Source organism: Labrus mixtus, chromosome 9 (genome assembly GCF_963584025.1).
Source record: "Labrus mixtus chromosome 9, fLabMix1.1, whole genome shotgun sequence".
Taxonomy (NCBI): domain Eukaryota; kingdom Metazoa; phylum Chordata; class Actinopteri; order Labriformes; family Labridae; genus Labrus; species Labrus mixtus.
In genome coordinates this window covers 22458088-22959899 of record NC_083620.1, presented here as the reverse complement: position 1 = coordinate 22959899, position 501812 = coordinate 22458088, and the positions used below count along the sequence as shown (strand labels likewise).

The following is a 501812-nucleotide window of genomic DNA, read 5'->3' as shown; positions in this document are numbered from 1 at the left end:
CAAACTGTAATAGTGAAACTATTGCTCACGTCTGTTAAAGGGCCTTACAGAGCTGAGCTACTGGAGCACTTAGAGTTTTACCAGTGAATTAGATTTTTTAAATGTATGAGCTTTTATTCAGAGTTTCAAAGAGCAGACTTTAATATGACTTCTATAAATGGTTGACAGCTCACATTTCATCTGAAAACAGACTGAGAAACATACTGGAACTAAAGAATATCCTCTGCCACGCAGAAGTTGAAAACAATGTGAGTTGATTTTCCATTAAAAACTATTAGGGGCAATTTCAAAGGCCTGCATGGAAATGTTGGTTAGCCACACACCAGTGATCACAGAGCCCGGTCACAGCCGGTCACATCACACAACACAAAGGCACTCTCACAGCCTTACCCTCATTAACAGCCAGCAGGGCCTCAATGAGGCTCAAGTGTCATTTTACACAGGTTGTCATTTACACTGTGAACGTCTCTGATTGTTCTCTTGAGGGCTTCAGAGAATTTAAATTACCCGAACAGAAGTCATTCTGAAAGGATGTGCTTCATTTTTAGGAAACAGTGTGGATAAAAACCCCCAGTGCTGTCTGAATTATTTTGACAAAGAGGAGTGGCTGCCCGAGCCAAATGCAGGTAAATCTGAGTTATGGTTATTATATTCATCTACATTATTCTTTAACAAGCAACCAAATAGTTGAAATAGAACTAAACAAACAGCCAGTCCTGTTCACCTCCAGCGAACTGTGACACAGAGTCAATTCAAACATCCGTTTGGGAGGTGTCTCCACTTGTTCAGCAGATAACATGTCACGCTAAGGCAAAGATCACATAGTGCAGGGCAGGTGGGGAGCATTACGTTTCATTACGGAACAACACACAACACTAATTTACTGCTCCTGCTGACAGCCACTTTGAACACAACCAGCCCCAAACAAAGAGCAAGCGCGCCTGAAAGGCGACAGACAAGCACAGGTCATTCACTCTCATTGGCTCCCCTTTTCAGCCTCTGCGACTACACGCTGTAAGCAATACGCTGTTTCTTTCAGTTTCATTAAAGCTGGCAAATGACACGGTGACACTGGCAGATAAGATAGCAAACAGCTCATGACAGGCCTGCTCTGTCGGTAAATACACATCAGGAGCATCTGCAGAGCTTTGAAAGACTGTACTCTCTCATCAGAGCTGCCCTATTAGCACCAAATGTGGGATTATGCTGCAAATGTAGCACTGTTATAATGCATGTCAACAAGGGAAGACTAAAAAAAAAAAAGGTGGCTCCAGATTGCAGAGTACTCTGTGACCTGAAAAGACAGGAGCGGTGTGGTGCAGCGGGCCGAGTGGCGGGTGGCTGAAGGAGGACAGCTTGACTGCACACTTCCCCTGGCAGCTCTTCAGAGACCAAATAGCTAAAGACAAGGTCAAAGCCCAGTGTGAAGACAATATCCCATCTGGCTGTGAGGTCATTGTGCTTCAGCGAATGAAAATGTCATGCAGATGGACAGCAGGTCCCAGTGGAACCACTATGCAAAGGAAGAGAAAGAGGAGGGGGCCACTCAGGGCGGCATTCATGTAAAACCTCTGACCGCTTACCTCCAACAGGACCCTGCACATAGCGATATGACTGATATTAAACCACTTTCTGAGCACTGGTGGCTTTATCCCCACTGGTGTCTTTCACTGCTCTCAGACTCTGAGCTTCATCGCCTTCATTTTCAATCTCGCTCCCTACACTCCTTTGTCACCTTGTCGTCAAGGAGGTCCTGAAGCTGCGCCAGCCGAGCATAGAATTGAGGCGGCACACAACAGCAGAAAGCTGTCTTTTGCCAGAAAATTTACATCATCTTTGCCCCCCCCCCGCCTCTATGTCACATCAGAAGGTCACTGAGTGCTGGGGTCACAGTCGCCACAAATGCTAATGAAACCCACCCCAATCCCCAGCGTTCAGTGCAGAGGACCGGATATTTCATTTTCACATGTCTGTCATCACCCTGCAGGCCAAAATTCACAGATTAATGACACCTAAATTATTTTATTGGCAGGCTTTCAACTAAAAAAAACATCCATCAGTATTCAAAGAGTTGCAGCTGGGTGAAGATGCTCCAACAGGCTCCACTCTACTCGATGTCATGGGGAGCTGTATAAATTGAATCTGCATATTTGATGGCTCTTAATATGTGTTGTCAGCAAATCTCAATGCACACACTCAAATACAAGAACACGCTGATGGGCTGCTCATCGGTTTAAATGCTTGGCTTCAATGAGATCAGGGAGCATCGCAGTGTAAACAGAAAGTACTTTGATGTTTGTCTGAAGACCAAACATCACAGGACATGGAGAATAGAACAAATGAGGCTCCATTTAAATGACTGCTCTCCTCCTTATGCAAAAAGACAACTTCAGGAGAAATATTCATCAACCTCATGAATCATTTATCCATCCTCATCAAAAATAAAAAATATGCTTGCCAGCTCCTCTTGCCTCACGCCAAACTGTCTGACTTCTGACACTAAAGAGAAGCTGCATTTCACAGACTAGAAGTTTACTTTAGTGTAACTTAGCAGCTCATGTATGAATTTGTGAAAATAGTTTAAACTATCAATAAATGATTTTTTTGATGCAATAATAAACTCATTTGATTGATAGCTGTCGAGTGAAACTACTTGGATACAAGTAAGTGCTAGTTATATCTCTAGTTAAGATCTCTCACTTTCCAAATAAAATCGTTGCTATAAAAGCTTATGACATGCAAAGTGGGTCATCTTGTTCCTGCTGTGCTTTTGGATTGAAGTGTTTTTTTGTTTTTTTTTGCCAGGAAACCTACCTAAAGAGTAAAAGAAGTAATTTCTCTGTTAAAATAAGACACCAAAGAGAGGGAAATGATGGCGTCTGGCTTTGGACAGATGAAGATGCCTATCAGGGGCGATGTATGATGAGGTTTCTTTAGCCTCAGAAAAGATACGTGGAGAAAATGAAGATATGAACTATCTTTGAACTTTTTGCAGCCAATTTAGAACTTAGTTTCCATCCAGCTGAAAAGAAAATCTCCTTGACATTGTAACATTACCAGACAGTCTCATTTATAAGTCTGAGGTAGCGGCCTTATCATCTGCTTCTTATTTACATTTGATGACTATTTCATTAAAATTGGTCTGGAGTGTCTTGATCAACAGGCGAGCCACCCTGAAAACAAAACTTGATCTATGTGATCCAATAAGAAGGGTCAATAACGAACACTTTCTTTCAAAAACATTTTTTTTTCATTTTGATTTAACACTTAAGTGTTTAGGAAGAAAATATATGTCTGTACATCATTAAAACACAGATGACCACTCTTTTTGTCTGTTACAAAAACTTTATACTTTAGGTATCGATAGCACAAGTGTGAAGTGCTTTCATAATGCCTTTCAGATCCAGTGCGTCAAGATAGGTGATGTCAAGCCCTCTTTTCTCAACGTTACAAAGGGAGTTCCCCAAGGTTTAGTGCTTGCAACAGTGCTGTTCACCATTTATATAAATTACATTACCACTTCATTACACGATTGTCTTCTCCATCTTTATGCGGATGACACCGTCCTTTATACTTCTTCCAATACCATTCATGATGCAACTCTAAAATCTGTAGCGAGCATTTAACCGTCTACAAAACCATCTGCACAAGTTGAAACTGGTCCTGTGTAAAGACTAAATGGATGACATTTTAAAATTCAAGGCATATTGATTATAGCAGTGTTTAAATTCCATCTGACAATAATACAGTAATAGAGAGAGTGCACTATTTTAAAAATCTTGGTATCTGGATAAATGAAGAACTTACTTTTTCAATACAAATTGGAAATCTTTTCTCTAAACTATGACAGAAACTGGGCTTCCTTCCTTTTTAGAAATAAATATGTATTCCCTTTATTCACTGGGAGAAGAATTATAGAAGCAGTTGTCATTTCTTAATGTGATTATAGGGATGCTATCTATGGCTATGCAGCCAGTACAACTTTAAAACTGAGAATGCAGTTTATCACTCTGCACTGAGACTCATTTCAGGAGACAGCTACAGTATGGGACACATCATTGTCTTCTGTACCAAAATAGGCCGGTCTGCTCTAACAATAAGGACAGATCGGGACCTTTATCTATTTATTTATAAAACACTTTATAAACTACCTCTGTATCTCTCAACTTTGTTTTCTTTTAAAAAAGGGTGGCCACACGTTCCAGTCATGGCTCACCCCAAAAGTTCCCGAAATCCATACAGAGTTAGGAAGATTTGCTAAATTTTTAAGATAACCACATTAATAACACTGAGACAATTCAAAGTATAAAGTATAATTAGTCAAATTTAGAAAGTGTGCAGGAGTTTGTCTGCATATTTTGTACTGTAAATGAAAAACAAGAAATGACCCAATATTGGGTGCCAAGGAATTCTGTCTTTGACGCTGTGGTAATGAAACAGGTATCAATAATGTTTTCATTTTTACTCGTATTATATTTAAGTTAAAATACCTGGTATTGTGACAGCTCTAGAACTAGATGCACTACTTTCTGACAAACCATACATTGTTAGTTTACAGAAAGAAGTATTTATTTTACTTTCTTTATTTAGATTTTTGCATTTTGGAAGCATTTAGGGGGGCACAGCAAATACGTAAACCCTTGACTGTTGGATACGTGTATTTTTAGAAATGTCTCACAAATCAAAGTGTCATTCAGTAGTAAGAGTGACTTCTTATCATACAAAAAACGTAGACATTTTATTACATTTCTACCGTATTTCACATGAACCTGTGTATGACATGTGTCAAGATTCACTCCGTACAGTAACACAGACACACATCCAAACACAAACTAAATGTTTAATGTAGAATCTACTCACTTTTCTCCCTGCAGCTTGTTGGTTTTTACTATGAGGTCTTGAGTTTGCTCCTTTGCAGCCTGTTGAAGAAAAGTAACTTCATTTTAAAAGATGGTCAAGCTTCAAGTAATGTTCTAAAAAAAAAGAATACAAAAAGGAATACTAATACAAAGCTCACATAAATATACCCCACTCTATTGTTGATATGTATAGTTACTGTTTTGTAAATAAATGTAAAACTGGGGGATTTCTAAATGGGGCACATAGATGATACACTGTACCTTTAATGTGCTTGTCATTTCTTCACAACACGTGCTCATCGCCTGGACATCTTCATTAACACTTTCAAGCTCCTATCGGGAATGTAAAGTTAAAGTTACAACAGTATTGAGATAATACAGTTCACATATAAGCTGGTAAGTACCTTGGTTAGATCACACATTTCCAGTTCCCGCACTAAAGCCTTTTTTCTTTTGATTTTTTTTGCTACTAAATAATTATCAGTAAACAAACTGAACCACTACAGCAACTGCATGTGAATATCTTCGACCCAACTGGAATTTGAAAAAAATTATAGCATACGTTTGGGCAAGTTAAATTAAGTTTGGTTCAACTCCCGGCACGGACCAAGTCCGGAAATTGGCCTGGTAGCTGGAGAGGTGCCAGTCCACCTCCTGAGCACTGCCAGGTGCCCTTGACCTTACTAGACAGAGTGTAAAAACTAATTTCCCCTTGCGGGATCAATAAAGTATAAATTATTACACACTTATCTGCTGTTTTTGGGGGTAATAACCTACCTCTTTTACTTCCTTAAATATCCGCGCAAACTCCTCATTGATCCCCAGGCTTCGTCTCTCTATGTCCCCACGAAGATTTCTCCTGGTGCGCAAACTGTTCTCAGTGAAGAACACAGAGAGCGCCTTTAGGGCCTCCAGCATCTCCTGAAAGCACAAAATGGAAATCACATTGCAAGTCAGCCGTGGTGCCAAGACATGTTAACCTCGCAGTCAAATGAAAGAAGCTAAAATGAAGCATAGGGTGTGCACAGAGGTCTTCTTGTGAAGTGAATTTACCCTCGTTCAGAATAAGTTACACTGTGATTGTTTGATAAACCCCTGGTACCCTGCAGTAACTGAAAGGCACGATAAACTGATAAAGGCTAGAAGAGGTGTTATGCAGAAATAAGATATACTTATACATACAAACACACAACACAACACATATATACATACATATCCCACCCATACAAAAAACATATCCAGGATAAAAAAGTGGTATGGATGGTCCATGTGCATAAGTCGCTGTTACTCATAGATAACAGTACAAAATACTAGCTCTGCCAGTGCATAGTATGATAGATAAACAAATAATTATTGTAAAAAAAAGCAGTCAAGTGTGCAAATATACAGTTTGATATATGCAGCTCAGAATTGCATGCACCTCGGGGATGCATCTTTTATTTCAGGGGGACGACTGCAGCAAGATGCAAGCGTATTTTCTTCAATGAGTAATTGTTTAAAACGTCCTTTACCACAACTAATGCGTAGCGATAACGTACAAAATGAACAAAATAGCCCCATTTGGGTGAAGATAATATCACAGAAGGGCGTAATCACTGATGTGCTGGGACCAGCCTGCAGCCTTAGCTCGTATTAGTTAGCCTCCAACAAGCAAAGAAAACGTCTTCTCACCTTGTCATTGTCGAGCCTCGTCTCCAGTATTTTGTTGAGCTTTCTTGAGAGCGGGTTATTGACTTGAGAAGGCGCGTTGGGGTTCTGTATTACAGTGGAGCTATCGTGTGACATTTCTACCTTTGTGTCAGCCATGGTTGTACACAAACTGCTCCACGTCAACTTTCTGAAAGATGTTTTGGTCCGTCTGGAATTACCGTCCGGTCGTTTTGAGATTCCAAACCAAACCGATGTAATGTTCCGCTTTTTGCGGTAATTTAATTTGTTGAAATACAGTTTTGTTTATCGCGTGTAATAAGTCACAAAAGCATGATGATACTAATAAATGTGAGGGCATCAAGTACGTGTAATGGATTTTCTACAAAGGCAATAGGATAATGGTTTCCAAGTCGTAGGCTAGCAGTGGGTCTTTGAGTCAGTTTATTGAGTCTTTTAAAAGACAATAGATACGAGATCAACATTTACATAGATTCCCACGAAAAACATGCACACACGTTTTTTAACACAAATGAATTAGCAATAGTTTGACATTCAGGTTGAGAGGGAAATGCTGCATTTAAGTACTGTTGGAAATATTCATGTTAGATAATATTCAAGTTGATTTTAGTTTTCTAATTCAGTAATTGGTCATGTTCGATTAAATACCCGTTTTGCAATGTTATCATTGATGTCTTGCATGAATCTTTGCCCTTTATTTTATTTGTATGTCCATAGCTAAAAGATTTGGCAGTGAGTAAATTATTTTTTTTTAAAAACCCTCAATCTTAAACTAAATTTCTTTAAATTAAATCACATAATTTTCCTCATTCTCATGATATGGACCTATGGGTCGGAAATAAAGGAAAGTGAAGTCTCATGCTGGACTTCGCTCTCAACACATTGTATAGCCTTTCAACATTGTCCAAGATTTTTTATTTCCAGGTGTGGTCTAGCAGTGACAAGGTGGACGTGAACGCATCATGAGCATGTGGGGAACGATAGTAGCGGTGAGTCCAGCCCCTGGGTGGGGATTTGTGTGATTGATGGTCACCTCCCGAGAGTGTTTCATGGACTCGCCCCTTCCCCGCCCCTCTCTCTCTCTCCCTCTCCCTCTCTCTCTCTCCCTCTCTCTCCCCCCCCCCCCCCCCTCTCTCTCTCTCTCTCTCTCTCTCTCTCTGATCAGGAATGTGGAAGCTTTCTGGAGTCTACTCAGTCAGCGCTGCACGTTGCTGCCCCACGCAGGAGTGAATAAGTGATCTTTGCCTCGGTTAAATGTATTGATGAGGAGGAAGTGATTTGTGAACTGAGCCCTTGGTCACTTTTTGGGATTTATATTCACTGTCGAAGGCGTTTTCTTTTTTTCGTCTCCTCTCTTCGGGTTAAAGAAAAGTTTGCTTTAGGACCAAGCACAGCTGGAGTCAGCAGATGGAAATACGCTCCAAGTGTTCACCGAGCCCACCTTTTTCCGGAGGTCTCCCAACATGTAAGCTGTCTTCTTCTTCTTTCCTTTTTCCTCCCCAAGCCTTGTTTTCATTACTCACATTCCGATAGTGAGGTCCCTGCGTTAACACAGCTAGAGGACCCCCTAACGAAAGAAAATCACTATAACGCAGTATGTATGGTGCCTCTTCCTGCTGGGTAGTGTGAATTGAATTACACGTCCATAAACCATTGATTTTATAACACTTAATGAGTTTTTGATATCATTTCAAAGTCCAATGGATCAAACCATGGGCTGGTTTTGTTTGTAGTATTGCTTTGACGTGTGTTGCCTTGAACCATTTTGAGGTTAATAAGTTATTTGCAGGCTTGTCCTAAAGCTGTTTGGTAGAAGAGTCATCGCTCTTCAAATTGAAAGTAATTGTACACTAGCAATAGGCTACATATTATACCACCTTTTATAATAGATCTCTACCTTTTCGGATGTAGGTTACTCATTACTGACGTTTCCAGTTTTCATTTAAAAGTTTATCAGTTATTGGAAAACCATTTGGTTGAAGAGTTATCAATGTTTTCAAAAATAAAACAACATCTGCACTATCTATTCGGAATTTTCAACAAAGGGCTCCCTTGTTGGACCTAGTCTACAATTTATTTAAAGTTACTCTTTTTTTCCTTACTTTTTCTCTTCTTAACCTTCCTATGGTCTATGATGCTAAAGCCAACGACCTTTGATTAATGAGCTTATCAAATTGATTTGATTACTTATTTGCATGAGCTTGATAATAATCCATGCTGTTGAGTTTGCCCATTATGTATGGAGCCAATTATTGATGTTTTGAATCCAAGCTTGTCCAGCTGTGTCTATATCCTTATTTCATCAATTAGAATACGTATTTCAGTATTTGACAGAAAAATAACTATGTTAGGAACAATACTTGGATTTTTCACATCTTTAATGAAATCAGCTTTTATAGTGACTAGGGAAGCTGTTTCAATTTATGGAGCTGTGATTTATTTCCTGCCTAAAGCCACCAGCTTGTTCCCACAGATGATTTGTCTGTCAGTGCTCACACTGGATGTTTCTCTCCTGACAGGGACCCAGAGTCACTGAGGAGGTGAAGACTGCTGGTGTTAAATGCTCACTGCGAGGCGTCCTGCACACAGCGACTGCTCCTAAAAGTGCTGTTAGTTCTGTGACTGTGTGAAGCGTTCACAGACTGTTTACCATGGCGTCCAGTCTGACATGTACGGGTGTTATCTGGGCCCTGCTGTCCCTGCTGTGTGCTGCTGCCTCCTGCGTCGGCTTCTTCATGCCCTACTGGCTGCTGGGGACACAGATGGACAAGCCTGTGTCCTTTGGCACCTTTCGTCGCTGCTCCTACCCTGTTAGAGATGAGGAGAGGCAGGCCACCGTGATGCTGGAGCAGTGTGGGCGCTACGCCTCCTTCCACGGCATCCCCAGTCTGGAGTGGAGGATCTGCACCGTGGTGACAGGCGTCGGGTGTGGCCTCCTCCTGCTGGTGGCGCTCACAGCTCTCATGGGCTGCTGCATCTCTGACCTCATCTCTCGCACAATCGGGCGTGTGGCGGGAGGCATCCAGTTTGTTGGAGGTGAGTTTATGTTTGCCTGATGCTATGTTTTTATTTGCACCGGCTTTCAAACTATAACCCATCTTAAGGAAACGAGGGTGATAAGTGCAACGGCTATGGCTACAGTCACAGGGCGTCAAGTTTGGAACTGTCAGATCACATGTTTCTGATTTTTTTTTTTCTTGGGTTCCGAAGAATACAAGAAGCATGCAAAGTATCTGTAGGGCATTATACAAGAGAATTGCCAGAGACCATTTTTTGCAGATACAGATGTGTTCAGAAAAAAAAAAAGAAACGGGGATCCAACCCAGATCTTGAATCGATTTGAAATGCATTTCAGATTTGTGTTAGTTAATCACTCTTGCTGCTGAAATCTGTAACTCACTCTGAGCCATACATTGACAAGGTGAAATCTAAAGGGGTGGAAGTGCGTTGGAGTAGCTAAGCCAAACTCTTATCATCCATGGGCGTCAAATGTTGCTGAATATGTTCGGTGCAAAGGAGATACTTTGGACCTCTACCCGACTGCACCGTTGTTTGATTGGAAGGATGATTGATCTCGATGACTCATGCTTCTGCTTTTTAAAGCCAAGTCGCCATTAGGGTGGTGCAATTAATTGGGATATTATCGTTATCACTGTATGAGCCATGGCAATTGACACATCAAAGAAGTCTGAATTTATTGCAATTTATTATCCTAGGTATAATGTTCAGGATTTGGAGACATTTAGATGAAGCTAAAGATAGCTATGAGCCACCCTCAGATACATTTACGCCAATCTAGTGGAGAAAGAAACTTTTTGGATTTATTTTGGATACATGAGGGAGATATTGCAACCTCAGGTATTGTGTTAAACATGAAAGACTGTGCGTTGTAGCCAGAATGCACTCTTCACTGTTTGTTTATTTATCGCAGTCCATGCCGTTATTGCAATATTGAACAGTGTTATCGCACATCTCATGTTTTTCCAGTATCATGCAGGCCTAGTTACAATCAGTTCGTTACTGAGCCCCCCCCCCCCCCCCCAAGTTATTACCACAGCAACTCACACAGACATGTTGGTGATGTCTGGAGGACACACGGATCCATCCTGATCACTCGTACATGACAGTGTGCCGTTATGCCTGTACATAGCCTCAAAGGAGTGTTTATCTTCTCCCAAATGTTGTTTGGAACTCTCAGACAAAAGTGTAATAAAGCATCACAGTTGTCAGGAAACAATTGGGCGTAGAAATAATGATAACCTGACATTTTCTCCTCTGGCCATCTTTTCTTTGCCAGCAGACCCGCTGTTAGCCCAGAAAAGCTGTTGTTTCCTCAGATACTTGGCACTACTAGACATGGAAAGTCTCCCACTGTGATGTTGGTCACGTTGCAAAATGATGTTGGGTCTGTTTATAAATATTTATTCATGACTGCAGTTTGGAAAGGAATTATGGAACTATATGTCCTTCTCAATATTTGACTTGTTACTGAGTCTGTCGGCCCGGCGTGTGTGTGTGTGTGTGTGTGTGTCGTTCTGTGTATAGTTCATGATCCCATTTAAAAAAAGGGTTGGATGAGTCTCAAATGTTGTGTCTAAGTTGTGACCATAGACTATATGGACAGCAGAACTGCTCACAGGCGGTGAAGCCAAAATACTTAGCACTCCCTCTACTGACTGGCTGCAGTTTAGGTCATAAACCCAGCCTCCTTCATGTTACCAAAGGGGACATTGGTCAAACTATAAAATCAAAATACACGTCATGCACATACTCAAACCCGGTTTTGTAATGATAGTTATTGGCTTCTTTTTTGTGCGGGGATGTAGAGCCACTTTGTCCTATATTTATACCGTCTATTGTTGAAAACACTCAAAAAAAAAAAAACTACTTTCACAACAACTTCCTGTATCCCTCTTTCTCTTATGTGTTAAAAACTTTTTGGAATCAAATCATATCTTTTTGTTGTTGCAGTTTGATTCATGAAATGATGGAAAATAGAGCATCGTATTAGTTACAAGCGTCCTCAAACAACATCAGAATGGTTCTTCAGTGCTTTGAGTATGGTCCAGAATGCGCCCCTTGAAGCTGAAAAAAAATCCCTTGCCGTTTCTCTGTTTCTCAGAAAAAGTTCTGCCCACACTTCAGCTCTGTCAATAAAAGACTTTGTGTTTGTTTGTTTGTTTGTTTGATTACAGTGAGTGGACACAGCTCAACACGACACTAGTTTGGTTTGTGTGCACGGTTGGTTTTTGCACATCTGTTCTCCCGGGACGTGAGGTCTGAGGGAAGGCTTCCATTGAAGCTGCAAGTTTCTCTGCCCTAGTTTAAGAAGCTGCAGCGCTCCAGCCCTCTCATTAGCTCCAAAAGGTTCTCTCACATACTGTGGCTCACCAGCCATGCTATTTACAATCCCCATCACTTCAGCTCGGCTTTAAAGAAGTGATGTGACAGAAAAGCAGGTTGCAGGCAGATTTGACAGAGCTGGCAGGTCTTTCAGAGGGATAAATCTGCAGAGGACCACCACATTGCACCATGTCCTACTTCTAAAAGGCTTAGCTACTTAGGAACATCAGTATTAATGATGTATAATATGGAGGATGATGAAGGTGAAGGCTGGCTAGTTTATTCAGAAATGTGCACTTTTATGTAAGGAGAGCTCCTTTAAAGCTCACAGCAACCCCACACATACAGAATTACAGCTCGTTGCTATTTTTGGTGAGAGGATTAAAAACTCCACGTCTGTCTTTCTTTTGATTTCTCTCCTTGGTAGACTCACAAATCCAGACACGCATGAATTTAGATGGCGCAGGAGCAAAAGGAGGTGGGGTTCAATACACGGGGCACTGCTTGGTTCTTTTTTTTATGAATGCATGGGAGCCGAAAGGGCAGAGACGTCTCTGAAGGCCTAATTGGATGTGACACAATTGAGAAGCTCGGTGGTGCTGCTCCATGTTTTGTCTCCGATCACTTTACAGAGGGAGTGGAAATGTCGAGGCGCGCGGGGGTAAGTTTAGAGAGAGGAGGAAAAAGAATACCTGATGATTGAAACATTCTGCATTCCCATCTTATTAACTGAGAACCTCGCTGAGAAATGAAGACCCACAGGGAGAAAAGGGGGATGTGTGCTGAGCGATACGATCAAATCTCAGCGATTAAGCAGGACCTGAGAGAGGGAGTAAATGAGGCGAGCCAGTCAGGCAGGCAACGCATGCGAATCCAACAAAAGCCACACGGTTGACTGTCTGATGCTACAGTGTCTTCTTCCCTTTGTGTCTCCTCGGCTCCTATTGTCGGACACTAATGAAGAGTGTCTCGGAGAGGACGGGGCCTCCAGGCTGCCACAAGTGAAACATCCACTTTACATCACCCTGTAATTTATCTCAATCCAATCAAATAGATTAAAGCTTTAAGGGTTTATCAGAGTCTTATCTTATTAGCTGCAGCCAGACTAAAAGAATAACTAAACCGAATGTTGCATGTGTTGTTGTTTACCTCCTTTAATGCTGTTTTTAAGTCCAGCGCCGCTTAATTGGTAATGGCAGAGGCCCAGAGAGTCAGAGTGTGAGTGTGAGAATATGAGGCTGTTCTGGCTCATAAATCAAAGGCTTGAGAACTCTGTGCTGCTTACATTAAACCACTGCCTTCACTGTAGTTTTTGTTTTAGTTATGCAGCGGTGCAGACTCAGTACGTCTGTGGCACTGAGGGGAGGTTCAGGCATTCAAAGATTCTTCACTTGGATTTGGTTGTTAGGGATTTTGACCCCCCCTGCAGAGCCTTGCCTTGTCTATGGGTGCCCCAAGCAGAGCTGCACACAGCGGGAGGAAAGCTTTTTAACGTTTGTTTGCAACAGAAGGGATTTAAGACTTCTATTTACACTTCTTCTTGTATGGATTTCCCCTTCAGCACGTTTAAAAGCCTTTAATTTATGCTTTTCCAAGACCCTTTTTCACAAATTTGCTCTCTGCACATGGCATTTTGCTATTTGATTACCTTGTGATAGCCAAAGAAGAATTTGACAGCCCCCCTGACTGGGTGACTGTACTTGTCCATTACCAAAACCATAGTAGGAAGTGACCTGTGCCCCAGGAAGTTGGTGTCTAATTGCCCTTTTCATGATTAAAAACAGGTTCAAATGCACTACAGATAGTTTTTGTCGAAACTATTTAGGTTGTGAATCTAGTCTGATGTTCCTGTTTTATATATTTACTATTAAAGGTCATGATATTTGATTATTTTGTCTCATTGCTGGATATTTTTTGCCAGCTCTCATTGACTCTGATTATAATTGTAGACTGTGAACTTTGAGGATGTCTATTTAGGTTGCTGACTGTACCTGACTTTGGCCCTTCCCTTTTGCACGCTCCTGTTTCTGTAAGTGAGGGTCGTATATGGATCCTCTAGCCCCCCCCCCCCCCCCCCCCCAGATTGCACTCCAAACATATGAATTGTAGATGAAGACTCCAGACAGACAGATAGAAGACATTTCTGAGAATGTTTTGCAAACTAAGACAGTTTGATGGCTTCTGATGGAAATAATCCTCCATCTTTGCAAATAACAATCACAATGTCAGCAGAACTTTTGAGTGAAAGAACATCTTTTCCATGTCCCATAAGCTTCATAAATATGCCATAAGGTGTAGTGCCTTGTATCCATATGTGACCATGTCAACCATACCCGATGTTTCTCCTTTCTGAGGGGCCTTACCTTTGGATTTGGGGCTGGGCATTATTAACCAGGATTGAAATAGACCCAGTTTCTTTCCCTGAAAACAATACCTTGTTGTGAATCAAATAAAACTGCTGTCATCCAAAAGCACAAAGATTACAAATATGGATTTTCAGCAATTGAAGCCAAAATAACACCAGCAGTAACATTAGGAGAGGCAGTGGAGGAGAATAGTTCCCTAACCTGCCTCAGAAATATTGCCTTGACCTGCAGAGAATGTCAGCTGAATTGAAATCATTTTATCCCTTGATAAAAATGTCAAGACACATAGCTTCTCAGGGCTATAGAGGATATGGGCTGTTTTTTATTGAGACGGTGAACTGCTGTGTCCTTGAAGGCAAGACAAACGATATGATGCATGAAGGGCTGCTCTTGTCCTTTTTTCAGAGAGTTTGCTGGAACATAATGTCGGGTACAAGCAGAGGACTTCATGTGGGCTGCTGCTGTATCAGAGGAGGAGCGGACCTATGTGTCCCCATGGGATGTAAGAAAAGAAAAAGGCGTGAAACAGCTCAACGCAGCATATTTCTCTGCCATAAGGGAAGGTTGTGGGCAGTCAGGTATCTATAGAGATATTATTTGGAGGAGTACAAAGACTGTTTTGGGAGACATATTTAAGCCATCACTATGGAATTCTCTAAAATCATGTATTATTGATTGGAGACTTTTACTTTCTTTTACATTAAATATCACCCCCGAGTCCTGAGAGTCTTTTGATGAAATGAGATCAGAAGTTGTGGGTTTTTTTTTTTTTTCAAACGCTGTCTGGCGTTCCTCAGAGTGAGATGACAAACTTGTCATTTATTTGACACACGAGCCTTTTGAATAGTTGCAAAGCTCTGCGTTGTTTCCCTTTAATGCAGAATGTAAGTAATGGCTTCAAAGATAGCGACAGTGGAAACAGAATTTTAAAAAAAAAGTAACATTAAACCATTCAGGGATGGTTTGTTAGAATAAAGGACGTGTTTGTGGGGGAAAACATTGCGACACACTGGGTATAGCCCTCACTTTGTGCAGGCTTGTTGGCCGGCGGTGGTTGAACACTTCCCACGCCAGCCTCTGCTGAAGCTGCAGTTGATCTGAACTACCAAATAATTGGCAGTGTTGCCTTCTGGGAAAAGTTCTCCATTTAGTTTTTTTTGTGGCTGATTGGCTTTGTTTACCACCTCTGTGACAGCGCCTCGCTTGCCCACACTGGTGCAGAGTGTCAGTAAATGAACGATATGACGCCGCAGAGAAGACATGAAACACCTTAACATCTGGGCCTATTTCACTTAAGTTTGCTTCACTTTTACGTGTCTCTCTCTCTTGAGTGGCTGTCTTGTTCACCGAGAGGGAACCTGTAACACAAACAACATGCTACACAGTATCCCGGTCATGTGTTGAGGCCACATGAAATTAAATTGACCGCGTCTCTGTGCACCACCTCTGCAGCTCGGAGTGCAATGTCAAGGGCATGAGCAGGAGCAATGAATTTAAAGACATGTAAATAAATTACAGATGGGCTGCCATTGTGGCTTCCGTACTGCCGCCAAGGGCTATTTGGCAGCGGAGTGTGTTGTCCTGTTTGAGAGCCATACCAGCACAGCCAGGAGCTTTGTCCTTGTGTCGGCTTTGTGAGCCCCTGCCAGCTGGATCCCGCCCAGTCCCAGAATGTGTGCTTCCACTCCCCTCTCAGCACTCGTTTTCAAGAGGTACAACAAAATAAAATTGCATCCATACGAGGGACGACTCCGGGATGAAGAGCTCGTTTTGCAGGGGAATATTCTGTCTGTGTTATAGTGTCTCTTGACAGTCATTGTTTAAATGGTGTCAAATCACCAGACATTTCCAAGGTGATGGGTAAATATCCTCTGACAGCTCCCCGTTCTCCTTTACGTCCAAAAAAAGAAAAAAAAAAACAATCTGTATTCCTTCATCGTCACACGCCTGCCAGGTTGCTGCGATGATGATGGACTACGCTGTCTCATCTGCCATGTAGGCATTGCGTAAAGCTAACGAGATAGCAGCAGCAGCAGCAGCAGCAGCAGGTATGTTTGAGAGGAGGAAGCCACACATTTTAAATATGGACTAGACTCTGTGTAATGCTTTTTAAATGCTGGCTTGCTCTTCATTGCTTACGTTTCCGGCCACTGATGGTTATAAAGTGGACGTCTCTTCCTCTGGGTTGATTGATCACCTAAAGTGCAGACCACTCTAAAGGCAACACTTTAATGTGCTCATTCAACCAGGCTGCTATTTTTGCTCAACATACAGTTCCCTCAAAAGCCCCCCCCAACTTCACCACAAGGGTGTTTGGAGCCAGGGAGCAGTGATTCGTAGCCGGTGCACCATGGGCACTTTATTTTCATCATGGTTCTGGTCCATCTCTCCCCTTCACCCTTCACTCTCTCTAAGGATGAACTCACACGTGCCCCTTTTATAACCTCGCTGGTGACCGGGGTTTTATTTCCAGTGCTCTCCCCCCTTAACGCCCCATTTCAGGCTCGTTTCACCTCTCCCCTATTTCTGCTTTCTGTCCACCCCTCTGTGTCCTTCCTGTCTCCTTCTCCAGCTCCTTTCCTCACTCTCCTCCTCCACCTCGCAGTGGCTGTGCTTATTGCTGTCTGCAGGCAGAAAAAAAAAATAGATTGGGCTGATACCCAGTGACCCGAGGAGTGGACCTGGGCTCAGCCAGAAAGAGAGAACGGATGAAAGAAAAAGAGTGAGACAGAAACAGAGCGAAACAGGGCGGAAAGCCCGGCATCAACAGGGATTTAGATTTGTCAAACAGGAAGTCTGGGGAACCAAAGGACAGACAGAAGGGTTATTTCAGTCTGTTCCTCTGTTAAGTCATTGTTTTCACTGCCATGGAAGCAGGCGTGCGGCATTTTGGTTTGTTTTTGTCACTCAAACAAAACTGTTCCAGAAAACATGTCTGCTGCGTCTGCGTTCGTGTCTGGCATTAATGTGGCATAAACTACTCATACAAAGGGAGTCTGACAGTTGTAGAGAATTTTTAGATTTCGTTTTTAATCTCAGTCGTGCCATTTTGACCTAATTTACCAAGAAAAAATATGGAAAATGTTCAGGTTCCTGCTTCTGGAATATGAGCAAATACTTTTAGTTTGGCACTTTTGGATACACAAAACAAGTCAATAAACCTAATTGTTAATTTTGCTTTTGTTTTTTTTATGTTTGTTAGTTTTTAAACCATTTTCTGGCATGTTATCGACAGACAAATCAATGAATCAGCAGGGCTAATTGGGCTACGTGGTCGTGCTTGCACCTCTGTAAGGCTGTACTAAGCAACTTCCATGCTTTGAGCAGAACGCTAACTTCAGCATCTTTTTTTTTTTTTTAGCACTAAACAGAAAGTAAAGCGGAGGCTGATGGGAATGTCATCAGCTTACAGGTGAGGTCGTAGGTCATAGCATTGGACAAATTAAAGAAATGGCCTGATAATAAGGACACTCGACAACAAAGCACCCAAATTATTCATCCTCAGTAAAACATTATGCCTAAATCAAGAGCAATTACAATCCATTCAAGAGCTGTTGAAAGATTCAGGCGGAACCACATTTCCAGACCGACTGACCCTCCTCGATTAAAAATCGAACTGACATTTTCATGAATAATTAAATTAATTGTCAGCTGTAGAATTATCACTCTGGAGCCTTTATTAATTGAAGAGTTTTCCTGCGATGATTAACCAGGCTGTTCTCCTCCGCTTTCGCAAGAAAAGGTGAAGCAGACAGAAAAGTAATTGTTAACACATATCACGTATTCGCCGGTGACACCTAAAGCAGAGAATATGTTTGAAGGGGTGAATCACAGCTCAGACAGATGCTTAACAGATGGTGGAGGCTCTGCTGCTCTGTATCACTGCTGACACACATTGCGGAGGGCATGTTGGGTGTCAATGCCCCTTCCTGTGTTTACAGTGAACAATACTTTAGTCACAGGTAGGATACAAGAATAACCCCCTCTCATGCGGTTTGAGCCGTTTGAGTCCTTGTTTTTGCGGCAGATAAACCCTTCCATCAGAAACATAAAACAAGGAGCGGGAGAACAGTATTTCCAAACTTTAGTACATGTTATGTCTAATTAGCGATGAAGGAGATGGAAAGCCCCCATTTGACCTGTGAGACGTCTCTGAGGGAGTCGGAGGCCATGAGTCGGCTGAATAAATGAATAAGTATAGATTGGATGCATTGGGCCTGAGCCCTGTGGGATGAAGTAGATCTCTCAGTATTCAGACCCGGTTTTACAGTCTCAGCGGCACGGTGCTTTTAACACTACAGTTAATTATACCCTGTTCTTCCTAGTGAGGGAGAATGTGGGGTCAATAGTCTTCTGTGCCGCCTTCTTTTGGGTCAAATAGCAGGCCAGCAAGGAAACAGAATATGCCTGGATGTATGGAGACGGATCTGCAAATAAAACAGCAGCATAGAATAGCCTGGAGAGGAGTTTATTTTTGGTAAAGGAATCCACAGTAATTGCTTGTCCTTGCTGGTTTCTTAAGCTTCAAACCATACATGCATTATATTGTAAACTTCCATATTCATAAGAGGCAGTGCGAACACCCACTGACGCATTAGTCATTTTTCTTCTTTTGTCCCCTTTGACTGGAGAATGTCTCGTTTAATTTGACTCGATGTGTCCTGAGTATCTCCTGCATCTCGACCCTGAAGGGCCCAGGAATAGCTTTCAAGAGGTGTGTGAAGGGCCAGAGCGCTCATAGAAGGTAATGTGTGGAAAAGAGACGCCTCTGTCGGCTGGGGTAAATTAGATCAGGGTCAGTGTGCAGCTGAGGGAAGCATTGTCCCACAGTGGGTCACACAAACACACACACACACACTCATGGGGACAGGTGAAGGTGGTGTAAAAGGCAGCTGAAGATCAGATCAGAGGACAAAGGTCGCCAGTGCACATGCAGTTGTCAGTCACGAGTGTCCTGCAGTCTGTTAACCTCTCTGTGAAACTCAGTATGTTTACATGCACAGTTAAGTTGGGCTACAGTTATAACCAGATTAGCCCATTTATTTGACTCCAGTCCATTGCCCAGTATACAAGCAAATGGGGGGGGGGTGGAGTTTGACAGTTTTGGACTGATTAAGGTCTAAACATGCCATTAAATCGACTCCCACCATCGACGAACAGGTTTACATGTATTTTAAAAGTCCAGCTTTAAGCTTTTTTTTTTTTTTTTTTTTTTTGACATCATGTAAATGTACTGACTAATGCATGAGTGGAAGGGACATGTGCTTTTGTCAAGTGTGCATTTTGTTCCCTCTTGTGTCTCTGAGTGTCTTTTTGTGAGAGGGCCTGTAGTGTCGTCTGCATGCAGCTTACTGTGTTAATGTCTCGTGTGCTGAGGCCAGCGCCAGTCTTTTCTGTCTGCCTTAAGCAATGCTGGGAATTTAGGGTAAATATATTCTAGCCCCCACCTCCCCACCTCCCTTCCTAAACTTCCCCATCCTCAGCTCTACTACAAGTTTAATTTGAGAGGCGTTTAATGAGTGTGCCTGCGCGTGTCACACAAGAGAAAGTGATTGAATTCAATAGATTTTCAGCTTTCCTTTTGTTGTCTTTAAAGCAGCCTGGTAGAATCTATATTTAACTTGTGATTGTGCATGCTAACAGAGTCACAGATTCTTCCCTTATGTGCTCAGCTTATATAAATTAGAGGCGGCAAGACCCTCAAGAGAGCGAGTGTTTGTTTGTTTACTGATCAATACAAATAAGACTTCATCTGAAGGAGAGGAGTGTGCATTGTGGGTTTTTTTTTTTTTTTGAAGCCTTGCACAAACACAGCTTCAAAGGCACCTTGGTGTAGTAATAAGCAAAATGTCACTCCAGTCATTACCATAAAATGACAACCCTGTAATTGTGTCGCATAAAAAATTATGTCTCAGGGAAGAAAAGTGTGCATTCCTCAGTTTTCATAAGGCTGACACAAGCTGAACAAAAATCTCCATTTCGAAGGTCCATGTCTGTACTTGTGCAGACTGGGGAAAGGTTTAGTGTTTGGGTGGAAGGCGACGCAGTGTGACTCTGGCTTTGCTTTGCTTCCCAGACTCTCATTCCAGCTGGTCGGCAGCAGTTGGGTGGGCTCTCCCATTATAAGATCTTGTTTCCACAGCAGCAGGGGGGTTGCAGACCCCAAATGAGAGAGAGAGAGAGAGAAGGAGACGCATAGGGAGGGTCAACATTTGAAGAAATCTCCGGAGTCTTGCAGTGGCCAGTGTCTGATGCTTTACGTAAACAAATGAAGCGAGAATTTTCCCTTAGTTTCAAGAAACAACTCTCCACCGGTGTGCCGATAATCAGTTCACTTCCTGAAGCCCATTTTTACTGTCTGGGGAGCAGATTGTAGTCAAGCCTCAACAGTCAAACAGCACCTTGTCGACTGGCCTTCATGTGAACCTTGAGATGGAAAACCAGCAGCAACAGCAAGACATAAACAAAACTAGATTGAAATGTGAATTCATTTTAAAGGCTTATACAGCCGGCTGACAAAGGTTGTGAGAGTGCTCCAAAAGCCGAGGCTCCAAGATGGGATGCTCGCGTCTCTATAAGACAAAGCTGCCGGATGTATTTTGAGCCACTCTTTCCAAAAAAACAGCCCCGTGGAAACATAACACAAGGTCCCAGGAATGCACAAAGTGAGGTTCATCTCAGGCACTGCTGGAGGAGGCTATAAACGGGACAGAAGACGAGCTCTACCCATATTTGTATGTGTTTATGAAGATCTGCAGGAGCCGATGGCCATATATAGGATTGTTGAGAAGAAACCGCCAGGAGGAAGAGCTTTACGGAGCTGAAAATAGAGTCTAAATCAGAGCAACCGTCTTTGACAAGTTGTGTCAGATGCAATTAAAGAAAAACTGGATCATAGGTGGGGATAATGACATCAGCTGTGGTACCTTATCTCCTTTCTCACCTGTTACAAGAGTGGAGAATATTAGCGAGGTAATCTGCCCTCCACGCCGCACCGCCTCTTCCTCTGTGGCTTTCATGCTTTCATGCACTAACCGTTGCGCCCGTAATCTCTTTGCTGTTTTACTTGCTCAGCTCATGTATGTCCTCTTGGCTGGTAACAGAAACAAAATGTCACAAAAAAAAAAAAAGAAGCAGAAATTAAAAGTGAAAGCCGAGAGTTTTGCTCCTTTTCCAAAGGGAGCTTGGGAACAAAGGTTCTCTTTGATCCAGCACAGTGACTTTGCTCTCTGTACTCATTCTGGGTCTGGACCAGCCCGAGCCCCCTGGTGTTGTTCTCTCAGGCCTGACGCGCCAAATGCAACCAGTTTTTTGGCCCTTTGTCTCCCCGGGGGGTCACCCATGGCAACGTCGACCCTGCTGTAGTTACAGTTCCACCACAATTGTTGCAGGAAGTTTTTCTGCGAGTGATTCAGAGTCACACTGTGACTGAACTCGGGGCTTTTTAATCTCATATTCCTGCTGTTGCTTGAGCTGATGTCTCTTGTGGGAGATGCAGTGGATGAATGGAAATGATTAAAGCGCAGTTATTCTCGGGCTCACATCAAAATGAAAACACCCGTCTTGTAAGTAAGGCTCGAAGATGATGCAAACGCTGACCACCGTCATTTGTCTGCTTTGTGAAGTTTTATTTTCTCATCTGAAACAAGAAGAACAAAGTCATCTCAATCCGTTCAAAAGGGAAAATGTGATCAAATGTTTTTCTTCCTCTAGTTATGAGCTTCTCTGTTATCCAAACATCTGACAACATATCGATGTTTTTTTAAATGAAATATATGTGCCACATTAAATTCTGCACGCCCTTGTGGTATAGTCTGATTGTCTGTTTATATCCACCATTTGAAGGAGAGCAGAAGCTTTTAACATAGCCAGCTAAAGACGTCACCTGTTAAGGTGAAGCATAATGAAGGCTTTCTAATTACAGAGTGATTAGAAGTGGAGCCAAACCCCTGGGGTTGAAGCATATTGCTCTGCTGCCGGTGGTATCACTCACATCTACTTATCTCCTGCAGTGCCAGCTAAGACTTGATCATTAGTGAATGTGTCGCTATCATGACTGTCCTGATTGTGTGACTTGAACGCTCCTCCTTTGTTGGCATTCCCCTCAGGGCGACTTTCTCTCCTTCCTCCTCCTGTCTCTCTGACCGAGCACAGAAACGCAGGAGAACTGAAGATGTGACTCTCATTAGAAAATAGTCAGAATTTGCTTCTCAAATTCAATCTGTCGTTTTCACAAGGCACGCACTAAATGTGATTCCATCTGGGGGAAATTACACAAATAAAAGGAGATTCAGCTGATTGCTTGTCAAAACATCCATGGTTTCAGTGGCTGGTCTGAACTGTTCTGACAAAGTGACGGCAGGTTAGAAGTCGATGTTATTTTTTCCTAACGTTGCTGAATCTCTGTGAGAGCTGCGGGATCAGGAAGTGAAGTCCTTCAAAGCTGTTCTGCTCAACGTGTTTCTGGCTGACCGTGATGTGCTTCACCATCTGACGTTTGAAGATAACCACAGTGTAAGTGGCCGGCCGGAGTGGGCTGGCTTTCTTTCTTCTTCTTTTTTTTTTTTCAAACACAGAGCACGCCGGCTCACTCATGATGGATGCAGAACGGCTCGTCATGTGCAAAGAGGGAGATAATAGGAGCCGAGGAGTCACAGGCACTCCAGCTGATAACTCAGTGCAGGCTGTCAATCAAACAGCAGAGTGGACAAGGCGTAGGTTGTACTGTTTTGATTACCTGTCTGATGTCGGATTTTTGATTTGATGTTACTCAGACGTCTTTCTCTCACAGTCACTCTCTTCTGATACTCAATATTGTTTTTCCGCCTCTGTAAATGCATCAGCTCTCTGCTGCGAGGTTCAGAGGTGGCTATTATAGAGGTGGGCGATCCTGACATCCGTCATTCAGTAGTTACACATCAGCCATGAACAGCAGTGACATTGAGGTGAGGCTGTAAGCCATCCGGTTACTCTGAGCCGGGCTGCATGCACAAAATGTCAATAAAAGCAGAGACAGCTGTGTGTTGCACAGAGACCCTGCAATATCCTGCTGGGTTTTGACCACTAAATGTCCATTATTATCTCAGCATCTTCCCTTCTAGCCTCCTCTGTGTCTGCAGCGCTGAGATCATTTAGATTCCACTTCCCCAGGCAAAGCAGTTGAAGATGAGTTATCCATTACTTTGCCTGTCAAAAAGGCAGAGAAACAGCTGAAAAGCATGTGGAGTCACTGGCTGTTGATCTGAGCTGGAAATGTCCTCTAGGACACGAGCAGGGTTTTTATTATGTATCTTGGCGGATGCACACAGAATGATTAAGCCAACTTTTGGATCACGCTGAAAAGATAGAGCTGCCCCTCTTCGGAAAGAATCGTATGGCTGCTCTGCAGTGAGATTTGCATGGAGGAACTGTCATACTACATTTCTCGTTATATAAGTCTTTAATGAATATCCGCTATCATGAGTGTTAAATGTTGCTGCGGGCAAAAAAAGCTCTTTATCTGACATTTATTGGGCCAGGAACCAAAATCTGATGTTTCATGTAGGTGTTTTAATATTTTTTTTGTATCTATGTGCATAACTTCACTGAATATACATGGCATGCTGTTAGTTTGTATTTAGTTTATAAGATGACATAATCTAAGCAGACCTGAAAAAGTCGCTTTTTAAACCAGTGAACAGTTTGTCGGAGGAGTTTCCCTACAAAGCTTCTTACAGACATACATCTGCGTAATATTAGTCTTAATATACGACAATAAGCCATTTTATTTTAAAGATATGCGATTTGTCTCAGGGAGCCTGGAGAAACAGAAAACGTTTTTTATTTAAAAGGACTTCACTCCCAAGAGTTTGCAGCCTCCGTCTCTCTGATTCTTTTTTGGGGCTCTGCGTCCAAAGAAAATCTCAGACTAAAGAAACATGGCAAATATATGGTTACTGGTCAATCCACAGCTTTGTTCTCCACTCTCTGGAGACACTTCCAGTGAAAGACTTGAAAGGAGCTGAGCACTTTTTCTTGAGCAGTTGTCGGCCCAGCTACTGGCAGCTGACGCGTGGAGATTTCCCTGGCGGCACGCATTCAGTTTGAAAAGACGCTCTTACACTACACTATAAGCCACTCAAAACTTAGCGGAAAAAAAAAAAGGAGTGGTGTTTTACAGTTGCTTTCAGCGTAGTCACTGTGAAATAGTTCTCGCTGCTGGAAAGAGTGAGGGATAGCAGCTAGTCGATACAGCCCAGAGAAGAAGAAAAAATCAGTGCAGTTTGATAAGAGAAACAGATACATGAATGGGATTAAGTAGCTCAGTCGTGGTTCTAGCAAACTTCTTTAGCAAAGAATTTTTGATTTCCTTTGAAGAAAAAAAAAAGGTTTCCTGTCTGAGACGCAGCAGATGGTCCCGTGGGTTTTTACAAACATCCTCTTTCTTGGAACGCCACTGAACAAAACAACAATTCAAAGCCGGCTTGTTCGGAAGTTAAAAAGAGATTTAGAGGGGTGTTGTGATGGAGCCAAAGTATTTGAGCGGTCATATTGTACTTCTTGCTGCTTATTGACGGGCTCTCAGCAGGGTGTTGCTGAGTGTGGCAGACACCTGCCCCTGAGCCACAGCGAGCTGTAATCACGATCAAAGCTCAGATCCATCAACTGGGAGTCCGGGAGTGTCCTTGCTCTAAACTTTGTTGTTCTGATCCGTGCTCTGTTCCCCTCGGCAAGCCCTGCAGGCAGCTGCAAGAGCCAAGAGGGAGTCTCAGGGACAGTGCAGGGAGGAGACTCTGACACACGCAGGCACAGGGTGTCTACAGGACTCATTGATCAGTGAAAAGAGAAACAATTCTCACCATACGACATGAGAATTTGTCACATGTGACGGAGAGTTACTTCCTGCTGCCTTCCAGGAGTTCTCTGGATGTTTTATTCTCTGACTTTTCTTTGGAAATCTTCGTCTACATATTTCACACAGAGCACTTTATTGTCTTCCTCCGACATCCAGCCATTGACCTTCCACTTTTATCTCCTGTCTTAAAATCCCACCAGATGATTGATCCCACACCACACGTCTAGCAATTAAAGAACCCTCCTTTTCACCTCGCCTAAACATATCATCTGCTAACATCCGGCTTTATCTCACCGCTTTGTGATAATTACCCCCTTGTTAGACCTTGAGCTTGAGAAGTAACACCCAACCAAGGGCAGCGTGCCGCGTGCAGAGCCAGACTGTGATTCATTGGCATGTATATTGCTGGCTGTATATCTTGTACACGCAGTAATAGGTGGGGGCGGTGAGGTGAACACGGGGGAAAATGGGCTGTTGTCGCTTGAGTGGCTGCTAATGTGGTCTCTCCAGTGATAACATGAAACAATTGGTTGTGTTATTAGAATGTTCTTGTGGTCTAAACAATACAAATGAAAAGCCTAGAGCTTCATACAGGCTTTTCATGATCAATAATGATACGTAGAAGGGTGAAACTCATTTCCCAGAGCCCAAGGTGACGCCTTCAAAATTGCTTGTTTGTGCAACAGAGAGTTTAATGAGCCATCAAACAAAGTAGAGAACGTGCTCACATTTAAAAATCTTTAACCCAGGATTTTTTTTTGATGAAAATGTTGGGAATAAATAATATACTGATGAGATTTTTTTTTTAAATTTCCCTAATAGACAGAGTGTAAACATGATAGAACAGATCTTATGTTGGCAGCTCCACTCCACAAGTACACACACAACACTCCTCTCTCTCTCTCTCTCTCTCTCTCTCTCTCCACCATCACATTTCTGCTGTGGCATGTCAACTGTGATCCAGACCTAATCTACCAGCCCAATAGTGAGGTCCCTGCAGGGAGCCATGGGGCCCCAGGCCCTGCACCATTGCATCATCCGTCTTCACGACAGGCTACAGGCAGGGCCCGGCCTCACTCCTGTCCTCTCGTGCTTATGCAGAGATAGGATGGGATTATGCACCCTGAAGCCTTCATCTGGTCACCAGGTGGGCGCCCGAGCCGCCTGACTGTCTTTTCCCTCTGCTCTGTCTATACGAACGTGGAAATTAGACTCAGAGAGGACAGCCTTTTCTCCCTGTGGGGGGCCGCCGGCTTCCTCTGAGGTATCAAGCAGGCGTGACCATTCTCGCCCTCAGAGGTGACGATGAGCAAATAGCACAGGAAGTCAGTTTGACTTGCTTTGCTGCTTGTGCAGTTTCCTATTTCACTCCAGGATCCATTTTGTTTTGGAAGCTGCTCGAGTTTCATACATAAATGTTTGCTGAAACAACATTTAACATATCTGTTTTCTTCCTGTTGTAAATTTCAGTTTCAGCCTTGTCAAGTCGCCAGGATGGAGCAAACAGTCAGCCTCACACTTATGCAAACACACGCACAGCACAGAATGAGCCAAGGAGGCTGCGCGCCTGTGTGTTTGTTCTCCATTATACTGAGATTTAAGGGAGAGAAAGAACTGTTTGCTGTTTTTGCTTGTGTTGATCAGACAATGCCTCCATCTGACTGTAGTTTAGAGGCGTTAGAGTCGCTTTAAGCAGCATTGTAAGAATCTGAAAAAGTCTTTGCTTGAACAGTTTCGCTCCAAGCACAAAACAATTTTCCACACAACTTGGCAGTGATGATAATGTTTTGTTTTAATTGCATTTTGGTTATTTTATATGGACAAGAAAACTCTCCATAAACTGAGGAGAATTTAGCTTACTTTCTACACTCACTCTGTATATTTTCAACATTAAAGCTCCTTCATTCTGCAGCAAAGAGAGCCGGGCTCTCAGTCAGTTATTTACTCTGTCAAGTACACTCAAAGTCTTGCAATTGTGGCAAAGTGACTGACAAGTAGCCTCAGACAAAGCTGCTGGAGCTCACTGTTTGTTCCTTTTAGAGTTGAAGTTAAACACAGCTTCAACAAACTTTAACTTCACACCACAGTGAAGGAGACAAACGGCATTTTCCAGCTGCAGCCAGATGCTGATTAATCATCAGATTAGAAATGACCCAATTCAATGCTTTTTTATTTCAGCAGAATGAAAAAGCCATGAAATGAGGCATTAGAGATAGCAGCTCATCTTTAACCAGCCTTTTCCTCATCTCTCCCCACTTCTCTGACACACTGAGTAAAGAATACATTAGAGAGTAATGAAATAAGGGCGTTTAAAGAAAGATTTGAATTGAGTTTCAGTCATGGGGAGAGGATCACATTACCAGTTGCCCGTTGCTATGACTGTCCTTCCCATAAAGAGTTTTTTTGATCTCCTCTCAAATGTAATTATGGTGGAAATGGCTGCTGCATTGTCCAGGAATATATGGAGAACTTATTTTGATATTCTTTGGCTGTATATTAGTATTCAGAGGCTTCATTAAATCAAAAAAATCACATTTGGCCAGCTTCACTGCCCTACATTCCCTGCAGAGTGCATTTACATGAAATGAAAGAAATTGCCACCTACACTCGCTCCATTTGTAGGTACAAATCCTTAAAAAGCCTGCACATCTTTATGTTGGGTTTAGAGGAGACTCAGGCGTGGAAGTAAAAGGGTAAAGGAGGTTTTTAATCAGCCTCTCCCTCCCCTGTGCCCCAAACCTCAGCTCTGTTACCTCCACTGTAGTTTCCCCTCCCTTTCAGGGCTGCTGAAGGTTGATGGGGGAGGGTTGTTGAAGGAAAGGGGCTCTGGAGGCCGCCCGTGGAATCTTTGCATACCAGCAGAGAAAGTGGGAGGGTTTTTTTTTTTTTCTTTTTTGACACCTCCACAGGCTCCAGAGTCCCCCTCTTCCTAATGCCTCAAAGCCAGCATCATAAAGTGTGCAGCCGCAGCAGCAGCTGGTGTCACAGAGAAAGACGGAGACAGAGGAGCGACGCCCTGCTATCTCACTTACCATCGTTTTTAAATGAAGGCCAGTAAGCAGAGTGGGGGGAGATTACACACAAGAGCGGAAGATGTGGCACCCGTCCCTACAGCGAATCACCAGATGGAGCAGATCTAAATCAAGTTCCCCCTGCTATAAATACAATGGAAAACGGGCAGACACAGGGAATAATAAGCAGCAACATATGCTGTGGTCAACCTCTGCGGGTAGAACGGCGAGCTGTTCCTCCATGCTTTGCATTTCTCCTCTGAATTCATCCATGAAGGCGCTCAGTTTAGCACGCACCACAGCGGAGGAAGCTCATGGCAGCGGGACATGCCAATCACAGCAGTGGCCCCCGTTTCAGTGTTTTCTCTCCTGAGGAAAAACACGAAGAATCCAATGAAAATTAAGTTATGTTATAAAACGCTGCATTTCACCTTTATGGTCCAGCGACTGCTCGATATTACAACCCGACTCAGAGCCTCATAGCTCTGTAATTAAACGTGGAACAAGGGGCTAGCTGGGCTAAAAGCAGCTGTGGTCGTTTCCCCGCACCCATCCTATCAGGTATCAGGATCATTGGATGGGTGGAGGAAGGTTGCCTTTGTCGGCCTGCGAGGATCAATTAAGCCATCAGGAGGGAGAGACAGTAATAAGACGTGTAATGGAAGGTCTCCGCTCCTTGGGGAACAGTGTAGAATTCATCAGCGCCTCATGTTCACACATTTATCACCCGGACATTACAACTTGTAATCAGTCACAGATGTCAGGGGTGGTGCTCACTCTCCGTCAACAGTCATGTCTTCACTCCAATGTCAGTTTCTGCACAATACATTGAATGCATTTCCCTGCAAATAGAAGACATGTCTTTTTTTGGAGCGTGGCATGTGAATAGATTAAATTAAATTAGATCAGAATTCTAATATTGCAGGAATGCAAGTGTCTTTGATTCATACTGTAGGTGGAAGGTTTTCATCATAAAATAGGTCAGAATTCGTTTCAGTTTCCTTCTAACAGGATGCCTTTGCAGAGGAAAGATACAGTGCCAACACCCCCCCCCCCCCCACCCCCAATTTGAAATGAGCTTCCAGTAGCACCTTCAACACATCAAGTGTGATCCTTGAGTATGTGAATGTGTCATCTTCACATTATAACACATTCTCCACATGCCTGTCTGTCTCCAGGGTCGGGTAAATCTATTTGCAGCTTTCTCTCCACATTTAGTTTCACACTTCCTTCCACAGTTTGGTTTGGTTCTGACACTTCTGTTGCCCAAATGGGGAGTGGGGGGGGGGGGGGAAAGCTATTTGTCAGAGCAAACAGAAGGTCAAATACATTAGCTAAGGTGTGGGATGTTTGTTTTCCTCCTAAATAGTCTCTATACAGCTCAGCTTCTAAGCCCAGGAGCTGATGGGCGAGTTTACGTGTTGTGTTGCCAATGTCAAGTGCCGCAGTCCGGTCTGTGCTGACCAAAATACTGCTGCACTGCACCTTGTAATTTCTGTGTTTTGGAATAAAATAGTTCACTCACACAGCCATCCCACAAATTTCAGTGATTATGGTCTGGCAGGAACTTGAGCCACCCTGTAACAGTTGACTGACAGGTCTCTCTTTTCGCTCATGCATTTTTCTAAACGCTTCCTGCACCTGACAGGATAAACACACCACTCACCCCGCTGTCATTGCACCTGATTTCCAATTTAACTTGAAACTGGATAAAGTAAACAAACTTGTTTTTGTCCGCTTAGTCAATTTTCTCAGAAATGAACCATGCAGCTGAAGACTTAAAATTAATTTTATCCCCTCAGCACCTTGTTACAGTAGTTTCTTCTCCAGGTTTTGGAGCGTAGACAGCTTCGACTCACGTCATGATCTAAACTGCTCCCCATAGTTCAGTGATTGGTTTGCCAGCTGTCAGGCTCAGTCCTTTCTCTGCGGATGTTTTCTGAATTTATAAGCTGTATGCCGAAGTAAGGAGGGGGGGGGGGGGGGGGGGGGGGGGTTGGGGGATATGGGCTTCCCGGCAAAACTATTACTTCCTGAGAGGTGATTTTTAATAATGATGCACAAATAGTTGTATATAAAAAAAATCTTCAATTTTCTTCCTCTGGCTGGCTTTCTTGGAGCTTTCTTTCCATAACTGCTGTCCTGTAGATGTTTACTGAAAACCCTATACTTGAGGTTTATTTGTCTCACACCTATATCGTGCCTCAATGGGGAAAACATATTAAAAAAGTTGGAGCAGAATTCCATGAGCCCAAAAGTAAACAAGATACTTATTATTATTTTCAGTGCAGTGATATAGCTTACTTGTAGCTTAAGAGAAGAATGAGGAGTAAAAATAGAATCACTTTTCACAAGGGCTGCATTGACAGTTTTGTTCCAATACCTCCCTGAGATCAGAGGTCGAGGTCATCCGCAAATGTACAAACCACCTGTTATTCAGCGCGTCTCTATACATTCCGATTGAATTGCTCTGGCTGCCTTGCTGTGCTCAGATCGTATGCATGTAGGTATGTATCAGTATTTTCTGTATTGGGTAATAAGTCCCCCCCCCCCCCATAAGTGGTTTACTGGATCCCTCAAAGCACACACAGAGAGCGGAGATGCTGTGTGTGAGATGCTGCCTGGTTGGCCTTGCCATATGGCGCTGGTGACGGAGCCAGCGCCCGGGGAGGAAGCAGCGTATGGTGGCAGGAAATACACAGACACAGCAGAGTGGCAAAACAAGACAGGAGAGGAATGTGAGTCTTCATGCAGCAATGCAAAAAACAACAGCGCTATCATGACTATGTGCAGTGTGAAGGGGAGAAATGAATGGAAGCATGAGAGTGGAAAGGGTCAAACATGACCTTCAGACTAAATGACGAGGTGCCCAGTGATTCATTTGTTCCCTGCATGGCCATAAAGACTAATGTCTTTGAATACATCACTCTGCATCTTTTCCCTGCTGCTGCCTGTCCCGTTAAACATCGTAACAAAAGGGCTCTGATAAAAATCTGTTTTCCCCTAAAGCGGCACAAGCTTCTTATTGAATTCAGCCCGCGCTACGATCTCATCAATGACACTGGCAGTCAGGTCCGACGCCGTTTGACATTTTAAAGGCATTTCTGCTCTGTTCTCTGTTACACTCTTGTAAAAAAAAAGAAATGATTGTGGAGCTTTCAGAGGATTGATGAGGGACTAAAAGCCTGAGGAGAAACCCGCCCGAGGAATCTGTTAGCAGCTCTGAAAGCGTGGGTGAGTAGGTGGGGGTGTCTCTTCTCTATTTTGCGTGACCTTTTCAGAACGACTCTGAGGATTTCGGTGCCATCTGTGCCCTCCGGGTACCTCTAATCCCATCGCTGCTACACTCAGCAGTAATGGCTACCTTAAACCTTTGCAAACAGCCTCTGATCTTAGTAACACACACACACACACACTCACGGGAACACACTCCTTCCTTTGTGTCTCCACTGAAACACATCTCGTATATCTCTCTTTCCTTTTTCCTACATGCTTGTAAATTAGTGTCATTGTTCTCTGGTGTGATTTATTGTTAATGCTTACATCTGCTTTCTCTGGATATCTGATTTGTTAGAAATAATATGCTGTTATGCTTACTGCTCAAAAACCGGAAACAAAACATAATGAATCAAATAAAGTTGACATAAAGACTTGATTTTGAAATTTTGAAAACAACAAATTGATTTGACCTCCTTTTCAACCTGAACTGAAAGTACCACGTATGTGAGGTATGGCAGCTATAGTTGCCGCTGTATCAGTTTCTCTCCATCTTGATAAAACATTTACAGCCAGTGCAGATCCTCTGTATTCTCCTCTATTCTTTCTTAACCCGGCTGGCCCAACTTTGAAGAACTCCCTCCTCTTTGAATGAAAGTGCGGTGCCCAGGTGTGTCTGTTGACTCACCTGTGCTGACATGTTCATGCTTACTGTAAGTGCTGCCATGCATGAGCTCGAAAGACAAAGCACCTTCTAAGACAAAAAGCTCTGCTCCATGCTGAGGGGAAGCTTGCTCACACATTGGCTTCATGACAAAAAAAACTTATCGTGGTGCACAGAAGAAAAGCCTAAAGGAAGTATAAAAAGTGCAGATTTATGAATTAATTCTCAGTTTCTCGTACACACACCTCATCAGTATTTTCAAAGTCAGCATTGTTCTTGATGTTGGTGATTTATCCTTGGCACCCTCTGTCTCTGGCAACTTCATTTCCACTATTTTCCCGACAATCTGAGGCTGTGTGCCGTGTGTCACAAAAGGTTTTTTTTATTATTTTTTGTTTGACACGTGCTTCAGCAGCTTAGTTTTTTTGTCAAATGTGATGACGCTTCTGGAGGTTTTACTGCTTCGCTTTTCATGCCTGTTCACCCCGTTTTCCTAGGCTCTGCATTCCCCTTGCGTGGGAAACCCGGCTCTTGTGCCCTGACTCTGTTTTTCCCCTTCTCTTGGGGAGTGCGATGTAGTGGATGATCAAAGTCTTTCCTCCTCATTGTGATGGAGGAAAACAGAAAGAAGCTTCAGGATATGGCGCAGATTTCTCTCTGGGATACACTCTTGTGGTCTGCCAGAGCAGCTCTCCATATTTTTCCTTTGTTTAGCTAAAAAAAAAAAGAAAAGAAGGTAATTACTTCAAACTGTGAACACCTTTAAAATTGGTGCAAGCAAAAGATCTTTCCTTAGCCATCAAGAGAGCACTTGAAGCGAAACAGAGGAGCATAAATTGCGATATTAAACCCTGGGGAAGTGTTTTTCCTCTGTTAGATAATTCTCTCATATTATAAAATGACACTTTTCTGAGCTAGGAGGTGAAGACAAAGAGATTTGAAATCAGGCGATTACATGCAGATTGAAGAAACACACAACATTGACACTCCAGCAGTGAGAGGAGAATGAAACAAAACTCTATTGGGTTTGTGCGCTGTGGCTGTATGCAATATTTTCTCCACGCTTTGTGATTTATCATTGTGAAGCTTTCATGCAGGACAGGTTCTTTTGGTGTTTTTCATTAAATGGCCTGAAGTGTGTAAGTGCTTCCCCCGGGGAATGATTCATCGCCGGTTTGCCAGGATGCAACCAAAGCTCGCCTCTTTAACGTATGAACCATCGATGCAGCCGGGAGAGTTTTCTACCTGGTGTCCCCCCTCCGGTGTCTTCCGTTCATTCATCTCCACATTGATTTTAATAGTTGGGGGAGACTTGGGTGGGGGTGGGGGTGGTGGTGGTGCAACTTGTGAGGGATGGATGGTCTTCAGACTAAAAAAAAATCTGGCCTCATTTATATTTTTTTATAGCTTACAAGGAGAAACCGTATATTATAACACGGCACAACAACAATCCCTCCTGGGTGATGGATTGTGGGTGATTGCCTTTGGGGACAATCAAGCTAAAAGTCAGACCCGCACTCACATTTTTCTCAGACGCATCTTTGCATGCTGGCAACAACACAGCATGTGCAAATAGAGATCCTAACACCAAGCCCCCCCCCCCCCCCCCCCCTTCTTTGAGACGCCTCTTGCCTGTGATCATCAGATCAGTAGCACAGGAAGGACACTCTGACCTTCAGCTTTGGGGGATGGGGTGGGACTCACCCAGTGGGCTGAACTCAACCTCTCCTCCATCTCCAGTTCCCATGTTCCCAGACACCAGCGATTGTGTCTTAATGAATTCACTGAATACTAATCAGGCCGCCTAAGTCCAGGGGGTGGGGCAGGGCTTGACACTGACAAGGTCCTATATAAATATGCATAGGAATTTTTTTGCCCCCTCCGCCGTCAACACATTCCTTCTGATTGAGAAAACAAAAAAAATCTGAAATTGGGGTTGTTGCCTCTGAGACCGTTGTGTGTGTTGTGTGTGGACTGTCCTGCTTCATCCGTCAGTTGTTACACTTGTTTGTCTCATTATGGAGTTGTTATATTTCTGTTTTGATTCAGCTTGTGTCCTGGGGATACCCTGTGATTGTTTCGCCCTCACTGACTCCAAATCGCTCCAATTCACCGTGCGTATATTTCACAGCCCAGACCCTGTTTATATAAATCTTTCAGCACCACTGGCCAGAGGTTATATCCTCTAACATTAATCAAGACTCAACAGACTCCTAATCTTTTATCCGAGTCCTGTTAGCCCCATGGACAAACTCTTTATGGCTCAATCAATCAGACTGACTAGCTCTGAAATGTCTACTGGTTCATTCTCAACAGCCTTTGGCAGCGTTTTCAGTCACTGTAAGGTTGCCATAACAGTGCTACAGTAATCAACATCAAAGAACAAAAAAGATTCATCCCTGTAAAAGGAGTTCACACTTGCGTTCAGCCATGATACTGGAGTACTCTGTTGTAATTAGTGTGCAGGAAAAGGTCCCCCCGGAGATCTGAAGCCACACATTGATTCAATCAGGAGACATAATGTGGACGTGGAGGAGAGTCTTTGTGGACACATGACAGAAGCAAACGTCTCAGCCTCATCACTGGGAGTCTTTTAACGACGCAAAGTTAATTTCAGTTTCAAACCAGAGAGAAGATCTCCGTTTCATCGACACTGCTGCAAGTTTTATCTCTCATTTTAAGCTCGCGAAGAGAGTCGATCATGTTCATGAATACTGATTGAACTTTATAAAGCTCTATTTGCACGGAACTAATATATCCTGAGGTTGGGAAGCGATTTGTATAATTGAGGGAGATCGTTGAAGATTTTAATCCTGATAGGAGTCTGTCATGGTTATAATTTAAGTAAGATTTCACTGCAAATTACCTGCCACATCTCGGAGAAATCAGAGGTTCCTTGGTAATACTTACTGATCTCATGCAAATTCAATTTGTTTTAAGCATCCAATGGTGTCCTACTCTTTGTAGCTGCAAATATTGCTCTTAGTTGTAAAGCTGGAGGCTGAAGAGAAACTTTAAGGGGAGGTCATGATCTCTTTTGGGAGACTATTTTTAGTTTTACATTTATGTGACAATCTGTAAATGTTTCACTGTACTTGTAAACGGCCTTGAATGTAATTTACTAGTCCTAATATTTATCATGAAAAACACATCAGAAAATGAATAATTACTCAAGGTCAGCACATACTGAGCTATTTGTCTTCTGTAAACTGAGCATAAGGCAGTAAAAGTACCATTTCACTCGATGCACCCTCGCCGTCTGAGGGAACCACTGGTGCATAAAGAGCATTCTTTCCACATCTGATGGAACTGGGGTTTTTTTTTTCCAGAGTTTTTTCTCATTGAAACATCTCAGAGGACTCGGGGAACTATTGATTTTCATTCGTCCTTGCTCCAGTGCCATAATCTGTGGATTCATGCCATCCACTGCCTCTTCTGACACAAAGGCCTGCAGCCTGATTGAAGCCATATGTTAGTGTAAGGCAGGAGTGTAATAGAGGTGTTAAGTCTATATTATATGGAGTAGAGTAAAAAAAGAAACTCAAGCCGGGCCACCGTCCTGTTTTAAAGGTTCTTGTCTTATAAAAACACATGGTGCTGAATAATTGCTCCATTGTTATTCTGCATCCCTTCATGTTTTATTACTTTTTCTTAAAGGGACACAAGAGTAAATCAAGGAAAGCCATGGATTCATTTCGGATAATTATGGCTTGTTTCTGTATTCTCCATAATTACCCATATAAACTGCTTTGTTTTCAGCCCACCTGCTATGTGCAACCCCTTTGGGTTTTAATTTGCGTGGGTTCAAACTCATCCAGCTGGTTTGATTTCTTCGCCTTAAATGTTTCTGTTTAACTCTGCCTCAGGGCTTAACTGACAAAATATAAACTGTTTATCATGATGGAGATTTAATGAACGTGCCCGTCAATACAAGAACCAAGTCATCATATTTAGCCAGAGATAGAACCAAGATGCAAAAATAATCAGGGGTTTGGGGAGAGCCCTCAGGCGCTCCTCTATTCTCCGCGTATGTTTTACGACAACAGACACCAACATGGAATAAACAAGAGTCATGTCCTTTTTTCCACACAGTCAGCAGCTTTAGTTTATTATGGACGTTACTTTATTACACATGGCTTCAAATGACTCCCTAACAGCATTGTTAGGAAGACAAGGCTTCATTCACCAGGAGGCTGCAGTTTCAGCCCCATACATTTGTCTCGGCATAATAGCATCAGCATCAATTTACCTCTGTACTATTTTACTATGCTGTCAGAGATGCCATGGCGATATAAAAAGATACAAGATAATGGTAAATCTTCTTAGAAAATGGAATTGGTGGCCCTTTTCTTGACATTGTTTGGTTTCATTCTGTGGAATCAGTGGGGCAGGAAAGGGCTTTTCATCCTTGAGTGGACAGGATAAACCAGATATTATATGATTATGCTGGATTACAATACCAATTTAATATCATACAAAATGTCAAGAGCACACACATTCCTGCATAGCCGGATCCCAGCCTCTTTGTTGTATTGCCCCATTGTATTGCTCTCAGATTACTTGACATGTTACATAATGTGTTCTCATTTAGCCTATTCTCCTCTTTCTCAAGGGCTCTGAAATGTCACTGTAACAGTATGTGATGACAGAGAAACCACCTCGGTGTCATCATATAACCTTTATCTCTGGATTACACCAAAATGAGAAAAACGATCATCCCTGAGCGTTGACATTTAAAAAAAAAATATCAGCAACCTGACAGCTAATAAACTCAAAGAGTGTCAGGACATTTTTACTGGAAAAAAATGTTTTTGAACAATGAGACCAACAGCAAAACTTTTGGGAAATGCTCTTATCCCTTTTCTAAAAAGAGTTAGTTGAGAAGATTCACACGTTTTTCATTTATGAATTTAACTAACTATTGCCTAGTTCTTGAAATCAGCAAGTTAGCTAAGCCTAGCATAAAGCCTGCACAGAAAAGCTAGCTCGCAAATTGTTTTCTTGACTGATTAAAGAAATGTAACGTCTTCATTTCTGAGTCAGACTAGCTAGTCCCCTGTTTTCTTGTCTTTTTGCTAAGCTAAGCTAACCAGACATGCTATTAGGGATGCTCCAAGCAAATCATTTTTTAGTTTGTAAAACAGTCAGACTAAGTTAAGTGGTCTGGAGGTAAAAATAAAAAAACTTTCAAAATTAAGCAAAATATTTAATTTGTGGGGAAGCATTTCTTGTGCAGTTATTGTTAAAATGAACTGTCATCTTTGAGACCGAGATAGATCACAGTGTCTGCAGGTAAACTATGATAAAATTGGTCCGCTAATAGTGTGGCTATTGTTAGCAGTGCTAGCACCACTAGCCTGACAACCTGCAAGAAACCTGTACAGCACATTTTGCTCTACAGTTTGTTTGTTTGTTTGTTTGTTTGATTGATTGATGGATTTTTGCCCATAAAGTCAAACTATTCCCTACAGAAAATGTAATCATTAAACTTCAACGAATTAGTCATTTTAATTCATAAGAAAACATCCTGAGAGAAATGGTTAAAACCCCTGCTTTGGCTTCAGGTTTTCTGTTTCAAACATACATGTTATATGTTTTTGTGTTACATTCTTTGCCTCTCAGAATGAGCCTCTTGTCCCACAGAGATTTCCACTCTCACTGAATGGTTTTCACATTACACCCACACAATGAAGAGCTGTGAGCAAAAGTGACCTGTTCATACTCTGAATCGCTCTTTTTTTTTTTTTTCCTTTTTTTTTTTGGAGAGTTGGGTAAGGCTGCTTGAACTCCATCCTCAGGGGTAATAAGCTGGCCTGGTTTGTGTCCCAGAAGACAGCGGGAATGCATTGGGCCAGCTTTTAAAAAACATTCTGCAGAGTACTTTGTACATTTGGCAGTGGGATTCAGCTTTTGCTCGATCCCTGAAGCGTTGCATTGTGTTTTGAAAGGAGGCTCTTTGTGTTTGCGGTATAGAGCTGCTCACTCACATGATGAGCCCCAGTACTGTCAGAGAGACATTTTGATGTCTGGCAGAGTCTTGTGTGGAGGATGCTAAAACATTCATTGCATATTTGGATGCTCTAAACATGAATTTGTAAGCGTAGAGTTCAGTGCCTTTGATTTTTTTTCTCGACCTCAGAGGGCTTTGCATTAGCATGTTTACCGTTTGTTGTAAAGGGAAATTAAGGCAGGAATGCATAGCTGTAGGTAAACGCTTACTTTAGGACACATGGCCTGATGTCATGCTTTCCTGTCAGGCTCTGTCAGTGGGAGGAGGAGGCTGCTCAACACATCAGACATGACCCAGTTAGTGTGCTACACTTGTAGTACCCTATAAAGTGGATCCTATACCCTCTGGAGGATTTCCTCACCCTTTAGCTTTGTTGTTCTCCTCACACAGCCTAATACAGAGAACAGTCAACCTTTTAGAAGTTCAAAACTTGCATGCTGATAATTTGAATAAAAGTTTGTCAGGGATGCTCATAATCCTTTTAGTGTATTTTTCCACTTTGATTTTTGAAATTACTGAAATTTCCATTAAACCAGGCTGGAAAACAAGTTGCCCAGTTCTTCTTGGCTTTGATTCTGTCTTTGTCGTGTGAAAGTAAAGAAGCTTATCATCCACCCCTGCTATTAAGACTCACAATAATAAACAGTCATTAAAATGTGGCCAGAAAAGCTTATCTTTCTTTTGACTTTGGAGGAAACACCACAGCTCCAGATGTACACCAGTGCAGCATGTTAGCAGAACCATATTGTTCCTGTTCTTCATGCTTTGAATTCCAACACTAATGTGGAACAGGGATGACTTCATCAACCAGAGAAAGGTACAATTGTGCTACATTCTTAAAAGGCGAGATGAGAAATTTCTACCGAATGCTGCAGAATTCTTTCCTTTGTTGTTGTTTTTTTTGCCCGCCTCTTATTTGACTTCCCTGCTGGAAGGAGGGGAAAGAATGTCCAATTTGCAATCTGAGATCAGAGGAGACGTAGTGGAGGTCGCACGGAGGCGTTGGTTTGTAGCTGGAAAGAGTGAGACATGCAGAAAATATCTGAGCCCTCCTATGAAAAGCTCATTCTTCTCACGCATCGAGAAGATTTTTTTTTTTTAAACTGTAAAGTTATTTTTTTTGTATTTAGCAAACTCTTTTTCATCTTTATGCACTGTGTCGGGCTCCAACGCTGTAAAACGAATGCCCTTTTTTTCTGCTTTATGTGTACCCACTGTTTAATGGACCAGAAGTTCATTTTGCTCTGGTAATTGGTTTGTTTATTAATTACCGGTCGTAGTCGGAAACTGTGTGACAAATGAATGGTGTGATTAGATAAGACCAGCTCTTTGCAGAATGCCTGTAGAAAAAGCTCTGAAAGAGATCAATATAACACAAGCTGGTGTTTCTGCCCAGGGCGCGTGAGGGTGACTGATGGGTGGACATCAGAGAAATGAGGCCGTGTTACAGGAGAGTGGCACAAGCTAACGAAAAGCACACACTGCGCAGAGCTTTGGGCTTGCGTTTGGCCTGTATGTTAGAAATCTAAACTGACAACGTAACTTTTAAAGGGCTCCAAAGTTTGATGTTTCCTCGTTTCATTATACTCTAACTTCGAAATGATTGTTACTATACGTGACTGCTGGACTTTGATGTAAAGTTCTTGTTTGAGTTGTGCTCCTCAAACTGGAATAATGTACATGTTTCTTCTGCACTTTCAAATCAGTACAGTTCTTCTTTTTTTCTTTTTTAGTGCATAAGACAGAAGTAGACATTTACACACAAAAAGCAGAGGTGGATCAAAAGTAACCTATACAACTTGCAAAAGGACGGTTCCTTTCAAGCACCCGCAGAGTCAAGCAACTTTAGATATTCATAGAAAGTCAAAAAGCAGGAAGAGAATACAATTAACAAACAATCAGTGGGTTTTTATCTTCTGTAACATACTTCTGTGCTTTGTCCTACTTGTTTTTGTCTCTCATCCGTTTTGATTAACATAAGACTCAGGCTAAGAGGTAAGCATCATTAAGAGCCTGGTTGATCTGACAGGCTGGCACATTGACGCTGCTTGCCAGGAGGCTTATGTCACGGCCTCAACTCCATATCTTTGCCTGTTTCTAGGTTTACTGCAGTTTGAGACAGCACAAATACCATCGTTGGTTTTCAAAAATTAGCTTCAGAAACCAGTGGGTGATGTCACTGAGACACTACATCCATGTTTAATAAAGTCTATGGGCAGAACAGTGCTTGTCATGTTCCCCCCCAAGCCAGAACGCAATGTGATATCACAGCCTGGGACACCAGTATAACACAGTGTGGAACCAATATGACTATACAAAGACAATAATGAAGGTGGAGCTTTGTTACAGTGATTTTGCAGGATCGTGATCGTGGCAGGGTGGTCAGCACTAGCACAAGAATCACAAGGATTAGCGTCACCTCCTCAACTAGTTAGCTCCCTCCTGAGCGTAAACACAGAACAGTTGCAGTGAAGCTTAACAGATGACAACAGTCATTACTTTTGGTAAATAAAGGTAAGAAGATAGGTAGAAAGATAGATTAAGAAAGTGTTTGCAACTTCTATTTACTTAGACCAAGCCAAGACTGTTTAAAAAACAAAGTAAATCCAATACTCGAGTGAAATAATAAAAATGGTCTGTTGGTTAGTTTGAGAAGTCACAAGATGTACAGCAAATAAAGCAAAGAAGCAGCAGACAACCCACATGAAACAACAGCCTGTTTGCATGCTGACGTGACAATATAACAATGCAGAGCTCACATGAACACGACCTAACAATGGGGCTTGTCAAGTTATTCGATGTTGTTTTGTTGCTGTTTGACCTTTTCTTGTTCAGGCAGTATACAAATACCAGAGGGAAGAAGGGAGAAATACATGACGGAGAGAAACGGTCACACTTTGGATGAAGAGTCGGAGGCTGATGTGGAGCTTGTTTGTCACACAGCTCTGTTCCCCACTGCCCTGGACACTAATACACTTTACTGTGTTAGACATCCAAGTTGTAAAGCCAACGAAACACACGGGAACATGAAGAGGACTCAACCAAAAGACTCAAGAATGAAGGATCCTCTGTGTAGTCTGTCATCACTCAGTGGGATTTATAAATAATACAAACAGTTGTATTGTGCAACCACAAACATCTCTTCTCCTTCAACTATCCTCTCATGTATCTGCAGCCGTGCAGAGAAACCACAACAGTTCGCTCATGAATGTTGTTGGAGGGGGAATAAAGATAAAATAAGGCTACTGCTTAAACATGCTTTCTGTAGCTGTATAAATTGATGAAAACCAATGAATAGACCTTAAGCCCTAAGTGTTTGAATGTCTGTCACTAGCAGCAGTAAGTAAACAGGCTTCACTTTGCGTGATCACACAAGAGCATGTACTTCACACATACTGTCTTCTCTGTGTATTGTCCTTGAATGTCTGACAGAGGATCAAACGTTTTTTTTTTTTTGGTTTTTTTTAAAAGCGGGATTGCAAGCTCTACAAGTTGATGTTTGCTTTGTGTTTCAACTGAAAGTGAAAAACACGCCTGAACATGCAGGGATTTGTTTCCGTTAACAGATCAGTCACATGGACCGTTCAGGCTTTAGAAAAAACTGTTGTGGTGGTTTCACACTTATGGTGGTACAAAACTTCTGAAAACTCCCTGAACATTTTCCCACGTGAGCTGCACGGATGAACACAAGCCGGCACACATTTTTGACTCCAACTTTACCTGGAATATTGCCTGCCTGACCACAAGTCGTTTTCCCGCTGAAGTCAGTGTGAGCTGATGAGAGAACACAGCAGGAAATATTCGGGAACATTCAGTCCGACCCGGCGGGAGAGGGCGGTTTAGTTTGTACCCGACAACTGATGTGCGACTATAGCCTATTGAAGTCTATTTATAGACTTCCTGGGCACAGCCGCATCCTGTTAAATCAGTCAACTGTATTTGTTTTTAGAACTGTGATAGGACAGCAGCCATTTTTGAAATCGTATCATGAATGTATTGGGGTGTGTCCTTAATCCTGCAGGCCTGACACTCCCACTCCCGGAAAACTGTTTTAAACGGATGAAAAGGATTAAAAATAACCTCTTTGACTGTTTGAAGAAAGGTAAGGTTCTGAGGAGAAAAAGACCCAAAGGGCATGTGAAGGTGCGTTTTATTTTGTCACTGCACAGCCCCCCCCCCCCCCCCCCCCCCCCCCCCCAGGTAGGGATGCTTTTGCATCATCTTCCCACTTTCAGATGATCTTCAGGGCCCAAAAGGGAATGTCTTACATTAAGCCGGCCCATTCACGCACATCCTCGCTTCAATTCCCCCGGCCACCAAAACTCTCTCCAGCTTAGCGGCAGCCTTTTCTCCCCCGTCCTCTTTGGCCTTTTGAATGATAACCTTGAATGGTATTGTCTCGGGGCACTAAAGGAGGGTAAAGGAATTCCTCGGTTCTTGACAGAGAGCAGGAATGCTTGACAAAAGGCATCAGCACTCCCTAAATCAGAGAGTGAGTGGGGATATGAAAAGGGGGCAGTCTTTCATTCAGGTAAAAAGCGTTGACAGAAAAAGGATGGGGAACAATAGAGCAGCTCTGATGGAATAAAGCACTTCTCTGTGTGCTTTTAAAGCACCCAGAATGCCATTTCAGAAGTGAGCTCAACTCCGATGATGAAATCTGAGGCAAGGACATGCAGAGGAAATTTCACTATATTAGAGCAGATTGTATGGATTGAACACTGATATGTCGGGCTGATTGTATTTAGTTCACTCCATTTATCTGAACTCCTTCCCAGTTCATAGACGATGCTTTCAGAGAAACCATTAGGCCTCAGATAGTCATTGGGATATGGAGTACATGGAGATCAATTGAAACTCGATCCGTGAATAAGTTGTCTGGCCTCTTAGATTCGGCACCGTGCGCTCTCTCCTCTTCCTCATTTCCTCCTCTGCCAGAAAAGACTGTCAGGCATCAGCTGGCTGCCATAGCAACTGAAACTGGACTCCAAGCTGGGCTAAGGTTTTACAAATAGTGGTTGGTGGCGAAAATCGAGCAAAGCAAACAAGCAAACCTCCCGGCCCGTGTGTGGATAGAGCAGCACTCGAGCGTTTCCTCATCTCCCAGAGAGCTGAGGGCATCTTTAAGTTTAACCTGAGGGAACTGTTGATATTGCCAAAGGGGGGAATTGTTATTTGGGTTCGTAATAACCTCTGCTGTTGGCACACGGCTTGTCTGTGGATGCTGGTGACGGCAGATTTCTCACATTTATGATCCCTCCTGTCTGTTTGTTCCACGTTGTCATGTATTTTCTGTGTCGCTGCAGTAACAGCCTTCTGGTGACTTTCACTGCTCCGCTCATGGCAGCTCAGTGGCGTTTTGCAATGATTTCATCATGAGACCATCTGCTCGCGGAAAAAACGAGCCGCTTGTTGAAGTTGATCGTGGTTGAAAGAGAAGAGAACCTTTCTGTGGTTTTAGAATCAAGCAATGAAATTCACAAAAGGACCTTTGTCGAAGCTGAAATTGGTGTTTTCATTTTGGAAGCGGGATATTTGGGCAGTTTTCATCTCTAGTCCACTAGGGGTTAATAACATGGTGTCCTCACTATGATGTAATATGATGCACTTTTGCTCTTTGTTTGTTTTTTCACTCCTACTCTACAATTGCATGGGTTGAAATTGAAGTAATCCTTTATTTCCCTTTTCTTTCTTTTCTTTCGTGGCACAATGAACATTTCATCCATGTTTGCATGCAGATAATTCTCTGTTTTCTGCAACAGCAAACCACTTTTTTGCAACAGGGGATCATTATTTTTTTTTATCTTATCTCACGGAATCTAGGGTGCGGGGTAGAGCTTGTGACTGTGACGTGTCTGCTAGCTTAGTGCTTCTCAAGCCGGGGGCGGAGGACACCAGATTTAGCACAAAGAATTTCTGGGAATTCATAAAATGAAACAAAACAACAAAACACTACTTCATATGCGGTCTGTGACTGGTAGGTCACGAGAAAGCATGGCCTCAGTTTAAGAGGTCAAAGGCCGACAGAGTTTAGAAGCTCTGCTGTAGATGACAACTACACGCTAAATGACACAAATCCCAGAGTGTATGTGTGCGTGTGTGTGTGTGTGTGTGTTTGTTTGTGCAGATTGAGACGCATCCGTGTCAGCTCAGGCAATAAGAAGGGAGAGAAGTATCATCTCCAACAGCACCCATGGAGAAACAGAGCCTGAGGTAGTGACCTTCACAAGTCCACAAATCTTTCCAGCATAACATCATGTGAGAAAAAAAAAAAAAAACATTTTAAATTTGTGTTAATCTTTCTCCCACATCCCAGTCAGCAGCCCTCCTACCTCTGCTGCTCACTAACCCAAAAGAAGTGTGGAGGATGGGATTGAGTGGAATTAACAACAGTGGGAAAAATCAATCTATCAAAATGCATGAAAGCGAAGAAAGTCACATAGGGCCACGTATGGAATTGATAAGCGCCTTGGAATTATGGTTTTGTTTTTGTTTATCCGCTCCAGGTTTTTTATTGCAGTTAGTGTCTCAGTAGTGTCATGGGAACGTGTGAGCCGCTCACATTGATTTCTCCCACTGCAGACTCTCAGGCTCACTGAGTTATTCCCCAAAAAACAACGAACTGACGCTTCACCCACAAACCTTTGAGGTGGGTTTTTTTGTGTGTTTTTCACAATGGAACTGAGCTATTTTCTTTGTTGTGGCAATAATTTCCCTCCTGTCTGTCGTCTTTCTTTCCCCCCACAAAACATTCCCAGTCAACATCATGATCTGACCTAATGTGGAAAATATGCTCTGCAGCCTTTCTTCCATTCCTTCTCTCTGAGGTGGCTGCTTCAGATCTGCAGCTCTTCACAGTTTTGATGATTTGAACTAATGGGTTAATCAAAGACTGATTGAGGATCCTCGTGAATCTTGATTTGGCAAATGGAAATAAAGCAGTTGTGTGGGATGGAATAACAATATCTCACGGAAACAAAGACACATTCTGCCTTGCATTATTTTTTTCCCCCCTCCCTTGTGCTGCAAAGAAATTTGATTTGATTACATGCTGCTGTATATCTCTGCATTACACAACACTTGAAAGAGAATTTCAGATTTTGTTAAATATTAATCATGAATGCATTAACATGCTCGGATGCTTTACGCTCTTTACTGTTACAAAAATGAATCAAAACACGTGAATCCATAACATTATATAACTGAGAATATTTTAAGGACTGTGTGTATGCTTGCTGGCTCCTAAATGCATTTTTGCACCTCAGAGAATCGTGGGTTCCTCTGTTCATCTGGGGTCCACAGCGGCGTCTTGCACAGGGATTCACATCAAATGCTCCTGTGTAACTCCTGCTGTACTGCTCAGCTAAAGGTAGTAATTTCAGGTCTGAAGAAGAAATTCCTCTGAAGTTCTTTTAAGGGTCTGAAGAAGAAACGGCAGAGTTTCTCCGTATGACAATCCCTGGATTCCCTCTGATCCTGAGCTGTAATGACACAGCCCTGGTTAGAGCCTTTTTATATCCTTTCACTCTCATCAACATGCCGACGTTCACCGAATTGATTCTCTACCACAGGAGCCACGATCAGCCGGTCTATTTTCTCCCAGAGCTGAGCCCGTGACATTCACTGTCCTTTCCGGCTGACAGATGTCTTTTTCACTTCTGCATCTCCACCTCCGATGCTATAGCCGCTTTGTAGAGCCCGTCTACATTAGCATGTGGATTAATTTCTGCTTGTTATCTGGCCTGGATGTAGTTAGGCAGTCCTAGTTGGTAGGCAGAGCTTTCTGGCATTCCTTTCCTGTGCTGCCATCCTCACATCCCAAAAACTGATAGCAGGGCAGACACGGCGGAGGGGATTAAGCTAATGTGATGGCAGAGCCACCTACTAGGGGGCCCCACGGGGTAATTTCAAGAGACAGGCCTTGGCATCCAGGGAATAACTTGTCAAGACCTGGCTACAGGCTAATATTGTGGATATTAATCCTTAATGTAATGGCCTTGACTAGATTTTCCTCTTGTCTCTGTGCGCAGCTTAAAGCGCACTCATAAGTCTGTTTAATCACTGACATAAAGCAATCCCTCAAGGATTTTCCGGAGTTTTACAGTAATTATTGCGTACCGAAAATGCTTGTTTTCCTCGCTGTTGCCTCTGTGAGAAATTGCCAAGCTATTTGCATATGCTGGTTGTTCATTTGCAGCTATTTTATGAGCTGCTGGCAGAGGAGCACTTTGTTTTGTTGCAGAATAAACGTGATGAAGTATTAAAATCACGATCCGTGTTATTCCGCAAAAGAAAGGGGGTGTGAGGTGTTGTTTGGAGGTAGAGCGGCTGGAACAGGTCAGAGCATGCTCCCCGTCAGTATCTGTTCCCGTTCGATAAGGTGAAAGCGTATCACAGAGGTGACGGCGCACACGTCAGTCCGGCAGCCTATTGTCTTTTTTTTTTTTTTTTTAACATTTTCAGTGTGACATTGACCAAAGAATTAGAGAGAATCCACATAAAAACAGAGTTTAAATTGATTTCACCTTCCAGGATAGCTTGATGCAAAAAAAAAAAAGAAAAGAAAAGCATAGCACAGTTTTGCATTTCTCCTCCTCATTATTGAAAACCTTCTTGAATTATTTAAACCCACAGACACGTGTCTTCCTAAAAACGATGCTGACCTTCCTCAAAAGCATCCGAGAGAACACCTCGTGGTTAGAGTTTGACCTTGCTGCAGTTTCACCCCCCCCCCCCACAGACAGAGTCTTGTACAGCTATGTTTTGTGATATTTTTTTGGAATCCTCAGTGTTCAGTTAGACTGACAGACTCTCTCTTTCTCTCCCGTTCTCAGGGCTGCTCATAGGATCTGGCTGTGCACTCTATCCTTTGGGATGGGACAGTGAGGAAGTACAGCAGACCTGCAACAACAGCTCGGACCAGTTTCAGCTGGGTAAGTTTAGCAGGCAGATCCAACGAACACACACACACACACACACACACACACACACACACACACACACACACACACACACACACGCAGAGCCTGTGTAAAGAGCCCAAATAACAAACTGATCCTTCAACCATGACTGTGTTAATTTATCTTGTGTTAGCTGAACGTAGCGGTCCCCCTACAGATAAAAACCTATTGAAACAATGAACACTGAGAACACTCTTTTCAATCTGCTCCCTGATATTCTGCCTTTTCTTAGGAACAAAGCAGACACACACACACACACACACACACACACACACACAACATTAAAAAAGTCAAAGAGAGTCTCCAGTCTCTTTCTAAAGTGTTTCTCGGCTATAAATATGTGCTGAGAATAAGCTGGGGCTGATTTGTGTTCTGTATTCAGCCGGCGTTCTCCGTGCTATCTCCCAGACAGAGATATGTTACTGTATCAGATAGATGCTGGAGTTATTCATACTGCTGCTGCTCTTTTATTTAACGCTTATCGTATAATATCTGATCTTTTTTAAAACATCAACACACGTCATCAGACCTTAAGGATACACGCTACGTTGAAGTGCTGTCTTCTCTCTTCACAACAATGCAGCAGCCAGTACGCCCTCCTTCCAAGTTTTCCAATACGGTGCCACACGGTCTGTATTACCTGGAAAGGTAGTGCGGTTTTACGGCAAACCAACAGGTGTTGCAGCGATGGAAACGGGCAAGCGAACAGGTTTAGATATCACTGATTGCAACCCAACCTAAAAAGCCTCTGCATTTTGTTTTTATACACTCCACGAGCAGAAACGTGGTTCTGTGTTTTTGTTCAACTAACTAACTTTAAAGAAGTGTGGATTGTTACGACTACTGTCCCATGTGGAGTGTGATTCTTATTATCCCTTTATAATACTAATATATCTAATTTAGTCTTTCTTTCATTCTTACTGCCTCACCAGTGGCACGTCTCAAAACAAAGAGGGAACAAATATCACGAGGGAAAGGCTTCATAAAAGGGATGGAGTCATTCAAATTCACCTGGTGCATCCTCGTCATTCTGCTCGATTCTGAGATATGTTGTGTTCAAAGTCAACATCTGGACTTTGGGATAGCGCTAGCACAAAGACAAATATATATGAGAAGGATTTTGCTGTTGGAACCAGGGATGTAATGCTAAATGTCACTGCAGCTACTCGCCTTTGATATTTGTTAGATCAGAAATGCGGGATGACATGTCTTCGCTTACGTGCAGAAAAATTCAGAGATCCCAAACCTCAGAGAGGAGATATTAAAACTTAGATGTGTTTCATTGTGCGACCTCTCCGACTGCATCACAACACGAGTCAACAATAGACATGCAGGTAACAGATAACGCGTAGGTTATTAAGAGAGGTACAAATGGAAGCCTAACTCGGATAAAATTCCTAAAGCAAAATCAAAAACATCCCAAAATGGTCTCATAGGGATCGGGTTTTAAAGGTCCCATATTATGCTTTTTCTGGTTTTATCTGCCCTTTAGTGTGTTTTCCAAGTGTCCTGTGCATGTTTAGGCACATCTATGTGCAAAAATTAAAAGTCTGCGGAAACGCGACTTTTCCTACGTCCTCCTGTTAGCTGTAGCATTAGCTGCATGTAACGCTCGGTTCTAGCCCCCCTCGATAAAAATGTGTCAGTGCTGCGTCATTGTCAGTGTGAGATCACTGATCTAAGCCCATTGGCTCGTTGCGGCAAGCCCTGCAGCTCATGTTGAAATTTCCGAGACGCGTGCTGAGCAACTGACCAATAACGACAGAGCGGATCGGCAGACCAATCAGAGCAGACTTGGCCCACGTGGGGTCTAACAGTGTGGGCTCAACAGAGTGCAGCTGACGGACTCAGAGCGTAGAGGGAGCAAGGAGGAGCAGTACATGAAAACAGACACTTTTTTTCGGACTTTAGCTATTGTGAACGTACAAAAGTAGGTACATAGATTAAATATACCAACCCCAAAAAGGGCATAATATGGGCTCTTGAAAGAGGCCTTCATAAATCTGAAATTTCTGTAAGAAAACCAAAACACTAATGAAAGGCTTTCAGGCAAGGGTCACTATGAACAGTATCACTGATAGAAGTGTTGTATAAATGATCATTTTGGCCTGATGATGGCGCTACAAGAAAGGTCAGTGTGACCCCCCCAAAGAAACTGGACTCATTCACAGCAGACCAGGATCATCCAGAGCCAATATCCAGGAAACTTGACCAATCAATGATGTGTTATCAAAGGGATCGTCTAAACTGATAGGACCATAAAGACCTCTACACGATGAATATTTATGTCTTATTTCATGATAATCTGGTCAGCAGTTGGTACTCTGGACAGAAGGAAGGACAAACTCCTTGAAATAAATCCAAGGCTCTAACACAGTTTTTTATGGATTTCCTGTCAGTTGAATTATAGATGACCGTAGATTACAGCTCAGTCAGATGACAGATTTGAATGTTCTAGACGCATTTGAATCAAACCCGTTAGATTTAATACAGAAGGACATAGCTCTGACTGATTTAAATTCCTAAACATCCTCTTAATTACTGAAATGTCACCACAAGTAATTATGTTGGATAATTATGTGATTTTCTCTTTGAAAGAACAGGGCGCTCAGTATCAAATGTTGCTAACAAGTTTGTTTGCATCACTCGGCTGTTCTCTGCCTCTGGCATATTAAGTTGACTCGCTGAAGATGACAGCGCCCGTTGTTTCAGTTTCACCTCCTCGTGGGTTGCGCCCTTGACAGGAACATTGTGATGTTCTCCCTCGAGATCAGTGTTTCACACAAATGATGCGTCTCGTCTACTGCAGCTTTAAATCTCTCCTTCATAGACTCATTCATTAATCATGAAGAGAACATTCAGCACTTCAGTCGTTTAAAGATAACTTTGAATGTAGCTGTAGGTCACATTAATGGAATGTACAGTATGTCTAAGAGACGTGCTCTTGTTTATTTCGACAGAATGAATGCATGCGAAAAGTTATTGCTTAGAAAAAGCAATACAACTTGAGAATTATGGACAAAAGTATTTTCAGTTTTGGCTGTTAGATCCGGTTTCAACAGTGTGGCGACATTTCGACATGAATTGTTAATGAGACGCTTCCTCTTCGAGCTCAGCTGGTTATTAGATAATGACTTTATTTGATCAGATAGCCTCATAAAATACGATGTTTTAATGAGGTGTCTTGATGGTCATTAAAACCTTTTTCGAATTGAAGCATAAGATTTAAGTCACATCTTTGTTTGACGTTGCAGAGGATATTCTCGGAGGATTATGAAGACGCGTCTTTAGGTGTTTTAATTTGTCTTTGCTTTTAGATTTTTGGCTCAGTTTCTGCGTTTTTCTCAACCTGTGTTTTCTCAAAGAGCCTGTGAGTGCAGTTTCCACATACCAGACGGTCTGTTTGCGTACTACATTCAGTGCGTTTGTTTTAACAGTGCTAACTCTTTTTTCACAGGAAGGAGGGAAATGTTGTGTCATGTGTAGAAATGTTAAGAGCAGTTTACAATATTGTCTCTTTTTTTTAACACAAACATGTTAACCACTGAGCCAAGGAAAGAGGGAGTCGTGTTATACAGTCAGCAGCAGTAATAGATGATATATTTAAAAGGAACATGTTTATTGTTGGTGAACTCAACAGCTGGATGAACATCAGACTGTCACTCTAAAGCCATACCTTCCCATTAATGCTCACAGAAAACCATGAACACTGAGTAGTTCTACCGCTGTGACTTCTTATGAACACAAACGTGTATAATGGTGGTAGAAATTCCACAGTGGGTGCATGAATGAATAATGAATCATGCACCAAGGTTCAGTGAGAGTTGTTAAATCTTTTGAACAGTCACTACGTGTACACTACAATGCAGTGCAGGGTAAAAGCCTCATTAAAACTCAAAAGTCTCTCATCCTGTAAATATTAACTTTGCTGATCCTCCTGCACTTTATTTATTTAATCTTATTATACTTTTAAGCTTGAGCTCTTCTCTTTTGGCATGTTTTTTTTGTTACCTTAATCATAGTGGTGATGCTAGCATGATCAGCAGTTTTTCTTTTTATAAATGTAGAGGGAACAGTTCACGTCTCTTCAGACACTCAAACATTCTGGTTAAACTGAAACAAATCAGCTGTTCCTCTGCCAAACTCTTATCTGTTCTCATTTCATTGAAATCCATTCATGGGTTTTTGGAGATACCCTGCTGACAGACAGACAGACAGATCGAATAAAGAGTGATTGGATATCACACTGAATCCTCTTCTTTCCTCTGCAGGTTCCTGTCAGATCGGCTGGGCATATTACTGCACAGGGGCCGGGGCGGCGGCTGCCATGCTGCTGTGCACCTGGCTGTCCTGTTTCGCCGGGAAGAAGCAGAAGCAGTACCCGTACTGACAGGAAGCATCGGGGAGGCGGGGACAGGAAGAGACCTCGGGAGGTACGACGGCGCGGGAGGGGACTCTGACTGTATGGACTCAAAGCAGTACAGCACACCAGGCACCAAAGACAGCAAGTCATTCTGGTGCTCTGCACATCATGGACACTACTCGTCAGACAACTGCAGGGACTGTTTCATTATGCAGCACAAACACGTGGCTTTGAAAACTGGGTCTTCTCTTACAAGCTGTTCTTAAATGAAATAATGTACGGACCAATCCTCTTTGTAAAAAATAAATAAAAAAAATGTTACATGACTATTTCTTTAACAAAAAAAGAATATTCTCTCTTTTTATGTCTTCCTCCTTTTCCCTCAATGTTTATGTGATAGTGTGCCCTGTGATGAAGAGAAAAGTAATATTGCTTCATTGTAACGTGAAGTGTTTCTGTCTCCTCTTCATGTCTCATCCTTGCCTTAAATACAAACTGAAATGCAATAACCCTTATAACGTAAAGCAATCCAACTCTGGCTGCCTGCTTCCTCGACTCAGCCTGTACAGATTCCCAAAAAGTCTAAGCAGAGTTTATTTAACACATTCATAAGATATACGTTGTGTATGATAATGTATTTTATCATATTAGCACATGTTTTGTATTCACTCTTCAATTTATTCTTTGTCATTTTACTTTGTTTTTTGTAAATAAATGTTTATTGAATTCTGCCTTCGGATTGTTATTTCAGGCACAGAGTACACCCTGAGGTAAAGTGAACAGGCCTTCACTCACATTCCTCAAAGCTTTTCCCATGACCTCTTGATCTTGGTAGTGTTCTATGCATGTGGGAGTCCTCCCCCCCCCCAATCGATAGAGAGGATAAGACCGGGCAGTGCTGTGAATTTAACTTTTCCCTATTATCGATGAGGAAAATCCTGTGACCTCTCGTCGGATGATTTCCCTTTTGACCAGGTTTTTAAACTTCAAAGTGTCTGAGTGTTTAAGGCAAAGCCTGAGACGCAGCCATACACCGGGGCATTGATCAGTCAGCTTCATGTCCAGAGGTAGCTCATGGTGCCTTAATAGTGGGAATACAAGTGATGGTAACCTTTTCCTACCAATTAGCACAGCTGTATGTGTGTCAACAGAGGCCCAAGCTGCACCGAGCTTTCTGTTACTATTTTTAGTCATTTGTTTCTTTCTGTTTTCCTCCTTTGATTAACAAACAACACTTCAGAGATTCATCCCAGCCCTAGTGTTCAAAGTCAGCTCATTTACAATGCAGCTGTTCTCCATGTATTGCCCTCATTAGCATGCCCATTTTCTCACAATGCGCGGCAGCCCCCAGATAATAGTAAACCCCCCCCCTTCCCCCTTTCAATCCTCACTTGTGAAATCTCCCTCCGTACTCGCTGTTTAATATGTTAGCATAGCTCCTCTGCATGCTACTCCCTCTGTGATCTGCTGCTGATTGATATCACCAGTGATTGTTACAGAGTGTCAACCAGATGCCTCATCAGCAGACGCTGACACATTGGGGTCAAGTTGGAGCATTCCCTCCTTTATATCAGCACCCGTACCTCATACTGACAGGGTGCACGATGCAATCTGAGGTCTTGTTCCTCATAGACGGCTGATTGTCTGAAAACATGCAAAATGCGTGGTAACCTAAATAGTATCTGCTTTGTTTTCGGCTCATCCCAACTTCATGAAGATATTTTTCAAGGCAGCTGGCAGGAAAACGTCTTGAGGAAAATGAAGCTGTTGGTGTTCACACACACACACACACACACAACACACAAACAGATCACGTCGGATACTTCAGGAGTTTTTGCGCATGTGTGGAAACACCATATCTGTGTTGTTTTACATTGTAGAAGGGATTTTTTTTTATTTCAGTAAACCAACATTTAACAGTGCCTGTTAATTATACAGAGATATAAAGCAAAAAGTTGTGGGTTTTTTTCAGGGGGTGGAGCTTCATTTTGAAAGACAGAGTCAAGGAACACGTGCATAGCGTCCAAAGTTTGAGCGGAAACTTTGGTTTTGTTCAATGAAACCGATGCAGAAGTTCAAAATACTGCAGTTCTTTGAGTGTCCATACATAGACTGTAGCTCTTTGAAGCCTGTCTGTCTTCACTGCCCAAAAAGAAAAGTAGTCGAAAAAAAAATGTTTTCTTTTCATTCCCCTTTTCCTAAAAGGAAATGCTGCAATAGAAGTTAAGAATAAAGATAAATCAACACATATAATCATCACAAAAGTAACTGCACAAAGTACAGAAGTAAATGCTACAGATGATTACAGGCATGCAAATGTTTGTCCGCATTTAAAAACACCTTAATTGCATATAGCGTCTTTTGAAATATTACTGGAGTGCAGGTTATTTGGGGCAAAAGCTCTGAATCACCTTCAGAGTTCATCCTTGGCAGCTAGTTAGATACTTCCACATCAATTAATTCTTTCTAATTAATTTTCCTTCCCCGACAGTACGCTAGCAAGATAATTACTGCCCTTAAGAGCAACTCAGTTTAAAAAAGGTTTTGTGCTACCATAATACCAATCTCCACAGAGATATTGCATAATTGATATTGCCGTGGGAAAGCAAGAGATGGAGCCATGACTGCAATCATGAAGAAGCTGCTTACCAAAATAGAGGTCTCTCGCCCTCATCACCCCTCAGCAGCAGTTATTACGTTGTGGATTATTATCGGTGAGTGTACTGGCTCAGGAGTAAATACCAACTTCAAGTGAGTTATCTGTGGCAGTCACACAGGTGTTTCACAGAACGCAAACAATCACCGTGTTCAGAAAGTCGAGGCGTTTGGGCACAAAGTGAGTTTTTGATCGACGTGTTCTGTTGTTGTTCTTTGCTTTGCTTTAAAAGTCCTTGAACTTCCAATCGCAGTACGTCTCCTTTTAGAGATCTAGAACTTAAAGAGTTCATGTTGACAGGGACACAAAATGAATTCATGATAACATTCAACAGACAAAGTGAATCAGCAAAGAGGATCAAAAGGCTGTTAGACAAAGCTCACAGGCAGGGATATATGGATTACAACTCAAGGTTCACTGGTTCAGCTGCAGGGACAGCGAGAGGCAGCGGTTAGCAGAGGTTATGTATTAGCAGTTAGTTTGAATCCGCACACTGAAGGGGAATATTTAAGTTACAAAGCCTCCCCAATATTAATAGTGCCACAGTCTACCTTTTAAAGGCAATGCACGCCCACGCCGGTGTTTACGATTCATGCCTATTACACCTCTGCACAGTGTTTTATTTCTCCCAATGTGCTGTGATTGGCTTCTTCTCATTGCCTCAAAGTTTGCCTTCAAGGTGTTTTGCTAGTTAGCTCTTTCACCCCCAAGCCATGTTCTTGCTTTACCCAGGAGTACAGGGCTCTGTGTTCCCGCTTAACAACGACAGTGTGACAGTGAGACGACTACGAACCCCCGGTCTCTGGAACCAAATGAAATGCAGGTGTCGTTCCTTTAATTATTTATACCGAAACTTTCCTTTCCTTGTACTGAAGAAATGTTTTCTGTGCAAAATAACAATTGCAAGGTTTTGTTTGTCCTCATCTTACCTATGCAACATAGTTCAACAGCCAGAAGTGGTCTGCTCAGAATAACTATGAAATCTGTGTGGGTGTAACATTGCCTTGCAGGTCATCAGAAGCGAAGTTGATTATCAAACATCGGAAAAATAAAGAACAATTTGCAGATGGAGCCTGGGGTTATTATTGATGTGCCTGCAGGATGATAGCTTCCAGCCTATCAAACTTATTATTTATCTAAATAAAGCATAAATGAATACAGGATGGGAAAAATTAAATCTGTTGGCTCATAGTTTTACAAAGTTTTAAATATGATGCAACTTTAGCCACACCCAGACATATCTCTGTGGTGCTTCTCTCCATGCTTTGAAATGCAAATTGTTGCCTTACCTGTCTTCTCTGAGATCAGTCATAAAGTAAACCTGTGGGCTCTATACGTCTCACCACTTTAGCAATAACGGGTGCCAATTTTTCCTTATAGAAAAGGATTAAACATCAAAATCCCAAATGCTCTCTTCATCCCCTCCCTCCTCCTTTTTACCACTTATTCCTATCATCCCCTCCAAGTTTCTTTTCCTGGTAGGAGAAGAGTGGCACCGAGGGATCAGATGAAAGAAGCAGGAGTGGAAAAGCTTAGGTATCCTCCCACAGATGTCTTCCTGTGTGCCGTTTGCTTCAGTGAAAAACTAGAGGATGCAGGTTGGCATCACCTTTCAAGCTACTTCAATAAGAGTTAAATCTCAGGCAGTAAAAAAAAATGTTCAAAGCCTGGGTGAGACCTGGCAAACAGCAACTTCATCTTTTTTAAAGACCAAAAGTACAATCCACAATTTCCAGAGAGCTGAAATCATACCTCTTGGCACATTTTGAAAGAATAAAACAAAATACTGTGAGCTTTTCAAAGCTTGCAAAGATGAGACAATTCCCATTCAATAGTGAATGATGTCCCTGAATGAAGCTCTGTTGCACTATTTAAAGAAGAAAAAAACTTCACAGCCTCCTCTTCACTCTGGAAACAGATTGAGATGGAGAACAACAGGCATCCAACAGAATGTAAATATTTCCCGACCCAATGCAAGCCTTACTGTAATGTGAGATATATACTGTGTGCAGAGGAGTGCATACTCTGAGCTGTTATCTAAACCTTGTCACAACAAAGAGCTTCTGTTCAGTGTAATCAACTCTGCTATCCAGCTTCTGCGGAACAGAAAACCTCTGAGGAGAAACATGCTGATTCTTTTATCCTTCACCAAAGGCTTGTGTGCATTGGACTCCAGATCTGCTGCTGCTATAACGCCCTTTTAAACTTCCTATAATATTTTTAAAGAGATATTACTCATATGAAGTGCATCACCTGTCCCTGCAGAGCTCTTCCAGGAGGTCTTTGATAAAAGTGTATCCATGCATGATCTCAGTCACAAACAGCTCTCTGGACACTGGTATTCATCCCGTTTCAAGCAAACAGTACTTCAGCTTCTATTAAAGAATTCAGCCTTGATCCCTTAATCCTCAGTAACCACTGACCCGACTTTAAACTGCTGTTTGGGCCAACCAACAACGATATGGAATAATTATATATTTAAGAGGCTCAGGCCATCTCAAAGAAAGCCACTGTCATTGTTGGCCGATTAAAGTCACTCCACCCTATGTTTGGACAAGAATAAACGTCTTTGCAAATGCAGGGTTAAAAACGTTATGCTTCGTAATAACACAAATCACTGCATGCTCCCTGTCCTAAAAATAACTGATTAAAGAGTGATCTTCTATGTCAAACAAGAAGTTCCCAGTGGTAAAATGCCGTATTTCCTGTGGTTCATGGAACTCTGAGGTTTGAGGTAATTTCCTTGAGTTCTGAAAGTATTCCTGGGACAATTTCCTCTGGTATTTCTCTGGTACCCTGAGACTTGTGTGGAATTTCAGGACATCCACCACACGACTGTACCACAGGTTCTGCTGTAAGCTACCACATATTCTGCATGTGGTGCAGTCCTGTGGTGAAAGTCCCCAAATACCTCACAAGTTTCTGAATACCAGAGAAAAATACCACATGAACACAGAAAATACGACAGGTCTAATGGTCTCATGTGCTACCAGCATGTAATCTTTGTCTCACAGGGATTTAAGGAGGGAAGAACTGAAAGAATAATTGTGGTTATTGTGCTATTGCCATGAGAATATATCAATGAATTCAATGAGAAAATGCCCAATCAAATCTATTATCAGATGTGTCTGTTTCCATGCTCTTGTTTTTGTGTTCTTCTGCCTTCTACTGGACAAATGTGGTTACCGCAGCTTTTACTCAAATTTTAATCCAAAGCTAACCCTAGAGTCAGATAATAATATTCATTTATTTACCCTACATGTTATTTCACTTCGCTTTTTGCTTCTTCTTTTTTTGCTACACACAGGTACAGACTTTGCCCTGTGTATTTGGTTAATGATGTTCCAGTCATTAGGTTGTTTCTCACTTTCTGTAGGTCTCATATGTTCTGTTAAGTTCATAAAAACTTTCATTTAAAGTTCATGTTTAAAAAAAAAAAGCACAAAGGGGAGGCTATAATGTCTCTGTGAAGCCTGTGAAGGATGAACTGAAACAGAGGGGCAAGATAGGATCTAAGATCATTCCTTCAACTAATAATCTTAAGATAACACCTCTATGTGATGCTCAAACAGAGGCTTTTTTTATGGTTTGGATAAACATTGTGTTATCTCACAAAGGGACAAAGTAAAGCATACGTTGCAGTGTTGTGTCTGTGACGTACACCTGGTTTCATTTAAGAGAAATCAAAAATGTGAAGCTATAGAAGAGATGTATTTGACAGATAAACGTAACCATGCAAATCTAAATGATGCTTAAAAATGACTTACTTCATAAAGTGGGTCTGAAAATGTTTTAAATCAGAAAATAATTCCTGCAGGTTTCTTTTGCCTTCTCCTGTAACTTTGATGGTTGGAGTTATCGCGCTTCATGAAAAGTGTAATAATTTATTCTCTTTTTAAAAAACATACAGTTCTTAGTGTGTTATACGGGAGTGATAGTATCTATCAGTCAAAATAAATAAGTCCTGAAATCTCTAATGGTGCGCTCTGTTTATGAAGAATGCTGACAGGAGTCCCGACCGAAGCACTGAGAAACCTCCACACTGGAGCCTTTTTAACTTCAATCTGTTTGAATATTTATTACCCCACAGATGCTCCATATCAGTCGTCTGTCAGTTTTGAAGCAGCACAAACCAGAAGAGACATGTCACAGCGTCTGACTGATGCCATCTGTTATGATTCTGCATTTAAATGCTCTCTCAGCACCACATGGATGTCTCTTTTTTTTTTTTGTGGGAAGACAATCTGTATCTCAACCCCGTTGCCTCACAATAAAGTATTTTAAAACACGCGATCTATGCTTTTACACAAACAGTCTTACTTAGACTGGTCCTTTGGCAGCCATGGTGAGATGCTTTACTTGAGACACAAATTAACAGCCTTACATTACCATACTTTTTCCAATTGTACCAATGCATCCTTCACAAATTAACAAAGGGTACAGCATGCAAAGTGAAATCTTACAGGAGAGTCTTTGGATATTAAAGAGAACATGCTTTCACTCTTGAGTTATTCAGGTTTTACTGGAAAAACAACGTTCACTGATCTTGAAACACTGAAACAAAGCTGGGTTTTGGTTTTTATAAAAGTATTTTTTTATGGGCAAAATGTTATTGTTCTTATTTTATATTTTGTTTCTAAAAAAAAAAAACACAATAAATGTTTCTCTATGTGCTTTAGCCTCACTCTCATGTTAATCATAACTGGAGGATGCAGATAGCCCCCTTTCAGATTTACCTTCTGATTTAACAGATCTGAAAATCTAAAGTAAGACTTAATAGTTTTCTCGCGTAATGAAAAGTTCAAAATAATAACATGAAACTACAGCCATCATTGTTGAGTTCAGAGCTCTGCTGTGGTTTGTGCGGGGCTGCGTTCAGACATAAGTTCAAAGAGACAGTTTCAAGGTGAAATGTCCATCACATTTCTGCAAACAGCTTGTGTAGCACATTCAGCTGGAGCTGTCGTCAAACTGTTGCACCATGCCCAATATTTACCTCATTATTGTCTTTATTTCCCCCCCTGTGTAACACTATTTGCTGAGAGCTACAACCGGATCGCTGCCAGGAGGTAATGAGGCAAATATTGGACATTTGGAGCCACTTTGCAGTCGTTTGGTGTCGTGCATTTGGTTAAGGCTGCATGAGATGTTAGGGAGATGCTGCTGAAAATAAATGGACCATACCGGTGTGTTTGCATGTTTAAGCTTCTTAACCACTAAGCATGGGCACTTAACATTTTGCTGACTGATTATGAATTTTAAACAACTTTTTTTTATTTTATGCAAACTCTTGAAAACATCTGTCATCTATTACTGTGAATGTAATCCTCACAGTCTGCATTATATTTGTAAGAACTAAATTCTCATGACACTGTACAAACAGCTAAACGATTGTAGGACTGGGTGAATAGTGAGGGGGGGGGGGTAGCTGTGTTAAGAATTTCATGTACGCTTACTGCTTAGCCATCTTGTCTCCTTACACTGCTGGATTTAAACATCTGCTCTGAATATGCTCTGGTGCACAGTATGACATCACATGTTACTGTGAAAGGAGTGTCATCATGATACTTCAAACCAAAGAGGATCAGAAGCTAAAATGTGTCTTTTTTCTTTGTTTGGGATCAAGCACATAGGGTTATTCATGAATAATATATTTAGATCACATCAGCGGGAATGACTTACGTGATGATGATGATGATGAGAAGCCACAGTGTTACAAGCTGTGTGCAAAAACTAACATGCTGTCACAGCTGGTTAGACAGAGGTTTTAAGAACCTACTGTACTCTGCGCTATACTGCTCACTTCTGGTGCATTCACATTACAGCTCAAATGAAAAAGCTTCAGGTTTCAGTCAATAAATTATATCAATTTAATAAATAAGTTGTTATTTTGAAATAAAGAAAACGCACAAAATTAAGGTTTACTCGCCCACGACTATATGATAAACAAAATAATTATGTGAATAAAATAAAAGATGTATAGCTGTATAGGCTCTAGTTGCAAAATGTTGAGCTGATATTTAAAACATGCTTTAAAGAATTCTGGGGATTTTTTTTGCCAATATACCCTTAAAGGCTAAATCTTCACCTGGCTTGTTATGATCAACTATGATCTCAAATCAGCGTTTGATTCGACTTCTGCAACACGGATGGCTCAGTGGCAGAGTGTAGAACAGAAGGAAACACTTTTGTTTTGACTGCTAGGTATTAAAACTTTGTTCGCCCGAACAGGGACTTGAACCCTGGACCCTCAGATTAAAAGTCTGATGCTCTACCGACTGAGCTATCCGGGCTCTGCAGCAAATCTCGTCGAGTCTCTTAAAATAACGCGATAGATTTCGTTAATCGAGAACAGGTATCGGAAGACAAAAACCCCAAACATGCATTTCTCAGTTTTGTATGTGTTACCACACATCAGCCCACAGTCCCTCTCGCTTCTTAGATAGAACCATGTGGTGGGACACTGCATCAAGAGACTCCAGAAAGTGACGACAACACCCTGAAACAAGGAGGCTTTTACCATTTGATCATATTTAAAGCAGCTGCCTAATGTACAAACGATTCAGGTCTGGTGAGAAGTTAATTTAAGAACTCCATTTTCAGTGTGCTGAAGCTGTAACATTTTCGACATCAATTTAACTCGGTGCCGTGTAACAAGCTTGCTCCTGCTCGTCCTGTGGTGTCCGGACCGTGCAGATGTACTATAGCTAAAACTTTGTTCGCCCGAACAGGGACTTGAACCCTGGACCCTCAGATTAAAAGTCTGATGCTCTACCGACTGAGCTATCCGGGCTCTGTGAGTGTAGTGACGTAGATATTTTTAAATAGTCACGTGGTATGCATTGTCAATTACGTTTTTCTTACTTTTAAGAGGTCACTGGCAATATAATAATAAAAAGTACCAAAACTTTAACTGAAGACAAAATATATTTAACGTTTTGGAATGAATGATGATTATTAGTTATGATTAAATTAGTTTAAAAATTGCTTGATTTTCTGTGGAAACACACGTGTACATAGCCAAAGCTAAAATTAAAATAAAACACAAATTAGCCTATGTACAAATTACGACGGAGGATTAGGGCCACGTTATTATTATTATTATTATTATTTAATTTACGAGATAAAACTCGTAAATTAACAAGTTCGAGACCAGCCTGCGCAAAATGATGAAAGTAGAACTCTTAAAGTATTTAAAGAATAAAATAATAAAGGTGTTATTTTAGTCTATATCAGAAGAGCAGCAGCATCCTGTTCTCAAATGACAAACATGGAGCATCTTGTCCTAAAGGTTTCACTAATAAGGAAATAGGCTTCTTCCTTGTGTAGTCGGTAAAAACATTTAGTTCAAGATAAGTTTTCACTTCAACTTGTAAGATCTTGTTAATCTGTAAAATGATGAACAGGACACAAACTGTCTCTGCACATGAGACACTTTAACAAGGCAGACCGATAACAGACACAAATATTCGTGTTGGGGCTTTACTTATGCAGATATGAAACTACACATGCTTTCTGCACATCATCATCTTCACATAAAATATCAGCACCCTGAAAAGATACTGCAAGAAACTGAAGAAAGAACCACACTGACTTGAAGTTGTCTGCAGAGGAAAATACTTTTAAGAGTTCTACTTTCATCATTTTGCGCAGGCTGGTCTCGAATTTGTTAATTTACAAGTTTTATCTCGTAAATTTACGACTTTAATCTCGAAATAAAAAATAAAAAATAACGTGGCCCTAGTCCTCCGTCGTAACAAATAAAGAAAAACAAAAAATGTAATATTATTCTCTGTCCTTCACGATTATCTACTGACACCCAGTGGAGGTATCTCGCAGTACAATTTTTGAATGCCCTGCCTACGTCATACAATAATACGGAAGTAGTAGGCTCAACACAGCACGAGCCGTTGATATTTTTTCTTAAATACATTGGACCTTCATCATTATTTATATTCTGAATGTATTAACATGAGCACTGAAGATAAAACCACTAAAAAGACCCTTTAATGCATCGTCTCAGTCCGCTGTAGTTAAATGTGTTATTGTTTGCAGCATTCTTGTTTTGTCTCTGTGGTTTGTTAAAGGTGCTCTGTGGACAGGTACTCAGTCTCTATAGACAGGTACTCAGTCTCTATGGACAGGTACTCAGTCCAAAAAGTCATCGGGGAAGGTTCGTTCGGTCGGGCTTTGTTAGTCCGCTGTGAAAGCAGTCAGGATAAATATGTGGTCAAAGAAATCCCGCTGCCAAAGGTACGTGCAAACAAAGATAGAGATGTAGTTTAGGCTCCTGTACTGCAGTTATTTTAGAAACACGTGTAACCTTCGCAGAAACAGACAGACTACAGGTTCCTGCAGAAAGTCTTTCCACTGTCAAAATCATATTTGTGATAAAATTGTGTAAAACATATTAAAAAAAAAAAAAAAGAGTTTGCACAATCCTGAAACCCACACTGCTGCTGCAAACTATAATCCAGACTGTTGTCTACAGCTGGGAGTTTGATATATAAATGTTATTTGCATTGTGCTGATAACCTACCAGATTGTTGCCTCCACAGAGACATGTTTTACATAATATAGAATGCATTCATGCTCGTATTTCCATTTTTATAGAATCGGTCCAAATTGGAAAATTCAAGGAGAGAAGCCGTGCTGCTGTCCAGAATGAAACATCCAAATATCGTGGCTTTCAGAGAAGCACTGGAAGGTATTCAAAAATAACCCTCATTATAACCATCTTGTTATCTTTTGACATCTATTTATCGTTGTATGGATTTTTAAAAGTGACTGTGATTGTATTTGTGCAGCTGATGACCTCCTGTGGATCGTTATGGAGTACTGCAGTGGTGGAGACCTGCTCCAGAAGATCCAGAGACAGAAAGCGACACAGTTCTGTGTTGATGATGTAGGTGTTCAAGTGCAAGAGGCTATTCTAAAGTTGTATGGTCATTTTTAGTTCCATTAAATTCCATCTTGTTTATTTTGTAGATCCTGAGGTGGTTTGCTCAGATGTGTTCTGCTGCACAGCATATCCATAACAAACGGGTTTTGCACAGAGATCTGAAGTCAAAGGTACTGTAGTTTCTAGACGTCATACTCATTGTACACGTTCAACGGTTCTCTTTCCTTTTCATGGAACTGATATTGTGAGGAAGTTCAGATTTTGTTTGTGTCCTCTGAATCAGAAGAAGAAGTGGATGATTTGTTTTATTGGTTGGATGAATGTTGATAGAATCTCATCAGTGAGAGCGCTGCGGAGTGAAATGAACAACGATGAAATTGCTGATCGAGATAAGATCAAAACATTATTATCCCGCTAATGCATAATATCATCATTCTGCCATGGTTGGCCGCTCTAATTTTTGCCTCATGTTAAGTCATCACTTCTCCTTCATTTCCGTCCCTAGAACATTTTCCTGACAGATAATGAGACAATCAAGCTCGGGGACTTTGGCTCGGCGTGTATTCTGAACAGGTACAGGAAGACGAAGGCAGCAATTTATAGTCTGTCTATTTCAGGGTAAATGCCCAGGGCTCGATTTGCTGCTGTTGCAACTGATCATTGACTGTATTCTGTAATTATTCTGCAGCTCAAAGGCCTACGCTCAAACATATGTTGGGACACCGTATTATGTGGCTCCAGAAATCTGGGACAACAAGCCATACAACAACAAGAGGTATGTTAGCACGTCTGTTTTTCACTGTTTCTAACACACAAGGTCAAACTGAAATCAAAATGAAACATTCATAGATTCACACAAACAGTGAGGCACTATCCAGGCATATATTGGTGAACTGAGGAAGACCTTTTCCATCAGTATTTTCATTTCCTATACATATATACAACATTTTAATATCACCCTCCATGAGAGAAATAGAGGAAACAAGAAGAAGCGGAAACAGGAACAGGATCAGCATATTACCATAAACCTGATTACATGAATGTCATGACTGTATAAAACAAAACAGTGGGACTGATTTATTATATTTCAGAATAAAATAGTACAAACAATATGCATTTGAACCACCCCATTTCATAAATGTAAATACGTACATACATGTATGTATGTATTTACATTATTAAGAGCTGCAGCAGTTTTTCCAAACTTCAAAAATTGTATTGTACAAGTAAACTTTTGATATCTAAGACTTGACTGTAACTGGGAAGAAGGGACTACAGGCCGGCTTTTTAATGTTACCGTGGAACAATCTCACGATCTTCCTAGAATTTCCATTTGTACTCATTGTGTCCTCCCAATGATTTCCATTAACAAAGCTTGTGACCGCACTGCTTGTCATTTTACCGTCTTGGATGTTGTGTCAATCTATGCATCAACAAAGTGGAGTTTTCAAAACAGTCGAGTCGAGTCACGGGGGTGATTATGTAACTCATGTACGGGTTTACCAAGTGTCGTATCACTCGAGCTGTGCCGGTACATGACGCATGTCTGCAGTGAATGAATAACCATGTCTATGTTTGTGTGTTTTGTAGTGATGTCTGGTCTCTGGGCTGCGTCCTCTACGAGCTCTGCACCCTGCGACACCCGGTATGCCCCGCCCCCTGTTCCCATGCAGCAAGGGTTTGACTGTGGCCCTCCTCTGCTCTTATTGCACTATCTCACTGTTTCCATCTTATTGCACAGTGAGATACTATGAAAGCATTGTTGTAGAACAACAGAGGCCCAGTATCCTCAGCTGAGTTAGATTCTCTGCTGTGTATTTTTTGTGGCTCAGATGTTGCGTTGTGGTTTGTTGTCCCAGCGATCCTCCTTCTTGTGTTCAGTTCCAGGCCTCCAGCTGGAAGAGTCTAATTCTGAAGGTGTGTCGGGGTGCGTACCCTCCCCTCCCCAAGCACCTGCCCTATGAGCTGCAGTATTTGATCAAACAGATGTTCAAGACCAACCCAAAAGACCGGCCCTCCCTACACACCATCCTCACCTCCCATCGTGTTTCCAGACTGCTGCGCACACATCTGCCCTCTCAGGTAAAAACACACCTGTCTTTGAAAGTAGCGCTCACTGTGGTCGAGCTTCCAGCCTGGTGACAGTCACTCAAGCAGTTATACCTGAAATGATTTTATGGCTGGCTATCCATCATTGAGACATTCTGTCACAACGCAGTGTTGAGGTGAGAATTTCAACTCTTACACAACTCCCCCAGCTGTGTCGACCCCGCGTGGAATCTGACCTTTGACAAGCTGCTTGTTGGTTCAGATGGCCGCTGAGTTTGTGTTGTGCGTTTGATTTACTGCACTGCTTTGAATCTTTTACAGGCGATAGAGACGGAGCGACAGGGGGGGCGTACGGGTCGATGGGACAGGGAAGAGGGACAGAAGGTGGCTGATCTTCTGGGAAAGAAAAGTTTAATAAAAACTTCAACATTTGAAGGTAGAGTCTAAGAAAATAAGAATGTGCTGCGGCTATTTTGAAACACATAACTCACATTTTTGTGGAGATTGAAACTATACATATATGTGACAAAGAATCACTGTTATATAGGGAATGCATGTTTTTATTTCAGTCAGTCAAACTGCATTAGAAGAAGGTTTTAAAAAATGTAACTGAAACATTACAAGAAAAACAAAACAGAAAAAGCGTCTTATAAGACGTTTTGTAATCATTTCAGATATCTTGATTTTTAAAGTCTAAGAAAGATAAAAAAAAATAAAACCACAGAAAAGCAAAAATCAACAATGCATTCTTGTTCAAATTTGAACAAATCTTTACGATCTGCTAGAAAATCTCATGCAAAGAGAGTTGCAAAACATTTTAAATTTTGTTTAAATTTTTGTTTTAAATTTATTTCTCTCCCTTCTCTTCCTGTTTTTTCTATGCATGTCTACTGAATAGAAATGTAAACAAGAAAATTTACACACACACTAAAAAAAAAACAACCCAAATGTAACATTTGCCCTCAGGTGTGGAGTCACCTGGAGCTCACTGTGAAAGCAGAGAGCCGGGTCTTCGAAAGCAGTGGCCGGCTGAGCCTTCAGACACGGTGCTGAACATGTTGGCCAATGCCAGCCTCATCTCGTCTGACAGCCTGGCATCAACCACTCAGTCCAGCACAGGTTCACCATTTTCACTTCCTAATTTTTTGCAAAAAAAAAAACAACAACACACAGTTTCTGAAAGTGTCAGTTATATCGCTGTTCTTCCAGGAGCGTCGGAGGAGCCGGAGGAGAGCCGGCAGAGGAGACGATGGCAGACAGATCCTCCTGAGAGACTCTTGAGTCTGTTGGAGAAAGCTCAGCTGAACAGAGCCTTCAGCACATTTTTGATAAACAAAGGAGGTCTGTTATTTTAAGATCTAATGTTAGTACAAGTTACCTGTCAAGTGCAGTGTTGTAGTTTCATTTTCATTTTCAGTTGAGGACCCTCTGGTGGGACCTCTCTCTCAGCCGCAGGGCGATGACACCGATGGTCTGGAGCCGGAGGTGGCAGTGGATGAGGACCGATTGCTTCCTCGATCTGATGATGAGGACACGTAAGTTACCCGGTCTAATGATTTTTAAACATAACAGAAAGGGACAAACGTGAAGGTTTCTTGTTTTATTTGGATTTTAAGGGAACCATTACTGATGAAGCATAGTGTCATCCTTTTATGTAAGCATCTTATAAAGACCATAAGGCTTATGTGTTGGTTTTGACAACAAGTGAAGGAGAGGGATGACTTTAAAATAAAATAGCCTTGAGCCTGCAAAAACATTATTTTTTATTTATTTATTTTTATTTAACCTTTATTTAACCAGGAAAGTCCCATTGAGATTAAAAACCTCTTTTTCAAGGGAGTCCTGGCCAAGAGGCAGCAAAAGTTACACTCACAACATACAGACAGCAATTAAAATTATAAAAAACAGCTACAAGTAAAGGAGGTCGTCTCAAGTGCTCTCAGCCTGGATTTAAAAGCATTCAAAGAAATCAGTTCAGTTATTTGCCAGTCTTTTTGCAGCATGCAGAAGGAGCAGAGTAGACGAAAGCCTTTTTTTCCCAGCTCTGTGCGGGCAAATGGAACAGACAGCGACAACTGATCATTTGAACGCAAACTGTAAGAATCAACAGTTCTCCATGTGATTAGGTTACAGATGTAGGAGGGCAGTAGCCCAAGCATGGCCTTGTAAATAAAAGTGCACCAGTGTCCCAGCCTCCTGGTGGACAAAGAAGGCCATCCCACTCGAGAATACAGTTCACAATGATGGGTCAGGGCTCCACAGTCAGCAATAAACCTCAGAGAAGCATGATAAACAGCGTCAGTCTTACTTAGACAATTTAACTCTCCCTAAAAAGCACATGAACCACAGGTTTCTTGAACAGAGCGTTGTATGACTCTCTGTTGAACGTATGGAATGCACCTTGTTTGTATGGTTTGTTTCTGTGACTCTCTTGTATGTATGAGAACAAACTAAAAGAGTTGTGTATTTTGTATTTTCCTCACAGAGACTTTGAGGACGACTCTCCATGTGACTGGATTGACGAAGTCGAGAAAATGGTTTCAGAACACTAAAGACGCATTTCTTCTGAGCGTACACAACCACAGGGTCGCTACTGTTTATGTAACTGTAACTAAATGAAGCTGATTTCACTTGACAAATACATTTCACTGATCTTCACAAGTATCTCTCTGATAAATGAGGACAATTTTTACTGTAGGTTTTATACAACTTTACAATTGGAGGACTCCAGCCTCCATTTATGGTGCACGCACACTAACCACTAGGCTACTGGTGCCCCCAGTTTGTTTTTTTATATATCAAAGGTTGTATGGTCTGCACTGATATTTATGAAGTTGTTGCTTTGCTTCAATAAAACACTAACATTGGAAATACATTTGTCCAGCTTTTTTCTCATAACCCTCTTCTTTGTCAGAGATATTTGAGTTGTGGGTGTGTGCTTTCGTCTCCCGTTTGATTTGAACATCTGCTGTGTACTGGTCACATTACCAGCGATAACATTCCCAGTAGATTGAATCCGTCTGGAGGCTTCTGTTTGGCCTGTCGGGGAAAGCAGGAAATATTAGACTCTGAGCAGCTGGGTCTCCATGGGGTCACAACATTTTGAGCCTCTTTTGATGTCTTATTTCCTCTGCAATATGAAAAGTAGACTAAACATGTTCAGTCATTTGTGTTCTTTGCCTTTTATTCTCTCGATAAGACACTGACAGACCCTTTAGGGGCTGTGTTATTTTTAATTTGCTGTGACCACAGTGCTGCAGACATGGAGATGACAGAGCTGCTGTTTCCTGCAGTTGGTGCTGATTACGTACCACTAGGGGGAGTCGACATCATTTGTGAAGCTTTTTCCAGGGAGTGAGAAAAGCTATATTGTGGTGTAAATAAGATTTATGTTTGAATTTTACACTATTGTTAACATCCTTTCCATTTTTAGAATAAGATGTGGTTAGATGAATTGGGTAGTTCTCCTCCTTCTTGGATGTACATTTAAGAGACTGTGTTCTTGATTTTGGCCTCCTGCAGTGCAAAAAGACATCTAATATATGGGTACACGTAGAGCCTGTTACTCTCTTTGTTTTCCCAGACTAAAAGCTGGTTGGCGAGGAATAGAAGCCTAACCAGACATTTGGTAACCACAAAAGAAAAAGCAAGCCACACCCATGACCGTTTGGGGTTTCAACAGGATGCAGATACTATAGACCCTCGAGTCAACAAAAACCATAGTGGTGCTGATTCACCAACAGTCACATCAGGGATGGATTATCCTGCTGCTAAAGTTCCTCCAGAAAATGAAGCGTTTGATTGGCTGACAGGAGGACCCTGCCATATGAGAGTCTTCTGCAAGATATCTGCACATAATGTGTTTTATTGAGGAAGCCCAGGGCCGCAGCTTAGCCCTTATCTAAGAGTCACACTGAACCCCCCTCCAGGGCTCACACTCCAGCCCCCGGCTGTTTTTCTTTTATTCGTATTATGCTTCCCTTGTACCTCCAAAGATGTCCATGTTTAGCAAAGACACAGAGTGGTGGAGCGTAGCTGAGCTACAACACCACTACGCTGTGTCCTGCAGATAGGACCGTTTAAAAAAAAAAAAAAAAACTAGTCAGCATCTTTAGAGCTCAGCCATTTCATGAAGACAGACGAGTCTAGGCTGCATGGAAGGAATAATTAGGATTGTATTATGAAGGGACTTTTTCTGAGTGTTTAAAATGTTGAAGCTTAGTGTATAGAGAGTAGAAACAGAAATCTTGACATGCTGTCCATCAAACTGCTGAGTGGAGGAAGTTGGTATTAAAAGCACAGACAGTTTTTAAGCCTTGTCTAATTATTCTTTGATCAGATATGGGTCTAAATAAGAACCTTATGCTAACACTGAATAATTTAAGGGTAAAGTTTCACACTTAAGCTTTAGCCTTATTCACACATGCACAAAACTCCTCAACATTTGTGAGCTACATGTGAACACGAACAGCAGAATCTTTCATCCTGACTTTCCTTGCCAAGTAAATATTTCCACAAGTGGCCAGGGTGAGCCAATGTTTGAACACAACAGGAAACATTCAGGAAAAAATTCCCGGCAAACAAATGGGAAGGCGTGATGAGGTTTATATTCTGTGACCAGCACCCTACTGATACGATCTTTGTTCACCTGATGACCCATATTCATTCCTACATCAAAGGGTCGTACTCTGTTGTCTGTCCGCCATCATTGTGCGTCGATTTTATGTCATGGCTTGCCCCCCCGAGACCCCCTCCATAACGTTCAACAGGCCTAGCCTCCTGCTGTGAGGGACAAATGTGAGCAAGCAACTCAGGAAGATTTCAGGGTCAGGCTGTCTGAAAATTTCTTGAACTTTTCAGGAGTGCATGTGTGAAAATGTATATCAAGCTGAGTACAGTGCCAGAAAAAACTATTGATTCCAATGTTGAAACTTTCAAACTAGGGCCTAATGTAATGTGTGTGTGTGTGTGTGTGTGTGTGTGTGTGTGTGTGTGTGTGTGTGTGTGTGTGTGTGTGTGTGTGTGTGTGTGTGTGTGTATGTGTGTGATGTAAAGCCCTGATTTAGATTAACCATTTTTGTTTGTCAGTTTCTTTCCATAAACCATTACAGGATATAATAAATCTATCCAAAATGTGTCTCAAAGACATGAATCATCTCAGACTGTACCACTATAATATACAATAACAGAAAAAAACTACGAAATTATAATTTGACAAAGTACTAAAAAAAACTGTAAATACATCAAAACACACCAAACTAATCTCTGATTTATTGCCGGTCTACTGGTTTGCATGAAGTCTTGCAGGTGTTCCTGTTTTTTTGTCCTGTTCGTTCACGGTTGGGTCAAAAGGCGAAAGACCTGGTTTAAAAAGAAATCCTGACTGAACAGTTTTATGAAGTTGTGCTTCAGAAAATATCGAGTCAAACGAGCAGATGAACAGGGGCTTCCTCTTGCAGGAAGGATGTGAAGTTGTGTCTGTTGTATCTCAACGGCTATAAATGGGTCAGAGAAGAAAATTCTCTTTGAATGAGCGGTTCATCTGTGCAGCTCTCCAGTATTCAGCGTGGGGGTTGAGAGGTCAGTGTCCCAAATGCAGCTTTTAGTTTGAATCAGTTTGATGTTATAACTCACTGAACTGGGTTTGACAGAAAGTGATCTAAGCCGCCTCACAATGGTGCCACTGATTGACGCTGCTCACATTTCCTCTCTGTCTTTTCCTCATCTGACTTTGAAAAGGTGTGACATCCTGTGCTTCAGTATCTACTCGGGACTCGCAGTGAGGTTGCATCTCCAGCCCTCTGCAGACATCTAATCTGAAGAGCTTCATTGATTCTCTTCCTGCTCGTCCTGCTGACCTGATTGCAAAACAATCAAGTTACTTCCTCCCTTATCGAAATGATGCCTAAAACACCTTTCATTAAGTCTTTTTCTTCTGGGGAGGTTGTCTGCACACTTCGACCCTCAGCTTCTGTCATCACCTCTTGATGAAATATCGACACTTGTTATCTGCAACAATCTCTACTCCCCTTTTGTGTGTCTGTCAACCTGCCTGTTTGTGTGGCCTGCTTTATGAGCAGATCACACAGGAAGAGCTCTGCAGATGCACCATGACCCAGTGATCTCTGCTTCGGATGCCTAGAAAGACATTTTCTCCTAAACACATTACTACTTTTTCTTGTTACTTTTTTCTTTCACATGTTCTGGTACTGTAGTGTCTGGACTGTATTTAAGCCTTAAGTAGACATTCATAGTCTTTATGGTATCAGCAACACAGTGAAGGAAACAATGAAACCTGCTACCATGACTCACTCAGTAACGAGAAGTGCTTTTTATTCTTCACAGGGAGCAGCTCTTCCTGTTAATAACAAAGCACTTAGGCGCTGCAGTCGGGAGTCTCTTTGCAACTATAAATATGGGAGCTGTCATTGTTATGATTATTTCAAGCCCTCTGCAGTGACCCGCCATTGTCTCCTGACAGCGTTGTGTTGCTCTGCATCAGACAATAGAGACTGGCGTGGCCGAGCAGGGTTTGTGGTGGAGCTCCACAATTCATCAGCCTTTTAAAATGAAAAGGTCAGGAGCGGTTAAATTTGGATCCCAGGTTACGAGAAGTTGGACAGGGCAGGACTGTGACCGCACTGTGCAGGTTTATCGCGTCATTTGCAGTTTTGAACTCCAGCTATTGTTTGTGGCTCACATGCTTTTTGTCTTCCAGTGAGTCCAGTCTGCACTCCTCTCCCTTTGCCATCCTTCCTTGTAGACAATAGTAGATCAATAGCAGACAAGACTTCGGACCACGCCTTAAGGTGTCCCTCTGAAATCAGTTACTTTAAAATGTCTTTTACATAAAATAAGATGCTCATAATTTTGTAAAAGTAAAAAAAAAAAATGTGATAAGTTGTATTATCTTTTTGTTTGTAATATAGTTTTGAAATCATGAAACTCAGCTCATCTTTCCTTATAGCAGCACTAATCTAACAGACTTTCCTTTTGCTTGCTCACACACTAAAACGGTCACAGTAGCTGCTGCAAATTTTCATGCAACAACAAACAAACTGTTAGCATGGTGTAAAAAAACGCTTTTGTAGAAAGTACATTTGTAGCTGTGCTTGTGACTCACTCTAGATGATACATAAACTGAATGTCTCGCCACACCTCCCCAACTGTAGCGCCTTTTACTTCTTCTGTGAAACATCTCACCATGACTCTCGTTTACATCCTGGGATTTGATACACTTTTGCATGATGTGTTTTTCTTTAAACGAGTCTGGTTGGTCAAAGTGACTGTACAAGTATGATGCAGATAAACTCCCACAATGAAGCCCCTGTGAGCTGGGCTCTGGATCTATGGCACATTGCTTTTGTCTTTGTTTAAAAAGAGGAGAGCAGTGACAGACTTTTGAAGCTCTGAGCTGCAGGATATGACTTATTGTGGTGGCACAGTCATTATTTGTATCTCATTAATGGAAGTACATTAAATATAAACACAGCACAAGTAGAAAAAGAAAGAAGGATGAGTAAGACTGTATGCTTAATCTCTTCATCTATCTTGCCACTTGGACTTTTCCAATACTCATAACACCATTTGCATTACAGGAAATGTTACACATTATAAATACGTTCTGGAAGAATTTGTTTGTGTTGGTGGGCTGAAAGTGTGGTATTTTTAGGTGTTTAAAACCGTACTCATGAGGTTTCCTGTCCTGGTTTCACTCAGTCACATACAGTGCCTGTTATTGTCACTGCCAACACATTTTAAAGCAGTGTTTTTAAAATGTGTTTATGTGTTTTTTTTAGGCAGCCATGAGCCTCCATTTATTCTAATGTGGGTTGGAAATCATTGTCAGCTTAGAAGTCGACTCTAAAGTTATTTAATTGATCACAGTGAAGTCTGCAGGGATTTGATAACTATGTCATAGTTTAAAGGTCTCTTAAAAAAGGAAAAAAAGTAAAAATCAGCGTGGCCTAAATGTTTTTTGTATTGATACAATTCAAGGAATTTTTGAAAATCGAAGGAAGGTGTAGTCAAATATTTCTTTAATGTAAAAAACGCTGGTGGGAAGTTTACAACAAATATGCAAAAAGCCCCTAAGAAAAGTCGAAATAGCACAAAAATGTCTTTTACATAAAATAAGATGCTCATAATTTAGTAAAAGTAAAAAAAAAAAATGTGATAAGTTGTATTATCTTTTTGTTTGTAATATAGTTTTGAAATCATGAAACTCAGCTCATCTTTCCTTATAGCAGCACTAATCTAACAGACTTTCCTTTTGCTTGCTCACACACTAAAACGGTCACAGTAGCTGCTGCAAATTTTCATGCAACAACAAACAAACTGTTAGCATGGTGTAAAAAAACGCTTTTGTAGAAAGTACATTTGTAGCTGTGCTTGTGACTCACTCTAGATGATACATAAACTGAATGTCTCGCCACACCTCCCCAACTGTAGCGCCTTTTACTTCTTCTGTGAAACATCTCACCATGACTCTCGTTTACATCCTGGGATTTGATACACTTTTGCATGATGTGTTTTTTTTTGTGACTGTACAAGTATGATGCAGATAAACTCCCACAATGAAGCCCCTGTGAGCTGGGCTCTGGATCTATGGCACATTGCTTTTGTCTTTGTTTAAAAAGAGGAGAGCAGTGACAGACTTTTGAAGCTCTGAGCTGCAGGATATGACTTATTGTGGTGGCACAGTCATTATTTGTATCTCATTAATGGAAGTACATTAAATATAAACACAGCACAAGTAGAAAAAGAAAGAAGGATGAGTAAGACTGTATGCTTAATCTCTTCATCTATCTTGCCACTTGGACTTTTCCAATACTCATAACACCATTTGCATTACAGGAAATGTTACACATTATAAATACGTTCTGGAAGAATTTGTTTGTGTTGGTGGGCTGAAAGTGTGGTATTTTTAGGTGTTTAAAACCGTACTCATGAGGTTTCCTGTCCTGGTTTCACTCAGTCACATACAGTGCCTGTTATTGTCACTGCCAACACATTTTAAAGCAGTGTTTTTAAAATGTGTTTATGTGTTTTTTTAGGCAGCCATGAGCCTCCATTTATTCTAATGTGGGTTGGAAATCATTGTCAGCTTAGAAGTCGACTCTAAAGTTATTTAATTGATCACAGTGAAGTCTGCAGGGATTTGATAACTATGTCATAGTTTAAAGGTCTCTTAAAAAAGGAAAAAAAGTAAAAATCAGCGTGGCCTAAATGTTTTTTGTATTGATACAATTCAAGGAATTTTTGAAAATCGAAGGAAGGTGTAGTCAAATATTTCTTTAATGTAAAAAACGCTGGTGGGAAGTTTACAACAAATATGCAAAAAGCCCCTAAGAAAAGTCGAAATAGCACAATCAATATGCTGATCAGATTAAACATTTGTCCTCTGTGCCACAGGGGAATTATCTTGATCTTATCTCTGTGTTACATGAAGCTAATTGTGTGTTTTTTTAGGTGGTGCAACCGTGCAGATAACCTCAGGGATATCAATGAACCATGTCCTTCACACCCTGAGGTCAGAGTGCCAATAAATTAGGTGTCTCTACAGGAGTCTGGGTCAAAAGGATGTGGAGGTCGTATTTGCAGCATGCCATCTTTAAGTTTGAACAGGAACAAATGTATTCTCTTTGGGTGAAAACACATGATTAAAATAACATATGAAGGAAACAACATTACATGAGCATATGTGAAGACAAGTTGTGACTTTTAGACATGAGTCTGTTGAGCAGATGAGGACTCCCCCTCACTCGGGATTAAGACTGTGGTTTTTGTGTGTGCGGTTAAAGGAGACAGACTTCTGCTGAGGAGGAGAGGGAGAGTATTGTGTGGTCTTTAGAGGCTCTCTAGAAATTCCTCATGGGGAACACGCTGACCTCGAGGCTGACCTGTAAGCGTCAGCTTTTATGTGTGGCTGTGCCGGGGAGGCTGCCATGGGCATTTGTTTATGAAACTGTGCTCCGCCTGAGTATCGCTAATCCTGCCAGGTGCTTAGCAGAGCCGCTGCATAAAACTTGATAGGTGTATTCCAGTCATTGGTACAAGTTTAGCTCATCAGTTCTTTAGTTTCTGCTCGATACAAGTACCTCATTGTGACGTATTTCTTTGACTTATATACAGCTATGTATAAGGAACACACAGATTAAGTATCAGCATTACTAAGGAGCTGCAGTAAATGTCAGCATGCAATAAAAAGGTTTAAAAAGTGCTAACGTGCCGCTTAAAAGTAAGCTTAAGTAATTACATTATTTGGTTAATATCCCCTCAAGGTTTGATATCTCATTTTTCTAATAGAAAAAGAAAATAAAGAATTCTTCAATTATTCTTATGTTAATCTAACTATAAACTGACTTATTAATTATTAAACTCTAAACACTTAAGAATGTCATATTAAGGTGTTATATCAAGTTTATCACATTATTTAAAACAAATAACATCAGTTTTGCTATAATTTGCTACAAGAGCCTTTTTACATGACATGGGGGGAAATGTAGCTGATTTGAGCTTTGACCTGGTGACCTTTCCCTCTTCTCAGGAGACTGTCGGTCACATCAGTGGGCTGTCCTCTCCGGTTAGAGGCTGCAGCTACAGGAGAGGATTAATGTGTTCACATTGGCTGGTCAGACTTTGTTTAAATCCCCAGGCGTTTCCAGAGGAAGGCCTCCCAGCTAAGGAAAGCCTAACCTGTCCCATCAAGCAGAACACAGCTAATCATAGTCAGGTTTTTTCCCCCCCTAAACAGACTGTAATAAGGTTTCTAAGTCAGGCTGAAACAGTCAGAATAAAAAGCATAGGCAGATCATACTTTGTTGTATCTCATGTGTACTCACGGTCTTTGTATTTAGAACAAGCACAGTGCAGAGCTTTAATAAATCAAAGTTTTTTTCTGGGTTTAACTCTGTCAAAGCCAAAACATTAATGCTACAGTGTTTGTCAGTGTGTTAATGTGTGTGTGTGTGTGTGTGTGTGTGCGTGTGTGTGTGTGTGTGTGTTTACCATCTGGATTGACTGAATGGATTTATTAAGAACTGTAAACCTCTCCTCCTACAAATTCAATTTCATGCTGGGACTAGTAGCTACCCTGATAAGATTCACAAGAAACAGCAGATGCACTTCAGTGTTTAAAATTGTGTCAGCATACCCACACACCTTCACACAATGCAAAGTGAAAATGTAATTACTACACTTCCCCTTTGTCAGAATCAGAACCCGATATAGAAACAGCATTATTGGCCAGGTTCATGTGCAACAGTTGAATTTTGACTCTCATTGTACAGACACAAGACTAGCAACGTGTGACACAATCATTTCTACTAAACCACTATCTACTCTATAGATGTAACTATATACCCAACGAAAACACTTTAGGCATGACTTTTCTCAGTTTTAACCACGGAGAAAACTTTCTCCATTGTTGATCTTGCGTCAGATCAATAACAAATGACTTGTTGTTTCATACGTCGGTGTGATGTGAAACATGCTCCCGCTAACAGTTCATGCAAAAGCAGGCCTTTAATTCTTTCCCTGAGGTGAAGACTCATCCGGCCCGTAAAGAGAAGAATGAGGGGCATTGTGCAAACCATCTTCGAGAGATGTGGTAGAAAAGTGTCACAATTTATATTTCCTGAAACAGGAAACATGAACTTTACTCTTCTGAACATGTTTTTGTAAGTATAACGGCACCCAAATGAAGGGAGTGTTGTTTTTTAAAAATGTTATCAACATTCTGTTTATGCTTTCTGTTTCATTCCTAAGTTGTTATGTAATCAAAAGCTGATCTGGTCAAATAACTCCTCCAGGGATTGATAAGGCCTGTTTATGGACTGAGGCGACAGGGAGTTAAGGAGGATTATATGTGAGTGGTCGCTGCAGTTATTTAGCCTACCTCCCTCCTCGTAGACACTGAGCTCATTCCACTATGGTTATTAGTTCAGCGCTGTGTCTGATTTTAGAGAGTGAGGCTGTTGTGCGAGCACAATTGAGATCCTTCTTTCTTTCTTTTTTTTTTTTGTTTAACCACATCCTGACTAATGATTACTTAACGCAATGTTCTGTCTCCTGCATTGTGTGCTTTTATTGGCTTCTTCTTCTTCCCCAGTCAGGAAAGTTGTCTTGTAAGCACATAATCTTTCCCCCCTAAGAGGATTCCTAACTTTTTATAGAGTGAAAATAATACCTGTTTACCCCCAAACCAAGGTGGGACTATAAAAAAAAAAAAAACAGAGAAGAGGAATGTGACTCTGGTGTTATGGTGGGAAAACAGTGCAGATATCTAAATGAGCAACAGCCATATCAGGGTAATAACGGCCATTTCCTCCTTAATTCATCCTGTGAGCCATGCAGGGAAAATGGTTGATTATCTCCCCCCCCCCCCCAACCACCTCCCACTCTCCCTCAAGATCCATTTAGTGGGACAGGCGCTTCCCTTGTCATGTGATCAGGAGCTGCGGTGTGAATCTGAGGACGAGGACCCCCCCAACCCCGCACAAGCTCCTCTTCCCCCGAAAGCACACACCACACACACATACTGAGGTCCCTGGCAGAAATCACTCCTGACACGAGTTCTCAACACACCAGAGGATCTCCAGTCAGTTGGGAATGACAACACTTCAAAGCAGTCATTAAGAGGTTCAGTGGAGAAAACATGCTGGATTTACCCCAGGGGAACCTAAAGCTATAAGTCACAGGCTACTTGTTTTTGTCTCCACTAAGAATCGGAGGATGGCACTGACTGTGATGACCCTGACGGATGCAGCGTCTTAGCCAAAACATACATGTTTTGTAACCTCGTGTAACCGCATTCAAGCAGTCACTTGAAAAATACTTATTTATCTGTAGAATACCCAAGGCCGTTTTGGAGAAATCTACCTAAGAAGATAGACATTTTTGATAAGAAAAGGGGATGCAAGTGGTGAAATCTTAGCAGCTTAAATATTCACCTACTAATAAAAACAAACACTACAGATTCCCAGATCCTCGGCGACTCTTCACGCGAGCACTTTGATGCCCGCCGCTTTCTGACATTATAGCAGAGCGTTGCAACACAGAATGTATATGTGATGGCAAACAGTGCGGCGTCTGTGTTTTCTCACCCCGCAGCCTGCTGAGAAGGAGAGGTCAGGCTGATTAGATAACTGTTGTGTACGCAGAGGAGCCTGCTGGGCCCACGTGAGGGGTCCCATCTCTGATACGGAGGACTCATAAAAACTATGATACTTAAGTGTACACAGAGCTTCATGTTATGGTAAGCAACAAGCTCATTGTTGAATGGGAACAAGGTAGAGACTCTTGGAAGTTACATCAGTTATTTAGCATGAGGAAGAGGCTTATATTCATGTTCTTAGAGTGTAAGTATTAAGTAAGAATTACATTTCCTTCCTACATTCAAATGCCCTTGGTGTCAGATTGTTGTGAAAAGCTTGCATGACCTTTGTTTTTACACAATATAAACTGCATTTGTACTGCTGTACCTTTGCCTGTTCCTCTCTGTCTCTGCCCTGACTTTTGACCTACATGAAAACAGCCGTGAACAGCTGCTCGTCTGATGTGTGTGCCGAATACACACCGTCTCACGCCTTCACACTTTTATCATAATTTGATCAGTGATATGTTCTCCAGAAGAGACGGTAAGATGTCAGAGCAGTCCTGAGGTCTCGGCCGTATTGTAGCTGTCCAGTCAAAGAGGCGTTCGAGGCAAAAAGCTGCCTGAGTGTGGAATAGGTCTTGTTTGTTTTCACAACAGCCTGGTCTTTAACCCCGTCCTTGACTTGCTCACATGGCCTGAGAAGCAGAGTTATAGGTGCGGTATGAATAAAGAGCCGCTGACCGACCCTCAGGCTATGTCAATAAAGTTAGAGCACCATGTGCTTCATGTTATTCACTCTCACGCTGTGTGCACTCCTCACTGATGGCAGATTACTTGTAAATTAGTCCACAGCAGGACAAACATTTCACACATCTGTTTTTCTAGCATACTGCGAGCAGGACTGGCTTTTTTTAATATTTACTTTCATTCAAATTAGACTTTGATGTAGTTGGGTTTTTTTTTTCAAACACTAAAAGGGTGTATTGTAATTTCAAGCTACATGACTGTTTGAATTATAATCCTTTGTTGATCAAAGGCATCCTGATTGATTGTGTAGCTGTACTGACTGTACTGTCCTGGAGAAGAGGAGCAGCCTCGTCTGTGAAGATATCAAAAACACCATGTTCTTGTGGAGGAGGAAACGGGATGATAAAATGGAATTCCTCTCTGGGTTAAGTTAAACAAAAGACCCTCCGCCGCTTTAAATCCTCTCTCATATATCAGTTTTATGTTTGATCAGACATCATTATGGTAAACAGAGGAATTACTCTGTTCTTTGCTTACTGCGTCGTACCACATTTACGTGCTTCTCTATTGAATGTTTGCCTGGAAATGTGAGTAGTGTGTTTGTCAGCTTCCCTTAATAAATACTTCCTCTCCTCAAGCACTGGTTGCCACACAGGAAGCTGACACTCCCCAGAGGGAGTCAGACAGACTCCATCAGACGTTCTACTTCCACTTCTTCCCCTCTTCATTTGCATGCAGGACAAACAAACACTACAGAAGAGGTTTAGCAGTTAAACGGTTTGAGGTCACACTTGCTTGTCGAGTGATCCCGTGATGTTTAAAAGTAGATAAACAGGTATTCTACCCAAAAAATATCTAGTTTAGGCCAAAATAAAGTATGTATTCCAGCATCAAGAGATAAAAAAAGGACAAAAGGTTCCAGATGCAATTGTTTGTTTTAGACAGTACATGACTTTTATTCATTACTGTATCACGAGTGCAGTAAGTTAAAGTCTGTCAGTGCATTCAATGGTCAATGAAGACAATGAGTCTAAAGAAATGCCACAGCAACAAAAGAGACACTTCTGTGACCTATATGTGAGTCAAAATTAAAAACAATTAAAAAAAACAGAGCCCTGTACAGTGAAAAGCTTGATATAACTTTATGTTAATTTAATAGATAATATTCTAAAGTTAGCACCAAAACTTACCGCGGAAATGTACAGATACACAGACACATGTTGCATTCAATATATCACAGATGTCCTGCTGTTCAGTGATCACATTCCCTTCCAGGTCACTGACGGAGTAATTGTGCTTAACACAATTACAGTATATTCCACAGGAAAGGGAAATTAGTAAGTAGTTATAACAGATCCACAGATGTGAACAAAGGGTCATGTAGCATTAATACTGCAGAGCCCAGGCTGTCATCGGCAGGCCCAAACATTCGCCCTGAGATGAAGATAATACTTCTTTGGCAGGTGCTTCAGAAAGCACTCCAAGAAAATCCATTCCCATTGTCTCAAGGAGGTTTGTTTTTTTCTATGGAAGGATTTCAATATCTTTGATGTTGAGTGTCACACTGAGGACTCATTGTGGAAGACTTTAGCTTTGATATTCTTCAGGCTGCAGTGCAGGTTGGAGCTGGTTTCTGACTGCAGGGCCTCGGAGAACTTGACGTCATACAAACGGCTGACCTGAGACTTCCTCTTGATGGAGTTCTGGATGGTCTCTGAGGTGAAGTAGTAAATAATGGGATCAAAGCAGCAGTTGGATACGGCAATGCAGAGGGCTATTGGGTAGATGGTTCGGACCACTGACTCCGCAAAGCATCCTTTTAAAGTTTTGGTGCGGACCAGAGAGTAGAAAATCAAGTTTACATTGTAGGGGATGAAGCAAAAACAAAAAATACAGAGGTGCACAATTATCATTCGCAAAATCTTTGTCTTGTTCAGCTTCCCCCCTCGACTGATGGTCTGGGGGCTACGCAGGGTCTGAAGCACCATGATGGAGCAACAAACGTTGAGTAGAAGAGGGATGATGAAGCCCACTGTCTCTATGAAGATCACCACCTTGGACAGGTGAGATTTCCACTGCTTGGAGGAGAAGTTCTCGAAGCAGAAAGTGGAATTGGAGTCATTGTTGCTACGTGAAGTGGTCTCTAACATGAACCCTGTGGGCAGACTCCCCGAGAGCACCAGCACCCAGACAGCAATACACACTATCTTCGCGTTTCTCTTGGTCCTGATCGCCCTCGAGCGGAAAGGGTGCACGATGGCTAAAAAACGGTCCACGCTGATGCAGGTGAGGAAGAGAATGCTGCCGTACATGTTGGTGTAGAAGAGCGAGACGGAGAACTTGCAGAGCACGCTCCCGAAAGGCCAGCTCTGGTTGATGAAGTAGAAGACCCTCAGAGGCAGGGTGAAGACAAACAGCAGGTCAGACACCACCAGGTTCATCATGTAGGTGGTGGTTTCATTCCTCAGCTTCAGAGAGCAGGTGAATATGTAGATGGCCACAACGTTGGTGATGAGTCCCACCACAAACACAATACTGAACACAGTACTGTACAGCGGGTACTTGAACCCATCGTTCTTGGTGCAGTTGGAGTTGTTTTCTGCGTCAGTCAGGAGGGTGTTGTTTTGCATTCTGAGAGACAAAGAGTGGCGGGATGAGGAGGTCTTTTGTGTAAAATCTTGATGATAAAAGGGCTTCCCAGAGCAATTAATTCAGCATATGTGGAGAGTTAATCAGAGACAGTCCTGAGCAAGCAATTCAGGTCATAGGAAGAAAGGTTTCTTTAAAACACAACTGTCCATGTAAGAAAGAACTGCTGCACATGGCTGACATGATTTCATCCCTTTGCTTGCTGTAGTCAGTTGGGGTTTACCTCATGTTGAAAGGACCCCTCCCAGAGGACAGAGATCCAGGCCGGAGTGTCCTCCCCTCCCCCTGCTCTGTCTCCGACCAGGCTGAACCCCAACAAGTTGCAGGCTGAGAGTACTTACTCAGATAAGTCAGTCACTTATATGTGTCTCTTTTCACAGAAGAAGTCCTCCACCGCCGCAAGCTGCTTACTCCACAGAAGTTAAGATGAAATATCCACACTCATATCCGTTAGAGAGATGTCCTCATGGCAAAATCCTTTCTCTTTGTCAAAACTCAGTCCTGTGTTTTTGTCCTTTTCAGTCCCAAAGCAGCAAAGTTGTTAGCTTTACACCTTTCACTAAGGTCCTGCACACAAACCACCAGACTTCTTCTCAGGAGCGCAACTGAAGCTGGAGTGGAGCTCGTGCTCTCTCTGTCCGTGTGTAACAATGTGTGTGTTTGTCCCCAGGGTCTGTATCCTCTCTCTCTCTCTCTTTCTCTATCCTTTTCTTTTACTCAATGACTGAGTCACTCAGTTTCTACTTCTCTCTCTCTCTCTCTCTGTGTTTCCTCAGTTTGTCTCTCCCTCTGACAGCCTCAAGAGCTTTGACTCAGCACACATCACGCTCAGACAGCTCTGGATCTCCTTTGTGCCGGTACCACAGACAGTTTTTGTACTTTGAGCTGGAGGGAGAGCAGCTGTAGTAACCCCTCCTACTGCCTCCCATCCAACTCCTCCTACTCCTTTGTCTGCTGCTACAGTTAAAGGAGGAATCCACCAAAACAACTCTGCATGTGAGAGGATTTATCACAATTTCACAAGCAGTGCACAAAACCAGCTGGACTGCCGTCAGTTCAGTAAAAAACACATTTTGATTTATGGGTACATATTTTAAAAAATGTTTAGAGCTACTCTTACTTAGTGAGGTGAGCAAAAAACAAACATGCAGTTATTGTCATACCATTAAGTGCTAATTCAATCCTTTGTTAAGTACAAATACACCTTCAATGTTAAACTATAACGCTTCTTTAAAGCTCCCGAGAGGAGTTTTTTTAGCTGGTTATGAAACAGGCCTCTATATGACCTACTAAAGCAAACATGACCAACAGATACAAGTCTGATTAATTAACCTTTTTATTATTAATGACTGAAACTGCGATCTCCACAGCAAAGACTCTCACTGAGCGATACAATTGACTTAAAATACAGCAGGGTGAGATATTTTTGTTAAAAAACACGACTTACACACGTACATGCCAAATCAGCACCAAAGTACAATTTCGTCCACAAGGGCACAAAAATTGCCAAAAACTGAAAGTTCCTCACAGGAGTCGCAGTGGATGCAACTTTCTATCTTATACTTTAAGGTCAGTTCTTTATGACTTATGGGTGTTATGCGATGAGTAAGAATCAAAAGCTTAAAATTGTAGAGATATTTGAATATAATACATGTCTTTAGCGGTCTGTGTTGAGGTGATCATATATCTATATTCGGCAAATAAAACACATTGATATAAAGTTGTTTGCCCCAACAGCTTACAGGTAAAAAATAAAATCAGGTCTGCCTTGACCAGCAGCATCATAAAATGCTGCTCAAACATTTCCGTATGACTGATAATGGTTCAAATATAGACCTGGTCTTATCGATTGAAGTACATTTTACTGCTGCTGCTGTTTGAGTGTCTTTACTTAAGTATGATTTTTAATGTGGGACTTGTGATGAAGTATGTTTACATTTTGATAGCACTGTTAAATCTTCCGCCCCTGTACAGCTTTACAGAGGAAAAACATAGGAAAACTCAGAGTGGCATTGTATTCAGATTGAACTCAACCTCTTCTCTTATCACTCAAGCTGTTCATAAGGACAGGAGGTCAAAGTGCATGAGAAGTGTCCAAAAAAACAAAGCATGAGGTGACTGCCTCCTCAGGTCTGATCGGAGGAAAAAGAAAACTGAACTGTCTCCTTGTTTTTTTTGACAGCCTGTGTGGGCAGCAGCCCCGCTTAAGAAGAACAGAGTTTCCTTCTGAAAGTCGACATCAGGAATGAGACAGAACAGAGAGCTTTCTCTTTTCAGCCACTGTCAGTCCATGCCCACAGCTTTCTCTTCTCTCTGCTCTGTATGTAGTGCTCAAGTTCTCCTGCAGAAGAAAGTCCCCTCTTGGCAGGCTGTAAAAACATTGGAGCTTTTGTTGGGACTGAAGTAGCTTAGTAGGGAGGAATGTAGAGTTTATAAATAATTAGTCTGAGACAAGTTGAAAGTTCCCTCGGCTTCTTGATTTGTAGTGAGGGAAACTGTAAACCTTCGAATGTGTCACTATAACGGTATAACACTGTCAAATAGGAAGTCTAGTACCTGCGAGGGTTTCCCCTTAGTAAATACAGACTTTGAGCGGGGGATGAAAGATTGTATCTCAGCCAAATCTGCACTTTCAAGTCCCATCTGAACTAACATTACTAATATTAGACGGCTTATTCACTTGCTTTTGTATTCATTACGATAATATTTCCCCTTTTGGAACTGACTCCAGTCATACAAACATGTGGGTTGTAGTTTAGGAACATGACACTGATCCAAAAATGGTTCATTTTGGACTTCAGAAGGTTACCAATAATAGCCAAACAAATGAAGGAAAATCTCACAGAGAATCAAAGAGACCGTGGGTGTTTAACGGCCACTGTGCCCCTCTTTGTCAGTTGACCACAAAATAAACATCATCAAGGCTAGAGTGAAATGTTCGAGGAACACAGAAAAACCTGTACTATTGTCTTTCACTCGCAAAATAGTTCCATCCAGCTCATAAAAACAAGCTCTTCACATGCAACTATGTGGTCGCTAAACAAAAGCATGTGCATGAAATCCCTGGGCTGTTAAATTTCTCACAATGCCAGGAAACTGTCTGGCACCCCCAAGGCCAAGACTGAAGGTTTTAAAAATAAAAGAGAAAAAGGCATGTGAAGGATAGCAGGTGACATAATGATGTTGTGTAATGATCATCAGTGGCCATCAGCAGTGTACTTGAAAACATGTTACTGGAAGCAAATGGCCTAGCGTTTAGGTTGTGACCCATGTATGTAGGCTATGATCCTCCAAACGGGTAGACCCCGGGTTCAAGACTGACCTGTCCTACATGTCCTTCCCCTCTCTTTCCCAATTTCCTACTCTACCCATTGTCCTGTCAAATATAGTAAAAAAAAAAAGCACATAATAAATCTTAAAAATTTCAAATATGATCACAAAGAATATTTTAAAATAATTTCTTTGATACAGCAAGTTTAACTTAGCAACGGTTGCCTAGGCTAACAGTTTCCAGGTTTTGTGCTAAGCTAAGGTAACTGTTAGAGGCTTCATGTGAGACGTGTGAATCATCTCAACCTTTGCAAAAAAGCAAACAACAGTGTAGCTCAATGAATTAAAATCAAAGGCTGTACATTAAGACGGACAGAATAAATGCAGCTCCTTGCAGCCTTCTCAACCGGATGAGCAGAGCAAAGAGGAGGAAAGGTGAGAGAAAAAGTAACCAAAACTAAAGAACACAGTCATCGAACTTTCCATAAACACGAGTGTCCGCTCCCAACCGACACGAGAATCTGTTCTGCTGTGGACTGTACCGACCTGGGGGATCTTTGGTGTTTAATCAGTGAGTGGAACAGAAGGAGTTTGGCTGAAGGTGTTTCTACCAACCAGCTCTCTTCTGCACATGTCTTGGTTACAAATAAGGTCGTCGGCGCAATACTTCAACACCCATCTTGGGGGTATTTTGGCTTCTCTTTTGTCGGCAGACGTAGATGGAAATCACGCTACTCATATCAAAGTGCAGTCATATATTAAAACAGAAAGCAGGTAGTTACATAACTTCTCCTTTAATAACCACACAATCAGAGCTTGTGAAACTTCCAGCATGTATTTTAAAAAACAAACCCAGCAGTAGCCACTTTCAGAAGCACAACATCTAGGCAGACATATTTCTTGCTCAAAGTAAACAATAATAGTGTTACAATTAAAACGTATGCTATCCACACGTGCTGTGCTGCATCACTGAAACATGAAAAATGAGCAGCTCAAATAGAAACGGCAAAATGTTACGCAATGTCTAACTTGGCTATAACACAGAAAGACTCATCGAAACTCAAAGGGCATGCTCGTGGTTCATTCTCTCATGTTCACATTCAAAACAAAACGTGCACAAACTTTGTGCTGGTGTCCACAAACAAACAAGTAAAACCAGCCACACACGACTGCGGTCCATATATAAACAACTGGGGAGGAAGTGGTGTAGGCTAGGTTAGGCTTAAAGTGTACAACGGCACCTTTGCACTTTCTTACTTTTCTTCAGTAGGGACAAAAAAAAAAAAAGATATGAGATCAAGTTTTAATAAAAGTATACTTCAACCTTGAGAGGGATTGTATCACATGTTATTTCTAGGGATGCTTCTTGACACTAATTTAAACACATGAGCTATGAATTACAAAGATAGTAAGGATGACAATGTTTCCATCTTTATCGTTGTCCTAAGGGTTTAATTTATCACAGAATAAAAAAGAAACCAAAAACCTGACATTTAAAAAACTGTTATTATGAGTGTGCTGCCGCTTTTCGTCTATAAAGGGCACGTTGCTCTCTCGTACACATACTGCCTTATCAACCTTAAAGCTTTTGGCTGCTTTGTTAAACAAATACTTCCCGCCTACGAATATTTCATCCTCCCCCACACAAACCACGCACTGCAAGTACAGGAAAAAGAAACTTACCGCATTGCTTAGAACTCAGAGTCTTCACTACTTCTTTTAACCTGTCATTTTTATTTTCTTCAGTGCCAAAACAGCTCTCTTCAAGTGATGAAAGTGTCAGTATGTATGTATGACATGCATCAATCCATTTATTTTTTTAAAATCAAATCACAACTGAAATGTACTCATTATCACTGGGAAAACTATTCTACAGTCCGAAACAACGTCTATCTGAGAGTAAGTAGAAGACCAGCAAGAATCTGGAATGCGAACAAGATCAGTGACAGGCACTGTGCAGAGAGGATATGCACAGGGTGTAAAGAACAGATGTTTTTTTGTTTGTTGTCATCAACAACATCAACAACAGGTTTTTCATCAAACAGTGTAAAATAAACTGTATGGATTGCATGTCCACTTAGGGCTTCCATAGCTAAGACTGACTATTGAACAATCTGAACTGCTTATTACTGAATGAGTAACAAGACAAAAAAGTCTGGTTAAAGACTGAAAGTAGAAGACACAGTACTCAGGACCAGAGTGTATGTGAACCAGTGACTGTTTGTCAAGGATCCTGTGTAGCTTACGTAAAGTCTTGTCGACAGTATGTTTGCCTTAAATTCAGCACACAGTGTTGCATGTAAGTAAATGGTATGCACCCTAAACCACAAGTCTTAGGTTAAGCTCTGCTTCATTGAAAACCAACATGAACAGGGTCGTCCAGTTTCCTGTAACCACCAGGTCAAACTCCATGTTTGGAATTTAAAAACCTCGCCGGTCGTTCCCCTTTTCTGGATAAAACTTGGTTTACATGAATTGAGTAAATACTTCACTGCCCAGAAATAGCCACGCAGAAGGTTTCATTTTCCAGCTTCATTCAGCGACATGTTTCATTGCACACTGTCATCCTGAGCTATCAGACTATAAAACTACTGATGTTAATGATGTCCTCAGGGGTAGAACAAGACAAACTGCATGCTTGAATAGCTGCAGAGTGGTGTTTGAGTTATTTCTGCGGGAAACGAAAGCCATTTAGTGTCTGTTTCACAGATAATCAAGAATGAAACTCAAAAAAGTGAACAAACAGCAAAAAACACCGTTGCGCAGGTGGGATGTGGTAGAAGATAGGCCCGCACACTTGCTCAGATGCCACACAAAAAAAGGGGACATTTGAGCAAGTGTGCGTTCCTATCTTCTGCCCTGCACCTACGTGATGTGTGTATAACTACCTCTCTTTTTTCCATGCAGGATGTGGTGACATTAATCTTCTGATCAATGAGTAATCCACACAGGAGGTACTTCTTAAGAAAAGACAATTCTGAACAAGAACATGTGCAGCTTTCCTCTATCAAAAACATTTCCCATGATATAAAGCATCATCACAGAGGCTGATGTGCTCTTTTTAACCTAGACTATGCCTCGAGCATCAATACTGTGGGCCATTCTGTATGTTCAATTTGAGAACGTAAATTATTCTGGGCTGTACTGAGGTTCAGTTTTGAGGTATTTGAACTTTACCTGAGCGTTTTTATTTTGTTCCACTTCATAATCCTCCGACTACATTCCCCCTAGTAAGAATGGACAATTTTCACAGCTGATGTTTTTTTTTTTACTTGCATACATTTTTATCAGCTAAAACTATTTATCATGAACTACTCCAAGCAGGCACATTGAACTGTTTCTCACAAATAAATGCACTTTGCTGCAAATTCAATTCACTTTTGCAATGTGTTCTGCTGTTCTGAAATAAAGGATCAACATCAACTTTCTTTTTACGTTTTATTGTGACCAACTGAAAGTGTAATTAGTGTCCCACTTTTATCACAGGGTAGAGCGTTTTGTAAACGGCAGAGTGCCAGTTACCGTTGGCAGCTGTTTGCACTTCCTCCTGTCCAACTGTTCCACTTGTGTCAGCCATGTTGAGTACGGGGGGGGGGGGGGGGGGACCTTCCAAGTCAAATACACATTCATTAAACATCATTTGTTTTTGGAGTAGCCATTAGCTGAACCAAGTCACTAAATTAAAGTCTGTGAGCTGCTGATCTTGGCTCTGATTATGCAGAGGCATTTTGTCTGAGGATTTATTTGAGTTGAGACTGAGAGGAAGTAAAATGGACACATTCTCTTACAGCCTATAAGAATAATTCAAAGTTCATGTTTAATACCCACATTTATGTTGGAGTGCTTTATCTTGTGAGTGTCTTATTCTGAGTGGATGATGATGATCATTTGTAACTTTCCACTTTCGGAAATAAACAGGCAAACCTCAGAGGTTTGGAAAGTGTGTCAGTTAAATATTAGTGTGTAAACTTGTGTGGGATTGTGTCTCAATGAACAGGTTCAAATCATTGTCACCTCTTCCTGTATGAATAACATAACGCTGACAGAAGTACGAGCTGCTTATGAAGTATAACTTTAGCAAGATTCAGCTGTTCACAATTCGCTGACTGGACAGGCTTTCATTTTATATCAAACATTTTTGGGGTAATGTTCAAAGGAAAATGTATCATAAATTCATGAGTTTGAAAAGATATTCAAGAACAGCACACTGCCCCCTAATGGCTGCTGGACTGCTGTGCTAAACTGCTGAAGGTAAAACAGTTCTAACTGGTAAAGAGTGAGAGAAAATCTTTGACTTAGGATTTTAAATTGTGAATACATGTACTACTTACAATAATTATTGACTGTGACACCACCAACGCCAACAGAAATAACACAAGGACCACATTTTGTAGTTATTGATTTTAATATATATTTGAGATTATCAAATGTTACCATTAACATCGTTGCTAGCAGCTTACACCATTTTCTGTACAAAATGAAAACACAGGCATTTGTAGTCATTATCAAAATGTTCGAAAAAAACCCAAAACAAATAATTGGCTTGTTAAAGGAAAAGCAATTAGCTAGATCCTATCTAGACGCATTAAGGAGTTTAATGTGGAATTCTCTGCTCACTATATTTAAAGACCTTGTGGTCCTATATGAGACTTGGGCTATATTCAACACAGCTGCTGTGTAATTACACTAAGCCTCTGTCATAATCACAAGGTGCTACCAGGGGAGACGTATAAAGAAACGCTTGTAAAAAGAACCGGAAGATTGCTGCCAAAATATAAACAATTTGAAAAAAAAAAAAAAAAAAAAAAAACAACAGACAAACTTTTGTAAACATTCCAAACTGCAATGACAGCGACTGTGAAATCAGCTGCACGTACAGTTTTACATCAACAACAGGCTACACAGGAATCCATTTTTATGCTTGTGTAAAACAGACACCAGCTGCTCAGATGGGTTTGATCTGGTAAACACGCAGAGGGATGTCCAAATCTTTCTATAAGTCTAACTAACTGCACTAACTTTCATCAGTCAGATGAAAATGACAGTCCAGCAACACTGTGCAAATCTTACAATAGAAAGTAACCAATGTTTGGATGGCAAAGGCGAGTAACTACAAATAAAACAAAAAGTTATGTAAATGAATTTTATCATTTATCAGATTAAACCTATCATTGTTTTCAAATAAAGTGTCAAGCAGAAGAACAGCTTGTTTTTTCCTCACGTAACACTGCTCCTCTATCCTTCTGTAGTTTGACATTCAAGGCGTCAGAAGAACGGAAGCAGCGCGGTCTTAAGGGTAACTCATGGCTGATTTGTTCTGGGCTGATCCTTCTCAGTATTTACTGCTGATTTTTGCACGTTTCAGTGGTATACTGTTTTCATTGTATACCATGGTATGAAACTCATTATGATTCCTTTATATTTTTAAAACTATGGTATTGAACTCTACTAATCTATGGCATTACGGTTTTGTGAAATTATCCTGCAGTGTTTGTTGAAGCAAACAGAACCCTTCTGTTTTTATTCCTTAATTGTCAATGTACCTGGTGAGTACATTAACAGTAATGATAATAATTAACTATAATAAACCAAATTACTAGGATGTTTTCTGAGGTAGTTATCATCACCATTGCGGCCCTACTACAGATAATGATAATGATAGATACAGTGCACTACAGTACATAATGGGAATTGATCATTAGTGTCACTTACTGATAAAGAGCAGCCTGATGGAAATCATCGTCATGCCATGAGCCTAAAATTGAAATACATTATCAAAAGTGTTCAGCTTTTAGGATCGGTCTGTTTATTCACGTGAACAAACAAATCTGAGCATTTTGGATTTAAGAGAGTGGATAGAAAGAGGACAGCTATGGCACATCTTTCTATTCAACTTCACAGCTGTCTGCTTGTGACTGACAGACTGACTGTTGCAACCCAATAACCACCAACGTTGACCGCTGTGTTTGGTCAGTAACACAGAAGCATCGGTTAGAGGGTGTAACCTGAAACCGTTTGCCTCTCCGGTGCTAACATCCGCAGCGAAAAAAAAAAGGCTTTGAAGTACTGAACAGCCTGGTGTTTACTTTGGTCTAGGGTCAACTCTCAGGACCTCAGTGAGCTTAACCCTCATTGTGTTGCATCCAACAGGGGTGTTCTAGTCAGTTTTTGAAGGCCCCGTAGCGGCTGGCTTTACTAATGAAGTTCTTGAGCAGGTCGTGGTCCATGTCTGCAAAGGCCTGGGTCTGCGTGACAGCTGTTAGGTGGTTGACGCAAAACTTGAAGCAGAACTCCTCCAGATCCTAAAAATGAAGAGGGCTGTCTGATCAGTGCTGAGGAGTACAACTGACTAGCTACTGAGAAGGCCCCCACCACCACGGTGTTTGACTGTGTGCCAGGGGCTATGAGCTTACCCGCGCCTCATACTTGACAGCAGCAGAGAGCAGAGTGATGGCGTTCTCCTCAGAAATGCCCCTCTTGATGGTTTCCTGGCACAACCTCTTCAGCCTCGTCTCTCGGTAGAACGTGGCCAAGTCTAGCAAGCCTGAAAACAAAAGAACAACAAAACAGGTGAGAGTGTTCCGGACTCCTGCACGGACTTGTTCCAGAGCTCCTCAGTGCTCTCACTGGTGGTCCGTGTGAGGGCTTACCAATGGCATCCTCTGGTGGCAGGTTAATAGTGTCTGTGTACAGATACTCCAGAAAGGCTCTGTACACCAGGTATGAGAACTGGTGAATTTCTATGGTGTCCTCGTCTGTTTCATTCAGCAGTGCACGGAAATGCTCACACCTGGAGAGGGAGGGAAAGGAGCGGATTACTTACTGTATATGACAGCGTTTAAGATAGCACAGCAGTGATTCAGCATGTTAGCCTGGTCATTACATAGTGACTCAGAAAGCAGGAAAAAAGAGATATACATTATTTAATAAGTTAGTTAATGAGCTTTAACGTGCAAAATCGTAGCTATGTTCTTTTTTTTTTTTTTTTTTTTTTTTTTTTTTAAAGAGGGACACTGAGATGTCTTATTTCTTTCCTTCTGTAAATTCTGTGTGTCTTGTGTGTATTTAGCTGTTGTAGCTCAGCGTGTTTGCAATCATTTGTCCTCACAATCTGTTGGATTTTGGTGTAAATCATGTTCTTCTTCCAGATTTCTTTCTATTGGAGTCCAAAAAGCTTAGCATCTTGAAACCGTTAATTGTCTTCTTTAACACGTGTCAAGGTAAGAATAAAATATATTATTCATATATTCTCTGGAGATTACTTAAGATTCACTCTAATTCAGGCACTTTGCCAACAGCTGTAGCCCTCAGTCTTTTTCCATATTTGTTCCTTATGAGCCAGAGCATTATGAACACTCATTACCATGTTTTTTTTTTCATCTTGAAAATCCCCCCCCCCCCCCACTGGTAATCTCTACTGCCTCAGAACACAGCCTCTCTACTGTTTGTTCTCAGGACATGGTTAGAAAAAACAACCAGTTTTTTTTAATTCTCAAAGTGCATCTTAAACACATCGTTTGCATGTGATCTGCGCGTGCACTGAGGTTGACGTCGCAGACAGTCTGGCTCCGTCCTTCTGACAGTGCAAAGAGCAGGGGACTGGAATTTAGATACTTTGTGTCCAAGTGTGGTTATAAAAAGAAAAGCGGAAAACAATAGGTCTGTCTTTGCTTCCCCCTGACATTAACAGGAAAGACGAGGAAACCCTGTCCCACAGACGGAGGTTAAATTTAGGCAACACATCATCCAGTGTGCATACATTTACATCATTACCACAGAGGGAGATGACTCCTTGTATTCATGTTGAAGACCAATGCCGGATGTGGATGCTTTAATTTTATTTTTCAATAATTTTCCATTATTTTTCCATAATCAGCCTTCAAACCAATTTTCAAATGTCAAAGTGTATTTCTGTTACCATGGAAATTTCAGTTTGGTCGGTCATGACAAAGCACTCATGACTGTGAAAAATAAACTCATGTGACCAAAATGAAAGTCAGGATGGAGAAGTGGGCTGCTCAATTTAGGAGAATAGGAGTTCTTGGCTGAGAATAGATGCAAGGAAAGGAGAAGAGAGGCTAAAGAGTGGCTAAATAACCGAGATGAAAGCCTGTAGACAGATTATTTTTTAAAGCTAACCAGACACACAGAAACTATCAAAGTTTTGTCTATAATTGTACAGCCATGGAGTTGTTGTTGTGCTTGGCTTTTCTGGACTTCAATTTAATAAACCTTTTTGAAAAGAAAAAAATATATATGAATTTGCAAAATAAACACAATAACCAAGGAGCAACGGTTGAAGATTATAATTTGGACTTTGGGCATCCTTGTTTTCTGTACCTGATTTTCAACAGGGCTTTGTGAACGTGGATACACTTCCCATCAACCAAGAACTTCAGGTCTGAAATCTCCGGGCTGTCAAACTCTTTCTTCAAAGACTGGGCCACAGTCAGGTAGTCATCACCATCTGGCAAAAAATAAAGAAAAGTCCTTTTTGCTTCATTTTCTTCTAATGAAAAATTACAGGAAAATATTTTCTTTAATACTGTAAGGACCGTCATAAAAGCTGGATAAGACTTTTTTAACATCCCTCCAACAACTGAAGTGTTTCTCTGTAAGGATGTAGCACCTATGTAAAGGGTCCTCACTCACATTCTTCATAAAATCAAATCAACTAAATAACGACTTCAGGCGCTGCAGTATGACTTTATGTAGTTCTCTTGGTGAAAAAACTCAAATGAATGACAAATTCAGTAGAAGTACCTATGTGTCCCTCTAGAACTAGAGATGAACAAGTTACAGCAGACTGGAATAGATTGCATTGATTTGAGCTGTCCGTATTTCAGTGGCTTTTTAGTTTACTGATTATCCAGAGGAGATGATTGATTAACTTTATAAAACAAAATGTAAACACAGAGTGAAGTTTCCAAAGCACTTCAAATGTGATCAATCTGTATGGTGTTTGGTGTGGACAGGAAACAGACTTTCCTGTTTGTTTCTTGGACCAATTCTTGGAATTTGTGTCAACAGACGTTGTCCACTTCATGGCATGATGACCTCTCACCAGTGACAGGTGAAGAAAAATGAACCCACTGTAAATATTCAATAAGTCTGAATCCCACAACTTTTCTTTTCTTAATTGAAATCTTTCCATTCTGATCATACTCTTACCTACTGAGAGGAGGTGCCACGTGACTGCTGGTGTGGCAAAGCAGGCAAACACATCGTCAGTGGTGCTGAAATGGGTGAGGTGGGGGCTGGCCACAGCCTGCCCACGACACTGACCCCACATCAGAATCTGCCCACTCTGGGTCTTGGCAGCTGACGTGTGACTGGTGTGACATGCAGCCACCTCCACCATCCTAGTCACAAAAACAGAATTAAACATTAAGTAGTACTCATGAATAGTCTTCTCATGTAGTCTGTGTGCTGTAGTAATGTGGCTGGTAAAGAGAAAAAACAGCTTTCTATCAAAAACAAAAGAAGCCCTAAAGAACAAAAGAATCAGATGTCCAATGAGCATTTCTTAGCTTTTAATACTTCTCCAATATCATGAGTCAATGTGGTGTTAAAACATTAATGGCTTAAAGGAATGTATCACCTATAAACATAAACATCCCTTCCTTAGGGTCTTGTCATGTAGCTCTCAGTGACTTGTTGTGATTGCAGGGAGGAGTGCTGCATATTGAGGTCTAAACCCAAGGTGCTTACCTCTCCTTGTCTGTGTTTATCAGAGTGGGGAGAGCTTGGTTACTCTTATTTCCTGTTCCCAACTGCCCATACGAGTTGGCTCCCCAGGCGTAAACAAACCCTTCATCTGTAAGTGCCAACGTGTGTGCATATCCACAGGACACCTGTTTATGGAAGGACGAGTAGTATTAAGCTGAATGTTCACTAAAATATATAAACAGAAACACGGCGAGACGGTTCACACCAGGCTCTTACCTGCACGATGTTGACTCCTTGAAGAGCAGCGATCCTGCAAGGGGTCTGCTGATTTCCATTGTTGCCCAAGCCTAGTTGTCCATTGCAATTGTAGCCCCAACCATAGATCTACAAACAGGGGACAAATCCAGCTTTAATCAAGGACATTGGTATTCACTTGTATATATATATATATATATATATATATATATAGATTGTACCAAATGTATAATTGTAAACATACTGTAACAAACTGTATAGATATAAGGATTGTATAAATATATAAAATGTAAATATAGTACATCAAATTGTACAAATAGATATGTATATATAGATATATGGATTGTATAAGTATATAAATTATAAAAAATCATAGTATATCAAGTTGTATATATGTTTGGAAAATCATTGGATTGTAAATATCAAATATAGTATCATAAATATAGAATAGCAAATTGTATATAGATATATTGTATATATAGAACACAGGAATTTAATTTAATAAATATTAATTATTGAGCTGTGGAAAAGGGGTAGGATTAAATAAGTTTTATACTTCTTCCTACTCCTTTTCAGGCATATCAATTGAATATATGTAATTTTCTTTTTCTTTTTTTGTGAAATAATTTGAACATTGTTTTTTGTTTATTGTATTTTCGTGCTTTTCATTTTGTTTTGTATTTTTGATATGTTTGATTTTATTTGATATGTCTGAAATAAATTTAATCAATCAATCAATCAATCAATCAATCAATCAATCAATCAATCACTTAATAGGAAAACGTGAGTTGATTTGTTTTAGAAAATTGCTTTACCCATATTAGTGGAAGAACAGGCTTTAAATGGGTTGGAAGTTATCATTTGAGATAATTAGCAACATAGAGCACTATTTCCCTTCTTCATGCAAAACTTCCACAAATTCATGTGACCTATTACCTCTCCATTGTCCAGTACAGCCATAGAGCAGAGCTGACCGCAGGCTATGTTAACCACCACTTTGTTCTGCAGGCAGCTGCTGACCCGGCGAGGTGTCGGCTGGTTGGCAGTTGAGCCTGAACCTACTTGGCCTGAGTTGTTGTAACCCCATGCGTAGACCTGAATGCAGAGATAAATGTCCATGGTCAACAGAAAGTCACAGACTTACACAAAGAAACTAATGACAGAACACAACTCATGTTAGTTTACCTCTCCATCAGTCGTGAGGGCAATACTGTGATGTGAGCCACAGGCCACTTCGGTCACTCTCTTGCTTAGAAGGTTGGTGGACACGAGGGCAGGGGTCAGTCCATGGTTGGTGGTCCCGTTGCCCAGCTGGCTGTAGCCATTATGGCCCCAAGCAAACACCTCTCCATCTACACAGAAGCAGGGAAACTTTCATTCATGTTGCCTCAGTGGTTAATATTTAATTTACAGATAACAAACAGTTGACTTCACATGGTTTTCAAGCCGTCGGAATAAAATGCACAATCTTTGTTCCAAATATTAAAATGTAAGCACCATCAATATAAACCTGGAATCTAAATGTAAATCTGCTTTCATTGTGACGTCAATAAAACAGGTCTTGTAATAGAATAACTGATGATGACAACAAGTAAATCAATGTTTGTGATGTTTCCAGATGCTGTTAAAGTTTTGGCTTTACCTGTTATTTGGGTTAAACAGAAAATGTATGAAATCTTATTGGTTATTTAACAGTTACATTATCTATGTATGTATTCCTCATTCTATGGTCAAGACTAGATTGGACCAGTCAGGCTTGCAGAAATTGTCTAATGTTTGACTAGTTGAGCTACAAAACACAAAAAAGCCACCTCTGGAAAACACAGTTATAGTTGAATGTAGAGAGGCAAACCTGCCACTTATAACAGACTTTTGTTTGTTTTTAATGAAAAGATTTTTGATCATGTATGACCAGCAATGACACAGCATTACCATAAATCCAGACTCATTTACATGTGCCATATTCCTGATGATATAACATTCCTATGCCTCCGGAGTGACTCTTCCTTCAGGGACAAATACGTGTTCTGAACTGGATCACCTGAAGTAGCGATAACCACATGTGGTCCTGTTCCGTAGCTCAGGGACACAATCTTCTTTCCACACAAGACATCAATCCTGCGCGGCTCAATAGTGCTCTGAAGGTCTCCGAGACCTAAACAGCCACTGCAGTTGGTGCCCAAAGCAAATACCTGTGAAGAGCAAAATGTACGGATGAAATGGTGCTCGTGTCAACAAATGATACATGAATTTATCATTCTCATGTTAACTGATAAATTCAGATAGCAAAGAAAACATGTAATATTAAGTGAGACGATACACTATAGGAGTCAACTTATATATATATTTTTTAAATGTGCCTCACTGATACAACTATCAAATCTGTCTTAATTGCCTGAATAAATAAATTGTCTACTTATTTAAATTCCCATCAAAATGAAGCATTTTTGTGTGATTATGTTTTTTAGAATCTGATTTCCAAGAATATTTGTGAGCTTTACCAAGTAATATAGTCTAAATGAATGACTGTGCAAACATGAGAGGTGAATTATTAGAATGTATCTGACCGTTTCAAATCCATCAAAAATATTTTTTACACCAAAACTGACTGCTCCAAATCATATCCTGTTTGGGCCACAGGGACAAACATATGAGAGAGGGTGGAAAGATGAGGCATGCTCTACACCTCTCCACGGGATAAAAATGGAGCTTGCCCGGGTATTAGGCCTGTATGGCTAAAGATAGCCTCATTCTATCTGCTTATCCCTGAAAATGGAACTGCAACCTGTGTCAGTCTAAGAGTGAGAGGCCTGCAGCATTGTTCCATCAAGTTCTCAATAAAAAAAATATGAAAACTGTCTAATGAAAGGGCAGCCTATTAAAACCAGTCACACATTTCAACGTAAACAAGAGGATTAAATCATCCTTGCTTAAAGCCCAGGTCTTACCTCATCATTAACTGTGACATACAGGGCTTCATTTGCAGCACTGCCAAAGACACAAGCCTGCCGGATAAGCCGTAGCTCCTCAGGAGGAAGGAGGGCAAACACAGGCCACTTCCCCACGTCCAGCATACTACTCAGCTGTGAAACAAAGAGAACAAACACAATTAAACAGATGTGAAAATCAGTCATCCGGGTATTTTGTATAAAAACAAAACAAGTGGGAATTCACTTTTAAAGTGGGAATGATCAGAAACAAATATATTTAGCTTCTTTATCTAACCTAAGAATTCACTTTAAGTATTGTAAGGTTAAATAAAAGTCTCAGTCAAGCAAAAAGTAAGCATGTGAAGTTGACTTGTTCCAAAAAATGTGTGCTCTGGTAAATACCATTTCATTGAATACAAATACTGCTAATGTACAGAACAGTTCATTAAAATAACTATACGGTATATGGAAAAATCACAGGAGGCCCTAACTTGATGGGTGCCAAAACAAAACACGTTATAGAGCGGTAATAAAGTCTTCCTTTTCGGTCTGTATAGCAGCAAATCCAGAAAGTTAAAATAAGGGCTTCAAAAGGTTTTTCTAAACCCGGGCACGGAGCCCAGTTTTGTAGACATTAAGATTAAAACACAAGCTGTCGACTGAGGTAAACCCATTTAAATGTGTGACGAGAAGAATGAAGTCCAACCTTAGGTCACCTCTACATCCTTCTTTAAACCATATGTAAAGCTGGGCGCAATGTTTCCAATACAACAGTCATATTATAGGTCAAGCCTATAATTATGGTATAATTCGACCTCAGGGTGGTATATCCATCTTATAGTGGTATATCCATCTTATAGTGGTATATCCATCTTATAGTGGTATATCCAGTTTATAGTGGTATATCCATCTTATAGTGGTATATCCAGTTTATTATCCAGACTTTTTTTCCAAGTCCAAAATGAGTTAATAAAACTTACTTTCCTTCTCCATGCACACATTACTTTTACATACAATGGTCATATATGAAACACTTCAATTGTCTCTTTAAAATGACTTGTTTTCTAGAAGTTCCTGTCATAGTTGTCAACATTATTTTGTTTTTCAGTGCACCATAACATGAAGTAGAACTTAGTATGAACCCAGATTTAATGAACAGCAACCTAATTTAACAGCACACCGCTGTATTGAGGAGTTCAACCCTTGAAACCAAGAAAAGCCGAAGAGGACACAAATAAACATCACAAAACAAAAAGGGCGTGTTGCATTATAAGACATGTAGACAGGGTTTGCCGGAAAGCAGCAAACATGTTACAAAAGTGTTTTTTAACCAACTGTCTAAGTGTTACACTGACAAAACTATTAAGCTAAGTTAATTAGCGTACAGTGTTGTTGCTGTGAGCAGCTAACAGTTTAAACTGTAGACGTTACCTTGCTGTTGTTCTAGCTAGTGTTTTGTCCGCGATGTCGTTTTCTATACCCTGCACACTCAACCATTTGCCTTTTTTCAGCAAACATATTTGACGAATCAAGGTGCTGGTGGGCTCATCTCGGGGGAAATGGTGTGACTTTAGCGTCTCATTAAAATGCACCTTGTTGTAGTTAGCTTGGATCGCTGCACAAACCGAGCGACAAAAACACACGACAGTCTTACTTCCTGTACTTTGGTGGTGCGTTCACTGACACTCGGAGCTGGGAGGCTTCAATACCTAGTATAGTATTGTACTGTATACAATGCATGAAACAATTTTTAAATTAAAAATAAATAAATAAAATGCATTATGATTAGTATTTACATTTAAAAGTCCCATTACAGATTGATTTACCCACTTTATGTGAAGAACGGAGCAATAACCCTGATTAAGACACGATTGGAAACCTTCTAGTGAAGAGTTTCCTATATTGCGAAATTATTTTGCTGCATATTTAAATTACATTACCTACACTTTATTTATAGGCACCTTATTTTGTTTATTCTTCCTCAGTTGAATTTGATGCAGATGCACTTACAAGGCTGTTACTCTGTAACCATTTAGATGAGTCATGTTCCCTTTGCCATCCTTGTTTTCCTTCAAAGTCAACATACCATAATATTGCACGTCTGTATTGGAGACTGTTCTATAAGATACATAAGTCAAACACTTGAGGGTACATTTTGGGAGTCTGTTTCCATGTTTACAACTTACATGCTCTGTTCTTATTATTCATGGAAACACCTTACTGGATATAGAAGACTAAAAAGCAAAAAGTAATGATATAGCAGAGAATAAGACCCAGAAACCATCAGTTTTCTCCAAGGGGCCATAAGGGAATTGCACATTGTACACGTTCGTTTGATGAATGTAATGGAAGAGGACTCCTTTATTACTGCAAATTCATCAAACTAATTTGTCAGTAACAGCACTGTACGCCTTTAAAAAGTCCAGCAGATGGAGCCATGGATAACTTAGTCTTAATGCATATCCGTGCATGACACCTTGCACGTATGACTGCCAAAGCTTTACATCTTTATTCTTATTTCAATTACGTGGTATGTTAATAAGTAAATGTGTGACTTAGAAAACACACTGTGGGGTATAATCACTAATATGCCTATTACCAATGACATTGTTTCCCATTTTCCTATTGCACGTTTGGATTGTTAAATAAATCACAATATGCACATGTGTGTGCACATGTGTGTTTCTTGGATAAAATAATATAACTTACATTTAATTGTAATGCTACTAACCGTAATGCGGTCCCTGAAACTTGTTGTTTTTCTGTCCCCAGAACTGTGTGAATAATAATTATTTTCGATAAAAGATTGCGTTTTAAGCGTTGTTATGTTCAATTGTCCAATTAAAAAAATGCAATAGGCCTATGTGAAAATTATTTTCAATCCATTAATGCCATGTTTTGTTATCCATTCTTATTAATTCTCAGCAATGAGAGTTTTCTAACAGTAGGGATACATCGGGATAAATATGAATGAAATGACCCTTTAAACCCTTTAAATCAGATATTACGTTATTAAGGTGGACCGGACATTTTCGACAACAACCTGGTTTTGGTTTCGCCTTTTCTCGGGATTTCGCAAACTCGGCAGGGAAAGACGACAGAAAGGTCAAACACACGTAAAACTCCAGTAAATGAATTAACCATGTCAACAAGTTTCATTACGACTGACTTGGTGAACAAACCAATTAGAGACACGTCAACCTAAAAGTCTCCCTTAAAAATAAATAACGGAAGCGGACTGAAAAAAAAAAAAATCATTATAACGTCATGATACTGGCTATGCTATTGGAGTACTAATCAATACAACTTGAAATATATATATATTAAAAAAGTGTGTATGTATGTCTACAATAAATGTTTCTCTTCGCTACCCTGGAATTCGGGATTCGTCATGAGTCGCTGTAACACGCATGCGCGCAGAGCCCTGTAAGCGATGGCGAAATTCCTGACTTTTCTGCAAGGAGCAGGGTTAGATGGAAAGTTATCTCGATAAAATTGGCAATTAGGCTACCATTTTCGATCCTCGTTATCACCACTGTTGCTCACTAGTCACTCGGATCTGTTTTAGGCGCAGTCACTTACGAGCTGTCGTAGTTCATATTACGAGGAAAGCACGTCTTCATCTTTGCTAACTATTAGCTGGGTATAGCATTAGTAGCTTACGCTAGCATGTCACACCTCGCCTTGTCTTGTGTTCATCTATGTAGCTAGCAAGGTGTCCGTCTCAGGTGTTTGCGGAAAATAGCTGGTCGTCGGAGCACGCTGACGGTAAAACATTTCTGGTATAGCTGCATCGGAATCATCTCTGTGCATCGGCGTGTCAGTGAAGTGACTGAGTGAGTACAGCGTTAGCTCTCTGTAGGTACAAACTGACTGAACACCGTTTATTTATTTACCGTGTCTCCTAATGGAAACCAATTATAAGTGTGTTGTTTGTTAACAAGCTGACTTTAATGTTACAGTTAGATAACGAACAGCTCTTGTATTATTAGAATTACACACCTGTAGCTGGAGTAAACAACCGACTAGTCTTCAAGGTGGCTAACCTTGTTATTTTAAATGTGGTAATTAAATAACACTAAAGGTGCATTTTGTTCTTGTGCACGTTTAAAAAAAAAAAAGATGCTACTCCTTGTCACATTTATTTGACAAAAACAGTTAGCAGAAGGTGTAATGCTAAGTCAAATATTTGTACTGAATGAATAACCAGCTGTTAGACCATGCCAAGCTGGCTGACATAGGAGGATATTCTTCTATGTTTATCAGCTGAACCACGACATTAGGTTAAAACCTTTTTACAATTTGATGTTATTTTAAATTGATAAGGAAACAGCACATTGCAAGTCATTCTCATGATATAAATAAGTACATTTGCACGCCAGGCCTGATTTCTAAAGATAAAGATATTTTTTGTATTACAGCAGCTCAAGAAAACAGGAAAAAGGGGTAAAATTATTTAAAAAAATAAAATAAATCAAACATATTTACGTCAGTTAAATAACGATATAACCAATATAATGGTCTGTTTGTTAAGATTATTGAACAAACAGACTTGCTGGCTAGACAGAATATCCCATTATTCTACCCGTTCAGGGGTTTTCCCCCCATCTCAACAAAACTGTAACTGGAAACCAGCTGTGTCCTTATCAACTGCTTTCTCAGCCATTGCAGTCAAATGTGATGTACAGTCTGGGCAACAACAGATGTTACCACAATTTCAGTATAGAAGTAATGTTTACCATGCTGGAACAGTAAAGGATGTAGTGAGTTTTACAACAGGGTTTTTTTTTTTTTTTTTAGTTGTAAACTGTCAGCAATTTTTACTGCCATATATTTTCCTCACGAGGGGAAAGTAAACACACTGGTCATATTTAGGCACAGGTAACGTGGCACTCCTTCAACTCTATAATTATCCACTTATCCTTATTAAACAACATCACATTTAGAAACACCCACAAATATTTTATGGCAATACAGAGCCACCTGGGGCTTTATCAAGTTTCTGAAACGTGGGTGGTCAGGGGCATTATTAAAGAGAGTAGGGGCTTTGTTATATCAGGGACCTCCTCTTTGTATTTCTCTTCTCACCGACCCCAAGGTAGCACATGTTAGTTTGTTATTGGTAAATAATTTAAAACTAAATAGACTCAACTAACTAGATTTTATTGATTTGTCTTGTGCTGTAAAAATAATAGGCCAAGTAAAACGCAGTGATTGGCTTTTAGGCCAAATGACCGCAGAGGGAGACTGCCTTTTTCTAAAGAATGCCAGTGACACCAGGCTAATCTCACGTTGGTCTTCCACTGTAGCAATAGTCCCCTTAAACCCAGTTCATTGACCATCACACTGTAAACTGACTGTGTTGTTTAAGCTTAAGGAGGGGAGGGGCTAAAGCTAACGGATAAGCCAGATCACTGTGAGGTTTAGGGGCGCATGCGCTGCTTTGTAATTAGGTTCAAGGACACATGTTAAACTCTCTTGGTCTTCTGTTTTTTTTTTGTTTTTTTTTACAGAATTCTTGTTGGCCATGTCGTGGTTGTAACAATTTGTTTTCTTCTGCAAGTGGGCTGTCCATTACTTAGCCCTTTGACTTTTAGCTTTTATTTGTTTATTTTATTTGTTTATTTAACAGGGACACATGCAGTGAACATTGCTCTATTTATTAAATACGAAGTAGATGCCATGCATGCAGGTTTCTAGCCCTGGCTAATTTGCAACCCCTCTCCCTGGCTAGGCTTTTAGGATTTAAACAGAATCATTAGACTTAAAGAAATAATGATACTACACAAATGCAGACATTATAGACTCGATACAAATAAGAGACTAAATAAGACCAAAACTCTAATTTCAGTGCAGTGTTTTAAAATAAACTGTATCTTCCTCATAGAGTTTGATTTAATGTTATTTATAATGTATCTTGGCTGATTTGTGTTTGTTGATTCTTAAATTTACTAACATCATAAGCCTCATAACTTAAGTCAGCTTTCACAGCAATGTGAAGGAACACAGTGAACAGCAGTTTATACTTGTTTGTTTTGTGCAGCCTGAGAATCTTTATTCTACAACCTAAAGGGTTAAAAAAAAAAATTCCCTACGAAGTCATTAAAAATGTCCCTCTCTTTTGTATATACCCCTTACACCCAAACCATCTTATAATCACTTAAAAGAGCTATTGTTATGCTTCCTCATTAAAACGTCATCACCTGACAGACATCATGCTCAACACAGTATGTCACCTGATGCCTAGTTTGTCTTTTCCTCTTACTTTATGACAAGAAAAAGCGTTTCCTTTAATCTGTTAATAAGGAACATAATTGCTGGGGTTTCCAGAATAGTCTCTGTTCTACCCATTTGGCTTTATGTTGTAATTTATATAACCTAACAAGGTGCTTTTGTTTATTTATGTGTCAGTAAAAAATATGATTACACTTTTGTCCTGTATAGGACTGAACATTGGCCTATCAATATCAATTATCTATTTTTGCTGAGATATAGATAGATAGATGGATACAAATATAAGTTAAAACATTGAATAAATGGTAAAAAAGACAATGTTAATTAAAAAAATGTTCATATAGAATGTTAGTTTGCATCACCTTAACAAAAACCAAGAAAACCCCTGGAAAGCACATATACTAGTGATAATGGATACATTCTCCCTCTCTAGTAGACAGCTTTTTGTCTCAGACAACAACACAAGTTTCCAATGAATTTTACCAACATTAAATGTTATTGTCATGAAAGAGAAAACATCTGATCAGTCGTCTCTTTGGTCTATGATCAGGCCTGTTTGGTTTGGATGGAGCAGCTGGCCAAACTTGAACGTTCATTGATGCCATCAGGAACAAAATATCTTTCAGAGTCAATAATTAGGCTGCTCTGCCAGAAAATGCTGCCAGTGAATGACTGGCAGTGGAAAACAACGGATGTGTTTGGAAATTAATTATGATCTGCGTCAAATTTCCCCTCATTGCAGTCCGGCCTGTCATTAAATCTTTACTGGAAACAGTTTGACATACAGAGTTACTTGCCTTATGCTGGTGCTTTAGTTATAATGTTCACATCGCTTTATATAGATCATGATATCAGCATGAAATGACAAGAAACATCAAATAACAACAATGTCTTTCTGTAGTTATATTGTGAAAACAACAACAAAATAACTTGCATCATCACTAAAAAGGAGATTTTGTAGTGGTCACTGTAATCCTTTGACCTTCTGGCAATAAGTAAAAGACCACCATCCATCCTTGCAACCCCCTCCTTCATTTTAGAATTTAATGAAATACAATAGCAGTAAACAAAAGGTATCCAGATAATGCTTGAATTTCTATTTGGTATTCAAAAAAACCCTGCAGAAAAACATTTTTAAAAACTATACTCTCATGGTTTTTTCCAGTGAACATACCATTATTTCAAACACTCGTATAGCAATACAAGATTTCTGTAGACTTTATAATCAAAGAATCACATTCAAATATTGTACTGATGTTGGTGATGATGTTCTCATAAAGAAATAGCAGGGAGAGACAAACTGCATACAGTGGGCATTCTGGGTAAATGTAGTTCTCAGCACAGGTCAAATGATCTTGATGGGGTGATACGTCAAGTCTTTGTGGTTTACTTGGTACACTCCCATTGATTGTGATTTCATTTGTTGCAGGAGCACCTCTTCAGTGGTGTGAATGAGGGAGACATGGCAGACCACACCCCACCTCTGGAGTCCGGCCAGCTTCTCAGCCCTGAACTCCCAATCCTGGCCTCGCCGCCACCACCAACTATGGTCAACGGGGAGGGCCCACAGCAGGTACACTCAGAGTCTCAGACCCTTTTGCCCTCATGTCTCTCTGCTTTAACTCACACTTGCTGAATCAAGTCCGCTTTGTTGACTTTTAGCAAAACCATGTTTTATCTGGTCCAACAAATTGATTTGGTGCGTTTTGTGGCCTCCACTTTTCTGTTCTCTAACTGTTGTGTGTACAATAAAACTGGGCCTACAATGTTTTTTTACAATGTACTACATTTGTGGAAAAACTTTAAGAAGATGCGCCTAAAAGCAGTGTCTTTTGGTTTTGGTTTGACCAGCACAGTGAGAAACATGCATGTGGTATTCGGTCTGTTGTAGTCCAGCAGGGCCAGGCTTATGTACAGTATAATTTATGCAATAATTAATATGTCTGAAGTCCTCCATGTAGACTTGATATATTAAATGATGGCAGACAAACGAAATGTGACTGTTATTTAACATCTTTGTCTAATCAGGATTACAATACCTGAAACATGACTGTATTTCTACAAAACTCTTGAAATTGATTGTGTTGCCATAAACTTGATCCAACTGAGTGTAGTATTTGATGCATTTGACAAAAGCACACAGTATCTGTCGCGTAAAACCCCATGTGTTTTGGTGGCTTTTTAAATGCTTGACAAATTATGCAGATATTGCTCTTACACAGATCAGTATTGAAATAACCAAATGGATTTGCTGTTCTCACTTCAGCTGCTAATGGAACATGCACAATTTCACAGGCAACAGGTGCTTGTTGGTTATGATCCGTCTCTCTCAGTTGTGAAAGCAGTGTTTGCTTTATGGGTACAGGGTAGCTCTTGTCAGAGAGTCAGAGTGAGACTGAGTGGCCCTGACAAGCCTGGGTGATTTTCCTGTCATTTTGATGGTCATCAGTTCGATTTGCTCAAGTTTCCATGACTTCCTAGGGGATAGCATGGAAGCCATGGTGATGTCTTTTCCGTCATTTCCTCGGTCTTATGCAGTTTGTCTAGATAAGACTTGCTAATATAAGCGCTGCCCTATAAACATGACTTTCCAGCCGTCTTGTCATTTTCCACTGTGGAAAAACCCTCACCTGAATCCGTCTTTGTTCACATAGAGATCAAATTTTGCTGTTTGTGTGGGTCTGTGAGGGTGTTGTTCTCATGGAATTCGGTTACCTTACCACCTCCCACAAAGGTTACCTGATTACCTGTACTCGTCCCTGGTCAGTGTTGTAGTGTTTTATGAAAGCTAGAGGAATAAAACGCTGCTCTACTCCTCTGGCTTACGTCATTACTCATTATCACACCACCCACTTCTAATGCCAATTCAAGACATTGCATTTTCATGATCACTCATATGTTCCTATTACCTTGAATAACAAGTATCAGATAACACAGAGGAGTTCCTCCTCAAAGCCAGAATGATGGCTTTGATTTGGCCCTACAGGTGTTGTGAAGGTTATTCCTTTCAGACAGACATCATTAAATAGACACATTGACTACTGCTTGTGAACCTTGTATTGATAATGATTTTTTTGTGTGTGTGTGAATAACTGTCAGAACTGGATATAATGCTTTGCAGTGTCACGGTCAGTATCATCCATTGGTAGACATCTTGATCAACAATGCAATATGGGTACATTGTGTGCTGACCATGAGAATCTTGTTGTAGGATTGAAAATGTGTGACTACATGCTCCAGAGTGACCTCTCCTCGAAGTAAAATGCAAAAAAAAAAAAAAAAAAAAAGCATAGAGAACAAAGTGACATGTTTTAAGGAGGACAACTTAAGTTTGAAAGTGTGTTGCATTTGATTCAAATTGTTACCTGTGTAAGACTTATTAATGTGAGATTTAGATTCAAGTAGCACACGTGATAAAGAAGAGTTCATCTGAAAGTTAACTTTTATAATAGTGTCTTTTAATCCCGTTCCTGATGCAAAAAGACTTCATTTTGAAAATGTGTTCAAAATGAATTTGCTTATCGATATTATTTACTCCAGTACTGCTGGGAATACGATATAGGCTGTAGTTTATGAGTGTTGTTTGTCTGAGGAGGTGTGTAAATATAGTGACAGCTGCAGAGTGAGGAGCAGGAACCACTGGAGGGGTCTGGTCCCTGACCGAGCGAGGCAGGTCCACAGTGACAGTGAAGAGGATTCACAGCGATGGCTGACCCGGCCGCTTCTGACCTTTTAGCTGGAGAAGCTGCAAGAACACCTCATTCTTTGTTCTGGGTTTCTTTATCCCGGTCTTAGCTTGGTATTAACGCTCTGTTGGACCAATTATTCTGACTCAGAGAGGAAGCTGTTGTCTTGGGGTCATTACCTGAGATGATTCCTTTATAGAGATGACTTTGGCTACAGTATGATTCACTGCTTCCATCCATTTAGGCCCCCTGCCCTGCCAAGATTTTTTGCTCATGATGTTTGGTTTGTTGCTAAATTGGTTACAGATGAATCAGTGTGTTTCTGTCAATGTTTAAGCCTAATGGCTTAATATGTACTTACCTTTTTTTGTGCTGATGGTTATGTACATTTTCTTTCATTTTGTATGTTACTCTTCCTCATTAGAGCTCCCACTTAATGTTTTCATGTCCTTTGTGCTCATGTTTTTCTATGTTCTTCTGTTTTGATGGGTTTTTGGTCCGTGTTTGTTGCTTAACAGACTGTAAGTGATAAAAACACCTTTGAGAAGAATTTGATGAGCCATCAGTGGAAATGTTATTTTCACTCTCTGATAAACCAACCTAATGGGAAAAGTGCTTAATTACACAATCTTTAAAGCTTGCTTACAAAAAGAGTAAATGAAGGAGTACAGATTCAACCATGTTTTTTTTTTTTCTTCCAATCGTCCTTGATTTGTATTCAAAAACCTTCTGTTTGCTCTGGTTTGTGAGCGAGAGCACTTTGCATTAAATAGTAACTCCACAAATTGAACAGGGAGCACACTGCCATGAGTGCGTGGTCTTACTGGTGGCTACGTGCCATGCGTGGGCTCATGTTACTGTGGGATAGTGAGACCTCACTCCCGACTCAGCCGTCTTGGTGCTGGCCTTGTATGCTTTAGCCAGACACAGGAGACAGGGCCTTGGACATGTGCCCATCACAAGTTGCCAGAGGGCTTGAGTTGTTGTGAAAAAAAAAAAAGCAACCCACGCTGCCTGTCTCCTGGTCAGCCACTGAATCATCTGTGGAGATGGGGACGTGAGCCCACTATTTGTCAACTATTGTGAGGAGGAGGACAGTGCATGACTCAGCAGTGTATAGGACACTTTTTTCTAAGCTAGTTAGACTAAGCATAAAAATCATTACTGCACCTATTTTCAGAGCAGACACAGGTGTGTAAGAGTATTTTATATATATATAACAAACGTAACAATATCAAAATCTCACCATACAATAATAGCACAATAACAAGGCCACAGTACGGTATTTATTGCGATATTTAAAATAAATGATTTTGATTGAATATTGTAAAGACAGCAATATAAAAAGATTCCTTCTGTTCTCCTTCCCCACTAACGCACAAACGCCATTGTCTGCCATTTTCGTTAAACACAAAATCACTTTCTTTTTCACGATACCGCAAAATTGACAATACCATTGAATCCTTTGTCAGGTTAAACTGGAATATAAGTACTTGACTGGTAATAGTTATCAGAACAGGTATGTTGACATCAACCTGCAAGGAGGACCTAAGGCTGGTGTCCCTGGTTTGTTAATGTTTTCTTAAATTAATTTAAATTAGCATTTAATTGACAGGGAAATTAGTTTCTAGGAACATCCCTGTGTTTTTTTATATTGCAGAATTTGGCTCCTCCCTTGATTTAAAATCTGTTAAAGAATCCCTTATAATAATAAAAAATAATAATATTTTATGGTGATAATAGTAGAAATAATGGTTTTTAAATATGCCCAAAAAATAATAATAGTGTATTCTTTTTTATACATCTATTGTAAAGAAATAAGAAGTTAAATTATCTTGACTCTTAACCGAAAAAAGTTTTATTTTTTATTTCAAATTATAAAATCAGAATGTCCTCGACTCCTCATCAGTATTCGACTGCGAACTCTGTCTGGCTAGATCGGTGTAGGGAGAGAAACCGGTGAGAACGCACTGGTCTGGGAAAAAGCAAAAAGCATAAATCTTAATTTGATAATCACAAGCAGAGAATAAGGCTTCATCATAAAAAATGGGAAATGTCATACCTGGACTTTGCTTACAGCAGGTTGACTAACCAAACAAAGTGACCAAACCTAGATGGCTTTTTTTTGCCAGGAAGCTGACCTGGAACTCAAGGACAGCTCTGGAACAAGAACAAAGTGCCCTAGCTATGATAAGAGATTCAGCCCGGAGCGCTTCACAAGCCTAGGCTCTGTTGTGGAGGAGCCAGATGGAAGGTACTCCTGTGGAGAGAAAAAGTACACGACAGCAGGTCCAGAGTTTGCAGAAATTCACAAGTTTTTTAGAATCCTTGAGCTGAAACATAATGTGGTCTGATTGAACAGAAATGAGGAGTCTATCTGAATCTGTATCAGGTCTACTAAAGCATTTTACCTATCTAGCACCAGTTCCATATCAAAACATTGTGGTGTCTGTGAGGTACAGGAGATACTAAAAGTAAGATAAGTAAAACACTCTTCATGTAAGCATTCTGATTCATGTGGATGCAGGATACTGATTCTAATAATACATCTAAGTTTTATACTGCAATGGCTTCAGAGCTGGACTACAGAATCTGTCATATTTGAAATCAGTTAACTGATTCGTCTGACCAAATGGAGAAAGAAATGTAAACATTTTTCTTTGGTAGTAATGTTAAAGTAATATAGCACCTTTTAAACATAATACAGTATACATTAAGATTGGAATCATCTCCAGTCACCAGTGGTTGGCTCATGATAATGAGTGTACCTAGACTTTGACTTGAAAGTTTATTGACTGAGTTAATAGAAGGCTGATGGAAAATACTGTGTGCCTCAGGTTTAAGACAACACTCAAGGTTGGCTGTGTGCCTAGACTTCAGTTTGGGATTCGTCTGATAAATATGTAAAACAGGTTGTATTCCCTGTGACGACACATTGATAACAAATATTTATGAGGACCTTCTACGTCAAAAACAGCTCTAGGAAAGATTTTATTTCCCACCAGTTGTTTCCTACTGTCTTGTCATGCAACGTTTCCAGGGTATCCTGGAGGGTGGAGGATCATCAAATTGCCCTAAATCACTATTACACACGTAAGCATATGCCCTCACCTGCGTTAGTTCCTGGCTAGTTCCGACACTGGCAGGATTTTCCCACTGTCGTTTGGCTCCTGTTTCCGGTCCACCCAGCTGCTGTGTCACATCAACACGCAGTAAACAATTAGGAGGAACAAATAGTGAGAAACCTGAACTCTGAGTCACCGACGGCTGAGAAACGTCAGAGCTAACAGCCATGAACACAGAGAGCAGGCCCGTTCTCCAGGGTAATAAAACACAGCAGTAGCAGTCAGTGTGACATTGAGTGCTAATTGATCCATACTCTCTTTGCAAAAGGCTTCATACACAGAGGGAAATCTTTACAATGGTGGCAACTCTGGGACAAACTGTTCTATGAATTGGTCGCAGTTTATGAGATATTCATGGTTCCTGTTCTCTTTATACATGTTTTTCTCTATTCACAGCTCTGTTAATATCATGCTTGTTGTGAATATGACACGGAAACAATCCCATGGTACAGGGCTTATTCAGCTGTGTGAAAAGCAACTGTTGCTGCATCCTTGTCCATCCACTTCCAAATATTAACAAATACAGTTTCATCTGTTTGTGACCTACACATTCAGTACTATGGTCAATCAGTTGTTCGTCTGTAAATGAGGGTAATGTAAAACCTTGTATGTGCTCATATACTTGGTTAGTAAAACAGATTTGATTCTGGTTTAATAGGAGAGGCTTTTATTGGGCAGAGGTCTAAAATATAGGGGTGTCAATCTTTCAATATCTCATGATTCTTGGGTCAAGATTAGATTGAAAACGATTCCTCATTCACAATACTTTCCTATCTGTTAATGAAGGATGCTTATTTTAGAATCCTGTCCAGTTTGCTCTGCACTAAGAAGCTGCAAATGATTATTATTAGACATTTTAAAAAAGCACAATACAAAATGTATACAGCATAATACAGTTTTCATATTTGAAGCATTTTTATCAGCTGATTGCAGTGTTGTAAATACAAAATGAAAAAAAAAAAACTTAAACCAAGATAACAATTATTGATGCTTAACTCAAATTACTTTAATATGAATAACATTTGTGGGCTTAAGCCAGCTAACTATATCTTAATAGTTGCCAGTGGAAAAATTAGGTGATCATAAATCTTAAGCCTTCTTTGTTGACGACACTGTCGGGGGTGCAGGTCTTTTTAAAAATTTAGCAGATGACAGATCTTGTTGTTTTTCAGAATTCGTCCAGAATTTGTCACGGGATCACTAAAGCGATGCCGTGTGTGTCGGTCAGCAATTGTTGGCATCTCAACTCCTGTTGGTGGCATATGACGTGAGCTTGTACATTTGAGTCGTTCCCCAAGTAATTGACTTTCATTTTGCTGACTCAAGTATGCCAGGTCAAGCATCTTCTTACCCGGGGGAATATAGAATCTGAAGTACACCCTAACGCTTGTCTTCAGAGAACACTGCACTGGCTGAGTGTCTTACTGCTTCAAAGACAGTACAGGTAGTACGTTAGTGTGTTGGACGCAGCCATACATTACCGCTGCTGAGAGCAAGCTAATGTTAGCAGCGTGACTGAGGAGCTTGGACCAACAAAATTACGAAAATTACAAATCATAGAAATTGGTAATTGTGGAGCTGATGTGAATCGATTTATCTAGACACCCCTATTATTTTGTTGTAAACGTAGTATTCTCAATTTTATTAGAGATAGTGTGACAGAGTGATGTTACAATTTGGTTGAGTCAGAATTGTCTTTTATAGCCAAGTACATTTACACATACAAGGAAAGATTGGTAGTTGCTTCTAGCAAGAGTCGAGAGTGGAGTCGAACAGCTCTAAGTTATTAAAAAATGTATTCATATTTCTCTGATGTAGGCAACTAAACCTTAGTACTGTAATTAATAGACACGTCAGGGGAACATTTAAAGGGTCAATTAAATATTATATCTTAACATGAAATTAATAAAAGTACCTAACAGAGCTGAATATTGAAATTCTCAGATCAATAATCATGTTGGATAGCAGATTTAGTGGATGCTAAATAATAACCCCATGACTGCTTGTTCTACAGTACGTATAGTGTTTTGCTTATTTTGCCTACCATTCTTGTTCAAATGAATTTTTACTCCATATATCCCTTAAGTCATCTTAATTTATAATCCTGTCATGCTTGGAATTTAATCAGTAGTGCAAGCAGTTTTATAAGTCTAATCCCTTCAATCCATCTTTTTTTCATTAAACAGAGTAAAACAAATGGTAGGAAAGGATTTGACTTTGTGGAGGATATGCCATAGCCACCCTTTGTTCAGCTATATCATTGACGCAGAGGATCTGCTAACTTGGCACATGCTGATCAAGTGATCAGTACTGTCACTTTAAGGAATGATCCATTCAGAATGAATGAGGACAGATGTTCAGAAGCAGTGAATACTTGCGGGCTCTGTTTATTGTGTCTCTGTACAAATAGTGCCCCTGTTTTGACTGTCAGTGGGCTGCTTTGTGATCTTTGAAGACAGAAGAGAACTGGAGGGTGCAATTGTCGCCAGCGCTGGAGCTCTGCAATTGAACTCCCACCACCCCATCTCCTCTCACATCGATCGGAGTATTAAGAGAGGGTGTATGGCATGTCGCTCTGTGAATGGGAGAGGGAGCCAGAGAGAGTATGAGGGGGAGGGAGAGAAGGAAGGAAGGGAGGGAGAGAGACTGTAGCGTAGTCGTATATGTCAGCCTCAGAAGCTGCGTGGGTCGTTCAGCTCCCTCACGCCATTGTTGATGTTTTGAAAAAAGGCAGAACAAAAGACTCCCCACGCTGTGGAACCCTTATACCTTTGCCGGCTCAGCTGTGCTATCATCACACCCCCGGTGGAATCCTTTTGAAATTAACCACATTAAGGAGCACAGCAGGCATTAACTGAGCTGGCACACAGTCAGTGACAGAGGCAAGAAGGAACTGAAAAGCAAACTGAGGCATCATCCCCTCCTTCAAATATTTGGTCCTGTTTTCTTGGGTTCATCCTCCTCCCTTTCCGAAGAGTGGCCACTGCTGATAAGGTTTCAATCCCTTCTCCAAAGGTTTGGCGCGGACATCGCCGTGGCTTATTTGTTGAAGGGGTTGCTGTGGATACTGACGGTAGGGAGGCTGCACTGGAGCCAGAGGCAAGAGTGAACAAGCCGCTGCAGTGAGTGCCGCTATGGAGCAGACGAGGCTGAACCAGGCTAAGCAAACGTGAGATTAACGCCACACTTTCTGTGACGGCTTCATTCAGCGGGAGAGACTGAACATCATCCGCCTGCATAGCTCCTGCTACACTCCTTGATTCTTTCTTGAATTTGTGCAAGAGTTCATGCAAGTGGAGTGTTTTAAAGGACCAGCCCAGCCAGATGTGTTAGCATCGGAGGTCATGTGATTTCTCATGAGGGTAGGGTGAAGTTGTGGAGGGTCTGTTAGACCCTGGAGCATCTGTGACTGTGTGAATAGCAACGCCTGAATGAGAGAAAGCGATGCGGGCAACAGTAAGTAGCAGTCAGATCTTTTGCCAGCTCAATTTCATCCTTTTTATTTCATGCACATGGAATGAATTTGTCTGTCCTGATTTCAGATTAAACTTCCAATGTTGTGATTTAATTTTGTAGGATAGTTGTTTACTTCATACAAACATCACATACTCCAGACTGTGAAGTGCCTAGACTTTGATTCAATTAGACCTCCCTTGCCTATGCATCCCCCCCCCCCCCCCCCCCCCCCCCCCCCCCCCCCCCCCCCCCACCATCATCCACACTGCTGACGCTGCTTGTGTGGGTGTGTATGCACATATGATCTTCTGTGTGTGGCAGTCAAAGGGCTCTTTCCTCTCCCTGCTGAGCACATGAATGGGAGCAGTGTCAGAGATGGAGGTGTTGATGATTTCTGTGCTTGAAGAGAACCATAGCCAGAGCCCTTTGCCAGGGGAATGTAGATTCTATGACAGCGACTTCCACAAGAGTGAGGTAACGAGCGCCCACACACATTGCCGGGCAACAAAAATCTAGTCATGTGTGTTATTTTGGAGTTGATGAGAATCAGCCAAGAGTGATGGATTTAGATAAGGCAGGGGGAGAAGCATCAGGGTATATTATTCTTTATTGACATAATCAGACCTGTTGATTAGAACAACATTGTCTTCACAACTATTTAATCTTTTTTCTGCTGTTGTCAAAAGAAGGTTACATTATTACTAATGTTAAAATGGCCGTAGATTCTTTTTCTTTACTTTACCTTTTTCAGCTCTGATGCTCAAGTCTTTTGTAATGAAAGAAGCAGCATGACTCAGGGTAGGGTAGCAGTGGGTACCTGATATTTCCAACAGAAAAGATGAACTCCAGTAAAAGGTATAAGATAGTGTAGATCACAGAATTGTAAAGCTCATTGTTGAAGCTCAAAACTCAAGGCAAATTTAACACATTATGAGAATGAACATTTCCATTACAAAGCTTCCTTTCTTTGGCAATTATGAGTTTTCCATGTTTCAAGATCAAAAAGCATGCTAGAGGTGGTTTGAAACTCTGGTGACTTCTTTCTGTCTTATCTTTAAGCAACACGATGAATGATCCTTAAATGTACAAGTTGTTCTTCAAGTAATGCGTATACGAGCTCAGATCCAAGCTGCCTGATTCAAACTGCACTCTTTTAGAAACAATCCCAGATTCTAAGGATGCTATCTCTTGAATCTGATGAAGCTGACACTGATCATTCCAGGATATAATATTGAATCAGGACAAGTGTCCACACTGGAAAGAAGACTATTTTGCCATCACCACAGCCCCAATAGTCCATCAGTCCTATTCTCAGTAAATGTCTTCCGTTGTTTTGTCTCTCATAACAGCTTTGATAGACTTCCTGTCTGATACCAACTGGTGTTATGTAAAGTGTTTTTGGTTTTTATTTATCCTGGGATGTTTCTGTTTCTCTCATCTGCCTTTTCCTAGTGTCACCTACAGCCTAGGCTTTGCAATAATGATTTTAATAAAGAGATGCTGTGACTTTTGTCCCACTATGATATTCAGTTGGCTGTGTTGTCAGTCTAACACTACACCATTGGGTGCTTTAACAGAAATTTAGCTGTTTGTTTTCCCACTATGGCTGTAGAGGGAAATTTGCGAGATCTTTTGTGTTTGTACAACACTGGAGCAAGTTTTACAGACAATCTGCAGCTTCTGTTTTGTTTTTGTGTTCGGACATGTTAGGTTGTTTACAAAAAAGTGTAAAAGTTAACTTGGATAATAAGATAAAATGTTGCTTTGTCTCTCCACAGGTAATCCTGGTGCAGGTAAACCCAGGTGAGGCCTTCACTATTCGACGAGAGGATGGACAGTTTCAGTGTATCACAGGTGAGAAAGCTGCCCAGTTTTTACATGTAAACTTCTAGCAGTGTGAGTCTGGATCTGATGAAATCCAGTTGTAATGAAATATGTTTCTTACAAATGCTAAACTTTATTGAGCAAATGATTACCCATGTCCATTCACAAACTTCCATATGAAGAAATTGTGAATGCCTTACTTGTGACACATGTTTATAGCCTTGAAAAAATACAAAACCTGTTTTAATCTGTTGTTCATTTTTAAAGCACTCTCTTAAAAAAATACTTTGGTCATTCATGTTGTTTGACATGTGTGTTTTCAGTAGCAGACACGGGCTAAATATGTGGCTGGAATGTGGCAATCCCAAAAGCAAAAGCTAAATAGAACTAAATTCTAGCGTTACCTCCTTAAAATGATGACATGTAACACAGGCTCATTGCATTGAACAGTACCAGTTCTGGTGCTAGTTTTGCTGTGCAATGCTACACGTCGTGTTGTGTATCTTTTGGGCACAGCTTCACTGCTCCAGCAGAGAGTGCTCCAGAGAGAGAAGACAGCATTTTGTTACTGTGTGAGTTTCAGGTCATTGTGACCATAAGACAAATGCCTTTTTGACTGCACTCTTCACAGAGCTGCTGAAAGCTGTGGGAATGTATGGCTCATTTAAAATGCTGTGTTCTCAGCTTATGCCTTGAAGCTAAGAAACATGTCTAAGTATATGGAAAATAGACCAGGGGATGTAGTTTAGAGGCATCCCTAGAAATGTATGTATGTGTACATAATATTTGTTTTTTTTCCCCTGATACTGAGCGAATAAGAAAACATCTAAAACAACATGGGAGAAACTCAAGGCTATGTATAATAGAAGAACAACCTTTTTCACTATACATCCAGCTTTACACTTAATCAGCAAAAATAGCTGGCTACAATTTAACCTGGAATGATTGATTTTGACAATTAAAATGGTAATCTAAATCTTTCTAAACCTCTATGTTCCCAGCGTTCCCCCTCACCTTGATTCATTCAGCTTCTTTCAGTGTGTACAGAGAAAAGGGGGGAGGGGCTTTGCCAGGAAGCATTGACGTATTTTTACAGAAATGATGACAGTGATGTCTCAGAGTCCCCAGACTGCTCAATGACATAACTGCATCTTTTGTTTCAGCCGGTATAGAAATATATACATCATGGAAGATTGGGTTTTATGAGTGTAATACGATTTTCCACATTAATGCATCCACTTTTTTTTTATTGATGTTTCCATTACAACGCCACCGGTCATACAGAATGTGTCACCCCCTGTATTTTTTTCCTGGACTGCCTACTCTTGAGTCAAAAAAACAAAACAAGAGACAATGAGGTTATTTTTTACTCATTAGCCCTGTTCTCTGAATGTCATTTGGCATGCTTCTCATTGCCTTAATGTGACAGGTAATAATATGAACTGTGTGATGATAGACTATAATAGTGAATATATATACGTATGGTATAATTACAGTATGGTGGTAGTGGAGTTGGGACAGAAAGGCGGTGTTTGAGTAAGATTTGTTACACATTCTTATTTACCCTGATGACAGTCATTTCCTTTTCTTCAATTGTTGGTGATTGCGCTGGCTTTGTGACAGCGACAATGAAGTCTGGCTCCGATACGCCTCTGACACTGTGAGCGGGAGACAGCTGGAGTATTTGTAGGAGGCAGAGCTGTGGGGCCATAATTGTAAACGATTATGATAAACATGATTTGCTTTGCTTTTAGGCTCAATCCATGGACATCCTTCAACATATTGATATTTCTGTGAACTCAGGCCGTGTTTTTTTTTTTTGTTGTTTTTTTTCACTTTTACATTCAGTTTGATTTGATAAATAAAAGTACAGCAAACTGAATGATGACTACTTCATAAGGGTTGGTGAGTTTCTGTCCTGGATGACCACAGCTTGCTGTTACATGACCTTTCAGCATAAATTTGATGACTTGTATTTCTTGTCTGTATCCTTGGACTGTACTCTTTCTTCATTGGGGACAATAGGGATGTTCAATAGGACTCAGGCATCCAGGTTTAAATGACATAGGAGCAAAGTCAGTGGTATAAAGTGATGCTACCCAGGCAGGGAGCCATCATACAGTTCACTCACGCAGGGACTCTTCTCCCTACTCCTGTCTGACTGAGCTCCCACACCCAGCCCCCCATTATGAGCTGAGTAAACCTTCCTAATGGGGAGCGAGTATACATGGTCGCTCCATCAGAGGAGAAACAAAGAGCTGAGAGGTGCCACATAGATCAGTGTGACTGCTACTAACTGGCCTGTCACAGGCTGCACTCTTCTCTCAGTGACGTGAATAGAGGGATGACTCACCGCTTGCAGTGCAAGGAGTGAGGAAGATGAGTGTGTGTGCGGGCATTCATGTATGCACATGTGGTTAGTTGGTTTGGTTTGCTGTGTGTATACAACAACATACTCTCCCTGTTCACTACAGTGTCTGTTGTCCATATGCATGCTTTCAGCTTTCACCCTAGTATTTTCTGACAGGGACAGTGTGACGCTGTTCCAAAGACAGGACAATCTGGTGTAATCAAATTTCTGAGGGTTTGCTCCATTCCACACCAATTTGTGTATTCAGTCTGTATTTTTAGCAGCTGGATGTGCGTAATACTAATTACTATGCTTTAGTGCATGACAGCCTGCCTAATATGAACAGACAGTCTTGTAAAATGCAGTTTATAGAAGGCATTTGCCTATGTGATATCTGCCTTGGTGGAGCGGCCTTGAGCAAAGGAGGCTAATTATAGTGGCCATTTAGCATCTTCCTGCTCCTGCTATCCTCTTTGCCATAAGGGGAGTTCTGTATGTGAATGGACAAGTCCTTACAGCTCCAACCTAGAACCCCCGGCAGCCCCCTGGCTCGGCCTTAATCAGCCTCTGCCACTGTAGATTTGTCAGCTTTACCACTGGCACCAGGTGAAAGACCACCTGATAATCTCTGTGACTGATGAGGCAAGTCCTCATAAGGACCATAGGGTTGATTAGATCTGCTGCTCCATCTGACTTAGGCTGTGGCCCATTCACATCTCTTTGGATGTTTCAGTCTCTGGTTGGTGGCTGAAAGCACAGTCTCGTTCCACTGGGCTTATCTAGCCTGATAGAGATGTGCTTTCTCTCTCTAAAGCCAAGACAGTCATTCAGTCATTCTGGCATCTCAACAGGGAGCTAAAGACTGTGCGCACATTTGTATGTGAACACTTGGCTCAGTTTTTGGCCATAATTCCAGTGTCCTTCTGAATGTGTCTCTGTTAGATACTGGTTGGTCAGTCAGCCCATCTATCTGTCCTTCTTTTATGTTATAGCTGATTAAAATTTCTCCACTCATTCATCTCTGTGCTGCAGATAATTTCCTTCTATTTCTCAGTATTTATACCCTAGCCTGGAAGATCCTTTAGAAAGTTGTACTTCTAAAATAGACATTCTTCACCATGTTTCTGTTTTGCCCTGGAGAAGACCCTGCGTGTTCGAAACCAGTCTGCGTTTTTTCACGGTGGTTACTATTTTAACCATATATGGCCTGAATAAATTAAGGCATTTTAACTATATCCTTGGCTCTAGCGAGAGTGCCTGACAACAGCAGTGTGGCTTCCCTCCTATCTTTTTGATAAGGTACTGGGATGACACTTATCTTAGGACAGTCTCTCCTGCAGCTCACTTGCTTTGTTGCGTTTAATTTTACACACAAAAAGTTTTACAGAAAAGTTATTTAACAAATGAAAAAAGTGGTCTGAAGAGAGAAATTCAAACCCAGCTGTCATTCTAGTGGGTGTGGATGTCAGATTTTCAGTTTCAGAAAGTTGCAGAAAGGACCCACCCTTGTCTGATTTTGGAAAGAATGTTTTTATATGTTGTTAATGGACTATCCAGTCCAAGATATGCGATGAGCTCTAATCAGTATTTCAAAGATTTTCTTCACATCTCAGTTTGAAGTAAAGACTGCAAAGCCCCCCTACCTGAGAAATTATTGGTGTTTTCACAAATGAACAAAACCCCAGAAAACACACTGCATGTGTGAACGTAATCAGCCAAACGTTTAACCCGGCCAGCCCAGCCCCCTAATCAAGTTTCCACAGGAAGTCTGCGTGAGCCGATGTGATAACACTGCAGAATATACTAATATTCCTATGTCCCTATATTTCTTAAATAATATCCTGAATAATATAATTTTCAGAAATTTCACTGTAAGCTAGAGGGCGGACGTAATGCTGTTTATATTCTGCATCTCATGTGCAACCTTTGCAACCAAAATGTTTTCTGTTTCCAAGTAATTATGTTCTTCTACAGTCTTTCGTTGATACTGAGAATATGTTGAACTACACGTAGCATTAATACATAAACTGTCATTATAGTGTTGGGACTCTGTTTCTTCGCCCGCCATTTCCGCGTCATTCATTTACATCATGTCCTGCCCGCTGAGACCCCTTTCCGACGGGGATAGTGTCCCACTCTGAGAATATTTCAGGGGCAAAATGCTTGAAATTTTCTATAAATTTTCAGGAGTGCATGGGTGAAAACAGCTTTATATATTTATATATATATTTCTGAGTAAATGCAGGATTTCAGTTTGTAAATGCCAGTAGCTCAATCAGGAAAAAAAGCATTACTACGTATGTTTTATCACCTCCTTACTTGTTATTTCCCACCCCTCTTTATATTCAAAGCCTTTCATTGAGTTTGCATTGAGGCTTGTGAGTGGGCAGCAAGGACACGCTGGTGGTGAGCTTTTGTGCTTCAAGTGGTCCATTATTCTCATAGTGAACTATAAAATATAATATATGCATAATCATAAAGATTACGAGGCATTCTCACAATGGTGGGGTGGTTGCATGTCCCCTCTACTAGAAAAAAAAGCTCCTTACATATGGTTCGCATAATTGGACTACAAACATCAGACACATTTGCCACATTAGCACATGATTTCTCTACTCCCCACCTCCCCAACATAACACCGAGTACATGCACACAAACATGTGCGTGACGATACACACACGCACAGGCGCGGCCCATTCACAGCTTCTGCAGTGTGTAGCTCCAAGAATGACTGAGCTTGTGACTCATTCTCCCATTGCTGTGTTCATACCATGCGGGAGGGAGAGAAAGGGTAGAGAGGATGAAGAGAGGGAGGAATGCTCTAAAAAAGCTTTTGTTTTTCTTCTAAATTTAGTTAAGGATGGGATGTCCAGACTATTTTCATTCAGCCGTTTGTGTACGCATGAAATAATCAACTTAGATGGGTTTGGGAGGTTATAGCTTCTTGTTAAAGGGGGGGGGGGGGGGGCATGGTTTTAGGGTGAAATCGTCATATCCTGAACAGAGTCATATCCTTTTTCTTCATTTTGGTTGAGGGCAGCTGCACCAGTGTGATGTTCTGTAATAAACACAAGCGTGAAGGTTACTGATTCCTTCCTCTCCTGTAAACGTCAGTAATGCCAGCGGGGCCGCAAGAAAACATGCGTTAGTCTTAAAATATCCGGGATTCACACAGAGTCGTCTAACACCTAAGAAAATCTCTACTATTATTAATGTATTCTGTTTTTAACTGTCTAGCTTCTTCCCTTCTGTTTTCACATAGATCATCACTGAATGCCTGTTTACTGATTTCCACTTGCTTCTGTCCTTTTTTGTGCCTTCGTCGGCAGGGGTTGGATGCTAACAGGCATGTTGTGAGGAAGTAGCCAAGCGGAGGAAAAGAGAACACATCCTTCCTAATCTGCTAATAGAATGTTATGCTTACTGAAAATTACTACCCCCTTAATTAATGGAAGATCTTTCCTGCCTGCAAGGGAAATGTGCCATTCCATGCTTTTAACAGAAGTGTTTACTCGTGTTATCACCTGAATTACAAGGTTATGAATTGAACTTTCATTGAGGCCTTTTTTGTGTTATTGACAGTTCAGTTCTTAGCCTCTTTCCCTGGCTCAGTTGTGATTATTAGCCTCTGTCAGTTAGTCCGCTCACCCTCCCTTGCCTATCCTCTCTCTCGTCTTTATTTGAGGATGGAGGCAATTTATTAGCTCTAATTAATAATCAAGCCCGCTCCATCTTTATAGGCTCACAGTTCATCATGTTGCCATTGAGAGCTTATTGAAAGCTCCCATATGAAATCACTCTGTCTTACTACCCATCTCACTCGTGTCCTCCTGTCTTTGTTCAATTTTCAGTCTTTTCTTAACCCAGCCAGCCTTCCTCTAACTCATCTTCTCTTGCGTCTTTTATTCTCTGTAGCTACTTGAGGGTTCATTCGCACATCCAATTAAACCTTGCAGTTTGCTTGGATTGTTGCTTTCAGAGCCACGTCTGGCAGGTTTCCTCCATTTTCAGTGTGCTTTAGTTAAACCTGCGTAAAGTCCCACTTGTTTGTTAAGATCTATATTTTCCATCGAGAGGAAACAGGTGTGTGCTTAAAGTGTCCCTACCATGCCTGTGCATCTGTGTGTGGACACATGTCTGGCCTTTGATAAAGTGTTTTCCTCTGCTTCTTTCACCCAACCTGAACAATTATCCCCATCTCCCCACATTTACCTCCAACCCTGCTTTTAGACAAAGACACACTGCACCAGTTGATCCTGTCGTCCCGCCTCCAGAGGCAGGGAGGTGAGGATGGGTTATGTGATGTTGACGGGAGATGATGGTGTTTCCTAAGTGTTGCCTAGTCTCTGTTTACACTTGCAAAACAGGCAGCTTGTTTGTGGCTATTCCTGGCTCAGTATCAGCCTGCCGTTTTGTGGAGGAGGACTGATGTTTTTCCCGTGGCTGCTTCCTCTGGAAGGCTGGCACTCCACGGCCACGTCAGCACAACCAATGCTCCAGTTGACTCAAGGGGAGGGTGGTAGACGGGGGAGGGGGATGTGGCCTTTTCTATCTGATCTCTGTCAGCTCTCGTGCGTCAGTCTGATGTAAAAGAGTGGGTGTTTTTTTCCCCCCATTCTCCACCCTACCTCTCTCCTCTTTTTCTCTCTCTCACTCCCTCTCTAAGATGTGTGTGGCTCCCCCATCCTTCCTCCCTCGCCCTATGCTTTCTGTTTGTCCTCTTCTCTTTGCACTCTCCAAGGGTACATACTAAACCTTCTAAACAGACAAACCATGGCATGTAGAGTGCTAATGTGATTCATCAGATTTCCTGTTAGTCAGCATTGGCTCTTACTGGAGTCGTTCAAATCAGTCATTAGACAGGTGCACAGCGGCACCTGCAGTAAGAGCGCCATCATTTATTAGTCCTAAAGTGAGTGGAGTTAACAATACATACTTTGAAATCCCACGCAGATGATATTATCTGAAATCAATGAGAGCAGAAGCAGTGTGACTGTCATCATTCTGGTTGATCTCCTTCATGCTCACTGAACTGAGATTTTTGTTCTCACACAGGGAAATGAGACCTTGTATCAGTCTGCTGGCTCGATGAACTGAGAGGGGCTTCAAAGCTTGTTGCCCTTTTGATTTTAGTATCAGAGGCCCACCTGCTAGCTGTCTCATCCAATTATGTTTATTAGCAGCTAGACTCATACAATATATGCCAATAATCTTTTGCAGGGGTAAATTGTGACCAGCAAATGCCTAGTTGGCTGAATTAATTTTTTTCGCTTAGATTCTTAGATTTGCTTTTAGATGCATGGTATTGTAAATAATATCCCCAGCTAGGGTTGTCTCAGTTTTAACAATCAGGAAAGAAGTAGTTCTATGTTGTGAATTATTATGGGATCATGTGTCGTGTTACCGAGTGGGCTCTGAAGTCCTTGTTTGTCACAGAACATTCAGCAAACAGCAATGAAGAAAGTATGTAAAAAATACAATCTATACGTTCTTCACTCTATGAAGTATCATCTGGTGTTTCTTGAGTTTCCATGGAAAGTAAATACAACTAGTGACAAAATGGAAAGGGCACCGATAGCCTAGCCATTATATCGTGCGTCCACCTCGGGCCGTTTGCTGCGTGTCATCCCCCACTCACTCCTTCCAACATTTCCTGTCTCTCTCTCTCTTCAGCTGTCCTAACTTATGAAGGCAAAAAGACCCAACAATATAACTTACATTTGAAATGAAATGCAGGGACACCTTTTTAGTAACTGAGGATTTCTCCTGCTTACAAAAAAGATTACATAATACTAATGATAAGAAGAAGAACAACTCAAAGTCATAAAGTCAGGTCAACATGAATATAAGCTCAGCTCTGTCATCCTAACCAGTGTCAACAGTTAACCCATGTCCCCCACTGTTCCATGAATTTTAGCACAGAACTGACTGTAGCCCTTATGACCGCAGACTCAATCAATAGATCTATCTAGTACAAATTCATGACAAATGTTATGAAGACATTTTTTTTTAAAAAGCAGTTCCAGACCATACTCTTTATTATTTTATCTGCAGAGACCCAACATAAATTCAGCATGAACAAAATAATTGGCGACATTTAGAGAAGTAACAGTGGCAAGGAAAAAAATCCTTTTAACAGGCTGAAACCTTGAGCAGAACCAGACTCATGTTGAACATCCATCTGCTGTGACTTTGTTGTGACAGAGAAACAAAAACAACAGATTCATTCTATTTCTGCAAAGCCAGTAACAATGTAAAATGTATGTGGTTTATTAGCAGGAACGACAAAATATAATGAGAGACTGATCAGTCTAATATTAACATTATAAGCTATAATGATGGCAACATGTTGTTTTAGCAGCTGAGTAGAACAGCTGTAAGATTCACATTAACAATTGTAATAATAACATTAAACATGACTGATATTAACAAGTTTTAAAGATTATTTTGGGTCTTTGATGCCTTTATTGTACACAGGACTTGTGGAGAGAGTAGGAAATCGGGATGGAGGGGTTGGGAAATGCGTAAAAATGCAGAGGGTCCTAATCAAACCTGGCCCGCCTGCGATCCAGAATTACCTACATGTCAAGGGAGCTCAGGAACTCCCATCAAGATGTATGGTTAGTAACTTAAATGGTCCATAAAGATCCTACAATATGGACATGATATTACATTTTAGTTACACAGGGCAGTATTTTAAGTGTTACATTTTATGTGGTTTGTAAAAAACTGCAGTAAATGCCCATCGCCTGCAGCACCCCATACAACAGTTCACTTACTTTGTCTTATGCTACCCTCTCTTCAAATGTTTCGAACTGGTTCTTTGATAGAGAAGGTCAGGGATAATGAAGATGACTTTTCACTGAATAATAGCCGCTTCACCTACCTTTGTGGTTTACTTAACACTGTTACAGTTTCAACATGGACTCAGTGTGTCTGGTTTGGTAAATACAGGAGTGAAGGATAGACTCTGAATGGTGCCTTATATTTGTATTCTGTATATCCTTATCCATCTATTACATATTTTATTTTATGTTCTATCCTCCTTTTTATATCCCCACTGTTTCTCCTGAAAGTTGGAATCTGGACTTTAGCACAGAGGGGCTGGTGCTGTAGTTTAGAAGTAGGAGGTTTCAATGAATCATGCCACAGGCCAAAGGACAACCTTTGTAGTCAAGTGCCTGTTATGGCTGCTCAGTTAGAAGTGCCTTTACTCTTCTTACGCCAGCTTTGACAACATGAAGGAAGTCTATTCCTCCAACAGGCTGCCGGGAGGTCAGTGTGTGTGTTGTGGATCTTTTTGCTCCCCTGCATGACATCTGGTGTTGGGGCCCTAGTGTTTACGTCTTAGGTTTGTAAGAAGAGAAATGTGCGAATCTGCAAACCTGGCACAGAGGTCCCTCTCTTTTTCTCTCTCCCAGGCTTTCTGCTGAGCTGTCACTTCTCTGAGCTGAGCTAAGCCGCAGCACTGGCCCCTACAACAGAGCCACGCAGGAAACTTTGTTGTTCTTGTTCCTCAGCACTTTTCTTCTTGCATTTGCCAGTGTTTTAAAAATGCATTTCTCTGCCTTTTCTTACTCAGACGTATTAAATAAATGAAATTGTCATTGAGAATGCAGCTGGTTTTGTGAAGTGATTCAGCTATATGCAAATTTCTACTGACAGAGGCAACATGGGGGTTTGCTCTATTAAAAACCAGCCTAGTGTCACATGTCTTAGTTGGCAAAATGGGAGGAAATCTTCTTGTTGTCAACTGTTACAGATGTTATATCCATTTATTATCTGTATAGAAAGTTTGGCTGTATTGGCATTTGGAGCACTTTTAAGACTTAGCAGGATAATGCAACAAAACAAAAGATAAACAACTGAACTGAATTCGTTCTTTGATTAAAAATAAAAGAATACTGACGAAACACTGTCTTCTAAAATGTTTGGAGAGAAGACAAGACTCATCTGAAAACCAAGTTAAAGCTTCTGTTAGGAACTTTTACTTTGTGTTGATATTGGCACGCCTGTGGATAAAGCGGTACCTTTTATCTATTTGCTGATCTTTTCCTGTACATGCACAGAATGAATTGGGGTTTTGGTCAAAAACACTCTTTTTTTTTTTTTTTTTAAACAGTCTAACTGAAAACTCATTGTGGGTATTTGCAGTCGAAAATGTAGATAAAGGCTGTTTCTGCAGCGGCTGTAAACCATCTCGTCAGAGGATACAGGCATATAAATTGACCATATAGAAACAGAAAATGTTCCTTAATTGCCTCATTTTCTATAGTAGTTCATAAAGAGGCATATGCATTAATCCCAGTGTTTTTCATGACCAGCTCATAAAATGTTATTTAATGTCTGTTTTTTTATAATGATCTTCTTTTTAAACATTGCTGTACATATATAAAGAACACAACTTCAGAAGGTCAACACTTTTTTTTAATATTCAGGTCTAATTACAGATTTGTTTTCCTCAACTGTTTATAGGTTCTTGTTAACATTTTTATCCCTGCATGGGTTATGTACATTTCTTGTATAAGTCTTTTTTTAATTGTACAGGTTTAAGTTTGATTCATCTAGGGGTATTCTTTAAATCTTCTTTTCGGGTTAATATATATGTATGGGAGGGGGGCGTCGGTTTTGTAGTTAATTTGTAACAAATGTTTCATGTCATGTACGTCTTTGTAACCTGCTACTGGATGCTTTGAATTTCCCTCGGGATCAATAAAGTATCTATCTATCTATCTATCTATGTATAATTGTACTCTTGCTCAGAGCTTTAAAAGTAGCACATAAGGTTTGTGCAAATTTGCTTGTGAGAGATATATTTTTGCCTCAAAAATTGTAGAAAGTGACCACAGCGTTAGTGTTTCTGGTCGGACTGGGCTTGAAGTTTCAGCCCCTCCTCAAATACTCGAAATACGTTTTCGCACAGATAAAACGTTTGTAGCCCTAAGGGAGAGTGTTTGATCTTACTCTCACTTTCCCAACAGGTCCTGCTCAGGTTCCCATGATGTCTCCAAATGGTTCAGTGCCTCCAATCTTTGTGCCTCCTGGATACGTATCACAGGTATAATGTCTATGCTATTTTCACTGCAATTTTTCTGACTGGCATCTTGTTGGACTCGGAGCAGCTTTGATATCTGCCTTCCTTTGCACTTGTTCTTTTCCTCTTAGATCATAGAGGAGAATGGAGTGCGGCGGGTTCTGGTTTTACCTCAGCAGCCAGAGTTCCACCCAGGCGGACACTCCCCTCTCCACCACCCTCCACCTCCACCCCATGCCCACCTGCCTGCCTTCATCCCACACCCTGCCATGATGCCCCCACATCCCCATATGTACTCGGGCATGGCGGGGGGTGTTGGCGACATGAGCTCTCAGTACATCTCCCAGTACCATCCAGCTCATATCCACTCAGAGCAGGGTGAGCCGCAACAGCATCAGTTTTGTTAAGATGTTATTTATATGAATTCAATAGTTCATTTTTTGGCACACTTTAGGTAAACAATGTTTCAGCCTCTTAATTTTAGGAGTTCACTTTACTCCAGCACAGGATATTTGTATGCCACGTCATCTGTACGTACTTGTGATCTTGCCAATTATTGACCTGCTTCTCTGGCTGCCTCTGCAGACTCCCACTCCCAACACGGACGCCCGCCATTTGTTCACAGAGATGACAGAACAAGCAAAACATATGAGCGTCTGCAGAAGAAACTGAAGGACCGTCAGGGAGGCGGAGGAGGAGGGCCCGTGAAGGACAGCCCTCCCTCTTCACCACAAAAGACTTGTAGAAGTCCCCAAACGGTGGACATTCACAACGGCGTCGGAGGGAAAGGGCTGGAGGCGGAGCAGGGGCAACCCAGCCATGCAGTGGCCAGCTCTGACAAGCAGACAGCCAGAGGAAAAAATGGAGAGTCGGGAGGTAAGGAAATTAAAGGGTAAAGGTTTGTTGAGCTTTATAATTTGGCTGACTCACAACAAACTCCGGAAGTTGGGAGCATGTTGTGTTTAGACAGTGGGAACAGTGCCTCATTAGGGGCAGCAGCTGGTGGCAGCAATGGAACAGAAATATGGCCAAAAAATGTTCTTGATTACATGAACTCTGACTGCTCATTAATCATACAGTTTAAAAAATTCTACTTGGCAATAGCCGTGCATAATTGAAGAACTACTGTAAATACTTGAAGTGGAGGTGAAATATTTTCAGCCAAAAAGATAAGAGACCTCATGAAGATTGCTGAAATGTGAGCAATGTTTGTTTCTACATCTTGTACATGTACACAGGTGTTATGAACCATTATACATTATTTTGTCCCTTGGAGAATGGAGTTGAAATTTAAAATTTAATTAAAGAGTACCCAAGCATGGGAACTTTCTCCCATAGCAAAGAAGTGTGAGGCTATTTTTAGCTATTTTGACTATTTCCTTTTTCTTTTTCTTTGTACCAGAATTAAACTCTTTGTTAAACCTGCTGATTGCAATGTTAATAAGTATCTGTGATTGAAAAAATAAAATCGATACAGAGTAAATAAGTCCACAGACTGCAACAGAAGGTTACAGTTCCTTAAATATGAACGACAGGCGTCATTGTAGATGAGCTTGAAATATTAGTATAGTTTTAACACCTTAAATCATATTGACTATGTGGTGCTAAGTCACCCCATTGATACACTGTGAGAAACGGCACGCAGACGTGATGTTTAGAAACATCACACTAAAGAGATAGATATGTCCATGCACACAGAATCCAGAAGTAACAATCACAGAACAGAAACGTTTAACTTATTTAGATAGAAACCAGCACATTTCTAAATGCATTAATCATTTCGTCTTCTTCCCCTTTTCCTTATGTAAAGACAGTGATGATTTGTATCATATCTAACTGGATTTCTCTCCTCAGAGCTGGATGAAGATGCTCAGGCCCTGCAAGCACTTTTGAGTACCATCAGTAAACCAGTGGTTAGTATTCATTCGACTCATTTTATTTGTTTTCTTAAATCTAGTTAACACAGTTTGCATGTTTTTAGATGTCTTTATTAGTGCTTTGTTTATGGAAATCTGTAATGATGCAAATGTGTTGCACCATTAAACATTCTATTAACGTTGATGATGATTTATTGCTGACGTCTTGCTAATGGAGTCAAAGCTCCTGACTAGCATTCATGTGGGGATTTCTATTTCTAAATGTGCCACCAAGCAACTATTCAAGCAGAGACTAAAAGGTTTGAGCTTTGCTTTAAATAAATACTCATTTAACTTATAATATTCACTAAATCTAGAGCTCTCTGACCTTTATGTTTGACTATCTTTTTTGTGTAATGTGGATAAATAAAAATGAGAACAGGTGTTTGAACACTATGATACTTGCATTGGATGGCTGTTTTCACTTTATGTATGTATATTGTATCTATACCTGATAAATAACATCAGGGCGATGGGAATATTTATAACTAGAAATAGAATTTCTCTGACCTCATATAAGATGGGATTTGTCATACATTGCCTCTTAGTTCTGATGTCCTTGTAAAAGTAGAGAAGCAAGGCTGTTGAAAAGATGATGACTAAAGTAAAGGGAAGGTGTCTTATACAGGGAAGGTTAAGCTTCAATGGAAAGTGGATTTTTCCATCCTTCTGCGACACTGGTGTGTTAAAGGACTGAGAACGTAACTGTGGGAAGTAAAGGAGTGAGGTGGGCCCCTGAGGGCACAGACAAGGAGGTGGTACAGACCTGACTTGATTGAGTTCTTCCACATATGAATCCCCCCCTGCAGTGTTTCTCAGGCTATTTTTAAACCACCTCAAAACAGAATGAAAAATATCAGGGTTGCACAGCACATCCCTGCCAAGTGCTGAAAACATTTTCCCAACGTGGCATCAGCCTCAACATTTTGATCTCTTTTTTTTTTTTTTTCTTATTTCATTTACCAAGCCATGATTTTCTTGGGTTGGGGTTGGAAGTTAAAAAAAAAATAGTTTTATTTATAAGAAAGACTGAATAAAATGAGGCAGGGATAATAAGCTGACATTACCCATTGTTGACTTTGCCTTATAGCACAAACATAAAGAAAAGTCATTTTGCAGTTGCTTTTGTCAGAGCTATTAAGTGTTCATTCCATGTCTGTGTTTGATGGTGTGTAGTGACTTGATAAGGATCCATCAAACTTTCATTACAGGTGTCAGACATCCAGGCAAGAGAAACATTAGTGAGCTGGAGTGCTCCAACCAGGCCAGAGAGTGAGAACGGTAATGTGGAAGAAGACTGTAACCTCCCTGAGCCCCTCAGCTACGAGGTCTCAATCTCTTTTAGTGGAAAGGATGGGAAATACAAGAGCATGTACTGGTGAGCATTAGCAAGATGCTACAAGGCCTATTACCAACTATTGTTAGGTATTTTCTTTAGGCAGTTCTTCAAATTCTCTTTTCCTTTGATGCAGTGGGGAAGAACTAAGTGCTACTTTGGAAGACCTTCGACCAGCAACAGACTATCACGTCAGGTTGGTTTTGACCTCCACCATTGGCCTGTGTTTTAATGGCCGAGGAACATTTTGAAACCACTGCTCTTCTTTCCCCAGGGTCCAGGCCTTGTGTAACTGTTTACAAGGAAGCCCATCTGAGGCTGTGAGCTTCACCACTTTAAGCTGTGAGCCAGACCCTCCCAATCCTCCAAGGAAGGCCAGTGGGACCAAGAACACACTCGTTCTCCAGTGGAAGGTAAAAACAGTTGATTAATGGATTAGGGATTTCAATCCATTTTTCCAAGGTAGACTGCAGTCTGGGTGTTATAAAATGTGTAATAGGAAGCCATAGTTCTGTTAATACAGGTGTTGTTTGCAATACCTACCGCCAATTTATATGCATACTTGAGAAGCCTTACTGTAGGAGAAATTGGGTGATGTCAAAAAAGGTCTCCTGCACACTGGCTTTTGGTGCCATCCTCAAGTGGCCAGTCATTGAACTTTGTGTGCTTTATCTACAGGCTCCGTGTGACAACGGTTCCAAAATCCAAAACTACGTTCTGCAATGGGATGAGGTAATTACTCTTTATGAGAAAGCAACTTTGATTTAAAGTTATTGTAACTGAAACTAAAGCCTTTGTTTTCTGAAGGGGAAGGGCACTGGGATTTATGAACAGTGCTACTACGGCCCTCAGAAGCAGTACAGAGTGACCAAGCTTTCTCCAGCTTCAAGATACGCCTTCCGCCTTGCAGCAAAAAATGACATGGGTGCAAGGTAGGAGCCTTAACATGCTAGATAGTCTCCTGAATGAACCCTCCGTGTTGTCTGTTTCTTCCACTCACAGTCTGTCCATCTGTATGTTTATATATGTCTCTCACTCTGTCTCTCCTGTGTGTTTCTCTCGTTTTCTCCCATTCTCTGTCTCTCTCTCTCTCTGCCCTCCCCAGCGAGTTCAGTGAAGTGGTGGACCTGTTCACCTCATGCAGTGTGCCATTGCCACCCTTCCCTCCAGAGCTGGAGATGGCGGGGGTTACCTGGCTGTGTCTGAAGTGGCAGAGACCCACTAGCTCACCAAAGGAGGACGACATCTTCTACATTCTGGAGATGGAGGAAGAAGGCTCAGTATGTCTCCCACTTTCCCATTTTATGTTACGGTGAAATCAGCTGCTTGTTTGTGATTGAAGTTCCTAAAAGATGGATCAAATATCCACAAACATACACATTGTTTACCTTCAAAGAAAGGGGCCTATTAATGGGCAGTATCACAAAGCCCATCTCTTTGTCTTACATTGATACATCATGATAAACAATGTACACAATTAACGTGGTGCAAGGTTTTCACATTCACTCCTAACCAATTCATAAATCACATCTATTTGACCGTTTTTGCTTTTGTAGCTAAATACTGATTCATGACTTCTGTTAATAATTTCAGTTCACTAAAATCAAATTGACATCTCTTCTCTTTGTGTGACACCTCAGCGGTTTGCTCTAATAGTTACTTGACACTTATTGCTACTGTCACCACCGCCTGCATCGCCTCAAGCAGTTACCTGGGACAGTGAAAACACAAAAAAAGTTCCTTCATCCCCTGTAGCTGTTTGTCTCCTGCAGACCACTTTGTTTTTGTGCTACAATGGTTGTCTTGTTAGTCATTGCTCACCTGGTTGTTTTCTTTCTCCCCCTGTCATTTGTCATTGTCCCAGGGATATGGCTTCCAGCCAAGCTACGATGGCGAAGAGCTCTCCTGCACTGTCAGGAATCTCCACAGGAGTACCAAGTACAAGTTTAGGGTAAGGGAGCTCTGTGATGTTTGCAGTCAAAGCGGGTGATACATAGGTTTGATATCGCTGCGGTGTGTGTTTGTGGAGGGGACAGGCTTCTTGCAGGGAGGGTGCTGAGGCCCACAGTGGTTCTATGACTCATCTGTTTGCAGGATTCTTCTTAAGGGCTATGGGCAACTGAAACATAAATATTAGAACTCCACCGCTCTGCACATGCCGGGCCCCAATGAGAAGCTTGCCAAGCAAAGCCTATGAGCCACAAAGGCTTTTTGGCTGGAAGTAATGTGACCGAGTTCAGGGACTGACTAGTATCTTCCTCTCCATGTCACTGAATCTCCCTTAGTCCCTAATTTCCTCCCTCTCTCATTCTGACGTTGTCCTCTAAATAGTTGACTGTTTGACTAAACAGCTCTGAGTAGCCACAGATGACCTCTCTTCACCTGTTATCACCAGACCATTGCAGTTATAGGTTAAATAATGTCAAAACAATAGACATGACGTATTAGATACATTATTGATTTTAAATTGAAAGTCAGAGTTTTATCAGTATTTGCATTTCAGTAGGTTGAGTCATTCTAAAGATAATCACCTTTTTTCCCACTTTTCTGTCACTTGTGTTTCTGAGCTTTGATTAGCAATGTTTAAGCAAAATATGCTGTGCCTCCTTGATTAGGTTTTTTAATTAGTCATGGGATAGAATTTGCTCCAATTTGTCCGTATAAGGCCTTATTAAGCCTTTGTTATTTAAAAAAAGTAAGTCCTTAAACTATTTGATACACGTCAGCGAGCCACGCCAAGACCTGGGTGAGATTTCCTTTTGTTACGATGAACACCTCCACTGTGTTTGTGATGATCCCACATTTAGATTCCTGACAAAAATACTCAGAAGTGTGTGTAGGTGTGTATTCATGTCTGGAAAATAGTCCCCAACAAATTAGCTAATCAATCTGTTTGAGTAACAGGGGGAAAATGAAAATGCTGCAGGGCTTTTCTTAGTTTCTCAGGCCATGGGTTGTTATCTTAAGGGACAGTAGTGAAGTCTGAAAATTATATTTGACGGTCAAATGCATAGTTGGCTTTAGATCTGTGTTAATAGTAATCAAATAAGTAGTATACCTTTATTTTATTGAACAAATTAAGCGTAACTTTTATTCCTCACAACTTAGTAGCTGTACATTTTAGTTAAATATCAGAGGTGCAATACAAGCATCAAATGGATCTTTTTCTTAACGCTTTTTTTCTCTCTTTCTGTGCAGCTACAGAGAACATGAAATCAGATTTATGCATCAACTGATAACAGCATTACAAGTCATTGTTCACATTGCCTGAAAACTTAGCACCACATCATTCCTAAACATGATGAAGACAGAGCTTTTTATTCCCCCCATATGCCCAAATGGTAGAAATTATCATAAGTCACCCACAAGACTCCCTCCCTCAATCATTTCCAATTATCCTGCTGCGCAGTGTGAGGGAAGGCTGGTTGCTGTGCAGGTTTGTCTTGCTACAGTATGTGGATGAGCTGTACTCAGCAGGCTCGCAGAGATCTGCCGATTATGGCAGATGTGCAAAACTGAAATAAAAGCCCTATAAAGCTTATTGCCTCATTTTTTTGATTGCATTGCTTGTAATGTCTAAACATTTTTGTGAAAATTAGTTTGTAGATGTAAGGAGCTGAATCTTTATAGTAATGTGGTTTTTTGTCTGCCGCCATTTAGGGCAGAGGGGTTACATTCACTCAGTCAGACCCCTTCATTACCTTTCACTGAGGCTAGCCACTGCTTGTTATCAGGAAATATAATGACCTTCATATACTTGCCATCCCTACACAAAATAGCAAATACTCTGACAGTGATTATATGTCTCATGTATATCCTCCAGGTGGCGGCATATAACTCGGAGGGGAAGAGTAACCCTAGCCAGGTGGTCGAGTTCATCACAAACCCAGACAGACCCAGCAGTCCCTGCAGGCCTGTCATCAGAGGAAGAGTCCTGCCCAATAGCTTCAAGGTGGCCTGGGGTGAGCATTTATTTTTCCATCATTCTTGAATATAGTTGACAGTTTAGGTTTTGACTTTACTCATTGAATTCTGTCTGACTATAGATTTATCTGCCAGAGAGAGATAACACTCCATGTAGTCAGTTCGGAAGACGACGGACCGTTCTTTAACACATTCAGACATAAGAATGAATCTTTGATAATCTCTGAAAAAGCTTTGAGAACTGTGTCCACATCAGTGGCTAATTTGCTTAGTCAACAACTACATGTCTTAAAGTTATTTTTAATGAGTCTTTTCAGTATTTAAAGAGGCAGCCAGTTCCCCTGCTATCAAAACCCTCCCACAATGTCCTACTTGAACGGATCATTTTTCTTATAGGTTTCTTTAGAAATAGCAGACAACATGAGTTGGCCAGGCAACCTAGTTGAAAAAAACGTACTTAGTGCAGTTTAATAATCTTTTTTATTTCTTTATGTTTGCAATTCAGAGCCCCCAAAAGAAAATGGTGGAGCAGAAGTCACAAAGTATGTTGTGGAGCTGTCTGAAGGCCTGAGCGGTGAGTTAATAATGGTGTTATTAAATAATATTCAATTATAGAAGTTAACCAAAAAAAAGGTTGATTTTGAAGTTAATTGACATAACTCTAATATTTTTGTATTGTTTTTGTACTTAGGTATGTCATGGGAGCTGGTATACTCGGGGCCAGCTATGGAGCATGTGTGTGAAGGCTTGAAGCCTGGCTGCTCCTACCAGACGCGAGTTTACTGCATGAGTGAGGGAGGGCAGAGCCCGGTGAGTCATTCAGCATCAGCACATGTGCACACAAAGTCATGCATACTATTTTGTGTTTTCACCACAGACTTTCTTTGAGTCTGCTGATCAATTACTTTTCATGTAATCACAGGTGGAACGTGGAACACAATGATATCTTATTCATATTGTATCTGTGCATTTTTATACCTACCCTTACTTTATTTAACTCAAAATAAACTTTAAACTAGGAATCAGGATCTTTTAAACTCAGAATATGTTAACCAATATTCTCACCATATTGGCAGCTGCATTATTGTTCTCTGTTTTTCTATTGGCTCTTTGACACATTATTTTGGCTGTTACATATGCTGTCATTAAATGGGCTAGCATGATGAGTATCCCCTCACCCCATGCTTGATCCGATCATTTTTACATGAATAATTCTAGATATGCGCTCTATTTATGGTGAGTTTTAATAAGAAATTGTCATTCAGCCAGTGTCCTATGTTGGGAGATAATACTATGCCTTCCTCGTGTGCAAGTACAAGACAAAGCCTGCTAATCGATTAACCCTCCCTGCATGTGTCAGAGGATGTTTTTCTTAATTAGTTCAGTTCACAGACACTCTTCATTAATTTCTTCATCAGCTGTTAGTGCATGCATTTATTCATAATGGGGCTTGTGTAGAAACATGACTCATGGTGGCGAGATCCTGCCTTTTGGTGCAGCGCAATGTGACATAACACTCACATGTTTGCCTTTTGTCGCTGAAGTTGAGAGTCTGAGGACAAGCCAGACGATGTCTATAACAATATTGTCGCCTTTATAAGGAACACAGCATATCTCTCTGTGCACAGCCAGGTATTAATATGAACGAAACATTTAGGTTTGTCTCTTTTCTGGGCCGTTGTATCCTGGATCTGTCCAATAAGCTGGTGGTAATGACAGTTTGTAACCTGTGTGTGTATGAGTATGTGTTGTGCTGGAGAAAGAGGAGAGGGGCGAGATTGTCAATTTGTTTTTTCTCTGGGTCTTAATTGGTGTGTTGTCTTCCCTTGCAAGCTGTCGGAAACCCTGCAGGTCCAGACTCCCGCAGTGCCCCCAGGGCCCTGCCAGCCCCCTCGGCTGGTGGGCAAGCCCAAAGCTAGGGAGGTGCAACTGCGCTGGGGTGAGTCATTCCTCTCCAACTTGGATCTGTGTGGGATGTATTCTAGCTTCTGTTGATGTATTTATTTGTGTAGCGAACTACCTCAAAGCAGTGAGCTTTAATCATACAGTTTGTATTATTTATCTGTTTGAAATCGAATCTTTGTCTATATACTGTTTCACATTTTTACAGAACATTGTTTTATTGACACTTGTTGCACACATTTTCTAGGTCCACCTCAGGTAGACGGAGGCAGTGCCGTGTCCTGCTACAGTGTAGAAGTGAGTGGGCAGCAGTCTGAGGAGAGTAGGGAGGTTTACCAGGGTCCAGAGCTGGACTGCTCTGTGGGAGGCTTAATGCCTGGCAAAACCTACAGCTTCCGGCTCAAGGCAGCAAACAAGGCTGGGGTAAGAAAAATGTCAAAACGGATTTAGCAATATAAGGAGAAGGGAATGTTTTTGTGCACCATGTTTTCAAACCTCTCTCCCTGAGTATGGTTTAAAATGAATAATGTGAAGTTTTTCAGTTTTAATAAATTGGATTTTGTTCTTTTTTCTGCCGATAGTTTGGACCTCTGTCCGAGCGCTGTGAAGTTACAACCGGCCCCGGGGCCCCCGAGCAGTGCAAGGCTCCTTCTACCACATGCAAATCCCCCAGCTGTGTTGTTTTGAACTGGGAGGTAGGACCAGCTGCACTTGCTATTTCCCCACTCACATAAGTCAGTTATAATATCACATACATCCTTTTTTTATGGGGGTCACACTAACATATTTCTAAATAAATATCAAACCATGCAATAAGTTAATGTGTTTATGTGAGTTCTCGTTTGTGTTTCTCTTCTAGGCCCCTCCCAGCAACGGGGCTCCAGTGACAGAGTTTCGACTGGAGTGGGGTGCTGCTGAGGGCAGCATGCAGGTGTGTTACAGCGGACCCGGGCTCAGCCATGAAATGAAGGGGCTGCTTCCTGCAACCAACTACTTCTGCAGGGTCCAGGTGAGCAATCATAAAACGTTTTTTTTTTATTAACATCTGTATCCATTGTTAAAAGACTGAGTTAAAAATAGACTCTGATCTCACCTTATAATTAATAAAGAATGACATTTCACCTTCAAATCCTCTCTGAGTTATTTTAGAAACCATGTTTTCATGAGGACATGTGATGAACCCAAAAGGCTTCGAATAAAATGAAGTATATTTTAATTTCACAATATTTGATTAGTACAGGTTAAAACAGCGAAGATCAGTGGTGAATATTTATAACGCAGCTATTTTTAGAGTTAATTTGTCATTCTCTCCTACTTTTCTCGTTCCATCTGTTCCATCGTTGCTCAATGGATCCCAAAGACGTGACATTTTTGAGCATCCCCTTTTTTTGAAATATGAGGAGTGATACTTATTTTTAAATGCCTTCATTTCGCCGTCAGTGGAAGCAGGTTGCGCTCCACTGACTCGTTCTTCATCCTGTGTAGGAAATACATTACTAGTGAATCCATACCTGGGTACTTAAAATTTTGATTATATTTGTCCAAAAAAGTTTACCTCCAATAAAACCATCATCATGCCATCATGTTGCAGCTTTTCTTGATTGGTCTATACTTCATTTCAAAAATTTGTTTTTAACGTTTTCATTTATTGTTTGACAGAGGCTTGATTTTTTTTTATGCTTGCCTGTGATGATTGGCTTGCACTTTATTAGATCTTAATCTACATGCAGTCTTCTCTATAGTAACTTCATCCTCATGAACAGGCTGATAAAGCAGCTGGTAATTCCATTGCTGCCTTGTGCTGTTGCAGTGAAGACTGCTTTTCAGACTGTGACCAATGAAGCCAGAGTGTGTGTCAAAGAGTCACATTCTGGCATTAAAATGTCCTTTGGGTCTGGTTTAGACTGAAATTTCAGGCTTTGCTTTCAGCCTCTTTTGTAGTTTAACATGGGAAGAAGGGAGCTGGACCTTAATGGGTTATCACATGGTAATGTGTTCAGTTTCCACACTGCCACGACTGGTCAACACTTCAGGCCCTCTGGTCAAGCTATAAATCCAGACTTTAATTTGACTATCTTTTCCTACTTTGTCAATGTATGATTTTATTTAAGCATTTGTTTAATAACCCAAGGGCTTGGCTAGAAAAAAGACAGATACTTTTTATGGCTTGTTGAAAATCTAAGCAGGGATGTTTACATCGGAACTCCACCCTGTGGCCAAACATTGACATTACACGTGTCCCCTCGCCTCACAAGTGATTGTTGACGGTAAATCTTGTGTCTTGCTCGTGTGCAGGCTGTGAACGTGGCTGGCATGGGGCCTTTCAGTGAAGCGGTGTTGTGCCAGACACCCTGCTCTGTGCCTGCAGCAGTCAGCAACATCTACATGCTGAAGGAGTCTGAGATGCAGAGGTACGACACTCAAGTGGACCCTGATGAGGATGAGGAGGATGAAGATAGTGAGTACCGGCCACCACTGTTCTATTCCCCATCCACCTGCCTGGGTATTAGCTGGGACCCCCCATGTGATCATGGCTCTGAGATCACTTCCTACCTGATTGACCTCGGAGAGCGCCAGCCTATTGTTGTCGGTCCTGTTACCAAACACATCATGCAGCATCTGCAGCCTGACACCAGCTACAGGTTGGTGCCTTCTGATTTGTGTAACACTTGTACAACCTCACTTTGCACCTTTTTTAAATTGTCACTTCTTAAAATATCAGGATGCATAGATGTAACACACATAGCATACTCGGTTCTTAAATAGGTCTGTGATGCTTAACGGAACTGAAAAGAAGTAGAATTCTTTACGTCTGTAAATAATACTAGTTGGGGTTGTTCTTGACAGGGCCAGCAGTTGTTTTGGAAATAGTTGAGCCTTCAAGGTCTGACTTTTCACAAACCAATAGTTATGTGTTTTGTTAAATAATTAGAGAGGTTGTATAGACTGTCAACTTTGAGGAAGTGTGACGGTGATGTAGAATTAAGAAACAGCATACAAAGCATGAATATAAATGACTGCACACTGGCAGAGGCTGAACATCAACACCTGCCAAAGAAGGGAAATACTGTTTAGGCCAATAATCTTCCAGCTCAGGTCAGCTCAGTCCTCTCAGCTCTTTGATCTTCACACCTTTCTTCCTCTCCATCCTCAGGATCCGCATCCAAGCCCTGAACAGCCTGGGAGCAGGCCCCTTTAGTCACACCTTTAAGCTGAAGACGAAGCCCCTACCCCCACAGCCCCCCCGCCTGGAGTGCACTGCCTTCAGCCACCAGACCCTCAGGCTCAAGTGGGGCGATGGCCCAGCCAAAGCCTCCACCTCAGATGCTCTCCAGTATCAGCTGCAGATGGGGGACAAGAGCGGCAGGTCAGTGGCCCATTAGTCGGGCGAGGGGAAGTGACAAGAGAGAAAGTGATGAGAGAAGGGGGGTGTTTCAGGAAAAGCTGTAGATGACTATAGAAGAGGGCATGATATGTAAAGGTAATGTGTCAGACAGAGAGCCTGTATAAGGAGACAGGGACTTATGATCCACTGTATATTTCTTGTCAGAGGAGACACTCGTCTCGTTTGTTTTTTGTCATCGTTACCCTTTGACTCATTATTTTGTCTCTCTCTCTCTCTCTCTCTCTCTCTCTCTCTCTCTCTCTCTCTCTCTCTCTCTCTCTCTCTCTCTCTCTCTCTCTCTCTCTCTCTCTCTTCATGTTCCTGTCATTGCAGATTTATATCCTTGTATAAAGGACCATGCCACACACACAAAGTCCAGAGGCTTAATGAGTCTACCTCTTATACGTTCCGCATCCAGGCCTTTAATGAGGCGGGCGAAGGGCCCTTCTCCAATGTTTACACATTCACCACCCCACGCTCTCCTCCAGCCCCTTTGAAAGGTACAGTGGCAGCTCTTTCTTTTCTCGCTTTCTTTTCTCTCTTTTATGCTCTTTCTGGCTCCCTTTTATTCCGGATGTGGGTCCGCACTTATTATTTTTACACTCACTGCTGACATACAGACAGCAAGTGTGCTCAGCTTATAACCTCAGTTGAACCTCAGTTTGACTTGCATTTGATGAAGTCCCAGCAGCCGAACCTTCACTTGTCTGTCTGTCATCATCAGTCGGGTTTTCAGCACTCTGCTCTGGTCTCAAGCAGCTTCTGCGAGGCCTCCTTTGATCCCACATATTGAAGTCAGTAATGAGGATGTGTGTTTTATTCTCAATGCAGCACCTCCTTTGAATCAGGCAGTCATGTGCCAGTTTGTCACTATTATTTAACACCGTTGGCTCCCCACATAGTGGAGTGAACTCTTAACCATTAGCTGTTTGAACGCAGACTAACCATTAAAGCATCAGGTTGAAATCCTCCCGGTTGTTGTATTTTTCATATAATTAATAGGGCACTTTTTAAGTTAAAAAAATAACTACATTTATTGTTTAAGCTTATAAAGTCGCCCACGCCACCTAAAGAAACCAATGACTCATAGTTATGGCACTTTACTAATGAGTTGAAGTTGTATGCAGTTGTCTGAGTCTTCACTCTCAGCTCATCAGCTGAGTCACTGTACATAGTTAAAGCAAGTACCCTCGTATCAAAGCAAATTGTTCTGCAGCAGCCCACTTTGAACAATCCCCCAAAGCTTTCATTCAGACAGAGAGCTCACAGCACATGGAAATTATGTTGGAAGTTCAACGTCTGTTTTGTCTTTTATTTAGCTTTTTAATAAGAAATAAATCAAAGCTTTATCCACTTCAGGAAGGTTTTTTAATTCTTAATTCTAACACTGAGGTTTTTGTAGATTACTTTGAGAGTTCAAACCAACTACTGTAGTTTTGGTGGGTTTTTCTTCAAGTAGTCTTCCCCACATCTCCACCAGAGTAACTCTGGCTCTTACACATGGCCAGTTCAAGGCGGGATACCTGCGCCCCTGCAATATGTAATGACTGAGGGGGAACAGTGAGGCAAAGTTGTTCAGCCCCGATCCACCATCGAAGATAGTAACAGAGGCGTAATGGGGGGAAGATGATGGCAATGTTTAATATTTGAAAAAACTGACATTGCGTCATATTTTTCACACATCTATTACAATCATACTTTTTATTAATTATGATTTAGTCATTTTCTGATTGCCAATCTTAACCCCCTTCTACTTCCACATGTCCAGCACTCCTAACAGTGACTCTGAAATACACACAGACAGAATTAGAGACAACATGTGGAGAGAGAAAAAGAGGACTTGTATTTCATCAACCATTTCTAAAGATCCATGTTTAGTTTGCATGATGAGCACAGTGAAAGTAACTTCTGATTAAACGAAAGCTCGCCGTCTTGGGCTGCCTGCGACTCACTTCAGCGTGAGCGCTTTGGACGTAGCAACTAAGAGTAAACAATCAGCAGCACATCTGCTCTGTTCACAGTCTGTAAATGTGGCCACAGCGTTAACGAGCCAGAGCCAATACCTAGCAGCAGGAATACTCTCGTTTTAAATCTGCCTTGCGTAAATGAGCGTCTGCCTCGAGCGTCATTCCGAGGTATGAGACAGTAGCAGCGTCTCCTGTATGTCTGTTTTTTACACACAGGGTAATCAAAGACTGCATGCACAACTGTCAGTTCTGTGATTACTGAAGTTGATATCAGCAGTTATTGTAGATTAGTCATTTATAAGGAGAAAAACTGAAGAATGGCAACATGACGTGCCTCAGGTCACATTGCATGTTCTGCGATCTGACTATTGCACATGCACACATCTCAATTGTGATGTTAAAATCATATATCTTTCAGCCCTAACATGTAACGTTGAAGAAGGCAGGGTGGAACAGCACTGTGTGTGTGTGTGTGTGTGTGTGTATGTGTGTGTGTGTGTGTGTGTGTCTCATTGTGTGTGTATGTGAAGGTCCCACACTTCCAAATTGCAATGGCATAACACAATTTAAACACCACACACTGGAACACCAGTACGAAGATGTTATGGATGCAATGTGTATGTCCAAAGGCGTTATGACAGCCAAACTTTGTCACAGCACTGCTGCAGACTTGCAATCTGTAAATGCAAACTATCACAGAGAAACTTTAAAAAAATCAATGTTCTTTTTTTTGCAGATCTTTTACTTTCCTTGTAGTTCTCATTACAACTGCTACTCTTTTTTTTTTCTCTCCTCTTCAGCCCCAAAAGTTGAGCGTCTTGATGACAACTCCTGTGAAGTCACATGGGAGGCCCTGTCGCCAATGAAGGGTGACCCAATCATCTACACCTTGCAATGCATGATGGGAAACTCTGACTTTAAACAGGTACGGATGTTGTTGTATGCGGGCCTACTGCCCTTCCATGCGGCTAACCTGCCATCCATCCCAGCAGCTTTTATTATGCAGATCAGGGTAGAGATGGATCCAGGGCCTTAATGTGTTCACCGGGGCTTTGCAGCACTCTGTATGTGTTACCACTGACTTTAAATTGTCCATTATGCAAAGGTCATTGATCCATGAGGTATCCCAGGTGTCGAGCCCCTGCCAGCACATTCATCCCTCTCTGTGGCCTCCAGCCATGTTAACCTGGAGTAATGGCCACAGCAGGCTTATGCTAATCTCACCACATCATATATGGCGATTGAATCAGGGAGATGAAATATGAGGCTGTCATCCAGCATGAGTTTGTTTTCCTCTTCATTGTCAGTCTTTGTGGCCTAGACTGAAAAGCTCATGTTTGAGAAAGCGGAATTATTCATTTTTCTGAGAGAAGCAGTCTCAGTTATAATGCATGAGGCAACATTTTTCTTACTTTCTCCATTTTAAAAACGTCAAAACAAACTACTTATACCTCTTTTAATGTTTCTTTTTGTCTCTAATAGTGTCTATTTCAAGAATAACTTGAACCACTTGATAGTATTAGCTCTTGCAAATAAATCGGAAAATACTCCAAATTTAAGAAGATGAAAGAAAGATGCATTATCATTTCTAAACAAAGTCGAGTCCTTACAGCAGCTGAATTACAGTATTTCAGAAATTACAAAAATATTGAATTTACCTTTGTACTGCAATAACTCATAAATAAACAAACAAAGCAAGCTTCATTTAAAAAAAAAAATTTGATCACTTTTCCACTCGTCTCCCTCCTGTCTGCAGGCCTATAAAGGCTCCGCCACATCCTTCCATGTACAGAACCTGCAGCCCAACAGCGACTACCGTTTCCGGGTTTGTGCTATCAGGCAGTGTCAGGACACCCCAGAGCTAAGCGGTCCTTACAGCCCAACAGTGACCCTCTCCCCCCAGCGGAACGAAGTGGCTTCAGGCAGCGGTGCGACCGGCTCAGGGTCCAGAGCCTGCACGGAGTCAAACCGAGCCCGACGAAGTCTGACAGACGAGCAGTGTGCTTTCCTCCTCCTCATGGTTTTCGCTGTCATCGCTATTCTCATCGCTTTTGTCATCCAGTACTTTGTAATTAAATGAGCAGTTTGCACCACCCGGCTGCAGGGTTATAGCTTTATTCTCCCCCCCTCCCCCTCTCTGTTGTTTTGTATTCTTTGTTTTGTACTCACTGTTTTCTGTTGTCAACAGAGTGTTCGCATTAGGGCTGGTTAGTGAGAGCTGAATAGCGGTTAAAAATTGGGGATGTTAACATCTTATTTGGCACCTGTGAAACCTGACGGACTCTCCTGCCTTTGTCACGCTGCCACGACTTTGTGGTTTCTGTTGTTCATTTCAGATTTCTGTTCCATCATGATCAGCTTCCTGCGCAGAAGGAACTCAGAAAGAGCTAGAATATGGTTTGTTTATGGGGAGGTGGTTGGGGGGGAAGGGGCACTTTGACTCATGTACTTGTTGATTATATATATATATATGTGTATAGAAATAGTCATTATTTATATTTCCATTTATGTGTCCAGTATGAAACTGTTTTTTGATAGATGTGTTCCAAAAATAGTATGTAGGTGTGTCTTTAGCCTATGTGCTATTTGATCCTGGGACCTGGTGGGCCAGTGTTTGCACAGTGGGGTGTGTGTGTGTGTCCAGATGTGTATACTGTATGTAGTTAGTGCCACAGAGGTACACGGCTGGGAGGGCTTCAGGGCCAGATGAAGGGACTTTACCCCCTGCTGGAGTTTAAGGGGTCTGGTGAGAGAAGACACGGAAAGTAAATCTTGTTCACATTGTAGAACGTTCATTTAGCACTTTCCAACCTTTTTGATGTTCAGAATGTTTAAGGATGCAAAAATGACTGGAGAAATGTTAGTATATTTTTGTACAGTGAAGACACAAGGACCTGTAAGAAAGAAAAAAAAAAGCTCAATATAAAGATAGAATACAAACAAAAACCAAACAAACAGTGAATTCTAATTATTTTTACTATCATATAGTTATACTGCTGCTTTACTCTGAAATCGTGTTGTTCAGCACAAAAAATGTATGCTTACATGTATGTTTTGTTTTATTTTTCGTTTTTGGTTTTCCCCAGTAATTAATTTTGCACCTTAGTGAAAGGAAACCTTGACTGACTGTGTCTTGGTCTTGTGATGCATTTTATAGAACATACTTTGAGATTGTGCAAGCCCTACTTGTGTTTTGGGTGTTTTAAAAGTTGTAGTACCACATAATGTGTCACTGAAACAGCTGAAGTATCTCAGCAACAAAAAAAAAAAAGAGGAAAAGAAAACCAGAGGAAAGAAGTGTACCAGTTGTTTCAGAGGCCTTAATTGGAGAGGAAAAAAAGTCTCGGGAGAATTTTCTTAATTTCTTAAAGTTTTGATGTTTTTTCTTTTAGTGTTAGGAAACACTAAAATGTGTTTTATTTACTTTTACTTTTCGCAGCATTAATTTGATGTTAGTAAACCTACGTAATCAGGAAAGAAATGGAAAGTAGTTCTATGTATTAGATTTGATTTCTTTTGATTTCTCTTGTCAGGTTCTACATGTGTGAAGTATATTTTTTTATATTGAAGTAATATAAGTTCAAACTCTCCAGAGAAAATAATAAATCCTGAGTACCCATGAATCATGGAATGGAAATGGCAGATACAAAATGTGTTATATCATGTACTTCCTGTTCATCTAAATTTGCCTTTTCTCTGTGTGTGAAGTATTCGTAACAGATTGCTCACACTGAGTTGTCAGTGGTAATCTGCTTGTAGGGTCTAGTGTTGTTCGGTTTTGGGCAGGTGACTGCTATTGCAAATGTTGAAATGAAATACAGGTACCTTGCTAAACGTCTTGGGTAATTACATGATTTGGTCTTTGAGACATCCTGCAGATGTCTTCTCTTTGTCATTGAAAGAATTCAAATTCCTATTTTTGATAGCGATTGCAACGTGTGCCATTTTAACACTTCTTCACCCGGGGCTTACTACCTTTGGCTGGGGAGATTAACAAAATGCTACAAAAATGAGTAAAATATGCACAAAAATAGAGACCATTTTTATGTAATTTTAATGTTTGCAGTTACCTCATACACCGTACATTCCAAAATGAAATTTGTTATACTATACATACTACCAGACATATCACTTTAAAATGTTCGTTATGGGAAAATGTATAATCATAGATATGTATCTAAAGTGTATCTGTATAGCCATGATATCTACAAAGGATCCATGCACAATAAAAGATTTATTATTCTTAATCATGTTGCAAGTTTGGGCATATATTTGTCTTTGAATTACTCATTTAGTAAATGTAGCAATGACGGGGCTTCTTTTTAATATTGGCTACCAGGGGTCTGTTGAAAACATCTAGACGTTGAAATGATCAGTTGAATCACTTTTCTGTATCTATGTAAGTAACATAGATTCATTCATTCATTAATCATGCAAAAACAACAAACATTAACTGATTCCAGCTTCTGAAATGTAAGGATTTTATTTTTTTTCCCTAATTTGAATCTTAATAAATTGAAGCTTTTCTGACTTTGTTTGTGCTGATGGTTTTACAAAACATTTGAGTTTTCTCTAAACTCTGAAGAACTTCAGTGGTCACATTTTAAAGGTCACACAATATCCTCTTTTACAACAAGTTAAGCTAAGTCTCAAAGCTCCCCAGAACATGTCTTTGAAGTTTATCTCTAAAAATCCACTCTGCTCCAGTATTTGATCATGCCTATAAATCTCTCTATTTCTGTCCTGCTCAGAACAGGCTGTTTCTGTGTCTGTAGCTTTAAATGTGAGTGAGCTGTGTCTGACCACGCCCCTCTCTGTTTTGTATTGTTTACAGTTACAGGTCACAAACACCTAGTTGTTGGAGTGTCACCCACTTGGGGGAGGGGTTACTGTCCTCTGTGATGTCATGAAGAGAAAATCTCCAAACGACCTGTTTTAGCACAAGTTTTCTGAAAAGTGGAGCAGGCAAAAAGACGGAGAGGATGGACTTTCTCATGATTGGGGGGTTTGTAGACAGATAGGGACACATATTAGCGTTAGGAAAACATGGCAAAGTGTATTTTGCATAATATGTGTCCTTTAACACTTTTCTGATGATTTCAATATATGGAAACATAAGACATATTTTGATAACCATATATTTAAGATGTAGCCCTTATTGATGCAGCATGTAGCCTCCAAACTCAACACTCCAACATCTGCTCTCTATCAAAAGGCTGACCTATCAAATAAAGGAGCAGTTACTGTATCTTTACGCTCCTGTGAGGAATTTATGGTTTGTGACGTAATCCCATCCCTAAAAAAAATTAGCATCATGCAGTTAATCACCTTATCTGACACTTACCCCGCAGCAGCGATTTAAGGCATTACAAATAACTATAAATAAACAATCAGTCTTTTTACTTGTTTTGTTTTTTAGGTCATATAGACACATCCTTTAATTTAATTCTGATCTGTAACCAGTAAAAAATCTCCTCACAGGAGCTTTAATAACTCATTTAATTGTTATTTGTTCGGATCCTTAATGATAACAACAGTACTTGCCTCTAAAGAACATGCAGTGTTTTATTAAGTAGACAACACTTTTAATGACTGATCAAGTTTGCAGTAGCTTGGTGTTACCATCTTTTATTTTTTAAATCATTCAGTTGGAAAGATAATTTAGACGCTAACGTCCAGCCAAGAAACCGAATAGTGTGGACACGTGTAGCAATCGAAACTGCTACCTGACACAAGTAGACTGAGCGTCACAGAAAGGACCCCCTTTACCAAAACATCATGTACAGTATATCACATATTTTCCGAGAGGAACTTGAAGGCAGTTGGTGAACAGCCATAAAGCTTAGCACTGAAACTGGTTTAAAAGACGAGGCACTTAGCAGCTGTTTCTTTGTCCAATCAAAGGGTCTGTGAGTGAAATATGCATTTGTACATTTGACTGCTTAAGATATTAGACACTGAAGTTCAGAGGCTTCATACTCCTGGTCTGGACTTTTCCATCATTTACTCTTCTTTCATTCTGCCCTTCAAGATAAAAAAATGTGTTTAGAATAAAATGTCGACCACCAGCCAAGCACAGAACAGTATGAGTTGAATTTCCTCATGTCATTACGAATATACCTCTTCTTTATTCTGTTGTCTTCAGAGACAGCTTTGCGTGTGTGTGAGAGAAACAGAACATGCTGAATTAAAGCTTCTACATGATAAGAGCCCATGTTCATTGCACAAGCTCACCTGAGTGGTGCAAACAAGAGAGCCGTGATTGATGAGGGTGAAAGTGGGCTCACCCGTCTCCGTCACCATTCTGTGTACAACGTGAGCCCTTGTTGAGAGAAAGACTGGATCGCCCTCAAAAAAAAAGGGGGGGGGGGGTAAACAAGCTTTCCCTGTCCTGTTGCTTTGACAGGAGTAAACAATGACAGAGGAGGGACGTTCCTGCTGCCCCTCCTGAGGTCTGAGCGCCTCATCCGGGCTGTGGGTCAGCTCAGTGTAAACACACAAACACTCCCCGGTGTCAGTGTGACTCTGCTTACAAAGGTTCATTGAGATCTAATGGATGCTGTGGCTCTGAACCAACAGAGCACACGGCTGGTCATCCAGCAGGTCATCTTAGCTTTGGTGATTTGTGTTACTCAATAGGAAAACCAGTGGATCAGGAACTAAAATAGTTCACCTTTTAACTGTGACGCTTTAGTTGGGGATATCATTCAGTTCACACACAGAGGCAACAATTATGTAAATGTTAGATTGATCTGCGGAGATTTATACTTTCTTTCTCTTGAGTAAAAACTTTAAATCAGACTCAAACTCATTCTTTTGAGAATTAGTTAAAATCCACACTGCTTATCCAGTATTGAAGACTGACCTTTAACCTTTACCGGGTGGCACAACTGTTAATATCTCACAGATAAACAAATGCACGTTCACTTATTCATTGAGATTATATTTTTCAACTATGGTGATTTAAATGTTTCTTGGAGATATATATTTTCATCTTTAGAGCTTTTAGGCCCGTGTCATATCTCCGGGTACTGACAACTGTTTATAAGAATTTCTTAATTGCCATTCCTCTTTAACCACCGTTGTTGAAGACAGGTTTATTTGGAGAAGCCACATAGCAAATGTGAGGATGAAGAGGAAGAGTAGACTGATGGGTGCGTGGAGTGATGAAGCCCAGCGGAGAGACAGAGCAGGCTGGTGCTCGATAAGGCCAAAACAGAACTTGCTTTTCATTTTCAGACGGGTTAGCGAACATGCAAAGATTCAAGTGATTGATGCATTAGTTAATACAGTTATATGGGCCTCTTTGTATGTATATTTATTATGTATTGATGCTCAGTCCAGATCACTATGATCCTCAATCTGGATTGATTCATCCGGGCAGCAGCAGTGATGGAGGAGGGTTCCCTCAACCCTTATCCCCACCATCTTTTGTCTTTTACCAACATCCATCCTGTCATCATTCGATTATGAAGAATACTTAGACACACACACACACACACACACACACACACACAGCAGGCAACCTCCCTGTCGCTCCCTGACTCCTCTGGGTGCTGTGGAGGAGGTGCTCCTTCCTTCATCTCTCAGCAGAGCTCGACTGGTTATCCAGCCTCGGAGACCGTCTCTGCCACTTCAGGAAACCCTCCTGCAGCTGCTGCTCCTCCACCGACTTACAGTGACACTCACAGAGAGAGCAACCAAACTTGAAAGGTTGAGAGACCCAGCTCAGCTTTAAAGGTAAGGCCACCTGCAAATATCTCTTTTACTCTGGGATGTTATTCATGATTTTAGAGTAAAAGAAAAAGATTAAACCAGGGATTATGCGTGTTGGAGCCCTTTACACTGGTTTCCATTTACTTCTGCATGATATGTAAATAGAAATAGCAGACATTTAATCTCTGTTATAATAGTGTGTGTTAAGCCTTTTCAGAGTTTATACAATTTCAGGAAAATACATACAGTCATTTAAAATCACAGATCAGCTTAGAACAAAATGAAACAGAGATTCCTATCCATTTAATATTCTTCCAACAGATGTTTATTATCATTACTAATGTTAGAAACCAAAAGCTGCCTTTAAAAGATAAGAACATGGATAATTATCTCCACAGGACGTCAGTAGAAACTTAAAGTCTTTCAAAAATTTGTAGTTAAGAGAAATACAATTTTGTGAAAAATCAGTTTAGTTACAGTCTAATTTTTCTCCCAAGCCTCTCTTCAAGTCTTGAACACACACGTGACAGTTCCAGCACTTTGTGGAGGTTGGCATGCCCTGGACCAGACCCCAGGTTGACCTTCATGCTGGTAGAGCAGAGACCATGGTTCATTATAGCATAGACGACCACCACTACGAGGGCTCCTTGTTCCCCGCCTCCACCCTCATCCCTGTCACTGTCATCTGCATCCTCATCTTCATCATCGGGGTGACCGGAAACACCATGACCATCCTCATCATCCAGCACTTCAAGGACATGAAGACAACGGCCAACCTCTACTTGTCCAGCATGGCGGTGTCCGACCTCATCATCTTCCTCTGCCTGCCTTTTGATCTCTACCGCCTGTGGAAGTACGTGCCGTGGCTCTTCGGCGAGGCGGTGTGTCGCTTCTATCACTACATCTTTGAGGGGTGCACCTCAGCCACCATCCTTCACATCACGGCCCTGAGCATCGAGCGCTACCTGGCCATCAGCTTCCCTCTCAGGAGCAAGGTGCTGGTGACCAGGCGCAGGGTCCAGTACATCATCCTCGCCCTGTGGGGTTTCGCTCTGGTCTCGGCAGCTCCAACACTCTTCCTGGTTGGAGTGGAGTATGACAACGAAACACACCCCGACTACAATACAGGGCAGTGCAAACACACCAGCAACGCCATCATCTCTGGACAGCTGCACATCATGCTCTGGGTGTCCACCACCTACTTTTTCTGCCCAATGCTCTGCCTCATCTTCCTCTACGGCTCCATCGGGTACAAGCTGTGGAAAAGCAAAAATGACCTACAAGGCCCCTGCGCTTTGGCCCGGGAAAGGTCACACAGGCAAACAGTCAAGATCCTAGGTGCGTGAGTCATTTTATTTCATAATTCTTTTTCGACCGTGCCAACAGAAGTTTGTCGCTCTAATGCTGATATCAGGGAGCGCACAATGGTCAAAAACTGAAAGACTAAGATAAACAACTACCGCCGGGTGTGTCTTTGTTTTAAGGCGTTCATCTTCAGCTTGTAACCGTCTGTACAAAAATAAATCTGTAGTGTGGAACAGATGGATGTTCTGTAGTGGGACTTTAAAGTTTCACTTTTGCAGTTTGCAAGTAAACCTGTACATAATGATCATCTTTCTTTTCTCAAAAGAGCAGAGCCATTTCAATTTTCTGGAGTTAGGCCCTGTGATTTTGCTTTCTAAAACCTCTTTGTGCTTTTTTTTTTTTTTAAAACAGAAATTATAAAGGCAGACGACTCAGGAGTGGCATTAAGCCAGATATCTCTCTGTTCACAGTGTGCCTGTCTGTCACTGTTGCTTAAAGAAATCACCACGCTAGTGAGAGATTTGTGCTTTTCTGCTCTGGCTCTTTTGTTTAACAGATATACAAAGAAGTCATTTTTTCCTCTGTTTTAAATCTAAAAGTTTCTTCACCTCCTTTGTTCACTCTAGTTCTCTAAAAGTTCTTTCCCTGTGCACTGTGTGTCTTTTATCCTGTTATTTTAGGACGAGAACGCTGCTGTGTTCATGTTGATATCAACGGCTAAATTGTTCTGTTTTGTCAGAAGCAAATCATGTCCTGCCACTGCACATTCTGATTGCTTTAATTTGCAGCTCTGGCAGGTCTGCACAGGAAACCCTGTTTGAGAGTGAAAGACCATTGCCACTCTGTATTAACCAAATATTTAGTTATGAAACGTCCATTAGGATATTAAAGCTGTTCATTAGCTGAACACACGTGGCACAGAGCTCATGTTGTCAGATGAGCAGCCATTTGTATCCACATTTGTTGAATCCCAAATTGGATTGTCATCAGAGGCCTCCATGAATCAGACCTAATGCAGATTTGCATGCTCCCACAGTCCTTTTCAATCTGCTCCTGTCACCCACCTCTGGAGTCCCTCAGTGTTTGCTGTTCCTCGTACGACACAATCAATTCTGTGTGTCGTCTGTCCACTCTGTGCACACAATGTAGGTGTTCAATTTATAGATAACTGTTATATAAGCCAGAAATGCCTCTCTTTTTAATTATTGAACTGACATGTATTAGCCTTGCTGAATTACTGCCGCCATCAGACAAATTGATGGCGGTTTTATCTGCTGGGCTTCTTGATCGATATCAGTGACTCGGTGATGACCTCAACAGGCGTTAAATTTCCACACCAAAAACAGAAAAAGCTGTCTGCTTTTTCTGATAAGTGACATGTTTTCTTCACAGCTTTACTGCTGGATACATGCACTAATTAGCTCACATACTTGCCTGTACTGAAAGTGTTATTTTATGGTTGGAGCCAATTACAGGCCAACATCACTTAAGAGAACAAGAGAAGTAGTGTGGTTGTGAGGGTGAGTGATTGTGTGTGCGTGCGTGCGTGCGTGTTTGGGGGCTGAAAGAGAAGTCCTTTGGTTGTAAATTGTAGCTGGTCATTAGTAAATGTCGAGGGGTTGGCACTGCCCATAGATCAGAGGTTACTTAAAGAGCCTGAAAACCAATATTTTAATCAGACTCAGTATAAAAAGGTCCCATATGGATAAACTGTTATATGCCAAAGTTATAAAGACAACACTCTTATTTCCCAGGTGATATTTTATTATTTCTGTGTGTTTATCTTCTCACTGGTTTTGGATAAACAAGGCCCTTTTGAAAAAGTCATTCATTTAAATTGAGCAATAAAAGAAAGTAATATTACGGAGGCCTAAGTGGCCATATGTTCATACATTTCATATCTCCTCCATTTTACTGTGACATGGAGTAATATTGTTGTTTTCTTGAGATCTTAGATTTCCCTAGGACGCTGGCACTAAAAAGATTGGGTTAAATTGGAGTGAAAAATGTGGCTGTTTGTTTTATCAAGTGCAGTTTACCCTGAAAAGTTTTGTACTATAGAAATAGGCTTGAATTCAACATTGCCTTGTGGCATGCCATGGTCTGGTCTATCACAGTGACCCACCTATTGTTTTTTGTCTTCTAAGTTAGATCGCCAAAAAAATAATTATTCTGCCAATATTTAAAAAATCCTATGAGTAAAAATGAACCTGTCACAATGGGAAAACTAGATTTGTTAACCTGAGATACCAAGAGAAATAATTCAAGGTCTTAAAAAAAAGAGAACAGGAAATAACTTGTTTTCACTAGAGAATTGAGATGTGTTTTATGTCTGCTTTGGGCTTCAGTACAGAATAGAGAAATGCTAGTTGCAAAAAGATGCTAGTCTCAGTTTATTTATGCAGGGTTGTGTACCTCCTCTCCTATTTGAGAGAGCATAAACTCGATAAGAGAAGATTACAATGAAAATGAGGCAGTTGTTGAGTATGTGAAACTCCAACGCCTTTCCCATTGTCCTCATGGTTATTGATTTTCATGAAACCAAAACAAATACTACAGCTATGTTTTTATATTTCTTACGCAAACGTAACTTATTTAATTTACGCTTTGGCCTTTATTTGGATGAGAAAGCTGTAGAGAGAGAGACTTTTGGATGACGTGCATCAAACAGCCTCCAGAAAGAGAGTCAAACCTGCAACTAGTGTGATGAGGACTGTGGCCTCATGCCTGCTCATCCAACTGAACTAAAGCAGCACCACATGTTAGTGATATCTAACTTTGACATTCACCTCTGGCAGGACACATAAAATACAAAGACACCCAACTGAAAGTGTTGGCCTATAAATTGGCCTTAAACATGGCTTTAAATGAATAGTTAAACATCTGGAGTAATTTGATCTCTTGACTAAATTTGACGTGAGGAAATTGATTTATCCATGTTATCCATAATTGTGTTGCAAATGCACAAAGCTCCTGAAGCTACCAACAACTGAATATTTTCATCCCAAATTTGACCCCAATATTTTTTTATGCCATCCCCTTGGAGAATATTTCACATGAAGTGAGGGTTGGCCGATGTGTGGAGGCAGCAGGAAATAGGGAGGGGTTGAAGACTTTAATATCCTGCGACAAGTGCATGACCGCCGCCATCTTGGTGCATGGGATGAAACCGCTTCATCACATTTTCTGTTTTTTAAGTATTTTCTTTTCTCCACTCTTTTGTTGATACCGTGCTACAAGCCAAGAATTATCATCACAACATCAGACTGTTGATTCCTTCGCCCACCCTTTCTGCGTCTTAGTCATTCCATCATGTCGCCCCTCTGCCCGACAGTGATAGTCTCCCTGATGGAAACAAGAAACTCAGGAAGATTTCAGGGACAGCCTGCCTGAAAGTGTGTATGTGGACAGCGGACAGCTTAGCGCATTATGTTTTTTGTTTGTTGTTGCAAGTGTGTAAAAACGTCCATTTATGGTTCTAAGAAGGTGTTACATGTCATGCTATCTCAAGGAATAAGTGCTTTACAAAAGTCATGTCCCCTTCCTGATCTTTTTTCTCCCTCAGTGGTGGTGGTGCTGGCTTTCATCATCTGCTGGCTGCCCTACCACATTGGCAGGAACCTCTTTGCCCAGGTGGACGACTACGACACGGCCATGCTGAGTCAGAAGTTCAACATGGCCTCCATGGTGCTCTGCTACCTCAGCGCCTCCATCAACCCTGTCGTCTACAACCTCATGTCTCAGAAGTACAGGGCTGCAGCCAAACGCCTGTTCCTACTGCACTGTCGATCCGGACAAGCCAACCAGGGCCAGAGGCAGCTCTCCCACATCTCCACCCTGAATGAAAGCCTGACGGTGGTTTGAGGGGCACACTCTTTTTTTTTCTCTCATCAAGGGAGAGATTCTTTAGAGTTCAGGAGCTGCAGCTAAAAGAGGAACAACTCCTAACACGTACAGACCAATGGGGTTGAGATTTGCCCAGCACTCAATTACTCAGTTTAAAGAGAAATGAGGATTTTCAAGCATGACACATTCAAATGTATCTTACAAGACCATTTCAATTCAGCTAACTCTGACAGAAACCATTATATCTATTTTCCAACCTCATGTCAAGTATTTACCTCTACCATCAATTTGGTTCTCTTGCTTCCTGTCATGAACACATGCACCATTTCAGTTCACAGAAATCATCAACCCACAGAACTGATTAATAAGTGATCCCTCTCTGTTCATGACAAATGGTGTTCATTTGAAATGTCTGCTCATTTACATTGTTTAATTGTTGTCTTGGCTGCAATCGAATTTGTTGAAACGTTGTTATCATGCTGTATGTTGGATGTCCTTATTAATGAAGAGAATCAAAACAAGTAAACCCATTAGCTGTGGAACATTCGTTGACCTGATAAGGTTTGATCGTGTGTGTCTGCGCGTGTGCGTTCATATGTGTTTGTGTGTTTGCAGGGCTTTGTACCTGCTCTCCTGTTTGATAGAACATATATTGGATGAAAGTAGATTACTATGAAAATGGGCGCAGTTTTGTGTGTGTGTGTGTGTGTGTGCGCGTGTGTGTGTGTGCGTGTGCGTGTGTGTGTGGCATACAGAGGCCACCTGAGCCTTAAGGTTTTGGGGCTGCGTACGTGCTGGTCATCACATGTAATCTGACACTGCTATTACATTACCTGGGCTCTGAGTTAGATTTGTGCTGGCAGCCAATGTCCCTGCATCACCATATTCAAAGTAATGGCTGCTCTAAAAGCATTTCAAAGAGGAATAAAGATATTAGGTTGTCAGCAGTGGCAGAGCTTATTGCTTTTATTGCCTCTTTTTGCATAATCTTGACACCATTGTAATAATCTGTTTTGATGTTGCATTTTGAATGAGAAATTGTGCACTTTTGTACACCATGCACTGTGGCAAGAAAGGTAATGTCAAAGTTATGTATTTTTAACCTGAACAATGTCCAATCCAAAAATAAACCCAAAGTTTTCCAGGTTCTGTCTACCATAAATCTTGTCCTTGAAAGGGAACTGTCATGATTTTACCCATGAATCATCCGGCCTTGGTTTGCACAAATACAAAGAGACAAAGTCTTGCTGGGTTGACTCATCCTCATGACACCTCTTTTTTTTTTTTTAACAAGCCATTCATCTCTGTCAGAGGAGCTGAGGCAGCGGGGGAAAGATTATACACCTCAGACCATTCTGCCATCACCTGGGGAGCGATCAGCAAGCTGCGTGACTCCTCTGTTGGTTATTTTCTTTACTGATAATAAAGAGAGTGACCGCGAGTGACTGGTCCAGCCAGCGCCATCATCACCTCCTTCAGGCACTTTTTCACACCATCTTGAATTGTTCAGGTTTAGAAATAAACTGTTTGTTTGGTTTCAATCTGCTTTTCAGGCTGTGACTTCCACTCCAACAGCAACCTTTAACAAACTGCACACTCATCTTCGAGTTCTGTAACATACGTGCAGTCGTGTCTATTCTAAGTGATGGCGTTTTGCTGGGAGATTTGATCTTCAACAGGAATAAACAGCCTCAACTAAATTGGTATTTTATTATATTATTATTATACTGTAGCTGAATTAGCTATTTAAAGTGTTATCAGTCTTTCCTTCACATCAAGGCTCTTACATACATTACCCAAGGCCTGTTGTTAAGCAACTTCTGTGATCATGTATTTTTAGAATGTATGCTCAAAACATATTTAAAATGATTTGCAAGAAACGTGCTGAGATGGCTGTGTGCCTCATTATAGCATATACAAATAGTTGTATGGTTGTAATATTAAAGGAATATGCCATAACCCACAAACAAGACACGGGCTGACAGAAAAAGTGAATTGAAAGAAACTATATGGACATATACATTTCCTTGTAATTCCATACGTTTCTGCTTTGCACCATGTTTGTTTTATATTTAGATTCATCATCTTATGAAACTTGCTTCTATTTTAGATAATCTCTTCTGGGAAATAAGATTTCTGACACAGCTTCAGCACAGGTCATTTCAGTGTAATAGTGTTTCTTGACCCGAGGGGGGAGCCAAATCATACTGCTGTCATGACGGACTAACTGTGTATTTATGAACGTGTGAAGATAAATTACAGCAATGTCAAACCTTTCTGGGATTTTGATTGGTCAAACATTTTTAAAAACTGCATGGACTACTATATTTTTTTGTTATTCTCCTGGTAAGAAATCTTATCAGTTTCCAATTAAAGCCCATTTCACAGATTATCAGCAACATGCTAACTTTGAAATAGATCAATTGAATTATTTTACATCACAAAAAAAAAATCTTCATCTAAATCAAAAAGCCTTTTGTGGAAGAAAAGAAGAGTTCTTGCAGGATTCCACTGATGTACATGTTGTTAAAGGAAGGCACTGCTCAAGATGCATTAATGTGTCAGCAGCTTGTTCCATCCCTTTAAACTCTTCCAACCAACTGCTCAAACTAAAACAGTTCACAGTTTGTATCTTAAAACTCAAAACAATTTTCCGTTTAGCACCTAGACAACTAAATGTTACACATTTCATTTGCATCAAATATCTATTTTGTCTCCTTATATGCACAGTAAAGGACCTTTTGGATCAATGACCAGAAGGAATTCAATGAAGGGTATTCACACAGACAGTGTAATTGGGTGCCTCTTTTACCACATCCATGCCAGTATCAGTCTGAAAAGGATGCCTTTATTTTGTTACCTTCTGAATAATTCTATAACTAACACATTTTGATGTCTTGGAAATATTCAATTTTCTTTGCCAGCTGCTTGTGGAAAGATAACCCACGTTGTCCTTCTCCTGGTAAAGTAATAGTAGAGACCAATCCTCTTTTGGTAACAGCTTCCATTAACTTATCATCTAAACCTTTCTCTGTGGCTCACCTTTATGCATCTTGGATTGAATTGTTAAAGCATGAAAGATGAATCATTAAAGTTACATTGTTCTTTTAAATGACAATATGAACGTATTCTTACCTTCCTGACTTTATCTCCATGACAATTAATGTTAAAACTCTGCCACCTTGTGTTGACTAATGGTTTACCACCTGCTACAAAAACAGGATTACGCCAAATAGGGCAAGATGCTTTATGAACAATATATTACTATTGGTAGTTTAGAGTATCACTGTTGTGATGGTGCATGCACTACATGTAGCCATGCTGAGAATAGTCTGGATGACATTCTCCATTAAGCCCTGTCCTCCAACCCATCAGCCAGTCAAAGAGGAGTAATTGTTTAAATGGCTTGTTGATCAAATGAGAATGGCTTTAAGTAGTTTCTAAATCAGTTCAACCAAATCAAGATGTGGAACTATTTCCAAGAGATCATAGATTGCGATCACTACTTTGTTTGTTTTAGTTAGTTAGCTAAAAAAAAACAATGTTAGTCCTGTTTGCATTGAAATCGTGTAAATATAAAAAATGTTCACAACCCCTCAAATGAATGCACTAATACTTTAGAGTATTATATAATGACATAATAAAATACCTGAGGATTCAATATGTATCACAATACAGAGGTTGGGATTCCATATTTAGCTTGAGGTGCATCTTGATACTGAAAGTGAGGTGTTGTATAGGCTTGCCCCCAAATAGGGCAAGATGGGAGAGAACTTCCAGTATTGTTGAGCCTTTTATGAACTGATTTAGCAATTTTGCAATAGATATTATTAATTGGTTTATTCAGTTCTGCAGTAGGTTGTGGATAAAACCACAACGAAGCCAAATCTATTTTGTTGTTAACCATAGCATTAAGTTTCCCTGCAGCCATTCCCAACTGCGTGTCAAACTTGTGTAACCATCACCCAGTAGGGTATCTATATACCTCTGCACCCACCTCACTTTTAAATCAAATCCATCATACAGTTTGCGCTCTCTGGACTTTCTATCTATACGTCAGTCCCCAGAACTCGTACTGTACTGAGTTTGGGAAGAGGGCCTTCATGTACTCCGCTCCCTCCGCATGGAACAGTCTTAAAAAAAAAACACTCAAATTGCAGGAACTCATCACTATTAATGATTTTAAAACTCGGCTCACAAGTTTTTTTAATGGCTAATTTTGGAGTGTGTAAATGTTTCACTGCATAGTATTTTATCATCATCACATAATTGTTCTTTTAGTGTTTATTGTGGTGCACTGTTGCGTTTTGTTTTTGTGTTTAACATCTCATCCTCCTCCTCCTCCTCCTCCTCCTCCTCCTCCTCCTTCTTCTTCTTCTTCTTCTTCACCTTCTGGACTGTATTTGTCTCTTTTTCTCACGTCTGTGCTTTCTTTTTAGGTTTGTCTTATATTTTGTTTTTTTACTGCTGCCATTTTGGCCAGGCCTTGCTCGAAAAAGAGGTCATTTGATCTCAAGCAATTTTTGCCTGGTAAAATAATGGTTAAATTAAAAAAAAAATTAAAAAAAGCATTATTCTAGTTACAGGCGCTGCAATGACTTCAACAATCCGCTAGGTGGCACACTATAGCCAGTACTTTGAATTAGTTCAACATGCAGTACAGACTCCAGGCAACAGGGGGCGACACATTTTCTGACGCAAACTAGGAACACAACGCTGTAGAGCAAGACAAACCCACTGTCTCTCTCTCTCTCCACATTCTGCGGCTTTTTCGGATCAGTCAGTCTCGGTCGGAAGGGGGAAAAGACACACAGAGACCTTTTTTTTTGTTTTGTAAACAGGAGGTTCGCGTTGTGCTTCAACTCTGGGTGACGAAAGGCGTCTGCTGCAATGTTAACGCAGAGCTGAAGCCTTAACATCTGCCGTCTCTGAAAGGGTAACTTTAAGTTTTTTTTTTTGTGTTTATTCATTGTTACAGCAGTGACGCTAACATCAAGCCTAGCTAAAACTACAAACGTCTTGTGGTTAATCTAGTAAACATCATCGACTGCTGACTTGTGTTGCTGCGTAGAAAAGCTCATAATTTGGCACCGACGTGACCCTAATAAAAAAAACACGGAAGCGTTAAAGTGTGAAGCGCTGCAATGTTACCCCTCCTTTGTCGGATATTTCATTTCCTAGTTAGCCGAGATGTTACAGCTAGCTTGTCAGAAATCCATCTTAACAGAGGCTGCTTTTACTTTTTTTTTTTTTCCTAATCGTGTTATTTCTCCCCGCTGGCGAGCATTTACAAACATGCAGTGTAGGGAAACCAGCTAATCTGACATAATACGTGTTTGAAGGGATCATCAGTCAAAGCCAGGTACTAGGAAGCTAAGATCTGTGTACACCCATTCATTCAGGAAGAAGGTTGAGAAGTGAGAGCAGCATGCATGTCTGCTGTTGATCTGTATGTAAACCCTCTTTCTTAGGTAGGTCCTAAGCCGATTAATGTGGCTTCCTCCTGCTGCTCAGATGTCAGGAGACAAAAAGCAGCCGCACAAATGTTTCACTTGTTTATTTAATTAGTTAAAGTGTCCCGAGTTATTAATCAAATGTCTTTGTTGTTTTGCCAGCAAACAGCAGCAGCCATGGAGTTCAACAATTTGGTGACCTTGTGGATATTTTGCTTGTGTCTCGTTGGGGAAAGTTGGACTGACAAACCAAGTTCACCGACACAGGACAGCCAGACGGTTGAAAAGGGGGTTTTAGGTGAGTAAGCAAAACATCACATGAAATGGTTTGTAGGCTCATGTTTTTTTTAAATACTCTTTATTGAAGATTACAATACAACACACAGTTACCCCCCCACCCCACCCCACCCCAAGTGACCGCACAGTATATTCGACTAAACAGAAAGAATTAGAGAATAAAACCCTAACCCAAATTAATAATAAAAAAAACAACAATAATAATTTAAAAAAGAAACTAAAACAAACTTAAATATGTGTACATTTACAAAACATCTACAATAACATAAATGTATCATATGAATTCAGAAAGAAATAATAATAATAACTTCCAGCCTACTTACTGTATGTTGATAAAAGTGTAGACTAACCAGTCATCAGCGGCCTCACCCCGTTATGCATCCCACATGAAGGGTTATGAGAAGGCTCTTTTCCACTCTGAAAAATGCTTACCCATTAAGAGATTTTTTTAAAGATTTATTTTTGGGCTTTTTGTGCCTTTTAATCAATCAATCATTTTTTATTTGTATAGCGTCAACTCATAACAAGTGTTATCTCGAGACACTTCACAAAAGAGCAGGTAAAATACCTTACTTATTATATTACAAAGATCCGGCCTATCCATCATGAGCACTTTAGCAAAGCAGCAAAAGTTACAGTGGTAAGAAAAAACTGCCTTATTAAAAGGCAGAAATCTTCGGCCGGATCCCCGGCTCATGACGAAACAGTCTTCACAGGCCTAGACTGCGCCAGGTAACTTAATCCACACATTTTGTAACTTAATGGAGAGATAGGACAGTGGATAGAGTCGGAAATCCGGGAGAGAGAGAGTGGGGAACGACATGCGGGAAAGAGGCCACAGGTGGGATGTGAACCCGGGCCGCCCGCTTGAGACGACAGCCTCCATACACGGGGCGCGCGCACCAACCATTGCGCCACCAGCGCCCCATTAAGAGCAATTTTTAAGGTCTGCAGGTAAATAATCTGGAAAAGGTGACCACGTCTTTACAAACAGCTCATCCTTCCCTTTCAGAACAGCTTGTAATCGTTAGTGAGGGAGGGTGTTGAAAGTCTCCCTGTACCAAAGCGTAATGCTGGGTGGGACATCTTTGATCCAGTTGTGCAAGATGTATAATGTTAACATGTTTAACCACCTGTTAACTTAATCCAAGCTGACACACAATATATTACTATTGGTAGTTTAGAGTATCACTGTTGGTGACACATCTTTGTGATGGTGCATGCACTATATGTAGCCATGCTGAGAATAGTCTGGATGACATTCTCCATTAAGCCCTGTCCTCCAACCCATCAGCCAGTCAAAGAGGAGTAATTGTTTAAATGGCTTGTTGATCAAATGAGAATGGCTTTAAGTAGTTTCTAAATCAGTTCATCCAAATCAAGATGTGGAACTATTTCCAAGAGATCATAGATTGCGATCACTACTTCGTTTGTTTTAGTTAGTTAGCTAAAAAAAACAATGTTAGTCCTCTTTGCATTGAAATCGTGTAAATACAAAAAATGTTCACAACCCCTCAAATGAATGCACTAATACTTTAGAGTATTATATAACGACATAATAAAATACCTGAGGATTCAATATGTATCACAATACAGAGGTTGGGATTCCATATTTAGCTTGAGGTGTTGTATATGGACTTTTAATGGTGATTTAACAAGACAACACCTTTTGAATAACACGGTTCACTTTTTGGAATCAGATCAGCAGATTGTGCTTTTATATTTTTTTAAAGTCTGTCACATCCAACATCATAATCAGACTACACAACTTTAAAAAAAAAACACAACTTTAAATGTAAACTATTGATTGAAAATCAATAATGTATTTGAGAAGCCATACAGTATCACAACACATAATGTTCCATTACTCAAGTGTATTCATATTTTGTGACCCCCCCATTGGTCCCACATTTGTTGGATGTAATGTGTGTGTGTGTCACTAAAATGCTCAACTGTGCAATCTAGTGGGGGGGCTTGTGTGTTAAAGGTAGTAAGGGCGTCTCATAACAGTATACTCGTGCAGTGCCTCGTGCACTTTGAGCTGAAGCCTTCATTTCCAGTATAAACATGTTGAGTGACTTTAAAAAGCTACTTTTGATAGAATACATCAACTTACAGGATATATTCAATAACTGTGATCATCTCATGCCTTATTACATGAAGAGATTTCACATGAATGGAATTTGATTTATCAGACCCCAAAATGGATTGTAAGCTATGAAACCTGAATCTACAAGGGGCAAGTATGAGCAGGTTAAGATAAACTGGCACTCAGCTTTTTTTTTTTTTAAAGTGTACGGACAGCAAAGACACAACACTACCAACCTGTTAGTGATCTCTAGTAAAAAAAAAAAAACAAAAAAAAAACAAGGGGTTAAACAAGAACTGCTGAGACAAGCCCTCACACACCTTTTGCATCTGAAGCACATTTTTCTAAAATGTGTCACGTGCCCCAAGAGGCCAGCGTGTGAGAAAATATTACTGACAGTGATTCTCAAAGCTTGAGAGGGATTCTGAATACCTGATAGGACATAGTAACTGCTGCCGTAATAAAGTGACAAAGTCATGGAGTGTGCTCTTTGTCTACACGCTGGCACTCAGAATGACTTGCGTAACAGGAGTTATTTAAAAAAAAAAAGAAAAAAAAAAAAAAGGCCGGCCGACTGGTATGTAAATACCTTATCTAGTGTCTCCGGAGGTTTGCAAGCCAAATGCAAGAGAGGGACAGTTTTGGGTTTATGAGAGTGCTCCAGGTGGTAGGCTCAACTAGGTTAACTGTCGTTCTTTGTTTAACACCCCGGTGAGTGTGTGAGAGTGAAAGAGAGTAAGTGCATGTGTGCTATGTGGAGTTGCAGGTTCTCTGCAGATGAGCGCCTGCGCGCTGTGACTCAAAAATTAACTTTGCAACACCCGGAAGTTCATGCTATGCATCCAGTCTTCCTGCTTCTGCTTTGGTGGTTTCAGGTGGAGGAATGCAAGGCTTATGTGCCACCTACCAAATAATCCACAGACACATTCATGGAAACAGTGACTGCTGCAGTGATTCGTTTGTGACATGGTTTGTGACACCCTGTTTTGTCTCTAGCTGTTTATCCAACCTGTCATAACATGTGGTTCTAGGGATTAAACAATGTGTTGGTAGGATGCGTCGGTCAGTGGGAGGGGAAATTATGCTGCAAATGCCAGCACAAGAAAAAAACAAAATGCTTGAAGTTGATTAAGCCCTTGTGTGTGGGTGACAATAATGAACAAAGAAGCATTAACAGTTGAGGAGGACCTAAGCTCAGCCATATATGAAAGGATATGTTGAATGTTGTTCTGAGGATCACTCAGGCAACCAAAACAAACGAAAAAAAGACAGAACCACAGTCAAGCTTTTTAAACTGCAATGCATCAATATAACGGTTCAGTCCAAATTCTTATGCAGGGGACGCTATTTTGTTTCTAAACACCAAACCAAAGATGGGCAAGCTTACTTAGAATGGTTGCAAAGAAGCCTCTACCCTGTCACACCTCTTCCTCTTTTGTGGTTCTAAAGCAATAAAGTACACACAGAAACGTACTGTATGCTTCTTCTATAGTTGAATTCAAATCTCACTGAGATTCCAAATTTACAGAAGTAGCAAGGCTAAGATAGCAGCAGCACAGAGACCTCAGAGGTTATATAAGAGGGAAATGAATAAAATATACACCAAAGAAGAAATCAGCGGCCGTGTTCTTGTGAAGTCACTGCAGCCATGCTGTTTGAATTCCCCTCTTTCACCTGCTGTTGTTACAGGTAGCCTGCCATGCTCTTTCTCACAACAACTCAAGTCTCTGCAGTGCAAACAACTCAATTCAAGAACTGAAGATTGCAGGCCTCTGAAGCCTCTTTGAGGGAATGTCTGCGGTATCTGTGATCTGTAACACAGATATCTCTGATCCCTCGGGAAGTAGAGGGAACACACAGGGCAGACAGACTCAATTAGATAACTTTTGCTAAATTGCTTTACATTCATCATGGAACCTGAATTTATGATTTATATTCAATTCATGAATATATGAGCTCCACAACCTGAACTCCTTATTGATGCCTGACAGTGAAATATATATGTAAATGGTGATAAACGATCTTTGAACTATAGAGCCTAATCTATAGAAGCAAAATTGATAATAGATTTCTTAGTTAGAATGAAAGCTACCGTAATAATGATTAAAAGTTAATTTGCCTTGTGACATTACCTGTTTTTGACCAACAAAGTAGTTCTGACATTTTTGGTATCTGTGGCCTCTTTGTAACACACTCATAATGAATAAAAGGTCTTATATAAACAAGCCTTTGTCTTCAGCAAAGGAATTTTGCAGTTTGGTTGTCTTAACAAGGCAGACGTCGAGCCAGAGCAATCCAACTGGGACTTCTGACTTGGCAATCTGACTTTTCTGCAAAGAGCATTTAAGTTAAAAGAAAAGCATGTATGCCTTTTATTGGAGAGAGAGACAGGACAGTAGAATCAGAAATCAGGGAGAGAGAGAAAGAGGGGGGGTGGCATGCAGGAAAGCCACAGGCTGGATTGGAACCCATGCTGCCCGCTTGGAGGATTACAGCCTCTGTACATACGGCACACACTAACCACTATGACACCGCCTCCCCCAGCATAAAAGGTTTAAGGCCAGGAAACTTTTGTGTGAGGAAATATATTGAAGCATTGGGTTGAGTGAGAACTAAATGGACTCTTTCAATGCTTGGCAACAACTCACACATTTCCATATAATATATATACCTTTCAGTCTTACAACAAAGTCACAGGAAGGACCAGTAGCAGACTCTTCCAACATAATACATTAAATTCAAACTATGAGCTACACAGCTGTTGCTTTTTATGGCTAATTAAAAAAAAAAGGGAGGGGGAAATGTCAACTGAATAGGTGTATGACGATGTCTGGAGTTAAATAAATTCAATGGATGATGGTTTCATTGTTTCGTTAGGGCAACATTTGTTTTTTTTAAGTCGCGTCATTGTTAACAGAGAGCAGTGTAACAGCAGGCTGCTGCACACAAAGTCTCAATGTGACCGTGTATGAAGTAAGCAGAGGAGGGTGGTGATGATGTCATGATCTGGACAATGGCATGGCCAATTGGTCCAAACATGAAAGGCGAGTTTGGTTATTGTTCACGTTGTTTCGATGACAAAGAAGAACAACACTGATATGAACTACAAAGAGTCAGACATGTGTAGTAAAGATGTGTATTTAACTGTGAATAATTGCGACTCATTGTCAACATTGAAAATGAAAATGTACCTCCTTGTTACCTTAAACACTGAATGAACATTTTGATCTCCGTTCTCTAAATGTAACATCCTCTTCTTCAGCTATCTTGTAGTATAGTAGTACTCTGAATACCAAACTGAACCAACAAGTGTCAGAGTTTCCGTTTAACACCATCTTGATATGATCCTGTCTCTTCTGCAGATTTTTGTCTCATCGACGAGCCACTGTGCAGAGACGAGAACGCCCTTCTCAGCTTCGAAGCCATTCGCAATATCCACAAGCAGATGGATGATGACGCAAACGGCAATGTAGACGTGTCGGAGACAGACGGCGTAAGTACCAGCCTACGTATTTAATCATTTACCCAAGCTTTGATCTGGGTGGGTGGGTGGGGGGGGGGGGTCGTCGTATGGTCACAGAAGTGGTCTTCATTCAGTCAGAAGAGGCTTACAGGTATCATTGTCATTATCCTCTGTTGTCATCTGACTCGTCACAGGATTTGCTAAGATGGCCAGTTAATCATGTAATGATCTTAACTCACTCTTAAGTAACTGCAGGATAGTCCCGTTTATGCTCCAGTCGCCTCTTTTTTACTGAAGAGTTTGTCAAATAATTAACCTTGTTCACAGGATGTCTGGTTGTAAGTGGGATGAACGTTGCAGACATGGAAGTTGACATGGTACGAACAAAGATTAACAAAGGCTGTAAGCGTTGGTTTAATCCCACTATGTTTTTATAATCAGCTGAAAAAGTAGCTTTACTAGCTTTACTTTTCAATACAGTGATTAAAGAACCATATACACAAGTATAGCTTATCTCCTTCCACAGCTGTGTGATGCTCATCTGAAGTCACGTTTGCTGCTTCTCAGACTTTACTAATGACTTTAAGTCGCTGCATATGGTCCATCTAGTTTCTATCCAGAGCTCTAGTCTAAACTACATGTTGAGGCCTCCTCTCGTCTGGAGCCTCGTGTTGCTCTATTCAGACTATGGCGTGTGTTTAAGTCCTGACTATATCAGGCAGCCTCACCACTGCAGCTACTCTGCCTTTTAGAAGAGGCATTTTCATGTAAATACCTTTAAGGCAGAGGATCAAGTGCAGTACAGTGAGCACTCACATCTGGAGTGGCTCTGAGCCTTGAAATGGAAAGCTCAAAACGATTAAGCGTTCTTCATCACAGCAGCCCCGCTTCCCGTTATCACGCAGTGGTTAAATAACCAGGATTACTGATGTCTTTATGCTCAAGATCAAAGTCTGCATCTGGCTTCCAAGTTGAAGCGTCGGGCCTTGGCTACATTATGGAGGTCTTCCTTATATTCCAATGCATATGTTTTTTTCAGGAGCATGATATTTCACCTGCAGCAGAGACCTTCTTTTCTCCTTGTAGTGAAATCCTCCCACACCTCTCTATCAAGAAAGAAAGGCTTCATGTGTTGCATGAGTTGGCTTTAGTGGGAGTGCAAGAACTTGTGTAGGTTTTTTTTTTTTTTTTTTTTTTTAACCTAATGTCTGAGTAGCCTACATTATAGTGGGCAACCAGGAGAGTGGTAACTTTGGCCAGTAGTTGACCATTACCACTCCAGTGGGGGCGGGGAGTCAAATTAAATCAAAGATACCAAAATAAAATTTATATTGTTTCCACTGACTCATTAAGAAAATATTAAGTTCATTTAGGGATTTAAAAAAAATCTTCAGCCGGTTAGAATTCATTCTTTCTCAGTCACTACTAGATACATGTTAATGTTGAAAGAAACATGTATGTGTCATTGATGCCCTTTCATGGCATCTAATTCAGGAAGACCGATAATATCAAAAACGTTGAAACCCACTGATTCTACTGAGTGTTTCCACTCTCGCTGGTATGACTGTGTTGCTTTTAGTGTCATTGTTGGAGTCCAGATTTAAGCCTCAGCTTAGTAGTGTGTTCTGACAAATTTTTGATACTGCGATACATTTTGATAACATTTGTTTTAAACAGTATAAACTATTATATAATAATGATCTGTACTATCAAAGCTTATAAAAAAAAAAGTCAGTCATATAATTCAGAAAAAGCTGCGGACATAATTGTGCTGTTAAGACGATGTGTGTGAGTCTGCCTGCATTTTATGGTCATAAAAACAAGTAGCAACCCAATATTGGATGCCTGGGACTTGTATTATTGTTGCCGTGTTATAATAGATGATCTTCACATCAAAGTGTCCTGTGGTTTTGAATGACATAAAACCCATCCCGTATGATTTTCTCTTAACTGTGTTGTTTTGTTATTGACACAGTGGAAGTTCTGTACTGCTTCAGGTTATTGAATAGTTACTGAGAAATCACAGAATGCTTCGTTGAGATGTTTACTGTGTCGTTTTTTTTCATGCTTCTTGACTGTTAGTGAAGCAAATACACCAATTAGCCCAAGGGATCGCTTTTTCTTTGTTTGGGGATTGACACAGACTGAAGTAGGGAAACAGGTCTTAATGCTAACAAAACAATCCAAACCGCTTAACAGCAAATTTTATACACGTGGTTTGAAAAACATGGTGTTCTTCCTCCAAATAGTCACACATTTCCATCAACCGACCCCCAGTCGGATCTACTTTCGAATGTCGACATTTGGAAAGGTCTGATAAATATTTAATTCCTGATTAAGGTGATACATTTAGATCCCGCATTGCAGTAACTATTCTTACTTAAGTTCTGCATGCTGAGATTGAGTCAGTTAAGAAGCTAGAAATGCAGGAAATGCAAGATAGGAGGTCAGCTTCTGTGAGTTAAACCTTGGGCAAAATTGATTTTTTTTTTTTCAAACCAATATCCTTGTCTTCCTGTAGTTCCTGAGAGAGGATTTAAACTACCATGACCCCAAGGCCAAGCATAACAGCTTCCACGGGGACGACCAGTTCATCAGTGTGGAGGACTTGTGGAATGCATGGAAGGGCTCTGAAGGTACTGCTTTGAGACATCTTTGTTCCCCATGAAGGCCTGCAGTGACTGAACAAACACGCCTTTCTTTCAGTGATTTTGAAAAAAAAAAGTTTTTTTTTTTAATCCGAGTGCTGGGACTGTGAATATTGTTTTGCATGCTGTGTTTCACCTTGATGTGCTCTGCCTGTTGTGACTCTTCGATAGTTTGTTACTTTCAGAGAAATTCTCCTTGTGATTTGTATTATCAGATAGACTATAATGTGTACTATTTAATGAATTATGAAATATTTCCCTGTGTCTAAAAGTCTGTTGCACACATTCCCCCTGCTTGACCCTCTTACTCAACCAACAAAGAACTTAGTCGTGTTTATCAGAGTGCATGTTAAGCAAAGTGCAGTGAACCCATCAGCTCCAAACAGTGGCAGACTAGATATCCTTGAACCTGTCGTCACAAATTCACCAACATGTTCTCACCTCCTGCTGCCTATCTGTGTGGCTGGGCTATCATGTACTCTCTGAGAGCTCTTTTCATGTGCTGTATCTGGCACTCGTGTCTTCTCACACATTTTCCTCCAGCTACCCGTCTTACTTTTTTCTTTTTTTTTCTTCTTTTGCCACGAGTACTGGCTAACCCTGCATTGCAGATCCTTGACAAGGCTCTGGAGGTTCTGAGCCAGAAAACAGGGTTTTTTTTTTCTCATCCAAGAGAGCAACACAGACATCCCACACTGTAAACTGTCTGCAAGGAGCTGGGGAGCATATTTTCAACACCCTGTTATTACAGAGCACAGGACCCTGTATGTCATCAGAGGCACATTTTTTTTTACATGTAAAGCTGTTGATCAAGTAAAGCTAAAAAGTTCCATGATGGTGACACATTTTTTTTTAATTCTCTGCTTTTTGAGTGAACACAGATGAGGTTAATGGTAACTCTTAGCTTTCATTTTGTTGCACAGTGTAAGTAAAAGTTAGAAAGATTTAAACACTAACTTAGTTTCTAATTACAAATCATATTCAATACTTGGTTTCAGATTTTTATAGAAAGCCTCATCTTACCGTAGACATCTGCATTCACTTAGTGCATTCCCTCAGGATGCTCTGCTTGGCCTGTAGTGCAGCCATCTTCAGCGCTCGCTGGTTTCTGTGGCTTTTCTGCCTTCTGTCTGTTCAACTGATCATGTGTTTCACTTTCTGAAGAACGGAGGTCGACTGCCTTCTTCCTTGACCCCAAGAAAGACTTCTTATTTGCCTTTTACTTGTTCATTGAATAGGCTCATTGTGGTGATATTGCAAAAATACAAGTCTTCATGCCTTTTTCTGATTCAGTGGAATTAACCGATGTGCTTCAAGGGTTAAGAACCTCGCTTTAGTGAAAATGAGTCCTGTAAGAGGAACGTACACCCATCAGTGAGTCACGCTCTAGAGAGCACAACACTGAATATCTTTCCACTGTTACTCTCTCACTTCAGTGCTTGTAATATAAACACTTTTCTTTCCATTAAGACTTATTAATAGTGATTTCTGCAGGTATTTGATGACTGAGAATAAATCAGCGCTGTAACCATGTTTTTTTTTTTATTTCTCTTCCTTTCAGTGTATAATTGGACAGTGGATGAGGTGGTGGAATGGCTCATCACATACGTGGAACTTCCACAATATGTGGAAGCATTTCGCAAGATGAATTTTAACGGCAGTGCCATGTCAAGGTAAGGGATATCATCACTTCTAATCCCCCCCCCCAAAAAATAACAAAAAAAAAACAAAACACTACATTTCAAACCATGCTAGATCAAGAAAAACTGTTGTGGCTTATATAAGGCTGGCAGTTTTGTTTAGAAATATAAATTGAATGCAAAGTTCACTCAAAACAAAAGTGGCGGGGGGAATAATCAGGGAATAATGTAAGCACATATCATTTACTTGATTGAACTTCAGTTGTGCCAGTTATTCAAAAATAACTTTAGACTTTTCAAATTAGCGAAATGAGTTTGTAAAATAAAACTTGAGTGTTTTCAATCTTTTTATGTTGGATTCATAGATTTGTCAGAGGCTCATATTACTCGCTGCTGTGAATGGATTACACCCTTCTTTTTTTTCCTTCCGTCCTTGTTCTCCCAAAGTGACTGTGAGTCTGTTCTCTCTCAGGCTCGCCATAAAGAACGCCACCCTGACTCTCTCAATCCTGAAGATCTTGGATCGCAGCCATGTGCAAAAGTTGCAGCTCAAAGCTTTGGACACTGTTTTATTTGGAGCACCTCTGAGTATGTGACTTTTTTTTTTAATATTTCTTTCACTTTGTTCAAAAATTCCCTAAGCAGCTCAGACTCTCGCTCTCATTCATAAAACATCAGTTATGTGTTGCGGTGTCTTCAACACATTGACTAGACATGTCTGTCTGTCTGTTTCATCCTAGTCCATTTATGTTTTTTTTTCCTTCTTTAAACATCCACAGTCTCTGGGGCAAAGATTGGTTCTTAAATCATTTTCTTTAGCAGTCTGTCATATACTACTATAGATGTCAGTCGTCTCTTTTTCATTAAGATACTGATCTAGTTGCAGAGTTTCAATGACACGGAGGTAGTTGGCTCTGACAACACTTTGAACTTACCGTTCCAAATGACAGGCATTGCTTTGTCTGTGAGTGTGTTTGACGTTTGTGGCACACCCACGTCTTTCACCCAACCAGTTCCCTTTCACATAACCGCTAATAAGAAAGGCATTAAGCAACTTCCAAATAAGTGACTCACCACCTCATGGACCTCCCTCTCATAGAAAAAATAAGTCCTTGCTAGAACTCAATCACTTGAACAGCTGTTTTTTTTTCCTGTCTGTGAAACATCTGGAAAGTTTTGAGTTCTTCTTAACAGCCTACCACATTTACCAACATCCTGCTCTCATCATTCATCAGCTTTTTCCCCCTGACATACTATGCTGTGGTCAGGTTAAATTTGCTTTGATTATATTAGCCACTCGCTCAGCTGACTTATCAATGTACTCACTATAGCAAGCAACCTTAGATATAAAGGTAGAAGTCTGCTCTCATACTGTATCAGTTTCAGGGATTGAAGAAGCGAGCTGGAGGTTAGAGCACACTGCTCTGTATTCCAGACACACCCCTCTGCGCACTGAGACAAATAAACAGACCTCTCATCTTCTCTGTCTCCTGTAGCACTGCTCTGTTGCACTTGTGCAGCTACAGATTGTAATCCCTCAGGGTTTTCCCTCTTTTCTTGTTGTCTTTACTTAAGGGGTTTGTAAAATCACAGATGCGCAATGAATGAGTTTTCGCTCAGCTGTCACTCCTCTTTGCTAGACTTTTCTTTTGTGTAACATCAGTTTACATTTCCTACACACGCTCCCAGAATGACAGCCAGATTTATTTAAAAAAAAAAAAACATAGAAGCTGCATTCCATTGCGAAGGTTGAATTCTGACATTATCTGAAACAAGTCGGGATAATTCAACACTTGTTGAAAAATGTTTACCTTAAGCATTAATGGGCCGCTAAAACCGCCTCGACCTGAAGTGTATCTCTTTTATCTATCGCAGAAACACTCAGATCATTGAAGTGCAAGGGTCATATTTAAAGCAGGACGGCTGCTTGTGAGAGCAGATGTTTGCTTATCAAGATAAGAGCAGAAAATATAATGAACCTTCATAGAAAGCAGGCGTTTGCGTTGAGAAGAAGAAGTGTGTCGCGGCCTGTGTCTGGCATGTGTCATTGTGGATGTGTTTTGTTCGAGTCACACCAAAGGAAGACATTAGCAAGCGTTGTCTGGCTTTGACAGCCTCTCAAAGCCAGGGGCTCCCACTAGTAGTCCAGTTTTCTTTTTATAGCAGCAGCCCTTGAAGTCACATCTCACAATGGGTCGATTCGAAGCTAGTGGACAGTTGTGTAATGATTTGCACAGGCACAATTGAGTCCTGTTATTTCCACCTTTGTGGTTAATTAACTGTCACTTTGTGCTCTCTGGGTGGTGTTTCAGAGAAGCAGTGAGGGTTCGCTGTATGTTACTAACATTACAAAAAAGACTCTGCAGATGACAGACGGCAAGCTGTGTTTCCTGTTTGGACAGATAGTTGTGTAAGCATTAGGACGTTATTTTACTTAATCTTAGAGATAATGTGAAGTACTGCCTTTGCTCAGGAACAATGCAGACACAGGAGAACATTTCCACACGTCGATTTCCTTTCAATATTGTGACCTCATTCCGAGAAGTAGTGTTCTTCTTGGTATAACGTCAACGATCCAGGGAAACACTTGCACGTTAAGTGTTACTGTAGCCTTCTTATTGTACTTATTGAGTGAGTCGAGATAAAAACACGAGCAGTGGCTTACAGCTGTTTTTTTTAGTTTCTCACTTCTGGTACATTCTTGAACACAATAGCTGGCATGGCCGGTCCAACTTCCTTGACTCTAATAATCCCCTGTTTGCACTGGACTTTATAAGCAAAGTCTACAAGAATAAACACAGTGCTTATGAAAGATCATTTAGCAAAAGCTAGAGTCTTAGTATTAAGCTTTTCTTACCATAGAGAGAGAGAGTTCATGTGGGGAGAAATGTTCTGCGAAATGTAGATACACAGAGTTGGTTGACTTTCCTGTAACGAAAGAGAAGACAGTGGTAGAGATATAAGAACAATGGCATGATGAAATCTAAAGGGAAATATACCTTTTTTTTATTGTTTTCTTTTTCTCCTAATTTTACTTCCTCTTTGTGTCACACCAGGAAGTAGAAGTCAGGCTTTTGACACCTGTTTCCTGCACACACCCGTTTGCAGGTTAACAAGAAAAACTTGCTTCTTTGTCTCGTAGCTTGCAAGGCAGAAATCCAGGCGGTGTTTTTTTGAATTTCTGCATGACATTGCTCTCCTGACTCCTCAAATGTCAAACGGACTTCATTAAACCCAGGCTTCTTTTGGAAGAAGTCTTCTTTGTTGCAGTCCTCCTCACTGTAATAGTCGATCTGAATCTGAGCTAAGTCTTTTTTTTACAAATGGCTGCTATCAAGCTGCTGTGACTTTTATAGCTCTGAGTCCCCAACAATAACACCGTGAGAGCATACTGATACTTCAGATGAATGGCAGCTAGGATTTGATTTATAGCTCTGCATGTGTATCTAAATGTCCTAGCTGCCATGGTTTGGTTTTCTGTGCATGTTTGTTAGCATTGGTAACCAGGCAGAAATAGGCCGTTAAGCTGGCTTTGTAGTGGTCTTTAGCAGCAGCACCCTCTCACCGCAAACTGAACTTGTGCTTCTGGCTTTTCTATTTGTGTCACTTGCAGTGTGAGTAGGTTGTGTTCATGCACAAGCTTTACACCACATCCTTGTGAAGTTTGCTAATTTTTAGACGGCTTAATTTATGATCTTGACAAAGATGTCTGAGCTGAAATGCAAACCCCCCCCCCCTCCCCGCTTCCATGAGTCTGTACTATTGTTACTAAAATCTAACTTCTCCTCCTTGTTTTTGTTTTTGTTTCAGTCAATCGACACAACCACTTGAAGGACTTCATGCTGGTTGTGTCAATAGTCATAGGCATGGGGGGCTGCTGGTTTGCCTACATCCAAAACCGCTACTCTAAGGATCACATGAAAAAGATGATGGGGGACCTGGAGGGCCTGCAGAGAGCTGAGCAGAGCCTGCATGATCTGCAACAAAAGTGAGGGTTTTTTTCTCACCACACACACACACACACACACACACACACACACACATACGTATTAAACATTGTGTTAAGGACAACAATAACTAAATGTTTTTTAAAAAGTTGTTCTTTTTGTGCCCGGACACTCTGTAGTGTGCACTGAAAGTCTTCAAATGTATTTATCACCCTCAACTGAGATTGTTTTTTCACACACGCTTCAACAACTTAAAAACTAGATGATGGTCTATACAACAGTGTCAATCCTTATTTATTCAGTCTTTGATGTGTAAAATGGTGTCCATGTTCATCATACCCAAAGGTTAAAGTTTGATTTCACAAAAGTGCATTTCTTTAGGCACTAGCTGAAGCAGGCAGTCAGAGGAATTCAAGTCGGACATGTCATATCTGCGTAGTAAAATCACTGACAGGAGACTAATTGTTAAGAATTTAAACGTAGTGGTTTTGAATCCTATGTATAGCCCCAGAGTAATAACTCAGTCCTAAGTCATAACCTTCACTGGGTTGCGTGTACAGAGCCACATTGTTCTAAAATGAGAAGTGAAAAACTGTTGAGTAATGAGAGACTCAAGGAGCTACGCTGTGATTCATTGGACAGACCTTTAGACAAATAGCCTTACATGAGCTAACTTAAATGAGTCACATGTGAACTAAATTTAACCACTGAAGTAGATGCAAGACCTTTATAAGGATTGATATAATATTGATGAACTTTGGGGCGGCTGTGGCTCAGTGGTAAAGTCAACAGCTCTCAACTAGAATGTCGGGGGTTCGATCCACAGCTCCTGCAGCCACATGTTGGTGTGTTTTTAGGCAAGGCCCCAAGTTTCCTGTTGTTTTGTCCGAGACGTTTAGTTGTGTTTTAATGGATTAGCTAATACTGATGGACACTTTACTTAGAAGCCTTTACCATCAGTGAATGCAGTCAGAAGACTAAAAAAAAACACTATACAAGCTCAAGTCCATTTACCAATAGTTCAATGACAACTTGTCAATCAGGCGTTGTCATTTGTAGTTTAGTTATTTTTATTAAGTTAGAAGCTGCAACATTGACTGAAGGATCTGCTGCAACAAAACATTGCATTCACCATCTAACTTCCAGGTTGACTTTTTTTTCCAGATGTTTTCCAATCATAATGTACTTAAAAATGTAATTTGTCAAACGGACCTCAAAAAAGAGAAAATAAATGCAAATATTTTTTGGGCACCAAGTCACCAATAAGCTAGCCATTCTAAATTGTTGTATTCATAAGTCTTAGTTTTACTCAACAGAAACAGACAGGCAGTGATATTAGCAGCCATCGTGGCCGCATTCCATAATTGAGTGGAGTGGGGAGTCATGAGGCTCCAATGCATGTGGTAAAGACATGATGTTTGGCTTTAGTAAATTAATGGAGTGTGATGGGAATTAGAGTATTTCTGGTAGCATTGGCTGCAGTACTTTACTCTGCATCTTTAACTAAACCCTATATAATACTTATTCTTGATTTGGGAACAATTTTCTTTCCAGCACAAACCATATATGGAAGTAATGAAGATATAGCCTCAGTCTGTTTGATGCAATGTGTAGTTCAGTGAAGGTTGACATTTAAGTGCTGCTTCCTCTCGGTGAGGAGAACCAGCTGAGGTGGTTTGTCCGCAGGTACACTTGCCCCTTGACATCAACCTCTCACTGTGGGGAACAAGTTGGAGCAGTTCAACATTTGCTGGTGGTGGTTAATATATTTGTCCCAATTATGTTGGAATTTATGATCTCAGTGACTCCCGCAGTAAAACGATTATTAAACTGACTCACTTAAATTATTGCACGTGTTTTGTTCTCACGTGTGATCTGCAATATCAGGTTATTGCTGCCTCAGTGATTGAATGTTCAACATTTATTGGTGGTGTCTGGAGGCTAAATTAAGGATTATAACACAAATCATACTATTTTGGTCCTGTAATGCTTGGAATGTGCTTTTAAGTTTGCACCGTCTCTTCTTTATTCCTTTAAAGGATACTCAAACATAGCTTCCACTCAGACTCAGGACAGGTTTTTTATTTTTTTTTGACAGTTGGTGGTCAATGTGAGCATGTCACGGTTTGAAACATATTTTGTTTGTAATCTCTCACAAAGTTGATGTGGTAGATTGCACATGGATAACGAAGAGTGGTGAAAGTGGAACGTGTTCATCTTTGGGGATTTCTTGTATTATGTGACAACCGGGGAGAGGCCTGCCAGAGTGAGGAGGAACAGTGATGGGCGTTTCCACATGACTTCATGACATTACTCTCCTGATGCTTTAGGACAGTGAATAGGGAGATGTGGCTGGATCAAAACTTTCAGTGTATTTTAAAGCCCTTATTCCCACTATGAAACTATCTTTGTTTCAGCTGGATGTTTAGGAGACACCAGCTTGAAACTCGAGCTGATCCTCTCTGATGAGGAAGAAAAACACACTCCACTTAGTTTTGATGTTTGTGTCAACCTCAGGTTCTTTATTTTTTGAACAAAGCTGATTTTTAAGCCACTGTAGTATCTCTGTTAGGACGTATGTGTACATATTATACAATCTACTGTATATAAAGTGCACGTGTTTATCAGTAGAGTACAAAAGGGAGACAAACGTACTTTTGTTGGATTTGCTTGTGAAATAACGACCAAAAGTGTGACGGATCGTCAGTGGGGACAAACTACCGAGTTCAAACTTGTCCCTTGATAAAGTGCCAGGTCAGCCTTCTGATGCCTCCGTCGCTTTCTACTTTGATCAGCTGTGAACACACACCTGCCACTGCTGGCTTTGAAGTGGGCTCTCACTTTTTCTTGCGAAGCTAATTGCTCATGTCTTGTTCTCTTGTGCAGAAAAAACCAGAGGGATTTTATCTGCTGCAATTCATTAATGTGCAGCCACCAGTCTGTGGAGGATAAGCACAGTGTGAGAGCAGGCAAAGCAGTTGTCTTGTTTGTCATGTTGAAGAAAATTTCCCAAAAGGCATTGTCATCTTAAAATGACTATAACAAAGGTTTGCAGAAGATGCTGTTTTAATCTCTTGTATTCATTATCAAATGACAATGTTAAGAAGAATTCAGCTGGAACTATTCCTCTGCTGCCAAAGACGCAAGGCACATGACGGTGAATCTTAGACACAATACAGTTAGTGTTCAGCGTTAAACTCTCTTGTATCAGATTCCCTGGTATGTGTTACATCCTGGACTACCAAGCACCATGGCTATAGGAAAGTATATCATGTAATATTGTCGGTCAGTGTGACATGCAAACAGAGGTTTTATCTCATATGGTGCATTTTTTTTTTTTGGGAGCTGAGATAGAGAGAGAGAGAGAGAGAGAGAGAGGTATGTCCTCTGTCTGTGGCCGTGCCTTTCTTCCTGATCCCTGCTGCCAGCTGCTCTCTTTCCATACCTTCAAGCAGATCCTGTGATGGTATCAAGTAGCCGTGCCAAGCCACGTCCCCTGTTGGGAGACAGTGGGAGGAGGCTTTGACTGGAGCTGGATTTCCTGGATGCCTTTTACAGCACTGTTTGACCCAGCCTCCACCTCACTGGTTGGAGATAGTGAAAAGCATGACTGCTTAACTTCAGTGCGAATTCACTCACATTTGGATTGGGGCGTGGCATGCACACAGACATCCTTCATAAGGCTGGTGACTTGGACAATAACAGAACTCGTGATAGGCATTAGAAAGCTCATTCTTTTTCCACAAAAACAACTGTGGAAAATGAAGAGGGATGAATACAAATGTATAAACATTAGATAGATAGATAGGTAATGATAATGATTTACCTTCTTCACCTTCTCCTGCAAAGTCTGCAGAGTGCAGAGACAGTGTGTCTGCGTCCTCAGAGCCCTGCAATGCAGGTCAGGGAAATAGCATTAAGCAACCTCTCTCTGGGCATTGTAGCTCTGCCAGCGCTTTCGAATCTTAGCAAGAGATCGTCACAGGTCAGGGTCGAAAGCATTAGCAGGACTGCCCACCACCCACATTTTCCATAGCAAGCTCTGGAGCTCGTCTTTCATTTCTCTGCTGTTGTGTTCATCCTGGAAGGAGAGCAGCACTTCTCTTTAGTGAGGGAAATAAAGAACGTCTTCCTGCCCTTTATTGTCTAGAACCTTCATACTTTCATAGCTGGTCTTTTTTTAAGAGTCTCAGTAATAAACGAAGTAGTCCAGCAAGGGACTGTTCAGACTAAGTTGTGTTGTCATGTTAGTATTATCACCTGAGAGTCTCACAGCTGATTAGCTTAACACACCAAATGTACCAATCTTTTTTCTTTGTAAAATACACGTTACATGTCAAATACACTTTAAAACAGTTTGAAGGGGAGGTTTACTTCGGTCTAAATTAAAAATACAGTTACTTAAATTAAAAATACAGTTACTTAAAATGTATGTGTCAGATTATTACATCATGGGTGACAAGCCCGTCTTTTAAAAGTAGGCTTTTCTTAAGGCTAGTTTAAAAATGTCCCACATACAAAGCTACACGTTAGTCCTGGAGCATTGGACACCAACACTGTACCGTTCTAAAGTTACACACTGGCAGCTGTTCCCATTCTGGGCTCTGCTGCTTCTGATGTCAGTTTATTGTGAGTTGCTCAGCAGCTGACCGTTTCTCTTAGCTTTCTGCATGTTAGCCATTGTTTCCGGTCATGCATGGCTGATGCAAGTCCTACATACCACACATACTTGCTTACACATCATACCTGCCCACAGATAATACCACAGACCCCTACTATGCTACACTTCTTGTTTTGGCCTTTTTAAGCCCTCAATGATTTTTTTCTTCCCTTTTCAAACCCAAATACAACTTTTATTTTTTTTCCCTCTCATTGTTCCCAGGCTGCAGATCGCTCAGGAGGAGCACCGCACAGTAGAAGTGGAGAAGGTCAACCTTGAGCAGAAGCTGAGGGATGAGATCAACGCAGCCAAGCAGGAGGCCCAACGCCTGCGAGAGCTGCGAGAGGGCACAGAAAATGAACTGAGTCGCCAAAAGTATGCTGAAGAAGAGCTGGATCAGGTAGATGCCTATTAAAACAATATGATTCAAACACAAAGTTGTAAGAAAATGTGCAACTTAAGCCCCTCCAAAAGGCGCAGAGTCTAAGAGAATAGTGTCTTATGAAGTTCCAAGGTGTTATCTGCACAGTATGTTTAGGTCTACCAGATTCACACTTGCTATAGTATAAATACACCCACCAAAGTCTTTGTCCATTAGAAATATTGGCAGTAGCAGCACAGCTCAGCCCACACAAGTAAGCAAAACACATGAGTATTTGTTTGAGGGACTATCACAGTGATCTTACTCAGACACCTCTATTACAGTTTGTTTTTCATTCTGCATCACAGGGATAAATAGGAAACCTGGAAGGCTTTCAGAGTCAGTGTAGTCACGAGACACTTTGAGTTTCATGTTCAGATACCAGGAGCAAACAGACAGGAGGCGAGTTTCGAGGTCACTCCTTTACTACAAACATGGATTTTTAGTCAGGCCTCAGTTCTGAAACATGTTGAATTGGCGAGTGTCTGCATTTGTAATGTCCTGAATTAAAACAGTTAAAGGGAGTTGAGGGTTTTTGACAAATTCTAAATAAAATAAAAAACCCTTTAGGCAACAAGAGCATATTCTTGTCCATTTATTTAACTAGTTATGCAATGTGGTTGCAATTCTCAGATTTTTTCAAATGTCCTTCTTAAAAGAATCGGAAAATGTTTCAAATCAAATACTAATCGCTTATACTATGGATTCAGTGTTTTGAAATATATGGTTGTGTGCATTTTACCCATCAATATGTTATCTAATGTTTGGGTGCAGGTGCGCATGGCGTTGAAGAAAGCAGAAAAGGAGTTGGAGTCCCGGAGCAGCTGGTCACCACCAGAGTCTCTCCAGAAGTGGCTGCAGCTCACCCACGAGGTGGAGGTGCAGTACTACAACATCAAGAAGCAAAATGCTGAACGGCAGCTCCTGGTGGCCAAAGAAGGGGTGAGCACTTCAAAGCAAACCTAAGAGCTGATGTTGTTACCTCAATCGTAGAGCAGTCTATGTATACGCTATGATTATAGTCTGATTTCTAACAAAGCCTCTGAAGAATCGATCAAGAGTATAAAGTCTATAATATATGACTAATTAGAATAAATTGGTTTTAAATCTCAATTTCCAGTGCAAAATTGAAGTAAGAAGCAAATATTTAAAGCAGCTTAATAATGAAATATTCATTATGTCTTGAAAATATCCGTTTATGTTATTGAGAATTTTTTTGCCGTTGCTGTGAGTTTACATACGTGAGAACAAGGCTCTCTATAGTTTGTGCAGAATGTGACAGCAGGATTAAATGTTTGGGATTTTATTTTTTTCACAGGCTGAAAAGATAAAGAAAAAGAGAAACACTCTCTTTGGGACCTTCCATGTGGCTCACAGCTCCTCCCTGGATGATGTGGACCACAAAATACTGGCAGCAAAGTAAGACTAAGACTGTAATAGTAGAATAACCTTAACAGAACGAATGGAAACTGGTATAAGCTGCATTTCATTTGCAAATGTGATTTCAAACTCCCCTCCCCTTCTCTCTTTTTAATAGACAAGCCCTGGGCGAGGTGACGGCTGCTCTGCGGGAGAGGCTTCATCGCTGGCAGCAGATAGAGATCCTCACCGGTTTCACCATCGTTAACAACCCTGGCCTTCCTTCTCTGGCCTCGAGCCTCAACCTCGATGCCAGCTTCATGGGCGGCAGAGCCACACCTCAGCACTTCATCATGTCGGACGACATGGACGACTTGGACGAGGATATCATGCCTGGAACTCTGCAATGTAAGAGTTCATCCGAATCTATCGGCTCTTATGTGGGAAATAGCAAACGAACCCCTAAACACTCCAAGACCCTGCTGGGAAAAACCAAAAATCAGCCCACATGAGAATTTGGACCTTTTTGTATCGTTGTTACCTGAATTTATCCTTGTGTCCTCTCTGGTATTGGTGAGGGTCAACCTTCTGTGTGATTCATTGAATGAGTGTTGTTTTACATTTGTATATTGTGTATCATGTAAATTCACACAATTGTCTTGTTCCTTTTAAGCACAACTCCAGCCTATGCCTTTTGTTGATCATGCTCATTTTGGATAAAAGTGTTCACTTGATTGACGAGCTATTATGGAGGCTGAAGACTGATGTGACTCTTCTCTGGAAATTGAACTGTGACGGAAAATATATTTCTTAATGAGAACATGTTCTTGTGCTGACCTATTTTTAGTGCTTGTGTCCTGATCTGTACTACAGACCTTTAGAATCTGCTTTTGGTCAAACAGCTGCAAACAAAGGAAACTCATAGTGAGTCAGTGTACAGTCAGTGACCTATTCTAAATATTATTTCGGTTAATTATGACATCTACGGAAGATCCCAGAGGCAAGGGAGAGAAAAATCTGGCGATCAATTTTACTGGTATTTATTGTTTCCCTCCTTTATTTTTGACTTATGGACCGGCTTCTTCTATTATTGAAAAAAAATTTTTTATATATATACAGACACTTACAAAGATAATTCAGGGGGATTCATTTTTTCTTATATATATTGACTTCATAAACAAAGGTGAACAAACACATATTAGACTCTGAAAATGGATCAACATACTTTTTTTTTCATCATCTAATAGGGCTTCTCTACTGGAACATCAAAATGTACACGCTGTATGCTCAGAAACAGTCGTTCTTATTTCAGGAGGACTTTAAGGTTAACATTGTTCCATAGGGTATGAAATCCAACAACATTCTCCTGACATGAATGCTCTTTAGCCTTTCTCTTTTAGACTTCATATTTGACTTCATCATATTGTAATACTTGACCTATGTTTGGGTTTGACCGACTTCAGGTTAAAGTTTCACTGCAGAATCCTTTTCCGACTGCAATAGTAAGTTTTTTAAATTCAGATTAATTGCACTCCCTAACTCACTCCCCTCTCTCCCTGCACTGCCTCCCTGGCATTTGGCTTCCACTGCCGTCTCATTGGCCGAACTACAGACGGCGCCCGATTGTTGGAACGGCGAGCCAGCGACCTGTGGTTCATCGGTTCAGACAGTCGGCACATGTGGAAATATTCTGGTTGGCCACTTGTATATGCCCCCAGTCCAGTCCTCCGTTTGACTTCCCTTTCTTTTCCCTTGACTTCAAGCCACACACAGCTGTAACATTTTTGTTGCTGCTGTTGACAGTATGCTGCAGATGGACAGAGGACAGAACTGCGTTCATCTAAAAAATAAAAACACCTGACCCCGCTGTAAATGCTTGCTTGCCATCCTCCTCTATACCTTGCCACCACCCAGTGCACCCCCACCTACCTTTCCAAAGTACTTCCACTTTATTTCAAAAGGGCACTTCCTTTCCCAAATAGACTAATTATGGCTTAAAAATGTTTATTGATTTCATCTTGATATTGAGTTGTTAACACCCGCACTGTTTTCTCCTTTTGTTTGATGTCATATTTTCCCTCGATAGTAGAACAGATAAAACAGGATTGTTGGGTTTATAATTGAATTAAGTGTAAATGCTGAATTTATCCTTCAAGCTATTTAATATTCAAAGGTTAAAGTCAAGAATATCTCCCCCAGCACCTTAATATCTTTCCACAATCTCCCTACTGGTCTCCCCCCTTTCCCTCAAACTTTGAGTCTTTATTGATAATGTTGTTGTTTTGTCCCCACAGCTCCCAGTATGATGTCCCTGCGTCAACGCCACATTGACCCTCAGCTGGCCATGGGCTCCCAGAGGTTGGTAGACAGTTGCCTATTGAGGCAGCAGGGAGAGGGATCCCCATACCTATCCAGGTCTAGGGCCACCCTCAGACAGTCCCGCAGCCAGTCGTTCGGGCAGCTCGATTGTCTCCCTCTGCCCCCTCTGTCCTCGGCTGTGTCTCACCCCTCCATCATCTCCGCCTCCAGCCTAAACCCTCAGTCGCTGTCCTCCTTGTCCTCCTCTTCCTTTTGCTTACCCAGTTCTGTGGGTGGCGCTTCAGCCCCTCATTCTTCCCATTTTTATCATACTTCTTTCCAGCCCTTGGAGCCCATTCCTGATTTCACCTTCTCAGATGCCTCCAAAGCACACAGTGACAGCTATGGGTACTCGTCTCTTTCCAATTTCTCCACACACATCGCATGTGCGTGGGTGATCATTTTTCTGCCAACTGCTTTTGTTTCTTTTTTTGACTCATGTATCATAACCACCTTCTTTAACATTTTCCCTCCCATTTCTTTTTGTCATGTCCAATATTTTTCATTTTTCTTTAATTCCACTTTGCATCCCAGCTGATGAGACCTAAGAGAATTTATGCATCTACACCTTTTGACAACTCTCCATGTTCCTGTTTGTTATTTGCCTGCACAACTAACAAGTGTGGAGTTCCAGTGCCCCGGCTGTTCCCAGCGTGTCCTTGGCTTTGCAGGCATAGTGTAGATAAACCCTAGCATGCAAGGCTTCAGCTGTTTGGGTTTGTTTTTATCTCTCATTTCCTCATTTATCTCTCATTTCCTCATTTGTTTTTTTTTCCCTCCCTCAGGGACCTGAATCGCTCTGACTCCGACTCCTCCCTGTCCCTGTCCCAAGTTGGTGATCGGCTATCTGCCTACAGCTCCAAAGGCCACCTGATCAAGCCCACCACTCTCATGCATGGCCTGTCCAGCCGTGCAGAAGATACCATCTCTCTCCACGCTCACACCCCTAACGGAGGAAACCGCATTCCCGAGGCCAATCCAGCAGAGCTGAGTCCCGACAGCCCAATACTCATGAAGGAAGTGTACGGCATGAAGGAGTCGCCCAGCCTGGGGGAAATCAACAGCCTGACAGAGTCATCCCGCTCCCTCAGCCCCAACTCTACTGAACCTGACACGCCGTCACCCACAGGAGGAGGACAACCAGGGGTCGTAGGGGCAAAGGGTGGCAGTCGCATCCCGCAGCTGTCCTCCAAGAAAAGTCCCCTGGAGGAGGACAGTGGCTCTACAGGAGAAGACACAGATTCCACTGCCAGCCGCAAGAAACACACCTTCAAGATCTTCAAGAAGCAGAGGAAATAAGGGCTACATGGACTACAGGCTTTAAAGCTGTTGGACTGAATTCCTCCGATTGTTTCTTGAAAACAAGTTTGTGGTCAAATGATGGCACACTTTGTTGCCGTTGCATCTTTTTTTGTGGGTACAAAACCTACTATGAGGATGGAGACTGTGGGGGAAAAACCAGTTGTTCAGTTTTATCTGCTTATTTGGTCATCGTTGAATATATGGGGAATAGGTAGGTTTGTATATTGGAATGTAAAGTATTATTTATTCTGCAGGAAGTTAGTGCCAGTCTCAAAGGGAAATGTGTCTCCCAGTTGGTTTTCCTTTCTTGTTCTATGATCTATAACATTTTGCATGTCTTCACTTTTGTTTGACTGTTACTCGAATGCTCTTGGTGTTGGCTTGGTTCTTGTCGCTAGCCTGCTTAGACAACACTTAATGTTTTGTTAATTACTACCTAACCACCTCGCTTACAAAACCCAAAGTGAATGCGCACACCTTTTATTTTCATTGAGTAATTTGTTTTTATTGATGGTGATATGTTTTTTTCTGTCTTGTGTTGTCTTTGTCTTCTTGGCAGAGCTGATGACACATTAAGTAAATCCTCCAACAGAAGAGTTGTAGAAGAAAGCTTTTTTTAAAATTCTACTTAGAGTTTCAAAAGTGTTGAACAGAGCACAGCGAAAACAGATACTTGGCAATATCTATATTCTTCAGACAGCGGGGATTAAACTGGCTTAATAATAGCGTACAACCTTTTGAACTTGAATGACATCGGCTTTTAATCGAGTTGGACAAGAGGTAAATCTCCTCCCGAGTTAATTAAGGACCTATAAGATCGCAGCTTTAGACCTTATGCTTTATTTTCAAGAGTTTAAGTTGAGTGCATGTGGGCATGAGAGAGTGAGAGAAATATGCTGTTATGTAGCTTTTTAAAGAAAATGTCAGAAAGTTTAACCTTACTTTGACGCAGCTCCACTAAAGCAGGATGAGAACAGATGTCAGGGTGAAATTGTCCAGGTGTGATACAAGAACCCTTTTATTATAAGGCAGCAGTGATACCAAACATATACATACCAAATTCAAATACCAGAGACTGCAAGGCAAATACACTTAACGTTGTTTTAGTAACTTTAAAATTTAGATGATAGAACATTAGAACGGTGTATACCATGAAGAGCTTTATATGAATCAAAGAGCTAAACAGAAAACATCTGGAGTGCATTTTTATTCACAACTATCAAAGAAAAACTAATATGTTTGGATGTGACAAATTCCACTCTAAATTAATATGAAGTCGTCTTAAAGACCTTTCACTTAATGTTTCTTTACTGAATTGGGTGCAGAATTGGCTTCGATTCTGGCTGCTGCTGTTGTATGTCTGATTGTATTGTTTCTGATTCTGTGATTGTTCAGGAAGGAAATAAGGAACTCCTCAGCAGTGAGTAAGCATGGACTGAGTGCTAGTAAGGGCTATAGTTACAGGGCAACAAGTCTTGCTCTGTGTTAGATAAAAGTTTCTTTATGTAATTCCATCTTTTATGGAAGATTCAGTTCGACAAGTTGTGGAAGCAGAAGTCGCAGTGCCTCTGTATTTGTAGTGTGTCCGGTCCTTTGAGCCCCTTACACACAGAACACAAACAACCATGATATACAGTCTGTAATGTATATGCTGGGTTTGAACACTGAATGTCCAAGGGTATTGTTGCTGTAACCGTACAATCAGCACAGTATGTTTACATTTGTTACAGATAATTACTATCCTCCGATTACATTGTGCCAGTTTTAATATTGACCGCTTCGTACGAGCACAGAACTATGCATCAGTAGTTGTAGGTGATTTTTAAAGTAGAAGAGACGTCAGGACTTGTAGGGCGTTCCTGACCGACGAACAACCAAAAGTGCTGCAAAAGACACAGAGGGCATCTCCCCCAGCCTCATAATGTAACAGGTGGTTTGGATTAAGAAGATGTGTTTCAATACTTTATTTTAGCAACCAGTTAAACAAAAAAATAGATATCAATTTCCTACTGGTCCTTTTTTTATGGTGTCATTTGTACCTCTTTTGCACGACAGAGCTGTATATGAATTGCACCGTCTGAATGTGCGCTTGTGTGCGTCTGTCTGCTCCCAGGAAAATGCACTGTCATGTTGATGCATGTCAACTGCTGTAACGAAACCTATATTGGGTTAAAAGAGAGTATCAGCTTAAACTCTTTACTTCCCCCCCCATCTCCCTTTTTCCTTTCTTTTTGCTTTTGGCTTCTATTTATGAAAACCTGCAGTATATTTGTACAGAGAAAATGATCATTTTTGCATCTTACGTGATGATCTCGACTTTTATGGCACTCCTGCATGATAGCAATAAACTATTTTGAATGAAAGATGAGTTGATTATTTCACTGGTACCACACTGCATGCAACACACCATCTTAAACTTTAATTTGAATGTGTAGACTTACAGAGAAGTTTGTTCTCTTTAGTGTAATTAAAATTTCACTGAAGTTTAATTCAGATGAAAGGTTGAATCAGGCTTATTGAAGTCTTTTTTTCCTTTGCTTATCTTTTGGTAAAGTATTGGTACTTCATCCAAATTAGAAGCCCCACCTTACCTGCACTGTGTGTACAGTGATGGGTGGGGCTATCTGCTGTTAAATATTTACCTTTGCTTCTATGTCAGTGAGGTGGAGCAGGATGATGTCCGGTTCTTGAGGCTTCTTGTTTCTCTGGAGCTTGAACATCTTTAATGGAGAGCTCAATGAAAACACAGTGTGAGCCATGGATATCATTACAGCGTATATACATCTGGCTGCTCTGTCTCGGTGTGCAGGTACAGTAGGTGCATTTTTCCTTCATCATCTTTTAAACTGTCTTGTTTTCTAGTTTATGTCATTAGCATTTACAAGCATGGTTTTCTCTCTTACACAGATGGTCTTAGGTTTCAACCAGGTTATTCTCCTGGATCCTCCAGTGAAGGCTTTGCCAGGCCAACGTCTGGTTGTATTCTACACTTGTAATGACCCTGCCACAGTGCAGCTGGACTTAGTAGTATATTTTGACACCGGCAGCAGTCGCACACTTGAGCTAACCCACTGGAGATGTGACCCCTATGGCAAGACGTTAAAGACTGTCGAGCTGAACCTCCCTGATTGGTTGGTTTATCAAGCTGATGGGATTGTTCCTGACTCCCAGTGGGCACTGAGTTGTATGCTGGATGCAGCAGTCACATACTCTGGATTTGATGACACTGAGGAGGTGGTTACAGCTCAGGATGTGGTTTACTTGGAGCCAATTCCTTTCTTTGAACGGCCTGTGAAACAGCATGAGCTCTGCATTGCATGGAGCATGCAAATGCGAAAGTTAACTCAGCACTTTTTAAAGAAACAATGCCATTTCGAGCAAGGTAAGGTTTAGAAGTCAGGTTAAACTGTGGACGTTTTGCAATTAAAATCACAAATAGTGTAGCTTTTGTAAATTCTGAATTTCAGCACCATCTTCTGGAGAAAAAAATTCCAATGTATAATTTTAGGTTGGGTCAAATATGTGCATATAATACGGTATTGGTCTATAAAGGGTGGTTGTATTTTTTAAAAGTTTGGTGCAATTTAACTTTTGTAGTCTTCTTTAAAAAAAAAAACTGTATCATTCAGAAGCACATTTGCTGTCATCAATATTTGCTTCGTCTGGAGAAAACTTTGGCATCTCAAAGACACTGGCCCCGTACAAGAATAAAGCTCTGGAGTATTTGCGCGTTAAAACCATTTCCTCTTCAAGGTAAGACAGCACTAATGACACCAACCTGAAACCAATAGCTTCTAATTTTGGTGTGTTCAGGGTAAATGGGCCTTATTTGTTATGCCAGGTTTATGTTCTCTTTGTGGATATGGTTGACCGGACACTGCCAAGAGAATTTGTGTGGATTGTTTTATCATATAGACCCCAATGATGACTACACCACACCGACACTGTTACTCACAAATTCAGGTAAAAATGTAAACCGTTTTCTCTCGTCTGTCACATTCTTGTGTTTTTACACCATTATGTAGACTTACATTAGCTTCTCTCTGTCGCCTCATGTGCAGGCCGGCTTCACATCCAGATAAGCGGAGAGTCAGAGAAATCATTTGCATTTCTCTCTCCATTCAAGGTGCCTTTAAGTGAGTGGTGCCAAATCAGTGTGACGGTGCTTAAAAGAAAGGTGAGTAGACTCTCTTTGACTAAAGATATCATTACAGTCTCAGCGGTGTGTCCAGCCTTTTTTTGATCGGAATGATTTTAAAGGGATGGCGTGAGGTGTGTGTCTGACACCTATGTCTGAAAAGCATTTTTTAATCAATTCATGATCAATCATATTAAACCTTTATTTTGTATCATACAGATTTTATATTCCTGCTTATAGTTTTTTTTTCTAATTTAAAAGTGCAACACAACAGAGTGGCAACGTCAGACTGTATAAAACATGGACGGAGTATCAGAGACATCACCAATTGTTTTCTGAAGAGGCGTTATGAAGTTAGCTGCACTTCTGCATTGGTTGGTTGGTTTTACAGTTACACCTCTGACCAAGCAAATAGCCAATTAAAGTTAAATAGGTTAGGCATCAGAGGTGACCAATTAGATTTCTGAGTGGCCCATGCCACCCCTGGCTATCCTCCTGGACACGCCCCTGTACAGTAAGTCAATCAATGTAATTATGAAAATGAATTGGTCATTGTCTCTGCATCTCAGGTGACTGTCTCCATGGTGTGTATAGATGAGGAGCAGAGAAAGGATTATTCTGCAGATTACATGTAAGTCTACTAAAGACAACATCTGAAATAAAAATGCACTCAAGGCTTTCCTTCTACTAAATATGTGAGCACTGTGTCTTGCAGCTTTAAGAATAATATCCTGCTGGATGACACAGACGGATATTTTGTGATTGGTGGAGGTGAATTCATAAAAGGTGTGGAAGGTTATTATGGACCAATGGTTTACCACCGCAACAGAGTATTACCTCGGAGCACGGTAAATATAATGCACCTGACAACTGTTCATCTCCAGGTCAACTATTCAATTCATTAAATTCTCATTATTTTCTCCAGTCTGAAGTTGTTGTTCCAGATGTTGTCAGAGCTGTGAATCTGACTGGATGGTTGCATACATGTCGAGCTTTTCGTCTGGAGATGAGCGTGAAGATCAGAGGATATTCCCTTCAGGCCAATCAGGGGGAAGAGTTTGGTAGGTGGCTCACACTCTATATATCCACTAGATGGTGCTAAAAATACTTCAACTCAGTGTTTCTCAAAAGTGCATATTCCACAGTGCTGCAAAATAAACCGTCTGTTGTTCATTTCAGACACCTGCTTTGATGCTTTCCATGAGTTGATGGTAAAGAACAGACTGACATCAAAACCACTGTTTGAGCTGTGGGAGGAAACTGTCCCTCACAGAAGGCAAGCTGTGAAGCTGGCAAAACATTTGGCTTTCAAACATGGTGAGAAAAGAACTGCACAAAATAAATATTACTTACAAAATGACTGTATATATATGTGTGTGTGTGTGTGTGTGTGTGTGTGTATAGGGGGAAAGTCACAATAATTACATTTACATTACATTGACTTGATTAAATTGGTTGCATTTCTACACCTCTACATTTATCTGATGACTGCTTTCAAAACTTTCTGTATATGCAGCATCTACAACTCTGAATCAGATGACAGGAGAGTAGATTAATGATGTTATGCTGTAAAAGAGAACCCTCTTTCACAATGAGTCTATTTAAAATATTCTTTACGGCCTGGGGATAATTTTAAACACAATTTCCCAACTTCACTAAAATTCAAAATGCATTTCAACAAATGATTCTGAACTGAACTGTACAAAATGACTTTCATTTAGAGAGCTGGGTAAAAATTTGTTTGCTTACTCTACTTATTACTGACTGATCATGTTATGTGTCTTGAAGCACTACATTACTTTTTTTTTGTTCACCTACAGTTGAAAGAGGAGTGAGTCTGGGAGCTGTGGGCAGAGCCCTGTATTACTTATCACTTCAGAAGCTGGGCAGAGGAGGCAGAACTGGAGACATCAGCAGAATATTACCACTGCTGCTCCAAGCTGGCTGCTTATCTGATAACCGAGCTCTGCACATGGCATCTGTGCTCTACAGCTCTGGATTGGGAGTCAAGAAACAGCCCTATAAGGTGTGGGCTACTTGGAGGGTTATGGTAAAACTATTATTGAGGTGCAGAAATCCAGTTTTTTTTAATATCCTCTGATGTCTTGTGTTTGGTTCAGTCTTGGCTCCTAAGCCTGCTGGCAGCCCAGAAAGATGATCTGTCAGCCCTAATGCATCTTGGGCAATGGCACCTGCACCACCAGACCCTCCATGTCCTCCCCGCAGACCCAGCTGTGGCCCATGCATATTATGCAAACATTGCTAAGCAGAAAGGCTTAGGCCATTATAATCCCACACCAGAGCAGGTAACGCATGCATTTGTAACTGGATACTAACTGTGTTGTAAGTTTGACTAAATTGGTACTTGGGGGCTCCTTTTTAATGGCTCTATCTGTCACTTAATCTATTTATGAGTAAGGGAAACATGAACCCTTTTATTTCTACATACACAGCATTTGGCATACTTCTTGGGATGAAAGCAGGAAAAATGGTCACACAAAATATCAGAGAATACTGTTTATGAAGTGTTTTATGTCAGACACAGTTATTCTAATAAAGATATATGGAAAGAAAATCAAAGCCGCTGTGGGCTTATTTCAGCATATGAGCTGATATGCGACACGTTTTCTGATCCTTTTATTTCGTCATTAGTTTTCAGATTCCTACTGTATGATCAAAATGTTTTCCCTTGATTGAAGTGATGTCATTAGCAGCTATGTGCATGTCCTCTTCATCATACAGATGGTCTTGGCCTTAGATGGGGTGATACTTCTGAATCCTCCAGTGAAGGCTCTGCCACACCACATTCTGTATGTGTCCTACTTTTGTAATGGACATGCAACAGTTCAGCTGGACTTGGTTGTAACTTTTGAAACTGGCATTACTGACATAGTCCAGCTGAACCACTGGAGCTGCAACCCCTATGACCCTCAAATAGAGGTTGTTCGGCTGAACCTGCCCGATTGGTTGGTCTATCAAGCTGATGGGATTGTTCCTGCCTCCCAGTGGATGACGAGTTGTATGCTGGAAGTAGCAGTCACATACCCTGGATTCGATGACGCTGAGGAGTTGGTTACAGCTGACAATGTGGCAACTTTGGAGCCAGTGCCTTACTTTGAACGGCCTGTGAAACAGCATGAGCTGTGCATTGCCTGGAATATGCAAATGTTACGATTAACTCAACATTTTTTGAAGAAGCAATGCCATTTTGAGCAAGGTAGGGTTAACATTGTACATTGAAAAAACACACCATGAGTCACAAATAGTGTTGCTTCAAAATTAGATTTTCGATTTTAAATATTCATGCTGTACTGGTCTGTGAAGCATCCTATTATTTATAGGTTTTGGGAGGATAAGAGAAATCTTACGGTGTTCAAATTCTAACCCCAAAACGATTTTTGTCATTTAGAAACAGTACGCTTGTTGTCTTCAGTTTTTGCTTCAACTGGAGAAAACTTTGGCATTACTAAGACACTGGACCCGTACAGGAATAAAGTTCTGGAGTATTTGCGTATGAAAGCCATTTCCTCTCCAAGGTAAATATATATTATTATTATCTTCTTTGATGCTAACAGAGGCATTATTTAGGATAAGTATTCTTTTTTTGTCTTTGTCAGGTGTACGTTCTCTATGTGGATATTTGTGAACAGACACTGCCAGGAAAAGTTGTGTGGATTCTTTTATCATTTAGACTCCCATCATAGCTATATCTCACCATCACTGTTCCTCACAAAGTCAGGTGAAGTTTTTTTATCTTCAACTTGTTGATACTCTCATTATGAAACTATGCTGCACAATTTCATGAATTCATAGTTTTCTCCGACTGATATCTGCAGGCCAGCTTCACATCCAGATGAACGGAGAGTCAGAGCAATCGTCTGCATTTCTCACTCCATTCAAGGTGCCTTTAGGGGAGTGGTGCCAAATCAGAATGGTGGTGCTCTTTGAAAGGGTGAGTTGTTTCCTGTTGACTGAAATATAATTAAAGTGCAATAACTATTGTATTTATGAGGAGTAAAGTCGTCATTGTTGCTGCATCTCAGGTGACTGTCTCTATGATGTGCATGGATGAGGAGCAGAGGACGGATTATTCTTCAGAATACATGTAAGTCTGCTACTGACAACATAAAAGAATCAATTTGTGATAACATCATCAATACAAAATGCACTGAGCATTCTTTGTTATAAACATGTGTGTTGCAGCTTTAGGCATAATGTCATACTAAATGACACGGAAGGATATTTTGTGATTGGTGGAGGAAAATATGTAAAAGGTGTGGAAGGTTATTATGGACCAATGGTTTACCACCGCAACAGAGTACTACCTTGGAGCACGGTGAATATAATGCACCTGACCACAGTTCATGTCCAGGTCAACTATTCAATTCATTTGATTGCTGTCATTTGCTTTTCTCCAGACTGAGGCTCTTATTCCAGATGTTATCAGAGCTGTGAATCTGACTGGATGGCTGCATACATGTAAAGCACTGCGTCTGGAGATGAGTGTGAAGATCAGGCGATATTCTCTTCAGGCCAATCGGGGAACAGAGTCTAGTAGTAGGCATATACATCCACTAGGTGGTGCTGAAGTGAATGCACGTGAACTATTCTGAAGAGTTGATTCTCTGTATTACTACTGAAGATATAAAGAAATTGATTCAGTTTTGTTTTTTTTCAGAAACATGTTATGATGCTTTCCATAAATGGTTGGTACAGAAGAGACAGCCATCGAAGCCACAATGTGAGCTCTGGGAGGAAACTATCCCTCGCAGAAGACAAGCTGCAAAATTGGCCAAGTTATTGGCTTTCAAACATGGTGAGAAATAAACTTCACAAATTGATTTGTCAATATTTGATACACAATATCCAGAGGTTGTTTGTCATGATATCCAGAACTTTAAAGAGAGAGTGCCTAGATGAAGACCTTACATTGTAGACGCATTTCCCCAAATTTACATAATTGACATCTTTGGGATCTTCACGAGAAATAAGTATAGAATTGTCCTTTGGACAAGTTTGGGTGAACTATTGTATGTGAGTCTATATGGAGCGAACTACTTGTGTTCTTATTCTTCCAGTTATTCACTGATGAAACTTGTGTTATTTAATTTTAATCACTTCCTGACTTGCAGGAAAAAGAGGAGTGAGTCTGGCAGCAGTGGGCAGAGCCCTATACTCCTTATCACTGCAGAAGCTGGGCAGAGGAAGCAGAACTGGAGACATCAGCAGAATATTACCACTGCTGCTCCAAGCTGGCTGCTTATCTGATAACCGAGCTCTGCACATGGCATCTGTACTCTACAGCTCTGGATTGGGAGTCAAGAAACAGCCCTATAAGGTGTGGGCTACTTGGAGATTCAGAGTAAAACTAAGATTGTGAGAACATCCAATTTTTTTTATATCCTGTGATGCTCTTGTGTTGATTCAGTCTTGGCTCCTGGCCCTGCTGGCAGCCCAGACGGATGATCGATTGGCACTCCTGCATCTAGGGCACCTGCACCACCAGGGTCTCCATGGCCTCCCCACAGATCCAGCTCTGGCCTATGCATATTATGCAAACATTGCTAAGCAAACAGCTTTGGACCGTCACGATCCCACACCAGAGCAGGTAACGCAAGCATCATAACTGGATGCTTAGGTATGCTAACATTGAGTAACTTTTTTAAAACCCAAAATGTGTTTACTTAGCCTCCCTTTGATTGTATGAACCAACATGAACAGAGTCTTTCCTAGTATGTATGATGATAATGGAATTATTTCAAACATTGTTGTGGATATAATAACTCATGTATTAGAGAAAAGAGTAAGTAAACTATATCATGTCAGATAGTCTGCAGAGTTGATTCTCTCTTGGCCAGGTCACCGTTGTGAAAGAGATCTTGATCTCAGTGGGTTAATTACCCGGTTAAATAAAAAAATGAATAAAATAGATTCTGGGAGGAAACTCATGTAGATGGCACTTAACACAAAAAAAGAGAAGAATGTGATATGGTAATACCTTTCCTGTTAACTTTATTGTGGTTATAGCTTTGATATTCCCACGAGATTGATAACATTTGGCAACAGTACAGTACTCCAACGGGGTTTATGTTTTGTTTGAAACAGTGCGGTGCCTTTTTGAAATATTTGACTGTGTTTATTAAGGGAAAGGCACAAATGAATATAAGACCCATTACCTTTTACATGTTTGTTCTCTCATTTGAATTCTTGTTTTTTTCCAGACTTTTGTTGAGGCGGTTTATCTCAACAATGAGGAGGTGTTGAATCTCCAGACAGATAAGGATCATCACATCTTTCAGTGGCTGAAACTACAGGCCCACAGGGGAGCAGCTGAAGCAGAGGTACACTGAACTGACATCTCTGCATTTTAAACTGCAAGCACATACACAAACTTAGAAAGTCAGTAAGAAATAAAAGAACAGAATGTCTCTGAATTTAAGACTTTGAAGCCATTTGTTTTAGTTTGAATCTAATGTCACATCTTTTAGGGTAAAAAGAAAATAGCCTCAGACACTCAAAAACAGTTTTATCATTTAAGTTCCAGTCAAAATATGTAATTAAGTAACTATTTCTTTTAAATTACTGTCTTACAGCAAGCGATTGGTCGCATGCTGTTCTGGGGTCAGCAGGGAGTGTCTCCAAACATGCAGGAGGCTGTGAGACACTATGAAAGAGGAGCTGTCCAGTTGGAGGATTCTGTGTCAATGTATGATTACGGCATAGTCCTGCTGCAGGTCAGAATCACATATGATGTACCGTAAATATTTATATCTTAATTTACTGACAAATAATTGATATTGTATCATGGATTAGTATAAAGAATTTAATGAAATGCTTGTTTGTTTCATTGTAGGGGCAAGGGGTCAAAAAGAATATTCCAAAAGCTCTCACTTTCCTAAAGAAAGCAATGGACAAGGTTTTGTATCGTAAAATGATCCCGTTATTACTCACTTTTTTATCATCACTGTTACATTTGGAGAGGGCTTTTCAGTTGCAAAGACTGATTTAAAGTTTGCACCATCTACCTTGCATCCTACAATTGTGTGTCCCATAGGGTTTTGTTCCTGCAATGAATGCCCTGGCCTGGTACTACGAGCAGCATGAGCAGAACTACGAGCAGGCAGTGAAACTATGGGAGCAGGCTGATCTCCTTGATTCTCCAGATGCTGCTTTGAACCTTGGAGTCCTGTACTCACAGGGTCTGTATCCTGGAAAAGCTGTAGACAAGGTTAGCTCAAGTGTGAGTGCTTCCTGACAATATATGGGTGCATAGTAATATTTGGCGCTTACAGAGAGGTAAATAATTTGTCTTTCTGACAGTTTATGGCCTATAAGTATTACCTGAAGTCTGCAGAAAGAGGGCACATCAGAGGAGGGATTCTCCTGGCTGAGATCTGGACAACGGGGATACCCGGCCGTGTCAAAAGACGTCAAGCGGATGCAGTTTTGTTAGCATTGTTCCCTTTTATAAACCTCACTTTACTCTTGCAGTTTTCTCGTTTGCCTTGGCTGAAATGTCTTTTTAACTGCCTGCAGGTGGGTAAAGTGGGCAGCTGAGCACAACGGATACCTAGGAACTATCTTGCGGAAAGCCTTGGATTCATATCTCAAGAGTGACATGTAATCTTTCCTCTATTCACAGTCTCCATGATCCCTATCAGGCCACTTGATTGCAGTTGCAACAAATTAAATTTTTGTCCTGCCAACAGGTTCAACTCGCTGTTATATTACATGATGGCTGCTGAGTGCGGGTATGCACCTGCCCAATTCAATGTGGCATATCTTTGTGAACAAAATACAGTGAGTTATCTCTTCGTTATCTGTATTGTCAGGATATTGTGACTGTTGTACTCATTTTTCAAATGTATCTCTTTACTCTGCATGTCCTTAGGTAGATATTCTGGATCCTGGTTTTGCTTCAGGCTGCATGTGGAGATATTACAACCTCACAACCCAAAGTCTAAATCCTGACCCATATGGTAAAAAGCCATCCTTTGAGACTTTGATATGTGGAAACTCTTGAGCAAACAGTTTAATCTCACAGACCTCTATCTCTGTTATTCATCCAGCCTTGATTAAGATGGGTGACCTGTTGTATGAGGGGGGAGCTGACGTGCACAAAGACTTGTTTTCTGCAGCAGAGGTGTACACACTGGCAGCTTTAAGGCAGGAGCCACTGGTCAGACCTTTTTTTAATTGATGTTTCGTACTGTTTGTTTTGATATTTTTTTAGGTTTTTGTTCCTTTGAATTTTTCTTATGCATCAATTTGGTTGTAAGCCGTACTCTTCCTCCACAGGGATGGTACAACCTTGGCCTCCTTGTTGCTGAGGGTTACAGGCTGTCGTTGTCAGTATTGATCAAACTCGGCCTTTCAGAGCTCTACCTGGAAGACAACATTTCACTTCAAAGTTCTTTGTACGAAAGGTGGGTTAGAACTGAATGTGTGTATCAAACAGTTAATTAAATGAGACACTGCTATGTGAATCTGTTATTCCGGTAAAATAATTGTATATTTTCTTCCAATAGATGCAGAGAATTGGAGGGTAAGGATGGATACTTGCCTTGCAGCCTTGCCCTCTACAGTGTGTATATTCAGTCGTTTCAAAATGACTATAACACTGCGATTAAGGTTTGTGCAATACAAATGTGATCAGGAGCAAAATAATTCATTCTGATAAAACATGCCTTTACATTTTATAATTTAATTCATATATTTTTATAATTAACATTGATCCATTTTTCTGTTAACAGCATGTTAGTTTCTAGTTGTATCTTGTAATTATCAGCAAGCTTCTAATGTGTAAAATATTGAAAATGTTTTATTTCAATCATTATTCTAAAATGAACCACCATACACAATGTTTAGTTGAAATACATGACATATGCTATATTTTATAGTCATTTTTAATGCAGCAGCTTGGCACTTGAAAAATGTAATGGTTAAGACATTTCTCAACGATGCAGATACAAGTAATTAAGTACCACAATTTATTTGAAACTAGTATAAAAAGGAAATATTCAAGTGACTTTCAAGTATCTCAAAATGCTACAGGACCTGAGTCAATGTGCGTATTTACTTTCCATCAACTCTCTAGCTTATTGCATCAGGCATGTCTGAAAATCTGGCTGATGTTTCTGTTTTTGTTATTTCCCACAGGTTTCCACTGCAGTTGCCGTTCTAACAGCTTCAACAATATTCCTAATCGTTCCCATTGTGCTCAGGAGAGCCATGCCGTCCCTTAACTAGAGCCAAGACCCACATCATGATCCTCAGTGCAACAACAACTTGAAGGACTCTTTGTCCACCTGCACAATAACAACAGACAAATATTCGGTGTGAGTTTACTTATGTTATAAGTATGGGATCATTGTAAAGAACAAATGTTTAAATATGTGTTTGGTTTGGGGCGCTGGTGGCGCAGTGGTTAGTGTGTGAGCCCCATGTATAGAGGCTGTAGTCCTCCAAGCGGGCGGCCCAGGTTCAAATCCAAAGAGTGCCACAAAAATGTGGTTGGTTAAAGGAAACTGTCGTAGATTAAAGATGTTGCTCTTTGATTTTCTTTTGTCTCTGAGTGCAATGATTCCTTCACCCTGTGGCTATACATGAGTGCATGCCTTATCTAGATTCAGGTAATAAATATCCAGGTGCAGCTATTACTCGTTAAATAATTTGATTATACCATCTGACTGCAGGTTTTTCAAACAAACTGTACAACAACCTTTATCCTTTACAAACGTTGATATAATTTGCGATCATATTTCTATGACAGATCTCATACATGTTTTCTAAGTTAAATCTTAATTATCGTCAATTATTTTATTGATATCAACATGGTAATCAGAAAAACTCTGCCGCCCCTAAGGCTTTAAAAAAGTTAAATCAATGTTTATTTTGGCCCAGCTGGCCCAACTTTGAAAGTAACATGACTGTAGAATATATAAGACTTCAAATTCTTACAGTAGTGGAAGTATAGAAATATGTTAATTTACTTGGGAGATTTCCTTCTGTCTTTGAATTAGTGAAAATGTTCATAATGAAATAAAAACAAAATCAATGTTGTACTATAGATTCTAATACTGCTTGACATACTGCTCCACATCAAGCACGGAAAGCAAGTGTGCCAGAGAAGTTGTAACAATCCATATTCGACTTTCAAAATCAAGGAAGCAATTATCAACACATCTCATGGGACCAAATCTATTCAACTCTCAACATCTCATTAGCATTAGCAGACATGTTTAATTGCTTCTGTTTGTATGAGAGATGGAGAATCAGTGCAGGATTTTCATGGTAAAGATGGGTAAAAAAGAAAAGGAAGAAAATGTAAGATATCTTCTGTTGAACTAAAGCTTCCTGCAGATTTAAACTCATGCATTCCTAGAAGTTCAAATGCTCTTTATTTAAAAAAGGTAATCATGCAGAAGACTGAGACACGTCGTTGACATGCTATCTCATCCAACACTATCAAGGCCATGATAGAAAAATTGGCCTTTTGATAATTATCTTTACATAGGAAATGTTGCTCAATATTTCCAGCTTGGATCAGTTCTGGCCATGTTCTTGTCCCTGACTGGTAATATATTCTCCACTTGGCATCATGTTGTTCTTTCCACAATTGAAGTTATTGAGCTTTTGTCCTCAAATGTCTTCCTTTCAGAGTTTAAAGCAACCTGGAAAAAAATACGTAAAATTCTAATAAATACATGGTGTTTTTGTAAATAACAATTTGAAAGAAAACAAGTACTACCTGTGAGATTAACCCTAATTACTAAACAAAGTCAACTGGTATAGTAACTTTTCACTACATACAAACAGTAGCTAAATATGGAAAGATGTAAAAGGAAAATTAAGTCCACTTTAATGTGTGCATTGTGTTAAATTCTCACTTATTTCATCATTGCATTTGTAGCTAAAGGGCTTCACAAATTATGTCAGTGAACAAATATAGCCTACTGAACATCATTTCACAGCTTACCAATGAGAAAATACAAAGGAATGATAGCCGTAATTATTTTTGGTGTTTGGCGCAAATAGCAGAGGGAGGTTATGTGGATTTTCAAGAAAAGGAAAGTGGCCAATGACGTCATTGAAGAAAAACATACTTCGTTGTCGTGGTCGGATGTGGCGTCTGCCAGCAAGAAGAACATATTTTCAAGTAGGTAAACTTACTTAAAAGTTCGCATGTACCGCAAATTAAGCTAATGGAAGTCTTGTTAAAGTAACAAATGGCTAATTTATTGTATGGCCGTCAGTGAAGCAGCGCTAATAAGGCCAGCATAACTTTTGGCTTTTCTTTGAAGTGGCTCCCAAACCTGAAGAGTCCCCAAAACTGTTTTAAGATTCACTCTCGTTCATTGTGTGGAAACTACCTCAAACCGAGAAGCTAGAAGTAATGAAGACATTTCAACTTTATGGATTTACTTTGGACAAGCATAAGCCGAAACGACAGAGTCCTATGGGATAATTCAGACACAGTAAAAGCCCAGGTGTTGTTAATGACACTGATTACAAGGCTTAACAGGTGTGCTGGATGTCTGGTCTGTTCATATCATATCTAGCCTAATATATTCAATTGGACATGCAATATAGTCTATACACCAGTCATTGGCTTTATTTATTTTGTCCCTTCTCTTTACCAGCATTCAAGTTTAAAAGGCAGAAATTACAGTATGCCTGGTGTCCAGATGTGCATTAGATTGTTGTTAGAAGAATGAACATTTTTACATCTGTTTTTCTTGGCCTTTCAGTTACCTTGCAAGTAAGTGTTCAACCAACCTTAAAGCCTTAGTGTTTGCATTCATAGTAGCAATTTGTATAGGCCTACCATATAGTCACAATAAGTAAGCATTAAGGGATCCATGAGCTCAATATTTTGTGTGCAACTAATGTGTCTGCATTATTATGATTATGTGTATCACTCGCTTGAAGGTACAATAACTATAATTAGAACTTGAGTCGTAACATTGGGCTGGCATTTTCTATTTTAGGGGAAGGTTAAGTTCATTCAAAGGTGACAATAGCATATGACTAATGTACCTTTTGGACAGCAGGGTGTGTCCTTCAGCTGTAGATTCAGGTTCAAGTTGCTGTGTCAGCTTATTTTTTGTGTGGAAGTTGCTAAATTTGAAGGGGTGTCTGGCTGAGCTCTGCGCTGCTGTGACCTATACTGCTGTCAAGGGGGGAGATGTCGTTACAGAAAGTGCTGCAATTATGTTAACACCTCGCGGATATGTACTCTCATTCTAAATAACTGAATTGCACTAACTACAAACACTGCTAAATTGGTCTGTCAAATTATGCTGCAGTTGCAAATTGTAAGCATTTTGCTAACTAATTTAAGTTGCAGGCTACTTAAAACAATTATATAGGCCAAATCTGTGCTTACCATGCAAAAGCATTTGTTTAAAAATTGTGAAAATTGAGAACCCAACTCGGTGATAGGGCGTACAGCAATAACTATGATTGTAATGCATTTTCCATACTGTTTTATATTGTTCTTGAAATTAAACAAGTCTTTGCAATTTCAGCACTGTAGTATCTTGTTTCTTGTCAGTCAATGTGTATGCTGATACTGGTATACATTTTGTCAGGCAGTTCTGAAAGATGTCAATCTGTGTCTAGCTTATTTTTCAGTTTTCTGTGTTTATGTTGAATTTATTTAATGCAGCAAACTCCAACATCTCTTCAGCTCTCATCCGTTTATAAAAGGAAGACGTTTCTCTTCTCTACTTTCTATCTTATAATGAATTTGGTATGGTATGCTTTCTAGTGCTTCAATAAGATCCTATACATTGTGATTTAAGTGCACAGAAGCCATGCTTGTGATCCGAAGCTCAAAAGCTGAAATGCCAACATATGAATAGAAAAGGAAACTGCTGCACTGAGGGAATTTGAAATCAAATTAGTTTAACTCTGCGATTTTTACTCATTGCACACTGGCTTACAAAGAATACAACTCCTGACAATGCGCATTATCCAAGCAATCTGTCTCTCTTTTCCTTTTTATTCTCATTCCCATCCATTGGTTTCCCCCTCATTTTCTCTTTTTTTCCTCTCCCCCTGGTTTTCCCTCCCTCTGTCTGTGCAGATGGACTATTTGGCTGGAGAACGGGACGAGAGCTGTGCCAGTTGTGAGTTTACAGCGGAGGTAAAGAGGAGAAAGTCACCTAGGCAGCAGTGGGAGCAGGACTTGTTCTCAGGGTAAAAAGCAGGAACAAGACACGGATGTGCAGATACAGTACAGGTACTACGTGAGAATTTGTGTGAGTGTTTGAGTGATGGAGATGTTAAGTAGTCCTCTGTCTCAAAGGACTTATTGGTATAAGAAAATTGAAAGCCTTTTAATGCAGCCCTAAAGACTTGCATGATATTTAAGGCTGTTGTGTTTGGAAACAAGTATGTTAATAATGTATTTTTTGTTGCTTGTTGTCAAAGTGTTGGTTAAAACTAATTGTAACTTAATGTATTTGTATCAAGTTTGATCTGCATGTTACATAAATTAAAAGTTATGCTGGCAGATAAAATTTGTCCTGTATTTTCCACAGTGAACCTTCACTTTGTTTTTTTTAAAGGGCTGTATGGTGTTCAACTTAGATTAATATTCTGCTCTGAGCGTATAACTCATAAATAATCCAAACTGCCCGCAGAAGGATGAGTCTCTATGGCAACACTGACCATTTTTTGAAATTATACAAAATAGATTGTGAGAACATGAATAAAAGTGTACTACAAGGACCGTTGTACAAGAGTTTACAAGTTTATGGAAAAATAGGAGTGTTTATTTTCTGTCTGACACAGGTGAAGGAGATGACAGAGATTTAAAAGGTATAATGTGAAGGCAAGTTGCAACCTGCTGGTGGGATCAAGGGCAATCTTTACATAAAATAAGACAATGAAGGTCTAAATCTATGATCACTCTCCATGCTTCTTATAAAACTTTTTTAAGAAAACCAGTTACAACCAATCCAATTTGATTTTTTAGCCCATTGAAAGAAATTTTAAGTGTGTGAAATATCATTTTTCACCCAACCAAAATTGTTATTTAAAACAATGGATTAAAAACAATAAAATGAGTAGTCAAAATGAGGATGTATTAAGTAATTTAATTGCAGAGGGGATGAATGATTTAGATGTCCAGAAGAAGAAGATGGGGTGGTTGGTGGTCAACCGAGAGCAATTATTAATTTTGTTTGTCAAGATATATATACAGTTGGCGATCAGTCTAGCTTGTATCCTGCCTCTCGCCCCAAGACAGCTGGGATCGGCTCCACCCCCCCAGCGACCTTAACGGGATAAGCGGTTTACATAATGGTGGAAGATGTGATTAGAAAAAAGTACATGAAAAGTGTAGGGCTATTGATTTAACTGTTTCTTTGGAATGTTGTTGTGACTTTACTTGGTAAACTTGGCACACATAGGTCCGAATCACACACATGCACAAACAGGACCTGTGGACATACATTGGTGGAGAGATGTCAGAGTGGGGCTGCTACACACTGCCATGCAGAGAACGCACAAGAGCAGTTGGGGGTTCGGTGCCTTGCTCAAGGGCACCTCGGCAGTGCTCGGGAAGTGTCCTGGCACCTCTCCAGCTACCAGACCAACTTCTATATTATGGTCTGCATAATATGGTCTGGGACTTGAACAGGTGACCCACCGGTTCCCAACCCAAGTCCCTACGGACCGAGCTACTGCTGCCCCAAAAAAGCACATGGTGCTTAGTTCAAATATATCAGCGTTAATATTAAGTGCTGAACATTTGGTTAATTAAATCTGCCAAATGATTTATCTTTCCTGCTGGGCCTCAAGAGCCCAGTTGTCTCAATTTTTCTTGTTTTATTATCACATTGCTAATGGGACTTTTCCCCAACATTATCAAGAAATCTTGAAATAGCAGAGAAAAACCAATAAATTGTTGGTTGTGTCTCACTATATTTGTCTGTTTCCTCAGTATCTGATGCTGCCATGATTGCAAGGAGCTGGAGCAGTGTGGGATGCAGAGCACTCGGAGTGGGCGGACCTTCTTCCACCTTTCAGCTCCTTCTTATTCTCTTTGGTCACTTACTGGACGTCCAAGGTCAAGGTAAGAAACACATTTTTCTATGCCATTTTCTTCTTGATGCAATAATACAACAAAGAGCTTTCACAGTTGGGCTATTCATTTTAAAATGAATCATAAAAATAATCAATAGATTGGCGTTTTATTTGATGGTCAACAGTGTTCTCTGTTGCTCCAACATAATGGACATTATGAAAACATGAACCTCAATGTTTAATAACAGCATGTGCATAATATGGAATATACAAAATGGCAAGTAAGGCTGCAAGATATATTGTTTCAGCATCAAGTTTTCAGTTTGTAGTAAACATCGAAAGTGCGCTGTCAAATCATTTTACTGTAACATGTCACGCTAGATGCTTGATACATAATGGGGAGACATGATGTGTTCCAGTTTTCTACTTTGGAAAAGAAGTGACTGCCGTTCATGCAAAATCAGCATATCACTTGTCTACAAACAATTTTCCAACATTTGTGGACCTGATCTGCTACAAAAGTCACAGGCAGAACACTACAAAACTAATGTTAAGCAGCTGCCATTTAGCACAAATGATTTATTTGTGACACCAAGTCAAACAGTTAGTGTTTCCCAGATCTCTCCCTACCTTTTACTTTAGGTGTCAGAGAGATGCTGTCAGAGAGCTGAACCAAGTGTTTTGTATCAGGAGTGGGGTCGAATTCGTAGCAGAAAATATGCTTTTATTGTACCCAAAACATATTGGTTATAAGTATATATCTCTACGTGAATATCACTGGATCTATCTGGTTTTATTTCTTGTATTATCCCTATTCCCATATCCCTCACATTCCCCCCCCCCCCCGCTGACAATAACTCTATAACAGTTTATATTAACTATTATACTTTGTAAATTATTCCATCCAGATTTAAAATGTGCAAATATACAGTGCAGTAAGGTATACTGAGTAAGTTATCAGTTTGTAGATTGAATTCAATCCTCATATCCTAGGGAGACAAGGCCAATATGCCCTCTGCTGTCAAAGCACTCTACTGGCTTCCATCCCTCCCTCTGACTGGTTTTATTTATAGCATGGCAGGATTTTCTACACTAACAAGTGACAAGGGCTCAAAATACACACACACACACACACACACACACACACACACACACAGTGGTGCCAAATTTCAGGGGTGGTAAGGGGCAGTAACAAGGTTAATGCATGAGAATTGTGAGTAGTGTATCCAGACCTTATAAAAACAGCCCTGATTAATGGACCTCCTCTCTGGCATATGCCCGCATGAATTGTGTGAGAGGACAGGAGAGAACAAATGCCAGACCACAAAAACAGTAAAAGCATCCCCAGTAAAAAAAACATTTTATATTATAAACTAGGGGGAACTTACCTCTGGAACTACAAACTTAAAACTGGATGGAGAAGATAGCATATTTTAATAGGTTATATACATTTGGTGGATAACACACATACAGCAGCTTTCGGATATACCCAGTTACCTGCAAGAATGTCTTACCTTACCACTGTACTGTAATTTGTGGAAAAGATACAAATATTTTTTTCAGACATCTGGGTATAGGCTATTTTCTTCTTTTCTTTCGGCTGAGGATATGACGTTCTTGTGAAGGTGAACTTTCTGCTGCAGAGACAGGCAGGAGATTAAGCTTCTCTCATATGCTTACAGTTTGATGTAGTAGATCTGAATTATGATAAATCACATTGGTGGCGGAGAGAAATACCTACTGTGTAGATATAGAAGTTTTCATGTGAACGTGTGCCTCATAATACATTTAATAGAAATGTTACACAACTGTGATGCTGTCAGAATGTTTTTTGAAGTTCTATATAAAAAAACAAAGAACAGTTGTTATTTTTTTTAGTACAGTCAAACAAACATAATAATGTCCATAGACATGAATCATTATACTTTCAAGAGGTTTGTCACACTGTCCTTTACATTAAACAACCAGCAATGTGCTTTCCTTTACATGAATAAAGAAAAGTCTCCTGTAGGAGTTCATAGCTGTATTGAAAGTTCTTGCACACTTTATCCATTCAGAGTGATCATTATGCACCATTTAGAAGTGCATAATAAACTCCCAGACTCTCTGCACCATATGGCTACTTTTTGAGCCCTTCACACTTTTTCATTGTTGTGAATCTTTATCCTCTAAATATGAGCTCATCATACTTATTCTTAATTATTCTGATCAATATCCCCATCATGTCAGTGCCTAAAATGAAAAGTTCATTGTTGATGTTGTTCCAGTGCCTTTCAATTAGAATGCCACACAACCTACTGCAGCCATTTTGCTGTAATTTGCCAAGCCACAATCTCTAAGTAAATAATCCACTTAAATTATATGAAAGTGATTTCCTAGATAGACTAGACATCCTGGGTACAGCAATGGAGGCACTTCAGCTGCTAGTAATGTGCCAAAAGACAACTCTGCCTTATCAGCAGCTGTGAATGCCTGCCAACTACCTTACAGATTGATTTTTTTATTACCAAGAATAAATGGATATTGAATCTGTGAGTAACGGAGTGACCTGGCATTGTAGATGCTAATGTGTTTGAGTCCAGTACTGGAAATTACAGTTTGACAGCTAAGCTGATTCTATTAGGTGTAGTGTTTTACATTTACACATTGAGAAGTGCCCAAACCTGCAACTGGGGACATTGAGAGACTCATTACACCAGCAATAGTCATATTTGTTGGACTTCTTCAGTAAGTACTGTTTGATTTGCACTGCTCTATATTTGTGTTACACTAACAGCAAATATAATAGTACATAGTGTCAATTTATATGAAGCCTATATCATTATCCAAAACTATCTTAATAAAGAATCATAAGAGCTGTTATTTAGTTTTGCATTTCGGTTCAAAATCACAGTACCCAATTTGTAGTTAGTCAAAGTTGTCGTAATGTGGGTGTCGTGAAAAGCGTTTTGCCTGCTCTAGATGTTATGCTTGGAGAGAGCTGTGATGGTTTTCCGTAACACATTCCTGTCAGCTCCCTGTCTGCTTTAAGTAAAGCAAAGATGTGCTGATATCTAGCAAACATACTGGAGGGCTCAGACTGAGCTGACTACGACTATCATACCGTTTGTCACTGCAGGTGTTTAGTTGATCCTGACACCTGAGCCAACATTCAAAACCTTGAAAAAGGAAGTGTGGTGGCACAGAGGAAACAATACCACAGTCTTTCTCTAAGAACATGTGTATAACTGTATCCTTGCTCTTTTGTCACTACCCACATGCACCACAGTCTGCCACAGACTGTGGTGCATGTGGGTAGTGAAAAAACTAATCATATAAAAAGTATGTGTAATGAGTAATAGAACTTTGCATATCAAAATAACTGTCTATCACTATGCTGCTTCAGTCAAATACAATCTTCTGAAGATATAGTGTTGTGTCACATTTATACATTTATCATAATAACGGCTGCACTAATCCAACATTATCTCTCCTGATAATGATCCCCATACAACAAATACCTGACTTTTGGCAATAGTACTGATCTGAAATACTGTGATACATGAGGCAATAAAATGTACCAGGAACTGAATGAATGGAAGAATCACTGAATTTAAAATTATGTTGTTGAAGAAAATCTGCCTAATGTGGCTTGTTCAAACCAGGCTGACACACAGTCAATTGTATTTACGTCTGTATCTCCACATACACCAATGTAGTGTGTTGATGCATTTTTAGGAATTATTTAAATAATAGTACAAACGGGAAAAGAAAAACAAGAAAAGAGGTGCAGGCAATCCCATCACCCCAAGTGTAGTGACTACTGGACCAGTAGTGGATTTTCCTGTGTGTTCAAACTGCCATTCTTTTGTACTTCTATGAGGGCCTTTCAGTTTGTTAGATGGCATTCTTGTGGGAATATACTGAGCCAATGTGGCTGTATTGGGCCAAATCACTCATCACACTAGATGGCAGTATTGCTATATGTGAAACTGTGGTTTCCCCTTGCTTTTCTAGGTGGGACCAGTTATGTGTCAAAAAGGCTTCAATTAATGAACAGTTACTATGAGGTGATTACAATAGTCTGTCATTGATTTGATGTGCCCGGCCTTCCATGTCTCCACATAAATATAATGGATTTGATGAAAAAAAAAACCTAATTTCTATGAAATAAAAACATAATTTTTAAGAGTGGGCTGGGTTTGCAATCTCAAGACCTGTTGGGCTGCAGGGTCTCCTTTTAAAAAAATCTAATAAAAGTGTTGTCTAAGATTCATTAGGCACACAACACAGCAGGGCGCAGCTTCATTACAACACAAATGACTCCAGAAAACCATCTTTGGAAATCACCATTTAGGGAGTTCATTTTGGATGCCTAATCACACGTGCTTATTCTGATAACCTCAATGTTACTGAGCCAAAGACATCAGGCTGGAAGAGTTTTTGTGACGGTGTTTATTCAAGAAGACTGTGGCTGCTGTGTTTTTAAGCTGCTTCTCTCTGATTTACCAATGTATAGGGTCATGAAATATTACAGAGGGCCATAAAAGGCATGCCACATCGCCCAGATACAGAATAAAGGGAGTGAAGTCCCAGTGGACTATGTCACAGTCACAGCCTCTGACTCCCTACACACAGCAAGGCCCATTAAGTCTTAAATGTCTGGCTTTATGTCTCCCACAAGCACTGCCTCTTTCTCCACTAAAAACACTGTAATGATAATGTTTTTTTTCCATATTACAAGATACATTTTTTAAATATGATACACACTAAGTTTAGAATATGAGGTTGTGCTCTTTAAATTGTCACACCGGAGACCTCGAGAGAGACCAAGACCTTTTAGATAGATAGATACTTTATTGATCCCGAGGGAAATTCAAAGCATCCAGTAGCAGGTTACAAGACGTACATGACATGAAACATTTGTTACAAATTTGTTACAAGTTACAAATTTTAGTTTAGCTTAATGAAAAACAAAATACTAGCAATGTCCCTAGCGACTAGTTTCAAAAGTTGACTAAACAGAAATTCAAATTCAGATTTGTCAGCTTGTCTAATGTTAAAGGAAAACACTCAAGTCATTTTACACAGCTAAACACAGAATAAAAGCATCTGCAAGTTAACAATGTCAAATTGGTTTGCAGAGTTTGGCTAATGATAGCTGTGGTAGCACCTTCAGCCTTTTGGTCCTTTGGTCCTCAGATTAAATTAGTTATTCATTGCTTTGGTCCAGTGGCTATACAACAGTTTAATCTGACACAGCCTAAAAACAATGTTATTGCCATTTTAAAGAACTAAATGCCAAACTGCCCTGCTCTTACGAGATGCTATTCATTCACTATGCTCGTTTACATCTGGGTAGTAGAGCAATATGGAAGTACGGCTGTAGCTGTGAATTGGCGCTACAGACAACCTACTAATTCCAGTGCCGACCGGCGAGGGTGCCTAATTTATTTGTTTAACCAGCTAATTGCGTAAGTTGAGGTCTCTAATTCCTCCTATGTTTGCAATCATTGGTGAGTTTACTAAACCAGCTCACCTTAAGACACGTTCAGCAGCTGTTCTGGAGCCTGTGGTACTTAATTGGGGTTTAAACAGTTCTTCTGTGGAAAATACAAAAATAAATAGTTATCTTTTTGAGAGCTTGGGCATGGAGTTTTACAGACTTGGCAGGTGAAGTCTAGCAAAAGATGTTTCATTAGTTGGCAATATGAGAAATGCAGGATCTGGTATTTTTTACAGTACAGAAAAGATGAGAGACAATGTTGCCAGCACTGCCTCCATTTTACCGGTCTGATTTTTGTATTTGTTTTTATTCTCCTCTCCTGACGATTTTGGTTTTATTTTTCCAATGAGACTGAAAGTTCACTCCGTCAAAGTTAGTAATCAAATGATTTGGATGCATTGGGGTACTTTCTTTATAAAAATACAGTGAGTGTGTTATGTCCATCTTTATTGTCGCCCTCTGCTTCCAAATACAGGTCAGACACAAACCTGGCAAGGAAAACTAAATGAACAGTTTGTAGCTGGCATTTGATTAGATTAAATAAACACTCGCAGCTGTAATGGAACATGTGACTGTGGGTTGACCTGCCTTGAGGGAAGAGTCAAAGCTGCAGAGGAAAAGGTCCAGCGCACCTTGTCATTCCACACAATGACCCTTGCATTGTGTACTCTTGTGTAATGCCCTTTTCCCTTGAGAGGAGCCCAGATGGCATTCTCTTATTATGATCCTGTGGTTAGAATAGCTGTAGACTCAGGATTTGGGAAAATCACTGCCTGCCCTTGGAGACAGGATCATTAAGGAGATCTGTTTGATTTTTGAAATGAGAGCCTGTGCCTGTGCCCGTGCCTGTGCCTGCACCAGGTGATGCTGACTATGCATTTGAGTTTTTTTTCTTTTGTGCTCACCAGTGTGGTTATAAATTTAGCTGTGCCACTGGAGTGGGAAGAATCCAGATGTCCTTGGGGTATGAGAGAGTGTTTGTCCTCTGAGCGTGGCGGTGTTGTGGTAAGGGTTGTGGCTGTGTTACTGGGCTCCTGCTCTGGCGGTAGCACTGACACTGTTCTTCAAAATGACATCTGAGGGAGGGACCTTTCACCAAATACATCACAGTCTCATCAAGTGTTGCAGTCTGCCCAGATTAATGGGGCTGAGAGCTGATTATGCAGGGCTGTACATCATGTCTGTCTAACTGCCTGCTGCTCTCTCTGCCCGTCAACGATCCACCCTCCTATATCCTATCCTTCCATGGAAAGATGCAGAAAGTGGCACCATTGCTGTCAGCTAGAAGGGCTCCTGTGTTTCAGACATAAGCAATATGATGTGTTTGGGCTGTTTCTCATTTATCTCTGGATAAAGTACTGGATCAGTGAAATATACACTTACTGTATTTTAATGAACAATGCTGAGACAAAGTATACAGAAGGAGCATTTTGAGCAATCATCCTGGAACAAACTGTATTTTTAGGAAAATAAATAAAAAGTCACCATGTATGAGCTGTGTGGCAGCTATTCATTCCCGCCTGGGTCAGACTGTTAAGTTTAAACTGTAATTAAAAGGATCGGAACTGCTAATAAACAGTTATTTTACAACTCCAAATGTCCTCACTGCTGAGTTGGGCTGACTGCATGTGTAAATTACCACTGTTGCAGCACCCAGTGAGTCCAGCCCATGTGGGGGGATGGATTAATCTTCCCAGCACATTATTGAATGTGTTCTCTTGCTTGGGAGAAGCCGATAAATTGTGCACGTCATAATGGCCCTGCACCTGCTCCCCATAGCCTTGGAATTTCTAACAAAGCATCGCATTTCTGAACACAGCACTCCAGGCTATAAAAAAAAAAATAGAGTCACAACATGTATGGAAAATACTTGAGGAACATAGCGGAGGGGGTTGGACCGGGGGAAGAGGAGGGGTAGTAAAGCATGCAAGCCGGCTACGCTGTCCTAATATTTTCTTTACATATATTTCATAGCTCATGCAAAAAGCTGCCCTTAACAACAATTTGAAATAATGTTATTTTGAGATTTACCAATAATAAACCAATGACCAGTAAAACTTTAACGAAGGTCTTCAAATGACTTAATACATACAGAAAATATTGAACTTGAATTGTATTTAATAGGCACTCTATAAGGGACACTTATACAACATAATGCAACCTAAAAAAGCTGCCATTAAGCCTCCTTTTAGGTTCTTTGTGCACATTCTCTGATCTTTTAGGAATCAATATCTGTTGCATAGCTATTGGTATTTAATTTGTAACAGAAGTTGTATTTAATTGATTCTTTAATCATTTCATACAATTAATTCATGCTCTGTGTTTTATCGGCTGATATCCAAGTGTTACTTGGCTCTGATGGGACTAAATACCACAGTTTGTATACAGACTCCTACGTACACTGGGCATTGAAACTGCAGTTTTTTCATGTTACTCATGAAAATGCTATCCTTGGCTATTATTAGCTATGAGCAGTCAACTGAGCAGAATAAGGCAGCCAGCTCCATTTGACAAGCTGAAATTCATATCTCACATAGAGAAAACCTGAGTCAATGGCCCTCCTTTACATCCTTGGCACTGCTAAACAATTAAACCGCTGCTATCACACCAGTCTCGCTATTCCCTTTCCATGGAATGGTTGTTATCAAAATCTACATTCTGTACACGCCACTCAACTCACTTAACACTGTGAAGTTTTGATTTTTTTCCCCTCCCTGATAGTGTAGTTGCTGCTTGATCAGAAACATTTATCATATAAAAAGTATATTCCATACAGTTTTACAGAGAGCATGTTTCTTAGCCTCAAATGCTACTGCATGTCTGTCTGACTTTTACTGGTTTTTGGTGGCAATATGCTTTTTTAGTTTCACCAATAGGGGGAGCTTGTACTCTTGCCATTTTCCACACATTCTATTTAGTCTTTCAACATGCATCTTTTTCATGCCCCACCATACATCCTTTTTATAGCCTTTATTTTACTCCCCATGTAAAAGGTCATCATGACGAATATTTTCATTGCTTTTGTTTGTCTTGCCATATAAGTTGTCAAAGGTTTGGGGCTCATACAGTAGTGGTTAGTTTTCTTCTTTGTTAACTCAGTGAAAATATTGTTTTCTCCTGGACCTGAACAAGGGCATTGACAGCTGTTTAATGAATTTCACTACATCTTCGACTCCATCTTAACCCTCGTCATTCCTGTCTCTTTGTTTTCACTCACTCACTTCTCACTCTGCCTTTGGTTCCTCCGTCAGCCAGCCCCCACTCCCCACCCTGCCTGCACTCATGCAGTTTCATCCCCAGAGGTGAAGAGCAGACTCCTATAATTACCCAAGTGTCTGTGAAATGAATCATTGGGCGGCTGATTGAGCTGCATGATGGGAAACATCCATCCTGAGTAGTACGACTGAGTGTTCTCAGCTCTCTACCTCATCTCTCTGCTGATGCCCAGGGCTGGCACGTGTGCATACTCAAAGCCACTGCTGAGAGAGACAGGGTGTGGTCTGCATCCGCTGCATGCTGTAGAAGGAACCATGACAGCTGACAGGGAAATGTAGTATTCATGAATGCTGTTACATAAACAACACTAACATCCGGGGGAAAGTGCTCTTATACAGTATGGCACTAAGAAGGGTCCGATACAGCCATGGGAATGGCACACCTTCGACACGGTGGGGGCATGCGTTTGTGCGCACACAATGACACATGTTGTGGTATTAACAGAGGGTGGCGCTCATCTTACATGCAGCTTTGCATAAGTAACGGTAGGACTGCAGCATTCATGGCCGGAATATGTGGACATGATGTCACATCAAGCTGTCCCTTAACCTATGAAAAATGTACTTTATTGCTTTCAAAAGGAGGGCTGGCAGAGAAAACTTAAGTCAATGTGGAGTTAACTGCTGTCCTTTGAACGGACACTTAAGGCTGACTCCAAAAGCTAATCAATTGCTTCAGACTTCCATGTCAAAGTCATGATCTTAACAGCAGAATCAAACATGTTTATAGTGTAGTAAAACAAGTGATTTTGGCCTCTATAGCTAATTTTTTTATTCATGAGAACTTAACCAGAGGTGAATTTATAGATATTCCTTTTTTGAAATTCTTTCAAGCTTTAAGTCATGCATAATCATGGGTCTGGCCTTTTTGACTCACAGTTGGTTGCTGACCTCCACATCTTCATGTTAAATAACTGCTCATGCTAACTGGGCTTCATATTTGCTGTGTGAATTTTAAACTACAAAAGCCATTCGAGCAGTCTGTGCGTAGGAGACCCTGACCTATCAGCTTGGAAGATCTGACAGCCAAGCTGCAAATTTAAATCTGTTATAAAATATTCCAGTTCACTGCAACATATAGCCTACCGCCGGGATGAAATAAAAGCCTGATATCAGACTTTGAAAGAATTAATCTGGCATCTCATGATCACTCCCAGAGTAGTAACTTCCTGCTTGCTGATCAGACAGTATTTCATAATCCCTAGGTTGTCTGGAAAATAAGCATTAATACAGGTTAATCACAAAGTTGTTGGACTTATTGACTATTAAAATGAGTTACGATACAGGACAGGTCCAGTTTGAGAGGAGGTTTGCTTTTCTCAATGTTTTCAAAGGATTACTTTCATCTGTGTTCTCTTTTTCTCAGACCTAACAAACTCTAAGAAGACAGATAACCAACCTCCATCACCCTCATTATTACCCTAATTTGTCTAATGATTGTTTACGGATGTATTAAGGACTGCATTTTTTGCCTATGGATGTGGTTGCTCCTATTGTGCATAAGAAATGGTATGAATATGTCTCCAGTTATACTGTAAAAATAGCTGAATTCAAAGAAGCCCTGTCATAGTTTTGATTGGTATTGTATGTGAACTTATTATTTTCCTTTGTTGCTCTTCAGATCATATGAGTAAAGTTTTCTGAGCCGATCGGAACAGCTCATCCTGAAGTTGCCTGATGATTTCCCATGAGAAATAAACAGCCTGACTGTTTATAGTGGATTGAGGGACCATGATCTTAAACATTGGTGTAATGATATTTTTGTAGACCAATTTGGAATAGATGTTACGATTACGTCACAACCATTGCGTGTGCATTATGGTGGCACGACGGTGGTGACTGCTTAAGAATTTTTTTTTGTCAGTTTGCTGTGCTACTGCTATCCAAACTCATGAAAACACCACAAAATGTTGACCAAAGGTGTATAAACTGTTGCCTTTAATCAAACGAGTACAGATTGCATCCCAAGGTAACAAAGGGAGCACATATTTCCACTCTACTTACAAGCTGTGTTTTAACACATATCTCTGGGTGACTGTGTAAGTAGCATTCCTCAATCATTCAGATTCATAATGACAACAATACTGGTTTAAAATAGTCTTAACCAGTCACCTTTGTTTGCACTGTTTTAAACAGTGTTTTAATCATACTTTTTGACTCCACAAACTCTATCTAAGCACAATTAATGTCTCTAAAGGCAGTGATCATTTCTTACGATGGGGAAGTAAGCAGCGTCATAGGGTGTTGAACATTATTTAAAGAGTAAACAAGGGCCCAAAAATGCTGCTTCACCACTAAAATCAACACCACGCAGCCAGTTGGGCTCTGCCCATAAAGCACGTCATCACTGTGTATGAAATGCAAAAAATGTTTACATTTACAGTGTCCAATAGATACATATAGATTTATTGTACAAAATGGGATATTCATATTCAGTCAGTTATGTTCCACTGGGAGTCAACTGATAACATAATGTAACAGCATAACCTGTAACACCAAACAAGATATGGATGGATGGATGAATGAATAAATGTATGTTGAGGCTGGATCTTTACATAGGAGTTAGTGAGCTAGTTTATTATTTGCCATGATTGCAGACGGTACAAATCTCCTCTAAAAAAAAAATACATTTTCCAGTCTATGACCCTGTATCTACGGCTGGATGGTAGCAGTGTGAAAAATGAGTTCAATGGGTGAGTAATATAATTTGCAATTGTTCTTGCCAGGCATGTGGTGGCTCTGTCATTCATGATGTGGCTAACATAAGCCACAACATAACATATCACCTAGCTTTCTACATGGTTGATAAACATTTTGTATAGACTTATTTAGCTCATTTTAACTCTACATTAACATTAATTTGTCAAGTTTAAAATACATTCTTTTTGTAAATAAAACAAATCAAAGATAAAACAGGTTGAAAGGTCATATGTCGAAGCAACTTTCGTTTTAGTTTTATTCAAACATTGTAGAAATGACAATTTTCTGTTGGTGTGGGTTAATTTTCTATGAAAGAGCTACTGTTTATGAAACTTATGAAATGGCCTATAATATATTATACCCTTGCAATCTGTTATGAGTAAGTGCTGTGCCTAATAGTTAATTTCTTGCATCCACTACATGAAGAGAAAGTCAATTAAAGGCACTTTCAGAGATGCAAGTCCGCTATACAACTTCAGTCATATTTGTGCTCAGCACTTTAGCTTCACTCAACTCAAACTCAACACTCAAAGCTTTGGTTTGCTCTCTCAGAGCTCAGTACGCCTGCTGCTTTGATGCTGACTCTGTGCTCGCAGAGACGAAGAGAGATATGGCGACAAACAGCGTGTGACAACAGCCCTTCTCCCCGGCTGGCATTAGACATGGGAGTTTATACTGAAGAGAGGATGAGTGCTGTGACAAAGTCAGAAGGACAGAGGGGGAATGGGACTGCATGGGATGATTGTTTAATTAGACTTTACTTCATGGCATGCCAAGCCAAATGAAAAAAGAATAAAAACAGGATTGTGGAAAAAAAGCCTGACAGTCTTGGCCGGCGCTCATTGTCACAGATTGTGATGGGCTCTTGAGATTCTGGTGGGTTGCTGATAGCACTGTCATTGTAGAGTTTGCACTTCCGTTCAAAGCCAAGACTTTGAACACAAACAATGACAATTTTGAAATTAAATTCATTATTTGTTTATTTATTTTAGACCTACTGGAGTTAATTCTGTTAAAGGCGGAGTATTTCCAATGTCTCCGAAACTCTCTCGGAGCAGATCGCCGCTCTGGTGTACTTTTGGACTAAGGTGACTTATATCATTCATTGCTTATGGGGTTCATTTAAGTTTGCTGAAACTTCAGCTTCCTATATTACACCAGATGGTGACTGTGTGAGCCAAAGGAGACCCAGCAACTTGGCCAAAAGTCTTGAGGGCTCACTGGAAGCTGTGACATGACCAGGCACTTTTGCCCTGACATCCTTCAGGGATTGACATACATTGCTACAAATAAGCTTTTAAGAAACTATGTATATATATTTCAGTTGTTACTACCTGTATTATGTTACTGGCTTAAAGTACAGTAAACTAGTATCTGCTAATAAAGGGATTTAGTGGAATGGAATCCTGGACAGGTGAGAAGGACCCTAAGGAGGTTCTTCTACTATAACAACATATGAAGTATATGCCTATGTTATATGTATATATTTATATATATATATGTTTTATTTCGAGTATATTTTTTTGCCACAAAATAATTATTTTACTGAAAATTATTTCAAAATCAGTCTGAGACTCAGTTAGATGGCTTAATAGAAACAGTTCACTCTAGCTATTTAAACATGAGCTTATCTAGCTGTTTTTACTGAATACAACATTTCCATTTACTGTAAGGTGAGACAAGGTGAACACGTTTGCATGAATCAGAGCTTCACTTCAGAGCTTTTCTTCCTCATCACTGGTTTTTACTTCACATGCCATCTTAATTTTTTGTAGATTTCTCTGTTGTAGTCTGCATCTTTTTGTATCTTTTAGCTTACGTTTTTTTCTCCACAAATTTTTTTGCTTGTAAATTGACTTGTGAAGAGTCTTTTTAGTCTTCTTATTACTCAAAATGCTTTTAAACAGCAGGACATTCACCCATTCACTCCACATTCACACACTGCCATACTGATCACATTCATACACATTCACACTCCGCTGATGCAGCAGTGGGGTGCAATTTGGGGTTCAAGGTCTTGCCCAAGGACACTTCTACAGGTGACTGCATAAGCTGGGGATCAAATCCCTGAACTTCCGGCTGAGTGATGACCCACATGAGTCACAGCCGCCCCAGAGACAAAAAAAAAAAGTATTGCAGTTAGCCTTGGTATTTTCTATGCAAAACATTTGGAAATGGGAACAAAAGAGAACCAGGATGTGTACTTCAGTTTGACTTGTATCTCTCCACTTAACAATAGTATAGAAGAGTATGAAATATATTTCCTACAGGCTTGTCTCAATATACTGGAATTCACTAGTTCACCTGATACACAGTACCACAGATTGCAGAGCGGTTCCCACCTGTCTTCAGAAATTGACAGTGGGGTATTCTGCGACTTCTGTTTGCTGTTGCCGAGTACTCTAGGTAATCCAGTACATTTGTATAGAGCTGCAAACTGACATCTGCAGTGGCTCCCAAACAGCCAGAGAGGGATTATGACTGCGCAGTTGATATACCTGACTATCTTCACCTACACCCACGAACACTTCTACACAATGTCAGCTAGCCTTCACAGCCAGGTGAAGAATCAGTACACTACACTCCCAAAATATTACAGTCCTTCCTTTCCATTTCCAGGTTTATCTTTCTGCACGATTCTTCTTCATTTCACACCGTTAGTAAGTCTGTATTCAGGAGTCATGCATACCTTTTTTTTAAAGGAGATTTTTTTCATTTTAATTAACTCGTGCTGTTGTTGACTGGTATAAACAATATCTTTATCCTCATGAAGGACACTATATTGCATTTTTCATATGGATTCTTCTCTGAAACAAACAGAAGATATTAGTTCCCTCCTTTTTTTCTATGTTTAATGCATTCCTGCTTGGATATACGTGCTTACGAGGACTGATAAGGTCTGTGATATGTGACACAGAGTAATATCTCTGCTGTAGACATTGCTTTACTACCTAGTGTCTGAGATTGGCACAAAATGCCTGCGAGGATGAGCTGAAAGATGCAGTTTGAGTGTGAAGGCACGAGACAATTGGTACAAAGTTATTGAATTTTCAATGGGGAAAAGAAAATGAACCCTCAAACTAATAACATACCACAGGTTATTTGCCTATAGGGCAGTGTTTATGACTTTTGCCTTTAAAAAAAATTCACCCTCAATAAGAGCTGAGTGGCTAAGATCGGTGCATTTGTCCTTAGGATATGTTGTAATTCTGAACCTCAATTCCCCTGCTAAGAAGGAGCTGAGGAAGGGCCAGTCAAGCTGCATCTAAAATGACTTTGGTGCTGCCTTTTTTTTACCTCTCATGCCGACTCAATAATTTTCACTATTACTTTTCATTTCTCTGTTTATTGCCTTATGATTTACATAGACTGTATTTTTTTTTTTTTAAAGATTTATTTTTGGGCTTTTGTGCCTTTAATGGAGAGACAGGACAGTGGATAGAGTCGGAAACCAGGCAAGAGAGTGGGGAGCGGCATGCGGGAGGGAGGCCACGGGCGGGATGCGAACCCGGGCCGCCGGCTTGAGATGTCAGCTTCAATGCATGGGGTGCGCGCCCTAACCATTGCGCCACCAGCGCGCCCCCATAGACTGTATTTTTAAGAGAACAGTGAAGTAGTTACTTTTTGCATTATATGTTGGGGTGTGGGAAAACCTTGATTGTCTTCTTTCTTTGGCTTTATCAATTGGTTTGGGTTCCTTTGACATTTGTTGTTCAGTTGTCTTGGTAAGGTCTAAGGAAAAGGATCATACACTGTTACCTTTTTATTCTGTTCTGGTTTATGCTAGATGAAGCAAGAGTTAGTCATTATGACTTCTTATGGACAATTTTGAGACTTTCAGCCTGCATCATCAGCACTTAAATACATGAGATAAATCACTTTTAAGAAATCAACAGCATTTTCTAAAGCACTTTTATATTTTTATGTGATCATTTATCTACTCTGGTATCTAAAGGAGCTCACAAAGAAATAATAGTATACGTAATAATAGTCCAACTCTGTTGTTGTATGCCAGTTAAACCTGACACAGCCTAACTTAATCTTCATTTTCTAGATCATAACATTGCCAAAGCACACTGCTCCTATGCAATGCTATCCATTAATTGTGCTTGTTTACTTTGGGGTAATAGAGCATTAAGGCAGTAGCCATGAAATGGAACAACAACCCTGGTTACTGCAGGTGGCTACGTTACAGTTTAGACAGCATTTGACTACCATAGCAGGCCTAAGTTTAGGAAAACATCAATAATAACTTAAACCAACAAATTCTGGTGCCAATTGACAAGGGTGCAGAATATATTCCTTCAACTAAACATGCACATCCCTACATTTAATGGTACAAAAGTGTTTTTTTTTTTTATGAATTAAAAAACCTACATCTTCTTGCTTGCATCATGTTGTTGTGCTATTTTAATTCTGCAATACCTGCAAAGGATTTTGCCTTGAAAGGGACAAACATCTGGACCGATGTTTGACTGTTAGCTGTCATACTAACCTCACTGTTCTTAACAAACAATGCTTCCAAGTTTCACTGAAATGCACTGAAAATCACCCAAAGGTAAATGTGTTAAAAAGCAATTAAAGTTTATGCAGAGCTAAGATTTTTTTTACCAAAATATCTTAAAGCTAATGATGATGTTTTGCTCATGCATACTGACCTTCAATTCCATTCATTTCACATTATCCCTGTCCTGATCTCGACCTTACGGAGCAAGACATTTCAATTTGATAACAAAACCCCTCCCCATTAACAAATTTCTTCTTTTTAACAATGACATCCTAATAATCACATATTGATATTTTAAATGCCAGGTCTAGAGCTTCATTAAAGTGCCGTCTTAGGGAATAATAAATATCTTTAAAGTAGGAACAAATGTGTTTAATAATGGCTTCTATCTAATTCATATCATTATGTTCTCTTTCTGGAAGCCATTAAATTCACTTGATTGGCATATACCTCTGTGCCTGTTGGCTAAAATGAGAAACAACCCATATTTTTGTAAAGCATGATATGAAAGAATTAATTCTCAGCAGCAAAGCTGACAGAACAGGGCTCCAAGGGGCGAGTTAATACAAAATGATCACATTTTCACTCATAATCAATATTGGTCAGTGACAGTGCTCCCCTATTTCTCATTCCCCCAGTTGTCTGGAGAGAATGATATGTGGCTCCTTCCTGGTGAAGGGCCCTCTCAGGGACTTGGAGATGGAAATGGCATTTTTAACAAGCGGCATGGGAAGCTATTGATTATAGTGCCATTTCTGGGACTGCTGTTTCTATGTCCTGAGAGCCTCTCAAAGTGTCTACTCCTTTTGGTCGGTAACAGAGTGAAGGCAAAAATATTGAAATAGTGTCTACTGTTGAATGTTGTTTTGTTTGGAACATTTACAGCTGTCATCACTTATCATGATGCCGTTTTGTTGTCTATGTTGTCTGGTCTACATTGAGCAACTGGTCAAACACAGAGAGAGCTTTTTGGGACCGAAGTTGTGTTGACCTAATTTTCTCTTTTCTTACATATATTTACATTTTTGTTACACCACAGATGCCTGCTGTCCATTTCTGACTTAGAAAATTGAGGATCTAAATCTGCTGTCGTCACTGATCACATTGAAAAAAAAATTTAGATTCAAAAGATCAGATGCTGTGTTGTAAAACAAGATTCAGTTTTCTCTGCACATACATTTCTAGAGGGGAAATTCTGTTGAGGTTCCTCGTCAAGTTGACTTCAGGCATAGCGTACTACAGCTTATTTCCCCTATGACACCTTTTCCTCATCGCTCCCAAGTCTACTATATAATCTTGTAGCACTGAAAGCAGAAGCAGTTGAGTAACTCGGCAGCATCAGCAGCATTACAGCTCAGATTGTTTTTCCGAACTCCTAGGTCATTACCCAATCTTAGTGTAGGGCCAGCTGAGAGCACATCAGTAGAACTGTGATCTGGGCCTATAAAGGCATAGCTGCACATTTTATAAAGGTTTTTTTTTTTTTAACCGGTATAGCATTTGGCGAGCCATTTAATTTTTTTGCAGCTTTTTTTCTCAAGCTCTCTGCTCAAGTGTGAATTACCATAAAAGTATAATAACTTGACCATTTGTTAAATGAATGGTGAGCAACAGGAAATGCATCCTGCATCCATTAATGCATGAAATCATTGAGTCGCATATTTATAAACTACTAGTTAATTAGGCCTAAACAATTTTTATCCTAATGTTAAGTGTGTGTTAGTAAACTACTACTACTATAACTACACCATTACTGTGATACATATTGGGTACATACAATGCATATTGGATGAAAGATGATTTTGGCTATATCTCTCAGACCTAATATCAAGCAATTTCTTTGCATTTTACCTTTGAGCATGGCTTAACAATGAGGCAATAATGACTGAAATATTTGACCCAAAACTCATACTGAGATGTTCAGACTCCATACACTCAACTATCCTACATTTAACTGATTGTCTATTGCAAGGCAGGAGTGAAAACCTTAGGATGGACTACCTGCTGGCACACATCTATTTGCCAGATGGTAGATTCACCTGAGTAAACAGATTTGCTGAGTCTGATTGTCTTTTCCTGGTGTGAGGGCCCACTGAGACACAGCTGGCAAGAAAGGAGACGGTGTATTTGATCTGTGGCATGGGTGTTAACCTGCATCAAAGAAGGCCTGTTCATAATATGCCACCTACAAATAATTACATATGGTATAAAGTGTGTTATCTAAAGCAGTTATATCTTGAATGCCTATAATACATCAGTAAAAGTGGTATTTGACTTAATTCTAACATTAAGTCAATGTGAGTAGCGAGTTATCAGAGGAGCAACAGCTTCAGTGCTCTGTCTGTGTCCACACTGAATATGCACAGTACTGACAGTAACTGAATGTTATTGTTTTTGGTCATTATGAAAAGCAAAAACATGGCTAGAGCACTATTAGAAGAAAAACTAGTAATTAGATGGGTTGCATTATTTTTTCAAAATTCACTTTAATTTCCTTCTTTTGAACTGTTTCATGTCTTAGTCCTCTCATCAGTGTCTTCAAACTCAGTCTGTTTTTGTAAGATATGGCTCTGTAGGATAGGGCTTTTTTTTAAATGTTCTCTGGTAGCTGTGTGTACATAGAGTTTTTGGAAGACAGTAGAATGAATGGAAATATCACACAAAAAAAGCAAGGTAAAAACAAAGGTAATGCTTAAAATTTTACGTTAACCTGTCTTCTCTGCCCATGCACTGTAACACAGGCTACCATTTGACAATAACATAGCATCAGCAACAAACAACTTATGGGTGCTTCAAAGGAGCCAGTGGTTTGTGTTAAAGGACATCCAGCTAAGACTCTTTCTACACTTGACTGGTCATTGCTTACAGTTTAACTATCAACTTGAGAAGCATGAGTGGAGCTAGAGTTGAGAGACAACATTTAGTAGTGGATCTGTTTCAAAGATCAATTAAAGCTAAATCATAGGTAGATAATAGCTAAAAAAGGTCCTGATATGGCATTATGAAAATGTTCCACCTAAATTAACAACTACTGAGATTACAAACTAACAACAGAACACTTTCTCTTTCCTAGTTATTCAGTATTTACTGTATATGACTTCATGTTTACAGTGGTTACTCATAATGGGTTTTATTGACTTTGCACTATGACTGTAAGAACTCATTAAAAAAGCTTTCAAGGCGCTTCCCTCAGAAAAAAAAAAACAGGCATATCACAAAAAAAGCTGAGTATCTTAATAATACTTAAGGAGAAATCCTAAATCTTGAAAACACTTAATGATCTTGTTCCCTTTGATTTCTGTAGTTAAACAATACATGACTTGTGCTTAGAGTCTGAGTTGTTCTTTCAGGTTTAACTAAATGTTTTTTGTAGGTTTTAATGCCATCATACAGCAAAAAACATATCTGTTATGCCATGCAAAAAATCTTCTCTCTGAGCTCAGGGCCTCTTAACATTGTATAAATACTCAGAGAAGCATCTATTTTCATTGCTCATTAATTGCCTAATTACTGCCCAACTGTCTTTGTTTCAAATGATAGCTTGCTGACCAAGAGGGCAAGGCTCCCAGCTGGTGTCTGAAAACAACCCATTAATCCTTTGTCACAGCAATGTTATGAACCTGTCAGCAATAGCAAACCATTCAATTCATGTAACAACTGGAGCTTTTTTCCAGGATGGTTATTGTGTACCAGTGGTTTTGAACTGGTGGGTTACGGAGCAATTTTTAGTGATTATTTTGAAAGTGTGAATAATATAAAGATCCAGCTTTGTGATGCCAAAAACATTAACTGTTGCAAAAATTGACTATATATCAACAAACTAGGGTAAAAAAACAATTCTACCCACATTAAACTGTGGATGGGTTATTTTACCTGCAATCACAACATTGTCTGTTCGCACAGCATTCCGTCAGCGCCACGGATTTGCTCCATTATACAGCGTGACCCTTCCCCACAGGAGAACTACAAGATCACATGGGAATAAAGAGAACTACATGCAAATAACAATATTGCTGTAGCTTTCCGAGGTAGATCTGCTGTTCGTTTGTTGTCTCTTTTGATGTAATGTTGATAAACTGATGGGCTATTCAATCAAGAGTCTGAATATTGTGTTTTATTTTGAAATTGACCAGATGCTCTGTGCGCTCCCTTTTCTGACTTCCCGCTGTGTCGAACTCCTCTGTTCAGCTAGACGCATGCTTGCAGCAGGCTCAATCAGCAGCTTACTCTGTGTGTATTTAAAACGGTGCAGACCAGAGTGGCGCTGCTGACAGAATGCGGTGTACGGATTATGTGGAAATTGCTACAGATGAGTGGCAACTCAACCCCAAAATATGGTCATTTTCACTGATTATGCTACATACTGGATGGATGACTTTAAACATTGTTGGTGTTTTATATGGCTAAAGTGGTCTATCTTCTGTGTCTGGGAAGTATTAGCACACCAAAGCTAATCATGCCATGGAGGAGCAACAAAGGCTTCTGGAGTTTCGGACTCACTCACTATAGTCAAAGACTGATGTGGTCATCAGATGGAATTGCATCTGCCCTATGGTGGGCAGATTCCTCAATTAATAACCTGCCATTTGGGCTGCTCTTTTCTCTTCCCAGCTGAGAAGAAGTGCACAATAACCCAAATGGACATCTCAAAAGCAGATGATAGCAAAGGCTCTCTAGCCACTGAAAACAGCCATCATCATCAAGTCCAAGAAGAAAACTCTTAGATTGTCATTGATTGCTCTGCTGCCTTACCACACAGTGGCAGGCTCTGTTGATGCTCACACACCAATTGTTAAAAAAACCCAAAATTAAACACACAATGTTTAAAGACTTAACCAAGAAACACTGGACATCAATGTTTTGTCTGAGACTGCATCAATTGTAGTGGCCTCAACAGAATATTTTAAAATATGAAAGCATCTTAATTGTTAATAGATAATCTTTTTTTCTATATAAACAAGGATAGCAGAAACTTAACATTCACCAAAGGTTTAACATTGCAAAATTAAGTCAATACAGTTTCAGGGAAAGATGAAGGGCATGTCCCCAAATTAAAATATACCTTTGAGATTTTTATAAGCAACAGGTCAAAGTAAAACCTGAAATCTGACAGCAGCCCACCAGAGACATTAAAGAGTTCATGATGGCCTTCCAACTGACACTCTTTGGCCAACCCATCAGCTTGCCTAACTCCAAAGTGACAGTCTGACCTTACAAAAGTATCTAGACACTCCAGTAGCACTGCTGTTCACGAGGCAATAATTGTAGTTTATCAGCAAAACATGGCTCAGAATTTGTCCATGTTATGTCTACAGTTCTTGTTTTTTTATTTACATTTTTTTCTGCCCTTTTCACACAAAGCATTATTTTAGCAAAACAAGACTGCAAAATGTTTATAGAAAAGTTCTGTCAATGTTTTAAAATAAAAAGACAGTGTACTAGCTGAATTGCAAGTTCTGTTGTAATAAACACACTAGTAAATGGTTTGGAATACAGTACACTGATATCACCCAGAAAATAGAGTATATCTTATATTAATTGAATCAACTATCAATTCTGATTAAAATCAATCGATTCCAAAAGATACCCATCAATACACATCTTCCATTTCATGTTTTATTTGACCTAGTATGCAGAACTGCATAGGTTAACTGTAATGCTATTCTGTGTGAGCACTAATGCAAACACAACCTTTTGAAAGTCAGCAAGACTAAGGTGCATACTCAGCTATGAGCTGTCAAGTGTGAGGCTAAATAGCTTCATAAACTAAAATCTGCTTTTTCTAAGATTTTTCTATGGAACCCTTATTAAAGACATTTTAAATTCAGTTGTGACAGGACATGAAAGGCTGTAGAGCAGTGGCCTTCCACAGGCCCATGGATTTTTATTTGTTTGCCCTGCACCCATGAAGAAAGTGTGCTCAGTTTTATCAGGAGGGTAGGTTTTCATTTCTCCCTTTCCTATCCCTCTGTCTTTTATAAAAACAACTTTGGAATTCACAAGCGTTTTGAAAATCTTCCATGCAGAATCCAAGCTGCACACATTGTCAAAACGGATTTTCTGTGCAGACGTGTCATCCACTTGAACACCGCCGTGTGTGAGATGATAATCACTCACATGTCCTTGTGTCCTCTGTTGTTGCTACATGTTGCTCATTAAAGCTGCTTAGTGTGGGGCCGGGCCACAGCTGTACATGTGCGGCCATATGCGGGGATCCTCCTGTCCTTTCTCCTGTTTGACACATAAGCTCTGCTGGTGCCAGATGAGCTCTCACTGACAGCTGGATGTAGGCCGGTCAATCCTCACGGGTTCACCTGTCAGCCTGTGTTTCTGTTTGCCGTCTAAAGCAACGCTGACACTTCCTGTGTCTCTCTCCTCTACTTGTCTGCTGTCACTCTTTCTCCTCTCCCTCACCTTCTCATTGACTCACTGACGTGTATCACCAATACAGGGTTAATCATGTAGCTGCTTCACATGTCTGCTTGGCATAGCATATCCTCCCACAATGTTTATCCGTCTCATCTGTATCCTAAGTTGCCCTCATTCCAGGACACTCTCCTCTACTCCCTTGTTTTCTTCGGCTTCATACCTTAAGATAGCTAGTCAGGGCCATTAATGTGTCAAACTAAACCCAATCACAAAGTCATTGACTCATTGATCACATGGATTTGAATATTTATATTGTGTCTCTCAATGTGTTGATTAAAAAACTATTGGAGGCTGGTCAGAAGAAAATGCTGTAAAGACATTTTTGTAATCAACCATACCAATTGCCAGTGTTTTTCACTATTGGCCATGCTGTTAGATCAGGTTTTTTTTTTTTGGGGGGGGGGGGAGTGTTTCAGTTTATTTAAGCACCTCTAGATTTGCATTAGGTCAAGTATAGAAAGGAGATAATCCTGTACACTGCTCTTGCTCAACATCATCATCTATTACAAAAAAAAGAAAACATTTCGGTCCCTCTGGACCTTTTTCGGATGTTTAATACAAATATATCAAAAACACAAATCCTGTAGACTTAAAATTGTTAATAAAATGGGCAAAATATGCAAAGGAGTCACAATTTGACACATACTGACTTTGATATTCCATTTGGAAAATTTTAACTCTATAAATTTGACAAAGCTTTGTTGGCTTTTGAAATCCTGAATACCTGTAATTCATGTTTTTCATAACCAACATATAAAGAACTACTGTCCTAGTATAACAGCTTCTGCTTGTAAACGAGTCTTAAACACATTTGGTATTGTTGAACATGGCTATACTCTGTTTATTTGTTCTTCCTCTCTTGGAATTTTGTTTTGTTTCATCCAAGCGTTGGAGCATATTTTGTCTGCCAAGTCTCAATGTTTTCCATTTATTTTTTGTGCCCAACATAATGTCATAATAATTAATAAGCTTAGCTTTTCAATTTAATTTGATTAATTGCTGTTCTGCTGAGTTTGTTTGTGAACAAACAACATATGGACATGCCATTTATCAACAAACTCTGCTGCAGGTCTTAGAGTTCAAATAATAACAGCATGAGAATAACTAATGATGCCAATATTGTGTAATAAGTCATACATGGCACAAAAAACACCACAAAGACAAATGTTCGTTGCAGTTGCATCTTTTACAAACACAATGAAGAGTGCAATACCTATGGGCAAAATAGTAGTCCCTATCATTACATAGAATACACACAATATGCCAATACAGCGCTCAGCTATGAGGAAATTTAAGATCTTTAGGAAAAAATAAATCCAACAGGAAGGGCTTAAGAGTTCATGAGGTGGGCTTGATCTGCAAGTGTTCACTATAGATAGTTGACTTGTAGTTCTAAAGTAAACAGTATCATGTTTTATAACTTAGATGACCAAAGCCTTATTGGCAGCTGTAAATGTTTGGTAGAGTGATGCAAAAAAAAATCAAAAATCAAAAACTGTTTAAAAATGCACTTTTATAATACACAGTGTTATACCTCTCCTATATCAGTATCTCAAGCTCATCTTCGATTTCTCAGCTGGTGTTAATGCTTATGGCACACTGTATCAGTAAGGACTGTAAAGGTGATGGCTAGCCTGAGTGGACTTCTGTCCTATATAAAACCTTATCCCCAGATGGGCCGAGGAAGATTTAGTGATGAGCTGAGGGGTCTTTAAAATGAGTGAGTGCTGGAAATGTGGGGACACATCTCCACACCCAGCCATTTGGACTGGAATGGCAGAGAGGTGAGCACCAAGGTCCTGTCCATTTGGAAGACTGACAGCACAATCAGAAGCGTCTTAATCACATCTGCTTGTCTCTTTAATCAAATTAAGTACTATTGTAAGATGTTATGCCTCTGTCCATCAATGCACCAGTACATTTCCCTTAATAATTTGGCTAACCTTCAAGGAAAGTTATTTCAGTGAACACGTTGAAGGAAAAGCTTGCAGTTGATCTTTTTTGAAAATTACTCCCTACCTTGCAAATATCAGCAACACCATTTTAAGATGCTTAAAAAGGGCCATTATCTGATTAAACAGTTAAACATAGTTAAACATTTGTTTCAGATGACATTGGATATCTTCATGAATAAATATTTTCATAATACAAGGTTTCTGTGTCGGCCTTTTGCCCTTCTAATCTGCAGTTACTAAATCATTAAACACTTGATCGGTGCTCTATAGATCATTTTAAATGTGCCATACATAACTTCCAAAGCAACTGTTTTGGTTTTATCTAGTGTTCATATCTTCAACTTTTAAATGTTAAACTAGAATAAAAACATGTAAGGTGTCCTAACAGGATTGCACACCAATAAGGTCTCTTAATTCTTGTCACAAGAATTATCGTTTTTCCTTTACCATCCCATGGATCGCTAGTCTTTTAGACAATTTTAGTCAACTAAGTTAAACTGGTGATGGGGAGCTCTCAGATAGATGAATGAATCTGTGTTAACATTCAGTGTGTGCATACTTACAGATTGATGAACAAGAAACACATGTCCTGCAAAGTAAGTTATAACCAATCTCAAAAGAGCTTTTGAATTGGATTGAAATGTTGTGTGGAGTTTTCTACTTTGGTGCACTGTGGAGTCATAGAACCTGGGAAACGTCTTAACGTCTTAACCCTGGTAAGTGTAAAGTGATTTGCTGGCATCCTTCTGTTTCACTGTTATGATCTGCCCACTCTCTTGCAGTGAACTTATTTCTACCAGGCTGCGGTCCTGAACACCTGTCCACCTCCTGTAGCTTACCGGCGAACTACAGCACTCTCTTGACTTCCCTGCCCTGTAAGCTGATGGCATAGTGCAGTCTTTGCAGTTAATAATGAGACGTATGTGTCTTTGGGACTTGATATCACATGAGAACATACATTCTTTATATAACTTATACTCCCTGTATCGATCATTGCCGATCAACACAATGCAATTTTAAACAGGCCCTTTGTTTTACATGTATGTTCTATCTGCCACCTCCACTGTTACACTCTGTCACACTCCAAATCTCTGTAGCATCAAGATATGTTGTAGGAGAAAGGTAAATAATAGCTGTCTACCACAGGGAAAACATGTTGACATGTCTGTACAACAAGTAGAGGTGCAGCCAGGGACAAACACACAACAGACTCATGAGCATCAGCTTGCAGCCAGCTATGACCAGTTGACAAGCAATTTATCTCCAAAACATTCATATTCAGCCTTGTATCATCACTGCAGGCCATGTGATAAATGCAGTGTGGTCAGCTTTGTGTCGGCAAATTAAATTCATGGCTAAGTCTCAGCTGTTTGTTGAGCATCAAATTTATTATTTAATTTATTTGTAAACAAGGACTTTAATATAAGACACAAAAAAAAATAAGATTACACAAATGTACAGACCCACATTTGCAGTTGAGTTTCAACAGACTTTCTGCAGCCTTCAAGTAGGACTCATGAAAGCTTGCTTACTGTCGGCCCTGCCAGCATGGTCTGAGAGGTGGACGGGACATGTCATCCCAACAAAATTTAAAATGTCTTTCGAGGCCCCGGAGCTGAGTGGCTGCCACTCTTTCTCATCGGCAGGCAGATTTAATGCCCAACAGTACTCCCGAGAGCAATGGGCCCATGCAACCCAGCTCTCTCTCTCTCTCTCTCTCTCTCTCTCTCTCTCTCACACTCGTATTTTCTATCCCTCTCTCTGTTTGTTTGATGAGTTGAAGGTTGGGGTATTGTGGAGCTGAACCTTTAGTTCCCCTGAGAGTTATTCTATAGGTCAGTGGATTGACCTTTCTGCTTCCTCTTGAAGGGATCTGAATAGGAATTATGTGTTAGGGATTTGTTTTCCGCTGTTATACAGGAACCAACACTAGGTCATGCCTCCACAATAGAAGTGGTTATGTATTTTCCTAATCATAGCATATCAGTTAAACTTTGAAAGGAAAAAAAGAAATACCTGGACAATATTTCAAACCTGATACTGCAAAGAATAGATTACAAGTACAAAACACGGAGAAGAGCTGCAGTTTAAAATATGTTGTCCAAGTTGTAAAGGCCATCATGTACCTGTGAATTGTTACTTCTACTTCTAGTCAGCTGGTTCCCAACTAAATTAAGGATGGATAAGTTATGGCAAATCATATTTGAACCAGCAGATGACAAATTAAAAAGAGAATAGATAATGTTTTTTGTAAGTACCAGCTCAATGATATTACGTTGTTGTGCTAATTCAGGCATATTTGCTGATATGTTGATTAATGTGCACTGTCCTAAAAAAAATTAAAAATATGACTTGTTTTTTCAAAAGCCTCAAATATTGCGGAAACAATTAATTGAATAATTGTTTAGCTGATAATTTTTTTAAATAGTTTCCCATAATTTTGACAATCACTTAGACAATATGAAGATATTTAGTGAATATATTTGGAGTTAAGACTGCTGTACAAAACAATGTTTTATAAATAATTCCTGTCTTTCACATTTTCCTGATATTTTAATCATCCAATAATTGATTGAGAGTTTGATTAATCAAAGATCTTTAGTCATAGCCCTGCAATATATTGTGCACCTCATTACTGAAGTGCAATGCTGAAATCCATATTTTTGTGTCAACTGTCATTCTCTAAGACAGTAAAAAAAAAAAAATAAAAAAAAAAATTGAAGAAACTGTTGTGACAGCGTTAGTTTGGAAGACTCCTGTTTATTTAAATCAGCTTGTGCAAATGTTAGAAAATGCACAAGCTAAGAAAGTGTGTTTCCACTGGGCTGACCTGTATACATCTGAAAATATTGGGCAGACGTGCCTCAGAGGTAGAGGTGGTCAGCCTCCAATAGGAAGGTTAGGGGTTTGATCCCCGGCTAACCCTGTCTTCATGCTAAATGTCCTTGAGCAAGGTACTGAACACCAAATTTCCAGCAAAGAGATGGCCCTGGCTATGAATGTGTGTGAATGATAAGCTGATCAGTGTCCTTGAATGGAACTTCAGTAGTGTATGTGTGTGTCAAAAGGGGAATGTTATAACTAGTGTAGAAAGCTTTTTGAGTGTTTGGAAGACTAAAACGTCTTTTTATCAGTTCAGCCCTTTTACATTAAACATATGTGTGTTCCAAAATGCCTCACTCACAGTTTAGTGAACGTTAGTATTGGCATGTCAATCAGGAGAAGAGCTACTTATGCTTAAGTACTGATGCTTATCAGTCAGATTTAAAAAAGCAGGCTCTTCCACAAATGTGTTAAAAGCAGACACATTTTCATTATGCCCCCTGTATGTGTGAATAAGTCAACGGTAGAAGACTAAATTTTGTTCATCATATGGAAAGTGATCCTATTTTCTGGAAGAGAGCAAAAATGTGCAGGGGGGAACGAATATCATTATGGGAACACCTGACTTCACTGAGTGTATTTGTCTCCTGCTGTTATTTCTGCACACTCATATTCTGAACTAAATCTAAGGGGGTAGATTTCATATTGACTGGCTTATTATACTCATTCAATTTGCAGTGATCAAAAGTGTTACTGAAATGGAAGAATGAGCTGTAGGCTTGTCTGACTGTACAGATGCCAGTCTGGCAGCTCCTATAAAGCCTGAAGGGGCTAAAGTCTCCCTGGAAGAGTCTGCGAGATGATGTGATTGTTGCTGATGATATGGGGTAATGGATGTGTATAGCTTTCAATCTACTGGCAGTCTCTCCTACGCCTCTGCAGCAGCATGAGATCTCATTTTGTTAACACCTCCAGAAAGTTAGTCCGAGAGACTCTACATCTCTCTCCACCCATCTGACTAAAATACACTCCCACAATTCTTTGGGTGTGTTCAATTAACAGAGCTTCTCTTGTTGATCCCAGACCACCTTTTGGTATTTCTGCAGTAGTTATTTTGTGCTTGATAATGAATAACCACAGTGAAGTTACTTTATATTCTCATAGCAAACAAGCCTCTGGACTGTATACAGCTGATGATCGATTGGCCAACAGTCTAGTAGTTTGCAAATATACACTATTCAAATGAATGAGACTGTGCAACAGCCCAAAGCTAAACTGAGGTAGTGATTTATGTCTAGTAGCAAATCGACTTCAGATAAATACAGCCCATTTCTCACCTTTCCACAACATTGCCTATTCTGGCTCTTTTCTACTTGATGCACCAGTTGATGGTATGCTGAATGGATTGATGTTCTGTGCTGTGTGTCTGTACAGTAAGTAGTAGTAAATTCTAGAAATCTACACAAATAACATATTTTTGATGTGTTGAAGAGGTTAAAATGTAGTGTAGGACCTAAAACAGTTATTGATGTTTTCATGATTGTTCATTATGTCGTTGGGGGAGGCAAGCAGCTGGACGGTCGTTGGATCATGTCCCAGACCCAGTATGTAAATTGTGACTGCTAGCTAGAGAGGGTAAAGTTAACTTCCTGAGTATTGCCAAGGAGCCCTAGGGCAAGGCACCAAACCCCCAACTGCTCAGGGCACCAGTCCCTGTGTACCCCCCTCACTCTGACATCTCTCTGTGAATCAGTGCATGTCTACGGGTACTCTTTGTGCTTTCAGCAAACACAAAACCTGAGTAGGGGATCTGTAATTTTCCACTGGATTAATAAAGTTCATGAAAATACAACTGTTTTTAAAGTCCTGATAATTGAACTAACTCACTGGGCTGTTATTTTTACCTATATGATATAAAACAGTAGAATATGAACTAAATGTAATGTCATGTTCATCTGAATTTGAAGATGACAGCCAGAAGTTGTTTTGCCCAGAGTTGAATTACAGTTAAACATGTTGCTTTTAAAAAAATATGTATTCATTTTTGGGCTTTTTGTGCCTTTTAATGGAGAGCTAGGACAGTGGATAGAGCCGGAAATCAGGGAGAGAGAGAGTTGGGAATTACTTGCGGGAAAGGAGCCACAGGTGGGATTCAAACCTGGTTTTCATTGGCCCATTTAAAATTGATAACTTATTTCGAAATCGACATTTGTCTGTATCAATGTGTGAGATTCTATGGGTTTCTCGGCAGCTACTGTTGAGACTGAGAACGTAACAGTTTAATATGTGGCTGTAAGATATCTTCATAATTTCATAGGCTAATTTGTTAGGATAAGTCTGCAGTTTATCATAAGTGATTGACAACTTCTGAGTGACTAAATTTAAGTACAAACACTAACGAAGTGATGTAAAACTCTGCCCTCCTGTACAGAGTTTGTGCTCCATTCTTTTTTCTGACTGCCATTTAAATCTCAGAAATCCGGCCATATAGAACATTTGACATTACGGTAATACAACAAGCACCCCCCCCCCCCCCATCCCCCACAAACACTATTGTTCATTCATTAGCATGAAATAATTAAATGTCTTGTAAGTCTCTTCTCTGTACTTTGTATAGCACCAGTTAAATCAGTATATTGGCCTCATGCAGTACTTTTTGATGAACATGTAAACAAATCCAAAGTAGTATTGCTTCAGTCTTATGTTCTCACTTAGACGTACATGCACGGAAACATACACCACTTTATAGTTGCCAGGAGTTTCAGTGACTCAGTGAATTGAGTATTTCTCCAGTCCATTAGAGGCTAATATGAACTTGATGAAAAGACACCAAAAAAATGAACAGCAACTTTTCATCAGAGTGGAAGTTTCAAATGCTTGAGCTATTTGCACAAAAGAAGTAGGAAAATTAATCATTTAAAACACAAACCACTGATGTTACTCTGGCCTTTATTACTGAAGGCCAAACTCATTAAAACCTACTAAAACATCTGTCAGTCTCTAAAGTTATTACTGAGGTCATGTGATGATATTTGTAACATCTCCATGACAACTGTGCAAACTCCATCATGAATCATAGGTTAAAAGCTAGCTAATAAACCTTGAGTTAAAATCACTTCATTAAACCAACACTAACATTAATCGTATGCCTACTCAGCAACCTGTTTAGATAAAAGAAACAACAAACAAAACAAAATCACTTGATGCAGCTGTGTAATGGATGTCCATCCAATATATCAGTTAATTCCATGTTTTGTGTCACATTTTGTCCATAACTCAAGAGTGTGATCCCATAAATAAGATTTTACTGTTGCCTGTTAGCTGTTGGGAGGCAGAAAGTTGTCTGGTGTGAAGGGGAGCAGTAACAGTTTGGGTGGGTCTGTGAGATGAAGGAAAGCCTCAGGCTGGAGCCATGCTGCCACCAGAATACCACATAAGCAGCGCACTGTTGCTTTTTTTAGCGCCTGATTTCCAGTTTGCAATGCTCTATTAGACAAAATGTCCATCTGCCAATATATTCAGAATGCTCCATGGAGGTTATTAACTTGCCCTTGGCAAAAAGGGTTTAGCTCTGTGGGGCAAGCATCTCCATAAATCGCGGCAGAGGCGGTTTTATTACAGGTTGTAAATAGAAGCCCCTGCCATATTTTATGACAGCCATCACTAACTCATTCTGATTCTTATTACCTCTCTGTTCTTTGACTTGCGGGACCATTGGTAGACACATTCTGTCCAAGTTTATACAGTATAAAGGATTGATTGTAAAGGAATTTATTCCCGATGTAATTGCACCTTCAGCTAGCGCCCCTGTTTTCCTGTACATTATAACAAGCCCAGCCTGTTTCTGAGTGGTTATAACATTTGCATATGGATGCAGGAACCAGCCGTTTGATTGAAGAGCTGTTTAGTACAGCATGTTATGAAGGTGCAGAACACAATACATTTTTGATTACTTTCAAAATTAGATCATCTATTTTGAGTTCAAAGGGCGCACATACATTTGCTTTCTACAATTGCAGTAATTATTGGATGCCTACTTATTCAGGAGGAAATCATATACCAGTTAATTTATAGGAATGTTTTTTGTGAGTGATTTTGTAAATACCATCTGGAATTACCTTTTTTGATCAAAATCAAACCACAGTCATTTTTACAGCTGCTTTCCAATCTGTTTTGATTCCCAGTTTTCCTAGTGAATATTCATCCGACAGACCAGCACTGCTTTCCTACTCTGGCTTGTTCACTTGAATTGGCTGACAAAGCCATAATCTGCTTATGATCTTTAGCATTTGGTTGCCAGAAGCCATACTGGAGGGAATGCTTTATTCAAGTATGTGGCTTTGTTGACCATATAATCTATACACTTTTAATGAAAACTGACACGAAAATACAAACAAAGATAGGATATCCATGCCAGTTAAATTAATTTTCTAAGCCAATATTGGTGACTTAAAAATTAAGGAAAGGACACAAACCTGGAAATAAAGAAAAGTTTCACCAATGGCAATCAGGTTGAAAGTGACTGGGCTCTGATTTTTGTAAATCATCATTAGATTGTTAATCATTACCCAGAGAGAAGCATTGCAGGAGAAATAATCATTTCACTGCTGCACAACAGTCATTTAGAGAGAGACAAACAACAAAATCTATTCCATTATATACTTCCAAACTACACCCCTGTCCTGTGCTGGGACACACATGGGCGGAGTGAATGGGGATGGATGGCTGGATTAGGAATGCCGCGAGCGAGTAGATTATCCAGTATCTGGGCAGGCAGATGCGCAGAGCAGAAAATGACTACACAAAGAGCCAGATCTCCATCAGGGGATCAATTCATGGTGCTCGCTCTGTCACTTCCTGTGAAAAAGCAAATTTCATGGTGGGTTTTCAAGAGGCCGGCACCGGAAGACACATCAAGAAGACATTTTCTCTCTTTCTCTCTCTCCTTCTCACTCTGTTTTTTCTCGCCTTCTCTTCAGCTCTTTCTTCTCTACACGCACTCACTCTCTCCATTCTGGGCTCACTGGTAAGACGTGCAAATATGCTCTGCCTACTATCGCACACATGCACAGTAACACTGAAGACACACAAAACACACCCATGCTGTAACCTATATTTGCTGAGTATGGTGAATGCCTATGTGTAAATTTTTTAAGAGGTTTAGCCAGCAAGAGCTGGAATGAGCGTTGCTGTTGGCTGAGTTTCTCAGCCCGGGGCCCCTTGCCTCACTCCCCCATCTCGCCCAGTAGAGCTTCATCCTTATCGCTGTCCTGCACCCCATCACTGCTGAAGCTGGGCTCCTCTCCTGCTTGACCATATTTAACCAAGGGGCTCTTGTCTGGGGGTGATAAGCTTTCAGACTTACCAGCATGGATGTAGGGGTTCCCACATCCCCACCACTTCACTCCGCTTTACTCCGCTTTACTCCTTCAATAATAGAAGTGACTGTTTTGGTGACAGTTAACCAATCAACAATATTCCTGTGCATTCATTTCTGTGCATTTTCCTTAAATGATTATCATACCCTGCACAGGTTCCCCTCTTATCCCTCTTATCCCTCTTATTCCCACTCCTCTCCCCAATTATGTGGCTAAGGATGGTATTAAATAGAAAGCATTTGGAAGCAAAAACAAGTTTGAATAGTGAAGTAATGGGCTCAAAGGGACCTTAGACAAAGACACTGAATGCTAATTCTAGCTACACTTCAACAGATTTATATCCGTGTGAACTAATTTTACACAAAAGGCAGCACAGATCAAATTTGATCCCTTTTATCCATCTCTGACACACACACACACACACACACACACACACACACACACACACAGTTTGTTTTTGGAACGTCTGTGCTGTTTTGCTGTTTCTGAACTCTTTTTCAGGACTTTTTCCACACATTTTGAATACACCTTCTACAGATTCATACTTTTTTTTTTTCATTTAGCTTAGATTAAAGGGTGTGTGATGCTTTAGCTCTTAGATTAGTTTTGCCTTTGTAAAATAAAGTAAGTCTCAACTCTTTGATGTAGCATTTGGATGACTTTGGTGCTCAGTGTGGGAACAAGAGTTTTCCCATTAAAGGTATGCATACACACATAAACCGTTTTCATATATGCACTCCTGAAAATATCTAAATCATTTCAGAACTGCTCTGGATATTCTCCTGACCTGGCTGTTCACATATGCACCTCACAGTTTGAGATTATCCCTGTCAGACGGGAGGGGGGGCAGGGAATCTCCTGAGGTAAGATGTGATGTAAGAAAAAAACGACACTGAAGTAGTGGATGAAGCAACAGAGTCCTCTATACTATAATGATATATATTTGCCTTTAAATCAATGCTATTTGTAGTTTAACAGAATGAAAACATCAACAAAAGAGCGGAGAACAACATAATGGCGAACAGAAAACATTATACAGCCGTTTATTTAAGTGCACAGAGAGCAAAGTTGTTGCATGTATACACTCTATGTACCATGCATCAGTCACGCTATATAAATGTCACTCCCCTCTCCCATTGGCTCGAGGTGAATTCTCCAAATAATATCCTGCTGTATTCTCACATCAGCTGACTCGGATTTGGAGCGGAAAAAATACTAGGGGTCTGGCAGGAAAATTCTCAGTGAAGCCTAAGCAAACAATTTGGCTGTTTGCATTCTCCTCCTCTTTTTAAGAGGAGGAGCTGTATTAGTTTTTAAGGAGTATTCTGCAAGTGTGAAAGCCCTATTAGTGTGCTGCTGTTGTGACAACACTTCTGCCTTTAAAGCACTATTCGCTTGCAACTTAACTATCTGGTTTATAGCCTTGCCTGCAACATTCAAATTTTGAGCCCTAGGTACTGCACCAGGCTCTTTATATGCACAAAGAAAACCTCTGAGTATTACTGTATAACACAAAAAGCTCCAGGCTACTCACGGAAACTCCTACTTAGAGGTGTAGACATGCAGCAAGATATATTGCAGCAGTAGGTTTACCTTGCCTTGTACAGTTTTGCGTTGTAATTTCAAAACTCAATTAACACGAGACTCATACTTTATAATTATGTACTAGCTACTGTGTAATAGCCCAGAGAAGCAAACATTGTGCTTGTTTATCTGTCACTGAAAACGTGTATTGCAGACAGATGCTCCTGCTGGTGTTGAAGAAAAAATACACATTACCTTCCACATGTGCAGAAAGCTTAATTATAGTTCCTGGTGATGTTGTTCAGGTAGTTATGAAGCGAAAGTTAGGTAGCGTGAAGGAATGGGAGAGGGGAGGCTGCAAGTGGCAAGTGATTATGATAGGATTCAAGATATTCATTTGCACTGTATGTAAAAAAATATGGACTTGATCATGGGTTTCATTGGAATGTCTAATTATGACATTAAAGTCATGGTATGTACAAGAGAGCCTGTTCATACTCCTGCTTGTAAACTACTGCTTGTTTTATGAACGTGTGAGCATAACGACCTTGAGATGTTGTTTGAGCACTGTTGCTGGTACCCTTCATGTCCGAACAGAAGGTGCTTTTCAAGTTATCTTGTAATATGGACAGTTTAAGTTTGTTGACATGTCTATTTCGAGAAGTTGAGCTTTTCCACAGCTCAAAAAATGTGGTTATTTTCCTGCACTGGCTCTTAAAAGGTGAACAATTTACTGCAGAAATACGTCAGCTGCTAACTGAAGAAAGACGCTGATGAGGTGGTGTTACCTATTGTTTGAGTTATCTATTAGTCAACCTATAGAATTGTCAAATGCGCTTAAAATTCATTTTTGTTATTGTCATTTTCTGAGCCACAAAGCAATCTTATATCTGTTGCCTGTTACTGTTTACTTAGTTTTATATCAAATACAATGAAAGAATGAAATCCTTGACCTTTGGACTGTTTACGACTATTAAACTGAATTTGACTCTTGCAATTTTGCTACTGGAAAAAAAACACATTTTTTTTCAATTCAAGCTCAATTTGCAACAATTACTTCAAGAGGTGAGCTTACTCAGGTGCTGTTTGAAAAATATCTATAGACACACTGATTATATGTCAGTTTTAAATGTTTGATGTATTAAGAAGCGTGTACAGAATGTACAAATCTTATATGGCTTATCTTCACTGGTATAGAGAAACTTAGCACTCTTTCACGATGAGCTGTCACAGCAAGGGGGATGGGTAACTCTTCCATTTCCCTGCCAGAGTACTTCTGTCTGATCTTCTACTCTCTTTGTCCGGCACTCTCTCTCTCCTTCTATCCTTGCTCCATTGACCCCAGTTAAGCATAGCATCCTACTTTGGCAAGAGGGATGCAATTTCCCTGAGAATGTCTGCCTGATAACGGACAGTTCCACAAGTATGAACCTTGTCTCCCTCTGCCCTGTTTACTTTCCTGTTGTTACCAAACAGCCTCATTCCATCACAACCCTATAGAAGCCTTTCTGTAGTGCAAAAGGTAGATTTTGCTACAATCTCTCGTCTCCTCTGTGATGTGAAGGTCTGAGCAAAAGACTTAGCACAGAGGAAAGAATTCCCTGTGAAACCCAGAGTGAGGAGGGCAGGAAATAATTCAGCAGCAGCTTCAGCAGCAGCGTCGGCATCGACAGCGGTGGCAGCAGTGAGCGTGAGAGAGACAGACAGAGAGAGAGGGAGTGTGTGTGTGTGTGTGTGTGTGAGAGCTTGAGTGAGAGCGAGTTCCTATGCACTGTGCCGATTGAAGCTGAGCCGTGCCGTCGCGTGGCAAGCTGTGTGTTCCACTCTGGTTCCCGTGCGCTCTGCTGAGGCAGGGCTTACAGAAGGGAGAGATGTGGCTCCACTCGGAGCTCCAGCATCAGTGAAGACCAGCACCCTGCCGGGGCATCACACAGCAGCATGGTAGGACTACAGACCCACTGCTGACACCAGCGTGACTGATGATGACAGCCCACGCGTGGGTTACCATGCGCCACAGCCGCGCCGCTCTTGGAGGAAACACAGCCATGTGAAAGTGACTCGGCTGCCAGCAACTCTTGGACATGTTTTCCAGGGCAAAGTCTGGATTTCTTTCTGTGTTTGAACTTGTTTTTTTTGTCTTGGTGCTGTCTGGCTGTCCCCAACTTACCTATCAGGCAAGGACTAAAGGCAGATGGAACAAGGGGGGTAAGTGATAACGGGCAATGATGACTTATATCTGTTATATTTTTATACATCTGATTTTGAGACATTAGAATGTGCTGTACCTGTGTGCTCTTTTTGAAGATTGAAGATTTGAAGGACACTTTCATGTGAAACTGGATGTGTCAGGGTTACATTTTGCTGAAACTTTCTCGTCACAGACTGACCTTGATTGTTTAGTGTCAACATATTTAGATGTATTTAAAATAGCTGACTTACACATCATGTTCCCACCCTTTTATTTGGTTTTAAAAATGATGATTAGCTTTAACAGCTGAGGTGTACAAAAGAAGTTGACCTGTTTTTCCCCTGCTGGTTTGGTCTAACTTTTCAGTGACAGCTTATGCACAGCTATCTAACACTGAACACTATATAGTTAACGTTTTTCAAAGATGTTAGGGTGTTCCTCTCCCTTTTACTCTTCTGACATTGTTCTATAAAGCTTGATTTTTAAACCCCTTCAAATTCGACTCATAACACACCGCCTGCTATGAGTGTCAGGGTGTGTGGAGCAAGATCACATCTTTTTGGTGCCTCCTGGAATGTTGGCAGGACATGCCTCCACCAGTGTCTCAGAACTGTGATGTTTGGTGACTGACTTAGATCATCAGTCTTGAAGAGAGGTGTTAATAATTCATCGCAGCCCCTCCGTGGGAGCGGTCCTCTCGCCTCTCTTGTAGCATTTAATCCCCTTTGTCGGATTAAAGGAACCTCTAATCTTAGTGCTAGTGCTCAGTGAGAAGGCTGAGAGATGCTCCCTGCAGCCTATCAGCATTGTTAGCACTCGAGGCTCACGCTCTGTGGGATGTGAGCGTCTTCAAAGAGGCAGGGTTAGCGCCGCGATCTATTTTAATGATTCCTTGACACTTAGCTATTGCTCATCTTCTGCCTCCTCCTTTCTCTACTGTACATTTGTTCAGATGCATCTCTCTGACCCCTCCCCATACTGTGTTCACACTTCTCATGGACATGCATCATTACCAAAAAGAAGTTCCAACTGAATGACTTTGACCATGATCTCAAGTTGAATTGATATTACCAATTGAAACATTGAAAAGGTTTTCCTTATATGATAATATAGCTAAATTAAAATATGTAGAAACTGTTAAGAGTCTGCATAGTCTGAAATATTTCTTAAACATTAATTTCAGATTTTTCTGTTGATATAACAACCTGTAATTGAAGACACACGTATATATTGAACGAGAGAAAATGAAGGTTGAATTTGCTCGAGTGTTTACAAAAACACTTTCGGTCCAATTTCTGAATCACCTAAAATAATGCGAAAATATGTGTTCAAGGTTGCAATTTGATTTGTTTGTTGGAATACATCACTGGGAATCTGTAAACCAAGAGTAAAAGCAGAGTACAAAATTCAAGCTATCAGTGGCGTCCTGTTAAATGGAGGGCAGTGACCTTCCTTTGCGTAATTAAACTCCATCCTAACGCTGCACAGTTCAACAAATCATTCCACAGCAACATTCTGAAATGTAACCTTACGTTTTTAATATTGTTTTATGAGACACGTTTAAGAAGGGTAATGTTTTGATTGGGAACACTGCACGTTCCCAATCAAAACATGAAGAAACATATCATCAAATTTGTGATTACTTTACATAAAGTGAAGAAAAAGGAATATTAGGCTGTTCAAAATAATTGCAGTGTCTGCATTTTTCTTTACAAACTCAAACATTTACTGTATAAACTAAAAAATGCTTGAAGATTTAGGTTTCCTGTGAATCACTGAACTAATATTTAGTTGTATGATCTCTGTTTCTGAGAACTGCTGCACATTTGTGTTGCATGGAGTCGACCAAATTCTGGCATCTGTGAACAGGTATTCCAGCCCAGGACGATTAGACTACCATTCCACTATTCCTCTGCATTTCTTGGTTTTGCCTCAGAAACAGCATTTTTGATGTCACCCCACACGTTTTCTATTGGATTAAGGTCCGGAGATCGGGCTGGCCACTCCATAACTTTAATCTTGTTGGTCTGGAACCAAGATGCTGCTCGCTTATTGGTGTGTTTGGGGTCATTGTCTTGTTGAAACACCCATTTCAAGGTCATTTCCTCTTCACTATAAGGCAACATGACCTCTTCAAAAACTATAACTGATCCATGATCCCTGGTATGGGATAGGTGGTAAAGATGGATATTTTTGAAAGATAAGTGTCTTGTATTTTTATGATTCTGTGGCACCACAGTGGCTCACTTTGACTTTTTAGCTGACCTTGCAAGGCTTTTTGTATGCTGACTGTGGGTAGTCAGTGGATTAACACCAGGTGTTAACAGCTGCAGTATGGTGAAAGTTGCAACAGAGTTATTTATTGTCATCCCATCTGTAGAGAGAGAAGCACAAGTTCTGAAGGTCTTCTGATCCACAAACTTTGTGAATTTCTTTTGCATGATGACATCGCCAAGAATTCAGCAAATTACTGTTCCTGTTATATTCTTATAGCACCCTGCAGAGAGAGTCTCCATGACTAATATTACACAGGCGCCAAGATCAGGGGCAGCAGAGATTGAAGTGCGAGGGGCGATGGGGGGGGGAGGGGATCCAATTGGATGTATTACAATCCTAGCAAACTACAATAAATGGTAATGTGCAGACAGAACCAGGTGGAGAGAAACCTGGCGGTGTTCACAGAGAGCTCTAAAGACAAACGATACATGCACCAGCCCAGGTTTAGAAACAGGGTCATTTTTCGTAATGTTCTCAACAACTGATTTACTAAACAGGGGCCTGCTGAGGCAGTCGGTAAGAGTAATGGTTAAAAGAAGTGACCAACACGTATTACAGAAATACCTCTCACCCTCCTACATCTCCCACTGCAGTGTGTGTGTGTGTGTGTGTGTGTGTGTGTGTGTGTGTGTGTGTGTGTGTGACCGTTTGGGATGGGAGTGAGAGAGTATCAGATTTATGGACCAGTAGAGATGTGCAGAAATTAATACAACCACTTCCTACTCACACAGGAATAGAGTAGCCTGCTACAGAACAACACCCCAAACTGCTTAGTTCATCACAGTGTTTGCACGTACAGCATAACTGTGCAATTAAGTGCTTTTCAGGGCCGCTTTGACCACGAGAAAGAATAAAGAAGCCATCTAAGTTGAACTGAAAATGATCCTTTACAACTTTTACTAGATTGAGGTTGCCTTAGTTCTAATTGAATTTGTTTAATTTACCTCCACTAATTAAAATCCCTATTTAATGATCAAGTCATTATTGGCCACCTTAATTTTGAGAGGCTTATACTGTTAAAGGATAATTGTTTTCATTTGTACACATTAAAGTAGCTGCTGAGACACCACTAAACATAAGTGAAACACAGCAGGAATCACAAGCAGTCACGTGACCATAAAAGTTTATAAATAAAGCCCCCACACAGCAAAGTCTAATTGAAATTAAAATGGTTATTGTTCCTCAAACTGGCCATTTTTTAATATCTGTTGTATTTACTGACAGAACTTCTGATTCATTTTTGTTTTGGTAATTTGCTTTGATTGTTCTCGTACACAGCTTTGCTCTGCAATGGAAGATAATACCGTGTGCCCTCTTTTACTTTCTAATGGGGTGGCAAATATGGCTTAACTGGTTTGTCTTGGGTTGCTTGTTTTTGTTGCTCAATTTGTCTTGTTGAGTAATGTTGCATTTGGCAGTATTTTCATGTGCTTTAAATAGGACCCACATTAAATTAACTTATATTTATTCTGTAAAGATTCATGCTCATGTCTGGTATCTCTGTGTACACACAACACATTATTGCATCGTGGACCAATTAAGTTTAGACTTAATTTGATCATTGCTCAGAGATCTTCTGCTTGGATGAATTTTTATTTTATTTTTGGGAAAAGATTGCCTTGAGTGGCTCGAGACCTTTTCTTTGTGTGTTTTTGTCTGGTGGAAAATGATGACACTTACAGCATGTTGACATATTAGTATTTAAATATCACAACATGGTGTGCATAATTTTCTGAAGACTTGACTCTTAAAGTTTACTTACTTTATGTAAGTAAACAGACCCAACCATTGTGCCGTTCATGTCCTTGTCCTAGCATTAATCCAGACCTAGCTGCAGGGATAGAAATATTATTCAACTAATGGGGGGAAAATTAGGCAGAAGCCTGGCAGAAAAATTACATCACTGCCATTGCTTTTAATTAATATCTTTTGACTTGTGTCTTGGGGCAGGGAACACAGTGGTGGCTGTCATAGAGCAAGGGATAACTCACTCTATCTGTTCTGTGACATTTTGCTGACAAACTGTGACTCACTTTGGTTCACTGGTGGGAACCCTGAAAAACCAGTTTGTACCATCCCATATATGATTATTCAAAATGTAGGCCAAATTGCTTGTTTTCCCCCTCCCATATATATGTATGGGAGGGGGGCGTCGGTTTTGTGGTTAATTTGTAACAAATGTTTCATGTCATGTACGTCTTTGTAACCTGCTACTGGATGCTTTGAATTTCCCTCGCGATCAATAAAGTATCTATCTATCTCTCAATCTATAAAATGTTTACAAGACAGTCAACAAGAACATCTATAACAAAGCAGACTTAACTCCCTCATAATTACTCAATAATGAAGGAAAAAGACTAGAACGGCAGAAAATACGCCTGCTGTTCCTCCTTCAATAAAATTAGATCATTAAGCTTTGTGCCACAGCAGGTTGAGGAGACTCAGTGTCTTCAATGTACTAGCTATCATTTTGTACGCCTACATCTTGTTAGAAATAAATGTGCATGTGTACAGGCTGCAAAGTGTGGGTGAGATTAGAGATATAGTGGTAACAGGATTGAGTCAATTCCAGGTAAATGTTTTTCCTGCCCAATTTAGAGCGGGAGAGAGCTGTTATCAAATAAAATCAAATCCAATGATAAGGAACTAAATATGGTCTGACTGTGTTAAACATTGCTCAGTATTATTATAAGATATTGGGGAAGATGACAAACATCTATTTTAAAAGACACATGCACACAAATGTTGTGAATCCTGAACACACAATTACCATCACATTAACATATCATGAATTCATTTGAAAAACGTAATCTTCTTCCAAACAACGTCATGCACTGATACTGGCCAGAATGTGTGTCAACTTCAAACTAGACAACAGTTTAGTTTAAATGTTTTCATTTTTGCTGGAGAAATTAAAGAGAAAACATTACTATTATGAAGCTACGTTTACTTTGAAATAGAGTTCACTGATACAGAAATGATCCCCAACACGCCTGAATGTATAATTTTTTTTTTTTCCAAATAATGTTAATATCGTATTACATCCTTTTTTTTGCCTAATTATAGGATAACATTTCCAAAACATATGCAAAAGTGTAGAGAGAAAGGTCATGAGGATCACTATGAAGGTCTTTAAGCTACAGATTCGTAAAACATCAAATAATTTCACAAACCAGTTTATTCAATTTTACTTTGTTTTTAGATGTTATTAAGCCGCACGCTCAACTGTCTATTGTTTACATTGTTGTTTTGTCATTTGTCATTGAAAGTTTCCAAGTGTCATATTTCAGTGTCACACCTAGATCTTCTTGTTTTCTGTATGAGGGAAGTACAAATGAGTTGCATTAGATTTAGTAAATTTGTAAAGTGTCATTTCTGAGCATCGCACTTGCTCCTCCTCTTCCCTCAAGCCCCCGACCCGCTTGCCGTAGTAAAATTGCCACATACCAGTCACATGACTTCTAATGAAGCTGATTTCTAATAAATGACACTTTACAATAACAGTGTCTTCTGGGTGAATTTCAGACTGTAAATATGACAACATAGTGTGATGGATATAAGTGGGGGGGCTTTTACTGCCGAAGACCCTTTCACCCTGTCATCCCCTGACTTGGCTACATTTAAGTTGTATCAGCCTGATCGCATGTGAAGACGGTCCACGTGTAATACTGTATGCATGGCTGCCTTTCTGCGCTCCATATCTTTCTCTTTTGCTCACTAGAGACGATGACGTTGGTCATGCTGATGAATGTGATGGAACGAGAGTTTTGTGGTTAAAACAGTGCTTTTCACAATTTGTAAAGCAGCAAAACATGTACAGTGAAGAGTGTGGAAGGCTGTTTCTTCGACTTGCAATCAGAGGCATTTCCTGTATTTGAGATCTTTATTATTTCCTCGCAAGTGTCAGCAGCTCAGGCTAGAGTATCATAACTGTGTCTGCCCAATTGAATTTTTCAGCTGTTGCCAAGAAGATGACGCTGTCATGGTCAGAAACAAAAATCCTTCACAAAGCATGTCTGTAGACAGAACTATATCTCAGTAAGCTTTTTTACCTTATCTCTGACTCTAGGCCTCAGTCTAACTCACTTTCTCTCCATATACCTCCTTACCTCTCTTTGCTCTCTGCAATAAAACTTTAAAGAGATAAGAAGCTTTTTTCTATTTCAGGGTCACCATTAGTCTGAATAATGCATTGACAAGAGAAGAGCAGTTTGAGTTCTATGGAGGATAGAAGCACAGCCTTCAATTAAATTATACATCATTATCACAGCTGGCAAGCCTGGTGCGACGCTACCCTCTCCATCCTCCTCTAAATGTTCCATGTTACTGTCTTGTCCAATATGGTGTGTCAAGCAACAGCGTCTCCATGTGCCAGCCCAGAGCTGGGATGTAGATAAGGCCGCCTGTGCTGGATGGAGCTGCACATTTAAAAAGAGAACGGGAACAGTCTAATGCAGCAACATGGCTTACAGGAACATACTGGTATTATCCTAACCAACAGAGATTGTCGTCTTTAATAGATATTGGCCATCAGCTAATAAAAACCCCAGCTAAGTGCTTTAGTCAGAATGCAATGTCTTTGCATGATTATATTTGGTTAGCACTTTTCTACAGACGGGGTTTTCAAAGTAGACCTTGAGCTATTTCTTTTTCTTAGTTCCTTATTACTAAGCTTCATGGTTCGTTTTGACCTTCAAATTTCTTTCCTTTTATCAATGAAACTTTTAATTAAAATTCTTAGATTCAGTTGTTGTACGCAATAGTTTTAGGTATAATTAATACCGGATGCTATACATTCATACAAAACAAAATATCTCTAATGTTTTTGTGGATAAATTCATGATGTCACCATGAACACAAAGTTACCAATGTCACGCTTCAAGTGTCAAATGTGAATCAGTCAGGATGTCCCATCAGGACTGTGTTTTGAGAAATGCAGGCATGAACTGCACTTGAACCTGAAGAAATTTCCTTATAAGCTGTCTGTCTAAATCCTCACTAATCCTTGCAGCTATAACAGATCCAGACTGATATCGTTGCTCTGTGGATATTGTACTAAATACTGAGGCACATACGGATATATTTAGTTATAAGACATGTAATTGCACAAAGAAGAAACAAAAGCTTTATACTGAGAAATAACTCCATCAGCAGATACTCAACAGAGTCACTTAAAAGTAAAATGGGCTACATTTTTCCTTTTGCCTTGCAGTACACAGTTGGCCAACCCGTTGCTGAATGTCATTATGGTCCCCAGGAGATGCAGCAATAAGCTATGGCTTTGTAGGAAATAAGTGGATTTTCACTGACAGATGAAGGCCGTCTTTACATTTTGCAGTAGCAATGCATCTTATCCATATTTTCTCTCTTTTCTCTCACAAAGATGTCAACCACTACTTTTAAAGTTATTTCTAAAAACTAAAGGCTTTAGAAAGTTTAGTGGCATTCATGAAAGATCCTAGACAATGTTACTTTTTTAAACAATAATTGTTGAGAAAGCAGGTGTGTACAGCTCAGCTGTTTAAAGCTGTTAGAATAAAAGCACAATCCTTATTAGCGGTGCCTTAATAATGATTTTTGAGGGTAAACTCTCATACTGTGGTTGATACTGAGTATGTGAGATGTACTGTATGAGCTCACTCTTCAGTTGCATCAAAGGAAATTAATTTTCAGATGCTACTTTGTGTCAAACCAACAGGTCAAGTGGTGATGTGCACACTTCAGCAGGAGTATAACAACATTAACGTCTCACTCAAATGTGTAAATAAAATGTATGAGAAGCAACTGAACTTTGGAACAGAGGCATTTCATTGCCTTTTTGCTTCTGAAGCAGTCATTAATGGAGTAATTGTCCTGATGACTAATTGTCACGTCATCCTTTAGCTCATTTCAAACTAATATACATTTTTCCACCCAGACAATGATGAGGATTTGAATCGGGGATCAGTGGTGCTTGGAAATATGTTTTGGGTGATTAAGCTAAAATCTGATAATCAAACAGGGCTGCTTCTTGTTTTAGAAAGAGGTGAAAGTCACTGATGGTCTATCACTCATTTCAAGAAAGGGCCATTAAAACAATCTACCGTCTAATTCAGAGCGACCTAAAGCAATTTTCATTTCTCTGGCTGTGAAGAAGATGTACAGAGCAGTCAGGATATATCTGCATTTGTACTTGGAAAAGAAGTGAAAGCAGGAGTTGAGAAGGATATTCTCAAGTGTGTTATTACCTGCCCCATATTAGTGCTGCATTATTAACATTGTCCTTAGCCCACTAGTTAATTAACCCCAAAGACCTTAATTTACTGACGAATAATGCATAACAATGGATTAACTTCCTGTTCTCATTACTAAGATTGATTGATTAAAATCACAGCTGCCTTATCGGTCATGTTTAAATATGACCATATTATCAGCCAGCTGCCATTATTGAGTTACCACCAGCAGTGAACTCCGGCAGCACAATTTTCAGTATTCTTAAGCTCTCCCCCCCCCCCACATGCTGATAGAGCAGACACATGAAGCAGTTTGGAATCCGTTGGAATTAAAAGTCAGAGTTGTAAGTTGCACAAAGTTTAATATCATATAGCTGCCAGTTGAAAAAAACTTTCAAAACTATTTCACACCAGGATATTAGAATAAGCTTAGAGCACCTTGAGGTCAATATCAGGACTTCAAATGTTTGTTTGCCAGAGATGATTTCCCCAGTTACTTATTTAATACAGTCCATTTGAAATGAGAATATAAGAGGTCAGGTCATGTTGTTGGATTAAGTATCATTCAAATCCAAAGACTTGTGTTCTGGTATTTTACAGGGGCAGATACAGTATGCACAAGACATTTACTGAAGTTATGTTTCATTTTCAATTTACTACACAAGTAAGAATTCTACAGAATGCCAGTCAAAAGTTTCTGCACTCGCGGGGCAGAAATAGCAGGTGAAAGATCTTGAAAAAAAGCCACAATTTTGACATGCATAAGCTTTCAAAAAACACATTGTACAATGTCTTAACAAATCCACACACCCGGGCTCTTAGAAAGGCAAGACTGGTCTCTGCGGTAAGACTATTAAAAGAGATACAACATTTTTTTTTAACTTTTGGAAACTAGCTTTTAAACTTGTAAAAGCAAGTTGTTAGCGCAAAACAAGATTTTTCACTATCTCATATTAGTGTATGCACGAAAGCTTCTGAATGCACTGAAGCAAGTCATTTTAAGCATTTAGAGTTAGGTGTTTCTTAAAAAAGCCTTTTTTTAAGTGCAGATATAATGAGTATGTTTTATGTAGCTTAATGTCTATTGGCAATTTGGATGCAGGAAAGTCCTTTTATTATGTTCGTCACAGTCAGAAAGTCAGTTTGCGCCCAATCTCAGCTGTTACGCTACATAAATTTCAATTATAAAAACAAGCGATTGTATAATCAACACCTGTGTGTGAGTGTGACCGTGATATTCATTGTGCATGCTGTGCCTCTGTGACTGGCACATTGTTGTTGTTGTAAAGTCGTATTAAGTGCAACATTATGCCTCCGTGCACTTTTGTGTTGTTGTATTAGGCTGTTTATTGTCCAATTTATCATGTTCAGTTCGCCTGTCATGAAAAATATCTCCCCATCTCTGAATATGTAATGGCTCTGCTTTGCAAATACAGCAAGACGAATATTAGCAAGCGGTCCCTGCAATCTGCCAGCTGATGCCCCACAAAGGTTCGAAAGCACGATTTCCTGCAGAGACCAAAATAACTTGTCGAATATTAACCTGAAGGCAATGAGCGTAAAACAAAGTAATTCTCAGGATATTGCTATACCTGCCAAGGATCATTTTCTTCTTAAGACCATGAAATGTATGAAATGAGAAAATGTTGAATCACTGTGAACTTCAATCTGTGGTTGCGTCTGTGTCGTTACTGTTCCAGCGGAGGATTCTCACCTTTGCTTTCTGTCCTGATGGGTGGCTATGATGCAATGGCTGCCTGAAGTGATATAAGAACACGGATGCTTTGAAAGATGAGATGGAAGTCTGCACGCTGAGGCTGGATTAAGAGTTTAATGACTGGTAAAATTGTGGCATTTTGTCCAAGGTGACCCCTGTGGAGAGATGATCATGCCAAAGCTAGATGAGAGGTGAAGGTAATCCTTTCTTCCTCATTTCCAGATAGCTGTCACTAGCACAGGCTTTGTCACCAAGGCCCAAGGCATGTAATTACACTTTTATTGGCTTTAGGGAGACTGCATCATTCATTTAAAGAATAATCTCACTTGTGGGCACAGGCCACAGCACCGATAGATCAAACCTGCATGAAAGCCTCTTGTTCTGACTCGCCGCAGTCTAATGGACTTTTATGAATCTAGGTTTGATGCATTGTTAATAGTGTGTAGGGTGTTAATACCTGAGTGTTATCCAGAAGTCATCCCTCTCTCCTTTCTCAGTTTGCGAGTTGAAAAGCAAGGCCGTACGAGTGTGACAGCAGCAGCATGCGAGTGTCTGGGTCTACTGCCAACCAGCCTTGACACCATTAGCTCTGGTGACACATTAAGGTTCTGTTTGCCTTGTAATTTGTTTTGTCTGTCAATTTGATGGATGTCTTGTTTGCCGGCACTTCCTCACACATTGGAAAATGGTGGCTGGAGGACATTGTTAAACGAACTTCAAAAAGGGAAGCAGAAGGCATTTGTTTTCTCCAAACAGGTTTTTTGTGTTAATGGGTGTGTGCAACATTGTTTCAACACTTGCCACGCCAGACATTGGGTGATTAAAGGTGAAAAGCTAATTTGAGGAGAAAGGAGGGGCGCAGGTCCAGAGGCAGAATTGAGCTGGAAATATAGAACAGTGACATTCTTTGGAGTGACTTTCTTTGCTAATATCAGTACGGAAATCTTAACTTTGTTGCTTGCAAGTTCATGACCTGCTTTCTGTGTTTGTGTAAAGACGATAAAAGCATGCTAATGTCAATTTAATCTGCTTTTTCGTCCTGTAAATGAATACTGGCACTCCAGTACATTAATTCTACCACACTAATGCCATTGCAAATTCTTTGTTCACACTATTGACCTCACCTCTGTGACTGAGCAGCACAGCAATAACCATATAACTGCGGTTTAGCACACTGGAGGACGTATTGAGGTGCCACAAAGAATGGCTTCACCCGTTTCTGCTTAGACGACAGGTCAGGCAGCTGGCAACACAGCTCTGTGAAAAATTCCCTCGCCTGACCACTCGCCTCCAGCTGTGCTGTGTGGAAAGACCATCAGAGCCCTCCACTCGGACTGCTCAGCTGAGGAACCGCTACAGCTACGCCAGCAGCTCAGCCTAATGAACCACCTCACCATTACCTATATGTAATGCTCCAGAAGGTGTGAGAGAGAATTGCACATTCACACATTACTAAGTGCTAAAGCTTCAGCCTTGCAGAAACTAGAATATGCAACATTGCTTGTGTCTGTCAATATAAAGTGTTACCCCATAAGTTACCTATAAATAAATGTTTAGTTCAATCATGCAGTCATGAAAGAGGAGCAATATTTCACGTTTGGAGCGCAAGCGATTTTGAAAAGTAATATTATTAAGGAAGAAGATTATTATCACTCTTTCCAAATGCTCAGTTATGCACATACTTATTTTATTTTTTGAATATTGAATCCATGACTCCCATAAGCATCCTGAGAGAATCCCTTAATCACATTCATCATTTATCAGATTGAGAATTCAGCTTCAAATAACATCCTGTTCAAAAATGTATATCAAATTTCTCTTTGCTTGGGGTTTGTTTGAAAACCATACCATAGAGGGAAAGTGACTGATCTGACACAATATACCATCACATTTATTGCAGTTCATTTAGCATGTTTGACCTTTTCATTAATCTGACTGAATTTATTGAAGACATATTCCTGTTATTGCCAGTCTGACTTTCACAGAAGGTAAATGTGACTAGGAAAGCGATTAAGATATAAGATAGACGAGTAAAATCGGCATCAAATTACATAAGGAAGTGTATATCTAAAAGGTGCTTTTAGTGTGTAGGTACGTCTTCGCTTACGCAGGCATGCATGGTAAAATATTCCGAAATTAAGACGCTCGAATCAGTGAAGTTGATGGATTTTTTATGTTAGATTAAAAAACATTTTGCTTCACAGCGCAGAAAATTAAAAAAAAAAAACTGTGCAGAATACAGTCAGGTGGCCATCTCCAAAGCATGCTATTATTAGAAGGAGCTCTGGAACATTTTGTGGTGGGATATCAGATGCCACTATACTGTTTAGTACTGTCGGCGCTAGTTGAAGGTGTGAGAAAGCAGAGATCAGGGAAGCAAGCTTACACAGTCTCCAAACTTGATTGAAGTCAGTAAGCCCTGTGTGTCATTGCTCTTGACTACTTTCCTGCGCTGCTTTCATTTGTTACAACAGACCTTGAAATTTGAGAGACTATGAGGAGAGCGGTAAAAGACTGTAACAGACATATCACCGTCTGAAAGCTGTGGCTTCCCCTCCATTTTTCTCCACATGTGGAGTAGATGATGTGTTACAGCTGAATCTTTTCACTACTCTAATCCGTAGAGCAGGGGATGAAATCTTATTTAGGGATCAGCACCAGTGCATCACTGCCATGATAGCAACAACATGCAACTCTGCAAGCTTTTTTTTAAGAGCATTAGAGCCCAGGAATGAATCAGTCAGCAAAAATACCTCTTTGCTCAATTTTTTTCAATTAAAATGGCAACAGCCAAGATGCTACTGCTGATGTCCTAGACTGTGTTGCTAAAATGGTCATGCTTAATCTCTTCATTCATTCTCAATATCAACCATACCAGCCTTCACATATTTCTATACATTAAACACCTACTTCACTTGCCAAGGAAAAATATTTGAGACAGAGAGCCTTGGATTATTCAAATACAAACGCTGGGTGAATGAGCTTTGCTTTTGTACGTGTTTGTTTCTTTTTCTGTCCTTTTGAATCTGAAGCCAAGCTTGTCTCAGTAGGATATGCAAATTTAGGAGAAGAATGGCTGTCTGGCTCCCTGAGAAGCTCTTATGCTTTTCTGTAGCCTCAGTGGTGAACAGAGCTGGAAGATTTTAATGTGCTATAAGGTGTTGTTTGGACAAATTTTTAATATTTTTGCAAAGGAATAAATGTTTGTTTTCTGTCTAACCAACAAAACTGGACCCTTTGGTAGAGATTAAAGTGTTTGTGTTTCTCTGTTCTGTTCTTGGTGGTCTGAATAACGTTTCCTGGCTATAAATAATCATTTTTGATCCTGTATTCTGTCAACACTATTATTGTCGTCTTATTTTAGGCCCTGACAAGCAAGTCTTAGTTTGAACAACACCTGCTCATACAAAAGAAAGGAGGGCACCTCATGTCTTATCATGCAGAATCATTGGAGGCTGAACTTGCTGCTCTGCCACGCTAGCATAGCAAATAAGGGTCTCTAAGGAGCCATGAAAAGCTGCTGGAAAGTGTCACTGCTTATAAACCGGGAGCTCAGGAGAGGTGTTACTCTGCAAAGAGCCGAGAAGAGAAACTGCAAAGCTGCAATTTGACAAGCAGGTTCAATCTCGGTGATACTCAAGTGGCTGCTGACTGTGATTGTTAGCCACAAAAACTCTCATGGTTTCACTTGTGTTGCTAATAATGCTTGAAATATTTCCGGCATTTACTTGGACGGCTTCAGAGATGCAGTTATCCACTTTGTAGATCCCGTGGAAATCTTCTTGCAGTCGAAATGCGTTTGTGATTAAGAATATGCCATTAGCATATTGGAGCACTGTTCCAATTAATGAAGATAATTTCACCCATGCCCACACATGCCCCAAATCTGTGCTCGGTGGCAGCCTACAGTAACAGCTGAGCGGATAGAGTTTGACTCAAACAGATGAATGAGCAGATGTGAGTTGACAGTGTGCGACCACAGGTGAATCTCATGATGGGGATATTATGGAAAAACAACCTACTTACACCCTGGAATAATAAAAGAGCTTCTCCTCCAACAATGAAAGTCATTGTTCAAATGTTCAAGGCCTACAAACAAAACAGAATATTGGATTGATTATATTTCAATTCCATTTCCTGTCATTCTGTATAAGCCTTTTGTTTACCATATCGTTGCAATATGCTGTATATAATAAATGCCCATATTGACCGCTTGCCAAGGTTAGTATGGATGTTGTACTTAAAGGAGCAGTTAAGAATATCTTAGCCTCAGATATTATTGTGTTGAAGCTCAGTACATATAATAGTTATTAGGCAGATGCAGGGGCACAATGCATATTCATCATACTTAGACTGTAACTGTACATATACTGTGGCTTAAGCTAACAGCAGATTTCCAAACAGATGGTTACAGAGTGGCTTATTGTGGTAAATGAGGCCCAAACGTTCTTTGTCCTTAGCTGTACTGTATGTTGGCTTGAATGCGAAAGGTGTGACGCTACTGTGTATAGGCCATCATGATCACATATGAATAATTTATTGTATGTGCTGTAATGGGTTACTTCAGTGAGCTTCAAGGGAAGAGCTTTTTTTTTTTTTGGTACAACTTGACTTCCTGGTACACAACAATCATTGCTGCTCTGTAGGTTAACCCTCATTAAATAGTGGTGTATAATCTCTCAACCCTATAATTATATAACAGATAACAGAACAAGAATTCCACCGTCTCTTGCAGTAGTCTTTTCTTTTATCCTTTGTAATCCTAAATTGTGTCTCTATAAACACCGACATTTGAAGAATTCCTAATGTAGCTTATGAGTCTGTCATTCCAGTCAGCTTTAATGCATTAGAAACCTCTTCCTAAATAGATAATAGCAAAAACACATGCACTATGCCATTTAGGTTTGGTTCAAATCCGATTATTTCACTGTTGAACAAGCTATTTGCAGTTGTGACCATATTTGAACAAGAGGGTAAATATGCATTCCACACCTAGTTTGATTGACAGGTCAGTGTGACAGTGACTTGTCAATGTGGAGGTAGCTATGTCTTAAATAATACCCTTACTGATACAGTTATACGTACAGTATAACATACTCTGAATTGGGCCATTATATTACAAATGATTGTCATGCTACTTTTAAGAGACTTCTAATCTAGTTAGTTTGACCATAAACCCAATAAAAATGCGTGCTTTTCTAAAGCAATATATTAGAAGTAGTATCATTTCCCCCCTAAATGTATATACAATTGAACTTCTTTTTGCACAGAGTGTGCCTCCTACTTGCTGTCCAGAAATAAAATAGAATCCCTTTTATAAATTTGCTTAAATTTTCCAACCCTGAGATTACTGCCACTTTTTTAAAAATGTTGAATGATTGCATAATTTGATTGTATCCTTGGCCAACAAAATTATTCACAATAGATGGCCACATAAATTAGAGTAAATGTTCTAATACTGTGGTTGTTGTTGCACCTAGTTTTTAACTTGTCTGAAAGCCTGAAACTACAGAAAATTACAGTGTATTTTTCATGTATAATTTTTTTAATGTATTATCTGAAAAGTACATTTTGAGGAAGAGCAAAAGATCACCTTTTGTTTCAAATTCCAATTTCATCACAATACTTTTGTTGGCATAAGCCCCCTACTCAGTAAATCTAGACAAGAGGCAGAGGGGGCGGCTTTATCCTCACCCTCGTCCCATTGGGATGACAAGCTGCCTTTGTTATCTCACACCCAACATCAAACTCCTGATCTCAATCATTGCCTTTTTTTATCTGTCCATGCTGTGAGAGCACAATACTCCCCCACGTCACCCCAACTGCTCCAACACTGCTCCTCAGATTAGAGAACTCGCCAGCTCTCAGCTTTATCTACCACTGTTCCCAACCAAACAAAATTGGCTCCAGAAGGGAGTGGGAAGGAGAATTACGAGGAGATGAGACAGGCTGGCTTTATCTTAATCAGTAGCAGACATTAAAAAGTTACACAGAATTAGTTTTTCTTGCTCCTCTCTGACTGGGGTCATTAGGGTTAACACTGAAAAGAACGGATGGGATGTAGGAGAGATTTGTCTCTGTATGAAGTACATGACTTCAAGAACAACTGGAATTGAATACACCTGGTAAAACATGGAGGAGTAAGCATGAGAGGAATCAATACTATGCTTAACTGCAGTGTCTGTTTTGTTTCTGATGTCAGGGGGCTTCTTTGTAATCAGTGCTGTTTAGTTGTTAAATGTCAATTTCATAACTTGGAAACTTCACTTTATTCTTCTCACCACAGACTGCGGGGGTGTACAATTCTCTGTGTTAAGATGTGTCAAAATCCTTTAACATTCATTCTTGTTTAGAAAACGGTTCCATTATTTTCTTGGCATCTGACTAAGTGAGTACATAACACTTACTCCCTATTTACTGTAACCAATGGAACATCTGACACATTAAGTGCTTGTGGCAGGTTAAGCTTGTCAGGGATGTAGGGACGTGGATAGAATCAGCTGTGACAAAGCTAAAGATGTACACAACTGTCTAAACTCACATCAGATCACTTTGGGATATTCTGTATTCATGTTTGCTAATAAACAGCATTTACCAACAATCTGATTCTGGATTGTTGTCGGAATAAAGACATTAAGGCATGTCAATGCAAATATAAACACATGTAAACATTAGACCTAGAACGTGATTTTGATTGACATCTGGACATGGTCTGGAAATGATTTAACTTCAGCTATATTAAATGCAATCCGCAAAGTTTGCGTTACCATTTGAGAGATCGTCAAGCTCCACCCATATGGAGATTAATTGCTTCATCAAGTACATCTTTCAAAAGCTACTGCGAGAATATCCTATTTATGTGTTTTTTTTTCTCTAAATAAGATGGAGGCTGTCTGGAAGTCCCGTCAATCTTCAAATAAACACCAGGCCTTTATATGAAGCATGCTTGCTTTCGAGACCGGTCTATATATAAAATTATTATTAAAAGTTTAACTGTTCATACTTTAGTACAAAGCCTATATTTTTGAGACAATACCCTTTGCCCGATAAAAATGACAATGTACCGTAACTGCTGCCATTGCTGTTACTTTTAATTTTCAAAACCTATTTTATAATAAACAATCTCGACACATATTACAAATTAAACAGCTTTAACACCTAGATCTCTTTCCCTCTTACGTCACACTTGTTTAGTGAGAGAAATGAGCTTCAGCTTAACCCGTTATGATTTTAAATCTGAGCTGGAATTGTGATGGGTAATTCCTGTGTCAGTAAAAGGAATTTTATGTTGACCCAAAACCATAGTAACTTTAAGGGAACATTATCGGCACACTGTTGATAGGTCAATGCGTCAGGATTCTTGCCATTGATCAAAATGGCCCCTTAGTTCATTTATTTTCTGTGTCATCAGTTGGGGTTTGAGTTGCTATAATTGATCAAAAGATGTGTGCTTTGGCTCGTTGGGAAGGTTGACATTGCCACATTTAAAGATCGCAAGCATATTGTAACATACGGTGCAAACGGTTTTAAATAAATGTTAACGCACACAATGTTTACTTTTCCTCTAACGACCCCACCTATTGTTTTCACTTGCTATGCCATGGTCTGAGTAAAACATTTGATTGACTGAATAGCATCTTGTGTGATCATCTCTACCGTAAAGGAAAGAAAGACAGCGCTGTTTAAAATAGACTTCAGTTAAAGAACATTAAAAAGCTGCACGGTTTACAATAGAAACGTGTGTGTGAATTAGCATGTTCAAGGTGACCCTTTATAATACTCCCCCGGCTTAGAAAAGGGGACTGGCCTTTATTTGTTTTTGTGGTCCATGCCACTCGCCTTAATAAGTGGCCGGGCCCCTAATTGATTACCGGTTATTTTTTTGAGGATTTTCTGTAAATCAGTTTCAATAATAGCAGTTAATTGTTTCACTGCCCTTGACCTGAGACCACTGAATCCAACTAGCTCCATCTCCCTAATGTACATATTGAGATCCGATCATTAGGCTGGCAAAATTGTGATAACAAGACTTGTTAATACTAAGACCTGTGTAAAGACCCAGGATCTGATGTCATTATCGATAAAGAACCCCACTGTAGACCACATTTTAATATCAGTTTGGAATGGAGTTTATATTGAGCATACATACTTTCCACACTGTCTTTAAATAACATAGCTAGTAATGTAGTTCGTCTTTTTCACGTTTGGGGTAAATCATATGAATCACTTTATTGGGAGTAGACCCTAAAACTGCAGTAAAATGTAACCTTTTTTTGAGACTAAAGGCTGTTTTTGATCGTATGTCATGGTTCTCACATGAAGTGCGCATGCTTTACATTTGATAAAAAAAAAAGTCCATGCAAGAGAAGAAGAGTGTAGATGTCCCTGCGGCCAGGGTCCAAAAAGATGGACTTCAAACATGACAGTGAAGGGCAGGGGGTATGGACAGTAGCAAGTCCCTCATCAAAATTTTGATTGAAACCATAAGACAGTGACAGATTCACCGTGACCTTGACCCTAGCTGACATGATGGGTGAGCTAGTCACAATGCCTCACCCATGACAAGCTCTCAGCTCCCTCAAAGACTCAACCTAAGTGGCATGTTTCTCTTTGCCTCGCTGTCATTAGCTGAAACACAGCCTATCAGCCGTACTGCAACTCCTCTACTCATCCTCCAAAACTCAGTTCTCTTTAACCCCTCACATCAAACCTCCCATTTGGCCTAATTTTCCCATGAGCTTCATGTATTAATCAAGCCGAAGGCCTGATTGACAGGAGTTATCACCAGTGGATCAGCTCAGCACTGCCTATCTGGGCCTTTCTGTCTGACTCGGAGACTATCGGAGCTCCTGCTATCTCTTGCGCCTGTAGCCAGTGTCTACCATGAGGAAGGGCTGCTACATCTGTGGCTCTCTCTTATCTCTCCCATTTTTAAACATCCCACAATCAAAGAGCCTGTAGCATTTCCTGGCTAATTGCCAGAGGATAATAAATTGCAGGATCCCTGAACACCCCCATCCTCTCTGTTCACCTCTTTCTCTGGTGCTTGCAGTTACTCATCGGCAGCAGGTAGCTAATAATCTGCTTTATTGCCACCGCACTTATTCGCCTTACTGTAAGCACATCCAGGATTCAGTTACATGTCGAGTGACCCACTTTAATGAAAACTGTACCTGAATCCGTATAACACATCAAACAAAAAATTATACCAAGCATCATTAGGCTTCACAGTAGCTCGACCCACCAAGATGACATTTTAGCGCTGAAACTGAGCTAGAGTTTTCATTTCAAGATATTGGTCTCTCTCATTGCCCCAATTTACAGGATTAGTTGCTTTTCATAATGAGCCGGTTATGTTAAACCAGATTTACTGTATTTAAACAGAAGGCATACGCGGGTGTCAATTTTGCATGACAGGATTAGGCTCATCTCACCATTTGGGTGTCTTTTTAAAAGACTGAATATTAAAACACGAGCGTATTAGGCAAGATGCTTTCATGCAGTCTTGCTGAATGTAATACTGACGGTTGATAATTACCGGGGATACACCCTTGGTCCTCATAATGTAAGGCTTAATTATTCCCTGAAAAATAAATGTTGCCTTTGGGCGACTGATGAGCTCGACTCCAGTATTTCATCTAAGCCTTAGCAAGATTCCCACAGTCTTTAATGGCTTTAATTCTGCATTTTTAAGCTTTCTGATGTTCAAAAACACAGAACTATTGACATTTATCTGTGTCAGGATGTTCTCAGTGATTATCACTTGAACAGGTCCAATCACCATTCTGACACAAGTGTGACGGTTTGTCATTATCTGTTTAACTTGTTTGAAACATACAAACCACTGTAATGCACACAAGCAGACAGTGCTCTTTTTTATTGCAATATCTCCACACTAAATATAAGGCTTAACATGTATTTGATGTTTTGGCATGTGATGTGAAATCTTTTTTTACATTATCCACACAACAATGTCCATCAGATTATGTTGCTGTTTGGATTAAACACTTTGAGGTCTCAAAGATTGGCATTGTTTGGAACATTATCTCGGTTTGACTCATGATCAAAGCTGTCTGTTGATACATATGAACTGGTTTACAGCTGGCAATGAGCCCTTTTTTATTAGGTAGAAAGCACCATAATTGGCTGCTCTCAAACAACTTGCTTAAAGAAGATCATTAATTTAATATTACACATTTATGATTACAAAAGACTGTTGTAACTGACGTTTTATTTATAAGATATAGCATATTTGTTCAATGTTTTATAGAGCATCATATATTATTGTTGATTGTTTTGCAAAGATAAAGCATCTTGAACTTGAACTAGAGTCAGACATTAGGAAGTTATAATTTTTTTGGTTAACAACACAGCAGAAAAACATGTGAAACTTGTATTTTTCACTTACAAGTCAAACAGAATGTCAACACAAGAAACAATTTTACATACCAAATCAAACCGTAGTATTCTTAACTTTGATTATTTTACTAATGCAGTAAATGCACTTGGTATATAAACCGTTGCAAAATGAGTTATAACTACAGGTGACTTTAGCTTAATGGTTTTGGAAGTTGTCTTGTATGTTAAAGGTTTGGGGAACAGATTTCAAATGTTTGTGGATGAAGTAACGGTTTAATAAAATATGGTAATATAAAGCTGCAGAGTGAATATATTTATTTTATTAACACAAGCCATTGCTGTACTGTTACAAAGCATGCAAAGAACAGTTTTCAGGCTTTTTATTTTATTTTATCCCCACTCTGTGTTTCTGATCCCGAAAGCTCCTGGGTGACTCGTGGGTTGACTTAGCATGAAAGAAACATCCTGTCTCACCTTCATAAAGTCACACTTACACACACGGTGCTGCCTGATACAAACATAGTCTCATACCTTTATCCACTGAGCAGTACTGCACAACACAAAGTGAAGTGCCATTTCAGTTCAAACACAGGACCGAAATAAACAGACCCAAATTTAGTTAAAGGCATTGACAACTAGATCCAGCTCCGGCTTTGATTTAGAAGAGATGTCAGATCTGAAGGACTTTTGCCTCTGATTTGTGGTGCTCAGAAACTAAAAGCTGCCTCACTAAGTTTTAACTCTCTGAAGAATGGCCAGGCCAGCTTCAGAAGGTTTGTAATTAGGAAGCAAAGCAGGGATGCTCAGTATTTTGGCCCTAAAGTGTACTTTTCATGTCATTAATTAGCTTATGAATTATAGTAGCTATGAATAAGGCGAGCAGTTAAGAAAGTGAAATTAAAAATTATTGTCAAAACTATCATTTAATGACTGAAAAATTCAGCTTCACTTCTCAGATGAATGCATATAGTTGAATGGGCCTAAACTAATATATATGGAGATAAATAAATAATCCTTTTTAAGAGACCTGTAGAGATAATTATTAGTTATATCATTGTTTTTATTACTTTGCTACATGCATACCTCTAAAAACAAACTTGTTTTGTTTCTATACTACTGAGGAAAACTGAATATTTGTGAATAATAAAAGAACCTGCCGGGTAACAGTAAAAAAACAACATGATATTTTAGGGCAAGAACTTCATCTATGTATCACTAATGTGTCCTCTGGAGTATTCTCTGTTATGTACCTGTCATCGGGGGATCCCGGTTGTAACCCCCAGTCATCCTTCGCACCATTCCTCTGTCCCAGTCCCCCTCCCCTTTTTCCTCTGGGTACTAATTAATGTGTGGAGGAGGCTGAGAAGCTAACCAGCAGCCACATCTTAGCAGCATCAGTTTGTCTCCATGGCTCCTCCCAGGACAGTAGATGCTTCTTTTGATAGCACCTGAAAACAGAAACGCGTACAGTCCCTCATATTCACACTGGATCTTTTCCTTATTGTCTTAACTCTGTCTTATTCTACTTAAGTTTTGATCTCACTTTCTCCCACTCATACAAACACATACTGACACACGGATAAACAAGAATATACCAAAGTGAAGCCAAGACTATTCTGTTTAAAATAAAATAGGAGAAATCATGCGGCCTCTTTTCCAGAGCAGCATAATTATAATTTAGTGTTCACATGCTATCTCTGGTCTGAATCAGTCACGATTTAGCTTGAATGGAAAACAGCATTTTCTGCTGTCCTGGGAGATGAAATTGCAAGCATTTCACTAAATAATAACTTCATTCATAAAGAGCATATTGCATATTTTCACATGTCTCATATATAATAATATTTGCTGAGTTGTGGCAATTTCTCCAAAATGTGTCTTTTAACCTCAAGCTTAAATTGACTACAACACACAGAAGACAGATTTCTGTTATATGGAAGAAACTTGAAAGAGCAGAATATATTTCAATTCACCTTTGGGTGACTTAATTAACACTTTTTAAAAAAAATTGTGACTTAATTCAGGGACACAGTTAGTCGTGGATCCACTGAACTCAACTTGCAGAACTTACTTACATTTGCACTAAAAAGTTACTCCTACAAAGAAGATGAATATTACAAATAGCAGACAAAGGATAATAGATTCACTCTTGATTTACGTGAAATGTTGAGACTATGGCGGCTTTGGGGAAAAAGTATAGCACATAAAGAATATGGCCACCTATAAAGAAAGTTGTTTGCTAATGCTTGTGTATAGTGAGTGCTGGATGCATTATTGAAGTTTTACTGTGCTGTGTAATAAATCCTCTTGACTCCTATTATTCATTGCATAATGGCCACCATTCATCATTGAAAACATGAGGTAAATTAGCTGTTGGAACCTGGTGTTTGGCTCCAAGGCTTTTCTGGAAAAAAAAATCATTAAAGTCCTTGTTTGGTACTTAATTTATAGAAAAAACAAACTTTAGTGACGTAATGCAGAGACACCATTTGCCCTTTAACAATAAGTTATTTCCATACAATGACATATCGTGAACTATTGAATCAGCGATCATTCTCATACCTTTTACACTTAGCAGTACTCAAGAGATAATCGTTTAATTTCCTCTCCAGGAGTCTGCTTTTTTTTTGTTGGGATGGTCACATTGTTTCGATGAAATGTGTCTCCTCCTTTTATATTCAACCCTTCCCCCCCAAAATGATAATTTAACAAGGAATGCGTCAGAATGCCTAGAATTAAAGTACTTAATTATGCATCCTTCACACATTAATCTTTAATGATGTGGGAATCAACATTCTTAATTATTCAGAACTGCAAAATGTATGAAAAGTAAAATGTGAATATACGGCTGAATACAGGCGCAAGCAAGCCAAAATGTATGTGGAGATGTACAGTAGGGTCTTATAGCTGAACTTTTTTCCATCATTTAGACAAAAAATACACATCAGGGTTGAAAAACGTGATAAATGTTGATGATGGGATAGGGGAAAAGAAGTACCAAGGATGAGCATGAGAGATCCTTGAGCTGGATCAGTGGTCAAAGGATCTGATTTGGTGCTCATGTCAGCACAAAGTGAAACTCAAGTTATTGTAACAATTAGTGTAGAATTTGTGTTTTTCTAACCATTCACTCTCTGTAGCATCATAGCCTGTACATTTAATGCAGACATTTTAATTATTATTATTTTTTTAACTTTTAGATCCAATCAGTTATCCCATTTTGGAAGAAATAATAATAATCCATATAAAATTGTTGTAAAAGTTGAAAGGCCACATTAAGACAGGCAGCCCTTGGTGTTCACGCTAATGCTGTACATGCTCTTGCTATTGGCTTTTATCTTTGCTAAACAGCAGAATGTAACTAACATTGAATGCATTTCCACTCCACTGTGTTGTGCATGTAAATGTGATTCAAGTTGATATATTCTGAAGGTCCATCTGAGGGTAAAAACAGTGCCAAACCCTGACCTCCACATTTAAAATCTTCTGTTGTCTGACAGAGACTTCTAGAAACAGAGTTGTTGCTGTGGCTGGAGGTCATGCAGGAAGGTCTGCTGGGATGGAAAAAGGGCTCCCAGCATGCTTCCTGGCCACTGCTGCTTCCACCGCCGGCCACCATAACAAAGACAGTGGCCTGAGACAGCGCCAGCACTTGGCCTTTCTCTCTGGCTCTTGTGGGCAATCACAAACACACACACACAATGTGCATGCATACATACACATAACTGTGCAAGAGAGTTGACCAAGGTTCCCCATGAGGGTCTTGGCCTGTCATCTGACGAAGCCTAACAATAGCAGTGAGCAGATGCCTAGGTTGCAGGGCCAAACAGATGGATGGGCCAAGTGTCTTTTGGATAAGAATCACCCTCCTAAACCATAAAGGCAGCTTGGGTTTCTGGCTGTCAGGGCGCTATGTTTTTAGATAAATTAGCACAGTAAGAGAAAAAACAGTGGGCTTTGCAAAAGTCCAGGAACAGCTGCAATAAGGCAGGCATAAAAGAGAGGCTAGCTTAGGGCCCAGAATCCCCACCAGTTCTAATCCGTCACCCATTGCTTAAAAGGCCAGAAGGGAGGGCCAGTATCTCTCCATGAGGGGATGAAATATTAAAGCAGTCATAAACCATCAGGCTGGTGCTCTACAATGGCTGACAAGCTGACTTGAAATGGCCTCAAGGTTTAGGATGCCATGGGCAGTGTGACAGTAAAAACGCACATTACAGGGAAGTGTGTCAGTCCCTGATTAAAAAACAGCCCTAGCAGCCTCTTCCCCATACTTGTCTTACTTCCATCCCTTTGTAAATTTTGGCCGGTCTTTTCAGCTTCAGTGTTCTGTTTCTAAATTTGCTTTTGATGTATTCTTTGTTCTACCACATCTTCCAAGCCTTAAAAATCTGTGATATTTTGAGACCAGTGGAAGAAAGCCTTCCCTTTGGTGTGCTGCTGATGCTACACTACCAAGCCTGTGAGGCCTGTGTTGGCAGGTAGCTGTAATTTGAGAAAGAGGATATACTGGCTGTCTGACCCCTGGCTTCTCAGGCAACCCTCACAGCATATACAGTGTTGAAACTCTGGCAGTCAAACAGGGAGGGGCAGGCGCGTAATGGCCCTGAGTGGAGCAGGAGAGGGTGCTTAGCCAGGGTAATTTAGGAGCAGGACATACGGATGGGATTGGGGGCAGAGGAGAGACTCTGTAGGGCAGCAGTGATTAGACAGAAGGGCTCTCTGAAGTGCAAGCAATGGAACTTGGCCATCAGAGCAGAAGGGGATGCAGGGTGGGGGGGGGGGGGGGGGTGCCCACCTGGTGACATCATCAAAAGGAGTGAAAAAAGCAAGGGTGCTGACCGTAGAGTTTGGGGATTCCATAATCAGAAGGCTCATGTGAAATCCTTATGACAGCGCTGATCATGCTTTTTGCTAAAAGCAAAGAGGACAACCAGGTTGCTACGCTCAGTGAAAATGTCCCTGTGGTCAGCAATGTACAATAAAGAATCTCCAAGAGGATAAGGATAGGAAGGTAAACAAACGCCAGCCAAATAATGTAAGCTACACTGCTGCATTAGGCTCTGATCACACACCATCACCAGGATTAAAATACAGCGCAAGTCATCATGCAGCAGAGGTGCAGGGAAATAAACACTGAGGTTCAAGAGGTCATTGTTGATAAAGTGGGTAGACAATAAAGGTTCAGGAAGTTAATACAGGTGATTTGAAAGCAGGGTGTCGCAGACCTATCAAACCAAGCGATGAATGCACAATGCCTGAAGCTATTGAGCCCCCTGGCTCTTATTTATGTGAAGGTAAAACATAAATGGAAAAGCCGCAATTGGCACTCAGCACCTGCATGTCTGTTTGGACATTAGGTGTAATGAAAGCCACACGTCTCCTGTCTGGACAGGTTGGAAACGATGCAGCTCAAATGAACCTGCCTCTCGGTTAAATGTTTTCACACTTCACACTCCATTATGGTGGTGCTGATGTGAGCAGCTCCGTGTGAGCAGCTCCGTGTGAGCAGCGGGGGTTGCTGAAGGCTGTCAGTGGAGGAGAGGGGCTGAAGTCCTTGGAGTGGGAGAAGGGGATGGGAATGGAGCTACAGCTCATTGGGAACATCAGACTGCGATGGGGAGGACAGGGAACATGACTCATTAGGTATGGGCCTCTGCACTTCCTGTACTGAGCTGCATGTTAATGTACGGGAGACATGGCTGAACTGGAACTCCAGTTCTAGACAAACACAATACACAATTTAAATGTATTGCTGTTTTTGAAACATACGGTGGATGCATCATTCCTTCCAACAGTTTTGAGGTACTTTTGTCGTAAAAGTATTGGGCACATTAGCAGAAAGGGCCGCATGATTGACTTGAAAAATCTTGGATAATACATATTATGACCATTGAAGAGCAAGTGTGCCCTGATGGAGATTGAAGGAGAATGAAAACCTTTATCATACTAATGAGGGATATTAGCCATACTTTCCAGGCTTGAACAGGGTTGGAAATTTTACACTTGACATTAATTGCCTTTCTCAAGTCCTGAAAATCTTTTTTTTCACCCTCAAGAGTGTCATTTTATGAGACTGAGTCAAACATTGAGGGGGTTGGTAATGAATGTGGACAGGAGTCAGCCAGAAGTTTTCTATATGCAAGGTTGAGATGTCAATAAAAAGCTCAACAGGATGGCATTTAATAACACACACACACACAGACACACACACACTGTGTTTCACATAGGAAGGCCAACATCAATTCAGGCACACTAAGTGGAGTAAAGTACACTTTAAATGATTCCTCCACATCAAATATAAAGGGATGAACTGTGTTTAAACACCACCAAACAAACGGGGGCTTGTTTGCTCTTCAATGTTCTTTCATTTCTTGGGGAACACTAATTAGATGCTCAAGGATACATCTGATTAAACAACACAGCTCCCTCACAATTAAATGTCATGTGCAATTACCATGAGAGCAGTGACTGATCCTTATACCACATTTACACATTTGCATGTATCATTCCATCGTCCTACACGCGCTCCTCTTCTATTGTAGACTTTATCTCAGCGTTTGTGAAACCCTTCTTATTATTGATTGGAAAAAGATGCCCTTGATATTTTTAGACAAGTTATACAGCACCAAACATTCACAATAAAGTGCAGTGTCTTTCCAATAAAACTAGTCATTTTACCTTGTATGTGAAATCATACATACAATAAATGCTGATTAAATGCCAATGTTTCTTTAATCGTCTTGGGACTGTTTGTCTAATTATTTTTGAGCACTTATTGACATCTCTAACCTGACTGAAGCTAAATAATAATAAAAATGGTCATTTGTTTACTAAAACAGCTCGGCAGTGTAGTTTCAAACAAATATTTTGTATTTATTTGTTTTGGGCAGTTTTTAGCTGCTGGCTGACAGGGCCCATTTTTGTTCTAAAAGATCATGTCATAGAGAGCACATATGTAGCTTTATAATGTCCTTTAATAGTTTTTGGTCTACATTGCACAAAGTAAATGTGGATGAACAGGCGATACTTGTCAGTAAGATCTATTTGTTGGTCTTTTTTTTTTTTTAGCATTTGTTGACAGTAAAAAATACTTATATTGTCACTGTATAGGCTTTCCCCTTATTGCCTCCATTAAGAAGTTTTACTTTATACTTTGTGTTGTTGATGGTCTTTTTCCAAACAGAGGTGTCCCAGTTTTAAGCAGATTTATGTGAGATTTAGTCCCCAACTGAGGTAGGAAACATTCCCTCTGGGCAAAAACTCCCACTCACCCACGCCAAAGCGAACAACAACAACAGCTAAAAGTGAGGCCCCCTTGCAAGTTGCCTCAAGCTTTGGAAGGTTTCTGCTTCATGTTGTTTAGTGTATTGTTGTTCACCTGCAGTGATTTATGTGTGTATCCAGCTGAGTTTGTTGCTATCATTTTTTAACTTTATTCTTGGGGCACTGCAGCTGGAACAGTGAGTTCTTGCAGTGCAGGCAGGGAGTTAGACTCAAGCCAGGATGCCACAGGCCCCTAGTCTGCACCTGAGCCTGCTACATCAAGCTGTATTTCAGACATATGGGGTCATGTAGACTCCAGACAGCTGCTCCTGAAGTGTTTTTGGTTTGACTCACACAAGGTGACCGTCTCCTTTGTCACATCTTCTTGCCTGCAACAGTTACTCTCAGAGGGACTCCTTTTTGCCACCCCCTCCATCTTGCTGCACCGGTGTGATCAGTCACCTGTTCTCGGTTTCACACAAAGCTTGCGTGGGCCGTGCAAAGTGTTTATCCCCACAGCTGTCATATCACAGGGACAGGGTGTTTCCCCCATAATAATCCTGATTTACTCCTCAGTAGATCTGCACAGTGCTTCCTCGATTGCTGTGGAGTCGTATCACACAGCTAGATCCACCCTACTCTTCCTTTCTCTCAACTTACCCCACCCCTCTTACATGCTCCTCATCTGTTTCCAGAGGTGAGTTTCGGAATCGGGTGGGAGTGTGTCCAATGGCATTAACCCACAGTGGAGCTTGAATCACAGATTAGAGGAGAGAAGGGACTGTGCAGAGTGGAGTTGGGTGGGAGGTTGTAGAGTGGTGAGATGGGGCTCCGAGCGCCAAGGGAGGGTGGACTGCTCTCATCAGGGCCAGCAGGGAAAGAGGAATAATACAGAGATGTGGGGCTTGAAATCCAAAAAAGGGATAGGCTTAAATCTGTTGCTATTGAGATGGAGCTTTGGGGCTAATAAAGGATTCCCTTAAAGGAAGAGTGAGAGCTCACTAGCCTCCAGAGTTTGTAGTGTCCCTGCTGGAGCCAGAGCAGACCAATTTATCATCTGTGCTCCCTCTGAAGGCTGCTACATTCAAGGAGGAGGAACATTTGCCTTCATGTGTCAGTGTAGTCTTGTCAAAAGTTTTACTGACCTGTCAGTTTGTTCTCAAATTTATCTCTTCTTAACAGCTTTAGAGTGCCACAGTGATGTGTACTAAAGCAAGTAACTCCAAGAGGTCTTAAAATGAACATTTGTCAGTGTTTTGAAGATACATCCTCCTCTCTCCTCCTCTCCACTTTTCCTCTTAATGATGATTGCAGTTTACTCCTCCGTCTTGTTGGTATGGATCTCTTTGATGTGACACAATTTAAGAGTTTTAAAATTGGCTCCTATATGAGTCATTACGACAGGTCTGATGGTTTGAGCATAGATTTTACTCAAAGAACCAATAGAACACGTTTATTGCAGAGGCATTATTTGCCTTTTTATTCCCCGTTTTGTTGATGTTTTCAGTATTATCAGTTTCACTTCAACGAAATGGCTTTAAACAATTTAAGAATGTGTAACGTATGGCAACAGATAAGACTTGATTGAATATAAGTGTGGATCTCTTGTAGACTGAAATCAATTGAAGTTCACAGTGTATCATTATTTTCTCTCACATAAATCCACCATTGCAGATATTGAAAAACGACATGTCAATTTCCTCTGCTTCTAACATCGTTAATGTCAGTCAGTAAGAAAAAAAAAACCTAACCGACATTATTTACATTTGGGTGAACTTTAAAAATGGTAAATACATCCATCTTGTATGTGTTGCTCTTTCCGTGTGCTCGTGTGTGCGGGTGTGTGAGTGCATTGGTGAATGAGCCCATCAGTCTTCTTTTGCATCCGTTAATAGGAGTCAGGTTCATAAATAACACGACTAGGAAGGACTGGCATATTTCTGCCAATGGTACCCTCATGTCACCAGCACATTAAACTTAGAGAAAGTGTATTGTTTGTTTATTCCTGTCTACAAGTTACCCCACAGCACACTAAGAAATATCACAAAGTCCATCACTAATGATGCATTTAAACAGTGTAGGTAAGAGAAGTGGGAGGAAAGTAATTGAGATTTTATTTTTTTCGGTAGCAGGTGAGAGGGTCAATGTTGAGTAACGGAAATTTCTGATGCTTTGAATAAGAGGCTGAAGAGCGTGGGCTTAAATGTTGTTGAATAATCTACTTCAATATGTACTTACAAAGATGAAGATGCAGTGATTTATGAATAGCCTGGAATTCTTTGTAAGATAGGCATTCACCACTGAGTCATTGATGGATCTAATTTGAACTTACACTCTCACCTGCCTCCTACTAATGCAAGCCCAGATGTTTGAATGCCATTATGGCTGCAGTCAACAGTTGTTTATATAAAAGATGTATGTGTCATTTATGTGTGTTATTGGATATACGTTTACTGTATGAAATGTCTGGAATGAGTTCAGATTTTCACCAGAAGAGATCATCTGAAAATTGCTTTGAGGTATATATCCTGAAACACAACAGCCCTACATGTATATTTTACATGTATGCATTAATCTACCAATATGTTTCCAAAAATGTCCAAGTACGAAGAAATCCATACTATTATTGTGCGTTTCAACCGGTCCCCTATTCCCGGGACACTTGGATGCACTGCAGTTTGTGCAAGAGAGCAAGGAAAGTGTTCATGTCACTGTCAAAGCTTGTTAATGTTCCTTGCAGCTTTTTCACTGGAACAGTACAACATAAGTCTAACTAATACGACTTACAGTAAAAGGAATAACATTTTTAAACGTTACCGTGTCCAGGCTCAAAGTAGTTTCTGTTTGAGTCAAGTGTGACAGGCTTTTAGGTGTAGGTTAAGAGCACAACAACTCACAATGATTCTAGCTGTTTTGCAGCGTGATCAAACTATGTCTTAATGGTTTTGATAGAGAGACCCATAGTGGCAGAAACTTAATCTTGTGAGTTTCATTCTTTAGTCCAACTCTCAATTTACGATAATACAGAACAAAAACCAAGAGCTCAATTATTGATTGCTCGGGTGAAGGAATACATTAGATCATTTTGCAATCCATTTTGTCAATTTGGTCTTTGAGGAAGTCATTTATTATTGGATCATCTATTGGTTGTTATATTTAAATGAATGCTGTTTTATCTCCACTCTTTATCATCGTGTTCAAATTGTTTGGGTATCCTTCAATAATTTTGTGGCATTTCTACAAAGAAATTTTCAAAGTAACCGTTGTACTTTGATTCTGGCCTTGTTCACTCCACCTGGCACCAGTAAAAACCACCAATACCTCCTTTAGGAGCCTAACCTGTTTCTTAACAAGTAAAGAAATTAGGACAACTAGCCTGAACCAGCCAGTTATGTACACTGCTCTGAGCCAAGAAGTCATTATTATTCAAATTCATTCAATTGCAAAAGTGGGGGGAGAGTGGTCTTATGAAGATGAGGAATTGCAGATAATTAGAAGGAAGGCATTTTGTTTGAACCTAGCCACTTTCACTCGGGATGCGCTACGAAGGTTGGGTGATAAACAAGCAATGGGAAAACACAAGGGGAAGGAGAAAAAAGACAACAAGCTCTTTCATCTAAACACACACACAGATAAGTCTTAGGAATAATCAACTGTTGTGTTGCGGGTAGACAGCTGTGGAATTAGCTATCTCCAATCTGATTGTCCCCATACTTTAATCCTCAATGCAGATAAATATGGCCTCTGAAGTCGTTGGGAGAGAAGCAGCCCTGGGTCCGGCCATCTAACAGCTTCTGTCTAAATGGCTTTTGACTGCCGATGAAACGAGGCTGTGGCAGCGGCACTGATGTGATGTTAGCTCGCTCCCTCTGTTTGTCTATCTGCCCGCTTGTTGTTCGCTATAGGTATCATTGTTTCCATTCCATTTCACAGCAATCGGCCTTGGTGAGGGAAAAGTGCTTTTCTATCCTTGAGCTGTGTCTTTGTCATATCGAGGCCTCTAGCTAGAGCTGCAGTTTGTGTGTGGGGGTGTGTGTGTGTGTGTGTGTGTGTGTGTGTGTGTGTGTGTTAAGGCTTTATCTACACTACATGGCTGTTGTTATTGCAGTTTAACTTCATGGTGCATGCTTGTTTTAATGTGTATGCACAAGTGAAAATGTGTTTTTGTTTGCTGAATATATTCAGAGAATGCTGATGGATCTATTTTAGTCTAAAAGAGTGCCTGTCAAAAAGAATTGCATTAGTATGACAAAAGACATTCAAGGGTTGTTGAAAGCACCGTCACTGGAATAAAGAATCTTTTATCAAATCCAAGCTAGCACTTTTTGCAAATTGTAATGCAAACACCTTTCTTGTGCTCTTTTATTTTTCAAAACTGACAAAACCTATTTCTTGTGGCTATTTGAATTTCCTGTTCGTTTTGTGTCCTGATGGATGTATTCAGGTACCTGCTGATAGTGCCCGCTTTTGATTTAGTGAGCGTGTCCTCAACATAGCAAAAATTCTATGCAACTGTATAACTCAGACAATGTTTGCTGCTGATTCCTTTTCAGCTTTAATTGCGTCCCACTAACCAGAGTGGGATGATGCTAGGAGTAATTAATCACAGACTCCTTTTGTTTGTTCAAAAGTTGACTCACAGACACACTCACACACACACACACACACACGCACAGACAGCACTGTGGCATGGTGATCAATCAACCTGCGACAATGTTCCAAACACACAATCATTCCCTCCATGGCTGCCTTTATCAACAGGCTAATTTGTCTCCGTCTGTGCCTCAAACATTATGAGTCCTCATACATTTAGCCCCACACCTTTCCCTTTTATCTGCCTACCCACCACTTAATACAGCAATTAGAGAGCTGTGGAGGTTGCAGCTTCCCATTAACTCTTGCCAGCTCAGGCTAGTTGCCACAATCACATGCTGTAACCTGTAGTCTGCTGTGACAGCTACAGTTAGTGTTCAGCAGACAAGGCAATAACTAGCTCAGCTTGATACTTCTCTCTGTACCTCTTCTCTTTCTCCAACCCTTTCTCTTCTTTTTATTACACATCTTGCTGATTTTCTAGCTCCCCTATTTCTTGCACACTAGTCTCATCCATCTTGATGTTTGCAATTCTTCCATCTCATATCCAGGCTGACTTGGTTGATAAAGCAATCAGTGCCTCAGTAGCATTAAGTAGGTAAACATATTAGCACTGCTGCTGTTCTCCCTCCTCCCCCTTTCATTTCTTTCTAGTCCCCACACCTCGTTTCTGTTTGGCTCCTTCTCCAGCTCCGTCCGTGGCTCTCGCTTCTACTTTTCTGCTTTCATGTGCTCTCCTGCTCTTGTTCTGCCCTCATCCTCCAATCTTTCATGTTGATTTCAAAACCGGCAAGTCCACAGATGGAAAGTGGAATGGAGTCGGTTGAAGAGAGCCAATTTCCTCTTCTCTTGTGAAGATTAGCTGAGGCTCATTGGAACGTATGCTTTGTGTTAAAGAGCCTGCCAAATGACAGAACACGGTTGGGGGATTCATAATTATCTTTTCATTACTCTGCATGTATAATGACTGCCCCCATTATAAAATTCAAGAAGATGTACACAGTTACATTACCCCAGACAGCATTGAAACAGGTGCATCTATTGTACACTCCAGTTGATGTCTTTTTGATAACATGCTCAATCTTCTTATTTATTCATTTGAAATGATTGATTCACTGTCAAACGTGTTAGTTTACAAATAACACTGCATATTTTCACAGGCCGTATCAACATGGTTAACATTATAAATTAATGATGACTGTGTTCCTTCACTGCTATAGCTTCAAGGATAAAATAATAACAATGTTCCTTATCTGTTGAGCAAACCTGTTTGCAGTGTTTACCATATTATCTAGATTATATGTTATTTTGAGAACCTTGAGACTTATCTGTAAATACAATTTGAAGTCTAATAGGCGGTAGGGTATATGTTGTAGCCTGTAAGTATAAAGAATTGCTGTATAGCCACATCATTCCAAAAGTGTTGTCTTTATCCATGTTTACCTGCTATCATTGTATGATTTCAAACTAGGTACGGTATATGCACATTTTACATAACAATGCACAGGCCAGGTGTCAGCATTACTGTCAGAGCTTTTGCAGTTCTTGCACAGTTTATTTTACACACATCTCTTTGCAGAGTATTTCTCTTTAAATAACCTCTTCCTTCCCATTTTCCCATTTTCCCTGCCTGTTGGTCCTAAGCTTTCACATCTTGAACACAACATTGGGAGAGGCTTGTAATTATGTTTGCCTTAGCAAATGCAAACAGAGCCACCATTTGAATACGTGTGTGTACATCGTCCTACCCACAGTGCCAAATGTTACAGATGCGCGGAAGGACTTGGTTTATGGGTTTTCCATGAGGATGGGATTGGGCAAATGGGTGGTTTGGCTGTAATATTTCTGTCATCCCACCACAAACAGGAAAACAACAGGACTGCAGGCTTGTGAATAGACTCCGTTATTAACCCCATAAATCACTTGACTGCTGATGGCTTCCATATGTGAGACAATTCATCAGATTTTCCCCCTCTCTTTCTCATTTTGAGTCTCATACACACACATTCACACACACACACACACACATTAACGCACACAAAAACACCCTCACGTACACATGTAAGCTTGACAAATTGGAAATCTTGCAAATCTTCCACACAATAGCATGACATTGCATCTTTGTCACTGATACTGTTTAGTCCACACTGAGAGGGGCGGTTTCTTGGAAAAATCCATCACATCTTTACTGGTTCTAACTAATGGTGTCAGACAAGGCATTTGTAACTTGGAAAATGTGGCTACTAAGAGAAAGGATAGTCTTCCCATAAGAAATCCTGGTGATTCTCGTGGTTCCTCTGAAAAAACAGAGGGTAGATAAGATTATAGGTAATGAAGAGGAATGGATTGAGGCAAAGCAGAGAGAAGTAGGAGGGGGTCTTAACTTCATGACCAGCAGCTTTGTGATAGTGATTTAAGAGGTCAGAGAAGGAAGATAAAGGCTCGTGCATTATTAATGCTGAAGGGGTCTAACTGGATGTGACTGGAAGTTTCTGCTGGCGTTCCTGCTGGGAAAAAAAAAAGAAAGAAAATTAATCAAAGTGTGAATGTGGGTTTGCTTCATGAACTGATGCTATATTTGAATCGTTGCAGAGTGGAAAAAATTGCACAACTGTAAGGCATCATTTTATGCAACCTGGTTATTTCCAGTATAAAAGTTTATGTGAAATTAACTGAATACATCAAAATATATTTTTTTTAACTCAGCTATGCAGAAAGTCCGTTTCATTTTTTTCTCTGCTGCCATGCTGTCAAAATAGCTTTTCTTTTGTCGGGGAATGTTTATCTGCAAGTGAGAAAGTTTGGGCATAGAGTGCTGGTGAAATGCAAACTGTGCCAGTGGAGCACAGGCCGGTCAGTGTGTCTGTGTGTACTGTACATATTTGGACATGGGTGTTGGTGTGTGAGATTGAGTGTAAGCTTGTGGTTAGCTGTCGCCCCTGGTGCAGATTGACGGTTTACAGACAGGTAATTTATGACCTCTCTGTGGCTAGCAGAGAGAAGGGTGACACGCGACTTTCCCTGCAGATAAATAAGCGGTGCTCTGGGGCAGACATCACCTCACCCCTGCATGTTTGTGAAAGAACAAATTTAGCTCCTACTCTTGTTTTATTTATTTATTTTTTGACTTCTCAAACAGCTTTCTGCTTGTCTTTCCAGTTTGCTTTCCTCTATTTCTTTTCTTTTATTCCTACACAATCTTTTCCTCTGTGCCCCTTTTTTAATATCATGTACCATCCTCTTTTCCCCCCTGTTCTTCTCCCACCTCTGGTTGTCTTTGTTTTGCCCCCTCTCTCAGTAGGGAGTAGGGGACTTTGACATGCCAGCAATCATTTACAGGAATATGGTGTGAAAATCGATCTCATGGAGAGCCCTGCTGCTACAGTAAATTTTGGTGGGAGGGCTGTGGATTAATTTCAAGGTCTTTTTGGTGAACTCGGGGCCTGTCTGAATCAGGGAGAACATATTAAAGTGTGATATTGTATTGTAATTTATCACGTGGCTGTGTTTTTTTTCTCCCAGCATGTCTGTGCCAGAAGTTTATTGAGGGGACAAGACATTTTCATTCAAGCTGAAATAAACATCAAACTGAGGCCAAGCTCAATCAATTCCTTTGTCCGTACAAGTAATTCTTCCCCTTGAGAGGGAAGCTGTAGTGAGCCGCACAGGAGGAGCAAGTCGAATGGCAGAGAGGGAGAGAAATGCCTGAACAGAGATTGACTGATGGATGGGGAAGTTATTACACCGCTGGGAGGACGTGTCATTTATTGCCAGTTGCCTGTCTCTCGTCGCCTCTTGTTTCTTTTATGGCAGTGATTACAGAGTGGATGCATGGACAAACAGCTCCCACAGAGATCACCATCAGCCATAGAAAACTCCTGCACAAACACACAAGCTAGAGTTTTAACCTTCTACAGCAAGCCAAGACACCAGCAGGACAGTGAGGACATGATGCAGGTATATGGGGGAGGAAGTCATCAGGAAAAGTTACATTTGTCAGGTTTGCTGCAGGACCTTGTCTGTCCCTGATGTGCTGACGGGCTAAAGCCACAGTCCATCAGACCTTGAACAAGTTCTTCTGCTTCAGTCCTTCAGGGACCCACTAACAAGCACAGAGCCTGTTCAGACAGGAGAAGTTAGTGAGCCTGTTTAAGACCAGGGCTCTTCCAAAAGGTAGTCAAGCAAATTTGTCTGTGGTGGAGCAGGATTAAGTAGAAAAAAGTGACAATGATATTCTTTTGCTGCAATATAGCAAGATATAAATGTATTTGTTTTTTTTTCCTAATCAGAACACTAGCTTACCTTCAATAAAAATAATTCTGTTTGCATAGATTTTGTAAAAGTGCATATAATTGGTAAATGGACTTGAGCTTGTATATTGCTTTTCTAGTCTTCAGATTACTCACAGCACTTTTACACCGCAGGTCACACCTACCCATTCACACACTGATGGCAGTGGTTTCTATGTAAAATGTCCATCAAATGTAACTAATTTCATTCATACGCCACTGACGAAGCAGCTGGAGCAACTTGGGGTTAAGTGTCTTGCCTAAGGACACATCGGACATGTAGCTCCAGGAGCAGGGGATCGAACCCCGACCAACTGAGCCACAGCCGCCCATGTCAGTGTTTATTTTCAGATTGAGTTTAATGGTTTTAGTTGTCACTTCAACCACTTTATTCTGTTACATTACAAAATTAGTCGAGTAATTGAATTCTCAATCCTTTTATTTTATTGTAGATCTGGGGTAAGACATTGGAGCTTCAGAAATGTTATAACCTTTAAGTAAGTCATTGTCTGTTACAATAAAAATATCTACTATAGAGAACATTTATAACTTATTTTCATGATGTTACCCCTTGGAGCTCCTGTGAGCCTCGATATGAAATGCAAAAGAAACAATAAGATAATTTTTTTCTGCGTAGATATATTTAATGGCTGTAACTGCAGCCATGTGGTCAGACTAGGAAATAAAAATCATACTGCCTAAAAAGTTGCGTTAACATTTTCCAAGGAGAACTTTCACAGTAAGAAATAAATATGAAAAGAAGAAGGCTAATTTGTATTAGAAAACACAAGTTAGCTTGTAGGGAACATGATCAGCAAAGAGGTACTGCATTATTGATAGGGTGCACCTAAATCACAGAATGATTGTTTTACAGCTGCCTAAACTACAAAGCTTTTGATTTCCTTTTACACAGAAAACAAAACTTCCTTTCTGTACATTAGTAGATCATTTCAATTTTGAATACAGACAGTTGTCTTGAGTTTGCTGTATCACATCATTGTTAGCATTGTCCAATTTCAATACTTTTATGATAAAAACATCATCCCTTGAGCATAACTAACTGAACCTTTTAGCTTAGATTGCTTACATGAATGTCTTTTCTTAGAGTATCTTAAAAAGGCTTCATTGAAATAAGTGCAAACGCCAAGAAGGCAGTGGTGAACCATTTCCTTCGGAGGGCTCAATTATCGGCATTTGGTAGTCTTTAACTCCTTGTGCTGAGGAAACATTTCAGTTTGTACAGAATAGTTTTGAGGTGTGATGATATGCCCTAGAACGGAAGGACATGAACTGTCACCTGGCTCAGCATCCTTGAGTGAGTAAGTGACCATTAAAAGTGACTCTGGCTATGTCCGCACTTCCTCTGTGCCATGACAACAAGGAAGATGCAGCAGGACAGATAAAGCCTAAATGTGTGCAACCCAGCCTTAATTTGCTACCCAAGGACAGTGGCAATTTAGTAGTGCATGTTTCTGACGCTGTGCCAAGCCGAACTCCTCTTTGTTGTCCTATTTTTCATAATAACACTTTCTTTCGGGGCTAAACAATAACAGAAGAGGGGGACTTTAATAAGCCTCCATCTCAGCCCTGTGCAGCTCAGGGGCTTGTGGCGACGGTAAGTGTGTGTATGTATTATTGATGGCTAGCACCTTGGCCTGGTGTTTGCAGTGGAGGAACGGAACAGAGGAGAGAAACCAGGTCATCTACTGCACAATGCCGTAGGCCCAGCTGACTCACCCAACCAGCTTTATTGCATTATTATTGCATTTCTTTCATTACTGCTATCGCCTGACTTTTCAATACCTCTGGCTTGGAGTCACAGTTCCCACAGAGTTTACCTTATGGCCTTACAGAGAGAGCCACTTCTCAATGCTTTGTCTACTCCATTACACACCCTCACACAGTCTCTCTTTGCCTTAGTGTTTCTCCTCTCTCAATCTTAACACACCCCTCCTACCCGGTCTTTTTTTTTTTTTCTTACCTCCCTTCTCTGGAGTTATTTTGCTTCTCTTTGAAGAGCTGCGATAACGATTTGCCTTGGAAACACACCGTTCCTATTCACTTCTGTTAAGTCGCTTCAAGGTATAATTTGCCGAATCAGAAAAGGATGTTTTGCTGCAAACGTTTACTCAGTGTTTTTCTACTCTGGGGTAATATCCTAGCCTGGTGGATGATTATTTTCTGTTGAACTGCCTGGATTTACACGTGGGTCTGTGCTGTGGGTGCAATTAGGATGGACTGAGCGTTGCTGAAAATTATGTTTTGAGGTCAAATACATAGTAAACACCTCAGATACACAGCACATTGACCCCCTGTGTGTTTTATGTTTTAGAGCAGCACATTAACTTGTGTTCCTGGAATTATGTTATTCTACATGTAACACCCACACGTTTAGGATGAATTAATAACAGTTTGAGAGTTGAGGAGATAGGTGGCAGAGTTTGTAAACACTGAGGCGAAGCTTTTTCATCCCGGTTATATTGTTCTTCCTGCCTCGGAGGAGGCAGTCGTGGGTGCTTGATCTCATTAATGTGGTGATTAAGTGTTCATTGTCTCGTATTTTTCAACTAGAAAAGATTTTACTTTTTTTATGTGCCTGTGAATTGTAAATGTAATGGGGCTAAATGATACCATCACGTCCTGCATGAGCCATTACTGTACCAGGGTAATTGTGTTTCCCAGAATTAGCAGGTCAGCCCATTGTGCCATCACACCCACTGATCACAGAGATGAATCATGCACTGAATTGTTTCCTATTCAAACATGTGAACTATACTTTATAAAAGTACTGTGTAAATATAGCTCACTATGAGTAACAATAACAATTAACTTTTCAATGACTGACTATTTGTTTTGATCATAGTTGAACTACTGATGGTACCCTAATATTTATGTACATGATATATAATACAAGTATATTACGACACTGGAATTATACTTGACATAAAGGGCTATGTTGGTAAACTGAGAGCTCAAGTGTTGTGTGTAACTTGACTTTGACCCTACAGTTATACTTTAGTGGTTGCAGCCTTTCATTGTATTTGTGTTGTAGAGAGGCAATGGATGCACTTTCTCAGTCTGGCCCTTGAAAATAAGGCTATCTTACTGCAATCAGAAGCTGAAGTAATCATGTTTATTCAAGTGAAAGAGAGCCATGAGTAGAAAGTTTGAAATGGAGAAAATGTTTGCGTCTTAATGAAAAGACTTTCTCCAACTATCTTAATGTTGTGTTAACTAACAACTCCCTTGTCTTTTCTATTAGCAAAGAGCAGTTTAGTGCAAGCCTTTTCCCCACTGCTTTTACTTCTTTGGATGCAGGTCATTAGGTTGCTTATTAACTCTAGTGTGCAGAAATGATTATTAGCCAGTTAAAATTCCATTTAAATAATAAAATAAATTCATAGATTGTATTATAATCATGACAAAATACCATTTAATGATTGGAACAAAGCATTTTTTTTAAAGTTACATGAATTAATTTGTTGTGGAGATTAAAGTGTGTGGAGTTGGTTTGTCATTGCAAATAAAATGACCTTTACCTATTCTTTATTGAGTCATTGAACAAAATACCAGCATATCAATCCATAACATATAAATCATGGTGAATTGCAGCTCTTATAAAGATTTTAATCTTCATTGAGGATGCTTTTGTTTGCAACAGGCTAATATGGTTTGTCACTTCTCATTTTTTGTGTAACCAGTTTTATTTATTTGACACTCTAGTGTATATCTCGGCCTCATAAACTGTTCAGTCTTGGCCTTGTCTAATGGGAGAGGGAGGGCCACTAAAGGCCATTCAAGGCCAGAGGTGAGCAGCGGCCACACATACCTTGGGTCAGTCATAATTAGCCGGCCTGCATCCTGGGGGCTCAATAAAAACCAGAGGGGTCATCTCAATCTCCTGCCTTCTTGACCAAGTTTTTTACAGTGCTAGTTAAAATGTGTTCGGTGACCCTCAACAAAGTGCTTCCATAAAACACCAAGCAGTGTCCCTGGGCAGTGAATAGTCAGTCATGTCTTTTTTCTCTCTCCTTTGAATATTTCTAAAACTACTGATGCATGAAGTTGCATCATGGTGTCACTGAATACTGTCTGCCATGTTCTCCTTTAAATCTTCTTCACACGAAGCATCCAGGCACACATATGTTTCTCTTATTAAACAATTCATCTCTCTGAAAAACCTTAGTACTTATTTTAAAATAGCGGATCTAGTCAAAGCAGGCTTCTAAACGGGTGTTATGTAACAAAAGGTTAGTCTCTGACAGGTTTAAAGGTTCATGAGTTCAACTTTGATGGATTAGGATAAGTGCTGTGGAGACATCTTGTGTTGTATTTTAGAGCATTAAGGTTCCAAAGACCTTTATATGAAAAGTAGGGCAGAGTTTCTTTTAAATGCAATAAAGTTCTAATTTACTGCAGTCAACCTGCGGGATTATGGGCTCTGCACGGTAAATTGGCTCGACAAATAGCAGCAAAGGGGAAAACAGAGTGTAATTGTGTGTTTTACATGTCAGAAAATTGAGGTCGAAATACTTTCCAGTGTCATTGGATCAGGGCAGTGATGTTCCACCATTATGGCGCAATATTTAACATTTCAATGAACATCTTCACAAAAAACACAAGCTGTAAAAAAAATGCAGCTTTATTCTCCAGACTACACATACTTTCTGAAAACATAGTCGAGTCTGTCCTCAAGTGCATCCTTTTCAAGTCTTCAGCTCTCTGTTGACTACGACAAACTATCTCTCTGCTTGGCGCTTCTCAACTTGACTTGCTAAGCTCATCATTTATCTTCAGCCTCCCATAATATTCAGACAGTGATGTCTTTTATGGCTATTATTAGAAATGGTGTCTGTCTTCAGAAGCCGACACAAAAGTGTGAGTGGTCCCTTGGGCACTGTTTCATATCAAGGTTAACTTGTAGTGATTAGGATAAGGAGACGAGTAGTTGCCATGGGGATGAAGGAAACGGCGGTGGAGAGGACGATAAGCCCGGAGTGGCAGAAGTCTGACGTTTCTGTTGCTCTGTGTACAACAAAGCTAATCTGAATACTCTTCATATTTATTATTTCCTTTACAAGGTATTTGTTCGCTGCATTAGTCTTGATGTGACGATGCAAACAAATAGATCCCTCTTACATACCAAAGTACAAATTACACCAGCTTATGTAAAATGTAAATAGACTTGAACATAATACAATAAGAAGAATACATCTTTTTGAACTGTTTAATTGCATTCATGGTAATATTTCACTCCTGTCTTACCACATTTTATGATTGTTTTTTTGTGTGAATTTAACAGATGCCTCACAGATCATGCAAAACCAATCAAAGCTCTTTTATTTTCCATTCACTGATGACTTTTTGTTGCCAGACTGATCTATCGCTTTGGGAATTCTGCCATCTGTCATTAACAATGTTGTCAGAAACATGCATCACTATGTAGGTCAATCTAAATGACAATAAACCATTACACTCAGCAAATTAAATGGGACCCTCATGCTTTTATCAAGAAGACTGTATATTTAATACAAAGTTCAATAACCTGGGGCTTGTCTTGGGTGAAAGTGCTTAATAACTGCTATTCTTCAAATGATTTTAGAGACTACAGTGGGGTCTTTATAATAATTCCCACTTAAAATTATAATCCCAAATTATGTAAAGACCCAAATCTCAATCTGGTGCTATCAACTAGGTCATCTTCATTCATTTAGAAAGATTTATTTAGCTCAGAGATGGATCACAATGATATATTGGATAATTCGATAACATACATTTAATTCTTTTTACGTTTTGACCATTTTAGTCATGCCTTGTAGGTTGAGTAGACTTTCATGGCACCTACTCCGTCTATGGAGTTGATCCGGAATCCTCTTCAGCATACTTTTCCCTTGGCAGTGCCTCAAACACTGCATGGATAATCCTTTGAGGAGAGGGCTAATGCCCCCGGATCACCCCCATGAGAGGCGCTATCCTCGCATCCTTACTGCAGCGCTCTCTCTGCTCCCTGGTGCCGTCCCCAGCAACACAATAATTAATGAGCTCAACCAGCCTATCACTGCAGAAACCGCCCTCCCCAATCTCCATTATCCACATCATGCAATGATAATTTGTCTTACGTAGGCGCTAATTTCATATAAGTTAAGAGGCAATTAGGAAAATGTGTCTTTTTGATGGGCAGAGGGATTAAGGCTAAGCTGTGATGCCACCAGTCCTCAGAGGGTGCAGGCTTATACTGGATATGAAGGCCCCTGCTTGGCAACACCCATTATCGGTCATCGCATTAATAACCCCACATTTCACATCTCCATTTGATGTGCTACATTTAATTAAAGTGCGAGGTTGTGTGACAAATTAATGCCTAATTGGAAAGCACCTTTTGAACATTTCTCTTGCCCTACACCAGATGTGGTTAGTTATGGGGCAAGAGTTGTTATTTTCTAATTTCTTCTCCTAAACCAAAATCCAACTTTATATTGTTAATCTTCACAGGCTGGTAGACACGTCCTCCTATGGATGCATTAATTACTCTACCAACTAAGTGTCAAATGTTTCTTACACTGGATCCACACCATATGCTCCCATTAATGTTGCAGGGAAATATAGGAAGTGTAGATGCTAGGTTTAGAAGACAGGTTGCCTATGAGAATACGTAATTCACAAACCTTCCTCACCTGCCTGTTAAAAGTAGAAGTTAAAGCCATGTCGGCATTGAAATGGCATATTATTAAAAATGTGGACAACTGGCCTCAATCTCCCGTTTGGAATCTTAAACATCTGCTCTTCTAGATTAGTTTAAAGCTCATAAAAATGTAAATCTGCCACACAGGGGTAGTGTATGTGTAGAAAATGATTTCTAAATACCTTAGACAAACTATATATTTATTCCTCTCTTTGAAGGCTGCTGGTGAAGAACTGGAGCTAATCTGACATTTCATAAATCTCAGACTATTTCGGGAGATATTTGGAGATAGAGGTATTATTTCCTCCCCTACCTCGGCATTCCCATCGCAACGGGAGGATGATTATTATGGATTTGTGGAGAAGTGGTGTTAACGAGTTTACGCACACTGTTTAGAGTCTAAAAAGCAATTTCAACTTTGGCAATAACCATGCAGGATATTGAAATAGTGTGTATGCTCAGTGGAGTTCTTCCATTCAACCTATTCCTGAGGACTTTTACTATTATTCCGCCTGCTGTTTCTGCTAGATCATTCCTCTCCTGCCCAGATTATTGTTTTCAGTGCATTCTGCTCCAACGGAGACATAACAAATCAAATTTTTGCTTGTGAGCGGCAGGAAAACTGACTCCCATTACAAGTTAGCACCATTTACTCACTTGCATTGTGCCACATTGAACCCTTGAGTCAAAGTTGCCCTGAGCATGTCACTTGGACTGGAAATCTTCCTGTTGTATGACTTCTAGGTTTCTCCTGTGTGGATGTTTCTACCATCCCTGTCTGCATCTTGCTCTCATGTCTCATTCATTTTTTCATCATTTGTACCTCACACTATGAAGTAATAATCACTCCCTGGAACCTGATTAATGTAAGTATTGATTTTATTGTTAAATGTGAGATTAGATGAAGGGACTCCTGCACTATTCATCAAAATGCACTGGCATATGATTAAATTGTCTGTTTATATTTTATGGTTCTACATATTTATTAAATATTAAACTCAGTATTATTTTACCCACAGGACAATGATACTGGATATAATGAATGATACTGGATATAAACATAGAGCAAAGACTGAATAGTCATATCCCTCTTTTTAGTACAATAAATTAAATCTACCAAACATGAAGAAAACATTTAAGATAGATTTCTTGGAAATTATGATTTAAAAAAACATCTCAATTAATCTCAGAAAATCACTAGTTACATCAGTGTTACATTTTTGGGAGACGTTGATCACTGTTATTTATACTTGAATCCCAATCAGGCCTTTAAATAAAAAAATCATGATAGAAAAAAAATAATTCCAAAATGCTTAAAAATGGATTAAAATATAAAAATCTAGCATACAGTAATTCAGTAATTACGTAGGCATAGCTAAGTTTTATTTGATGGCCTACAGTTTTTCGAAGGCAATTCACTGTCTCGCCATAGATTTGGAAGCCAATCCTGGATTTTCTTTTGTCCGGCCTCTTGCTTGGGCACTCTCTTTTTCTCTTCTTAGCTTCATCCATCAACATCCTCTCAAGTCTCTTTGCTTATGCGATGAAAACAAGAGAAATTTGCCTCCAGGCATTCTGCCAGAAAGCTGTTCCTTAAAGCATAACGCACTACTCGTGGGATATTGTACCCATTCAACCTAAATTACACAATGAGGGAACACAATTTCTGGACGTGGAGTAGGATTAAAAGTCAGTCCACCATCAAAGTCACTTCAAGCTGTTGAAATAGTTGCAAAATGTTGCTTTAAAGGTTTTGAGTAATGTGGATTCAGAGGGACTGTCCAATTGAAGTCCATTATTTCTTTTTTTGCAGATTAAAGAAAACGTTTTACCTTCAGTACAATATCTTTTACAGCGTTATAAAATAACCCAAGCTCAATCATACAGTAAAAGCTAATAACCTTTTGGAAACTATCTCGTTTTCTGTGTGTGCTTTCATTTTATCTCCAAGAGAGTCACCTGATCTGCTATTTTATTCTGATAACATCCTCTACTCTTGGTACTTTCTTTGTTGTCCATCATCCCTACTATAGCTATAAAAAACCCTACATGTACTCACCCCCACACACACAGACACCATTTGCGGGTACTGGGATTATGAACCGTGTCCCAATGCATCCATATTTCAGGGTTGTATCTCTAGTGTCACTCTACATCTTGTCTGTGGAAGCAACATGGAGGATCCAGCTTGTGTTTAAGCATGTTTATGTTGCTGACCCAGTTACTGGTTTTTCACAGCATCAGATATGTGGACAGGGTGGGGCAGAGTCATGGACGTCATTTATTTCAATTTAGCTCTCCGTTTCAAAGTGTGCACATACGTGTAAAGTTGTACATGGACACATATGCATGCAAAGAAACCTTCATCTCTACATGCGTGTACCTGCGACATGCACTGCGCAGCTTAACAAATCCTTTTCATATGATTTCCATATCGGATGAATAACTGGATTCCTCTTCAATACTAAAGAGGGTATGCATACCTTTCCAGCTTCTATAGATGCTGTAGAGTAGCTACATCTTTATAATACAAGTGAGTTCATGATTAATGGATGATTGAAGACCTGAACTGTGTAAAGGAAGTGGTTGGATAACCAGGCAAAGAGAGAGAACCATGAGGAATGCTTTCATTTAAAATCCAAGGTATTCAATAATGTAGAGAGCCCTTTGAAAGCTCAGTCAAGTATTCAAGCACAGTGGTTTTCAACAGTGTTGGGGAAAGTTAAAGGTACATCTTGTACTGAGCAGTGTTTGTGGTGGGTTTGGGAGACTTGTATGTGACTGTGTGTGAGCGTTTCCATTTTGATGTGGAATTCTCTTAGATACATTTTTATTTTTTATTGTTTTGCCATTATTCCTTTTATAGCTTTAAAAAGTCACTTTGACTGTTTAAAAGTAACAGTGAGACTGATCAACCTTGTGTTATTTTATTTGCCGAGATCTCATGCTATATCTACGAGCACTCATTCAGCCTGTCACTGAAACAACTGAATGATGTAATCTAGCCCTCTCTCAGACCATAGACTGAACATAAAGAGCAGCAGCGTGCTTCATCCTCCTCCAATTATTACGAAGATGAAGCCAAAGTACTAGACATGGGCTAACATCTTGTACATTTGGAGCCAGCGTCTGTGTATTGGGGACTGGCTGGAAGAGCTGGTATTGACGTCACGCTGCGTTCCCTAATGAAGACACACATTTAACTTAACAATGAACAGCAAACATCCCTCAGGTGGTACATTCCAGAGCAGAACAGATTGTTGTGTCAGTTTTTAGCAGAAACGTTGATGGAAAGTTCAGTGACTCTTGTGTTAGTGTTCGTTATATTTCCTCCTATCATTCCTCCTCCACTCTGCTAACCTGCATTTGTCATCATAACTGTTAATAATGGCATTTTACACTTTTATAGCATCAATTAACTTATTAAAAAGAAACTTCTAAGGAAAAAATAATATTGAAACCCAAATCAGCACCATAATTATCAAAATGACAAAACCTGGATTTAGTAAAAAGCATTTAATTTATTTTAGTTGATTTCATGCTCTGACCCATGTGCCCTCTGTGTTTGGAGGAGGCAGGTTTATAACCTATACTGCAGCCAGTCAGTCTTTTGGCTTCTCTTCAGGCGAAGTGTTGCGCTGTCCATTCCTTAGAGACTATGCACTGACTGTTAAAGCATAAATAAGAAAAATAACAACTAATGATAATATAATTACAAAAGTTTCTTCAATTAGTTCTGTATCAAGGCAGTTGGGGAGGAGACTATAAGATGCCTTTCAATTAACAGATTTTACAAAATAAAAAAAAAGTTCAAAAAAATTACAGTTTACCCATTGTCAGAAAAGCCTCCCAGACTGTGTCAAAACAAAGTTGCAACTACCATCCAGCTGCTTAAAGCAAAATATATCGTTATCATATTCAAGTTTTTATAATCGTTGAAACTGTAAAGCTATTACAAGCAAACAACTTTTGAAAACCGACTCTTAAAGCTTTTTGTTCGGTAAAGGTCTATTTTTTTTCTGTAGCCATAATATTACATTTGTGCAAAACAATATTTGTTATAGAATTTCCTAACCTTGGCTCTACCTGTAGATTAAGTGTTATCTTTGCTTGGTTTGCTTCCACTCTCGAGCTATGGAAGCTGTTTTGACCTTTTTATTTTGACTGACAGCTTTTCTCTGTAAAGGACCCTTTCAAGTGTTCAGACCCATCACAGACTGCCTGCATCCCCCAGTAATGAGCCATGTCGTCACATGTGAAGAAGCTCCACCGTCTGTTCTCTTTAAAGAAACCCCCACTTACACACACAACAGCGCACATACACACATGCACTGCTCATTTACAGCCATCACTGCTTGTCTTGTGGGTCTTGATGTTGAGAAGTTTCCTCTCTTGGGTTAACAACAGGTGTACTGTCTCATGAGAAACAACTGTATCTTTCACAATCTCTTTATCAGCTTAAAGGTGGTTTATAACATCCTGTTTTTGCACGCACAGGTCCACTCAGGTAATTATTGGATGACACCGGCTGCATAATTTACCCTTGATCCTGCTGACAGCCAATCCATCTGTCTGTCCTTCATAATCCTGCTGTCGGTGAACCTGCGACACCACTTGTCCTTGTAGCATAGCGTGTTGCTCGGACGGAATTGTAAGATTGATGTGTTCACAAACCTCTGCTGATGTCTCTCTCGCTGTGGCTGTCCTTCTAAAGTGGGGAATGTAGAGCTCAGTGTGTAGGAGTTAAAGACGTTAAGAATAGTACTGTCGTCACTGGGCTGTGTCTCTGGGCCAGCGTTAAGGTTCCTTGTTGGTCTCTGAGGTAATTGTCATGATGTTCTCACTCTGAAACTAAACCAGACAGCTGACATCATTGACCAGGTACCCCCTTTCTCTCTTCCGCTTTAAGAATGTCACGAGAATGTCTCAGTGTAAGACAGAAGGAGTTAGTTGGTGGTGGCAGTGTTGGATGTGGAAGTAATTGGAATGCACACTATGTCCTTACATAGATATGCTAATCCACTCCATTAATCTTGTCCCCTTGCATGTAAACGTGGGAGCCAGATGCTTCACTAGTTGCTCCTCACACTCTAAACTGTGTTGATGCTTTGCTGTTGTGCAGGGAGAGAACAATCTGCTGGAAAATAATCAAGGCTGCCCAGCCGGGACATCACTATGGTAATGTCCAGTGACCTCCCACTGTGTAGGATCAGAGCTATCTGTAGATTAATTAGGCCTCTCATCAACCTCAATCAGTGGCCACTGTTTTTTTTTTTTTTTACAGTGACCCATTAATTTTATTGGTTCCCCCACCTTTGTAGAGGATGGATGGCCTTTAAATCAGTTGTTTATTTGAGTAACTGTCTTAAGAAAACTACTTCAGTCAGTTTGCCTAAAAGAACTGGATGAAAAATTTCAGGCTAGATCTGTGGATGTTTTTTACAGTTCAAAGTGAGCCTATGAACTAGTGAAGGAGCTGGTAGCTTCAAATAAATTGTCCTGAAGTGACTCGCTTACTTAAGCAGCCTGAATAAAAAGACAAGTATCTTATCAGAGTAGTTCAGAGAAAAGACTTGAACACTTTTAGGAGCTGTTTGTCCGAAATATGGTTACACAGTTTTATCCTTGATATTTGGGTCTCTTCTTCACACATAGGTGATAGTTCAAACTTCTTTGGATGATTGATGAAGATGATTTCTCATATTCCAAACCCTGCTATGTTTGTTACTAATGGCTTCCAAGAGAAACCCTCTGTGTGATACCTGAGGAAATTGTTCGGTGCATAAATTTCTCTTTGCAATAGTGTGCAGTAATGTCTTCAGTGTAAGGAAGAAATGCCTGACTTTCCATGTATTACAGATAGAATTAGTATTCTTAAACTGAACAGATTTGTACAAAAATGTTTTTTTTTTCCTTTTTCTATCTCATCAGAGCTCTACATGATTGGTCTTAGGTTTTTTCAAAAGAATATTTAAATACTTAAACTGAGTACAAATATTAAAAAGCAACACGAAAAAGAAAACTGAAAAAAGTACATGGAATATTCATTTTGCTTATTCTCGGTGCTGACAGTTGTTATATCTGGATGCACAAGCAAGATAGTGTTCAATATGAAAATCAAGTGCATGGTTGAAAACATTTACACTGTAATTATAATCTGCTCAGTAAATAACACACATTGACCCACTGTTTATCCACTGTGTAAATCCATGTCGCTCCTAGTTGTTCCATCTGCTTAGCCAGTTGCAGTGTTGTGTGGATTTACTCCAGTAAGTGTACATTCCCTCTGCACAGCATTGTAGCTACTCCGGACCAGTGACCATCACTGGTAGCCGATCAGGCCACTTTATCAGCTTCATCAGGTGCCGTGCTGCTGTTTCACAGGGGCCAGGCAGTGCCGGGGAGAGGGAGAAAGGGGGGGGTGATGTTTTCTTTTTTCACTTCATGCTTTGGTAGCCACGGCTTTGTTGACTGGGGCCTGTCTGTATGTGTACTTTGGGCTTGACATGAGGACAGTGCAGGATCAGTGGGAGAATCAGTGGAACAGAACTTGACAAGAGAACACGAAGGTTCCCTCTGGACGAGGTTAGACAGAAAAAAGACTATTTCTCTGTGGGGGAAACATCTCATTCAATGTTTGTTTGATCCTATGTTACTTCTTGCCCTACCCCGGTTGAGTTTTGATGAGTTATGACAAATGGCCTATCAGCGTCGCCTTGCTACAGTGCCGTGGATCTCAAATGTGTTGGGGGTTTTTGCAATTAAATAGAGAAAATTAAACAAGATGTGTTTCAATTTGGACCATACATTTGGTACTTTGGCTCTTAAGTATGCAAAATATGTCCTCTCACTTAATGGGACTTATACCCATTCTACATGTCAATGTCAATTTACAACTCACCAGTCAGTACAATGGGCAGTAAAAACGGTTGTATAATGTCTGATGTGTCCTTGGGTTGAGGTTGTTCAAGTCTAACAAAATGTCTTAATTGACATTGCTGGATTTATGTAGCTGCGGTTTATAGACTACAACATTTTCTCAGAGGAAGAGTATCCGGTTGTAAAGACAGACAGTGATGCTATAATGCTTCATGAAAGTTGCATACTCCAGGGTTAGTGGAACTTGCATGATATCAGGGACTACCAATCGTTGTAAAGGTCTCTGCTGTAGCGCTATAAGTAGTTGTCTCTCCTAAGTTGAAGGAGGGGCCCTTTTAAAACAAAGCCCTTAAAAAGCTCTGCTCATAAACACAAGTGGTTTTAGTGGCTGCCAAGGCCATATTAGGCCAGTCAAAAAGATCAACATCAGAGCAGTTCAATCTTTTGTGCATCTCTTTTGTTGTGTTACTTTTTTGATGGCAAGCAGAGGGTAATGCAACTAAAGCACCAACTCATAAACAAAAATGAAGGACAAACATGGAACAGCTCAGCAGCACTTATCTTGTGTCATTGGAGAAACAAACACATCCAAATGAAATTAAAAAAACATCTGTGGTACAAATAGACAACAAAGATTTCACCGTGGCATAAATAATTTGTTTTTGCTTTTTTATTTTTTTACAGCAGTTAGTTCCTTTTTAAGCATATCTGTAAGATGCAAACAAAAAAAAAAAAGTTTTTACAGAGATAATACCCAAAAATAATAATTTAAATGATCTCTGAGATTATTTTATTTAGGAAATCCTTGTGTTAGTTCAGCCGTTATTTAAGAACATTTTGTATTATTCTATAAATAGTATGACCATCCACCATTCATATCAGTGGATTTCCTGATATCTCATGGGGACTGCCTCTGTCTAGTAAAACAGGATCATTACTAGTTTCATATTCAAATGATGATTACCTTTGGAAAGTTTACCAACGTGCTCCGACTACCGAAACACTGTGAACATTGACGTGTGTAAATATAATCTGCTCCGCAAACCCAGATTTGTCACTTGGCTGCAGAATCCCTCGCACGGCTGCCAGTGTCACTGTGTGAGATAGCTGCTGTTGTGATGGGTAGTTGATTATGGCTCATCTGTCTGCCAGCACCCTCAATCAACATCCACGACTAAAGGGATGAGGAAGAGGGGTGTTTACTTGGACCTGGATTCTGTAAATGCCAGCGTGGATGCATAAGCCCCATGCCTTATTTTTAAGCTCAACTTCCTCTGCTTTCTCTCTCTCTCTCTCTCTCTCTCTCTCTCTCTCTCCCTCTCTTCTTCCCTGTCAGTTTTCTACTCTGCTTCCTCTTCCTCAGTCCCCCCCGACACAATCAGAAAGAAATGTTTATGAGCCAAGCTTGAAATCGTGACCCAAGCCACCCTGTCCCGCGTCTCCGTCACCTGATGTATTTTTCCCCAACCTCCTGTCTCCATTCCAGAGTCAAATTGGCCAACCCTTAACATCTCCTGCAGCCCCACCAGACAACCTCCTCCCTCTCCCCGTAGCCGGGCTCAACCCGGGCTGCCAGTCTGCCGTGCTGCTCTGTGCTCTACACGCTCCAGTGCGCTGTCGGCTGGTGACAGGCTATTTGGGATTTACCCACTGCTGCTGTGCCTGTCTCTTCATCTGCAGCCTTTCATGGCAGTAAAAAGCAGCCCACCCTTATCCCTTTTCTCCCTTCTCTCCCCACCCTCACCCTTCATCTCAACTCATTCCTCCATCCTCTTGCTGCCCCCTCCTCTCCCACCATCTCTGCTCCTAATCCCATCCTCCTAAAGACTGTAATTGAGCAGCGCGGCGTGCTGGGATTAGGACTGTTATTGCAGGAGAAATTTGGTTGAAAGTGTGGGCAACTGGGAACCAATGACACTCGTTGTTGGCAGATGGTTAGGGAATGTGGGGTGTAAGAGAAGTGGAAGGGTTGGTGTGGTTTGTTCAGCAAATTTCCATCAGTGGACCCCTGTTCTGACAAGGTCGATGTCCGGGTCGCTGCTGATATCCAACAAAGTGACAGGAAATCCATAAAAGCGTAACGCTTAAACAATAAAACATCAGCTCTTACACCCCAATATGACATCAGATCACTGAACAATGATGGACATACAGTACTCTCCATATAGTATCCAATATTTGGAATTCCATTTCATCAGAACTATGAGGGCTATTTGAGTGATTGATGGCTTTATACAGCAATCTGTGTGAATCCATGGCATGCAAGATGATCTGTTATATGCTGAGAAAACGTATGGCCTCGCACTTTCGGGTGTGTGATGGTGATTTACTGTTTTGCAACAAGCAGAGCTGGTATTTTGGATGTGTTTGCCAATTCCTATTGATCAGGTGTTTGGCCCTTGATCCTCTACTTTGAGGCGGCTCTATGTTTTTTACCCTCCATCAGGAGAAAAGATAAAAGAGAACACACACAAACGCTGATACAGAGTTGCTCCCTGAGTTAATTGAGGGATTTGCCATGACCTAGATGAATATTGATTCCTAATGGAAATCAGACTTCAATTGGCCAGTTGCTCTCACAGGCCATTGAAGCAGCCAATGAAAGAAAAGAACATTGATGTATCTGCCTGTGTCCTAAACTGTTCAGAAATCTTGACTAATGCATAAGCCAACTGTACATTTGTGAAGAAGTGTGCATCGGCCAAGTTGTCATACGACCAGCATGAGGTGGGATGTGTATTTAAACTCTTTAGGATTTAAAAAGTCTTGCAAACTGCTGTGGAATCATCAAGTTTATTTCCCTGTACTTTGTAAGCTGCTTAAGTCCTGTGCCAGCTTAACATTGCCATATTAACATCACCCAGTGAGACAGCTCTGACAAGCTCCCTTCCTCCACAGCAGTCTCCTGCTCCTACTGCCTGACTGGCACTGTGGAGGGAAAAAAAAAAAGAAGTCTTATGAACTTACACACACATCAGCAGGAGCGTACACACACACACACACACACACACACACACACTTCAATTCACATTAAGCAGACGTGTTTTTGCATACTTTACATCGAAAGCTTAGCATTTTGCTATCAAACACTTGTACAAGCTTGAAGGTTTGCCAAGAATTTTTTTCTCTCTTACCTACATGACTGAAGAAAAAAAAAAAAGTAGCCGAGGTCTGTAGATGTGATGATTGACGAAGCTTAATGTCATGTTAGCAGCTGATCTACACAGTTTGTCTCCTCTCCTGTCCCTGGCTGGATTCCCTGCTTCCTCACTGCTGAGTTTGAACTCCTGTGCCAAAGTAAACGCAGGGATCTGGAGAGAGGGGGATTATAAAGTCACTGCTCAGCAAACATATGAACACAACACAGTTGAACACGTCAGACGATTATTTAATGACGTGTCATGTAAGCAGTTAGTATTACATGATCTTAGAAGAGGTAACCATCTGCCCTTTGACTTCCACTAGTATAAATGTTAAGTGTTGGTTAACCGTCGGGAAGTCACTTTTGGTAAAAAAAAAAAAAGGATGTGTTGTTATGTGTTGAGTTTAAGCTTGCTGTTATACTGTTTTTGCTTGTTTACTGTCTGGCAATGATAGATAGACCTCTAAATGAACACACAGTGGTGCCTCTTTATTTTTACTGCCTACCAGATGTGGTAAAACAACGCTAGCAGCCGTTTATGTAAAAGTCTGAGCTGCAGGAACACACTTTTTTTTTTTTAAATAAATTGTCTGACACCTGAGACCATGGAGCCAAGCTTTTACCTGATCTGTGTGTCGGCTTGAGCAAAGTAAAACTGACAAAATATGTCAGATCTTTGTTGTAAGGTGAAAGACCCTGCTCCTTAGATGTTCAAGCTGAATGAATGTGTGTTTCACTGAGTGCAATTATAACCCTTGTCAAGTTTGTCAGGGCGAGAAGGATGTGGTTGAATAATTTTACAAAATGGAATTAGCTTTTTTTTTTTTCGAACAGTGAAAAAGTTATTGATTACGTTGTCAGTGCCTGTCAGGTTTTTCTTTTTTTTGTTGGTGTTCAGACTCCATGGACAAGCTTGACCTGTTTTAGGAGAGATGGACCTTTTTTTATGTTTGATTTCACATGAACACAAAATGTCGCCACCACAACTGAAAGTGAGTAATTCCTCTTTTTGGAGACATTATGTGACTATGATGAGGCACAGCTTATGACAAGTCCAGCCTTTTTGTCTCCTCTCCTGTCAGAGACTAAATTTAACATGCATAAGCCTCTTACTAAGAGAGAGGCAAACATGATGGACTTTTATTGGTTCTCACAAAACAAAGGTATCATTGTTATTGCTTTGAACAAAGTGCCTGCAAAATTATGTTTGGCTGTCCGACTGATAGTAGAGGCAGTGCAAAGCGAAAATGTAATTCTATTCATGACGTTTTATATTCCCTCCATGTTGTATCATTTATTATGTGGCAGGCTGTTTTTCCTCCTGAGGCTCTGTTGTCTCAAGCCTTCTGTTTTCATAACGAAGACCTTAATGGTATAAAGAGTACTCTATGTTTTCATATTGCCTTCTACAAACACATTTGCCCATTCAAGCTATTCGTATTGCTTACATTTTAACATAAACCAAATATTTTCTACTGATCCCATCATTCTGGAGCAAATGACGGTAGGGGGAATTGAGCCTCGGGTTGGTGTGTCATTTATAATATGCAATGTGTGATTTGTCTGTTAATGAGAACAGAGCTCGTTTCTGTTCCACCCACTGAATGCCCTGATTGATTAGGACCTGGTAAAACAAACTCAGTGGATTCATGCCTGCCTTAATGCTTTGGACCCCAAGCTGGAACATTAACCTAGATATATTACAATAAAACATCACCTTCTTGTGCCTTATAAATCACAAGGTGGGCAGAGATTACAGTGAATGTGGCTCTGGTGTGGTCAGGGTCAGCCCATTTTCTCCTTCCTCCCTGTGTCTCTTCCTGCTCAGTTTGGCTTCCTTTCTGCTGAGACAGTAAGAGCATGTCAAAGACAGACCACAGGGTGGGGTAGGAGGACACATAACCAGCCATATGTCTTCACTCTGCAGCACAGCAGCCATGGGGGGAGATGGGAATACTGCTTTCATCACACAGTGTGCTCCTACATTGCACCTTTTGTACATTTTGTGTTTTATATTTTACATTTTTAAATTCTATTCTATATATTGTAATAGCTTCTTATATTGTATTATTTAAGTTGTTGCTAGTTCTGCTTTGTTTCCTTGTTAATTGTTTAGCACCAATACACCAAGTCAAATTCCTTGTGTGTGTAAATGTACTTGGCAATAAACCCTGATTCTGATTCTGATTAAAGGTTGAGTAATAATTAATAATGCAAAAAGACACAGATATCATTTGCTAACATTTGCTCTTAGAACCTATATTTTATATTTTCATCCATATAAAATACAAGTTACATAATACTACTTATTATAAGGGTCACTGTTTTAATGGATGATATAACAGTTTAGCTTTTATAGGGCTTTTTCTTTTTAGATATTTCCCTCGAAGCTAAACATGAAGAGAACCAGAATTAATGATGTGTATCATCAAACCCAGAAGACATGCATTTATACTTAAGGTTTTGATAGTTGTATGCATTCCTCTTGTTTAGTACTATATCCCATCATGTGGGCGATACACTGAACCCTGAGGCTGTGTTGTAGGTGAGTAATGGGGGTGGAAATGTAAACACGTTGTTTGGGAAGCAGTTCAATCATGAGCTCACGCTGAGACCTTTAATATTCAAACTGGAATTTCAGTTTGACATAAACTTTCATGAAATTGACAGGAGAGACATATTAACACAGCCGCTTCAGAGAGGAAACAAAAAGGGCTGAACAATACGCAAACACACACACACACACCCACACACACACACACGCACGCACACACGCGCACACACACATACAGGAGACAGGAAGACAAACAGTTTCCCTGATCTGCATGCCACATTAATGCAATTTGGCGATGAGTAACAGCGAGAAACAGACAGCATATTATCAACTAATGGCTTTGGTTTTGCAATCCATCTAACGCAAATGTGCATGCTGATATAAATAACATTACTAACGGTGCTTGTAGAAAACACATCGACATCAAGAAATGACTGAGACGCTTCTAATGTGCAGAACATTTCTTTAAGTAATTATTGGAAAGGGTTGGGTTCTGTTGTGATGATTAGCTTGGAATGATACAAAAAAGGTGAAGGAGACACAAAAGACGGACAGCTTGTAGTTAATCCCGGATTTTCTTTAATTAGTAGATAGTTGTGTGCCATGCCATAGACAGCTGACAGAAAAACAAGAGCTCTATATCAAGGTTTGTGTCTACCTCTGTTAAATGACAGCACTCAGATTGATCCATCAACAATATAAATCCCTTGGGATTTCCTGTGTGACACGTTTTATTGGTTCTTTACTACAAAATCTACAAAAGGACCAGCTGATGCTGTGCTCGACTAGTGTCAATCATTCTGGTTCAGAGAGATCAGGGATTACAACTTTTAGCTGAGTAATTATTATTGATTTAACTTTCTATGTCAGGAACAATCATAATAATATAATTTATAGAGCAGCACAGTTAGATAGAACATATTGTGTTCTATCTAACTGTGTCTCGTTTGTCTTGGTTTGTTATCATGGCAGAATCAAAGGGTCTTTTCTACCTATGCTCAAAATGCAACTACAGAGAAGTTGGAATAAACAGCCTGAAGTTTCCAGGGGGACCAAAATTGAAACATTAAAAGTTGTTATACCATAGGCAGTTTCCCCAGATTTCATTTTCTCCTCCTGACAGCTTTTTGAAATTCTGCAATATGTATTCTGCTTCTCTCTCACTCAAGGATGAAGCAATCAGCAGTATTCGTTATACTGCACTAGACTACCATTAAAAAGGGAAAGGTGAAAATACAGAGTTGCACATTAAAAGGAGGAATAAGATGTAAGTTTCACATGGCTGTAAGCCTGCAGCAGTTAGAATTCTCTATAACTCTAGAATGAGTGCCTGAGTGTCTCTGAGTTATTATTGTAACCAGCTGGTGGCAGGAGAAGCACCGAGGTAAAGGAAAACTAACAGGATTAACAACTCCATCCCCCACTCAACCACTTTGGCCCTCACATGTGCATATAAGAGACCATTTCTATGGTAATGCACTGTTTACATGAATGAAAAAATCTATTATTTGCCAGTTTAGCCATAAAGCAAATGACAGATTGTGTGTTTTTTCTGACTTCCTAGATTCCTATCAGCTGTGCTCCTGTTTTTGGTTTTCCAATGGAAAACAAATTGATGTCCTCGCTCTTGATAAAACACACCCTGAGGATAGTAAATAACCGGTGTGCAATCTCACTCCTGTCTCAGGAAGCGTTTCCATCCATAGTGTTGGCTCTTAAACAACGTCTTTGTATTCAGTCATATTTCTAAAATAAGGCATTCTTCTTCTCTACTCGTTTATTTTTGACACATTATTTTGGTAAGTGCTTTCCAGGCACATGTATAGCAGTCCTATTCATGACATTCATGAACAAAGAGCTAGAATAACAACCCTTAACATAAGGAACAGCTATAAATACATTTCATAGACTTGTGTAAAATGTGTGTATACAGTATCCCATTTGGAAAATACAACCCTGCTGAAAAGCCTAGTTATAACACAGAGAAAACATTCAAACAGGGAGTATTATCCTGATTATATGTTTCTAAAAACACAAACTATCCTTTAATTGTGCAAATTCTTGATTTGTACTGTGTTTTTTTGCACTATCAAGATACACCCGTTTGTCTAATTTATTAAATGAGACTTGCAACAAACCACAGAAGACACTTGATGGTAAAGTAATTCTAGTAAAGTTACAATAACCTTGTATTTTACAAAGATTGTATGAACCTTTACATTTTTGGGTGACTTAAGAACTACGTTAACCTTGCTGTCCTTCAACATGTCACAAAACACATTTTTCTTCTCAATTTAAAAGCTTACAGTGATATGCATTGATGACGTTTTTACCATTTTAGATTTCACTCGGAGTCCCTGTATCACCTCAGTTACTGCTTAGACTGTCTGCGTGTTAGTTAAACAACCCTGAGGGCTTAGCTGGTTGGCATTGCTCCACATGGAGGACAGACTGGTGAATTGGCTGCTGTCATGTCTGCTAATAAAGACATCACGTCCGATGGGCACGCATGCTCACATCTTTGGTTGGCATGACGAATAAAGCCATTAACCCTACCTCCCAAAGCAACCATTTTGATTGATGTGCAAGCAGAAGTGAATGTAGCGTGTGTGTTTGTATGTGTGTAATTGTTTGTGTGTATTTAAATCCACTGTTGTCTTTATTGCTTTGACCTTTCTGGTCTGTATGCAGCTGGTCATCTTTCCAATTAAAAATGGAAATGCTGCACGTGTTGATAATGGCATTAAAGCTTGGATCAGATCTTTGTTTGATGCCTCCACAGATTTACGCAGCAGCTTTACTGCACACACATGTCCATGATATATCACCAGGTGGCAGCATTTATGTACAGAATAGGCAGAAGCTGGAGTGGCTCTGAATTCCTGCACTCATCTATAGAGACCCCTAAAGCCTGACAAAGACATGCAAAAAGATTTTGCACAAAAAAGCGAATTTCTGAGGACGAGGCACCCCAATGTCTCATAATTAAAAAATGGAAGACATTTAATGTGGATAAAAATTTAATGGCTCATTCATAATTTACAACAACAGATGGGCATTCTGGCACATGGGATTGGTTGCATGTGAAATGCTGTCACTTTCCACAGGACGTTGTGTGCTTTGTATGATTATAAAGTGATGGGGTCATTCTGTTTTGTTTACCCTGGAAATCTATTCTACCTGAGTCTTTTTGAATAGGAGATTTTACAGTTTTTGAAGGTCAGTGGTCAGTGAAGAAACTGCCCAAACGTGATGCTTGCATTTCGACAGTTTTAGAAGGAATTGTGCTTTTCTTGTTTCCTCAACTGTTTTCTTCAGACTTTGTACCAGCAGAGACTCTCTTATTACCTGATTTATTTGAGCACTCTCACCAGCAGCACTCATTGGAGTGAGTGTGTTCCCAGATATCAGTGTAAGACACCTTAACTCTCGTTAGATCAAGCATAACTGCATCACCAATCCCAACCTGACAGATGCACTCACATATTTATTGTCCTTTATACCAACAGAAAGAATGAAATGTGTGCCCTTGTGGCCTTCCAAAGCTATGTTTGTCACCATTAAAACTGTCATTATACAGATTGCCAATTACACATATCCTGCCTTTCACCCCCACCAGCTCCAGCAGCCCCCCGCCCCCCAGATTGCCCTTCAGTTGGTGGCTGCTGTGTGACCCAGAAGCACCGAACAGGGCTGAATGTGCATCTGACGGCTTTAATAAAGGAAATTGCAGTCAGAACACTCTGGACCCAAATCACATTTGAGTGATGATGATTTGACTTACAGCAAGACATGCTGAGAAGTCTTTGTGCTCTGTGTTGCATGTGCGTGTGCGAGTACATGAACACACACACACACACACACACACAAACACATGTGTGATTTGTGGGCCTGATTGCATTAGGTGCTAGGAGTTAGTCCCTGCGGAGGAGCCACATGCTCGTTGTACCCCAGCTGTAGCTGAGATCTAATATTCCACCACCAGCACCATTATGTCCTTGATGGGCCAAACCCAATCTACTGCTTCTTTGTGTCTGCCTGGCAGGGAGGAGAGCAGAACAGAGCGCAACATTGTGTGAGGGAAGTACATCTTATAAAATATTCATTTCTTATGAAGTAGACTTACAAGCTCGCCTGTTAGGTAACTTAAACTCAAGAGTTTTTTTTGTTCTTTCAGACCGACGTGGGTTTTAGAGGAAAACACCAAGCTAAAGACTGACACTTTAAAAGATTACTGAGCTAGAATGTTTGCATTAATCACAGTCATTTAATGGACTCACTCTTCTGTTTTTCTATTTAACTTCTTTGTTGGTTTTCATCTGTTTAAGCAGACGGCTCACTGTCACATCTGTCTGCTTTGCAAATTCTAAGAGCAGTGTTAGCTGCATCCGTTTTTGTTTGTTATGTGTTATACATGTATGGTTGCCTGTGAGGCTTTTCGCAGCAATCGTGGCAGAGAGAAGGTGTTGTGTGGGCAGGCCAGACAGTGGACCCTATTGTTACCACTTTTATAATGGCCACAGTGAAAGCCAACTTCAGTCAGCTTTCAGGTTGTGGTCAATATCTCCATTCACCCTAACAGCAGTGCTGACAAACAGAGACACATCTTCCTCACTCACTCACTCCGCATGCATCACTTTCAGTCAGGACAATTTAGTCTTCATTTTAATACCCTCCCAACATGCCAGATGGTCTAAGTGTAAGCTATATTCTCCATTTAGGATTAATTGTACAGCTGTTTGTTTGTTTAGCATATAATGAAAAGGCACTGTCTATTTTAAGAGACAGTCCTTTCTGATCCCTCTGTATGCTCCTGTTTTGGAGGAAAAGATGGCCTTTTCAGGGTGTAATCTCGTTCCATTGTCTCTCCTGATTTCCATTATTGTCATCAATTCATAAGCAGTTAGGAGGGTGCCGTGTTAGATTGACAATAGCAAGAGGAGAAGCAATTAACACAAACAGCTGGCTAGAGAAAGAGACGAAGACTGTGTCATCCGCGAGGGACAAAAAACAAACACTGTCACTGCAAATGTTTCTGTGTAAGTGGGTGATTGAGACAAGTGAAACTGTAGGTTTATTAATGTATGACTAACATTTTAATATTTATAGAAGCTGAATTTGTACGTTGCAAAACATGTGGCATTTTTTGACATGTACATAATTACATTGACATGGAAGAAGGAATTAAAGTTGACGTTTAGATTTATGGTCTTTACCCTTGAATGGGTTAAATACCTAAGGTTATCTGTATTGTGCTAACAAACATATATCTAGTGTGCGTTTCTGAGGGTGTGGCGTATCTTTGCAAGCAACACATCTTATCCTGATCCCAGCTTTCATTACATGGATGTGTTATTATATTTTTCTATGCTTTATTAACTGCTTTGTCTCCTACAGCTGAGTATCCCTTCTTTCATTTTCTGCTGGTCATATATTTGCAGAAATGATTGGGGAGTTGAACTGTTACCCTTAATACGTAATTTGTTTCCATGGAAACACTTCATTCTAACAGTATAACAGCAAATGCTATTAAAGATAAATAGATCATCTGCCACATGTTGGCTCTTTTACCACATGCTCATTTCTGACACCAGATTTATGAGTGCTCTGATGCACGGTGGTGGAGATATTATTTCTTTATACAGAGCTAGATTTATTTCACCCATGACCTGATTGTTTACCAACATCTGCTTCATTAACCTCAATGCTCGACGGCAGAGTAGCGGCCTCTAAAGACCCCCCCACCCCCACCCCGATATAAGACAGTGCCAGCTTCCAATACAGAACGGCTGCCAACTGGACGGCAGGTGACCACATAAACCTCTGGACTCAGGATAAGATTGATCACTGCAATAACACCTCTGGATTCAAATGTACGAGATGATTGCTATAGTGATTGGATGTCTCTAATGAACAGCAGGCTGTATTTGGGAGAGCATCTCACACTGGGTCATTTAGAGTCCACTGGGTCCAACATGGCAGCTCCAAGACCAGATGTTTGATTACGTACTCTCTTCTGCGAATGCCAAGTTTCTAAACTTTAGCAGCAAATACAGATGAATCAGTTAACCTTCAGCGTCAGCTTGAGATGCATCAGACATTCAACTTAAAGGTCCTATATTATGCTTTTTCTGGTTTTATATGCTCTTTAGTGTGTTTTCCATGTGTCCTGTGCATGTTTAGGCACATCTATGTGCAAAAATTCAAAGTCCGCGGAAACGCAGCTTCTCCTACGTCCTCCTGCTAGCAGCAGTGTTAGCTGCATGTAACGCTCGGTTCTAGCCCCCCTCGAAAAAAATTTGCCAGTGTGACGTCTTGTCAGTGTGAGATCACTGATCTAAGCCCATTGGCTCGTTGTGGCAAGCCCTGCAGCTCATGTTGCACGCCCGTTAACTTCTGTAGCACGCCCACGATATGCCGTAGCACAGTAGTGCTAAGGTGCTAATGTTTTTGCTCCGCTCGGAGCCAAAGTGGCTGCATTCCCAATATGGTAAAAGGGGCGTGACATTTCCGAGAACACTGCTGAGCGACTGACCAATTACGGCAGAGCCGACAGGCCGACCAATCAGATCAGACTTGGCCCACGTGGGGACTCTGAACGTGGGCACTTCAGAGCCTTAGAGAGAGAGTCAGAAGCGAGCCGGTGCATGGAGCAGCAGTTCATGAAAACAGACACTTTTTAGAACTTTATCTATTGTGAACATACTTTAGTAGGTACATAGATTAAATATATGAACCCCAAAAATGGCATAAAATGACCTCTTTAATATCTTGTACACCATTCTGCTGTAAACAAACTATCATCTAGTAGCACAGAAGGGTTTGGCAGTATATTGATCTAAAATAGAGATAATGTATGTAAGCTGTGTTGATTAAACTGGCAAGTTGACCAGAGAAAAGTGTTACCACATTCAGAGCATGTGGAATTTAACATGCAAAGAGGACTGAAGACCGGTGAAGGCTGATTTATTTTCCAGCTCTGTCATTGTAATATGTTTATCAGTTTGAGTTTTCCCCAGTCTTTTTTTGATTGAGTTTGATTATTTGTTTGCTTTTTTGGCTGATTCAATTGTCTGTTGGCAACGTTTAAACACTAAATGCAGTTTCAATTTTTTTCAAAAATTTCAAGTTCAATGGTGATTTTCTGCTGGATGCAGGGTAATACATTCAAAATTCAGACTGTTGTAGAATATATTTCCTTGCCAACTTATTTGAATAATAATACTTTACTTTGAAGATAAAAAAAAAAATATGGATTCTGGATTATGTATTCTTTCTCTAGCTCTTCTCTGAAAAAGGTGGATTGAGATACTTGATCTGTGGTGCAGGGGGAAATTGTCATCTTAGAGTAGCTGTGTTGTCTGATCAAATGGGTAGGAAGCCATAAAACTGACACATGATGCTTTTGCTTCGAATTCTAACCCACACATATTCAATCATCATGCAGCTTTTTGATACAGCACACATTCCTCAACAACTTTTTTTTTTTTTGTATCTTGCTAGACCTCATTGTTAACGTCATAACTAATCCATGAGCCCAGACATCTATCCAGGTAATAACACTGCATTAGATGGTTTGACAAATCTCTCATGGCGTCTAATCATGAAATATTAAAAACAGCAAAGTGATTATTGAGAAATTATACCATCCTCAATATTCACTCCATGTGCTGGAATTATATGAAAATGTTTTATTGATGTAATTTAAGCCCCGCTGAAATGTTTTGATCACGGCCTCAGGACAGAGATGAACTTGTACTGATTGTGGGAGAAAAGGCAATAAGAACAAAGAAGTGGGGAGTAACCTTTGAAGATGATCTTCTTTGTCACCCCTTTTTGCCACTGGCGATGTTTCCAGTGAGGCAAAAGCTAATTTCATTAAGAAATGGGGGATGGGTTGTAGTCCCTCGGAGTAGAGCTTATTTTATATCATTACGGACTACATCAGTGTTTCAAAGAGAAGAACAAGATGATCAATAAATAGTTCTGCAGGCCCTCATACCAAAACACAGCATGCCGGCTGAGTGAAATCAGATAGTGTGTACATGATTCAGCCGCTGGAATCACAGAGGTGTAGAACCTCACTGGTTCAAGGTGTTCATGTGGGCAGTAATGGGAGTGAGAGCGCCTACTTTCTTTAATCTACTTTCTGCCTCTCTCACTTCTATCATTGTCCTCGCAGCACCCGGGTGAGCAGTGCAAGGTAGACTAGAAGGGTGCAGCACTCAGAACATGACTTTATCTCTTTTCACCAGCTGCTCTCTGCTCCCATCTATAGAGGGAGCAGGGGTGGAGATTGAAATGCGTTGCAACAGCGCTGTCTCAGGGCTAACAAAAAAAAGGCCTTAATACCAGTCATGGTGACAGAAGGTCTCAGAGCAATGGAAACTGTGGGGGAAGGGGGAGTGTTTGCTACAAACCAGTAATTATAGCTTACCTTTGCTGTATGCCCAAACACGACTGAGTGCACTACAGTATAACCTCAATGTCACAGCTTCCCTCCAATATTCTGCCAACCCAGGCACAGTTCTACTGCTGAACAAAACAGGTGATAAAGATACTGATAAAAGTTTGTTTATTGCAGCTCCGCACATTCATTAATAGAGTTTAAGTGAGATCAATGCTCATGTCCAAGTGCACACAGAAAGGCTGCTCAGTCTGCCTCATACTAAATTCAACATATGTTTTAATTGAAAACGAGTGGTATATTTAAGTTTAAAGTTCCATGGGACCATACAAATTCAATTTAAACCTGTCTTTGCATGGATTTGATTGCATAATAACGTAGTTATAAGGTGAAAAACAATATTGGATGAGAATGATTGTTTTTAGAGTATTTTAGGCTGATTTAAATCATGGGTCAAATTTGACCCGCTAACACAAAAGGTGTGTGCAACTTTCTAACACATTAGAGGGGTTAATCAAGTCTCGTATTCTTTGAACAAAAGAGCATGTATTGTAACTGATTGTGCATCCGTGTGTGTGTGAGGCGGAGCGAGCATGAGCCAGAGCAGGGGGAGGGGGAGTGGAGTAATGGTGCCCTCTGCTATTCCAAGTCAACATGTTAATTAAAGAATTATTAGCGCTGTTCCACATGTAGTCAGGCGCTGGTGATTAAAATGAAAAACTATGCAGAGCCTTTTTTTTGGTTTTAATCTATAAAGCTGAGACTTTGATATGTAATCACAGCTGTGCTATCGTTTAAATGAGAATACTGCTGACATTGAAGCATCTCATTTAAATACTACTACTGTCAGATCCATGTTCCATGCTAGATGGTAACCTCTGAATTAGACAGAAACACAGAAAATCTATGGCTTTTTTTTTTTTTTTTTTTTTTTTTTTTTACAGATAAGAACAATTGTTTTACTTTCAGTAAAAGTTGTGAGAATATTTACACAATTACCCTTGTCTTTAAATATAATGCCCATAAGGTTGCTGATCTAATAAAGATTTCATTATGATGGTTATCAAGTCTGTTCCTTTAATTTCATTTGGCTGTGACAAGGAAGTTTTATGCAAAAACTCCTTCTACTGATATCTGTTTGACACAGTTTCTTACTGTATGTACCACAATGATTATTGGTATAAATAGAAACATTGCACCTAGTTTAATAGTGTGTTTGATACCTTTGTGGCCACGTCACAGAACACCCCTGAGACAGACGTAACCCTTAAATGATTTATTATTTAAGTGCTGAGTGCTGAGTCGACTGGCTTGTGTTGCTTTGGATTTGAGCATCCTTTCTCCGGACAGGGTTAGGGGATAAAGACTCAGCAGAAATGGGATCATTGAGCATTAATATTGCTTTAGCATCACAGGATTTGCTGCTTACACTAAATACTGGATTAGTGCAGGAGAAATGCCAGGAGCTTGCAAACGTTTCCAGGAATGCAAACATTTAAAAAACTAACATGTTTTGTGTATTTTGTGTGTTTGTGACTGCAGAGATGGTAGCATGGGAGCAGCTGTTTTGAAAAAAAAAATTGAATGTGTGCACTTGTGTGCATGAATGAGTGTATGTGTGGCCTAGTGTCTCCACTCTACCTGTGCACACACAGACCTGGCAGCCTTGCTGTCTTGTTTGCCGGGCCATGGCAGAGAAGCAGTCTCTGCTTGGCTCACACACCAGCTGCTGTCACATTTCAGGACACACTCTGACTCACTCAGTTTATACCCTTCACTGACCAGACACCTCCTGGGGCTTTTCACCTCTCTCATGGGTTACCAAACTGACATCACTGAAAATAAAGATAATAAAAGGGCACAGTACACCACAGTTTCATTTCTTCACAATAGTACCAGAGCTGTTCTCAACTTCAAGTAGAAGAATCCAAAAATGTTTTTTAACAATGCAACTGGCTTAGATTTTACCCACCAAGCTGACACTGAGCATCATCTTTTGGGCTTACGTTTGTCTATTATAAAACATATATAAATCTGTGCTTAACCTGCTAGTCTCCAGTGTTGTCTATTAACCTTTTGTGTTGGGCAGGTATCATGATATTGGTTTATTAGTGCTGTTTTATCAGAAAAATGTGCATACGTCTGTAACAAAGAGGGCGTCAAGATCAGTGTTTTGTGTCTGTAGAGTTGAGTAATCTTTTTGTGGTCGTCACTACAAGTGATCCCACCCACATGACATAATCTGTATTCCCTGGTTTGATAAAAAGTGAAGAAAGGTTGCACTGTAGACTATGCGTGGTAAATTAGTTTGAAAACACATTTTCAGAAAATAGATTCACATACAGTAAGTTTTACAGAAGCCATCTTTAAAGTCCAACTTTTTTTACAGGGTTTTTACACCATTGGATTTGGCCATATAATTTCTTTATAGTATTTATCAGCATTGGCCATTTACAATAAAAGTTATATGTACATATTAATTGAATGCAAAAACATGATAATAGTGACATTCACAGTTGTCACTCCCAGGATTTAAGGTTTTAATAAATTAAACAAACTTAAAGCTAATATATATATTTCATCCACACAGAGGGGGACAAAAAAAATCAAATCAAGTCTTTATTAGATATTATTGTTAATGAAGCTTTGGGGATTTAAGGACAATAAGCAGGCTTTATTACCAGACCTTGCTTGAGCTGAAGTGGTAGAGGTTATTCAAACAGAGGCCTTGAAAGCACACACAAAGCTCTGTTTCTGTTTACCAGCGTTAATGCTGTGTTATTTAGTGCCACAGGCCCACAGGGAGCGCGCTTCTTCTGCAGGCTGAATATTCATTTGGGACTGACACCTGAGACTCTCCTGTTACTCCTTCAGCACATCCTCATTCTTCATTAGAGATGTGATAGATGCGCAGTGTTGACTGCATTGTTTCAGTGAAATACACTCTGTAGTAAACACATTCATTAATATTATTCACTTGTGTGTTCATACCATATTATTGTCTGTTTAGCTCTGTAGGAATGTGCTTCATAATTAAGTAATGCTGTTGTTTATAAAGCCGACATAGTAAGGCCGATAGCAAAATATTGTTTGAAATTCAAAACAGTGATATTGTTGAGGTCATGAAGAAAAGATGAACAACAAAGAGTATCCCTGTGTAACAACAATGTGTTATAATACAACATTCAGATTTACCAGTGTAATTTCCCTTCATGTTAGTGCACCGGGAGGCATAGAATTGCAGCGTGCATGCCTTTGAGCTCCCCCAGACTCTCCATTGTGTGCAATATAATGAAGGCATTGAGTGCTTCATGAAATCCATTTCCCTCTAGATCAATCTGGCCTAATGTCATCTGTCTCATTCACATCTAACTGCCTAGCACTGTATTAATAATTGCATCGGCTGTATTGATTTCTATTGACCGTCAGCAGCCTGCGTGAAACACTGTAGCCTTCAAGCTGCCTGACCCTAAATCAAGAGACATCTCATTAGAACAGACAGCAGCTCTTAAACATCTTTTCCGGCTATAAAAATGGAAATGGGAAACGGCAGCTAACATAAAAGAGGATTGTTTCTTCATTCTTTGCTGATTTGTCAATGGGTGTCTTGTTCATTTTACTGTATCAATTTGCTCTACCATATTTGTTTTAGTTTGCACTTCACTCAGCACATTTTATTTCCAATACCTGCCTTAAACTAGACTGAAAAGGTTGAGGCAGAATGTAAGTTAGGTTTGGCTATTTGGCCCTGACTTACAAAATGAAATTACGTATTTTAGCACGTCTTAGTCACGGCTTTATGTCATGTACCCCTCATTCTACCAAGTCCTCAACTATTCTAATGGGTAACGTTTTTTTTGCCATCCTAATGCAAAATTGTTGCCATTTTCACAGAACAAAAATGAAAACAACTTCACATGTACAACATATTTGTTTGTTCCTACGGAGCGTCCACTGGATATTTCCTCTATTTCCTTCATTATACCGTTCAATGCAAAAGTCTTCAGGGATTGCTGTCTGAGAGGCTAAGACCTTTAGACAACAATCAACAATCATACCGTGTTCAAAGCTGCACTGATCACAGATCTTTATCAGTTATTTCTAATACTTTAGTGTAGCTTCTGGACACATGATACTTTTCTTTCCAATAGTTTTTTCTCTCCTGATGGTGGACATTTTGACTGTGGTTTATGCCAACTTAGCACTCAAAACAAAATACTGGGGCAATAAATGCAAGCTTTCCAAATCTTTCAAAATATATATCATATATGTATCATGAGTCCACGTCAAAAAGTCACCCTTGGGGTTTGCATTGTAGCTAACTGCATAAGGATCTACTTGTGGTGCTACATACAAAACTGGCTGATCATCTTTTCACCTGCTTACACCAACATAAGCTGTTTGAGGCAGAGAGTGACAGCATTTTTGCTTGTTGTGATATAAGAAACATATTGACAAAAAAAACAAAACAATTTGTTTATGTTTTAGTTGAATATATTGGAGTAGAAATGGAGCAAGAAGCCTTAATACTGACATTACTGTTATCCTTTCCTTTTCTTTCTTATTGCCCCCCGGATGACTCCTTTGGTGGACCTTTCTCAAACTAGGTAAGTGCACAAATATATGTACTATATATTCTAGTTGTTTGAAGAAATATGGATATGTGTAATACACCACAGCACACACTGGAAGTGTGTCGTCAATTGATCTAATATCAGAGTAGAAAGAGGGCAGGACCTGTGCTTTTGTGGACTGCAGTCTTTTTCAGTGTAATGAATCACTGCTGACTGGCTCCCACCATAGGCCCTCTTTTAAAAAACACTGTAAAAAAAAAAAGAAAATAAGTGTTGATGTCTACATAGTTCATATCATGCCTGCCTTTGAGCACTCAAAAAAGCAATTCCTTTATAGTGCTGAAATAAGAAATGAGAATTAAATATTTGATATGCATATAGAAATAAAATGCTTATATTATATTACACATGCTATTCACTACTCCAGGTTTGAGTTCAGTTGAAACAAACACCCATTTTTCACAGTGCAGCTCAGGCCAATATGGCTGGTAATCTGTGGCTGGATCTGGTGCTAAATGAGCGCTTTATGATTCAGTGCTGCTCTCTCATGGCTGAGCTCAGTCTAGTAATGAGTTAATAATGAAATTTGTGCTGGTGGATGCTGGGTAATGTGGCTAAGAAATGCGCTGGGGGTCCACGGCATATGCTCACTTGCTCATTGGGCTCTGATAAAACCCCCACAAGTTTTTAATATAGGAGCAGAGGGCAGCATTGGGAAGCCGGGCTAACACAGCCTTATTGCCTTCTGATAAAAGATTATTGGCGAAGGATGGACATTTCCCACGTCTCACATAGGTTACACATATGTCCTGATGAATGATTAATGAGATAAATAACTGGTTTAATGTCTCTATGATATTTTTCTCCATTTTACCTATGTAGCCACTGGGCCCTTTTAGTACTATTCTCCATCACCTATCCTCCAATCTTTCCATTAGACGGTTCTGCTGAAAGCAGCAAAATGGAAGCCCTCGTTTTCAAGTTTAATGGTCATTAGATTTGTAACATAGTGACAGCTTCATGAATCCAGAACGCTCCTTTTTTTGTGTTAGTAGTCCAGCCTTGTAAATTCCTTTGTGACTTTTTACATTTAAAGCATCAATTACACTGTGTAGTGAAGATCCTGATAAATCTGTGCTGTGAAAGTGTTCCTGTGCATTCTAAGATTGTTGTTGTTCTTGCATATATCCTGACGCGGCCATGCATTTGAAAGAAAATTCCACCCATATGTCAGTATGTAAATGCATTTGTATTTATCTCAGTATTTTCATGATTGATTGACCATAAAATGTAGAAGGGTAGCCTCAGACAGTTTATCCTAGAAAAAAATCTGCATCAAAATCTGAAATTATTACATACATGTATGTACACTCAACATGTTTCTATAAACAATAAGTCACGCCTTCTAATATCACATAAAATGAACACATGTTGCCTCTTTATAGTTTTCAATTTGTTCCACACAGGCCTATGCTTTCTCCTACTTTTAAGGCTAAGAAGTCAAGCTAATATATAGTTTCTGTTGCCTCCACAATCTATCACTTGGATATGTGACACTTTCCTGCACTATATGTCAAGCCCACCTAATCCACTGTGTGCTCGCCTGCTTTCCCACTTTGCCTCAGCAGTGGCCATGACACAGAACATGTATACAGCACAGGGCCACATAGAGGCTACCCCCACCTAAGAGGAACCCCTGTAATGACTGGTTGAGAGAGCTGGATGAAAGAAGCACAGCAGAGAATAGACCAGAGAGCGAGGAGCACTGCTGACCTGAGGATCACGCTCTGGTTTGGCCCCTCGGGCTTTAGATCACAACCAATTGTAGCAGTCCAACCGCCCACACACAGGATGTTGTGAGGGGGGGCTGTGCACAAACCGGCAACAACCCTGCTGCTACCTTTCTTGAGGAGCAGAGGCTGGAGGTCTACAGGGATACGGTATTAAAAAAGAATTAGATCCAAACGCTCCTTAAAATGCCCCCAGGTGATGTTAGTCTTAAAAACTGCCCTTTGTATTTGTCACACCATTACATTCTATTTTATTTTCACTTTACTGTAGCATTTCAAAGGGTAACTTTTTCTCAGCCTATGTTAATATGCACTACACACTGTCAAGCACAAGCAACTCTAGCCTCCAACAGTGTTCTGTGAACCTCATTTAAATGGAAATTGTACAATTATAACCCCTGTGAAACTCTACCACTGTGATGAGAGGACGGACTGTTTTTATGTCAAACATGCATTTTTGCTAATGCAATTACTGATGCTGAGTTTCTTCTCTCTTTTGTGTTGTGAGGAGAGACTGCTCAAGGTGTGTTTTGCCTCTGAACGCACTATTGCAAAGATAATGGCAGCTATCAAGCTTTTTTTTTTTCTCCATGAGGTCTGCACACAGAGGGAGCCCATGAGACAGAGTTGCAGGAGTAATCTTCTTTGCTGCATGACTCCCACCTTTAACTGGGCTAGGCAAGGCCTGCTGGCACAATAGCCTCAGCACTTATCATAACCACCTGCCATTTACACACAAACAGTCCTATTCTCTGACTAGGTAATTACTGTGTTTGCTTCCACATTGTTGTGTCTCCTCCATGCTGATAGTCATGTCCAAAGATGACAGCTACTGCTGGGTCTCCAAAGGCTATGCCATATGCGCCTCTCCATTATTATTTATCATTTTGTTGAATCCAAAGCACCCTAAAGAGAAAAACATCAGCATCACATCTTGTTTTTATGTTCATGTGCAATCCAAACATCCCTTTTCTTTTTATTTACACTGAAAATTCACTATGTGAAATTGTCGGGGTTTGAAACACCATTAGCGACTTTTCTTTTGGAAGAAACACAGGACTCTTGACTCCTCAGGTAGACGGCACATTTTCACAGCATGGCTTCAGCGGTAAGATGTTTACTTCAGGCTTCTCTATAAATACAAGGCTCCTCAACTGACTGGGATTAGCACTGTGGGGAAGGGAGGTTCTTTGAAAGGGGATGGGAGTGGAATGTGGTTTTTGGGGGTTAACAGCAGCTGTTTGAAGACCATAAAAACTTCTATGATGTAGGTCCTGTGTACTTGATAATGATGACCCTGGATTCCATTACTCCAAAATCAGGGAGTCAACATCCATGCCCTGCAATTTAGAAGCAGGATCCCAGTCTGTAATGAGAGGCCCCTGGTCTGGGCTGCGCGGGGTAGACATGTGATACAGGAAGTCACCCTGATTCCAGGGTCACACAGCTAAGACACTGACCTCAGTGTGACAGCTTCTAACTGTCCATCCATAGTGTTTGGTTATAGACAGAGCTTTAATTAACCTGAAAGTGAAGTCTTTTTTAGGTTTAAATTATTCATGCCAAGTGTAGATCATATACAACCAGATGTAAAGCTTATTTGAGTCTTAATTACAAATTCAGGAAGTTTAGTTTTTTAGTTTAATTAAGAAGAGCAGTTAATTATATTGTGTTTATATTTCAAATAATCTCCAAATTAATGGAAATATGTTAAGTTACACTGAATCTCACTGATTTATAGAGCCTTGTGGTCTATTGTGGGTACAAAAATGTTAAAACTATAATTTTTTTATGACTACTTGGATCTTCCATTCAGCTCTATAATAATTAAGCTGCTAATAAGTTGCAAGTATTGGATCACTTTTAAACAATCTAGTGTCATTCATTATGTCATAAAGCTTTGGGAACAGATAAAATCATAGATATACATTTAGTATTCATTGTTGAAATAACAACCAAATGTCTGATGTGCCATAAAGCAGTGCATTTTAATGTAAAAGTAACTCAAACAGACCAAAAGATATCTGTAACAAATGTTATTTTCAAAGAAACCTTTCCAAAAGGGACTGCGCTCTAAATCACAGTGTGTGTGATATTGTCAGGAGGACAGCCTGTATAGCTCATCTCAGGGGGCAACTGATAAAATAATTTCAAGGAAGGACAATTGGTCTCTACTGAATTTTAAAACTCATTTAGTGTCTTTTGCCAATTTTTGACAGATGGGAAAGTGGCAATTTTGTTTGGCTCCCTGAAGACTAAACAAATGAAATATGGAGGGGTCACAAACGGGGCTCCTGTGACTGAATTAACACCACCCTTTTCATAATTGCGCTAGAGTCTGTGCTGTAGGTTTCAGCTCGATACACCCTGCCATCCTGCGCACACAGATTTAGTCAGACCCTGACCCCCCATAGCTCTAATTCACATCAGGATTAGATTCCCCCCTCATGCTTCTTCTATATTTTTTCCATATGATATATATGAAACCCCATCTAGGTGCAGGCAGCATCCTCGCTCAGTTGATAATACAGTTTATTAAAACCCACCATGCTGGGTTTGGTGGAATGGAGGTCATATAGGAGACTGTAACCTGTGTCATCTATAATTCATTGTCAGAATATGCTCTTCTTAGTGGGATTAAAGTTTAATAACTTGACAGGCTCTGTAAATACCCCTTTGTGCAGAGCTAGTGTCTTGCGTTGTGCAGGGACCGGCGCATGGACTGGATCTGGAGCTGAGTAGGGGGCTGGGAGAGATTGGGAGTACTTGTTAGGGGGAGAGGAGGTGTAGTAAGCTCAGGTTAAGCCCTCAGAGCCCACCGTCAGCAGGCCAGTCTCCTGCATGAGGCCAAGCCCCAGCTGAAATGTGTTTCCCTGCAGATAAGGTCCAGTCCAGAATGGGGGCATGAAGGAAATGTGGCCCCTATCTGTTATGGTTCTTATTGTGCCGGCGAGCGATTAGGTTAGGGGAAATGTAATACCTCTGTGAAGGAGTTTTGCTATGTATGTACCTACTGTAGTAACTTGGGGGAGGTTAGCGAGGGTTGAGGACATCCTGTTTATGTGTCTACAGTTGTTGGAGTTGTAGAGTTGGAGTAAGCAAAACGGCATATCTTGTGCAGCATAAAGCATTTTACAGCATGTGTCATTCTAGCTCAACTAAGGACACATAAGTGCTTTTTTTTTAACGTTTTGTTGTAGCTGTTGCGTGTTTAACAAGCTCATAGGAGTCTGACTTTGTAGCAAGACTATCTTTGGCCCTGTCATCATTATTAGGCCTGTCTTGTTTGTGACTGCATTTAGTCAGTGGACGAGGTGGAGTCACAGAAAGGAAACCACCCATCAATCAGAGCTTGTTAAAACAGCACTGAACCTCAGTGTTGCTACAGTGCAGTTATTCTCTGTTATCAATACCTGATCTGTGATGTGGTTGGACTTCAGTGTGCTGACCTTTCCTCTCTGTTCTTTCCCAGTTAATAAGTGCAGTTTTGATCAGGGTTGTGGATATTTGCCAGTGTCTGATTGCTAAGAGCCACTACTAAGGCATTTTCCTGTATATCAGATGAAGTACGTCTTACAGTTGTGGCTCAGACTCAGCTTTGTTTGGATCTGTTTGGCACCGGACCAACCAATTAACCCCTCTAAATGGCAGTCGGGATTGTTTGAAATCCTTTTGGTCACATTTAAACCCCTGTGGTTTCTATCAGAAAACAACAGGGAAGCAGTAATGCACTATGAGAGGGAGGAAGTGTGTGTGTGCTTTGGGGGGAAAAATTAGGCTGCCATAGCGCCATATAAGCAGAGGGTTTAAGATGTAGTGTCTACGCTATGGGCTAGTAATTTCATTTTCTCTTTCATACAGCTTGAAGTCCTTTAAAAGTCATGGGCATGTAAATGTATTTCTGCCATTTTTTCCCCCCACAGTGGCCCCTCTCTTCCAGGTTTATGGAGCACATTATGGTCTAATTGCTTTGATTTGGATCCTGCTTGTAAAACTGGACCTGTGGTGGTGCTCTTCAGACAGTCTCATCACTTCAAAGAAAGGCCATCTTTTCCTCCCAACCCCTTTAAATACTGCTGTAGCTTGGTTAGCAGGAGGGAGTTTTTCCTCTTCAGACCTGTGTCCACTGATGTGGCACTAGATTGCAATTATTCATAATGGACGGGTCAGAAAACCTTTACTTATTCACACAACTCAAATCACGTCCGTTCTACTGTTGTGTCCTAAAAGCAGGAACCGTGAATGTATGTGTTTTCACGAGTATGTGTGTGCTTCGGTGGTCTTGTGATTTCACCACATAAAACATCTTGTATTCTGGGTCTCCTGGGGCCTGATCCTTTGACATGGAATAGATTAAACCCTGGACGAGATCACTCTGTGCGCTGCGAGGCGTAAGTGGTAATGCTACTGTAATGCATTCCCACCACACCTCTGTAGCTCCTCTGGCCAACAGTTACACCTCAGCTCTGACTGTGTTTAAATGATGGCTTGTAAATTGCTGCACCCCTTGTAGCCTTTGTTACAGTTCAGTGTTCAGGTTCAGGCATGGAGAATTTCACATTTAATAGCAGATTATTCAGGCTTGTTTGTATTACCATTACTGATGCTGACATTTCTAAACCTATCAATGGGGTTTCAGTGGTAAAAAGCTATCTTTATTTTCTCTCATTTAGGAGTTTACAAGCTGCTCCAAAATATATCAGTCCAGTCAGTCTGTAGAAACAGACATCTGGCTTAACTAGAATAAACATCATTAAAGAAAATGAGAACTGTTTTGGGGCAGTTTCTGCGATACAAACCACATCTTTACTTCTGTTTGCAAAGACGACTAATCTGAAATCAAAGCTACAGGAAAATATGTGTAACATTAGGTTTGAATTCAGGACAGGCATAATGGAAGTCATTTTGATGACTGCAGCTGCACTGAGTCATGTTTGGAGAAAAAGAAAAGGTTCATTCTTCAGCATAATACTCCATTAGTCAGAGCAGCAGTATGTCTCTTGTAGCTGTTATTAAAGGATTTTTGATGTGAGAGTCTGTGACCAACTTTAAATGTGGAAAACCCAAAGTTAAATCACAAACAGAAGTATAAGTGTGATCGGTAACAGGTTTATATGTTTCTCTGGCATTTAAGAATAGTATAGCTCCAATAACTTTAAATTAAAAATACAATATATCTACTTGATGGCTGACTTGTTTGATAAATAGATTTAGAAGGGATATAATAGGAGTCTTCTGATTCCAGGATACTGCAAACAAAGATATAAGTCCTTCCTCTTAACTGGAAAAGAGATGTCTCTTTGTTCTCAGGGTGGATAAAGTGGGATTGTTTTGTCAAAAAAATTCTGTCTGACCATTTGTCTTCATTCAAAGGACAATGGTAGTGTGGCCAGGGGACTTCCTGTCTCTATTGTTTCCCCAGTTGCATTCAGTTTTCTCAGGTATGGTTACCTTCTCTCACGGGACATATTTTGCACTGTAAACAAATCCAAAATGTCTACCTTTAATTCTGTTAGTTGTTAATCCTTAAGAGTAAATTAAGCCTCTTCATACTATTTTGTATATTGATACTGAGATTTTCAAAAGAAGGACTCCTGTACCATCTGTGTCAATAAAGTGTGGTCTTGTCTGTTGCGTCCTCCTTAAACATTACTGCCAGAATCCAGTAGAGGGCACATTTTACTAGCTGCTTTAAATCACTTTGTTTTAACTCCCTTCTCTCCTCCTATTCTGCTGTGAGTAAATATAAAGCAATAATCAAATATTGAATTGAAACTGCTGCCATGACAGGGTAAAAGCATTGTAAAACATTTAAACCGTCTGACATCTTTTTATTTCCACATGCTGCACGGCTGATTGATCATCAGTGTTTTTTATTGTTGTTCCTCAGTTTATCTCTGCTTTATCAAACCTGTTATTTCTGCTGAAGGAATGGGCCATAATAATAATAATAATACATTTTATTTAAAGGCGCCTTTCAAAACTCTCAAGGTCACCTTACAGAGCAGAGATAAAAACAACAAAGTAACAACACAACGATAAAATTAACATTAAAAAACACAAATGTACAGGATGTAAAGGAGTTATGAGACCGGGTGGAGAATGATCAGACTGAGTATGCCTGATGTGTTTTGAGATGAGATTTGAAAATGGAGAGAGTGTCGATATTACGGATTTGTGGTGGGAGGGAGTTCCAGAGGTGGGGGGCAGAGCGGCTGAAGGCCCTGGACCCCATGGTGGGTGTGGCTAGAAGAAAAAGAAGAGAGAAAAGTCAAATTCTGCCCTTACAGGTTGACTTACACCATGTTCTGAAATATCATGCTTTTCCTTGATGTCATTTTAATGGTCGGATTGTAAATCATATGCTATGAACCTACCTTTAATGTAAGGTATGAGAAGTGCAGTGACAAGCTCGGCCACCTTTCTGTTAAACCCACACCCAATTTATGACCACCATCAGGACACCCAAGGGAGAAATGCTTAATGCTGTGGCTACACAACAGAAAGAAAACACATTCACAGTCAACAGGGTCTAAAAGTTCAATGCTTAAACTCAGGGATAGATTAAGAGTTCTGAGCTTTGAAAACCCTCAGAAAATGTGTGTTTGAATCCTTTTGTATAAGTGGTATGTCTGGTTTCTTTAAGGGAGAAATGTCATCTGGAGATCATGGCTCTCAGAGTTCATGGCATCCATTAGAGGAGATCCAGGGCCTTTTGAAATGGACATTTGTGTGGGTTGCTGCTCTTAGAATTGATGCAGCTTGCAAAGGCAGATGTATAAAATACTTCTGTACAATAGACCTTGGTAAGTGACAATAAATCAGATCATTTTTAGAGAGAAAAATCCCAAAGAAAGACATATTTCACAATTCAATTTTTTCAGTAAGAAGTAGTCACAATGGTGTTTTTTTAAATAGCACAATATAACAACCGTTCCTCCTCTACACCTCTTTAGTCTGCTTTCTGTGTATCTTTTAGGATGGACAAAACAATCTCCATATTACCGTTTATACTTATTAACAACATCTTATTACAAATATTCTCTGCTGAGGTTGAATCAGGATCTAGCATACAATCCAGATAAGACTGTACTTCTCAATGGAGTAGTTTCAGCAATGTCTAAAATCTATCATCATGTACCAAACTGTCCCTAAAGTAGCAATTTGACACAGGATTATAATTCATACAAAAACAGTCCTTAAGAAAAGGGGAGGAAGCACAGGATTTCTTAGTGTCTGTATTATATGACATAGCTCGGAGCTTTAATTGTCAATTTGGATGTAAGTGGAGATAAGGCTCTACAGCTGTGTAGTAAGTAATATTAGAGAGTTTGAAAGCCTCATGTGTTGACATGCTTCCTCAGAGCTTGTGTAATGTAGCACATGAAAGACAACCTGCTGAGAGTAAGAGAGAGTGCAGACGCTACAAGTACACATCAATAAAAAAAAAAAGCATTAGAAGTGGTGCCAAACATAATAACTTGAATGTGAAGTAGTTTGTAAGATGGAACATGTCCAAAAAACATTTTCTTATCTAAATGAAAAATATCCAACCTGAGGCGAGCTCAGTGTTGCATTCTGATTCTCAGAGGGAACACACAGTAAATATCCTGAAGCTGAAATAATAACCTCAAGTTTTCATTATGTACACAGTTTGGTTGCTGAGTGATGAAAATATTGTTGTTTATTTGGTGAAATATTGTTTGTTTCTCACAAAACCTTGCTACTATTTTGTACAAATATTCTCTTCAGGTCCAAATTTCCGAAGACGTCTCGCTACCACCTTTAGTGTTGTTTTTCTTGGCAGTTTCATCGAGACTGAATACTCCTTTTCTTAGCCAACTGTTTTTGGTTGTTTTATCCTGCCACAAGATTAAGACTTGATGTGTCTCATGTATAAAATTCTGACTGGAAGAACTTTACTTCACAGTGCCAAAATCTGTTGGAAAAACTATCTCAGGCTTGCATACAAATAAATAAATCCATCTTACGCCAAAAGTCAACTCTACAGTCCATCTGGTTGTAGACAATAGCAGAGTCATTTTTTTGTGATGGGTCTTTGGCTTCTCACAACATCGCCCCTCTGCTTGTCTACGAATGCACGCTTTCTGTGAAGGGGAGGCATAACAGCACTGTATTTTAAACAGTGCAGTTACACTGAGAGACCTTCAATTCAAACCGAATTCATTCAAACCTGTGAGGAGGAAAGTTCAAGTAGAACTTAACTCACTTTAGAATACTTCAGTATTACTAACTTGTTGTCTATTGCACAGTCGTTTCAAGACGCTAATTTAGGCATTCCCAATGTTTCATAACTTCTCTTTCCGATCCCATGTGGACTGCCCTGCTGCCTCATGTCCTTATATGAGCATGGAAGGGGTGTTTTCTATGCTTATATAAAAAAAACATACAGGAGCTGAAACTTAGGAGTACATGGAATTCATTAAGGACACAGGTGTTAACAATTCTGTTGTTTTAGAAGTGGCAAAAATCTGACAGAGGTTTTTCTTTGTAATTTCCTTAAGAACACATTTAGGTAGATTTTTTTTGAAGATATTGATGAATGAGGCCCATTGCCTTTAATTTCAATTTCTGCTTAGTTTGCCCAGTGTTAAGACTCCACTCACCCGTGTCCTGTCCACGTAGCACTTACAGCTCATGGTCCATAATCAAAATCCTCTCTTAAAGATGTATCACATCGTACTATTACTACCATCCTGCTTACATTGCAGGAGCAGTAATGCCACTTTTTAGTGCTTGATTATATCCTTAGGACAGATCAGACAGTGACCACCTTCCTGCTGCAAACTAATCAGCTCCAAAAAATTACTTATTGATCCCAGGCCAGGCCGAGGAGGGGGATTTAGTGGTGGGGTCAGTGGGAGGGCCCCGTGGTGCCTGATTGCTAGCCAGCATTCCTGAAACATGAAAACACACAAAAACACAGACACTCACACAAACACACACACATCCATGTACATGTTGTGCCTTTTTATATTTTACCCAAAATGAACCAATTACAACCCAGACATGTTCTTCTAACAAGCTTTCTGTTCACAAAAACATCCTGATAGATGTGATGGGAACTGGATCTGGTTTCATATATCAAATACTCCCGCAGCACATCATCTCTTCCTTAAAATACATAAATTGAAAATGGATTTTTTTATATACACCGTGCATGACATTTAACGCGGAAAAGTAATATGATGGGAATGGAATTGAAAATCATCTCGAGTAGGAATGCTCACTGTATGATCCTATTGAGTTCTGTAATAGCTCGCTGTGGGAGTTCAGACATGTATTGAAGCACTGAAGGGTTTTTATAGCATCTGTGAGAATAATATTTATTTCTGTGTCACATTTTATTGATATTACACAGTAAATGTATTACTATATGCAGTTACAGCTCACCAGTATTTACAGTTTTATCAATAATTTCATTTTTAGTGAAGATACAGAATTGCAAACACTGTTTTCCCAAACCTCGGTCTACATGTTTTCCCTTTATACTCCTATGGCATGGCAGCTCTCATTCCAGACAGCATTGATCGGATCTTTTAGAGATGAATGGATTAATTACAGGCAGTGAGAGGAAACGAAATACAGTCTGGCGTGGGGACGAATGGAACTGAGGGCTGGGATTGAGAAAGCCATTAAGGCAAATTGAGGGCATTAATGACTGTAACACTGCCAGGGGGCCTCAGCGGCCCACCCTTTTTTCCCTGGCACCATCATGGCTGTGTAATGGCTTCCTCAGCTGCTCTTTTTTTCAGGCTTTGGGTGAGCAGTGGCTCTATGGCAGCATGGCCGACATGGTGTTCTTTTCCACACCTTGTGAGACGATATGAGGTCTCAAAGAAGCTGCTGTCCGAAAACCACAAGATCCACCTGCACCAAACTGAACAGACATGATGGCCCAAAGGAAACTGGGAGTACAATTATGGTTGTAATTACTCATTAGATATACGTGACCCTTTGACAATGATACAAAATATTATTGAAATACTACGTAATAAACAAATGGGCCATTTATTAGAAATACAGTAAGCTTGCATGGTTTTATTTATGCCTTTCTGGCAGGAAGGCAAATAGCTACATTTAAAGAAATACAGCAGGCTCCATGAATCATTAAGCCCAGGCCTTGCAGCAATTTGCTAACACAAATGAAACATGTCTAAATAAATAATGAATGGCAAAAGAGCCTTGTGTTTATTTTAATTAACATCATAAAATATGAATAACAATCAATTATGGTTTGCTCATAGGCTGCAAACACCACAACTGTAACACAAAGATATGGCTACTTAGAGTCATATAATTTACAATTTCACAATCACACACGCTAATAAAAAATAGGCTCTAACTACAGATTGTAACTTCATTTACATCATGCCGCCATTAAATGTAATGAACATGAGCTCCAGAACAGTACTGATGCCACAATCAATGAAAATATTCATGATAATTATTATAATCATAGCCTTTGTTCTCCTCTTTGTTCCTGACTTGTAAGTTTGTTTCACCTTTTCTCAATGTCCAGGCTGTTTAAATCTAATCTAGCTGAACACATTACCTCGCTCACACGGCCCCCAGCTGAATGTAGCAGCTCATAAAAGCCCAATATTTCAGCCGTATTGATTCCTCTGGTAAAATTGGTTTGAGCTATGAATGTGCTGCAGCACTGTACGCTGAAATGTTTTGCAGCCGTGGGGGAAAAGAGCGAGGGTGACCTTGAATGTTTTTCCCCTTCCCGTACTTTCATATCAGTTTTTCTCATTTTGCCTGTGAGCACTGTTTCATGGCTTTTTCTGATATCCTCATGTACGCTGTAACTTCAGTGACCTACAGTATTCACATTCTCTTAACCTGAATTACACCCTCTATTCATGCCTTCTCACAAACAACAAAAACATCGTATTTGGATTTGATCCTAACTATGATAGAGGGAGTGATATAAAGCAGTTCTTGTTTGATCTATAGTTCAGATCATTTATGTGAAGGTTTCTCTTCGTCCTTTCATCTTTTTTAGCTCCTTCAGCAAGAGTTCATTCAGATGGAAAGTATGCTGTGCTTGTACGTGATCCCTGACCAGGATTTCAATAGTGCACTGCTGGACTACTTTACACTTTGGTGGATACAGAATGTAGTAAGCAGAGACAACTGAATATGAGCCTCTCATAATGTAACCCCCTCTAATATACTGACCTTCTTTGGACACTTGTGGTAAACAAATTGTTTGTAGCTGTAGCAGTTTTAGCCTCACTCGCTCATTACATCACATGCCTCTTAAGTTCATAAGTAGGAACATTAGAGAGATCACTGCCACAGCTGGCTGTTTAATTTTACCGACAGCCATGAACTTTACAATAGCAACAGCTGTGGTTAACAGTTATTTGTTCAAGGGATGGGATTTATTTTCCTGCAAAGTAAATTGTTGTTCCCTGGTAGAGAGTAAGAATTACTAGATCATACTTTCAAAGGCTTTACTAGCATCCAGCAACATCAAATACATCACCAGTGACTTTACCAAACTGCACACTGTGCTGGTTGTAGACACAGATGTATCCCAATCATGTGTTTCATTAAAGTAAATAACTCTCGAGGCGATCAAACATTTATACTTTTTGAAATGATTGTTTTCTGTTTTTGTCCATATCTTAAAGGTTTCCAGTATAGATACTCAGAGAGCAGTGACCATATATAAGCACAAAGTTAAATGTAGCTTTAAAAAACAGACGATACATGGTTGTGCAGCAAACCATTGGCCACTTTGCCCAGAAATTCAAAGACACAGGAATCTTACCGGTAAGGCTTATTGTACCTTTCCGTCAAACAGATGTAACCCCTCACACCACAATTATAAAAACGTGATTGTAGTTTTAGCTGTCAATGTTTAGAACATTTTAACATGTCATCTACAATCAGAGTACATAGAGTCATATGGATTTCACTATCCAAAAGAAAGCTTCATAATCAGTGAATAAGTTCATGCTGTAAAAATAGTGAATTCTACAGCAGGCGGACTAAAAGCCTTCCAACATTTAAACCAAACTAATCCTGTTGTAAAAACTCTCCTTCATGAACCCTGAACCCTTATTCTTACCTATACAGGTCATGCAAGGTATGTGAGTATGGGCAGACTTGTTACTTCTGCTTATGGCTGTTTTGTGCTCTCTACATTCTTGTCAACATGTCAGTGCATTTTAGCTGTGATGTGCTGATGGATTAGGCGGTCTATTGGGAGTCAAGGTAGCAGCCAAACAGAGAATTCATCCAACTTTTTCCCGTCCAAAATACATGCTTGCAATACAAAAAAAATAAAACTGGAGCCTATTGTTGCTGTGAGTCAGAGTTGTGTAAAATGCTCAGCCGTAATAAAGCAAAGGGCTCAGATCCAAACTTGGTACAAGGAAAGAAGTAGGACATTGAGTGCCAGGATCTTCAGGTCCATTGTGCTGGAATTCTGCAGCTCCAGACAAAAGTTCCACCTGATGGAAATAAATAGGCCCGGGGAGTCAGTGCTGTGCCGGAGTCTCTAAAGACAGACCCAGCTTCTAAATGGCTCAATTTAGCTTTTGTTGGAGCCAGGAACCGGAGCAGGTCACTGCCCCACAACCTGCCACAGTGAAAATCAATAGGTAGTTTCAGAACAAGGAGCCTTATTAAAACAGGTCCTTTTTCTGCAAGGTGTTTGGATGACACTGTCTCACAGAAATCATTAAGCTCTGCTCAAACGGCTCACAACGTTTAAATTGTTACAATCCCTTTTGACCCGCACATCCTCTCTTGTTTTCTCTTATATCCTCTTTTTGATCCTGTAGATAGTGGAAGAACAATCACGATCAGCTGTAATTGTAGGTTACCAGAGACTGTATAGAATTTTCCCCTTTTACAGCTAGCACGCATTAAGGACAAAACAAACCATCAGCTCTTCTCTCAGTACAGCCACAATAAATATCAACAGAAAAGACTTCAGAGAGGAAAGAAAAAGAACATCAATATATTGATTCACAGTATCACAAATAAAAAAAAAAGATTTTTATTTTCTCCTTTTCTTACAACTTGCACATCCATTGTTTTAAATTGAGCAAATATAGATCTCCATTACCTCCTCTCGCTCTCTTCTATCTTTGTCGTCTCTTTCTGTTGTAAAAGTAACAACCTCACGCTTTTGGAGCAGAAATGACCTTTTCCATTTTATGTGTTAGACCTTAATGGCACACAGTAAAGTCTCAAGGCCAGCAGCATTGCACAGAACAGCCAGTGTAGTAAAATCCAAATAATGTTGTTGACCCAAGGCCGCGTGCCCACACAGTGGGATTTTTTTTCCTACAAGGCTGCTACAGGAACCACAGCTGCAGTGGCAACATGGCTGGTCATCAAACTTCAAACCGCTCATTCCTATTTTAAACAGTTTTGGTCGAAGCTTATGAGTTATGAGCAGAAGTAATTTACTCCCATGTGTCCACATTGTGATGTTGTACGTTCACTCTGACCTCAATTCTGAATTAAATTAAACAATTGAATTCACTCATGCTGGAAATGCATTCATGATTTATGGTTATGTACTGTGACAATATTCAGGCTCATCTTTTTCCTCTGTGTGTGCGTTAACTGTAGATCAAAACAAGGAAAACTACTCATCAAAGTGTCAAGCTATTGCCTTGACAGTGAGTAAATGTATGCATAGTTTAATAGTTGTGAAGAGATACCACAGCTGCAGATTCTTTGCTAACAATAAAAAGTGCAGCATGTAAAGTAAGGTTTATATCCACGATCACCGTCTTTTTTTTGTCTCTCTCTTTTTGTCTCTCCTTTTTTGTCTTTTTTTGTGTGTGGAGGAAAAGGCACGTGACAGTGGGAAGCAGCATGAGCAAAAAATAAGAAGGAAAGATGAATGACACATTTGTCTGTTCATTTTTTCTGGTAGAGTTTGACAAAAAACTAATCTGGATGGACGTGGAATAAGATGAATAAATATATGCATTCGAGGAAAATTAACCTGTTGTTGAGCCTGTGCAATACTGACAAATAAATCATGGAAAATGTTTTCAAGCATCTGCAACCTTAAAGAAATGACAAAGGTTCACTAAGACTTTTTGGGAAGGATGGACGGAGCATTTTAAAAGGGGCAAAAGGTTGTCATGGTGGTGAAATACAAGTGTGTTTATGCAACTGTTAATCATTGGCCAGCCATGCTAGAGCAACATAAAAAAATAATTAAACTTTTTACAAAAGGTGTCTTTATGCCAAAAATCAACAGGCAACTCAGAACTGTTTGATCCATCGCAGATGAAACAAGTTGTGGGGCAACACTGTGGAGGGAGGGTGAAGATGTAACACAGACAGATACATAGAGATGGTGCCAGAATCCGGTTTGTACTGCTGAGTCATGTTTATGTTGTAACAGAGAGTTTTCCATAGAAATCAGGGTGTCTGTGTTACACTCTTTTTCAAGTAACAGACTTTTCATTGTGCGCACAAGCTTCAATAAATGAATCACTGACACACAGTCAGTGGTTTAGTGGACAGTTTTATCTGAGCAGAATAATCCAGAAACAAGGGCTGTTCTGTCTTCACTGAAATCCTCTAAGACAATCTGATGTGGCAAATCAACTCAGCATTTAACATCTGATAGAAATCTGCATGAACACATTGGTTGTGAAATATGGATTTAGTAACTATAGTAAGTAGAACAAATGTTTGAGGCAGAATTTATAATGTGCCTAGAATAAAAGAGAGAGTCTGTTGTAACAGCTTAACACTGCAGAATGAGCTATTCTGGGAGAGACGCTACGATGGTGTGGGTGTTGAAAGTAAGCCAGATTAGACAACAAAGGCAACGGAAAACAGTAATTTAGTGCTGCATTAATACAGATTACAGAATGTGCAAAAATGCTCTTTGATGATTGCTTACAACTTTGATGTTTTTCATCTTCAGTCATTGTACGACAGTACAGTATCAGTGGAAAATAACATCTTTGATAGATGTAAGATTTAAGCAGGATCACTAAGCTTCCCATTGTTTGGCCTCATTCTATCACCTTTTCCTGCGCTCTGTTGCACAAATAAATTAGAGGAAAATGCAGTACTGCTTTTCTTCGTACCATTTGAGTATGTAAATGAGTAGTTTGACTAATATGCTGTGTTTCATTTTCCAATTAGGCCCCCTGCTTGCTACATAAAACACCTGCAGTACCAGGCAGCATAAATGTAACATGCTAAGAGTTGTTAACAATATTTAAAATACAATAAAACACAATCGATAAAGGGAAGTTATGAATAACATGCTATGTAACCATAAAGCATTTTAATTACCACTGCAGAAACCATGTATTAGAGACATCATGGATTTACAGGCGGCTATTTGAACAGCCTCTGTGTATTCATAGCTTTCAGCTCTGTTTGGCTTTATGTCCCAGTGCTGCCAGCAGTATTTGTGGCACAGTGCGAAATCTGACTTCTTCAGCGATCAGACCCGGCCTGTAATGGCTCTGTTGGGACAGAATGAAAGTGCTTCTTCAGCGCTCATTAATGGAGCAAATTGAACAGGTCTTCTGGCCTGTGTCTATAATGAGGGCTCCCTCTTCTCTGCCCCCCCAACTCCTACCATCATCTTGCAGTCTATTGTTCACCTGCAGTTAGGGTCAGAGCTGCCGAGCGGTAATTGTATCACTCTGACCCTCTTTTGGTTTTTATTTTGTCACAGGGACCTGCTCTTTATTGGGTGCAGGCTCCCTCAGGTTGTAAAAGCCATAGCTCCCCTCCTCCACACCCAGGGACAGGGGTGTTGCCTGCCTACCTACCTGACTGACTGACTGCCACCGATCAATGTGGCACTGTCATTAACTGGATTTGTTGCAGCGCTGCTTGCTTATGAGGCAGCAATTAGAGTGTGAAGTGGCAAGGCCAGGGTACGAGGCTGAGGCCGTGTGAGGCTCGTACCCTGGGGGGTGGAAATGTCAGGGGCACAAGCCCGGTTTCATTAGAGCCTGAAGAGACTATGACGATCCATACTGTCTGTGTAATTCATTCAGCTGAGGGGGCTAGTATTATTTGTGGGGGACAGTTAGCAAACACAGGAAAAGGTCACAGGTTAGGAGTGGCTGTGGAAAGTTGCTTGCTGTGAAATCCACTTACGCCCTGTGGAATCCACTTAGAGGCTGCCATTGTTTTATAACCAGTTCAGAGGGTTTAGGGCAGATAAGTCTGAATGATACAGCAGGGCTGCAGCCTTTTGTCAGGAAACATCTCAACTGTCATAACAGACAGAATCAATCTTTCCTTCAGTGATGTGCTTTAACAAAGAGTCGTTTTTGCTAGCCCTTTCTTTAACACCACCACCTGCTGCTTGTTGGCATTTATTGTGTTTCTGTGCGAGCTGAGGCCTACAAATAATTAAAGGCCAGCGTGGTCGTGTCCAGCATTTTCTGTGTCAGACCATCACTCAGCTCAGATTGGTGACATTGAGGCATTTATTGCAGTTGGGGCTGCCCGAGGGCCCCCCAATGTCTGGATAGTTTTCTCCCCCCCCCAAAGGGTCGTAGTGTCCCTCATCGAGTATAGGGAAGGGGTGCCCTAATGTGCCATTTGGGACTGAGTTTGACCTTAGGCTCTAAATCACTTTCCATTTGGGGGACAATTAAGTTTGAGCCTCTGATGTACCCTGCCTTCGACTGATTGTGTCGATAGCACTCAGCGTTCAGGGGAGGGGCCGTCTGTTTAAGTGCAATACCCCTCAATTTTAGAGTCAATGTGTGTTATTCGGTGCAGTGGTCACGCCAAATCCAAAAGGTATTGATAAACAAGAGGCAAATGTTAGCAACTGAATTAGACCACACATTTCCAATTCACTGGCACAGTTGGAAGTCAAGATGCTTTTATATACTTTTATAGAAGAGCGCTGTGGAATGACTTTGGAAGACAGTGGTTATCTTCCTGGTTGATGTTAAGTTGCTCCATGAAACTTGAACAACAGTGTTGCAGACGTAAGTGTGCTACAAATTTGAATGTGTGGTAAAAATGAGCAGATGTCCTCATTGTCCCAGGTCACAGGTAAACAAATCCAAATATTGAGATTAATGTTTTCCCTTTCCTAACAACTGACTGAAGGGAAGCAGCCAAGCAGACAATTCAAAGGACGCAGGGTGATAATGTTGTTTTTCTAGTCATGATTACAGCCAGTTTACTGTGTACAGAGGGGACAGGGCGATTGAAAATGTTTAAGTAGGGACGAGAAAAGCAATGAGAGGAGCAGTTTTAATTCTGGGCTCTCTTCCAAAAGTGAGTGCATTGATGAGAGCGTAATGGGGTGCATATTTCCAGTGTAATCTTGACTGTGTGCAAAAATGAAACAGCTTTTTGTAAGATTATAGGGAAGATTTGAGAAAATATTTATACACATTTGTATTCCCTGAAAATGGGCTTTTGCTGCATTAGATAAAATATAATGTTCGGTGTTTAGTGTCAAATGTAGAGAGTGCTAAATCAAACAGACAATACAGTACATATGTTACTGATTGCAAGACAAATGCTAATATGATATAAAATGAGAAAATATTCAACATTGCATCAAAAATTCTTAACCCATTACTCCAATGCTTCATCACATACCTCTCAATTTTTAGCTTCTGAGAAATGTAAGTACAAAAGAATTCAGTCAACATGACTTTCCATGACAGTGAGCAGCTGTTCTGCAAAAAAAAAAAAAAAAAAGTTTCACATTCCAGATATATAGAAGGCAAATGGGAAAGAATGAGCACCTAAGCAAAATCAAAATATACCCATATAATAAACAGCCTTGAATAGAGAGGCACTCCCTTTGTGAGGATTGCAGTTAAATGTTATTTTCACCGCACATTTTTCTACCTGCTAACACAGGAAATAAATTGCATGAGTTCCAACAATTGGGTAGTCCAGCAATCCTTAAATACTGTTTATTGATCACATGCCACCACTATAGAAGGAGATTTAATTAAACTCTTAGCTCATGCTCACACCCACTGGGCTTCCTCGAACAAAGAATAAGAATTACAGCAGCTGATACTGGGATATTTATCTCAAGTAAAGTCAACAGGAATAGTTGATAAAACAAGTTCATCTATTTGGATAATGGTGTTCCCATTCACAGCATAGGCTCATTGTGATAACACATGCAGATCAGGAGGAATAATGCAAAGGCAATTAATGACAAAATGTCAACACAACCGATTACAGATGTACACTGTGGACATGCAAGCACATATGTGCTGATGTAAGTGTGATGATGCTGGCATGAAGCTAAGTGCTATCAATCATTATAACACTCCTGTCTGATCTGAAAACCTCTCTTCTCTCATGCCATTTAAAACACAAGGATGTAGGTAATTGTCGGCCAAAATAAACACCAGAGTTGTAAATACACATGGTGTAATACTGTCTTCTACATTCTTGAAATCATATAAGAAAGCTAACAGGTTGATAACAGATGTCACTATGTATCTCTGACAGCGAGCTGCGCTTTGCTGCCTGTGTGGTGACTTGTAAATTCTTGTGCCCCGATTGAGGATGCTCGTGCCAAGTCTTGAGGGGACTTTCTTTGCAATAATGTTTTTAATGAGGGGGAAGGAAATGACTGTGAATAAATGATGTTGATAGCTTAAATAAAGTCCATTTGTTTGAGATATTTGCCTTTTTACAAGAACCACTGTGCCGTTTTCAAATGTTCCTGCGGGGGGTAATAAAAGAAATATCTTCCTACTTTCATAGAAATTGTTGTAAACACTATTGAGACATTGGCTTTTCGTGCCAAAACTAAAACCAGTCTATAAAGTTAGGTGGGAGGGGTCAGGATGAAGGGCTTTAAAATCAGAGGAAACCGAGACGGTTTAGATCTGTGCTAATGATGTCTGTAGCTGTAAGTCTGAGGAGGAGGAGGACTGCAGAGAGGAAGGACAAAGTCCTAACTGATAAGACGGTTGAAGAGACACTCGACAAGCTCTTGTCCTCCCTTCCTCTCGTCCTCTCCCGTCTGACTCGTCACAGCTCAAGTATTCACTCCTCTCACTCATTAGCAGCTGCTGCCCGTCGTTTACTGGCTCAAACTGTTTACCCCGTCCTGTCATGACGAGCACTAGCACCCTGTTATCAAGGTCTGCCCTAGGTGGGGGATGACAGTTGTGATGAGTTTCCACAGAGGCAGATAAAGCGGCCATGTTCAGGGGGAAAAGTAGGCCAGCTAATTAGTTTCAGCTCTGAGGACCCTGGGAGTGTGCTGTTTTTCACCTAGACGGGGAAATTCCATAAGTGACAGGAATGTGGTTGAAGAAGAGCGGCTGGAATATCTAATGAGAGTGGGAGGAAGAGCGAGGCTGACGTAAAGTAGATAAAATGGAGGGAGGAGAAAGATCATCCTGCTGAGTAAACTTTGGATACCCTGCAGCTGAATTACATGTATTTATCTTACATATTTAAAAACAGGGACAGTGCACATTAATAAACATAGATATGTAAATATGATATATCAAGTGACTTTGTTAATAGTTACTTTGATGGATACAATTTTCAAACAAAAATAAACATTACCTCCTTATACGACTTAATGTACGATGTCATGTTGTTGCACAGTATTTATTTTGTTTTCATTTTTGCAGCATCGTCATATTTTTGTTGGTTCTAGATTTTACTAATGTCAGTTTGGCTAATGAAAAAAAAACAATCACCATTAAAACTCTATTAAAATGTTTTTCTTCTCTTTTGAGTGATTAATACGATTTTATCAGAGCACACGTTTCTACTACGGCTTAAACAAATGTTTTGGTTAACTCATAGCTGGACTACCTCCGTTGCATTAAAGTGTATTCATATTCTGAATCCAAATATGATGAGTCCTGTGGTTGTTTACTTCTGTTTCAGACCACCTCTGATCATGCACCAACAACAAAGTCCTGATAAAACATATAAACTGAGTTTTTAACTCTCTGTAAAAATATCTGAGGATTTGTTTTTCCCAACTTAAACTCTGATTTCTGCTTCTTAGATCATGAATATTTAATAGAGGACAACTCAACCTTTGATAACAAGTTTTAACGAAGCTTTGATGCTTCCCTCTCGATATTGCAAGCAAAGAAATGCCAAGTTCCATTTCTGCAAATTAGTGAACATGTGTACACACATATTTGCTCTTTAATGTCACATAGATACGTAATTTCACATAAATATAAGCACCCTTTCAGCTAGTTAAATCAGCACTTTGCTCTGCATGAAAGCGGGAGAGACGAGCAGAAACAGATAGAGTTGAACTCAAAAGTGGAAAGCAAGAATTTCTGCACAGTAATCCCCAGTTTTTCAACATTCGATACGGTGCTCCTATCTCACTTCCTGTGCCTTTCAGTGAGCGCAGAGGAAGACGGGGCGATGCATTACATACAGACTTTATGTCCTGCTGATAGAAGCCTCTCTCCACATGAGGCTCAGGTGTCGTGTCCTCCATATTTCCTCCGTCTGACGGGCCTCCTCCTCTAGCCTGCACTGAGGGAGTATCACAGAGTACGGACTTAAACATGTGTCCCACCGACTTCCATTGAAGAGTTTATTGCCCTGAATAAACCCAGATCTGGTGTGTTATGGCTTCAAAAACTTGAGTTCTTAAATGTCTCCCTGCTCCATGTCACACATATTAAGCCACAAACTTGAATAGCCAATGTGTTCCCGATTGCTGAGTCAGCGCCAAAACATTTAGAGTCTATTCGTGTTCAGGCAGCCTCATTTGTGGAAAGAAACTTCACTGAGTTTGTAGCCATATAACCCATTTTGCTGCTTGTAGTTTTGAATTGTTGGATGATACATCATAGTGAGAGGTTTGTCAGCATAATGTGATACTCTGTTGTGTACATAAAAGAGTGGGGACAGAGGACAGGAACAGAGATATCTTTTAGATCTGTGGATGCTGTCAAGCTCGACTCCTAACCTTAAAATTGCTTAATAAGAAAGTCATATTTCAGCGAAAGTTAAAGCTCATGTAGTAATGTGTTTATGAGTTATGGGTGTGCTACACTCTGCTGTGTGTGGGTGTGTTTGTGTTCGTCACTGTGTTGTACAGAAATGATTGTGTCACTGTGTGTGCCTATGTGGGTGTTATTGCCGGGGATAGCGTGGAGCAGAGCACAGCTTAATATCTATGTTTGACATAGAAGCCCATTAATAAGGGCCTGATCCGAGCCCGGTGACAGGACTGCTGACAGAGGAGGATCATGGGGAAGAATCATTCCCTGCTGAGGGAGCCTGGGCTGCAGGTAGACCCATTCCGCCTTCCCCAGGTGTCATTACGGATGCTGGGGAGGGAGCACAGGAGGGAGGGCCGCTACTGACATCTACATTAATCACCTCTCCACACATCACCCTCCCTCTGCACACCAGCACCCCCCTACATCCAGCTTCTAATCATCCCCACACAGAGACCCAAACCCAGTAAGGGGATACTCAGCCATGAAAGATCTCCAGCTAAGAGCTCCCCAAATACCACTCTGATCCGATCATGAGTGATGTTGCTACCTGAACCTCTGACCCGGCTCACAATTAAAAACACTTTTCTCTTTCTCCCCCCAGACACATGCATGCAGGCAGATGCAGCTTTTCTGAAACGACACATTCTGTCACTGTCTGCCTTTGATTCATAGTTTGCATTTGAATTGCACCTTAGCTTCATGCAATTAAGAAAGAGAACATGTCTGCTGGAATGTGCATCCAAACCCCCAGAGTGTGTGCTGGTGCTGCTGTAGACACTCCTGGTTGTCTTGTAGATATCACACTCCCCACTTGTGGACCCTCTATTGATCCTTAGCTCTGCTTTTATCCACAAAAACAACAACACTACTGCATCATTTTTAGTACACATTGCTTCACTACAAAATGAGCCAGTAGATAAAACCTATTTAATCACTTTGAGGAAAAAAATACAGCACTTCAGGTCTTAACTGCTCCAACTTTTGTCTCTCTCACACTCTGCTGATTTTTGATCACTGTACATAAAAGGAGATGTCTGTATACCTTTTGTTACCATTTCCCTCAAACTCAGTGGACTTTGGTAATCAACTTGACCGATTTCAGTCATGTCACTCTAGAAGTGGATGAGGATGGATGTGGGTCGTGCTGAACAACCCTCCTAATGAACGGCTCCACCCAGGATCCATCAATGAGCAGATGTTCTCAGGACAATAATGGGAAATAATGTGATTGATTATTAGTTTACATTCAATTTAAAACACATAATTGCCCCAAAAACGTGACAGTAATTGTTGCATGATTAGTTTAGGTTATAACAAATGATGCATTTTGGCATCTGCTAGTAAACTGAAACAGTCTTTGCAGGCATTGGACATGTTTTGAATATCTTTGGTTTATCTGTGTTGATGCAGCCGTTCCAAACCACCACTCATGCCTTTCTTCCCCCACAGTGATGTCACACTTATTTGTTTGTGCTTACACCATCTGCATTCTCCCAGCTCTTAAAATGAAAGAACTAATCAGCTGAGAAATCCCTGTTCGTCAGTAATATCATAAATGTCACCGGAATAAAAGATCAGTAGTGTTCTTCCAGCAGTCAAATGAAGCACAAGTGTGGATAAAAGCCTCCATGAGTTATCAGTCCATGGCTTAGCCTCACCAGCTCATTTTTTATGTAACATGCCTTGCCCTGAGTAAACACAGCCTCCAGTTCAATTAAAATAAATCCACATTCAGCTGATATTTAGAAAGCCGGGGAATATCACTGCCTCCACTACAGATACAGTGATTGAAAGTGGGGAATAAAAGGCAGGGCTTGCTGGAGAATTACACTCTACTTACTTTTTCATCAATGAAGCCATACTCTCCATTGTTTATGTTTGAAGTGGGCTTTTCTTCTTAGTAAATTACCTTTCTCCAATTCCCTTTTTTACCCTCTTTTATTTGCCTTGAACCGTCAGCAACACTGATGACACAATACATTTCAGTTTGGCTCTGCCTTTTGTGTGAGTGAATGTGTGTGTTTGTCATTGTGTGGTGTGTGTGTGTGTGTGTGTGTTTGTGTGTGTATGCATCTGCTAGAATCTAGGACACTATGAACTGAGAAGACAGCATTTGCATGCAGCCCACAAACATATTAAAATATGAAGACAAATCACTGTGTCTGGCCAGCTGACAGCGCTTCCTGCAATGGGAGCGAGCGAGCGAGTGAACTCACTACATGTTGCTGCTCCCAGTAAGGCCTTTATAGGGCAGGCTCAAACATGCAACTTGACAAACAAACGGAAGGAGAAAAAAAAACCACCAGCAGTCAAAGCTATTATTAAAGGCAATAGATGTGGTTCCCTTTGCCAAAGCCATCCTGCCATAGTGTTAGTCTCTATATCTTTTTATTGGGAGTGTGTATGGGTTTCACAGACACCTTCAGGGCTCATACTGCCAGTTTTGATGGCTTTGTTCTATGGTTGACTTTGATGTAAGTCATAAAGTGGGAAATTGGAGCCTTTAAGGTTGTGCTTTGTACTAGTTTAAAGTTCTGGTAGAAACAAAGGTGACTACTTGCTAGATTGAGTTTACATCTCTTTTTGTATGTTTGGTTTTATCTTTTCTTTTAATAAGTCCACTTATTTTTTTTACAGACATGCTATTTAAATTCTGTAACATTGGTCAGTTTTTCAAAAATATTCTTTCATACCTCTGTTGATGCTGTAAATTGGGCCTCATGTAGTGAAAAATATACCTGAAAAGAAATAATTTCATGTTGAGTGAGCTCTTTTGTTGTGGTATTTATCAAATCTACCTAAAATCTTCTACAAAGAATGACATGGTTCACCGATTATATATAATAGAATAGAAGCATTACATGCCAGGTTGAGACATTATAAAATAACTGTGTAAGGGCTTCAAATGATGATGTCTCCTTTTTACACCACTTAATAGGACAAGATTAAAAAAGCTGCATGGTAACAAGACAGTGTCTTGATCTGTCACCAGTAGGGGGAGCTCACAGCTCACAGCTTATTCAGTAATACAGTGTTGAGATGATATGTGGAAGGTTGCTGGGCAGAAGGGAAGCAGTGCTGACCACATGCACAACCCCCCTCTTTCTTTGCACCTCAGCATATCTGTGCCCCTGACTGCTGAGTCCAATCATATCGCCAATATGTTTCCATATTAAAAAAAAATGTAGTGATCATGAGTCTGTCTGTCTGTGTGCACACTTTGGCCTGAATAACACATGCATTTTGTCTGTAATATTGGTATGCAGAGAGGCCTCCTCTGCGTTCATCTTGGTGCAGGAGCTCGCTCAATCAGTCATTGATTTCTGACAGAGATCATATTTACAATTCTGATTCAATATCTCAATACATTAACATTCATTTATCATTCAGCACCTTTCTCTCTCCACTTGAATATGTAAACATACAGATATGGAGGCTATTGATCAGTCATTTGATCAGTCTCATATTATCATCCCCCCCCCCCCCATGATGTGTTTCCTTATTGAATGCTATTCTTGTGTTTGTAAAGTTGCGACCTGTTGGCTGTTGGTTTTTGCACAATTTTCCACATACAGTATAATGGTTAGAAAGCGTTTTCCCATTTTTAAATCTTTGGATTGTTCACAATGCATGGTAAACAATTACTATGTGTTAAACATGTATATAATTCGGTACATGCTGTTTAAACGGGTGTATTTAGAGTTTATGTTGGTTTACCCTCCACACAGTTTAAACGATAACCTTAGCCTACCTGTAGAAAAGGGTTTGACTTAATTTCATTGACATATTTTGACCAAGACCCAAGCTCTCCTCGACTTTTCCTCCATCAGTCTCCTCTTCTTTTCATTTCTCTTCTCCCTGCCGTCCTCCTCCACCGGCCAGTGTTTCGTGCAGGGTGTCAGGCTTTGGTGTGGTGCTGTGCCGGGTGCGCAGAGGTGGTGCGCTCCTAGCGGCAGCGCTGTTGAAACCAACAAGCACAGAGAGAGAGAGAGAGAGAGAGAGAGAGGGAGGGAGAGAGAGGAAAGGAGGATGTCTGACTGACTTGTACTATGACTGTAATGTTACACTTCCAGCGCTTTATCCCAGGAAAGACACATGGGTCTTTTGGGAGCTGGTTCCCGTTGTAACAAAACAACTTTTGGGGAATGCTTGAGAGTTTCGGGCTGGCTTGTGTTCAGTGAATCAGCCGAGCCATGCGCTGAAGTGTGGAGACATCGGTGAAGATTTGAGAGGTGCCGGGGAGCGTCCCAAGGAGCCGAGGAGCTGCGGAGAAGCCTGTGGTTGTTTCCAACTGTGGACTTTAATTTCTTTTCTCTCTGGCTCCGTTTTCTTCAGCTTGTGTTGTTGGTCATCTTGTAGAAGAGGCAGACATTACGGATGAACTCGCGGTGCCAACAGGGATAACACGGAGAGTTTGGCTCTAAGCTTTGGTGGATATGAACACCCCGAGCAGCTCCGGGTGACATGCTGTGAAATGGATCCTTTTAGTTTTTGGACATTGAAACTGGCTTGTGTCAGTAATTAGGGTCCCTCCAAAACTCTCAGACACACGGAGTCGACTTTTTATTTTGGTCATTTTGGACATCATTTCTGCAGTGAAATCGAGGATTTGCGCGCCCGCCGCGGATGTTTAATATGCTAGTATGGGTCCGCTAGCGTTCATCCTTGTTGGTGGATTACTGTATATTCAAGTTGATGGTAAGTTGACAAACACAAGTTGTTGCGTAAAAGTTTCTTTTATGAATTATTTATGTTCAGTTGTGATTTACAAAGACATAACAAGAAGCTGTCTCTGCCACTCCGTTCAGCATTTCTGACAGGTTTGATCCATAAGAAATATTTTACAATTCTGTCGTTTGAATCTGGGTTGCTGGGAAAATGCCATATTTTTACAGCAGGAAGTTTTGATTATATGAGAACTGATATTTCGGGGAATGTATGCTACAGTTTTAACTGGGGGAACCCCTAAAGTAACTCTAGAAGTTGTGATTTACATTTTTGTTATTTTTAATTAATTAATCTTTCAGTATTTAATACACAATCATTGTTTCCTTCAGTAAATTCAGATCAAGGCAGAGATTAGTTGATTCCCATCTCTTCATTTCCCAACTCAACAGATAGAAGAAGCAGCCTGCTGCCACTGCTTTTAAACATTAGTGAATGGTTTACATATATTATGATTTAAAGTAGCAGATAAACAGGTTTGCTATTTGTATCTCTCCATCTGAAGCTCTCAGTGTAATATCTCTTATATGAATGATTCTGTGGATCTGTAACAGTGGCCACGGATTGTGTCCATCTCAATCTAATGCATAGGTGAAGGGAGTATGTTGATAAAGAGTTTTGTAACTAATGAATTTGTGTGTGTATTTGGATGGTATCGATGAGAGACAAAGTGCTCTATGACCAGACCTGTGGAGGTTCAGTATGTTGCAGGTGTTTGATGTAGTGAACGCCCTTGCCTCTGCTCTGTAGTGGATGGTATTTCTGTGGTCATTTTGCTTCAGGATTTCATTGCTGCAATTGTGCACTGTAAAGCGGCTTAAATCCTAGCTTTGCCAGTGCTCAGGTTTATTATGCCCATTTGTTTGATTAAACTTTAATAATAATGCAAATGAGATGGATACTATTAAATTCCTGCTGCCAAAAGCCTCAGCCCTTTTTGTCCAATCTGCTGCTGAGTGCTAAGTCAGCACTTAAAAAAAACAAAAAAATAATAATTTTTACAAGGCTTCATGGGATTCACTGGCCTACAAGAAAACTGGTTTAATGAAGGAATTAAAACAGCTTGAACTGCAAAGTAAATGTGATGACTCGCATCAATCATCCAAATAGGAGGGCTTAGGTGACAGAAACGGTGATTGGGATTGGTCCAACCTTTGGCTGATGGAATGAATGGATGCATTAAAGTTGTATTACTTTTCAATGAACAAACCTGAATCCTGATTAGATGTTTTGTTCCTTTGAATTGGGCACACCTTCCTATTCGTGATTTTCACAAACACGCACATGCACAGATAAAGGGAGACTCATGATCAAATCATGTAAAAAATAATACACCTGACCAGTCACCAAAAGGGACATTATATCAGAACTATGGTGCAAGTGATGATTCATGCATGTGTTTGCTTTGTATTGTTTGCACAGCAGTATGTGAAGCCAGGGTTTTGTTGTCACTGAATGCAAGAGCCTGCAAGTCTCCATTTTTCTTTGCTTTCACCTGTCAACTCCTGCTTTTGTTCTTCACAGCTGCGAGTTTTGGTTGTGCAGCAGTTTGATGTTAGCAAATCAAGCCTCCATTCGGCTGGGATTTGAATATTTTTCTTCTCCTCTCTTGTACCTTTTTTCTCTTGTGTCTTTCATTCTGCTCAGCCAAACCCACTGGTTGCTAAGCAGTGGCGGATGGCATTGCTAGCAGTCCACTGGGAGAGGGTGTACCTCTCCCAGGGAGCAGTGGATCTTCCCAATCATTTGCCTGTCACCCTCCTCCCCCTCTGCTCTCTCTCGCTCTTCAACTCCATCCCTGCAAAACTCACCCATCACCCAGCTCTTTTCAGAGGTAATCTGAGGGTCCTTGGATAGGGAGGAGCCTCCTCTAAGAGTCCACTTAGGCAGACAAAAAGGTCTGGAGTTGTATTCTCTGGGCAGCACAGCCAACAAAGCCAAGCCTTGTGAATGGCGTCAGTCACTGTTTAGTGTTCTGTGATTAATACTGCTGGTGTGTAGGAGAGGAGAGAAAAGGTGAGATGCAAAGAGAGGAAAGAGAAAAAGCAGAGAAACTGAGTTTGTGTGATGGGTGTGACGTTTTTAGGCCAGCAAAATAAATCCTGGACATGAATTTTCATGGTTACAACACTTTTAAAAATAATCAGACTGATTGCAGTAAAAGACATTTCCAGGAAACACAAGCCAGCAGCTGCCTAGTTATCTCTTTAAACTCCACTATGATGCATCTGAAGCAGGATTAGAACATACTTTGCATAGTGGACATGCACTCCTGACCCCGTGCTATTCTGAGGTCTCCTGAATACTTGTGTCTGATCTAGGAGCTGGTGACATCACATCAATCCTGAGAGACACACCAAGAGGTGCTGAAATATACTCCAACTTCCCTCTGCTTTGGAGACGACCACTTGAGGCGTTTGGTGGTGTAGACTTTGCAGCTATCTGTTCTTTCTCCAGCAGGGTTGTGGTTACAGTAACGCTGAGTCAAGAGAAACTTAAACCCAGCGAGTGGTAGTGTTTGCGTCAGTGGGAGGAGGAGGAGAGTGACAAACAAAATGAGTGTAATCAAATGTGAAAAATTGAAAGAAGAGTTGTTTAACAACACAATCTTTTAAAAGGAAATGGCTGAGATGAGGCTGCACAACTAAATCGTCCTGGAGACATGCAGCTCTGTTGATGGTCACGATTAAATGAGAGCAGTTGAAAGTACTGCCCTATAATGGAAAGTAAGCCTAGATTAAAACAGTGTAGGTGAATGATGAGGGAGGCTGAAGTCATTGTGTAAGAGTCATCGCAATGTCTCGCCCTAAATGTGATTGTTCTGCTTGAGTTGGCAGCGTTTAGGAAGCGTTATTGTAATTGCGGTTCATTTGCTGGAATGGGGGCCGCTTTAACGACGAACCTTCATCTAAGATCTACAGGAAGCTCCTCTCCACCGTCTCCCACGGTCTCATCAATGTCAAGGAAGCCGCTTTCCTCTTCTTAAAAGCGCACTACTGTTTGTTCTCTTATTAACATCAAAAATGATTGGGGAATAACGTCAAAGGTGGTGATCATAAGAGGAGGTGAATGAGCAGGGAACAAAGAAAGAGGTGAGAACTTGTACAATGAAAATCAACGTGCAGGCCTTTGAGTGCATCTGAGTAAAAAGTGTTACATGACCAGTGACAGGGGCCTGTCAACTCTTATGATGTTTTAACAGCCAAGACTGGCTACCCTGTGGATCACCTATCAGCACACTTCGCTCCACGCGTTTAGGATTGAAAAGGATAGACTTTGAGCTCTGGATACTACCTTTAAATACACAATACCTCCATGTGATCTTCAAAACCAACAGCATTCACAGCCGTTTTATATCCTGAGATCATGTTGGTTAATGCCTTTTATATTTTCATAGTGCAAGTGGGAGAGAAAATGTCAGCATCCGACGATGCACATGGCTGATTTTGCAGTAACACCAGCAGAAAGCAGGGGAGGTAATACCACTTTCCCCTGGTTTGCCTTCGCTTTATTAAGCATCAGCCAAGCATACCTCTGACATTTACAGAGCAGAAAAGGCCTGATTCCTTGATGCTTTTGCCTGGAGAAACAAAAAGAGGATGTGAGATTAAAGCTTGAAGAGATAGAAGAAGTTTAATTCTAGCAAGCAGGCGGCAGTAAAGGATAAGGCTCTTTCTTTGTGTGATTTGTATTTTCAAACTTCCCCACACCGGCCCCCTTTGCTATCGTTCTCATGCACACACTCATGCACACACTCATACACACACACACACACACACATACACACATACATACAAATATCAATTTTTGGAGTTGTCCATGAGGGTGGAATTCAAACACTGAGGGGGTTGTTGTACACCTGTGATGGCTGGATAAAGGGAATGTGTGTGTGGAGTGTGGGATGGGGGAGGAGTGTTTTGATGAACTGAGCGTGCTGACTATGATGTAAAGTAAGCGGTCAGGACCTTCACCTGTCTCACACACCTGTATGTACAGAATACACACCTGTGCTTATCCCCTCCAGGCCCCAAGACACCAATATAGTCTTCACTCTCTCTCAATGCCTCAGATTCAGACTTAGAGGCTGACAGAATGACTGACAACATAATCTCTGATGATGACGTGATAATGAATGAACCTTATTGAAAGTAACAAGTCAAACTGCCTCTGTTTATGACAGGGATCTTATTTGCAAGCTTATCCCCCAAAATATGTATTTCCTCAAGAAGATTCCAAAATGCAAACTGAAAGACAGGATTGAGTACAGCGGTGCTTTAAACTTTCTGTAAGAGACAGCATGTCTGCCTTGTCAGTGATTTATGTTGCACGCTGCTGAAAAGTTGTGTGAATTCTAGGGAAGAAGTTTCTATAACCATTGCTTTCACACAACAAACTTCAGGAAGAACCGAGGGATGTTAAGGTTGAAAGACTCAAAAAGAACGTAAAACAAAATAACTGTAGATACTCACGGTTACAAGCCTACATTCACACTGTTAACACACTGTTAACACACAGACACATTCAAATGCATACTTGCAAACGTGAAGGCAAAATGGTTGTAAGACTTTATTCAACCAGACGAACAAGTAGGAGACATTAGTCAGTGTTTCCCCTACCATTATATTGGGGGGGGCTTTTTTAAGATTTATTTTTGGGCTTTTTGTGCCTTTATTGTAGAGATAGGATAGTGGATAGACTCAGAAATCAGTGAAAGAAGTCATTTAAGGATACCTTTCCGATAGAAAAAGACAGCTGTCATTAAAAGTAACACCTGAACAGATTCAGATTCCTTCAAGTCGCCGTGTCGGCATGTCGGCTTGTCCCAACCCCCCCAACGCTGTAAACCTAGGGGAAACACTGTTAGTGTTAACAAAAAGTCTTTGTCACATAATGTATTACTTCATATCCCTGTTTATGTAATAATTCAAGTTTCATTTTGAGATGATACATTGTTTTTTTAATATCTTATTTGCTCATATAAGAAGTGTGACATATGGTTTTGATTTAATTATTTCACTTGCCTTAGATTCATGTAAAGATAACATAAAACACTAAAATCATTAGAAACAATCACACATTTATTAAAACTCACAGAATACAAAAAACTAAGGAATTTACTATTTTATCACTCAGTACATTTAAAAAAACAATCTAGTCTTTTAATACATGTATTGAAAATGATGGCAGGGACAGATGATGTTGAATTGTTGAAATCAATATATCAACATGTTTTGTCCTATCACCTTCCTTCTTGTTTTCTATTTGTTTTTAGTCCGTTTTATACCTCTTTGTTCTCCATTGTCAAGAGTTTGTTTGACAGTTGTACCTGAGCTGAGTGCCTTGAAGATGAGGTCAGGCCTGCTGATAAAAATGCATGAGCTGTCCCCGTGTGAGACGTGTGAAGATGGACAGCCCGAGCATGACACTCGAGCACACATCTGTCACACCCAGCAGCAGTCCAGCACAGCGTTAATGCCCCTCAGAACGGTGGAGCCAGTGAATAAGTGTCTGGTTCCACCATCTCCATCCCCGGCTTCGTCTGTGGATCACCCAGCCATGACAGCTCGCTGCCTTTACTTCCCCGTAACTAACCAAGGAATCTAACCTTATAGGAGTAGTAGACTTTAAACCCTGCAGCATCACCTTTTTGGGTGGAAACTATTGTAACCCGGAGGTCCTCTGTGGGGCCTGCCTGACCTCTCTTGAACAGATTGAAGTCTTTCCTGCATATCAATGGTGGAATTTCAACCTTTTAAATACTGTAAAGCAGACTTCTTTGCCTATCATCACCACTGATATGGGACACTATTCTATGAATCGCTAATACAGTATAATGCAATAATTATGCCTTGTTATATAAACTGGTAATAAGACATACATGTAGTGTTCTCTGATGGTGTATTTCTTAATAACCTTGTTGTGTAATCAGTGTCTCTATGTGCTAATATATGCTCTAATATGGTGTGAAATGCTAATTTATGTTTCATATCTGTTCAGTTGCAAAAAAAATACTGACAAGCCAAGCAGCTAATTAACAGCATTTTTTTTTATTGTAAGACATTTTTGACATGATCACATTACAACGTACATAATATTTGGTAAGTAACATGGTGAGCGTTGTATGTCAGTGCTGTGGGAAGCTGTCCTTGTTGTGTCCCTGTGGCAAAAAACACGGCACCACACTGCTTTGTAAACGGATCCACCACCATAGCCAGAAGTGAGTTGATTTACTGTATATAACGGCTCCTGGTGAGAATGGCCCTGTGGTTGAAGTCTCAGTGTGGAACACGGCACGAGCCAAGTGTCACAACCACTGCGGCGGAGAGGAAGAAAGACCTTAATCGCATCCTTGAACGTTTGAACTCTCCGGTTTCACTTCCAGGATGGTGATGATTTTTCTGGAGAGCTGCTCGCAGGCATTTGTCATTTCAGAGCTCGGCAACATGCAGCCAGTGTTAGAATTATGAAATGTAGTGGGTGTATATGTGTGTGAATGTGTTTGTGAGCACCATTAATAACCATCACAGCCCATTGTTTTTTTGTGTTAGCATAGATTTATGGGCCTCAGTAAATTGAACAAGTCCTTCATCCACTTACTGCTAGCACCCTTGACCCTGTCGGCCCTAAGCCAGACCAGATGAAGTGTCCCACGGAATAGAAATTTAATAAATCTCAACTTGACTTTGTAAGTGCTACCTTAAGAAACACAAACAGTGCACTATAGGCGCCGTTTGATTTCCTGGCTCAGTTCGCTGGGTCCGTCACTTGAACTGGTGTGGATGCCGTTGAGTTATTCATTCCTCATGTTCACATGTGGGGCTACAGCTGAGTGGAGTGGCTGGAGGTGATGACTGCTCTCATTGACATGCAGGGACACTGTAGAGCGCTCACTCCAGGTCAGCACCCAGAACACAACTCCAATTATCCACTCATCTTTCAAAACAGTATATCATGGATACCTTAAGGCCTTTTCCCCCCGCCCTCCCCTCCTCTCCACCTTCATGTCTAAAGCAGTAAAGCATTTATTTATTTTGCCCTATTCAATCTGCTAAGGCAGCGCAGTAATGTAGGTAAAGAGATTACAATGCTTGAGGGAGAATCAATTGAAACCATTCAATTCATTGCACTTCCCTCAGTAGGAACTGTTTAGAGAGGCCCACACTTGGAAGGAGAAGATGGTTGATGTGAATTTTGTGCATTCTATATTGAACACTATACATACACAGATATGTATCTGCAAAATAGCAACAACATACAGAAATCACTACTGCTTGCAAATAAAATTTTAAAGCACCATTACAGTAATTAAAATAGCCAGAGAAACTTGCTTTCTCCTGATAAACAATGCCTGATTAAGGCAAGCGGACATGTTCCTAAGTCAAGGGCTAATGCAGTTTACAGGGAAGAGGAAGATTATTTTTCCTCGCCTAACATCTCCAGAACAACTCTCAAAGGCTAATTTATGTGTTACCTGTCAATTAATTTTCAGTGGCAAAGAGGTGTTATCAAAAAATGCAGACCAAATTGACTCTAGATTTATAACCAATCAGATAAACTGATTGTATGCGAGGTGTAGGATCCTAGGCTAGTTAGTTAGTATCAACATGTCATTCATATGGTAAAGTTAACTACATTTTGGTTTGTAGAACATTAGACTTCAGTAGCAGCCATCTTGGTTGTTCACTAAATTCCTCATTGCTGCTCCTCAGTACAGTCATTGTATTGATCAGGGCCAGGTCAGCTGGAAATGTGTCTTAGCTGGAGGTCGACCAGATGCATCTGCCAAAGCAAATAAAATATGAGCTTGTGGATTTGTCTGGTTCCCAGGCTACTTTTTTACTTCATGTACTTGGAATCAATTCTTTGATTTTCCCCAAACAAGTACATCTTCAACATCAAAGCAACTTTCATGCAAAGTGGAGGCAAGAAAAATTCACTGAGCAAAGGCTGTTCAGAAGGATCTATGGGAAAAAAAAGGCAGGGGTAAAGGAGGTGGGGTTGCACAGCGAGCTACATGCTTGAGTGGCCTTGGCATTGGAAATCATTTAATCTGCATCACACAGTTTAGTGTCCCTACCAGTGGGTTGACAGTTGCGCAGAGCTGGTGTTGTACTCCGCACACAAATCAGAGAGAAGAGAGAGCAAGCAGCATCCTTATAAACACATGCAGTTCACCATAAAGGCTTATTTTTTCACCTTTCTAGTCCATTGTTTCAACTGAGCAGTCTCAGCTATTCTAGGGCAGGCCATCTGCCGGAGAAAAAAAAAAGATATCACTCATTTTCTGTTCATTGTTAGTGATATCAGAATGAAGAGTGAGAAGAAGAAAAAAAACAAGGTGGTAACTGATTGAAATGCAAGCTGTGTGAATCAGCCTTTTGCAGCAAAATCAGATATTCTGTTTCCCACAGTAATCTATTTATATATTCTAACTGCATGGGGGTGAGGGGGCAAATACTCAGATGCAGAGTCAATACTACCCCACTACACCACTGCCTGAAATACACTCAGACTGCAATTCTATCTGATATTTGTTAGAGGGAAGCATGGATGCAGTGAGATGTTGAGAGCGGCTCCTAGAATTACCCCTGTGTTTGCTCTCAGAGTATAGATCTTAGGAGGATGATGAAGGGGGGCAGTATGCAGAGCAGGGAAGTGGAACAGAACCCAGCATGTTTGCCTGCAAGGCAAGCTATAGCTTGAACTCTTTCCCTATCCGGCATCCCTGGATGTTGCATCTTCTTTGTGAGTATTTTCTTGATATATTCCAGCCATTTTCTAGTGGCTAGGACTGACTCCAGTAGACACAGCAGGTTGTCTTTAGTGACACCTCTTTGAGATGAGCTGCACGTCTGGTATTGGGGGTGCTCAAGTGCTGTGACGACACTGACAGCCCCCCGTAAAGAAGATAAATCTTGGGTGCAGAACAGGCTGCTAGCAAGTGTCAAAGCGGGCCATGGCGGAGGTGCGTCTGACCAGTAACATCATTCTATCGCCACCCCCAGTTTCCCCCTGCCGCTAGCTTAGATTTCCCTTCTGATGACATGACGGATATGACTCTGTCACCCTCACAGCGAGGGCAGGATGTAATAGGACAGGGAGCAAGTGAAGGAGACAGAGAGATATTGGGAGGGAGAGGCTGAGATATACAGAGAGAAAGAGATGGAGTGGGAGGTTGGAAAGAAGAGGGAGAATATATTTCAGGATGGACAACATGGATCCAATGCATAATTCATTCCCTATGAAATTTCTTTGAGGTTTTTTTTATTTATTTACTTTTTTTTTGGGTGCAATTCTATATTCAATCAGCTTGCTGGGTCTCAACACTTTCTGTCTGCACCATCTCAGTATCCATATTACACTTTTACTGCATCTTGTCTGGGACCTTGGTTTTCATGTTTGATGTTTTATGGAGCCTCAATGACTGGAACTTTTTGCCTTGGTCTGAGGTTGCTGTTGGTTACCTATGATCAGTGCACATGTCTGCTGGCAGAATAACTAATATCTCTTTGGGGAGCCCTTCCTTTTATGCTCTGGCTGAGACTGGTGTGGGTATTGATTTGGTTGGTGGGCTCGAATTTCTCCTGGGAGCTAATAAAAATAATTACAAAAAGATCATCAAAGGCCTGACCTTCTGTTGCACACATGAATAAATATGTGACAAAGATAATAGAAAAGCCCCCTTCTATGTGTGTGGTCAGTGGTTACAGGAGGGAAAAAGAAGCTTTTATAATGGCCTCTAGTGTTTTTTGTCTGGATTAGGGGAAAAAAAGGAACCTTTAGTTTGCTAATTCACTTCTCTCTCTGTGGATATGTGTTATGTAAATGTGTGATATGTTATCCTTAAAATTGAAAAAAATAATGCGGATGGACAAAGCATACTGTAAAATTCCACTTTTCTTGGAAAGCGACAAAATTGCATGCAATTTCATTGACGCTGACATAAGTCGAGTAAAGGAAAAGGCAGAAAAGAATCAGCTTCTGGTTCAGTAATCTCTCTCTGCATCCATCCTCTGTCTGTGTGCTTGTTTGTTTGTTCTCTGGTTCCTGCTTTCCTCCAGGAGAGGATGACTGCACAGCGGTGGTGAAAAGTAATGGTGGTGTTATTGCAGACAGGGGAAAAGACAGCATTTTGATTGGAGCGTGTGCCCTGAGACCCAGTGAAGTGCACTCGCCCCAGCTCAGAGAGCACTTGATTGCACAGCACCAATGATCGCATTAAAAGGGCAACAGAAAGCCCATTTACCGTAAAGAGACTGAGAAAGGGGGCCCAATTGGAAGCTGAAAATTGACTTTCTCTTCTTTTAGGAGCTTTGTCTTGTGGCTGGGCAGTGGGAATTTACATAAGCTCTTTTATTTCATCTTCTTGGACAGCATCTTGAGGACATGAGAGCCACAAGAGGGCATAATAAATTAAAGGGACAAACATAATGTGTTTGTCTTTGACTTTAAAGTGAAACTTCTAAACAATAGGGAAGGTTTACAGGATGATCTTCTGTTGAGATTTTTGTTATAAATCAAATTCCACGGCATATGGATGTGCTTTTAACCTTCTTTACCTCTACACCTGACTACCTCCACTCAGGAAGGACACTGACCAGTCACGTCCGGCCCTCCGTGTACCCGGCTCAGCTTTATTTGGCAGTGAAAGGACAATTGTAGAGGCATCTGCTGTGCTCATTTCCACCAGAAAGTGGAGAGCAGATGGAGACTCAAGGTTTAAGTGATTAGAAGGCAGTAGATTGGAATACAAATTGGATTTAAAGAAATTAGACTGATATAAATCGAAGAGTCGCAGCAGTTTAGTGCTGTGCATGCGCACTGGCCATAGTGGAAAAGCCACCGCAGGGTCTGTGGATTATGAGGGAAGCAGATGCTCCAATGAGATAAGAATAAATGTGTGTTTGACACTTCATTTGAGGGAGAGGGGGGTCTCCATGTCCTTCCTTTATCTTGCCCTCCATTTATCAATGTCATGGTGTTAATTACTGCTTCATTTATTTAGTCACTTACTGCCAGGATACAAACTTTCCCCTCTGTGCTGATAGGAAAACAGGCTTTACTGGTACCTATACCACTGGTGAAGAAAGCACCAGTGGTAATTTTACTTAATTTATGTGAAAGCTTGTAAGCTTGTCCTTAAAAGGTGGACTATGCAGTTTTAGAGTACAGAGCAACTTCAGCGAAATACACAAGGTATGAGGCTGGTTATCAAATGGGGGGGGGGGGGGGGGGGGGGGGGGGGGGGGGGTACTATGGGAACCCGAGGGGAGCTGCTAAGCAAGTTGAAGAGCTAAAACTCGATTTTCATTTTTGAATTTATTTTTTTTATTTTTGAACAACTGATTGATTAATACTAATTGATTAGATTTATTTCATAACAGCAATACAATAAGATGACACACTTCAGGAGCAGGGTATCAAGACCCCCTTTACAATAAACCCCTATCTGTGGTCTCTCTTAGAGCAAGACACCAGGCCTGATCCCTAATCAATGACAGGGAAATGGAGGGAATTAGCCCAAATTAGGAAGAAGAGAGAACAGACTACCTCCTGTTCATGGGTCAATATTCCACAGTCTGGCTGATCCCTTTTTAAACACAAACGGGGCACTAGTACACGTTTACTCAGAGTGTCTGTGCATGTGTGTATGTGTGTATGAAACTGCACACACCAATTCACCGCACTCAGAGTCTTTGAAGTGTATTTTGTGCTGATCAGTAGCTTTCTCACTACGCCTGTCCTTCTGCACACTCTTGAGCGGAAAAGACTGGGGTACAGCGTGTCCTGGTTTCCCCTGGGAGACTCCAGAATAAGGGAGTAGTGGAACATGTGCAAATCCAGGCAAACAAAGAACTGGAACCTCCACTGTTTAGCCTCAGTGCCATTTAAAAATTACCCCTTACTTAATCACAAAGACCTCTGTGGTACACTGCTCTTCTGTGCAGCAGGCTTGTCCTATTACCCAACTGCACCGCCCCGGGGAAGGGCACAGTCATCAACTCAGCTCAATCACACGCACACCTGCAACAACTAATTTTAAGACAAAGAGCCGGGCACTCTTCTTAATGCAACACTGGCTGGTTAACATTTGGTTGCTGACTGCATCAGAGTTATTGATCACTTACTTTGTCTTAATTTGTTTGATGCAAACTCTTTGATCTAGTGCATGGTTCCCAGGGCCTCTGTGGTGTAAATATGTGTGTGTGTGGCCTATACCATCTTATCTCTGTGGTTAAGACCCGGTCACAGAAATACAGAGCACTCTGACTTGTGGAGCTTTATCTTTGCTGCCAGACTCCCAGCGCTCACCCACTGCACGCCCTAATAAAATGGAGTGGGCCGAGGTTTTCAGCCACAGGGGATTAGCATTTGACATTAGTCTGGACTCCACCATTCATATTCACATCACATCTACACTTCCACAGCAGTGGACTCAGCAGTTTTACTGGTTTGTATCCCTCCGAAAGCCAAATATATGATTTGGGTGTGTATAGTTCAACTGTAGGCTTACTGCAGTCCTCTATTTACTTTTCACCCATAAGTCCAATTACCCACAAGCCCTTGCATATAGGGTTGAGAAGAGCAGCTGGCTGTTCTTTGACCAGTCTGCAATGGGGATTAAAGGTTCTGATATACATTTAACTTATTTCTTATGTAACATTAGCTTTTGGTAACCTTTGCCTTCGCTCACCCGTTTTGAACTACTTTTCCGTGTGTTGATGGAAGAGTATTTTATCAAATTTTCCATGTTCCTCTATATTTCATTTTATCTCTTCTTTCTCCTTCAGGATCCCGTCTACGCCAGGAGGACTCCCCACCCCGGATTGTGGAGCACCCCTCTGACCTGATTGTCTCCAAAGGGGAACCCGCCACCCTCAACTGTAAAGCAGAGGGGCGGCCGACCCCGACAGTGGAGTGGTACAAGGACGGAGAGCGGGTGGAAACGGACAAGGATGACCCACGTTCTCACCGCATGCTGCTGCCCAGTGGTTCGCTCTTCTTTCTACGCATTGTTCATGGACGACGGAGCAAACCAGACGAGGGAGCCTACGTCTGCGTGGCACGGAACTACCTGGGAGAAGCTGTGAGCCGTAATGCATCTTTGGAAGTAGCATGTAAGTCAGGACTTGTTTCCTCTCCTTTGGATTTCTCCTCTTTGCTGTGTTGCTGAATTGATTTTGTTTATTAAATGTAATAGCTCATAATGAAAGGACTAGATTTTCAATACGTTGAGAACGTGTAGGGAATTAGTTCCTATAAAAAAACGACTTCAAAATTATATTTTGTATATAATGGAAAATTGCCGAGTCTATGGGGTATAACAGCAAACAAATCATTGCTTAATATGAGAACTGTATTTACACAATTTTTTTCTTATTGCTTTCACTGTTTTCTTTTTACAACCAGTACATAATTTCCTTTAGGGTTAGCTTGTGAACTACATCTATCAAAAAGGAGCTCAAACTATACAAGATACCCATGGGATGCCACACATGGGTCCCTCACAGGTTGGTGGGTGGGGGGTTGATCTTCTGGCCCAGATCAAAGTCCTGATGGACATTTGACACGGGCTGCCTGGACTGTGGTGATGAACACTGGCAGGCAGAACCTGAGCTGTGGATCAGATTACCTTTGAAGATGAGTTTCCCCCCAGCAGGTTCAGACTGAGCCTCCTGTGGAGTCGCTCCCATGCACCTCAACCGGCCATGGAGGTGGAGTAGATAGTCTCCCAGAAGTCCTTGTGTTTTTTAAATGGGTGCTACTCTTAGTAACATATATGGAGTATGTTCATGAGATGTGGATATGAGGTGTTTAGAAGTAGTATTCTTTAAAGCTTCTTTTAATTTATCTTATTTCAGAGACTTTAAAATCCATATCATATGTGACATGAACATAAGTGATGTGCTAAGTCCTAAAACTCCTTTAAGACAAGGGAAGCAAATATGTTCTAATTGAATTTTTTGAACAGAAAAAAAAGAATAGAAAGTACTTGTCTACTTTTTAATGCAAAGGCAGAAATGTGTCTTTGAAGCACATTATGGCATTTGAAGCACAAACTGGCACATTACAACATACACATCATGAAAACATAATACAAATGAAAACAGAAAAAATAATTTACGTAATTTACTACTAAATGTCCTGAAACTGTATATTGAAGTTCACCACAATTTCCAGTGGTAGTAGGATGGCTAGTTGGTTTGTGATCCTGGGAAATTGACTTTTTGTGTTTGAGAGAAGGGGGTTGGTCTCCGCCTCTGATCCGGTCCCCTGCCTTCCCGAGGGCCTTCCAGCTGCCCCCAGGTGCTAACTGCGTGACAGCAGCTTGATCTATCGATTGCTGTAAGAGGGCTCTCCCCGTCTGAATGAAAATTCATGAAAAATTGATGAAGCCTCAAGATTATTTTATTTTTCCCTCCTCATACTGTTACTTAGCCTTTATTTTCAGTACTTTTGAGCATGTAATATGGGTTGAGCAGAGGAGGGGGGTTGAGTTAAAGTCATTGACTGCTTGAATGGCTTAAAGGTGAGGGATGAGGGATAAGAGGTCAGGAGGGCTCGAGACGAGGGGATAAGAAAGAGCTGGAAAGGTGAAGAAAAAAGAGCACAGTGTTATTAGTGATACTAGGTTTGAAAGAGTGAGAGAGGTTCAGGTCAAAGCCTCAGGCCACACTCTCTGTAAACAAGGATACAGAACTGCATCTTGTACCAAGCTCTATCTAACTACAGGGTCTATCTTTGGACAAAAAGCACACCATGATCTTTAGGCAAAATTACACAGGCCAAATGAAAGTACAAAATCCATGCAATGCATAAAAAAAACACACCTTGTATATACCCTGTTACCTTGATTTCATTCACGGGTCACTTCGTATTGAGCTGGAGGTATAAACAAGCGTGCAGCATCTTGGCATTTTATGAGCCTTTATAGTTTGCTGTTCATCTTCTACTTGTGTTCTGCACTGATGCACCCAACCAGGTCCATATTTTTGGAACAGACAAAAAAGCTGCTGCCTGGAGTACCACTGCTGCTTTGACTGACCTGACCTGACCCGACCTGAGACACTTGCAGTTTGAAAATGACAGCAGTGTTGTTCTGACCGGTATGACGTGTGGCAGTAGAAATGGTTATGACTTTGGGTCGAGTGCAGTCCAACAGGGCCACTTGCTTAATCATCAAGTGACAGATCATTGAAGGTTTTGAGGGGATGAGGAGAAATAACTAATATGCAGGTAAGATATTACATTAAGGCATTGATGACTTGTTGCAACTTTAATGACTAGTAATCTGAGAGATATTGAGTTGGAAGTCCCCGAGCGGTTTGCACCACTGTAGCTCCAATGCTCTTAAATTTACAGTATGAATTAGTCTACTAAATTCTAATGCAAGGTGAATATAAATTACATTTAAGTATGCTTAACAGACAAAAAATATGCCCGTCTTGAATGTGTATTCTTTTTGTTTTCCTGAGCTTAGACTATCATAGATCCCAAAGTAGAGAAAGGGCCATGCCCAGCTTGTTTCAGGCCCCTGGCATTTTTGGCTTTCTCTTTCAGCCAGGTCTTCAGGGGGCGCTGGGGGAGCAGAAGGGGGATGGAGCGCTTAATCCCACTGCATTGGCTTACTGCAGTGATTAGCCTTATCAGGTCCTGACATCCGTCTAGTGATTGTAAAGCCAAAGCTAATCTCACAAGAAAAAGGAGCATTTAAATCCATAACCATGTTGAACTGGGTTTTTGTTTATGATACGTCTCAGCCCCCCCTTCACCTTCCACCTCCCTCTCCCCCCTCCATTGTATTGAACACACCTTTGCCCCCTTCTGTTTACGAGTGGTTGAGCAGGAACCTGGTGAGATAATTGAATTGCAGCTCTGAAACAGATTGAACTCAGTGTCCACAGGGTGGAGTGGCTCTGCTGCATGCTGGACATCAAGCTGGGCAGCACTCAGCACTCTGTCTGTCAGAGGAGGAAAGGTGGAGCAGAGAGGAAGAGGGGGAAGGCGCCTTTCTAGAGGTGCCACTGCATTATTAATATGAGCCAGATTGGGTGGACTTGTGCGGTTACTCGGCTTAGTCTTTCAAACGTGTCTTATTTAAGTGTTGGAGGTTGAACACATGTTGTTCACAAATGGTTTGGCAAGAGCATGAGATCTTAGTCTGTATGAGATCTTAGTCCATGTTATCTTAATCTGTTGTGAATGTGCAGAGTGTGAGTATCATGCGCTTTGCGGCATTTTGGAGATTTAATTTGAGCTATTAATCACTGTCCTGTACTTCAAGAGATGGAGAAGTTGTAAAAACATGTTGCCTGGAGGGTATCTGAGCAGTTTGCGTTGTTCTCTTATTCCTCCTCCAATGTCTTCCAAAACCGACAGCAGGCCAGGTACATGGGATGGATATGCAGCTTATATGAGGGGATGTACCCCCTTTTCTCTTCTCAGAATAAACTGGGTCAATGAGCAGGTTCATAAATCATGTTGAAGCCGGTGTCAGAAATGTTAGCTGCAGCCACCACTGCTGAATAAATTGCTAGCACTGCAGATATCTGTGTATATGTAAGTCTGACAGGGCACACCTGGGGCAAAAGGATCCCAAAGAAAATGTTAATGAGCACTATCTTTTCAGGTGGATGGATAGCACAGGTTTGTAGTGCGCCAGATAAAGCACACGGGGCGAGCAGTTGCACTTTTAATTGAGTGTCACTCTGGTCCTTTGATGTGTACGTGGTTATATGTGTAATAAATATGTGTTGTCTCAGGGGAAACAAAGTGTAAAGGAATGAAGACACGGGATCTTGAGGTTTACATCTGTATCCTTTGCTGTTGTGTTCACTTAGTTTGTAACCTTTAAAAATGCAAATGACAGAAATGAAACAGATGTCTGGGGTTGGTTCTAAATGCCGCTTGGAATGGGATTGGATGACTTTTTACAAAAGGTCCTTTGATATCATCTAATGTACCACTTCTGCAATTAAGTGAATCGTTAGGTAGCATTTGGTGCTCGTACAACAAGGTAATTAGCAGGAAAATAGAGTTGGGAGAGGTGTGAGTGGAGAAGAGAGGAGGAGGGCACCAAGCTGTTCCTGTTGTGTCCAGCATGAGGGGAAGCTAATAAAGGGACAGGCCAGGAGGAGCAGGCCAGGTGGGGAGTCAGGCTGAGCTGCACTGCCCAGGCTTTCACAAGCTCATCTGGACTCATTATTCCGTTTCAGCAGTGAGAGAATGGAGTGATAGTGCACACAAACAACAGATACGCTCTCTCACACGCAGAACATGTGCACACAAACACCTGCCCACACGCTTGTATAAACCCCAGTAGGCTGAGGTTTAATCTGAGCCGAAGTCCTTGAGAAATAATGAAGGGTAATGAAGGAAGCAGCAATGACGCAACATTACGGCACATTAATGATGCACGCCACATTTAGGAAGTACAACACTCAAAATGTGAGCTCAGTTTCATTTGTATTCAGAGGTTTTACTCCTGAGTACCCTGAGCGTGTCTATTTGGTATTGCTTGTTTATTTGGTGGGATGTGTCCAACACAGTGTTGAGCTTCTTACACGGTGGATCTGTTTTGGCACATTTTGTAGAGTAGAAAAGATACTTTAAAGAAATCATGTTTCGGGACAGCATAGGATTTTCCTACACAATTTGGCATACACTATAAATCAAGTAGCAGCAACTTTTCATTTTGAAATCAGGTAAAAGTAATCAGAATGACTGCTGTGGTTGTTTAACTACCATATTCATATTTCTGTCTAAAAGTGACCAAAATTAGCAGTGAATGAAAAAAGTGAAATGTCTAGATGTACAAAATGTGAGTCTGTTTTCCTGCGATAAGAGAGATGGTAAGAGAAGGAAAGGTGTGGGTAATATCTTCCCCTGATAAACTGAGAGTCCCTGATTAAATTTGTCAGCTCTGGTCCGCACTGCTGGAGTTTGCCAACCCCTGTAACGTGCTGTTGTTATCTATTGGGATTTACTCACACAATGTCCACACACACTGTTAAAAAAAAAAACATCAACTTGCACACACAGAGTTCTCGCCAGCCATATACAGCAACATGCAGATTGCCCTCTCATTTATCAGCCACAGATGGCCACGGTAAATGAGGAGTCTCTTCCTCAACCCAGATCCTCTGCAGTGCATGGAAATGGGCTGGCTTGCAGGAATGGACCAGAAATTTGGAAAACTCTCACAGGGAGATAAATCATCGAAATATGCTGCAGTCACTAACAGCACTCTGACCTTTCCTTGTCACACACACAAACTAGCACATTCACACACACACACACACACATGATATGTCCTGAGACTGCAGTTTTACTATCCTCAGCGGGCCCTGTGTCCCTGCTCTGACCTCCCCAGCTCCACAACGGGAAATAGACTGTCTGCATTACCTTCTTACCCTCAGAGGAAGCAAGTTTAGTTGTTGCTGAAGATGGGAAATATAGCACTCCCAGACTTAGGCACCTTCTGCCTTAATAATGACAGCAATGAAGGAGTAGCACATCGAGAGCTGAGGGCAAAGCTGGAAAGCATGGTGAGAAGTTGCAGAACGTAATGAGATCAAAGTTTGACATGACCCTTGACCATCTTCCCAGCCCTATATCTCTCTCTTTTTCTTCCTTTTTGTCTCACTCTCCACTTCTCTACTTTCACCATTGTGTCACCTTCGAGTGTATAAACTGGATTAAACAAGTGTGTGGCGCTCCGTCATGGATGCCATTGCCCGTCAGGAGAGAAGTAAGCCATCAAGCAAAGAACGCTGAGCCAGCCGCTTCTCACGCCCATTAGTGCCCGGCAAGATGAAGCACCCGTCGCACAGGGGTTTTGTTGTGTTTCTTTTATACACCCTACTCTCACTTCTTCACTCTCTCTCTCCCTCTTTCTCTCTATTTTAGTGACACTGTTATTGATGGCCTCTCCACTCTGACAATGCAGGGCTATTGCTTTGTCTCCCCTGCCTGCCTGTGTTTTTGGCTCTTCTTTCCTCGTTTCTCCTCGCTCCCTCCACCCCCACGAGCCTCATCAACCATGCCTCACACTATGGGTGCTCGCTTCGCAGCGAATGATAAATAAATCTTTGCATTAAAATGTGGTCCCTAAATTGTACAAGCTTGACATCACTGTTGTAAAAAGTAAGCACCTTGAGACAAGCATGTTCTTTGTAATAAACTTACCCTGTCTTGCTGCTTCTTTTACTCTCTTCAGATAGTTTGAATTTAGACTGAGCTGTAAATTATTGAAACCTGTCTGCAGGCTGATTATTGATCAGCTTTAAAACAGACAGGCTCAGAGGCTTTTGCTTTCACGGGTGGATTGCACTTTGATTTTTTTGTTTTATATCGACTCATGGTTGCAATTTATTCAAGATCTGTGTAGCTAGCAGTTTTTAGTTAAAACATTTATTTTGATTATTAAAAATATCTTCCAATACATATTTATGTTCACTACTTTATCAGTCTATTAATCAGTTCATCAGGCTTCGGTTAGATAACCTAACACACGGGGATTTCAACTCTTAGTCCATTATAAATTATTGCACAGGTGGGATGCTTACCAGCATTTAGATGAATATGTCTGATACCACTCTATTTGCTGTCAAGTGGGCGAACAGGACAAGCGAGTGATAATAATATTAATCGAAAAGTGTGACCCTGAGTGAAATCCCTATAGACCTCTGTGTACGGAGGGTGGCTTGCCATTGAGTCCAGCCGGGATTGGATCCTCTGACCCCTGGAGAACCCTTTGCCCTCTCCTATCCACCCCAGATCTCTGTCAAACCATAATTCCTTAACCCAAAGCTCCCCTCAATGAATGCGTCTCTGTTGTGACTGACCTCCCCCACCCACCTTCCTCTCTCTGTCTCCCTCTCTCTCTGAGACCCTCCGAGACTGCCAGAGATGGTAATCCATCATACGGAGCTGGGGGGGAGGTGACAGGGTGGCGGGGCTGAAGTTCAGGCGCTAGCTGATATGGTTTCGAATCGAATGTCGCTGAAATTGATTCACCCTCTGATGTGTGGAATGTGGTATTATTTCTGTACCGATGTTCCAAGTTCAAATGCCCATTATTTCCATGGTTACTTTCTCACACACCCTTAAACACACATTCATTCACATGGGTACATGCCCTTGTGCAACACTTTAAGTTTCACAATTCTGAATTGATCTTGTGTATGGGTCACGACTCAGCAGGACCCACTCTTAGGTCTGTTTGTTTTAGCTTACAACTGTCACACTGCACATTGACACTCTGAGTGATATGTCATGTTGAAGGCTGTTTTGCACTATTCAACACAAGTACACACACACACACATACACAAATAATAAAGGCAAATGGCTTTCGGAGCACTTTTTGCGGTTGTGCAAACGTTGTGGACGGCCCCTCCTTGAAGTAGTCCTTTGGGAACATAGACACAGAGTTTCAGCTTCATTTGATTCTCAACTGAACTGTGAGGATGAAAAGGAAGTGCAGTTCCGTGGGAAGGTAAGAATGAGAATGTGGATTCCAAACTGGATCATGGAAGTTGAGAGTTCATGGCATCCACATTTACCAGTCTTGCTTTTGAGAAAATAAAAAAGAATATTGTTGATCTTTTAATTTGCTGACCCTTAGACTGTGACTTGGCTTCGCCAGGCCCATAGCAAGTTATTGTGGGCCCGGATGTGTTATGACTTGGTGATCTTTTGGTGGCATGGACAGATATTGTGTTTGGCTTAGATTACATTTGCTGTAAGGGACACCTATCAGCCATCAGAGCTCTGAACAGCTGCAGACCAGAGTTGAAACTTGATCATCCAGTTCTGCTTTCTCCCTCTCTTTCCGTCTCTCGATCACTCTCTTTCCTCTTTCCTTTTTTCAACCACCCTTCCCTCTCATTTCCTCTTCTGCTGTTTGAAAGTGATACTCAAAGCATTTTGATCACTTTCAAAAGTGGAGGGAGACAAGATCAAATGTTTCATAGTGTGGTTTCTAACACAGCTGTGGTTCCATTCAGATTTACAGCTTGACCTTTACATGACTGCACCTCTGCATCCAATGGGCGTATCAGCAGAGGAAGTAGAGTGGGTGCTGTGTCTAGTTGAAGGTGACATTGTGCATCGGAGAGTTAATAGCTTCCCATTTTGATGTAGAGTGTGTCCTAACTGCTGCCTTGGCCTGCACTGGGATCAGTCTCAGGCTTGGCCGAGGTGAAAGAAGGGCCACAGCAGCCACCAGCTCACAGCAGTATGCCACCATATCCACTGAGCTCAGACATAAATGTCAAAGTTGTCAGCGTCAGGACCAGCAGATACACATGATTTCATACAGAGAAACTGGCTACCTCAGTTATCTGTGATACAGTGTTACCAGGTGCACTGAGATGACATCACATGGTGAATGAGACTGGGAGCTGTGGTATGTGTGGCCACCTGCTTCTGCAGCTGGGATGATGATTAGCAGCAAGCCAGGCTGATTATTAACCAGCCAGACTCTGGTTCAGCCAAAAGGATGGACAGACCGGGACACTGACAGACATCTTACATTGCCAGATATGAGCCTGCACATTGGTTGGCACAGTATAGACCAGACAGGCTCGCCTAGACCACTTAAGCACTAGCCTGGCCAAAGGCCAACTGAATAGAAATCAGAACAACCTATTGAAATGCTAAGCAGAACCTTATCTCCATGCCTCTTGCTGCTGGCTCCTATGCTCTACACTGTCCAGGGCAAAGCCATTAACCAAAATGACGTTCCTCCATTGCTTTTCACTCTCTCATTGTATGTGTGTTTTCATAGGTTTAAGGTCAGTTGTGTGTGTATGTTTCTCCTGTTTTTTTCTAAATTCATGGGCTGGTTTTGCTTTCTAAAATTTCAAGAAATATATCTTACTCTAAGTGTATTACTTCTGATGTATTAGTCTAAATTCAATGGTGCATTTCACAACAGTACACCACCAAGGGAGACCAAAATGACGGCAGTGCATCATCTTAAGCGTGGTTATAATTGCAGGGATTTGTCTTGAATTTTCCACGATTCATTCTTATTCCACAGGAAATGAAATCTCACGACAGTGAGTGATCACCAGGGGGTGTGTGGCTAACTGATGAGTGCGCTCATTTGACTCCACCGATCTTTAAAAGCCATTAACACTCTCCTGTTTCATGCACAAATTGGGCCTGCACACACAGGGGCACACAGGCACAGCAGCACATAAATGTTTGGAAGTCATACACAACACAGGCACATATGCATGAGCCAGTACCCACGCACATACACACTATCTGAAACAGATTCCAAAGTCCCTCTCTGCCATCCAACTTGCACAGTGAACGTTTGCCCATTTGAAGCCTAAATGGCGCAGTAAGGGAAAAATGAACCCCCAGATACCACGTTGTAATGGAGCTGAAAAGAACAGCTTAATTGGCCAACATAAGCCAAACCCAGGCATTAACTGTGAAATTTACATGTTGGCTTTTTTCCTGTCCCTATTTTTAAAGGTCTCTATGGTCTTCCTGTGGAACGGACACATGAATTACAACCCTGACACTACATTAATATTGATTTGGCTGCTATACAGGAGGTTGCCATATTATTCAAAACATGTTGAGTGGGATACATCTGCAATTAGCTGTTTGTTGGTTTATGCAACTAATATGTTATTAGTATAATTGCATGTTTTTGGTAATTCACTTCTTTGCTCTCATACCCACCCTCGTTCCGTGAAATACAACCTGAACTATAATTTAGAAGTCTTGTAGACACATTCTTAATTGGTCTCATGATTCCTGAATGACTAATCTTATTCTAAATGTTAAATTTGAGGGTGTGCTAATTTGTTCCTGTTATCGCATCCTCAGACTCATAACAGCAGGGACTTGTCCACATGATTTAGCTTCTTTCACACCAGTACAGGGAGTTGATAGGCCAGCTATACCTCTGAGTTAAGATAGGCTGACCTTTAGCCAGCTCTGGTTGTGACCTCTGACTGACCATCGATTGACCATCATCTGACCCCATTGCTTGAAACAGAGCTGCATACAGGTCCATTTGCAGTCTGGAGAGCATCTCTAACATACACTGCTAATATAGTTAACCTAGTGTTATTGGAAGATGTATGAAAGTAGGAATAGCCTGGGAAGGCAGGGTTATTCTTGTGTCAGAGGACGAAAGCACAAATAATTCAATTATCGGCTAAGGGATATGAGCATCTGTCAGCTTATTCATTCTTGTAGTACTCAAGTTACGTTGTTACGGCAGTATCCTCAAAACTAGATTGCCACAGGATTCAACAAATTACCTACTTTATGACAAATTGAGCCACGGGTGGTATTCTGACATCCATGAACCTTTATACCCTTTCTTTCAGACACAGTCTATCATTTAGAGGACAAAAAGCCTTTTCTGCTTTGTAAGACTTTTTTGTGAAACCAAACCCCGCACAATCTATTTACATTTTATGCAAGGCAGGATGTTGCAGTATCTCTACTCAGCATCATACATCTCCTCAAGTCCCATCCTTCCTTTCCCCCTTATCCCTCGATTTGCTGTTACCTTGCTGGTGGTAGATGAAATAAATTTTAGCCCAGAATCCAAAATGTTCATCCCCCATCTCCCTTCTAAGTGACAGCCTTCTAATGAAATTAGAGTTTCTCATATGCCTCAGTAAGTAGCTTGATTTGATAAACCATCCTTATATCCTTATTAAGGCATGGGACAGTATTTTTTTATGAGGGGGGAGGGGGCGGGGGGGGAGTATGATCATTCATCAAAACATCACTCAATGGTGCCAACTGGGGTTTTGATTGTCATAAATATTCTTGGACCTTCAATTTTCTACCACACACCCCACCCCCACCTCACTCAAGCAAGATCATCTCACCTCTTCTGGCTACATTCTTGTGCCAGCAACACCAGTGTCAGTCCTCTCTCGCTGTCTGTCTCTTTTCTCACACTCAGCAGGGGGATGGTTGGCCAAAGAACGTGGCATCATTAACTTTGTTGAGTGGCAGACGCTAGACGTGTGGAGGGCTGTCCTGTCCCACCCCCTGCTGGGTGTCCCTCAAGCCCCATCACTCCTACCTGTCATCATCCATCTCTGTGTTTCTTGTTTCTTCCCCCCCCCCCAAAAAAAAAAATAGCCCAAATTTCATACACTTGATGTTCAGTCAAGGGTGAATGAGCGGATGTATTAGTGTGTACCTAACAAATTTCAATGTCAGGCCTATGCCACTTGATTGTTGATGTTCACAATTTGTATTGTAGGTATTCTTTGGTATGTGTACATTTGTCTACATTCATATAACTGTTTAACTGTTAAACCATTATGACACTGGCTCTTTCTAAAAGTGTGGAGGGTCCCTTACCACACAGTGTCAAGAGTTTTTGTTGTTACCACCAGTGTGGCACGTGCTGCTGAGCTCCCTGTGGTTCGACGCCCTCTCTCATTAATCACAAGCCCTGTGCTGGAGCCCTGACAAGCCACAACCTGGTGGCCCACTAGCTCCCCTTTTGTATGCTGGGAAGGCTGTGCATCATTATCTCCTCCCAGGAAGAAGGCAACACAGCAATGACAGCTGCCAGTGGTCACTTGAACCCAGCCCCCTTTTAAATTGAAACTCTTCACTTCACATATCCCCCACCAAGATCTTTTGGCTATCTCCCTTCTTGGGTTCACAAGATTTGAACCGCTGGGGCAAAGGTCAGTGGATTTGCCAGGTCGTCAAGGCAACTCTTCACAACATCAGATGTCAAGACAGTTGGCCGACCATGACGGAGGCAGGCACGGTGCTCTGCTTGGCCAAACATTTCCTGCTGGAGAGCGGAGGAAGAAGCACAGAAGGGGAGCGAACAGCATTTTTGTCAAGCAAACTCTTCCTCTTCCTGACTGCAGTTTTTTTTTGAGTGATGAGGATTGCTGTTGAGGAAAATGTAAGCCTTCACAGGGTGGGTGTGAAAGTCTTGTTGGGGTCCCAGTCATGCTTGAACTGTGGGGTGTGGGGGCTCAGAGCCACGCCATGGTCTAGTTGTGTCATGAGGATGTAGCTGAGCTGTCACTTGTCTCTAATTGGCTTAGATCAACCCGCAAGAGGCTCAAAGCTCACTGACCCACCCTCTCTGTCTTCCTCTCTCTCCCTCCACTCATCTCTCATTAGCTCTTGTTACTCAGCCAAGCTAAAACAATGGTCTCCACATGGTCCTTATCATTGGACCGTTTGATCCAAAATCTCTTTCCAGTTCTTACAGGGCTGTCAATATCTCTGCCTGTATGTGTTTCTTTTTACGGAGCTAGATATTGCTAGTAGCAGGCATCAAGAATGATGAGAGTGGATGCAGAGGGCAGCCTGATCTGAGCCTGATTGGAGTTCTGATTGATCAGGGCCCTGGGGTCATCATGGGGTCAATACAAGGAATGATGAAAACATGGTCCATCTTTGGGGAATTGTCCTATCTTGCACTTTCACATGCCATTACACCGCCTATCAATCCAAACAACAATTCATATCGTTTGCCTCTTCCAGTACGTAAAAGTATGTACCTTAGCCTCTCATTTACCAGTGCTGAAATCAGTCAGCCATTTGATTCTACCAGAGTGGGTGTTCCTTCTTGGGCAGCTCAGGATTTATGATGTGCTACAAGGGTTCAGGGAATGACCCTCTAGTGTGCATCCCTGATGATGTTCTAATTGGATGGGGTGACCTTTCTTCACTGTAATTTTGAAGTGTACTGTCCTTGGGGGTGGGAACAGATTAAAAAGCAGCAGGGGTGGGCTGATTGATGTCTGCTGTGGTTGGTGTGGTTGTGGACGGACAATGACAGGTAGACGGACAGTAACATATGAGTGCACAGCTGTTGAATGGGAAGGATGTACAGACTGATGCATGGGAGGTGGTCACAGGCAGGCTGACTGATGGCTGCCTTCTGGTACATCATCCCTCGTAATGGCTGTAAAGACTATGCCTGCTAAGATTGAGCACTGGGAGAGGTTGATTATTTGTTTTTTTTTGTATACATTAGGGCTGTGCCATATCATATATTTGATCATAATAACAATATATATTTAACTAAAAAACACATCAAGATTTTAAAGACATTGCAACATGTATTAAGAATTTTCTACATGACTCTGTACAGCACTAACACATACAAGTAAGAAAAACATATTTAGCTACTTGTACAATGGTGGACTGCAACTTGGAAGTAGTTTGACACAAAGGTCACATTTGGTGCCATCTCATTGATAATGAGACATGAGAGGTGCTTCAGAAGCCATCTGAATGAGCTCAAAGATTGATTAAAAGAATGTTTTCTTATTTGTAGTTAATTAGACATGAACAATGAAATTCAGAGAAAATAAGGTAGGGGTAAACAGGTAGGATAGTTGGGATAGGTGGACAAAACTACCCATACATGGACATAAATATATATTATATCCATATATATATATCTATATATATATAGATATATATATATTATATGATGGCATATCATTTTCTAAATGAAACCATATAATATTGCAGTATTTTCTGGAAATGAAAGTACTGTAGGTAAAACATGAGTAATTGGGTTGTAAATACAGTATGTGGCTGTGTGTTTGTTCAACATACCCAATGTTAATCCCTGATTTGGGCCGTTATTTTCCTTGCATTCATGTGTAGCACTTTCCCTGTCCTCTCAAAGCTTCTAGCATAAATTTATTTATTTGTGTCAATGTGAAATTTGCTTTGCTCTTCTTTGTTGCCTAAACGAGTTGAAGTGTGGTGAATGGGTTGTTTCGGTGCATTGACTAGTGGATCCCATTTTGAAGGCATATGAAGCTGGAACTAATTCCTGAATATTTATCTGGCTTGGTCTATGCAAGCTAAGCTCTCTCCCTACTTAATATTCCAGGGCATGGCAACAGGAAAAGCCTATTGGTCGTCGCAAAACAGGCTCAAACTGTCTTTGGATCATTGAAAGTGGAAAATTCTAGAGCTCAAAAATGGAAGGTAGAATTTATTCCTTTGCAAATCAGCTTGGAAACATGTTGAAATTTAAGGTGCTCGGATCTTCTTTCCCAATTTGCCTTTCGTTATTGAATGCTGTTAACTAAAAAGTCTTGTGAAAGGAGGGCCCTGAAACTTCTAGAGAACAGGTGTGTTTTATTGCACTGTATTTGTCCTTTGGTCTTTAATGCTCTTCAGTCCCACATTGTGGCTGAAGCTCCACTTTAGCAGTGAGCCAGTCACAGCAGGAGGGTCTCAGTCAGTCTTGTGCCATGTGAGAGCTGCAGGGAGTGGGCTAACGAGGTGTCTGGGCAGCTGACGGCTTTGTCCTGCCGCCTGTGAGTGGCGATGGCACAAAGAGTGTCCTGCAGAGAGTCCTGTCTGTTCTTTGTGTCTGCCTTTCTCCTCTGCCCAGCACTTTGGACTACAAAAGGAAGTCATGCAAGGCAGCATTGTGGCATCAGGTGGATGAGGAGCTCCGCCTGTCCCCCTTATACCTCATTCCCATTCAATCCCTCTTTGGACAACAGGAAAACATATACTCAAGACTAAGATCTCGCTTGTGTTCCATGCAGCTGGAAGCTCATTTCTATGTTTACTGAAGACTTTGAGAGTCCCTATCGCCACGCTTGGTCTGGCCTTTCTTTTCTCTCCTTCTCTGTCACATTATGCTGAAGTGAGTGATGATCCAGAGGGCAGGATACTCTCTGTCATGTGTTTGCTGCTTGTATTTGCTCTGTCTCCCATCTTCTTCTCTTTGCTCTCTTCTCTAATTTATGAACTGCTACACTTGAGTGGGCCTAACGCCTATTAAAACCAGCACAGCGTCTGTTTGTCCTGGCCTTTCCTGCTCCACAGGAAGCTCATCTAGGGCTTCTGCTAGTTAATGCCACTGCAGGGGGTTAGCGAGAAACATGGACACCTCTGTGGATCCTCTGCCCACTGGAGGGACTTGTTTGATGCTTCTTTTAAAAGGCCAAAGTCATTTGTCTGTGTTGTTTTCTGTCTCCCAGGGACTGTTTAGAGAGTGAGACAGCAAGAGAGATAACGAGTGAGAGAGAGTATGAGTGCAGAAGAAAACATTCCTTTCTCTCAGGAATCCTTTTATAGATGTTGTGAATGTTTCTGGTCTGGGCTGTTGTACTGAAAGCTATACTGTTCTTTGTAGTTTCTCCATTTGGGGTCCTCTTACGAGATTTCTCTTCACTCAGTTGAGCCTAAACAACAGCTGTGGAATGTCTTATCCTCAGTTTAAAATATAAGTATTGTACAAAATCTGAATAAATTTATCACTGAAGCATTTAATGTTTTTAAATGGCTTATCTTTCAGGGTTCTTAAGTGCTGTAATTCAAACTCTGCCCACACCATATGTGTGTTCAACCCTGTCAATCCCCATCAATATTTAATCAACTGGACAGCAGGTCTGAACAACGGCTTTAGGATTCATGCTTCCTCAGAAAAAAGGCTTTAAGCTTTGATCCTCCAACCTGTGTGTCTCCTCTCCAATGGCCAGAGAAGCTGTGATTGCTCTGGTGAGTCAGCATCAAAAGCAAGATATCCATATGGAAGCCGGATGGGCTCTGGTCATGTAGAAACAGACACCAAATCTGACTAAGAACCCATGCTGTAGACATCAAAAAGTGTATTCACATTCACTGGACTTCATCACTGCAATGTTTTAGACGTGAACACCGCTTGCTGAGCTCAACCGCAGCCTTTCTATATTGTTATAGTAATCGGATTTAAAACAGAGGAACACGAGGGCAGACAACCAAGAGTGAACCACAAAAATATCAGAAAGGTTAGGTGGGAATCCCAAAGGACTACAAATCCCTCCTCTGAAATCTCATTGTTTGGAAACCATGAAACCGGATTCCTGTAACAAGTCTCTGATCAGTGGAGCCTCGGCCCAAAGGACTCAATTAGACCAGAACGGCCCTTTCTGACCAGGCCTTTATTTTGCCTCCTTCCTTCTCCCAGCATGTTACTACCACTGCTGTGGAGCCTCCTAATGCCCAGGAATGGAAGCCCGGCTATGAAGCACTCTGAGCCATCACATCGCTCAGCCCTTGCCCCTCTCATTATACACCAACAGCATAAAGCCACACCAGGAAGTGTCGCGTGTATGCATGTATGTGTGTGTTGCTTACCAGTAAACATGTGGCACTCCCCTTGACTTAATGTTTTAATTGGCAGCAAAAGAAGAGCACGGGTATATTTAAAACACTGGCAGAAAATAGCACTTACTGTAAGATCCTTGCAGTCTAAGGCAGTAACCCAGAATTTAATTTCAGTCATTTTGCCCTCCTTCACTTATGATTAGAGTGAATTATGATAATTTCTTGATTATGGTTTGGCCCCTGCCTGTGAGCCTGAGGACACTCCTTGTCTGAGTGAGGAAGAAGATGGCAACGGGGAGCATGTGCAACCTGCTGGATCTGCAGCAGGTTGCTTGTTATCTTTCACATCATGGAAACTTAGCAGGTACATATTTATTTTTAATTCAGATTAGTATTTTCAGAAATGTTGTAAGTCCTCGACTGCAGTTTAAAGTCAGATTTGACGCTTTTAAGTGTGTCTACAAAGACGGAGATAAAAGATAGAAAATCACACCAACCAAGAAATGGCTGGGCTGATATTACGGATGAATAAATTATTGTGTGTCTAATAATGAGTGCCTGTATGCGTGTAAGGAAGAGCAGCATCAGCAGTCGGGTCAGCAGTCTCCATAGCTTGGCCTCCATTGTCTGGAAACTCAATCCCACATCACTGATTCACATTCAATCAGCGATACAGTCAGTGATTCAGATAATACAAGCTGGGTCATTCACATTGCCTTTTCTTCACACGAAAGTCAATTAGAGCCTCATTTAAAAATCAAAATTAGTTGTTATAGATTTAATAAGTGACCGGGGCTGTGGCGGACTGGGCAGAATTGAGGGGGACAGTGGTTTGAGGTCCGTGGGGAAATGAGAGCCTCCTCACTAAACCCCACTGGTAATGACTTCTGTTTAGTCTTGATAATGTCTGCTAATTAGTTAATCAAAGACAATGGCCTTCTACATACACCTCCCACCTTAGCAGCTTCTGTCTGCTTCACTGAACAAAAGCTCAGAGTGTAAAGCCTCAAAATCCCCATTCAGTCCCATCCCTTGCGGACACACCTGGTTGGGTTTGGTGTATGCCTGCAGCAAGATGTACAACACATTAATTTGCTGAATTAATGTAAATGGATGTATGAAAAAGAAAATACCTAATGATCTGTGTTATAAAACATGTAAAAGGATAATGAAATATCATCAAAGCTTTACACTCCATCCTGTGTGAGCGTCTATGCTGGTCAGAAGGTCAATATAAAGACCCTCTGGGCTGGACAGGCTGGAAAAACAGAGGATTGACAAAGTGTCTCAGCACCCCTTGGAGCTGCCATCATTGGTTGAGTAATACTCTGTTTTCTCCATAATCAATTAGTAAGCCTTCATTAGCTGAGCCATTCATTATGTTGACGTGTCAGGAACAGGACATGGTGCAGTGGCCGCCCCTGGGATGGGCACGTCACTGGGTGCTGATACATGACGAGGCTCTTAGAATCGCTCTTGCATCTATAGAAAACGCCACTATTACTGTGTAGCACAGCCCAGCAAGCATCACTCTGTGTGGCCAAATCAACATTAAGTTGTTGTTACACAGCCAGCCAAGTAAGCATCATTCATTTTAGTTGCACAGCTAAGTAAATACTTTTTGCTGATCTTGTGAAACTAAATACACATTACACAGTATTGTTCAAACCATTTCAGTTCATTTATTTTTCAGCTACAAACAAGATTACTTCTTGACATGACTGTTTACTTGGTAGTGAATGCCTACAGTACATATTTAATGATTCTTAAGATAGTGCGAGCAGGCCTGCTGTTGGCTTTAAGATTGAAATACATAGTAAGACATACTAAATATATCCCAATTAGTCTGCTATCTCACAGCCCTTGTGAATATTACAGGAGCTTGTGAGCAGCAGTAGGAATCATTAATGTAAAACAGATGTTGGACGGATTCCCTGGTGCACCAGCTCTCATTGCTGGAGTCTCCACCACTGCAGCATCAACTGCTGCGCTTGTTTGGATGCATATTTAATAGAAACAGAATTGATTTGACTGTATAGTGCTAATGTGTGTGCATGAGTATGTTGGTGTGTCGGCGTTGGTGTTTAGGTAGTGTTAAAGATGCCCACAGCACAGTGTGAGTGCTCTTTTAATGTGTAATGGCCTGTGCTATAGAATTATGATGAGGGGCAGACAGAGATTAAAAGAGTGAGATATTGGACGGACCTGTGATGGATGAGAGCTGTTTGGGGATCAATTAAACAATACAATATTAATTCTGCCAGCGACATGCTCATTAGGGACCTGATGAAAGGAAAGAGAGATGGGAGAATAAATGTGTCATTGGTATTTTATGACTTTGTCCTTGCACTTTCTATTGTTTTTATTTTTTAGGATATATCCAGACCTTTGGTGGGGGTGGACATCTTTTATTACAAGGAGTAGTTTTATTTTAGCGTATGAGAAGACCTTAATTTAACAGTGCTGAATAGCTCATTAAGCTGTTGTAAAATGGTTTGTTGTTTGTATAGCAGCACTCTCCAGGTCTTCTGTAAATATATTTACCATATTGCTGACCTTGTTTAAAGGCTACAGATGAGAGAAGCTGTTATCAACCTTGGGCTCTGCGGTAGAGTTGCATCTTTGTGTTGCCCACTACATCTAGAGTTGGCTAAGCAGAGAAACAGAGGAAAGTCAGCTAATTGCAGGAGCAGCTCTTATCAAAGGGCCGCTGAGCGCTGCAGATCAGGGAGCCAACAGATGTGAGTAACAGCTGCCATGTTGAGTGTCAACCTTCTCGCTGCTGTCAGTCTCCATTTGCCCCGTGCACGAGTAAATAATGTGTTGTCTTAATTCATTTGCCTCCACCTGCAACAGCCGGTGCGTAATGGATTCTAATATTAAACACGGTACCGTTCCAGTGTGCAATTAGTGTGTAGCTCCACCTATTAACACTTCTTTATTAATGATGTCTCCCAGAGTTTGCTGAATGCTAGTTGTGGGCCTTATGATTGTAGGAATGGGGCACACCATTGGCAGGCATCAGTGGTTGGGGACCCATCAATGTGCCTGCCAATGGAGGCACTATGAAACTTCTGTGGTACTGTTGCAGAGCCAACACAACAACCTCCCAACACCCTTACCTCAGGGAAGGCTATCCTGATGCGCTGGCTCATGGGGGGAGCACACAGACGGACAGGCGGGGCGGGGTGCCAAGCTGAGCCAGGCTCATTCAGTCTGACTGTGTGTGCAAATGTCTGCTGGAGGAGAGGGGGGGGGGGGGTTCAGTGTGGACGGACTGCTAAGTGGACATTGAGAGGCAGTGTAGGGGTGTGGCTGTTAAGTGAAAATGGTCGGGGGTGTACTCTGTACGGACGGGGGGATGGAGCGCGAACAGATGTTTTAGGGGTGTATGTTTGTCTTGGGGGTGTGACATAGGCAGTGAAGGGCAGTCATGGGACTATAAAGAAGACATTTGTTGTTGAGCCCGCTGCCCTTCTGAAGCTACTCATCTGAAAATGTTAAAGGTGATGCTCCAGACAAGACATCTGGGATTGATCTCTACCCTCTATCAGAGGTCACGGTGTCAGAGCTAACCCCTTTTTTTTGTTCCATGTAGTCCGATGTTTGCTATAAACAGAGGACTTGAAACATGAATTACATTCATGCAGTTCAGCACTGTATTACTGTGACTGTTTGGTCAACAGGCATCTAACTTTAAGTGAGAAATGATGCTGTATGTTCATTATAGCCCTCTCTTCATCCCAAGCTATCTCTAGCCTTTCTGTCTGCTGTTCTCTGGAGCACAACAAAAAGGCAGATTGGAGATTTTCATTTTGGCTGAAAAACTGTCAGATTCTTGACAGCTTTTGATCTGGACATATGCTCTGGCACTTCGGAAACAAACATCAAGCACAGAAATCTCTCAGTCTTGTACCTATCAATCTTAAACCTTCTTCATTTCTTCATACATTCATGCAAAGACTATATTTTCTACATTGTGGACATATAAAGTTATATTCTATTCTATTCTATTATAGTCTGTTCCATACATAGTTTGCAAGAAGGGCTCTTGTGCTTGCTTGATGCTGTGTTTTTTCATATCCGGTGATGTTTTTTTCCATAATTGGTGGATAGAGACGGCTCTTTGAGTGCGGATCATGGCTCTGTAATGACTCTCTCTGTGCGTCTGGGTGGGAGTGCAGCCTGTAGACCGGCTTTGAATGGGAATGGGATGAATGCTGGGTGGAAATGAATTTCTAAAGGGCAGGGTGCTTCATCACAGTCCCGGCACTGGCCGTCCCACTCCTGCCTGAATAACACCAGAATTATCACTCAGAGGGAGGAGAGAGCGATGAATACCTCCAGCTACAACACCCTGGGGATTCTGGTAACCCCCCCGCCCCTCCCTTTCCCTTTCTCATCTCCACACACACATTCACAGACTAACACAAATGTACCGAATACTCTCACAGGTAGATATTGGCGGGGGCACTAATGGTGTTCTCCATTAATCATACAATGATGAAGGCCATTTCCTTTATTTAATTGGCTGCCAGTATCTCAGTGTCTTTGTTGCATGTCATTTCAGACTCCTACTTGTGCCTGCTCCACTGTTTTAGCTGGCAGAGTGCAGAAAAAGGGTACAGCTGAGAGCTCTAGGACACATCTAACAAGTGTCTTTTGTGTCTGTGTGCTGCATATGACTGTTATCCTGAACAATAGAGAGAAAATGAACCTTCATGTTATGCAGCATTTCCACAAAGTATTTCAGTTAGTCACGAGGTACTTCATGGATTTTACCATTCAATTATAGATTATTACTATTTTTTATTTTCCCTTATATCATCCTTATTGATTTATTTTTTCATAAATTAACAATATTCACAAACACATCTTTCACACAGTCCTTTGTGTTGCTTCTAATTAGACAAGACAAATCATGTATTTTAATAATAAGAGAAGCAAGGAAGGGAATATGCAATTATGCTGTACTTACAAAGGCCTTTCTGATTCACAAAACACTTGGTTGCAGCTTTACACATGGATGTCTATTATCATAATGCATACAGCCTGTTCACAGTGCGGAGAGGACAGCATGAGAGGAAGAGTGCTGCAGTTGGCTTGTTTTCCTCTTTGAAGGCTGAAGGAGGGCATGGCAATATTTACTGAGAGAGTGCCCCCCCCCCCCCCCTCGGTCCCACCCTGCTAGGCTGGCGTTTGAGCTTCACAGCCGGGGGATGTGTTTTGCACCAGTACATCTCTCCTCCCCCCCCCCCCTCCCCCCTCTGCAAGCCCTCTACGGACATGCAGCACAGGGACACCCACTTCCTCATTAAAAAACCAACAGCCATTAATGTTAGATGAGGGCAAGAGGAGCTGGAAGAGGGAGAGCGGGGGAGAAAGAGGGAGGTGTTTTCCCCTTGATCGACTCCTAAGGATGTATGATGAATCCTCACAGACACACGGGCCGACATGCAGAGAAAGGGGAGGAGATGAGAGCTGCAGACATTTTTTTTCCCAAAGACAGACATACTGACGGCCATAATGAAGGTCTTATAAAATGGCTGCAGCTTTTTTTTTTGAGATGCACATTTAGATAGAAACTGAAAAATTATGAATTGAATGATTTCCAAGACTGCAGGAAGCAAAGTTAATTAAAGATTTGTTCAAAAACACATCATTCCTTCTCTTTTCTCTTACACACACGGGTAGGAAGGCAGCTATTGCCCAGTGTAGATGGACTGTTAATACTCAGTGGTCCCCTGCTGTGAGGTCTTAAATCGACAGGCTCCCTGGAGTGTAAAAAAGTGTCAGGGAGAAGAGGGGTAGCAGCATCTCAGCCAGGGTCAGAGTGATGAGACATGGCTTAAGGCTTAAACATAAACAAACATGCACACGCGTCATAGCAGTAAACACTTCACATTTCTCTGCTGTTGCCATGTGTTGTTTTGTTGTAAGAGTCCTGAGGGCTCTTTAGATTCACATCAATCTAGAACTGTGATGGTCAATTGCCACTGGCCAGTCAGCTGAGACCCTCCACTTGATTCTATATCTACCTTTCCAATTGTGATAGAAACTATGGTCCAGAGAATCAATCACATCAGTTTCTGTGAACAACCTTAGCTTCATCGTACATTAAAGACTTGAGCACACAGACTTTAAATACTGGGCTTATAAGATATTTACATGCCAGTTGTTAATGTACAGAGCTTTTTATTTGCTATGGACATTAAGGCGAACTCCATTGTGCTTTCCACTTGTGTTGATGTGTGTGGGAGGAAATTGGGGTCATTGTTATTGCACAGTTTTTTACAGAGAACATCCAGCAAGAAGTGGAGATTGCCGCCCAAAGCAACGTGGGTGGGTGTTAAGGAGGGTGTGCATATAGTTGTATCAGTATGTGTCTGCTGTATGTGTGTGTGTGTGTGTGCAAGCGCACATCTTTTCTTTCCACATATTCATCCAATCTTACTAGGTTGCACGTAGAGTTGAGATGAGAAGGGGGGTCTGTGGTTGCAGAGTTGTAGCCCTATAGCGGTGGCTGGTCTGTGGGGAGCTTACTCTGTGTGTGCGTGTCTGCAGGCCGTGTCTGTGTGCATGGAGCTGGGGGAGACTGAGAGAGAGAGAGAGAGAGAGAGAGAGAGATAGAGAGAGCAGGCAACCAGAGCTAGCTGGCTGGGTAATGAATTTACTCCTGCGGCACTCTTTAAAGCATAATTACACTCATCAAAGCCACGAAGGCCTGTCTCGCCCACTGACTCCTAGCTAAAACAAAGGCAGAAACACCACAGCATAAGTCTCTTTCCACACTTCCCATCTACAAACGACAATATAATTTTTATGTCTTTCAGTGTCTATAGTATGTACACAAAATATATTCACAGAATTCTTTGTGAAGAAGTGACTAACCATAACAATTTCCGGCTAAAAGGCATGACTACTTGAGAGTCCAGAACAACATAGAACGATTTTATATCCTTAAAGACATTCACATCCATTCCTTCATCCATCAGTCCCCTCTGCTATGCATCAATTCCTTCACATTGTAGCTCTTCAGAAGATACAGGGTTTCCTGATGTCCCTCTTTAATTCTCTTCCCAAATTCAACCTCACGTTTTTTTGCGATCACTATCCTCCCCCAATGTCTCCCCCTTCACCTCTATGGGAAAAGGTCAAGGTTGTGTATGAGCACTTGGCTGTGTGTCCAGGCACACTTGGGTTGTGTGTGGTAGGCATACATAGAGAATCCCTGCTGCACCTGTTTGAGCTCCATTGAAGAGATGGGGAAGAGACCAGTAAGCCCCACTTTCCGCCCATCTCTTATAACAGGATACCGAGGATCAGGGGCAAAATGAATTTGCACAAACAAAGACATACAAACATGTGCCAACACATTTGTGAGTGCATGTGCAGTCTTAACACATTTATAGGCATCCACTTTTTTGCCTTTAACATGATGAGATTTTTTTTTTAATACTAATGCTCTCTTTGAAAATGTAACTGTTGTGCATTAATTGAGGCTTCTGGTGCAGATATTGTCATTGACAAACACATTAGCAACATATCATGATAATGACTACCAGCAGTAGTTCACATCAGCCCACAAGAATTTACCAGAGGGCAGATGTGGCTGACACGTGGGAAAACTGCTGTTACACTCCTTCTGATAAATGTGTCATTCAGAAGTCACACTTCTGTAAAACATGAAGCAAAAACAAACATGGCTTTGATCATGAGATACGCTTTAGAGACATTTAACTCATTTGAAGAATCTACATGAACATATAATTAACATACAGTTTGCCGTATAACCATGAAATATATGTCGTAGTTTATTGGAAAGAGTAAAGGCAAGTAACACATGTGCTTCTCTTTGTACTCCTCTCCTCTCCTCTCCTCTCCTCTCCTCTCCTCTCCTCTCCTCTCCTCTCCTCTCCTCTCCTCTCCCTTTTGCCTTGTGTCTCGTTCAATCTTCCCTCCAACTCAACATAATAAACAGTTTCAGTGTTGTTTTCCCCTGAGAGACCTTTTTGTCTCCTGAGGATTTATCATCTGCCTACAGTATTTTAAGAGTCTTAATCTCCTACCATTTGATTACCAACAGCTAATTAAACAGAGACGATGCCAAGCAGGTGACGGAGGGATGGAACAGTGAGGTGGCATCAGTTCCTGTCTGCAAGCCAGGGCTTCTTTTTTGTCCTCTTCGCTCTACTTGCCACAGTCTACACAAATAGCCTGCTGTCTTTGTGTACTATTACTGTGTTGATTTGAATTTTAGTTTGTACAGTCAAGTTCAAATCTGTCTACTGAGCCAAGTTGTTTTTCTTCTTGGTTAAATAGACCCAGTTTTTTTTTTACTTTGCTTCGCCCTCACTACAAGACTGCCAGAGGCCATTGAGAGGGAGAAGGCTGGATTTCAAGGCTCTGCAGTTGAGAATAAGGAAATGCTGACATCAGCATCCAAAAGGCAAATTAGGGGGAATGGAAAGATTGCAGTGAAAAAAAAAATCTTAAAGATATTTATCTGTAAAAACTGAAATTGACAGCAATATGTTTTTCCACCAGTTTTCTCCTTCAAAAGGTGAGATGCCCCCTACGAATTTTTTGGCTGCTGGTACAAATCTTTAGCCATGCTTCCATTTGGTGTGACATCTTGCCACCCACAAGGTTGTTTAAGCAAGGCAGTGAAATGATGATGAGACACAGATATGCAGCGGACAATGATAAATGTCACACACGACAAAGTGCCCTTTCCCTCAGTCCCTCAGCAGAGATACTCTCTTCACAGGTCTCAATCCCTTGTCAAGTGGTTGAACCTGCACATCCATATGCATGCTGCTACACATAAAACAGCATGCATCTGCTTGTCGTGCTCCACCGCTGCCCTAGTAGACAGGCAGACAGGATGTCCTTAGCCCCAAGGCCAGTGAGACAACAGAGGATCTGCTGACCGGGAGAAACGGGCCACCAAGATCCTCAGGGCAGACTGATGCACTGCTGTGACTGTGGGTGAACTTCTGTATCTAGTTGACAAAGTAGACTCTGTCAGCATATCAGCAGAGTGATATTCAAACTGACTCCTTTTGGCTATTCACCAACTTGCTCTCTTAAGGGAATGTTCAGGCATCGGGGGGTAGGGATTGTCTTAGTTCCGAAGGTAACCATGCTGAAAGGCCACTTACATTTTTCCTCATTAAACATTCTTTTAGAAGACCAAAAAATATATCATTGTACTTTAATTATAATGAGTCAAACCACAGAAGCAATATCAAACTGTACCTGCGTAATTAAGTCTTTATTAGGGTTGAGTGTGAGCAAGAAGCTTTGCAATGGAGCAACTCTTTTGTGTTTTCCTTTAAATTAAATATTAAATTAGTACTTTGTCTTTGTTGTTGTAAGCAGTAATGTAGCTTTGCATTGTTAATTTGTACAAAAAAACACATGCTTGCAACTCTTTAACCTCTGCTTAGTGGCAGCCAGAGTTATCAGCTTAGACTGGTTTCGATTAATCATGGGGGGGAAAATGGTATATCTGTTTCATTGGTACCATCTTGTGAAGGTTGATTCATTGATTTCTGGTGTAATCTTTTATGTTCTAAAGATTGGTAAATACATTCTTCTTTAAATTATGTTTATGTGTGGCCCTTTAATGCGGCAATTCAGAGCTAATAAAACCCAGTATCTCAAACATGAAGTGCCACCAGCAACACTTAATTAATCTTAATTGCTTTGAAACAAGCCAGCCTGCAGAATCACCTCGTTTTTCTAAACGACTCTTCCCTTGACAAAATTGCCTACTACCACTTTTCGCCCTGTCTTTCCCGGTGTGATGAAATGCGCTTTTCGGTGCTATCTATTCCTTATCCCCTCTGTTCCGCCACACACTCTCTTCTGCGGCGTAGGAAAAGCTTTTGGATGCTGCCAGAGCAGACCCGTCATCTGCTGGCAGTCTATTTGCTGTTGTTGGTGGGGGATGAGTAATGGCGCCACCACTGTCCTTATCACCAGTCCACACACCTGCACTCCTCCCTGCACCACACACTTAATTGCCCCCCGCACCCCCACCCCTGCTTTAGGCCTGATATCTGCTTATGCCTCACATTGCTGGATGGAGGCCTTATGTCCATTAGTGCCATGGCTGCATGGGATTTATAGCTCTGCAATGAGAGCTGGGAATCAAATTTCTGGCTTGGTTAGGCAGGGGAAGCTGTCGTCTCGGTGAACTCATGAGGAGGGGTTTAGTTTTTTGGGCACAGTAAGAGGTCAGAGTTTTTCTTCTTTGCAGTGCAGAAGAAAAGGAGTGCTGACATTTGCTCGTGATTTTCAGGACTGACGGATCCCAAGTGCTCAGGGTCAAAGCTGGCATACCACCAAGGAGGCAGGGATTACATAAAATAAATAAAAACAGAAGGATTGGAGGCAAATTGATGTGATGTCCACACAGAGCCTTACAGACAGTCCCAGAGTGAGGGTCGCAGTAAGGAGGATGTGAACAGAACAGCCGGCTCTCATGCTCATGGCACAAGATGCACAGGGGTAGCACAGGTTTGCTCTGTGGGATGTAAACCTTTCACTTTGCTCTTATGATCACATGTTTTATGTTTGCATATGGCCAAAGACAGATTCTGAATCAAGCTCTCTTTAAAAAGAGAAGATCACATTAGATATTGTTTCTCTTCCTGTGGGAGATGCAATGGCCAACAGGCTGTAGCTCCGTCCAGGCTTTTGTTGAGGTCTTTTTTTCGAAGGCAACATTACTTCTGGTTGTCTAAACGTAATTGGGGAACCATTTGAAGTCCTGTGGATGTAGGTTCCTCAGGACCACTCCATCCTTGACAGGCCTGTAATAGCCTTGTCTCTCAGTCACCAGGAGAGTAGAAGACTTGGGCCAATCCGTCCTCAAGGCCTTGCAAAATAACTCTCTCAGGAGACCATGATTGTAGCCTATAAAAGATTGTTTCTGTGTATTATCTGTCTTTCTCAAAATGGCGAGAGATGGACATTTGTCTTTCCTGATGTGTTTCATTGTTTTTTCCCCTTTGGATTGTGTCCTCTCTCCCTATTAAGCTTCTCAGTGGGGAGAATGGGTTTTTGTTAGGAATTTTTCTTTGTACTTTTCTCTCTGTCCTTTAAATGGTTATTACACAAAGATGTTTAAGAGAGCACCTGAATCATGCAAAGCGTCCCTACATGTCAGATTGACTGCAGACAGTTTATTCATGCGATCTGCATTCTCAACTCGAAACAGTGGCAGTAGCGGCTCCATCTCTGGCCTATAAAAAGCAGGAGCAACAGCTCTCGTACCCGTTTAAGAGTATCCATCCTCCTCAGGGCAAATGCCCCAGAGAGCACCTCCATTAGGGCCCCAGCTGGAGACAGTAGCAACCATGGTTACACTCTTGTCCTGCCACCAGCCTCCCAGGTCAGGAGGGTGCTAAGAGGCTCCTATTGGCAACCCAGCCGTTCCCCAGTGATAAATATCCAGGAGCTCACTGGATGACACCAAATTTTTCATCATTAATCCGGCCCATTATGAGGCTGTTTCCCCGCATTGATCCCCAGTCCAGTCCGGCTGACGCAGCCCCTTAAGGGTGAATGTGGTTAGGGAGGGGGTCACTGGGGGAACTGGGACACAGCCAAGCTACCCAGTCAAGTGCAGGGTGGGAATGCGAAGAGAAACACAGCTGTGGAGTGTTGCCTCTGAATACTAATCACCTTATACTGTATATTTAATCAGACAGACATGTAAACACATATAAACTCAAGATGTAGTGTTGGACAAAACTACATTTTGTGAGAAATAGGAGTTTTACAATCAGGGCCAGATGTCCACGTGTTTGCTGATAGTAAAGCCTTAATTATATTCACAATGGCTGCAGTTAGACAGTTGCTCTCCATTACAGTTTTTAACACAAAAAAACTGTACACACACACACACACACACACACACACACTGGTGAGCTCAGGGGGCAGATGCACAGCTATTGTCTTAATTTCATTCCCCACTTTCCCCCCATTTGCTCTCCTTTACCCCTCTTGGCTGGCTCCAATCGAGATTGGTCTGCTGTTGCGCACTCACCGGTTCTCCAGAAAATGAGATGAACAGAATGCATTTATCCCAGTGGGGAGAGAGGTAGAGCGGTGAGATTTACCTTCTTTATACAAATGATATCAAATCAGGGAAAGGAAAGTCTGTCAGCTGTGAAATTACTGATCATCCAGGTTTTCTTGTTTCTGCTCACCGAGAGAGGAGCCATGGAGACCGTTAGATAGGAGTAATAGAGGAGAAAAGAATGGGACGGTTTGGCTCAGCATGTGTTCCCTGTCACCCATCTTCCTCTTCACTGTCATCAGGTGTTGAGGACCATCTTGCCAAGACTGATGGTGTCCACATCCTTTGATGAAGGCAGGCATAGAGATTGTCATCGGGCCACATGGAGGCAGATAACTCTACCTCAGCATCGACGGAGGAGATTTCTCAAATTTAAATGTCTTTCCCTTTTTCCCCAGAAATTGATTTATAATATCGGACATCAATACTTTTTTTTGCTTTTTTTCTATTGCCTACACCTTTATATTACGAGTTTAACATGCAGAGATGGTTAACTTTAAAATAGACTTGTGTCATGGTTTTATCCGTAGAGCCTCCATTCTTGGTGTTGTGACAGCCAGCTATAGGTCAGAGTGGCGTGGTAATGGTGGTAGGAGAGTTGCATCTAGAAGGGAGGGTGGTCAGATGGACGAGGTAATTACCCGGATCAGCGAGCATGAAGGTGGGGCCATGGACCGCTGTCATCACCCAGCTAACAGCTGGAGGCTGAAGCCCCTTCAACAGCTGGGTGATTACACACACACACACACACACACACACACACACATGCATGTGCACAGTCCATGAGAATTAAGCTTACCTGTACTGAAAAGACACAAGTGGCTAGTGCTGTGATAATCAATAGCACAGCTAGTCGACTTCTTCACTCTTTCTTTGCAACACTGTGCACTCCAGGAACAAAACAATGAACATTCAAAGCCCTCTCCGTGTCACACTGTTCATACAGTCATTAAGGTTGTGTGAGGATGTGACCTCCTCCATCTCCTCCTGTCTTCCTGCGTGATTTTTATTTTTCATCTGTTGACATCCCCATCTTGCTTCTTTATCCTCCCACACGAGGAGAATAGAGACATTAATGGAGCTGGCAGTCCTACTGTGTGAGTTATTACTCTGCTCTTTCCCTAATGGAGAAAAATTTAATTATCAGCTAATTTGCTGTGTTGTCTCTTGTGACATGAAGTTCCCCATAGTGTCGGCTCCCATTATATGCTCTGTTTTGACTCCTTTATTCAGACCAAAGGAGAAAAGAACTCAGGTAGGCACAGTGAAATTCTGAGCATATTCCCCTTTTATGGCACATATGGCATGCAAAACGCCATATGTTTGTATATTAGCATTTGGGCGTAGTTCTGCATTCTGACACCTTTCTGAACTTCATGCAGATCGTATGCCAGGATACATGAAATTCAATAATGGAAGTATATTTTCATCATTTCCTCATATTTGGCCCTGATACTCATTTCCATCTTCTTGTTTTCCTCTCACATTAAATTGCTCTGACTTCATGATCACGGACACAAGATAAAGCAGGAAAAAACTAAATCTGTGAAATCAATAATTCACTCCCTTTCATACACAATAGACTCTTAAAAAAAGGGACACACATTAAACCTGCACATAGTCAGTCTCATAGTTATCCACTAAGTGTGTTCCTCATTTATCTGTCAGTCTCTGCATGAAACCACTGGGTATAATAATATTCAGCAGCGGAGCCGTCTTCCTTCCACATATAATGTGGATGTCATCCAGTGGGACCATTAAAACAATGTGTTATGATTGGGCGTCTTGAGCAGTGAAAAGGATTGATTTCCATTTACCCTCCATTAAATCCTGAGACATCTGGCGTGCCTTTGCCAGCATCGTTTGCAACTCCTTTTTGTTATCTGTTGAAATATTCAGGAGTACCTCTTGCTTCTGCGCTCTCACTACCTCCCTGTCAAAATACACTTTACCTAATTTCTTTATTTATCTAGGGTTGGGGGTGCGTGTACACTTTGCATTGTTTGTTAATATTCTTAAGACAGCTGAATCAAAATCTAGTGCTATTATATGATGTGACTTCATGATTATTTCCCCCTTTATGCCTGTACGTTTGGTTTTGCCTAACTGGATGCATGTGAGGTCTGTGAATGAGTACATCTGTGTGATATGTGTGTGAGTGTGTGCACATGCTGAAGTGAGGCTCTGCGGATGCTGATGTTGTGTTGTTGTATGTTAGACCTGCAGGCCAAGCGTGAAGATGGAGGGGGCACATGAAAAATACATGATAATCATCCCGCCACAGTGCACACAAAAACCCTAATTGGAAAGAGGGCCCCCTCCTTATTTGTGTTCAGAGAGGCTTCGACTGAAGTGGCAGAGTCGGTTCATTAGGCCTTTGTTTTATTTTAACCCTAAGATTCTTCACTTTGCTCTTGTTTTTCTTTATCTTTTTAATTGTCTCTATACATATTGAATTTACTACCAAAAGAAGAAGAGTGCTCCAGTTTTGTCATCTTCAATCTGAATATTCTATTTGCTGTTATCACATTCAGCCTGAGGCTTTGTCAAAAGGGGTGTAAATATGTGGGTCAGGAGTGAGAAGTGTTTGGCCACCCCCCATCCCTGCTCCCTCAGCCATTAGAAACAAACACTGCACAGCTGCCTGCCCATGCATACCTCGCCTGCAACACAATATCTTATCAGCTGAGAATACACACTGGTCGAATCAATTAGAGCTTGTGAATATCCACAGATCTGCAGCAGTGTGAAAGCATCAACATCCCCCCTGCTCCTCCTGAGAACAGCCAAATTAATAACTCTAAGTGGATAATGCCCTTGCTCCTATCAACATCAAAATTGAATTCTTGCAAACAGCTGAAATATAGCCGGGGTGTGCAGCACTGTGGTAGTCAGCATTACAGGCTTTTGCTTTGATCGCTCGGTGTCCTACGGTCCTGCTCAGCACATTGAAATTCAACATGCAAATTCTTAACAGTATTTAATTGGCAGGGGGTGTTTAATATAAAAGTGTTCCTGCAGCCATTTCTTTCCAGACTCTCTTTGTTCAGCATTGATTCTCCACTGAGTGGCTCTGTTGAACAAAGGACTACGAGTGAAGATCTACAGAACGGGTAAAGAATCATGTCGAGCAGAAACAGCAGTCAGGTCCATTGGTTTCTCTGTGAAACCGGGGACTCTCGGGGAGGGAAGGGGAACCAGCTGTGCTTCTGAAATAAGTGGAAAGGACAGAGTAAGTGCTTTTACATAATACATGGTAACATGAGAGCTAGCAGAGCCCTTTTCCCAATCTTTTTAAACATCCACTGACTGTTGATCTCATTGCAATCTCTCATTTGTTCTTTTTTAACCCCTGTAGGTGAATGATAGTGCCAGGAGCACCATAACACACTCACTCAGAGAGTCCTTGTGTTGGCACCACTTAGACTTCTTCCATTCTCATGGGTAGTGAGGGCACAGATTGGAAGGATGCATTAAAATAGTCAACAGGATAAAGCCCTTAATGCTAACAGTATGTGAAGCAGCACTACATTGACTTTCAGTTGTTTGTCCCTGGAGTTTGTTAAAGGCAATCTGCCTCCCATTAGCTCTTTTAATAAGATAATGTGTCTCCTCTCTGGTGTGGTTTATTCTTCCTGGGAACAGGCTTCTGTGTACTTTAATACTTTTCAGGGACTTGACATGACGTTTTACACCTTATCATAAAAACAACTCAACAATGACCCTTTATCACACACAAAACTTCTGTCATAACCTGCTCACACAGTTTTGCTCAAACATGTTTTGGTCTTCTCAAGGTCATGATTAATTTTCCCAACTCCTCTTTCTCCTTTATTTGCCTATTAAATTCCCGTCTTTATCTCTCTAGATGTCCCCTTTGTCCTCCTTCATTCTCCTCATCATTCCACCGTCCTCCAGCACGAATGAATAGTCAGACCAAGTAGTTCTTGTCTTTGTGCGTCTCCAATACGCTGTCCACAATGACCCTTGAAACTCCTAAGAAAAAAAGAGAAAATGTTTTGCTGTAAATTGCTGAAGTATGGACAGCATGGCCCCTGCCCTTTCTTTGTCAATGTCAAAGAGAAGCAGTTACAAATAAGCTGCAAATTACTAAAGTGGAAAAATGGCTCAGTGGTAAATAAGTCACAATGGATTTGATTTGAGAAAAAACAAGTCGTGGTGCGTAGCCAAGGGACTGAAAATGAAGGTATTTTAAAAGGTATGGAGAGAAGAATACATCTGAAATCTAGTTAAACAGTTTTAACATGTTGTTGTAAATAGGGATACAAATATTAGATGGAGATGTTTCAAGATACCTGGTTTTAATTCAAATATCAAGCCTCTAAGTCTTTGACCAGTTCTCTTTCTCATCTTTTTAATCCTCAAATAGTCAGGTTAGCTGTACTGATTTCCTTGGCCACAGATACAGTAGTATAGTGTGTCAAAGTGTTCAATGAGGCGAATGAGAGGTTAAGAAAGCTGCTGTCTATCTTCTCCTTTGTCCTCCTCTCACAGTAAAGGAACGTGAAGTTATTGGGGTCCAGGGTGATCTGATAGAAAAGGGGGGGGGGGGGGGGTCAGGTACTCCACTGGCCTGTCTGCAAACACTCTTTCATGCTAGACTGCCTTTCAATAAATAAGAAATGTTGTCTCCCTCACCAATATAATATGAACCTGATCTCGCCAATGGATAGTATGGGGGGGTGTATACCGCCTGGGTAAGGGGCAATAGAAAGGCCTCCAGGCCACAGTACTAATGGATACACACGTACAGAGTGTTTGAGGATTAGACGCAAGCCCATCTAGGGGGAATATAACCCAACAAGGCAGAGGGGGGATGTGGAGAGTAAAGGAATCTAATTTCTGCTCTGTTTAACATCCTTTCACCACTACATCTTCACCTGATGGTCATAAAGTTCACAATGCATAATCAAGACTAATGCAATGCATGGAAATAAAATGTGTTTTTTCAGAATAAAACTCAGACAGAAGGAGACTGATTAAAATAACAGGTCTCTGATGAATCATATGGACACACAGAGGAAGAGAGCGCTGAATGGGAATTCAGTGTGGAGGGATGTTGCAGACTTCAGTAGCAGCGGCTTCATGCTGTGCTTACCTTTCAATCGCTCTCACTTTTCCTCATCCTAAATTCACTTTTCTCTGAGAGACAATCTATTGGTCACAGTCTGGGAATAAAGCAGCGTGGCTATGGCTACAGAGGCTGAGCTCCATTCCAAACAGGTATTGCTGGACACACCCTTATTCACAGCCAGTGCCACATCCCAACACTCCTTCAGCTGATTTGAATGATTTTGAGGGTTATTCAAGATAAAATAGAATGTTGGAAGAATTATTGCTAATGGCGGCTTCCGAATGGCCTCATTCTGCAAATGAGAATGAGGGTGACGGATAATATTTCAAGTCATTATCTTGAGCTTTCATTAATTTTAGTTCAGAGAGATGAGTCTTCATAATCACCATTCATTTCTTGACATCAAGCAGAAAACTGAGGATGATTCAGGCTTCTTGTTCTGCTATATACCGACATATCTGATCTGCCTTGTTAGCTGGTATTGTCAACCACTGCACAAAGAATCCACCGCAAAGCCTTATTTTTAGTGCAGAGACTTCTTAAAGATATCCTTTTTATGCCTTGTAGTAAATCAATATTCATGTAGACGGTCGATTGATCGTACTAAATCTGAACCATGTGTCTTTTATTTATATATCCGCTGGGTTCTTATGTTTAGGAAAACCGTCTGAAAGGTTGAGTCTTGGGCTGTAGAGGAATGCAGATGTGGGGGTGAATGCAGAGTGGATGCACCATTGTTCACTGTGAAGAACTCGTCTATAATTTACAGGGTCTCCACCCCTCTCCGTCACTAATGGATGGGGGTGTCTGCTCAGAGACTGAGCGGGGTCTCGAGATAGGGCTGGAGGATTGCTTCTTGAAGACCCCCCTCTGCCACCGTGGCAGATAAAGAAAGCCCACTTCAATTTGGTGCGCGTCGAGTCCACGCCATGGGGTTACCAAAGATACCGGGGCGAATCTTGAATACAGCGCTGAGGTTTCGAGGCGGGACATATCGTGAGAGGGTAGATATTTGAGAGAGGGGTGATGAAGGAAGAAAGGGGGGGGGGGGGGGCTGTACATTGTAGAGTGTACACAGATCATTACCATCCTCTATAGCTCCAGGGCTCGTCATGCTGAAGGCAGGCAGATTGAAAGGGCTAATGGGAGCCAGGGTGATGCTGTGAGGAGTAATTTAGTGCAGGAGGCGTGGTGGTTGAGAAAAATCTTGGGGGAGAAGGGGCTCTTAATCCTCATAATAAAAAAGACCTATACCATTTCACCTTAGTGTTGGGGGAGCACCTTCGATACACTGAAGACAGGTGCTCAGCTGAGGGAATGATGGGAGGTCACTGCAGCCCTGAGGCTATATTGAAATGACTGTATGCCAAAAGATACCTATCCCTCTCTGTAAGAGAACAGCCTTTGTATTTGGGTCTGTTCAGGGCCTTGACACCAGATGTGAGTGTCGGCCACAGGATGAAGAACAGCTGCTTTGGAGCTGCTCTGGGTATAAATACTCCGCTCATTTCCTTGTTAGTCAAGCTGTAGCGATGGCATCCAAAATTGTAGACTATCCTGGTTCGTATGCTGTGCTGAACCAAGACTACAATTTGGGGAGAATTTGATTGGCCAGGGATCTACTCAACAAACCCAAACCACAAGAAGCCCTTTGAATACTGCAGCCATCTGAAACGATACACTCCTGCTGACTGACATTCACTTTACCTTTTTTTATTATTCATTTATTTGCTCCGCTCTAGACGGGCGACCCTCACTCTTCACTTATTTATACTTAGAGAGACGGAGACATTTTGCTCCTCCTGGCACAGGAAGGATCAAGAAACAGGGGTTCCATCCAGATAGCTTTAGGCAGAGTCCTGTGATGAGAGCCTGATGAAATCATTGTTTGAATCTGAAGGACACAGAGGAAGCTGTCTGAAACAGTTAGAATCAATTTAATTTGAGCTTTGGGATCAAAGGCAGGCCTCTGGGCTGCTCAGTATTTTTAGTGCTGCCTTTAAAGCCATCAGTCATTTTCAATCCTGATTAACTTATGGAAATCACAAGCTATTTTTGAGGTGTTAATTCTCATTAGATTACTTGTGGGTTGACGATGACTGATGCATAAGAACGGTGATGTTGACTGAAATTCAATTTGATTCCCCATTGATTTTTTTAATAACCCTGTATGCTTTGTTTTTTTTTTTTAATTCAGTAAGGCTATATGACAAGGTAAACTTAACATACTGCAGGCTCATTTGGTTTTATGTTTAGTAATACTGCTGGCATTATTACTTTCATTAAAAGTTTGCACAGTAAACGCTGAAAACGCTCCAGTCATGGCACACTTAACCACACTAGATTGTAAAAGCTTTCTTTTGTGTGCATCATTTACTAGGTATTTTGTGTAGTGCTTTTAAAAGGTTAGGTCTCATGTCTGACCTATTAAGAGGTGACCTAAGGATAGACCACTCAACCTACGGACACAGCTACTCATATGGAATCTACGCCTCCTTTGAGGAGGTGTCGCCAAATGTGTACATGAACCCGCAAGGCACAGAAGTGTATTAGTATTTACGAAAGCAAGAGAGTGAACACACTCCAGTGCACCGGGATTAGCTCATGTGGCCTGGTGGGCAACCTGCTGTTTTCTGCATCATTTCCAAACCAGGTGTTTTAAAAAGAAGATAAGGACAAGGCTAGATTGTTGCGTAATTGGAGGAGAGGCTACGGCTAGCTATGATCCCATCACGCTCTTCACACCTCACAGAGTCCGAGATGTATGTGTGCATGTATCTGAGTCTGTGCGTTCATTAGTATGGTGGATAAGTGGACAGGATGAAACTAAAGATGCCTGAGTAAAAGTCACAATATGTAGATTAAATGAACTGTGTTACAAAATGTTGTTATTCACTCAAACAAGTAGTCTAAAATGATCTGCACCGGTGAATTTAGTTTGCTTGAATGGAAGCTCAGTGCTGGAAGTCTGTTGACCTGTGTGCCTGTCCTGGGGTTCACGCCTGGATATGCAATCTTTCCTCAGCTTGCACCCATTGGCTTCTTTTTTCCTTTCCCCCTTTTGATCTCAGACAAATACATTCTGCCTGGCTGCCCCTCTGTCAGAGGAAAACCCAGTGGTGGGTTAGGCAAGGTCAAGTGGCGAGAGGGACACAGAGAGTCAAGGAGGGGGGGGGGGGAAAAAAAAAAAAAAAAAAGGCACTGCAGATTATTTCACCTGTCATTTTACCACATTGCATCATCACAATACAATAGTTTCATCACAGAGCAGGCCGCTGACATCATTTTGGCATGTTTTGGCTATCCTGTTCTGCAAAAACAAACAGATCAGACCCCTTTCAACAAAAGTGCATTATCCTCTAAATACCACTCCTGTCAGAACACACACAATTTAAAGCAATTTCATGTTGCAACTTTCTTTAAAACCATTGAGCAAGCCCAAATACCCTGTTAAGACGAGTGGATCACAGGGATTAGCAGAGATAATACTAGCAACAAGCTAAGGCAATATGCTCCCTGATACTATCTAGTTTAGGACTCTTACCTGGACTTTTCCCTGCCTTACCTGCCAGCAAGCATTGCCTGTCCCTGTGTTTATTTGCTTAGTGGTTAAAAAGACACTGAGGCCACTGTCATGTTATCATCCAGCAGGGCTCTTTATTTATTTACCCGCCTATCCTTTCAGATTCTGCTCATGTCTTCCCTCTCTCCCTCTGACTCTGTTTCCTTTGAAGTAGGTCATTTTATAGACAGGGAGAGGTCATTCCTTCTGACTCCTCTGTGTACACTCTATCTATCTATCTATCTATCTATCTATCTATCTATCTATCATCTGAAGTAAAATGAGTGGGAGTGGAGGTTGGAGTGGGCAAAGCAGGAGGAGACTTGGACAGGAAATATTATTGGATAGCAATGCTAATATGCAGATAATGCTGTTAGCGCTGTGCAGTAGCACTGGTGGTGAGTGAGTGGCTGTCAGGACTACTCTGCTCTGACACGCCTGTTGACAGACTCTGTCCTCATGTGTGTACTCATGCAAGTATGTGTGTGTGTGTTTGAAAGGGGGGCGAGGGGGCCCAGCTTTGTCACTCTACAATTAGCAACATACAGACGCAAAGGTATTTCCATGAACCTTCCTCTGTCTGTGCACATGCATACATGCACGCATTGTTCCAAGAATACAGACTATTTGTGTGGACACATAAGGCAATGATATGTGCCTGTGTGTGCTAGAAATATACACATACACAACTGGGATCCTGAAAAAGATTGATGAATTTTTATAGAATCTCAGCAGTCTGTCTTTTTTTGAAGTACCATAGCGGAGTGATTTATTTTATTCCAAGGTGGTTATTTATTATTATTTATTGCTGTTTCAAGAGTCCAAGTCTTCAGGTCAAGTGCTGATGAAGTGGTAAAAAAAAAAAAAGCAGCAGACGCAGATGCCCCTGTTGTCTGCTGTGTATACAAGTGGTGCGCCTGCATAGCTTCAGACAGGAAGACCCAGGTGTAAGGTGTTAGGTTGGATGTTTGACCTTCCCACCACCAGCCCTGACCCCCAACCCCCCACCCCCCAAGTCCTCCTGCATTCTGGCTGACATCCCTCTGTGGGCCTGTACCCCCAGCAGCGATGGTCAATAAATCCCTCCCTGATCCAGCACTTCAAAAACAACTGGCCCCAGTCCCAGTATCATGAATAACAATTAACACCCTCCAAAAACAGCAGTAACCTCCGATAAATTCAGTCTATCTGCCTTCTGGGGTCATTTGCATTAATGATTGCTCTGCCTTTGCCGTTCTCTCTTTCTCTCAGTCTCAGCTTTGTTCCTCTGCTCCTCTCTGTTATCTCTTTTTTTTTTACTCTTATTATCTCTTTGTATCTCAGCCAATCCATGCCTGTTTTTAAGAGTGCACCTTACATTTACAGAATTAAAAAACAGGCTGATGAAATTTCTTTAAAATAGTCTTTTTTTCCCCCTTTTATCTATTTGTGGCAGGAATGTCAAATAATTCAAATGATTAGGGATTTCAGAATATATTTGAGTGAACATAAAATGCTTACTCACAGTGCTTTTCATTTTTTGAGCCCCAGTACTCTGCCTAATGTTTCCCTTTTGTCTCTTCTCTTTTCCTCCTGCTTTCCTGCCTATGACGCTGCCTCACCCAAATCTCATCATTCAGGTAAGTCATATTTTGGGATTATTTCAAGAAGTGTAAAATGTATACTAGAGGAAAATGGTGATACAACTGATTGTGTTTAAAACTTACTGCTCATAATAGCTCTAGGATTTTACTGATACTGCAAAGTAAGGTTTGCTCTATTCTGTGCTCATTAGAAATGCTACAAACCAGGTGTAAGTGCAGTTATCCAGTTCTCACTGCTTTTATATTTTAACACTCAAATACACAGATGCATGTAAACATATACAGTACATGAACATGAAGACATGCACACCTCACTCACACCTACACTCATAACTGTTCGCTGAATAAGCTAATGGGTACTAGAAGTGTCCCAAGGGATCTGGCTGAAATAACTGTGATGTTCCTTTAACGGCCTCTTTAGAGCGCAAAGTAAAAAACACTGTCAGCATGGAGTCCTGTTTTTGTGCTGTGAAATACATGTGGGGGAAAAAAAAAAAGATTTAGGCTAGCATTTTGGAAACACACAAGCCCATCTCCACACCACCTTCACTTTATTCTTTTGCAACTTTGCTCATCTACATCCTGAGGTACCTGCTCTCACATTTTCCTCTTCCTTAACATATCCCCATGCCTCTAGCATCCCATTTCCCCAACCAGCCCTTGTTTCCATACCCCCCCCCCCCCCCCAAACAATCTATCCATCTCCTCTGCTCCCACTTTCTCCTCTCCTCCTCCGCCTGCTATCCTTGTCTCCATATGCTGTGTCTGGGCTCGTTTACATAGCTGGAGGAGAGGAAAGGAGAGAAGAAGAGAGGATAGGATAGGGCTAGTCTGAATTATACATGCAGCAGCAGTAGTCCACCAATCCAGGCGAGACCCACCAGATGCTTGCCCTCCAGATTCACTGCTTGCTTTGTCTCTTTTGCTTTTCTTTACAAGCACTGCTTTTCTATTCTTCTATTTCGTCTTTTTGTGTTTTTATGTGGGCAGCCTAACATTTTTAGATGTTTATGGTGTATGCCACTGGATCAGAGAAAAAAACTGTCAGTATGTGGGCATTTTTATCTAGCATGATTGCATTTGAACGTGCATATAGTTATATTTCCTGTCTTAATCCTTCCCTCGTTCACATTTATCATTTGCATGAACCTTTCTTTCTACTTGGTCCTGGGGTTAGTGGCTCCTATTTCTCAGGTGAATGTGATTACCCCATCATCATCCTCAGGTGTGTGTGTATGTATGTGTGTACCTGTATGTGTGACAGGGAGATTTACATGCTCTAATGATGAGGGATCAGGGTGAGGACAGGGTCTGTCAGCGCCCCTAATGAGAGAAGGCCTGTAGCCGAGGGCCAGGTTCAGGAATTGGACAGGAATATGGAAGGGGCTGGGGGTCGCAATCAGCAATGAAGGGGGGCTGTGGTGACAGAGGCTGGCATCTGTCTTTGGTGACACTGCCCTTATGGCTAATTCACAGCATCCGTCCTGAATTCCTCAGTCCAGAAATGATGTGGAAACAAGAAAGATGTGCATCCACTCTGCTGTAGAGGACTACTGATTAGGGCTGTTAGACTGTGTGAGGATTGACGCCTTTTCACTCAGACACACAATGTCCTCCCGCTGTCTCAGCTGTGCTAAATTATGCTGCTTATTGATTCAAAATTCAGCTGTAACAACCCCATGCTGAATAACTGGATTGAAAAGAATATGAATGCATAAAATAAAGGAGCCGGAATGACTTCTAATGTTTATAATTTATTGGCACTAAGCAGTGAATTCTTTATTGATTTCAAACAGATGCACACAATCAACAGCTTTCTGTGAAGGTATTTTTTTCTGACATTTTCTCCAAACAAGGCAAAATCCCAGGGATTAGTCTCATTTTGTACTAAGCCTCTAAAGATGCCCTGTAGACCGGAGTAGTTTTTTCCGCACTCACTCCCACCTGAGGGACTTTCTTCTCAGCTCGGCATTAGTGTGAGGTGATGGTGTAACATCACACCTACTTCTCTTCCTCCGGCACTCAAGACAAATGTGTGCAAACCTGAAATGGCAAGGCTGATCTCCCTACTGGCTCCTGTGCCCCAGATGGACTAAGCTACCCACAGATTTAGTGCACATGCTTATTCTACTTTCCTACACAACCCTACACACACAGTGAACAATAAATCCATCAGATTATTTCCAAATGGAACTGAAACATTCTGCATGTTTTTTTAATCTCTTATGCTTTTGAGTATAAGTGCTGCAGGGCCATCAAAATCACCTTAATACCTTAAATGATATAGAAGACAATACGTAGTGCATTACGGCAGGCCATTGATTTGACCTCTGACATAAGGGACATCCTCAGGGCATGCCCTGGCTGTTGGGAAATCTCCATAATACACTGAGTCCACTCTCTGTCCACACATGTTGCAGTTTGGCTTTGAGAAAGGCCATTGATAATTCTGCTAATGAGTGTAAGGGGACAACTAGGATTAACCCTCTTTAGCATCCCACTGTCTATCTGCCTGTCTGGCTCTTCCTCACTGAGCTGCTGCAAAAAAAACAATCAATAGTCCCATATATGCCACACAGGGCTACTGATTTGATTTACCGGTACCACTGAAGGCTTTTTGAGCAAAAGAAAGCCTTTGTTTTGCTCACAAAAAAAATCAAAGTTAAAAGCCTGTAGTGCATTGCCAGTGTCATGCGGACTTCACACTACATGTTGACCAGCAGCCCCCCCATGGCGGTCCCAGCTTGGTAAAGGACAGAGAGGTATAAGAATTAGAGAGCCTCTTGGAGCGAGTAGCCCCAGTATTCCCACATGCAGCAGGCAGGGCCCTGTTTGGGGATGTTTCCTTGGCCTGGCTTTACCACATCAGTCAAGATGCCTCATCCAGCAGCCCTGCCTCTAACTCCTCTCCACCTCCTAACCCAGAGACTGAGCCCAGGCCCGGCCTCCACTGCTCTAATTATAACAGGAGCTTCACAATCTGTAATTTATAAGTCTAAAAGACTGTAATTAACTACAGCTTTTATAGGGAGTCATAAATAATGCCTGGCCCTTTTTATAAAACCAACTTCTGGGCTCTACCCTTTTCTTACCCTGCTCCGGGTTGGTTTCGAGGTAACACGGGGAGACCTTGGCTTATTATTCACGCCACCCACCTTATTCAACCCCATAACGTTCCACTCATGCAGACAACCCCAAAGCCGGTTTGAGTGTTTCTGACGGGTATGGGGGATTTTGTGGGGTTACCCAACAACATGATGTCAGAACATCTTGTCAAGTCCTGCCAGTTTTGGGATGTTTGACTCAGTAGTAGAGGGGGGTTAAAGGATGTTGGGTCTTTGGTGTTCCTGGAAATGTTTCTAAGTGCGGTAAGGGATCCCTCTGAATGTTGCTGATATACTTGTCTTTAGAATAGTGATGTAATTAATGACTCTAACAGTGCAAGACAGAGAAACCACAAAGGGACAGGAAAATGTTACCATATGGGAAAAGTAAAGACAGACTTCTCTATAATGTGCTGAGAATAAATAGGACACATATGTTGGACATGATGACACATGCACGTGTTTTTGCAAAAAGGAGGCTATATTTTTCTGTATCTAGTCGGTGTTAAAAGAAAATCCTCCACTGTCTCCTTGTCGTTTTGAAGATATTTTACTTGTGCGGTGGTAGGATTTACAAAGGCAGCAAAGATAGTCAGATATGCATGGGTGATGGTGGTGCATATGGATGATGGTTCCTGCTGTAATCAACTGCATTGTCTGGTGGCTGTTTTCCTCCCTGCCTGTTTGGGTGGCTGGTGATTTATGTGCAGGTCTTTACATTCAGTCCTTAGGGAGGGACAGACACCGAACAGGCTGCAACAGCTCGACTCAGCATTCTTCTCCTGTCACAACCGGCGTTCCGACTTGTTCCTCAGAAAACAGAGAAAAATGACCCCTCCCTGCAAAACAGAAAAAAAAGACAATCTCTCTATTTTGTATGAGAAAAGTTCAACAAAAGTGATATACATAGTGAGGCACAAAACAACAGCAAACAAAACAGAGTGTAACAAAGCCTAAGGCCGAGGGGGAGACAGAGAGGTGAAGTATGGGACAAAGAATGGGCCACCCTGGGCACAAGAAAACTCTCGGCACCCACTCCCCAGGACTCAACACACAATAGTCCATCTGCTCGAGACATGCAGGCGCTTTCAGTCCGCTGAAAAGCCCCTCGTTTTGGATTCAGCCTCCCGGTATCTTTCTCTCTCCTCCCTTTCGACCACCCAGACACTGCCGTCGCCCCATCTCCCGCACATCACACATATGCAGGAGATGATTATAGTCCTCCTTGTCTTACGGCCCTGCCTCCAGTTTTTTTAGTATCCACTGGAGACAGATCCTACTGATAGTTCAAGGCAGACAGAGGCTCTGTTCTATTGCTGCTTAAACCCTTCTCTTTAGCGGACTATACAGCTTGAAATCAATTAATCTCCAGCCTTCCTGGTAAAAAGCCTGCGGGAGGGATTTTAGTTGAAAACCCGCATTTTGGGTGTCTTCCAAGAAAACGCGCAGCTGAGGATCCAGTTTTAGGTGTTATGAGGAGCTAAATAGCATACTGATCCATTCTACAGTCTGTCTCCAGAGATAAAAGGAAAAACCTTAAAAACAGATTTTTTTTGTCTTCACTTCTGAAGAAGCATATAATGAATGTGCACACATATGTCTGTCTGCTTGGCAGTCTGTGTTTCTGCTTGTTTATCTGCGCCTTGATGTGAGCATCCCTGCTGCGGGGGACTCAGCGCCGTCCTCAGCGGAGCAGTCAGGCCTCCTGAGATGTGGATCTGGGGTTACTTGCACTCCCTTGCTATGGCATGGTCTTTAATGACAATATGGTGGCCCTGGCAGTGGCAGCTCCTCTGAGAGACAGAGAGAGGAGGAGGAGGGGGGTGGGGGGGTGAGGGGTAAGGGCTGATTAGCGAAGAAGCCAAAGATGTTTACCAGGCTTTACTGTTCACTGTTTTAACCCCTATGAGGCACTCTGTGGAGATTAGGCTTTCGTTTATACTCCACCAAAGTGTGCACAGCTTACGCTAGCTAAGCTTTCGTCGCCTTCACCAGCTTCTGATCTGCTTGAAAACAATCCTCTCTGTTTGCTTCTTGTTGAAATCATTATTTTGACAACTAATAATTCAAAATTCAGTTCATACTATTACGATTACCATGATGCACCAGCTCTCTGAACCATCCACCAGGCTCCTAAGGAGTCCTTGGACGTTGTGGCCTGGATTCCAAATGTTTTTAGTGGGTTTATGAAATGGGTTTTAGTCTTAATATAGTGAGCAGCTTTGCCATTGGCCCTGCTCTGATTCTGTTCAGGATAACTAAAATAAAAATGTGTGTGTGTGTGTGTTTGTGTGTGGTTTTATGTTCTTGTGGATGTTACAACCAGAAAGCTCTTGACGTGAAGTAGATGTTAATCCTCCCTCTAACTAAGCTGCCAGCTCTTGGGTATAATTTGAACCCATCCAATCTAAATCTCAGCGTGCCTCTTCACTAAGTGGTAGGTTGCGGACTTCAGTTTCCGTCTGTGCGTGGCAGCTTTTCTCTGATGACATAATGTGATGACCCTCCGTCTTGGGCTCCACGCACCAGACTGCTGCCGGTTGTTCGGTGGCATAATCCGGGAAAGTGGCGAATAGTGGGGATGTTCTCTCTTTAAAGCTTAGCTATCTAGCTAGCCGTGATGAGAGGGTTCAGTTCAGGGAGAAGCTGAGGACATCCCTGTGGTCTTTCTCCTGCCACAGCCACTTTTCAAAGACAGAAGGAAATGATGCTGGCAGACAAGAACAAGCCTCTTCTTGTCCCTGCTAGACACTAGTTTACCACAAATCGCTCTCCATGGCAACACGCACACACACACACACACACCTGTGGGAGTAAAAGCTTCTGCTTGTGTGACTATAATGTTTACCAGAAAACAAGAAATGCTACTTATTTTTCTATTTGCTGTGCTTTAAATCTCAGATGTGCTTTTTTATAGGGATCAATTTATTCCCTTAATTATGAAACACCAACCAAACCACATAGTGCTCTAATGCAGTAACATCTACCTCGGGAGATTTGTATATGTGTGGAGATGCTGCGGAGTGTTTCCATCTATAATAACCATAATCAAATCAACGCTGGTAAATATGTCTCTCGAGCTGAGCGGACTTGTCTTTAACGACAGACGTGTTGAGATGTCGCAGTTTGATGAGGAAAGAGACTAGATGATTTATTTGCTGAGGAAATCGCTGTCACAGCAGCGCTCTCCTCAGCCCTTTCCTGTTTGCCCAGTGGGCCAATTAGACCAGTCTCTAATCCGAGGTACAACACCTGACTGTGCCACTAGAGAGTAGACGCATACGCAACACAGAGCGGTTGCTGTCATACACCTTTCAGTCACAGAAATTCTCCTGCTCTTCTCATTTTGCATTTTTATGGAAACCCTCTCTCCATCTGGGGTTCTCTCCCGTGTGTCTCTGCTCCAGCATGGACCAGTCAGTTAGCGTAGCACTGCAGTATAGTCGCCGCCATGCTCAGGTGATTAGGCCTCATTATGAAGACATTTGTGTTACACTAATTAAAAAACCTGTTGTGTTGCCTCTCAACCTCTTCTCTCCTTCCCTCTCATGTCCCTGCACAAGTCCAGGATGTGGTCTCCCACCTGCTCCCACAGCCTGACGTTTGCCCTTGCACTGTAGCAGCCACCAGATTGTGGACTTCACACTACGGCTGCACGCACACAACCCCCGAGTGTTGACAGTTAATTTGACTTCACCCTTATCAAGAGCAACGATAAATCAGAAACGGTGTGACAATCTATCAGAGCCGCCTGTCAGTGGGTAAAACATTGCGCCGTAGATGTTTGACACTGTTGTGATTCGATATTCATCTGTATGCTTGATTAAGCTGCGTGACCAATCAGGGTGAATGCAAGTTTCCGACTAGACACTCCAACGGCTAGTCAGTCACTCCAACAGTCATGTCTAGCAGCTGTTAGTAAGGGACAGGCTTTTATTAACTGCACTGTAAGAAACAGAGGCCTCCTCTCGTCCCTTAAGAACATAAAATGTGACTATCCAAAAGAAGCTCAACAGACGGGTCTTTTCATCCTGTTGTTGCCACTGGCCTTGCCTTGACAGCAGCACCATTAGCAACCAGTGTCAGGGCAAGGGCAAATCTGGGCGGGAAGGGATTGTCTCCAGGGGGAGAGCGAGAGGCTACGTGGTGGCTGAGGACAAGGGGGATGGGTGTCATATTGCAAATAATCAAAGAAAGCAATGAGATTACCGCCAGTATCTGGTTTTAATATCAGAGCTTGGATATTGCCAGAATCTCCAGAATCTCCAACTTAAAAATGTCAAACACGATTTAAAAGGTTATAACACTGCCGGGTGGGGAAGAAGAGACATCTTTTCTGCCTTTTTTCCAGCTGTTTGATTTGTTGATTCTCTCTGCTTCAGCTGACTGTGCTAGATTTCATTGGTACACAGTTTAATATAGTTTCTGAGGGCCATGATCAATTGTAAAAAAAAACAAAAAAAACAAAACACAATTCTTTAAATTAATTGTCTCTGCAAAACTCAAATCTACAATATCCTGCATCGATCTCAATGTGGGGTCTGTGGGGCCTCAATTTAGCTCTTGTCATGATAGCAGCCTATTGTGTCCCCTGTGTGATTGTGCTGTGATCTAAACACATAGGGAGCCCCCAATCCTGTTGTCTCCCCATGTTGTTGCCGGCGGGGCCCCTGTTGGAGCAGGCCTTTTCCAGGGGCAGGGCTTTGATAGTGGCAAAAACCATTAGATGTCTTGTTCAAGCACATTAGTTCCAGTGTTGATGAGGGACGACTCACAAGGACCAGTGTGGCTTGTAGTGCGATGGAGGCCCCATTGAAACCTTAGTTAGTCTGGAGAGCAAGACTGACTGGATTTGCAAAGCCTAGATGGGGTCAAATAATATACAATTTGTCTCCACTCCAATCCCTCATATCCCCTTCTTGCTGACCCTCTTGTGCATTATTTTTCCTTAAGCTCTAGCTTGCTGTATAAGTCTGAGTACCATGCATATGCAATGATTTCTGAATTCCCATGCACCTGCTCTCCCCTCCCTGCTGCTTCCTCATATCTCAGCCCTGAGGGAAAGAACAGAGCTGATATTCTTGCCACCCGCTCCAACCTCATCCTCCCACCCATCACACCACCCACCAGACAGTCTCCTGCTTTTCGCTTGTTCCCCTCCTGCGGGGTGCCAGCATGACATGATGGGTTTGAAAAACTACAAAAAAAAACCAACCTGACTAACTGGGATGATGTATGATTCAAACATTATAATTTCAGTAAATAATCTTTGTCTCATTCTTTCTATGATTTGCTAGTATTATTACCTGTACCGCTGTATATGCTCTTTTTTGGTAACACCTGCATTCAGTGATCACTGTGGCTTTGCACCTGTGCCACACTGATGTGCTCCAGTCTTTGTCTCAAGCTTGAATTAACTTCATCTTCTTAATGGAGAATTACATGCTACATAGAAGCTATAGACCCCTGGAGACAGAAGTGTGTGTGTGTCTATGAGGCTGCACATTCTGCTCTTTTTGTCTCTCATCAGCAGGTTTGTTGGTGTGGCATGTTGAAGTGGTGTGCGCTCATTTTCAAATTTGTTTGCTTCATAAATCATTGCCGCTCTCCGCCGAATGCTGAAAAAGGAAACTGGCAGGCAGTGTAAGAAGCGCTCTTTAAGCACCCCCAGCTGCTCTTCTGTCCCACACTTGGGATCCTCCTCATACACAACTGAAGCCTTAGGAAGTGCAAATTGATCCAATCCATCAAACAGGACACAATTTGTTAAACCTTCCCCCTGTCAATTATTGAATGGCTCTGTTATTGCATGTAGCAAAATGTCACATTTGGGGTTTAACTAGTTTCAGAGTTTTAGATATGAGTGTGGGTACGAAGATGCATGTTGGGACTATGCAGAGAGAGACTAAGTGACTAACGGAGTACCATTTGTTGTGGAAGGTGTGTTGGGGAATATTGCAAAGAACCCAGTAGCAAAGAGGGTTAGACCTGAATCAAAGAGAAAGCAGGAGGAAGACAGTATGTAGAGAAGTGGAAAAAAGAGCAGGAATAATAAAACAGTCTCTCTGGCAGGCAGCCAGGCAGAGTGTGAGGGCAGGGTTCAGATAAAAAGAAGAATAGGAGACTTGGAAGTCAGCCAGTCAGATTTCACAGTTTTTTTTTTCTTGACTCCTTATTCTCCCCTCCCCCCTTTTATTGTCAGTGCCAAGATCTTTTGCCAGAAAGTAATGGAAACTCCCTTGTAGCTAGCGTTCCAATAGTGTAGTAGAAGAGCGAGTTTGTTGAAAGGCCACTTTTGATTGCTGTTGTCTTACATGCACTGCGTGAATGGTTTTCTGCCATAGAGTCAATAAAATTCTCCTCTGTATCTGACACCATTTGAAGGGAATATTTTGCTTTTTATATATTGCCTGTGCTTTACATTTGCACTCCATATTCCTCCCAGACACTCCTTGAATTGACTCAGTGGAATTGCGGAAATGGTTGCTATGTTTTTCTATCGACGTAGTCATAAATCTCTGGCAAAAAAAAACAAGTAAGAATAACCAAGGGAAGTCAGCTTGGGACAGGAAGGTCCCCAATTTGACTCCCATATGTTTCTGGAAATATGGGTGGAGAAAGTGAGGGAGCAATATATTGCAACCACTACTTGGATGGAGACCTGAACTCCCAGTTGTGTTTTCTGTTGTTTGCAAACAGTAGTAGTCTGGGCAGCTTCCATGTGTGAATGTAAAGCAGAGAGGTACTGAAAAAAATGGCATGCTCAGTTGACCACTGCATAAATGAATGGTTGGAGGAAGAAATTCACCCTGCTTCCCAAAGATTATCCATGGAAGGACTGCAAATGCATTGCTCCGAAATTGCAGCGTTGTGGTGCAGTTGACATAATGCCCCACAATGACACTTATTAAATTGTAACAAGCCTGCCCTTGGCACCAGAGGTTTTTCAAAGCACCATGAGGAAAATGCTGACATTGTGGGCTGCTGCTGTTCCTCGTTATTGCAGCCCACATCTCAGAGCTGTCAGGAGCTAGCTGGTGGTGAAGTGGGGAAATTGGACTGACTGCTTTCTGGAGGGCATTTCCCCCCCTGCTGTGCCTGACCTGAAATATGAGACAAGGGCCACTAGTCACTGGACCGTCACCTGCTATAATATTAGAGAAACAATAGCGACTGTATCTTAACTAGATGCAGCAGTAACCAGTGTTTGGATTTCAATATTTTCTTAAGAAAGGAAGCATGCGTCTTCGCTATTTTCCTCTGCCCTCTCTCATTCAGCTGAAGTGAGAGGAGTCTTAAGAGAGAGGAATCTTGTGCAGAACTCACTAGTGGAAAGAATTTTATCTGCGATTAGTAAAAGATTGGATGAACTAATCCTTGGGAGCTACTTCAAGGCTCCTCAGTCCCTCCTCCAGGGGGACAGGGGCTTGTGTGTGTCTAATATCCACACATGCACATGCTCACAGGCACAAACACGAGAATAAAAAGGAATACCAAATAAATTCAAGTTCAGTCATTAAACAAGGCTTCACAATATTGCAAATTTATTCAGATAAACTCATGTTGCACACATTGAAACACGCACACTCATGCACCACCCACAAAATCCCTTCTCCACCACCTGCTAACCCACATCCATAATGTTTTCCTCTCCCCTGCAGCTCATCAGGGATTAGGGAAATTGCCTGGAATGAAAGAAATATGTTCTTTGATGGCCCCTTTTCATGCATATGGTGGCACAAGACGCAGCTGGAGGTTCTTTCTAGAGCCAAGGAAAAATGGGTTCAGCTGTTGAGAAGCCTAACACAGTGAATGGCAGGGTGTTGCATCCTGTTCGATCATTGTTTTGAAAGGACACATTTTGGGTTGAGCTCTTAGTGCCATTCATTGTGTTCACTATTTATGTTCCGTGGTTGAGTTATGATGATTGATCAGTTGTCTGCTGATGAAGTTTACCACGTACTGCCTCATATTCTTTCAGCAGATGTTAAGTGAATTGGGACTTCCTGAAACCACAGTTTTGCCCTATTCTAATCTAATTGGCTCTCCAGCCTGCAGGACTGCTGGAACATTTTGCTGCGGTGTTACATGATGTCATTTTAGCTTCACAAAATGCACATGACTTCTCCCTCAGTCCACATGTAGGCACCACAGCTCATGCTGCATGGCCAACTGGATGCCAGCAGCCTGATGGTGAGGGTGGAGGTAATGACCCCCTGTGCGTGTGTGGGTGGGGCTAAGAGGACAGACGAGCGGGTAGTGGTCTATAATTGAACCCAGTGTGACTGTATGCTGAGGGTTTCAATCGGTTGATCTCTTCTTTATGGCCTAACGAAAGCTGTGCATCCTGTTTGGGGCATTGGGGGCTGGGGAGGTAATTGAAGGTTTCGAAGCGAAGATTGCTATAGTACAACATAACTTGCTCAGGTTTATCCCCACAGGAGTGCAGTACATAATATATATGAGAGTGGGAGGAATTAAACTGCACCGCTTTCTAGGGAGGAGGACCATTACACAATGTATTTTTTTCCATATCGCATATGAAATATGTGATCTAGGCTACATCCCTCCTCTTGGACTAGTTAAGCTTTATTAAAGTAAGAAATTTAAAGATGTTAAGGTGAGAAGATGTAATGCATTAAACTGTCTAGGAAAGATGTATGCAGCTATGGGTCATTTTAATGCCCCTACTTTTCATTGGGCTGCCTCTACTCAAGTCAATCTCTGTCTTAGCATACATCGATTAACAATGTGTACATATTGACTCACTCTGCAGTAATGTATAGTCCTGCAATTAATGGAGGCCTACTCTCATCCCTATGCATTTCTTCACCTTTGACCTTTAAAGCCTGCGGCTGTGTAAGGGCTGAGTGTCCTGTTATTTCGATAAATGTATTCTGCTATTGGAAGTAGACCAGCAATAAAAAAGCATTCAGGGCATTATGCAACCTAACAGAAACTGATTTATTAATTAAATCTTAAATTTGTACAAAATAGTGATTGCTCTTGAATTATTACCTTTGACATCTGTTCTGAACATGGGCCCTATTCTGAAATATTGTGTTTACTGCTTTTTCAAATTAGTTTAAATTCTCACATTTCTAGCTTTGTTCTCCATCTGGCCTCCTCTCTTTCTTCAGGAGAAACATCCCATTCTGTGTGTTTTTCTGTGGGCTCAGCTTTGATTGATTTTTGCTTTGCTTTAACCACAGCAGAGAGGCTTTGATCATTTAGAGATGGACTTTGCTTGTTTTAGGACGGGTACTCCAAGTTTGTGCTAATGATCGCCACAGACACAGATGTGCACAGCAGATATTATATAAACAGAATAAACGGAGAGTGCATATGTATGTGTACATTTGTTACTTGTTTGCCTGTTTCTTCATTTTGAAAATGATAATGTTAGCTGTGAGTACAATGTGGCTTGGTCTCCACAAAGCCAGTCCAAAGGAGTAGGGCTGGTTTCTTGACCACGTGAAGTGAAGGGTGGAAAGGAGAGGAAAATGGCTGGAATTGAAATGGACTCCCAATATGGAAGTTGGTCCAAGAACCACAACCAGACCAGAGTTACTCCTCTGTGGTCAGCCGAGCCTTGTAGCAGCCTGGCACAGGCCAGTTGCACAGAAATAGCAGCAGAGAAAAGGGAAATCATTATGGGGCTGGGTTAGCGCTCACATTGAATTATTATGATGGTATCCAAAATAAACATGGGCACCACAGTTCTCTGGTTTATGAGAAATGGGAAAAATAATCAAGATAGAAATTGAGTGTAATTATAAAAACTGGCGTCATATTTCTTTTTAAGTCTGTAATTTTCTAATTTTGTTTTAATTCAGCTGTTTCAGCCAAGAGAGTTGGCAGAAGGATCTTAAAATTCTTGACATGATGTTGGATTTGAACATGGAGAAGGAATAGATAAAGACGTATCTTTGCAGATTAGTAAATACCTCTCGTCTTGTCCAGAAACACAAAGTCAAGTTTGAACTCTAATTATTCTGAAATCCAGCCACACTCAAACACTTCCTTACACACAGCTGCACATAGAACACCCGCAGTAGAGAGTCTAAATCTGCTGCCTCCCTCACTGTGCTAATGGAGGACTCATATCTTCTTAGTCCCACAGGAAAGTAGTGCTGTATACCTTCCCATTGAGAGGCTAATCTCTAGTTTATGAGCCAGAGAATATCTCTCCAACCACAACAACTAACCCTTAAAAATGCTCCCACAAACCACACTGGGTCCTATCTCATGCAATTAAATGAGCTCAGCCCAACACATAAGCTGCCAGCCTACAGGCACTGGGAGGCAGAAAGACAGCACTTGCATAGAGTCCCGGGTTGGTGACTGCCCTGGGGCCTATTGGAATTGATTGGATATCCTTACTTAGGAATGACCGAGCTTCTCTTAGCGCTTAGCATGCTGACCTACGATAGATGAGGCCAGCATCCTCTTGGCAATTTCCACACAAATCCAGTGTGCTGCAGCACTCCACTTCAGTCCCCACTTTAGTCATCTTTGCTTCAACAGAGAGGAGGCTGAATAAAATGACACTGGATGGTGCAACTTCCTTTTCATCTTTCTGAACCACCTTTCTATCGAGGAGCAGCTAAATGCCCATCCGGGTTTAGCAGCATCAGTGTGCCGGTAAATAAATGTGGACAGTAATGAAGTAGATGAATAATAAATGTGGGAGTGTGCCATGTGGTGCCAGGAGTCGAGGCTGGGCAGGAACAGTGGGGTGCATGAGGGCCTCTCTGCCCCAGGGGTCAGAGTCCACACAGTTGGATGGTTGCCCGTGCAACAAAGGTAGACAACATATAAGCAACAGAAGGATCCTGATGTTTCTCTGATCTGCTCAGATCAGGCCTTAGTGGGGGCGTCGGGGTCCTGTACTTTAGGGGAGCAGAAGGTTGGTCGATGCTGAATGAAGTTAAGATTAAGAAAGATAGCTTATTTAAGTGCCAAAGTCATTCTAGCTGATGTGATAAGTTGTTTTAAGTGGAATTATAGATACATAATTTACAGGCAATATGGACTAAAGCTGCTATTTCAAATCATTTTTTTCTAGAACTTGTCAAAAAAGGCAATCAGACCAAATTCTGGCACCTTAAAAGCATGAGTTTGTAGTGTATACCTGTTATTACATTCATTCATTTTGACACAAAGAATTACTCTTTGAGGATTAGCTTTGAAGATTCAATCAGTGTTAGTAATTAGACAAAGAGTTCAATGGAAGGATGATTAAAATGTATCTTATTGTTGGCTCAGGTGCAGTTTTAGGGATACAGGCATAACACCTCAGTGACTGCCACTGACATTTTAAGGCTATTGGCAGCTAACTTACTTTTACAATAAAAAAGCTTAGTGCAAATCTCTTCCATTCTCCCTCCCCAGCAGGTATTTATTTTGTGGATTCATACTCACACTCAAGAAAGGATACAATTCTTAAATGTGGATAATGATGTATAAAATCCACACATTGATTTATAAGTTTTTACTAAATTACATAAATATCCAGACGTTTGCCTTCTATCAGGTGTCTCACCAAATTTGACACCCGTTACCAGCACCCAGCTGAAGCAACACGCTGTGTAAGCTTCATCAAGTTCCTGCTGTCTGTAGGCATTAAGTAAAATGTAATTTCCACAAATATATGTTGGCAGTGTGAAGGATGTCTTTGACAGCCATAAAATATGTGATAAATAGCTATTTTCTGCTAGGCCAAAGGCACTATACATAGCTTATTAGAATGTTTGGTAAAGAATTGCATTGCCAAGCTATCAAACCACAGCGGGACACCACCTTCCAGCCCAACATCCTGTTATTAACCACCATCGCCTTTAGCCTGCAAGTGGATGTCAGTCCACGGGAATTTAAATTGTTTTTCTTGGCCTCAGACAATGGAATGATAATGGATAATGGTGATCCGCCAGGCATAAAGAGGGAAAAGGGAAAGAAAATGGTCAAGGTTGAGAGAGTAAATTTCCTGGGGTCAGAGGTCTGGGGATTAGCAGATGTCAGGAGGAAAGCTGGGAGGATGGGGTGACTCAGGGGCAGAGAGAGAGAGAGAAGAGGTAGAGGCATGTAGAAGAAGAGTAGGGAATATGTTAGTTGTTTCAGCTCTGCGTTCTACAAGTAACCCCTGGTTGCATGAGTTCCTCTTAGACCTTTGTAAATTGCAAGGTTTACATTGCTCTCTTCCTTACTGAAGGTTGTTGCTGCTTTTGTTTGCTTCTAACTAACATGTTGTTTTCTTTCTTTTTTTATGTGTTCCTGACTATCCCTTTGTCATCGCTGTGCCCTTATCAACAATTGCTTTGCCTTCATTCATTCAGGTAAGTAAAACTTAAACAGAAATAGATATTCAAACATATCCCCTTTTTAAGTGTATTCATTGAATGAAGACATCTTGATGTTGCGCAACACAGAATGAACCTCAATCGATAAGGATCTTGATAGAGATACTGAGATCATGACAGCTAGCACAAATGCTAAGCGCCACTTGTTTTAACACTAATGCCTTTAACAGGATTTCCAACATGTGTTCTCATGCCCCCCAAATTACACACTTAAACATGGATTCTACACAATCCTCCCAGGCTGAGCAGTTAATATTTGTTCTGAGGACCCGTCTGTGTGTGTTTAAGCCCAGCTGGGATCCTGGTGAGTGCAGAGGCAGCAAGAGCAGGACGCTGAAGAGAAAATAACATCTAGAAAATCAGCTTAATTGGCTTAAATTAAAAACGGCACAGTAGAAATTGGGGCGGATGTGGAGTGAGGTTATCTGGAACGGTGCACTTGTACAAATATGTGTGTGTGTGTGTGTGAATGAAGGCAACGCAGCAACCTGCTAGTGTTGCCACTTCTTTGGGGTTTCTTTGCACCAGATGGGCTCCCTGAGTGAGGAGCAGCTGAGGAGTTTGATGAGCCCCAGCGAGGCCCTGTGCAGAGATGGCAGCAAGGCCCAGCTTTTCCTACATGTAGCTCCGTCGGGGGGTGGGGGGGGGGGTGGAGGTATAGAGGCCTTGGGAGGGCTGTTAAACTTTCATCTGCAGTCATACTCTTACCCTCCACAGCTGGTGCAGACGATATCCGTGGTCACAAAGAGGCCAAGGGCAGGGTCACCAGCCCCTCTGCAGCCATAAAACATACATCACTCCCATAGAGGAAGTACTCCATTTTCTCGCCTGCCATAAATCTTGACATATTTTTAGCTGATTCTCCCACTTGGGCACACTCCTGTGTTTTCTCTTTATAAATCGACCGTTTTCCATCAAAATTTTACTAACATTATGGTTTTACTCCCGCTTTTTCTACAAATGCATATTAAGGTGTCTCCGTCTGGTCCACATGTTGCATATCACACTCCTCTCAGCCTCTCAGTCTAGTTTTTTTCTACCAGAAAACAACATTCCTACTAGCTTGGTGTTATCTTCCCAGGGTTACTGTCAGGGGGAAAGGGAGGTGATCCAGACAGGGTCCATCTTGTTGGACCACAGGCAGATAGCAGCGAGTGAGGCCCTCCTTTGTTCCAATGACCTTCTGTATCAGAGAGGGAGAGACACAGGGAGCAGACAAAGACTCAGACAAAAAAAATAATGACAGAGGGTGTTGTGGAGTGTTTATTTTTGTGGACTAGTACAAAAGTAGTTGTTGTTTTAAAAGGATAAAGTATTTTCTTTGCATGCCTTCATCATGTCTATAATACTAAACTTTAACTGGGCAGGTTGAGCACAGCAGGTGGTTTCAGTCAGCAGGCAGTGATGCATATAAGAGGTGTCTGAATCCAGCACAGATTGTATGCTGACAGTTTCCTGATAAGACAGCGGCAGCATGCTAGGGGAGCCGATGCGTCATGAAACATTTCTTCTTTAGTAAAGTTTAAATACAAACCATCGAGACAGCCCAGTTTGAGGTGTTGAGGAAAAACAATTTCTGTCAATTACCAGATTGTTGGATCACCATGAGCATGGAACACACTAAAATAAACTTTAAAAAATCAACAAAAATAAAATAAAATGAAGGAAGCCATGCACAATGGATAAGAGGCTTTATGTACTCTGACCTTTTTTTTTTTACATCTCTCCAGAGGCACATGATGACATAACCAGAGAAAGGGGGAGAGGAAATGGCCATCCATAAAAATGGCATGTTTCATCTGCTCTGTGGTGATTATCGGAGAAGGCAGAGAGATTTGTCTGTAGAACATCTTTAATGGCCATCTCCATTTCTTGTGTGACTTTCTGGACAGGCTGACACCCTGTATCTCAGTGAAGCTGTCCAAATGTGCCAGCAGGGATTCTCCCAGCCTGGATGTCTGAGAGATTTAAGTCTGCCCTGTGTGTGTTTGTGTTTCTGTCAATGTGTGTTTTCGGGTTGGATCGCAGTATTTTGGATGTAAAAAAATAGGATTATATTACTACTTCTGCATTGAAACAAATGAATGTGAAATTATTATATATTGTGCATGGTATTAAAAAATATTCAGATTTGTGTTTATAAAGCTTGAACTGAAACCTTGGACAATCAAGAGTCATGCTTTACCAGCGCTGACTAGATCTACAGCTAGAGTGTGAAATCAACCTCTGAACAGCTTTTCATAAAGCTTGTTTTTGCTGGTCGACATGCTTGCTCAACTAAAATTATACTGCAGGTACTCTAATTGCAAAATTGTCCCTGACTTGATTTGCATGTTTGCGATACAGTGAATTAGCAGCTAAAGAACAGGCAATGAATGCTCCACCAAGCAGAAATGCCCATTTAAGCCTCATACTATTGCTACTATTTTAAGTAATGTAATAACATATACAGCATGTTCATTTACTCCATTGAGTTAAGAGAATTGGGGGGAAATTTAGTGCCAAATTATTCTGCTCTGCATTGAATATTTGCAAACCAATACATAAGTCTAAACTTAATGGCCATCTGTATATTCATGATTCTGAATGGTGAATATGCAGCACAGAGATAAGGGAGAAAATAGATTAAGTTTCAGGCTATGCAGTGGCCTTTTCCACCTCTTTTTCATGCTTCTCTATTTTACACTCCTCGCTCCTTAATGCCTGAAAAGTTTCCTTCTCAGATGACTTATGCTAGCTCAACCATATACTTGTTTGTCATCTCTGCCAATCCACTGCAGCTTTTTCTGTTGAAAATTATCCGTAAAATTTCCACAAGTATTTTTGAATTACTGGGCTAACATCACCTTTGTTTCCTCTGGCTTTGATTCCTCATCCCTCTACGACTCAACGGATGGAGAGGGCAGGAGAGGGTGTTACATTTAGACAGGTTTTTATCTCCCTTGCCAAGCTGCAGTGGAACTCTGCACTGACTGCATGCTAACCCTGTCAGGACCAGACAGAGGGCTCTGGTGGAACGAGACCGGAGGATGACTTGTGTGTCACTCTTGACTTATATCCTCTTCCTTCACTGCTTGAAAGCCACAGGCTTAGTGAAGAGGCAAGCTGAAACACACAGTGGGAGTAGTAGCATTCCTGTCATTTTTTTCCTGAGCCAGTCAGGGGTAATTGTTTGTATGAATATTCCGGTCCATGACAGCTTCCTCCTGTCAATTTCTCAGAAAACAAATTACCATGAGCAGCACTGTTGAGAGAAATTGGTTGATGAAGGAGCTTGGAGTGCAGAACTTGGCAGGAAATACTGCAATTGGGTAAACACACATGTACACACAGATTGAAATATTTTCCACTTTTAGGCACGATTTTTTAAATGTTGTGGTGGAATGTCAACTCACACTGTACAAGTGAGTAGTTTACGACGCACAGCCAAAGCACATGAATTTTGTGCTCACACTGTACGGTCAAATTATCAAGCACAACCTGACTGTTGTGTTAAATCAGGAAAGAGCGCTGACAATTGTCAATAAACAGTCCTTTGTAACCTTGCACACACAGAAGTCAAAGTCAGATCTATGTGTATTTTAATTGTCTCATATACACACACACTGAGCATCAGTAACAAACACAAGCTAGTAAGCTCAATCATAAATATTCACTGGCAGATAGGGGTCTTCACAGTCAATGTTACTCTCGTTCTTATCGTTGGAACACACATCAAACAGACTAAAATCGAAGTGTATGTCTGCCATTACCTACCTACTCTACATACTTCCACAATTTTTCCAGAGTTTAACCTACAGGTCAAGAAGAACACACAAAGCAGTCAGATTAAACACTGCAGACCTTGAATTACCATATTGCTGTAATAGTTAACCCCATCAGAAGTTCTCCCATGGTCCCCTTTTTGCCCTGATGGTCATGTCCACATAGAATATCAGTGCCTAGAAGGGAGCACATCAAAGATTGTTTACCCATCAAACAGTCTGTGCCGAGTGGGAGATGTTTATTTGGCCCTGGGCTCTAATTTTGCTAATAGGCAGGGCTTCACTCCTGATGAATTGTCCAAAAAAAAAAGTGCCACATACCTCCTCTGATGGCACTTCAAGAGTGTTATTGCTCTTTATTGCTTTCCTCCCCTTAATGAGTGGAAGAAGCCCAATTACCAGCAGAGGCCATCAGGTTTCATCTCTGTTACACATTTCAACCGGCAAGTATTATTATCTTTCATTAGGTTAGGGCTTGAATCTGTGTAGCTAATGAGAAAGCTCAGCCGCCAAGAACCCTCATGTTCCAACAAGACCACAATTCAATTAATTATAACATATTGCCTAATAATGCCATGAGAGAGGCCGGGCAATCATCCGTTCTTATTTTCTTTTTTTTCTTTACCGTTGAAAGAAATGCCACAGTGAGCTGCATTGTGGGGAGTGTTTGTTTAAACAGCGACTCTCAGAAGGAGTTGAGTTCGGTGGAGGACTGTTGAAAGAGAGCTCTGTGTGTTTGTTGGCAGCGAGCAGAGATTGGGACTGTAGGAGGCCTGCCAGCACTGCTGTTTAAGTACACACAGCGTTATTGGGTTACTCCAGCAGGGGTGGGAGTAGACTCGGCAGACTTGGATTAGCATGGGGGCAGAGAACGGACAGCTGGGTGTTTCCGGTGGCGCAGGATGGATCAAGGCGTGTGTTTATGTGTGTTGCCCGAGAGGGACACATAGAATAAGTGAGAAAGGAAGAGAAATAGGCGGCATGCACAGCCGCTTTAACGGCCACAGCTCAACCATTTTCTCCGCCACATTTACTCCTTCTCCTTTCGGGGCCATTTCCCGTTTACAGTCTGTGGTGTAAACTACCCTTTGTGTGTGAGGGCTTCAGGTGAAAAAAAACAGGCTATCACCTCCCATCTCCATCCCCAGTGACTCGACTCATCTTCTAGTTTACTGGTCCCAGGCTCGCCAAGGTCTAATTAGCTCACCGCTACAGAACGTAGCCTGAGTAATTGCGCTGAGTGTGAAAACTCAGCCCGTAGCAACCTGGCGCGTGTACACACGAGGCTGCTCAAATAACGTGCCGCTGTGGCAGACGGCCACCACAATCTTCCCTCCTTTATTTATTCACTCACTCAGTCACTTAGCCTCGCTTGTCATCCTCGCTCTGACGCTTAATCAGATTTACCACGCTGTTAGGACTGTTTGAGTCTTTATTTTGTTCTCTGTGGCTTTAACGCTTATTTATTTGGAACTGTCAATCTCTCTCGTCTCCTTTTTTAGTGGCAGCAAGTTCTTCACTGTTTTCCTCTTAGTGACTCTGATAACACGATAGTGGTGTAATTTAGGTCATGAATTCCATCCTCTTTGATCCATTAGATGCTTGAGGATGTTTTTCTTCTAATTGCTGTTTACAGACCAGAAGTTGACTCAACAAACAGTGACCCTGGGGGCTGTCGATCCTTTAAGGAAGATGCAGAAACTTAAACCCTTATCTCACACAAATACAAGCTGATATTTAAACAACTTGGTCATGCTTTTACATGACTTTTCAGGGATTAGATGTGGGGGGAATAAAACTATATTTAGAAAATGATATAGGGGCTTTGGATGTGTTCACAGGCTTCATAGTTAAAACAGTTATTTCTCAATCAAAAGATCATACGCTTAAAGAAATCCTGTTTGAGTTTTGTGCTGCAAATACAGAGAAATGCACAAATCTCGACACATGTTCAAGCACATGTAAATTTCGAGCTTTTCGGCTGTGAAAGGAGAGGATAAGTCTTTCTCAAAAGAAAGGCAGAGACTATTAACTCCCCTGGAGACAGCAGTATTTAGTAATGTCACCTGGGGCAAGCTGGGAGGGGGTCAGAAGCCAGGGGGGGTTAAAATGGAGCTATCTAACCTTCACCATCCTTCATCCTGATGGCTGTTTTGAAGGAGGAAAAAGGGAGCTTGATAGGAGAGGAGGGGCAGTATGAAGATGGGGGGGGGACTCAGGTCAGGCTTCCTGCTATGATGGATAGAGGATGTTTAAAGAGAAGAGAGCGGTTGATGCTAGTGTGGCTGCAGAGAGTGGGAATAAAGCAGGAGTAAAATGATTCATCACAAGGGAAAAGGTATTAGTCTGATTGAATGACCAGTAAAGAGAGTAAAAGAGTGGGAGGGGAGGAAAGGGGGGGGCAGAGAGTGACATAATCTCAGTGGTGTAAAGGTGAAGATTTGGTAAAAAGAAGGAATTAATGCCGCCTGGCAGATGGAGCGTATTCCAGGGAATGTTAAATAATCACGCTGAGTCTAAAGAGAACTGGGAGGAACGGGTATTGTTTTGTCTTATCCCGGCCTTCAAAGTGCCATTTTTTCCCCTGCTGTCTGTCTAGTGGTGGGTCGTGGGTGTTAGGGGGATTATGAGTTTTGCCAGGCAGACCAGGGTTAAGATGAATGGTTGTCCTTTTGGATCCAAGATGGTCATTATCATTCCCACATGGTGCCGCCAGATAAAGCCCCCAAAGCCGTTTTGATTCAGATGGGTTCGTTTTCTGTCTCATTTTTCTTTTGTTTCTTTGTGTTCTCTGTAATCGCTGCAGTACTTCATACCTCCTCCTGGAGCAGAGAGAAGCCTATTTATTTCTTCTGCATGCATCATTTTTAGGGCCCGGTCAGATACAATAGAAATAAATGAAGCCATAGCTGTTTTTATTCTAAGTTATTGCATGGAAATAATTTTGGGAGAATTCTGGTGTGGAAATGCTACATTTATTATTTGCACAACAGAACTAATCATTCATATTTGAAAAGTGTTCATCCCTTTTTAATAGAGGCATTTTTCATTTATCAAATCAAAATAAGAGATAAGAACAAAATGATCGCTGTACTTACTGCTGATGAGACTTAGCGAGTACATTTTAGGGTGTAAGAAATATGTCAATTGTGTTAAAAACAAATGGATATAATTGATTATTCTGCCCTGTTTACTCTCTTGGAAGCTTTCTAAAGTGAAGTGGTTTTCATTGGGAAACTATTCATCAGCTTCTTCAGGGGTTGCATACAAAGGTTTTTTGATTTATTGTCATACACTGTCCTTGGGCTGCCATTATTTTTGTCTGTAGTGACACACAACTATAAATGTGTTCCCATCTGTTGCCTTGGTAGCAAATAACAGGGTTTTAAAACCATTTCTCACATGGAGTCCCTTAATGGCTATCTCTGTCTCATTCTTCTCCAATCAGAGGCCAGTGTGATTAGCCATGTCAGTCAATGGTAAAAGCCCCTCGTACACAGTGGCGCAGCAGTTTTCTGTCTGAATAGACTTGGGGTGGAAGCTCTCCAGTAGCAGCCTGGACAGAGGAGCCATTCATATTCACATCCTCTTTTGTATTGTCACTTTAGTGATGTGGATTTAGGAAACATGTTGACGTTCCTCTCCACAGGGTTATTGTCAGTCTTTGTACTGTCCATTAAGGCTGAGCTCCATATTATTTTAGCAGATAATAATACACAGAGGCTCTTGAATGGAAATGGGTTTTATCAGACAAGCAGATGAAACGACAGACTGTCTGGTCAGCTCACTAGAAAATGTAGCTTGTTGGATCAAATCTTTCCAGCCTGTGGTTGTATGAACTGTATTTACATGTGATGATGACAGCTTGTGGTGATGATTGTGTGCATACATTCATTCATTCATGCATGGTGATATGTATCTATATATATTTGTTCAGGTCTTTTCCACTCTTTTTCCACTCTGTAATGCACTTAGCTTCAGCGCTTTACTCGTACCCTTCTCTCTTTTTTTGTGCCGTCCATGTTTGCCCAGCAGTGGACACAGGCTGCAGCTAAGAGCATCTGGGGTGCTATGATTAAGTATTAATTCAGGCGTGGGATCGATTTCCCTCCAGCTGCTGCAGAAGAGCTGAACACAGAGGGCAATGTTCAAACCCTGCTTCGGATTAGTGTTCAACAAGATATCTTTTTTTTCTGCCTTTTTCTATCGGCGCAATATGCAATATTCACTGCTGAGCTAAACAGACAGACTTAACGCAAAGAAAGCAATCTCTTCCTGTGAATCATAATCTCTGTACTCTCTTTGTTTTACTCTCTACAAACACAATAAACTCAAACAGTTTTAGCAGTTCCTTTTTTTCTTTTTCTTTTGTACTTCTGTTGATCTATCTAAAAGTAGCAAACAGGCTTTCTCTCAGACACACATCCCCATCCATTCAACTATGCCTCTGCAGATCACTTGACATTTGACCCATGCTCAGGATAAATTGACACTCATGTCACTCAGTCAGTATAGAGGCCTCCCTACCTCTCTTCTAACCCTGCAGGTCAGCAATTAGGCTGAATGTCCATCATCCAACCCACCTCCCAACCCCCCCTGTTCCTGTAGATGATGCTCCACCACATTGAGGCCATATTGGGCTTGTCCATTTGTCTTCATCAGGGTCTATCACAATGGAGGCCTCCTAGCCCCAAAGGCCCCCCCCCCCCCCCATCTCTGGTCATGTCTCACTCACTTGGTCTAAGGTTGCCTGAGTGGTCCATGCATATTCTCATCAACGCTTACCTTGAGAAGCATCTGATGGCAGACACAAGGGAAACCTATTATTCTGAAGCAGTTTTGTTTTCAGCACGATAATGAAGAGGGAGAATCAAGTGCAAACAGAGGATGGCGAACTGGATGAGGATTGCTTCAGAGGGGATGTGGTGCACTGGAGCGTACAGTAGGGCTTTGCAGACTAGTCCAGTATATTTCGCTGGAATTGGTGGGTGAGAGACCAGACTGGAATGGTGGTCAGAGGAGAGTTAATGGGCCTGTCAACACAGCCAACCTTAGTTTACTGTTTTAGTATCATTTTCTGTGTGTGCATGTATGGCGTGTGTTTCTGGCCACATGTGTGCACACGTTTGCGTGAGGGCCTGCTCCCTCATCACTCACGTTGAATGGACGTCAGCCAGCAGTGAAATTACACTGTCTCTCCCTCAGTGCTGGACTGTCACTGCTGAGATGGAAGGAGGGTGAGCGCTCTGGTCCCAAGGCACTTTTAGTGGAGGCCCATTTTGAAGCGTTTAATGTTTGACACACACTGACACACTGTCAGAAGCACAATGACCTACAAACAGCCGTACTCTCCATCAAAAAGGTATGGCAAGGCTTCATGCCACATACTCAAAGTCATACACCCATTAAATCAGGAAGGCAGTAGCTCTTTATTTTATCTAAACACCTCTATTTGGCACCAACTCAAAGACCAGCTGCTGCAATTCCAGTAAGCCAATCAATTTGATTGCCTGACACAGTGGGGATAATACCTTGTGTCGCTCAGATTCTTGAGCTGGGGTCAGACTCCATCCACTCCCCAATGATTTTTGGATCACAAAATGCACAGAGTTTCCTATTTTGGTTTGTAATCATTTTATACAAAGCTTTGGGTAAACGTCTGTTTATGCCAATAGTTCTTTATTTTGCCACATCCTAAGGTCTCAGAGATGGAATTAAGGGGACTGTGCATTCGTTGGAACATGCATTTCAAGGTTAATCTCAGGACCGCCCTCCCTCTTCTCAAGCTCTTGATTATAATGTTTGGCATTACTCAAGAGATCATCTTCATACATTACTATTGGCATTCCATATCTCTCTTGCTAGACCTCTAATATGCATCTACATCTTATTCCCCTTCCTTTTTAAAACCACAAACTTAACATTTATTTCAGAAAACATTGTTTTAAGAGGTGTTTTTTAACTTACATTTTTTTGCCTGCTGATAAGAAGACAGGGTGCGGAGACAACTGCACACACACAGCATGTTGTGACTTTATGGTGGTATTGCTCATGCACTCCCTAAAGCATCTCTTTGTCTGACAGCTAAGTGGAGTGAGGTTACAGTCTCTTATTTTATCAGGCTTTTACCACTCCTCCGCTTCCCCCTCTCTCCCATTACAGGTCATCCTGCGGCATCTCCCGCCGCTGTGCTTAAATGTTTAAAAGCCTTTTCCCCTTCAGCTTTACTGTTTGTTTACCTATTTATTATGTTACCATGCCTCTCACTTATACAGTCTGTTGTAATATCACTCTGTCTCTCCTTTTTCCTCTTTTATATCTCACTTGTTTCTCTCTTTTACTATGTTTGCGTGTTCATAAGAATGAATGCCTAGCCAGGTGCTTGGCCTGGCATTTATACGAGTCTACCATTGATCCTTACACCAGGCCAAATATGTCCACTGAGAACTGGAAGAGGCAGCTTCCCCTTGTATTCTATTTATTTTATTTTCTGTTAATTTATACAGTTATTGGATTTCTTGGGTCCCATTGTAGGCCTCACCTGTGATCCTCTTGTTTATACAAGGTCTGGTTGTCCTTGCAGATTTAGCCACTTTAATATGCGGTTGCCCGTAAACGCTGTGTTGATTCATGACTGGCAATTTAGCGTTTGGGCACGAGGGGAGTGGACAGGCCCTGGTTCCTTCTCATTAACAGTTGGGCTGCGGTGGCGAAAGAGTGGAAAGCCTTCCAGGCTCCATTGATTCACCATCTCCATGCTGCATACTGATGACTCGTGCCCTCATTCAACCACCCAAGAGGGTTGAGGGAGAGGGGGACGAAAAATGTCTTGGCCTGACACAGATAACTGTCTCCAGTGAAAAGCTGCTGTGCTTCCCACTCCAGTTACACCACCACTCTCCAGAGAGGTGACTGCACTATGTAGGGTCCGTGTTTTGGTCTCTTAAATTTTCATCAGCTGTCATTGAGGCTTAGTCATCTCGGAGTTATGTGTTTAGACAGAAAGCTTGAGAACAAAGAGATGTGTTTAGCAGGTGTATCCACTATACCTTAGGCTTGTAATGTGTTGGAAATATGTCTGTAGAAGTGAGCCCTGATGAAGACGAATGGCTCATTAGCTTTCACTTAATCACTGTTGATGTTCAGTGAAAACAGTCATGACCCTCATGGCCCCTCCGGACACCCAGAGACTCGGACAACCAAAACATAAAGGGTTAAGGGTCGGCTGAAACAGTTAGTGCTGCAAGAGTCACACTTTACCTGACCCCGCTGGAGAGGAAAATAATCGCTGCCACTTAGAATCCCCGCTAATCTGTCACTTCAGACTCTCCCAATTTTTTTCACAGCACATAGACCTATAGAATATTATGAGTGCCGGAGGAGGCTGTGGTGAATTGCTGCTGTAAATAGCAGGGAGGAGAACTGGAGGTGTTGTGACACAGATCGAGTGAGAGAAAAAGGCTGTCATCTCACTGTCCCTCTGGGGTGTGGAGGTTATCAGAATCTTTCATTGGTGTGGAAGAAACACCGCCGCACATATGATGCACCATACTAACTCAAAATGTAACTGAAAGACCCCACAAAAATTTAGATCATCAAAAATGTTACTGTAAATATAATATCTGGGATGTTGTCTTTGGTTTCGCATTTAAAAAGTTGAATCTTTGACCAGTAGGAACAACAACCACACATATGCAACAGATTAATTGGGCCCTGAGAACATGTGCATATGTTTGTTTAGGAGACCCTTTTCTTCTCCAACAAAGAGGTGTGTTTTGCCAGCCTTAATGCACCCATGTGCTCCAGTATGGTGGCTATGTGTCTGGCTGGCCTATGTGTCAGGACTGCTGAGGCCCTGTCTCCTCTCCAGGGAGTCTCCCTCCACTCGCACACTTCATCCTCCTGCTGTTGCTGCCCTGTGGGACTTGGGAGGCACACAGAGCCCAGATTGAGCCACTCTTGCTTGGCCCTGCTCCATTCCTCCAACAACGCTAATTACATCTCAAATGGTAATAGATGAGGCCTCGTTAGCAGCTCTCACTCCCTTGAAAGATTCACAAACATACATCAGAGGGGCCACTGATCGGTCTGAGCTCCCTCCTTCAAAGGCTGGACTTCACAGGGAGCTAGGGGCCCGATTTGCTAATTACTCCTGCAGTTCCACGCTGCTGCCCTGTGCAGCGACTGAGCCGAGCAGACAGCTTTTCTCGCTTAACCATTGCTTCTCTTAGACAGGCCCTACCCTCAAACCCAAGCCGAACTACACAGGCGTGTTAAATCTATAATTCAATGATCAAATTAGCTCTAGGCCTATTTTTGTCGCCCCATAAACCAGCTGTTACGGCTATGACTTGCAGGAATACTTTCTGTAGTAGTCACCGAAAGTTTTAACCTTAATTTAGTCTTTTCTTGTATATCAAAGAAAAAGTCTAAGAAATATGATGTAAATGGAGCTCCTGAGGGGGGAAAAAAGCTGACAATACAACTTTAAGTATGTCATTAGTGCTTCCCCTAACAAAATTATCTTAATTAAGACTAGAGTTCATTGAAGAATCTTTTTACAAAGCAAGTCATGTCTGCGCTCAATATTAGAAATGTAATCTTATCCTGCAGAGGTTCACTTAATGGGATGAAAATGGATCCAAAGTTCCGACTGTTTTCACTCAAGTGTGTCTTCACTTTCTAAGATATAGATTAGAACATATATTTGAAAATATATGTGGGTATTATATACATTATAAACATGTTTTTGTTGTTTTGCAAAAAATACCTAATTTCACTTTTACCTTCTGAAAGCTTCTGGGCCAAATGAAGCATCACCACAAAGAGAAGCTGCTCCTCTGGCTTGTTAAGCCTATGTGCATATAAGATATTGACTGGTATACCTCGCTCAGGATCTTTATTGGCTCAGAACTGTGGCCGAGCTCTCTTCATTGTTTAGGTGATTTAATTCCACAGAATCCCATTAGATTTCATTATAATTTGTGTTTTATACGCTGGCCGTTGCGAAGGAGATGGAGTCAACAAGAAGATCAGACGCTGCTCTAATTGTGGTGTGGTTTACAGTGGGCCTGTTTGCCTGCATCGATCCGCTGTGAGAAATAATAATAAAATGGAAGCAAAGCGGTGCAGGGAAGGAAGAGGCGGCAAGCGAGCAGGGCTCGTTACTGAAGGAATGATGTATTGATCGCGTCTGACAGGGTGCTGTGGACCGATCAATCCTGATGGGCAAGGGGAGCCTGTTAGGAGATTCTCCTGGGTCGTCAGGGTCACTCACACAACAGGCAATGGGAGAGAAATTAACTCATCACGGAAAAGCGGAAGATGGAAAGATGGATGGATGCATGAATAATCAAGAGGGAAAAAAAGGTTGAGGCTCTGCAGAAAATGATTCAGTCAGGTATCGTCAGGTGAGAAGGTTGTTTATTTGTGAATGAATGCATGAATTAACTATGTCACCCATGCAAATGAACCTTTTACTCTTGACCTGTTCCATACTGATGTGGGAGATCAAACATGCATGCAAATGAGAAGAGTCATGCCGTGTGGACATTTCATCCTGCATATTGCATGTTCAAACGGTATGCAGCTGTTTTGAGTGATGCAGCTTGAAAGAAAGAGGAATTAATCCCGTCCAAAAGAAGGTCAATTACTGGAGTGTAAAGAACAAAATGCTGTCAAACAGGTGAATAGTTTTGAATAATGAGAAAACAGGGAAGAAAAAAAGGTGTAATGATGGTTAAGATTCAGTACTGTCTCCACTGTCCAGTATCCAGGCAGCTTCTCTCCTTTCCCCTTGAGTACACTAGCCTGCCTTGGCCGGGCTAATTGATAGCCTGTACGTTAATTTAAGTCAGACATGAGTGGCTGCTATTAATGAAGGTGGAATACGCGGGCCTGACAGTGAAGTGAGGGCTCGCGGGAGAGTGATCTACAGCTTGAGGAACAGTCTGGAGGCAGATGCTGGAGTGGTGTAGAGGAGAGCAGCCATTCCATTTCAAGAAGGCATTCACTGTGAACTCAGAATGAATCCATTTTCACAGTAAAATTACCCCGATAAATTGGTCTAGGGCCCATTTTTCGGCATGTAGAGAAGAAACACCAGCAAAGTTTCCCTCCTAAATTGCTTGGTCAGAACTCACAGAGTGTAATGATGAAGCTAGAACGAGGGGTCACTCTACAGTGGAAAACAGAAGATTGTGTCTGTATCCACTCACATGGATGGGTCCGTCCAACATTGACAGCACATTTGCATTTAGCCCACATAATTGCTGGCATTAATAGCACACACATTTACTTTGTATTGTCAGCCATGAAGTGATTATGGTAATCAGCAGATGAATTCGAAAGGCAATTTAACTGCTTTTTTTCTCAAATGAGTTGATCGACTTCAATCATCTGAGTGCGCTGGGGTAGAGTGGGCTTGAATTATCTGCGTTAATGACAGGTTTTTAGCTGGGCAACAGGGGTTGCTCTATAATGTGACAAAGCAAATTTAAATGTGTTGTTTGTTTGAGCATGTTTGTCAGTAGCGGGCTCCTGCAGGGTCATGTTGGTGTAAAACATGCAACAATTACCTGCTGAGATCAGACTCCTGTGGAGAATGCTAAGTGCTGGTTGTCACTGTGGCACTGAGAGGTCAGGGGTCCCTTTCCCCGGCAGAGTGCTCACATGTCACCTTTCTGCTATTTAAACAAAGAGCCCTATCTCTTCTTATCTACCTCCTTTTTCTCTGTCCCTCCCCTCCCTCGCTCTTGTTTAATTTTGGTATAAAGTACTGTCAGCATGTGGCTTACTGGGTCAGGCTTACAACTTTGGCTCCTTTCTTAATAGTGTCTACAATAATGCCAACCACCCTAACCAAGATCAACGGCTCATTAATGACACGTCTTAGAAGTAGCATGCAAGTAGCAGACATTTTAGGCGTCATTATTATTATTTTTTTGTTCATCCACTGAAAATAGGGCGGGGGTGCAGAGGTCTTCCACGCTGAAATGAATGTAGAGGAAGCGGTCATGCATGAGTGGAGCTCCTAGCTCTTCATTTAAAGGCCTCTTTTGGAGGAGGAGGAGGAGGATGCTTTCTTGTGGCTTGTTCTGCTTCCCCCCACATTCAGACATGCTATATGAAAATATACAGCCCTCCATCTTTGCTATCATGGATTCAGTTATTCAGTTATTCATGGCTTGAGGCTGAATAATGAAAGATGGTGAAGAAAACACTTCACTCCCTGTTTCTCTCTCTGTCTCATGACTGGATTGCTACTTAGTTCTTGACTCCTATTGAGCTTGGGCATCTCTCAGGCTCAGCAAAGTCAATAATATTGGGAGAAAAGTCACCATAATGTCATTTGATATTCAATAATGCTAATGCAAATAGAAAATGATTAGCCAATCTTTACTAATCAAATTCCTCGAACCAGTGTCACACAGCGGCTCAGTAACACAGTCACATACACACAAGTGTTCCCACAGAACGCAGCATTTCCATACGGTTTTTACGCGATATTCAAGCCTTACCTTGTTCGGTTCAAGGCATAGCATCTCGACAGTGATCTGTGCCATCAAAGAGCCCAGAATGATGCGGCACATGAATACAGAAGCAGCTCCTTTTTACGGCTGCAGTGGAGCAGAGGCTTGCACAGCACGCCGGCTGCGATTGCCACCACTCTGTTCTGCTCTTTTATGTGGCTCTGGGAGATGGAGGTGTTTGAAGACAGGGATAAGGCTGGTGTTGTGACGCTGTCAGCCAACGCTTCATTCTTCAGCTATCATATGAAAGAAAGAAATCCAGCTCAGAAACATGCAGAGCAGAAACCCGGGAACAGTTCTGATCTATGTTTAATTGTACGTAATACAGGGGGGTCAGGGTTTACTTGCAACACCTGATATCTATATGCATGACAATGTGTGATGAAAATACAACATGTGGTTCTGGCTTTGCTGTAGCTCCCTGGTTTTTCCCGTAAGGATACTTCTGTTTTTATGCATTGTGTCATGAATTAGCCTTTACCTAAACAGACACATTTTACATTCCTGATTAAGCCTCCTATGGAGATCAAATTAACCCAGAATACATGATGACAGTAATTTATCACCATCAACTCTAATTCATCTCATGTACCAGCCTGTCTGCCTTTGTCCAGCAGGGGGCAGAACACCAGACATGCAAAACACAATCTTGGATAGGCTGTTATCAGTATGTGTTGCTCTAACTCAGCGAACTGATAAAACCACACACACTAATTGGGTTTTACAGCAGCCACAGTCTACAATGCTCTTTCATTACCCAGGGGACAGTGCGTCTGGTTGTGTCTGTGTTCAGAAATACAGGGGCTTTACAACCACCCCCACTGATCTGAGAGTGGAGTGCTCATGTGCAATCAGGGGTTCCAGCAGAGGCAAAAAAAAACAGCTCAAGTGGTGTCTGTAGGCGCACAAAATGTCCCAAACAACTACAATAGTCCCTCCCTAATGGCTCCCCAACGTCCTGCTTTCTGGGATTAGATATGACGATTTCAAATGTCATCGTTTCACTGTGACCTTTCATGAACCTGGAATTAATCAAAGAAAAAAAATGGCCTTCTGCCTTAAATGGCAAGAATAGTCACCTTTGATCCATGTGTTAGATGGAATTGTCCTCAGACCTGAGGTGTTCTTCTTCTTCATCTTCTGATGTATTAAGAAGTGTGCCAGTTAAACAGTTTCTATTCACTTTATAATAAGTACGCAATCATTTGAAATATAGAAGCATTACCCCTAATTCCTCAGTTATAGATTTCCCATGATCACTTAATCTGCATCCTAATAATGGTAGTGTAATTAAGCCCTGCTGCCTGTTATCAGCAAACATCCTTAATGTTCTCTGCGGTTGAAACACACCAGAGAATAACACTTGATTTTATTATCTTGCACTTATTTAACTCATGCACAAAGCTTCAGTATCAAACCCTCATGAGCATCATTCAGACGTAACAAAACCCACACTACCCCCTTCCCATTTTCTATCTTTAGCAGTTCCGGCTCAGTAGTTGTAGCTCATTGAATTATTAGCTAATTGCCAGGTGGAATCAGTATTGATTGTGTGTTGCACAGCAGCTAGTGGTAATGGTAGTATAAAGCTGGTTGCTAACTGGATTCTCCTACAGGGTGATGTGAAAGCTGGGGACTGTAAAGATAAAGAACACTGCGTGGGAGGAAGTGGAAAATGCTCGCATGTGCACACACACACACACACACACACACACACACACACACTGTCTTTTTATCGTTGTGTCTTTGCTGCAGAATCTGTGCCCTGGAGAGCTGTGGGATCACTGTGCTGTGCTGCTGTTGAGCCACTGTCTTGTCCTTGCTATGTAGGTCATCAGTGCCCTCCAACGATATCTTATCCCATCTGCAGTGCAGTCAATACTGTTGACAGAACTCCAAATAGCCAAAGTTGCCTCATTAATTTTGTTCCTTTGCCTAAATGATTAACCTCATAGCTACAGTCTACACAGATGAATTGGACAAGTTTCTTGTACCGTCACAGTATGAAATTGTGCTGTTTAATGCGCCGCCTTGATTTGGTGCCTGAAAATATTTAAGCGGGGCTGAGATAAACCAGGAGGAAAGATATGAAGAAGTTTAAAAAAAAAAAGAGGTCTGAGAAGCAGAACAGGAATGGTTTAGATACAGCTCCCTGCACTGATCCTGAGCATGGCAGCCAGTGGTGTGTTTCAGATTGTTTCTATTTGCATGATAATATGACCAAGGTTTGACTCACGAACTAACACACACACATGCACACATCAGAGATATTTCATACAGACTGACAGTTCCAGCAGGCCAGATTACCTGAGCCAGTATCCAGGTTTTTTTTTACTCCATGCCCTGAAATGAGTGAAATTCCCCCCCATTAGCAGGGAGGTTACATAAGCCTGCTGCACAGGTATATCCAGCTGCACAGAGGCAGTAAGCTGATTACAGATGGAACTAACACAATTACCCCCCCTGTAATGCAATTAACATGAATTGGATTGTGAAATAAGCAACCGGACTGTCACGCGGATTCTCTAAAGATGCAGAGCTCCTCCACACTGACGCCAGAGAAGCTATAGCGTAGATAAATCATTTAAATGCTCCACTAAGCTAGTTAACGTCAGAGCATTTCAGCACACATGCTCAAGTGTTTTGCATTGCAAGTAAATGCACAAACAGTGGAACAGCTACACTGTAAACCCTCTGCTTACATGTTTGTTGTCGCCCAATGCATTGGTCTAATTGACTGTATATGAACCTACATTGTGCTTTTTAGTGCAGTACTGAAGTGATCAGTGTTATTAGTAAGATTGCAGCATTGCTCTGCCGTGTGCTAGGTAACTACTTCCCATACAAACTGACACTGTCTGCAGCACACACACTCAATATTGTAATTTGTATGTGCGTGTGAGAGAGTGTGGTACTTAGGTGAGCCTAATGTAGCAGTGATTTGCTGAGCAGGCAGCAGCACGGCTACAATTTATTCCAAGTATTTAGATGTTATGTGCAGCATTCAATCAGGCTTCAGCAGACGCACATGAAGTATAGCAAGTCTTTGGGATGATAGTGCTGCTGCTTGTACAGTTGGGAATTTTCAGATGCACACTGACTAAACGGGGAATTGCTTCTTCCCCCTCAATCATAAACAGTTCACATATATGCACACAGGGACACGGAGACAGAGGGGCAAAAGAATCCCCATCCGTGGGTGAGGCTATTGTAAAGGTCATCCCCGTATCCAGTTTAATTTTTGTTCTTCCTCAAGAGTTAAGATCTATAAAGTGATCAATAAATCTCTTTAAATGTCTCTGCATGGAGGCTGCATGTGATTTAACACCCCGCCACATCTGCTGCCTGGTTTCTGTTCGCTACACTGACACATCTCAACCTTCCTCTGCTCACAAATCATAGCTCTATCACCCCCTACACACCTAAAAATGTCCAGACCTTTATCATTGATTGATATCAGAACAGGTTCAAAAGTCCTCTGTAAGGTTCTGATCCAGAACTGCAGGATGATTCCTGGTAGGGAAAATGTGACACCTGTGATCTACAGCGGGGAACAGTGTGTCCTTAGGTGTGGGATTCTTCCTTTCAGGCATTATTGATTGAAGAAAAGATGATCTGAGGAGGCCATTAGGAGGATTGAGGAGGGGGGGAACTGGTGAGGTAGGGCTGTGATGAACACCTTTCTCATCATTATGCCAAATGCAGCACTTGCCTATACATCAGCCTCACATGCAGATTCTGCCACACACACGAACACACAAGCAGCTGGACAGTAAAGCAGGATAAGTCCAGAATTTACAGCGTTAGCATGTGATCAGTCCACTGTTGTGTTTGTTTAGATGCTTGTTTGTTCCCATTTTGTGCCGCCATGTTGTGGGGCTGGCTCTGCATCTGCACCAATGCACACATGACTGCACTCTGCTGATGGGTGGGGCTCTGTCACAATGAGCACAAGGAGACACAGTAATGGCATACACACACAAACACACAGAAGCACACTGATTTTTTACGATGTTTCCCAGTATCTTCCTGGTCCAGGCTTGTGGATTGGTGTCTTGGGAGGGATGCTGAATACAGTAAACTGGGCTATCTACAGCTGTTGTAAACGCCTCCTTTACCTCCCTCTCCCTGTCCTGCAGCACAGTGTGGCGGAGCTCACTTGCACTTGGGGCTCATCAGATCAAGCCAGATAAAAGCTGCTCAACTCCAGCCGAGAGCTTAATTAAAACGGCTCTGCCTTCGCCGGAGTGACACCTTTTTACAAGCTCCTAACGGCTCTGTGCTCGCCGTTACTGCCAATCCAATTATAGACTAAAACAATAAAATAGATACAGAAAGAGCTGCAGCAAATAGGCTGGCGTAAAGTAAAATAGGGGGAAGCTATTAAAGATTATACGAAGATTCGCTCAGTGGACTGCAGAACTAGGCTGCAGGAGTTTCATTTCCACCAGAGATGCTTGTGTAAGTAGCGTGTGTGTGTGTGTGTGTGTGTGTGTGTGTGTGTGTGTGTGTGTGTGTGTGTGTGTGTGTGTGTGTGTGTGTGTGTGTGTGTGTGTGTGTGTGTGTGTGTGTGTGTGTGTGTGTGTGTGTGTGTGTGTGTGTGTGTGTGTGTGTGTGTGTGTGTGTGTGTGTGTGTGTGTGGGGGGGGGGGGGGTCTCAGAGGAAATCCAGCCCAGTTCCCTCAGCCTGGACACAGTTCAGCAGCATCCCAGGGATTATCTTTCCCAGTGGAAGGTCACTACCTCAATGTCATTAGGCCAGAACTCACACAAGTATGCTTAAAACACACAACTGCACACGAAAACAATCTGCACAATCAAGACTCTTTTTTTTTTTCAATGTGGCTCATTTCTATTCTTGTAGCTTCTAATGATATTCTGTTTCATATAAAAACTGAGTGCGTTACGGCTGCACTTGTGACATCTATAATACTCAAACAGCTATGAGAAAACTGTGGGGGGTAATACATGCACGTTAAATGTGGATATTTCTCTCTCTCCCTCTCTTTCTATATATATTCTACCCATGATTATTGGTTGTAACACCTGTGGGTTTCTGTGGATCCACTTCATAAGGCTGAAGGCTTTATTGGAGCCGTTGACTCATAACCAAAAAGGCTAGTCCTTGGCATCAACTTTGTGGGTTTTCCACAGACAATTAAAGTAACTTGTCAGCATACATCTGAGACCACGTGTCCCACCAGTATACCAGAGTGGAATTTAAACCCTCAATGAAAAGTAGACCATGTCTAACGTGTCCAACTTCATCAGCGGCTAAAGTTTGCTGTCAATTTCTTTATAAAATGCAATTCAGCTTTTAATATGCGTACTCACTCAGTATCTCCTTTACACAGCACTTTCTGCACTCCAAACCAGAAGATTCCAGCAGATTCTATACCATATTATCGATCATGTCAATATAGGACTGATGCAATAGGAGACTCAGAGGGAAGACATTAGCAGGAGACATTTGCCCGTCTGCCTGAGTGCACCGCTTCCTCTCCTCTCCTTCTTCTCACTTTACTTCCTCTCTTCTCTACCTTTACCCGACACAGGAACAGACCCACCTGCTCCATCATGACGCCTCACTACCTCTGTCTGTGCTGTCTCTGTGCTGGAATTGGCAGAAAATCAATCCCGCTCTCATCTACAACCCCTCCAACCCTCACCCCTCCCTCTTCTTCTCCCTCCTTCATGTCTTACTCCCCCTCCCGGCTGTAAAGTGTCCATCCTGGACCGAGCACAAGCATCAGCACAACATCATGCCTTATCAGAGCCGGCACAAAGGCCCATAGGCACATTGTTCGTCAGTATCAGCCAGCTCCAGTTTCAGCGCACTGTCTGCATCTGCCAAGCCCCAGAAACACATTCATGACCGTAAACAAGACAACAGAATGAAAACTGGAGTGGCCACCGAAATCATTCTGGGGCAAAATGCATCTTTAATTGTAGCGCCCGTTAATTACAGAGTGCTAAGAGAATTGGAAAAGATAGAGAGGAGGATACAGCACATCATTATTTATTATGCAAATGTATTCCATTTTAGACACAATTAAGTGATTAGAAAGCTGTCGCTCTCTGCTCTCTTTCTTCTCCTTGTCCTTACTTGTCTTTTTCTTTGCTTTTCAGCATATTACTGTAATGAAGCCATTACTTCTTCAAGTGAATTTTAATGAGTTTTTAACTAACATTTTAATGAGCTATACATTACCATAAAGCATGGATTAGACCAAATTGAATTGTGTGTGCGTAGATGTGTATATGTGTGTTGGTATTGTTAAGGGGTGTAAAGGAAAGAGGTTCATTAGGAGTTAATTATATTGTTTCTCGGGAGCGGCAGCACACATTTTTCCTGGCTCGGCCAGCAGAATTGCTCACTGTGGTCCTCCTGTCATTACCTTGCTGCCCAGGGGCTTGTTAGGCCAAATTAGGGGTACTGTTTGAAAAATGAGCATTTGAACGAGGCTGCTGTTTAAATAAGGATGATTGTTTAGGGTTATGTACTGAATCAGAGGTAGAAGCACAGTATGTGGTATGAGTTTGATGGAATGCACTCTATTCATTCACAGTCAGGCCCCATCTATCATCACCTTTCGTACTCCTCTCTTCAGTTTGACCTTGATTAGACATCCTCTCGTCATTCCCCGTTGTGTCTGGATATGTCTTCCCCCTCTTCACCAGGCTTTGTCACTGTGGAACACATCTCTTTTCTCCAATCCAAGGCTCTATTAAAGAATCACATTTCATATGATATCACCACCTGTGATTTCCCACCACTAAGGTATCGCTGCCAGCCATATGATTCTCTTTACCGTCACTCTTTGCCATATTCCCTGCATCTTATCGGTGTAAGTGACAGTGTTATTTACAATCCCTTAGCTCTGGATTGGGAGATAGGGAGAATAGTGGTGGAGATCTTATCATGCTTGGCCATGGTTCATGGAGAATGATAGGCTGGTGTGCATGTGTATGGCTTCATCTGCGAAAAACTCATCTGCAGTCGGTGTAGAGAGAAAACCTGACGAGCCGGTGAGAGTGAGTAAAGGGGAAAGATTCGACGCATGGGACAAAGCTGCAGGATTGGGAAAAGGTGATGAACTGAGAAGATGGAAGCCAAAAGGAAGAGAGAAGATGACCCCTGATGGTGATAGGAGAGAATAAGATGGACAGAGAGGAATGGTGATGAGTTGTGCTAATGATGAGAGTCTCGGCTCAGTTCTCAGAGGAGGTGCAGCCTTGGGCACCGCCAGACGGCCTTATTTTTGCAGCTGTTTCTCTGGTCTGACCTGCAACCCCTCAGCGGAGGCATATAGCAGATATAGGTGAACCTGCTGCTTTCCTGCATGCTGAGGGGGTAATTTCTGCATCTGGACGGGGGGGGGGCAAAGGTTAGCTCTGTCCAGTGGGAGGGCAAATGAGTGAGACAGGGTGAAGATAAAGCTTGCATCCAGACAAATGGAGCACATCTCCTTTCACGGTGTAGCATTATACAGTGTAGCATTATCCTTCTCCTGCCTTCAGCATCAACAGTAATACAAAACATCAATGACAGCACATGGAGTGGCTTTGGTGTGTTTTGTCAAGTGACATATATACTGTCTCTCTTCTCTTAGGGTAGAATTGAAAATGGCGGTATTGTAATAGCACTCTGCCGGATGAAGCGCAAAAAGCACTCGAATAAAATGATATTATAGCTTGGAGCTACCTCTCAAACACTCTCCCAGTTTGTGTGTGTGTGTGCATGGTTTATTTTCTAATCAGAGTGTGGGTAGAAGGTGGTGGGTCTGGGTGTCGGGGTATGGCCTGGGGCTTCTCACTGTTGTAATCTCTCTCTGTGTTTTTTAGACCCTGACCCAGGAGAATATCTATAAAAGCATATAAGGTCTTTCCCTCTGGTAAAGGGAGGGGAAAGTAATAACAGCCACACAAACATACACAAACATTCAAATTTGCAGTATTACAAAAAGATACCAAGCCCTGCAGCTTTCAAGAAATGTCTCCACAGTCTGTCTGGGTTGTGAGCGTAGATTTTATGTGTGTGGTGTATGTCTATCAAAGTGATGTGAATGTCAAAAAATTATATTTTCTACATCAGTCTGTGGTGTTGTGGCAGTGAACGCAACCTTTGTGATCCAAAGCTAGGTGCTCTCCTGTAGGTGAATGCATTTGTCAGCACTTATCTCAGTATGCAGGCCGGACACTTCAGTCAAGGCTCCCCACTAATCTTACCGACAAGCCGTGTCCTCTTCCTGTGAGTAATATCTTAGGTGGGAGAAGAGGGTGCACTGTACAAAATATCTCTCCTCATGCTGTCCTTGCCCTGCCACCTCTGTGCTATGATGCTAGGTGTTTGTGCTGTCGTGTATCAGTGGCTGGAAGTTTTCCCGTTTGCTGAGTCTATGTTAGAGAAGAACACACACAGACACACAGGTGAAACTCCCTTAATGGTTGCTGGCACAGGCTTCCCCTGCCAATGTAGGACAATCTGGTTTACAAAACAACTGCGTGGGTGTCTCCTTTGTGTTTTATTTTGGCAAAGACCTCCACTCTCAGCCCCTTGGCTGTTTCATAGCACAACTTTGCAACCTGACTCCCGCCCCTTTAAGTTTGAGGTGTTGAATCAGTGCCAGCTGAAAGAGCTGCAAATTTACCATGCGTTGCCCCCTGCCTGATGCTCCTTCATACAAATCAACCAACTCCTGTGATATTTGGGAAATAAATAAATAAGTGAGATATGAGAGGCAAAAGCAGATTAATATTATTCAGATATGAGTTCGTTTTAGCCTCAAGCCAGATTGACAGATGTAGCACTTGCCAACAGAGGGGTGTAAATGTAAAAAATATATAAATATTAATAAGGCGGTAAGCAAGAAGGCAGAGTTTGGGGCCTGCTGGAACTCCATGGGAGGTGAGATATTTTCAGTGGAAGAGTAGCTGGGTGTTTCAGGGGGATAGAAAGGCAATTACCTTACGTCTGTCGGCTGTTTCGGGCCCTGAATGCCTACAGGGCCTCAAAGCTGGCTGGAGAACTGTCTCTGACAGCTAATGCACAGACTCACTTAATGATACACACATATCAGATGCTGAGATTAATGGAGAATGCAGTCATGTTATGATTCTAATATAAGTGCATTTACTTGCCTTATGATCCCAAGCATAGTGTAGACTAGTGCATGGAGGTGCCTTAAGGCAACAATGGGAGAGATGCATGCTCGTACTGTAGTAAAGCCGGGCAGATTTTACAGTGAGCTGAAGAATATTTGAGTTGTGTGTTTATTGGTAAACTGTAGGAGGTGAACCTTGACGGCCATGGCCTTGTTGTTTGGATTAAATTATGTACAAAAGAGTATTTGGACTGACCCCTGCCCTCATTTGCTTAGTAAGTGTATCTGTTCACTGTGTTGTCTTGGTATTAACAAGTCCTGAACCAACACACAGGGCCTAATCCCTTCACTGGTGCTGTGTTATCTGTTAGTTCACTTGTAGCTGTTTGTAACTCTGTGTTTATCCTGTCCTCAGCAAGTGTGTTGTTTGTTATGTATTTGCTTTAGTGTGTGGCTCTTCTGTTTGTATTTTTTCTGTTTCTACATGTTCTATATTTATTTAGATTATAGTGCAGGGGAGCATTTACTGTGACACACTTTGCAGTATGAGATTAGATTAGACAGAATGGCACATGATGCACGAAATGTGTGTTTCTTTTGTCACCGTTCTGTTTCAGAGGAAATCGATTCTGGGTAGATCCCATGGGTGCTAACAATGAATGGAGGGGAGCAATTAAATCCAACCTGATCTTGGAAACAACAGGCAGTGTATAGTCTCAACCAGGCTATGATTTTAAACAGCAGGACCTCCGTTTGTAATGCAAATACCATGAGCACAGTAGTGATGCTGTTATACCCACCCTAGGCAGAGGGTCGGCCACTCTGAAGCCGGCTAATTACCTTGGCTTTTTAGATTAGAGGGCAGCCCTGCATGAAAGACAGAAAACCTCGACTTCTACCTATTCTGTATTCTCTCCTATTACCCCTGTGTAAAGGTTTCATTTGAATTCATGTCACACAAAAGTCCCACTCTGTACCCCTGTGCATCCCCAGGATAATTGGGTTGAAAGCTTCCTCTCTGCCTGTGCCCGCTTCTCCTTCGTCTAAATAAATAAATAAGAAGACAATGGCTGTGCTGCTTTCTGTAAAGAGGGTAAGAAGAGTGAATGAAGAGATGAGAGAAGCCTGGAGCGCAGGGACCAGTTATCCCCTCTTATAATCCCGGCACTCCCCGCCATTGTCCCCAGCGCCATGTGGAATTTACATAAGGACCTGTGGTGTTGCCCTTAATTTAGCCCTCCTCAAGCATCTTCAAACATCCTCCAACAAGCTTAGTCCTTTTATCCTTCAGAGGAATAAGGCATCTCTTGCTGGTCGGATGGACACTGCTGCAGCTGAAATTCCTTATGTCCCACTCTACGGATTGGTTTTATTGGAGATCAAATGAAGAAAGATGTCTTTGAGCACACACAGCAGGAGAGGCAGCATGACCTTTAGTTTGTACCTTTAAACTTCAATCTACATTATGTATGATATCTATTTATTTATTTATTTATTGTTATTGAAGACCAATCCTGCTCTTAGAGTTGAATTCCTAACAGATAGTTTAGTATGTTTGTGCTTTCACATTTGTGTTTGTCTGATCCTACATGTGTTTGTATCTCACAGCAGCTCTTGTTTAATAATGAGTTGGTGTTTAGGTGAACACTATGCAAAGTGAGAGGCTATCTCTGTGATGAAAGGCCTACCTGGGGGTGATTAGATACAAGGCCACAGTTGTTCGCCAGACCACCCACTGACATTGTGTGTTAGTACATATCTGTGTGTGTGTGTGTGTGTGTGTGTGTGTGTGTGTGTGTGTCTGTGTGTGTGTGTGTGTGTGTGTGTGTGTGTGTGTGTGTGTGTGTGTCTGTGTGTGTGTGTGTGTGTGTGTGTGTGTGTGTGTGTGTGTGTGTGTGTGTGTGTGTGTCCCTATGCCAGCAAAGTGAAGCAGTGTAACACCACTGTGAGCTCTCACATGTGAATGACACCAGGCTTCAGGGCATTCTGTCTGTGTTTGTTCTGCTACATCCACAGGGACCTCCATTAGCTCCAATTAGCTTTCACTTGTGCTCGCCTTGTCAGATGAAGCTGCACACATCTCATGTCAATAGCCAGGATAAAAGCGGCACACATTCATACTGTGTTGTGCACACAACTATATTCATACAGGGAAAATAAAGTTTGACTTAAAGCAATTTAAGTTTAAAAGTATGCTACACTGCTGTACTCACCCTGAACTGTTTTTTTTTTCTTCCTCTCAGTGCTGCGAGATGACTTCAGACAAAACCCGACAGACGTGGTGGTGGCAGCAGGAGAGCCAGCCATCCTGGAGTGTGTTCCTCCCAGAGGCCATCCTGAACCCACCATCTACTGGAAGAAAGACAAAGTGCGAATTGAAGACAAGGATGACAGGATCACTGTAAGTACCGCTACCATCTGTTCTGATCTACTGGGAGCTATATTGTTAGTGTGTGAGAGCATGGAAAAAAAGCTTTTGCTTCTGTAATGATCTGCCATTGAAAATGTCTCTTTCATTATAATAGAGATGAGTCATACTTTTTAGCTGCACTTTTAACTAAATGAAATGGACATACTTGTATATTCAAGGAGTTTTTTCCCCCCCCTCTTCAGATTCGAGGAGGAAAGCTAATGATTTCCAACACAAGAAAGAGTGACGCTGGCATGTACATCTGTGTGGGTACCAACATGGTCGGAGAAAGGGACAGCGAGACAGCACAAGTCACAGTATTTGGTGAGCTTTATTACTCCAGTTTTCCAGAAACATATTTTTTTGTACAATTATGGAGCAGAGAAACTGACAAACATTTCTTTTTCATTATATATTACTTGTATTTTTGTCCTATATGGGATGAATATATCATTAATGATGCAGTTTATTGTCATTACCTTATGTCTATGTGCATAAAATGATGATATAGTGCTGAAAAAACAGACCAAGACAATGACAGAGGGAAACTGACAATTCAAGAGAAGAGAATATTTCCATTGGCCTATTTTCACAAGTTATCTTTGTCTATCCTGCAGAGCGACCGACCTTCCTCCGCAGGCCCATCAACCAGGTGGTCCTGGAAGAGGAGAGTGTTGAGTTTCGATGCCAGGTACAAGGAGACCCTCAGCCAAATGTACGCTGGAGGAAAGACGACGTTGACGTTCCTCGTGGGAGGTATGTGCATCTACGAGAATATTTATAAAGAGCTGTCTTTTCCTCTGTTGCTTTGTATGAGAATCCACTTTTAGCATTTGTGTGCTTCTCTGCATTCCAGTACAATTGTGTTATACTTGTGTGACAGGCTGCACTTAACGCAAAGAAGCTGTGGAGGCATGAGTTCAATCTGAGTGGCTGTTTCAAAATAATAATAACTCACACAGAAAGCTCTCCCCTGGACTGTCTGCCAGCAGTGGGCTTTAAGAGCTCTATTAGGCTGTGTAAAATGTAGATTATACATTCAGGCTAAAATGACTCAGGTGCCTCTGGTGCCCCAGTGGACCATTACAGGAGGTGACAGTGGATGTGTGAGGACAAACAGATATTGAGCTGTACAATTAAAACTGAGTGACAGGTAAGTGGGCAGGTGAGCTAAAAGACAGGCTCTTAAACGAGGGGAAAGAATAGGCTGACAGGTAGAGAGACAGGCAGAATGAATGACAGGAGAAATAAAGAGACATAGAACAGCAGCTGACGTGGTGTCTGTGTACAGGTGCAGCTGTTCAGGTACAATTTTGGCACAGAAACCCGAAAGATAAAAGCTCCCGGCCTCCCCTGCTCATTTAACTCTTCAGTCTTTGTACCTTGGCTGATATGACACATGCAAACACCCACAGTACAAAAACTGAAACTGATGAAAGAAAGAGCATTGAAACTCTGTAATTTACTGCTCAAACCATGACCAGCTACAGTCTGTCTCACATCCTGTTAAAAAAAAAAAAAGCCACTGATGACATAGTGATATTGCCCCTGTCGTGTCCTGTGTGTTTGCCTGTTGCTCCACTGTGAGTCACTGGACCCACAGTCAACAGCAGTGTCATTGTCAGGAGTGGACTTCAAAGAGACAAGCGCTCTCTCCCCAGCCAACAGACAAGTGACACACTCCTTGGATCACCTCATAAAAACATACACTCTGTGGACCTGACATCTCTCAAGGCTAGCTGCAGAGCAGAGCGTGGGAGGCTTGTTTGTGTCTGATAAGGTTTTGGTTCACTGGGCAGTGGGACACAAGTGTGGTGCCAAAGCAAACACATAAAAGTATTTCACTCATGTCTTTGAAAGGGAGTTGGCTCTAGAAATTAGTTTATTTTGTACACTAATTAACAGATTTATAACAGAGTAGGGTGAGTCCTTCCTTTGATCTTTGGCCTTATTTGGATACAGCTAAATAACTGAAAAGAAGACGCTGTAAAAATGAATAAGCAATAAACATTGCACAGTTTCTAATTACAACATGAGCTCCTTTGTTTTCCTCGCTATATTTAATTCTCCAGTTGTTCTTTGAAGCAGAAAGCAAGCATGTATAATGTGATATTCTAATTCTGACATTTTCTGTTGCCAAAAAGAAGAGTCCTGGAGTTATTAAATGGCTGTTCCTGCCTACTGCTTATCCTCACTTAATAAACATCAAATAGGGCTCGTCTCTGACTGACAGAAGGATTGTTTGAAAAGCCCATGAAATAATATTTTCCAGGTTGATAACTATAAATGCTCTAAGGAAGAGGAGAAAAAAAGAAAGCTACTGAAGCACAGCCAATGTTTCATTACACTAAGGAAATCTGTCGGTTGATCAGCTGTGGTGTTCACTGTAGGAATAAAGATGACCAAAGATCAAGCACCTCTATAGTCAAAGGGGAGAGATCTTTGTTTACTCTTTATGCAAAAAGGTTACACTGTCCTTATTATTATGATAAGCTGTTAAAAGAGAGACTTAGGGAGGCCGCTTCTTCTTCACCATCAAATAGTTTTAACTTTGCTGCTCCCCTAACACGCTTTGAGCGTGCTAGTGACCTTCTGTAGGTGTTTGTGTGGGTGCAACTTCTATAGTAGGAAGAGGGAACCTCAGCTGAGTAAACAGGTCTTTAATATGCTCAGTGGCTTCAGCAGCCTCTCAGGCAAACACACACACACGCTCAGGCAGGCAGACATGAAGCGCGCCAGGATGGCACTGGCTTCAGTCTCTGTGGGATAGAGGAGGAGATAGAGACAACACAAGAATGGTTTCAATTAGACAACAAAGACAATGGTGCTGCTGTTTTACCTCTGTGTGGGTGTTATACTGTGGAAACAAAATCAAAATCACCAAACAAGCTACTTTACTCTAGGGCACTTGTCAACAGGTTTTACTACTGTAATGTAATGAAAAGTACAAATATATTGTTCTAAACTGTAAACATCATAATAGGAAAGCTTCAGAGATATCAATGGGAAAACAATCAATCAGTCACTTGTTAGAATCAGGGTCAAAGTATGTCAAGGAACAACAGGTGTGTCAAACTGCAGGTGAATACATTATTTAAAAGACATTTATATTCTTATGAATATAGGTGTATGTATGGTTTTGTCTTGTCTGTGAGGTGAAAGTGTTAAATAGACGCAGTCCACCACACATACAATTACTTGTAAAAAAGGTAGACTAGCCAAGACAGAATAATTACCTGTAGCTGAAATTAGATCAGCCCATTTGTTGAGCTTGCGGGTTCTTACTTTCATAATGGCTATTCCATTTCCTTCATCATCTGGGCTCTTAAATAGGACTGTACAGTATGTCGCCGTCAGGTCAGAAAAAGGGCATCACTAATTCCTCCTTTGTTACTCAGAACTGTATTCTTTGTGCTGAGGTTTCTCTTCCAGGGTGGGTTTATGAAAGGACCAAAAGTTATGAGAACAAACAGAAGGTAATTAAGATTTAACTCTTACCAGGGTAGGAGGAGAGGAAGAGAACATTCTCATATAAATCTGCTCCAGGCAGGATTAAAGTCACTAACCTGCACGTTATATTGAAATCCCCCAACCTCCCCTAGACAACTCAATTTGATTCTAATCAGAATCAGACAAACTTTATTCATATTTAGGGGGACAACCCAGGCATTACAATTGATCCTGTACAGAATGAAAGCATGGCCTATAAATTAAAATGTGTAAAATATGTACATTTTACATCATCAAAATATATACTGTTTACAATTTATGAATAGACAAGAAATACAGCAATAGATATAAAACGTGAGAGATGAGCAGATGCATCCAATAAGGTGAAATGCTAAGATAAGAGGTAATTAGATATGAATGCCAGAATGTATAATTAAGATTAAATGAGAATATTGTTGAAGAAGAACATTGTTGATTGAACTGTAAAAAGGCAGTATTAATGCAGATAATTGCACAGGTATGTTATTGCAGAGAGAATTTCACAGTTGGATTATTTTATGTAAGAAAGTGAACAGGAGCACCTTCAACAGGCTGCATACATGGTTGTAAATGGGGCTTATACTTTTTACAAGTACACATTAGATGAGATTCAGACTGAAGAGTAGTGTCTCCTCCCAGAATAAATTATTAGGTGTCATGTGTAAAGCAGCTGGATTGTAGCATGTGTCCCAAAATCTATAAAATACTGAAAGGGTTTATGTAAGGTGTATATGGCCTACAATGCCTTTCCAAAAATGTGGAAAGGCATTTGACATCATCCACATTCAGTGCTGCATCAACAAGCCATTGTTTTATTAGAAAGTGTCTTGGCTTGGATTAACATAAGTATCAGATTATTATCCGTCTGTGAAGCATCTCAACAACATCTTGGGGAAAGCACCAAAGCTGCTTCTACATCACAGAGCTTCGAGTCTACATATTGAGGAGTTTGTGCCACAGTCTCTGAATCTCAGTGAGGAGACTTGAGCAGTATTTCTTTTTTTATCTCTCACTGCCTACGAGCTCAGTGTGTGGCCCACGTCTTCCCCTCCTTTGGTTTCTCGCTCCCTCCTCATTTGCTGTGGACCCTTGTGCCCTCTCATGTGCCTTATCAGAGCCCCTTTGGTCTTGCAGTCTATCTGTATTCAGCCCCCTATGTCCCCAATGACCTCCAAAGCACAGCCCCTGCAACATTCAGCAGAAAAGGCCTTTCTTTTTGACTCAAATCCCTCTGTGGTACGTGTGTGCTGGTGTGGGTGTGTGCATGATAAAGGTGTGTGGGTCATTCTATTTGAGAGAGCTTTTAAAGCTGGTGTGACAGGAGCGCCTGTGTTGTGCTGACCATCCAGTTTCTGTGATTTCTCTCCTCCACAACTCAGCAGAATTAAAATACGGCAGGCTATGGTTCCTGTCTCCATCCTGCCTCCATCCTGATATATAAGTGGATACATCTGCTGTTTATGTCTGAGGAGGCTGGTGAGTGGAATGACAGCAGGATAAGTGAGGGTGTGTAGCAACAAAGTAAGTTAGATAAAATGATAACTAACCTTTTATGATAGAGAATATAGAAACCTGTCTTAGAATTCATCCAGAAGATGTGCAGATGGTCATCTGTTATGTCTTACTGCTTTCAGTTTTTTTTCATGAATAACAGAAAAATATCCCTTACTTCTAAGAAATCACAAGTTTTTACCTCAGCCTCTGACATTTTCCAGGCTTTGTGTGTTTGCGCATCATTGGTTTCTTACACAAAAGCTCTCAGAAACTAAGAAAATAGAGTTGCTTCCAGGCATCGATCAATGAGCTGAACTTTCCTCAATCATCATCATTTTCCAGGACGACCATGGTGCCCGCTCCAAACCATTTTGATTAAGTACAGGCTTGTAATCCAGTTGCTGTGGCACAAAAGACAAGCTTTTTTAAAATGCAAATTTAGGATCAATTTTCATCTAACAAACCCCTCGCCTTACCATAAGGGCTGAGTTCCTGCCAAACTGTGCTTTGATTAATGTAGGATGAGGTGATTAATTTCAGTCGGACTGATGGGAAGGCCCTGACCCCGCTGAGGCGTGGGACGTGCCAAGAGGGAGTGCAGTCCTGGCTAAGGGCCTTACAAAAGGAAGATGAGAAGCGATAGCGGTTAATTGATTCCCTCTCATGGGTGACAATGCCTGGACAGGTAGACTCCAGCTCTTTTGATCAGGATGAGGTAAAGTAGCAGTCAGATGGTGTGAAAGTGGATCAGACTGTCAGAATGAAATGGAGCAAAGAGGGGACTTTGTGTCAAAGCAGTCAGGCCAGAGAGCCAGCTGGAATTAGTCATGTAGTGCTGTATCTTCAGTCTGAGTCATGTGCTCACAGTTGGCACACAAGCCCTGTGCCTACCGCAGCCACAAATCACATGTACACACAAGGGAGCCGCCGATAAGATCCTCTCAGGTTGGGTCATTTTGCGGTTAAGTGTACACACTCATTCAATGGACTGAGAGATAAGATTCTTTTAATGTAAGGGAACTGGCACACAATCCAAAGAAGGAACATGGATGAGTGTGTTCCTGACAGACGGTTTCAAGGCAAATCCTCTCAGATGATGAAGAGGATTTTTGAGATGTAAGGCTTTTAAAGTTTGTCCAATAAAGTTTTCATCATTTTCGCAGCCTTCTGCGTGCAGAACACATCAAGTTGACAACCGAGAAAACTTTCTGCTTTGTCTTGGCATTCGCTCACATTCCCATCACTCCTCATCTCCCTGCACGAGCGAATGACTCTGCACATGTGTGCATATGTGTAAGATGATTGTAAACTTTGTTCTCTGTGTGAGTGAACCTCTGTGTACAGGGTGCCTTTTTGGGTTGAAAAGGAGGTAGAGTCAGGCGGGGTGAGCTTGGCTCGGCTATACTATCCACAGCCCTTCTACATGTGCAATTACATTCCTCCTCTAATAGAGAACAGAGCTCTACCCCAATCCAGTCTCAATAAAGAGCTACTGTTCTTTTTTTGTGTGTACTGACGTGTGTGTGTGGCTACAACTACCTCTTATCCCTGAGTAGTTCCACTCATCTTGTCATCTAGGCTGATTTCATATAAGAAGTTGATTACAGATTGATTGGGCTCATGTTTCCCACTAATTAGTCATGAACTAGCCTGAGGTTGTGTTTGAGAGATTGACGATAAGCAATAAGCAGACAATAAGCATGTTGTTCTTTAGGTGCGTACGCTTATCAACCCAGAAGATTATTATCATCGTAAGCTACATGTGCTAAGCTACATTTTTCCACCCCTGCTTTACACAGGAGTTTTCCTGCAACCCCCCTAGTAACATTTCCTCGCAGAGTTGGGGTGAGCTGATGTGTGAACGCAGCAGGAAATATTCAGAACAATTCATGGCGAGCGGGCAGCAGAGGCGATGACATTTATATTACATGACCAGTGACCAAACTGATGGGATCTACATGCAATATTTTTGTGCAGCCTGTCCTGATATAAGTATACAAGTATGCAAGTTAATAGATCAGAATATATGCTATAGGAAACAAAATAAGTTTTAACCTTCCATCTTCCATCTTCCATGGTTTTTCATTAAAAGTCAATTTTAAGTCAGTAAGCCATTTGTCTATTATAAGCACCTAGCTAGCTAACAACGCGATGCCTTGTATTACATTAATGAAGAAGAAAAAATATGGCAGCGCTGACTTTTCAGTTTATCCAATTGCTACCTGACAATCTAATGACATTTCCATTAGTTCTATTTTCACTAGGACTTATTAGCTAACCTTCAAAGTCAATACAGTTTATTACATTCTTTAGCATGTTAGCATTTTTAGTGTGAGCCATTCAGCATGCTGACGTAGGATTTAATTCATTCTTGCATAACAATCAACTTGTTAAGAGAGGGTTTGGACGGCTTGATTGAGAGTACTGAAACTGTACTTGTTCACTATATCTCATTGTGGAAGTCACAGCAGTCTCCCTAAGCCCTAACTTGTCCCTAACATGTTTTTCACATTTCCACCCTCCCTCACAGTGTCAGGAACTCATGTTGAGTTACCCATCTTAGCCAGAGGGCAGTGTATGGGAGGATTCTCTCTCTGTTAGCGTGTTTGTTTTTCATCTGACAACAGGCAAGTCCCAAAAGGTGCTGTCTCATTCCTTTGGATGCCACTCATTCTGTTGCAACAATAAATGCTTTATTCACATCCTCAGCCATTACCTGAACTGTACATCCCCTCTGTGTAGAACAAAGCGTTCAGTCATGACTCAGTCAAATAATCATTATGGCTCCTTAAGTACCTGTGCAGAGAGGAGGAACTGGCAGTCAAAGTTGAGGAATGTGATTCAATAAAGCTGCCTTTGAAAGCTTGCTCAGGAAATGTCATAACAGCATGCAAAAAAAATAAGACATGGATAGACAGGTCAGATTAGTTCTGCAGCTGCTCGTGGCAAGCAGCCATCGGAACACCTGAGGTCGAGCTGAGGGGTCTTTCCCACTCTGAGGGAAATGGACCAAAACATACTGTTACTCCAGTCCCACCAGGGGCTATTGCTTTACACCAAGGGGTTTTTGCCAAATATAATTGTGCTATGTATTATCTACAGTAAACGGTTATCCACTGTGAACAATTGTTTATTAACTTTTAACTGTTCCCCTACAGAATCAAAATAACTGAACTGAATTCATCCTCCTAACGAGTATCATCTGTGTAAGCCCATGTAGCTTATTCCTCTGTTCCAAAGAGCTCCGATGTCATCCAAAACATATTAAAAACACATAAAAAGAGTCATTCTGTTGCAGTGGGTAGACTTTTTCTCCATTACACCGAACATGACCAGTGTAGTTTGCTCTAAAACAATTCTGACTGCGTTTTCAGTCTCTGAAGGGTTAGCTCCATGTTGGGCAGACATCACTGCTCTCGGTTCTTTTATGTGTTTTTAATAGCTGTTGGACTACAAGTTTGGAGTTTTATGGAACACAGTCATAAGCTATAATAAAAGGATAATATAACTTCAGGCTTGTCCCTTAAAGCCCCCTTGTGGGTTTGAAAAAATCTGACTTTGGGGATTCCAGCGGTAGTATTAAAAAAAAGACACTAACAGAGTGCATTAGATACATTGAAAGGGCTGAATGCTGCAAAAAGACTGCACCAATGTCAACTGACTTGTCTCTTTTTATTCAAAATAAAGAACTGTCGCACAGAGGCAAATATAATGTGAAGCATTGATACAATGGCCCTGTGTCAGTTCATTTCATCTCTGTTCTCAGTGTCTGTGAGTGACAGCTTGTGGACGGCAGACGGTTGTCAGGCTGACAGACCACTATCATAGAGCCTCCACCATTCCCTCCAGCACACTGCTCACACACTGCCAGGCCTGCACCCCCTTCAATTACAGCCTGGAACAACAAACCAGGGAGGCATTATCCCTCTGTCAACCGCCATACAATCCATACAGGTCTAAGCACACTGGCATCTATCGGCAAACACACATAAACACAAACATTTGACTACTGCAGTGGAAATGAAATTTGGTCAGACTTTGTCTTTGTGCAGAATCTGAATTTAATTCAGTCAGGAGCTTTACAATAAGAATGGGTGTTCCAGTGTACATATGTTGCCTATAAACACATGTAGCAGACTACAATGACATCCACATCAAGTTCTGAATGTAGTTAAAGCTTTCCACACACATACAGAGAAACATCTCATGAATATTGATCAAGTTTTGAGGGTTCCAACTGAACGCACACTTCTCTGTGTACTCTGTGTCATTGTTGAATAATTGATCCCTCTCCCTGCAATCTCCATTTGTCACAATGAACAGTTGTGCTTCTGTAAACCCCTCGAAGAGAAAATGCACTTTCCACTGAAACTGGCAGACAACTCAACAGCTATGGATGAAATACTGAAGTCTAATATTTCAGAGGGTTCATTTTTTTATCTGACTTTGTGTTTTTTGCATTTATTGCTGAAAAGACAGCTGAGGTTTCATGCTGTTGTATTTTTTGTTGACAGGTACGAGATCAAGTATGACAAGGACGACTATGTGCTGAGAGTGAAGAAGGCTTCCGTTAACGACGAGGGCACGTTCACCTGTGTTGCAGAAAACCGCGTGGGCAAGTTGGAGGCGTCCGCCACTCTCACAGTCAGAGGTATGAAACACCTTTATTCTTTGTTATTTTTTCACATTAGCTAGCTCAACACACCACTTTGAGAAGTCATGAACCCCCGATGTTATTGTTCTTGTACTCCGTATGAGGTTTAGATTGGCAGGTTACTCCACAGGGTCTTCTTTACTCCAATGAAAATCCAGAATGCTGACTCCCGCCACAAAGAGAGATGTACACAGTATATGAATCTATTCAATTATTTACATTTCCAAGTGCAGCCTGACACACTTTGCCACCCTCCCCCCGTCCTGGTGGTCCGCTAGCCACGCAACCCTTCATGCCGTAACCATCCAGTCAGCAAAGCCATTTCACAGATTACTGGTGCACACCGCCGGTCCCACACCTGGGGTTTGTAAGGTTAATAAAAACATTCTAACAATAATTTCCCCTCTTTTCAACCCTCTTCTTCCCATTAAACCCAAGTGTTAACGGTCTCTGTGGACCGCTTTGGAGCAACACAGGGGGCCAGAGGGAGAAAAACAAGGTTGACTTTTCATTTGACATTAGTACGGTGGTTTTGGAGTTTAGCATCTTGGTGTGTCACTTGATGGTGAGGACACATTCGGTAATGTGGAGGACACACTGGGGATCCACCGCCTGCACCAATTCTGCCAAATAGAAAGTGGGTTGTCAAAAACTCAATTTTATGTAACCAACATGCTGTATTCACTTATTCTCTGAAATGCTCTCTCTCTACCTCTCGCTCTTTTTCTCTGCTCTGTCCATCAGCACATAGACCTGTGTATTTCATTAAATGCAGACAGTGAAGATCCAGTAGGTGTTTTGTCTCCTGAAGCTATTTTAATGCAATTCACAATTATTGACCACCAGGGGGTGCTTTTACCAGGCTGCCTTTATTAACCAGTTGTCTGGAGAAACAGAGGCCATGAGCTTCTCAATAAAAACTCTCCAGCTGACAGAAGCTACTGGATACTCTCTGCCATCCTTACCCTGTGCAAACAAATGTGTTTTCCCCAACACAACATGCCATTCATTCTGACTTTGATTTCTTTTTGTCTTATTTCATTCTGTTGTTTTTTTTTTGTTTCTGTTCCTCTTCTCTTGTTTTATGTGTTTGTGCGTCTGTGTCGTGATTTTGTTTCGTTTGTGTATCCACTCCACCATTGTTGTGTCTCCAGCTCGCCCTGTCGGTAAGTACCCATCCTTCTGATTTCAATCCATCCTGCATGCCCCCTTCATACAGACCTCTGCATATGACTGCTTGACAATCAAATAGCATTGCTTTATTGTCTCTGTATTTTCTGACACAGGTGTTACATCACATTGTTTATCCTTAGAACTATTATTTGCACATAATGATGTAGTCTACATAGATTTCACATTTCTACTGGGATTAGTAACATGACAAAGCATTAATAGATTGAGCTCTTAACTGAGCTCTAAGGGAAGATTTTATTTTCATGTTGCTTTATGTATTTTGAGTGCCTATCTTCATGAGCAACTTAATCAACTGAGTATTTAGAAATACTTTACATGTCAACTAACTATGTCTTTACTGATGTAACAGTAACTCTAACTTTGTAATGAAAGACGCATTTGGTGTTTCAACCATATAATAAGCAACAGCCACAACATTTGACACATACACATGGCTTTTGTAGGTCTGGATTTCTATCACTTAAACTAGACCTCAAAGAGTTTCTGATTTAACTTGTGTAGGATTTAAAGTAAAAGGTGCTTTATATTCAATATAAAATTGCTCTTTTTTAAGGCTTGGATGTATTTTTTGTTTCTTTCGAAAAGCGCGGACCCAAACAGCTGATTAATCTGCTTCATGTGGTGTGTAAAGTAGTGCTAAAACTAATTGGCTTGTGATTGGAAAAGCTTTGAATTTTTTCAATGTAGTGTACATTTACCCCAACTCAGAAAATACCAATCCATCCCTTTGACAACCCTTCCCAACAGCACAGATTTCACAACTCTTGTTACTGAAAGTTTCATTTCCCAGTGGAGCTCCAAGTACAGGCTCTTTAGATTCGACACCCTGTCTTGTACAATGACTGAGTGGGCTGGCAGACTGAGCGTCTCAGACATTGTCATCTCATATGGTGCAGGACGTGTTTGACTTGCAAGTCTTTTGGCCATCTGTGAATTTTTGGAACACAAAGCTGAGATCTGTTTGTTTTGGATGAGTTTCTCTCCTTCTGAGCCCCACAATGCAGAGCTGGGATCTCATTTTATTTCCCTCTAGATTGGGGAAAAAGGTCAAGGCAGAAGCAGATAGGATACACTAAAGATGTTAAATTGTCAGAATAAGTCATTAAAAAGGGGAATCTGGAGAGCAAGGCGTGCGTTTTTGAGGGCAGAAACAAGAGAAATACAGGTACAAGAAGCAGGCGCAAGGACAAAGAAGGGAGAGGAAAATAATGGCAGAAGTATGTGTTGAGACAGGTGTCAACTGGCAGAAAAACCCAGACACTGCCTCAGTGGCAGGACTTGGGTTGCCAAAACAGCAGCAGCTTTTCTATGATTGTCAAACTGTCAGCTTTCAAGAAGATGGAGGAAATTACACATTCACTCTGCCTGTGGGAAGAGACAGTAATTGCTGTCGACTTCTGAATAAAATATGATGAACGTGGGATTTTAAAGGAGGGGAAATTCTTCATAGTTTGTGTGCCTGGTGCACTGAATGAATGCCTGTCTCTCTGTCCATTTGTTCTCTTCACCCTGACTTCTGTTTCATGTCGAGCCCTCTTCAAACCAGGAAGATGTGGCTGTGTCATGAATTAAATATGGGCACCTGATCATTTGTTTTCTTAGGAGGGGACAGGAAGGAGCCTCTCACATGTCATTAAGGGTCTCTGAATCAAAACAGGGCCAGTGTGAGTTAGCCTTGAGCCAAGCTGTGAAACCATCTCATACTGACTTCCTCTTGATTTGTTGGAGTGTTTGATCTATATTTCCCTGTAGGAATCACTCTTTCTTTGAGGTCCACCCACCTACTTTTTTTTCACAAGTATTTTTGTTGTGTATTTCTTTGTCCATGTTTTAAAGTGGTGGCAAGGTATGGAGGATATATGTGGGTGTGGCCCCCCTTCTCAGTTCAAAGAAGACCTCTGGTTGAAACGTTGCGATTGTGGTGAATTCAAACTTTTTCTGGCATTTGAGCAAGTGTGCGGGCCTACCGTCTTCCTCAGTTCGCTGATTTTGCAGTTGTTAGATACTTTTGGAAACATTACACCACAAATGGTTTACGGATATGTTGACTACAATAAAGATGATTTCGATTTCTTTCCTTGATTATGTTTTTTTTAAAAAGTCTAGCAAAACAACAAATCTGTCTTGACATCTAGCTGCAAATAATCAAACATTCAATCAAAAAAATAATTTCAAAAAAATGTCAGGTTGTTTAATCTTTTTATCATTTCATAGATCCATGAATACTTGAAATAACGTGTACCCCGTTTCTGCAACAACAACAAAAAAGCTGACTTGGAACTGTGAAGAGGGAAAAATGAAGAGAGGGTGTGAGACTAGATAAGAGGTGGTGGGATGAAGTGCTGGTGGCCAGTCTATAAGGTGTTAAACCATTTTTTTTAGCAACTAGTTAGTAATGCACTATGAAGTATCAAACAGAGCAGATGAAGTAAAGGGAGGGAGTCAAGTCCTTGCCAGAGCATGATTTAGGAGCTCTGTATCAGACCCACTGTGTGAGAGCCACGAAATATCCAAGCTGCAGAAGGCCAACTGGGAAGGCAGCAAATCTGTTGCCATCTGTACCATTCCCAACTGTGTGTATCTTTGACAAATACACACCACCAAATAGGGATTACATGGAGAAACCAGCCAAATGGGAAGGGTTGCGCCTTACTGGAACCAGCTGGCTTGTCAGTGAAAGGATCACAAAGAAATCAAAGGAAACAGAAAGGGTGCAAGATGTTGCATTGCAACAATACAGATTTGTTCTTTGTCACATTATAATTTGTAAAACAAACTTTATGCATTTTACAGTTTCTGGTATAGTTTGTGTAAAGAAAATAACTGTCAGATTTTACATTAAAGCATTAAAGCATCTGCTTGAAGTTATAGCAAGGACTCTAACAATAATAATAATAATCTCTGCAGAACCATGTTCCCTCCTCTAAGAGAAATGTAGTAGTTGCCTTTTCTAGGCAAATAAGGCAATGTATCAACACAGGACTAAGACCCCAGAGTGACTGAATGGAATAAAAATAATTATTAATTGAGATTTTTGTCAAAACAGTAAATTATCTCGAATTAAAGTTCTGACATTTTAGGGGATCTGGTTTACTTTTGCAGCCCAGAAAATGATGTATATATACTCGGCATTTGCTCGTTTGATTAGCATGTTGAAACTGAGTATATATGTGAGGATACTCTATATATGGTTAAAATTACTTCTTTGTCTCTGTGCTGCAGTGCACAATGCATTTCACCCACATGAGGAGACTTGGTACAGATAATAGAATATTATAATCTCTGTTGGTGTTAGAATTAACTATTAGCAGAAGTATGAACTGGGATTCATCAGTAATTGCTTGGTACTGTTCTGTAAAAAGTATTATGTAGTATATATGTACATTTGGGGAGAGTCTGATTTGAAATCCTGCCTTTCTAACCAACCATCAGCGACTGGTCAGAGTGCAGAGAGGTGACCCTAAACACCAAAAGAACTTTTCTCTATTCTCTAAACTCCGTTTTTACTGAACTGCATCCGTCAAGTTGTCAGTCAGAAACGTCTCACTCTGTCTCGACTGTGAGTGTGTGACAACTGATCCGGCTCCTGATGGAGTCGTGAATATTGACTGAGAAAGTTTCACACTGCGATTTTAAAGTTTGATAGCTTTTCAAGCCGCTTCTCTCTGTGATGGAGAGGTGTGAGCTCCAAGTGTGGCAAACACAGGAATAGTCTTTTCTCTCTCTCACTCCCTTTTGATACAACTTTGATCAGAAGTACTGAGCCACTTCAGATCTTGACTTTTCTATGAGATGCATTTCGATGCAGAATCAATCTTTCATATGGAAAGTCAGGCGTGGTTAACCCTTCTTTGTCTGTTTCTGTTCATAGTTTGGATGTTTCCAAGGCATGGCTGTGCCGTGTTGTCTCAGATCTAAACGCCATTGTGACCAAGGCGCTTCTGTGTGAATGCCATTGTGACTGTCATTCATCCAGCCTCAGCTTTACCTGGATGAATGTGCCACCATGGTTACCATGGCAAAGATTGTCTTAATAGTTGTTGGTGTTCTCCCTCTGTGTAGAGCCTTTAAGAGCAAAAGTCTTGAATATGGCTGCATGGAAGCTCTGTACGGCACTCCTATTTGATTTGACCGTGTTCTTTATTGCTTGTCTTTGCCTGAGATCCCTGAGCCATGTTACTCTCCAGCTTTGATGTTTGCTTTCACTTTATGCCACTGCTCTTCTAACACTTGTTTTTTTGCCCTTTGACTTCAGCTGCTCCTCAGTTTGTCATCCGCCCAAGGGACCAAATCGTGGCCCAAGGCCGCACTGCCACCTTCCCGTGTGAAACCAAAGGAAACCCTCAGCCTGCCGTCTTCTGGCAAAAGGAAGGCAGTCAGGTAAGAGCAAACAATCTCACTGTAGTCATTGTGTGGAAAACAGTTTTATCTTTTTATTGCTTTTCACATTATTTCTCACAAAGGAACACAACATATTGCTCTCTCAGTTGGCAGCTTTGGTTATCTACTTTGCATCTCATGTTATCAACACTCAGCACTTTGTTTAGTTCCCCTTTGCATTGTGTATTTATGATTGCCTTACACACACAAACACAAACAAACACAAACACACACACACACACACACACACACACACACACACACACACACACACACACACACACACACACACTTACATACACCCAGCACTTGAAAGTACACTATCTGTCATCAGTATCTTTACAGCAGACACAGAAACACCTTTGTTCTCAGGAGCTGCCAAATGACAGTGTGCCTGGCAAAGTGTTAATCGGTTTCCTGTGACCCTGCACTGATAAGAACGATCCTATCCCTCACTCAAGCAGATAACCCATTCAAATACCTGGGTGTCCTCACAACGATAGACAACAGTGCCAATTAGGAGCCTGTTGGGGCTTGTAGATGAGCCAGAGATATGATTCAGCTCTGGCTAAGGTTCAAACGCACACACACACACACACACACACACACACACACACACAGTTCACACACACACAGCCACACGAAGCCTGCAGGGCAACAATTACAGCAAAGTTCTTTACACAAAGAGAGCAGAAGTGAGACACATGCTTACCTGTTCACACAAACATTTGGTGTACTTCTCACCCACTTTACCTCTAACCACTCTATGACCCAGAGCATATGACTCAGCCACACTGAGTAATGTTGTGAACTTGTTCTGATAGAGCAGATTTATATCTGGCGTGCGTCTCACATTGTCATTAAAGATGAGCCCTTTGAAATGAATGCATTACAAACACCTTTGTTACAAGCTGTTACATGTCCCGTTTCTGTCCTTGTGTTTATCTTTGCGTTCTCCATGTCGCCCACACTAATGTATAAAAGGTGTGAAGGCATTTGCAGAGAGAACAAATTAAAGCTAATTCAGTGTGGCAATTAAATGACAGAAAGACCCTTTTCTCACACTTGAGGATAATGGAGTGTACATCTCTCATGTGCTGGAAATGCTCTGAGCATAATTAAAAAAAAACATGAATTGTTGCATTAAAGTGATTAAGTATAATTAAATACTGCTAATTTGTTTGCTTGTTACCTTTGGTGATCATGAGAGAAAAAGAATACAAAAAGGAAAGAGCAGATGAATAGCTAATGAAAAAAAGATGTAGAGAGATCGTGTTTTTTTTCATCATGATTAGTCCTCTGATCCTGTGTATTTACTTTTGAGTGTGTGGGATTCATTAACTGTTAGTCTAGCTCGTATTAAGATGAATTATATTATATTCAGTGGCCTTACTTGTATGGGGATGGGGGGGGGGGTCTTTGTGGGTAAGAGAGCAGCTTAAAACAGTTGTGGAACTGATTCAGAAGGAAAAATATCCATGAAGCCAACACGAGCAAAAGTCTACTTTATAACAGAGTGGAGCCTCTGGCTTGGCTCAGATAAGTAGTAAACCAAGTCATTAAATGATTCTGATGTTGGGCAGCTTGTGAGGCGGGTTGACCAAGTGATAGAATGAGTTGTTGCAGTAGTAGCTGATCTGTGTTTCCATTAGTGTGCACAGTTTGTGTGATCTTGTAGTTGGTGTTGGGTGTGTGCCTGTTTTGTTATTTTTCCAGAATGTACTTGTTCCATGTTGTTTTTAATTGCCCGTTTGTTCCTCTTCCTGCAGAATTTGCTGTTTCCAAACCAACCCCAGCAGCCCAACAGTCGCTTCTCTGTGTCGCCCAGCGGAGACCTCACCATCTCATCTGTGCAGCGGGCAGATGCTGGTTACTATATCTGCCAGGCCCTGACCGTTGCAGGCAGTATCCTCGCCAAGGCTCAACTGGAGGTCACAGATGGTGAGGAAAAACTGACGTGTTCCTTTTAACACACCAGCACCAATCATGCACCATTACAAGTGTGGTTAAACTGGTGTAAAAACAGATATGCTTCTAATATGCCGTTTTGATTCTCCTAATTACATTTAGACATTCACCTCTGAACAAATACATTATATTAACTATCAAGTGTACATCTGATTTTAATTTAGTTTAGTTTCAGTTATTCTTTTAACTGCTACAACGTCCTTGCTTCCCTGAGTTAAAATGGTAATTCAGCCTCTAACACCCTTGAAAGTTTACATACACAAGCACAAGGGGATTAGTTTTTGTTATTTCATGTGCAGAAATACATTCAGTTTCGATTTGAGAAATGTGAGTGTGCCCATGACCTTCAGTTGCTGTGTATTTGCAGTGACAAATTCAATTAAAAACATCTACTTCTGCTTTTGCAAAGGAATAAAGCGTTGCCCTTGAGTTCCTTCAAGTTTAATGATCAGCGCTTGGGTGAGTGGGCAAGGTGCAAGTATGTGTGAGAGAGAGGAAGAGCCAGAGAGAGAAAGAGGGGGGGGGGGGGGGGGGGGGACATGATTGAGTGAGTTACTGACAGTGGTTTTCTGTGGAATGAATTATGTGGTCCTGCGAGGTGTGGGAGCATCTAATCTGCTCAGCTGCTGTGATGGAAAGATAGACGGCCATCCATATGTCTGCTGAAGTACCTGCTAGCAGAAAGATTAAAAACACTGCAGGAACACTTTTTTTTTCAACATCAAATCTGAGGAGAATTTTCCTGCTGCACATCCAAAATTGGTATGTCTGTCAAGAGCCATGACTACAATATAGTTACATTTAAGCTAACGCTGTCTATTTGCCTCTTTTATCATTTAAAATAATCAATTATTCCATTGAATCCCCAGCAAAGGTATGTTTGCAACAAGGGTGCTAGGCAGGTCCAAAAAAGGGAAAGAGATGAGGAAAGAGTACAGGAGGGCCAGGCTGAGGTCATGGCCACACCTGCCACAGTCTTTGTGTGATTTACTGCCCCGAGCCCTGACAACAGTCTGTGGAGTTCAAGGAGATCTGTAATGAGAAATTCCTGATCCAGAGACCCAAGGCCTTCACTGAGCCTCGCCTCCTCCCTCTGTCACTCGTTCATGTCATCAACACACACATCAGACAACTCACATCCCTAGACCTCTCAAGTCCTTGTGTTTTCTCACTTGCTTCTTTGAAAAAGTGTCAACGCTTGCTGGCTTTTCTCAAATATATTAAACTGGAATAATTAAATAAAAAAGAAATGCATATATGGATGTAAGGCATAATTCTGGCTATTAAGTGGTGAAACAAAACGTTCTGTTCTGGTTTGTTATATAACTGGGAATCTTCAGGGAAAGGTAATGGACAGAAATCCCCAGATTCATGTTTCTTGTTTGTTGAGCTCAGGTATACTACAGCATGATGGGTCCCTGGATGGTAGTTGACGGTTTGAATCCTCTTGGAAAATGTGCTGACCTCACCTTTGATTCATTTGACTGAATTTCCCCAAATTTAAAAATCCTTGCGCCTAAAACAAAAGTGAAATCTAATTGTATAATATTTGGCTGTTGTTAGATCATGCATCAGGTTTCTACACAGTATTCCTTTTTCTGTCATAACTGACCTCAAGCAAAGGCTGAATGTAACAGAGCAAAAGTGTATGACTTGAAATCACTTCCTTTTGTCAGACGTTGTAGCTGGAGAGAAAATAGGGGTCGAAAATGAGGGTGTGATAATGTGTTGAAAGGTTACTGAGGTAGACTTGGTAATTAGCCCCTGCAGGTCTGCCATCATTAATCCATACCTTCTAATTAATGTGGCTTCTGCTATGCCAGGGGGACTCCACATTATTCAACTCTAAATATATAAACTGACTGTGTGCAAGAGTGCTTACTCTCTCTGAGATCACCTCTGACATCCACACTATTTCATTGAAGGAATGCCACAGGCTTTTTGTTGGCACATTATAACAAATGCTTTTGCCCATGTAAATGAAATTCATCACATCCATAGCATATCTCCAAAGTGAAACCAGAACAAAATATAAATGGACTGTCTCCTCTTAATAGTAACAATGTTCTTCACTCTGTTTTATACCTTATACGATTATCATGAGGTGGTTTCAATGAGAAATTGAAGTTCACCTTTCATTGTGCCCCACACTGCACATAATGGAGTATTTATCTGCACCACACTGAGTTAAAAGCCAAACCACCAAACTGCACCACAAGTCTTGAGTAGTGTATAAAAATAAGGCTACCCAGGCAGTAACTGGAAACTGCTTAGCATCCCTTTGCCACATCAATTAAACTTGAAAACCCTACTCAGCTGTTCCTTCCCTGCTTCCTGGAAATACAGGATATGGTCATTGTTCTGCGGTGCAATTACTAGACCTGCAGGGAAAATAGTCTATTTTATGATGGATACCCACATCAACCCCCTGATCATTTTATGATCAATGCTGTAACTCAGCTTCTTTTAGAGTAAGACTTCTTAACAGTACACAACTTTTTTTTCCTGATAATCTTTATTTTTGCAGTACTCACAGACAGGCCGCCACCCATCATCCGCCAAGGTCCGTCCAATCAGACGCTGGCGGTGGACAGTGTGGCTCTGTTGAAGTGCCAGGCGTCAGGAGACCCCATCCCCTCCATCAGCTGGCTGAAGGATGGTGTCAGTCTGCTGGGAAAGGACTCGCGCATGTCTCTGCAGGAGCTGGGCAGCCTGCAGATCAAAAGCATCAAGGTAAAGGATCTAGTGGTTTTATTGTTGTAAATAGCAACTAATCAGATTATACTACTATGCCAAACAGCTTTGTCTAGAACTAGAGACCAACTGATGATGTACTGTTAGCTCCCTTAAAGCTTCTCGCTGTTAAAGTAGCTTAGATTATGTGTCTTAATTTAAGATGTCTTTGTAGTTACAGTATATGCATTGTTATGATTAACACACTGTTGGATGTTGCTTAAACATTACCTCTATGAGCAAGGTACAATAATGTCTTTAAAGAGATGAATAGGCAGCATTGATTTTTTTCTTTAATTGTTTGATGGTATCACTTACTGCCACAGCAGCATCAACTGGGCTCAGCTGTGCAGGATTGGATGGACTCCAAATGTAGCATAGAAACATGTATGTACTTATAGACATATACACACACGTGTGTACACACATACACATTTAGAGTAGATTAAATTTAAAAGGCTCACATCTTCCTTTCCCCACTCAGAGGCCTCAGTGGAATATCTATTACGCTTGACAGAGCTGCCGACCACTGACATGTTATTTAATAAATGGAAGGAAGGCGCAGGGACAAAAACCAACAAACAAAGTTCCTAAGAGGGATGGAGAGACAAGCCAGCTGTCATCAGTCCAGGGGGTTCCAGCGGCCCTCCCTAAATTAATTAGCGTAGCTTTGTTGTGGTCGGCAGGACAGTGGGGAAATAAGGAGGGGGAGTGGAAAAGTGATGGAAGGGTGGTGAGTAGAAAATGGAATTCATTAGGAAATTAGCGTCAGCACTTTGAGGCACTCACAAATGACACACAATTTGGCCAGAGCATGCATGAAGTCGCGCCCATCCTTTTCAGTCTTTCAGCGATAAGATAGTAAGTACACAGTCACTGCTTCTTCTTTCAGAATGTGTGAGGTGAAAAGGCCCTCTCACTAAAAGTGTTATTAGTGGAGACATTAAGATCTGTGTTTGTATGTGTGTCTGTTTTTTTTTAGTACATAAATGCTTATGTATCCTACTGTATACCAGCTTTCAGACTCTGGGATCTACACATGTGTGGCTACCAGCTCCAGTGGTGAAACATCATGGAGTGCTTTCTTGGAAGTCAAAGGTATGAAATCAAGTGTTGACTCCATGTAGTTTATGGACGGAAAAAATATGTTTTTTAACATGTCAGCTGTAGTTATCCTTAAGAAAACGCTTTTTTTTTTGCTGTCTCCATCCATTCAGAATCAGGTAGTGTGTTGGTCGTGAAGAACCATGATGAGAATGAGCTACCAGGCCCTCCATCTAAACCTCAGGTCACTGATGTCACCAAGAACAGTGTGTCCTTATCCTGGCAGCCTGGGATGGTTGGAGCATCACCTGTCTCCTCTTTTGTCATTGAAGCATTCAGGTATGGGTCGCACTAACTGCACCTCCTCACTTACTATTTCATAACCATTATATTATATGGATTGCAGGAAAACATATTTTGTACTGGGTGAGAGACATTGAAAAATCTCCTCTCTTTCTTTTGCATTGCAGTCAGTCCGTGAGCAACAGCTGGCAAACAGTGGCTGATCATATCAAAACAACCCAGTTTACCGTCAAAGGTCTGCGTCCCAACACAATCTATCTGTTCATGGTGCGAGCAGTCAACAACCAGGGCCTGAGTGATCCAAGCCCCATGTCTGAACCTGTCAGAACACAAGGTACCTTACATAACAATATTGTAAAAAAAGATCTCATTACATTGACATTGAACATAGTTATTTGATCACTGTTGGTATGTGTTTAACTTTATTTACGTGTTAGAATTCTATTCCTACTTTGAGGGTAAGGTCAGTGTGCTCCTCTTCAGAGTGTTATACTTATCAGCCCCTCTCAAATGTCTGTACTGAAACACTGCATAACTTTTCAGAGGTCAAATTCTCCATCTCAGCCCAGCTCATTAAAGCCTCTCTTAAGCAATTATGGAAAATTAGAATTTCTACTTTTGGGAGGCCTAAGTGGGTTAGTGCTCCCTGCTATGTTAATGATCACAATGGGAGAAAATAATTGCCTTTAAAGCCAAAGAAGATTTGATTACGGTATCGGACCGAACCACAGACTCCAGATCACATCAATATGATAAGTTGCCAGCAACCAAAAAAAACAAAAAAGAGCAACATCTGGCCAAGCTTTGTCAAATGCAAGCCAAGAGTGTGTTTTAAAAATGTGAATTTCATTAAATCTCTCATCGTGAGGTGAGGGTCTTGAGATGATATATGGATATGTTTATTGATGATGGCACGCATTGGTGACTAATTGACTTTTCACTTCTTTCTAACATTGTTTGGCCTGTCTTACTCTATTAGTGTTTTCTGAGATTCATGACTGTGTTGGGTTGTCTAAATGAAGGATCTTTGAATTACAGTTTTTTTCTTGCATTTCTTTTTTTTTCTTTCAGTAAATTACTCACAATGTGGCGTATTCAACCACAATCAGTATCTCATACTCTGGAGTTTTGTATTGCTAGTAACTTGAAACACATGCAAGCACAGAATGGGAAATGAGCTTGGAACTAGTGTCAGATTGTTCATTCATCTTGTAGCTAGTATATCTTCAGTCTCACATTCACAGTTCATTCTTTGACAGGGTTTTGCTGTCAGTACTCAGGGAGTGCAGACAAGTCACACATTTAAAACAATGTTGCCAGCCCAGGTCTCCTTTCTTCTCTTCAAACCAGAAAAGTGTGTAGGCTTCTTTGTGTGAACCAGTCTGTCTATTCAGTCACTCTTATACCATTGCACTTCTGATGGTGATGAAGCCAGGTTTAATATGAGAGTGAACTCTGTGAAAACCAAGTTGAACAACATGTGACTCCATCTTATGTTTCTGAACGTTCTCTCTTGATCTCTCGCAGATATAAGTCCTCCAGCTCAGGGTGTTGACCACAGGCACGTGCAGAAGGAACTCGGAGAAGTGATAGTTCGCTTGCACAACCCTGTTGTCTTGAGTCCCACAACTATTCAGGTCACATGGACGGTAAGTGCAACTGTCATATGGCAAACAGGACCCTACTGTATTTAATTATTATTTAACCTAAAATTAGCACAGTATTTTTGCATTTGAATACAAAAAGTATTCTGATGGGTAGTTGAATGATGTATATTTGGTTTTCTTATCTCTTCACTTTCCTTTTTCATCTTTGATTTTGTCAAACTGACTCACCCTTCTAGTTGATACAGACGATCCCTCTTTGAAGCCAGAAAGGTGCCCCTCGAGGCTACCACTTGTGCAATGCAAGGACATTTCAGAAAGGTTGTTTCCTAAGTCTGCAGCTTTGAAATATTGTTAATGGTTACTTTACAGTATCTGGAGATCAAATAGCAGGGAAATAGCTTCTTAACCACACTGAAAATCAAAAGAGATGTCAGAGACATCTGGTTGTTCATCATTCTTCCATAAGTCTTCATCTGCTTCCCTCTTAAAGCACTCGCTTTGTCTGATTGAAATTAATGTCGGTGGTTAAACTTAATTTTATGAATATAAGTTTTCCTGATTTCTCTTTTTAAACAACAATGAGTTGAGTGTTTTTCTTTTACACACATAAATGGAAAAATGTACATACAGCTGCTCTTTAATGTATTTATGCATATTTTGTGTTGTTTGCCTCACCACATCAATCAGCACGTTATGTGAAATGAGGCAGTTCTATTACATGTGATACACAGCTTCAGTTATGGCTATAATGGGATTTATTTAATTGTTTGGTAATAAGGACAAAATGCATATTTATATTATTGAAAGCTAAGGTGTTTACTCAGTATATGTGCTGGTTTATTTGTGTGATATAAATTACTCTGGTGCAGGTATTTACTGTATGCACCTATCACTAAGTGGCAATGGCTTTCTTTTTCCATTTTCAAATGAACCACATTAGCAGTTTTCCTGATGACATGTTTATTGACCCCTGTAATAAGTCTCACCCCAAGACATGGTAGCTAATTTAAAGTTAAAGCATTTATTTATGATCGTAATGTAAACGTGACTGCCTAATCAATCAAGGACCCTTTCAGTCAATAGCAGGGCTACTCTCAGAGAGCTTTTATATTCCCAAATCCTTCCATTAATAAAAGTCATACATCCATTTTGCTGATTTACTCAAGCTACACTGGAGAAAAACAGCTGCTTAATATCCCACTTGAAAGCCCCGCTCACTTCTTCTACTGTTAACAAGCCATTACAGTGAGTTATGCGCCTGCTTCTGCTCTGCATAAATTCAGCTTTTTCTGTCTGCTTAAATGGGCCCAAGTTTTAAGTGAGGGGGCCTCTGTGGGATGCATAACACTTCTAGTCTGTCCATCTTTTCTATGGGACAGATCTGCTGTTAAAGCCTTCGCTGTGTTTTCTCCTAATGCCCCCGGGGTGTCTGCATTGGCAGCAGCAAGACATTCTCGTACTCATAGCCCATCCTAAATGTGCCAGGACCTGATTTCCAGGACTTGTAGTTAGTATTCATTATACATATGAGACATGCATATGTCCTTTAAGTTGGCATTACGGAGTGTTTTCTAATAGAGGGAGCACTTTGGCTGGGAGCTGGTTGTATGAGGTAATGTCAGGCTGTTAATTGAGCTAAGTGTGTCATATAGCTGGTGATGAAGGGCCCATTAAACCAGTAACAGCTTTGAAAGTGTCATGAATCCAATCCTGTATTAGGAGTAAACACATTTCCTAAACATGTCCTTTCATATTGTCTAGTGGCTGGGCCAAGGTAACATCTCCCAGTCTCCTCTATAGAGGTATTTTTACACTGATAAATATATATCTATGATCTTGTTTCATTCACTTTCTCAGGTGGATCGGCAGTCCCAGTTCATCCAGGGTTACAGAGTTCTGTACAGGCAGACCTCCGGACTCCCCTCACCAGGACCCTGGCAGATGCAGGATGTTAAGGTCCCTTCTGAACGCAGCGTTGTCCTCTCTTCGCTGAAAAAGGGCATTGTGTATGAGATCAAAGTTCGCCCTTATTTCAACGAGTTCCAAGGCATGGACAGTGAATCAAGAACATCTCGCACAACTGAAGAAGGTATGAAGAACGTGTTTTTTTTTTTAGATTATTAGGTACAATATGTCAGAGTCAGTCAAACCATAGTAGATGTAGATCCACAAGAACAAAGAATGACCGGTTACACATGGTCCCATAGACTGCTTTCAAGGTGTCTTTGGTCAGAATTTCACAGACGATGCTGTCCCTTCCTTTCATATTGAAAACTGAGGGTATATGTGTGAATGCATGTGTGAGTGCATACATGTTTGTGCCTGCCTCTCTGTCCTTCCTGCTGTGCTTTTTTGTGTTTATGATTGGGAGTGTTAGTGCCAACCTTCCTCTAATCCATCACCCAGCAGCCACAGGCCTGAGCTGTGATTGGACGCAGCACACACTTCCTCTTGCGAATATGATCTGTCGCCCAAAGCTTGATTCAGACAGGCTCTGACAAGGCTATGTGGCACAAAAACATACTCCCCCCCCCCACACACAGACCACACAAACCGACATGCCACACACACACAGGTCTGGTTTTGAATGAATTTACTTTTTGACCTGTACGAAAGCCTAAATTCATCCAATCGTCACAGAAGCAGCCTCACTTCAGCTTTCAAGTCTAAGAGCTGAAATTTAAACAATGAGTTGATATGAAGTAAAGAAAGACAGTGTACGCGTACAAAAAGACAAACACAGACCTTTCATACTGGAGACAAAGCCCATCTTGCCACAACATATTTAGGCCTGCATGTATAGGAGACAGTTCACATCCTGTCTGTGTGACAGGCCCATCTATTTTCCCTTCCTCAGAGGGACCGTATCTCCCGTGGCCAGCCAGTCTGCACACTGCCGTAGTGAAGCTGCCATCCCATTACAGCTGTCCAAAAACACACACTCACACACATACAGTACATACGTACATCCCTGCACACCACCTGGCCTTCAGAATCTGCATGCCCCAGCAATTACAAATGCTGATAACGCTCCCTGCTTCTGCTCTATCTGCATCCCGGTCCCTCAGTGTGCAGTGACCCCTTGCTATTTCTGTAAGAACCCCGCCGCTGTGCCTGGTCATAGCTGATACACCTTCAGACACACAGCTCTAGGCTCCTCAGAGACCCTGGGACTATTGAGAAGGGCAGGGAGATGGATAGAGAAGTCCCGTTTAGAGGGTGATTAAAACTAAGGTAGTCCATTAGCTAACACAATTAGAGAATCCCGAGAGCAGGTCCAGACGGATGCCTGCTTACAGTAAGATCAGCCAATGCTGTGTCCGTCTTTGTCTTCCTTCTCCTTTCTCACATATCTCTCTCTTTCTCTCCATCTGGACAGTCATGTCATGGCAAATACACTCTAGTTGCCGTCTTCGTCTTACTAAATGATGCTCTAAAATGTAAAACAAGGGAGGGAAACAAGTGACGTTTGTATAAATGTTTGTTTATTTTAGATTAATCTACAATCATGTTGATGGATATCTCTGGGGAGGGTCCACAGTTTTCCTCCCTCACCACCCACTGCTTTGTGTTAGTTATTGGCCCTCCTTTGTGTGTGGATATGACACGTTCGTATTCCTTCACCGTGCAGCGCAGCGCTATGTGTGCATGAGAGACAGGGGGTCAAATTCCTGCCTGCCATACATCATTCTGCTAATGGCTCTATTAGTACAGCCTCCCAGGCCTCTAATGAAAAATGTGAATTGTTTAGTCCAAATATGCATGATAATAAGCTGCTAAATCATTCATAACATTAACTTTGAACGACATTGCCTCTGATGGCTGCCACGCACCATTCCAGCACTTTGTCACCTGGATGTAATGCACAGTTGGAGAGCCTTTAGCATGATGGTTGATCAGATGCTCCCTTGGTAGATTGTTTCTAATCTGGCCAAGGTGTTGGGTTCATCATTGGACCCATTCATCTTTCACCATGCCAGGGCCTCCTGGCTCTCTGGGGGCCGGTGTGGCCAATCGCGCTGAGGGATGAGCACAGATTTACAGGGTGACACGTGCCATTTTGGATGGCGGCGAGGTGAGGGAGAGGCAGCCCAGGAGTAATTGACCTGTCAGTATTCTGCTGTGGTGCCGCTCCCCTGCCAGCCACTGCGGAAATGAGAAAACATTATTTTTAAAACGTTATTTCCAGTTGGGCCAACTGTTATTTATTTTTCCTCGGTTACCCCTTGTGGGGTCAGAATATTGTTGCCATCAGAATAACAACAGAGTGAGGTGTATGAAAGCTTGGACTTGTCTTGTTTCCATCCACTACCTGTCTGCCTGTGGATGGAGCCGATTCATTTAGTTGTGCCTTACTCTGAAGCTTCTTCCTGATCCTTACCTACTGGCTTTAGTTTCATCTGGCTGATCGTTGAAATCAGTCAATAAGTTGACTCAGACTATGTTTCCTTCCTCTTAAATGTATTTTTTTTCATGTTTGCCTCTCGTCTGCGACTCATCCTATAAGCTTGTTGACCCTCATGCCACCCTGGCTCGGCCAGTGAGGAGTCTTAGTTTGACTGAGAGCCCTTGCTTTACTGTGCCAGGCCTCATTCCACAAATCAATACCAGTATTATCTGAGCAAATCCACCGGGCTGTAGCAGAGGATGAGATATTAAATCATAGGGAAGCTCTAAAGACAGGTTATAGCCATGTCAGACCTGTCGTGGTCTTCATGTAAATCCCCCTCTAATGAGACATTTTGACAGCTATTTCTGAAGAATAACATTCTTTGAAAAAGTATGGGTCTGTTTATGTGCATTTGTGTGTACAGATTTATTCAAACACAGTCAGATGTACTACACTGCAGGGCAGGTATTAAGTGTTAAACTACTCTGCTGCACGAAAAGTAAATGTAATTGTTGACCAGTTTTTGTGCCTCCTTTTTCAGCTCCAAGTGCCCCTCCTCAGCAGGTAACAGTTCTGACTGTGGGAAACCAGAACAGCACTTCAATTAGCATTTCCTGGGACCCTCCTCCACCAGACCACCAGAACGGCATTATCCAGGAGTACAAGGTTTGCCGCAGCAAGCAATCCTCAACCAGGATTCTCATCTAACTTACACTAAGCCAGATGGAATCAATGTCCTCTCTGTTTCTCTTCTTCTCTGCTTTAGATCTGGTGTCTGGGGAACGAGACACGTTTCCATGTAAATAAGACAGTGGATGCAGCCATACGTTCAGTGGTGGTGGGCGGGCTGCAGGTAGGCGTGGTGTACCGGGTGGAGGTGGCTGCAAGCACAAGTGCCGGGGTTGGAGTCAAGAGTGAACCTCAGTCTATTATCATCGGTGAGTTTCATTGATGAAAACATTCAAAACTTTTTAATATCGAGTTCCACTTCTTCCAGGTGTTGACAACCAGTGTTTCTATTTCAGTGTTAGTGGACGATTGAGGCTAAAGAACAAAACGTGTCAGTGTTTCCATTGAAGACTAGGAAGTGTAAAATGAATAATATGGTTAAAATACTCCTTTTTTGATATGTGTCCTGACCACATATGATTTATGTGGAGCTGGGGCAGATTGTGCCTGATTTGACCCATAACTGATGGCTTGGCCTGTAGCATGTCCTTATTTCCCCAGTGTCACTCACATAATCCATCTCCGAGAGCAGAGCCCCGAGCCTGCTGATATAATATGTCGTGCGTTTGCTTGTCTGTGGATGTGGAAATGGGTGTGTATTTTTTGTGGCAACATAGTAATAAAAAGAAATTCAGAGCACATGTGCAATTTTGCATGCATACACAACGCATATAATATGCGTGTGTTTATCTTTATGAGTGTGTATTTGTTCCTATCAGATTGTGGGAACAGTTGTTTGTGCTTAGAGTCTTATCACGCTCCATGAAATAGTGTCAAGTAGAGAAGGCAGGGTGAGCTGCCATTGGAGATCAATACAGACCGGTATCCTCTCCTCTCATTTCACATGGTGTGTTTTATCGGCAACGGAGTGAATTAGGGCCTGAGCTAAGCAAACAACCTGTTCACCTGGGGGTTTGTTGTAAGCTTTTAGGCTTTGTCCTTTTTCAGTCTGTACATTATGTTTCACTGCACATCCTTTGGATCTATGTCCTGCTCCCTTGGTCAATATCTCAGCTGAAATTCATCATATCTTCCTTCTTTGAGCTTAATCTAGCACTAACACCTTTCTTGATGTGTCTGTAGGTGTTATTTCTTCACAATGAAAAAGTGGGACATTCTCAAGCCCTTGTGTATTTCACAGGCACATATGATAGCTTTCACCTTGAAGCAGCATATCGACCACAACTACATTATTATATCATTGTTTCTCTCCAGTAAGTATCCACCAGCATCACACTAATGTTGCCTGTTTATCCCTGTGCCCTCAGGTAAGGAGTTCCGGGACGTGATTATACATGGGAACCGGAACAACAGCATCACAGAGCAGATTACTGATGTGGTGAAACAGCCTGCTTTTATTGCCGGTATTGGTGGGGCCTGCTGGGTCATCCTCATGGGCTTCAGCATCTGGCTCTACTGGAGAAGAAAGAAGAGAAAGGGTCTGAGCAACTACGCAGGTTAGCCTGAGCAAAGTCTCTTAGTCACGAATGCTAAATTTACTCTGCTATTCTGCTGTGGTGCCTTCGAAAACAAGGAACATTCTTTTTTTTTCCTAGTCGAAGAAAGATAGTTTTTTCAACTTAATTATCATACTTTATTCTCAATCAGTACATTTGTTTTATTTTTAGTTTAGAAGCTGCTAGCAGTTGGTTGCGGTGGCTGTGGTGTTAAAGCTCAACAGGCGGACAGATGTCAGTGTGACTTAATTCCAGAAGGCTACACTTTTTGACAGATCCACCCACAGTTTTGGTTAATAGCCCAGGGTGGGCTGATCTGAGTGGGCAGGCTGGACTCTCTTCTGGTCACTGAGGCTGGAGTTGGTTCAGCTCACCTCCCACGCACTGAACCTAACATCTTACTAAGTGACCCCCTGGTCAATATGAGCAACCACCAAGTCCACATACACTGCCAAGTGTACAGGATTTAATTAGAGAGCAGAAAATGGTAATGAGCGGACACACATAAGCACTGCAGTCAGTGCTACACATATTTCTTAAATTACTTTTTGCCTTATTATAAAGCAGAATTTAAGTGAAACAAAGTCATGTAGCATTTGTTTTCTTATTATTTTAAGCACTTTTGCACAACAGAGCATGCGCAGTATTTTGCTCTTTTGGTTTGAATAATTGGCTCTTCATTTCTTGTTTGTTACATTTATGTGTTTGTGTGTTTTCGTTGTTGTTTTGCCACCATTTCTACACCTCTGTGGCCTCTGAGCCGGCTGCTTTTCCTGGCTGAAGCTCTGCACGCTGGGTGACGATGAGGTCATACATGTAGTGACCCTCACCATCTCTTGGCTTGACAACGTGCCCAGTGTGCAGACACCCCTAAAGCACCGCTTATCTCTGCAGGCTTTTAACGCACAACTTCTCTGTCTTCTTGTTTTGCAGTTCAGTCCTTCACCTTCACCCCTGCAGGTACTGTTCATTTGTCCTGTCTCCTCACCCCACCTCTGCGCAGATTCATCTCCTGCCCGTTATCAGTATATATGCTTGGACTGTCAGACTTATGGTCATGGCTTATACTGATCTTAACTTCATAGCCATAACGCCAAAATTTTGGATTTGCTATTGGCCATGACCAGAGCCCTACAAACTTAAGCTCTTATTCCTGCCAAACCTGCAGCTTCCTTTACATTTTGTGTTGTATTTCTGTGTATGTTTGTTGTGGCTCCTGGTTTGAATGTAGTTTCATCCTGTCTCGTGTACCTTTCTTTGGTGGCAGTGGTAGAGGGTAAGCCTGTCCTCTTATCTCTTCATCTAATGATCTCATTCTTTTTTTTTTCTTTTTAAGTCTCAGATCCTGTTGTATTGTCCCTGTTTGTTCTCCTTAGGTGTCTTTAAGGCAGCTGTCTGATGAATTCTTTCCCCTTTTTCTTCAATTTAGGTCATGTGTTTTTTTATTGTGACAATATCCCCCACTACTGTGACTATATTCAACTAGCCAGGCTATGATTCTTTCTAAGAAGACTTTAGAGGAACTGTTACAGTATGTCTTACACTCTGTGGTTTGAGTGGACTCAATGGAGAGTAGCATCTCAAAGACGCTGGGGTAAAAAGTTACAGCAAAAGGTCAGCAAACTGCCCCTTCCTCTGAATGTACTGACTAACTTAAACAGGAACATGTTTTGGTAAAATATAAATATAGCTACGTCCTCCCTCTGGATCTTCAGCCAAAAACTCAATTTACAGTGGCCTTTTTGGATCAACAGGAAGTAGGAAACACTAATATCTTAATGGAACATGAGCTTCAAAATATGAATTACACTTTAGAGAAGCCAGAAAGGACAAATGTTATCTCACTAAAGTTTTAAGGGGCAAACACATAATAAGGTCACGTATAGGAGAGATTATAACATTAGAGTGAGGTGATATTTAGAACATGAGCCAGAGTTTGTCTGAAGAGTCCTACAGCGCTGCTCTTCCCTGTATTGACAATTAGTTGATGTATCGAGAGTGTCCTATCTCGGCCCCCTAAAGCTGTCAGGGCAGGAGAGGTAAATCAGTACACTGTTAAGGCACACGGCCAGCAGGAAAGAGATTTGATGGAATTTTTATATGCTGATTACGTCCACCCCCCCTTAATGCTTATTAAAAGGGATTAATCTGTATTCATATTGGAGAAAGTGCTTATCTGGAAGACGGAGGCGAGAAGCACAGCAATGCCGCCGTGTCACTCTGGCTAACATGAAAGTGTTTCACAGCAACCCAGAAATGTGCCTGAGCACAGATAGGGACTTCAGAGGCCTTCCCGCTGCACAGCCTCCCCTCGCCTCCACCTCCTCCTTCCGTCAGTCGTCTCCCTCAAACGACAGAAAATACTCTAATGCAAGTTTGTTGCTGGTGGAACAAAGAGAATCAGCTTTAGCTTTGCCTGGGAAAAAAAGGAATACCAACTCTGTCTCAAACTGTCTCAAAGCCATATATAATTCAGACAGACCTGCAATGTTGGTGTCGTATCAAACTTTTTTAGTAGTAAGATTCCAACTCCATTTGCTGCATTTCAGTTACTTAATGCTGCAAATAAACTGTAAACTGTTCTGACAAGCAACTCCAGACAAATTCAAACTGTGTTTCTCTTGATAAAATCCTACAATATTTTCCCAGGAGAGAAAATTGGATTAAGTATGCTTAGGTAATGTTGATGATGCATTAAAATGTCCTGTTAGCAGCCCTCGTAATCTATTGTGGGAGTTTTCCTCTCCCTGTCATGTACGTTACTACATCAGTCACAGAAAAGCCCCCTCTCTGGTCCATGCCTGGGCTTGTTGTGGAATCAACCTGAATGAAACAGAAAAGAGAGGAGGAATGTTCAGCCTCCTTCTCTCTTTAATCTCCATCTGTGGAACAAATGAGCCAAATTACTAACAGCTCTCCTTCTCTCTCTCGGGTAAAACCAGCTCTCTTTTTTCCCCTCCTCTCTTTTTTTCCTCTCATCGGCATGAGGTGATTTCCAAAACTTGATGCTTTTCTGTGTTTCCTGTGTGATCCATTGAAGATCTTACATGCTTAGAAGTCTTGATGCTGCTTTGTCATCATGGTCACTGAGCAGAGATGAAATGGATCCTTCACAGCCGTCTCTCTCTGTGAGCCACAGAGTTTTACTAGCCACTGACAAAGAGTGGCCCTTGTTATCTATAGATCACTGTAATGGAACAGGCCACATGTATGGCTTCTGGGGAGCCTTGCTTGCTGAAGGATCAGTAACTCAGCCTCGACGCTTGCAGATAGAGAACTCCACGTGATTAATGAGCCCTCTGCCTTTTCTAATCATTTTTGGGCTGAGATTTAATCACAAATCTGATAATAACTCTGCTGCAAAATAAGAAAGATGAAATGAGTTTTGCCTCTCATAAGGCATCTTGTCCTTGAGGAACACATGACGTCTCCACTTATGCAAAGCCAAGCAATATCTAATCCTCATCATTGCACTTCTTTTTTTAATTTTCATCAAAGGCATTGGACGCAGTGGGGACATCTGCATCCCTTATTTTTCCATCAACTGTCTGGCTGTGTGAGAAAAAAAAGAACAGATGAAATATTAGTGTTGCAGCACAAGGACAAACTGGACAGTATTGAAAAGACATTGATCTTTTATTAACTGTGGAAAAGATCCTGTTTGTTTGCTATGTAAACTGTTAATAAAACTTAAGATCTGGCTTTGTCCCTTTCTTCTCTCTTTCTTCTCTGACTTTAGTGACATTCCAGAGGGTCGATGGTGGTCTGATGAGCAATGGAAGGTGAGTTTCCCACCACCAACAACAACAACACAACAGCCATCATTTATTAAGTTCAATAACCTAATCAAATACAGAACTTCAATCTTTATGATTTCATCCTCTGTGACTTGAGCTTTACACATTTTAACACAACCTTTCCTCCTGAGTCGAGCAATAACTCTCCAGTAAGATGCATTTGATTATAACCCTGATAAATGACTGATAGATAGATAACCAATATACGGTATGTTTGTGTGCCTGCCATGCAAACTGGAGTGCAAATATACATTTCTTCCACATCTCTGTTCATGCATCGATAGATGAACTCATAAATCTCCTCAACAGAATTAACAGAAACAATTTAAGCAGAGAGTGCTTTTATTTTGTCATTTATCTTCTGCTGCTGGCTACAGGCAACCCAGAAGCCCTCCGGAGTGATAAATTTGCCTGTCACCTTGCGTGGGCGGCTGGGATCTGAGCACATGTAATAATGTAAAAATAATTACCCAGGGGATAGATGTGTGTGGAGGTACCCCACTTGCACCCCCATACAGTCTGCTCTGTGTCAGCGTGTGTTGGTGACAGCGAGAGGGGCTACAGAGAATAGGGCACATCTCAATGACACCAGTTACTGAGCCTTTGTGGGTATTCAAGAAAGTCCCTTGAGAATCCTGGGCTTCTGTCTACCGACTGCTTATCACACCTGACTAGGTAAAGCCTCCAGAGCTCAAACACTCAGCGAGAGATTGCCAACTGAATCTGACCCTGTGTGTCTCTGGCCTTTTGGGAATCTGTCTGTTCTGTGGTCTGGTTGCAGCTTTTTTATTTATGCTTTTAAATTTTTTTTTTCTCCCATTTTCTTCCCTTACTGCCCGGGTATGACTGAATGCCATAACGGAGAATTTTCCTATATTGTTCTGTGAGCTTCCAGCACGCTCTCAATAAATTAGCCACGCCACTTGCCAAGCCTTTTCTCATCTACTTTCTGCTGTAGTGTTTTTCCTTCAATTTTCCACATAAGTGGTTCGGATTCTCACTCCAGCGAATGGGATTTGAAATGTCTGTATTTTTGGTGCTCTATATTTGTCATATCTTTAGTCGGGAGTACCGACTGCCACAATTTCCACAACACTGAAAAAGGATGCAGTCTGAAACTCATATTCCAACCAGAGCCTCTGATCTGTTAGTCACTCTGGTGCCATCAAATCCCAGATGTTGCAACTTGCCCATCTGCCCTGAAAGTGGAAATGTGCAGCAGGGTATCAGAGGAAAATGTGTTCATTTGTTACATGAGATGTTTATTGCATTAATTAGACAATAGCAAATGAAGCCGCGTCTGTTTCCAGTTTCTCATTGGCTCCTACCAAATTGCCCTGACTGAACAATTACACTTAATCGATCACAAAATAAATGATTCATGGAAGATGAATAGGCTGCAGATTGGTAGACCTGCACGACTTGACTTGGCTGCTCAATTGAAATTGATAAAAGCCGATAAGGGCTCATTCCTTATCCCCCTGCCAATAGGGAGATGGTAATTAGGAGGTAGTAATAACTTCCTATCCTGGCACTGATCAATATTTTAGCAAAGCAGATCCTCTCCTATTGGTGGGAAGCATGGGCAGAGCATGGCAGTGAACAGGTTTCACTGACACTGTTGCTATGGAGATTCCTTTAGGTCCCTGGATCTGAATGCTAAATGATTGTATGTTGCCTGAGAGTTGATCCAGGAAGTAATCTGTTTCCCAATGCTTGAGTGTTAGCTAATGTCTAGATTTATCCAAGTTCTAGTCACTGGTATGTGGGACCATAAACACCTGATTTATGAAGTTGCTCTGGAATTAATATCTCTCACTGGGCTTATTTATAGGAGGCTCAGTGTCAGGCATCTTGGGCAGTATTTATGGTTTCCTACCCATCACAAGTAACTGAAGTGTCTAACAGGGAGAGGAAACGCTCCAAATCAAATTTTGTCTGCCAAGGTTGCCATCCATCCTAGGATGGCCAGGGATTAAAAGTTATGTGTTGACTTTTCATTAGAAGTATGTCCTGGTGTCCATCCCTCAACTGCTACCTATTACTAAACCATTTCACACACACACACTAACACAAACAGTGACACACATATATGTACTTAGATAGAACAAATACCCAATATAGGAATCAGTCTTATTCTAGTTATCCTAACCTCGAAAACTGTGTGATAAATACAAGGACAATGCAGCCACTGTCAGCTCCACTGTCAGCTCTGTGTCTTTCAAATGGTCTTTCTTTAGTGGCCTTGGTGAGGACTTGGTGGTGCACACAGGACAAGTGAGACAAAGGCGTGGTTTATTACTATGGATTTTTTTATACCTTAGAAACTAGAGGTAGAGAGGATGGATAGAAAAATTAGGCAAATGGGTAGGATGGATAAATAAGGGAAAACAGTGTAAGTAAAATATGGTATGGTGAGAGAGCCTGATGGCGGTGGGGGAACATGGCAGCAACAAACAGAGGTAGGAAGGGCAGGAGAGATGTATTACCCTATAAAAGTGCATCTGTCTGATGCACAGCCATCAATTTGAATGACTTGTCTCCCCCGAGGGCCTGTTTTGGCATTCAGGAACCACAGCGAGGGTTCTAAGCTTGCCAGGGCTGCAGTTCATACCCCCCCGCACACCCCACCCCCTAGCTCTTCTCATTAGAACCTGTGGCTTAGTGAGAGGCTGACTGAAGCACACCCATTACCTGTCCCTGTCTTCAGGGCTTGACTCTTACCCGGCGCCTCAAAGGCAACACGACACACCACTGGAGCTAAGACACAGCCTGGCTGCTTACTACGGAGTTCTGCAGCTTCTCGGGATGCACATGTGTATCTGTAAGCAGCTACATTCAGCTCTGCCTGGTATTGACAGCGGGGTGCTCTGTTTTTCTGAGTGGATGCCATCCCCTTCATCACATGTGGTGTTTGACTTCCAGTTGCAGGGACTGATTTTCAGGGGAACTTTTCAAAAGGCACTGTCAACATTTCACTTGACGGGGTTTTTTGTGCTTAAAATGTGTTCATTTTCTATCCTTCCTCTGCTGACGTTTACTACTTTTTGTACATTCTTAGATATTATTGAAAATTCTGTTTTTTTTATGCATTTGAAGGTAAAATCATTGATAACAAGCACAGTGTGATGTGTCAACAAAGTGACACATTATAAAAAGGCATTTAGCTCCATCTCATTCTCATTTAACTCCATCTGTGTTACCCATGGTAACGAGCCTGAGACGTGATTGTACAGCAAAGTGGCCCTAATGGCCTCCCAGCAGTCACCCATGGCAGGTTAAATTCTTAATGGCTGCTTTTTATGGGTCTCACCCTCTCAGGAGGGACACAACACCTGTTAAATGGAGCTGCCCTCTCCCACATACTGTACAGGCATCCCACAAGTGGGTCGGGGCAACATGTTGGGTCTGTGGCCGACGTTTGACGTCTCATCAGATAAGATTTAGATTGTCTGGACATCACCACAAGGGGTTGATGGGAAAACACAGCAGAATGCACAGGAAATTAATGGATAAGGAAACATGCACATGTGGGTGTCCTTGTGTAATGCTGTACATGTGTGCAGAGAGCAAATGCATGCATTAGTGTCTGCAAAGTGTGATATTGCATTAATAACTCAGGGAATGTGACAAAGACACAGCAGGAGGAACAGAGAGATAAAGGCCTGCATTTGCCTGAAGGAATTTCAACTTTGCAGGAGAAGAAATGTATCCGTACAGTATTTCCCCCTATCTCCGAATACTTTCATTAGCGTCTGTTGCTTAAAGCAGCCTTATCTCACACAAACACACATTCTAGTGCACATTCTTACATTTAAACATTTGTTTGAAATTTTTTGTCCTTCCATTGTCTCACTGCTGATTACTGTCATGTTTGTATTCATTATTTCTAAATCCAACATAATGTGGATAAGACTATGCATACTAAGTAACTGGAAATGTTTTTCCCATAGCTCTGATAATAATGTAATTTCACATGTGTAATGTAGCTTTTCATCCTGTGTTTCTGCCTAGCCGGCCGGGCCTGCTTAATGCCAGTGACCCAGGTTACCCCTGGTTAGCGGACTCTTGGCCGGCCACCAGCCTGCCTGTCAACAGCAGTTCCGGGGGACCAAATGACCTGAGTAACTTTAGCCGAGGAGGTGAGTGCCCTGATGCTGTCCTTTAGGCTTTGATAAAGAGACAATAAAGATGAAAGATGATGGCCTGCGTTCCTCTCTGTTCTACAACATCTCCTGTTGTTCATCATGTATATTTATGCATGCATGATGTATACATATATGCATATCACATGTGTGTTTGGGTATATATTTATATATCACATCAGAGGACAGCTAGAACATTAACAGCAGGGCCTCTGCTGTCACCAGTCTGAGTAATGGCAAATAGTCCAGCTTGGTGTCATAGCCCATACCTCACAGCAAGAGAATGTGAGAGGAGACGGGCAGAGGAGGCAGAGGAGCAGGGGGTGGATGGGTTTTTGAAAGGATGGTCCTGAGCAGCCAGTCGTGAAGGACAGGCGCAGCTTGACTGGCGCAGATGCGGACACTTCCGCCACGGCTCTACATCATCTACCCTTCACTGGGCATGCAAGCCATGCACTGCAGAGGGAGTCTGCTAGCGCTTTTCCTGGCTCTCTCTCTCTCTCTCCCTCCCCTCCTCCTCCAACAAACACACACAAGTGGAGCAACAGTATTATTCTTTATGTACGTATGTGAACAGAGGAGGGAGGAGACTGAGATATTCACACTTCTTCAGGAGAAGCTATATATGATAACTGGGGTGCTTTTATTTTTAATGGGATGAACCTGTTAAGTTCAACTGTATACGCTCTGAACTATACTGAAATGACCAGACCAAGAGGGATAGTCCTCTTTGTCTGCATCAAAACCAAACCACAAGTTGTATTTAATTGCTATGGTTACAATTATGCTGAATATGTATTTTAGAAGACACATGCCCTCTAACCACCCTCCTCCCTCCCCTTTCCAGATCTCCCCTCTGGTCAAGGGGATAAAACAGGCACCATGCTATCTGATGGAGCCATCTACAGCAGCATAGACTTCACCACCAAAGCCAACTACAACAGCCCTGGTCAGACATCCCAAGCCACTCCCTACGCCACCACCCAGATTCTCCACTCCAGCAGTATCCACGAGCTGGCTGTGGATCTTCCCGAGGCTCAGTGGAAGGCCTCACTGCAGGCCAAGCAGGAGATGGCCAGCTTGGGCTACTCCCTGCCTGACAAGAACTCATGCAACAACAGTAAGTCAGACATAAAAGTAAATGTTCTAAAGGCAATTTGTAGGCACCTGTTGCCCTTCTGTGTGAGGTCCATCAAATGTTTTTAGATGTATGTATAATCGAGTCCCCAAAAGATAATCCTCATCCTGCAACATCAAAGACAAAGTAGATAGATCACAAGCCAAAAATGTACAGTTCTAAAAAGACCTTTATTTGGATTTTAAACTTTCCCATCAAAGGCCTCTGAAGCCTTTCCAAACCTGCTGTGGTTTGGGGGAGTTGTCTTAAAAAGAGTAATCCCACCCCCCCCCCCCCCCCCCCAGATGACATCATCTTGGTTACTCTCCAAGGTTGAATACACGCATCATGAATGAATAAGTGGTGCAGTTAAGTCATTCATCTATTTCTTGCTGGGTTTCCATGTCTGCATCACTCCTCCTTCAGTTTCAGAGTAATTGCTAATCCTTTTTATCTTGACTAAAATTAAAGAAAATAATCCAAATGAATTACTGTGGATTTGATTCAGGATTAATCAAAACCAAGAGGAGTTTCATACTTAAGGTGTAGTGAATGTTTTTTGGCTGTGTTTTTATGATATATTGATGATCTTATTTTCCAACGGTCTAAAACAAATTCAGAATAGGTTTTGCATAGTCTCTGATGTGCATTTGCTCTTTAGAAGAAAATCCTCTTCTAATGTTCCGTGGCATCATTTTATTTTTTAAAGTTGAAAAGCTCTCAAGGGTAAACAATATAGAATCAAATCTTCAATTTCATGAAAATAAAGTTTTGCTGATGATAGCATATACTTATTTAAATCGACAACAAACCAGAAGTTCTTAACGACTGTTTTGTCTTGTGCATAAAAATATAAAAAAGGTCAAAGAGAAGTTTCCCAAGTGCACCTTGTTGAATGTTTGAACCCTGAATATATCCTGCTTGCTTTATGCTCTAACTGCATGTTTGCATGTGCTTGTGCTAACTGCCAGTCACCTGATGCCACTGTGATTTTTGCCCTTTAACCCCCACTGTAGCCCTCCTTTTCATTCCTGACTACCGATTGGCCGATGGATTGTCTAATAGAATCCCACACAACCAATCACAAGATTTCAGCACCACCAGCTCTCACAACAGCTCAGAGCGAAGCGGCAGTCTCTCAGGTTGGTTTACGCAGCAGAGGATCTTACAAATCAGACTGGGACACTCTCTGGGGTTCTGCTGCTTTACTTTATGATGGACTGATGTCCTAATTGCGCTTTTGATCTGTTATTTGCATGTGCTAACCTGACATCTAAGAGGAAATTTTATAAACACAGTCCCTCTCATTCACCAAAGATGCTTTTCTCACTCAGCCTTCACTTCTTCCAGTTCATTACATGTGAACGCTTTCAAGTAATTTCTTTAGTTATACGGGGTACTGTGTACAATAGCCATGATGTGATAAAAGATAGGAGTTGACAGCTTATTGGAGCATAAGGAAAAGGGAACATTTAAATCAGACAGAAAGAATAGTGCTGATGATCTCCTGACACAGTATAGCTGCAAGTGCTAACTCTGGTTTTCTGCCATCACTGTAAAGGCTTTGTCTCTGGCTGTGTGAGTGAGCAGACGGGAATAGGGGCAGAGGGAGTCTTTCAGACAGAGTGGACTATATACACACACACACACACACACACACACTCACCATTAGAGATGCTTGGCTGGGTAAAGTGGCAAAAATACCTCCCTTCTTCCCTCTTCCCCTAATGGTGGCTGACTACACTAAAACCCATGTTCAGAGAATTACAATGTCATTTATAGGACACCAAGGCAGCCCTCTGCATTCCTCCTCTCCACTCTCCTCTTTTATCTAGTTACAATCCACTGCCTTAACTGGTCTCTAATTCAATGCTCTGGCACACAGCAGGCTGGAGAGAAGGATGGGAAGTGACCATGCCTTACAGGCAGATTCTTCCCAGAGACACACAGGTTACTCAGGGCTCGGCCTGGACCGAAACATCTTGTTTTATGCTGTAGTCTCATGAGATGAAGAAAAAAAAAAATTAGCAACACAGTGTTGGGAATCTTCTTGAAAATGTTAAGAAAAATGCTTTGAAGGAATATCTTCACATTTGCTGAATACCCTTCTTCACATTCTTGTAGAAAGTTAGATAAAAAGATTGACACCAATTTCTCCTCTGTTCAGTTAAAAAGCGACACCCAGGGGTGCTGGTAGCCTATTGGTTAGTGCGCTCACCCCATGTATGTAGGCTATAGTCCTCCAAGCAGGCGACCCGGGTTTTGATCTGACCTAATGCTCCTTTCCCACATGCCATTCCCCACTCTCTGTCTCTCTCTCTCTCTTCCCAACGTCTGACTCTATCCACTGTCCTATCTCTAAATAAAGGCATAAAAAGCCGTCTCTTAGCTTAGCATAGTATAAAAACTTGTAATGTGTCCCCTCTAAACCTCAATTTCTGAACAGATTCAACAAACAAGAAGGTATTTATTAGTCAGAGCTTCAGAGGTTTGCTTTGTGGATTTGATCACTTTTGGAAAGAGCCAGCTAGTTATGTCTTCCAGCTTCTAGCCTTTATGCTAAGCTAAGCCAACTGGGTGCTGGCTTTAGCTTCATATTCAACAGACAGTGACATTGCCTTTTTACTGCATCTTAGTATTAGGCTAATAAAAGATCTAAATAAGAATTGAATAGACAATAAGTGTGAATCTGTTAAAATGTTGCTATAAAATAATGAACTTTTATGATTAACTAACAGAATGTGTGATATGTATTACACCTGTTGCTGTTTTGATCATTAGATGATGAATAAAACCAGTGTCTGTCTATAAGCTGTACATATTCTAGTTATGCTGTACACTGTATACTACACCTTCAAACAGTGATGGATCTGAAACAGCACAAACGGAGGTTTTATCAGACTTGAACCAAAGTAAATTTTGTGTTTGAAGGGGGGAAGAGTTGAAGTTACAGTGCCTTTTTCTGCCTCTAAGGAGATGGAAGGAATAATGAATGTCAGGTCTGAAGGAGGAGAGTGGGATGAAAAGGAACAGAAATAGAGCAGCTTTCATGGCAGCATGGATCTCCACTGGGGACATGAAACTGCTCATTAAAAGCTGTCTTAGTGTAGAGGAGAATAGGTAGCTGATGTTTTCTGAGGCAGTTTCAGACCCTGCAGACTCCTGCACTCCTTCCTCTCAAACTCTGGGAAGCTGCATAGTCCCTGATAATGTGAAGTCCATGGTTGGTTGTGACCTTATTTCTCTTCTGTACTCTCCACCTATGTTGCATCTCACCCTGTTATGTAACCTGTTCTGTTTTTGTTTTTTTTCAACAAAAAATTATGATACACAACTTTTGTTATTTTGATATCCATTTTGAAATGATTCTCCTACTCAAAGATTATATCCAGCTGCACAGTCCTTCAGGAGTGTCTGCTCTGTGGCTTTCCCCCTCAGCACTGACGCATCCAATGAAAACAAAGTAAGCTCAAGGCTATGCAGCCCTGCAGTTAGATGCTGGGAGCGCCCAAACCTAGAGTATAAATACCCGAAGCTGAGTCTATATTTAGTATGTGTTCCCCTTTGAAGAGAGTCCTAGTTTTGTCACAGGAGATGGGTTCACTGTGTAATTCCTGTGTAGCTCCTAGCCACAGCCTCTCTCTGTATTTTTCATATTTGGACTAAGCTGTTGTAACTTCGATGCCAGACCATCCTTCCCTAGAAGAGGCTCATTTACAATATTGATGGCTGGTCTTGTGTGAAGGGCTAAGGATGATTGAACAATCACGTCAGCTTCCCATTTATTGGTAAAAGTCGAGCGTCGCCCAGAGGTGCGATTAGGAAACCCAATTACATTCAGACTATACTTACACTGTGCTGCCGTCTGCCTTGGGCTTACAGTTGTTTCTTTTATGACTTCTCTTCTTGATTAATCTTTTACTGACACCCCTTCTATCTCCTCATGCCTGATGTTTCATCCTCTGCCCCAGCATTGTTCTCATTCTCATTGTAAGGATGTTTTTGTTCTTCTTGATTCTAAAAGACTTAAAATAACTTAAAAACTCACTTTAGAGTTTTGTATTCCTCCGTGCTGTGGCTCCCATGATAATCAATAGAACAAAAGAATGTATGTAAGTTTCTTATGATGGCAGTGATCTACTTTTTACTGCCTGTGAGTAAAGTCAGTTTATTAGATTACTTTAGAGTGCATGATTTTACGTTGCACACGATTCAATATTGGCAGCTTTTTTGTGGCAGGGGGAAAAGTGATTACAGGCCTTTGGCAGCAAACTCTAACCATCAGATGACAGATACAAATGTGTTCAACAGAGTTTCCCCAAGATGTCTTTCACTAGTGTGTGTGGCTGCTGACGTCAGTTTGGGTTATTTCCATGATAGAGATTTAAGGTCCTTACTGGTGGAGGAAAAATTCACCCTGCCACAAATGGATCTATAGATGGGTATAGTGCTTAACATTTGGTCCTCTTTTTCCTTTTTATTAACCCAATCTTATGCTTAAGTAGCATGAGAGAAAGATACTTATTTACAAACTTCAATACTGAAAAATGATTGCACCAAATGAAGTTCTATGTAATGTGTGACAAGATTAGATATCTGTATTCAACATTAGATTTACTGAGTGTTTTTCATCAGACAGGGGTTCCTTGTCTCCTACTTCTGGATAAATAAATCTTGTCTTTAATTATTTTTATCAGTTGATTAGTTGTTAAATCATTAAATAGTTCTTAATTTTTTTACAGGATTTGCTTTTCATTTATTTTCAGATTTTATAGATCAAAGCGGGCTGAAATAATCATTTATTTAAGGGGGAAACAATGACTGTTATTGCAGCCCTAATGTAAGAGTAATCCCTTTTTTTCTACAAATGAAGGAACACAATACAAAAGTGAAGTTTACATTTTCTTTATTCTTAAGATTGCTACAAGAGCTTGTAAGAAATGTTTGAGCATTCATTCATAAATGAAGAGAGATTAAAAAAGAGTTTCCCTTTATAACAAAATATGACTGTGATGGAAAAAAAACAGCCGTGAAATGTAGTCAAAGAAAATGAAGATAACATCTTATAAACCACAGAACCAATTAGACTTTCACATTTTTTAAATCTCAACCCGACTGAGATTAGATTTGCAATCTGCATGTTTTTGTATTCATGTGGTTTTTTATTTGCCTCAACTTAAAACAGATTTGGGCTTGAAGTCAAATGAGTTTTAAAGGAAATAAACGTTTCTTTCGAGGTGACCAAATCGTATAAAACCCAGTATTGACCTGGCTGGCAGATTTATAAAGATGGATGGGTCGAAGGGGAATCTGGTGTTGGAGGGATATGAGTGGAAATGGATGGGGTTAGCAGCTCTCCGGTGTAATAAAAGAAATGAAAGTAGTAATAGACTCTCAGTAAATTCCATTAGGGACACACTGACACTACACAAGCCATTCATTATGATGATGCTGTGAAGTGAGATATTTCATTGTGGAGCCCAAAGCCTGGTGTTAAAGGGGACACTGAGGGATGGGTGGAGCACAAAGGTCTGCCTCAGCCTCGTTTACCGCCGTTCTCCCCTGTTTCTATGGAGATTTGAGGCTTTTCAGGCAATTAATCAATGGGAGCATGCTTTTCAACAGGCAACCTTGAGCTTTTCTATGTAAGCACTGACAGGCAGGAGCCCACTGAAATGTTGGATTTGAAATTGTGTATGATTTTCCAAGGGCATGTTGAAATTGAGTCCGGATGGATCTGTAATCTTAGGAGCGTGTTTGGTTTAAATTGAGTTTCTCTAGAAGATACATTTGTCACTTGGCAACAGATGCTACTATGATTTGCAACGCTATCCAACTTGTTTATTAGTTTTTAATTGATTTTCTTTTACAATCTCATTTTCAACGAACGCGTCTCTTAAATGTCTCTGTTCTTCATTCAAGGTGGAAAGGGAGGGAAGAAGAAGAAGACCAAGGCTGGCTCTAAACCCAGTAAAGCTAATGGGTCCAACTGGGCCAATGTTCCCCTGCCCCCTCCTCCTATTCACCCCCTCCCTGGCACTGAGATGGACCATTATCCCAATGAGCTTCATGAAGGAGCAGGGTATGTCTACCAGGGATTTAAATCATCACTGATACATTACGTTGGTTTGAAGATCGTTTGCACTGAAGAGATATGAAAAGCAAAAAAATGTATGCAGTAGGATTTATTTTTTGCAAAATGGTAAAAACAGAAAACATGTGATATGGCTCACTGAAATACTGACTTGTAAGTTCCTTTAGTTTGGACCTTCTGTTTTAAAATAACTAATTAAACCTATCTCCATCCAAGCCATCAACACTCCTACAGCTTTTATTTGAGCCTTTTTTGACTTAGTATTGTTTTAAAGGTGAGGTCAAATTTAATTATGTATAAATTAAAAATAAGAATAAAATATATTAAATATTATAGTCATATTGTGGGCTGCTGAACTTCAAGATGAACTCATAATGAATAAAAATTAGTAGAAACTAACTTAACACAACCAGTGAAGCGTTGGAATACAGCGATGCTTCATATAGTGCTCTCACTGTTTGTGTCCAACATGCAGTCATTGGTTTCCTGGTCTGACTATCTCAGCAGTCGAGTCTTTATCGCTGGAACAAACAAGACAGTGTTTGCCAACAGAACCAACACCACACATTGCTTTGTGTAATAACAGGGTTTAGAACTGTTTTCTCTGCAGCTAATTACTGTACGACTGTACATCTGGAGAAAAGTGAAGGATCACTGTGTGTGTGTGTATGGGCTCCACAGGCAGCCAGATACTCACACACATACTCCCATATACAGGCTCCCACATGAAGACTCACATACAGATGGCTCCAGATCAAACTATCTGCTGATCCTGTCTACAATCTACGGCATGACTATATGAGAGGAAAATAAAGAGAGAAGGGAAAAAAACAATGTTCTTGCAATCCCCTGCTGCTACTGGCTCATAGAGACACAGATGGTTTCAGATTAATCTATTTGCTGATATTCAGAGTGGAAAAAAATAATTGCATTGTTTCAGAGACACAGAGTCGGGGATTTATATCAGCAGAATTTGATCTACCTCTGAGTCTGAAATAGACGTGAAAGCTGTTCTTATAAATGTTCTGTGTATTAAAACATCTTCTTTCTTTAGCGTATATCTCTACTTTTTTATCAAATAACACATTTTGAACGTTTAATTAGACTCCAACAGAGGCTCAAACACACTCATCAGAAGTAGCAAAGTACCAGAAGCTTAGTTAAGTGTGAGTGTGTGTCTCTCTCCTTGGTCCAGTAGGTGCTACGTCCTCTTACTCCAATTTCCAATCTGCGAGAGTCATCGGCTTTAATAGGCTATCTGGCAAATGAAGAGTCCCCTGCACTGTAAATCTGGGGCGGCTCTTAATGGCAGCAGATTAAAACAGTTATGTCCTATGGAGTGTGCACTGACAAATTTCTTTAATGAACATTTTCTTTATGGCCAGTATTATTTCAGGATGTATAAGCACAGCCATGAGGACGTGAAGCCTGACTACCTCCATAACTCCTCTCAGACCTGTTGTTTAATAAATCCTACTAAAGTTCAACAAGGTCAAACAACCTTGTGTTTGTACATAGGGTTTTTTGTTCTTAGAGTTTATATTAGTGTCCTCATTATTAATTCCTTTTATAGTGTTTTAAATTGTTATAACACAGAGCTTTTGAATTTCCCTCAGGATCAATAAAGTATCTCTCCATTCAGCTATGTAGCTTATCTTAGGTTTGCTTTCCTCCATGTTTAGAGTTCATTTCTTATTTGGTAAAATGTCTTGCACTCTTGTTATCAGCTTCACATTTTGGAAAACTTGCAGTACATGTACATGCTCCACTGTTTTTTTACTGTTGGTCAGCTAAATGGATTTTTTCATTTGGCATTGTCGGTTTTGTGAATTTTTTTACAGTCATTAATATTCATACCATGTTTTAAAAACAATACTCTATTGTGACTGTAAGTGTGTTGTTTCCCTCGAGTTCAGCATCAAAACGCTTCTCCTCTTTCACTAGGTATGAGAGTGATGGATGGGGCCCGCCCATGCCTGTGCAGACTTATCTCCACCAAGGTATGGAGGACGAGCTGGAGGAAGAGGAGGAGAGGGTTCCCACTCCACCCATCCGAGGGGTTGCCTCCTCCCCCGCTGCCGTTTCCTTTGGACAACAGTCCACCGCCACCCTTACCCCTTCTCCCAGAGATGAAATGCAGCCCATGCTCCAGGCTCATTTGGATGAACTAACCAGAGCATACCAACTGGACATGGCAAAGCAGACATGGTAAAAACTGCAGAATCTAAACACATTGTTATTTAGTATATTAAGATTTATGATTCTTTTCTATCTATCCATCCATCCATTCTATCTAATCTAAATCTCTATCTCTCTGTCTGTCTGTAATATATGTATTGCTGTCTTTTACTGCATGCATACTGTATATTGTTTTCTGCATGCATTGGTCCCGGGGTTTACTTTGGCCCTGCAGCATTCTTCATGTCAACTGTGTGTGCAGTGGAGATAAACCCATTAATCATTTCATTTTAATGGGCCCATGCTACCAATTTTCCGACTACTGTACTTTGCTCCCTCTAAGAGACACGATTTCTTACCCACGGTTATTTACTTCCCCCCTCCACACCCGTACGGCATATCCCATTGTTGTTGTTCTCATGCAAGTCAGATGAAGGCCATGCTTCATTCTGTCAGCAACGCAGGAAAAATGAGAGACTGGCATTCATTCATAATAGTGAAGTGTATGTATGTGGGGGGTGGGGGGGGGGGAACAGGGAAGCCCTGTCAGGCAGGAGATGTCATGTTACCCAGTAATGACTATGTTGGTTAGAGAGCATCTCTGACAACACCAGAGGGCCAGTAATTACAACCAATTCCCACTGCAAAAAGCGTCAAAGACATTGCACTCCTCAAACAAACGCGGCTGTCAGCAGAGCGGGCTGCCACTGAGGTGACAACCACGTGTCGGCAGGCTTAGAGAGCATGCTTTTGTCCCATCTACAGCAGCAATTAGTAGGTCATTGTGTTAGCACGCAAGGAGCAACATGGAATTATTGAGAATTGTCGAAAGCTATTCAGCAGTTTACTTTTAAAAAGCCTAAAAATAGCTCTACACACATTCAAGTGTTTCTCCATCCTGTGGCAAAAGAAGCCAACTTAATACTCCTTTAATTTTCTTTGTATTCATTATTCTTTCACATTTCTAGATATATTTTACATTTCATTTGAGTAACATGCTATCTCTTTCCATTCCCAGGCACATGCAGGTTGGCTCCCTCCCTCCCCAGGCTCCAGCTCCTCCAGTGGGCTACGTGTCTAGCACAATGGTTTCTGACCTGGAGACTGACCTGCCGGATGAGGAGGAGGAGGAGGAGGAAGAGGAGGAGGATGAAGGCTATGGAGCCAGGCATCCCCGTGGGATTGAGCACACACCAGGGTCTAGCATGGACAACCTGGACAGCTCTTTAACAGGTACATCTGATTCTCACTCTCTGTTGATTTTGTATAATCTCCATTTGCATACAGTATTTGCACCATTAATATTATTCTATTTCAATGTTTTAGACACTAATGTATTTGGACTTTTTCTTTTGATCCAAATGACTATGTGTGGGGAAACATTCATTTCCTATTGTTGTCACATCTTGTCTAACGTTAGATGGATTGCTGTTCTTAATCAGTCTTCTCTGCGTACGTTTTTTATGTGAACACGCTTACCGATTGTCCCTCAATCAAAAATTTTAAGCACTTTTGGCAGACTCTGGGGAATTATAATTATAATTTCCCCAAAAAAAGAGATAAGAAAGTCCATGAATTTTAAGCAGGATAGTGAGAGGGAAATTAAGAAGAGAGAAAGGCATGGCGAGCAGGGGAGAGCGACTGTGATTTTACGCGCACACAGGAGCCAGCACCGCCCATATCTTCCCGAGGAGATTTGAAATAAATTTCACGTGCGGCATATTCCATTCCAGACCAGAGGCACCATTTCCATTTTTACAACTCGCTGAAAACTTTTACAGCCGTCTGTCAAGGGGACATATGAAGGGCACGACATTGTAGCTGCAGCGCTGGGCTGTGGACCGCTGCTTTCACACTGACCAGGCCACCCTCTCCATCTGTAGACTACAGAGTCAAAACTGGAAGGAAATATGTATGAATGATGTGTGGCATTGGGATATCATGCAGTATAATCAGCAGGTTATGATGATTACGAATGTATTTCTTTTAGTTATCCCTTTGAAACTTTCAAGTACCCCAAAAAAGGCTGTGAAAACTCAAAAATAAACTCCATAATGGTACATTTATGTGTGAAAAGAAACAAGGAGCAGACAGAAAAATACTCTGAATCTGATGTAACAGAGAGTGCATGAGAATAAGAGGGTTGAGAGTGCTGTTTGTTGCTCTTTCCTGTCAGTGGCAGCCTTAAAGAGTAGTTTTCCATGGGATGATGGAACAGTGGTTTTGGTAGCGCTGACACATGCTACTGCTGATGTATTTAGAGGAATATAAAGCAGCAACTGGGCCCTAATCTACTGCATCTCTCCTCCACTGTATTACTCTGAAGACAGCACTATTTCTTCTTATCTCTCTGCAAGTCTGCCTCACACCCCGTCCGCTGACAACACAGACACGGTTTAAGCTCCAGGGTGAGCACGAGGAAGAGAGGGAGGAAAGGAGAAACTGCTCAGATTTATTGCCGCCACCATTTTGAGGCTATACAAATAGGGGATGGGAGGTGCAAGATTCCTGTCGAGGCTCGCTTGATAGATTTGTCATTGTTTAATAATATGGAAATAGGTCTGTTTTCTTAATGGTACACCAAAGGCCAGTAAATCAAACACTTTCACTGATGCCCCGCAATGAAAGAGCCACCTTCTCCTCAGGGACCATTTTTCACCCGCAGATTGTCTGCACTGGCTTCCCAATGTGTTATTCTATGCTCTGAGATAATACAGCACATTTTTCACGGATAAATGTAAATCCTGATGTTGTGGTGGGCAGTATAAAGCCATGTGTAGCTTGAGCCAGAGAGATGAAGTGAACACAAAGGTATTACCTGGCTTTGTGTGTAGGCGGTAAAGGTCGTGTAAATCTGAGATGCTGTTGCTGTGAGGCTGTTATACCTACAGTGAGCTGAAAGCTGGGCTGTTCTGGGCGATTACTCTCCCATAAAGCCTTCCACGTTTGTGAGGAGCGAGGTCACGTCTCTTGACGGCAGGTAGAGACGCCTTCTCGTCAGGGGGAATGATTTTCCATCTTAACGACATGCAGATTAGGGTTTCCGTGCGTATAAATCAGTTTTAGTGGCAGGAGAGGCCTGGGCTGGTTTTACTGCCCCCAAACCAGCTCCCGTTTACTGGCCTTGCTCTATCAGTGCGTTGTGCTCAGGAGGTGTCAGCCAGTGGTTTTTACAGTCTATGGTTTGGCCCATTGCTCTGGTTCAAGTCTAGATAAAATGACAGCAAAGCCGGGTCTGCAGCTACAGGAGAAAAGCCCCCATTTCTAGGGCAAAAAGAAAAACTTGATTGAATTTTTTATCAAATTATGTTACAATGATCACACTTTGATTGGTCTGCTATGTCAGAGAATAGAAGTGCTCCAGAGGTTCAGCAGTAGAAAGTGGCAGTTAGTGCAAGTGAAAAGTCATTCTGTGATGTGATTTGCTGAGGCAGTGTTCCTCCGCCGAGCCGGAGGAGTTGGAAGCTTCACTGCTTTGGCTGGCGTGCCTATACTTCAATATCTGCTCTATTCTTTGTGGGAGGATTGGACCCAGCGGAATTGCTGTCTTTCTTTCTTTAGAGAAAAACTCTCTGAAAAGAATTTCAAAGAAAATAGCTGTGCGAGATGGAGGCCTCGGAGTAGACTTGGATTCCAGTTAGCGCTGTAAAAAGGGGTTGTGTAAGGGGTTCTCTGCCTTATGCAAGCTTATATTTTACAGAAGTTTCCATTAATCTCAGGGAATTTCACTGCAATACGAGTGAAAAGATGTTGCAACTTTGGCTGTTAAAGGTGCAATTCCCTGATGTCACTCCCAGTGACTGAGTAACAACCTTTTGGAGACAAAAGGTGAAGAGGCCCTCATATGGGGAGGTATGAAAGCTTTTTGAAGGCTGTTTCTCAGTGTTCCAGGATTATTAAAGCGTACATTATCATATTTCCAAGTTCAAAGAAAGATTTAAAATGTGTAAAGGGACATTTCAAAGAGGAGTAGCACCTCAATCTCTTATTTTGTCAGCTAATAAATGGAGAAGGTGTGTTGATTTGAATCTCTGAACTCTGCCAGCCATCCTGCCAAGGTTTACGGTTCCCTTTGTATCACACTGACCTTTTAATAAATCCTGCTGTGAACTTTTTGTCCCCATCGCTCCTTTTACAACCTTTACTCTCACACCTCCCCAGTTCTCCATTACAGCAGTCTGTTCAATCACATCACTCTTCTTGTGTTCTGTGTGAGGGAGAGACACTGTGTGTGTGTGTGTGTGTGTGTGTGTGTGTGTGTGTGTGTGTGTGTGTGTGTGTGTGTGTGTGTGTGTGTGTGTGTGTGTGTATATATGTGTGTGTGCATGTCTTTGAGCGGAGCACTTGGGTTTGTGCCACTTGAGCAAAGTCTGCCAAACCCGTCCCACTGAAAGCTGTCACATTAGCCGACTGTTCGCTGTGTTTTTGCTTGCCAAAGTGGCATATTTTTATTGGCAGACTGATACTTTTATATTTAAAGTGCTGGCCTAGCTGCTTATGTAGAGGAAAAAAATCTATGCATGAAGAAGTACTAACAGTAGCACAAATATACGTCCAAAAGTCTATTGATATATGTCCACATCTTATGTGTGCAGACTCAGTACTTTCAGATGTTTCTTTATCCTTTACTGGCTACAGCATGTTAAATAGTGTATTGATTTCATCCCACAATTATGAATCTTCTTTAAAGTATTATATATGAGTCAAGGTGTCTAAAACTATAGCAGCGACAAGTACTTTATTTATTTTTTCTAAAGTTCTCTTTTCTTAAAGTTTGTGCATCTTTTAGACAATAATGGCATTGCACTTTTAAAAAGGAACATACCGCCAGGTGTTTGATTCAGTACGTTGCTTTGTGGACGCTTCATCTGTGTCACCTGAGGCAGTTTTGTAGCTAAGTCTGCTCAGCACAGGTGTGCTCATTGTTCTTTGTCAAAAGACGAGCAAATCAGTCGATGCCAGTCCTGCTGTTTCACTGTGTGCATTACAGTGTGTGTGTTTGTGTGCACCTGTGTGTGTGTTTGTGTGCACCTGTGTGTGTGTTTGTGTGCACCTGTGTGTGTGTTTGTGTGCACCTGTGTGTGTGTATGCATCCTACATTCTTCATGTGTGTGTACTAGATGAAAGAGGACAGGCCAGAACAGAATGACTACACAGAAGCACTCAGCTGCAAGAATAGACATACCCTGCAGCAAACAAGAAATCATTTAAGTCGAGGACGCTAATATTACCTTTTTTTATAAGATCACTCAATACATTCATCCATCTGAATGTTCAATCACAGCACAGATGTTTCAAATGTCAGAACATATTTCCATAAAGGTTATGGCCACTGAGCTGAGAAGTATGAAAGAATCCATTCACACAAGCAGTTCAACACACTCATAGGCACATTTGCTGAAGTCTGTGGTGTTCCTCAGGGTCCATGGTGAATGGGTGGGGCTCAGCCTCGGAGGACGACCGTAATTTCTCCAGCCACAGGTCCAGTTTGGGCAGTTCGTCCGATGGCTCCATCTTTACTCAATGCAGTTTTGCCCAGGCCCTGGTGGCAGCGGCAGACAAGGCGGGATACCGCCTGGATGGCACAAGTCTCAGCAAGAGAGGTTGGTGTGGAGATCAGCTCCTCTCTGCTGGACTGGAACTCCTACTGGGGTGGCACACGATTTGTTCCTTTCTGCTTTGAACCTTCCTCCTGCCATCCATTGGCTGACGTTGGCTCTTGATTTTCTCTCAGCTTCTTGTGGATTCTGTGCCCTGGTTGTGCATGGCACCTGTTTAAATGGCTGAACTGCAGACTTCTCTGTCCTTGACTTTTACTAAGCTTCTCTTCAACGACTATCACTTTTGAATCAAGCTTTTTGGGGTTATTGTTAATACCGGGTGATATTTTATCCTTGCAACTCTTCCAAGCTTCCTCTTTTCTAATGCAAACCTTTGTTTTATCTGATAGGTTTGGGGTCTTGATTGATAACCTCTCCCTTCCTTGATGACAGTTTGAGCTCCACTGTCTTGGCATTGGCTCATCAGTGCCTTTATTAACCAGCTGGCATGTGCTCTTGTCCCCGTCTTGCAGGTAAAGGCTTGTCTCACAGGCCCCGGCCCGGCAGCCCATTCTCAACAGATGGCAGCACAGTCGGCACACACAGCCTGGGCCACCAGAGGGCCACCAGGCCCACACGCAAACCCCGAAGCCAGGGCACAGCACCCCACCGGAGAGATCCTGGTGCAGACGGTGAGGCAGCGAGTGAAACACATTTTAAGAAGTCTTTGTGGAAACTTTTAAACATCTGTTGTTCTTTATTAATAGAATGACTTATGTTAATATGAATTGGATATAAACTTTGTTTGACTCTTCAGTCCTTTGACAAGCAAAATACATTTAAAAATAATCTATTTTTGAAATTCGGCACAGACCTACCTCCTCCTCCTGAGCCTCCTCCCTGTCAGGGGCAGGGCCGTATCCAGGGGGCCCGCAGCATAAGCAGCATGGCACCCCCCACAGAGAGAAAGGCTTCATCTCTGGAGCGCCCGCCTATATCAGGGGTCCTGCCTGATGACATAAAGAACTCGATGGACAGACAGACGCGCACCACTCTGGATCATCATCGCCAGGCTCAAGACAGACTGGGCTCCATGGAACGAACTGATGACGGACGCAGGGGACACAAAACAGGTATGACGAAGACAAAACCTTTCTTTAGTCTCATAGTCAGGGAAAACAGCCCTTTAAAGTCATTACAATCTTAATGCTCTTTTACATCCTAACGTTCATGTAAGTAAAAAAGCATTCAGTTAAAGCTCATGGAGGATTTTCATCTGGTTCTGAAACAGACTAAAATCCATACTAATGTCTCTTGATGAGCTATAGAAGCGAATGAGACTATCAGCATAGAGATTACTATTTCTTTATAGTAGATATGTTTAATGCTGTAAACCTCTGTCGAGGGCTAGGTGTCAGATGAAGTCAATAACAGCGTACTGCAGAAATGGTTGTTCTTTCAAAACATTTTAAGTAAAAAAATGGAGAGGGAGACAATCGACAGTTCACAGACAGGGGGTTGAGTACTTTTGTCAAAAAACCTGACTTACACATATACAGGACAAAATCTACAAAAAGATGAAACGTGCTACTTTTTCACAGGTAGCGCCAAAATCAATGCTAAGTAACTGTTCTTAATCAATTTTCAGCAACTCGCACAGTTGTTGTCAGATTGTAAATCAAGGGTTGTACTGACACATGCAGAGACGTACTGAAGACTCACTTCTCCATCGCCGTAGCTATGCTAACCGGCTAACAGCATGTTTACAAATGTTCTGCGAAGCCAATCACATAACTTTTAAAGAGCACTGCACCGATGCTTTAAAGCAACAGAAACATTATTTACTTCTTAAAATGAAATGCTCCCAAAATAATGTTCAATTTTCTGCTCGACTTCACAGCTCAACAAAATCCACAAAGTGGTTTTGCTAACGTACAACTACTCATTAAAAAAAAGCAATCAAAACATTTAGGTTTCACGTTTTCAACAAGTTGAAACTTTCCTGGTCCCACTTAAAGGCTTTGTTTTGGTAATTCATTTAATTATAGCAGGACTCTGGAGTGTTGCTGCTGCTGTGACTTCAGAGTGTGGGATTTTTATGAGTTCTTGTGTTGAAGTTAGCTTTCCTTCTGCGTTCAGACTGGGCTCCCATGAACAGATTGCACTGTCTGCCACTTGCTCTGGTTTCCAGAATGCGCCCCCCCTCTTCCCCGCCTTCTCAACGCCACTAAAACTGTTGCCAAAGTTGGCCAGCTCGGCTCCAACTAAAGCAGGCGGCCACAGCAACTGAAATGCACTCTAATCGCTTCAGCTTCCTTTTCACACACAAACAGCAGCCACTCCACACCCCATCTGTGTGTCTCTGTGCTCATCTGTGTATTTGTTTGTATGCGTCGTGCCTTCTTTATGCGAGGACTTTGTCAGACAGTTCATCGGAGACTGTGAGACAAAGACAGGTGCAGCAATCAGCAATTTGCAACAAAAAAAAAAAACCCATAGGTGATTTCCCTCACGTGTCAGAAAGCTGAATGATTCAGAGTAGACTCCAGCGAGGTCGGGGCAGACTCCAGTACAGTCATTAGCTGAGCAGTGGGGAGCAGTTTGATGAGATTTCACGCAAAGATGGAGGCTGCTGAGGGTCAATGTTGTGTTGCCCTGCAGCAGTCGGTGGGCACAGCAGCCAGAGGTCCCTATGTTATTGTATTTACCCCCTCATAAGGCTGCTAGCTGCAGGGCCATGTGTGAGGCTGAGATTCCTCTCTGTGGCGCTCCCTGGCATCGCCTGTTGGCACGACCACTCTGCAGATGTCAGGAGGAGGGGGGTGATTCTAAATGCTCTTTGTCTGCATGCATCAGATGTCAAATGTGTTTCACCTCAACAATAAAAGTCACATGTTGTGTCAAACTTAAATAATGCCCTCCAAATCCTCTTTGTGTTGCAGAGGAGGGGTGCCTGCCATACAGTAAACCATCCTTCCCCTCCCCCGGGGGTCAGAGCTCCTCTGGCACAGCCTCCTCTAAGGGCTCGACGGGTCCACGACAGCCACAGCAGTGGACGGCTTCGGAGCACGCTGACTTCCTGGGGGCCAACGGACAGGGACAGTACTCGGGGGAGTTATGTGAGTGTCCGGATGATTAACATTCTACCGCACTGCATGTGAAGAAAGTCATGACTTAATGTTGAATTATCTGCTATGCTGCTCCTGGAAAACACAAATGAATCCATCTGCAGAGTTCTTCTGTGTACTGTAGCGCTGGAGTCCTCACAACCTCCCAGTAACAGGGTCACTGCCTGTGGCTGATGTAAAACAAACTAAATGCATGTTAATGAGAGAGTTTCTGAAGCGCTAATGATCTTAATAGTGTTCATTTTAGAAAGAGCTATGCTAGCTGTTTTCCATCTCATAGCCTTAAGTTTATTTTTGTTTAGCTTGATGTAGCGTCTTTGTTTAGCTGTAAGTTTATCCAGTAAATATGTCCTTTGCTCTGTCCTGATTATATTGAGAACTTGTGTAAGCTGACTCTGGCTCCGTTATGCACAGACGTGATTAGTATCGTTTTTCTCAACTAGTTTTTGGGCATAAAATTTTGAACTCTTTCTTTTAATCTGTGCATATCAGCAAATACAAGTTTAACCTTTTCTTCTGTCTCCCCTGCTCTTCCCACAGAGTGATCTGCCGGGGATGTGAACTGGAAAACACGTTGGTCTTACCTCGGAGGAAAGACGCCCTTCCAGTGTGGGCAACGAACTTTGTCCTTCTCTGTGTGCCCTCAAAGGGAAGAGGAGCAGCAGAGGGCACGTCCGAGAAACGCAGTGTCACAGAACTGTAAATGTGATGTATAGACACAGACATACTGTACATCTCACTATGTTCTTTTGTCCTCAAGAAAATTTTCCACCTCCTACCTTACTGTTATTTTCTTTTTGTTAGAAAAAGGCAAGTAAAAAAAAAAAAGGAAAACATCTATATGAGAACACATTTTTCTGGTAACTGTCCTTGGGGGGCGGGGGGAGGGGGTGTAAAAGGGAATTTTGTTTCCTGTAAATATATTCTTTAAGTTGTTGTTGCATTGCTATGCAAGCCTGATTCAGTTTGAACTTTTTATTTCCATTAACAGGAACAGTGGGTTTTATCTGGTCATTTGTATTATATGTGAATTGAGTGGCTGTTGTGCCATAAAATAATTGTTTTATAGTCCATTGTTTGTTAATAGTTACCATTAATTATTATCATTATTATTATTATTATTATTAATTATTGTTTTTGCACTGCAATTTTTGGTGATAAGCACAAAAACATAGCTCCTGCTGACATGAAGAACCGGAAGAATATGTGAAGAGGAGTTTCTGTACTGTAAAGTAAAGAGAAGAAAATTATATACTTATGTACAGAGAGATATTAAAGAGTAAGGCTTTGACAAATGAGGCACCCATTCCCATAGGTTAGACCCATTGGGTGGCAGACACACAAGGTTTGAGAGTCTGAGGGGCAGATATGAAGCGTGAAGAACTGGACACAAAGCTGTAGCTGAACGAGTAGAAGAATTCCTAAGTCATACCAGAAACATGACGTGCTCCGTGTTTTACACATTTCATTTTAGACATTTGAATATTTACAGAGACAGACTGGAAAGTTTTTAGTTTTGAGAGTCTGCAAGCATTTCAAGTTTTCTTTGATTTACTGCCTAAAAATCTACTACACTAAGTTTGCGCGTGAGGGAGAGTCAGTGAAATCTGTGCACACGCTGTATACAGTCACAGCACTTACAGGCTGGTTTATGATTCTTTTATCGCCTTAACAGGTAAACAGACATCACACAGGAGTATTTCTAGGGATTGGTAGAGATTATACTCCCACATCTACATGTAATTTCAGTGGAGCAACACAATTTGTTTACATCTTTAATGTTTGAAAATGTATGTCTTCAGTTGCATCCATTTGAATATGGTTTGCTTTTTTAGAGCACTTACTGTTTTATGTTTGTTTCATGTGTGGTCCAGCTAAGTGCTGCTAAATTTAGGGTCTCTTAACGTTGGTGCCTCCGTCACCAACACACTATAATCTGCACAGTGTTGTGTGTGAATTACTTTTTAAAAAATGTGTATGATTTACAATGCAGCTTTGAGTTACTGTTTGATAGCAGACAGGGGAGTTAAAATGGAGAAAAGCCTTGACTATTCACTAGCAGGTCTCACTGCCTCCATGTCTACAGCCACACTGTGCAGCAGATCACTTTCTATCTGCCACACAAACACACACTTCTCCTCTGCCGCTTCGACTTCTCAGCCTCTGGATCTCAATATTTTTCAGTCAATGTTTTTTTTATTGGTTGTCCTTTTTTTAAATGAAAAGCTTGTTTCTTTGTATGCCTTTTATGGACTCCAAAAACGCTGCTTACTACAATGTTTTCAAGATTAATGTTCAGGATTTTTGTGGTTCGATGACTGTTTTGTCTTTTTTTGTACTGCTAATGTTGATAAAAAGTGGGGGTGGAAACTAAAGGCCATCAGATGCTGTTGTACTGTTGTCGTCATGCCATCGTCATTTTCTATCATCCACCCAGTGGCCAGTGTTCTGGAAATGAGGTGCAAAGAGTATCTCAGGTTATTTTACATTCTGGTGATGTTTATGTATGTGTATATATGTGTATATATCCATACGCATCTCCAATTGATTCTGCCATTCCGTTTTCATTTACTAAAGTATCCCTGTCATGCCCGTTTCTGTCGTCCCCTCTTCTTTTCTGCTGTGGATTTTGATTCTGAGTAAAACGTGCTGGTTCATCCACCTTAAGACAAGATGTCAATAAAAGAACATACCAAATTAAGATTGATATTTCTAATGTCTAATGCGTTTCCGTGTCTCTTTAATACTCATTGTTTTCTTTCAAATCACAGTGTCGTTTTGTATTTATTAAAATGATAATAAAGGTATATTGTGAAATATGCATAAAGATTCGTGGAATATAAGATGTGTTTTATGTTCCTTGTAAAGTTTGCTGTCAGAAGTGAGCAGCTGGGCTGTAAGGAGGTGATGATGGGAGGCACACAGCGGCAAAAAGAAGGCGGGTCAGTAGTCGTCTGAGTCACTCTTCGTCCTGCATGTTCACCGCACTGCTCCTATCATCTCGAACCTGAAGAAACTTTAGACTTTTTTGAACACAAGGAGCGAAAGCGCTCATGATTTGCTTGTGGAGACAATAGAGAAAACGTCTTTGAAGAAGGATGGAAGTACTTTGGCACTCCCTCTTTTTTTTTTTTCATTTTCTCAATATTGTTGATTCTTTGTAGCCTCTCTGTGTGTTGCCTTTTTGCTATAAAAGAGGATTAAAAACAACAAAAAGAGAACGTTGTTGGGTGAAGTCTTTCTGTACAGTACGGGGTGAGGTGACACCCTGATCCTATGCCATTTCTACAGTACAGTACATCCTGCTTTTCTGTTTCTTTTTCTGTAAACCACCTTCTGGATTCACTTGCATGTCCTCGTCCAAGAAGAGAGAGTGAATCAAGAAAATAAACTTTTACAGTCTCATTCCCATGTCCTGTAAGATAAATCCATGTTCTTTTATTTCCTTGTACCTGGATCAATATCAAATAAAATATTTTTGAAAAATGAAAAGGCTTAAAATTCTGTCTGTCTTTAATAGAAAACAACTTCTGGACAGTCAGGCTTTAAAAAATAAACTGCAGAAAACTAGTCATTATTTTTTGGGGGGCCAAAATACTTAAAGCTACAGCAACTATAGAAATCAAAAGGTTGGCCTTTGTCTTTTAAAACTAATATCTTGATAGTGTTTGACTGGGCAACAATGTGTGCCACTACTTTGTGTTTAAATACTTGCTTTAGCAGTGTGTATCCTTATGAGTGTGTTTGTGAAGAAGCTCCTGACTCAGCAGCTCTTTTTATGTCAAACTAATCCCTATACCCTGATCCTGGTAGAGGAGCAGCTTCAAACACAAATCCAAATCTCCTAAATCACAGAGACAGACTGTGTGCTTTCAACCTCTCTCCTCGTGGAGCTCACATCATAACCCGAGAACGGCTTCTGTATCAGCATCATGGGCAAATAGAAATGAACAAGGAAGAGCTTGTTCTTTTCTTCTTTCTTTCTCCATCAAACATCTTCAATATTTATTCAGGTTTGGGGACTGACTACAGCAAAGCAGTTAACACACAAACATACAGGACATTAAAAAAAAACTCTACGGGGAACACAGTTGCTAAACTGGCCGTCACTTCCCTGGCGTCCCCAGAAGGAAAGACGTTTGAAACTGTTGGATTTGGACCTTGTGAGGGAGGATTTACAGCACCAGACAATCTAGCATTATAAAATGTTTTTCCACAAAGGCCGTCTCACAAGGTTGTGTGATTATTGGATAAAAATATTCTTTCCCAAAGGTGTGCTGTCCATAATGCCCATGGTGCTGTCAATTAACATCATGGGCTCAAGACTAGCTTCAGTCGGAAGATCACATGGTTTTATCATATGGGGGGCTCTGGGAAAAGAAAAATTCAACTGCAATTGACTTTATACTCTGCAGTGGACCAGAGAGAGAGAAAAAGAGAGAGTGATTCTCTGAAGCTTTGTCATTCTTCTTGTGGTTGTAGTAAGACTGTGTATGTATGGGTACCCTATGATTTGCTTCATGTCTTTAAAAATAGAGATGTTCTTGGCATGACTGAATAATGACTTGTGTAAAGATGATTTATTTTATACTCACTTTCTCCCTTCAGCCATCTTATCCATGGCTCATGTCCTCTTTCTGAAAAAATATATTAATGCAGAATCAAACAGCCGAATTCTCTCTGAGTCTCTTCTTATTTTTGGACCAGGCTGTAGGAGACGGAAGGAGAGTTTATTTATGCACTCGTTTATTTGTTTATCTTGCAGAACGTTTGAACTGTTGGTGCACTGAGAGAGCATATTCTGCAGTCAGAGAGTGAGTCAAAGTTCTTCCTTACTGCGCTCAAGTCTGATGTAAAAATAGCCTTCTTGTTCAGCTACACAAACCATCTTATTTACCTGTCTTTACCTCAGTGTCATGTTTAATTTCAGCTGGGTTAAATTCACATCATTGCTAAAAGCAAGGATCATTTCTTACCATGGTTTGGGCTCCTGCTGTTGAAATGCAGGTTAGAAACAATTGTAAATCTTTTACATAAACAAGAAATAAGAATGTACCCCCTCCCCAAATTAGAAAAGATGTACTACCATGATGTTAAGGAAACCAGATTAAAGCAGAAATATCAGACAGCGGAGGGTAGAACCTTTTTTTGGACCATTAATGCACGGAATGTAAAACAACCCACACAGGCGTCATGTGTGAAAAACACATTTTCATGATATTTCTTCGGGACGGTTGAAAGCTTTTTTGCATTCCTATTTATTGCAAAGGTTCAGCGATCAATCCTGACCCTTTAAACAAACCCATCAGTGCAGACGGGGAACGAGCTGCTCCTATTTCACACCTCTTCCTCTGCCGGTGCCTTGGGGGGCGGGACGAGTAATGACTGCTCCACTCTTTGCCAACAAAGCAACTTTTGCCTCTGCGCTCCCATCTTTTATGTCCTACTGTTTACCAGCGCACACTTATCCACCGCTTCCTCATTTCTCACCTCCGCCTGAATGTGCAGCTAATATGCAGGTTGCTGAGATGTTTCTGTGTATGCTCCCAGAAGAAGCTTTCACACAGCAGCGTAATAGTTGCATCAGATGTTGGTGGACATGGTCTGGAGAGAGAAAAACTGGGGAGTGAGGCAGGAGGAAATGAGCTTTGCTCAGCAAATACATGCTGCAGTAAGATTTGAGTTATCAGAGTGTGTGTGCATGTGTGTGTGTGTGTGTGTGTGTGTGTGTGTTTGCTTTGATGTCTGTAACAGTCTGTTTTTTTGCGGGGTGAGAACGAGCTGCTGTGTGGGTATGTGTGTATGCTGATGGAAGGAAGCATCCACTGCTCCTCCAGCAGGATTTTCTTCCTCCTCTTTGTCTCTGCTCTGGTGACAATGAATGGAGGTGAGAGGGCAGCAGCACCAATGCAACACCATTCATCACACATGTCAAACAGCCAGAGCAGCTGCTGGGGACAAGCTGCAGAAATTAGCATTTCATCCCTCTCTCTCTCTCTCTCTCTCTCTCTCTCTCTCTGTCTGCCTCAGCCTTTATCTCTCTATATATTTCCGTCATTGCTCCACGTTTGATAAATGACTCTGGGAGACACATCATTTTCCACCTGTTTGGATGAAAACATGGTGTTATTGAGCAACACTTTCCATATATTGAGCTTTGTCAGACAAACCATCAACATGGTTTTACGCACTCTTCTTCTCTGATGAGAGAAACATCCCTGTGCTGCAGAGTCCTTAATGACTGTGTGAGGGAACATGAATGAACATGATACAGGTTCAGGGTAAGAGGAGTACAAGTGTATATAGGCCAAGATGGACAACATCTGTCTCTAACTTGACTTTAGCTAACTCGTTTCTATTTTTGTAGCATAGGACTTTTATTGTCTCTTTTTTAGGGTTTATTAACGTTCAACATTTTGCAAATTGACTCTCGTGGTTTCCAGTAGTCAGACATAGTGTCTTTAAATGTCTCCAATAAGCAGAGCCAAAAAATGGAAAGCATGAAGTCCTCTCCTCGAAACCACAGCCTGAAATGTTCTGCATTCTGCATGAGAATGAACTCCATTGATTCATGCTGATTAATGTTCTGTTGATCGATTCCTAAACTGCTTCATTCAGCTCTAATCTTTTCCTAAATGAACAACAAACTTGGTACAGCACATACATTAGCCTCTGGATAATTAAAAATAGTCTTTAGATAAAATTAACTTCCTGAGTGTTTGCACGTTAACGGTCAACCAACAAGAAAAACACATTTGTAGTCAAAGACACAAGGTCATGCTCACACAAATGGACATGTTGTTTCACGTAGTGGGATTTCAGTCAAGATCGGGCGGAGTTGGGATTTTGTTGTACTTTACATGAAGAAAAGATGAATGATGTTCAAGAAATCTTTATTGCAGGAAGGGGGATTTGTCTTGCACCAAGGGCATAAAAACAAAAAACATGAATAACAAAGACAGCAACAAACCTTACAGGACAACACGTGATGAACATGAAACCTAAAATCATTTCAAATGTATGCTGACATGTAAGGGATGTCATGTGGTGGGTTCAGTAAAGTGGAGTACTCAGACCGGAGGGGATGCCGGGGGTCTGCTATAATCCTGTTAGCTAAGTTCAGTGTGTTAGGATTATACTACATTCATCATGGTGATTCACAGGTGGTTGAAAGTTTCACTTTGTGCTGATGGCTCGGAGCGCTGCTAAAACACAGGTGACCAAGAATGTAGCGTTGTCCCTGATTAGACACAAAGAAAGGGTGTGAGTGGTAATGATAGTCCGCTGTGTGATAGCTGGTGTCTGATGTGGATCTATCACTTTATGTAAAAATGATTGTAAAGTCTTCACCACATGTAAAGATGACCTGGTGTTTTTAAGCCTTTCTGATGTTTTATAACCTCCTCATTAGAGTTCTGATTACTGGACCTCTATGAGAGTTAACAAGTGCTGCTAATTAGCAATCAACCTAACAGAAACTTTGTTGAAGAGAGTCATTCTGTTGTTAGATGTGCCTTTTTTTTTTTTGTGTTTGTTTTGCAAATTTTGAAGTCATTTTGTAACTGTTGCTTGCTGCTGATAGACAGATCGCTCTGTGATAAATGTAGAGCGTGCGGAGGCGTTGCATTTCACCTTGCCAGTCTTTTCAAAAGACAGTTTTCATACAAGCTGAGGGCAAAACATTTTTTTCATGAAAGCGGAGAGATTTTATTCAAGAGAAAAGAAAACTGTTCGCAGAAATAAACAGAATTGATTGTCAGGTATTGTAATGACATCCAGGCACGGTAAAAGCTGTTGAAAAGAAAACCACAGTGTGTGCATGATTTCACTCTGCTGACATGAATAGTTGGGTGTGTATTTGTGTGTGTGTTTGTTAGCAGCACACACTTCCTCTTCCATGTCTTATTCTAAGTACACGTGTCACATACAGACAGAGTGTTTCTGAGAACAGAGCTTTAGGTGTCTATTTTCCTGTGGGCTTTAAACACACCATCCGCTGCTGGTGGGATGGCTTGATGAACAATCTCTTAATCAAAGCTTAATTGTTTAGCATGATCCTGAGTGACCCGCCTAATGGAAGCCCCCCTCTCTTGATTAATGATGTGTGTTAAGGAACACAGTGGGAGACACCCCAAAACCTCGTCTGCCTCTCGTTAATTAAAGGCTGAGTCCTGAACTATCTGGGACTGGATTAGGCCGAATGATGTCATGGAAATACAAACAGAAATCGTGAAGAGTACTTATGTTTGTCTGCTAGCTGTTAAGCAGCTCTGTTGTGGTGAATATTTTACAATTCTACAATTCACTTAGCAGATGCTTTTTTATTATTTTATTTTATTATCTAAAGGGATTTTGTCAAATATTCTGATGAAAAAAAAAATGAGATTTTATATCGAACAGCGTAACACAAATGAATTCACAAACGTTTTGTCTGCCTGTGAGACCAAACTACATGTGTCCCTCTGCACGTCCTTCAAATCTCATCCACAGAAAAAGGCTTTTTTAAACCCACACACTGCCTTCTGCTTGAAAACCACACTGAAGGGAAGAAGAAGCAGCTTTGTGAAGGCCAGCTTTTGTCTCTGCTTGTATGAAGAGAGGTGAAAAATATGCAAACTCTCCTTTTCTGCCTATTACACACACACACACACACACACACACACACACACACACACACACACACACACACACACACACACACACACACACACACACACACACACACACACACACACCAATAAAACACAAACCTGATATATATAAATCAAAAGCCTAACATTTATGAAGCCTTGATCGTGTTTTCCACACGATGGTGGGCAGAGCTTTGCAGAAAGAAGTCTTTATCAAGGACTTGTACAGAAATCTGCCCTCATCTTTTCAGTGTTGTCAACAAGGCTGAGGCTGCGTTCAATAGCACAGCTATTCATAAAATAAACTTTATACTTAAGAGTAAAAGGCTGCTTCAATCCAATCAGAGCACTTTGTGCTGCACGTGTTATTTAACAGATCTTTTGATAGTCCATGTGATGACTGTATGCTTTATCAAAACTGATAGGCTTGATTTCCTGCAGCAGCATCCGAAACAGAGCACATTGGTGAAGTCTTGGTATCCAGCGAGGAGGACCATATTGGTCTCCATGCATGAATGTCACCACCCTTTGAAGCACCATCACCCCAAGGCGGGCGAGGTCACTGTATACACACGCTGCACGACCACTTATCTTCTGCAGCTCAGCCACACAGGAGGCAGGCGGCGGGGCGAGGGAGGGGCGAGGATCATGCAGGGGATTATGTTAAACAGATATGTCATATTATCCTGAATCTATAATCTGTTTTGTGTCCGTCGAGGTAAATGTCAGCGATGCTATCTTACATATTATATAGGTCTGAGATGCCGTGCATTTGCAGGTCCTGAATGATGCTAAAGATTTACCTGCTGCACTCGGCTATCTTCTCAAAATTCCTTTTTTTTCCTCTCATTTCTTCGGTGCAGATGGTGCAGCTGCAGGTTTAATTGTCTTTATTAGCGAGGCATCTGCTTTCTGCTTTTTTAACCCAGAACACTGTGGAATCATGCAGGAAGTCAAGGAGATGTTTGTGAAAGAGAACATGAGCAAAACAAAAACTGTTCCCTTAGTTGTAATTCTGAAGAAGTCAAATATCAGAATAAAGTACAGCATTACCTCCAAGCTTACAGTAAGGTTTGTGTTGCTCCAACGGTAAAACATTACTGAAATAATACAGGGTACATTTTCATCTTTCCAAATGTTGTATTGTGAATCCTTGTGGCGGTGTTTTTTTCTGAACACTGAGACGTGTATGACGTGTTGTACCTAGCCAAGGCTGAAGCAGAAAACAGCAGATGTTAGACTCCAACAATCTTCTCTGCTTTTGGATCTGCAACAACAAAGCAGCGCAGGGAAAATGTCACCCGCGCATCATCCCTGATGGCCTGGCATGAATGAATAATTACTCTGCTTTGACTCAGGTCAGGGAGGGGGGAGACAGTATACGTAGGAGCCTGTAACCCCTCTTACTCTGAAAGCTTTTCAAACAGGTCCTCGCATCGTCATGACATGTGATAAGACCTTGACACTGAGTAGGCTGTGACATGCCGGGATTTGGCAGAAATCAAAAGATTTTCCTCATGACAAAATGCTCAGGGAAATGAAAAGATTCACCCCAGCAGCTCGGTGCATACTCTGCCTCAAAAAGAAGAGATGGGGTTCATTTGTGGAGAGAAGGAAGAGGGGGGGAGGTTGTTGAGCTAACTGCAGTCATGTCAGGAAGGAAGCAGGCTTTAGAAATGCATCATTGTCACCATTATGCTTGATAATTTGAATGACATCTCTGTGCATGACTCAAAGGCACTTGTATGGGGGGGCTGGCGGGGTTATTAGAAATGACTCCCCCAATGATGCGTGTCACTGAAGCAGCAAATTAACACGAGGAGGAGATGGAGGCATGTTAAAAGCAGCGGAGAAAGGGAGGGAAGAGCTGGAGACATGGAGGGAAAAGGGGAGACGCGCGGAGGGGAACAGCGATAGATGCGGAGAAAGATGTTGCTATTTTCACCCTCTTTGTTCGCTGAGACGCTCGGCTTGTGGTGCTCCAGCTCCCGCTCTGTTAAAGCTGTTTTTTTTTTCTGAACACCAGGTGCTCCTATTGTGATAAATGGTTCACAACTGTGGCGAACAATAGCACAGGCACCCAGACATATCCCTCATCAAATAGTTCCACAGCCCCTCTTCCACAAACTACACAATAAGCACACTGGATTGTGCCGACGGTTGTTTGTCTTGCCACCGCACAAGAGTGAAGGCTATTTTCTCTCTTCCTGTTCATCCATGCTGCTCATACAGTGCCTGACAGTGGCCTGGAAGATGATTTTTGCCTGTTTTCTACCCAACTGTATGTCCATTGCCCCCTCCTGCATCTGCATTTCCTGCTCCTCTCTGCTTCCTCCTTCCTTGGCCGCAGTGAGTTCCTTTGTTTCCCTGTCTCCCGTCTCTGACAGCAAACAAGGCCTGATACATGTACAGTCCCTTCACCTTTTTCCGCCCAGTAATTTATGCTGTCAGGAGTATTTTCTCTGTTTGGACGGCCAGGCTTTCATGTGTGTGCAGAGCGGTATCTCGGGCTGTTGACACGTTCCTCTGTGTTCAGCATGAAGCAGACTGTTGCTGGTAATTGATGGGGGTTTACTGCCACAGGCACGCAATGCAAACTGGGAGCAAACCCACCAGTTTTAACCCCCAACAATCAGATTAGCAGCTTGGAAACAGTGTTTATAATGACAATGCTTAGCTATTTAATGAGGAGCCCAACCAACACTTAGCAAGGATGTCACTGACTATGCCAATACTGGACTCTGCTACAAGTCCTAAAAATTACACCATGATGATTAATGCTCAGTTTTTGTATATTTGAGTTGCCAGAACGAAAATAAAGACTAAAACATAAAGCTTTTTGATATGTTTGAATTGTTCAAAAGATATTCCTCATCAAAGAGAGTTGTGTAATTGCTTTCTCTATTGTCCTGATATTTAAAAGGCTTCTTTTGTTTGCAAGTCAATCGTTTTTTTTGTTCTTTCTTTGTCTGATCTCTTATGAATATTGCAAACAACTAAAATTGTAAGGGGTGGGGCTCTTTAGGCCTTTATAAGATGGCTCAACCTAAAAGGTGAGGGGAAACAAGGACAGTGAAAGATGGGGACTGATTATCTCACTTTGCTTGGGCGCCGTTTAAAAACAATGTCCTCTTGGTGGCAACTTCATCCCAATGCCTTCAGGTTTCCTCAAACAAGAATTTCCTATCTTGACCATAACCTGTTGTTTCGATAACACTTGGATTGTTGGATTATTGGATGGAGTATTTCTCTCATAAGTCATCAAATAAATAATCAACAATCATGAAAATACTTGTAGGTTGAACAATTTCAACTTCCCTTTTTGCAACTTGTTGATCTGAAACCAGCGATATGAAGAGCCATTATGTGCCTCTATGTATCTATAACAGAGCTGTTACCGTCTATATAATGGCAAAACACCTGTTTGCCTCTAATGACATCAGTTTTCTCGCACCTCCTTCTACTCAGAGTATTATCTCTTCCCATCAGTCCTCACTCCTGAGCCACACAGTCATCCTGTTCAGCCTTCAGCTGGGCATGCTTGCCAGGTTTCTGCTGAAGTGATAAAACCCCATTTATCGGCGCAAAGCGTCCACAGACTGCAGATATTTCCAATCTCTCTGCTTTTCATGCCAGGGTCACACCAGTATGATTTCTGGCTGGCTCACTGAACCCCTGTTGGTTACCCGCTTCAGCTCAAGATCTCATTACCAAATGGTGCTAGCTGCTAATCATTTTGTCCCTAATCACATTATTTGTTAGTTTGTTACACAACTTTGGGTAAACATGCACCAGTTCTCCCAACAGGAACAGAAAGTAAAAGTCTCACTGTGGGGGTTTTCTCTTCAGAAAACAACTCTGTAATCCATATTTTTCTGCTTGATTTGGCAGTTCATTTCTGAGGCATCTAATCGAAACCCTAATTGGAACAGTTTGAAACAGTTGAGTGATGAAAACCATTTGGATTTTATTTTGATTATTTATTTTTTCCTTGTTAAAAGCAGCCAAAGCCATGCTTGTAAAATGCATTTTTTCCTCACTGTTGACTGTAAGCGTCACGCTGCCTCCCTCCTTCAGGTTGATTACTGGACCTGTTAACATTCGCTCATAAAAACATTACAGGTACATAATAAAGCTTTTGGAAATGTGCAGCAGCAGCATTGTTCTAATCGCTTTGCAAATATTGCCTCAGAGATATAAAAATGGCATCACGCTCAGATCCAATTTGTGCAACACTCACCAATTACTTTCACGGTCCACTTCCCGTCTAATACAGAAAGGCCAGATTATCCGCTGGATGTCGGGGCGCTGCACACCCTAATTACAAACGCAAATTGGAAAAATGCAGCTTGTGACAAAAAAACCTACCATGTGATTTGTCGTCTTTCCAAGAAAAATATTTGCACTAATTTACTTCAACTCCGTGTCCTCGAGAAGATAAGTGATCAGAGAGAAACAAGCCTACTCCTTTAAAATGTGAAGAGTTTTTATCTTTCTTCTGGTCTTGTAATCACATAAAGCTGTAGCATGGATGTACTGTGTGTCTAATTGGGTTGATGTTTAATTAATATTAACTGTAGCACCAGCGTGGATCATTACATGACTGATTAAAAAGATGTACAGAGAAAAAGACAGCACATTAGGTTATCAAATATAGTGCAGTGCTTTGAAGAGCTGTGTAAATGTGCAAAGACCCAGTACTAGTTTAAACAGACTTTTTAAGGCACTTTAAAGACATCATAACACTGTGTAAACTGACTGCCGCTCTCTTCTTACAGCTTGTTTTGTCTTTATTGCTGCTGCACCAGCTCTCTGCAGTTTCTGTGTTTCTGCCGTTTGCCTGGACTATATTTATCCATGAAGTCAGGGCTGATTGTGATTCCCTTCATGATACTGATGATAGGAGTACAACTTGTTCATGTGAGATATGATCCCGTCCAGTGAGTGCTCTTAATGCTGAGAGCAGCTGAGGGACAGACCCGACCTACAGATGCTGACTATAAAACATTGGGCTTGACGGTATACAGTATGAGTTATGTAAGAGTACATTATTAGTTTCAGGTGGTTCTTACTACTGATCTAACCCTAACCCTAACCCTATTTCACTAAGAGGGCTTATTTTCATTATTTATTAAACTAAACTGTATCAATAATTTAGTAAATAGATAGTGATTAAATGGTGACACTTCATAAAAAAATATCCAGAGCCTTACAGTCCAACAAACACTACGGCTGAATTCCAATTTCGAATTGGACTAAAAAATACATTTCCCTCCTATTCTTCAAATAGTCTTGCATTGGGATCATTTTATTTCCCCACCTTCGACAACATGAAAAAGACTCAGGCCTATGTAGGCCAGATTTGAGCTCCAGTAAGTAAGAATCAACAGTCTCAGATAAAGCAAGTCACAAACTCTTAGAAATGACTTTGTGACATGCCTCTTGGTCTATGCATCTAGAGTTCACACCTGCCAAATTCAAAGCCAACTCTCACGAGGCAGAAGCATTGAGACAGAGTCACAGAGAGCCGAGGGCTGCAGGTACGACTGTGAGTGAGTCAGAGAGCTGGTACAGACAAAGCACCATCACACAGCCTTTTGGGAGATAGATGCACCCTGCCCTGGTCTAAATTGGCTGTCGGGAAGAATTGCGTGACAAAAAGCTCCAATTGCTGGAAAGTTCGAGGCAGGGTGACAATGATGGAGAGATGAAAAAGAGGGTAAGATAAGGCGAGGGTCAAAAGGTGAGAGGTAGTGAGGTGAAAATTGTGACAAGGCTAAGGTCAGTGTTAAATGTCTCATCTAGGACTGCAGATTGGTAGATGATTGCAGATTCAGTTAGGGACAAAGACAGCTACACATAGCATGGTTATCAGGTTCAAATTAGGGAATACATTTACAGTACAATCAACTGCAAAGCATTATAGCTCATTTTCCTATTCATAATGACCGTGCTATTGTATTTAGTGCTTTAAATGTTCCACTTGTACAGCATATCTCCTGTGATCTACATCATAAACACTAACAGCAACCTCCGCGCTGAACAACCACTGGCTTGGATTCAGAACAATAAAGGAAAGAGCCCCTCTGTAGAATAGCAATTATTCAAAAGGATCTGGCAGCTCTGATAAAATGAATGAAACCGTATGACTTGGCAAACTAGCTTCATGGTTAATGCAGGACTTCCTGGATGGAGGTTTGAAGTTATTGGAGGACTGTCCCCCTGTGGGAGAGTAAAGTGATTTGTCCGTACTCTGCAGATGTCTGCTATATAGAGGAAGAGATAGTAGCTGTCTGCTGCAGGATGGATGAGAGGAGGAAATGAGAGAGACACAGACCAGGGATCAGTCTATGACTAGGATGCCAATGATGCTATCAAAGGAGCCATGCCATGAATGGAGAGTAGAGGGAAGACATGAGAGTTACATCTCCATGTTTGTCCAAGTTGCACAATAAAATCTCATTCAACCAATTACAAAGGATCACCTAGTATAGACAGATGATAAATTGGCATCCCTGTAATTGCCTGTACTGTTAACCTGGAGGAAGTGGTCACTTTACCCTGGGAGGTCTAACGTCCTGCCTCTATCATAGAACAGCATTGGCTATTGACACACTGCAGTAATGGCCTACCTTAGGGCTGCTAGCTTCACACAGAGTAATGATGACCCATGCTCGCCTGCAAGCTACTACTTTTCTTCTCATCGATGAAATTACTGCACTGAGGCATGGCTGGCCAAAAGGCCCCTCAGCCAGGGGAAGACCACTATCCCTTCTTGATTCCTCAAACACTAGTCCTACAGCAGAAGATACTGTACGGAAGAGAATACAGATGTTTGGATACTATTTCTTCCTTCTTGATACCAATTCTCTTGAGTTTCAGCCATACTGAGTATCACTCATATAATGGTTAAATAAAAAAACATACATTTTGCTGGCTTTTTGGAATGTTAGATTCTCTACTAACACTACAATGTTGTTGCTTGTTATCATAAAACAATTAACCCAAAACCAGTTTATTTTATTTTTTGATTGGTTATGACAGTGGATCATTGCATTGACCGGCACAATTGCTGTTGTACTACACAGCATTTAGGCCTGAATCAGCTGCCAATACTGATACTGGTATGATTTCAGAACAACTCTACCTAAGAACAACATTGCGTTTATGTGTGAAGCTAATCTCCTAATCTGAGATATTGATATGGTTATAGGGGATGTTCTATGCACAGGTTGTTGTGATGCATTAATTATTGTTGACGCTCTTGCACGTTTAGCCCCCACCAGTGAAAAATGAGACGACAAAAGAGGTAATTTCCTCTTTGTCTCAAGACGGTGGGTAATTGTGTCTCTGCCTGTGTGAGGCTTCTCCCTCCCGGTTCCTTCTGACGAAGACTTTAATTCACCGTAATTATACAGATGGATTGAAATATACAGCAAGACAGGGAATCACTCCAATTATGCAGAGTTGATTAAAACTTGGACCACATGCCAGGGTGCTGCAGCAGCTTGGGAGGAGTCAAGATGTACACCGTTGGAGGCCCTTAACACGTATGACCAGATATTATATGCACCACCAAAACCAAAAGACAGAAAGAAGAAGTGTTTCACTCCTTATGACTGAGCAGGGAAGTAACAATATGCAGAGGATGGTCTGGTTTATAAGGAAGCGTTTCTGCTCCTGACAGAAGGCAAACTTCCTCCGATGAAATCTCACCGCCTCCTAATGAAGATGGATCAATGCTATTCATCTACTGACAGCCACACACAGTGTACAGCACAGCCCATCTCCAGTGTTGTTCCGCCACGTATGGCTACAGCGTTTACGTGCAGTGGTGGGGATAAGTCCTTGGTATCTGGAGACCATGGTCAGTGGAGGAGAACGAGGAAGTGACAAAGGGAGGGAGGTAAAAAAGAAAAAAACAGGAGATGGAGAATATAAGAGAAAGAGACACTAAGACAAAGAGAATGAGAGGTGGGAGAGA

At 41.1% G+C, this 501812-nt stretch overlaps 10 protein-coding genes and 2 non-coding genes across 19 annotated transcripts in view; 7 read left to right on the top strand and 5 right to left on the bottom strand.

Moving 5' to 3' along the window:
- cog6 (component of oligomeric golgi complex 6) overlaps positions 1–6727 on the bottom strand; it is a 25656-nt gene extending 18929 nt beyond the window's left edge. Inside the window, exons 1-4 of the mRNA XM_061046954.1 lie at positions 6531–6727; positions 5637–5780; positions 5121–5192; positions 4861–4919 (exon numbers count right to left, since the gene is read on the bottom strand). Of these exons, the coding sequence (XP_060902937.1) occupies positions 4861–4919; positions 5121–5192; positions 5637–5780; positions 6531–6665 (410 nt within the window). The 5' untranslated portion in view covers positions 6666–6727. The remainder of the gene's footprint in view (positions 1–4860; positions 4920–5120; positions 5193–5636; positions 5781–6530) is intronic.
- A 951-nt stretch (positions 6728–7678) lies between these two features.
- Positions 7679–52025, top strand: LOC132980684 (LHFPL tetraspan subfamily member 6 protein). Its single transcript, XM_061046953.1, has 4 exons — positions 7679–7992; positions 9047–9563; positions 46806–46904; positions 51203–52025. Exons 2-4 carry the CDS (start codon positions 9179–9181, stop codon positions 51319–51321), a joined length of 603 nt encoding a protein of 200 aa, XP_060902936.1. The 5' UTR covers positions 7679–7992; positions 9047–9178; the 3' UTR covers positions 51322–52025.
- An 8145-nt stretch (positions 52026–60170) lies between these two features.
- Positions 60171–60243, bottom strand: trnak-uuu (transfer RNA lysine (anticodon UUU)). Its single transcript has one exon. It is a non-coding gene; the product is annotated as a tRNA-Lys (tRNA).
- Positions 60244–60670: 427 nt separating this feature from the next.
- trnak-uuu (transfer RNA lysine (anticodon UUU)) lies at positions 60671–60743 on the bottom strand. Its single transcript has one exon. It is a non-coding gene; the product is annotated as a tRNA-Lys (tRNA).
- A 1076-nt stretch (positions 60744–61819) lies between these two features.
- nek3 (NIMA related kinase 3) lies at positions 61820–67772 on the top strand. Of its 2 annotated transcripts, XM_061046952.1 has the most exons (13): positions 61820–62203; positions 62564–62657; positions 62758–62855; positions 62939–63022; positions 63358–63425; positions 63541–63627; positions 64443–64497; positions 64734–64934; positions 65223–65337; positions 65868–66020; positions 66111–66242; positions 66319–66436; positions 67387–67772. In XM_061046952.1, exons 1-13 carry the CDS (start codon positions 62087–62089, stop codon positions 67451–67453), a joined length of 1389 nt encoding a protein of 462 aa, XP_060902935.1. In that variant the 5' UTR covers positions 61820–62086; the 3' UTR covers positions 67454–67772. The 2 variants fall into 2 exon arrangements, with proteins under 2 accessions (XP_060902935.1, XP_060902933.1); XM_061046950.1 differs by having other exon boundaries at positions 65868–66242.
- Positions 67773–79675: 11903 nt separating this feature from the next.
- Positions 79676–82274, bottom strand: lpar6a (lysophosphatidic acid receptor 6a). Its single transcript, XM_061046949.1, has one exon. The coding sequence runs from the start codon at positions 81375–81377 to the stop codon at positions 80307–80309; it is 1071 nt and encodes a 356-aa protein (XP_060902932.1). The 5' UTR covers positions 81378–82274; the 3' UTR covers positions 79676–80306.
- A 6778-nt stretch (positions 82275–89052) lies between these two features.
- rcbtb2 (regulator of chromosome condensation (RCC1) and BTB (POZ) domain containing protein 2) lies at positions 89053–99193 on the bottom strand. Its single transcript, XM_061046948.1, has 12 exons — positions 98952–99193; positions 97539–97673; positions 96632–96782; positions 95776–95942; positions 95527–95685; positions 94612–94719; positions 94378–94520; positions 93838–94028; positions 93007–93133; positions 91317–91456; positions 91080–91210; positions 89053–90968 (listed from the first exon to the last, which is right to left on the bottom strand). Exons 2-12 carry the CDS (start codon positions 97662–97664, stop codon positions 90828–90830), a joined length of 1584 nt encoding a protein of 527 aa, XP_060902931.1. The 5' UTR covers positions 97665–97673; positions 98952–99193; the 3' UTR covers positions 89053–90827.
- A 1665-nt stretch (positions 99194–100858) lies between these two features.
- Positions 100859–146189, top strand: fndc3a (fibronectin type III domain containing 3A). Of its 2 annotated transcripts, XM_061046947.1 has the most exons (26): positions 100859–101356; positions 105184–105327; positions 115800–115875; positions 127177–127253; positions 127361–127607; positions 127815–128105; positions 129084–129142; positions 130357–130523; positions 130618–130677; positions 130756–130894; positions 131160–131213; positions 131289–131413; positions 131587–131761; positions 132346–132432; positions 134305–134443; positions 134911–134979; positions 135097–135215; positions 136239–136344; positions 136555–136730; positions 136889–137002; positions 137167–137316; positions 138603–138949; positions 139462–139674; positions 140026–140192; positions 142460–142584; positions 143416–146189. In XM_061046947.1, exons 2-26 carry the CDS (start codon positions 105217–105219, stop codon positions 143737–143739), a joined length of 3717 nt encoding a protein of 1238 aa, XP_060902930.1. In that variant the 5' UTR covers positions 100859–101356; positions 105184–105216; the 3' UTR covers positions 143740–146189. The 2 variants fall into 2 exon arrangements, with proteins under 2 accessions (XP_060902930.1, XP_060902929.1); XM_061046946.1 differs by lacking the exons at positions 100859–101356; positions 105184–105327 and adding an exon at positions 114348–114495.
- Positions 146190–149303: 3114 nt separating this feature from the next.
- Positions 149304–154544, top strand: mlnr (motilin receptor). Its single transcript, XM_061045721.1, has 3 exons — positions 149304–149399; positions 149873–150713; positions 154246–154544. Exons 2-3 carry the CDS (start codon positions 149930–149932, stop codon positions 154542–154544), a joined length of 1083 nt encoding a protein of 360 aa, XP_060901704.1. The 5' UTR covers positions 149304–149399; positions 149873–149929.
- A 4775-nt stretch (positions 154545–159319) lies between these two features.
- stim1a (stromal interaction molecule 1a) lies at positions 159320–186526 on the top strand. 2 transcript variants are annotated; one of them, XM_061046966.1, is made up of 13 exons: positions 159320–159462; positions 160142–160277; positions 165728–165858; positions 168350–168464; positions 170038–170149; positions 170589–170704; positions 173927–174104; positions 178946–179123; positions 179919–180086; positions 180463–180563; positions 180682–180911; positions 182798–183209; positions 183647–186526. In XM_061046966.1, exons 2-13 carry the CDS (start codon positions 160157–160159, stop codon positions 184158–184160), a joined length of 2376 nt encoding a protein of 791 aa, XP_060902949.1. In that variant the 5' UTR covers positions 159320–159462; positions 160142–160156; the 3' UTR covers positions 184161–186526. The 2 variants fall into 2 exon arrangements, with proteins under 2 accessions (XP_060902949.1, XP_060902950.1); XM_061046967.1 differs by having other exon boundaries at positions 159323–159462; positions 182798–182861.
- Positions 186527–186812: 286 nt separating this feature from the next.
- si:dkey-24p1.6 (protein sel-1 homolog 3) lies at positions 186813–197863 on the top strand. Of its 3 annotated transcripts, none has more exons than XM_061046964.1 (33): positions 186813–186972; positions 187071–187545; positions 187793–187916; positions 188005–188126; positions 188225–188340; positions 188871–188932; positions 189017–189149; positions 189227–189362; positions 189481–189618; positions 190122–190327; positions 190422–190607; positions 191044–191518; positions 191711–191837; positions 191919–192040; positions 192138–192253; positions 192345–192406; positions 192505–192637; positions 192720–192858; positions 192980–193117; positions 193434–193639; positions 193730–193909; positions 194523–194642; positions 194895–195035; positions 195155–195217; positions 195356–195529; positions 195622–195749; positions 195838–195921; positions 196011–196101; positions 196193–196280; positions 196371–196480; positions 196600–196727; positions 196830–196932; positions 197461–197863. In XM_061046964.1, exons 1-33 carry the CDS (start codon positions 186889–186891, stop codon positions 197548–197550), a joined length of 4800 nt encoding a protein of 1599 aa, XP_060902947.1. In that variant the 5' UTR covers positions 186813–186888; the 3' UTR covers positions 197551–197863. The 3 variants fall into 3 exon arrangements, with proteins under 3 accessions (XP_060902947.1, XP_060902946.1, XP_060902948.1); XM_061046963.1 differs by having other exon boundaries at positions 192720–192879; XM_061046965.1 differs by lacking the exons at positions 186813–186972; positions 187071–187545 and having other exon boundaries at positions 188290–188340; positions 192720–192879.
- A 1548-nt stretch (positions 197864–199411) lies between these two features.
- On the top strand, positions 199412–488690 carry robo2 (roundabout, axon guidance receptor, homolog 2 (Drosophila)). 3 transcript variants are annotated; one of them, XM_061046940.1, is made up of 33 exons: positions 199412–199459; positions 201392–201547; positions 203255–203386; positions 348846–349172; positions 429591–429748; positions 429961–430081; positions 430375–430513; positions 439255–439391; positions 440549–440560; positions 444844–444968; positions 446738–446909; positions 449464–449669; positions 450686–450767; positions 450887–451052; positions 451184–451350; positions 452544–452665; positions 454481–454712; positions 457555–457679; positions 457780–457951; positions 459011–459199; positions 460133–460159; positions 462939–462981; positions 467011–467138; positions 467989–468261; positions 469275–469400; positions 474181–474340; positions 476297–476560; positions 477549–477763; positions 481951–482133; positions 482604–482762; positions 482943–483203; positions 485013–485189; positions 485739–488690. In XM_061046940.1, coding segments are annotated over exons 2-33 (4821 nt in total). In that variant the 5' UTR covers positions 199412–199459; positions 201392–201528; the 3' UTR covers positions 485741–488690. The 3 variants fall into 3 exon arrangements, with proteins under 3 accessions (XP_060902923.1, XP_060902924.1, XP_060902925.1); XM_061046941.1 differs by lacking the exons at positions 199412–199459; positions 201392–201547; positions 203255–203386 and adding an exon at positions 239185–239618 and having other exon boundaries at positions 485013–485193; positions 485741–488690; XM_061046942.1 differs by lacking the exons at positions 199412–199459; positions 201392–201547; positions 203255–203386 and adding an exon at positions 335330–336027 and having other exon boundaries at positions 485013–485193; positions 485741–488690.
- Positions 488691–501812: the final 13122 nt, after the last annotated feature.

What these genes read in the sequence shown, in the direction of transcription:
- LOC132980684 (XM_061046953.1), top strand. Translation starts at nt 9,179, where the DNA reads ATGGCGTCCAGTCTGACATGTACGGGTGTTATCTGGGCCCTGCTGTCC. An exon ending in AGGCATCCAGTTTGTTGGAG is followed by an intron (nt 9,564 to 46,805) that starts GTGAGTTTATGT and finishes TCCCGTTCTCAG; the next exon opens with GGCTGCTCATAGGATCTGGC. An exon ending in CTCGGACCAGTTTCAGCTGG is followed by an intron (nt 46,905 to 51,202) that starts GTAAGTTTAGCA and finishes TTTCCTCTGCAG; the next exon opens with GTTCCTGTCAGATCGGCTGG.
- nek3 (XM_061046950.1), top strand. Translation starts at nt 62,087, where the DNA reads ATGGACAGGTACTCAGTCCAAAAAGTCATCGGGGAAGGTTCGTTCGGT. An exon ending in CACAGTTCTGTGTTGATGAT is followed by an intron (nt 62,856 to 62,938) that starts GTAGGTGTTCAA and finishes TTTATTTTGTAG; the next exon opens with ATCCTGAGGTGGTTTGCTCA. An exon ending in TCTGCACCCTGCGACACCCG is followed by an intron (nt 64,498 to 64,733) that starts GTATGCCCCGCC and finishes TCTTGTGTTCAG; the next exon opens with TTCCAGGCCTCCAGCTGGAA.
- lpar6a (XM_061046949.1), bottom strand. Translation starts at nt 81,377, where the DNA reads ATGCAAAACAACACCCTCCTGACTGACGCAGAAAACAACTCCAACTGC.
- rcbtb2 (XM_061046948.1), bottom strand. Translation starts at nt 97,664, where the DNA reads ATGCTGGACGTGGGGAAGTGGCCTGTGTTTGCCCTCCTTCCTCCTGAG. An exon ending in TGTGGTTATCGCTACTTCAG is followed by an intron (nt 95,943 to 96,631) that starts GTGATCCAGTTC and finishes GCTTCTGTGTAG; the next exon opens with ATGGAGAGGTGTTTGCTTGG. An exon ending in GCCACCAGAGGATGCCATTG is followed by an intron (nt 91,211 to 91,316) that starts GTAAGCCCTCAC and finishes TTTTGTTTTCAG; the next exon opens with GCTTGCTAGACTTGGCCACG.
- fndc3a (XM_061046946.1), top strand. Translation starts at nt 114,379, where the DNA reads ATGGGAGCAGTGTCAGAGATGGAGGTGTTGATGATTTCTGTGCTTGAA. An exon ending in GCAACAGACTATCACGTCAG is followed by an intron (nt 130,678 to 130,755) that starts GTTGGTTTTGAC and finishes TTCTTTCCCCAG; the next exon opens with GGTCCAGGCCTTGTGTAACT. An exon ending in GTACCAAGTACAAGTTTAGG is followed by an intron (nt 132,433 to 134,304) that starts GTAAGGGAGCTC and finishes TATATCCTCCAG; the next exon opens with GTGGCGGCATATAACTCGGA.
- mlnr (XM_061045721.1), top strand. Translation starts at nt 149,930, where the DNA reads ATGCCCTGGACCAGACCCCAGGTTGACCTTCATGCTGGTAGAGCAGAG. An exon ending in GCAAACAGTCAAGATCCTAG is followed by an intron (nt 150,714 to 154,245) that starts GTGCGTGAGTCA and finishes TTTCTCCCTCAG; the next exon opens with TGGTGGTGGTGCTGGCTTTC.
- stim1a (XM_061046966.1), top strand. Translation starts at nt 160,157, where the DNA reads ATGGAGTTCAACAATTTGGTGACCTTGTGGATATTTTGCTTGTGTCTC. An exon ending in CATGCCTGGAACTCTGCAAT is followed by an intron (nt 180,912 to 182,797) that starts GTAAGAGTTCAT and finishes TTGTCCCCACAG; the next exon opens with CTCCCAGTATGATGTCCCTG. An exon ending in GCACACAGTGACAGCTATGG is followed by an intron (nt 183,210 to 183,646) that starts GTACTCGTCTCT and finishes TCCCTCCCTCAG; the next exon opens with GGACCTGAATCGCTCTGACT.
- si:dkey-24p1.6 (XM_061046963.1), top strand. Translation starts at nt 186,889, where the DNA reads ATGGAGAGCTCAATGAAAACACAGTGTGAGCCATGGATATCATTACAG. An exon ending in TGCTCTGTCTCGGTGTGCAG is followed by an intron (nt 186,973 to 187,070) that starts GTACAGTAGGTG and finishes TCTCTTACACAG; the next exon opens with ATGGTCTTAGGTTTCAACCA. An exon ending in GATTATTCTGCAGATTACAT is followed by an intron (nt 188,933 to 189,016) that starts GTAAGTCTACTA and finishes TGTGTCTTGCAG; the next exon opens with CTTTAAGAATAATATCCTGC.
- robo2 (XM_061046940.1), top strand. An exon ending in GTTGACGTTCCTCGTGGGAG is followed by an intron (nt 430,514 to 439,254) that starts GTATGTGCATCT and finishes TTTTGTTGACAG; the next exon opens with GTACGAGATCAAGTATGACA. An exon ending in TGCTTTCTTGGAAGTCAAAG is followed by an intron (nt 450,768 to 450,886) that starts GTATGAAATCAA and finishes CCATCCATTCAG; the next exon opens with AATCAGGTAGTGTGTTGGTC.